The 576,716-nt window shown below is 37.0% G+C and overlaps 15 protein-coding genes, 2 long non-coding RNA genes and 1 other non-coding gene across 33 annotated transcripts in view; 13 read left to right on the forward strand and 5 right to left on the reverse strand.

Moving 5' to 3' along the window:
• Positions 1-3,606: 3,606 nt before the first annotated feature.
• LOC106091952 (uncharacterized) lies at positions 3,607-218,302 on the reverse strand. 6 transcript variants are annotated; one of them, XM_059369271.1, is made up of 10 exons: positions 217,013-218,302; positions 160,359-160,783; positions 146,293-147,568; positions 92,026-92,167; positions 38,046-38,191; positions 37,370-37,572; positions 34,885-35,079; positions 9,890-9,943; positions 9,330-9,509; positions 3,607-4,543 (listed from the first exon to the last, which is right to left on the reverse strand). In XM_059369271.1, the coding sequence occupies exons 3-10, from the start codon at positions 146,624-146,626 to the stop codon at positions 3,779-3,781; spliced, it is 2,019 nt and encodes a 672-aa protein (XP_059225254.1). In that variant the 5' UTR covers positions 146,627-147,568; positions 160,359-160,783; positions 217,013-218,302; the 3' UTR covers positions 3,607-3,778. The 6 variants fall into 6 exon arrangements, with proteins under 6 accessions (XP_059225254.1, XP_059225256.1, XP_059225253.1 ...); XM_059369273.1 differs by having other exon boundaries at positions 38,046-38,185; positions 160,355-160,783; XM_059369270.1 differs by having other exon boundaries at positions 160,355-160,783.
• Positions 218,303-231,133: 12,831 nt separating this feature from the next.
• Positions 231,134-238,865, forward strand: LOC106096139 (cilia- and flagella-associated protein 57). The gene is made up of 6 exons (XM_013263729.2): positions 231,134-231,178; positions 231,509-231,729; positions 231,800-231,880; positions 235,290-236,227; positions 236,292-236,461; positions 236,519-238,865. The coding sequence occupies exons 2-6, from the start codon at positions 231,536-231,538 to the stop codon at positions 238,769-238,771; spliced, it is 3,636 nt and encodes a 1,211-aa protein (XP_013119183.2). The 5' UTR covers positions 231,134-231,178; positions 231,509-231,535; the 3' UTR covers positions 238,772-238,865.
• A 2,682-nt stretch (positions 238,866-241,547) lies between these two features.
• Positions 241,548-242,987, forward strand: LOC106096135 (glucose-fructose oxidoreductase domain-containing protein 1). Its single transcript, XM_013263724.2, has one exon. The coding sequence runs from the start codon at positions 241,640-241,642 to the stop codon at positions 242,810-242,812; it is 1,173 nt and encodes a 390-aa protein (XP_013119178.2). The 5' UTR covers positions 241,548-241,639; the 3' UTR covers positions 242,813-242,987.
• A 332-nt stretch (positions 242,988-243,319) lies between these two features.
• On the reverse strand, positions 243,320-244,467 carry LOC106096136 (charged multivesicular body protein 6-A). The gene is made up of 3 exons (XM_013263725.2): positions 244,253-244,467; positions 244,053-244,162; positions 243,320-243,992 (listed from the first exon to the last, which is right to left on the reverse strand). The coding sequence occupies exons 1-3, from the start codon at positions 244,316-244,318 to the stop codon at positions 243,518-243,520; spliced, it is 651 nt and encodes a 216-aa protein (XP_013119179.1). The 5' UTR covers positions 244,319-244,467; the 3' UTR covers positions 243,320-243,517.
• A 318-nt stretch (positions 244,468-244,785) lies between these two features.
• Positions 244,786-247,529, forward strand: LOC106096123 (carboxylic ester hydrolase). Its single transcript, XM_013263708.2, has 5 exons — positions 244,786-244,975; positions 245,047-245,184; positions 245,259-245,485; positions 245,977-246,103; positions 246,173-247,529. The coding sequence occupies exons 1-5, from the start codon at positions 244,907-244,909 to the stop codon at positions 247,364-247,366; spliced, it is 1,755 nt and encodes a 584-aa protein (XP_013119162.2). The 5' UTR covers positions 244,786-244,906; the 3' UTR covers positions 247,367-247,529.
• Positions 247,530-252,996: 5,467 nt separating this feature from the next.
• Positions 252,997-258,605, reverse strand: LOC131993969 (uncharacterized). Its single transcript, XM_059369365.1, has 2 exons — positions 255,118-258,605; positions 252,997-255,045 (listed from the first exon to the last, which is right to left on the reverse strand). Exons 1-2 carry the CDS (start codon positions 258,559-258,561, stop codon positions 253,690-253,692), a joined length of 4,800 nt encoding a protein of 1,599 aa, XP_059225348.1. The 5' UTR covers positions 258,562-258,605; the 3' UTR covers positions 252,997-253,689.
• A 66-nt stretch (positions 258,606-258,671) lies between these two features.
• On the reverse strand, positions 258,672-265,661 carry LOC106096111 (uncharacterized). Of its 2 annotated transcripts, none has more exons than XR_009398413.1 (3): positions 264,583-265,661; positions 258,840-259,171; positions 258,672-258,778 (listed from the first exon to the last, which is right to left on the reverse strand). It is a non-coding gene; the product is annotated as an uncharacterized LOC106096111 (transcript). The 2 variants fall into 2 exon arrangements; XR_009398412.1 differs by having other exon boundaries at positions 258,672-258,781.
• A 2,208-nt stretch (positions 265,662-267,869) lies between these two features.
• Positions 267,870-277,881, forward strand: LOC106096113 (zinc finger FYVE domain-containing protein 9). The gene is made up of 9 exons (XM_013263695.2): positions 267,870-268,232; positions 268,328-271,013; positions 272,408-272,692; positions 272,760-273,262; positions 273,324-273,597; positions 273,661-273,907; positions 273,965-274,085; positions 276,892-277,071; positions 277,140-277,881. Exons 2-9 carry the CDS (start codon positions 268,454-268,456, stop codon positions 277,290-277,292), a joined length of 4,323 nt encoding a protein of 1,440 aa, XP_013119149.2. The 5' UTR covers positions 267,870-268,232; positions 268,328-268,453; the 3' UTR covers positions 277,293-277,881.
• Positions 277,882-280,743: 2,862 nt separating this feature from the next.
• LOC106096124 (uncharacterized) lies at positions 280,744-331,205 on the reverse strand. 2 transcript variants are annotated; one of them, XM_059369368.1, is made up of 6 exons: positions 331,081-331,205; positions 321,479-321,603; positions 320,013-320,065; positions 285,928-286,016; positions 281,857-282,056; positions 280,744-281,595 (listed from the first exon to the last, which is right to left on the reverse strand). In XM_059369368.1, exons 2-6 carry the CDS (start codon positions 321,599-321,601, stop codon positions 281,416-281,418), a joined length of 645 nt encoding a protein of 214 aa, XP_059225351.1. In that variant the 5' UTR covers positions 321,602-321,603; positions 331,081-331,205; the 3' UTR covers positions 280,744-281,415. The 2 variants fall into 2 exon arrangements, with proteins under 2 accessions (XP_059225351.1, XP_013119163.1); XM_013263709.2 differs by having other exon boundaries at positions 281,869-282,056; positions 331,081-331,200.
• A 38-nt stretch (positions 331,206-331,243) lies between these two features.
• LOC106096125 (uncharacterized) lies at positions 331,244-337,875 on the forward strand. Its single transcript, XR_001222856.2, has 2 exons — positions 331,244-331,566; positions 337,593-337,875. It is a non-coding gene; the product is annotated as an uncharacterized LOC106096125 (long non-coding RNA).
• A 10,923-nt stretch (positions 337,876-348,798) lies between these two features.
• LOC106096101 (protein NDRG3) lies at positions 348,799-445,069 on the forward strand. Of its 9 annotated transcripts, none has more exons than XM_013263668.2 (8): positions 354,277-354,817; positions 393,778-394,170; positions 424,347-424,430; positions 425,545-425,738; positions 425,810-425,930; positions 428,494-429,058; positions 429,123-429,207; positions 444,105-445,067. In XM_013263668.2, the coding sequence occupies exons 2-8, from the start codon at positions 393,950-393,952 to the stop codon at positions 444,575-444,577; spliced, it is 1,743 nt and encodes a 580-aa protein (XP_013119122.2). In that variant the 5' UTR covers positions 354,277-354,817; positions 393,778-393,949; the 3' UTR covers positions 444,578-445,067. The 9 variants fall into 9 exon arrangements, with proteins under 9 accessions (XP_013119123.1, XP_013119122.2, XP_059225349.1 ...); XM_013263676.2 differs by lacking the exon at positions 444,105-445,067 and adding an exon at positions 439,916-440,246 and having other exon boundaries at positions 354,278-354,817; XM_059369366.1 differs by lacking the exon at positions 424,347-424,430 and having other exon boundaries at positions 444,105-445,069.
• Positions 445,070-456,575: 11,506 nt separating this feature from the next.
• Positions 456,576-456,995, forward strand: LOC106096091 (defensin-2). The gene is given in 1 exon segment (NM_001311253.1): positions 456,576-456,995. A coding segment is annotated over 1 exon segment (294 nt). The 5' UTR covers positions 456,576-456,644; the 3' UTR covers positions 456,939-456,995.
• Positions 456,996-478,336: 21,341 nt separating this feature from the next.
• Positions 478,337-478,675, forward strand: LOC131997779 (defensin-1-like). The gene has a single exon (XM_059369369.1). The coding sequence runs from the start codon at positions 478,359-478,361 to the stop codon at positions 478,608-478,610; it is 252 nt and encodes an 83-aa protein (XP_059225352.1). The 5' UTR covers positions 478,337-478,358; the 3' UTR covers positions 478,611-478,675.
• Positions 478,676-510,405: 31,730 nt separating this feature from the next.
• Positions 510,406-510,827, forward strand: LOC106096095 (phormicin-like). The gene has a single exon (XM_013263664.2). The coding sequence runs from the start codon at positions 510,473-510,475 to the stop codon at positions 510,737-510,739; it is 267 nt and encodes an 88-aa protein (XP_013119118.1). The 5' UTR covers positions 510,406-510,472; the 3' UTR covers positions 510,740-510,827.
• A 4,443-nt stretch (positions 510,828-515,270) lies between these two features.
• Positions 515,271-515,676, forward strand: LOC106095450 (phormicin-like). The gene has a single exon (XM_013262689.2). It carries the CDS (start codon positions 515,372-515,374, stop codon positions 515,642-515,644), a length of 273 nt encoding a protein of 90 aa, XP_013118143.1. The 5' UTR covers positions 515,271-515,371; the 3' UTR covers positions 515,645-515,676.
• A 6,554-nt stretch (positions 515,677-522,230) lies between these two features.
• On the forward strand, positions 522,231-522,686 carry LOC106096093 (phormicin-like). The gene has a single exon (XM_013263660.2). It carries the CDS (start codon positions 522,323-522,325, stop codon positions 522,593-522,595), a length of 273 nt encoding a protein of 90 aa, XP_013119114.1. The 5' UTR covers positions 522,231-522,322; the 3' UTR covers positions 522,596-522,686.
• Positions 522,687-528,128: 5,442 nt separating this feature from the next.
• The window catches only part of LOC106096102 (epidermal growth factor receptor), a 145,581-nt gene continuing 96,993 nt past the window's right edge, over positions 528,129-576,716 (forward strand). The window contains exon 1 of the mRNA XM_013263681.2: positions 528,129-529,885. Coding sequence (XP_013119135.1) covers positions 529,771-529,885 — 115 coding nt within the window. The 5' untranslated portion in view covers positions 528,129-529,770. The remainder of the gene's footprint in view (positions 529,886-576,716) is intronic.
• LOC131997781 (uncharacterized) overlaps positions 573,714-576,716 on the forward strand; it is a 17,314-nt gene continuing 14,311 nt past the window's right edge. The window contains exon 1 of the long non-coding RNA XR_009398414.1: positions 573,714-573,978. This is a non-coding gene — a long non-coding RNA (uncharacterized LOC131997781). The remainder of the gene's footprint in view (positions 573,979-576,716) is intronic.

Here is a 576,716-nt window from a genome sequence, read left to right on the forward strand (position 1 = left end):
TCATCGGGTTTTGACGAAAGGTGGTTTACATATATACCCGAGGTGATGGGTATCCAAAGTTCGGCCCGGCCGAACTTAACGCCTTTTTACTTGTTTTCTGTACACTTTGAAAAGAAAACGCTTTACCCATAGTATTTTCTAGCAATACTTTGGCTTGATAAAAGTTTCTCTGAAAAGATTTATTTATTTATTACAAATTATTAATTTATGTACCAGGAAATACCAAAAAGTGATACATTTCCCCGAAATCTCAAAACATAGTGCTAGATCCGTCAAATTGCAAATGCAAATTTTGCCCATGAACATTCCACTAAGGAACAGGGGCATACTTCTCACATATCAATGAGTGCAGTCCGATTTAAGTTTTTTAAGCTCAATGATAAGGGACCTCCTTTTTATAGCCGAATCCAAACGGCGTGCCGCAGTGCGACACCTCTTTGGAGAGAAGTTTTAAATGGCATAGTACCTCACAAATGTTGCCAGCATTAGGAGGGGAAAACCACCGCTGAAAATTTTTTCTGATGGTCTCGCCAGGATTCGAACCCAGGCGTTCAGCGTCATAGGGGGACATGCTAACCTCTGCGCTACGGTGGTCCCCAGAATATACCCAATTAAAATTGTCTAGCGTTCCAAGCCATCAATACAACTTCCAACAGATACACAGAACCATGTGCTGTCATGGAACTAGTGCAATTGTTGCAGACAAAAATCTGTCATTACTCAAACACATGCATTGGAAGAAGTACAGCTAAAAGACAGGGTTGTCGAGCGTGGTTAATGGGGTATTTGTATCATGGATGCGTTTTCGCAATAAATACGATGTACCAACGTATGGTCCTTGAAGCCATCACACCTAATATGGCTGAAAAGTCTTCTAACCAAAGACGAAACTTCTCATAGAGGTTGGTGTGTGTTGCGATCTCTGGCTTTCCTTTTCCACATGCAAGAGAAATTCTCCGATCATTGAGTTCATCTCGAAAGAGAAACAAACGAAAATTGTGAAATTTTATGATCTTTGCCCCAACAGGCTAAGAACTTTATAATAAAATGGTTTTCCCCTAATAAAATCCCCTTAAGATATAAATTCTATTTTTGAGTTGTATGCCCAAACCTATAGGATTGGTAAATTTTAATTTTATCATTGTAAGACATAACAAGTGAAAACGTGCTTAGTTTGGCCGGGCCGAATCTTGGGTACCAACCACCATGGATTCCGCTAAAAATGTACCCTTATAAACTGAGTTTGTATTTGAATTATTTTGATCTCAAGAAGTCATATCGCGATATCGGTACTTAGGGATGCCTATACCACCATATTGATCGATTCGGATAAAACTTGGCACTGATATTATTAGATAGGGCTTTTTCAGCCAAATCCCATGAAAATTGAGGCTTTTAAGGGCTAAAGAAGTCAAATCGGGGGATAGGTTTATATGGGGCTTTATCTGTCTATAGACCGATTCGAATCATACTTGGCATGAATGTTGGAGGTTATAACTCAAGTCTATGTTTCAAATTTTAGCCAAATCGGATGAAAATTGAGGCTTCTGGGGGCTCAAAAAGTCAAATCCGGGGATCGGCTATATCTGTTTAGAGACCGATTTGGATCATACTTGGCATGGATGTTGGAGGTTATAACTCAAATTTTAGCCAAATTGGTTGAAAATTAAGGCTTTTAGGGGCTCAAGAAGTCAAATCAGGGAATCGGTTTATATGGGGGCTATATGGAAATTTGTGTCCGAAAATTGTGTCCTTTCTTTGGTTCGATCGAGGAAAACTCTTTAAGTTTGAATACTCAGTTTTTATACTCTCCACCATAGGATGGGGGTATACAAATTTCGTCATTCTGTTTGTAACACCTCGAAATATGCGTCTAAGACACCATAAAGTATATATATTCTTGATCGTCGTGACATATTATATCGATCTAGCCATGTCCGTCCGTCCGTCCATCTATCCGTCCGTCCGTCTGTCCGTCCGTGCGTCTGTCGAAAGCTCGTTAACTTTCGAAGGAATAAAGCTAACCGCTTGAAATTTTGCACAAATATCTTTTATTAGTATAGGTCGGTTGGTATTGTAATTGGGCCAAATCGGTCCATATTTTGCTATAGCTGCCATATAAACCGATCTTGGGTGTTGATTTCTTGAGCCTATAGAGGGCGCAATTCTCGTCCGATTTGCCTGAAATTTTGTACAACGGCTTCTCTCATGACCTTCAACATACGTGCATAATATAGTCTGAATCGATCAATAGCTTGATACAGCTCCCATATAAACCTATCTCCCGATTTTGCTTCTTGAGCCCCTACAAGGCGCAATTCTTATCCGAATTAACTGAAATATTACACAATGACTTCTACAATGTTCAGCATTCATTTATGGTCCGAAACAGACTATAACTTGATATAGCTCCAATAGCATAACAGTTCTAATTCAATATTCTATGTGTGTCTAAAAAGAGATCTCGCGAATAGAACTCGACAAATGCAATCAATGGTGGAGGGTATATAAGATTCGGACCGGCCGAACTTTGCACGCTTTTACTTGTTAGATATATTTGTTCTTTCAGAATCCAGTCTCACTGATGGTTAAAAATGATTCAAGATATGTTTTCTTAAAGATTATTAAATTGAAAAAAGAAATCCAATTTTCTAATCTTTTAAGAAAAATGTAATTTGCTCAAAGATTTTTTACTTGATATTAAGAAACTATTATCTTTATTTGTAGTCTAATACATACTTAATTCTCATTATTATTAAATTTAAAGACAATGTCGTTGTTAAAAGGTGTCGCTTCATGAACTCGAAATAATTGTGAAAATCCTTAGATCAAGAAAAAAGGTTTTTTTTTTTGTTTTTTGAAGAGAAATGCTTCTTTTGATGATAATGGTTGTCATAAACATTTTCTAAAAATTTTATTACTTTGGTGGAGAGACAAAATAAAAATATACTAAATTCAAAGATTGTATTTTAATAGAAAGTTATAAAGAGAATAGTAAAAAAACCCAAATCTGTTAATGTCGACTTATCACATAAGCTTTCCTTTTCTTAATATAGTATATCCATTTTAAAAAATAGTTTATGTCACTGAAATGTAAATGGCAGCTTTGCATTACATTTTAGAAAAAGACCAATTGATGTGAATTTAGAAACTAGAAAATGCTTTAGTTACTGTATACAGATTTGATTTTGCTAAATCGGAAAGTTTTAAATACAAATTAGTTGAAATAATGTTGAGACAGTTGAAATATAGATGGCAGGCCATATTTAATAACAATTGCCACCAGACATTGATTTTTGTGAAGATTCTAGTCAAGAAGATATCCTCCTCAGCAAGAATTAATAGATTTGCCCATGTACAAAAAAACAGTTTACTATGAAAAACTTTACACATGTATGTATGTAGTCTAATTTCGTACAAAAATGACATCTACATTTTTCCTATCGACTATTAAAAGATACTTAGGTATTATTAAAATTATTATTTTTTTTTGTCATAAATTGTGTATATATAAATAGATTCAGATGACATCAATATACACATATAAATATATAAAAAATATCTACCACTAAAAATGACTTGGGTTTTTTGGTTCTTAAGAAAAAAAGTTGATTTCAAAAAATACCTCCCTTTTTACTGGTTTCACTGCCCGTCCGATGTGTTCCCAATTCCATTTTTGTTTAGGTCACTTGATGTTCATGATGTTGTTGTTGTTCTTGTCGTTAGTGATCTTTGGCGGATTGGGTGAATTTTAAATAAATGTTTCGGCTACCATTTGTTACAAACAATCACTGGGCGGGGGCTTTTCATCGGAGGGTGATGGCCCCGATACCGAAACCATGGGTAAGTTGCTAATTTTCGGTGTTATACACTTCAGTTTTAATGCCTTGGGGCTACTATGAGCGGATGAGAGTACCGGCGATGCTGTTGAAGAACGTTGACGCACCAGGCCACGAGGCCGACTAACTACCACACTTGAGATGGGCGTAGGGGCTGGTGCAGGTGCGAGAGCGGTCACCAGGGGATGGGCAGGTGCCAGCGCTGGCACAAGAACGGCAGCGGGTGCTATCGCTGGCACAAGTGCCGGCGCTGGAGCGATAATCGATGATGTGGCAACAACTGTGGGTGCCGGTGTGGGTGCTATTGGCACAACGGTTACCGGATCTATGGGTATTGAAACCAATTCTTCAACTGTATCGGCTGAGTCGTGGGAAGCTGAATTGAATGATGCTGTATTGGCAGAACTTAAAGGCGGCGCTGGTGGTGGCGGTATAGCCACTGCTTTCTGCTGTTCCTCCCTGATGTGAGAGGGCGGTGTCTCTATGGAGATGCTGCCCACCACCTTATTCGAGGTGGTCACTGTCGCCGAATGGTTGAGCACACTGGTGGCGGCCAATAGTTTTTCAACGTTCGTTTTGAGCGCTACTATGGGATGATTTTCAACACTTCTTGAGCATTCTTGCAGTTCGATGGCATTTTCATTTTGAGCATCTTGGCCGCTGTTGTCATCGGTGTGCCATTGGCGATTTTCGACAAAACTTTTCTGTAATAGTCACATGATAAGAAGTTAATAGAGAGAGAAAAAAATATTTGGTATGAGCTGAAGAGACTTGTTACTTTAAAGAAATACATCAAAAAAAATTAAAGCTTTAAATTTAAATAATATTTGTAACCAACCCAGAGGGGATATGCAATCCGCTGTTTCGAGGAAAGTTAGGGATCTAAGGAGCGAAGGGGAGTATGGTTTATGGGTTTCTAGACATTGGCCTAGAATTTCTCGATGTTGCAGCTGGCGGGAGAATCTTTGAACAGTAGTGGATTACATATCAATACCTTTATCGTTCCTTATTAAATGCCTTGGAGAAATCTACAGCAAAATCACTACAAACTAGTGGATAGAGCAACTCCGACGTTCTAATCGAAATGCCAAATTAGCTTCCAACAACTATTAAGGCTTTTTTTCTACGAGTCTACGATTAAAAGTGAGGGGCATATTTCAATTGATTGGTTATTTGCAGGGTAATTTAGTTCCTTCACCCTTTCTAGGGATCAGCTGAACGTTCGAAAAACTTTATCGTCCAAATATATTTTTAAACATGTTATTGATCAGCTATAGACTTCAATCATTTCTAATGCATTATTTATTTAAACAACATTACGTAATTATAACCACCACCGTAGGATAGGGGATATATTCATTTAGTCATCCCGTTTGCAACACATCGAAATATCAATTTCGGACCCTACATATATATTTCGGATCGTCGTAAAATTCTAAGACGGTTTAAAGATATCCTTGTGTCTGTCCGTCCGTCTGTAATAATCACTCTAGAGCCTTCATAAATTGAGATATTGAGCTGAAATTTGGCACAGATGCGTCTTTTGATGCACGCTGGTTAAGTTCTTGATTGGGCCAAATCGAACCATATTTGGATATAGCTGCTATGTAGACCGATTTTCCGATAAAGGGTCTAATGCCCATGAAAACGTTATTATTCATCCGATTTTGCTGAAATTTAAAACAGTGAGTAGATGAAGGCTTCCCGACAACTGACCTAGATATGGTTCAGATTGGACTATATTTAGATATAGCTACCATATAGACCGATCTCCCGATAGAGGGTCTGAAGACCATAAAAGCTTTTTTTATTACCGATTACCCGATTTCGCTGAAATTTTAAACAGTGGGTTATTTAAAGCCTCCCAACATCTGACCCAAATATGGTTCAGATCGGACTTTATTTAGATTTAGCTCCCATATAGACCGATCTCCCGATAAAGGGTCTGAAGGCCATAAAAGCTTTAATTTTTATCCGATTTCGTTGAAATTTGAAATAGTGCGCAGTTTTAAGCCTCCTGACACCCGACCTAAATATGGTTCAGATCGGACTATCTTTAAATATAGCTGTCATATAGACCGATCTGCCGATAAGGGGACTGAAGCCCATTAAAGCTTTTTTTATTACCCGATTTCGCTGAAATTTGAAAAAGTGAGTTATTTTTAGCCTCCTGACACCCGACCTAAATATAGTTCAGATCGGACTATCTTTAGATATAGTTGCCATATAGACCGATCTGCTGATAAGGGGACTGAAGCCCATTAAACCTTTTTTTTACCCGATTTCGCTGAAATTTGAAACAGTGAGTTTTTCTGAGCTTCACGATATCCGACCTTAATATGGCTCAGATCGGTTTATAATTGGTTATATCTGCCAAAAAGACCAATATTTTGTTCTACAAAATTGAATAGTCACATATATATTAGACCACTCAATGTCCGCGCCGAATTTGGTTGGATAAGTTATCCAATTTTCAGCGGATTGTGACGAAAGTGGATTTACATATATACCCGATGTGGTGGGTATCTAAAGTTCGGCCCGGCCGAATTTAATGCCTTTTTCCTTTTTTTATTAAAATATTTTTGTATTAGGAACAAATAAATGAATGAAAGTCTAAAACTCAGATTGAGTTTTATTTAATAATTTCGACTTGTTGTTGGCTCGTATATCTTTCCATCATGAAATGGCAAACCTTACTGAAGAGAAATGCCAAAAGCAATGGCGTCGTTTGCGGCCCCTATCTGTCACATTTGTAGCGTCCCTGAAAACATGATAGCAAAATTACAACAAATTTTGCTAATGAACATTCCACTAAGGAACAGGGGGAAACTTCTCACATATCAAAGAGTGCAGTCCGATTCAAGTTTTGAGCTCAATGATAAGGGGCCTCCTTTTTATAGCCGAGTCCGAACGGTGTGCCGCAGTGCGACACCTCTTTGGAGAGAAGTTTTACATGGCATAGTACCTCACAAATGTTCCCAGCATTAGAAGGGGAAAACCACCGCTGAAAATTTTATCTGATGGTCTCGCCAGGATTCGAACCCAGGCGTTCAGCGTCATAAGCGAACATGCTAACCTCTGCGCTACGGTGGACTCCAAATGGCTTCCAAATGATAGCGGTAGAACGAAAAAAAGTTATCCATTAGAAATGTTGCTCAGATTCTGAAAGTCGTTGGGTACTTTAAATGCGCCATATCGGTTCAGTATTGGATATAGCCCCCTTGCACCCATACAACCCGATCTCCTGATTTGGCTACTTTAGCGCCTGGAAGCCGCAATTATTATCCCCATTTTTATCCCCTCCACCATAGGATGGGGGTATACTAATTTCGTCATTCTGTTTGTAACTCCTCGAAATATTCGTCTCAGACCCCATAAATTCTTGATAGTCATGATATTTTAAGTCGATTTAGCCAAGTCCGTCCGTCTGTCCGTCCATCCGACGGTCAGTCCGTCTGTCCGTCCATCTGTCCGTCCGTACGTCGGTCTGCCCATCCTTCTGTCCGTCCGTCTGTCTGTCCGTCCGTTTGTCTGTCTGTCCGCCTGTCCGTCCGTCTGTCCGTCCGTCCGTCCGTCTGTGCGTCTTTCCGTCTGTCCGTCTGTCCGTCCGTCTGTCCGTCCGTCTGTCCGTCCGTCTGTCCGTCCGTCTGTCCGTCCGTCTGTCCGTCCGTCTGTCCGTCCGTCTGTCCGTCCGTCTGTCCGTCTGTCCGTCCGTCCGTCTGTCCGTCCGTCTGTCTGTTGAAAGCACGCTAACTTTCGAAGGACTAAAGCTATCCGCTTTAAATTTTGCACAAATACTTTTAATAAGTGTAGGTCGGTTGGGATTGTAAAAGGGCCATATCGGTCCATATTTTGATATAGCTGCCATATAAACCGATCTGGGATCTCGACTTCATGAGCCACTAGAGGACGCAATTCTTGTTGGATTTGGCTGAAATATTGCATGATATGTTTTGTTATAGTTCCCAACAACTGTGCCAATTATGGTTCCAATCGGTCCATAACCTGACGTAGCTGTCATATAAACCGATCTGGGGTCTTGACTTCTTGAGCCTTTAGAAGGCGCAATTCCTATCCGATTTGGCTGAAATTTTGCATGACGTGTTTTGTTATGACTTCTAACAATTGTGCCAGATATGGTTAAAATCTGTCCATAACTTGATATAGCTGCCATATAATCTGATCTGGGATCTTGACTTCTTGAGCCTCAAGAGGGCATAATTAATATCCGATTTGGCTGAAATTTTGTACAACGGCTTCTCCTATGACCTTCAATATACGTGTCAAATATGGTCTGAATCGGTCTTCAGCCTGTTATAGATCCCCTATAAACCGATCTCCCTAATTTACTTCTTGATTCCCTAAAAGGCTCAATTCTTATTTGATTTGGCTGAAATTTTACACATAGATTTCTACTGTGGCCCCCAACACTCAATTCAATTAGCATAGCAGTTTTTTTCTTTTACCCTTTGTTTGTCTAAAAAGAGATACCGGGAAAGAACTTGACAAATGCGATCAATGGTGGAGGGTATTTAAGATTCGGCCCGGCCGAACACAGCACGCTTTTACTTGTTCCGATTAGTCTTATACGGCTCCTAGAAGCTTAAATTTTGGCTTGATTTGGCAGAAATTTGCCAGGTAAAGTACATATATGCCTTGCAGCTAAGTTAATTTGTGGTGGATTCCCAAGATTGGGTAAGGCTGAACATAGGATATTTTTACTTGTTCGCTTAACCATCTGCGCCTTTCTGTTGATTGTGCTTTAGCTTGTCTTCTGTTATATCATTTGTCTGTCCGTCCATAAATTTTTCGCCTATTGTAACTTTTCCAACAATGCGTTCTCCTTGTGTTCGTTATTTTTTATAGTTATGTCAATCCATTGTTAGATATGTCTTTGCCAGTATGTTCTTTAGTTGTTTTCGTTGTTGTGACTTAATCTTCTTCATTCTCCTTCCATGTAAACGTTTTTCAACGTATTCTTATATTCCAACTGTGTTGCTGTTTTTCGTCCTTCATTCCTTCAATCATCAGTCCGTTTGTCCCTGCAACAGTTAATCCTTCCATATACTTTTCAGCCATCAGGTAATTTTTTCCGTATATTCTTCCGCGGATACTGTTTCTTTGTTGCTCCCTTCTGTTTTTCGTGTGGTAAATTTGATGATTCTTGCATTTTAAATAATCATTTTGGTGTTATATTTTGTAATAAGATTTCGTAGTGAAGTATTGAGTGAATTTTGGGTAGGGATAGGAAAAGAGGGCTACAGGATACAGGCAAGGTATGTGACAACTGAAGCTGGTCTACCCACGAGGGTCTCTACTTATATTTACGAGTAATTGATTAAGAAACAGTGCTTTGAGTTCTTCCAAAGCTTTTAATCAGAAAATATTAAGGCAAAAGAAAGAAACGCTTGCGAAATATGTATGTAAATATAAGTAGCAACCCACGCACGGCTAAAAGGGGCCGTTTTTGTTTTCTTAATATCGTTTTACCTTTCTGCCATTGTCTGTTATATTCTCTGCACTTTTCGCTTTGCGGCATAAAACACTTTGTGATCCATGACGTCGCAGGAATTCGATCGAATCGAATCCTCGCCCTTCGGAGGATACAAATATCGCTGAATTGATGCGGCTACGTGTTATACGTTCTGAGATGGAGGCTGAATGCTCCTCCTGAAAGACATGGAAGTGCTAGAAAAGTTAAGAGACAACAACAACAAACAATATGTTAATGACATTACAACACCAAAACAATCAAACAAACAAACATTTCCCAGCTCTCCCTATTCCTCAAACCGAATGATGAGGAGAGTTAGAGAGAGAGAGAGCGAGAGTGTGGGGCTGTGAGACTTTATACATGTGTGTGTGCGTTCATTGTAAGCAAATTAGATGCTTTTAATTTCTACCCATTACATTACTGAACCACACCAATAGTATAACTGTACATACACACGCATACTTGTTGTATTTACAGGGCAAGTAAAACGGTTATTGTTGAGAGTTTGACATTGAGAGAGAGAGAAAAAAAAAACACACACATTGGTGATGCTTACACGACTACAATGTAACGGCTGATAGGCGAGCGCTCCGCAATCGCTGCTATCGAACTGCAAAAGAAACAATAATAACAACACGCAGAAGAAGATGAAGAAGACCCAGAGGCGGCACATTGGGGGGAGGTGGAGAAAGAGACAAAAAACAAGAAAAACAACAAAAATATATATAGAGGACATAATTTTAGTACAACTTCCACCTTCAAGAGGCTGACAAAGGCACACAACAATGACACTGGGGTGCATTATGACGCTGTGTTGCCACTGTGTTGACCTTTGGCAAAGCTTTAAAGTTTTTGTATCGTATTGTTTTCATTTTTCTCTTGGGAGGATAATAATTTGTTTATTTTTTCTCTGCAAATTTCATTTCAATCATAAATTCAGTGTCTGTGAAACACAAGGCAATCATAATGAAACAAATAAATGTACACATATGTATGTATGTTGGTATGTAAGGCGATTTTTTCTTTTTTATTATCGTTTAAAAATTAACAAACAAAAAATATAAAAAAAAACACAATAAATGCCTGAATGAAAGCATTCATTCACAAAAGCTGTTGTGAGTCGTTGTTGGTGTTATTGGTTTTTTTTTCTTGCTTGTTTGTGTTTGCTGCCTAACATGATAGCCGATAACAGTTGGCCTGTCATCCTATCGCAATCTGTTGAAATTTTCACTACAATTGGCAGCATAACGCAAAAATTCGAAATAAAAATCAATTAAATCGTAAATAAATATTAGCATGAACTTTTGGAAGCATATCTACGAAGGACAAGGCTAAATCAAATGAAAGCAAAAAAAAAAAAAATGGATATTTTTGAGTTTTCTTTTTGTTGCTGTGTTAAATAAATTATTTTTAGAAATAACCTTGATAATCGGATTAATGAGATAACTGAAGAGGTCGTATGCTGATTATAACAACGACGGGAACATATGTATATATGCATACTTGGCAGTAAAGAAAAAAATAAGTAAATAAAAATTTTGCAATTAAGTTGTGGACTGAGATTTTGATAAATCTTAAGACTTCGAGAGGCCAAAGAGAGATAGAAAGTCACAAAAAAGGCGCACATATGCCACCTTCTAATGATTTAACGATTTTTGTAGAAGTTTTTGATTTTATTTAATAAAAAGAAAGAGGATTGCCCTCTTACAATAGAACCTTTTACGTGCAATCTGCTTTAATAGCAGAAACGAGAGGATTTTTGTCTGTGACCCAGACAAAAATCTCTCGTCTTACAGGCTGTATGCCTACCACTTTTGTAGCCATGTCAATCTTTATTGCGTTAAAAAGGAGTTAGAGAATAAACATTCTCGGGTCACCGTCTCACAGGTTGTATGCCTACCACTTTTGTAGCCATGTCAATCTTTATTGCGTTAAAAAGGAGTTAGAGAATAAACATTCTCGGGTCACCGTCTCACAGGTTGTATGCCTACCACTTTTGTAGCCATGTCAATCTTTATTGCGTTAAAAACGAGTTAGAGAATAAACATTCTCGGGTCACCGTCTCACAGGTTGTATGCCTACCACTTTTGTAGCCATGCCAATTTTCATTGCGTTAAAAACGAGTTGGAGAATATTCATTCTCACTTGTTTCTATACGTATGAGACTGGCTCTGCGAAGTAAAACATAACCCAAACTAGCGGCATTAATGTTGATACCAAGTTTATTGGTAAGCCGGTTATGGCTTTTCGTGCCAGGAATGTTGCCTATGATGTCCTGGATCTCAGGGTAATTTCTCTACTTTTATTTTAATTTTAAAAGTAATACATAAACAAATTTTTTTCATCTGTGAACTGAAAAACGTTTTAGTAAATCGTGAATCTTTCATAGTAAGACATCTTCATATGGGGTACCTGTTGGCGTATGAAAATTATTATTATTTTTATATTAACATTACTTATACGCTTGGGTGGTCTTTTTGCCTGACCCCAAAGCTTCTTCTTCGACTTTGAAAACAATTTATATTTGAAGCATAAATATTGACTTGGTGTTGTTGTACTCAGCATTTTGGGATACCGAGGCACAATGGGAGAAAATCGAAAAAAAAACTAGTAAAAAATATGCCGTATGAGAACGGGTAGAGATATATCATTGAAATTTTAAATGGTTACAGCTGAGTTGTCAGCGAGATTGAGTGCAAAATTCTATTTTTGGTTTTGTTTAGGACACTTCAATCTGTGAAATTCGAAAAGAAGAAACTTTCAAGCACTATTCAACAAAAATTTGAAAATTGTGCCATAAATAAAGATTTGGCAGCCCCAATAAATTTTCGAAATACCGAGGTGACCAGTTTTTTTTTCGTTTTTCTCCCACTGTGGGATGTAAGACTACATGAAGCAGTTTTTTTCGATTTTCTCCTATTGTAAGACTAAATGAAGTCGTTCTAGCTATATACGTTTGCTTGCCGAAATCATGCTTACTTGCAAACGAGTAAGGCTAGTTCCACGAAATTTTCCACAAATACTTTTTATACCCATCACCATGGGATGAGGGATATACTAATTAAATTATACCATACCTCGAAATATTTATCTGCGACCCTATAAAGTTCTAAGTCGAACTAGCCATGTCTGTCCGTCTGATGAAATAACTATAGCGTTCGAACGAATAAAGATATCTGCTTGAAATTTTGTACATATTCTTCGCGTTGATGTAGATCATTGGGGATTGCAAATGGTTCATATCGGTTCAGATTTGGATATAGCTGCCATATAGACCGATCACCCGATTTAAGGTGTTTGGCCCATAAAAGGCGCATTTAAAGTCCGATTTCACCGAAATTTGCGACAGTGAGTTGTGTTAGGCCCTTCGATATCCCTCTTTAATTTAGCATAGATTGGTTCAGATTTGGATAAAGCTGCCATATAGACCGATCTCTTGATTTAAGGTCTTATGCCCATACAAGGCGAAGTTTTTGTCCAATTTCGCCGAAATTTGGGACAGTGAGTTGTGTTAGACCCCTCCACATTTTTCTCCAATTTTTCTCAGATCGGTTAAGATTTGGATATAGCTGCCATATAGACCGATCTCTCGATTAAAGGTTTGGGCCCATAAAAGGAGCATTTACTGTCCGATGTCGCCGAAATTTGTGACAATGTGTTGTGCTAGGTCCTTCGACAGCCCTCTTCAATTTGGCTCAGATCGGTTCAGATTTGGATATAGCTGCCATATAGACCGATCTTTCGATTTAAAGTCTTAGGCCCATAAAAGGCAAATTTTTGCCTTTTAGGCAAAAATTTGGAACTGTGAGTTGTGTTAGGCCCCTTCACATTTTTCTGCAATTTTTCTCAGATCGGTTAAGATTTGGATATAGCTGCCATATAGACCGATCTCTCGACTAAAGGTGGGCCCATAAAAGTGGCATTTATTGTCTGATGTCGGCGAAATTTGGAACAATGAGTTGTGCTAGGGCCTTCGACATCTTTGTTCAATTTGGCTTAGCTCGGTCCAGATTTGAATATTGCTGCCATATAGACCGATCTCTCGACTAAAGGTTTGGGCCCATAAAAGGCGCATTTATTTTCCGATGTCCGTGCCGAATTTGGTCCAAAGCGGACCATATTTCGATATAGCCTCTATGTTTGCATAAATTATGCATTTTTCACTGGATTATGACGTAAAGTGGTTTACATATATACCCGAGGTGGTGGGTTTTCAAAGTTCGGCCCGGCCGAACTTAACGCCTTTTTACTTGTTACTAGTTTTTTTATACCACCATCGAAGAACGGGGTTATATTGATTTTATCATTTCGCTTGTAACACATCGAGATATAGATTTGCGGCCCTCGTAAAATTCTAAGACGTTCAAGCCATATCCGTCCGTCAATTAAAATCACGTTACAGTCCCTAAAAATTAAGATAATGAGCTGAAACTTTTCACCAATTTTTTTTACCATTGGTAGGTAAGTTCGAATATAGACTATATTGCCCATATAGATCGATCTACCGATTTAACGTCTTGTGCACTTAAAAGGAGGAGGCCACCGTAGCGCAGAGTTTAGCATATCCGCCTATGACGCTCAGATTAAACCATATTTGGATATAGCTGCCATATATACCGATCGGAGGCCACTGTAGCGCAGAGTTTAGAATGTCCGCCTATGATGCTAAACGCCTGGGTTCGAATCCTGGCGAGACCATCAGAAAAAATTTTCAGCTGTGGTTTTTCCCTCCAAAATCGGATTTTGTCGAAATGTGGTAAGTATCTTAAGTTTGGCCCTGCCAAACTTAATGCCTTTTTACTTTTACGTTTTAGAAATTTATTTGCAATTCAAAGTTTCTTCAAACTTAAATTTTCTCTCAATTAAACATTGCTTTAAAGAGCCATTTAAGTTTGATGCTGCGATTAAATGGTGGCTCTTAACAAGTTGCCAAAAGGCGATTGAAGCCAAAAGACCCGCAAGAGTTTAAATCCCACATTTAATTTCATTTCATTTTGTCATTTTCACTTAATTGGTTTTTGTGCGAAAGGAAAACTTTTTACCAAATATGAGCACACAAAACAAAAGTTCAACTGTCACCGAATAGAACATCAACACAAAACAAGGCCTAAAAGAAAATAAATTAAAAAAATAAGAAAAACAAATTAGCCAACATTCAATTTTTAGAGACAGCAACGATGAACAATGAGAAGTTGTGGTGATGTTGTTGATGGTTGCGTGAAAGGGGGGGAAATGGCAGAGTAAAGAGCGTCGAAACTTTGTTGTGTTTGTATAAATGGCATATACTAATAGAGTGAGTGAACACGTGTTTTTACAGGTCCAAGATATGAGGGGAATGGGGGTGGGGAACGGAGACAGGAAAGCATTTGTTTGGTGTTGTGGCGCGAAGATTGGTGCAAAAAAAGCCAAAAATGTTTTTCTTTTACTATTATTTGTACTCCAAAATGAGAGTAGTTAAATTTTTTTTTAATCAAGTAACAAAAAAAAAAAAAACAAAAATTGTCTTTAGAAAGCCAAACTCAACATATCCGGCATTTAGGTTGAGGTTGAAATTATAACCGAATAACAAAAAAGAAGAAGAAATATATTAACAAGGGGGACAAATCACAATTTGTTGGTGTAGGTAACTGCATTTTCAAGTGAGCGAGTGGAGACTGAACTAGCGAGACTGAGAGAGAGAGAGAGCGCTGTGAATGATTATTTAATTTTGTGGGGAGAATGATAGCATTGCTTGAATGATTGTCGGTGTGTAGTGCTTGTGACTTGGATTTTTGTGAGTGCTGCTTGAGAGTGTTGTGTGTGTGTGTGTGTGTATGTGGTGCTTAAATGTTCTCCGGTGTTTGTATCTTGTCTGGTGCTTAACGAATGAAGCAAGAATTGTGTGTGGTCGTTCAAAGGAGCTTAGGGCACAGCTATGCAATTGAAACCAATTCAAACAAATGATGATTAATGCAATGCGTAACGTAAGATCATAATAAATCGCTTTACAACTGTTTTCAAAGAATTTTGGTGTGTTTTTTCCTTCACTAAATGCTTATTTGTTGTTGGTTTTTATAATTACAAGGCTGTGCTTGTTGATGTCTTAAAATCTCGCAGACAATCAAGTTCGAATATAAAGCCAAGTGCTTGGATACAGTGGTGGAAGTGGTGGTGTATGTGTATGTTTGTTTGCGTTTTTGTGCTTGTTTTTTTTTTTTACTTTGTCAACTTGAATTGAACAACGACAATGAGAGTGCTACGATTTTGGACAATTTTGTTTTCATTTGTTTTTTTTTTTTGCATATTTTTCAAGGACCACATTAACATTGACCAGCAGACGTTTGGTTTTTTGGTGCCTTTTGAAGAAAATGTTCCAACTTACACTGTGACGTTCGGATGTGTGATTCGTGTGTAGGTGATTAAAGGTACCCGAATCAGAGTGTATGGTATCACTGGCGGCCATGCTGTGACATTTGGCCCGATGAGATGAGTCACGACTATCTCGAGAGTCTTCCCTTGAACGTTCGGCACATGAAAATTGCCTTCGATATTGGCGGCGACGACGAAAAGCATTCGGATTTGACGAGTGCAGTGGATAGTCCACCCCACAAATGGGAGTGGGTGGCGGCAGGGCACGCATATAGCATGGATCATAGCTGAATTGGCGACGTCGCCACTGCTCATATTGGCGATAGTGACTGAATAGGCGACGTTTTCTTAGGATCATTTGTTTTTTGGCCTCTAGCAACTCTTGGTCTTCGTTCGGTGTGGTGGTTGTGGCTGTTGTATTATCCTGCGAATTCTTAAGGATGCTACGCTGTGTGGCAAATTTCTTTTGGCGCAAACGGTGATAGTGCTGATGGTGAAAGTCCCCCTTGGGCATTCGGCTTGCATTCATGGCCGGAAAGCTCTTGTGATGCTCATGATGCACCATAGTGGATTGGCGCTCCAGCAGGCGATTTTCTTCGCCCTCTTTGTCCGAGGCGGCCCCAGAAGTGGCTCCCTCACACTCATGGCCCTCGGCCTCAGCTTCCTGATGGCTACTGACAGCAGAATTGGCCGCCAGGGCCTGACTATCGACACTCTCGACTCGTCGATAGCCCTCCGATGGCGATATAGACTCACCGCCATCGGCAATCGCTGGTTGCTAGCTCTCCACCCCATCGACCTTGTGCAGCAGGGCGAATTGGCAGCCACAGTCGCGTTCTAACTCACGTCTCGGATACTGAAAACATCGATCAAAGATGCCACAACCCTCACAGCGGGGTAAACACTACAATATCAGGACAATATCATCATCATGAGGGGAAAGTTGGGAGTTGAGGGAGAACAAGAAAAAATCCACAAAAAGAATATGTTCGTATAAAATAGTATCTCAGCTATGGTTGAAAGGTTTTTAAAAGTTTTAGTAAAAGTAGTAGTAAAGGTAGCAGTTAAAATAGTAGAAAAGTTTATTTATTTTTTTATTTTTTGAAAATAAAGTGGTGTTGGTGTGGAGCAGAGGAAGGAAAAAAGTAGTAAGACATCATTACAAAGTAGTAGTAGTAGTAGTAGTAATAGTAGAAATAGTTAGAGAGTAGCAGTAGTAGTAGTAGTAGTTGAGGGTGGTAGGCTGAGGAAGTTAAACAAGGCAACAAAACTCTAAGAAAAGCTGATTTTAGTTTTCTTTGTATTCTCTATGCACGTCTAAATAACGAACTTCTATGTAGGGGTGGGAGGAAGAAGAATGAGGGAACCTGCTACAAGTACAATGTTCCCTTCAAAAACAGAAGAAAGAAAATCAACACAGGTAGAAAACGTGAGCGGAGATAGTTGGGGTAGTAGGTACTTTGGCGGTTGGTTGGATGGTGATTTGGAGAGGGTTTATTTTTTTTTTTGTTTTTGTTTTTTTTTGGTGGAAATGGTGGTGGTGGCTGTCAATCATATGTTGTAGCACGGCATGCTGCTGCTGCTTGCTTCGGCCTTTAAGCATTTACGAGGAAAACATAACAAAAACAAATCTTCGTATTTGTAGGAAATTCTTGTTTTTCATTTTAATTTTTTGGGAGGTTTTAATGCTTTTGTTTTCGTTTCTCATTTTCTATTCGTGAGGAGTTTTTCATTGATTCTACTCTAAAGTAATGGAAGCATAATACATGTTTGGGTCTGTGGGAATATCAGTATATTAAGTGTATGTGTGTGTGTGTGTTTGTGTGAATTTGATGTGTAAAAGTGTTTGAATGTTTTAAATGTGAGCAAATGCTAGAATATTGGTATCTCAATGAACAGAGAGTCAGTTTTGTATGTAGGCCTTTGAAACAGTGGAGAATATTCAAAAGAGCTACATTTGCATGCTTGTTGTTCTATTATAATTAAGACGGAGGAAAATCAGCTGTTTGAAATAAGCGGCTTGCAATTGCAAGGAATACATATGCCATCCCCCAAAACCCACATGGTGTTGCGGCGCTGATCTAATAGCCCACACTCGCAGAAAATTCAATTCAGAAAATCTTCACCTGCAATGTCTTAACTCCTTACAGTACAAGGCCGTCGCCCTTCCGCAAATGCAATGGATTGACAGAAGCATAACGACAATACCGAAGGCTGACTTACTGTACTCCAGCTACCATGGTACAAGACAACAATTTGGCAGTGGAATTGTGTTTAATCGGACATGGAAACACTTTGTCTTCAGATTAACTCCGATAGATATGAGGTTTTTACAATCCGCATACAGTCCAAATTCTTTTATATCAGTCTCATCTGTGTCCATGCCTCGACAGAAGAAGAGGACGAACAGACCTGGAATATATTTTAAGGTCCAAGAGAGACCATATGGATGCTGCCCCGCACATGACATTAAAATCGTGCTAGTAGACTGTAAAGCCATGATAGAAAGGGAGAATATTTTCGGTCAGACTGTAGGAAAATTTAGTCTCCAAGAGGTAATGTGGACTGAGGCTGATTGTCTTAGCCGTGGCGGGTGGTCACCGTGGCGCAGATGTTAGCATGTACGCCTGTGACGCTGAAGGCCTGAGTTTAAATCCTGGGGATAACATCAGATACAATTTTCAGCGGTAGTTATTCCCTCCTAATGCTGACGACATTTGTGAGGTACTATGTTTTTAGAAAAAATGGTATGGCAGCCATGTAAAAACTTCTCCCCAAAGAGTTGTCGCACTGCGGCTTGCCGTTCGGATTCGTCTATGAAAAGGCGACCCCTTATCATTGAGCATAAACTTGAATCGGTTAGCACTCATTGATATGTGAGTAGTTTGCCCTTGTCCTTAATGGAATGTTGATTGGCATATTTGCAAAAATTTTCATTTGCAGTCTTAGCCGTGGAAAAAACCGGAATCATGGTGAAAACACTCCTTATCCCGGTGATATAATGGCGCAGTGAAAAACCATTGCCCACTCTATTGAAAATGCCGTGAATTCCGTACGTGAATACCAAAAGCCTCTACAAAAATGATGAAATGCTACTGAACCAAGAATGTGGCATACTTAGCAATCTTGCAATAATTGGAGACTCGTTGCCACATCCTTGGCATCAGTAGCATTTCATCACTTTTGGAGAGGCTTCTGGTATCCAAGTACGGATTTCACGGCATTTCAATAAAGTGGGCAATGACTTGCCATTGCTCCGTTATATGAGGTGAATGAGAGTTATCAGGAGAAAAGGGGAGAGGAGAAACGTTCGTTCCGAAGAATGAAGAGAGAAATGGAAAGGCGTGTGTGTGAGCGACTTGAGATGTACAGGAGTTAGAATGAGGTCAGAAAATTTACCAAAGTATCAAACATCAAACTGAGGGCTTTGGTAGAGGCACATCCTCCAGCAGGACAAACAATAAAGAAATCTGGGAACTGGTGGGATATGGAAAGAACATTTTCGCAGCTGTTTGAGTCCGATACTGGTGGCGACGAGGATACTGCACAACCAATCCCTAATGATGGTATAGAAGGAATACCGCCTAGTCAGATTGAGGTACAAGTGACTGAAAAACAACAAGGCAGCAGAAGCCGATGGGTTGCCAGCTGTATTATTTAAGAACGGAGGCGACATGCTGATGGGGCGATGCATCATCTACTCTGCGCGATCCGGCTAGAAGAACGCATGCCCAATGATTGAAACCTCAGCATGCAATGTCCCTTACAAAACAAAAGAGACAAGACACTGTATGCCTCGTCCCCATCTCATACAAGATACCCTCGAGTATACTGCAGAAAAGACTAAAATCTAAAGTCAATGATATAATTGGGCCCTATAGTTGCGGCCTTAGTCCAGGTAAATTCACCATACACACTGCACCAAGTCCTGGCAAATACTTAAGAAGGATAGGTCGACGTTTAACTTCTCTTCTACACTACAGGATTAGAAAGTCGTCTTATACAGCCATATACGTTCAAAGGAATTTCGACATCGCACAGTGGGAGAAAATCGAAAAAATGGCTTGAGCTGAGGTGCCAGCGAGATCGTATGCAAAATTCCTTTTGACAGGTTCGTAAAGTTGGTCACCTCCTTATTTGTTGGGGCTGCCAAATATTCGTTTGAGGTCCGTTTTCCAAATTGCTGCATAGTGCTCAAAAATCCCTATCAAAAAGTTCGTTTGAGGTCTGAAATATCTCGTCTTGTTTCTGGGATATTCGACTGTGAATATTTTTGCTTTGCGTATTTTGTAATTTACGAAGGCATTTGAGGTACGATTTTCATTCTATGCATGATTTGGATTTGTGAGAACGATTTACAACGACTTTGCAGCAAAAAGTGTCCACATCTGTTAATTCTGCTAAAAGTTAAAAAAAAAACTGGTGGTCCGATTTTGATAACACACAACATTGATTTTAGAAGGTTTAACGAAACGAGAAGGTCCAGAGACTGGCTTGCGTCGGAATCACAGGGGCGCTGAGACCCCCAACGCAGGCAGACCTGGGGGCGATGCTGATATGCAGCCCATTGGGGCTTATATTTGGAACTGCGCCGACAGGGTCAAGCTTAGGCTTAGAGAGCTCGGCATGCTGAAGAATGATGGTTGCGGCCACAGTTCTTTTCTGGGTGTTATGGATACGGAGGGGAGACTGAGGAGGATCTCCGGCTACCTGGCACCAGTGCCGACTGAAGTGAGGGCATTAGCGATTCGTTTTCCTGAGAGGAACGAATGGAGGGCGGATGGTGTACTTGAGGAGGATGAGACCTCGATCTGCACAGATGGCTCCAAGATGGAGTCAGGGATTGGATTGGGGGTCTACTCTGATGCGCTCAATATCAGTATGCCTCTGAGACTCACATATCAATGAGTGCAGTCCGATTCAAATTTAAGCTCAATGATAAGGGACCTCCTTTTTTTAGCCGAGTCCGAACGGCGTGTCGCAGTGCAACACTTATTTGGAGAAAAGTTTTACATGGCATAGTACCTCACAAATATTGCCAGCATTAGGAGGGGAAAACCACCGCTGAAAATTTTTTCTGATGGTCTCGCCAGGATTCGAACCCATGCGTTCAGGGTCATAGGGGGACATGCTAACCTCTGCGCTACGGTGGCCTCCTCCGCTGACGACATCTAGCCATGTTAAAACTTCTCCAACAAGTGGTGTCCTTAAGCGGCACATCGCCATAAAAAATGAGGCTCCATATTATTGAGCTAAAACGGAAATGGAATGAGCATGGGAAAATACGTAAGCAGTGTATTTCATTTTGCCATTTTTCATCGAAAAACCGCAGTTCACAATTGCCATGTTTAAACGAACACTCTTTTCTTATCCAAAATTTCAGTTATTGTAGGAAATTTCACCCCACTGTGTTTGAAATTAGACAAATAGTAGAGGCATTGTTTGACTTACAGCCTCCGTGCCTGCCATTCAAAACTCACATCTCTTTCATTGTTCAGATTCAGAGTACTTTTCATGAATAGGTGATGATTTTACCGCTCTACGAGTATGTTTTAATGTCTAATGTAGACAACAATGCAGTGTTGGAGAGTAAAAGACGGTGTATTCTATGTATGAGTGTTCGTGTGTGTTAGTGTGAGAATATGCTCATGGAATATTCTATTTAAAATGTAGTAGAAGAAGCCAATTTTTACTGTTTTTATATTGTTTGGTTACGGTTACGGCTACGGTTATGGTTTCATTTTATTTTGTTTTTTGCTATGGTATAAATTTAGTTCATATTCAAGTAAAGCATCTCAACTTTTACATGGTGCTGCTGCCGCTGCTATTAAACGTCAAAAATAAATGAACTAAAGATTAAAGTTTAGTCTACAATGGCAAACTCTAGTTTTTTTATGTTAAGGAGAAAAAGGAGGAGTGTGAAAATCATTGATTGAAGGCCCTAGCGATAGGAGACATAATGCATTGCATACTTTTAGGTGTTTAAGATATTTGAGAGTATAAAAGACTTGCACAGAAAAAATATACTGGCGTTCATTTTTGTAATTTTTATTTATTTATTATTTATTAGCTTTATTTTATATTTAAATATAATTTTCTTTTTAATTTGTGGGTTTAAATATTTAAGTTCTAATATGTAAAAAAGGATATATTTTAAGTACCAAAAATATTTGTCTGTCCTTCCAGACAAATCCCTTGCCTGGTTTACAATTGTTAAAAATAGATATAGCAAACGAACAATGAGGTCAACACAATCTTTCGTTGTTGTGTGCGAAAAGGATTATTTTTTTTTTTTTTTTTTTAATTTTTGGTAACCTATTTAACGTAACTGTCCTTCCAGAAGAATGCTTTGCCATATAATGGTTTTAAAAATTTATGAGAAAAACTTGTGCATGCTTTCAGTGGCTTAACAGATATATGGCCGCTATCAATTGAAATTTGATGTAAACCGAAAGTGCAAATTAATGTTGCGGAATTTGGTAGTGATGATACTGTTAATTTTCTTACCAAAAGCTATGCTCTGAGTCAATAAGTGCATTAAAATGTTTATGCTTTAAGTTCATGGCATTCAGTTTTACTGGCACAATCTTGCTGCCAGTTTCTGTTAAACAAACACAACGCCAACATTCATGGTATCGCTGCAACGACTTTACGGAAGGAGTGTATGTAGCATATTTGTGTGAGCTTTTAGGTATCCATACCCATATAGTAGGTGGAAGGAAGGCAGTATGTTAGTAGGAAAGAAGGTACTGTCTTTTTTTTTTGGAATTGTGCATTTTCAACTGCAGCAGTTGAGGCGATTAAAAATTTATCACCGAAAAAGTTTACATGCTTTTGAAAATTTATGGCATACTTTGCAGCTGGCTCAGGCAGCAGTGATATTGATTTTCTTTAGTGTTTCGTTATGATTCTGACATTTGATATTTGCCAAAAATTACATGATTTTTTCATTCTTTGTGGCTGTGGCTCAGCAGCCTATCCTCTGTCATGTATGTGGATGGCAAGAACATTTCGCCTGAATTGCCATAGATATTATTCTCCTCATGTACTTTGCATTTGTAAGGTTCTTTTGCTGGGTATTATCCTGTGTCAGTTTTGCGTATTTTTTTGGTTTTTGGTTTTATTCTGGCAAAGATTTGCCAAACAGATGCTTGAAAGTTGTTCTGCATTGAAATTTCCCCTATAAGTATGCTATACTTTTTGCGTTAGCTGCAAAATTCAAAAGTTTTCTGTGCATAATTAAGAAATACTTTTTGGTTTTGTCAAAAGATAGACTATCTGGTATATGTTCACGGTTTTATGATTGCACAGGGACTAAGTTATGACTGTGACATATGCAAAGAAGCATTGCACAGAAAGTTCAAAGTTGAGCTTGGAAAATAAATGTCACAGGAATTATTACGCAAATTAATAATAAAAGCATTTTTTAAAGAAAAATTAAAGGTTTTTATTTTGGCATATTTGGGAGTTGGAAAACAACCCATTTTTTTTCTCAGAAGGTGTATCTTTCCATATGAAGTAAATTAGATTGGATCATATCCCTAAGAGACTACCATAGCGCAGACGTTAGCATGTCTGCCTATGTTGCTGAACGTCTTGGTTTGAATACTGTCGAGAACATCAGAAAAATTTGTCAGCGGTGATTATCCCCTCCTAATGCTGACGACATTTGTGAGGTACATTGCCATCTAAAGACTTCTCCCCAAAGAGGTGCACTGCGGTATTGCACAGAAATGCAAATTTTGCCCATGAACATTCCACTAACGAACATGGGCAAACTTCTGACATATAAATGAGTGCAATCCGATTAAAGTTTAAGGGGCCTCCTTTTTATAGCCGAGTCTGAACGGCGTGCCGCAGTGCGACACGTATTTGGAGAGAAGTTTTACATGGCATAGTACCTCACAAATGTTGCCAGCATTAGGAGGGGAAAACCGCCGCTGAAAATTTTTTCTGATGGTCTCGCCAGGATTCGAACCTAGGTGTTTAGCGTCATAGTGTTTATAGCCGAGTCCGAACGGCGTGCCGCAGTGCGACACTTATTTGGAGAAAAGTTTTACATGGCATAGTACCTCACAAATGTTGCCAGCATTAGGAGGGGAAAACCACCGCTGAAAATATTTTCTGATGGTCTCGCCAGGATTCGAACCCAGGCATTCAGCGTCGTAGGCGGACATGCTAACCTCTGCGCTACGGGGGCTTCCGCGATATTGTACTGGGCCGGCAAAAGCATTGAGCTTAAACCTGAATCTGTCAGCACTCATTGATATGCGAGAAGTTTACCCCTGTTTCTTAATGGAATGGGCAAATTTACATTTGCATATCCCTAAGGGGTCGTCCGGCCGTTCTGTTTTTACGTGTAAGTTAATTTATTAAAAGTTATAGTTAACGCATATCTCACTACAGTATTGTTGAATTTGCAACTGAATCCAATTGAATGAAAAAAAAACCCAAAAATTACAGCAAATTTATAATTACCTTAAAACCCTTAAGCCATGCATCATCGTCGATAGCATATCATGTTTTTTCCCGCAAATGCTACAAACAAAAAATCCTCAACATGGCTTTGAACATCCACATTATGCTATGAATGAATAACAAATCAGCAAAAAAATTCAAATTTTTCCTGTTAGCCATGGAAATTGTGGCAAATCAAATGAAAATTCAAAAACCTCTAGCATAGCATTAAGGCATCAGTGGCTCAAAGGACTTTTGATATCTATTTTAGGGGGCAGCGAGCATATCCATGGTAATTGGTAGTCTATTTTTCGGGGATTTATTGGATAATGATTTTTTTGTAGAATTTTGCCAAACGAAAAGCTCTTAATTTAATGCTTTTACTATTATGATGGCTGCATAAGTGGATTTTCGTTGCAAAGGAAAATAATTAAATTTCTTAAAATGCTATTTCTTTGTGAGATTTGTTTTAGACTTTAAAACTTAATAAAACTTTTGAATGATGTATATGAATATAAGTTTGCCAAGGCAACAAAAAGATGTTCATTAGTTTCCTTGGTATTGCACTTGGTACTACCTTTGGTATTGTACATATTATTCATATACAAACACGAAATTGATTTAATGTCACTTATAAGGTAATATCTTGTAGTGTATCGAAGATCTCATGGTGTTAATATACCAGAGATTTGCTTTGATTTGTTGTTCATTTGTATACCTACCACCCAAAGACACACAACAAAATATCAATTTTCGTAAAAATCTAAGACGATCTAGCCATATCGTCCGCCCATCTGTCCGTCCGTCCGTTCATCTGTCCGTCCGTTCATCTGTCCGTCCGTTCATCTGTCCGTCCGTTCATCTGTCCGTCCGTTCATCTGTCCGTCCGTCCATCTGTCCGTCCGTTCATCTGTCCGTCCGTCCATCTGTCCGTCCGTTCATCTGTCCGTCCGTTCATCTGTCCGTCCGTTCATCTGTCCGTCCGTTCATCTGTCCGTCCGTTCATCTGTCCGTCCGTTCATCTGTCCGTCCGTTCATCTATCCGTCCGTTCATCTGTCCGTCCGTTCTATGTCCGTCCGTTCATCTGTCCGTCCGTTCATCTGTCCGTCCGTTCATCTGTCCGTCCGTCCATCTGTCCGTCCGTCCATCTGACCGCCTGTCTGTTTAAATCACTTTATAGATATTGACGTGAAACTTTGCACAGATTCTTTTTTTTGTCCATAGGCAAGTTAATTTCGAAGATGGGCTATATTGGACTATATCTTGATATAGCCCCCATATAAACCGTTCTGCCTATTTAAGATTTTAGGTCTATTAAAGCTGCATTTATTATCCGATATCGCTGATATTTGGGACAGTGAATTGAGCTAGGCCTCTCAAAATCCTTGTTCAATACGGCCCAGATCGATCCAGATTTAGATATAGCTACCAAACAGACTGATCTCTCGATTTAAGGTTTTGGACCCATAATAGGCACATTTATTCCCCGATTTCGCAACAATTTCGTATAGCGAGGTGTGTTAGGCTCCTTGTGAGGCATCCTCCTTAGGCATCCTTGTTCAATAAGGCCCAGATCGATCAAGATTTGGATAAAGCTGCCGTATATACCGGAGGCCACCGTACCGTAGAAGTTAGCATGTCCGTCTATAACGCTGAACGCCTGGATTCGAATCCTGTCGAGACCATCAGACAAAAATGTCCACGGTGTTTTTCCCCTTCTAATGCTGGCAACATTTGCCATGTAAAACTTCTCTCCAAAGAGGTGTCGCACTGCGGCATGCCGTTCGGACTCGACTAGAAAAAGGAGGCCCCTTATCATTGAGGAAGGACAATGGGACTGCACTCATTGATATGTGAAAAGTTTGCTCCTGTTCCTTAGCGGAATGTTCATGGGCAAAATTTGCATATACCGATCATTCGATTTAAGGCTTTAGGCCCATAAATGGTGAATTTAGTACCCGATTTCGCTGAAATTAGGCACAATGCGTTGCGTTACGCTCCTTGGCATTCTTACTGACTAAGATAAAGATCAGTCTATATTTCTATATAACTGACATATAGACAGATCTCTCGATTTAAGGTCTTAGGTCCATAAAATGCGACGAATTGACCGGTCCCGAACGTAAAATAAAATGTCTACTGAACTCGCATCTCAATAAATCCATTGTTACGCGTGCTTTGTGTCATATGGCATCGTCTTGTTGAAACCACATGTCATGCAAGTCAAGCTCTTGAATTTTCGGCAAGATATCATCTCATGGTAGCGCTCACCATGCACAATTACTTTACGATTCGCATCATCTTTGAAGAAGTACGGTCCAATGATGCCACCAGCCCATAAACCGCACCAAACTGTGACTTTTTCTGGATACGTTGGTAGCTCTTGTAATGTAATGTAATGTAAGCTCTTACATACCCAGTGATCCAAAAATGAGCTTCGTCGCTGAATGGAAGAAGCGCGTGGTTAAATTATACCCCAAACTGAAGATGTTTGAGAGTGAAACAAAACACGAAACGTGCGCGAGCTGTTTAAACCAAATAGCAAATTTGCCCATGAACATTTCATCAAGGAACAGGGGCAAACTTTTCTCATATCAATGTGTGCAGTCCGATTCAAGTTTTTAAGCTCAATGATAAGAGGCCTCCTTTTTATAGCCGAGTCCGAATGGCGTGCCGTAGTGCGACACCTCGTTTGAGGAGAAGTTTTTACATGGCATAGTACTTCACAAATGTCGCCAGCATTAGGAGGGGATAACCACCGCTGAAAATTTTATGATGATCACGCCAGGATTCGAATCCAGCAGTTCAGCGTCATAGGCGGACATGCTAACCTCTGCGCTACGGTGGCCTCCGAGCTGTTTAAACCAGTGTTGCCAAAATGATAACAGCTGAAAAATTACCCTTTATTCGAGGTGCTGGGTATTCCTTTCGGCCCAGCTGAACTTAATGGCTTCTGAAATGTTTTTGTTGATCTGTTTTTAATAGTTATAGTTTGTCGTCAATGTGCGTTTAATATCATTTGTTCCTGGTATGCATTTTCCAAAGGGATGGTTGCCCAACTTTCGGACTGCAGTTTTTGGAATTCCATCCCTTCATACCGCCTTTCTTTTAGCTGTCAAATTTTGCCAATATTTGAAAGAAACCAGAAAAAAATTTCTGGTTTATTTATTTTACACATATATATTTTTTGTAAGTTTGGTCCCAAATTAAAAAAAAAAATTTCCGTAAACATGTTTTTTAAAATTCAAAATTGATAGTTTTTTAATAAATTAGTTAAATTGAATTTCTCAAGTAATGGGTATGTAACTTTTTTTTTTTAATTTGTAATGAAATTTGTGGGTAAATTTTGTTGTACTTTCTGAAAGCTTCTTTACAACAATTATTTTTTATTTTTGTTTTAAATTTTGTTTACTTTTGTTTTTTTTTATTAACCAATGCTCTAAATACCTCTATCAATGATTTTCACACCTATAAGAACATGCACAATCATGACATAGGCAGTATATTTTCTTTTCCGCTCTGTTCAGCGGATCCTCTCTACGACATTGCCATCTCAATTGTCATTCCCATCATCATCTATCAACTAATGTTGCATGCATGGTGTTGTTTTTCTACAAGGTTTATGCTTTGCTTAAAATTTCTACAAAGGTTTCTTGTTGTTGTTGTTGTCGTTTGTTCAGGTAACTAAAACTATTAAAAGAGCTAAGTAACAAATCAATTGATTCTGCCAAATACAAAAATTTGTTATACTTTCAAAAGAGAGAAAAGCTCAAAGGTAATACGGAGAGAGACATAGAGAGAGAGAGGGGGAGAGCAGGAGCTTAAAGAATAGCAAATTCGATTCAATTGAGTTTTGGGTAATTTCTATTTGTTTTGATTCAAACATTGTAGTGGGAGAGTAAATAAGAGAGAAAGAGAGTAACGTAAAACTAGTTTGTGATGCCAACTAGGAGTAATAGAAATATGTAGGTAATTTTTTTTTTTGTTATATTTAAAAAAAGTAGAACAATATCTTACAAATGATAGTTAGAAGGTTTTGATTTTTGTTTTATTTATTTTGTACCTTAACGAACAAATCGTGATGTAAATTCTAGAAATAAACAAAAGAAAAGGCGGGAAAATAGGAGGAAAAGAATAAATGAGAAACACGGTAATTCAATTGAATTCTCACTTTGTTGTTGTTGTAAAAACACTTCAAAAAAACACTAAACTCAAGTAATCAGAGGAATTCGTTGTGGTTTTGGTGGTGTGAAGATGATGGAGATGAGGTTGGCGTTAGTTGTGGTATGGTTTATGAGGAATGCGATACAGTTGGTTGGCAATGAATGGCAATGGAATTTGATAGTGGTGGGTGGTGGTAGTAGTAGTAGTAGTGGAGGTAGGTCAACAACTTATTACAAAAAAAAAAGAGAAGAAATGAAACAAAATGTGAAGTAACATACGAAACGAACGAACACCCACAGCAACGATTCTAAATGGTAACTCGCGCCTAGTATAGGTGAGTTTCGTTGCGTTTGATGTAGTTTTAGTTCTGTTTTTTTTCCAGAAGGGGCAATGAGTGCACATAATCAGAGAGTGTAAGAGAGAGAGAGAGAGGGGGAGAGCAAACGCCGGAATACTATATATGAGAATAGTTTTTGAAGCCCCCTCAACTCTTGATTTTATTTGTTTTTAGTGGTTCTTTTTTTTTTTTTAAATAACTAAAGCAAGTATAAAACAACAAAAAATATGAATAATAAGCACCAATTTGTAAGTGTTGTTGTCGTCTCGAGTGTGTGGTTAGGGTTGTTGTTGGTTTTTTACGTCTTTCTAGTGTTGTTGAGTAGGTCTGAGGATTGTTTTTTAAAGGTGGCCACGAGTAGTCTCTTACAAGGATGTTGGCATTTGGTTACGGTTTTGTGTCTTTCTTTTGTTGACAAAAGCCAATATGCTTTAGTCTAAAGGCTGCTAGGGATTTTGGGGGAAAACAAATACAAGTTAGAATGGCTGATGTGCATGTGAGAAGAGGAGACATTGTGTATGGTTCCCTTTTCTTATGGTTGTTGTTTCTGTTTCTGTTACTGCTGCAGCTTCTGCCAATGCTTTGGTTTGGTTGACTTCTATGTTGATTTTACTGTTGACGTTTTTATTAAATCAAACAAAAACTCGGTGAAAATCACAAAGTGAACCAAAAACCCAAATGATGTCTGACGATAAGAACACAAGAAAAGGATGACTGAGAGAACAACAATGCCATGGCGAAAACAAAAGAACACATCAACTGAAAAGACCGAAAAATCGAAAAACGTCTTAGGCGGGGAATACCAAAGTCACTTGAGCATGTTAATATTTTCGTTTTCTGCCTTTTATTTAACTACTTCGAAGGGTGGAGGGTATTCCCTTTTCATATTGGCGAAATGAAGCACAGTGGTTAGAGTGGTGTTGATGGCATTAATGGTTTTATTTATTTCCCTGTTTTTGTTTTATTAATAATTTTTATATAAATATTTCCAATTTTATGCTAGGACCTAAAATAATCAACTGGATTCTTTAAAAAGCACTACATTCAACTTTGAATGTCATTTCGGCACGAGTTATCGTTTACTGATTGCCATAATATTTCCTATTTTGCTTTTTGGAATCAAAAGTCCGAAAAAAAAGGTGAGCAGGCATTTTTATATTTTCAAAAAAAAAAAAAATACTTCTTAGTATAGGACGCACCCACATAAGCTACTACACCATATGTGTAGGAATGCTGGAGTTGCTGTAGGAATGCTGAACCCATGTCTGAAGGTCACCGTAGCGTAGAGGTTAGTATATTCACATATAGCCCTGATCGCTTGGTGGCGAATCTAAGCGAGACAATTAGAAAATTAGTTAAGCTGTGATTATATCTTTACAACTATGACAATCAAAAGGGAGACCCTTCTCATTGCGCAAAATCTTGTATTGGATCGCACTTATGGATGAGGGAGTATCTCTGGTGTTCTTTTACGGAATGTTCATGGGTAAATTTGCATTTGCATGTCTGAACCATTTCGTCTTGCCTATGAATTGGAGAAAACTTCTAAGAGTCCCTTTGGCAATATCCCACAGTTGGGAAAATAAAAAATTATGGAATTATAGTGCTGCTTTAAGCCTTGGCATAATCATTTCATCCTCATATACATAAACACAGCTATTGCAAATATCATAAGGCGGGATTCCCATGCCATTCTCATGGGATTCTCATCGTTACTGCCAACCTATTTCCGCTACACTATTATCTCATCTACCAGGTCATTGTTTCGTTTTTTGATGAATGCCGTACATTTCGAGGGTAATAAGTTTCTTCTCAGAATCTTGTTTGCCGTAGACCTTTGCCTGAAAGCCCGCTCATATATCTCAACTATTCGACTTCATTCTAAAGCTTTACCTGAAAAACGAATTCTTTTGATCCATAGTCGTAGAACACGATGTCTTATCTTCGTGTAGTCTTAGATCTTCACTAGTCTTCTCTGAGTACCTTTCCTATAGCAAATGGAAGGTTGGCCGTTCCAGGCCTTTCTCAGCATATTCAGTTCTCTTAGGTTAAGTCCAATTTCATCATCCTAAACCTCAGTTACCACCACGTCACAACTCTTTTCCGGAACAATTATTCTGCGCCTGTTTCCATGTCAGGTGGTCTAAGATCTTCCTCTGCCTTTGCAGCTGGTATCCAAATTATAACTGATGCGGTACCTAGTCTTCGTCAATATGTTAAAATTCAGTCTAAGCGCAATATTAGTAGAACAGAACTCAATTGGCAAAGCATCCAATACAGTCTATAGTGTAAATCCGGCGACTTGGTAATACCGATGTAGTATGCAAATGCAAATGCAAATTTTGCCCATGAACATTCTACTAAGGAACAGGGGCAAACTTCTCACATATCAGTGAGTGCACTCCGATTCAAGGTTAAGCTCAATGATAAAGGGCCTCCCTTATATAGACGAGTCCGAACGGCGTGCCGCAGTGCGACACCTCTTTGGAGAGAAGTTTTATATGGCATAGTACCTCACAAATGTTGCCAGCATTAGGTGGGGAAAACCACCGCTGAAATATTTTTTTTTCTGATGGTCTCGCCAGGATTCGAACCCAGGTGTTCAGCGTCATAGGCGGACATGCTAACCTCTGCGCTACCGATGTAGTATAGGCTCTGGATATTCTCAAACATCCGAACACAAGTTCTCCCATCTAAAGACCTCCAACATACCACCGTATTTATTGTCAGCATCGATGTTATCCCTGAGCACCTATAGAATGGAAGCAGAATTAAGGGCGTACCAGGCGTCCGCCAGCATACTGCGTTCTTAATCCCGTATTCCGGTGTTATTCCTGAGTATGCTCAGCATGATGTATTCTCCCAGCTTCGTCGTAGCATTCAATTTAGCCTGTAGTAAAGATCTTAGTGATGTCGTGATCCCGGCGTAGGATTGTCTCCGGATTTTCCCAAAGTCCCGAACACAAGACCTTCTATCTAAAGCCTTTCAGCATACCTCTGTCCCCTACCAATGGCATTGTACTTTACTTTACTTTAATTGGCCATTACATAAAATTTATTCCTCTAGTTGAATGTAAAATACATTTCTAAGGGCCTCGCCCTTCTGCGCTTCTTCTTTTATCTCTGACAGCCAGTTTCGAGATGTCGCTCTTCACTTGGTCATTCCATCGGAATTTTGGTCTTTTTCCTTTAGCATATTCTATATGGTCGCCTTCAAAAAACTTCTTTGCTGGAGCTTCTGCATCCATTCCGACAACATGACCTAGTCAACACAACCTTTGTATTTTGATGCGTTTAACATACAGCTCATACAGATAATACAGCTCTTGGTTAATAGACGCCTTTATTCTCCATTAACGCAGACTGGTCCCTATATTTTGCAAATTTCAAATTTGCCCATTAACATTCTAACATTAACATTCTATTAAGGAACAGGGGCAAACTTCTCACATATTAATGAGTGCAGTTCGAGTCAAGTTTAAGCTCGATGATAAGGGGCCTCCTTTTCATAGCCGAATCGGAACGGCGTGTCGCAGTGCGATACCTCTTTTGAGGAGAAGTTTTTAGTACCTCACAAATGTCGCCAGTATTAGGAGGGCATAACCACCGTTCAGCGTCATAGGCGGACATGCTAAGCTCTTCGCTACGGTGATCTCCATATATTTTATGAAGGATTTTTCTCTCAAATACTCCAAGTACTACCTCGTCTGCTTTCGCAAGTACCCATGCTTCTGAGCCATAGAACAGCATGGCATGTACATGTCATTGTACAACTAGCAAATTTTTCTTTGGCTATCATCCCACTTTACAGGACATTCTCCTGAAAGAGACTAGAAGACTTGGATTTCAAATGTAAAGTCGGCGATGATAATTGGGTCCAAAACTCAGATATTTGCACTACTCCATACCTCTTTAAATCCTTTAAAACAGATCGTTAAAACCATTCCTTCAAAGGTGTTTGAAGTTGTGTAACTCTCTTGACATTCTCAGTTAAAACGGAATTAATTTTTCGAGCCAAAGAGTCATTACATACCGCGACCGTTTATTGTTTGGACTTTCCAAGATCCATACAGATGTCCATAAAACTGGCGCATATGCTATTTGCAGTAAACGGAGAGTTTAACTCTCTTGACTTTCTCAGTTAAAGTGGAATTAACTTTTTTTCATGCCAACGAGTCATTACCTTGACCGCCCATTGTTTTGACTTTCTAACAGCCATATAGATGTCCATAAAACTAACGCATATGCTACTTGCAGTAAATGGAGACCAAATAATAGTAGCACGCGGCTCCGGTTCAAAAGGTCCTTTCGTAAGGTCAAATGTTGCAACACAGCCGTCAACGCCAACGTTTCCTCCCCAGCAGTTTTTGAATAATCCACACTAAAATGTTCGTTTTTCGGGATGCATCGGTATATCCTGTGTGGCATGTTGATATTGTTCACCTCATGTATCCAGAAGTGGGCCTCATGGCCGAAAAAGAATTTTCGTTAAAACAGTGGATTTTAGTCGAACTGATGTCACAGAGCTCGAGTTTTGATGGTAAGCATGTTCGCCTATGAGCATGTTCGCCTATGACACTGAACGCCGGCGTTCGAATCCTGGCGAGACCATAAGAAAAAAATTTTCAGCGGTGGATTTCACCTCCTAATATTTGCAATATTTGTGTGGTACTATGTCATGTAAAACTTCTCTCTTAAGAGGTGTCGCACTACGGCACGCCGTTCGGACTCGACTATAAAAAGGAGGCCCCTTATCGTTGAGCTTAAACTTGAATCGGACAGCACTCATTGATATGTGAGAAGTTTGAACCTGTTCCTTGGTGAAATGTTAATGGGCAAAATTAGCAATAAGCATCATCCCATTTTACAGGACATTCTCCTGAAGGAGATTTGGATTTCAAATGCAAAGTCGGCGATGATAATTGGGTCCAAAACTCAGTTATTTGCACTACCCCGTAACTCTTTAGATCCTTTAAAACTGATCGTTACAACCATTCCTTTAAAGGAGTTTGAAGTTGTTTAATTTCTTGACTTTCTTAGTTAAAACGGAATTAATTTTTTTCGAGACATTTCCCGCTCAACGAGTCAACACTGCCGCCAACGCCAACGTTTCCTCCCCAGTCGTTTTGAAATAAAAATGGACTGATGATACCATTAATCCATAATCCACACCAAAATGTTCGTTTTCCAGGTTGCATCTGTATATTCTGTGCGGAATGTGAATATTCTTCACCCCATGTATCCAGAAATGGGCCTCATAGCCGAAAAAGAATTTTCGTTAAAACTGTGGATTTCAGTCGAACTGATGCCACAGAGCACGAGTTGAAATGGCAGAGTATACTGAACACTTTGCGCTTTTCCAGATGATGTTTGGACCAAATTTTGAACCAGTGCTGCCACCCCGAAAAACGTATCTCCTCTCATCACCCTCTCATAATGAAAACCAGTAAAAAGTAATGCCTTGAATGTTTAACCTCGTTGCATGAAAATAGATTGTTATCAATATGCCAACATTGAAAAAAATTTTCTTACTACTGTATTTTTTGTATTCCGGATTTTTTTTTTTCAAATAACACTTCAAACCACTGTGCCATCATTTATACCGTGTTAAAGTTTTCTGAACTGTGCGTAAAGTCTTTTAAGGGACTTTTTCGCTTCTTTTTCTTTCTTTCTTTTTTTTTTTTTGCTCTTCCATGGAAAATTTTTGCCATTCCTGACTGGATCTCTCCCCTTTAGGAATTTCAATTATTTTTGCTGATTGTTGAAAGTTTCCAAACGAATTCATCGAGAAGAAAAGCAAAACGCTAAAACACAAAAGTTATGTAGGTTTGTATCCCGGCTGTATAGATGCGTCGCAATGTATGTGAGTGTGATTGTAGGTGTTCAAAGGATATGAGTAACGCAGAAATGTTTACAAGGAGGTTCTCCGGAACACCTCCCAGTTTTTACATCTATGTATATGTAGGTGTTTAGAATCTTTGGTAAGGGGGAAAAAAGTAAAATATCTCCATCATCATCATCATCGACACTAAGACCATATGGCATACTGTGATGATGGCTTTGATGATGTTTTTTTCCTATGATGGTTTTGGTATTTCCTGTCAAAATGTCTGAATTTGCGTATGTTTAAATGTTGGTTACATATGTATCAATATGTCGGTGTGTACATAGTATGTAAGTGTGTGTAACTCCTTCTGTGTCTATGTGTTTGTAGTGGTGTTAGTGTTTTTTCAGTCCGCCATACCTGATGTGAATGTTGTCCATTGCAGACACCGCCACTGCATACTCCAGTGCCAGGCACCTTCAGCTGCTCGTGCTTGTAGTCCGGCTGATAGGGTAACAGCATGCGTATCTTACCCCAACGATTGAAGAAAAGGGCTATGGCTCCAGCCCACACCATTAGAACGATGAGAACAATGCCTATTTCGACACCTCGTATCTGTGATGAGTTTAAGGATTAAACCAAACGGCATTCAATAGAAAGAAAAGTTTTCCAAAGTCAGAAAAGAAAAGAAGGAACAATGAAAAGAAAATAAAGTCAGTAAAAAGACGCATTAATATGAACCCATCAATAGGCATAGGACGAAGAAAAAAACAAAACTTTTGAAATATTGACAGTCAGACATAGGGGGACAAGGCAAAGGCCTTTATACAAAAACCACCTGCTACTCTGGAGACTCATCAGGCACCAAGGATAACACAAAAAAACCCTTGAGAACAAATAAGGGTTTTAATGCTTTTCCTATAAAGGGATCTGTCATATTTCAACATGCATGATAAAAAGGGACAACGTTGCTTTTAACCAGTTTTTTGACATAATGAAGGGGAAATATATACATAATAGGGCTTTCCACAACAAAATTCGGAAACGAAAATTTTGATATTTTGAAATTTTTGATGTTTTGGTAAAACTTTGTGTAAAAGATAATATGAAACCAGTAAAAGTGTTCTAAGTTTGGTCGGACCGAATCTTGGATACCCACCACCATGAATTCCGCCAAGAATGTTCCCTTGCTAACTGAGTTTGTATTTGAAGTATTATGGTCTCAAGAAGTCATATCGGGATATCGGTACTAAGGGGGCCTATATCAACATATCGACCGTTTTTGGGTCAAATATCAGCCAAATCAGGTAAAAATTTTTGGCTTCTAAGGGTTGAAGAAGTCAAATCCGTGGATTGGTTTATGCAAATTTTGCCCATGAACAGGGGCAAACTTCTCACACATCAATGAATGCAATCCGATTCAAATTTAAGCTCAATGATAAGGGGCCTCCTTTTTATAGCCGAGTCCGAACGGCGTGCCGCAGTGCTATACCTCTTTGGAGAGTAGTTTTACATGGCAAAGTACTTCACAAATGTTGCCAGCATTAGGAGGGGAAAACCACCGCTGAAAATTTTATCTGATGGTCTCAGCATCATAGGCGGACATGCTAACCTCTGCGCTACGGTGGTCTCCAGTTTGGTTTATATGGGGGCTATACCTGTTTATGTTGGCCTGTTGGAGGCCTACGTAGCGCAGAGGTTATCATGTCGCCTGAACGCCTAGGTTCGATTCCTGGTGAGACCATGAGAAAAAAATTTTTCAGCGGTGGTTTTCCCCTTCTAATGCTAGCAAAATTTGTGAGGTACTATGCCATGTAAAACTTCTCTCCAAAGAGGTGTCGCACTGCGGCACGCCGTTCGGACTCGGCTATAAAAAGGAAGCCCCTTATCATTGAGCTTAAACTTAAATTGGACTGCACTCCTTGATATGTGAGAAGTTTGCCCCTGTTCCTTAGTGGAATATTCAGGGGCAAGAATTTGCATTTTGGATCTGTTTGTAGACTAATTCGGATCATACTTGGCATGAATGTTGAAAGTCATAGTTCGAGTCATTGTACAAAATTTCGAAATCGCATGAAATTTAAGGCTTCTAAGGGCTCTGGAAGTCAATTCAAATTTGGGAGGCCATATCGAAATCTGAACCGATATGGCCCAGTTGCAATCCCCAACGACCTACGTCAATAAGAAGTATCTGAACAAAATTTCAAGCGTCTAGCTTTACGCGTTCGAATGCTATCGTGGTTTCGACAGACGAACGAACAGGCATGGCTAGATCGACTCAAAGTGTGGAGATGATCCAAAAGATTTGTACTTTATAGGGTCTTAGATCAATATTTCGAGGTGATACAAACGGAATGACTAGATATGTATACCCCCATCCTATGGTGGTGGGTATCAAAATAACTTTTTTATAATTGGACTATGGAAAACGGTGGGTAATACTAGCCCGATGTGGTTGTTATTTGGACTGAACAAAGAGGGAGTGCCAGAGGAAATACATAGCCAAGAAAACCAAAACTAATAAATTTATTCGTAATAAAGAAATGACATATAGTCCACTTGAGCATGTAATATGTTTAAAAGATTTTGAAAACATGTCTGATTATTATGATTAACATCGTTAGGTGTTAGGTGGACTATATGTCATTTCTTTATTACAAAAAAATTTCAAGGTTTTGTTTTTCTTGGTTGTATTTCCTCAGACCCTCCCAAACATAATGCATTTTTTTTACTGGCAAATAATACTCATATTTTTATAGTTATAATCCCCACTTATCGTGGAAAACCCCATTTGACCCAAAGACCTCTAACTTGCAAATAAAACTCATATTTTTATAGCGATTTAAAAAAAGAACCTTTCTATCGTGGAAAGCCCCATTTCTCTATAGTTTATCTGTGTACTTACCGTTGGCAGCTCTCTGTGTGTACCATGCGACAAAGAATTTGTGGCAGTAGAGGTAACACCATCTTCGTTGTATGCCCCACTGCCGTTGCTGTTGCTGCCTCCACGGCCGCTGCCAATTGCAGAGGCTCCTGCTCCGCCGGCTAATATTAGAGAACCTCCATCACCTCCACTGTCTTGCTGGGCATAGGGTTTGGGTGGTAAATCTAAACATATGTTTGGTATTAAACGTTAAACATTTGGTGAAAGTCCATCATAAGTCAGGCAGAGACAAGGGTAAACCAAATGACTGATAAACGGACAGACAGACAGACAAGTAGAGCTGGCCAGCTAGTTAGTTGTTCTAGCTTTGCAGTCCATATGTCAGTCTTTTTGGGTCTGCTCAAACACATCAAAACAAGGTTTTGATTTAGGGTGGTTGGGGAAATGATTGCTATGTGTATATGTGAATGTATGTGTGTAATGATTTTTTTTCTATGAATTTATTATTCAAAGGATTCATTATATTAATGACTTGTACAACATTAACTGCTATTTTTTCCAAGGGTCTTGTCTTGGGTCGTTTTTCTATTTTTTTTTTGGTTTACCATTTTTTTTTTGGTAATTTACTTCACCAGTATGTTTTGTATGAATATGAGTGTGTGTGTGTGTGTGTGTGTGTGTGTTTGTGGATACTTACCTAATGTCCTAAATATAACCTGACGACTGCGATATTTCTTGCCCAACCAGACAGCCGAAACGACAATGGAATACTGGGTGCCCGGTGTTAGACGATCCAAAATGATGGCTTCACTGTTGCCGGCCACATCCTGCATAACCCTGTAACTTAAATTAATTCAATTTACCACTCAGGGCTTTTCAACTACGAACGCGTTTAAAATGTTTTTTCTATTATGTACTATGGGAATTTTGGGAATGGGTTTGTGTTTTTTTTTTTAAGAGCCTAGTGGGATTTCGGCGCGAATGGGTGCAGACAAGCAATAAATTAATTTGAACGATTTAACTCCATTGAAATTTTATTTTTTAAGGCAATAAAAGTTATTAAGTGCTGAGATTATTAAAGCTTAAGGCAAAAATAAAACAGGGTGGGCTTTTAAAGTCATAGCCCCAAGAAAGTCTTAATGGCAGGTCAACATAACGTTTAAATCCCTTGTGTCTAGTGATACATACGTACTTCCTAATTATTCTATCAATCGTATCTAGCATGTGTAAAAGTTGTACACAGCGTCTGACACACATGTAACAGTGTGTGTGAAAAACGTATGTTGGAATACATCTGTAATTATGCCCACCACCGAAGGATGGGGGTATATTCATTTTGTCATTCCGTTTGCAATACAACGAAATATCCATTTCCGATCCTAAAAAGTATACATATTTTTGATCAGCGAAAAAAGCTAAAACGATCTAGCCATGTCCGTCCGTCTGTGCGTTGAAATCATGCTACAGCCTTTAAAAATAGAGATATTGAGCGGAAACTTTGCACAGATTCTTTTTTGTCCATAAGCAGGTTAAGTTCGAAGATGGGCTATATCGGACTAAATCTTGGAATCTCTCAATTTAAAGTTTTGGGCCCATAAAAGGCGCATTTATTATCCGATGTCGCTGAAATTTGGGACTGTGGGATGTGTTTGATCCTTCGAAATTTTCCTCCAATTTGGCTCAGATCGGTTCAGATTTGGATATAGCTGCCATATAGACCGATCCGCCGATTTATGGGCTTGGGTCCATTAAAGGCGCATTTACTGTCCGATTTTGCCAAAATTTGCATTTGAAATGTGTTAGGCCTTTCGACATCCTTCTTTAATTTGGCCCAGATCGGTTCAGATTTGAAAATAGCTGCCATATAGACCGATCTCTCGATTTAAGGTTTTTTGCCCATAAAAGGCGCATTTATTCTCCGATGTCGCCGAAATTTGGGAAAGAGAGTTGTGTTAGGCCCTTCGACAACATTCTTCAATTTGGCTCAGATCGGTTAAGATTTGGATATAGCTGCCATAAAGACCGATCTCTCGATTTAAGGTTTTGGAGCCATAAAAAGCGCATTTATTATCCGATTTTGTCGAAATTTGGGACAGTGGGATGTGTTTGAGCCTTCGACATTTTCCTCCAATTTGGATCAGATCGGTCCGGATTTGGATATAGCTGCCATATAGACCGATTTAGGGTGCTGGACCCATAAAAGGCGCATTTATTGTCCGATTTGCCGAAATTTGGGACAGTGAGATGTGTTTGACCCTTCGACATTTTCCTCCAATTTGGCTCAGATCGGTCCAGATTTGGATATAGCTGCCATATAGACCGACTCTCGATTTAAGGTTTTGGGGCCATAAAACTCCCATTTATTATCCGATTTCGCCGAAGTTTGGGACAGTAAGTTGTGTTAGACTCTTAGACATTTTTCTGAAACTTGGTCCCATAAATGGCTCATTTATAATCCGATTTCACTGAAATTTGACACAGCGACTTATGTTAGGCTTTTCGACATCTGTGTCGTATATGGTTCAGGTCGGTTTGTTTTTAGATATAGCTACTAGGTTAGGTTGAAAAGAGGGTGTAGATATTAATCCGCACCATGCCACTATGGACATACAGCTAAGCTAGTAATCGGCTTGTTCCGCGCTCTAAAATCTATAAAGTAACCTCTAAAAAGAAAATTTTTAGTTACGAATTCCGTGCTACTTACAAAATCCTTAATTGTTTCAATATCACTCCCCTAAGTTGGTTCATGTCTGGTATTGTGTCTCCACCTAAGTGCCGGTATCTGTGAGACGCAAAAGCCGGGCAATGACATAGGAAATGCTCCAACGTCTCATCATCTTCCCCCGCATGCCCTACACATGCTATTACTTGCCGCACCGATTTTCCAAAGTGAGCTTGTAGTCCTATGTGTTCCGTTATGATACCAATAGCTATACTGACCTCCTTCTTACTTCCATTCAGTGAAATCCTTGACCTATCAAGATCCGGATCACTCCATAGGTTTTTCGCAGTTCTACCGACTGTTTCGCTATTCCACAGTGTTACATGCGTTTGTCGCCCACGCCCTTAAATCGGACTGCGTCAACCCTAAAGGCTTCGGCTTAACCAAGTTTATTGATGGCAGGTATTTGGCCTTCATCGCCAAATCGTCTGCCCTTTCATTTTCTTTACTCCGTTATGGCCCGGCATCCAAACGATTTTCCCAGTGAACTTACCCTCCTGGTCATTACTGCCTTTATGACCATTTTACTGTCCGTAAAGATGTTCACATTTGGCGTTAGCACCACACCACTTCACGCATTCCCTGATCGCCCGGATCTCCGCCTGCAGGACCGTATTATAGTCAGGCAGTCTACAACAGATCTCAGTCCCTGGGTTCTCAATGTAAACCCCCAGGCCCGCTCTGTCATCTAGCTTTGCTCCATCCGTGTAACATGACCTTCCAGATGACAATATTAGGGTTCCGTTAATCCAAGACTGTGCCGCTGGCACCTGTGCCTTGCATTCGACCTCAAGGTTCATCCTAGGTATCCGATCGGAAACCTCTTCCCTTATTTCCAGGTTTCCTATCGTCGCCTCGATTATACCGCGATGGTATGAGCTGCTCCCATCCTCAATCCATTCTGCCATCGACTTAAGACTCATAGCCGCTGCCTCACACTTAATCTGTATGTCAATGGGTCGGATATCTAGAATAGTCTCCAGCCCTCAAGTGGGAGTTGTCCTCATCACTCCGCCTATGCCAAGACAACATGTTCTCTGAACTTGTTGTATGGTCCTAACGTTGCACTCTTTCTCCTTAGCAGTCCACCAAACTACTGTGGCGTAAGTAAGTATTGGTCTAATCACGCTTCTGTAGGGCCTATGGACTATCCTCGGATTCAGGCCCCATTTCGGGTCGTAGACCGTGCCCAACAAATGTGTGCCTTCCCAGTACCCTTCTGAACGCGAAACTTCCAATTTAGTTTCCTATCCAAAATCACTTCCAAGTATTTGACCTTGAGAAGGGGAATTAAATAATCCAGTTTGTTCTGGAACTATATCTTATTACACTGAAAAAAAAAAAATTGGCCCAAAATTTAAGATTTTTACTTATTCGTAGGATTTTAGCAATGAAAACGAGCCAAAGAACCAAACCATGAAAATGGAGATGCTATCTTTAAATTTAATTTCCTATTAACTAACGGACAGGACCATACATTTCAAATTTTTATCGCTGATTGATTCATATTTTACTTTATAGGTGACTGCCCAATTATTATTTTTTGAAAAATTCCTTTAAACTTAGCATTTTAAAATTCTTCATCTTTGAATTAAGTTTTCAAATCTTTGGCTCGAATCATAAAAATTAGGACAACAATTTTTTCAGTGTATGACCTGAATTGGCTAATTTTGCAATCTCAAATGATCTGCAATACTTTTTGAAGGCCTTACCTTTATTGGTTCTGTGTTTTTAACATACCCGCACACAGACAGACATGGGCGGATAGACTCCAAATGTCATGCCGAACAAGAATATGAGATTCCTTAGGGGTCTAAGATCAGAATTTGTACGAATAACGGAAATGGAATAACGAAGCTATTGTAGTTTACCCCTATGCTGTGATGAAGGACAGAAGAAATGTACCAAGTCTTTGAATTTTGTTAACTGTTTAACTGTTATTCCCATCCTAAACTTTCTCCCGTTCAAACTATGCTTCTCAGCCTTTATTCAGTTAATTTATATTTCTTTGCTTGTTGTTTTTAGTGTTTTATAGACAACAAATTCCAAAACAATTATTTGTCGTAAAATTGCAATAACCCACCCACATTGCCCTCAATATTTGGCATTGAGAAGAAGATTGGATAATAAAACTCAGGGCGGTGATAAAGTTTTTGCTTTGCTTAACTTTCGTCCCAAATGTCATCATCCTCATAAAAAGTACCCTTTTTAAATCTGTCAGTCAGCCGGCAATCAAATGGCCAAGCAACCAAGCAGACAACCAGCCAACCAACTAACCAAACGACAAACCTCTACTACCCTGAGGAGAGATGTACGGTCAAACGCCATTGATACGAGCGACTTCAACATCAACGCTAAGCCCGAGGATTATTTTATCAAGGACTAAATTAAATTTTGTGACAAATACTTAAATCTTACAAAAGAGAGGCCATAAACCTGTTGCCATAGCCTCTGCTCTCCCCCACATGCACAATATACACTAGCGCTCACGCCCACACTCTCACGTTGCTCATGCAATTGCTGTGGAATTTGTGCTAAGCTTACATGGGTTTTTGGCCCGCAGTTGGTATATAATTCAATTTAAATCTTTTACTTGGCAGCAAGGATTAGCTAGGATCAGTGGACGACATACTGCGTGGGAAGTGACAGAGAGGGAGAGAGACGGAGAGGGTCCGAGGTAATGGTAAATCCATGTGAATATGTGAGTATGACATTGGCAATTGTGATTGGAATTCTGCACTTACATAAAACATAACGGGGAGAGGTTTCATTTTTGCAAGAAGCAAAAACTAAATCCAATCAGTTGCAGGTTGGGGCTTTTAAAAATCATAATTTTTGTGAATAAGTTGAAATTTAAGTTTAGTACATCTCGTTTGGAAAATAAATGATTTCGAAATTACAATTTTTAAGAAGATTGGGATTTTGTAAAATAACAACTTTAATCGATTTTTATTCCCTCGGCCATAGGATGGGGGGTATACTAATTTCGTCATTCCGTTTGTAACACCTCGAAATATGCTCCTAAGACCCCATAAAGTATATATATTCTTGATCGCCATGACATTTTAAGTCCATCTAGCCATGTCCGTCCGACTGTCAGTCTTTCGAAAACTCGATAACTGTCAAAGGAGCAGCAAAAATGTCCGGTTTGGCGTATGGACCCTATGAATATCAAGTCCCACTCTCTTGAAGACACAAATTGTCTTGGCCAGCAAATACGTCCTATTTGGGGGTTGTTATGGTGGAGGGTCGTCCCCTAGACAGTTGGTTCCGAATGTTGATATCAGATTCATGGTCTACTCCCAAATACCTTTCATTTGAGCACAATATTTCCATAGTCGGCAAACATGGCCGGCTTGGGGGATGGGACGGCCTACTTGGCCTTGAAAATATATATCGGTTGTTCCACTCTAAAAACCCTCTTATTTGAGCCTCATATTGCAATGGTCAGCAAATACTTCCCATTTGGGTGGTGTTAAGGGGGTGGGGTGGCCCCATAGACACTTCTTCGAATATTGATATCAGATTCGTGCTTTACTCACAAAGTCTTTTCATTTGAGCCCCATATTGCTATGGTCGTAAATTTGTTCCCTTTGGGGGATGTTTTTGTGGACAGGCGGCCCCCAAACACTTGGTCCCATATTTGAATATCAGATTCGTATTCTACCCACAAATAGCTTTTATTTAAGCCCCATATTCCCATGGTCAGTAAATAAGTCCTGTTTGGGGCGTGTTTTGGGGAAGGGGTGGATCCCCAGAAACGTGGTCCCACATTTGGATATTAGATTCGTATTCTACTCGCAGATACCTTTCAGTTGAGTCCCATATTGCCATGGTCGGTAAATATGTCCATTTTAGGGGTGTTTTGAGGCTTAGGGTGGACCCCCTAGCACTTGGCCCGACAATTGGATATCAGATACGTTTTCTTATCCTAAATACCTTTCATTTGAGTCCCATATTGTCGTGATTGGTCTAAATATATGTTTGGTAGATTTTAGGGTGGGGCGGCCCCCCTAGGTACCCCATCCGAAATTTGGGTGTCAAGTTTTTATTTTTAGGGTACTATATGAGAGCACACAAAATTTCGCTTAAAGCGCACCACCTATCCCCGAGATCTGGTGTTTCTGAAAATTAGGGTAAGGGGGAGGGTCCGCCCCCCTTCAGATATTAAAAATGTAGTACCCTATTTTCCCGACGGGACTATTATGCGTCATCTGTGAAAATATCAAGAAAATCGGTTCAGTACACAAATTGAATTTTAAATATAAGATTAGTGTAGGTCGATTTGGATTGTAAATGGGCCAAATCGGTCCATGTTTTGATATAGCTGCCATATAAACCGATTTTGGGTCTTGACTTTTTGAGCATCTAGAGGGCGCAATTCTTATTCGATTTGTCTGAAATTTGAAATTGAAGTGTTTTGGTATCACTTCAAATAACTGTGCTAAGTATGGTTAAAATCGGTCCATAATCTGATATAGCTGCCATATAAACCGATCTTGAATTCTTGAGCCACTAGAGGGCGCTTTCTTATCCGATTTGGCTAAAATTTGGCATGAAGTATTTCGTTATGATTTCCAACAACTGCTATAAATATGGATCAAATCGGTACATAACCTGATGTAGCTGACATATAAACCGATCTGGGATCTTGACTTCTTAAACCTCTAGAGGGCGCAATTCTTATCCGGTCGTGCTGAAATTTTGTACAACGGTTTTTACCATGATCTTCAACATACGTGTCCAATTTGGTCTTAATCAATCTATGGCCTCATATAGATCCCACTTAAACCGGTCCAGGATCTTGAGTTCTTGAGCCACTAGAGGGCGCTATTCCTATCCGATTTGGCTAAAATTTGGTATGAAGTATTTCGTTATGACTTCCAACAACTGCTATAAGTATGAAATTTTGTACAACGGCTTCTCCCATGATCTTCAACATACGTGTCCAATTTGGTCTTAATCGATCTGTGACCTCATATAGCTCCCACTTAAACCGATCTAGGATCTTGAATTCTTGAGCCACTAGAGGGTGCTATTCTTATCCGATTTGGCTAAAATTTGGCATGAAGTATTTCGTTATGACTTCCAACAACTGCGATAAATATGGATCAAATCGATACATAACCTGACGTAGCTGCCATATAAACCAATCTGGGATCATGATTTCATAAACCTCTAGAGGGCGGTTTCTCCCATGACTTTCAACATACGTGTCCAATTTGGTTTTAATCCATCTATGGCCTCATACAGCTCCCAATCGGTGGTATAAGGTTTTATTGTATGTAGTAGGCTTTGTGCGTTGTTTGTCTTTCCTAACTTGTTTCATTTTATAAGGGGGAGTGAGCTGACAGCTAGGAACTGCTTTTGAGCGTTAAACATGCAGAGAAATATTTTATCGAAAAAAATCATTTGTCATTATTAGCAACATCATTAAGTGTGACATTTGGCCTTGATACAACCTTTTGTAGCTTCCAACATAACATATAAATTATTCAGCTCGATTAATGTGCAGTTGCCAGCAAGTAAAAATTTCTTCAACTATGTCCGCGTTTACATATCTACATTTTTTCTGGTGTTTCAGGATCCTACCAAATCAGTAAACAATGAAATTTTAATCTCATGGTTTCATAGCCTTAAATGGCTTGGCGATATAAAAAAAGGAGCAAATCTCCAACATTGCATTGACTTCCATAATGAATATTTATGTGAATAACGTTGCGAGGCAATTTCAGCGTAAATACAATTTTAGGTCATATGACTTTGAGCTTTTCATTGTGAATATGCTTTCAAAGAAAAGTGACTGCACATTTTTAATTTATGGATCGCATTTTGTTCATTTTGGGAGGAGGAGATGCATGGTGTCACATAAGTTTAGCATTCTTTTTATACCCAACATCCTACGATAGGGGGTATATTAATTTAGTTATTCCGTTTGCAAGACATCGAAATATCCATTTCCGATCCTATAAAGTATATATATTCTTGATCAGCGTAAAAATCTAAGACGATCTAGACATGTCCGTCCGTCTGTTTGTTGAAATCACGCTACAGTCTTTAAAAATAGAGATAAAATTTTGCAAAGTTTCCTTTTTTGTCCATAAGCAGGTTAAGTTCGAAGATGGGCTATATCGGACTATATCTTGATATAGCCCCCATATAGACCGATCCTCCGATTTAGGGTCTTAGGCCTATAAAAGCCACATAAATTATCCGATTTTGCTGAAATTTGGGACAGTGAGTTGTGTTAAGCCCTTCGATATCTTTCTTCAATTTGGCCCTGATCGGTTCAGATAATGGATAAAGCTGCCATAAAGACCGATCCTCCAATTTAGGGTCTTAGGCCCATAAAAGCCACATTTATTATCCGATTTTGCTGAAATTTGGGACAGTGAGTTGTGTTAGGCCCTTCAATATGCTTTGTCAATTTGGCCCAGATCGGTTCAGATTTGGACATAGCTGCCGTAAAGACCGATTTCTCGATTTAAGGTTTTGGGCCCATAAAAGGTGCATTTATTGTCAGATGTCGCCGAAATTTGGGACATTGAGTTAAGTTAAGCCCCTTGACATACTTCTGCAATATGGCACAGATCGGTCCACTATTTGGATATAGCTGCCATATAGATCAATCTCTCGATTTAAGGTTTTGGGCCCATAAAAGGCGCATTTATTGTCCGATTTCGCTGAAATTTCATACAGTGAGTTTAGTTAGGCTCTTCGGCGTCCTTCTTCAATTTGGCCCAGATCGGTTCAGATTTGGACATAGCTGCCGTAAAGACCGATTTCTCGATTTAAGGTTTTGGGCCCATAAAAGGTGCATTAATTATCCGATGTCGCTGAAATTTGTGTTAGGCTCTTCGAAATTTGTCTGCAACTTGGCCCAAATCGGTCCAGATTTGGATATAGCTGCCATGTAGACCGATATCTCGATTTAAAGTCTTGGCCCCATAAAAGGTGCATTTATAATCCGATTTCTCTGAAATTCGACACAGTGACTTATATAAGGCTTTTCGACATCCGTGTCGTATATGGTTCAGATCCGTTTATTTCTAGATATAGCTACTGTACTTATTAGTATTTGGTCCAAATCAGAACATATTTCGTTATAACTGCTATGGGACATAAGGTGTGCAATTTTCACCGGATTTTAATGAAAGGTGGTTTACATATATACCCGTGTATCTAAAGTTCGGCATGGCCGAACTTTAAGCTTTTTTACTTGTTTTAAACTAAAAATGGTTTGGAGGGAATTCAAGGTTGCAAAGAAAAAATTTTGTTAAAATCTAAATTTTATTTCTTAGAATTTTGTCTGTAATGTTTAAGGGTTGATTGCATGTGTATGAAAGATGGCTTAAGGTGAAATGAGTCTAAGACAAAAAAAATATATCAACCTAACCAAAAAATTGCCTATATATAAATATATTTAATTTCCTTTCAAGTTTTTTTTTTGCCTGTTAGGGCGAAGATGATTAAATTTCATAATTTTTGTTGGTTTCTCTTTCGAGACATCATTGGTTAGAAGACTGTTGCAGACAAAAAATCTGTCATAACACGAACACATGCATCAGGAAAAGTACAGCTAATGGACAGGGTTGTCGAGGGTGTTTAATCGGGTATTTGTTTTATAGAGGAGTTTTCGCAATAATTACGATACAAATGCTTGTTCTGGGATCATTTTACAAATTACCACAATCCCAAAATCGAATGAAAATATAAATATATGGAAGCTATATCTAAATCTGAACCAATGTCAACTAAACTCTGCTCTTTTAGTAGAAGTCATGAAAAAAGATATTGTCCAAAATTTAGGGAAGATCGCTTATGCGAACGAGATCGTCATATTGATTTGAAGCAGATTTCTGTCAACGATCAGCGAGATTATGGAATGGTCACGGAAAGGGCTACGAGAAATGAGCTGAGGACTAACCCAAGGAAGATGGAGCTGGTGCTCTTCACTCGGAGATATAAGATATCGGATTTCTGACTCCCGTCTTTGTACGGGACCACTCTGCATTTGTCAAAGGAGGCGATTCGGTACAATAAAAGGATTAAGAAGGAAAGGTGCCCAAAGGTGATGTGCAACTTCTTCTCCTGCAGAAGGATGTTCGGTGGGAAGTGGGAGTCAAGCCAAAAATGATATAATGAATGTAAAAGGCATTTGTGAGATCAGAGGAGTACACGAACAGGGAAATACTAAAGGTGCAGAGATGCGTTAAGATTCACACCGCAGTCGGGTCTGGATGCTAAATATACAACCTGTTGAGGTCTATATACGGGCCGGTGTCGTTAAAGTAGCTAGCGCTTAGGCTGAGGGAACTTGGCATGCCGAGAAAAGATTCAAACGGCCACTGCTCCATTCTGGATGAATTGGATGCAAGGGATGGGCTGAGGTGGGTCTTAGGCGACCTGTAGCCGAGACCGATTCGAGAAAGGATGTTCCGCGTTCGCAGAAGGATGCTGTTTTTGAGTTGGATAAGACCTCGTTCTTCACTAACTTCTCCAGGATGGAGTCAATGGCGGGACTGGGAATCTACTTAGAGACACACGACATCGGGTTGTCAGTTAGACTGCCGGACAAGTGTAGGTCTTTCAGGCAGAAGTCAGAGCCATTACGTTGGCCGCAAAAGAGATCCGGAGGATGGACCTACCTGTATCCGAGGATAGTCCACTTATTTATGCCTCAGTAGTTTGGTAGAAGTGCAACATAAGGACCATGCATCAGGTTCAGAGAACATGTTGTCTTGGTATATAGAAGGGACTAGTAAGTAAGATGGTGATACTCCCTCAACGAATCACCACCGTAGCTAAGTTGGTAGAATTCTCAGCTTTCCTCTGTAGGGTCAAGCGTTCAAATCCCATCAAGAGCTTTGACTGAAAATACTGCAGACCAGTTCTAATATGCATCTTATATAACTCTTCAATAACGCAGCAAAATTTGCGAGTGTATAAACAAAGTAGAACCTCGTTCGAAATAAAGAAACCCGATACCATTGATTTTAATTAAAATTTTATAACAGCCTTGCTCTGTAATGGAATATAAGAAAATATCTCCGTTTATATTGTGTAACAAGGTTAGTTAAATTTTGTTTTAATTTTTTTATCACATTTTTTTATTTAGAGATTTGTTTAGATTTACTTTTCAGCTAAATTACCTCAACATCATTTGTAGAACTCGTGACCGGTTCTAGTTTATGCATTAAATTAATGTGTGTGTGTGGTTCATTGATTATCCTGCTAAATTTATTGATTATCGTCACTACTATTTTTGTTTGATATTTAAATTTTGATTTGTTTAATGTGGGATGTTTGTGTTTATGGTAAGAAATACCAATTTTTAATACACAAAGCAAATGTATAAAAATGCAAATTTTCTCTGATATCAATAAATGCCATGCGAAATTATGGTTTTGCTCAATGATTAGCGACATTTTGTTTAGAGTAAAGAAATTTCTGTTTTATTTGCCAATATACAGACGTTCTGCGTCGGGCAGTGCCACATCCAAAAATCTTGGAGACCATTCTAGAATTTTTGAACGGATAGAGATATGTACACGAAACTCAACATAACCAATGTTGAGATGTTTTCCAATAAGTTTGCAAACCCTAGTGGGTCATAGGTTGCCCCATGGGGTTTGAAAGTTGGTCACCTCGAGTGTGTCATATTTTGAATTGTTTGCCAAACAGTCGTTTATGATACTTTGTTTTAAAAGATAGAGCTCGTAAAACTCTAAAAAAAACATGCTGAAATGTCTGGAATATCTCTAAGGCACAATGGGAGAAAATCGAAAAAAAAAACTAGTAAACAAGAAAAAGCGTGCTAAGTTCGGCCGGGCCGAATTTTATATACCCTCCAACATGGATCGCATTTGTCGAGTTATTTTCCCGGCATCTTTTCTTAGGCAAAAAAGGATAAAAGAAAAGATTTGCTCTGCTATTAGAGCGATATCAAGATATGGTCCGGTTTTAACCAAAATTAAATGATATGTTGGAGACCTGTGTAAAATGTCAGCCAATTCGAATAAGAAATGCGCCCTTTAGAGGCTCAAGAAATAAAATAGAGACATCGATTTATATGGGAGCTGTATCAGGCCATAGACCGATTCAGACCATAATAAACACGTATATTGATGGTCATGAGAGAATCCGTCGCACAAAATTTCAGGTAAATCGGATAATAATTGCGACCTCTAGGGGCTCATGAAGTCAAGATCCCAGATCGGTTTATATGGCATCTATATCAGGTTATTCACCGATTTGAACCTTATTTGGCACAGTTGTTAAAAGTCATAATTAAATGCTTCATGTAATATTTCATTCCAATCGGATAAGAATTGCGCCCTCTAGAGGCTCAAGAAGTCAAGACCCAAGATCGGTTTATATGGCAGCTATATCAGGTTATGGACCGATTTGAACCATTCTTAGCACAGTTGTGGGATATCATAACAAAATACTTCGTGCAATATTTCATTCCAATCGGATGAGAATTGCGCCCTCTAGAGGCTCAAGAAGTCAAGACCCAAGATCGGTTTATATGGCAGCTATATCAAAACATGGACCGATATGGCCCATTTACAATCCCAACTGACCTATACTAAAAAGAAGTATTTGTGCAAAATTTCAAGCGGCTAGCTTTACTCCTTCGAAAGTTAGCGTGCTTTCGACAGACAGACGGACGGGCGGACGGACTAGATCGACATAAAATGTCATGACGATCAAGAATATATATACTTTATGGGGTCTCAGACGAATATTTCGAGTAGTTACGACCAGAATGACGAAATTAGTATGGTTCATGTCTATGTCCACGTCCATAGCTGCCATATAAACCGATCTTGGGTATTGACTTCTTGACCATCTAGAGGGCGCTATTCTTATAAGATTTGCCTGAAATTTTGTGCTTCTTGTTTTGGTATCATTTTCAACAATTGTGCCAAGTATGGTTCAAATCGGTTTATAACCTTATATAACTACCACATAAACCGATCTTGTATCTTGATTCTTTGAGCCACTGGAGGGCGCAATTCCCATCCGATTTGGCTGAAATTTTAGGGTATTATAAGTCAGGGGATTTTTTTTGTAACACCCAAAAGGAAGAGAGATAGACCCATTGACAAGTATACCGATCGACCCAGAATTACTTTCTGATTCGATTTAGCTATGTCCGTCTGTCTGTCCGTCTGTCTGTCCGTCTGTCTATCCGTCTGTCTGTCCGTCTGTCTGTCCGTCTGTCTGTCTGTCTGTCTATCCGTCTGTCTGTCCGTCTGTCTGTCCGTCTGTCTGTCCGTCTGTCTGTCCGTCTGTCTGTCCGTCTGTCTGTCCGTCTGTTTGTCCGTCTGTCTGTCTATCCGTCTGTCTCTCCGTCTGTCTGTCAGTCTGTCCATGTTAATTTGTGTACAAACTACAGATCGCAATATTCATGCGAACGTCTTCGAATTTGGTACAGGCATGTTTTTCGGCCTAGAGACGAAGCCTATTGAAATTGGAAAAAATCGGTTCAGATTTCGATATAGCTCTCATAAATGTTCGTCCGATTTTTAGTAATAATGCCATCAAAAGGTCACTTGCAGGAAGGATTTTCTAATGACTCTAAACGTTGTTGGTGAATTTCATAGTAATCGGTTCAGATTTAGGTATAGCTCTCATATAATATATATATATATAGCGCCCGATTTACTCTCCTAAAGCCATTGCTAGCGCATTTATTGACCAATCTTCCCAAAACTTTGCACACCGCCTTCCTCGACGACTACCACAATATCTGAGAAGTTTGCTTGAAATCGGTTCGTCCGATTTGCAGTAATAATGCAATAAAATGGTAATTTGTTAACCGATTATCTCGATTATCTGGATTTTCTTATGACTCTCGACCTTGCTGGTGAATTTCACAGAAATTGGTTTAGATTTATATATAGCTGCCATATATGTATTTCTCCCGATTTTAACTTCTAGGTTCGCTGCAAGCGCATTATAGACCAGTTTTGCAAAAATTGTGCACAACTCTTTCCTCGATGCCTACCACAATATATAAAAAGTTAAGTCAAAATCGGTTCACATTATGAAATAATGATTTTTAACGTAGAAAAAGAGAAAAAGCTATGAGAAAGTAGATCGATAAAACAAAATCGAACAATCATATTCAAGATCGCCATAATTTAGATCTTAGCCTGTTTAGGGTCGGGTATGGTCCTGACAAAGTTCTCTTATGATATACGAGGTTGTTGTTGCAACTTCCCAACCCAAACATCTCCTAGGAGATCAGCAAGTGATCTCTGGCTGGATCACTTGCTGATCTCCTCTCCCTTGAGAGCCGTTACATCAATCCCCATAACATTTGAAGAAGTTGATCTTCCACAATAAACCATAATAGTTCTGGCTGAACTACATTCCAGCAGATGCATCCGTCTAAGTTTTTTATACCCACCACCGTAGGATAGGGTGTATATTCATTTAGTCATTCCGTTTGCAACACATCGAAATATCAATTTCTGACCCTTCAAAGTATATATATTTCGGTTCGTTGTAAAATTTTAAGACGATTTAACGATGTCCGTGTGTCTGTTCGTCTGTCCGTCCGTCTGTTGTAATCATTCTACAACCTTCAAAAATTTAGATATTGAGTTGAAATTTGGCACAGATACATCTTTTTAGTGCACGCTGATTAAGTTCTTGAACGGGCCAAATCGGACCATATTTGGATATAGGTGCTATATAGACCGATCTGACGATAAAGGGTCTAATGCCCATAAAAGCTTTATTATTACTCGATTTTGCCGAAATTTGAAACAGTGAGTAGTTTAAGGCCTCCCAATATCTGACCTAAATGTGGTCCAGATCGGACTATATTTAGATATAACTGCCATATAGACCGGTCTGCCGATAAAGGGTCTGAAGCCCATAAAAGCTTTATTTTTTTTACCGATTTCCCTGAAATTTGAAACAGTTAGTATCTTTAGGCCTCCCAACATCTGACCCAAATATGGTTCAGATCGGACTATATTTAGATAGAGCTGCCATATATACCGAAAAAGGGTCTGAAGTCCATAAATGCTTTATTTATTATCCGATTTCGCTGGAATTTGAAACAGTGAGTTGATTTGATATCCGAGCTTAATAGGGTTGAGGTCGGACTATATTTAGATACAGCTGCCATATAGACGATACTGCCGATAAAGGGTCTGAATCCCATAAAAGCTTTATTTTATGGGAAACATAGGCTGTATAATTTTATGATATCGGGAGGGGGCGGATATGATATGATTATGATATTGGACCGGGCTTTACTCCTTACCCCAAAAGTACTACCCAAAAATAAAAGTGGACCGATCGGGACAATATGGCAATCAAATGAAAGGTATTCAAGAGTAGAGTACGAATTTCATAATAAAAGTTGGTCCAAGTACCTGAAGGGGCCGCCCCAGACCCAAAATACCACAAAATAGGTTTATTTGACAATCGTAACAATATGGGATTCATATGAAAGGTATTCGCGAGTAGATTACGAATATGACCAGGAAGTTGGAATAGGCTTTTAATTTATTGATAACGAAAGGGGGCGGATCCTCCACCGTTACCCCAAAAACACTATCCAAAATCAAAGGTGGACCGATAAGGACAATATGGGTATCAAAGGAAAAGTATGCGGGAGTAGATAACTAATCTGGCATACAAGTTCATTTCGAAGTATAGGAGGTCACCCCACCGCCACAAAAAAGCCCAAAATGGGCACATTAGCCAATCACGGATATTTGTGGGACTCGGTTTGTCTGTTCCGTATAGGCTGAAAAACGGCAGAACCGATTTTCTCGAAATTTTCGCATATTATGTAGGTTGGTGTGGAAGGAAACATAGGCTTTATAATTTTTCGGTATCGGAAGGGGAACGGACCCTCCCCCTTACGCCAAAAACACAACCCAACATTAAAAGTTGACCGATCGGAACAATGTAGATATCAAATGAAAGGTATTGGAGAGTAGAATACGAATATGGTATTAAAATTTGGTTCCAAGTACCCAGCTGGCTCCCCCAACCTCAAAACTTCTCTAAACAGATATTTTCGTTCATGTTCATGTCAATATTGGACTCAAATGAGAAGTATTAGGTAGTAGATAACAAATATCACAAAACATTAGGTCCAAGAAATGGGAGGTCACCCACCTCCAAATACCCCCAAATGGGCATATTAGCCGACCATGGCTATATGGGACACAAATGAAAGGTTTTAGGGAGTAGATTACGAATATGACATTAAAATTTGCATTCAAGTCTAGGTGGCGCTTTTCCTCCTAAAAATACGTCAAATGGGTTATTTCACCCATTATGACAATATGGAACTCAAATGAAAGGTATTTGAGAGAAAACAAATTTGATATCCAATTTTCGAGCCAAGTGTTTTGGGGTACGCCCTTAAGCAACCCCTAAACTGAACTTCATTTCCGTTGGGAACAAAGAACGAATTTGATATCTATTTTCAGTGCAAAGTGCTGGTGGCCGCCCCAGCCCCAAAACACCTCCCAAATGGTTAATATTTACCAGTCATTTCAATATGAGGCTCAAATTAAAGGGATTTGGAAATGCAGCTCGAATTTGATATCCATATTTGAGTCGAAATGTCTGAGGTGCCATCAATTCCCTAATGAGAACATTAACCACCAAGAATCGAGAAGGTGCAAATGCTCATACATCAATGAGTGCTTTCCGATTCAAGTTTAAACTCAATGATAAGGGAGTTTTTTTTATAGCCGAGTCCGAACGGCGCCCCGCAGTGCGACACCTCTTTGGGGAACATTTTTTAAATGATGTTTAAATGATGTTCATTTAAAAAATGTTCCCCAAAGAGGTGTCGCACTGCGGGGCGCCGTTCGGACTCGGCTTTAAAAAAAAACTCCCTTATCATTGAGTTTAAACTTGAATCGGAAAGCACTCATTGATGTGTGAGCATTTGCACCTTCTCGACCTTAGGGTAATGTCGCCAACATTAAGAGGTGTTAAACACCGCTTTGTCCAATATTCTCCCCAGGATTCGAACGCGTTCAGCGTCGTAGGCTACAATGGTACGAATTCAATATCCGCATTCAGGGCGAAGTGTCCTCACCCCAAACAAATATTAGAGAGTTAAAGAAGGCGCAGCGGAGCGGGCCCGGTTCAGCTAGTATCCTATATTTATCTGTCCAGCCAATCTTACTCAACTTACAAACAAATCACTCTTGACGTGCCCCGCTTGTGATGCAGAGTTGCTAGAAGAACAGAAAAATTTTGCCAATGCTCTTAAATATTAGCATTTTTATTTCGTTCTAATTTTATTTATTTTTAAATAATAATTTTTTTTAAGCATCATATCGTTAAATATTTTTGCTGGCTATTTTTACAACCATTTATATCAATGGTCGCATTGGGTGCAAAATATACCCCATTGTTAGCCAGTATTTTTGTGGGAATTAATGAATGTATGCGTTTGCCAAGCATTAAACGAATTTTTATGGATTTTTCAACAATTTATTTTGACTTTGGGTAAACAAATTTTGTTTGGCTTCGATGCGGCTATATTCTCAGCATTCACCCATCCAGCCATTCATTCACCTTCAATTTGTTGATGCTTTGAGGCGAGGAAAACATATCGGATGCCATGTCATTTAAGCCAACAAAATGTGTATGTGTTTTCCTTTTCAATTTAAAATTTACAAATATTGTTCTAGTTGGTGCAAAAATATAAACAAAAACACAGAAACCAACATAAAAGAATGACAGAGGCACGAAAATAACAAAGTCCATCATGGCAGGTTGCTTTTGTCCACCCTATTTTATGGCCTGACTCTTGCCATTTGTTGAACATTTTCTGGACACTTGCTCGCTCCCTCAGCCGTGTAAAGTTGCCCATCGTACGAGCAAATTTGTATTCCAGTGATTGACAGTGATTTATAAAGAGAACAACGTACACCGTCATGTCGTATTCGTTTAAGAGGGTGCATGACTGGGAAATTCCTTTAGCCCGGCCAACAAGCACTTTTCCCCCAGTTTTCTGGCTTTCTGTTTTGGTGGTGGTGGTGGAGAATTGACATTGGCAAAATGTGTAGATAAATGTTTTAGCATAAATATGTCAATGTCTTGGACATTTGACTTTTAAATGAGCATCGAGTGGGGTGGGGTGGGGTTAGGGTGTTGGGTGTTGGTTATTGGCGTCAAGGAAACACTGGAATCGTTTAAAAATGTTTATTTTAACTAAACGACACTTTGCACGCCAACCAAAAATTGCTTTGGGGTTTTGTAGTTGTTGTCTTTTTCCTACTTTGTAGAAGTCGTTCTCAGTTGAGTGTTATGTCAGTGTGCTGAATGCGTTTGTGTGTCTCCGTTTAAATGCATTTGTATGTGTGTGTGTGTGTGTTTCTTTTAGTTGCAAGGATTCTTACGAAGCCACCAAATCTAAAATTAATATCACACTTGTGTTCTTGACATATGCAAAATAAAATTTTAACAACTTTGTATTATCTCTTAACCACATCGAAATGTACTTACAAAGAGGGATATTAGAGTGGGTCTTATATTTTTCGAAATGCCTACAAAGAGGAATATTAGAGTGGGTTTTATATATTTAAAAAAATGTTTACAAAGAGGGATATTAGAGTGGGTCTTATATTGTATTTTTCGAAATGCCTACAAAGAGGAATATTAGAGTGGGTTTTATATTCTTCGAAATGCCTATAAAGAGGAATATTAGAGTGGGTTTTATATATTTAAAAAAATGTTTACAAAGAGGGATATTAGAGTGGGTCTTATATATTTTTTTTAAATAAGATTTCTTTAATGTTTTTAGTTTAAAAACAAGTAAAAGCGTGCTAAGTTCGGCCGGGCCGAATCTTATATACCCTCCAGCATGGATCTCATTTGTCGAGCTCTTGCCACGGTATCTCTTTTTAAGCAAACAAAGGATAAAAGAAAATAATTGCTATGTTATTGAAACAATATCAAGTTATGGTTCATTTCGGACCATAATTGAACTGAATATTGGAGACCATAGTAAAAGTCATTGTGTAAAATTTCATCCAAATCTGAGGAAGTAAAATAGGGAGATCGATTTATATGGGAGCTGTATTAGGCTATGAACCGATTCATGCCATATTCGACACGTATGTTAAAGGTCATGAGAGAAGCCATTGTAGAAAATATCAGCCAATTCGGATAATACTTGCGCTCTTTAGAGACTGAAGAAGTCAAGATCCCTTATCGGTTTATATGGAAGCTATATCAGGTTATGGACCGATTTGAACTATTCGTAGCACAGTTGTTGAAAGGTAAAACAAAACATGTCATGCAAAATTTCAGCTAAATCGGATAATAAGTGCGCCCTCTAGTGGCTCAAAAAATCAAGCCCCAGATCGGTTTATATGGCAGCTATATCAGGTTATGGACCGATTTCAACCATACTCAGCACAGTTGTTGGAAGTCGTAATAAAACATCTCATGCAAAATTTCGGCTCAAGAAGTCAAGATCCCACTTCTTGAGCCGCTAGAGGGCATAATTCTTATCCGATTTGGCTGAAATTTAGCATGAGATGCTTTATTATGACTTCCAACAACTGTGTTAAGAATAGTTCGAATTGGTCCATAACCTTATTATGGACCGCACTTATTATCCGATTTGGCTGAAGTTTAGCATGAGGTGTTTTGTTATGACTTTCAACAACTGTGTAAAGAATAGTTCAATTGGTCCATAACCTGATATAGCTGCCATATACCCCGATCTGGGGTCTGCACAGGTCAAGACTGCAACTAATGGAGATAAACATTACACATAAGTGGTTCATCCACTTAGTCAAATTTTGGCATATTCTTTCCAACATTTTGGGCGGTATATCGAAATAATTTCAAAGTTGTCTTCCAATGCGTCAATTGAAGCGTGCCTGTATAGACTTAAGTTTAAACATAGCCCCACCAAACATATTCTAAAGGCGGTAAATCGCACGAACTAGCCGCACGAACTTGACCGGTTCCGTACGTGAAATAAAATGTTTACCGAATTCGCCTCTCAATAAGCCCATTGTTAGGCGTGCTGTGTGGCATATGGCACCGTCTTGTTGAAACTACATGTGATGCAAGTCAAGCTCTTGCATTTTGGGCAAAAGTTAGATATCATCTCACGGTAGCGCTCACCACTCACAGTTGATTTACGATTTGCATCATCTATGAAGAAGTACGGTCTAATGATGCCACCAGCCCATAAACCGCACCAAACTTTGACTTTTTCTGGATGCATTTGTAGCTCTTGCAATGCTTCTGGCTAATCTTCTCTTCAAAATTGACAATTCTGCTTACTTACGTACCCATTGAGCCAAAAATGACCTTTGTCGCTGAATGGAAAAAGCGCGTGATGAACTTTCTTAATAGAGCACGCATTACGATAATAAAATTCAATAATTTGTTTGCGTTGTTCGTTTGTAGGACGATTCGTGGTTAAATTATAGACCAAATTAAGGATGTTTGACAGTAAAACAAAACACGAATCGTGCGAGAGCTGTTTAAACCAGTGTTGTCAAAAAGATAATAGCTTAGTGTTCATTAAAACTTTTTGTCAAAATTAGTTTTTCATGGAACTAACTTTAATTATATGGATGAAATTTCATATTTTCATTGTGCAGAGCATTTATTTTGCCACAGTCAAAAGTAGTAGGCTTATCGTTATGAATTAAGTTTTTTTGAAATTATCAAATGTAGCCAGACACAAAACTCGCTCTCAAGAATTTTGAGAAAATTTTTTGCTCGAATTTTTGAGCTATTAAAAATTGCTGACTTTAGACAAGCCAATTTTCCCCTACATCATGACCTTATATGAGGAAAATAATTGGTTTAAATAGTTTAATATGCGTCTACTTTACCTATTGCCTAACCCGAGCTACAATTTTTCTAAGACAGCTCTTTTCTTTTCTCTACCCATGCGGTTCAATTTGCGAATTTGCGCAAAAATTAAAAAAAAGAATCAAAATGTCATCTTAATAAAAAGAAACATCATCTTTATTTGATTTTCTTTTAAAATTTATTGTCTCGACTCGATTCTCTTGGAAAATTTTGCCGGAAATTTTCGCTGAATTTTGGTTTTTGCAGAAAATGTTGTAAAAATTCGATTTCAATTGAAAATTTCGTTGACATTTTAAGTTGCAATTTTATTTTCTTGAAAGTTTATTCGAAACTTCTTTTTTGTTAAAAAAATGTGATTTTTCGGATAAATCGTCAAAATTTGATTTACAACAGTCTGGGAGGATGTACCATCCTTAAAGTGCTTTAGCGTACATATAATACGAGATATATGGTACATAAACTGCAGTTCACCAGGATAGAACCAGTGAAATATTGGCTAAAGGAAGGGTCTTACCTTAGAATGAGGAAAATTACTTGGACTTAGTTTTATAAAATTTTTGGAAGGCATGCCACTCACTGCTACCAACAACAAAAATTTGCATAACGGCATCTTTTGGTCCTTTAATTCGTGAAATTCAGAATATATGCTGCTTTGAAGTGGTTTACCATCTTCCTCGGGAGCGATAAAGTTTATTGAAGCCTTTATGAAATGACCATTGAAGCTTCAGGAAGTAATTTTGCAACAGAATTATTTAAAAACCAGTAAGAAAAGACAAAAGTCGGGCGGAACCGACTATATAATACCCTACACCTACCTTACAATTATAAATTCGGCCAATATATAAATATATATGTATATGAGAGCTATATCAAAATCGGAACCGACTTTAAAAAAGATCGGTTGAAAATTGTTGTTACTACGGCTATATAAATGCAAATCCGGCGATAAATATATATGGATGCTACATCCAAATTTAAATCGATTTTCATGAAATCTCGCAAAAAGTAACAAAGCTGTCCATGCCGAATTTTGTGCAGATCGGTTGAAAATTGTAGCTACTACGGCCATTTGAGTGCAAATCGGGCGATACATATATATGAGAGCTATATCTAAATCTGAACCGATTTTGATGAAATCTTGCACATATATTAAGATCAGTATCAAAGTAATCCGTGCCAAATTCTATGCAGATCGGTTGAAAATTATAGCTACTACGGCCATTTAAGTGCAAATCGGGTGACAGATATATATGGGAGCTATATCTAAATCTGAACCGATTTTGATGAAATTTTGCGAAATCAGTAACAAAACATTCCATGCCAAATTTTGTGCAGATCGGTTTAAAATTGTAGCTACTACGGCCATTTGAGTGCAAATCGGGCGATACATATATGTTGCCCAAAAAGTAATTGCGGATTTTTCATATAGTCGGCGTTGACAAATTTTTTCACAGCTTGTGACTCTGTAATTGCATTCTTTCTTCTGTCAGTTACCAGCTGTTACTTTTAGCTTGCTGCTTTAGAAAAAAAGTGTAAAAAAAGTATATATGATTAAAGTTTTATTAAAAATGCATTTACTTTCTTTTAAAAAATCCGCAATTACTTTTTGGGCAACCCAATATATGGGAGCTATATTTAAATCTGAACCGATTTTGATGAAATCTTGCACATACATTAAGATCAGTAACAAAATAATCCGTGGCAAATTCTGTGCAGATCGGTTGAAAATTATAGCTACTACGGCCATTTAAACGCTAATCGCCAGGGCGCAAATTCTGGCGGAACCCCCAGAAAAAATTTTCAATGGTGGTTTTCCCTCCTAATGCCCTACCAACATTTGTGAGGTACTATGCCATGTAAAAACTTCTCTCCAAATAGGTGTCGCACTGCGGCACGCCGTTCGGATTCGGCTATAAAAAGGAGGCTCCTTATCATTGAGCTTAAACTTGAATCGAACTGCAATCATTGATGTGTAAAAAGTTTGCCCTTTGTCCTTAGTGGAATGTTTATGTGCAAAATTTGCAATTTTGGTTGCTTCCTTTAATTCTTAATTTTAATTATTTTTTATGATTTACTATTTTTTATTTTTTTAAATTTTATTTACAAGTGAGTTTCGATCCCGTCTTTTATTCCCCTATGGCATGTGGGTGAGACCTTCACAAACATATTCCAAGGCTTGCAAAATGGTCGTGGTTTCTCAGAAATGCATTCGTACGTAAATGTTTTGGGCATTCTGATAATGGTCATTATGACATTAAGTAGACAGACACAGATACGCAGAAAATATCGTCAAAGTTTGCTTGCATTTGTGGTTGCATAATGCACCGTAAAGATTTCACAACGACAAAGTCAGTTCGAATGGGGACAAAAGCCACAAAGGACATGACGAAAAGTAATGACAACAACAACATGGACGCTGAAATGTGATGGGTCAAATTTTTGGCATTTTGTGGAAAATGTCGAAGATGTGACATAAAGTGCAGCTGCATCAGCAGTATGTGCTGATAAAAATCGCAACGAATATAAAGACAGCATTTAATGAGTATTCTCCCGCAGTGAAAAGGAAGTCGGTGGGAAGATCTTAAATATTTATTTCATTGTGTAAGCCAACGGTCAAGTAGTGGGCACTTTGTGAAGTGACCAACAATGTAGCCGATGGTGTTTAAGTAATCGAAAAAAAAGTTTTTAAACTTGTTTGCCAATTATGTATACATAAAAAGTTAATTAGAATACAAAATTGAACACGAGAGTACTGAAAAACAGGCCTTTACCTTGGTTGAAAGTTTTGCTAACATGGTGTGTTGTCTTTAAACGATCCATCTGTGTCGGTCGAATTCTTTTCTGCAATATTAATTCTCATGTAAAAATGACTCTACTCTATCTCTCTCTCTCCCCTTTGAAAGAAAAACACCTAATTATATGAAATTTAAAATTTATTGCCTATTTTAATTACTTTTTGATTTTATTAGAGAGCTACAATATTAGCATTTGAGGTCTTTGATTAAACAAAATTGTAAAATTTATTTGTGTATCGTTTACACTATTTTTTATTATTTTTTTGCCCATAGGGAATAATCAATTAGTCTACACCTCCCCGGGGGTGCGTGCAGTAAATTGATATGGTGCCCCTTTTTTTTCTTTTTGTTAAGCAAACAATTTGCTGACATTTGGTATTCTAATTGTATGGGCAATAAATGTAGCTCCAGGCGCGGAAGAAAATTCTGCTTTTATGTACAAAAACTGAGATGTAAATGAGCAGAGTTTCTTACAATGACATACTAATGGTTGATGAAGTTAGAAGCCCATGGGGTGGCTTGGCTTTGTATGGCTTTGATTGTTTTAGCTATTTAGGAAAAGATGTAGTCAGATCCGTCTCTCATTTTGGGGAGACAGAAGAACATAATTAAGAGTTCGTAAAGAAGTATTGAAAAACAGAATGAATTCGCTGGGAGGGTTTAGGGTCATTAACGTTTGGGTGTTTGATATACTCTATTCTTAAAAGTCTTTATTTCTGCCGGATATTGTCATGATGTCCAATTTGGGGGTTTTTCCGGGGTTGAGGTGGTCCCCTAGAAACTTGGCCCTGAAAAAAAATATCAGCATTGTGCTCAAATACCATTTATTTAAGCCCCATATTGCCATTGGTTTAAGAGGACCTTATGAGATGATGCATCCTCATACATTTCGCCTCATGCCTCATCTCATAAAGTCCCCTTAAACCAATGGCAATATGGGGTTTAAATAAATGGTATTTGAGCACGATGCTGATATTTTTTTCAGGGCTAAGTTTATAGGGGACCACCTCACACCCGAAAAAAAACACCTGTGACGCTGAAGACGTTCGAACATCGGACAAAGCGGTGGTTGGCGACATTTGTGAGGTACAACGCCATGCATGGTCATTTAAAACATTTTCCCCAAAGAAGTGTCGCACTGCGGGGCGCCGTTCGGACTCGGCTATAAAAAGGTCCCTTATCATTGAGTTTAAACTTGAATCGGAAAGCACTCATTGATATGTGAGAAGTTCGACTCTGCTCGATTCCTAGTGTTTTTAAAAAAGTACTTGGCCCCAATTTTTAAACCCATGTTCGTTTTCCGGTCTACAATACCTTTCATTTGATATCCTTGTTGTGCCCATCGGACCACTTTAGGATATAGGTGGCGTTTTTGGGGTAAGAGGGAGGTTCCGCCTCCGCTCGATATCTAAAAAATATATTGGCCATGTTTCCTTCCAGCCAAACGTACACAATCAAAAATCAGATCGAAGTATAGGGGGTCACGCCACCCCTCAAAAATGCCACTAGACCCATAGTGACTATATGATACTTGGCTGAACCGATTTTCTTAAAATGTTCATGAACATTTTAAGAAAATCGGTTCAGCCAAGTATCATATAGTCACTATGGGTCTAGTGGCATTTTTGAGGGGTGGCGTGACCCCCTATACTTCGATCTGATTTTGTATGCCAGATTCAAAATCCACTCCCGAATACCTTACATTTGAGCCCCATATTGAAAGTAACATCCAATATGTCTGTTTGGGAGAGTTTTGGGGTTGAGACGGCCCGATGGATACTTAGACTTAAATTTTAATACCATATTCGTATTCTACTCTCCAATACCTTTGATATCTACATTATATCGATCGGTCCACTTTTGATTTTGGGTTGTGTTTTTGGCATAAGTCCGTCCCCGGCCGATATCGAAAAATTATATAGCCTATGTTTCCTTCCAGACCACCCTATACAATTTGTGAAAATTTCGAGAAAATCGGTTCTGCCGTTTTTCAGTCTATACGGAACAAGCAAACCGAGTCCCATATATCCGTGATTGGCTAATGTGCTCATTTTAGGCATTTTTGTGGGGGTGAGGTGACCTCCTATACTTCGACATGAATTTGTATGGCAGATTCGTTATATACTCCCCCATGCTTTTCATTTGACACCCATATTGTCATTATCTGTCCACTTTTGATTTGGGGGGGTGTTTTTTGGGTTAACGGGGGAAGGTCCTCACCCTTCCGTTATAAACAAATTATAACGCAAATTCCTACTTCGTGACCATATTCGTAATCTACTCCCGAATACCTTTTATTTGAGTTAAAATAATAAACCTATTTTAAGAGGTTTTGGGGCTGGGGCGGCCGCCCCAGGACTTGGACCCATATTCTATTATGAAATTCGCACTCTACTCTTGAATACCCATGTTGTCCCGATCGGTCCACTTTTTCTGTTTAGGGGTGGTTTGGAAGGGGCGGCCTCCTAAACACTTGGTCCCACATTTGGACATCAGATTCGTATTCTACACTCAAATACCTTTTATCTAATCCCCACATTGCCATTGTCAGTAAAAAAGTTCTGTTTGGGATTTGTTTTGTAGAAGGGATGGACCCCCAGAAACTTGGTTCCACATTTGAATGTCAGATTCGCATTCCACTCGCAAATACCTATCATTTCAGTCCCATATTGTCATGGTCGGTAAATATGTCCGATTAAGGGGTGTTCTGGGGGTTGGTGGGGTCTCCCTAACACTTTGTCCGACAATTGGATATCAGATACGCTATCTTATCCTAAATACCTTTTATTTGAGTCCCATATTGTCGTGATTGGTCTAAATATAAATTTGGTAGGTTTTAGGGTGGGGCCTAGGTACCCCATCCGAAATTTGGACACGAAATTTTTATTTTTAGGGTATTACAAGAGAGCACACGAAATTTCGTTTAAATCGCACCACCCATCACCGAGATCTGGCGTTTCTGCAAATTAGGGTAAAGGGGAGGGTCCGCCTTCCCTTCAGATATCAAAGAATGTAGTATCCTATTTTTACCACGGGATTATTATGCAACATTTCGAAATAATCGATCTAGCCATGTCCGTCTGTCTGTCGAAAGCACGATAACTTTCGATGGAGTAAAGCTAGCAGCTTGAAATTTTGCACAAATATATCTTGTTAGTGTAGGTCAGTTGGGATTGTAAATGGGCCATATCGGTCCATGTTTTGATATAGCTGCCATATAAACCGATCTTGGGTCTTGACTTCTTGATCCTCTACAGGGTGCAATTCTTATCCGATTGGAATGAAATTTTGCACGACGTGTTTTTGTTATGATATCCAACAACTGTGCTAAGTATGGTCTGAATCGGTCAATAACCTGATATAGCTGCCATATAAACCGATCTTGGGTCTTGACTTCTTGAGCCTCTAGAGGGCGCAATTCGTATCCGATTGGAATGAAATTTTGCATGACGTGTTTCGCTGTGACTTCCAACAACTGTGCTAAGTTACATTCAAATCGATTAATGACCTGATATAGCTGCCATATAAATTGATCTTGGGTCTTGACTTCTTGAGCCACTAGAGGTCGCAATTCTTATTCGATTTGAATAAAATTTTGCACTAAGTATTTTGTTATGATATCCAACAACTGTGCCAAGTATGGTTTAAATCGGTTCATAACCTGTTATAGCTGTCATATAAACAGATCTGGGGACTTGACTTCTTGAGCCACTAGAGGGCGCAATTCTTATCCGATTTGGCTGAAATTTTTAATGGCGTGTTTTGTTATGATATCCAACAACTGTGCCAAGTATGGTTCAAATCGGTCCATAACCTGATATAGCTGCCATATAAACCGATCTGGGATCTTGACTTCTTGAGCCTCTAGAGGTTGCAATTCTTATCCGATTTGCCTGAAATTTTGTACGACGGATCTTCTCATTACCATCAACATACGTGTTTATTATGGTCCGAATCGGTCTGTAGCCTGATACAACTCCCATAAAACCGATCTCCCGATTTTACTTCTTGAGCCCCTAAAGGGCGTAACTCTTATCCAAATTGGCTGAAAATAACTTCTACTATGGTCTGCAACATTCTATTCGATTATGGCCCGAATCGGACCATAACTTGATGTAACTCAAATATCATAGCAATTCTTATTCAATATCCATTGTTTGCATAAAAAGAGATACCGGGCAAAGAACTCGACAAATGCAATCCATGGTGGAGGGTATATAAGATTCGGCCCGGCCGAACTGAGGACCCCTTTACTTGTTTAATTTTGTCACCGAACTCAGTAGAAACTTTTGATAGACATCCGCTTTTTCTAGAAAATTTAGTCGAGAATTAATCACTTAGACACCAAATAGTCCATTGTGATACCACATCAGTAATAGACCAAAGCTGCTGGTGTTAACCGAACCCTCAACTTCCTCCAGGGTAATCCGAGCACGCTACCAACTCAGGCTTCAAATTTTTTATTGAAAAATATGGAAATCGACTTTTAAGAAAATATCATCACAATTTCTTCGTAACCTTTTTGCAGAAAAAAAACTTAATTTTCCATTTATATTATTAAAGAACAATTTGTCATTTGCAATGCCAATTAAATTTGTAAATTTTTAATAATACTTAAATCTGCCAAGGAGGGAGTACTACAAGTTTAAATTGAATTCCAGTTACAACAATTTTAAGAAATCCTTTGCCTCAAAGGATTTCATACGAATTAAAATGTAGCACATTCATGTCTTGCAGAGATTTACATACATACATGCCCGGCGGATATTTCAATTGAAAGTTGATGAACGTTTGTAGCCTTTGCCGAGATGTTTGCATTTTCCTCAATGGGAGAAAGCTCAGCACTGGCTTTTGGCTATAAACTTCATCAATATTCAAAGTGGTTTTTATATTTGCCGAACTTGGCAGCATAAAATGTGTAAAGGCTTCAGCTCATATGGACTTCCGAAACAGCTGGGTATTGGAAAGAGGGAAAAGTTAATCCTTTAGTCTATTGAGAACTTTTGAGTATTGCTATACTCCCCTTAGCCTGTAGTCCTTGTTTGTAATAAAATATCCTGGAAATTTAATTTCATTTTTAAATACCCTTTACAAAGAGGGAAACTTTAAACTTTTGAACATCTTTGCAGCGTAAATTTGGATATAGTTAAGAAAGGCCATTTTCTAGCCCCGTTGGTTATTCAACACCACCACCATGTATCCAAGGTTCAATGTTATTTCATGGGCACTTAAGTCGTGGTCACCATAACACCATTGTGGCGCAACGCCATTGTGTTGACCCCTTTTGGTTGCGAAGGGATGGCAGGCCATGCCATAGTATCTATCCTTCCCCCTGGTCTCCTTCCAATATCGACGATGGCAACCGCAACCACTTTCTACGCGCGGCCAACTGTTCAACCGCTACCATCACCATCAGCTCGAACTCTTGGTAACATGGATACATAAACATATGTCACATTCATTGTTGTATTGACCAAAGTGGAACATATGTTCTGTTCTCGACATTTCATGAAATTTGAGTTGCCTGTCAATCCCCAAGGACTCCAAGGCTATGGCCTGGTTAGCAGACGCGGACGCCTGGGGGTTGGAGAAAAGCGGCTCTTTGACCTCTTTCTCGTTGCCCTTCCCTCAGTATTGTGTTGGAGGTGGCAATAAGAGCCCGTTAGTGTAAGTACTTGTCGTTAGTTTCTTGGTTTTTTTTTGTTTTTATATAAGAATGACCTAAATATAAACTAAATATGAAATATTATCCTTTGAGATTCATGAACGCATTATCAGTGCCTGTGGGTGAGTATGTGGATAGATGGGTACTATTACCCTATTACAATGGCTTTGACATTTCGCTGGCTTGGAATGCCTTGCTGCTCTTTCGTTATCCTTTCCATTTTATGGGGTCTTTTATTGAGTCATTTGCTTAAAACTTTCCCATAACAAATAGACGTAATAGTTGGCCATTTATTCTGAAAAAACAAAGTCATCATGTCACCATGCTAGGAGTCGGGAAAAAAGAAGAAGAAACAGTCAAATGCGTTCTAAAGTTAAGAAGCTTGTGGCCATCATTTCAAACTGTGCCACTAACCAAACATCCATGTGGCAGGACAATAAATTGTGTGAAATCTGCAAGTGCGAACATATGCCAAGGACATGTGGCTAACTGACACGAGGCGGTTCGAGATGGATACGAGGGATGTTTTGGAAATTCTGCGGGTTTGGAAATATTTGGTTCAAGCTTTGTCCACCAGGCCTAAAGGAGGCAAAATTTATACACTTGTTGACGACATAAAAACTTAAAACTATCTGAAGATTATAGAAAAATGTTCAAATATCTAACTTTAAAATTTGTAATGATATTTTGGTAGAAATAAAGGTTCCTTAATTTGGAACTCATGGATAAATGTAGTTAAAATTTATATAAATCCTATGACATCGCTGTGGTATAAAGTGTTATAAGATGAAAGTAACCTAGAAAATTGATAATCTCTGCTGCAGACGAGATGCCAGCTTGATTGGTTCACTCATGCTAGGGTATTGGCTTCGATTCTTACAGCGGCTTTGTCCTTTTGCTGCACAAAATCTTACTGTGCTTTAGCCAATCGAGCCTGATTGCTTTGAGCTACTGTAGCTAACCATAGGGTGAGGGTATACTGAGTTGGTCATTCTGTTTGTAACACTTCGAAATATTCACATGAGACCCAATCTTATACCTAAAATTGAATTTGTGTTTGTTTGTTTGTTCCGTATAGTCTCAAAAACGGCTGAACCGATTACCTTGAAATTTTCACAGATTGTGTAGGTTGGTCTGGAAGGAAACATAGGCTATATAATTTTTTGATATCGGAAGGGGGCGGACCCCCCTTACCCCAAAAGTACTACCCAAAAATATGGGACTCAAATGAAAGGTATTCAGAAGTAGAGTACGAATTTCATACTACAAATTGGGTCTAAGTAACTGGGGGGCCACCCCAATCCCAAAACATACTAAAATAGGTTTTTTTTGACGACCATGACAATATGGGACTCAAATGAAAGGTATTCGTGAGTAGATTACGAATATGGTCACGAAGGAGAAATAGGTTTTATAATTTGTTGATTTCGAAATGGGGCGGACCCTCCCCCTTTACCCAAAAACACCACCCAAAATCAAAAGTAGACCGATCGGGACAATATGGGTATGAAATGAAAGGTGTTGGAAAATAGAATACGAATATGGTATTAAAATTTGGGTCTAAGTACCCATCGGTCCGCCCAAACCACAAAATTCCACCAAACAGACATATTGGGCGTTCTGTGTAGGCCTCAAATGAAAGGTATTCGGAAGTAGATTACGAATATGGCATACAAAATCAGATCGAAATATAGGACATAACCCTACACCCCAAAATTGCCTTAAATGGACATATAACCCATCATGACTATATGGGACTCGGTGTTTTTGTTTCTTCCGTAGAATCAGAAACGGCTGAACCGATTTTCTTAAAATTTTCACAGATTGTGTAAGTTTGTCTGGAAGGAAACATAAGCTATATAATTTTACGATATCGAATGGGGGCGATCCTCCCCCCCCCCCCCCAACCCAAACAACTCCATCCAAAATCGAATGAGTATCAAATGAATATCGTATTAAAATGTGTGTCCAAGTACACATCGGGCCTCCCCAACCCAAAAACTCCTCTAATCAAATATATTCGACGTTCATGTCAATATGGGCCTCAAATGAAGAGTATTCGACAGGAGATTACAAATATGGCACAAGAAATTAGGTTCAAATAATGGGAGGTCGCCCACCCCCAAGTACCCCCAAATGGGCATATTAGCAGACCATGTCTGTATGGGACACAAATGAAAGGTATTTTGGAGTAGATTGCAAATAAGACATTAAAATTTGTGTTCAAGTCTAGATGGCGCTTTTCTTTTAAAAAAATTAGCCAAATAGCTTGATTGACCCATTATGACAATATGGGACTCAAATGAAAGGTATTTGAGACTAGAAAACGAACTTGATATCCAATTTTGGAGGCAAGTATTTGGGGGTACGCCCTTAGCGCCCTCTTAACTGAACTTAATTTCCGATTATGGCAATATGGAGCTCAAATCAACAGTATTTGGGAGTAAAGAACGAATTTAATGTCTATTTTCAGGGAAAAGTGCCGGTGGCCGCCCCCGTCCCAAAACACCCTCCATACATTTTATATTTTCTGACCATGGCAATATGGGGCTCACATTAAATGGATTTGGGAGTGCCGCACGAATTTGATGTCCATATTTAAGTCGAAATGTCTAAGTGCCATCCCTCTCCCAAAAAGTACTTCTCATTACCCAAATTTTCAAAACCACCAGATTTCGGAGATTGGTAATGGGATTCGTTCGAAATTTTGTTTGCACTCTCACAGTCAAAACAAAACATGGGTTCTATTGTTGGGGTCCGGTGCCTCGAGGGCCGTCCCAAACCCGTCAAATGGGTATATAGACCAATCACGACAATCTAAAGTTCAAACGAAAGGTGCTTGAGAGAAAAAAAAAGAATTTGGTATCCAATTGAAGAGCAATGTGCCTGCCCCACCTGCTAATGGGGCTAATATAAAATGTATTTGAAAGTAGAGTACAAAGCGTATAATTACAAAAACGGCCAATTGTCTCTCTAAACCGGAAATATTTACTAATACGATAATATAGGACTCAAAAAAAAAATGTATTTGGGAGTGTACTAAAAATTTTATCAGAAACCGAGAAGGGGCACACTCCTCACACATCAATGAAAGCTTTTCGATTAAAGCACAAACACAATGATAAGGGACTTATATTTATAGCCGAGTCCGAATAGCGTGCCGCAGTGCGACATCCCTTTGAGGAGAATTTTTACATGACTATACATGGAAAATGTCGGCAGCTTAAGAGGGGATCAGCACTGCTTTAAATTTTGTCCGATGTTTTCGGCAGGATTTGAACGCAGACGTCCGTCGTTATAGGCGGACATAGGCTACAGTGGCACGAATTCGATATACACATCCAAGGCGAAGTGTCTCAACCCTAAAATGATATTAGAGAGTTAAGGAAGGCACAGCGGAGCGGGCCCGGTTCGGCTAGTATGGTATAAATATTCTTGATCGTCTTGATATTCTAAGTCGATTTAGCCATATTGGTCTGTCCGTCCGTTTGTCGAAACCACGCTAGCTTTTGCTCGAAATTTTGCACAAATACTTTCTGTTAGTGTAGGTTTGTTGGGATTGTTAAAGGGCCATATCGGTCCACGTTTGACTTCTTGAACCGTGAGAGAGCACAACTCTTATCCGGATTAGCTGAAATTTTGCAAGAGGTGTTTTATTATGACTTCTTACAAGTATGGTTCAAATTGGTTCATAATCTGATATAGCTGCCATGCAAGCGGATCTCCAGATTTGACTTTTTTTGGCGCAATAACTATCCGACTTGGTGAATTTTAACGTAAATTTCTTCTATGACTTCCAACAACTATGCCAAGTATGGTCCAAAGTGGTCGATAACTTGATTTGGCTGCCATATAAACTGATCCTCAGATTTGACTCTTTGAGCCGCTAGAGGGGGAAATTATTATCCGATTTGGCTTAAAATGTAAACGTGGTTTTTTGTTATGTTTTCTCTTAGTCATCAAAACTACGGTCCATAACAGTTCATATGGGTGCATAACTTCATGGTTCTCTTATCAATTTGAAAAAGTCATTCAAAGAAAATTTCAAATTCGGTTCAAGGTGAAGGGTACATAAGATTTGACTTGGCCGAACTTAACGCGCTTTTACTTTCATTTCTACTTAGGAGGTAGAAACGTGATTTTTTTTATACCCAACACCATAGGATGGTGGTATACTAATGTAGTCAATCCGTTTGTAACACCTCGAAGTATTGATCTATGACCCCATAAAGTACATATATTCTGGATCGTCTCGATATTCCAAGTCGATGTAGCCATGTTCGCCCGATCCCTCCGTCCGTCGAAATCGCGATAGCGGTCGAACGCGTAAAGCTAGACGCTTGAAATTTTGCACAGATACTTCTTACTGACGTCGGTTGTTGGGGATTACAAATGGGTTAAATTTGGATATAGCTCCCGTATAAACCGATCTCCCGATTTGACTTTTTGAGCCCCTAGGAGCCCTTATTTTCATTCGATTTGACTGAAATTTGGAACAAAGACAAAACACTTGTGTGTGACTTGTGAAGTCATAACTTTTAACAACTGTCCCAAGCCGAATCGGTCCATAAACAGATATAGCCCCCATATAAACCGATACCCGGATTTGACTTCTTGAACACCTAGAAGCCTCAATTATCATTAGATTTGGCTGAAATTTGGAACAAATATTTGTGTTATGACTACCAACATCCATGCCAATTACAATGCTAGTCGGTCTATAAACTTATATAGCTCCCATATAAACCGATTCCCCGATTTGACTTCTTGAGGCCCTAGAAGCCTCAAGTTTGGATCAAAGACTTGTATTATGACTTCCAACATCCAACAAGCTAACAACAACAGCTAAGTATAATCATTCCAACAGCTAAGTATAATCCAAAACAGTATATAAACGGATATAGCCCCCATATGAACCGAACCCCGGTTTTGACTTCTTAATCCCGTAGAAGCTTAAATTTTCACCTGATTTGGTTGAAATGTGACCCTTAAACTCACTCACTCTTATGACTTACAACAACAGTGGCAAGTTTTATCCGAATCGCTGGGTATGGTGATTTAGGCTCCCCTAAGTAGGAGGTGACCGCGGCGCAGAGGTTAGCATGTCCGCCCATGACGCCAAAACGCCTGGGTTCAAATCCCGGCGTGAACATCAGAAAAATTTTCAGCGGTGGTTATGCACTTACTAATGCTGACTCCATTTCTGAGGTATCCTGCCCTGTTAAAACTTCTCTTCCAAGTGGTCTCGCTATGCGGTTCGCCGTTCGGACTCGGCATAAAAAAGGAGGCCCTTTTTAATCGTTGAGCTTGAACATTAATCGGACTGCACTCATTAATATGAGTGAAGTATCCTCCGTTTCTAAATGGAATGTTCATGGGAAATTTCGTAGTCAGTACCGATATCTCGAAATGAATTCTTGAAACCATTAAAGCCTTAATCAATTCCTGATTTGTTTGCTACAAAGTAATTGAAATACAAACTCAGTTATAAATCCATGGTGGTGGGTATCCAAGATTCGGCCCGGCCTAACTTAGCACATTGTTACTTGTTTTATTTTTTGTATTGTGGTACCTTCATGAGGCCTCGTTAAGTTCCCTGCTATTATTTTTAAATTAAGGTAAACAATAAGAGGGTCAAAATTTGTTTTGTTGACAACATTTGGTTTTTGGTTTTCTAGAAAACAGCAGCTGCAACGTTTTGTCATCAAAAGGAACTTAAAAGGATATTCGTGTTTCCTTAAATTTCTGTTTCCCATTTCCGGTATATCAACATTAATTTCGTTTAATATTATCAAACACGAATGGCGTTTGACTGTGGCATCAGTTCTAAGAAGCTAAGCAATGAGACAGAAAGAAAGAAAGAGAGAAGGAGAGAATTGAGGTATAGCATGGAATCCTCAATTGAAATAGAGAATCTTTAAAGCTCTTTTAGAAATAAAAACCAAAATGAAATTGCATTTGCTGGATTTTCTGATTTTCTATTTTTTTTTTTTGGTAAAATTTTGTTGACGTTGCTTGCTACGCCATGCGTTCTGGGAACGTCAGAACTCATGCACTCTTGATGGTATTCAATAATGGTTAGTTTTTGCGGTTCGTTACCAGTGTTGCCATTTTTAGTTTTTGTTTGTTTGCGTTTTTTTCTATTTGTTAGCCGGAAATGAGAAATCCAAGACCGGACGAGGTATAACAGACCATACATAATGGTTGCAAACATTTTTCTAACGGCATAAACGAAAACCAACTGAGAACCAACAATTCGTTCATGCTCAACTGCTCGTACGTACCACACAACGTACGAGCAATCAGAGTGGGTGGGAGATATGTTTGAGAGTTGCCATTTATTCCCCCCTATAACTAACCACAAAACACTTGTGTGTGACTTGAGTTTTAAATTTGTTGTGGTTATTTGCTGCTCTCAATGGCATAGTTATTGAATTGGCTGAACTATATTTACGTGACGTATTCGTGCTGTAACAATTGCCGTATCCAAGTAGTCAATTACTATTGAACTATGACAGAATTTTAAAAATGTTTGTAAGCTCCATGACTATAACATACATTTTAAACTTTCAAATCGTTTTTAAGGCAAATAAATGTTGGGGATGATGATTTTATACAAACTATAATTAGGGGGTCAAGATAAAGATAAAATACCAAATTGCGGGAAATTGAATGGGAAACCCGATTGGACGATTCAAAATGTGAGAAAAAGAAGATTTATTGAAATAATAGGTCTGTTCGCGTACTTTTAGTCTGTGAAAATTTGCAGGAGAGTAAGAACAGTCTTAGCTCTATTCAGCTATTTATTTGAATTAAACAGCTGGTTTTCATAGAAAAAGCATATAGCTGCTGGGAAGAAAACCTCCAGTAGAAATTTGCAAGCTCTCAATTTCCAAGCTCTACAAATTTTGATCGCTCTCATGCACTTATTCGCTTTCTTCTGATGCCGAATAAAGTATACGAATGACTTGTGCAAAATTTGTGCAAATTTGCACAAATTTTTGAGTACACGAACACACTTAACACTAAATAATCGCCAGTTCTCCGAGATGGGGAAGCAGTTTTGCACCCTTATAAATCAATGCCCACAAACAAATATATCATACGGAATGAAAGAAAAACAGGACACGTTGGCCTCCAAGGAGGTCAGTATGACTTTCGGTATCTTTACTGACTACCAGTGCACTTATGCCGAATAGATGCAGCAAGTGACAACGTTTGTAGGGCATTTCGGGAAAGATGATGAGACATTGAAACATTTCCTATGTCAATATCCGGCTTTCGTAGCTAACAGATTCCGGCACTTAAGTGCGGATACGCCAGTAGACTTGAACTAGCTTAGGGGCATACAATGGAAAATGAAGGGTTTTGTGAGTAGTACAGGAAAAGGAGGTGTCCTTTTATCATTGAGATTAAAGCTTGAACCTGATAGCATGCATTGCTATGAGGGAGGTGTTGCCGGTGTTTTTTTTTTTTTTAGCGAAATGTTAATCGGAAAATTCGCATAGCATCTCTTGGAAGTCTCATCAAATACATCGACAGAAACAAATGGGAATAAGGGGACTCGAGACTGCAGACGGATATTTGTGAATTAGTATGCGCCAGGGTTGTGGAGTCGACCGGAGAAGAGGTTTGAGCACGCTTGCCTCGATTTCGAACCGCTTTCCCACTCCGGCTTAGGGGAAAATAATAATAGCAGGTAAGAGTGCGTTAACTTTGGCCGGGCCGAATCTAATATACCCTCCACCAAGGATTGCATTTCATGCATTCTTCGAATAACTTTTTCATATATAAAAGAGACACATGACGTTATGGATCGTAGTTGTCATGACTATGAAAGTCATAAAAAATACCACGTTGAACATTTTAGAAAAATAGGATAATCATTGCGCCCTCTAGAGGATCAAGAAGTCGAATCGAGCGATCGGTTTATTGGCAGTCAAATCAAGCGATCGGTTCATATGGCAGCTATATCACGATATAGACAACTTTGAACCATACTTGGCACTGTTGTTGGAAGTCATAGCAGAACTTTACGTGGCAAAATTTTTCATAAATTGGGTGATAATTGCGCCTTCTAGAGGCTCAAGAAATATGACCCATCCAAAATCCCAACTTACCTAAACTAGCTTTACTCCTTCGACAGTTTGAGTGCTTTCGATAGATTGACGGGCATGGCTAAATCGACTTGGAGGGTATTCGGGTGTTTTGGAACTCAAATAACAAGTAGAAAAGAGTTAAGTTCGAACGGTTTTTCTATAAAGTCTGCAACTAAACAAGTAAAAAGGCATTAAGTTCGGCCGGGCCGAATTTTGGATACCCATCATTTCGGGTATATATGTTAACCCCCTTTCGGCACAATCCGGTGAAAATCGGATAACTTATGCATTCAAATTCGGCATGGTCATTGTATGATCTAATAAATATAAATGTTCAATTTTGTAGAACAAAATATTGGTTTTTTGGCAGCTATATATATAAAAAATAAAGCTTTTATGGGCTTTAGACCCGTTATCGGGAGATCGGTCTATATGGCAGCTATATCCAAATATTGTCCGACCTGAACCATATTTAGGCCGGATGTCGGGAGGATTAAAACAACTGGCTATTTTAAATTTTAGCGAAATCGGGTAATAAATAAAGCTTTAACGGGCTTCAGACCCTTTATCGGCAGATCGGTCTATATGGCAGCTATATCTAAATATGGTCCGATTTAGTCCGTTTTAGAACTTAACCAGCTAGCACCAAATTTCTGCTCAATATCTTAATTTTTGAAGACTGTAGAGTGATTACAATGGACGGACGGACAGTCAAGCGGACATCGTTAAATCGTCTTAGAATTTTACGACGATCCGAGATATAAAGGGTGATTTTTTTGAGGTTAGGATTTTCATGCATTAGTATTTGACAGATCACGTGGGATTTCAGACATGGTGTCAAAGAGAAAGATGCTCAGTATGCTTTGACATTTCATCATGAATAGACTTACTAACGAGCAACGCTTGCAAATCATTTTCAGTGAATGGGCCCTAGAAAAGTTGGCAGAAAATCCGCTTTTTTATCGACAAATTTTGTTCAGCGATGAGGCTCATTTCTGGTTGAATGGCTACGTAAAAAAGCAAAATTGCCGCATTTGGAGTGAAGAGCAACCAGAAGCCGTTCAAGAACTGCCCATGCATCCCGAAAAATGCACTGTTTGGTGTGGTTTGTATGCTGGTGGAATCATTGGACCGTATTTTTTCAAAGATGCTGTTGGACGCAACGTTACGGTGAATGAACACATTTCGAACCGAACACTGATTTTGGTAATAAAATTCAATGATTTGCAAGCGTTGCTCGTTAGTAAGTCTATTCATGATGAAATGTCAAAGCATACTGAGCATCTTTCTCTTTGACACCATGTCTGAAATCCCACGTGATCTGTCAAATACTAATGCATGAAAATCCTAACCTCAAAAGAATCACCCTTTATATACTTTGTTGGGTCAGTAATTGATATTTCGATGTGTTGCATACGGAATGACAAAATGAATATTCCCCCTATCCTATGGTGGTGGGTATAAAAATGATAATGAGATGTCAAACAATAAATCCTATAATTATACCCTACACCAACACTGCGGACGGGGCATTATAAATTTGTGCATTTGTTTGCAACGCTAAGAAGGAGAAGTGCTAGACCCACTGATAAGTATGCTGGTTGGCTTAGAATCACTTGCTCATTCGTTTTAGCTATGTCTGTCTGTCTTTCTGTCTGTCCATGTATTTTTGTGATCAAGGTACAGGTCGCATTTGTTGTCCAATTGTCATAAAATTTTGCACAAGTCATTTTTTGATCCAAGGACGCACGTAGTTGATTTTTGTAGCAGCCCCAAGTTTGATCCAATCTTTACAAAATTTTGCATGAGCTGTTCCATTTGACGTTCCAATATGAATCAAAATCTGTTTAGATTTAGATGCATCTCCCATGTATATCATTCATTGAATGCTTCCGTTTTAGGGCTGTAGTAGCGACAATTTTGGCCTGATCTTTAAAAAATTTAGCGTGACGTTTTTTTTTTTCAACGTCCAAGTATGTGTGCAAAATTGATACAAAATTGGTCCAGATTCAGTTGTAGCTGCTTTATATATTTTTCATCCGATATGACTTTTTAAGGCTGTAGAGGCAAAATTTTGCTCCTATCTTAATAAAATTTCGTGGTAGGTGTTTTATTTGACGTCCTAGTATTTTAATTTCATCTTAATCGGTCCAGATTTAGATATTGCTCCCATTTATGTCTTTCATCCTGTTTAAGTTCCTTTCTCTACCCACCTCCTTTGAGCTTGTTCACATAGCTGGACATAGAGGCAGGAGCTCTCATAGTTTTCTCGGATCGTAGGGAATCCCCCTACGATTCCTTTTCGCGGAAATTCCTCTACAACCTCTCCTTGGCCTTGTTTGTTCAGCCGGACTGCAGCAAGATTTATTAAGAGCACTTTCTCTTTCTACATCTCCCTAAGGAGCGTGTTCGCCTTGTTTGGATGTAGAGAGGAGGACACCTCGAAGCAACTTCAGTGCTTCTTCCCAAAACACTCGCAATCTAAGTCTCACACCGCAGACATCTCGCATCTCTCATCCTTTGCGTTTTAGGTAACTATGTTGAAACGTCACACTCTAATAAAGGCAAACCTTTGATTAAAGAAATAACCGGTGTTTTATTTGTTTTTAAATCTCTTTTACATACCCTACCCGTCGCACCACGCACGCTCTCACCCGCACCCTAACACTTGCGGTATGTCCCATGAGGCTGTAGTAGACACAATTTAGATCCTATAGTAAGAAAATCTTCCACGGTTCCATTCGATAGTTCAATAGGTATGCAAAATGAAAGACTGACTAGATTTCAACGTAGGTTCTTTTTATTATAGACTCGTTGGTGTAGGGTGTTATCTAGTCGACTCCGCCTGACTTTTGCCTTTCCTTACTGGTTTTTACATATATTTGGATAAGAATTTCCTCCTTTAATTACTCAAGGCGTCAAATCGGTTTAAATGGGACTTATCTCGCGTTATGTATCGATTAGGGCCGTACGTGACATGGATCTTGGAGGTCGTAGCAGAAGTCATTATTCATAATGTCTATCGAATCGGTGACTTTTATCAAAACATGTATCAATTCGATAGTTTACGTGCCTTCAACAGATAGACAGACGGACAAGCGGACAGATAGGCAAATAGGCAGACGGACATTGCTGGATCGACTTAGAATGTTAAGAATATCTATGCTTTGTTGGATCTAAGATCCATATTTCGATGAGTTAAAAGCGGAAAAGTAGGGAAAAGAGAGACTTTATGACTCTGTCAAGCCCATGACTAGGTTGAATATTAGTTCGCTTCTTATGAGCCTTCTGTTAGAGTTAAATCGAAATTCATAGGCCAATAATTCCGAACTTCGGTTCTAGCGTCTGTTCACTTAGACACATGGATTGACACAACCGCCTATGATGCAGTAAACCTGGTTTTAAACTTGCAGCGGAAATCGACCCCTCACTAATTCTGAAACCATCAAAACTGAACTGAACACGTTGTGTCTTCTGACAAAATTTCTGTCGACTAGTGTTAATAAATTTTATGTTAATATTATTTATCAATAATACAAAGCCTATTATGTTATTTAACATTTGTGTATTGGTTATTATTTTCAGTAATTTGAACGTTTGAATATTCGGCCTAAAGGATAATCAGTCACTTACCACAAACACACTTTGAGTGCGTGCGTGCGTGTGTGTGTGTCCATGAGACTGACTAACTAACGCAGAGTGTATTAAATATAGTCAGAAGGAGAGTAGAAAAAGGAAGAGCGAAGCTTATTTTCCCAATAGTCGTAGTAATTAATTGGTCAACAATTTGGATAAATAAGTTGCTAGTCTCTGTGAGATGTCAAACAATTTCTGTACATTGAAGTCCAAATGATTGTTGTTGTTATTGAGGACTTTTCTTGTATTTTCGTTTCGTTTCGTTTACTTTGCTTCTCAGAGAACGAGTGAGGGAGGTCGTTGCTTGTTTTGAAGCATTATTTTTTTGTTATATGTGCTTTTGTATGTTTGTGTCTATATGCGTGTTTTGAGGTTTAAGACCCTTAGTTGTCATTTTCGTTCTAACTGCGACGTAATAAAACAAAATTTTTGTCACGTCACTACTCGGTTTTTGTTGTTTTCATTGGGTCCCTTTACAAGTCTTAGACATTCTTAGGTGTATTGCCCGGACATTTACTGATGAATTTTCTTGAAGAGTTCCAGCACTTCTTCTGCCTCAGTGGTTTAAATATTAATTCCAGGAATGTTGGGGAGGGAGGTTGGATTTTGTATTTCTTTCTGTTTTTGATAATAATGAAATGGCAAAGTTGCCATGGTGCGTGATAGTATGGAACAAATGAATGATAGAACTGGTTTATGATGACACTTGTTTTTCTCATTACACAGCGACCATGAAATAGGTGAACTAAGTTCAGAAGAATTTAATAAAAAAAAGGAAAAAATTTAAAAAAATATCAAAAGGGCTTTGGCGTTCAACATAAAGAAGCCTAACAATGTCTTCCACATAATTTTGAATCTATGAAATGTTATTAAATTTTCTCTTATGTTTGCCATAGCACATCGTAAAGTTGTTCAAGGACAATTTTTTTTCTGGGCAAACCCGCATCCCATATTGTACCAAATGAAAATTCGTATGCAAATTTTATGAAATATAACCAAAATATTTGCTTTTGATATTCGATGAAAGAATTCCTTTATGAACAAAATTTAATTTATATTTTATTTACAATTTTGTATGTCCTCATGTTCTGGCTTCAAAAAAATATTTCACTTTTATGTTGATTACCCTTTGCCATTTTGGTTTAAATATTTTGCATAAAATATTCAATTCATTATCCAAAGTCCTGTGGCAAAATGAGTCACAATGAGTTTTTAAATTCTAATACGATATTGTGTCCGGCGGGCTTAATGAATAATTAAAGTTCAAGATAGCATGGTGCCATGAATTTAAATTCCTTTAAAAGATATCAAAGTTGACAAGAATTAGGAAAATATTTTCTATTTATCTTTCATTGGTCTGAGATAATACTTGCATTAATCCTTTCAAAATTTGTAGTTTTCATTGTGTGAAATTAAATAATGCCCCCTGGTCATGGGAATAATTGCAACACTTCTTGGAATCCAATAAAATTACTTTTGAGTAGATTTTTCAAATGATGATAAAAAGAAGTTTGACATCTTCATGAATGTTTGTGGCATTTATTTGATGATGAAATCTATAGTATATGCAATATCATAGGCATACTAAATCAGGAGATGAAGGAACATTAAATCATTAACGATGACTGGGTGGAAAAATTCCCAATAAAAGAACTGTCTCAGAAAAATTCTAGCTCGATTATTAGCTCGATCCTGATTTCTTGGAAGACAATGCCTAAGGATGTCTCAATCTCACGATAGGTCACATGATGATCTTGGAATATCAGTTGGTTTTTGGAACAACAATTGATTTTGGACGACCTTCACGAAATTCGTCTTGGAGTGAACTATGACCTAGGTTGAATTCACCACACCATGGATAAACACTGATCCTTGGTGGAGCTTCATCGCCAAAAATTTAATAAAGTTCATCGATGTACTGTTGCTAAGTTCTTCCATGTCGAAAATTGTAAAAAATAATCGCTCGAAAATGTTCCCGATTTAATTCCATTTTTTTGGCCGACATGAATCTTTTAAGTTACTGTAAACAACACAAATAGCGCTCGTATGTCAAAACGTTCTGAGTACATATAACCTCAAATATGTTAAGCTTTACGATAGAGCTGTCAGTTGGCAGATTACAACACAAAGGTTGTACAATCCCGAAATATGAAAGGCAACCCCGATTTGAGAACTTGAGCCACTGGAGGCCGCATTTGTTGTCCGATTTTGCTGAAATTTTGCACGTTGTGTATGTGTCAAGAATGGTTAAAATCGGTTTTTATCCTGATATAGCTCCAATATAAACCAATTTCCCGATTAGTCTTCTACGATTCCTTGAATCTTGCAATTTTTACCTGATTTGACGGAGATTTGGCTCGTAAACCACACAAATGTCCTTCAACTAAGTTCATTTGTGAAAATTTCAGTAGAATCCATGGTGTTGGGTTTGCACGATTCGGCCCGGCCAAACTTAGAGTGTATTTATTGATTCATATTTGAATGCTTGTAGCCATATTCTTTTCTTTCTTGTTTTGGTTTCGTGTCGCTTTTCCTGTTTAGTAAAAGCAAAATTTCCTTGGACATTCCACTAAAAAAACCATAAACTTATGCAAAATGATAAGGGATCTCCTTTTTTGTTGCCCTTTCCGATCGGCTGGGCTTAGAGCGACACCACTTTAGTAGAAGACGGCAGACGCAAATACAAATTTCCTCATGAGGGTGATGCCCTAAATACATGGTCCTACATTTGAATATCAAATTGGTATTTACTTCCAAATACCTTTATTTGAGCCCCATATTTTTTACTGACCACCACAGTAAAAAATTGCTGTTTGTGGGGTATTTTGGGAAAGGGGTAGACCCCCACAAAATTGGTTCCGAAAGTGCGTATCAATTCTTGCTCTACCCCCCAATACCTTTCATTTAAGCTCCACATTGACATGATCGGTAAATATACCCGATTTGGGGGTGTTTTGGGGATTGGGGGTGGTCCCCCGGCTAAGCCCGGAAAATATATCAGCAACTTGCTCTATTCTCATATATTTTTGGGTTGCCTAAAAAGTAATTGCGGCTTTTTTAAAAGAAAGTAAATGCATTTTTAATAAAACTTAGAATGAACTTTAATCAAATATACTTTTTTATATCCACCACCGAAGGATAGAGGTATATTCATTTTGTCATTCCGTTTGCAACACATCAAAATATCCATTTCCGACCCTATAAAGTACATATATTCTTGATCTGCGTAAAAATCTAAGACGATCTAGACATGTCCGTCCGTCTGTCCGCCTGTCTGTTGAAATCACGCTACAGTCTTTAAAAATAGAGATATTGAGCTGAAATTTTGCACAGATTCTTTTTTTTTTGTCTATAAGCAGGTTAAATTCGAAGATGGGCTATATCGGACTATATCTTGATATAGCCCCCATATAGACCGATCCGCCGATTTAGGGTCTTAGGCCCATAAAAGCCACATTTATTATCCGATTTTGGTGAAATTTAAGACAGTGAGTTGTGTTAGGCCCTTCGACATCTTTCGTCAATTTGGCTTAGATCGTTCCAGATTTGGATATAGCTGCCATATAGACCGATCCTCCGATTTAGGGTCTAAGGCCCATAAAAGCCACATTTATTATCCGATATCGCTGAAATTCGGGACAGTGAATTGTGTAAGGCCCATCGACGTCCTTCGTTAAATTGGCTCAGATCGGTTCAGATTTGGATATAGCTGCCATATAGACCGATCCTCCGGTTTGGGGTCTTAGGCCCACAAAAGCCACATTTATTATCCGATTTTGATAAAATTCGGGACAGTGAATTGTGTAAAGTCCGTCGACATCCTTCGTTAATTTGGCTCAGATCGGTCCAGATTTGGATATAGCTGCCATATAGATCGATCCTCCGATTTATGGTGTAAGGCCCATAAAAGCCACATTCATTATCCGATTTTGCTGAAATTTGGGACAGTGAGTTGTGTTAGGCCCTTTGACATATTTCTTCAATTTGGTCCAGATCGGTTCAGATTTGGATATAGCTGCCATATAGACCGATTTCTTGATTTATGGTTTTGGGCCCATAAAATGCTCATTTATTGTCCGATGTCGCCGAAATTTGGAACAGTGGGTTAAGTTAAGCCCCTTGACATACTTCTGCAATATCGCACAGATCGGTCAAGATTTTGATATAGCTGCCATATAGACCGATATCTAGGTTTTAGGTTTTGGGGCCATAAAAGACGCATTTATTGTCCGATGTCGCTGAAATTTGAGACAGTGAGTTTGGTTATGCTCTTCGACGTCCTTCTTCAATTTTGCTCAGATCGGTCCAGATTTGAAAATAGCGGCCATGTAGACCGATCTCTGGATTTAAGGTTTAGGGCCCATAAAAAAGGCATTTATTGTCCTATTTCGCCGAAATTTGGGACAGTGCTTTGTGTTAGGCTCTTCGACATGTTTATGCAACTAGGCCCAAATCGGTCCAGATTTGGATATAGCTGCCATGTAGACCGATATCTCGATTTAAAGTCTTGGCCCCATAAAAGGCGCATTTATAATCCTATTTCACTGAAATTTGACACAGTGACTTATGTTCGGCTTTTCGACATCCATGTCGTATATAGTTCAGATCGGTATAAGGCAAATGAGTATAAGGTATGAAATTTTCAACGAATTTTGATGAAAGGTGGTTTATATATATACCCGAGGTGGTGGGTATCCAAAGTTCGGCCCGGCCGAACTTAACGCCTTTTTACTTGTTTAAACTGATAACTGACAGAAGAAAGTATGCAATTACAGAGTCACAAGCTGTGAAAAAATTTGTCAACGCCGACTATATGAAAAATCCGCAATTACTTTTTGGGCAACCGAATATATTAAAATAGAATAGTTGAAACAACACCAAAAATTGGACAGCGGTTATCCCCTCCTAGCGCTGGTGACATTTGTGAGGTGTTTACCTTAGGCTATCAGTAGAGTCCGAATTTTATGCAAAATCGAAATTTTGAAGTCCTTCCTTTCAAATCAAACACAATCAATTTGTGTTTGTTTGTAGTTTTGTTTGTTTGTGTGTTCCTTATAGACTCAGAAACGGCTGAACCGATTTTCTTGACATTTTCACAGATGGGTATTACATTTTTTGATATCTGAAGGGGGAGCGGACCCTCCCCCTTACCCTAATTTTCAGAAACACCAGATATCGAAGACGGGTGGTGCGATTTAAGCAAAATTTCGAAATTTTTGGTATCCAAATTTCGGATGGTAGGTAGGGGCCGCCCCACCCTAAAACCAGCAGATGCTAATTTGCCCATGAACATTCCATTAAGGAACAGGGGCAAACTTCTCACATATCAATGAGTGCAGTCCGATTCAAGTTTATGCTCAATGATAAGGGACCTCTTTTTTATAGCCGAGTCCGGACGGCGTGTAGCAGTGCGTCACCTCTTTTGAGGAGAAGTTTTTACATGGCATAGTACCTCACGAATGTCGCCAGCATTAGGAGGGGATAACTACTGCTGAAAATTGTATGATGGTCTCGCCAGGATTTGATTTCAGCGTCATAGGCGGACATGCTGACCTCTGCGCTACGGTGGCCTCCACCACCCTAAAACCTACTAAACATATATTTAGACCAAACACACCAAAATGGGACTCAATGAAAGGTATTTAGAATAAGAAAACGTAAGGATATCCAATTGTCGGACCAAGTGTTTGGGGGACCACCCCAACCCCCAAAACACCCCTAAATCGTACATATTTACCGACCATGGTAATATGGGACTCAAATGAAAGGTATTTGCGAGAAGAATACGAATCTGATATCCAAATGTGGGACCACGTTTCTGGGGGTCCACCCCTTCCCCAAAACACCCCCCAAACAGGTCTTATTTATTGACCATGGGAATATGGGGTTTAAATAAAAGGTATTTCAATGCAGAATACGAATCTGATATCCAAATATGGTACCAAGTGTTTGGGAAACCACCCTTTGGGGAACATTCCCCAAAGGGGACAAATTTACGACCATAGCAATATGGGGCTCAAATGAAAGGTCTTTGGGAGTAAAGCACGAATTTCGGGAAAAGTGTTTATGGGGCCACCCCACCCCCACAACACCACCCAAATAGTAAGTATTTGTTGACTATTGCAATATGATGCTCAAATAAGAAGGTTTTTAAAGTGGAACACGAATCCGATATATATTTTTAAGGCCAACTCATTGAGTGGCCGCTCATCCCCCAAAAACACCCACCAAGCCGGTCATGTTTGCCGATTATGGAAATATGGGGCTCAAATTAAATGTATTTGAGAGTAGACCACGTATCTGATATCAACATTAGGGGCCCACTGTCTAGCGGACGTCCCACCACCATAACAACCCCCAAATAGAACGTATTTGCTCACCAAAACAATTTGGGTCTTAAAGAGAGTGAAACTAAATATTTATAGGTTTTAGGGCCAATACCCCAAACCGGACATATTTGCTGACTTTTGCAATAAGGAGTTTAAATGGGATTAGAAAACGAATTTGGCATCCAATTTTGAGGCCAATGGCAATATGGGGTTCAAATAAATGATAAATATTGGGTTGCCCAAAAAGTAATTGCGGATTTTTCATATAGTCGCCCTTGACAAATTTTTTTACAACTTGTGACTCTGTAATTGCATTATTTCTTCTGTCAGTTATCAGCTGTTACTTTTAGCTTGCTTTAGAAAAAAAGTGTAAACAAGTAAAAAGGCGTTAAGTTCGGCCGGGCCGAACTTTGGATACCCACCACCTCGGGTATCTGGACTGATCTGGGCAAAATTGAAGAAGGACGTCGAAAAGCCTAAACAAACTCACTGTCTCAAATTTCAGCGACATCGGACAATAAATGCGTTTTTTATGGCCCCAAAACCTAAAACCTAGATATCGGTCTATATGGCAGCTATATCCAAATCTGGACCGATCTGTGCGATATTGCAGAAGTATGTCAAGGGGCTTAACTTAACTCACTGTTCCAAATTTCGGAGACATCGGGCAATAAATGAGCATTTTATGGGCCCAAAACCATAAATCAAGAAATCGGTCTATATGACAGCTATATCCAAATTTGAACCGATCTGGACCAAATTGAAGAAATATGTCAAAGGGCCTAACACATCTCACTGTTCCAAATTTCAGCAAAATCGGATAATGAATGTGGCTATAAGGGGCCTTACACCATAAATCGGAGGATCGATCTATATGGCAGCTATATCCAAATCTGAACCGATCTGAGCCAAATTAACGAAGGATGTCGATGGGCCTTACACAATTCACTGCCCCGAATTTCATCAAAATCGGATAATAAATGTGGCTTTTGTGGGCCTAAGACCCTAAATCGGAGGATCGATCTATATGGCAGCTATATCTAAATCTGAACCGATCTAGACCAAATTAAAGAAACATGTCAGAGAGCCTAAGGCAACTCACTGTCCCAAATTTCAGTGAAATCGGACCATAAATGTGGCTTTTATGGGCCTTAGACTCTAAATCGGAGGATCGGTCTATATGGCAGCTATATCCAAATCTGGACCGATCTGAGCCAAATTGACAAAGAATGCCGAAGGGCCTAACACAACTCACTGTCCCAAATTTCAACAAAATCGGATAATAAATGTGGCTTTTATGGGCCTAAGACCCTAAATCGGCCGATCGGTCTATATGGGGGCTATATCAAGATATAGTCCGATATAGCCCATCTTCGAACTTAACCTGCTTATGGACAAAAAAAGAATCTGTGCAAAATTTCAGCTCAATATCTCTATTTTTAAAGACTGTAGCGTGATTTCAACAGACAGGCGGACAGACGGACGGACATGTCTAGATCGTCTTAGATTTTTACGCAGATCAAGAATATATGTACTTTATAGGGTCGGAAATGGATATTTCGATGTGTTGCAAACGGAATGACAAAATGAATATACCCCCATCCGTCGGTGGTGGGTATAAAAAATTATATTTGATTAAAGTTCATTCTAAGTTTTATTAAAAATGCATTTACTTTCTTTTAAAAAATCCGCAATTACTTTTTGGGCAACCCAATACCTATCGCAAGCACTTTTGCGGTAGCCTGATTCTGTTGACTTAATATTTCCATAAATTTAAGGTTGCAATGTCGACCTTCGTGAATCGTTTCTGAACGAAACAGAAAATAGTCCTTTCAATTCCGCTAAATAGTTGGCCCCAAACGCGTAGCTAATGTCAGCATTCAAAAAGGGAGGGGCAATGTGAGCAAATACATATCGGCGTACACACATCTTTGCCATAATGGACATAATTATAAGGTTCACTGACATTTGTGGTGCTTTTCAAGCTTTTCAAAATTCATGAGACATAAATCATTATGACATAAATGACACATTAACCGTTTTTATGATGAAATATGTCATTGGCCTTATGACAAATGTCCAGACATAAAAAAGGGGCCGTAAGACCTTAAAGCTTACATAAATCAACGAAATCGTTGTTCAGCGATTTAAAGAAAAATCTTTAAACACTGACTTATTTGGGCTAGGAGCTGGCATGTGTGGGCACTTAAAATCCAAAAGCCTTTAATAAACATAGAAACACAAGCACATATTAAGTTGACATACTGTTTCTTAGTTATGAACATTGGTCTGTAAGGTTTGGCGCGAAAACTTAAATTTAAGGCAGTAATGTATAACATATTAAACTCCCTTTGACCTTATGCCACATTTTTGCTGTAAACTCAACAGACCGCATCATTTGTCATCATGCTGACGGCTAGACAACTTCTAAAAGCTTTCATACAACATTTCGAAAACTTTTAGCAAAAATTTTCAAAATGACCCATTCCCAGTTCAAACATAATGTTCACGTGCTTCTGTCACTCCCACATGCGAGGGCAAAGAAAACTAAACGAGACCGCTGCCTCGAATAAGAAGGATAAGCCAAAGTGCAGGAAAACTCACAGTGACACAAATCGAAAATGAAAACATTTATCATTTACTCATTATTATCCAAGCAAACTGCTGGAACTCAAGTGAATTCAGCTAAACTAAACTAAACTGAACTGAACACATCTGGTTTGTATGGGTGTGGAGTGGGTTAAACTGATTCTAACTAAATCGAACTGGATTGCCAATATGGAATGGCTATGGGTATTGTTAATACTTGACAAACTTATTTCGGTTGTGTGTGTTTACCTTCATCGCCTGGGGGAGACTAGGCGGTGGTAGATATTCTTGCATGTTTATCCCCTTCACACAATAAATCAATAAATATTGAACAAGCATTTTGTAGTGTCGGTCTGTATCGAAAATGCCTTGACAAGTGGGAATACCACAAACGAACCTAAACCACATATATTTGTATGTAGAGTAACATAATGATATCCAATAAAATGGAATAATACTGGCAATCATGGGGAATTTCCTTAACACAACGATGGTTGGTAATACGTAGGCAATCGTCATACACTGTGTATTATTTAAATAGGAACAAAAAATAATTTGAATAAAAAAGTAAAAATATTTTATTTAGGAAATGTAAGGGGTCGATGAAGGCCACCGTAGCGCAGAGGTTAGCACGTCCGCCTATGACGCTGAACGCCTGGAGAACGAGACCATCAGAAACAATTTTCAGCGGTGGTTTTCCCCTCCTAATGCTGGCAACATTTGTGAGGTACTATGCCATGTACAACTTTTCTTCAAAGAGGTGTCGCACTGCGGCACGCCGTTCGGACTCGGCTATAAAAAGGAGGTCCCTTATCATTGAGCTTAAAACTTGAATCGGACATGTGAGAAGTTTGCCCCTGTTCCTTAGTGGAATGTTCATGGGCAAAATTTGCATTTGCAAGGGGTTGAAACAAAGCGTTTCAAACTTATTTGAAGGTATAAAAAATCAATACCTTCCATTTTGATCAAAATATGATTTTCAGTAGAAAGTATTTTTTTAATTTTTGTAAAAAAATTGTCTATGATTTTTTTTAATTGAAAAAATACTATAACAAAAAATCGTAGGAGCTTCTAAATTACTATGTTTGCATATAAACAAAATTAGGTTAGGTTAGGTTAGGTTAAAGTGGCAGTCTGCCATCAGACTCACTTAGACGTTTTCGTCCATTGTGATACCGCAGGAACAGAAGAAGGACGATGCCTTCTAGTTCCTACCGTTGAACCATCCAGATCGCTTTAAAAAACTTGCGAATGTTCACATCCGCTAAACGGACTCTACAATTCCCTGGTATAGCTCTGTGGCCCGGCACCCAGAACAAGTGAATTTTGAACTGTTCAGCCGTCTCGTTGCGAGATCTGCGACAGTCGAGGGAGGTTTTTGTGTTCAGAAATACGTTCTGCAGGGTTTAATGGCTGCCTGGCTATCTGAGAAGATATTTATGCCAATCGTCGTAATAATTCTAATAATCTGTCCAAAGAGATGTCGCACTGCAGCACCCTTTTCGGATACGGCTGCAAAAAGGTGGTCCCTTATCTTTGAGCTTAAATTTGAGTCGGACAGAATGATGATAAGACTGTATGCAACTTTAAGAATTCAATTAATTTTCGGTGCTAATTTTTGAATATCTAGATATTCATCATTATCTATGAAGCATTTTTGTTTAATGGGGACTTTGGTGCGTATGATTATTGCTTAAAATGCTTTTGTTGAGTATACGCCACAATGACTTCCAGTTGTAATATTTTCGATATAATGTATCAATTCTGCTGTTTTTATACCCTATACGATAGGAGGCCACCGTAGCGCAGAGGTTAGCATGTCCGCCTACGACGCTGAATGCCTGGGTTCGAATCCTTGCGAGACTATCAGAAACAATTGTTAGCGGTGGTTTTCCCCTCCTAATGCTGGCAACATTTGTGAGGTACTATGCCATGTAAAACTTCTCTCCAAAGAGGTGTCGCACTGCGTCTCGCCGTTCGGACTCGGCTATAAAAAGGAGGCCCCTTATCATTGAGCTTAAAAACTTGAATCGGACTGCACTCATTGATATGTGAGAAGTTTGCCCCTGTTCCTTAGTGGAATGTTAATGGGCAAAATTTGCATTTTGCATTTGTACGATAGGATGGATATCCTTGATAGGATCTCGTAATGTCTATATATTCTTGATCGTTGTGACATTTTAAGTTGATCAATATATGTCCGTCCGTCCTCCTGTCGAAAGCACTCCAACTTTCGAACGAGTAAAGCTAACCGCCCGAGATTGTGTAGGCCTGTTAAGTTTATAAATTGGCCAAATCGGTTCATGTCTAGACATAGTTCCATATAAGCTGATCTGTCAATTGCTTTTTTTTAAGCCTTTCTAGAGAGAGTAATTCTCATCCTATTTGGCTGATTGGCTGCAGGTGATATTTTGTTTTGACCTCTAACAACTGTGCTAAGAATAATTAAAATCGGTTTATAACCTGGTATAGCTGCCATGTAAACCGACCTCCAGATCATATTACTTAAACCTCTAGAGCGCGCAATTTTATCCGATTTGGAAATTTTGCACGAAGAGCTCTCTTATGACCTCCAACATCTGTGCCAAGTATAATCCGAATTTCTTCATAATCTGATATAGTTCCCTATATACCGATCTCCCGATTGTACTTCTTGAGTCGTTATAGTTTGAAATTCTTCTTCCGATTTGGATATCTTTCTTTAGCTTCTGTCTGTAAGCTATGATGGAGGGTTACTAAGATTCGGACCAGTCGAATTTAATTCGCGTTTTACTTGATTTCGTTCGATTCATTTGGCTTTCAAAGCCTTTCTACCTTTCTATTGTAGTACAGCATGTCCAATTCGATTTGGTATCTTCGAATCTTGGCAAGAACATCGGAGAACATTTTTATTGGGGCCGAATTTAATTCGCGTTTAACTGGATTTCGTTCAATTCATTTGGCTTTCAAAGCGTTTCTACCTTTCTAGTATAGCATGTCCAATTCGATTTGGCATGTTCGAATCCTGGGAGGAACATCGGACAAATTTTTTATTAGGGTATATCTGACAAGTGCTGGCGACATTATTGAGGCCTTTATCCATTTTCAACATTTTTCTTCAGAGATGCTGATCAAAGATATAAAATTTCCGTTTCACCCATTTCTATACAAGAACTTTAGCATATCTTCTCAATTTAGAACCGTTAAGAGAAGATAGGTGTTTTGCACATTTAATTTTATGCCGGCATCAAAATGAACTGTCACGTTCTAAATTTTTCTACGGCTTAAGCATAATAAATCATAAAGTGCCATATTTTTTATAAATTTACCATAACACCATTCGTCCTTATTTTGCAGTACGTTTTCTCAATTTATTATTAGATCCAAGACTGTCTTTTGTGTCCCTTTGCAAACGTTGTCCTGGTGTTTCTATTCCAAAGCGATAACATGGGAAATCTATGAACAGTCATTATACTACCCTCTCAATATTTCTTAAGGGGGGTTTCGTGACTTTTGCCTCCTCTTCCCCAGTAACGGATGCAAACTTATGTTGGATAAAATATTCAAAGTGATTTCGAGCAATTGCTTCAATCCAATTGGCATTCCATTCCACTTCAGTGTCATTACCGTCAATATTTTATTTTTTGTGTGTTGGTAAACTTCCTTTTCTTCTTTCCGCTCTGCCTTCCTTCCTTCCTTTATTGTATCATTTTTAGTTGCCAGCTGTCCTTGTTGGCTGGAAGGTAGAGATTGCCCACCTTCATTAGCCCTTATCAATTTTAATGGAGTTTTATCGTTCAGTGCTTGTATATTAAAGCTTATAGGGGTACTATTTTTGGATCAGGGAGGGAAATGTTATGTTTTTTCCCCCACCCCAGATAGTGCACACGGTCTATATTTAGAATTGTAGGGTATAGATAAAAGTCACTTTTGGTGACTTTTTCCTTATGTAGAGGATTTTAGGAAAGCGTATCTAGGCCTGTTTGTTCTACAATATAATGCAGTTGTAGTACATACCTGTCATCTGTGGGCTTGTATGTCACTATGTACTTCTCCACAGGATGTGCATTCAAATCGATCATTGTCTGCCATGAAACCCGCACTGTAGTCGGTGTTAGGAAGGTGACTGTTATATTTTCCGGCGTCGCTGGTATGGTGCCTAAAAATAGAACAAAAAAAAAAAAACAAAACCGAACAACATTAGACATTACCAAACACAATAAAGAAGAACATAAAGGCAAAGAAAAATTTCCAAAAATAGAACAACTGCTGTCTAGAGAAGCATAGCTTCCTTTTGTCCCCTGAATGTCCAATAACACTAAAAACCATAACAACACCAGAGCCAGGAGTTGCATGCAACTAAAGGCCAAAGTGTAACACAAATTGAAATTCTAGTCGCAGAGAAAATGAAAAGATGGAGACCAAAGAAGAAAACCTAACAACATTGTCTGGAAATGACCATTTGCCTTTAACGTTTGCCCCCTCATCTAGGCATCTGTTGTATTGTTATTATTTAGCAGCACTCTTGAGATTGAATTTCAAATTGACTTCATGGCCTTGCAGTTCAGTTATACCCTATGGCCTTAGGCGAATATTTGGGTTTGCTATTTGATTAGTATTAGTAGCAAATTGCACCGGAAGGAACACCTATGCCTTTAGAAGAGTCATGCAAGTTACTCATGGGGAAAAACTAAACTAAACAATTTCTAGGAAGGGAATATATCTGGATGTATTGAACACCAAATATGAAGTTTAAGGGTAAGGATTAAATGAAATTTTCCTCGAAAATTTATGTTCAAACTGGTCATATTATGCGGCTTTATAAGTTTTATACCCACTACCGAAGGAAAGGGGATAAACTAATTTTGTCATCGAAATATTCTTTTGTGAACTTAAAAGTGATTGGATAGAGCTGACATATTGACCGATATTCCTATTTAAGATTTTAGCCCCATAAAAAAGGCATTTAATGTTCGATTAGAACCCAACACGTCATTGTCGAATTTGGTTGAGATCGGACGAGTTGCCAACATCTATAGGCCGATATCTTCATTTAGAGTTTTGGGCCTATAGGGACTATTAACGAAAACCAGAACCCAACTATGACACCCACATTTGTTCAGTAACTGTGAGGAATATCCTGCCCCAACACCACAGGAAGCAAACATGTACACGAACCCGAAAAGTAAACAAGAGGGTATGGCGGGTATCATGGATTATGTACCAAGAAGATATTCAAATTTCAGAGAAAAGGTTAATTAATGAGGTTTTTATGAGTATAAGACCCTTAAATGGCAGATGGGACTACATGACAGCTATTGGGTTGCCCAAAAAGTAATTGCGGATTTTTCATATAGTCGGCGTTGACAAATTTTTTCACAGCTTGTGACTCTGTAATTGCATTCTTTCTTCTGTCAGTTATCAGCTGTTACTTTTAGCTTGCTTTATAAAAAAAAGTGTAAAAAAGTATATTTGATTAAAGTTCATTCTAAGTTTTATTAAAAATGCATTAACTTTCTTTTAAAAAAATCCGCAATTACTTTTTGGGCAACCCAATATATAACAATAACGCCTTATGTTGACCATCGGCTATTGGTTGGCCTAGCGCAACACGCTGTTTCCAAATTCAATAATAAATAAATAATAAATGCGCTTTTTGTGTGCTTGAGACATCAAATTAGCAGATCGGTTGGTAAGACAGCTATATTAAAATATGTTTTGCTATTGAATACACTCGGTTCGGATTATCGGTGGCCTAATCCAACTCACTGATCCAAATGTTAGCGAAATCAGATAATAAATGGGCCTTTTACGCTCTTAAGACCCTAAGTCGGTGGATCGGTCCATATGGCAGCTAAATCCAAGTTTGGTCTGATGATATCGAATGGCCTTGTACAACTTACTGTTGTAAATTTCGAAGGAATCGAGTGATAAATGCGGCTTTTATAGGCTTAAGTCCTTGAATTCGAAGATCGGTATATATGAAACTAAATATCCAAGTATGGTCATATTGGAACCATACTCCGTTAAAATAGTGGGTGTTCTACTCCAACTCACTGGAGTAGATTCAGTCGAATCGGGTAACAAATGCTCCTTCTATCGGTAGTTCGGTCTATATGACAGCTATATTTAAATGTAGTCTGATATGGGCAATACATGACTTGGATATCGGATGGTCCATCCCAACTCACTGTTCCTAACATCAGCGAAATCGATTAATAAATGGGCCTTTTACGCGCTTTAGACCCTAAGTCAGCAAATCAGTCTATATGGTCTGATGTTGACTATACTTCGTTGGATATCGAGTGGCCTTGTACAAATCACAGTTCCCGATTTCAGAGAAATCGAGTGATAAATACGGCTTGTTCAGGCTTAAATCCCTGAATCTGAGAATCGGTCTATATGACAGCTGTACCCAAATATGATCCGATCTGATCCTTATTCCTTTCAAATATAGGGTGTCCTACTGCAGCGGCTTGCTCAGGCTTAAATCCCTGAATCTGAGAATCGGTCTATATGACAGCTATATCCAAATAAGATCTAATCTGATCCTTATTCCGGTCAAATATCGGGTGTCCTACTGCAACTCACTGTTCCAAATTTCAGCGAAATTAGGCAATAAATGCGGTTTTTATGGGCTTTCGACCTCAATCCGCAGATCGGTTTTTATGACAGCTATATGTAAATTTAGCCTGGTTTGGATCGGATATCGGAGGTCCTAGTACAACTCACTGTTCCAATTTTCAGCGAAATTAGCTATTAAATGAGCCTTGTATGAACTCAAGACCACAATTAGACCATTGGTCTATATGTCCAAATATGATCCGATTTGGCCCGTTCAAGAACTTAACCTGCATATTAACAAAATACGGAGCTGTGCAAAATTTTGGCTAGGTTAGGTTGAAAAGAGGGTGTAGATATTAATCCGCCCCATGCCACTATGGACATACACCTAAGCCAGTAATCGGCTTGTTGTGCGCTCTAAAAACTATAAAGTAACCTCTAAAAAAAAAATTTAAGTTAGGAATTCCGTGCTATTTACAAAATCCTTAATTGTTTTCAATACCACTCCCCTATGTTGGTTCATGTCTGATATTGAGTCTCCACCTAAGTGCCGGTATCTGTTAGACGCGAATGCTGGGCAATGACAAAGGAAATGATCCAATGTCTCATCATCTTCCCCGCATACCCTACACATGCTATCACTTGCCTCACCGATTTTACATAAGTGAGCTCGTAGTCCTATGTGTCCCGTTATGAAACCAATAGCTATACTGACCTCCTTCTTGGTTCCTTTCAGTAATAGCCTCATCTTCTCACGATCTGGATCCCCCCATAGGATTTTCGCCATCCTACCGACCTTTTCGCTGTTCCACAATGTTGCATGCGCATTCGTCACCCACTCCCTTAATTCGGACTGTGCCGAAAGGCTTTGGGTTAACCAAGTTTATTGAGGACAGTCCTCTGGCCTTCACTGCCAAATCGTCTGCCCTTTTATTTCCCCTTACTCCGTTATGGCCCGGCACCCAAATGATGCGGATTTTGCCATCCCCAGAGAAGCCGTTAATCTCCTTCTTACACAGCAAGACTGTTCGTGACCTGACCGTCCTGGTTTATAATGCACTTATGGTAATTTTACTGTCACTAAAGATGTTCACACTTGACGTCCTCGCGTTAGCACCACACCACTTCACGCATTTCGTGATTGCCCGAATCTTCGCCTGCAGGACCGTATGGTCAGGCAGTCCAAAAACAGATCTCAGTCCCTTGGTTCTCAATGTATACCCCCAGGCCCACTCTGTCCTCTAGCTTTGATCCATCGGCGTAATATGATCTTCCAGATGGCAATACCAGGGTTCCGTCAATCCAAGACTGTGCCGATGGCAGCAGTGCCTCTCACTCAACTTCAAGATTCATTTCAAGTATCCGATCGGAAAGCTCCTTGCAGGTTTCCTATCACCATATACCGCGATGGTATGAGCTGCTCCCATCCTCAATCCATTCTCCCCTCGCCTTAAGTCTCATAGCCGTAGGGCTGCCTCACACTTAATCTGTATGTCAATGGGTTGGATATCTAGAATGGTCTCCAGTGCCCAAGTGGGCGTGGTCGTTATCGCTCCGCCTATGCCAAGACAACATGTTCTCTGAACCTGTTGTATGGTCCTTATGTTGCACTTTTTCTCCATAGCAGTCCACCAAACTACTGAGGCATAAGTAAGTATTTGTCTAATCAGGCTCCTGTAGAGCTAGTGGTCTATCCTAGGATTCGGGCCCCATTTCGAACCTACTGCCTGTCGACATAGTGCCCAACATCTGTGAGCCTTCTCAGTACGCTCGTGAATGTGACACTTCCAATTCAGTTTCCTGCCAAACACTTAAGTATTTGACCTTGTCATATATCGAAATCGTCTTATTGAGGAAACGTGGTGCGTTAAATTGGCCCACCTTCGTCTTCGTTGTGAACAGTCTTCTCTGGGTTAACATTGAGACCTCTTTGTCTAGCCCAGTCATATGCCATATGCAAGACCATTTCGGTCCTCGTTCAGATGCGTAGCCCTAAGAAGTATTATAACAACGACGGCTTCAAATCCCTCCTCAGTCAGCATCTATAATAGGTCAGTTATGGTGGTCACCCATAGGAGTGGCTATAATATGCCCCCCTGTGGCGTGCCTTGTGCCACTTTCTCCCTTATATTTATGCCATGGGACACACAATTCATCCACCTGTTACTTAGCATATGATTTATCCAGTCTCTAAGGACCGGGTCCACCCAGTACTGGTCTAAGGATTGGATCAGAGTGTAGCTCCGCACATTGTTAAAAGCCCCCTCGATGTCAATGCATACCGCCAGTGTGTACGTTTTCCCATCGAAGGATTCTTCTATATTATGCACAACCTCTCGCAGGGCAGTCTCCACCGACCTTCCCTTGACATAGGCATGCTGTTTGTATTTGAGCAGTTCAATGGATGTTCTACTCTTTATCACGATGTACACAATACGCTCCATAGTTTTGAGTAGAAAGGATGTAAGGCTTATGGGTCTGTAGGCCTTTGGTGCCTTGCCAGGCTTGGGTATAAACACCACCCTTGCCTCCTGCTAGGGTTTCGGAGTATATGCAAGTCCTAGGCAGGCTGTGAAAATTTTTGCCAGATGATGCGCCAGATAGTCTGCCTTTTTCAACTCAATGCTTAAAAGCCTTCATTTGTATTGTCCTGATCTTAAGTTTGTCATGAACTTAGTTTGGACACATGGATTTCTACTCTACTACTTCCTTTCTACTCCAATACCATTCAATTGAGTCGCATATAGTCCCTACCGGAGTGTTCAGCTATTACTACCACTATTACAATAAATTGCCCATGAACATAACATTAAGGAGCAGGCGATACTTCTCTCATATCAATGAGTGCAGTCCGATTAAACTTTAAGCTCAATGATAAGGAGCCTCCTATAGCGAGTCCAAACTGCGTACCGCATAGCGACATCACATTAAGTTTTCACGTTTTTTTGAATTTTTTTATTTGTTTGATGTATTGTTATTTTGGGTTCTAATTAAAACTTTTTTTGACTAGTTTAACTTTTCTAATTAAAATGTTTATGTATGCCTTAAGGTAAGGAAAAAATAGTGTAGTCTGTACAACAGTTCAATCAATAATCCTGAAAATCCATCAAAAGTTTAATATTTCACAACTTTTGTTTGTACTCATGATACAATAACCCTGCCACCACAACACACATAGTGTCTGCTAGTTCCATAGAGGTATTGGGTATTCCCAGAGCAAGACAAAAAAATTGTTATTAATTTATTACCCGACCAATAGAAAATTTGATTGGATTCTATACCGCAGAAAAGTGAACAACTCATATTGCCTTGTGAGACTTCACAATAAACTAGTTTATGGTCTAGTGCTTGTCCATATTGCTTTCCACATCAGCAGATTGAGGGAGACAAGTCCCAAAGGACCCTAACATACATATGAGCAGCCTACAACAGCAAAACAAAAACAAAAAAAAAAAAAAACGACAGCCCAGTAACAAGACATTGTTATTGATGATGGAATTTTATTACGCCATCAAAGTATGCATTAAATTGGCATTTTATTTGCTTGAAAATGACTAATGTTTAAGTGAGCACTCACACACACACACACACGCAGACACAGATACATACTGCGACACTGTGCTATAATCAGCTCTCTACAATGTGCTCACCTTTTTATCTGTGTTTTGTCTCTTTGTTTTTCTTATATTAATTATACTATCTGCCGTTTACATTGACACAATGTATTAAAATTGATATGTAAATGTAGAGACGTATGGGTAAGAATGTCTGGGCCTACACTACATACACACTCATAATATGCCTGAGTACATTTATTTGATGTCATACACAATTTGACAGGTTATTAAATTATAAGACAGAGAGAATACTTCATTAGCGTCGTTCGTCGAATCGAATTTGAAATATTCGTATGCGGGTATGCAAGCACTTCACAAGAAGGACCCGAGGTCTCATTAAGTATTCATGATATGAAGGCCCGTTAAGGTATGCCTCCATTGATATATGACATATAATGCTAAAATTTCATCGATGAGTGAGTGAGTTTTGCAGCCCAAGATAAGGATGTTTTGAAAAGGAAAAGATTGAGGCATCAATCATACAGCTGAAGAAAATTATTGTTGAAATTTGATAATGAAGTGTTTACGGTTCCAAAGAAAATTAAAAATAAAGGCATTTAATAACCGATTCGAAAAGCTTATTTAAATATGTTTTCAGGGTGTTATAATAACAGCAGAGATACGAAGTTGTGAACATCCACGGCTACTATCATTATATGGGAGCTATACCCAAATCCCAACAGAGGATTTCAGATGGGTATTAAAATATTCCATACTCAATTTGGTGCGCGGCTACTATCTTTATATGGGATCTATACCTTAATGCCAGCAGAGGCTTTCAGATGGGCATTAAAATATTCCATACTCATTTCGTGCAATATGGCTGTAAATTATAGTAACTACACCCTTAAATGTGAAATCGGGAGATATACATAAATCTGAACCGATTTTTACCAAACTTCGTAGCGCTGATCTATGTGCTAAAAAAAGTAATATATCGACATCGTGATGATTGGGTAACAAATGCGATCTCCACCTTGATGACCAAAACAAACAAAAACAAGTAAAAAGGCGTTAAGTTCGGCCGGGCCGAACTTTGGATATATATATATGTTAACCACCTTTCATCAAAATCCGGTAGAAATTGCATACCTTATGTCCCATAGCAGTTATATCGAAATATGTTCTGATTTGGACCAAATACTAATAAGTACAGTAGTTATATCTAAAAATAAACAGATCTGAATCATATACTCCACGGATGTCGAAAAGCATAACATAAGTCACTGGGTCAAATTTCAGTGAAATCGGTTTATAAACGCGCCTTTTATGGGGCCAAGACTTTTAATCGAGATATCCGTCTACATGGCAGCTCTATCCAAATCTGGACCGATTTGGCCAAGTTGCAGAAAAATGTCGAAGAGCCTAACTGAACTCACTGTCTCAAATTTCAACGACATGGGACCATAAATGCATCTTTTATGGGCCCAAAACCTAAAACCGAGAGATCGGTCTATATGGCAGCTATATCCATATTTGGACCGATCTGTGCCATATTGTAGATGAATGTCAAGGGGCTTAAGCTTACTCACTGTCCCAAATTTCAGCGACATCGGACAATAAATGCGTTTTATATGCCCAAAACCTTAAATCAAGAAATACGTCTATATGGCAGTTATATCCATATATGAACCGATCAGGGCCAAATTGAAGAAAGATGTTGAAGGGCCTAACACAACTCACTGTCCGAAATTTCAGCAAAATCGTATAATAAATGTGGCTTTTAGGGGCCTAAGACACTAAATCGGAGCATCTGTCTATATGGCAGCTATATCCAAATGTGAACCGATTAACGAAGGACGTCGAAGGGGCTAACACAACTCAGTGTTCCAAATTTCATCAAAATAGGATACGAAATGTAGCTTTTATGGGCCTAAGACCCTAAATCGGAAGATCGGTCTATATGGCAGCTATATCCAAATCTGGTCCGATCTGGGCAAAATTGGCGAGGGATGTCGAAGGGGCTAACCCAACTCTCTGATTCAAATTTCATCAAAATCGGATAATAAATGTGGCTTTTATGGGTTTAAGGCCCTAAATCGGAGGATCGGTCTAGATGGCAGCTATATCCAAATCTGAACCGATTTGGGCCAAATTAATGAAGAATGTCGAAGGGCTTAACATAACTCACTGTCCCAAATTTCAGCAAAATCGGATAATAAATATGGCTTTTATGGACCTAAGACCTTAAATCGGAGGATCGGTCTATATGGCAGCTATATCCAAATCAGAACCGATCTCGGTCAAATTGACGAAGAATGTCGAAGGGCCTAACATAATTCACTGTCCCAAAATTCAGCAAAATCGTACAATAAATGTGGCTTTTATGGGTCTTAGACCCTAAATCGGCGTATCGGTCTATATGGGGGCTATATCAAGATATAGTCCGATTTAGCCCATCTTCGAACTTAACCTGCTTATCGTTCTATATGGGGGCTATATCGAGATAAAGTCCGATATAGCCCATCTTCGTGCTTAACCTGCTTATGAACAAAATAATAAATCTGTGCAAAATTTCAGTTCAATATCTCTATTTTTAAAAACTGTACTGACGGAGGGACATGTCTAGATCGTCTTAGATTTTTACGCAGATCAAGAATATATATACTTTATAGGGTCGGAAATGGATGTTTCGATTTGTTGCAAACGGAATGACAAAATGAACATACCTCCATCTTTCGGTGGTGGGTATAAAAACAAGTAAAATTGCGTTAAGTTCAGCCGGGCTGAATCTTATGTACCCTCCGCCATGGATCGCATTTGTCAAGTTCTTTGACCAGTATCTTTTTATAGGCAAACATAGGATAAATGGTAAACATTGATATGCTATTGAAGCCATATCAGTTTATGGACCGTTTCGGACCATATTTGGTTTGGATGTTGGAGACCATAGTAAAAGTCATTATGCAAAATGTCAGCCAAATCGCATAAGAATTGGGCCCAAGATGTATTATCGGGAGATCGGTTTATATGGGAGCTATATCAGATTAGAGACCGATTTCGTTCATACTTGACATAGTGGTTGGAAGTCAAAACATGCCACATTTAAGCCAAATCGGATAATAATTGCGCTCTCTAGAGGCTTAAAAAGTCAAGATCCAAGATCGGTTTATATGGCAGCTAAATCAAAACAAGGACCGATATGGCCCATTGGTCTTAGACCAATATTTAGATGTGCTACAAACGGCGGAAGGTATTTATAACAACGACAGACGGACAAACAGCACAGAAAGGCTATGCGGTAATCGAGCACTACGAGGAACGCTTTATACTTTTCTGGCCTAGCCAAGACCAAGTGCGGCAAGGTCCAATCTGAAATTCCCATTAGAAAGTTTAACATTTTCGCGCATAATCGTATTCAGAACGTTTTGGCGTTCGACCATCATTTGTGTTGTTTACAGTGACTTGAAAAAATTATTTTGCAAAAAAATTTTATAAATTCGCGAACATTTTCGTGCGACAAATTTTCACAACTTTCAGCATAGATTACCACGATAAGTGGGCATTGTAAATTGCAAATTTTGCCCATGAACATTCCACTAAGGAACAGGGGTAAACTTATCACATATCAATGAGTGAAGTTCGATTCAAGTTTAAGCTCAATGATAAGGGGCCTCCTTTTTATAGTCGAGTCCGAACGGCATGCCGCAGTGCGACACCTCTTTGGAGAGAAGTTTTATCTGGCATTGTAAGAAGGGGAAACCTGGGCTGAAAATTTGTCCTGATGGTCTCGCCAAGATTCGAAGCCAGGCGTTCAGCGCCATAGGCGGACATGCTAACCTCTGCGATACGGTGGTCTCCAGGACAACGAGCTCACTTATGCAAAAACGATGCGGCAAATGATAACATGTGGGAAAGATGATGAGACGTTGGAGCATTTCCCATGTCATGTTGCGGCATTAGCGGCTACTAGACAGCGGCACTTAGGTGGAGACACAATACTAGACTAGAACCAACTTTTGGGCCTGGTATGGAAAACATTTAGTGATTTTGTAGGTAGCACCGAATACCTGATTTAGATTTTCTTTTCGAGGCTACTTTTTAGTATTTAGATCGCACAACAAGCCGATTACTGGTTTAAGTGCATGTCCGTAGTGGAATGGGCGGATATCCGCACCCTCTTTTCATCCTTACCTAATCTAATATAAGGTTCTAATATTCAACTCTGTAATTGGCACATTCAGTCTTGGCTCCTTTCTTTTGTACGGGACATATTGGGTTGCCCAAAAAGTAATTGCGGATTTTTCATATAGTCGGCGTTGACAAATTTTACTTTTAGCTTGCTTTAGAAAAAAAGTGTAAAAAAAGTATATTTGATTAAAGTTCATTCTAAGTTTTATTAAAAATGCATTTACTTTCTTTTAAAAAAATCCGCAATTACTTTTGGGCAACCCAATAGTATGCTGAGGTCCCAATCATCGGACACGCGCAGACGAGCTGATGCATATACTTTATGCGGTCCTAAATAGTTCAGGGGGTAATCCATCGGCTTCTTTTGCCTTGTTGTTCTTTGGTCGGGTCACTGCTACTTGAACCTCATTTTTACTAAAGGTGAACATTATGTACCATGATCGGAGATTCGTTGTGCGGTATCCTTTTCGCCGTTATCGTCATTATGACTCCTGTAAATTTCAGTTTGGCACACTCACATCTTTCTATTTTTTGTTTCTTTCTGCGGAAAACCCGTTTCTCCTCTCTCCTTTTCTCCCGTTAATCGGGAAATAGTTTGTCCAAGCTCGGCACTGTTGTTCATCGGAATTGGGGCAAAATAAGACTTTTATGTTCTCAAGAATTTTTAAAGGGAGATCGATATAAATTGGTGCTTAATAGAGATATAGGCCAACATTGAATTATGCGCGTTATTTTGATAGGCTGTAGAATAATTTGAACAGACAGAGGGCGGCCTAGTTCGTCCATGAATGAATTACTACGATCTAGTTTCTATTTCTTGTAGGGTTGAAAATGTATGAATAATTCGACGTGGTGCAAATAGAATGACAAAATAGCCTACTATGTGTGTCTGTCCGTTTGTCCGTCCATCTGTTGTAATCACTCTAGAGCCTTCAAAAATTGAGATATTGAGCTAAAATTTGGCACAGATACGTCTTTTTGATGCACGCTGATTAAGTTCTTGAACGGACCAAATCGGGCCATATTTGGATATAGCTGCTATATAGACTGATTTTCCGATAAAGGTTCTAATACGCATAATAACTTTATTTTTCATCCGATTTTGCTGAAATTTGAAACAGTGAGTAGTTTAAGGCAACTGACCCAAATATGGTTCAGATCGGACAATATTTAGATAAAGCTTCCATATAGACCGATCTCTCCATAAATGGTCTGAAGATCATAAAAGCTTTATTTATTACCCGATTTCGCTGAAATTTGCAACAATGAGTTATTTTACGCCTGCCGACATCTGGTCTAAATATGGATTAGATCGGTCCATATTTAGATATAGCTGCCATATAGACCGATCTCCCGATAAATTGTCTGAAGCCCATAAAAGCTTTATTTATTACCTGATTTCGCTGAAATGTAAAACAGTGAATTATTTCAAGCCTCCTGACATCCGACCCAAATGTGGTACAGATCGGACTACATTTAGATATAGCTACCATATAGACCGATCTCCCGATAAAGGGTCTGAAGACCATAAAAGCTTTATTTTTTAACCGATTTCGCTGAAATTTGAAACAGTGGGTATTTAAGTCCTCTTCACATAGGACTTAAATATGGTTCAGATCGGACTATAGTCAGATAGGTGCGATATTGACCGATCTGCCGATAAAGGATCTGAAGCCCATAAAAGCTCTAATTATTACCCGATTTCGTTGAAATTTGAAACAGTGGGTAGTTTTAGGCCTCCCGACGTCCGTCCCGGATATGTTTGTATCTGACAATATTTAGATATATTGTAGTTCCATACAGAGCGATCTGCCGATGAAGGGTCTGAAGCCCATAAAAGCATTATTTATATCCGATTTCGCTTAAATTTGAAATACAAAATTCAACTGTGATTTATATTTATTACACCACTCAATGTTCTTGCCAAATTTGGGTGCATAAGTTATCCAATTTTCAACAGATAGTGGAGAAAGGGGGCTAACATATGCACCCGAGGTGGTGGGTGTCCAAAGTTCGGCCCGGCCGATCTTAATGCCTTTTTACTTGTTTGTCCATAAGAAGGTTAAGTTTGAAGATGGGTTACATTGGACTACATATTGATATAGCCCCCATATAGACCGATCCGCCGATTTGGGGCTTTAGCCCCATAAAAGCCACATTTATTATCCGATTTTGCTGAAATTGCGAATAGTAAGTTGTGTTAGGCCAGTCGACAGCTTTCTGTACTATGGATTAGATCGGTGCTGATTTGTATATAGCTGCCATATAGACCGATCTCTCTCGATTTCGGGTGTTGGGCCCTTAAAAGGCGCATTAATAATCCGATTTCGCTGAAATTTGAAACAGTGAGTTGTGTTAAGCCCTTCCATATCCCCCTGCAATTTGGCCCAGATCGATATTTAAAGTCTTGGCCGCATAAAAGGCACATTTTTAATCCGATTTTGCTGAAATTTGACACAGTTACTTATTTTAGGTTTTTCGACATGGGTATCGTATATGGTTCAGATCAATCTATATTTGGATATGGCTACCAAAAAGATCAATATTTTGTTCTACAAAATTGAACAATGACTTGTACTTATAAGACTACTCAATATCCATGTCGAATTTGGTTCAAATCAGACCTTATTTTGATGTAGTTGCTACCGGGGCATAAATTATGAATTTATCATCGGATTATGAAGAATGGTGGTTTACATATATACTCGAGGTGGTGGGTATCCAAAGTTCGCCCCGGTGAAACTTAACGCCTTTTTACTTGTTTATTATCAGAAAAATCTCATTTTTGTGGCTACCTTCCAAAAACCTATTCCACCTCGATAGATAGTTAATGTTGAGTCTTGTAATACCTACATCAGATTTATCCCTATAGAGTTTTGAACATCTCAAAATCAAAACAATTCGAAATGCCTACTATCAGAGGCCACTTTACATGATATTAATTAAGAGGTGAATCAAGTTCAGCCCGAATAAACTCAATGCCATTTTCACTTGTTATTATTGAGAAACGCCTTCGATTATTTTTAATTATACTTGGCCATCGAATAATGACAAAAAATATGCATATGACATATTTGGTTTACTTGAAGTGAGATAATCAACAAAATAGAAATTCTAATCACTTAATTATAATAGTGACTGACTTGTCACTTAGTGCTGGTGATGTTGTCGTTGTCGTTGTTGTTTGTTATCCTTATTACAATAATTGATTATTTGAATTAATTTTTGAGTAGGCACTTAAATGTCAAAGCCCCATTAGTAGGTGTCCCTAATAATAAAGTCGAACTCTACTTTCGAAGTGGAGGCAAACAGTTTGTGGCTACAGACGTTTATCGAAATTGCCTTGCATCTCACACTACTTTAAATTTTTTTTTTGCTCTACAGCAATAGTTCTAATTCAATTTCACAGCTCTTTTGCAGACCCAAACATTTCAAATGTAAATTCGATTAGATTTTGTCATTGGTGTGAGCGAGAGAGAAAGAGTACAAAGCAAAGAAAAATCTGTAGTAGTGCGAGTATGTTGAGCAAATGCCTCAAATAGTATGGCACAGAGGGATAGAATCGAAAAAAGCCCAGCCTTCTCCATAAAGAGGTGTCGCACTGCGGCACGCCATTCGGACTCGGATATAAAATGGAGGTCCCTTTTCATAGAACTTAAAACTTGAATCGGACAACATTCATTGATATGTGGGAAGAAACTGATCTCCCGATTTATTCTAGGAATCTATTACAATGACTTGTTATGACTTCCTATTATCCTTTTTTCAATTCAGCCTGCGAAGAGAAACCATTGAATTTATTTGACTGTGCCATCCATGGTGGGGTGAATGTATGATTCGGTCCAATCGAGCTTAATACGCTTTAATCTGTGTATTATTTGAGTTTGACAATAATCCTTGCGTGTGTATGCGTGAGTTTATTTGTCCTTTATATTTCTCCAATAAATTTTCTGTTGAATTCCATTAGCACTTTTAGTTTTAATTTCTAGTTTATTCTCACTTGTGTTTTTGGGGGAAATTTTATTAGCCAATGTAGTTGAGGGTAAGGACTGTCATGGCATAACAAATTTGAGAGCTGTAGACAATATGGTGTTCCACAAAACCAGCAATGTAATCATAATGTTGAAGAAAGGCGGCCTAGATTTTAATAGTTAAGCTGTGGTACATAACACAACTTTTTCAAAAATAACAGAAAAATCTGCACAGAAAAGACACGCATTTTGAAAGCTTATATCGAAAAGAGGAGGAAAGTTCTCCCTTTAGCACACTTTTCTAAATTTTCGGCTTACGAGTACTCGTTGTTTGGATGCGGGTGAGAGTTTTTCGTGGTTAGAGGACGGTTTTTTAAAAAAAGTGATTTAAAATAAACAAAAAAAGACATGGTGATTAGATTCTTTTATACTCCACCATAGAATAGGGGTATACTAATTTCGTCATTCAGCTTGTAACATATCGAAATTTTGGTTCGAGAAAAAATATATATTTTTGATCGTCCTTACACTCAAAATAGATTTAGCCATGTCCGTCTGTCTGTCTGTCTGTCTGTCTGTCCGTCTGTCTGTCCGTCTGTCTGTCTGTCCGTCTGTCTGTCCGTCTGTCTGTCCGTCTGTCTGTCTGTCTGTCCGTCTGTCTGTCTGTCCGTCCGCCTGTCTGTCCGCCTGTCTGTCCGTCTGTCTGTCCGTCTGTCTGTCTGTCCGTCTGTCTGTCCGTCTGTCTGTCCGTCTGTCTCTCCGTCTGACTATCCGTCTGTCTGTCCGTCTGTCTGTCTGTCTGTCTGTCTGTCTGTCTGTCTGTCTGTCTGTCTGTCAGTCTGTCCGTCTGTCCGTCTGTCTGTCTGTCTGTCTGTCTGTCTGTCTGTCTGTCCATCTGTCTGTCCGTCTGTTTGTCCATCTGTCTGTCTGTCTGTCTGTCCGTCTGTCAGTCTATCCGTCTGTCTTTCCGTCTGTCTTTCCGTCTGTCTGTCCGTCTGTCTGTCTGTCCGTCTGTCTGTCCGTCTGTCTGTCCGTCTGTCTGTCCGTCTGTCTGTCCGTCTGTCTGTCCGTCTGTCTGTCCGTCTGTCTGTCCGTCTGTCTGTCCGTCTGTCTGTCCGTCTGTCTGTCCGTCTGTCTGTCCGTCCGTCTGTCTGTCTGTCCGTCCGTCTGTCTGTCCGTCTGTCTGTCTGTCTGTCCGTCTGTCTGTCTGTCCGTCCGTCTGTCTGTCCGTCTGTCTGTCCGTCTGTCTGTCCGTCTGTCTGTCTGTCCGTCTGTCTGTCCGTCTGTCTGTCCGTCTGACTATCCGTCTGTCTGTCTGTCTGTCCGTCTGTCTGTATGTCTGTCTGTCTGTCTGTCTGTCTGTCTGTCTGTCTGTCTGTCTGTCTGTCTGTCTATCTGTCTGTCAGTCTGTCCGTCTGTCCGTCTGTCTGTCTGTCTGTCTGTCTGTCTGTCTGTCTGTCTGTCTGTCTGTCTGTCTGTCCATCTGTCTGTCTGTCCATCTGTCTGTCCGTCTGTTTGTCCATCTGTCTGTCTGTCCGTCTGTTTGTCAGTCTATCCGTCTGTCTGTGCGTCTGTCTGTGCGTCTGTCTTTCCGTCTGTTTGTCCATCTGTCTGTCTGTCCATCTGTCTGTCTGTCCATCTGTCTGTCCGTCTGTTTGTCCATCTGTCTGTCTGTCTGTCCGTCTGTCTGTCTGTCTGTCTGTCAGTCTGTCCGTCTGTCTGTCTGTCTGTCTGTCTGTCTGTCTGTCTGTCTGTCTGTCTGTCTGTCCATCTGTCTGTCTGTCCATCTGTCTGTCCGTCTGTTTGTCCATCTGTCTGTCTGTCCGTCTGTTTGTCAGTCTATCCGTCTGTCTGTGCGTCTGTCTTTCCGTCTGTCTTTCCGTCTGTTTGTCCATCTGTCTGTCTGTCCATCTGTCTGTCTGTCCATCTGTCTGTCCGTCTGTTTGTCCATCTGTCTGTCTGTCTGCCCGTCTGTCTGTCTGTCCGTCTGTCAGTCTATCCGTCTGTCTGTGCGTCTGTCTTTCCGTCTGTTTGTCCATCTGTCTGTCTGTCCATCTGTCTGTCTGTCCATCTGTCTGTCTGTCCATCTGTCTGTCCGTCTGTTTGTCCATCTGTCTGTCTGTCTGTCCGTCTGTCTGTCTGTCTGTCAGTCTGTCAGTCTGTCCGTCTGTCCGTCTGTCTGTCTGTCCGTCTGTCTGTCTGTCTGTCTGTCAGTCTGTCCGTCTGTCCGTCTGTCTGTCTGTCCGTCTGTCTGTCTGACCGTCTGTCTGCCCGTCTGTCTGTCGAAAGCATGCAAATTTTGCACAAATACTTCAGTGTAGGTCGGTTTGGATTGTAAATGGGCTATATCGGCCCATGTTTTGATATAGCTGCAATATAAACCATACACAGTTGTTGATGGTCAAATTAAAAAACTTCATGCTAAATTTCAGTAAAATCGGATTGTAATTGCGCCCTCTAGCAGTTCGAAAATTCAAGATCCGAGATCGGTCTATATGGGAGCTATAACAGGTTATGAACCGATTTAAACCATACTTGGCACAGTTATTAGAAGTCAAAATAAATCACTTTGGTACTAGATCGGTAAAGAATTGCGTCCTCTAGAGCCTAAAGAATTAAAAATCCGGTATCGGTTTATATGACGTCTATACCAATACATGGACCAATCTGGCGCATTTACAATCCCAACCGTCCTGCGCTTATAAGCAATGTCAAGCACCCAGCTTTACTCGTTCGAAAGTTAGCGTGCTTTCGACAGACGGACGGACATGGCTTAATTGATTAAGAATTTCGAGACGTTCCATTTGCAGCACCTTTAAATATTGATCTGCTACCCCATATAGCAGATCAATATTTAAATGTGCTACAAACGGAATGACTAGATTAGTATATCCCATCCTATGGCGGTGGGTATAAATATGAGAGTTTTGGTAAAGTTTTGGTTTTGACTAAAGTTGCTGCATGGTGTTGTTTTGTTATAGGAAGTCTCTCTCGACATCCAAAATATCCGAACAAGCTCCTTAGAGAGGTTAAGAAAGAGAAATTGCTCTTAAGCAATCTTCCTACAATGCAGGAAGAATCCCCTACTATCCGAGCTAGCGAACAAGCTCCATGGTAGGTTGTAGTCATACTTTAAGAACGACTCCTTCTAAGGCCAGCCATGTGTATAATTTCAAAGGAAGGGCATAGAGAAAGGAAACAAAACAAATCATTTCATTTTAAACACTTGTAATCCTTTCAGTTTAGGTATATATTTTGGCAATATTACTAACAAGACTGTGAGCAATATTCCTTTGGAACATTTTAACCCTCAAGCTACTCACTAAATGAGTCTTTTAGGGAACTTTAAAAAAATTTTTTTTTAAGTTATTTTTTAAAAAATGGATTTATCATATTTATACCCTGCACCTGGGAGCTATATCCAAATCTGAACCGATTTCTATAAAATTCACCAGTAAAATTGAGGGTCATAAGAAAATCCTTCCTACCAAATTTCAAGAGAATCGGTTAACAAATGATCATTTTATTGCTGTATTACTGCAAATCGGACGAATATATATATGGAAGCTATATCCAAATCTGAACAGATTTCTTTAATATTCTTTTTAATATCGAGAGACATAAGAAAATCCTTCCTGCCAAATTTCGAGTGAATCGGTTAACAAATGACAATTTTATTGCCGTATTACTGCAAATCGGACAAACATATATATGGGAGCTATATCCAAATCTGAACCGATTTTTATAAAATTCACCAGTAAAATTGAGGAACATAAGAAAATCCTTCCTACCAAATTTCGAGGGAATAGATTAACAAATGACTATTTTATTGCATTATTACTGCAAATCGGACCAACATATATATGGAAGCTATATCCAAATCTGAACCGATTTTTTCCAATTTCAATAGGCTTTGTCTCTAGGCCGAAAAACACGTCCATACCAAATTTGAAGACGATCGGATGAAAATTGCGAAAATTTGTACACAAATTAACATGGACAGACGGAATCGACTAAATCGAATCAGAAAGTGATTCTAAGTCGATCGGAGAGTCTATCCCTCTTCCTTTTGGGTGTTATAAACTAATTCACTAAGTTATAATACCCTGTACCACAGTAGTGGTGTAGGGTATAAAAATGGTATGTTAGCTATGTCAAAGCTTCTCACTAAAAAGGTGTCATTCGGATTCGGCTATAAAAAGAAGGAACCATAATCTGGTACAGTCCTTAGGTTTCTCCATTATCTCTCTAGATTTTCTACAAACCATATTCCCTTTTCAGTGGCTAAACTGTTAATTCGAATAAAATTTTTACGAGAGCTTGCTGCATTGTGCTTCTCCGTAACATTAATTTAATCAATAACACTCAGGGAATCACGAACAAAAGCATATACACGTCACTGCAATGACCTACTAAAATAAAATAAATTAAAAATTTAACAACTTTTTTGCCGTCTTGGTTTTTTTTTAATTTTTTATGTACTTTGGCCAAGCCAGGAGAATATTTGATTTACAAGCGCACATTGCTTTCGTAATGTAGGCTCCCTTAGTTGGGGACATTCATAATGGAAATAGTATTAAGTAGCTATTTAAAAGATGGTTGGCAATTTATTGCCACTTATGTATACACCAAGTAGGAGACGGTGTGTGTGTGTCGTCGGTGTGTATGTGCCAACATATTAGCAATCATCCTTAGCACAAACATAAACATAAACATAAACGAAACGATGGCAAAGTCCATCGTAAACATTTTCCTAGCTTGGCTTAATGCTTTCACCATGTGTCTGCTTATGTTTGAAATTGTTATTAGTGTGCCTTTAAGGAGTGTTTGTTTGTGTATGCCTATGTGTGTGTGTGTGTGTGTTGAAAGGTAAATGATCCTTCAATGGCACTGGCGAAATTAATTAGCCCACGCATAAATGACTTTCTGAATTATGGACTCACTTTAATCGTCCTAATTAATGATTGTGGCCACAACAGCAGTCGTTACCATCATCGATATGGCTATCGTGTTGAACGTGTGATGGTCTAACCACCATGGGTGGGCATTTGGCGAATCATTAAAAATTCACACTTCATCCTGAATTATTCACAATTTAAGTTATCAAAATTATTGGCACACTAAGTAGCGTTGTTCTTGTCCTTGTCCACTATACTGGTTTCTCGACGACCTGGTTTGTATGCCTGTGCGTGTGTGTGTGTGTGTGTCGGTAAGCAAAAGTTGTTCATTGCTTGAACGTTTGTTTATTTGACACAGTTTTCTTAGAGGCGGTCACTTATAACTTGTATACACATTGCTCCAAGTGTACAGTGAATTTAAAGGAACAATGACAGAGCCTCTTTTGTTTGCTTGCAAAAATATAAGCAAATTTGACAGATAATCAATAAATACGAAGCAAATGTCAAAAAGGTTATGATAGCCCCGGGCGGTAGAGTGATCAGTTATAGTATGTGGGGAGTCAAGAGTTGAAAGTTTCAATTTGTTTTTCTATTTGTTATAGAAATAGAAGACCCTACGGTCTGCAGCCGAACAATATCCGATTGTATGGGTTAATCGGTTAATTTGCATCAATAAAAACTTTACAATAAAAAGTTATATAGTTATTATACCCTCCACCATGAATGGGGGGTATACTAATTTTGTCATTCTGTTTGTAACTATTCGAAATATGCGTCTGAGACCCCATAAAGTATATGTTGGGTTGCCCAAAAAGTAATTGCGGATTTTTTAAAAGAAAGTAAATGCATTTTTAATAAAACTTAGAATGAACTTTAATCAAATATACTTTTTTTAAAAAAGCAAAGCAAAGCAAGCTAAAAGTAACAGTTGATAACTGACAGAAGAAAGAATGCAATTACAGAGTCACAAGCTGTGAAAAAATTTGTCAATGCCGACTATATGAAAAATCCGCAATTACTTTTTGGGCAACCCAATATATTCTTGATCGTCGCAACACAACTCACTGTCCCAAATTTCAGCAAAATCGGATAATAAATGTGGCTTTTATGGGCCTAAAACCCTTTATACCCTCCAGTAAATGCATTTTTAATAAAACTTAGAATGAACTTTAATCAAATGTACTTTTTTTAAACTTTTTTTCTAAAGCAAGCTAAAAGTAACAGCTGATAACTGACAGAAGAAAGAATGCAACTACAGAGTCACAACCTGTGAAAAAATTTTTCAACGCCGACTATATGAAAAATCCGCAATTACTTTTTGGGCAACCCAATATATTCTTGACCGTCGCGACATTTTATGTCGATCTAGCCATGTCCGTCCGTCTACCCGTTCGTCCGTCTGCCTGTCGAAAGCACGCTAACTTCCGAAGGAGTTAAGCTAGCCGCTTGAAATTTTGCACAAATTCTTCTTATTTGTGTAGGTCGGTTGGGATTGCAAATGGGCCATATCGGTCCATGTTTTGATATAGCTGCCATATAAACCGATCTTGGGTCTTGACTTCTTGAGCCTCTAGAGTGCGCAATTCTTATCCGATTGCACGACGTGTTTTGTTATGATATCCAATAACTGTGCCAAGTATGGTTCAAATCGGTGCATAATCTGATAAAGCTGCCATATAAACCGATCTTGGGTCTTGACTTCTTGGGCCTCTAGAGTGCGCAATTCTTATCCGATTTGAATGAAATTTTGCGCGTAGTATTTTGTTATGATATCCAACAACTGTGCCAAGTATGGTTTAAATCGGTTCATAACCTGATATAGCTGTCAGATAAACAGATTTGGGGACTTGACTTCTTGAGCTTCTAGAGGGCGCAATTCCTATCCAATTTGGCTGAAATATATATAATATATATAGCTGACATATAAACCGATCTGGGATCTTGACTTCTTGAGCCTCTAGAGGTCGCAATTATTATCCGATTTGCTTGAAATTTTGTACGACGGATTCTCTCATGGCCATCAACATATGTGTTTATTATGGTCTGAATCGGTCTATAGCCCGATACAGCTGCGATATAAATCGCAATTCTTATTCGAATTGGCTAACATTTTATACAGGTCTCCAACATATAATTTAATTGTGATCCAAATATCTTGATATCGCTCTAATAGCAGAGCTAATCTTTTCTTATATCCTCTTTTTGGCTAAGAAGAGATGCCGGGAAAAGAACTCGACAAATGCGACCCATGGTGGAGGGTATTTAAGATTCGGCCCGGCCGAACTTAGCACGCTTTTACTTGTTTATAATTATTTATGATTTAATATTTGCCAACTTTCCTTTCAAATGCCTTATGGTGCTGGGCACAATGTATTGTGATGATATCTATAATGATTTTAATGAATTAATTAAAACAAAAAAAAAATAAATTGGCGCAAGAGGTTGAATAGTTTTCTTTAAAGTTTGCTTTGCTTTATTTGATTCATGCTGACTGATGAGATGAAAACCGATCCAGCAATCTTGCAGTATATTGTATTTGCTTGATTGTTTGTTTATTTGTTGTTTGTTGTTGAACCGATTTTCTGGAAATTTTCGAATTGTATAGGTTGTTCACTTCTCTTTGCTGGAGCAAAAGTCTTTTGGAGGCATACACGGCATGTAAAATCTTCTCCACAAAGAGGTTTCGCACTGCCTCATGCCGGTTGGTCTCGCCTCTAAAAAGGCCCCTTTATCTTTGAGCTTAAAAAAAAATTTATAGGACAGCACTCATTGATATGTAAGAAGTTTGCCCCTGTTCTTTAATGTTCATGGGAAATTTTGCATTTTTACTAAAATAATAGTGGAAAACACAGCTGCAGCCAATCCACACAAACTATAGCAGCGTTGATCAGAGTGGATGTATACAAACCATAGACAAAATTGCAAATTCGACAAATAGCTGCTAATGAAAACATGACTTGGAAACAAATATAATGCGATTTAGATCTTTCAGTTTCCAGACAACATATCCAACAATGCACTTCTAATTATTTGTTTGGGGTATGTCTAGCCATAATACTAAACAAGTAAAAAGGCGTTAAGTTCGGCTGGGCCGAACTTTGGATACCCACCACCTCGGGTATATATGTAAACCACCTTTCATCAAAATCCGGTGAAAATTGCATACCTTATGTCCCGTATCGAAACATTATCCGATTTGGACCAAATACTAATAAGTACGGATTATAAATGCGCCTTTTTTGGGGCCAAGACTTTAAATCGAGATATCGGTCTATATGCCAGCTATATCCAAATCCGGACCGATTTGTGCCATAATACAGAAGTATGTCAAGGGGTTTAACTTAACTCACTGTCCCAAATTTCGGCGACATCGGACAATAAATGCGCTTTTTATGGGCCTAAGACCTCAAGTCGGAGAGTCGGTCTATATGGCAACTATATCCAAATCTAGACCGATCTGAGCCAAATTGACGAAAGATGTCGAAGGGCCTAACACAACTAACTGTCCCAAATTTTGGGCGACATCGGATAATAAATGTGGATAATAAGACTCTAAATCGAAGGATCGGTTTATATGGCAGTTATATCCAAATCTGAACCGATCTGAGCCAAATTGTTGAAAAATATCGAAGGGCCTAACACAACTCACTGTCCCAAATTTCAGCAAAATCGGATAATAAATGTGGCTTTTATGGGCCTAAAACCCTAATTCGGAGGATTGGTCTATATGGCAGCTATATCCAAATCTGGACCGATCTGAACCAAATTGACGAAGGAAGTCGAAGGGCCCAAAATCGAATAATAAATGTGGCTTTTATGGGCCTAAGACCCTACATCGGCGAATCGGTCTATATGGGGGCTATATCAAGATATAGTCCGATATAGCCCATCTTCGAACTTAACCTGCTTATAGACAAAAAGAATCTGTGCCAAGTTTCAGCTCAATATCTCCATTTTCAAAGGCTGTAGCATGATTTCAACAGACAGACGGACGGACATGTCTAGATCGTCTTAGATTTTTACGCTGATCAAGAATATATATACTTTATAGGGTCGGCAATGGATATTTCGATGTGTTGCAAACGGAATGACAAAGGAAATATACCCCCATCCTTCGGTGGTGCGTATAAAAAGACAATTTTCAAGTAGTGCTATGGTCACTGTTAAATACTAAGCACTAATTCACATTTTATTGCAAAAATGTGAAAATAACTTTTTTTCCATATCACTTCTGTTGGTACATCACATGGCTCATTCTCCAGACTCCTTAATCATGCAAATCTGTTCAGTAAATCAAAAGTTATAGCCCCTTGAAGTTTGGAAAAGTGGAAAGTGGGCAACTTTGATACCCTGTATTTCACCCTGTATTAAAGATATAGACCAACAATACTATTTTCCTGAAAGCCTAGGTACTCCTCTATAAATGTATAGAACATTTTTTACCGCTCATATCACAATTTGATCCAATTTGGTCCAAAAATTTTTCGGCATGACGAGGTGACCACATAGGACCTTGAAATTTGGCACTTCATCTTGCTAGCACCTTAGCTATAATGTTTTCAAATAGCTATCTCTGCCCTTTCTCAAATTAAATTCTTATTTGCTTCAGATGTGGTGTTACAATATTTTATGACCTCCAATATAAAAAATCTAACTTCAACTACAAGTGAAGTACTCATATAAACAACTGAAGAACCCATTACCTATCCGATTGAGATAAAATTTTGCATTTGACTTATGCATGAACTCTAACTTACTTGCCTAGTGTTTTCCCATTTGCCCACAATCTGATATGGCTCCCATTTAAACTAATCATTCCATTTGACAACTTGAGCACATATAGGACGCAATATGCATGCCTGTAGGACGCAATACCATAATCCATTTGACATCTCCTGCTGATGATTTTTATTGGTCGAAAATGAAATCGCGATAAAGGAAACCAGTCAAATGCTTCTAGCAACAACACACTTTTTGCTGACTTTTAAATGCTTTTTATGCCCTCCACCATAGGATGGGAGTGTACTAATTTCGTCATTCTGTTTGTAACTACTGGAAATATTCGTCTGAGACCCCATAAAGTATATACGTATGAAATTTTCCAATTTCAATACGCTTCGTCTCTAGGCCGAAAAACGTGTCCATACCAAATTTAAAGACGATCGGATCAAAATTTCGACCTGTAATTTGTACACAAATTAACATGGACAGACGGACAGACAGACAGACGGGCATATCAAAATCGAATCAGAAAGTGATTCTGAGTCGATCGATATACTTATCAATGGGTCAATCTCTTTTCCTTTTGGGTGTTACAAACTACAATAATTTATCAAGCTATAACACCCTGTACCACAGTAGTGGTGTAGAGTATAAAAAGCCATTTGGACTACTGTTACTACTTCCCCATATAAACTTTAATCTCTGCCTATGAAAAGAAATCATCCAGAGAATTTTACCAATTTGTTCCTTTGTGGAGGGCATATCAAATGTTGCCCGACCAAACGTATTGTCTTCTTACATTTTTCCTATACCAGGAATTTGTATTCATTCTTCTCTGAATTCGATGCTGAATATGGGTGTTTCAAATTTCTTGGAAGCATAGATTGAGACTCTATCATCTGTGAAACTTTATAATCCATTCGAAGGCATTAGGGATTGATGAAACATTTAACATTCCTATTTCTACAAATTATAACACAATATGAAATTTAATTTAATATAAATTCGCCTTACTCAAAGATCAAAAAAAAAGATAAATTAAATCTTATTTTTGGTCCTACATGACAACAAGGCAGGACATAGTGCTTTGGTGTAACCTTGAAGATAGGCAGCCGAAAAGCACTTAACATGGTAACGATAGGCGTAGGCGTTTAATCAATATTGGACGGACAACCATCAAACGCATTGCAGCATTTAATTAGGACCTTACACTACACCCCCCTCCCCCACCCATCATCTGCCTACAGCCAATAGGCCAATAATTTGTTTAGGTTTTATTTTCGACAACACATGCATGGTGCCATATGTAGCACATGTAGGGTTCCCCCACTGGCCTTTATAACCTTTGAACGACAATATACTGCAGGGGCAATAATTTTTTAAAATTTAATTTTACTTCATAAAAAGTAGCAAAAAATAAGTCAGTAAATGTGTTTACTTTAGTTTCCGTTGTAAAATTTAATGCACATAACTACGACATGATAGAAATGCTGGCTGACCTTGATATTCAAATGGCTGTACTGACTGTTCTTACATTTGTCCATTCATTCGTTCATCCATTTGTCTGTTTGTGTGGCAACGAAATAAGGCAAACAAAACGAAAAAAATTAAATAAAATTCCATTAAATAAACGAAGAAACAACCTTTTGGCAACCAGAGGGCAATAAACATTTTCATTGGTCTACCAGGTATACAAAGAAGTCATCACAAAAAGCAAACAGAAAAGTAACAACAAAAACCAAAAATTAAATACATAGAAGATTTGGCTCTAAAAGAAAGTAATAGCTTGGCCTTTTTTTGAAAGCATTTATGTTAAGGGTATTCGGAATAATTTAGCCATAATGGTAATACTCTTTTCCTTTTGGTTAGCCTGAGGACTATCATTGGTTTGCCATATGCATACACATACGACGGCTGTATGTTCACAAGGTGAAATGCTAACTTTTCATTGCAAAATTCACTTATTTCCATTTTATTTCAAATTTTGCAAATGACAGACCATGTGATGTGCTTTGATGGCCATGAATTTCCCTGAAGCCATTGCAACCCAATTCAATTTAAGTTGAATGTGGGAGCATTTATGAGCTTCCAGAGAATTCAAAAACAGATATCATTTGTGGCCAATAAAAATTTAACATTCTAAAATTTACATTAAATTGTAGGAATTTAAAAGGTAAACATCATTCAAAAAACTGTTTGGGTTATCTTATTTTGGAAAAAAAACAAAAATTGCATTTATGAGCTATTTTGTGCGGGGAAAGTATAGTGAATCATTTGTTAGATGAGATTTCATGAGATGGTTATAGTTATTTTCAGACTGAAATAAGTCTTCCCTCTGTGATGTTTTCCTCGATAGAGGCATATTCAATCCATGCGCGGGCTATTCAAACTCCTCCGAGCTTCGGAGGAGCCTATGATCAAGGAGATACTTGATGTATTAAGCTCGTCAAATCTACCGGAAAATTTTCTTCTATATGGGCTCATTTAGTTTTTAAAAGACGAGGATGAAGAACCACATAAGCCCAATGCACACTTTCATCTTATTAGGTTACAATGTATCCCCCCAAGGAGTCAGATTTGAAGATCAGTTTAAATAGGAGCGATAACAGAACAGTGGACAAGCTGTTTCGCGTTATTTTCACTTTCTTAAGACGATACCCTCTTAAAGGCTGTAAAAAAAAAGAATACCTCAGTTTGAGATCATAACGGACCTACGGGAAATGTGCAGTGCCAAATATACCGGTCCTAAACTGGAGAATTAGTTACCTGTCACAGGACAGGATCCTACAGGAAATTAAAAGATTCCATTGTCATAACTTTTTATTCTTAATTATTTTTTAAAAAGTTGTTTAATTATTGTTAAAAATTGATTAAATATATTTGCTAACTAATGTTACCTCCCTTAAAAATACTTGCAAACTATACTCAATTCGTCACCTCGAGCGACAAACCCATATAAAAGTGATAGGTTTTTTCCATGTAAGGGGACAAGAACTGTTACCGTTCCCTATCATCAGAGGACCCATCCCGTGACAGATTTCGGACCATTGTCCCATTTCCCGTAGGGGAGGGAGTCAATAGAAACAATTTATCACATTCGAATAAACTAAATGGTTCAGCAGAGGAGTGAAATCCACGCCGCACAGTGGGCCAAAACGGCAAACAAATTGGAAATTATTCCACAACTTTTTATCTGTTGATTTGAGCTGTAAAATATGTTCTAGGGATTTGTAGAGGAGAACATAGGCTCTCCTGACTGATCTATATCTTTAATATGAGAGGGTGAGATACAGGGTATCAAAGTTGACCACAAACTGCAAACTTGCCATTAACATTTCATTAAGGAACTAGGGCAAACTTCCCAAAAAATCAATGAGTGCTGTTCGATTCAATTTTATGCTCAATAATAAGGGACCTCCTTTTTATAGCCGAATCCGAACGGCGTGCCGCAGAGCGATACCTATTTGGGGAGAAGTTTTTACATGAAAATATACCTCACAAATGTTGCCAGCATTAGGAGGGGATAACCACCGCTAACAAATTTTCTGATGTTCCTGGCAGGATTCGAACCCCGGCGTTTAGCGTCATAGGCGGACATGCTAACCTCTGCGCTACAGTGGCCTCCATCAGAATTTGACCACTTACCACTTTTCCAACCTTCAAGCGGCTATAACTGTTGATGCCTGATGAACCGATTTTTATGATTAAGGAACGAGGAGTTTTATTGGATCTATCTACAACTATGCCGTCTACTTTAGGTGTAGGTCCCATACAAATGTACCCTCGATTTTTGGTATTTTTATTTCTGAAACCCAAATTTTTACTCCAATTCTTATAAAATTTGGCTAGCGACATTTTCTAGGCATGGCAAAAGTATACTCCAATTCAAGGACGAATCGATAAATATTTTAACGAAGCTCCCACATAAGGATACATTTCATAAATAAAGATTTTTACATCGAGTTTAGTGAAGTCTAGTTGGAGTAGAGAATAAATAGAATCCGGGAAGTGTTTTATACATCATTGCAAAGGTGTGGAAATTTCCTAAAAGATAAAGTATGTATTAAATGGTGACGACAACTAAAACGAGCAAACGTGTAAGGTTCGGCCGTGCCGAACTTTGGGTACCCAAAAGTCGCAGTTTCAGCGAAATCGGTCAACAAATCCGCTTTTTATGGGATTAAGACCCTAATTTGAAAAATCGGTCTATATGGCATCTATGTCTAAACATAGTCTGATCTGAACCATATGCTGGTCGGATGACGGGAGGCTTAATTATAGTCACTGTGTCAAATTCGGTTATGATACCACAGCAGCGACGGTAATCCAAGCACGCTACCAACTCGGCTACCGGGGCGCCCGTAATGCTGTTAATAAATGCAACTTTTTGGAATTAAGACCCTTAATCAGATCGGCAGATCGGGGAGGCCTCCGTAGCGCAGAGATTATCATTGAGCTTAAACTTGAATCGGACTGCACTCATTGATATGTGAGAAGTTTGCACCTGTTCCTTAGTGGAATGTTCATGGGCAAAATTTGCAATCGGCAGATCGGTCTATATGGTGGCTGTATCTGAATAAAGACCGATCTGAACCATAGACCAGTTGGATATCGGGAGGCTTTAATCAACTCAATATTTAAAATTTCAGCGAAATCGAATAATAATTGCGGATTTTAGGGGTTTAAGACCCTCAATCGGCAGATCGGTCTATATGGCTGCTATATATAAATATTGTCCGATCTAGACCATATTTAGGTGTGATGACGGAAGGCTTAAAACAACCAACTGTTTCTTTTTTTTTCAAATCAGATAGTAAATGCGCCTGTTGCGGGCATAAGACCTTACATAGCCATATCAGTCTATATGGCAGCTATATGTAAATATGGTCCGATATGAACCATATCAGGGCCCCTATTAGAACTTCCTATTTCAAATTTCAGCGAAATCGAACAAAAAATGTGACTTTTACAGGCTTAAGACCCAAAATCGCCTGATCGGTTTATATGGCAGCTATATCCAAATATCGTCCGATTTGTCCAATTGAAGAACTTAACATGCTTATAGAAGAAATACGAGTATGTGCAAAATTTCAACTTAATATCTCAATTTTTAAAGACTGTAACGTGATTACAACTGACGAACACTAGGACGGACAGACACACGGACATCGTTATATCCTCTTAGAATTTTACGACGATTAGAAATACATATACTATGAAGGATCGGAAATGGATATTTTGATATGTTGTAAACGGAATGACAACCTATTTGAAATTTTTGATATTTGAAATTTTTGAAAAATGGACTTTTATGTTGCCGGTTACAAGAAATCGGATGGAGTAGAGATATTTGCATGATTCTTTGCATGATGTAGACACATATCTATAAAAAAAAGTACAATAAATATGAGAATACATGCCGATTAGAGTGCGCTCTATTCGTATATGACGTACAAAAAACAAGTCCTATGAATACCAAAACTGACAGCTCATATGACATGTCTGATCGTGTAATAGGAGCTTTATTTGGTTTAAACAGTGAAAATAGCAATACTTGGACATTGACTTTTTTCATTTATAGCTAGGATATGACGAGATACAACTTTAATTGTTAGGAATACTTTAAGCTCTAATTTAAAGTAGGTTAGGTTCAAGTGACAGTTTGCCATCAGACTCACATAGAACTTTCTGTCCATTTTGATACCACAGGAACAGGATAAGGAAAAAGCCCAACAACTTGCGAATTTTCACAACACGTAAATCAGACAAGTGCTAAAAGAAATGAGAACCTTAAGTGAAACTCCTTCTGACTGCTACCAGCAGTCATACACACAGTACATATATTATAGTCTCTTCTTCCTTGACGTCTTTACAATTTCTGCAAAAGTCGTTTCTTGCAATCTTCAGTCAGTCAGCATGTATTTCGATCAGATAGTGACCTTTCATGGCGGACATAATGACTGAGACGTTTGTTCTAACTAGCGATAACTAAGCAGTAGACCTTGTGTAGTCTAGTTTAGGCCACATAATGTTGAAATGTTCACAACCCCACCTTTGTGACCATCTATCATTCGTTGACCTTCGGGCCTGATCCTGAAGGCTTAGCTTATATGTCGCTACAGGCATACCCACAGTTTACAGTTCCCCTGGAATATGTTTGGTAGTCCTTGTTTCACAAGTTCGTCTGCTCTACAATTCTCTGTGATATCTCGGATGCTATCGTCGTCATACAGCTCGATTTGATGCATCTACACTATTTTCTTTGGGGCTATGTCAAGCCATTGGTCTATGCCAACAAGAGCTCAGAGCTAACATTGAACGGGAAATGGCTACCGTTTCGCCGGATATGTGACAATTTGAATTTTGTCACCGATATGGCTTTTCTGCTGACGTATCTTACAGATGGTCGATTATAAAATTTGATTGTCGACGAGTTCCCTAACCGTGAACACGAACAAGTCACCACAATTTTTTTTTATGAGAAATTTAAAATTTTATTTCTTATTTTAACCCCAAACATAGTTACTTAATGGCCTGTAATTTGAGGTGGAGTCAAAAATCACAAACCTCATGGTCTAATAAGTATGATTTACAAATCACTTACAAAATGCAAATGCAAAAACACTCCAACAACTGCATGATGCCCCTACCTTCAAAACGAAAATCTCAATCAATGCATGGACGGGCGAGGGTAAAGCAGAAAAGAAAAGCGAAGCGTCTCACCTTAAATCAAGTAGCAAAAATTTCAAATACACAAATTCTACTTCGAATTGCACAACAATAACAGACATTTAGCAAGTAACTCAAAAGCCCTTGAATAATAAATAAAAGCTTCAAAGTATGGCGCAGAAAGTTAGAAAATCAACCCTCACAACCCAATGACATAAAGTGAAAGTCATTCGAATGCGGAGAATAGCAATTTGTGTATGCGTCACACAGTGTCGGGAGTTCATAGAAAAGTTGGCAAAAAATAGAAGGAGTTGACGTAGGTGAATGAAATGTGGCACAGACCACAGTAGTTGTGTAGGATATAAAAAATTTCGCGAGAAGGATTTTTTTATGGCTCTCGACATTACCGATTAACTTCTTAGAAGTCGGTTCGAATTTTATAACCCATCTGAAATAATCCACCGAAGTCCAATAAATTCGGTTCAGTATAAGACATAGCTTCCAATTTCCCCTTATAGAACAGTTGTAGGAGATTCTATAGTCGGCTCCGCCCAATTTTGGCCTTTCCTTACTTGTTTATTAGGACCTAAAATGGATCATATAAGTCCACGATTTGGAAAAGCTGCCACATGGATCGATCTTTCGATTTTACTTCCCGAGACCACAATATGGTAATTTTTATCCGATTTACCTCAAATTTGAAACAAAGACTTGTTTTGGGCCTCTCCCCAACCATGCCAAATATGGGCAAAATCGAATAGTTTCTCTGTACAACTGCCACATAGACCGTTCTCCCGATTGATAATTTAGGCCTATAAAAGACCTATTTTTCAGCCGATTGTGCTGAAATTTGGATCAGTGCGTTATATAACACCTCTCAAAGCCTGTACCGAATATTATCCAAATTTATATGAGAGTTATTCTTGTTTGAACCGTTGAGTGGAGCGGGCGTGTTGTTATTTCACTCCGCAAGAATTTTCGTGTAACTCGTAATAGGTCATTATTTTTGGAAGAAAAATTTAAGTCACTCAATGATAGTTGTGATAGAGATATCCATTAGGCGGTTGATGATCTGCGTCTGTTTTCGGTGGAGCGGCAAATCTAGAGCCCGCGAGTAGGCTTAAAATGGACTCCAAACACCCAACAGCTGCGGTGGTGGTATCAGGCCGTAGCATGTTGTCTGCTACTGAAACCTCGACTGGTGGAGCGGCTGCTCCAGGCTCCACTAGCCGACAGACAACTGGTCAGGGGGTCAAATCAGGGGATTTTGACGAAGACACCTCGTTCGAGTGTCAAGGACAAGGCCGAACCTATTCTTTCTTTGCATGCCTAAAATTTGCCTATGCTATCGGCCTTCCCCGGCAAACGCACACGCTCTTTAAGAGGTTGGAATAATAGAAGATGCATCGCTTTCAGGTTAATTGAGAGGTTTGGTGCGAAGGATCCTAAGACTCCCAAAATTGGGCTCGGGAATTCGCTGCACAGGTTACCCCAAAGAATACACGTCTAGATTCGGAAACTGCACCGAAGTCTGTCAAAAGGCTGCGGTCACCTGGAGGGCATCCCATGCCTAAAGAACTAGGGCGAACAACAGTAAGATGGCTCCAAGAACCTGTGCTAATGTCGCTAGGAACAGTTTGGTGATGGCAATTGTCGACAAGGGAGAAGAACTGGGCTGCATACCTAGGAATAATTGGAGTGGGATAGTCAATGGACTGTCGTCAGTATACTCCGATGTCCTTGAGGAATTTCCTGGGTCTCCTCCAGTTTGTGACGATGCAGGCTGGAATCGAGGCCGAGGCTCAATTGAAATGTATCGTTGTGTGCTAAAAAAAAGATTGGTGAGATCTGGCCAGGTGCTGCACTAGATTTAGTCAAGAAGGAAGATATTTTCCTTCTCGCCTAATGGCGCATGCTTGGATACCAAGGATGTGGGTATGCCTCTAGCGACATGTAAGCTTTGTTTTCAGGACCAGGCCCGGTGCCGGGCCACAGAGATATCCCAGGGAATTGTAAAGCGGACGAGCTTTCGAGACTACGAACTACCCTACACATTCCAGGGATACTGGAATCTGTGGGTATGTCGCGACATGTAAGCTATGTTTTCAGGACCAGGCCCAAAGGACAACGAATGATAGATGGTCACAAAGAGGGGGCGGGGAGCATTCTACAACTATATGGCCTAATCTAGACTTGAAGAGGTCTACTGCATTGTTGTCATTGGCCAGAACTGACGCCTCAATCATAGTGTCCGTCATGACAGGTCTCTGTCTAATAGGAAAACATGCTGACAGACTGAAGGTTGCCAGCAACGACTTTTGCAGAAGCTGTGAGGACATCGAAGAAGAAGAGACTATAGAAAACCTTCTGTGTGTGTGTCCCCCACTAGCAGTCAGAGGAAGTTCCACTTTCTCTGACTGATCGCAAATGTTAGCGGATATGAACATTTGCAAGTTATTGGGCTCTTTAAAGCGATCTGGATGGTTCAACGGTAGGAACTAGAAGGCATCTTTCTTCTTCTAAAATGTACATTCCGAATAAGTTGACTTTTGCAATTTTGGGCCACTATCGTAACACTGTGCGACATGGCAAGGAGTATCAATGGGTAAATGGTTGTAAGCAATGTCCCATCTCCCTCTTTATTGGGCATTGGCTGGAGGGTCAGTTGGACATTTCTTCAGTTGAGTCCTCCATGTCCAAAGTGTCATTCAGTTTGGACTGGCTTCGTCATTGCATTGCCTGGCCATTTCCATCCAATGTAGGCTAAACTACGCCTGCCATTGACTCTTCAATGGTAAACAATGGGAACCATACGATTGTGCGTACATGGCGAAAGAAGGCCGTGCTGTGGGGGCCATAGCTTCCATGCAATGTGAATGGCATTTACATAAAAGTTCTTGGGTATTATTATTTTTTTCGCTTTTCTTTTTTGGGGAGGTATTAATAAACAAATCGAATGGTATGGGGACAGACAGATGGACTTACAAACAAAAAAAACTCTGATGTTGCCGCCAAAATAGCAGCGACAGCAGCTATAACAATCAACATTTAGTTGGGTTTATGTTTCAAGGTTGATGGTTGATGTTTGAGAATGGGGCTTGTGAGGATAGCTAGAACTGCATTTTTTTGTGAATATATTCCTAACACAAAAACACAAATTTTCCAAATAGACCTCCTTTGTAACACTCCTCCTGTGTGGAAAGAAAATTAAATTGAACTTTTTCAAATGCCTATGGGGTATTCTATGCATGCACTGAAGAAATGCAGAAGCTGAATTGAATGGAGTTGTGATTTGACAGCAACACATCGTGGCAAATCTTGAATGAATATTGGCAACGACCACAACAGGTAAAAAATTTAAAGACAATAAATCTTGAGCATTGGTATCTTCAGGGAATTTTATATGCGAGAGAGTTCTACAATGATGCGACCTATCATTGAATGATAAGAATGAACAATTTTGACAACTATAATAGTGAAGAATAAACCATACTCTGCTAATTCGTCTAAATCAACACTTTTGAAACATGAATGTAACAGATGTATTGAGATTGTGACATCAATACGGTTGTTTATTCAGGACATCCTTGATGGTTTGAAACGATTATGTCTTCATAGCACACCAATTCAACAATTTTCAATAGATGGCTGCAATAGAAAACAAGTAAGAGCGTACTAAGTTCGGTCGGGCCGAATTTTATATACCCTCCACCATGGCTCTTATTTGTCGAGTTCTATGCGCGGTATCTCTTTTTAGGCAAACAAATAATATTGAATAAGAACTGTTATGCTGTTGGAGCTATAGCAAGTTATAGTCTGATTCGAACCATAAATGAGTGCTGAACAATGTAGAAGTCATTGTGTAATATTTCAGTTCATTCGGATAAGAATTGCGCCTCATAGGGGCTCAAGAACCAAAATCGGGAGATAGGATTATATGGGAGCTGTATCAAGCTATTGATCGATTCAAACCATATTAGACACATATATTGAAGGTCATGCAGAGAAGCCGTTGTACAGAATTTCTGCCAAATCGGATGAGAATTGCGCCCTCTAGAGGCTCAAGAAGTCAAGATCCCAGATCGGTTTATATGGCAGCTATATCAGTTTATGTACCGACTTGAGCCATACTCAGCACGGTTATTGGAAAAGATACCAAAACACAACGTGCAAAATTTCAGTTGAATCGGAAGAGAATTGCGCCCTCTAGAGGCTCAAAAAGTCAAGACTAAAGATCGGTTTATAAGGCAACTATATCAAGACATGGACCGATTTGAACCATACTTAGCGCAGTTGGAAGTGATACCAAAATACCACTTGCAAAGTTTCAGTCAAATCGGACGAGAATTGCACCCTCTAGAGGCTCAAAAAGTCAAGACCCAAGATCGGTTTATATGACAGCTATATCAAAACATGGACCGATTTCGCCCATTTACAATACCAACCGACCTACACTAATAAAATGTATTTGTACAAAATTTCAAGCGGCTAGCTTCACTCCTTCGTAAGTTAGCGTGCTTTCGACAGACAGATGGACTGACATGGCTAAATCGACTTAAAATGACATGACGATCAAGAACATATATACTTTATGGGGTTTCCGACACATATTTCGAGGTGTTACAAACAGAATGACGAAATTAGTATCCTTTTGGTGGAGGGTATAAAAATGTCATTTGCATGCCTTTAGAATCCACCACCTTCAATTCTGTGTAACATCTACACAAAACATTTAGAAAATGTTGTAAATAATCAACTCAAGAAAATACCGAAAAACGGGAGATCGCTCACTGTAAGTGACTGAATAACAGAAATCTGTATATATAGTACTAGCATACCGGTGATCCGCTTCGCTACCCCCGTTTTTGATACCTCTTTGTATTGTAGGACTTCCAGAAACCTAGATAGTCACTCAGTTTATAAGATTATGAAGTTTTGTTATAACTGCGTATAAAATTTCAGAAATCTGTCCCTCCTGTAAAGAAAGCATCAAATAGTATAAAGAATAAAAATCATTAAATCGCCCAATATATATTGTCCCTTGTCAATAAATGAATCCCAATTGTGTGCGCTTTAACTCAATTCATAAAGAATGTACCATTTTGTACGATTTAGTACCTAAATGAACGATTTTGAATACTCTTCTGATCACCCAGAATTTATAGTCAAGGTGTACGTGCATCCTAATTTTGAGGGCTGCTTTTGCTTACTCCATTAAGAAAGATCCATTTTGTACGTTTTAGTACCTAAATATACGATCAAAAAATATCTTCTAGTCACCCAATATATTCTTTCAAGGTACCAATTACACCACAATTGGAACTTTTTGGAACAAATTAATTAATTTTAGCAGTCCCCGTCCGATGCACGCGAAGATAAGCTATTTCGCACTACTATGCAGTTTTTGGTACCAAAATGTACGAATTTTGAATAGATCACTTAGTCTCCCATCATATACTTCCTTCTTGTACCTACATGCCCAATTTCAGACCTCTAGCTCTATCTGAACAGAAAGTACCAAATGATACCAATTTCGGTACTAAAATGTTTGAATATTGAAAAGATTATATAGTCATCAGTTATATATTTCTTAGTTGAACCTACATGCCAAATTTCAGAACTCTAGCTGCATATATGAAGAAAGTACCAAATTGTACCAATTTTTGTACCAAAATGTCCAAATGGTGAATAGATCATTTAGCCACCCATCATATAATTCTTAGTTGTACCTTCATGCCAAATTTCGGACCTCTAGCTCCATCTACAAAGAGAGTACCAAATAGTAAAAATTTCGGTACCAAAATGTATAAATTTTTAATAAATCATTTAGTCATCCTTCATTTATTTCTTAGTTATTCATACATGCCAAATTTCAAACCTCTAGCTCCATCTGTACAGAAAAAATTTTTGAATTGTGAAAAACCCATATAGTTGCCCATCATATATTTCCAAGTTTTGCCAACATGCCACATTTCAGTCCTCTAGCTCCATCTGCACAAAAAGTACCAAATGGTACCGATATTGGTACCGAAATGAGCGAATTTTAAAAAGCTCAGGGTAACCTATCATATTTTTCCTAGTTGTACCTACATGCCAAATAATGGTACCAATTTCGGCATTAAATGTTTCTCCCATTACCAGTACTGTTTTCCATTTGTATACCCTCCACCATAAGATGGGGGTATACTAATTTCGTCATTTTGTTTTTAACACCTCGAAATATGCGTCTAAGACTCCATAAAGTATATATATTCTTGATCGTCGTGACATTTAAAGTCGACCTAGCCATGTCCATCCGTCTGTCCGTCCCTCCGTCTGTCCGTCCCTCCGTCTGTCCGTCCGTTCGTCTGTCGAAAGCACGCTAACTTTCGAAGGAGTAAAGCTAGCCGCTTGAAATTTTGCACAAATATTTCTTATTAGTGTAGGTCGGTAGGGATTGTAAATGGGCAGACTTGGTCTGTGTTTTGATATAGCTGCCATATAAACCGATCTTGGGTCTTGAAGTCTTGAGCCTTTAGAGGGCGCAATTCTTATCCGATTTGACTGAAATCTTGCACGTGAAGCTTTGGTATTACTTCCAACAACTGTGCTAAGTATGGTTCAAATCGGTTCACAACATGATATAGCTGCCATATAAACCGATCTTGGGTCTTGACTAAAGATTTTAGAGGTCGCAATTCTTATCCGATTTCTCTGTAATTTTGCACTTGATGTTTTGGTGTCACTTCGAACCACTGTACTAAGTATAGTTTAAATCGGTTAATAACCTGGTATAGCTGCCATATAAACCAATCTTGGATCTTGACTTCTTGAGCCGCTAAAGGGCGAAATTCTCATCCGATTTGGCTGAAATTTTGTATGAGGGGTTTTGCTATGCCTTTCAACAGCTATGCTTAGTATGGCGGAAATCGATACATAACCTGATATAGCTGCCATATAAATCTATCTAGGATTTGGACTTTTTGAGCCTCTAGAGGGCGCAATTTTTATCCGATTTGGATAAAATTTTGCATGACGTGTTTCAATGTAACTTTCAACAACTGTGACAAATATGGTTCAAATCGGTTCATGACCTGATATAGCTGCCACATAAACCAATCTGGGATGTTGACTTCTTGAGCCTCTAGAGAGCGCAATTATCATTCGATTTGGGTGAAATTTTGTATAACGGCTTCTCCCATTACCTTCAACATACATGTGAAACATAGTCTAAATGGATCGTTTGCTTAATAGAGCTCACATATAAACTGATTTTCCTTTGTTGCTTCTTGAACTCCTACAAGGCACAATTCTTATCCGAATGAACCTAAATATTACACAATGACTTCTACAATGCTTAGCATTCAATTAATTTATAGTCCGAATCGGACTTTAACTTGATATAGCTCCAATAGCATAACAGTTCTTATTCATTATTATTTGTTTGCCAAAAAAAAAAAGAGATACCGCGCAAAGAACTCGACAAATGCTTTCCATGGTGGAGAGTATATAAGATTCGGCCCGGTCGAACTTAGCACGTTCTTACTTGTTTCTTTTCAGTCTCATCTTTTTGCTCCAAAAGTCTTTTAAGTAAAATTTCAAAATTTTACCTCTATCCATTAGCCCTGTAAAAAGATCACCCATTTCGTGCCTCTTTGCTACTTTTTTAGTACCTAAATATTCGAATTTCCAAAAACTCTTATATTCACCCAATTATTGTTGCCAAAGTTCCAAATTTCAGAGCTCTAGTTCAATTTGCAAAGATAGTACTAAATAGTACCAATAGCAGTACTAAACGTACTATTTCTCCCATTTCCGGTAGGATTTAAAATTTTCTTTTAACCAAGCCTTTTTTCGGAACGATCTTTAATTTGAGCCCAAGAACAAAATTCTAGCCCTTTCCGTTCGCACTGGGCAAATATGTACCATTTTGTACTTTTTGTTACTTTTTTGTGCCTAAACGTACGAATATCACCAAATCCATACTTATCCCGTGACTACGTCCGCAGACCAACATTCATGCAAATTTTCATGATTCTAACTTAAGCCCTTTGGGCTGGGTGATAATCAGTCAGTCACGCAATTCTTTTATATATATAGACTAGATGAGCCCGGCCCGCTCTGCTGCGCCCGATAATGCTATGTTCGAGAAAACATCTCTTAGTTGGGAAATTTCCGCTTAATTTCAGTTCCAATTTCTGCCTAGTTTCAATTCCAATTTCCCTGTGGATTTTTTCTACACTCAAATACATCTCATTTAAACCCCAATAAGTAAAAGTCCTATTTAAGGGTGTGGTGGGTCCCCCAGAATTGGTCTCAAAAGTGGAAGTCATTATCGTGCTTTACTCCCAAAGACCTTTCATTTAAGATCCATACTGCCATGGTCGGTAAATATGTTGATTTAAGTGGTTTTTTGGGGATGGGGTGACCCACGAAACACTTAGTCCCACAATTGGATGTCAGATTCGCTTTCTACTCTCAAATTCTTTTAATTTGATACCCATATTGTAGTGATTGGTCTATAGATCCGTTTGGGGGTTTTGGGGGTGGACGACCCTCCTAGGCACCCCACCTCAGATTCTGATACGAAATTTTTTATTTTAGGTTAATGTAAGTGTGCCAGCAAATGTTCGCTTAAATCGCCCTACTCATCTCCGATGCCTGATGTTTTTGAAAATTTTTGTTAAGGTCCCTCGTAGAGTGGAAAAGTTACAAAATAATACCGTAAACAACCGCAACGAAGTCATGGCAAATGCTGTATGATCAATTTTGATCACTCTGTCCTCTTTCTGATTATGTTGGCTTTTCCAAATTAGCGCAATTTACTGGCTGTTTTCAATTTGATCAACTAAATCCATTTGAAAACAGCCAGTAGATGTCGCTAATTTAAATATTAGTATTACTCCTCGCTACGAGTGGCTTAACGCCTATAACATTGATCATCATGTGGTAGTTATCTATAAATGACTATATTATGACTATCTGTTCAAAAGTCATCATATAGTCTTTTTTTTAAATCAAATCAAATTGCCATATAAAACGATTTTCTGTGGTGAAGAACTAATTTTCCAGTCTATATATTTGGTGCGGTGGCGATAGTAGATAGACCATGTAAAACTTTTGAACAAAAAAGTGTTGCCCAGCATCACGTCGTTTGATCTTCACAATGTGTCCTGTTAGGTCATTATGACTGATCGACTGTTTTGGGATGAGGTGATCCGCTAAATATATGAGCAGAATGAAGATATGAGATTCGTAGTCCTTAACCTTATACCTTTAATTTAACCCCATATTGTCATGATTAGTGTATACAGCCGTTTGATGTAGGTTGTCACTTGAGCACATATTTGAATGACGCACTCTATTCAATAATATCTATCATTTGATCCCCCATTGTTTTAATTGGTCAAATAATCTATTGGAGGCGATTTTTGGAGGTAAAGCGCCACCTAGATTCTTGGACACAAAGTTTATTGTCATATTCGTTATCAAATCCCAAATACCTTCCATTTGAGTCTTATACAGCTATGATCGAGAAAATTCCCATTTGGAAGGCCTTTTGGGGGTGGGGCAACCTGCAAATACTTAGACACCTTTTTTCAATGTCATATTCGTAATCTTCTCCCGAATAGCTTTCATTTGAGTCCCATATTGATGTTTGTTTGGGGAACTTTTGGGGTTGGAGTGACCCCTGGGTTCCTTGGTTTCAAATTTTAATACCAATTGTCGTATTCTACTCTTCAATACCTTTCATTTGATACCCATATTGTCCCAATCGGTCAACCTTGTGTTTGGGTGGTGTTTTTGGGATAACGGGAGAGGTCCGCCCCCTTCCAATATCAACAAATTATATAGATTATTTCTCCTTCCCGACCATATTCGCAATCTACTCCCGAGAACCTTTTATTCAAGTCCCATATTGTCATTATAAACCAATATGCCTATTTGAAGGGGTCTGGGCTTGGGGCAACCCCAAATTTTGATATCAAATTTGTATTCTACTCCCGAATACCTTTCATTATTTGTATCCTAGGACCATTTAAACAGCTCCAAAAACTGTTAATACCAATGCAAGGTCAAAGTTATGAATCATTGTTTAAAAGTCCATACTTTTTTTTACAAATTAATATTTTGATTTTCATATGGAATGTCCCATATTCCGCATGTGTATGTGTTTTACCCTCTATCAATGTTTCTAAACGCGTTGTTGGACGGAAGGGTTGTGTACAGAACGTTCATTCGGTTACAGAAAACCATTTTTTTTCTATGTCGCTACATTGTTTTGTTTTAGTTGACATTTTTTTGCCTATTCCTTTTTTTCCATTGACCCACTTTGTGTTGTTCTAGAATTTCAAAAATTGTTCGCTGTTCTGTTCTGTTTGTCAATGCGCTCGTAGTATGTGAGCCAACTAGCCATGACAAGGGAGATACAATGAGAGGAGCAGGGTTGCACTACGTCAAATTGGGAGAAATAGAGAACATAAAGTAATTTTGTACCTTTTGAATGTCATTTGGCATTTCTACCGCCTCACTCACTCACTATACATTTCGGTGATATTTTAATTAAACTGGGGAAAATTATGTTGGATTTCCATCGACGTGACTCAGTCAATGGCAATGGCTAGGTTTGAGTTTGAGTTTGAGGAAACAATCATAGAATGTCTGCTCTTGAACACCTGCTGGCCATAACGGTGTAACTTTTATTTTTGTCACAGAGAATTATAGTCATTGGAATTTCGAAACGTGTGATTACCATCGTGCCACCCTTTGTGGTATGAGATATTTTTGGCCAAATTGCTACTGCAAGTGTTATTAGATTGTCACATTTATACCGGGAACAGTAACGATACGAGGTGGATGATTTAAAAAATAAATGCATTAGAGTTTTTGGTAGAAGATTTTAAAGAGGCAAGCTAAGAAATTTGATATACCCTCCACTACCATAGGAAGTCATTCCGTTAAAAGTAGAAATATTTATATAAAATCGTATAAGATATACATACATAAATTTTATTTTTATACCCTACACCATAGGATGGGGGTATACTAATTTTGTCATTCTGTTTGTAACTCCTCGAAATATTCGTCTGAGACCCCATAAAGTATATATATTCTTGATCGTCGCGACATTTTAAGTCGATTTAGCCATGTCCGTCCGTCCGTTCGTCCGTCTGTCTGCCTAAAGCACGCTAACTTTCGAAGGAGTAAAGCTAGCCGCTTGAAATTTGGCACAAATATTTTTTATTAGATTAGGTCGGTTGGGATTGTAAATGAGCCAAATCGGTCCATGTTTTGATATTGCTACCATATAAACCGATCTTGGGTCTTGACTTCTTGAGCCTCTAGAGGGCGCAATTCTCTTCCGATTTGACTGAAATTTTGCACGTGGTGTTTTGGTATCACTTCCAACAACTGTGTTAAGAATGGTTCAAATCGGTCCATTTTTTGATATAGCTCCCATATAAACCGATCTTGGGTCTTGACTTCTTGAGCCTCTTACTTTACTTCAATTGGCTATGACAGAATATTTCTTCCACTAGCCGAACGTAGAATAGCGTTCTTGTCTCCTTTCTTGTGTACGGGACATAGTATGCTGAGGTTCCAATCATCGGGTATGCGTTCTTCTAGCCAGATTGCGAAGATAAGCTGATGCATACGCCTTATCAGCGTGTCACCTCCGGTCTTAAATAGTTCAGCGGGTAACCCGTCGGCTCCTGCTGCCTTGTTGTTCTTTAGTCGGGTTACTGCTACTTGGACCTCATTCTGACTAGAAGGTAAACATTCTATACCATCATCAGGGATTGGTTCTGCGGTATCCTCTTCGCGGCCAACATCGGACACTAGCAGTTGGGTAAAATGTTCTTTCCATATCCTCAGCATGTTGTCTGTGTCAGTTACCAGATTTCCTTCTTTGTCTCTGCAGGAGGATGTGCCTGCACCAAAGCCATCGGTTTGGTGTTTAATTCTTTGGTAGAATTTCCGGACTTCATTCTGACTCCTGTACATCTCAATTCGCTCGCACTCACGTCTTTCCACTTCTTGAGCCTCTAGAGGACGCAATTCTTATCCGATTTGACGGAAATTTTGCACATTGTGCTTTGGTATCATTTCCAACAACTATGTAAAGTATGATTCAAATCGGTTCAAAATCTGGTATAGCTGTCACATAAACCAATCTTGGATGTTGACTTCTTGTGCCTCTAGAGGGCGCAATTTTTATCCGATTTTACTGAAATTTAGCATGAAGTGTTATGCTATGACTTCCAACAACTACGCTATGTATGGTTTAAATAGGTCCATGTTTTGATATAGCTGCCATATAAACTGATCTTGGGTCTTGACTTCTAGAGCCTCTAGAGGGCGCAATTCTCGTCTGTGCTAAGTATGATTCAAATCGGTTCAAAATCTGCTGTAGCTGTCATATAAACCGATCTTGGATGTTGACTTCTAGAGCCTCTAGAGGGCGCAATTCTTATCCGATTTGTCTGAAATTTTGCATGAAGTGTTTTGTTATGACTTTCAATAAATGTGTTAAGTATGGCGTAAATCGGTATAGAACCTGATATAGCTGCTATATAAACCGATCTGGGATCTTGAATTCTTAAAACTCTAAAGGGCGCTATTTTTATCAGATTTGGCTGAAATTTTGTACAACGGCTTCTCTCATGACCTACAACTAATTTGGACTGAATTGATCAATAGCTTGATACAGCTCCCATATAAACCTATCTCCCGATTTTGCTTCTTGAGCCCCTACAAGGCGCAATTCTTATTCGAAGGAACTGAAATATTACACAATGACTTCTACAATGTTCAGAATTCATTTATGGTCCGAAGCGGACTATAACTTGATATAGCTCCAATAGCATTACAGTTGTTATTCAACATTCTTTGTTTGCCTAAAAAGAGATGACGCGTATAGAACTCGACAAATGCGATCCATGGTGGGGGGGTATATAAGATTCGGCCCGGCCGAACTTAGCACGCTCTTACTTGTTTAATATGTTTCCATTATTTATTTTTATAAAACAAATATTTGACAACTTTTTTGTATGTCACTTTTAATTTTCTTTAACTTTAGAACATAAATTGTCTTCATAAATCAAAATTATTTTAAAGAATTTATTTATACTTTGTTGAGCACTGAAATGTGCTGTTAGGCCTTTTTTAGGTTTATCAAAAGAAAGGATACAATAAATTGAAATCTAAGGGTCATATTTTAATATATGGCTTTAAGTCTTTAAGGTTTCTTGATGCCATGAAGTTAACAAAACCCCTTAAAGAAACACTAAGACCTTCTGTTGAAGAGTTTGGAAAACAAAAAAGATATTAAATTTGGCTTAAATAAGGTTTTTATCAAAGCCTTTAATTTTATTATCCTAGTAACATCAAGGGTTGTCTTAAAACATCACGCTGCTGGATAAAAATTGTCCTTTTTGACTAAAACGATTTTCACAATTCTTCGTTGTCTCATGAAAACAAAAGTGAGAGGATGTTTATTTTTTCCTTTTTGTTTAACAAATTTTCCCTTTTGTTGCTTATCCGTTTTTTTTTTCTACTTAGATTGTATGCTGTGTTTCTGTTTCTGTTTTGTTCTTGTCTTTCCTTTCATTTTCAACTTAACAACTTTATTTCCTTTGACCTTTAAGCATGAGTCTCCGGCCGACAGTTTTCTATGCTCACAACGTATTTTACAAATTTTGTAAAGAAAACTGAGGGAAAATGAATTTTTTTTCCATTCACCATGCAATGTACAAGGTTATAGATTTTTTTTTGTCTCCCATACTTTTAGTGATTTTTATAATTATCTTAAAATCTCAGCCAGCAAAGTACCACCACGATATTGCAACCATTCGTTCACACTTGCCCCTCTCACCGCATAATCAGTCGCTCAGACTCCTAACGTTTCCGGTGGTTTCCTGTTGCGGGCGAGTATTCTTTTGTTGCCCTTTGACTATTCCAAAACCGTTTTCTATTGCAAAATGGAAATGAAACAAAGGCAAACAATTTGCGTGTTTTATATAATTACCAATAAAATTAACACATAAACAAGCCTGAAATGAGCCTCACCGATTGACGAGGTTGAGGGTAGCATGGTAGGAGTGTGAGCCTGAAGGTGCGGCTCTCTCGTCAAGGGTTTCCTTTGAGCGTCTATGGTAAGAGAAGACTACAAACGAGTGGAGAAATAACTCGACAGGAAAGAAATAAAATTATGTAAATTCTTATTAAATTACACTTACGTCCGTTAAAAATGTTACCAAATTCATGTTGAAGGTAACGAGGTAGGTTGGAGAAAAAAAGGTGGTAGATGCTACAAATAAACTGTGTGCATCAAGGGATAAGGAAAAAAAATAACATAAACTAATAAACAAAAAAATAAATAAAATAATTGAATAATCCCTGATGACGATATTGAGTTAAAGTCAAGGGAGCAATAAACCTGCTTAAGCCTTTTAAGTCAGCAGGAGCTAATGGGTTTCCAAATATGACACGATGCTAAGACGAACGCAACAGCTTGTGTATACAATCTATCTATTGTACAATAAGGGATACTTTATGATTGCAACTTTAAAATACTATACCCAGTGCAAATAGGGGACAAAAGACATACACAAAACATTGTCTAGCGTTTTTTGTGAGAAATTGAAAACCACATTCAATAATGTGTGTGGCTTAAGACGTATCAAATCTTACATCGATATTTGATAAAAGAAAAGAACCATTAAGGAAGGGCAAAAGTTGGGCGGTGCCGACTGTATAATACCCTACACCTACCCTATAAGTACAATATGGGAGCTATATCCAATTCTGTACCAAATTGCCCAAAATCTGAAGAGCATATGTATGGGAGCTATATCTAAATCTGAACCGATTTCGAGCAAAGTCAGCTATTGTAGTAGTCGTCAAGGAAACCATTGTGCAATATTTTGGGAAGATTGGTCAATAAATGCGCTTGCTTTAGGAGTGAAAATCGGGCCCGCTCCGCTGCGCCTTCTTTTACTTTATATGGAACAAAATTTTCCTTGGAATATTTATTTTCGACAATTAAATAACTTTTAGTGAAATACCATGCTACGAATGTAGAATATCGCTCGACTAACAGTTTAACAATATAAGTACCTTTATCTGAATCCCATATAATATTTATTGGTCTACGAATTTAAGTTTAGATGTAAGGTGTACTTCATTCTTAAAATACTTTATTTCCTTTCTTTTGAGCCACATATTGGCATGATCGAAAAATTTTTACACTTTAGGGTTCTACATTTGGATGTCAAACTCGCATTCTACTCTCAAATATCTTTATTTGAACCCCATATTGCGATGGTCAGTAAAAAATTGCTGTTTGTTAGGTATTTTGAGAAAGGGTTAAATCCACAGAAAATTGGTCTCAAAAGTTGGTATCAATTCTGGTTCTACCGCCCAATACCTTTCATTTATGCTCCACATTGACATCGTCGGTAAATGTGACCGATTTAGGGGTGTTTTGGAGATTGGGTTGGTCCTCCAAACACTAAGCCCGAAAAATATATCAGCAACGTGTTCTATTCTCATATATCTATTGGTTTGCCCAAAAAGTAATTGCGGATTTTTTAAAAGAAAGTAAATGCATTTTTAATAAAACTTAGAATAAACTTTAATCAAGTATACTTTTTTACACTTTTTTTTCTAAACCAAGCTAAAAGTAGCAGCTGATAACTGACAGAAGAAAGAATGCAATTACAGAGTCACAAGCTGTGAAAAAATTTGTCAACGTCGACTATATGAAAAATCCGCAATTACTTTTTGGGCAAACCAATATATGTCATTTATTTGAACTCCATTTTGCCATTGGTCTCAAAATTGGATATCAAATTCGTTTTCTAATCTCGTTGAAACTCTTTATTGCAAAAGTCAGCAAATATGTCCGGTTTGGGGTATTGGCCCTAAAAACTATGAATATTTAGTTCCAGATTGACTTGGTGAGCAAATTCGTCCTATTTGGGGGTTGTTATGGTGATGGGACGTCCCCTAGACAGTTGGTCCCTAATGTTGATATCAGATACGTGGTCTACTCCTACATTTCCATAGTCGGCAAACACGGTCGACTTGGGGGGTGTTTTGGGGGATGAGCGGCCACTCAGTGAGTTCGCCTTGAAAATATATACAGCGGTCAAAAAAAGTATTCATCATTAGCAAAATTGATAATAAATTCACTTATTTTGGGTAATTGAAGAAAATTTAAAGTAAACAAATAATGCAGTTTTATGCAATAGCTTATTTTTCGTAATATGTTTTAAAATAAATTCAAAAAATAAATTTAATTAGCGCAAAAAATGCAATTTTATATAATAACACCAAAAACAGAACAAAAAAAGTATTCATCATTGATGTGCTATCATCAAAGTCAAATTCAAATATTATTTGGGAATCCCCCTTTTCTGTTTTATTTAGTAAAGGAGGCTTTGCCCTTGACAGCAAATATTTAATTTCATTGAAAATATAGTTTTTGTCAAAATGGGTCGTAAGCAAAACGAGGTTTCTGACGAGGTAAAAGTTTTGATAATAAAACACCACAGGAATGGTTTAACTCAAAAAACTATCAGTGAAATATTAAATAGACCACGATCTACTATACAATCCATCATCAGAAAGTGGACAGAAACGAAAACTGTTGACAATAAACCAAGATCTGGTCGACCAAAAGCACCTTCAGTTGGAGATGTGCGTTGGCTAGTGCGGTAAGTTCAGAAAACTCCGAAGACAAATGCGACCATTCTTCGTAAAAACACTATGGAATATTTAGGGAAGGAAGTTACTACACAAACAATTCGAAATACACTCAAAAGGCATAGTTACAGAGGAAGAACTGCACGTAAGAAGCCCTTTATAAATAAAATAAACCGAGTGAAAAGGCTAAACTTCGCAAAAATGTATGTAAAACAGCCCGAATCATTTTGGAAAACAGTCATTTTTGTAGACGAGAGCAAGTTTAATCTTTTTGGGTGCGATGGAAAGGTCATAGTGTACAGAAAACCAAATACAGAGCTTGAAGAACGAAACACAGTTGCTACTGTAAAACATGGTGGAGGTGGTTTAATGGTTTGGGGGTGTATGGCGGCTTCAGGAGCGGGAAATCTTGAAATTATTAATGGAGTAATGGATCATAAGTATTACATTGACATTTTAAAGAGGAATTTAAAAGATAGTGCTGTAAAACTTGGGCTTGGTAATAACTTTCAGTATTATCAAGATAATGACCCCAAACATTCTGCTTTAAATACCAAGATGTGGATGCTGTATAACTGCCCCAAAGTCATTAAAACTCCTCCTCAAAGTCCCGACTTGAACCCAATTGAACATCTTTGGGAACATCTCGAACGCAAATTGAGAACGCGCAATTTTTCGAGCAAGAGTCAAATGCAACAGGTGATAATGGAGGAATGGACTAATATAGACCAAAATATAACCGCTAAATTAGTCCAATCGATGTCAAACCGTTTAAAAGAAGTTATAAGACGCGGTGGTCGAATAACAAAGTATTAATTTTTTTATATTATGTTATTTATTTTTTTGTTTTTTTGCAATGATGAATACTTTTTTTGTTTAATTTTTTGTGTTCAGCTGTAAAATGGCCCTTTTTGTTCCAATAAATACTATTTTTTTCTTTAAAAACAATGAAATTGTGTACATATATATCACACAAGCACTACTGCATCATTAGTTTAATATGTTTTTATTCCAATTGTCTTTTGTAGACTTATTAAAAAAAAAACATTGAATGATGAATACTTTTTTTGACCGCTGTATCGAAATCGTGTTCTACTCTAAAAACCCTCTTTTTTGAGCCTCATATTGGAATAGTCAGCAAATACTTTCTTTTTGGATGTTATTGTGGGGGTGAGGTGGCCCCATAGACACTTTTCCCGAATATTGATATCAGATTCGTGCTTTATTCTCAAAGACCCTTCATTTTAGCCCCATATTGTTATGGTCGCAAATTTGTGCCCTTTGCGGGTTTTTGGGGATATAAATAAGTCCTTTTTGGGGGGTGTTTTGGGGAAGGCGTGGACCCCCTGAAACGTGGTCCCACATTTGAATATTAGATTCGTATTCTACTCGCAAATACCTTTCATTTGAGTCCCATACTGCCATGGTCGTTAAATATGTCCGATTTAGGGGTGTTTTGGAGGTTGGGGTTGTCCCCCTAACACTTGGTCCGACAATTGGATATCAGATACGTTTTCTTATCCTAAGTACCTTTCATTTGTGTCCCATATTGTCATGATTGGTCTAAATACATGTTTGTTAGGTTTTAGGGTGGGACGGCCTAGGTACCCCATCCGAAATTTGGATACCAAATTTTTATTTTTAGGGTACTATATGAGAGAACACAAAATTTCGCTTAAATCGCACTACCCACCTCCGAGATCTGCCGTTTTTGAAAATTAGGGTAAGGGGGAGGGTCCGCCCCCCCTCCACTTATCAAAAATTTTTAGTACCCTATTTTACACCACGGGATCATTATGCACCATCTGTGAAAATTTGAAGAAAATCGGTTCAGCCGTTTCTGAGTCTATAAGGAACACACAGACATACAAACAAACAAACACAAATTGATTTTTATATATAAGAAGATGAGAGCTATATCTAAATCTGAACCGATTTCCATGAAATTCACCAGTAATATTAAGAGTCAAGAGAAAATCCCTCCTGCCGAATTTCGAGAAAATCGGTTAACAATGGACAATTTTAATGCAATATTACTGGAAATCGGACGAACATATATATGGGAGCTGTATCTAAATCTGAGCCGATTTTAACCAAACTCTATGCATATTGTGATAGTCATCGAGGAAAGCGTTGTGCAATATTTTGGCAATATTGGTCAATAAATGTGCTTGCAGTGGCTCTAGGAGTGAAAATCGGACAATATATACATATGAGAGCTATATCTACATCTGAACCGAATTCACCAGTAATGTCGACAGTCGTAAAAAATTCTTCCTGCCAAATTTCGGGAGAATCGGTTAACAAATGACCATTTTATTACATTATTACTGCAAATCAGATGAACATATATATGGAAGCTATATCCAGATCTGAAAAATTTTTTTCCAATTTCAATAGGCTTCATCTCTAGGTCGAAAAACATTCCTAGGCCAAATTTGAAGACAATCGGATGAAAACTGTGGCCTGTACTTGTACATAAATTAACATGGACAGACGGACGGACAGACAGACAGACGGACGGACAGACGGACATAGTTTAACCGAATCAGAAAGTGATTCTGAGTCGATCGGTATACTTATCAGTGGGCCTATCTCTCTTCTTTTTGGGTGTTACAAACTAATTCACTAAGTTATAATACCCTGTACCACAGCAGTGGTGTAGGGTATAAAAATAACTGTACCAAATTTTAACATGATTGGATAAAAATTGCGACCAGTACTTTTTGCACAAATCAACATGAACGAATAGATGAACATAGCTAAATCGAAACAGAAAATGATTCTGAGTCGCTCCGTCTACTTAGCAAATGGTCTATCTCTTTTCCTTCAGGGAATTACAAACAAATTCACACCCTGTACTACCAATAATATCATACCACCCCATATTTCATGCACCGTCGGTATTCTTGAGTTGCATAGTTTAAACACTTTCTGTAGAGGAATATTCCCCTGCCAAGCGAAGCCAAACAAGCGAACAAATTTAGAGCAATTATCCTTGATTTTTACTCCTAAGAAAGCTAAAGTTTGATAATTTATTAGATTTAAAATGCCAAGCACATCACGTAAACAAAGTTGGAAAGAAAAAAAGAAAAACGATTAGATGATTGGCTTAAATGGGCCATGTACGTGTTTAGATCTCAATATTCCACATTGTTGCTACATAAAAGCTAAAGGTGTTTTTTGTTTCAATTTTCATGTGAGGGAAATTATTGGGAAATATATGTTTGACCTTTTAACTACAGATGAGTTTTCTACTGTTCTACTGGTCTTCTTAATATTTCCTTTCCCTTAATAGGGCAGCTCTTACTGCTAAGGGAACTTGGTGAAGTTCTTTAATGGATCAATTTGAAAAAATTTAAAATTTTCTTAATATCTACGAAAGAACAGTACAAGTACTGTACTTCTGAAGTTCACCCCAGTCCTTTCACAATTGCCAAATTCGATAGTCTCTTAAGTTGCACCATATCATACGAATGCCTGGAAACAACGTCCTGACAATGGCATGAAAATCATCCTGGGATATTTTATTTTAAAACAAGTAAGAGCTTGGTAAGTTCGTCCGGGCCGAATCTTATATAGACTTCACCGTGGATAGCATTTGTCGAGTTTTTTGCGCGGTATCTCCTTTTAGGCAAACAAAGAATAATGAATAAGAACTGTTATGCTATTTGAGCTATATCAAATTAGAGTCCGATTCGGACCATAAATGAATTGAATGCTGAACATTGTAGAAGTCATTGTGTAAAATTTCAGTCCATTCGGATAAGAACTGCGCCTTGTAGGGGCTCAAGAAGCAAAATCGGTAGATCGGTTTATATGGGAGCTGTATCAAGCTATAGATCGATTCAGACTATATTGGACAAGTGTGTTAAAGGTCTTTGTACAAAATTTCTGGCAAATCTGATGAGAATAGCAAACTCAAAGGGCTCAAGAAGTCAAGATCCCAGATCGGTTTATATGTCATCTATATCAGGTTATGCTCCGATTTGCGCCATACTAAGCACAGTTGTTGGAAGTCATAACAAAATACCTCATGCAAAATTTCAGCCAAATCGGATGAAAATTGTGCCCTCCAGCGGCTCAAGAAGTCAAGATCCTGGATTGGTTCATACGGCAGCTATACCAGGTTATAAACCGATTTAAACCATACTCAGCACAGTTATTGGAACTAATACCAAAACACCACTTGCAAAATTACAGCCAAATCGAACGAGAATTGCGCCCTCTAGAGGCTCAAGAAGTCAAGATCCCGAATCGGTAAATATGGCAGTTGTACCAGGTTATAAACCGATTTGAACCATACTCAGCACAGTTATTGGAAGTAATACCAAAACACCATTTGCAAAATTACAGCCAAATCGGATAAAAATTGCGCTCTCTAAAAGCTGAAGAAGTCAAGACCCATGATCAGTTTATATGGCAGCTATATCAGGTTATGAACCGATTTTAACCATACTCAGCACAGTTGTTGGAAGTGATACCAAAACATCACGTGCAAAATCTCTGATCGTTTTATTTGGCAGCCATACCAAAACATGGACCGATTTGGCCTCTTTACAATCCCAACTGACCTACACTAATAAAAAAGCATTTTTGCAAAATTTCAAGCGTCTAGCTTTAAGGTCTTGGGCCTATGAAAGGCGCATTTATTGTCCGATTTCGCTAAATTTTGGACTGTGAGTTGTGTTAGGCCCCACGATATTCTTCTTGAAGATGGTCCATAGTCGGATATAGTTACCATATGGTGGTCCATATGGTTCGATCTATCGATTTAAGTTCTGGGGCCCATAAAAGCCACATTTATTATCCGATTTTGCAGAAATTTGAAACAGGTATATGCCACTCGGTATGCTTCTTCAATTTGGCCCAAATCAGCCCATAATTGGATACAGCTGCCATATGGCGGTCCATATGGTCCGATCTATCGATTTAAGGTCTGGGGCCCATAAGCCCATAAAAGCTACATTTATTATCCGATTTTGCTGTAATTTGAGTCTGTAAGTTGTATTAGGCCACTCGGTATCCTTCTTCAATTTGGCCCAGATCAGCCCAGATTTGGATATAGCTGCCATAAATCTCCAATCTTCCGGTATACGGTATTAAGGCCACAAAAGATCCATTTATCACCCGAATTCGATGAAATTTGGCACAGTGAGTTCTAGTAGATCCCTACCCATTTATGCCACATGTGGTTCAGATCGCACCATATTTGGATATAGATGCCATATAGACCGATCTCCCGAAATTGTGTATTGAGCCTATAAAAGGAAATTTTTCCCGAAATAGTGTATTGAGCCTATTAAAGGAACATTTTTCATCCGATTTCGATGAAATTCGGCACAATCAGTTTCGATAAACCCCTACACTTTTTTATTGGATGGTTCAGATTGAACCATGTTTGGATATAGCTGCCATATAGGCCGATCTCCATATATGGGGTATTGAGCCCATAAAAGGAGCATTTTTCATCCGATTTCGATAAAATTTGCCACAGCGCTTTCTGGAAGACCCCTACACCTATTTGGTGAATGTGGTCCAGATCGGACCATATTTGGATATAGCTGCCATACAGGCCGATCTTTCAATATAGAGTATTGAGCTCATAAGGGGAGCAATTTTCATCCGATGCTGATGAAATTTGACACAGTGAGTTTCGATAGACCTCTATACCTTTTTGTTGAATATCTTTCAGATCGAAACATATTTGGATATAGATGCCATACAGAGCGATCTTTCGATATAGAGTATTGAGCTCATAAGAATTGGATTGGATATAGCTTGTATTGTAGGTGTAGGGTATTATACAGTCGGCACCGCCCGACTTGCCCTTCCTGTCTGGTTTCAAATAAGTTAGTTTCTCTGGTGCACCCTGTACTTCGACTAAAAAAAAGGTAGAAATTTTTAGTAATATTTTCTTCATCTGCAGATGACAGCTGTCTACCGATAAAGTATTATCGTTTTTATAACCTCCACCATAGGATGGGGGTATACTAATTTCGTCATTCTGTTTGTAACTCCTCGAATTATTCGACTAAGACCCCATATATGTTCTTATTCGTCGTGACATTTTAAGTCGATTTAGCCATGTCCGTCCGTCTGTCCGTCCGTTCGTCTGTCTGTCTTTCTATCGATAGCACGCTAACTTTTGGAAGAGTAAAGCTAGCTGCTTAAAATTTTGCACAAATACTTGTTATTTGTGTAGGTCGGTTGGGATTGTAAGTGGGCTATATCGGTCCATGTTTTGGTATAGCTGCCATATAAACCAATCTCGGGTCTTGACTTCTTGAGCCACTAGAGGACTCAATTTTTATTCGATTTGGCTGAAATTTTGCATGAGGCGTTTAATTATTACTTCTAACAACTGTGCCGAATATGGTTGAACGGTCTTGACTTCTTGAGCCGCTAGAGGGCACAATTCTTATCCAATTTGGCTGAAATTTTGCATGAGGTGTTAAGTTATGACTTTCAATAACTGTGCTGAGTATGGTTGAAATCGGTCCATAACTTGATTTAGCTGCCATATATATCGATCTCGGGTCTTGACTTCTTGAGCCGATAGAGAGCACAATTCTTATCCGATTTGCCTGAAATTGAATTTGTACAACAGCTCCTCCCACGACCTTCAACATACACGTAAAATATGGCCTGACTCGGTCTATAGCCTGGTACAGCTCCCATATAAACCGATCTCTCCCGGTCATTGTTAATTTATTTTATTTCACAATAAACGTCCTATTTTCCTAATTTTTGGTGATTGCTAAGAATACAAATTTTATCATATACCCCTAAGGTATAGATTAACAGTTGTAGATTGTGTTTTCACTTTGTCAATTACACTTGAAAACTGTAGTAATAACATTTCCTTAGTTTGCATTGAGTTTATTTAAATTTCAAGCGACGGGGCATTGATTACCAGGGTGAGAGTATGATGTCTATTGGTTGCCTTGCTCGCAAAGGAATCTATTGTTCTAGTTGTTGTGGAAGTTAGATAAGGAAAATAAAACACTGAAAATCACTTACCGGCTATGCAGGCATTCACAATTAATATGATGATGATAAACACAAACATGTTGGCCATAAAAATATTTCGACACGTTCTTGTTCGTTGCCTCCAGGCTTCCAGAGTATTCGCGTTAAGGCGAATGTGGAAGTAGCACAAATTCAGGTGAAAATGATGGCAGGGCCGAATTGCTTGAAAGTTGATGTTGCTGCTGCTATTGCTGCTGCTTTTGTTATAGTTGGTCCTTGTTTTGTTGCTGATGTGGATGAAGTTGCTGATTTTACTGCTGCTGCTGTTGCTACTGACTTCGTTGACAAGTTCGGGATAATAAGGTTGGAAATTTACAATTTTCATAATACGTGTATATTGAGATTGTGTGTGTGTGTGTGTGTGTGTGTATGTTGGAGGGTCCTTGACTACTGCAGCTATGTTTAAATACAAGTTCTGCTAACTAAAGATGGCTATGCGAAAGTTGTTGCTGACAATGTCGACTACGATCTTGATGTTGATGTTGATGTTGTTGATGAGGACGCAGTAGTTGTAGTTACAGATGAAGATGAAGATATGAACATAAATCAGTCTTTGTTGGGTGGCGAAAAGGATCCTTCTGGCTTGCTTCGTGCTTAAAGATATTTGTGAGAGTGTGGTGGAGGGGGCGTTCACCTTAGCTAAAGTTGGTGTTATTTATTGTTTGGTTCCTTAGATGTCTCTTTTCAACTTCACTTGGTGAAGATAATTAAATTCTCTAAAATATGGGTGCTTTTAAAGGGGGTGAGGAGGGGGGTCTGAAACAAAATTCTCAATCTTTAAAACTACTTGTCTTCTTTGTTTTAGTTTTATTATGGCTGGTTGGTGGCCCAAGTTGTTGTCATCTAACTCTGTTGTTCGTTGTAATTACTGTGTTAAGGGAAAATTATGTCCAACTATTTCCCGAACACAGCCACACTAATTGACTGATTGCTTTTGGCCAATTTCATTTGTAGACCGCAGGTTGCTTGCTGCTGCCTTGGGAAGGGCCAAAATATTCGCTAAGGCATTTGCATGGGTATTCCAATTCCCTGTGCTTCCTTTGTCCCTGAACAACAAGAAGGATGATGGTGGTGACGATAGGGTCACAAGTTTTGCACTTGGCTCTGTTTGGTTTTGACGCTATTTTCTTTGTTTGTTTTTCTTTCTTTTTTGGTTGTTGTTGTTGTTGCTAAGTTATCGTTGTTTTCCGTTTGTTTATGGCTGTTGGGTGTCCACGTGCGTGTAAGTGTGGCTGGCCTCCGTTTTATGTGTATCATCCACAGCCATCTGCAAATAAATTTTTTTATAAAAAATTATGGCCACATTAGTAGGAAAGGCTATATTTGTTTGGCTGTTTGTTCTCCTATCTGTATGTCTGTCCGTCTTTTTTGTGTTTATCTTTCATTCGTTTTGTGTCTGTCCGTCTTTCCATATTCTTATATATCCCATCTATACTGTAATTTATCTATAAAAGCCAAGCAATAAAATTCACATTTATTCCTTTTCCGTTTCCTTCCCACGGACATCCGTCCGTCCGTCCGTCCTTCCATCCGTTTGTTGTAGTGCTTGAGCTTACAATTGCTGCGGCACTACTTAAAAACTTTCAAACTGTTGACTTTTGGTTATTTACAAATTTAAGCTGTTGCTCTTGATACCCATCGACTGCTAATGGGAGGAAACAGTGGTTCAAGTGAGTTCAAGTGTTTTTTTTTCGCCTCAATGGGTCCATAAACAAAAATATTTGTAATGAAGGTGTCATTGTAACGGAAAGAAGAACAAATGATGATTTTTTGTGCCCACCACCGAAGGATGGGGGTGTATTCATTTTGTCATTCTGTTTGCAACACATCGAAATATCCAAATTTCTGACCCTATGAGGTATATATATTCTTGATCGTCATGAAAAGGCGATCTAGCCATGTCCGTCCGTTTGTCTGTTAAAATCGTGCTACAGTCTTTAAAAATAGAGATATTGAGTTGAAACCTTGGACAAATTCTTTTCTATACCCTCCACCATCCTTATTCTGTTTGTAACTCCTCGAAATATCCGTCCGTCCGACTGCCTGTCCGTTCGTCCGTCTGTCCGTCCGTCTGCCTGTCGAAAGCACGCTAACTTTCGCAGGAGTAAAGCTAGGCGCTTGAAGTTTGGCACAAATACTTTTTATGAGTGTAGGTCGGTTGCGATTGTAATGAGCCAAATCGGTCCATGTTTTGATATAGCTGCCATACAAACCGATTTTGGGTCTTGACTTCTTGACTTTGACTTTGGGTCTTTTCGTCCGATTTGACTTAAATTTGGCACATGGTGTTTTGGTATCATTCCAACATCTGTGCTGAGTATGGTTTAAATCGGTTCATAATCTGATATAGCTGCCATATAGTCCGATCTGGGGTCTTGACTTCTTGAGCCACTAGAGAACGCAATTATTATCCAAGTTGGCTGAAATTTGGCATGAGGTGTTTTGTTATGACTTTCAACAACTGTGCTAAGTATGGTTGAGATAGGTCTATAACCTGTTATAGCTGCCATATAAGCCGATCTTGGGTCTTGACTTCTTGAGCCGCTGGAGGGCGCAATTCTTATCGGATTTGTATGAAACTTTGCATGAAGTGTTTTGTTATGACTTCCAACAACTGTGCTAAGTATGGCAGAAATCGGTACATAACCTGATATAGCTGCCATATAAACCAATCTGGAACCCTGACTTCTTGAGCCTCTAGAGGACGCATTCATTTATGGTCCAAATCGGCCTATAACTTGATATAGCTCCAATAGCATAACAGTTCTTATTCATTATTCTTTGTTTGCCTTAAAAGAGATATCCCGCAAAGAACTCGACAAATGCGATCCATGGTGGAGGGTATATAAGTTTCGGCCCGGCCGAACTTAGCACGCTCTTACTTATTTGTTCATAGGTAGGTGGAGTTCGAAGATGGGCTACACCGGACTATACATTGATATGGCACCCAAACATACTGATCTGCAGTTTTACGATCTAAGGCCCATTAAAACCCATTTATTATCTGATTTCGCTGAAATTTGGTACAGTGTGTTAGTTGTGTTAAGCCTCTCGACATCCTTGTTCAATACGGCCCAGATTTGGATATAGACCGATTTCTCGATTTATGGTTTAGGGCCCATAAAAGGCTCATTTACTTTCCGATTTCGCTAAAATTTGGGATATTAAGTTATGTTAGGCCTCTTGGCATTCTTGTTTTATTTGGCCCAGGTTGGTCCAGATTTGGATATATCTGCCATATAGAGCGATCTCTCAATTTAAGTTTTTTTGCCCATATTAGTCACATTTATTGTCCGATTTCACTGAAATTTGGTTTAGCGAGTTGCGTTAGACTCCTCTATATCCCTGTTCAATAGGTCCCAGATCGGATCAGATTAGGATATATTCAGCTGCCATATATACAGATTTTCCGATTTAAGGTTTAAAGCCCATAAAAAGGTGAATTAATTAACCGATTTTGCTGAGATTAGGCACAATGAGTTGTGTTAGGCCCCTCGATATTCGTACCAACAATGGTTAAGATCGGTCTTTATTTCGATGCAACTGCCATATAGACCGATCTCTCAATTTAAGGTCTTTGGCCCACAATAGGGGTATTTATTGTCCGATTTCGCTGAAGTTTGGGACAGCAAGTTGCATTAGGTCACTTAGCATCCCTCTTCAATACGGCTCAGATCGGTCGAGATTTGAATGTAGCTGTCATATATGCCGATCTCCCGATTTAAGGTTTTACACCCATAAAAGATGAATTTATTAACCGATTTCGCTGATATTTAGCATAATGAGTTCTGTTAGACCCTTCGACATTCGTACCGAGCATGGTCAAGAGCTGGCTATATTTCGACATAGCTGCCATATATACCGATCTCCCGAATTAAGTTCTTGGGAAAATAAAAGCACGTTTTAATTTGACATAGTGGACAGTTAGGGTCTTCGACATTCGTGGTCAACATTGCCCAGATCGGTCTATATTTAGGTATAGCTTCCATATAGATTTGAGGTCTTGGACCGACATTATTGTCCGATTTTAGTGATATTTTGCACAGTGAGCCCTTTTAAGCTCTTCGACATACGTCCCTATACAGTTCAGATCGGTCTATATTTACAATAGATATAGCTGCCATATGCGTATACCGAACTCCCGATTTAAGTTCTTAGGCCCATAAAAGGTGAATTGTTTAATCGATGAATTTGGTACAATGAGTTGTGTTAGGCTCTTACATAGCCTTCCTAAATATGGTGGAGCTGGGACTATATTTAGATATAGCTGCTAGGGGTTCATAAATCATTAATTTTTAACCGTATTATGACAAAAGGTTGTTAATTTATATATCCGAGGTGGTGGGTATTTAAAGTTCTGCCCGTCGAACTTCTCGTTTTTTATATCCACCACCGTAGGATAGGGGGTATATTCATATAGTCATTCCGTTTGCAACACATCGAAATATAAATTTCCGACCCTACAAAGTATATATATTTCGGATCTTTTTGATCCATGCTGGTTAAATTCTTGAACGGACTGGATCGGACCATATTTGAATATAGCTGCCATATAGACCGATATCCCGATAAAGGGTCTAATGCCCATAAAAGCTTTATTTTTTAACCTATTTCGCTGAGTGAAATTTCGCAGTGAGTTGTTTAAGGGCTCCCAACAATGGACCCAAATATGAATCTGATCGGACTATATTTAGATTTGGCTGTCATATAGACCGATATGCCGATAAGGGATCTGAAATCCATAAAGGCTTTATTTATCACCCGATTTCGCTGAAATTTGAAACAGTGAGTTGTTTTGAGCCTCCCGATATCCGACCTTTATATGGTTCAGATCGGTTTACATACTGTAATATATGGATTTGGCAGCTGAGCCCTTAATGTAGACCACCGATTCAATTTACCGTTCGATACTATTTTGGCTCAACTGGTTGTTGTATTAACAACGTGGTTCTGTTATACATAGAACGAAATATATTTTGGAAGGATTTAAGGAAAAAGATTAATGATTTGCACCTTGAATTTTCGGAAACTCTAAGTATATTTAGTAAATATCTTAATTATACCTTAAACTTTATGAGTTAAAATTTCCCTGGAATGTACCACCACTTATTAGATTTTTTATCCAAGCATTGGTCTAGGAACTCTCAGTGCAGTTATATGGAAGTAATTCACAAATAACTCCAATGTTATTTTCAAAAATCCATAGGACGCACCTAACCAATAAATTTTTTAAAAAATCCATAGGGAGGCCACCGTAGCGCAGAAGCTAGCATGTATGCCTATGACTCTGAACACATGGGTTTGAAACGTGGCGAGACAATATTTCGCGGTGGTCAACCCCACTGCCCCTTGTCAAAAATGTCGCCAGAAATAGGAGGGGTTGACCTAGAAGCCATGTAAAACTTCTCCCTTTAAACGTAACGCACTGCATCGCGCCGTTCGGACTCGGCTATAAAAACGAGATCCCTTATCATTGAGCTTAAACTTGAATCGGACGGCTGTCATTGATATGTGAGAAGTTTGCACCCAGCTCCTTAATGGAATGTTCATGAACACATTTGCGTTTTCATAGGACGCATAGTGGAGCAGAACATTTTTTTTTTTCTCATCCCACTCTGGGACGGTGGATCGCCAAGGCTTTCCAAGCCAATCTACCGTAGATGTCTGTCCCTCCATCCATATATCCGTCCATTTGAACGTCCGTCTGTCTGTCTATCCCTTTGTTAAAAACACGTAAACTTTCGAAGGAGTGAAGCTGGGCTAAATCGTTTCATTTTCAGATATCTCTTACCATTAGCGAAGCCAGCCCAGCTTTCTGAGGGGGGTGGGGGCTAAAACTATTTGAATAGCAACAAAATTTGCAAATTTTGCCAAAAACAATGTTACTTTTAAAATGTCGGGGGGACTTAAACCGATCTACCAATTTAACTTCTTCATCCCCTAGGAGACGAAATTCGAATCTTATTTGTCTGCAATTTTGCACGATGTTAAATAATAATTTCTGATATCCTATCAATATGGTTCAAGCCTACCCTTAAAATGAAAAATTTAAGGCCGATCGATATTTGTATATTTTTTGTCCTTTTTAACTAAGGTCCTTTTCTTCTGGTCTTTTTCTCAAAATCAATTTCTTAAACTTTACCAATTTTTTAGACGTCATTAAAAGATTTTTTTCTTAGGAAGGTGAGGATACTAACCAGCCACATATCACTATGGTCGCACAGCTAAGCCAGTAATCGGCTTATTGTGTCTTTTCTAATAAGACTGAAATTTTAGAGACTTAATATCAAGTGTCAATAATTTTCCCCCAAAGAACATGTTTCATTGTTGTTGTTGTAGCCACATTTACATGTGGAGGTAGTTATCCTTGCCAAGTTCCCAAAGTGAGCAAGCCCGCTCCGGTTAATAGGACCAATCGCTGCGGGAATATGGTGGCTTTTATCCGCAACCTGTGGCCAGCTAAGTTTTTATACCCTCCACCATAGGATGGGGTATACTGATTTCGTCATTTTGTTTGTAACTACTCGAAATATTCGTCTGAGACCCCATACAGTACATATATTCTTGATCGTCGTGACATTTTATGTCGATCTAGCCATGTTCGTCCGTCTGTCTGTCAAAAGCACGCTAACTTTTGAAGGAGTAAAGCTAGCCGCTTGAAATTTTGCACAAAAACTTCTTATTAGTGTAGGTCGATTGGGATTGTAAATGGGCTGTATCGGTCCAGGTTTTGATATAGCTGCCATATAAACCGATCTGGGATCTTGACTTCTTGAACCGCGCAATTCTTATCCGATTTGGCTGCAGTTTTGCACAACGTGCTTTGTTATTATATCCAACAACGGTGCCAAGTATGGTTCAAATCGGTTCATAACCTGATATAGCTGCCATATAAACCGATCTTGGGTCTTTAATTCTTAAGCCTCTAGAGGGCGCAATTCTAATCCGATTGGAATTAGATTTTGCACAACATGTTTTGTTACGATATAAAACAACTGTGCCAAGTATGGCTCAAATCGGTCCATAACCTGATATAGCTGTCACATAAACCGATCTTGGGTCTAGACTTCCTGAGCCACTAGACGACGCAATTCTAATCCGATTTGAATGAAATGCGTGTTTATTATGGTCTGCGTGTTTATTATGGTCTGCGTGTTTATTATGGTGTTTATTATGGTCTGAATCGGTCTATTGCCTGAAACAGCTACCATATAAATCGATCCCTCCATTTTGCTTCTTGAGCCCCTAAAGGGGGCAATTCTTATTCGAATTGGCTGACATTTTACACAGGTCTCCAACATATAATTTAATTGTGGTCCAAACCGGACCAAATCTTGATATAGCTCTAATAGCAGAACAAATCTTTTCTTTTATACTTTTTTTGCCTAAGAAGAGATGCCAAGAAAAGAATTTGACAAATGTGATCCATGGTGGAGGGTATATAAGATTCGGCCCAGCCGAACTTGTTGTTGTTGTAGCAGTGTGTTAAACACTGAGGAGGCAGCCCTTGCCGATGAAGAAATCCATCAGGTCAATCCGGTACGTACAACCGGCCGCCGAACTTAGCACGCTTTTACTTGTTCGTAATACCGATGAGCAACTCAAAAATTACAGCCCGTGTGATGCTCATAGTTATCCCGTGTCGGGTAATAACGTTGTTGGATAATTAGACATATCCCAATCACGAATCCCAAAATGATAAATTAGTACGCTTTAAATAAATATCTAGTCTTTGACACAAAATTGTGCTATATATGATACAATAGACGCCTTTTTATTCACCTTAAAGCCTGCAAAATTAAACATGTCTAAATGGCAACATTCTATAAACAAGTATATTTTATAATTAATCCTCTTCTTTAGAAGCCTTTAAATATTCTAGCACAGACATTACTTAGCAAGGGCTTAATTTTCATTTATCCATTAAATCACCACCACCATTTTAAAAGCTTTTGCTTATGCTCTATCATAAATTTAGTTCCCATTTAATCTTATTTTAATAGCGCTCATTATTCTAAATGAATGCGTTAAACAAAAGATGGCTAAGGACTTAGGGCTAAGAGAAAATTCCATTTTGAATGGCTTGAGTCATAATGAAGACCCTGAAAAATCGGAAAAAAAAATTATGAAAGATTAACCTTTTCAACGAGCTGGAAAATGTTGCAAATACCCCCTTTTCCAAGTCTCAACCCATTGCCATCGCTAGTTTAGAAGAGTTTATTTGTGTGTGTGTGTGTGTGGGTCACAACATAATATGGCTCAATTTAGTACATGTCATGTCCATGGTGTTGTGTTGTTAAGCTCTCCTTCTCACTGGTACTTGGGTGAATCACAAGTGATGGGTATGGGAATGGAAATGCCAACATGGACCGGTTACATGTGACATTTAGGGATTCACTTGTTTGCAGCAGAGGTGTGGTGGGTGGTAGCATTTTGTAGCCAACACCTTCAAAGGTATTTTACCACAGAAGATCAAGTGTAACGTGACTTTTGTTGTTTTTTCATTTAGAGTAGAACGTGTACTCGCATCTCAATCCGGTCATCAATCAAACTGAAAATGGTAAATGTCACTGCAGCTATTTTGAGCTTTGACCAAACAAAAATCTCTACTGATTTAATACTAGGATAGGATGGAAAAGTGATTTTTTCGTTTCGTTTCTGTTGCGAGGGCTATGGATGGTAATTTCGAGCGCATATGATGTTACAGAATGAAGTTAAAATCGTTGAAATAAAAAAATCATTCTGAATTTGAATTTTAGTGTTATTGTCTTTTTATATCCTCCACTATAGGATGAGGATACACCTACTCCTTCCATTTAAGCTCAATGATGCCGAGTCCGAACGGCGTGCCGCATAGCTACACCACTTGGTAGAGGAGATTCAACATGGTGGGTTACCTCACAGTGTAGCTAGCGTTAGAAAGGAGATTACTACTGCTGAACATTTTTCTAATGCTCACGTCGGGAATTAAACCAGGCGGTGGGCGTCATAGGTGGACATGGTAACCTTTGCGCTAAGGTGGCCTCCGACATTTCGTTAGTAGCTAATCGAAAATTTGATCGATTCTTAAGTCGATTAAATCATGTCCGTCCTTCTATTCGTCTGCCCGTCCATCTGTCTGTACGTCTGTTTGTTCGTTTGTGTGTCGGTCTATATGTCCAACTGTGTGTCAGTCTGTATGTCTATCTGTCTGCTTTTGTATCCATTTGTCTGCGCGTCTGTTTGTCCGTCTGCCTGTTCCTCTGGTCATCTGTCTGTGTGGCTGTTTGCCCGCCTGTCTATCTGTCTGTCCGTTTGTCTGTCGAAAGCACTCTAACTTTCAAAGGAGAAAAGCTAGGCGCTTTAAATATTGCACACATACTTCGGTTCGGTTGGGATAGTAAATATGTCAAACCGGTCCATGTTTTGATGTAGCTGCCATATAAATTGATCTCCTGATTTAATATCTTGAACATCTAGAGGGCGCAATTCTTTTCCACTTTGGCTGAGGTTTCTTTATGACTACCAACATCGATGCAAAGTATGGTGGTCGGTTGGGATAGTAAATGGGTCAAATCGGTCCATGTTTTGATGTAGCTGCCATATAAATTGATCTCCTGATTTAATTTATTGAACATCTAGAGGGCGCAATTCTTTTCCGCTTTGGCTGGGGTTTCTTTATGACTTCCAACATCGATGCAAGGTATGTCCCAACTCAAGCCATAACCTGATACAGTTCCATATAAATCGTTCCACTGTGGGATAGAATCGAAAAAGCTAACTAAATTTTCGGTTGTTGACGCATACTGCAGCAAAGGCATTGTAAATTGTCACCAATCTCAACCATGCATAAAAATGAAAATCGAACCACAAATGCGTTCGTAAATCGCAAAATACGAAGCCGGCCTCGGCCAAAATTTCTAAAATCAAAAATAAAAAGTTGAACCTTTCCGAGGCCACCGTAGCGCAGACGTTAGCATGTTCAGCTATGACGCTGAACGCCTACGTTCGAATCATGGCAGGAACATCAGAAAATTTTTCAATCAATCAAAATTTTCAATTTTTCAAAATTTTCTTTCCAAATAAGTGTCTCTCTTTGGCACGCCCTACGGACTCGGCTATTAAAAGGAGATCCTATTTATTGATGTTTAAATTTTAATCGGACAGCACTCATTGATATGTGAGAAGTTTGCCCCTATTCCTTTATGGAATGTTGATGGTCAAATTTGCAATATTTCCAAAACCTGTAGAGATTTTGTTGACCTGTATGGCAGTTTGAGCACTATCCACACAAAAAAGAATTTTGGAAATCAGACCACAAATGAAGATTTGAGTGAACGAACAATTTTTCAAAATACCGAGGTTTCCAATTTTCGGGCCCTGCCAAAAGGGCTTCGAAATTGATCTTGATATCCCTTTTACCCCAACCATTTCAAACTTCAAAGAGTTATCTCTATCCGTTGTCCTCTTCGGGAAAGGAAATCAGCCCAAGAAAAACCCTGGATGACCGGGGAGATTCGCAATATTGGGAAAGAGGACCGCAGACTTTTTAACAGAGCACGTCGTAAAAAAGCGGAAGTTTATTGGGATGTGTATTAGACACGTCTCAAGGACTACAATAAGATTACTAGAGCGGTAAAACGTGCCTCCAGGAAGTTTTTCTGCGAACAGTTCGATAGCGTTAATGACGCCGCCAAGATAAAAATGTTTCTCTCAAAAACCCATGTCCTAACTGAAACTTTAGTAGACGATATGGGAGTGAGAGCAGAGACAACGGAGGACATGTTGAGGCTTTTAATGAAAACCCATTTTCCACAGGATACGAAGGGACTTACGGAGACACCGAAATCTTGGAATAATGACGTTAATCGAAGGTTTATAATAACGGAATTTATGGTGAAGGAATCCTTGAGGAGCTTCAAACCATTTAAGTCACCCGGACCTGATGGAATATTTCCGGCGTTACTGCAGAAAGAGGCAGACCATCTGGCGCCTCGTTTAGGACTTTCATATACTCCGAAAGCCTGGCAGGAGGCAAGGGTGGTGTTTATACCCAAGCCCGGCAAGGTAAGTTATGCGACACCAAAGGCCTTCAGACCCATAAGCCTTTCGTCCTTTCTACTCAAAACCATGGAACGTATTTTGGACACCATGATAAAGAGTATGACATCCAGCGAACTGCTCAAATACAAAAAGCTTTTAACAATGTGCGGACCGACACACTGTTCCAATCCTTAGACCAGTACCGGGTGGACCCGGTCCTTAGAGACTGAATAAACCATATGCTAAGGAACAGGTGGGTAAATTGTGTGTCCCATGGCATAAATATAAGGGAAAAAGTGGCACAGAGCACGCCACAGCGGGGCATTTTATCGCCACTCCCATGGGTGATCACCATAAATGACCTACTACGTGATCTGCTACGCAGACGATGTTATAATATTTCTAAGGGATAAGGATCCGAACGAGATATGCAGAAGGGCCGAAAGGGTCCTGCATATGGCTTATGACTGGACTAAACCCAGAGCTCTCAATGTTAACCCAGAGAAGACTGAAATATGCCTGTTTACGAGAAAGTCGAAGGTGGGCCAATTTAACGCAGAACGTTTCCTCAATAAGACGATGTAGACGGGCCATAGGCTCGAAATGGGGCCTGAATCCTAGAATAGTCCACTGACTCTACAGGGGCGTGATTAGACCAATACGCCTCAGTAGTTTGGTGGACTGCTATGGAGAAAAAGTGCAACATGAGGACCATGCAACCATCGCGGTATAATCGAGGCGACGATAGGAAGCCTGGAAGGAAGGGAAGAGGTTTCCGATCGCATACCTGAGAATAACCTTGAAGTCGAGCGCGACGCCCTGCTGCCATCGGCACAGTCTTGGATTGACGGAACCCCTGTAAGATCATGTTACACGGATGGATCAAAGCTAGAGGAAAGAGTGGGCCTTGAGGTTTACATTGAGAAGCCAGAGACTGAGATCTGTTTTAGACTGCCTGACCATAATACGGTACTGCAGGCGGAGATCCGGGCGATCACGGAATGCGTGAAGTGGTGTGGTGCTAACGCGAGGACGTCGATTGTGAACATCTTTACCGATAGTTAAATTGCCATAAGGGCGATAACAACCAGGACGGTAAGGTCATGAGCCGTCTTGCAGTGTAAAAAGGACATTAACGCCTGTGGATGTTAAAATCCGAATCGTTTGGGTGCCGGGCCCTAATGGAGTAAGGGGAAATGAAAGGGCAGATGATTTGGCGGTGAAGGCCAGAGAACTGCCGTCAATAAACTTGGTTAACCCCAAAGCCTTTCGGGTCGACGCAGTCTGAATTAAGGGAGTGGGCGACGAATGTGCATGCAACGTTGTGGAATTGCGAAACGGTCGGTAAGACTGCAAAAATCCTATGGGGGGATCCTGATCGTGAGAAGACGAGGCTATTACTGAAAGGAAGCAAGAAGGAGGTCAGTATAGCTATTGGTATCATAACGGACTCATAGGACTACGAGCTCATTTATGTAAAATCGGTGTGGCAAGTGATAGCATATGTAGGGCGTCCAGGGAATATGATGAGACGTTGAAGCATTTCCTTTGTCATTGCCCGGCTTTCGCGTCCAACAGGTACAGGTACTTGGGTGGAGACACAATATTCGCCACTTAAGGGAGTGGTATTGAAGACAATTTAGGATTTTGATAAGTAGCACGGAATTCCTAACTTAAAATTTTCTTTTTAGAGGTTACTTTATAGTTTTTAGATCGCACAACAAGCCGATTACTGGCTTAGGTGAATGTCCATGGTGGCATGGGGCGGATTAATATCTGCACCCTCTTTTCAACCAAACCCAACCTAACCTATCTCTATCCGTTCTGATATGGAATATTTTTATACTCGTTTTTTTTCGATTCTTTCCCACTGTGCGTTCTCCCGATTTGGTTTCTCAAGCCTCTAGATGACAAAGTCATTTAAAGAACGTGTCAAATGCGATACAGGGTGGAGGGAATATAAAGTTCAGCCCGAACGGACTTAACGCTTTTTTACTTAATTTAGCTAAACTTTTCTATAGTGTCCTTGAAATATTCCTCTAAAATGTTACACTTTCAAATTCTCCTCAAGTGAAAAGTAGCCTTTTCAATTACATGTCAGCAGACTTTGCCTGCAAATAATGACAATGACCTGCTTGTTTGTATAGATAGATGGATGTCCCTAATTTCTATTCAATATTGATTTTCAAAGGCGTATTTGTCTAAAAAAAAAAAGAGAAAAAACGAACACACTCACCTATGGGCATTTAAACAATGACGTCGCTTATTGTCGCCGTCGTCTATTTTCCCCCCTTTATCTGCTGTTCGCCGCTAATTCTGTTTACATTCGCTATTGTGGGTTAATCTTTATCGTCGCAATTTTTATATTTGTCCTTTTGTTCGCTCACATTTTAGGTTCGAAATAATTTAGCAAAACGAACAACGAACCAACACAACAAAAAATAGAACAAAACCCTTATACACACAAACAAACGCACTCACTCACACTGTCATTAGCGAAATGTGAGTGACATGCCAGTGAACAAATTGGCGCGATTTAGTTGTTGTTGTTTTTACCTTCATTCACAAACGCTGAGGCGGAAAATCACAACTAAACGGCTATGCTGCCTAATGCACGCACACACGCAAGAAAATTGAGCGATGGCAACGAGAGAGTGAAAAAGTAAGAGAAATGAGTAGAGCAGCAGAATCATTCTACCCACTTCCTGGGTATTAGAAGCTAAACATACAGGAGTGACACACCGATTGTAAAACCCACACCAAGTGCCTGTCTGTCTGTCTGTCTGCTTGCCAGCCCATTGACCAAATTCGCAAGCCTATCAATGGGGTTGGGGGGGAGAGGCGTCAATGGTTTTATTAGAATGTGTTTTCACCATTTCAGATATTGTTTTGGTGTTTTCTTTAACTTTGTTTGTTGTTGTATCATTCATTCACTTGTCTTACGCCTTGGCGTTTTGTTTGTAATTTTTTAATTTGTTTATATTTTTAGCATAGTCGGCGTAGCTATGTTTACGTTACGGCATTTAATTACCTACATTTCGTTGTTTGTATTTCATTTGCCCACTGCCGTTGATTTCATTTCCAAACGATGTCTGCCTGTCTGTTGGTGGCTGTCATGAGTCTATGGATTATTTCACTTTTAGTTTTTTTTTTTGTTTTTCTTAATTGACGTTTTACTTTTCTTGCAGAGAGTATATAAAATTTCAGTTTTAATTGAGGTTTATTGCAAGTCTCTTCATTTGTTGTAATTCTTATGCACTTTTTTATTGTTTTTGCTTTTGTTTACTTCACATGGCTTTGGCAATAACAACACATTGTTGTTGTTTTCATAGTTCTCATTTTAGCTGTGAGCCCCTTAAAAGGCATTTCGGTTGCCAAATGATTTTATTTTCACTGGTCCTTAGCCACAGACGTCATGGTGTTGGTCTTTCGCCCTCAGCACTCTTCAGAAGGGGTGAACCTAAAATAAGAAGAAAATGAAAAATTTAAGTTAAATACATGAAAGGTCTTGTTTAAGTGTTGATGTAAATATACTTTTTGTTTTGTTTTTGTGTTTTTTGTGTTGGTTTCTTAATGACTTTTGTCCCACTTTTTTCGGCAGCAATTTAGGTTAAAAATTTGCGCAACACTTAAGGGGTCTCATTATTAGTGTAAGCGTTTTTGTTTTGTTCTCTATAATTGGTGTGTGGGAATGGTTTTTGAAAGGTGGGAATTTGCCGTAAAAGGTGTTGCTTCAGAATATCAGAAAGAACTTAGAGTAGATATGGTTACTATTTCTGCCTGTATTGTCTGTTTTCAACCCCTGTAACAATTAAGACGAATTAATCACCATATACTGTCAACTATACAGATTTTCCTAATATAGATTATGCTGATAGATTTATATAGATTTTCCTAATTTAACGTTTTAAGGCTCTTACTTTTTGACTTAATTTCCAAATTTACAGTTCCGAACTTTCCCTGTTTGTCCGGGGCCACGGAAAGTTCCGAGCATTGTAGAACATCAATTTTTTTGGCAGCTATATCCAAATATAGACCGATCTGAACCAAATAGAACACGGATGTCGAAAAGCCTAACATAAGTCACTGTGTCAAATTTCAGCGAAATCGGATAATAAAAACGCCTTTCATGGGGCTAAGACCTTAAATCGAGAGATCGGTCTATGTGACAGCTATATCCAAATCTAGACCGATCTGTGCCATATTGCAGAAGTATTTCGAGGGGTTAAACTTAACTCACTGTCCTAAATTTTGGCGACATCGGACAATAAATGCGCCTTTTATAGGCCCAAAACCCTAATTCGAGAGATCGGTCTATATGGCATCTATATCCAAATCTGAACCGATCAGGGCCAAATTGAAGAAAGATGTCGATGGGCCTAAGACAACTCACTGTCCCAAATTTCAGCAAAATCGGATAGAAAATGTGGCTTTTATGGGCCTAAGACCCTAAATCGTAGGATCGGTCTAGATGACAGCTATATCCAAATCTGCACCGATCTAGGCCGAATTGACGAAGGAAATCGAAGGGCCTAACACAACTCACTGTCCCAAATTTCAGCAAAATTGGATAATAAATGAGGCTTTTATGGGCCTACGACCCTAAATCGGAGGATTGGTCTATGTGACAGCTATTGTATATCCAAATCTGGACCGATGTAGGCCAAATTGACGAAGGATCTCGAAGGGCCTAATACAACTCACTTTCTCAAATTTCAGCAAAATCGGATAATAAATGTGGCTTTTATGGGCCTAAGATCTTAAATCGGCAAATCGGTCTATATGGGTGCTTTATCGAGATATAGCAAGATGTTATGACTTCCAATAACTGTGTTCAGAATGGTTCAAATCGGTCCATAACCTTATATAGATGTCATATAAACCTATCTGGGGTCTTGACTTCTTGAGCGTCTAGAGCGCGCAATTCCAATCCGATTTGGCTGAAATTTTGCACGACGTGTTTCATTATGACTTCCAACAACTGTGTTAAGAATGGTTCCAGTCGGTCCATAACCTGATATAGCTGTCATATAAACCGATCTGGGGTCTTGACTTCTTGAGCCTCTACAGGTAGCAATTCCTTTCCGATTTGGCTGAAATATTGCATGACATGTTTTTTTTTACTCCCAACAACTGTGTTAAGAATGTTTCAAATCGGTCCATAACCTGATATAGCTGCCATATAAACCGATCTGGGGTCTTGACTTCTTGAGCCTCTACAGGGAGTAATTCCTTTCCGATTTGGCTGAAATTTTGCTCAACGTGTTTCATTATGATTTCCAACAATTATGCTAGGAATAGTTCAAATCGGTCCATAACCTGATATAGCTGTCAAATAAACCGATCTGGGGTCTTGATTTCTTGAGCCACTAGAGGGCGCAATTATTATCCGATTTAGCTGAAATTTTGCATGAGGTGTTTTGTTATGACTTCAACAACTGTACCAAGAATATTTCAAATCGGTCCATAACCTGATATAGCTGCCATATAAACCGATATGGGATCTTGACTATTTGAGCCTCTAAAAGGCGCAAGTATTATCCGATTTGGCTGAACTTTTTTACAAAATGACTTCTACTGTGGTCTCCAATATTCAATATTCGTTTATCCTTTGTTTGCCTAAAAAGAGATACCGTGGAAAGAGCTTAACAAATGCGATCCATGGTGGAGGGTATATAAGATTCGGCGCAGCCGGACTTAGCATGCATTTACTTGTTCATTCTGTAATGCTTTGGAAATTTCAGGTAAATGTCCATATCAAAAATTACATCATAATCAGGTCACAGGTCCATGTCACTATGAACATACACCTAATCTGATCATAGGTACCTGAAGTCATAACTAAACGAAGAATGTAAAGGTCATACATATAATAGGATTTCCATCTTAACGTACATGATCAGTAGGTATACTTAGTTGATATTTTACTTCCTTTTACTTCCCATTGCTTGATCCCAATATCCTTCTACAGACTTAAGATGAACAAGAAGCTGCCTTACAAGTTATCAGGTATGCACTTGTTAAAAGTACTTCATTTACCGACCAAAAAAAGGTATATTTTACTGAACACTATGCAGTGCCAAACAAGCATAATCCAAAGCTGCATTAAAAGAACTCGAAAGCATACACGAAAATATTGACAGGCTCGAAAGTATGAAGAAGATTTTTATACCTACCATGGTGGTAGGTGATTTAGCACGGCCAAACTTATTGCGGTTTTACTTGTTCTTCAATTATTTCAAACCAAAAATAATATGTATGGCTTTCTAACATTTATTTCCACTTAGTTATTCTCAGATTGTACAATACCATTTTTCCTAATAGACAATCTATACAAAAAATATCTCCATTTTTCCCCAAAAAATAATATCAAAAATCTTTTTTTAATGCACTTACATATTTATTTCTCTTTTAATTATAAGCCACTCGAACTATTCCATTGCTCCAAATTTAATTTCAAAAATATCCATATGCAACATATTTCTATTTTTCCCAAAAAAAAATATATTCTAAAACTTTTTTATTACCTCAAACCATTTGCACTTTGTTGCGGTCTTTAGTTAAACAAATAGAAGTACTTTAATGAAATGATCAATACAAGCGATAAATTCAAATCAATTCAATGGATGATTCCACTCAATCTTAACAGAAACATTCAAAATCAACAAATTGTTAATTACGCATATACAAGTACACACATACATACACACATACATGCACACGTACAAAATGCAATAATAAAAGTTTCTTTGTATATACATGAGTTGGTTAATGCACGTTCGCTATTGATTCTTTGAAACGAATCCCACATGCCACATGAAAATCAACAAAGTCAGCAAACAGTATGACGTGGTGGTGCTGGTGATCTACTGAAAAGATTGATTGGACTATTTATTCAATGTATTGAATTAATCACAAAGAGATGTTACTGGGAACATTGACTTGAATTTGTTGGAAAAAAAGAGATTTAATTGCAAAAGAAGAAATTTCAAAATTTGGCTAAGTGTTACTAAGGAACTAAAGAGGAATTTTAAAATCAATGTTATACACTGAACCTCTACTGTAGTATTGAATGTTAAAATGCAAAAATGTTTTCCAACCCTGCATTAAACCTCAACTCCAGAGGTCTCCTAAGGTTAAGAAAAACTTAACATTATTTCTGTTGTTTCTTATTGAGCAAGTCAAAAGGCGTTAAATTCGGCCGAGCCGAACTTTGGATACCCACCACCTCGGGTATATATGTAAACCACCTTTCTTCAAATCCGGTGAAAAATGCATACCTTATGCCCCCAGGCAGCTATATCGAAAAATGTTCCGATTTGCACCAAATACTAATAAGTACAAGTCATTGTTCAATTGTCTGTAACACAATATTGGTCTTTTTAGTAACTATATCTAAAAATAAACCGATCTGAACCATATACGACACGGATATCAAAAAGCCTAACATAAGTCACTGTGTCAAATTTCAGTGAAATCGGATTATAAATGCGCCTTTTATGGGGCCAAGACTTTAAATCGAGATATCGATCTATATGACAGCTATATCTATATCTGGACCAACTAAAGCCAAGTTGCAGAAAAATGTCGAAGAGGCTGGAACTGGTCGCACGAAGTAAAAATGATCACGATTCTGCAGGAATGTTTTATTGGATGAGGAAATCGTACATGTCCGCCATATAGAAGTTCAGCTTGAAGATCTTCTTTAAAAGACGTTCTTAAACCAAGCATTACCGTAAAAAATACTTCAACCCAAGACGTATTACTGTGACACATTAATGCAGCTTAAAAAGATCTGTGCCATCTTTCTATCATCCCGTCGTTTGATTGGGGATGATAGGCTGTTGTTCTCTTTCGTTTGAATAATCCAAGTGCTTTTAATAATCCAAGTGCTTCGAATTGCGTCTCTTGATCTATTGTTATCACCCTTGGATAACCAAAACGTGAAATCCAGTTTGACCAAAATACTGTTGCCACGGTTTGTGCTGACATGTCTTTCAAAGGCACTCCTTCTGGCCAATACAAGTCACTGTCCCAAATTTCGGCTCAATCGGACAATAAATGCACCTTTTATGGGCTCAAAACTCTAAATCGAGCTATATGGCAGCTATATCCAAATCTAGACCGATCTGGGCCAAATTGAAGAAGGACTTCGAAGGGCCTAACACAACTCACTGTCCCAAATTTTGGCGACATCGGACAATAAATGCGCTCTTTTATGGGCCCAAAACCTTAAATCAAAAGATCGGTCCATATGGCAGCTATATCCAAATCTGGCCCGATCTGAGCCAAATTGAAGAAGGAGGGCCGAACACAACTCGCTGTCCCAAATTTCAGCAAAATCGGATAATAAATGTGGCTTTTATGGGCCTAAGACCCTAAATCGGAGGATCGGTCTATATGGCAGCTATATCCAAATCTGGCCCGATCTGAGCCAAATTGACGAAGGATCTCGAAGGGCCTAATACAACTCACTCTTTCAAATTTCATCAAAATCGGATAATAAATGTGGCTTTTATGGGCCTAAGACCCCAAATCGGAGGATCGGTCTATATGACAGCTATATCCAAATCTTGACCGATCTGGACCAAATTAAAGAATAATATCAAAGGGCCTTCCACAACTCTCTGTTCCAAATTTTAGCAAAATCGGATAAGAAATGTGGCTTTTATGGGCCTAAGACCCTAAATCGGCCGATCGGTCTATATGGGGGCTATATCAAGATATAGTCCGATAAAGCCCATCTTCGAACTTAACCTGCTTATGAAGAAAAAAAGAATCTGTGCAAAGTTTAAAATTAATATCTCTATTTTTAAAGACTGTAGCGTGATTTCAACAGACAGACTGCAGGCGGACGGACGTGGTTAGACCGTCTTAGATTTAGATCGGAAATGAATACTTCAATGTGTTGCAAACGAAATGACAAAATGAATATAACACCATCCTTCGTTAGTGGGTATAAAAATCGAGTTCGAGGACTGTTTATTTGGTGTATATATTTAATTCTTTATTCGATATTTCATCTTTCGCCGGAAGACATAATCGGGATTTAAATAAATAACTAAAACATGCAAATTGCCAATTTTGCCCATGAACATTCCACTAAGGAACAGATGCAAACTTCTCAACTATCAATGACTGCAGTCCGATTCAAGTTTAAGCTCAATGATAAGGGGCCGAACAGCGTGCCGCAGTGCGACACCTCTTCGGAGAGAAGTTTTACATGGCATATTACCTCACAAATGTTGCTAGCATTAGGAGGGAGGAAAGCCACCGCTGCAAATGTTCTCGGATGGTCAACGTCATAGGCGGACATGCTAACCTCTGCGCTACGGTGGCCTCCATGGACTACAACATGGTAAAAACGAAATAAACAAAGCGCAATTCGATCTAGGGTCATTGCCAGTTCGTTGGCTTAGATAAAGAAACACATTGAAGTGCCTTTGCACTTTTGCTGCAACAACTGAAGAATAAAATGGATTGACTCTGTCCTAATTGTGCATATCAGATTCTTAGTCAACTCTCAAAGACCTTTCATTCGATACGCATTTTGTGACGTTAGTCATGTATGCCCGTTTTGAATTGAATTTTTATATCAGCATTGGACTGTACCTTTAAATAGCTTTTATTTGATATTCATATTGACCCAATCGGTTAAATTGTCCTGCTGGGGGACAAAAATTAATTTTTGTGTCAGATTTGTATTCTACTATTAAATACCTTTTGTTTGATACGCATATTGCTCAAAGTGGTTAAAGTGTCCTGTTGGCTGGCGTTTTTGGGGGTGGGGGCCCCCGACACTTAGAGTAACATTTTAATGCTAAGTTCGTACTCTACTCTTAAATACCTTTCATTTGATACCAATATTGCCCAAAGCGGTGAAAGTTTTCTTTTGGGTCTTTTTGCGGGTGGGGCCCCCCCGGAAATTAAGAGGGTAACATTTTAATACCAAATTCCTACTCTACTCTTAAATACCTTTCATTTGATACCCATATTGTCCCAATCGGTGAACATGCCCGTTCGGGTGGGTATTGGGAGGGGGCGTTCCTCTAGGTTATTTGACCCCAAAATTGTTTATGAATTTCGTATTTTGGGGTACCATAAGATGGCATACAAAATTTCGCTTATATCGGTGCACGCATTTCCGAGATCTGGCTTTTTTGAAAATTTGGGTATGGGGGAGGGTCCGCCCCCCCTTCGGATATCAAAAAAGTACTACCCAAATCGTTTCTATATTATCTAACATATTGTGTGCGAGCAACATGAGACCTACTAAATCTGCCACCTTACCATATGTCGATAAAACCAACCAACCAATGTTGCGATGATTTTGTACACCAAAATCCATCCATTTATTCTTGAAATGTTGAAATACTTTAATCAACTTATGTAGCTGAGGCATCAATCAACATTGTTTTCATTTGAAGCCAAGCAGAAATTTTAAGCCTTATTGCCAATACAATTATAAGAGCAATTGGAATTAAGGCAAACCGAAGAGAACAATTTGAACATTTTCAAAATATTTCTTTTGTAATACAATAACAATAATAATAATCATGCCTTATAACTCATCTCAATGTTGTACAATATATTGTGGTATATCCCGCTCAGACAAATAGCCTCCTTCATGCATAAATGATGTCTGCTTTTATTTCTATTCGTATCTCTTTGGCATTTTAAATTCTTTGGAAATGAGCCTTACAAAGCTCATCACAATAAACATAGCATCTTTTTTCGATACTTCCTATTGTTCGACGGCGATAAGTTTAATGTGCAAAATTTTCCTTTTGATTGCTAAGGACGGGAGTGAATTCAGCATGTTCGAAGAACCCAATGGGATTTTGTGGTAACAGCAGCGGTGGCGAAGTGCTGGTTGGTGTTGGCAACAGCTTCGACACAATCCGCTGGAAATGAGAATTCAATGGAATGCACGAATGAAATAAATTGAGAATTACCGCTGTCTGATCTTTATGGGCTGTGAAAATACGGGCATTAGCGATGTAAACAACATTGCGTTCAGCACGTTTTGCACAACAGCCAGTCTGGTGGGGCAAAATATAGCTAACGAAGCAAAAAGAGTGCTATTGCAAACAAAGCAATAACAGACACTGAGGTGTCATTCGTAAGCTAACGGGTTTTGGTTTTGAAATTTTAATTTTTGTCTGATTGCGTTTTCTTTATTAAATGTTTAGATATTTAAAATGAAGTACAGGGTAGCTGACACGAAATATTCCCAAATGTCCAATTTCTTTTCATTTTTTATACCCTCCACCATTGGATGGGTGGTATACTAATTTCGTCACCACCCGTCCGTCCGTCCGTCTGTCTGTCGAAAGCACGCTAACTTCCGAAGGAATAAAGCTAGCCGCTTGAAATTTTGCACATAAGTTTCTAAAAATTTGATTAGATTCAGCCGGGCGAACTCAGTGCCTTTTTGCTTGTTTTCAGATCACTATTGTCCCGATCGCTCTATATGTCCATTTTGCGAATTTCTTGGAAAATTTCCATCAAAATTCGACTTTCATTGAAAATGTTCTTAAAGTTCATAAGTAAAAGCGGCTAAGTTCTTATATATCCTCCACCATGGATCAAATTTGTCGAGTTCTTTTCCCGGTATATCTGTTGTGCTGTTTCAGGCTATAGACGGATGCTGTTTCAGGCTACAGACCGATTGATACCACATTTGACACGTATGTTGAAGGTCATGGGAGAAGCCGTTGTGCAAAATTTCATACAAATAGGATAATGATTACGCCCTCTAGAGGCTCAAGAAGTCAACATCCCAGATCCGTTTATATAACAGCTATAGCAGGTTACGGACCGATTTGAACCATACATAGTACAGTTGTTAGAAGTCATAACAAAATACCTCAGGCAAAATTCTAGCTAAATCGGATAGGAGTTACGCCCTCTAGAGGCTCAAGAAGTCAAGTAGGCAGATCGGTTTATATGGGAGCTGTATCATGCTATAGACCGATTCGGACCATATTTGATACGTATGTTGAATGTATGTTGTCGTTTTTCAAATTTCAGCCATCTTCAGGCTCAAGAAGTCAAGATCCCAGATCGGTTTATATGATAGCTACATTAGGTTATGATCCGATTTAAACTATACTAAGCACACTTGTTTGAAGTCATAGCAAAACACGTCATGCTAAATTTCAGCCAAATCGGATAGTATTTGCGCCCTTTAGAGCCTCAAGAAGTCAAGACACCAGATCGGTTTATATGACAGCCATATCAGATTATGGACCGATTTCCACCATACTTACCACAGTTGTTGGCAGTGATACGAAAACACCACGAGCAAAACACCAGTTGAATTGGACGAAAATTGCGCCCTCTAGAGGCTGAAGAAGTCAAGACCCAATATCGGTTTATATGGAAGCTATATCAAAACATGGACCGATTTGGCCCACACTTAGTGCATTTGTTGGAAGTGATACTTAAACACCACGTGCAAAATTTCAGTCAAATCGGAAGATAATTTCGCTCTCTAGAGGCTCAAGAAGTCAAGACCCAAGATCGGTTTGTATGGCAGCTATATCAAAACATGGACCGATTTGGCGCATTTACAATCCCAACCGACCTACACTAATAAAAAGTATTTGTGCCAAATGTCAAGCGGCTAGCTTTACTCCCTCTAAAGTTGGTGTGCTTTCGACAGACGGACAGACGGACGGACAAACGGACGGACAGACGGACGGACAGACGGACGGACAGACGGACGGACAGACGGACGGACAGACGGGCGGACAGACGGACGGACAGACGGACGGACGGACAGACGAACGAACGGACGGACGGACAGACGGACGGACATGGCAAGTTCGACTTAAAATGTCTTTATGGGGTCTTAGACGCATATTTCGAAGTGTTACAAACAGAATGACGAAATTAGTATACCCCCATCCTATGGTGGAGGGTATAAAAAAAATTTATGGATAATATTAATGAAATTAGATTTTTACAAAACATTTTATTGATGTATTATTTTTATAAAAAATTTTAACAAAATTTTGTTTTCATAGAAATTTATTTTATTTTGATTGATTTTTCTAAATTTTTCTTTTAATCGAACATCTTTTGAAATTTTGTTTGATTTGTTGCGAAATACGTTCGATTAACAACCGGTTTAGATTATCCTAACAGCAATAATTTTCAATCCATCAAAAGCAAATGGACTGACATTGAATGTAAATGGATTTCATTGGGGTAACCACCACATATCGGTAATACAATCTTCTCAGTTTTAAGTCTCACACACACACACTCTCATTCAAACACTCAGACATAAATCTCCCACTCAATCAGGCATTTGATTTTGTGGGGGATTTAAGCTTTTTGGCATGCCATTCGAATGAAGGTGTGCGTGTGTGTGTATGTGTGCACGAGTGTATGTTACCTGTGGTAAGTGTTGTTATAAGAAAACACCTGTGAATTTCGAATTTACGTAAATTCACTTTCTTCGTGCTTTCATTTTCTTCGGTTTTCTTTTTTTTCTCTTCCATTGTCGGTGGCATGTGGCATTAACATTTTTTGTTGTAAACGTTGTTAAGGCTGTTGCTGTTTTTCGTCGTTACCTTATTTTCATTTTTGGTCTGTGCGCTTGTTTGTTTTCATTTTCATTATAAAGCCCACAAAACATTCTTTTAAAATTGAATTTTGCCTTCCTTTTGGCCTTTTTCTGGCAAAAATTAATTCGATTCTTGGGTGTGTGTTATGATCCTTTATACCTTGCCCTGAATAGCAAGCGGCAATTTTAAGCAAATGTATTTTTTGAACTCTCAAAATTAGGCTATGTGGCTATGATATCAGCGCTTTTTGAAACACAGAAAAGGGGTTTCAATCATTGTTTTCTTTAAATCAATTACCGGTTGTTGTTCATAATTTAAAAAATAATAAAGGCTTCTCTTTGGTGCTGTGATGTGATTTTTTCATCCTTGACCATAAAATACACGAAAACGATTTAAGGTGACATTCATGAAATTTATGTGAGGTCATAAAAGCATTTTTATGCCCACATTCTACTCCATCAACAATTCATAACTTTTATGAAAATAGCCCTAAAACTTTTCTGGGTAATAAAAAAAATTATGTGTGTGCGACCCTTAATGGTTGAAGATTTTTTTTGAGAAATTTTATAAATTTAGTTCTAAAGTTGAAACTTGTGTATGAAACTCGAAATATGAAATTTGAAAAGGCCAATACAGAGAACGTTTTAATAATTAATCTATAATCTTAAGTAAAATTTTATATGGTGATATCCTTTAAATGAAGAATATAACATATTCACATATTGCAAACATTACGGAGGTGGAAATAATTTTAGGTTAGCATTGCAAGTTACTAAGCCTAACACTTCTAATTTGTTGTTTTTTTTATACCCTCCACAATAGGAGGGGGGTATACTAATTTCGTCATTCTGTTTGTAACTACTCGAAATAATAGTTTAATAAAGTATATATATACTTGATCGTCGTGACATTTTATGTCCGCCCGTCTGTCCGTCTGTCTGTCTGTCGAAAGCACGCTAACTTTTGAAGATGTAAAACTAGCCGCTTGAAATTTTGCACAAATACTTCTTGTTAGTGTAGGTCGGTTGGTATTGTAAATGGGCCATATCGGTCCATGTTTTGATATAGCTGCCATATAAACCGATCATGGTTCTAGACTTCTTGAGCCTCTAGAGGGCGTAATTCTTATCCGATTGAAATGAGATTTTGCACGACGTGTTTTGCTATGATATCCAACAACTGTGTCATGTATGGTACAAATCGATCCATAACCTGATATAGCTATCATATAAACCAATCTGGGGTCTTGACTTCTTGAGCCTCTAGAGGGCGCAATTCTTATCCGATTTGAATGAAATTTTGCATGAAGTATTTCGTTATGACTTCCAACAACTACGTTAAGTATGGTTTAAATCGGTTTATAACCTGATATAGCTGTCATATAAACCGATATGGGGACTTGACTTCTTGAGCTTTTAGAGGGCGCAATTCCTATCCGATTTGACTGAAAATTTGAATGACGTATTCTATTATGACTTTCAACAACGGTGCCAAATAAGTTTCAAATCGGTTCACAACCTGATATAGCTGTCATATAAACCGATCTCGGATCTTGATTTCGTGAGGCTCTAGAGGTCGCAATTATTATCCGATTTGCCTGAAATTTTGTTCGACGGATCCTCTCATGAACATCAACATTTCTGTTAATTATGGTCGGTCTATAGCCTGATACAGCTCCCATATACAATAAAACGATCTCTCTATTTTACTTCTTGAGCCCCCAAAGGGCGCAATTCTTATTCGAATTGGCTGACATTTTACACAGGTCTCCAACATATAATTTAATTGTGGTCCGAACCAGACCATATCTTGATATCGCTCTAATAGCAGAGCAAATATTTTTTTATCCTTTTTATACCCACTACCGAAGGATGGGGGTGTATATTCATTTTGTCATTCCGTTTACAACACATCGAAATATCCATTTCCGACCCTAAAAAGTATAGGGTCCGTCTGTCTGTTGAAATCGCGCTACAGTCTTTAAAGTCCCCATATAGACCGATCCGCCGATTTAGGGTCTTAGACTCATAAAAGCCACATTAATTATCCGATTTTGCCGAAATTTAAGACAGTGAGTTATGTTAGGCCCTTCAACAACCTTCGTCAATTTGGCTCAGATCGGTTCAGATTTGGATATAGCTGCCAAATAGACCAATCCGCCGATTTAGGGTCTCAGGTCCATAAAACCCACATTTATTATCCGATTTTGCTGAAATTTAAGACAGTGAGTTATGTTAGACCCTTCAACATCCTTCATCAATTTGGCTCAGATCGGTCCAGATTTGGATATAGCTGCCATATAGACCGATCCTCAGATTTAGGGTCTTGGGCCCATAAAAGCCACATTTATTATCCGATTTTGCTGAAATTTGGGACAGTGAGTTGTCTTAATCCCCTCGACATCTTTCTTCAATTTGGCCTTGATCGGTTCAGATTTGCATATAGCTGCCATATAGACCAATCTCTCTATTTAAGGTTTTGGGCCCATAAAAGCCACATTTATTGTCCGATATCGCCGAAATTTGAGACAGTGAGTTAAGTTAGGCTCTTCGACGTCCTTCTGCAATATGGGTCAAATCGGTTCAGATTTGAATATAGCTGTCATATAGACCAATCTCTCTATTTAAGGTTTTGGGCCCATTTATTGTCAGATGTCGCCGAAATTTCGGACAGTGAGTTGTGTTAGGCTCTTCGACGTCCTTCTGCAACTTGGCCCAAATCGGTCTAGATTTGGATATAGCTGCCATGTAGACCGATATCTCGATTTAAAGTTTTGACCCCATTTAAGGCGCATTTATAATCCGATTTCACTGAAATTTGACCCAATGGCTTATGTTAGGCTTTTCGACATGCATGTCGTTTATGATTCAGATCGGTTTATTTTTAGATATAGGTATACTAAAACAAACAATATTTTGTTATACACAATTGAACAATGTCTTGTACTTATTAATATTTGGTCCAAATCAGAACATATTTCGATATAACTGCTATGGGACATAAGGTATGCAATTTTCGCCGGATTTTGATGAAAGGTGGTTTATATATATACCCGAGGTGGTGGGTATACAAAGTTCGGCCCGGCCGAACTTAACGCCATTTTACTTATTGTTTGTCCTCGAAATTTCTACTAACCTGTTTTCTTATCACCTTTGTCGCAAAACTCAAACTCATCAGAATAACTAAAACTCATTTCTAATAAATTAAACACATACTTGAACATGACACACCAGTTGCCCAAGCAGTATGGTACATTTAATGACCACTTCTAAAGTTTATTCTACGATAAAAGTCGAGAAAATTAAGTTAAGGCTTTGAAATACCCTACTCATCTCATGACAGAGGTGGACAGGCAATAAAGTGGGTGGCTGTCCATTCCCATCTGACGTCGCTGACGTCAGAGTGTGTATGAGCTTGCAGGGCAAATAAACATCATTGTGAAATTCTGGCCAAATATATGCGAATTCATCATCCTCTGTTTTCCCCCAAGCAAGATTAGGGTGGGAAAAGAGATAAACCTTAAGGCAACATGCAAATATCTTTATAACCTGTAGCCTGAACATTTGACATGTGTGTATCCCCATACATAAGCCAAAAGAAAAGCCATTCAAGTGTGCATAAGGGCCATACATTAGGGTGGTCAACTAGAAAGACAATAACTCCACCTAAAAGAAGCAGAGCCAACTGTTGGATAAGCTGCATGAGTCTTCCTTGCTCTTGAATTTTGCCCTGAACACCCTAATATATTTTCATATTATTATGATTTTTATGTAAATGAAACGTGTGTTTGTATTTTATGCACACTCTTGCATAAATACATTTTGTACGCACTTTTGTCTGCTACCTGCCTATCGGCTAGCTGGCTGGATGGCTGGCTGGCTGAATGACTGACTGTTTGCCTGTGTTCTTCTGGAGGGGCCAGACAATAATAACTTTCTCACAATTAACTCGAGTAAAATGTGAATGTGAAATTTATTTTATTTATTCAACTCGAAGACATCCCCGATGAACGAACAACACATGGAATATTCACAGGTAGTGTCTCGGAAGTTTATGTTTTGCCATGGTGTCGGTTTGTGCGTGATCCAATGATGTTCATATTTAAATGTAATGAACCCCCATGAAAAAATGTAAACATTTAAATTTACTGAAAGTTTGAAGGGCATTTTATTGAAGGCTTCCCCAGCAATTTGAGAAATTCCACTCAATGTACATCCGACAGTTGTGCATTTATTACTCATATTGTTAAACACATGAAACATGTAAAGGGATGGTAGTTAAAATAAATACTTTATAATATTTTGAAGTTAAATATATGATACTGCCAGATTTGAGTAGTAAGTATGACAACTATACATTCAGAAACACCCTAAGGTCCATACAGATAGATAATACAAAATAATGACAAGATCACCGAAGGAAATTACTTTACTTTACTATAATTGGCTATGACAGAATATTTGTTCCAATAGCCGAACGTAGAATAACGTTCCAGGCACCTCGATCTTCTGCGCTCATTCTGAAATCTCTGACACCAAGTTTCGAGGTGTCTCCCACCACTTTTGGTCCTCCCGGTTTGCGTGTACCACCGTGTTTGCCTTCAAAAGACTTCTTTGCTCGAGCTTCTTCATCCATTCTGACAACATGACCCAGCCAACGCAGCCGTTGTATTTTGATGCGTATAACTATGTTATCGTCGGCATACAGCTCATGATTCATACGTCGCCTATATTCTCCATTAACGCAAACTTGTCCATATATTTTACGAAGAATCTTTCTCTCAAATACTCCAAGCACTGCCTCATCTGCTTTCACAAGTACTCATGCTTCAGAACCATATAACAGCACGGGTAGTATCAGTGTCGTGTATAGTGTAATCTTTGTCTGTCGAGAGGTGGCCTTGTTTCCAAACTGCTTACTTAGTTCAAAATAGCATCTGTTTGCCAGTATTATTCTTCGCTCAATCTCAAAACTGGTGTCATTCGTTTCGGTTACTGCGGTGCCGAGGTAGATAAAGTTGTGTTTCCCAACTCTCTCCATTTTCTTTATCTGTTTGGTTGTGCAAGGCTTTTTGGGAGTTGAAACCATCCATTTCGTCTTATCTCCATTTACTGCCAGACCCATTTTCACTGACTCTCTTTCGATTCTTTCAAAGGCTGCTGTTACTACTTCCGGTGACCGACCTATGATATGGATGTCGTCGGCATAGGCGAGTAGCATATATTCACTTGTGATTAGTGTGCCATATCATTCACATCTGCCTCTCGTATAATCTTCTCCAAAAGGATATAGGCTGTCTACTTGTCTGAAACCTCGTTTGGTATTCAATGGTTCGGAAAGATTCTTTCCTATTCTTACTGAGGAACGCGTATCAGCAAGTGCCATCCTGCAGGGTCTTATTACCAAACTCAGACATGGCTTGAAATACCATTGAACGTAAAGGAGTATCGAAGTCGGCTTTGTAGTTAACAAAGAGATGGTAGGTAGTGATTTGTTCTTCTCGGGTCTTTTCCAAGATTTGGCCCAGAATAAATATGGTCCAAGATGGATTTACCAGGTCTAAAAACGCATTGATAGGGCCCAATTATCTCATTGGAGGCCACCGTAGCGCAGAGGTTAGCATGTCCGCCTATGACGCTGAACACCTGGGTTCGAATCCTGGCGCAACCACCATTTTCAGCGGTGGTTTTCCCCTCCTAATGCTGGCAACATTTGTGAGGTACTATGCCATGTAAAACTTCTCTCCAAAGAGGTGTCGCACTTCGTCATGCCGTTCGAACTCGGCTATAAAAAGGAGGCCCCTAATCATTGAGCTTAAAAACTTGAATCGGACTGCACTCATTGATATGTGAGAAGTTTGCCCCTGTTCCTTAGTGGAATATTCGTGGACAAAATTTGCAAATATCTCATTGACTTTAGGTTTTAATCTTTCGCACAGTACGCTCGAGAGTATCTTGTATGCGATGGGGAGGAGACTTATTTCTCTGTAGTTGGCACATTCCGTCTTGTCTCCTTTCTTGTGTAAGGGACCTAGTATGCTAAAGTTCCAATCATCGGATATGGGTTTTTCTAGCCAGATTGCGCTGATAAGCTGATGCATACGCCTTATCTGCGTGTCGCCTCCGGTCTTAAATACTTCAGCCGGTAACCCGTCGGCTCCTGCTGCCTTGTTGTTCTTTAGTCGGGTCACTGCTACTTGGACCTCATTCTGACTAGGAGGCAAACATTCTATACCATCCTCAGGGATTGGTTCTGCGATATCCCTTTCGTCGCCAACATCGGACACTAGCAGTTAGGTGAAATGTTCTTTCCATATCCTCAGCATGTTATCTGTGTCAGTTACCAGATTTCCTTCTTTGTCTCTGCAGGAGGATGTGCCTGCACCAAAGCCATCGGTTTGATATTTAATTCTTTGGTAGAATTTCCGGACTTCATTCAGACTCCTGTACATCTCAATTCACACACTCACCCACACGTCTTTACATTTCCTATTTCTTTCTGTGGAATAGACGTTTCTCCTCTCTCCTTTTCTCCCGATACCTCTCCTTTATCTGGCGCATTGCTACTGATTGCAGGGTTGCTCTATATGCCGCATTCTTGGCTTCAGTAGCATCTCGACACTCTTGGTTGTACCATGGGTTTCATGGAGGAGGCTTCCGGTACCCAAGTACGGATTTCGCAGCATTTTCCATGGAGTAGGCAATAGTTTGCCACCGCGCCAATATATCATAGGAACAAGGAGGGCTTTCATCAAGCAGTCGAATGTTTGCAGCTTTTCAATGTCCAGCTTCCGTGCAGTGTCAGATCGTACTTCCCTCGCCATGTTCAAACGGGTGCGAACCTTTGCTGCAACAAGGTAATGATCCGCATCTATATTCGTTCCACGGATCGATCGTACATCTAACCCGCTGGATGAAAGCCTTCCATCTATCACAACGTGATCAATTTGGTTTCTCGTGTGTTGACCGGGTGACAGCCATGTGGCTTTGTGAATATTTTTATGTTGAAATCTGGTGCTACTAACTACCATGTTTTTTGCCGCGGCGAAGTCTCTCAGCCTCAACCCATTACTGGACGTTATCTCGTGGAGGCTAAACTTTCCGACTGTTGGACCAAAAATGTCTTCCTTCCCTATCTTCGCATTAAAATCTCTAAGAACGATTTTAATATCATGGACGGGTTGGTCATTTTCTCTCTCTAGGCGCTCGTAGAAAATGTCCTTGGTCTGCTCGTCTTTGTCTTCCGTCGGGGCATGGGCACAAATAAGGCAGATGTTGAAGAATTTGGCTTTTATGCGGATTGTGGCTAGCCTCTCATCCACCGGAGTAAAGCTGGAGACAAAGTGTTTCAGTCTAGGACTAACCATAAATCCAAATTCATGCCTCGTGTTATGGCAGCTATAGTATAGTTCATCACAGTCCATCGCACTTCCTGTAAGTCGGTAATATCTGCCTTGTACTTCTCTAATACATCCGCCAGCGCGTATACTGCACCTTCTCTATAGAGAGTGAGGACATTCCAGGTGCAGATCCGCAAATCATGGTCCTTTTTTCGTTTGCCTGGGTCGTCGACCTTGGGGGGGTCTGTTTTTACTATTCCTTTCTTTCTCATAGTTTTCCGGGGCGGGTTACTGGCCCAGCGGCCCAACCGCATGGGTTTTGTGGAATTGCACATGTATCCCTCGTTGTGGCGAGCTGTTTGTTCCAAGATCCGACGCTAGCCTCCAGCCGCTCCTAACCTGGGAACAGACGTTGATGTTAGCCTTTGGTTATTTGAAGGCGCCAATAACTCGCCTCGCTCGAGTATCATTGGCACTCACTATTTAATTAAGAGCCAGTGCCACCTGATTCCTTACAAAGACTATCCTCTCAAAAATCGGAAGGAAATTAGATTTTATTAATTTTCCAACAAGTATTTTTTTGGTGGTGTAAATTCTGACTCATTCTCAAATTCCTGTGTAATCGATTTCATTTCCCAATACTCATATTAGGATAAAAATTAACTTTGGAATTGAAGCTATTTCCTAAGAATTATAGCCTTACGTACCAACCGCATGCCATTGTCAACCCTGCTCACGACATGTGCCTTCTCAGAACACCCCAGTCCATTTTTGTTTACCTTTTCTTAAGCAAAAATAAACAATTGTGAATGAAAGCTGTTGTAATCTGTATCCAATATGGAATTCCTTTTCCTCAGGAACAAATAAATCCCCCATACTACCATACACGTATCAATAGCTGTAGGGGAGAATCATAAAAGAGACGATGCATATGTGACTTGGGGAAACAAAATGTCTTCCTTTGTACTACCGAGAAGCAAGTAATACTCCCATAGAAAGATCTACATCTATAACTTAATCATATAATCAAAATCACAGAAATGTCCTTTTCGTTTAAAAAAAAAAAAAACAACAACAACAACAACTCTATTGTCTATCATAAACATAAGCAATGCTCATGTAAGAAGAATATATGGGGAATTGTTCCTGTAGTTCGTTTGGGTCGTGGGCTTGGGCACATGACAGAACATTTGTTACGCCCAAGGCTTATGAACATTGTATTTGTATAGGTAAAGGATATTTAAAGATATAAATAAATACAAATAAATTGAGTAGGGTCGTTGAGCCCAACAATAGGATACTTGAAAAAGATTTGCTCAGAGATACACTTTTAATGTAATTTTTGGGGGGCTGATTGGGAGACAAATTTGTTTCATAGATGTAAAAAGATCATAGTCTGTGAGGAATTAAAATGAACATTGGTATGGTGGGAATTTTCTATAAAATATCTAACTTTAAAATTTTTAAGAAAAATAATTTTTAAGACAAGTTTTTAAGAGAAAATTTCAGACAAAACTAAATTGAACTATTTTTATAACAGATAAAGTTAAGTAAATTTTTTCTACAGATAAAAATTCAATAAAACTTTCTCCAAGTAGGTGTACTGTCTCCTCTACTTTGGAATATAGCCATTAACAATATATTATTGTCTCTGGAAGAAAAAGGCTTAAAGGCTTAAAAGTTGTCGCGTATGCTGATGTCGTGGCAATTGCGCTCCAAGTTTCCCAGCACTCTAAGAGATATACTTCAGGAAGCTCTACGTGCTACAGCAAAGTGGGCTACCGAAAGTGCTCTGGTTAGAAATCCGTGCAAGACAGAAGTAGTTCTTTTCAGCAGGAGATACAAGTTGCCCACAGTGGAACCTGTCTCCTTGGGTGGAGAGAAAGTTCCATTTACAGAAAGTGCGAAATACCTGGGTGTTTTTTTGGACAGAAATTTTGGAAAGGGCAAGAAAGGCCACTCTTGCCCTATACCCCTGCAAGAGAGCCATTGGCAAAAGTTGGGTATTTACACCACGTGTCATGCATTGGGTATATACTGCAGTTGTCAGACCTATTATGCTATATGGTGTTGTGGTCTGGTGGATGGCGCTTCAAAAATCCACCTACTGCTATATACCTGCAAGAGAGCCATTGGCAAAAGTTGGGCATTTAGACCGCGTGTCATGCATTGGGTATATACTGCAGTTGTCAGACCTATTATGCTATATGGTGTTGTGGCCTGTTGTGGCGGACGAACATGGCTAGATCAACATAATATGTCACGACGATCAAGAATATATAAACCCTTTGGGGTCTCAGACGAATATTTAGAGTAGTTACAAACAGAATGACGAAATTAGTATGCCCCCATCCTATGGTGGAGGGTATAAAAACATTCACTATCATTAATCGTTTGTTTTAATTACTTACTACAATGCAAAACTTTTACTGTGCATCAGATTAAAAATTTAATATCTCCAACACCATTGCGGTCAGAGTCGGAATACTTTTTCTCTAATCTGATTGTAAGCCCCATTTAAATTTCCGGTAATTAAACGATTGCAAAGTTTATTCAAAGCAAAGTAAGGATGGAAAAACACGAACCAAAACGAAAGCGGCAAACACTTACGCACTTGCCATTATAATGTGTGATGGTTTAACACTTCGGTGCAGGTGGTTTTGCAACACTCTCTCACACATGCACACTCACACACCTACACAAACAGGTTTAAAATCTTGTGGTTTTTCTTATACAAAACCCCATTTCCGGTTAGGGTTTTCCGTTTAAAAATGCTTTAAGAGCTGTCTGTGATTGTATTTGTTATTTTATTCATACACAACACACACACTGAAAATAATGTGTAAACGTGTGTGTGGCTGCATATTTTAAACACACGCGTTTTTTTCGTTTTCTTCCTGCATTGCGGGGTAAAAAATAAGTGTTTTAATTTTTAACACGCGGCACCACGGGTAGTCGAGAGCAAAACCGAAAATAAAAAATAAAAAACTAAGCCTGCATCAACAGTGAGGGGGTTGTATAGACTATGCCAACGAGCAGCAACGCAGTGGCCAAACAATCGCACTGGAGGGGCATAAAACAAATATGGGAGTTCCTTTGGATATAAAAATAAATGAATTTAAATATTTATTTCCATAAAAAGAAAGTTTGTTGATATTTCCTGCATAAATAATGCGTTAAAGTTCGGTGTGACCTTTTTTGGATAGTTGGGTAGCTGAGGGGAGAAGGGGGCCTAACCCCAATCTCTACTTTGAGTGCGGGGGGCGTAACAAAGTTTTTTCTCCATGACAAATTGTACTTGAAATTACAACAATCATAATAAATCCAAGCAACCATCCATCAATAACAAAATGCTGGGTAATGCTCCATGAAAAGCTAAAGCTTCATAAAAATACTTTGTTAACGTCTGTCTTATCCCTTCTACACCACGATCCTTCTGTTTTTTTTTTTACTAAATGCCAGCGTCATTGTCGACGTCACCAATGTCACAATCAAATGCTCAAAGCAAACATTCGAAAACAGCATTGATAACGATTCATAAAAATTCGTTTAAATGGCTGCGTCGCGCATAAAAAAGAAGACAAATTCAATCGTTTATTGGTGCTCTTAACCTTTTTTTTTTTTTTTTGTTTGATTTGGTTTTATGCTGAGCAGAAAAAAAAAAACCTCTCCATTCGTTTGTCGCTGTCAATACCCTTCACAACTCAATCACATTTGCCTCTTATGGAATATTTGCATATTTGTAACCCTTGCTTTTTCTTCTCCTATCTTGAGAGCGAACACATTTTCCAGAAAAAAGGGCACATTGGTAATCTTTCGTAATGGTAGGCAAATTGAAAGTGGATTTTTGACAAGACACCCCAAACAGAAGGGGTTTCAATACTTAGCCAATTTGAGTTGTAACAACACTGTAAGAAAAAAAGTTATAGCTGGCATAAGCAACTGCCCATCAAAAAGTCAACTTTGTGTGAAATACCATGCTACGAAAATAGTATCTGTACGTAGCTTGAGAAACAGTATAACAATATAAATGCCTTTATCTGAATTCCATATGATCATTAATCGTCTAAGAATTCGCCCGGAGGGTTTATGGTCATTTAAGTTTGTATGTTAAAGACTTATTCTGGCTTAAAAGACTTTATTGGAGCCCGATATTCTCATACTCATTTTGGTAGTGGGAAGCGCCCCATGTTGGTGATTGGTTGGTTAAGGGGGTGGTGTGGACCCCCAGAAACGTGGGCCCGTAAGTGGTTATGAACTTCGAGCCCTACTCCCGAATACCTCTCATTTGAGCCCCAAATTGCCAAGATCGGTAGATATGTATGTCCAATTTAGGGATGTTTTGTGGGGTGAGGTAGTCCCCCAGACACTTAGCCCTGTAAACATGTTAGCATCGTGCTCTACCTTAAAACCCCATATTGCCACTGGTTTAAGGGGAGTTAATGGCATGAGGCGTCCCCCAAACACTTGGCCCCAAAATTGTTTATTAAATTCGTTTTTAAATCTCAAATACCTTTCATTTGAGCCACATTTTTCCATGATCGGCAAATTTTTACTATTTTGGGGGGTGTTTTGGGAAGGGGCGATGCCCCAAATACATGGTCCCACTTTTGGATATCAGATTCGTATTACATAAAGGTTTTTATTTGAGCCCCATATTGCGTCGGTCAGTAAATAGTTGCTGTTTGTGGGTTGTTTTTGGGGAAGTGGAAGACACCCAGAAAATTGGTTCCGAAAGTGGGTATTATTTTCGTGCTCTACTCCCCAATACCTTTCACTTGAGCCCCACATTGACATGGTCGGATAGATATGTCCGATTTAGGGGTGTTTTAGGGAGTGAGGTGGTCGCCCAAACACTTAGCCCTGGAAATATATCAGCATCTTGCTCTACTCTCAAATTTCATTTATTTGAACCCTATATTGCCGTTGGCCTCAAAATTCGATATCAAATACGTTTGCTGATCTCAAATACCTTTTATTTCAACCACTTACTGCAAAAGTCAGCAAATATGTCCGGTTTGGGTATGGGCCCTAAAAACTATCAATATCGAGCTCCACTCTCTTTAAGACCCAAATTGTCGTGGTGAGCAAATACCTCCTATTTGCGTGTGAGACGTCGGTTAGACAGTTGGTCTCGAATGTTGATATCACTTTCGTAGTCTTCTTTCATTTGAGGCCAATATTTCCATAGTCGAGAAACATGATAGTTTTGGGGGCTGTTTTGAGGGATGGGGCGGCCACTCAGTGGCTTGACCCTGAAAATATATATCAGATTCTTGTTCTATTCTAAAATATCTCTAATTTGAACCCCATACTGCAAAGGTCAGCAAATACGTCCTATTTGGGTGGCTTTATGGGGTTAAGGTGGCCCATATACACTTTTTCCCGAATATTGATATCAGATTCGTGCCTTACTTCCAAAGACTTTTCATTTGAGCCCCATATTGCTATGGTCGTAAATTTGTCCCCTTTGGGGGGTGTTTTGAGGAAGGGGTGGAACCTCAGAAACTTGATCCCACATTTGAATATCAAATTCGTAATCTACTCGCAAATACCATTAATTTGATTCCCATATTGCCATTGTCAATGAATATGTCCAATTTAGGGGGCTTTTGGGGTTGGCGTGGTCCCCTTAACACTTTGTCTGACAAATAGATATTAGATACGTTTTATATATAATGATAAGGGACCTCCATTTTATAGCCGAGTCCGAACGGCCGTAGAGCGACACCTCTTTGGGGAGAAGTTTTTACAATGCAAATTACCTCACAAACGTCGCCAGCATTAGGACAACCACCGCTGAAAAATTTTCCGATGTTCCTGCCAGGATTTGAACCCAGGCGTTCAGCATCATAGGCTGAAGTGAGTTTTAGTGAAAATTTCACTGAAATTTTTTCTTTGTGAAAATTGGCCAATCTGCTGAACGCCTGAGTTCGAATCCTAGAGAGACCATCAGAGAAATTTCGCAGCGGTGGTTTTCCCCTCCTAATGCTGGCAACATTCGTGAGGAATTATGCCATGTAAAAACTTCTCTCCCAAGAGGTGTCGCACTGCGTCACGCCGTTCGGGCTTGGCTCTAAAAAGGAGGTCGCTTATCATTGAGCTTAAAATTTGGATCGGACTGATCGGACATTGATATGTAAGAAGTTTGCCCCTGTTCCTTAGAGGAATGTTCATGGCCAAAATTTTGCAATTTTGCAATTTTGCTACACTTTCAATGTCACTCTGTAACCCAAAGCAAACCGAAAACTTCTTTTAGGATATGTCAATGTATATTTTATGGCAACGAAAATTTCGTTTGAGGTGCATACCGCCCCTAATGGAAAATTTCACAGAAATTTTGTCTTTTGTATGCTTTTTTCGACAACATTTTATTGTATAACTAAGTTTTTACTTTCGTACGTCGCAACTGCATAGCTTTCCCACAACCCTCTTATTTCCGAATGACCACCTCATTAATTTTCTATGACCATCAAATTTCTATTAAAATTTATTTTCCACATCAAAAAGGAAAATTTTACGAGCTGATAACTATACGCCGTCAGTTGAAGCTTAAACACACGCCCAATATTACATGCAATGACCCATATAAAGCAGAGAACACATTTTCGTATTCACTTTTATTCTATTGTGTCCCACACCCAATCTCCCCTCATACCAACCATTAACGCTGGTATGTGCTGCTACATTACGTCAATTGGAGGACAGAGCCTAAATTCAAATATCAGTTAACAGGTTTTATGACATACGCCAAAATGACTAACACTATGAGAGTAAGGGAATAAGAGTAACAAGCAGCAGAGGGTTATGGCAGCAGGGAGAGACATTAAAAAAAATATCATTTTATTACAAATCGCAAATCGTTTCCATGGTACACTTGAAAAAAGTAAATCTATAAAGTGGATTAACATTATGTCCTTCTCTTGCTCTTCTTTTGAAGAGGGTCTGCAAAAAAAAAGGTCCCAAAAGATGGGGAGAGAGAAATCAGACCAGCAGTGGTATTGAAAAATGGTTGGGGTTATTTGTAAGCAAAAGGTCATACAAATCCTTAAAGCCGTTAAGAATTTTTATGTGATTTTGGCACTTATCTAACAAGTGCTTTCTTCGTTGTATTTGCTCTTACTGCTATTGCCACTGCCACTGCTACTGTTATTGTTGTTGGCATTCTTAATGTTAAGTTTGGTTTCCTCTCAACTTATGCACAGTGGGTGTGCGAACACACACACCATATATTAGAGGGATAATTGAGACTTAAAAAAATTAAAATTGCATTACATTTTATTTCAATGAAAATAAATAAAGCGTTTTAAGTAAGGCTGGGTGAAACCCTTGGTCCAAAATGCAAATTTGCCCATGAACATTCCATTAGCGAACAGCGGCCAATTTTCTCACATTCTTGTATTAATGAGTAGGACAGCACTCATTCGAGTTTTAGGGACGTCTCCTTTATAGCCGACTAGCTGACCCGGGCCCACTCCGCTGCGCCTTCTTTTACTTTATATGGAACAAAAATTTCCTTTGAATATTTATTTTCGACAATTAAAGATCTTTTAGTGAAATTCCATGCTAACTTGACTAACAGTTTAACAATATAAGTGCCTTTATCTGAATCCCATATGATCTTTATTGGTCTACGAATTTAAGTTTGGATGTAAGGTGTACTCCATTCTTAAAATACTTCATTTCAGCCCGATATTCTCATGATGTCTGATTTAGTGGTGTTTTCGGGGGAGAGGTGGTCCCTCAGATACTTGGCCCTCAGCATTGTGCTCTTCTCTCAAATACCATTTATTTAAACCCCATATTACCATTGGCTTAAGAGGAGTTTCCAGGATGAGGCGTCCCCCAAACACATGGCCCCAAAATAGGTTATCAAATACGTTTTATAATCTCAAATATCTTTCATTTGAGCCACATATTGGCATGGTCGAAAAATTTTTACCCTTTGGAGGGTGTTTTGGGGAAGGGGTGATGCCCTAAATACATGGTCCTACATTTGGATATCAAATTCGTATTCTACTCGCAAATACCTTTCATTTGAGTGCCATATTGCCATGGTCGGTAAATATGTCCGATTAAGGGGTGTTTTGGGGCTTGGGGTGGTCCCCCTAGCACTTGGTCCGACAATTGGATATCAGATACGTTTTCTTGTCCTAAATACCTTTCATTTGAGTCCCATATTGTCGTGATTGGTCGAAATATAGGGTGATTTTTTTGAGGTTAGGATTTTCATGCATTAGTATTTGACAGATCACGTGGGATTTCAGACATGGTGTCAAAGAGAAAGATGCTCAGTATGCTTTGACATTTCATCATGAATAGACTTACTAACGAGCAACGCTTGCAAATCATTGAATTTTATTACCAAAATCAGTGTTCGGTTCGAAATGTGTTCATTCACCGTAACGTTGCGTCCAACAGCATCTTTGAAAAAATACGGTCCAATGATTCCACCAGCGTACAAACCACACCAAACAGTGCATTTTTCGGGATGCATGGGCAGTTCTTGAACGGCTTCTGGTTGCTCTTCACTCCAAATGCGGCAATTTTGCTTATTTACGTAGCCATTCAACCAGAAATGAGCCTCATCGCTGAACAAAATTTGTCAAAATTTGAACACATTTCGAACCGAACACTGATTTTGGTAATAAAATTCAATGATTTGCAAGCGTTGCTCCTTAGTAAGTCTATTCATGATGAAATGTCAAAGCATACTGAGCATCTTTCTCTTTGACACCATGTCTGAAATCCCACGTGATCTGTCAAATACTAATGCATGAAAATCCTAACCTCAAAAAAATCACCCTTTATATGCTAGGTAGATTTTGGGGTGGGGCAGCCCCCCTAGGTATCCTATCCGAAATTTGGATACCAAACTTTTATTTTTAGGATGCTATATGAGAGCACACAAAATTTCGCTTAAATCGCACCACCATCTCCGAGATCTGACGTTTTTGAAAATTAGGGTATATAGTATCCTATTTTCACCGTGGGGTCATTATGCACCATCTGTGAATATTGCAAGAAAATCGATTCAGCCGTTTTTGAGTCTATAAGGAACACACAAACATACAAACAAACAAACCTACAAACAAACACAAATTGATTTTTATATATAAGATTTAGAAGGGCGTGCAGCTGGCCGACACCTCTTTGTGTAAAAGTTTTTACATACATTTCGGCAGCATTAATAGATGATAACCATAGTTGAAACTTTTTCTGATGTTCTCACCAGGATGCAAAACCCAGGCGCTCAACGTCAAATTCGGGCATGCTTACCTCTGCTCCTCGGTGGCCTTTCATTGGCAATTTAATGGATTCTAGGAGCTTAATAAGTCAAATCCACAGACCACCATATCGCAGAGCCTAGCGTGTCTGCCTATGACGCTGAACCCCCGGGTTTAAATCCAGGCAAGAACATCAGAACAAATTTTCAGCGGTGGTTTTCTCCTCCTGTTATGCCATCGATATTTGTTAGGTACTATGCCATGTAAAAACTTCTCCCCAAGGAGGTGTCGCACTACGGCACCGTTCGGACTCGGCTATAAAAAGGAGGCCCCTTATCACCTTCTTCTGAAGTCAAGTCCGCACGGCGTGCCGCAGTGGGGGAGAAGTTTTTAGATGACATAGTACCTCACAAATGTCGCCAGTATTAGGAGGGATAACCAACGCTGAAAATTTTTTCTGATGTTCACCAGGATTCGAACCCTGGCCTAGAAGAGCTTTCAACTGGCCTTGAAAACCTTTCAACCTAACTCTTCCGACAAGTGGATTATATTTGTAGACCACTGGACCAAATTAACTTCAAATCGACATTCATATGATGCTCTAGCCAATTAGCCTTTGTGTTCTTTTATCTCCTTGGGAATAACCAACCGGATCTGTAATCAGCAGGTGCTAATCAACACATTGTCCGATCTCTTTTGGCGTAATTTTGCCCAATGTGGATTATTGTTGTTATTGCTTTTGTTGTTACTTCATTTTATTTGTTATGATGGGTTTTATGAAGACATTTACAATATCAATAAAAGCCCCTACACGCACTTGCACTCACTCTCACGTGCTCATACATTCGTACACACATGTGTACATATTTACTTGTGATTGTTTAGCCAAGCAACCACTTAAATATTTAAGAACGTGCCAGAATAACCCCCATATTTGTAGTTATCTCTACCTTGCTCTCTGCGTTATAGGTGTATAGGAGGTTATAGGTGTGTAAATATGAATGTGTGTTTGTTTCTGAGAGAGTTTGTTTGGCTATCTCACCACAGCGACAACAGCAGCAGCAAAGAAGTTGCCATGCATGATTGGTTGTTGGCTGTCGTTGATTTTAAGTAGTTTTAACGTTTCAATGCAGACAGACTCATTGCAAAAACAACAAAAATTGATAGTGGTGTGGGAAGACATGTGTTGTATGTGTGTGATGGCAGTTAGCAGGGAGGAAAGCAGTCATAACTATATGAATGTATGAGAGACCCACTTAATGAAATGTCTAAGTGGCTTAATAGCCCCCCTCAAAAACACTTACCTTCACCACCCACACAAGCATACGCACACACTTGTTTCGCTGAGTGGGGCATTATATGCCTCTTGGGGTTTTCTCTTGTTTTTTGATTTTGCAGCTTTACAGAGACATACAAAAACTTTAAAAATTTGTTTCTCTTCTCTAAGTGCAAAAAGTTTTAACGTTAGTGGAGGAGGTGACTGGAAATTCTTAACCTCTCATTTTTAAGGAGCATGTTTAAGAGCATTAGAAAATATTAAATTTGGAACAGCAAACAACCAACAATCATAATAAATTCCATCAAACTTGGAGGCATAAAAACTTTAGTGTTTCAACTTTTGTTTAAAGATTTAATGAATATTAATAACACTCGCCTTGTAAAAAGTTTATTTTTCCATTAAAGGTTTAAATCGGCACCGCTTGATAATGTGCCATGTAATGTTAGCCATTGCTTTTATTAAAATTCTTGCTTTTCTGATATTTCTTACAAGTGGAAATCTTTGTTATAAAATTTGAACCTTTTCGAGGCAAAAATTAGAAATAAGAAATTATTCAAATGTTCCTGTTGCAAACTAGAAAAAACCTTTATTTTTTTATCTTTTGCTGAGACATGAAAGATGAGATTTCTTTTATAACGCTTTATAACATTTTCTATGATGAGGTCATTTGGGGTTAAGGTAAATAGAAACCAGACAGATGAAATAAAGTTTAGTAGTATTTTTGTTCATTAAAAGGGAGGAAAAAAATGAAATTGAAAAAAAAAATTAACAAAGGTTGTCCTTATTAAGACCGACATTTATTTTACAAATAAAGGAGGCAAGTAAAAACGTTCCAAGCGTGGTCGCCTGGAATCTTGGGAACGCACAAAGGGTTCTTGTGAAAATTTTCAAAAATTTCCTTAGTCCTACTTTACCTACTGCAAAATCTGACAAAAGTTAAAGCTTCTAGAGACCGCACAAGAATAATCGGGAGACCGGTACACATGGAAGCTAAATCAGATTATTGATCGATTTGTACAATACTTAGTACGGTAACTGGAAGTTATGACAGAACACTAAGTGCAAAGTTTCAGCCAAATCGTCCGCAATTACTTTTTGGGCAACCCAATATTACAATTGCGGCATCCAGGACCTCAGATGTCAAATCGAGAGATCGCTTATATGAGAACTACATCAGTTTATAAACCGATTTAAAATATACTTAACTAGGTTGTGGGCAATTGTAACAGAACACTACTTGCAAAATTTCAACCAAATCGAAAGGCTTTTGCGGCTTCCAGGGCCTCAACATGTCAAAACGAGAAATCGGTTTATACGGCTGCTATATTGGCACAGTTTTTAGAAGTCGTTACAGAACACAACGTCAAATTTTAAGCCTGTTCGAAACCTAATTGCGGCTTCAAGGGCTCAAGAACTCAAGTCGAAGGACAATTTTATATGAGAGCTCTATCTAAATCTAAACCAATATGATCCATTTGCCATCCCCAACGACCTACATAAAAGTTTAAGTTGCCACAACAAAAGGGTACAGTATCTCACAAATGTTGCCAGCATTTGGTGGGGATAACCACCACTGACAATTTTTCTGATGTTCTCACCAGGATTCCAATACAAGCGTTCAGCGTCATAGGAGGACATTTTAATCTCTGCGCTACGATGGTGGCTTCAATAAGAAGTACTTTGCTTTAATTGGCTATGACAGAACATTTGTTCCACCAGCCGAACGTAGAATGGCGTTCCAAGCGCCTCAATCTAATGCGCTCATTCTAAAATCTCTGACACTAAGTTTCGAAGTGTCTCTCACCACTCGATCTTTCCATTTGGCTTTTGGTCTTCCCGGTTTGCGTGTACCACCGTGTTTGCCTTCAACAGACTTCTTTGCTGGAGCTTCTTCATCCATTCTGACATCATGACCTAGCCAACACAGCCGTTGTACTTTGATGCGTGTAACTATTCTATCGTCATCATTGGTGGGTCGAGGTTCATACGTCGCATATATTCTCTATTAACGCAAACTGGTCCATATATTTTACGAAGAACCTTTCTCTCAAATACTCCAAGCACTGCCTCATCTGCTTTCACAAGTACCCATGCTTAAGAACCATATAACAGCACTGGTAGTATCAGTGTCTTGTAAAGTGTAGTCTACGTCTGTCGAGAGGTGGCCTTGTTTCTAAACTGCCTACTTATCCCAAAGTAGCATCTGTTTGCCAGTATTATTCTTCGCTTTATCTCAAAACTGGTGTCATTCGTTTCGGTTACGGCGGTGCCGAGTAAAAATTCAAAATTTGCCCCTTAAACATTCCACTGTCCGATTCAAGCTTTAAGCTCAATGGCTAGGGACCTCCTTTTCGAATCCGAACTGGGAAGAAGTTTTTACATGGCTGCCATACCAAATGGAACAGTACCACACAAATGTTGCCAGCATTAGGAGGGGAAAACCACCGCTGAAAATTTTTTCTGATGGCGTCATAGGCGGACGTGCTAACCTCTGCTCTACGGTGGCCTCCATGACGATCCACGAATGTATATGTGGATCGTCATGGATCACTATTTGAGGGTGTTCCAAACAGAATGACTAGATCTGCATACCCCCTCCTATAGTGGTGGGCATAAAAATCAATTATGTTTGCTAGATTTTTTTTTTGTGTGTTTGTATAGACTAAAAATATGGCTCTTAATTTTTTGATATCTAAGGAGGGTCGAACCGTAGCTAATTTTCAAAAAAGCCAGATTTCAGAGATGCTTGATGCTATTCAAGCGAAATTTTCTTTGCACAAAATTTGGTAAGCAAATTTGGGTGAGGTATATGGAGAGATCCCCCACCACCCAAAATCCGGCAAAGGAATATTTAAATCAATCATGGCAATATGGGATTCAAATGAAAGATAGAGAGAGTAAAAACTTATATGCCATCTAATTCTGGAACCAGTTGTTAGGGGGCCCGCCCTCACCACAATTGGATGGGGGAACGCACCACCCTCAAAATCCGCCAATTTCAAACCAATCATTACAATATGTTTAGGTCCCATATTGGGGGACGCCCTCCAAAATTTGGGTAGGGCATCGAGGAGGACCGCCCCACTCCCAAAATCCTCCAAAGGGATATGTAAGTCAATATTAGGCTCAAATAAAAGGGTAGAGAGAGTAGAAAATTAAATTGATATCTAATTTTGAGACCAAGGGGGACGCTCCACTCCCAATACCCTCCCAAGCAGGATATTTTAATCTACCATGGTAATATAGGTTTTAAATTAAAGAAATTTGAGAAAAAATATAATATCTGATATTGAAATTCAGAGGCAAGTGACTAGCGGGCCGTCCCCCGCAAAAACACTCCTAACAGAACGTATTTACTGGCCATGGCGAAATGGGGATCAAATAAAGGGTATTGAAGAGTAAAGTGCGAATTTCATATTCATATTGAGGGCGAAATGTTTGAGGGACCGTCCCGCTCCCAAAAATCCCCATGAGAATATGGGACTCAAATAATTCCCCATGCAATGGAAGACATCTGCCATGGAAAATGAAAATCCAAACTTAAAGCACCCAAAACCATTCGAGTAAGGAACATATGGTATTCCAGTAAAGGCATCTGGAAGTGATATACAGTTAGTCATGTGGCATATTTCACTAAAAGCTCTTAAACGCTCGAATATAAATAATCAAAGGAACAATTTATTCTCTATATTGTAAAAGAGGACTTAGCGGACCAGGTCCGGAGCAGGTACTAAGGTTGTTAAATCGGCCGGGCCAAAATTTGGCCCTGATGGAATTTTGATAAAATTTTGAAATTTTTGATGGAGTCAGGAAATAAGGCCAATTTCTCTCTGGATAGCAAATTTTCAACGCAAAAATAAGATTTTTGATGGATTTTCGATGAAATGTTGATTTTTTGATGCAGTCACGAATTAAGGCCCATTTCCCTCTATAGTTTTCAAAGCGAAGTTTTTTTTCAATGGAAAAGGAAAGCCAGATACCTGTACACATCAACCACTGTGGGACCCGTTTGGTCTTTGGTTAGAAGACTTTTCAACCATATTAACTGTGAAGGCCTCAATTAAATTTTTGATGGATTTCCGGTCAATGAATGCTGCATTTATATGGCTGCATTCATATGGCTGTAATATTTATTTATGGACAGATATGAACCATACTCATCACGGACGTCTGGTGATCTAATGTAACTAAATTTAAAATTGAGCGAAGTTAGTTAAAAATTCACCATTCTACGAACCGATACCTTTAATTGGGAGTTCATTATATATATTAGCTATATGATCCGATATGTGCAAATTGTGAGTAGACCATGTCTTCTGGCGTTCATTGATTTACAGAAAGCGTCGGACAACCTTGAACATGGTGCAAAATGTCGTCCTTTTCAATGCAAGGGTGTTCCAAGAAATCTCATTCAAGGGCTAATATTCAAACTTGTAATTAGCAATTTTTTATTGGGTTGCCCAAAAAGTAATTGCGGATTTTTCATATAGTCGGCGTTGACAAATTTTTTCACAGCTTGTGACTCTGTAATTGCATTCTTTCTTCTGTCAGTCATCAGCTGTTACTTTTAGCTTGCTTTAGAAAAAAAGTGTAAAAAAAGTATATTTGATTCAAGTTCATTCTAAGTTTTATTAAAAATGCATTTACTTTCTTTTAAAAAATTCGTAATTACTTTTTTGGCAACCTACAATTCACAACTTTATTTCGTAATGTCTTAATTTTTGTTCTTCTCAGTAAAACATCTTTAGAATTTTGTGTCTTTGTATTTGTCCTTCCAGAGAAACAAAAACCTTCGAAAAATATAAAGTCTCTTGATTAAAGAACAAAAAAAAACATTTCAACTTCCCTCACTTTTATACTCTCCACCATAGAGTGGGCTATACTAACTTTGTCATTCCGTTTGCAAGTCATCGAAATATTACTTGCGAACTTACAAATATATACCTGATCGCTTGAACATTTTGGTTCGATTTAGCCACGGCCGACGGTCTGTTAGTCCATCTGCCAGTCCGTCTGCCAAACTGGCTGTCCAAAGAACGCAAACTTAAAATTTTGCGCAATTATTTATAATAAGTACAGGTCAATAAAAATTGTAAATGGGTCAAATTGTTTCATATTTTGATATAACTACCATATAAACCGATCTTCCGATTTGGCTTCATGAGCCTCTGGAGGGCACAATTATTTGTCTAAATTTTTACAAGTGATATTTTGTTATGACTTTTAATAGCCATGACAGGTACGGTCCAATGCAATTCATGGTGAAGGGTACATACGATTCAGCCTGGCCAAACTCAACGCGCATTCACTTGCTTCCATATCATGTCTTCGCGTTTCTCGCTTCAATAATAATTAAAAACATTGTATTACGTTTCGCAAGTACCGTAGCAGTTTGCAGAGATTCTTATATTTTCATAACATGCAATAAATGTTAAATGTTTTCAAACAACGTAGATTTAGCCAATCTACTGGGCAACTAACCACTCCAAGGTCCCCCAACCTCTGCAATAGAGAAAACAAATTCTTCTGACATTCTTTGGCACCATAATAACAATGGACACTGTTGCGTATGATTACCTGATGAGCATTTCATGTGGGATTAAGTATACGCTGGCATGTACTGTAACTATTATTCTCTCTATGCTGAAGTTGTTGCTCTAACAAGGCAAGCGGCTATGCCAAAGCCACATACATACATATATATGCATGGTGCGTGCTAAAGTTCCTATGGAAATGCTTGTAACTGGATACACTCTGCCGCTACTTCCAACTCTAAGACTATGAAACAGGATATGAACAAAAAAAAACATATATATACAGACTTTTCCTGGCTTAAGCCAAAGGGAAGGAAGACGCAACACTATCTGCTACTTCATGAATTGTTGCTAGGGATATAGACATATATACTCGGTTCTTGGAAGGAAATACCTGCAAAACACACATATGCAATCAGGTATATATGCATGTGTGTTTGTATAGGTTTTATTCTTAAGTATCTCAATATTCAATGACGACAATTCTATGTTCTTAGCACAAATGTCCTTAGAGATTGTTAGTCATGTTTTTTTGCTTCAACAAAAGCATTCCCCGGCAACTGTTACCGGATAAAAATAAGAAGCAATACCTAGGATACAAGAGGATGTTTTGCTTTTGTTTTGCTGGCTGAATGGTAGATTGCAAAAATGTTGTTCTTTTCTCTCTTCCCCCTATGCTAAAAACGCTTTACATGCTTCATTCGCCTCCCTATGGATATTTCAACTCGTCACACAATGACAAACAACAGACTTGCTTAAATCGCTTTCTTATCGCTTAGTTTATCAACATAAACAACAAGTTGAAAAATTTGTGTGTGTATAACAAACAGTATTGCCGTCCTTGAGCATTGTTAGCGTATTGGGATAGACATTCCCTGTGTTAGACTAAGACAAAAAAATAAAATAAAATAACTGATGGTTGGGCAATGTCTTTTCAGTAACTTTTCAATAATCAAATCTTTTCGCTTAATGTAATTCTCATGGTCATTAGCTCGACTCCCCTTTGGAGAAAGAATCGCTAAAGAAATCATATGATGGAATGAATCATGAAATCATGAAATGAAAGGAGGTGAAATGTGATGAAATGAAATGGAATGGAATAAAATGGAATGGAATGGAATGGAATGGAATGGGATGGAATGGAATGGGATGGAATGGAATGAAATGAAATGAAATGAAATGGAATGGAATGGAATGGAATGGAATGGAATGGAATGGAATGAAATGGAATGAAATGGAATGAAATGGAATGAAATGGAATGAAATGGAATGAAATGGAATGAAATGGAATGAAATGGAATGAAATGGAATGAAATGGAATGAAATGGAATGAAATGAAATGAAATGGAGTGGAATGAAATGGAATGGAATGAAATGGAATGGAATGAAATGGAATTAAATGGAACGAAATGAAATGAAATGAAATGAAATGAAATGGAATGGAATGGAATGGAATGAAATGAAATGGAATGAAATGAAATGGAATGAAATAGAAAGAAATGGAATGAAATAGAATAAAATGGAATGAAATAGAATGAAATGGAATGAAATAGAATAAAATGGAATGAAATAGAATGAAATGGAATGAAAGTAATGAAATGGAATGAAATGGAATAAAATGGAATGAAATGAAATGGAATGGAATGAAATGAAATGAAATGGAATGGAATGGAATGAAATGAAATGGAATGAAATGGAATGAAATGGAATGAAATGGAATGAAATGGAATGAAATGGAATGGAATGAAATGAAATGGACTGAAATGGAATGAAATGAAATATGAATAAATGAAGTAAATGAAAAAATGCTAAAATTCTATTTCATCAGAAATTATCTCTAAAAAACAACAACACTTTTTACATGTCATGCATTTCATGTACGTATTGAAATTTTTACATCTGTTTTGTAGTTTTATAATTAATTTCCAAATCTTCTTCACAACATGTGCCATTGTTCGTTTTCCCAATGGCAACACTGATCCCAAAATGCCTATATTATTTATGTCTTTCTATGTTTGTATATTGAAGACTAATCTCTTTGCTTATGCTTCATTGAAAGACTACATCAAGATTTCTTTTGTTTTGTATGTTCATGTGACAAATCGCCTAAAAATATTCTTGACATCAAATTTGTTCCAGCTGTGATCAAGCGAAGGCATCATTGACATTTGTTAGTCATATTTTAGTTATGCCTTATTTACAGATTTGTAAATGAGACAGTTTAGTTTACAGGCCTTACCCTCCCGAGGGTGTCCAAAAATACAAATGACCTTAGGAATGTCTGTCGGTCTGCATTTAATATCAAATTTGCTGTCACGAATGTCCCATTGTTATAATTTTTGCTGTTATGATAAGAACGTGTGAAATTGAGAAGAATGTGTCAAGGAATATTTGAAATATCTGTGTTAACACTAAACTGCAGCAAATTTATTATGGATAATTGAATGAAAGACATTTATTAGAAAATGTGGGAAATTTTAAAAGCAATGAGTAAACCCATAATTATGTGTGCTTAGACTGACGTTGTCGGAAACGAATACTGCGTTTATGTAAAATTAGATATATCTAAATTGGGGTTATACCGTAAACTATGAAATTTGTATGACAAACTAATTCTAACTACTTTTCTATAAATGTTCAGCTCGAAGCTGACTTTTTATAAAATTATAAGAATTATATAGAACTAACTTAAATTAAAAGTCAAAGACAAAATATTTAATGAAAATTAAACTTCGACGAAATTAACTTGAAAAACCAATTTAAAAAATATTTTTATGAAAATAAAATGTTTTTGGGATTTCAGGACTTATAATGCCGCCAGTGTTGTTGAGAGATAATTCGCGTTTTTGAACAGATGAGCGGACATAGATCGACTTATACTTTCTCATACATCTTAAAAGAGTCTAACATCAATATGTCGTGGTATTACAAGCAAGAAAAAAATATCTTTGGGGTATATTTGTTATCCATGGAAAAATTTCCTACAAATCGGGTGATTCATTTCAAGGAGCTGAATTTAAACAATTGTTCATCTAAACATCTAGAAAAAGTTAATTAGTCCTCAAATACACACAGAAAAACGCTAACAAATTGGTTTTCTAACATCACTTTTGTTAGGAATTCAAATCCCTGAAAATAAATGAAAAATTAAACCGTTTTTATGCCATGAAATTTAAAAGAAGTTTAACTTTAAAGAAGTTTACTTTTCCATAATTTCTCACCCGAATCTATAGGGAAGTTCTAGAAAAACTTAAAAACTATTTTCTTTTTTAAGCATGACTAATGCCAACACCAGAGTGTTTACCGCAAATCTCACAAGTCCAATATTTGCCTTGAAAAAATTTTTCATTTATTAAATTGAAATTATATTTTTCAAAACTTAAAAAGTTATACGGTTTGATTGCTTTTATTTTCATTTATTGTTGTCCAATGGCTTCTTGCCCTTTTAACCGCCAAAGGCATAAGCATGCTGCGAAGTTTTTCCCAAGAAAGTTTAAAGTCTTGTTATTGTTATTGTTGCTGCTGCTGTTGCCCCTTCTGCTGCCTTGCTATTATCAACTGTGTTATGGATTAATGCCTAGGGTATCGCAAAATTCCGGCTAACTTTTTCCTGGACGGAAACTGAAAAATTTCTTCATCGTCCTCTTCTTCGCCAACTTTATTGTTTTAGTTGGTGTATCCGTTTCCGTTGTTCGTTTGTTTTTGATAGCCAATGGGCAAAAAAGTGTTATGCCAAATGCCAAAGTATTTAGAAGTGTAAACATCAACAACATCGGTGGCACATTAAAATGGATTAAAGGCTAATGCCGCATTACCACATTCAAGTCCTAAACAGAGATTGGCGAGTTTCATAAAAAATTTTTGTTATGTATGAGCATTGAAAACAATGGACGGAGTAAATTAAAATCGATCACAAATATTTGTTATCACAAATCCAAATTTCACAGATTTTTTTCAAATCCCAAATAAAACCCACTTCCTGTGCTAATAATCGTACCAAAAGTACCAAAAAATACAACTGGGTCATGTGTATGGATGTGTGTGTTATTCACGTACATGCATACACTTGTATGCTTATGCATGCCACTTAAACTACCTCAAACGCCAGTGTAAATCGTCTGTATTTATTATACCTTCCACCATAGCCATGTAAAAATACTCAAGTAGGCAGTGCCGCTCAGCAGCTCCCCGTCAGATTCTAGTTATAAAAGGAACTTTCCTTAATATTGAGTTGAAAATGTAATTGGCTGTTTCTCAAAATTAAGTCCAGTGTCTGATCCCGATTCGTTTATTTAGACTTTTTTTGGTATTTACTTTTGATAAGTCGAAGGCTCCTTTGACTATGACGAATCTATTTAAAGGTCGAAATAATTCCTTCTTGCTCAATTTGCTGTTTAAAGAAACTCTTGAGTTACATCAGAGTTGGAGAGTGAGATCTACAAACAAGCCATGAATGGTACTGTCCTCATTAATATGAGGAAAGTTTTTCCTCTGTTCCCTAACAGGATATTTAAAGGACAATTTGTAATTTTGATGTCTTAAACTTTAAAGAAACTTTTAGATTTTATTTTAATTTGTACCTCAATTTCTTTTGAATTTTCTTTTCACTATACCCTCGTTTGCCTCACCCACTTTATTATCCATGAGCATTGTGCAAATCCTTTGCAACTTTGAAATTGATGGCTGCTAAGGATGTTGAATGTTTTTATTCACTGTTCTTTTTTTTTCATTTTCCTCTACTTCTGGTCAAATGATTGATGAAAACATGCTGAGGAAATTTCATATCCGCCATAACACAGCAAGCAATGAGTTCGCATTCACTGCATTGCTGTTCCTTGGGGTCTGTAGTGGCAAGGATTTGACACTTGGCAGTGATATGCAACATGGTTACAAATGCAACCATCCGAAAACATAAAAACGAGCTTAAGCTTTAATCTTTAAACCGAAGAAGAGAAGAAGATCTAAAAAACTGAAATGCTTAAAGTTCCTAGACAAACAACTGCATAGTAAAATTTGGAGGAAGAGAAAATATTTTGGTGCAATAAGATATTGGGAAATATTTTATTATAATATTGTGAGTGCTACAGTATCTCGAAAGTAATCTTGCCGCCACCAACGTATAGGTTTGCATGTCCGTCTTAACTTGGCTTCGAAGGACGGACGGAAGGACGGACGGAAGGACGGACGGAAGGACGGACGGAAGGACGGACGGAAGGACGGACGGAAGGACGGACGGAAGGACGGACGGAAGGACGGACGGAAGGACGGACGGAAGGACGGACGGAAGGACGGACGGAAGGACGGACGGAAGGACGGACGGAAGGACGGACGGAAGGACGGACGGAAGGACGGACGGAAGGACGGACGGAAGGACGGACGGAAGGACGGACGGAAGGACGGACGGAAGGACGGACGGAAGGACGGACGGAAGGACGGACGGAAGGACGGACGGAAGGACGGACGGAAGGACGGACGGAAGGACGGACGGAAGGACGGACGGAAGGACGGACGGAAGGACGGACGGAAGGACGGACGGAAGGACGGACGGAAGGACGGACGGAAGGACGGACGGAAGGACGGACGGAAGGACGGACGGAAGGACGGACGGAAGGACGGACGGAAGGACGGACGGAAGGACGGACGGAAGGACGGACGGAAGGACGGACGGAAGGACGGACGGAAGGACGGACGGAAGGACGGACGGAAGGACGGACGGAAGGACGGACGGAAGGACGGACGGAAGGACGGACGGAAGGACGGACGGAAGGACGGACGGAAGGACGGACGGAAGGACGGACGGAAGGACGGACGGAAGGACGGACGGAAGGACGGACGGAAGGACGGACGGAAGGACGGACGGACGGAAGGACGGACGGAAGGACGGACGGAAGGACGGACGGAAGGACGGACGGAAGGACGGACGGAAGGACGGACGGAAGGACGGACGGAAGGACGGACGGAAGGACGGACGGAAGGACGGACGGAAGGACGGACGGAAGGACGGACGGAAGGACGGACGGAAGGACGGACGGAAGGACGGACGGAAGGACGGACGGAAGGACGGAAGGACGGACGGAAGGACGGACGGAAGGACGGACGGAAGGACGGACGGAAGGACGGACGGAAGGACGGACGGAAGGACGGACGGAAGGACGGACGGAAGGACGGACGGAAGGACGGACGGAAGGACGGACGGAAGGACGGACGGAAGGACGGACGGAAGGACGGACGGAAGGACGGACGGAAGGACGGACGGAAGGACGGACGGAAGGACGGACGGAAGGACGGACGGAAGGACGGACGGAAGGACGGACGGAAGGACGGACGGAAGGACGGACGGAAGGACGGACGGAAGGACGGACGGAAGGACGGACGGAAGGACGGACGGAAGGACGGACGGAAGGACGGACGGAAGGACGGACGGAAGGACGGACGGAAGGACGGACGGAAGGACGGACGGAAGGACGGACGGAAGGACGGACGGAAGGACGGACGGAAGGACGGACGGAACGATTTGGTTGAAATTTTTCAAATATTGTCCAAGTCGGTCTATAACCTAATATAGCTCCTATCTATACCCTAGACCACAAAAGTGTAAAGGGTATTATAACTTTGTGCATTTGTTTGCAGGAGACCATCTTAGGGCAGAGGTTAGCATGTCGGCGTAGGTTCGAATAGTTTTCACCTTCCTTTTCTGGCAACATTTGTGAGAAATTATTCCATGTAAAAACTTCTCTCCTGAGTGTTGTCGCACTGCGACACGCTGTTTGGACTCGGCCATAAAAAGGAGGCCCCTTATTATTGAGCTTAAACTTGAATCGGACTTCGCTCAATGATATTTGAGAAGTTTGCCCCTGTGCCTTAACTCCTCGGTTCATGGGCAAATTTTCATTTGCAATATACACCTTACCAGTTGAACTGTTTTTTTTTTATTTTTGTGATGCAAAGGTATTTAAAAAAAAATATCATTTTACTCTTTCCTTGTCATATTCTTGAAAATTAATATTCTTGCTCATTACTTGTTCCCACAAAATGTATCATCTTTGAAGGGAAATTCATATTCTTTGCAATGTTTTTTCTCTTGATTATTATTTCTTTCTGATGACTCTCAATCCCCGAAGAAACATTCGTCAAAGACAAAGCTTATCCTTTAAGGTATTCTTGTATTCGTATTCCAATTATTTTTTATTATTTATTGCTGCCCTTGTATGTATATGTGTGTATGTGACGGTTTATCCTGTGTATCCAATGTATCCAGTATTTCATGTGTACACGGTACCAGGTCGTCTTAATCAATACCATGTCTCCTCTGGGAGCACCTAGGTTGCGGATAAGCCCCTCCCCCACTCAAATACCAAGCACCATTAATGCCACAAGGTCCCTAAAGGGGGCAAAAAACACGCACTTGCTACAAAAACCAACAAGAAATGAAACAACAAAAAGTAGCACAAAAAAAATGCTGTAGTCCAACAACTTAACGCCATGAGAAAAGAACTGTCATAATAATAATTGCGTCGCTATAATGTTTTTATACTTGAATATGTAAGACTAGAGTACCATTAAACTAATGTTTAGTTACACACTTTGTGTCAGAGTGTGTCCGTATATGTATGTGTGTGAGAGTGAGAGTGTACCTGTGTTGCTGTTATGGATTTCCTTGGAAAATATTTTAAGACACTAAAGATAAGGGGTAAACCACAAAAAGAGCTTTTTTACACTATTATGGTTCTAAAACGTACTTTGAATATCAGAAGATTTTTTAAATATTCGCTGTGGGTGCCCGTAATGGTGGATTTGAATAAGTTTAAAATATTCCCATGAGTATAAGGAGAGATCGCATTGTCTACAATTTGCATATGAAAAAATTCTTTTTTTTAATTTTTTTTAATTTCTTTTGTAAATAATGACCCATATGGGCATTAAGTTAGGCTAGTATAAAACTTGAATACCCTCCACCCAGAAAGCTGGGCTGGCTTCCCTAATGAACAGAGCTATATCTGGTTATAGACTGATTTGTGCAGTACTTGGCACAGTTGTTTGAAGTCGCATGCTAAATTTCAGCCAAATCAGACAAAAATTGCGGCTTGTAAGAGCTCAAGAATCCAAATCGGGGGTTTATGTGGGAGCTATATCTAAATCTGAACCGATATGGTCCCAACGACCTACATCAATAGTAAGTAAATAACTGTGCAAAATTTCAAGCGGCTAGCTTTACGCGTTCGACCGCTATCTTGATTTAGACAGATGGACGGACGGATCGACTAGTTCGACTCAGAATGTCGAGACGATCAAGAATTTATATCGTCACCTAAAATGCCCAAAGACGTAACCCTCATTATCATGGTGGAGACCACCGTGTCGCAGAAGTTAGCATGTCGGCCTATGATGCCAAACGTCTGGGTTCAAGTCCCGGCGTGAACATCAGAAATATTTTCAGCAGTGTTTATGCCCACACTACTGATGGCAACATTTGTGAGGTATCCTACAGGTCCTAAACTCGACATAAAAAGGAGGACCCTAATCAAAACTTTAATCGGACTACACTCATTGATATGAGAGAGATATCCCATATTCCCTAATGGAATTTTTGTGGGAAATTTAGAACACTTTGTAACACCTAGAAGGTGTTACAACACTTGTTTAGTAGTAGATCTTACCATGTCTGTCTGTTGGTTTGTCTGTTCTTGTTAATTTGTCATCAAAGTACAGTTCGCAATGTTCATCCGATTATCACCAAATATTCCACAAATACCCATTTTGGACAACAGACGATGCTTATTGGTAACGGAAAAAATCGGTTCAGATTTTTTTAGAGCTCCCATATACATTTATTTTTGTCCGATCCGTCTATTCCCAGAACGTGATCATTTGTCAACCGATCCCCACTAAATTTAACATGAAGGATTCTCTTACTGTTCAAATTGCAGCTTTAGAGTTTTATAGAGTTTTATAGAAATCAGTTCAGATTTACATACAGCTCCTATAGAAATATGTTGCCCGATTTTCACCTCTAGGATATTTGTCAGCGCATTTATCAACAGATCTTTACAAAATTTTCCACTATGTCTATGGAGTCGGGTCAACATCGGTTCAAATTCAGATACATCTTCCATATAAAGCGGTAGTTTTTTGTCGCTTTCAAAAAATATTCTACTACATATGAGGGCTGCTGTGGCCTAATCATGAAAATGCTAATGATGTTCCATTCAGAATTGACCTTCTATGTTGCTCAAGCTGTATAGTCGCCACATGACCAGTTTTGCCGAAGAAATAGACGACCATTTGCTTCGAAGTGCTTCTTCCACGAACAACTTTCGTTGAATTTAGCTCGATTTTGAAGACCCACATGATCGGTTGTTGTTTTGTTTCCGGCTCTAAGCATATATCCGTCATTCGCCATCTGTGATGATCTTATAAACGTAGTTTGAAGAACCGCGATCGTATTTTTCAACATTTCTATGCACCAATCGACACGAGTCCTTTTTTAAGCGATTGTCAAATTGTGCGGGATCTAACGAAAACATACCGTTTTAATGGCTAGATCTTCATATAATACCGAGTGTATGCTGGTGGAAGAAATGCCCAAAAATTACTCTATCCCGCGGAATGTCACATGACAATCTGGCATTATAAGTACGCACGGTATCAATGTTCTTTGGTACAACGGCCTTTTTTGGACGACCTCCACAAAATTCAACTTGGAGCGATAGTCAGCCACGACAAAATTATCCAATGCACTCTTGTTGGATAATCCAGTTGTGAAAAATGTTCACACGAAAATGTTCATAGGCATAGGCATATTTTTCGGCCTAGAGACGAAGTCTATTGAAATTGGAAAAAATCGGTTCAGATTTAGATATAGCTCCCGATTGTGAGAAATATTGCAATAATGTGCTCATTTATTAACCGATTCTCTCGTAAATTGGCAGGAAGGATTTTCTTATGACTTTCGACATTACTGGTGAATTTCTTAGAAATCGGTTCAGATTTAGATATAGCTGCCCGATGATCACTCCTAGAGCCACTGCAAGCGCATTTATTGACCAATCTTGCCAAAACTTTATACAACACTTTCCTCTATGCATACCACACTATCTGAGAAGTTTGCTCGAAATCGGTTCAGATTTAGATATAGATCCCATACATATGTTCGTCCTATTTTGAGAATTATTCCAATGCAGTGCTCATTCGTTAACCGATTTTCTCGAAATTTGTTATTTACTGGTTAATTTCATAGAAATTGGTATAGATTTAGATATAGCTGTCATATATGTATATCGCCCGGTTTTGACTTCAAGAGCCACTGCAAACGCATTTATTGACCAAATTGCCAAAATTTTGCACAACTCTTTCCTCTATGACAACCACAATATCTGAAAAGTTTGCTCGAAATCGGTTCAGATTTAGATATAGCTCCAATATATATGGGATTGTTTAATAACTCATCTGAAAACATCCGCCGAGGTTCATCAAAATTGGTTCAGAATTGGATAACTTGTAGGTGAATTGAAGAATTGGATAGGTGTAGGGTATTATACAGTCGACACCGCCCGACGTTTGCCCTTCCTTACTGGTTTTTTGTCCAAAAATTATTCAAGTCATTGTAAACAACCCAAATGATGGTCGTACATCGAAACGTTCCTAGTACGATTTTGCCAGAAAAAGTCAAACTTTCGCATGAATATGTCATATTAGACCTGGCAACACTTGTGTTGCCTCGCCATAAACTTATATAGCAGCCCTCGTTTTTTTACTCTGTTTAAAAAAATTACCTTCTATTTCATTTCATTGGATTCAAAAAATGTTCACTACAGCCTAATAAATTAACTTGCGCGACACTTTTTATCTAACAATGTATGTGGATTGTTACTATCTAAGGTTAGTTTAAATGTGGGTTGGTATGTGTGTGTGTGAGAGAATATTATCGGCATACTTTGACATTAATTTGAACTTTTCTTCCGATTACCCTTTCCGTGGTTGCCACCTCTATTGCCACAACCATCACTTCCTAAATTGCTGTAAAAGACTTTTTTAAGTTTAAATATGTAACTAGCGCAATATAGTTGTGCATGTATGTGTGTGTTTGTCTATAATATACCCTATGTGGATATTATGTATGCATTCATCCATATGTCAGCATGCCCACAGAGGTACTTAAAGACCCCGGTAGGTGTTTATATGCATGCGAGTGTGTGTTTAAACCAAGTACCAAAGAACATTGTTTTTTATTGGTGGTGCTTGTATGCCGTTGGTAGGTTCTGTTCTGCTGCCGCTACCACGACTGTTATCGCTGTTGTTGTTGTTGTTGTTTGTTGATAACAATTATGTTATGTTGGTGTTTCCTTGTTCATGTTCGAGAGGAGAAGAGCGTTCAAGTACTTTTGGGTCCTGACAACAACACTCTTATTGTTCTCTCTTTTCTCTGTGGGCTTTGAAGCGGAGCAAACGGGGGAGCAGCATTTTGATTTTGTGTGTTTGTTTAGGTGTACGCTAGGTAGTTGTGAGTATGTATGTCCCTTCGTGTGCTGTTGTGTGTACGCACATGTGCTGGCAAACTACAACACTTCAAAAAGTTGTTATAAGCTGACATGCACGAACGAACACTCTGACACTAACTTGTGCTACCGTAAATGCTCTCCTCTATGGGTACTATTAATACAGGGTGATCATCCAGAATTGGTCATGATTTAAGAGATTATTTCGTAAATGTCACCCAATTAGAAATTAATTGGGACCACTACGTGGAATAGGTTATTAGCATGGTTGCTTCTTGTGGCGTATGCCCAAAGAAAAGACATTTGCAGTAGAAGAAACAGTTTGAACGAAATTCTCTCTAGAGACAAATTTTTTGTAAAGAGTAAATTTTAATAAAGCCTTTGCTAAATGCCAATGAAATTTGGTCTAAACAAAACTATGATGAAACTTTGTCTCAAGAGAAAAATTTCGATTTTAATTGAAATTTTGTCTGTAGAGAAAGTTTTATTAAATTTTTGCCTTTAAAGAAAATTTTATTGAAATTTTGTCTTTAGGAAAAAAATTTACTGGAATTTTGACTTTAGAGAAGATTTCATTGAAATTTTTTCAATCAAATTTTTTCTAAATACAAAATTTAAATTAAATTTTTTCTAAAGACAAAATTTCAATGAAATTTTTTCTAAAGACAAAATTTCAATGAAATTTTTTTCTAAAGACCAAATTTCAATGAAATTTTTTCTAAAGACAAAATTTCAATGAATTTTTTTCTAAAGACAAAATTTCAATGAAATTTTCTCTAAAGTCAAAATTTCAGTGAATTTTTTTCCTAAAGACAATTCTCTATACACAAAAATTTTAATTAAAACTATCTCCAAAGACAAAATTTTAATGAAATTTTCTCTAAAGACAAAATTTTAATAAAATTTTCCTTAGAGACAAAATTCTTCTAAGGAAAAAATTCACTGAAATTTTCTTTAAAAACAGAATCTTATTTAAATCCTCGCTGAAGACAAAATTGTAATTAAATCTTCTCTCAAGAAAAAATGTCAATGCAATTTTCTCTGAAGACAAATATTCAATGAAATATCAAGACAAAAAACTTTAAAGTTGGCTACTTTTTTTTTCCTTTTATACCCACCACCGTAGGATAGGGGGTATATTCATTTAGTCATTCCGTTTGCAACACATCGAAATATCAATTTCCGACCCTAAGAAGTATATATATTTCGGATCGTCGTAAAATTCTAAGACGATTTAACGATGTCCGTGTGTCTGTCCGTATGTCTGTCTATCCGTCTGTCCGTCCATCTGTTGTAATCACTCTAGACCTTCAAAAATTGAGATATTGAGCTGAAATTTGGCACAGATACGTCGTTTTGATGCACGCTGATTAAGTTCTTGAACGGGCAAAATCAAACCATATTTGGATATAGCTGCTATATAGACCGATTTTCCGATAAAGGGTATAATGCCCATAAAAACTATATTTTTCATCCGATTTTGAAATTTAAAACAGTGAGTAGTTTAAAGCTTCCCGACAACTAACCCAAATATGGTTCAGATCGGACTATATTTAGATATAGCTACCATATAGACCGATCTTCCGATAAAGGGTCTGAAGACCTTAAAAGCTTTATTTATTTCCCGTTTTCGCTGAAATTTGCAACAGTGGGTTATTTTAAGCCTCCCGACATCTGACCTAAATATGGATTAGATCGGTTCATATTAAGATATAGCTTTCATATAGACCGATCTGCCGATAAAGGATCTGAAGCCCATAAAAGCTTTATTTTTTAACCGATTTCGCTCAAATTTGAAACAGTGGGTTATTTTAAGCCTCCCCACATCTGACCCAACTATGGTTCAGATTGGACTATATTTAGATATTGCTGCCATATAGACCGATCTCCCGATAAAGGGTCTGAAGGCCATAAAAACTTTATTTTTTGTCCGATTTCGCTAAAATTTAGAATAGTGTGCAGTTTTAGGCCTTCTAACATCCGACCCTAATATGGTTCAGATCGGACTCTATTTAGATATAGCTGCCATATAGACCGATCTTTCGATAAGGGGACTGAATCCCATAAAAGCTTTATTTGTTACCCGATTTCGCTGAAATTTGAAACAGTGAGTTTTTCTGAGCCTCATGATATCCGACCTTAATATGGTTCAGATCGGTTTATAATTGGATATATATGCCAAAAAAAACCAATATTTTGTTCTACAAACATAAATGTCCGTGCCGAATTTGGATGCATTAGTTATCCAATTTTCACCGGATTATGACGAAAGGGGGTTTACATATATACTTGAGCTGGTGGGAATCCAAAGTTCGGCCCGGCCGAACTAAATGCCTTTTTACTTGTTTTAAATCTTAAAATTTATGTAAATCCACTTAAGCCCCCCTTTTACAATGGCATACATCAAATACAACATTGTTAGCATTTATGTATGAGCAGCAGTAGCAGAATTATTTATTTTTTTTTTTGGCTTTTTGTGGCAACCCAAATTGTTATAAAAATTCTTTGACTTTTACTTTCAAAATGATGCGGGACGACCATACTAAACTCTCTTGCTTCTCTCGCTTCAAACTCTGTACCTCCATCATAAGTGGATGGCAGTTTTTTAATGAGGTGTACACTTCAAGTGTCGTAGGCATCAGCTCCTCCAATAATGCTGATGATGATGAGCATGATGGGTGATTGTAGAACTTCATCAGCATAATGTTGACTTTTTTATGTTTTTGGGGTGATTCCAAGAAGTGATGGCATTATTATGCCGTAAGGTTTTTGTTCTTTGGTTTCGTTTTTTTTTTTCTTTTGAATTTAATTGACCGACAAGGTGTTAGGAACAATCTGCAGCAGCCTCCCACAGAGGCCAGAGATCGCATTGAAATAAATACCATTTAATTCCCTGGGGATGTGTGTGAAGAGAAACATGTACGTGTACATATACAAAAACATACCTGCGCACATACATGGAGAGCACAATGGCATTTTTGTTGAAATGAAACATTTGCTTTGGTGCTAATCATATAATTAAAAACTCCCATCAAAAGGCTCATTACACTAAATGGTAAATACATGATGGGTCTTTGGTATTTGTACAAGTATCTGCCCGATTCAGAATATTTAAAAATAGCTTTTTTTGTCATTCCACCATTTTTTAGGGTAGATGATATGGGGATATTTTTTGTTAGATTTTTAAAGGACATAAATTAGGCTTTTGTTTGTAAACCGAATTTCATAAAATTTAAAGTGAAGTTACAGATAGCGGCACTTACGTCGGGACACAATACCAGACATGAACCAACGTAGAGGCGTGGCATGGAAAATAATTAAGGATTTTGTAACTAGCACAGAATTCCTAACTTAAATTTTCTTTTTCGAGGTTACTTTTTGTACCTACCACCTAAGAGTGGGGGTAAATTCATTTTGTCATTCCGTTTGCAACAAATTGAAATATCTATTTCCGACCCTATTCTTGATCGCCTTAAAAATCTAAGACGATCTAGCCATGTCCGTCCGTCTGTCCGTCCGTGTGTCTGTTGAAATCACGCCACAATCTTTACATATAGAGATATTGGGCTGATATTTTGCACAGATTCTATTTTTTATTCATAAGCAGGTTAAGTTCGAAGATGGGCTACATCGGACTATATCTTGATATAGCCCCCATATAGACCGATCCGGCGATTTAGGGTCATAGGTCCATAAAAGCCACATTTATTATCCGATTTTGCTGAAATTTGGGACAGTAAGTTGTGTTGGGCCTCTTGACATCTTTTTTGCAATTTGGCTCAGATCGGTCCAGATTTGTATATAGCTGTCATGTAGACCGATCCGCCGATGTAAGGTTTTAGACCCATAAAAGGCTCATTTATTGTCCGATTTCGCCGAAATTTGGGACAGTGAGTTGTGTTAGGCCCTTCGACAGCTCTCTTCAATTTGGCCCAGATCGGTTCAGATTTAGATATAGCTGTCATATAGACCGATCTCTCGATTTAGGGTTTTGGACCCATAAAAGACGCACTAATTTCCAATTTCGCCGAAGTTTGAGACAGGGAGTTGTATTAGGCTTTTCGATATCCAGATCGGTTTAGATTTGGATATAATTTTTTGGATATAATTTTTTTTCAAAAATCTCCAAATATTCGGGGAAATATTTCTCTGGTCGCAGCATATTAGTCATATTAAAATATTTTTTTGGTAATCAGTGCCTAAGGATTTGAGAATTGAGAAATTAAGTGCAACAATTTTACCAAATTTTGTCTTTCTTTTGGACTTTTTTTTCTTATGGCCTGTTGATTTTGGGACCTTATTTTTTGAGTGTAACTATATTTTCTTTAATTTTTGACAACTTGGTTTCTTTTATTTTTTAGTAAAATTTAATTATATTTATGCATTACTCAGAAATAGGAATTTTTTACCCTGAGCCTCAGGCATTGTCTGCGACAATTGCTTCAATCATTTTGCAGTGTGCATAAAATAACAGGGATTCTAGGGAAATTTTCTCATGATACGAAAAGTGAAAATCACTCAACTCCAAAACTCAACGCACACACACATACATAAACTTTTCATTTAAGAAAACAACATTTAAAGGAATTTTCAAAGGAAAAAAATTATGTTGTTTAAAAAGGGCCATTCAGAAAAGAATTCCATTAAGTGGACTGAAAAAAAAAACAATAAAATTTAAATTTAAAAGCCCTTTTTAAAACAAGTAATTCTATTTTTACTACTTAGGGTAGCTTTCGGTAAATTCTTTTGGCAACTTCTTGTCATGTGAACTTATTTTTACCCTATTTCCCAGGAATATTGAATATCAGATTATATGTTCAAATTTAAACTGTCATTCAATTCATATAAAACCTGCGCATGAAGTCAAGAAGGCAAATCGGAAAATCGATTTCTATGCGAGCTATACCAATTTATGTCGGATGTGGAAATTAAATTAGAAAACTTAATTGAGATATTGAGCTGAAATTTGGCACAGATACGACTTTTTGATGTACGCTGGTTAAGTTCCTCATCGGGCCAAATCGTACCATAATTGGATATAGCTGCTATATAGACCGATCTGCTGATAAAGGGTCTAATTCCCATTAATTGCAAATTTTTGCCCATAAAAATTCCACTAAGGAACAGGGGCAAACTTCTCACATATCAATGAGTGCAGTCCGATTCAAGTTTAAGCTCAATGATAAGGGGTCGAGTCCGAACGGCGTGCCGCAATGCGACACCTCTTTGAATAGAAGTTTTACATGGCATAGTACCTCACAAATGTTGACAGCATTAGAAGGGGAAAACCATCGCTGAAATTTGTTTGTGATGGTCTCGCCAGGTGGCCTCCTGCCCATGCCCAATGCCCATAAATACTTTATTTTTTATCCGATTTCGAAATTTTAAACAGTGAGTAGTTTTAGGCCTACTAACATCTGGGCCATATACGATTCAGATCGGACTATATTTAGATATAGCTGCCATATAGATCCATCTGCCGATAAAGGTCTGAAGCCCCCAAAAAACTTTAATTATTACCCGATTTCGCTGAAATTTGAAACACTGGATTATTTTAAGCTTCCGACATCTGACCCAAATATGGTTCAGATCGGACTATATTTAGATATAGCTGCCATATAGACCGATCTCCTGATAAAGGGTCTAATGCCTATAAATGCTTTTTTTTTCAACCGATTTTACTGAAATTTAAAACGGAGAGTAGTTTTAGGCCTCCCAACATAGGATTTAAATATGGTTCAGATCGGACTATATTTAGATATCGCTGTCATGTAAACTGATTTCCCGATAAAGAGTCTGAAGCCCATAAAAGCTTTATTTTGTTATACGATATCGCTGAAATTTGAAACAGCCGATTATTATAAGCCTTCCGACATCTGACCCAAATATGGTTCAGATCGGCCTATATTTAGATATAGCTGTCATATAGACCGATCTCCCGATAATGGGTCTGAAGGCCATAAAAGCTTTATTTTTTGTCCTATTTCGCTGAAATTTTAAATAGTGCGCAGTTTTAAGCCTTCCAACATCCGACCCAAATATGGTACAGATAGGACTATATTTAGATATAGCTGCCATATAGACCGATCTGCCGATAAGGGGATTGAAGTCCATAAAAACTTTATCCAAAGTTCGCCCCGGCCGAACTTAACGCCTTTTTACTTGTTCTTTTCTACGTTCTTCTGGGGCAAACAATCTGAAATTAGCAATTAAAGTTGCTTATCCCTCTGTCTGTCCTACTGTCTAACTGCCTTTTTGTCTGTCCTTCTGCCTGTCCGTCTGTTTGTCTGTCTGTGCATCCGTCTGTCTATCTTTCTCTCTTTACGTATGACTGCCTGCCCGACTGTTTATCCGTTTATGTCAGAGTTTCTCCTTCGCCTATATCATCTCTGCCTATATCCATACTTTTTTGTGTTGTGGTCTGGTTTTCAGTTTTTAAACCCTCCACAGTACTCACTTATATACTTATTTCGTCATTCCGTTTGTAACACAACGAAATATTTTTCTGAGACCCAACAAAGTATAAAAATTTTGCATTAATACTTCCTATTAGAGCATATTGGTCGGGATTGTAAATGGGCCAAATTGGTCCATGTTTTGGTATAGCTCCCATATAAACCAATCTCGGATCTTTACTTCTTGAGCAGCTAGAGGGCGTAATTATTATCCGATTTAACTGAAATATAGCATGAAGTGCTTTGGTTTGACCATCAACAACAGTGCCAAGTATGGCTCAAATCGGTTCATAGCCTGCTATAACTCCTAAATAAACCGATTTCGGATCTTGATTCTTGAGCCGATAGAGGGCGCAATTATAGCTGCCATATAACCCGATTTCGGATCTTGACATCTTGAGCCGATAGAGGGCGCAATTATAGCTGCCATATAAACCGATTTCGGATCTTGACATCTAGAGCCGCTAAAGGGCACAATTATTATATTTACGAATTGGCTTAAATTTTGCTCGAAGTGTTTTTTCTATCTTCTAACAACTGCGCCAAATATGGTTCAAATCGGTTCTTAACCTGATATTGCTCCTAAATAATCCCATAATAATCTTGACTTCTAGAGCCGCTAGAGGGCGCAATTATCATCCGATGTGGTTCAAATTTTGCTCCAAGTGTTTTTTTCTAACTTTTAACAACTGCGCCAAGTATGGTTCAAATCAGTTTATAACCTAATGTAGCTCCCATATAATCCGATCTCGGATCTTGGCTTCGTATGCCTCTAGAGGGCGCAATTATTATCCGATTTGGCTGACATTTTGCATGAAGTGATTGGTTTGACTATCAACAACTGCGCCTAGCATGGCCCAAATCGGTTCACAGACCGACATAGCTCCAATATAAACCGATCTCCCGATTATACTTCTCAAGCAGGAACAATTTTTATCCATTATCCTTTGTTTGTCTATAAAGAGATATCGGGCAAAGAACTTGACAAAAGCGATCCATAAGATTCGGCCCGCCCGAACTAAACTCGCTTTTACTTGTTTTGTAATGCCTTTTGACAGTTGTTAGGGCGAAAAATCGAAATCAGTACTCGGCTAAAAAGAATAATTCATTGACTTGTGAGAGAGAGAAAATTTGTTTTGAAATTTAGTTTTTAAGGAAAATTTTTTGAAATTTTTTTTTTTTTTTTGAAAAAGTACATTAAAATTTTGTATTTAATGAAAATTTCATTAAATGATGACTTTAGAAAAATATGTATTTAAACTTTATTTAAAAATTGTTTTTTTTTTTAAATCATTCTCGATTTTTTGTTTTGGCTGTAAGCCATTTGAAAAATCATTCTTTTTGCGTTAGTCGATCGTAAATGGCCACAAAAATGTGTGTTAGGAATGAGAGATTGTTTTTATGAATTGAAGAAAAGAAATTGACAGCTATCAGACAATCGGGCATTGATATCACACCATTGGCAGACGCGTTTCTAGTCTGATGAGGCCCTCATCAGTGCCTAATGTATCATATCCGTCCGTCTGACCAGCCCAAAGTTTTTTCATGACATGAATTCAAACGTGAAATTAAACATTAATGACTTACCTCAAAATCCCAAACGTTCTATCTTACAATAAGTTAGCCTATCATAAGCTAACTAAGAGCTAGTCTGATATCAGACTAACTAAAACAATTTTTTTCCATTGTGATTCAATGGAGGTATAGGAACTTGTGAAAGCAGACCAGGCAGTGCTTGGAGAAAAAAATTCTTCCTAAAATTTATGGACCATTGTGCACTGATGGAGAGCGAATCGTATCAAATTACAACGGTTGCGTTAGCTAGGTCATGTTATCAGAATGAATGAAGAAGCTCCAGCGAAGAAGTCTTTTGAAGGTGATCACGACGGTTGGTCGACCAAAAGTCCGATGGAAATATCAAGTGGTAAGGGACATTTTGAAACTTTATGTCAGAGATTTTAGAAGAAGCGGAGAAGATAGGGGGACTAGTAACGCTATTTTAAGTTCTGTTAATGGGACAAATGTTCTGTTATAGCCAATTAAACTAAACCACACAACAGTGGTTTACAAACAAGGTGTGGAAATGTATCACCACCGCATTTGATGCGGTTTTATGCTCAGCACACTGATATCAGTGGCGATCGTATGAAAACTGGCTCATTTTTATGCTTCGGCAGAGACGTTGTAAGTCTTTGCCCATAGCAGTGTTGTGAGTAAATATAAGGCGAGTAGGGAAACACCTACTTTTATTAACTTTATTTTATTATATCCCCAATATTCTTTTCATTTAGTCATTCCGTTTGCAACACATCTAAATTTCCATTTCAGACCATACAAAGTATATACTTCCGATCGCCGTAAAATTCTAAGGCGTCTAACCAATGTCCATGTGTCTGTCTGTTTGTTTGTCTATTGCAATCAAGCTAAAGCCTTCACAAATTATGGTTTTGAGCTGAAATTTGGTACATATCCATATGCTAATTAAATTCTTGAACGGCCAAATCTGAAGATATTTTGATACATCATCCATATAAACCGATCTGCCGATATAGGATCTAAAACCCATAAAAGGCGCATTTACTATCCTATTTCGCTGGGATTTGAAACAGCGAGATAATTTATGACTCCAGACATTCGATCCGAATATAGTATAAATCGGACTATATTTGGATATAACTTCCATGTAGACCGATCTGTTGTTATAGGGTCTTAAGCTCATAAAAACGCATTTACTATCTGATTTCCCTGGAATTTGAAACAGAGAGATAAATTATGACTCCATATATTAAATCTGAATATGGTCTAGATAGGACTATGTTTGAATATAGTTGCCATAGACCGATCTGTCGTTATGGGATCTTGAGCCCATAATAGCGCATTTAGTACCCGATTTCGCTTGAATTCGAAATAGCGAGATAAATTATGACTCCCGACATCCAACCCGAATAGGGTCCGGATTGAACCATGTTTTGATATAGCTGCCATATAGATGATCCGATAATTTTGGATCTCAAGCCCGATAAAAGCGCATTTTTTATCCGATTACGCTGAAATTTGAAAAAGTGAGTTATATTGAGATTCCCATTATCCGACCTAAATATAGTTCAGATCGGATCATTTTTGGATAAAGATTCCATATGAACGATCTGTCGTATAAGGGTTCGGGGTCCAGATCGGGCGGTATTTTAACAAACTGGTACATAGACCGAAATTCGGATTTAAAGTCTTAACCGCATAATAAGCTAGTTTTTTGCCTGATTTCTTGACATGTTTAAAGGTACGTTCAAATTATGCAAATTTTTGATCCATCTTGTTTTATTTTTTTTTGCTCAAATTATGTAAAATTCGTACTTTCCTGATTTTGTATTCACATTAGACATCTGAATTTACCCTAAGGCTTTTTGGTAACTAAGATTATTTTGTTTTATTTAATTTTATATTTTTTTTCTTTATTTTATTTCTTGTATTTAATTTTATTCTATTTAATTTCATTTTATATTACTTTATTTTAGTTTTTTTTATTTTATTTTATTTTATTTAATTTTTTTTTATTTTATTTTGTTTTATTTTATTTTATTTTATTTTATTTTATTTTATTTTATTTTATTTTATTTTATTTTATTTTATTTTATTTTATTTTATTTTATTTTATTTTATTTTATTTTATTTTATTCTATTTTATTCTATTTTATTTTATTTTATTTTATTTTTTTTATTTTGTTTTGTTTTATTTTATTCTATTTTATTTTATGTAATTTTATTATAATTAATTTTGTTTTATTTTATTTTATTTTATTTTATTTTATTATATTTTATTTTATTTTATTTTATTTTATTTTATTTTATTTTATTTTTTTTATTTTGTTTTGTTTTATTTTATTCTATTTTATTTTATGTAATTTTATTATAATTAATTTTGTTTTATTTTATTTTATTATATTTTATTTTATTTTCCTTTTTTTTATTTTATTTTATTTCATTTCATTTCATTTTATTGTATTTTATTTTATTTCATTTCATTTCATTTTATTGTATTTTATTTTATTTCATTTCATTTTATTTTTATTTTATCATATTATATTATATTTTATTTTGTTTTATTTTTTTTATTATTATTATTTTATTTTTTTTTTTATTTTATTTTATTATATTTCATTATATTTTATTTTATTTTATTTTATTTTTTACTTCACTACAACTTTAATAAAGCCACATAAACTCTTTAAAACCACTTTTGGACCTTTTGCATTAAGAAATTTAAACGAGCTTTTCCATATACATTGTCCACATTCCAGTAATTTGTTTTGCTATGAATAAAAATATTTGCATAACGTTTAAAAAGTAAACCATCACGAATGTTCCATTTTGTGCTACAAAATTGCATTTAATTAGCAGGCTTTGAAACCTTTGAATACAAATTTGAAATGAAGGTTTTCAACAACTCATCACCATCTTCAACCAAGCAACCACCTGGGTGGCGAATGAGTAACGATTGTGTTAATCATACGCCATAATGCACTCAACAACATATGTGCTGTGCTGGCGGCCCACTACTACAAAATGTGTGGTTGGAAACTAAGCTTAAGTCGAATGTGCGTGCATGGATGCGTGTCATGAAAGCTACTTTTATTGCTTTTGTGATTAAATGCCAGTAAAAATTGCATGTTTACTGTATGTCACTAAGAGTAAACATTCAGATTACAAAATGGTAGAGTGGTTTTGTTTGGCTTTTGTTTTTTTTTCTGTTTTCATAAACTACATGAATATGTACAAAATTACCTACATATAGCATTTTTCCGTTATTTCCTGCTTCAATCCATAAACACAAAATCACACATTCACTTTCATTTGTCGTTTGTCGTTGTGGGTTTTTTCCTTGCTGAGTGTGTGTGTGTGTGTTGGTGTTGGTGTGCAAGTGTTTGTCTTGGCCAACAAACAAATAAATATTCATTAAACAATATACACAATTCTTCATTTATTGTTGGAATTTATTTCCTTGCTTACGAATTCGAATCGAAACTCGTTTCTTGGCGCTGACTACCGTTTGCCATTTAATCATTCAACATTTATTATCTTTTTTTTTTCTATACACCAGCGACTCGAGCGGTTCGTCGGAGACATGCTATGCATCAGCATTCGTTATATAGATATGCGGATATATTTTTTACAATGTCTGTTTTCTTTTTACAATTTTTTAGAATTCATTATTATTTTAATTGTTGTGACTTTGTTGAAATGGCCAGCATGGCCTCACGGGCTGCCAACACATATGCACATTGAGCACCGAATAGGATAAAGTATTCTATTTTCGCTAATGCACTGAGAACTTCACTTAAGAATTTCCCAAATGGAAAATTTCACTTTCAATTTTTTTTTTATTTTTTCCTACTCTCACTTTCGCTTTACCCAAGAACATCCGTACCGAACCATTACATTAGAAATGCACATTTTCCCTTTACGAACGGACAACCCGATGGATGTTGTGTGGTAGGGTAGATGGGATAAGTGCGTGTTTCAATTTTTGGCTCTGTCAAGCGCTCGCTGGTTGTGGTGTTTTACGGAACGGTGTTCGTACAACGACTGCATGCATTAAACCATTGACCATTATTTTCAATGAACAACAGAACTAGTGTAGACCACTCTATACGTTGTTGTTGTTGCGGTTATTGCTGCCGCTGCTGCTGTGGCTATTGAAAGTTTCACGGAGTGTGAGACTAAAATTCTATACGAGTAATTGGCGTGTATTGTATCTACATGTATGCATGTATTGGTTCAAACGTATATGTCAGTTCTCCTAAACTCACTTACACTCACACCCACTCACCCCTTGGACGTGTGGGTAAGTGACCTGCTCCAACTAGCCATGTAGTCTCATAGTGGTCATTACCACAAAACACTGCCAGCCGGAGTCACTCAGTTAGACACAACTAAAGTAACTTAGAACCGAGAAACCGATGCACATACATAAAAAACAACAAGGAACACGCACGAACACGATTGAAAGTCATTCGGCCAGTTCGTGCATTTCTCACTTGCACTTCTATTTAGAGATCCGTGTTATCCGTATTTCACGTGTGACTTCAACCGGTAGTTTAATGAAACTGATTGCCTGACAAATGTTATTGTTAATGTCAGCCATACAGCTACAGCTCTTTTGTTGCTGTTGCCGCCACTGCTGCCGATTTTACTTCTGTCTGGACTCGCATATACACAGAGAACAGCTGAGCAATGAGTGCGGTGAGTGCATGCCAGTAAGTGTGTGACATTTAATGGAGTTTGTTTTGTTAATGCTTCACAATGTTCATAATGGCCATAAATAATGGTAAATGAACTCTCATTTTCTCATATAAACGCACTTCTCACATTTACTCTCTCACAAGTTGGGGACATAAAAATTGAGAACAGAGTTGCCACAATATTAATACAAATAGAAAGATAACTGCAAATGCAAAGTTATTTTATACATATACTAGCTAAGCCCGGCTCGCCCCGCTGCGCCCAAGCCGGGTTTTAGAGGAGTACTCTAAATTTGGAAATTTCTGCTTAATTTCAGTTAAATACGTATTCCAATTTTCCTGGTGATTTTTCAACTCTCAAATACCTCTTATTTAAACCCCATATTTCAATGGTCAGTTTGGGAGTGGGGTGGTCCACCTTTCATTTAAGGTCCATTTAAGATCCACATTGCCTTGACTTGAAATTACTTGTTTGAGTCCCATCTTGTCCCGTTCGGTGTCCATGTCCATTTGAAGGACAATTTTGGGGTTGGACGACACGTCTGGAAATTGATCCCAAACTTTTTCTTTATTCTTAAATACTTTATGCATGAATCCTTATATCAACATTAGATTCGAACTCTACTGTCATATACCTTTCTTTGAATTCCCATATTATCCCGAAAAGTATTCAGCGGGTGGCCCGGTCCCAAACTCTGTCCCAAATGTGTATACCAGATTCGTAGTCAACTCCCAAAGACCTTTCATTTGATACCCATTTTGTGACGTTGGACATTCATGTCCGTTTGGGGGTTTATGGCGTTGTGGAGGCCCCGTAGACACCTTGCACTAAATTCTTCCTCAATTACTCCAAGCACCTTTCATTTGATACCCATATTGCCCAATCAGTAAATATGTCCTGTTGAGGGGATTTGGGAGGTGGGGGACGCCTCAGACACCAGGGAATACCTTTTTATATCAGCTTCTTACACTACTTTTAAATTCCTTTCATTTGATACCCATATTGCCCAAAGGGGTAAAATTGTACTGTCGGGTGGAGTTTTGGGGTTGGGGGACCCCCCGACACTTAGTTGACATTTTAATGGCAAGTTCGTACTATACTTTTAAATACCTTTCATTTTGTACCCATATTGCTCCAATCGGTAAACATGTCCGTTCGGTTGAGTTTTGGGAGGGGGCGTTCCCCCTGGTTATTTTCCCCAAAAATGTATACCATTTTCGTGTTTTTGGGGTACCATAAGGTGGCGTGCAAAATTTGGCTTAAATCGATGCACCCATCTCCGAAATCTGGAGTTTTTGAAAATGATGGTAAGGTGGAAGGTGCGCATGTGTTTTTAGTTAACTTACTTTTTGAGCACTTGCTATCACATTTAATTATTGTGTGCAAATAGTTGATTGATCTCATGTATTTCTCTGTTCCATATCGCATGGGAAACTAGGGCGTATAATCAATAGTTACTATTGAGGAGGGAATACTATTTTCGCCATTTCGTTTGTAAGTCTTCCAAATTGATTTAGCAATGTCCATTCGTGGTTTTACAAACCTTTCTTATGAAGGGTATTACAGCCATTTCGAAAAATACATCTCTTTCTATTCGGCCGAAATTTCATTAAAAATATTTTTTCAAAATTTTGTGCAGTTGTACATCTTTGCTCAATATCTAGCTCTTAAAAAGTAATCCTCTCAAAAAAATCGAACAAGGCAACACTGCTTATGCCTTATTTAAACACTTTTCACTTTCTCTGTTTACTTAATGCTTAACACTCTCACACTTTATGGCGTTCTCTCTCACTCCTCTCTCTCTCTGAATGTCCATATGTTTTTACACTCTCCTGTGTTTACGACTACTCGATGCACACAATAAAACAAACTGCCCTCCATCTGTGGCAGAATTTTGCTGCTCGTTCTCTGGCTTTGCATTATTAACACGTCCTTTGTGTGCTGTTGTTGTTGATGTACTCACAGCAAACAACAGTGGCGCTGAGTTGGAAATTTTCATTCGGCAAATATGAGGTCGTTTTATAAATAGTTCACATTCTATCTACACAGTGAGGCGGCCGAAAACAATCATCGAGTTTGTTAACGCCACAGGCAGCCTAACAAACCGCCAACCCACCAAACAGCTAGCCGGCCAGCCTGCCTCTCAGGCAATCAGGCAGACATTCAGCAATCAGCCATCAGCCATCATGCAGTCGTCTTTGCTGTTATTAGACCATTGCCCGCAGTTGCCTTTGGTCCCAGCACGCCATAATGATTTGGTCTTTTGGGGCCATAGCTGCACGCACAACGCATTCGTTTTTCTTTTTTCTATACGCCAAGAATTCACTTTCTTTGACAACGACGACACAGTTTTTTCCTGGCTGGTGTTTAAATGACTCTGCGTGTGTGTATGTATGTGGGCATATTTTCGATGCTTAGCTGTTGTCATTTGATTGTTCTTTTAGGCGCACTACCATAATATCCGTGTGTAAGCATTAGCAGATGTCTATGTGTGTGTGTATGTTTACATGTCTTTATTCAAATTTGTTGAGGTAATGTTTGCGAGTCGAGTGTATAATGCATCATTAGTGGGGCCTAGCCATATATAAAAAACGACAGTCAAACATTTCTCCAACAACACCATGGTGCAGTCCCAGACATAGCATTTGTTAATATTTCATGGAGCTTGTTTACTTTTTTTTTGCATTCGAAAGACAGAAAAAGACACAACCAAAGGAAATTTTACATACCTTGTCAATTGCACCCCAAATGAATTTTAAGATTGACTGAGAGAGGTCAAAAGCATGATTGATATGTCTTGCAATTGTCTCACCGGCACATAGTTTCATGTTTATAACCCAAGGCTCTAAAAACAAAGTTTGGAATTTGGATTTGGTTTAAGTTGAAGGTTTAAGGGAAGACTTTATTTGAATAAGTTTTCTTTTCCAAGAACATATCTCCTTTTTCTCCATCAACAACTCTATCTCTTTTTTTCAATATCAACTTCTTTTCTTCTTATTTAACGTCAGTCACGGTCAGAGAGAAGTCTCTGTTTGGACCTGTGAATCAATACTAGTGTTTTTCATTTTATCATAAACAAGTAAAAAGGCAAGAAGTTCGGCCGGCCGAACTTTGGATACCCACCACCTCGGGTATACATGTAAACCCCCCGTCACAATCACAATCCGGTGAAAATTGAATAACTTAAGCACCTAAATTCGGCACGGACATTGAGTGGTCTAATATATATGTCACTATTCAATTAAGTAGAACAAAATATTGGTCTTTTTGGCAGATTTATACAATTATAAACCGATTTGAACCATATTGAGGCTCAGTAAAACTCACTGTTTCACATTTCAGCGAAATCGAGTAATAAATAAAGCTTTTATGGGCTTCAGTCCCCCTTATCGGCAGACCGGTCTATATGGCAGCTATATCAAAATATAGTCCGATCTGAACCATATTTAGGTCATATGTTGGGAGGTCTTAACCTACTCATTGTTTCAAACTTCAGCGAAATCGGTTAAAAAATAAAGCTTTTATTGGCGTCAGACCCCTTATCGACAGATCGGTCTATATGACAGCTATATCAAAATATAGCCCGATCTGTACCATATTTCGATCGGATGTCGGGAGGCTTAATATAACCCACTGTTTTAAATGTCTGCGAAATCGGGTAATAAATAAAGCTTTTATGGGCTTCAGACCCTATATCGGGAGATCGGTCTATATAGCAGCTATTTCTGAATATCCATATTAAAGTCAGATGTCTGGAGGCATAAAATAACCCACTGTTGCAAATTTTAGCGAAATCGGGTAATAAATAAAGCTTTTATGGCCTTCAAACCCTTTATCGGAAGATCGGTCTACATCTAAATATAGTCCGATCTGAACCGTATTTCGGTCAGATGTCGGGACCCTTAAAACAACCCACTTTTGCAAATTTCAGCGAAATCGGGTAATAAATAAAGCTTTTATGGGGTTCAGATCCTTTATCGGGAGATCAGTCTATACGGCAGCTATATCTAAATATTGACCGATCTAATCCATATATAAGTCAGATGTCGGGAGGCTTAAAATAACACACTTTTGCAATTTCAGCGAAATCGGGTAATAAATTAATTTTGTATGGTCTTCAGACCCTTTTTCGGGAGATCGGTCCATATGGCAGCTATATCTAAATATGGACCGATATAATCCATATTTAAGTCAGATGTCGGGAGGCTTAAAATAACCCACTGTTTTAAATTGCAGCGAAATCGGGTAACAAAAAATCTTTTATGGTCTTTATACCTTTTATCGGGAGATCGGTCTATATGCCAGCTATATCTAAATATAGTCCGATGTAACCCACATTTGGGTCAGTTAGCGAGAAGCCTTAAACCACTCATTGTTTCAAATTTCAGCAAAATCAGACGAAAAATAAAGTTTTTATGGGTAATAGACCCTTTATCGGCAGATCGGTCTATATAGCAGCTATATCCAAATATGGTCCGATTTGGTCCGTTCAAGAACTTAACCAGTGTGCTTCAAGAAGACGTATTTGTGCCAAATTTCAGTCCAATATCTCAATTTTTGAAGCCTCTAGAGTGATTACAACAGTTGGACGGACAGACACACAGAGATCGTTAAATCGTCTTAGAATTTTGCGACTATCCGAAATATATATACTTTGTAGGGTCGGAAATTGATATTTCGATGTGTTGCAAACGAAATGACTAAATGAATAGGGGGTATATTCATTCCTCCTACTACTACTCATCCTACCACGGTGGGTATAAAAATACCATAATTTATGGCTCCCCTCATATATTTTCTCAATAGCTGCACATGTCCATTCAATTTGTCGTCACATTCTCAAATGCAACATATGCGTGAATATATGCATGTGCCACCAAAAACAATATGTTAACATTTTTGTAAGTTTCCAATCCATTAATCAGTGCCAAATGTGGCTTTCCTAACGGGTTTAGAACACACAAAACTCCTCCGGAAAATTTTAGTCATCAGGCTTTTAATTTATGTTCATGGGCTCTAGTGCTTTGTCTGTTGGTTACTTCTTTTTGTATTCAAACGTGAACTTTTTCCGACTGGGGAAACGCATAATTAAATGGACATTTTTTTTCTCTACTCTCTATATTATAATTAGTAATAAAGAAGTTAGTGTTGATGATAAGGCAAAACTGAAACCTGTTTTAATTGAAATGCTTAACCACCGTGACCCAGAGGTAAGCATGTCCGCCTATGATGCCATACGCCTGGCAAGAACCTTAAAAAATTTGGTGGGGTTGTTGTCCCCTCCTAATGCTGGCGACATTTGTGAGGTACTGTGCCATTTGAAAAAAATCGGCTATAAAAAGAAGGTCCTTTATCATTATGCTTTAAACCTGAATCAGACAGCAATCATTGATATGTGAGAAGTTTGCCCCTGTTGCCTAATGGAATGTTTGTGGGAAATTTGCAATAACTTCAAATTTAACGGGCTAAAATAATGCTTAATTTATTGCTTAAGTATAATTTTTTATAAAATATTTTTTTCAAATTTGATTTCTATAGAAGACCTCATCCAAATTTGATCTTCATAGAAAATGAAAATTAGATTTTTTTATAAAAATTTTGCGAAGTTTATATCACCGATATTTAATCACCGATGAAAATCTCAGAAATTTGAATTTTTTGGAATCTTTTCAATATTTAAAGTTCATAGAAAAATTTTTACATATTTTGTCTAAATTTAATTTCCCTAGAAAACCCCTTCAAAAATCTCTTCGAAAATAGATTTTTACAGCAAATATATCTAAAAGTTGACTTTTATAGAAAATTTTGCCTAATTATGATTTTAAAAAAAATTCTAGACGATTATTTTCAAGGACGTGTCCAAATTTAATTTTTCCGATTTTCAGAAATAGTTCCAGCCGACATAGCCAGAATGAGATCCAAATAGTAGCAGCTCGGTTGAGCTGCTGAGCTCTTAAAGTTTAGAAGTAACACTCCGGAAAGGTGTTCGCAAAATGAGGTCAAAAAAGTAGCAACTTGGTTACCGCATGAGCTATTTTAGATCGGAAGGAATCACCCAATGTATTCGCATCAGCTAGAACGAGAACCTATAATTGGAACTTCCAAATACTATACCCAATCGCAAGAACGGAATCACAATAGTATATTCCAATTACATAGAAATATGCCCTCTTGCCACTGCTACAAAATATTATCTTGTAACCGGTGAGGTGTGACCGGTGAGGTGTAACCGGTGAGGTGTAACCGGTGAGGTGTAACCGGTGAGGTGTAACCGGTGAGGTGTAACCGGTGAGGTGTAACCGGTGAGGTGTAACCGGTGAGGTGTAACCGGTGAGGTGTAACCGGTGAGGTGTAACCGGTGAGGTGTAACCGGTGAGGTGTAACCGGTGAGGTGCTCTGGCCTTACGTCACTACGGGCACTGAATATGTTGGAAGGTGCTGCGTGAACATAGACAGTAGTGGGTTACAAAAGTCGCCATGGTTACCTTCTGCGTCCTCCAACTTCTCCAGTGCGGCAATATACGCAACAGCACCATCCCAGTCCCAATATTGCCGGGCCAGTGGCAGGAAGTTTATATTTCTTGCAATTTAATTGCTATGGTCTGAGGACTGAGGGGCAAAATCGATGAGATAGCGGATTTTATGAGTCGGAAGGACTGACTGAAGAATCTGAGCACCTGCAGCGGATACAATGTGCTACGTGAGTATCGCTTAAGGAATGAAGGTGGGGGATTGGCCTTCGTGATACACCATTCCGTGCAGTATAGATTCATCTCACCTGCGCCTGGCGGTAGTAACCCTAAAGTGGAGTGCATAGGGATAGCTGTCAGGTCCGGTACTGCCAAGATAGAGCTATATAATGTGTACATACCGCCGGTTGGTAGTTGTGACCCAGTTAATGGCCAAGCTTACAAGCCCAACATAAGTGGGCTTCTGTCTGACCATAATCGTGTGGTTCTAAAATACTTTAATGCGCAGAACGATTCATGGCATTCTGCCCTAGGTAACGACCAGTGGGACATACAGGGTGGCTGATGAAAGCCGCTACCAAAAAAAAATGTAATAACTTTTTTTCTATTTAATAATAATAATTTAATAATTAATTTAATTAATTAATTAATTAATTTAATTAATAATAATTTAATAATTAATTTAATAATTTAATTTAACATGAATAAAAGAAAAATGTATTCCATACACCGAAAAAAAAATGTAGCAATATTCATCATTGTAGCAATATTCATCAGCCACCCTGTAGGAGGAGCATATTGAAGATATCCAAAGATTTAAGACAAATGTCAATAAGCACTACATCCTTTTCCCCCCCGATTGAGTATGCTTCAGAGAGTACACCAATCTCCGCTTCAGTAAACTGACACCCCCCATGAATGTGGTAGTTGCCGAGAGGAATTCTGAGACATCATTTACGCAGCAGCCGCTCACTTTATACGGGCCGGTCGATTACCCCAACTGCGACCAAATTTCCCAGCACAGGCAGTGGTACTTGCAGATGAGCCTAATGGAATTTGTCGCAGGGAACCAACTAACCCCAGAATCAGCGAGCTGAATCTGGAAATAAGGAGGGTAGCCAACGAATATAAGCGGAATTTGTGGCTGGAATGCTTGGAGCAATGTAACCGGTTTAGGCAAGCACAGTAGAGAGCTTGCCTAAACCGGTCACTCTCGAAACCCATTAGACGGGATGACAGTCATTTTTGGCGACGTGACTGTGACTGATCCGAAATGATACGCCAGGTTGTTCAAACGTCAATTTTTTTTGCATCCCGAGAGTAACAGGCCCAGGAGGAGAGCCATTCGTAGTATCCGTGGTCTCCGAGGCGATAGACAGCCATCACCATTTACCGTGGACGAATTTACGAATGTCATCCGTGACGTCAAATCATACAAGGCGTTAAGCCCCGACGGAGCCTCTACAATGATGCTGAAGAAACTAGAATTACCTGGAGTTGAGTACCTAGCAACTGTCCTCAACCTGTCTTTGAATACTCTTATAGTACCCGATGTCTGGAAGATGGGCATAGTGATCCCGCTTCTAAAGCCTGGAAAGGACCCGAGTAAGGTCCTATTTGTGGACATCGCCATACGTCCCTTCAGCCAGGCCTGAAACGCTGGGTTGCGAATTGTCTGTGTTGTCGCCAGTCATTTGTGGAATTTAGAGATGAGAAATCGAAACACCGTAGACTGAAACAGGGAGTTCCCCAAGGTGGGGTAATATTTCGACAATTTTTAACCTCTACCTATCCTCTATTCCATAAGTGGACGATTGTACGATCTTGGCATCAGGCCCCCACCTATTGATGACATCTTCGACAAGTCGATGGATGGTCGATGGTCATCTTAAAGAGCCCTGTTCAAATTGTGGTATTTCTTGGTCGAAATTGAAATCGCGATAAGGGGTAACCAGTCAAATACTTCTAGCAAGAGCACACTTTTGCTGACTTTTAAATGTTTTTTTGCTATACTATTCTTTGAAAGAAAGCATTAAAGAACGGTCTAAAGCCGGACAATATATAACGCCCCAAAATATTTGAAAAAGTCATTCAGAGAACTCATTCCATGCGATCCAGGGTGATTCAAGTTTCGGCCCGGTCGAACTAAACGCGTTTTTACTTGTTTTATTGTTCAAGTACTTCACGTTTACTTTTAGTTACACCTTGGCTAACAACAACAAAGTCCTCAATTGTTAACTACCTAACGCTTTCTTTACCCGAAATTTCTTATGAGTAGCAACAACAACCATTTGGTTAATGTGTTTGTTACGCAGACAAATTGTCTATCAATGGCATTCTTAACTGTTTCAAGGTTTCCTTTTAAGGTGTTCTATAGGAATTTTCCTCCCAGCAATTAATCACTTTTAATTACATATAAAACCAATAAAAAAAAACTACGCAACTATTTTACATACAGACGTGTAGATGCATACCATATTGCCACCAAATGATTCATAATTAACTCAATAAATTGAAGCACTCTCACCGTTGAATACAAAGTTAAAGGGGGAAAAGAAGACAATTTCTCCCCCCAATTTCCCTGGACAAGTATCCTCTTTACTTTGTGTACAAATGTTATCAATAATAAACGCATTGACGAGTGAGTGCCATGTAATAAATAACGAAACTTTATGAAATGTTAACAGTGCTCTCACAGAGAGACACGAATAAACATTACCAGTAACAGCCATAACATTACCCTCACAAAGTTAACATCACACATGTGTAGGTAAGTGTCTGCTTCGTCATTCAATCAGCAAACTTAGAGCAGCTGCAATACGAATATTTATTATGGTGATGATTTGCTGTGGAAGGTAGGGTAGCAAAAAAAAATCGAGGCATAAAGCAAAATAAATTGATATGAATAAAATATAATAAGCAAGTAAAAACGCGTTAAGTTCGGCCGGGCCGAATCTTATATTCCCTCCACAATGCATCGCACGTGATATGTTCATTGAATGACTTATTCAAGTATGTTTATAAGAGCTACATAGATCATTGACCTATATGGACCGTTCTAGCAATGGCTGTTAGAAATCTTAAAAACTTAAACCTTCAATGTTTCAGGCAAATCGGATAAGAATTACGCCCTCTGGAGGCTCAAGAAGTCAAATCCGGGGATCTGCTTATAAGGCAGCTGTATCAAAACATGGACCGATTTGGCCTGTTTACAATCTCAACCAACCTAAACTAAGGATTTAAGGATTTTGTAAGTAGCACGGAATTCCTAACTTAAAATTTTCTTTTTATACCCTCCACCATACTAATTTCGTCATTCTGTTTGTAACTACTCGAAATGTTCGTCTGAGACCCCATCAAGTATATATATTCTTGTTCGTCGCGACATTTTATGTCGATCTTGCCATGTCCGTCCGTCTGTCCGTCCGTCTGTCTGTCGAAAGCACGCTAATTTCCGAAGGAGTAAAGCTAGCCGCTTGAAATTTTACACAAATTTTTATTAGTGTAGATCGGTTGGTATTGTAAATGGGCCATATCGGTCCATGTTTTGATATAGCTGCCATATAAACCGATCTTGGGTCTTGACTTCTAGAGCCTCTAGAGGGCGCAATTCTCATCCGATCTGACTGAAATTTTACACATAACTGTGCACTTCTAACTACTGTGCTAAGTATGGTTCAAATCGGTCCATAACCTGATATAGCTGCCATATAAACCGATCTTGGGTCTTGACTTCTTGAGCCTCTAGAGAACGCAATTCTTATCCGATTGGAATGAAATTTTGCACGACGTGTTTTGTTATGATATCCAACAACTGTTCCAAGTATGATTCAAGTCGGTTAATAACCTGATATAGCTGCCATATAAACCGATCTGGGATCTTGACTTCTTGAGCTTCTAGAGGTCGCAATTATTATCCGATTTGCCTGAAATTTTGTACGACGGATCCTCTCATAACCATCATCATACGTGTTTATTATAGTCTGAATCGGTCTATAGCCCGATACAGCTCCCATATAAATCGAGCAAATAAGAAAAGATTGGCTCTGCTATTAGAGCGATATCAAGATATGATCCGGTTTAGACCACAATTAAATTATATGTTGGAGACCTGTGTAAAATATCAGCCAAGTCGAATAAGAATTGTGTCCTTTGGGGGCTCAAGAAGTCAAATCGAGAAATCGTTTATATCGCCGACTTGAACCATGCCTGGCACAGTGGTTAAAGGTCATAACATAGCACCTCATGCCAAATTTGAGGCAAATCGGATAAGATTTACTTTCTCTAGAGGCTCAAGAAGTTATATGGCAGCTATATCAAAACATGATGAAATTTGGGTCTAAGTACCCATCGGGCCGCCCCAACCCTAAAATTCCCCCAAACAGACATATTAAGCGTTCTTGTCAATATGGACCGCAAATGAAAGGTATTCGGGAGTAGGTAACGAATCTGGCATATAAAATCAGATCGAAGTATAGGGGGTCACCCTTCCCCCCAAAAACGCCTTAGATGGGCATATGACCCATCATGACTATATGGGATTCGATTTTTTTTTGTATGTTCCGTAGAATCAAAAACGGTTGAACCGATTTTCTTAAAATTTTCACAGATTGTGTAAGTTTTTCGGGAAAAAAAACATAGGCTATAAAATATTTAGATCTCGGATGGGAGCACTCTCACAGTCAAAACAAAACATAGTTTCTATTGAAGGGGTCGGGTGCCTCGGGGCCGTCCAAAACCGGCCACGACAATATAGAGCTCAAACGAAAGGTGCTTGAGAGAAGAAACGAATTTGATATCCAGTTGAAGAGCCATGTGTTTGGAGAACTTCCCCACCCGAAAACACCTCCCTATTATATAAAAGCGATTTGATGTTTAAATTGATTGATTTTGGGGAAATTGATACTCATTTTCGGGACAAAGTCCCTGGTGCCCATCCCAACCTCAAACTGAATTTATTAACCGATCATGCCATATAACTTTTTTTTAAGGTAGAGCACAAAGCGTATATTTTCATTAAGGGCTAAGTGTCTCTCTAAACCGGAAATATTTACCAATACGATAATATAGGACCCAAAAGAAAGGTATTTGGGAGTTGAGTACAAAATTTATCCAGGAACCGAGAAGGGCCCACTTCTCACACATCAATGAAAGCCTTTCGACTCAAGTTTAAACTCAACGATAAGGGCCTTTTTTATAGCCGAATCCGAATAGCGTGCCGCAGTGCAACATCTCTTTGGGGAGAATTTTTTACATGACCATCCATGGCAAATGTCGCCATCATTAAGACGGGATCACCACCGCTTTAAATTTTTTCCGATGTTTTCGCCAGGATTTGAACGCAGGCATTCAGCGGACATAGGCTACAGTGGCACGAATTCAATAAACACCTTCAGTCGGCTAGTCTTATCCATAAAATAGAAAAAAAATGGCGGGAATACCGCGAACAGCTGTAAACAGCCGGCCAGGTTTGACGGATGTCAGATTTTTGTTTGCATTCTCTTTATCTCTGCTCATATACGCACACTATCTGAGCGAATTTCTTTGTGAACTTAATGACAAGATGGCGATTTTACCATATGATTTTTATGTTATTGTACAAAAAAGATAAGCTTTAAATAATCCAGAGATGGGTGATGGGTATAAAAAGTTATCTTAGTACTTGGATGCCGCGACCTTAGAATCTGTTGAAAACATTTCCCGCTTTAGTACGATGAACTAAAGCCCATACCTCCTGATGGACTAAACCCTATGTCTATCATATTCATGTACAATTTCTCATCTTGGTTTCTATATGCTTCTACAGTAAACACCAGTGCAAGTGAATATGCTTTCAATTAAATCACACCTAATGCAAGGGTATTTATTGGCCAGCACTTTCCCCTAGAAAATCCTCAATTTTAACTTGTTCCCCATTAAAATCCCCGTACCCCAGATAAGAAAAAAATTTCCCCAATCCGGAATAAAGTCCCCTGTTTGGGGAAATTTCCCTTAATCCTACAACACTGGTGGCAACGCTACAGAAAAACAGAAACGGAACTATTCCTCTCTCTCTCTCTCTCTCTCTGTCGCATTCTTACTCTCTTTCGCCCTCTCTTAACTGCAATAAATGAAAGAGTAATTGAATTGGTATTTTGTTTGTATTATGGAGTGCATAAGTAAACAAGAGGCAGCATTAAGAAACAGAATAATGGACATTCCTATACATTGTCTACCTAAAGTCAATACATACATATACACATGTAAGTGCGCTGATTTATTAGTATATGTAGGTGAATTTTTTCGCGTCACATTTTTATTCAGCTGTTTAGTTTGTTTGGCTATGTAAGGGAATTTTAGTTCCTTTTTGTATTTTTTTTTTTTTCATTTTGCCAGCTCTGTAAAAATGTCATGGAAATATGATTAACAACAAAAGTTGTTTATTTTTTAGGGATTTTCTTTTCAAACGTCATTGGCTTAGTTTTGTAACACAGCGCTGAAGCTTTTGCCCTGATTCTCAATAAATTCATTCCTTTTTTCAATTTCAAAACTATTTCATTAATATTGGGTGACTTTGTCTGCGGTCTTTCTAGACATTTTGTGCATTAATTTATGTCATTATGGAGAATGGCCAAGCGCTGGAGACAACCAACGTATCCACAAACACCGTTGGTTTGCGGCCCAAACACATTTACGGTCTGCGAACCGATATTGTGGGCAACATACATTTCAATCTGCAACAGGAGGTCATTTATCCCGTTGAAGGTGTATTGGCCTTTCATGATTTTGTTGAGAATAAACAGCATTTTCTTAGGTTTGTATGAGTGGTTGCGTGTGCAAATATATTTGTATATGTTTAAATATTGTTTGTGCCTCTCTTTTAGATTACCCGAGAATACCATACCTTTAATCATTCAAATCAGTCCTCATCGTAGACTATTGGCAATTTTAGAAGAATTGAAAAGGTAAGACCAATTGTATTAAAAAATATATGAACATCGGAAATGGAAAATTAGAAACAGTAAAAGAAAATGTTTTCGAAATCAAGAAAACGCTTAGTCAACTACAAATTGGATTATCTTCAACTAAAGCCAAGCATTTAAGAGATAATTATTAGACTAGGTTTTTTTTATATCTGAAGGCGCCACACCTCGAAAATTTTTGTTTGGACTCCAAAGTTAGGTTAGGTTAGGTTTAAAAGAGGGTTCGGATGCTAATCCGCCCCATGCCACTATGGGCATACACCTTAGCCAGTAATAAGCTCAATGTGCACTCTAAATACTAAAAACAAGTAAAAAGGCGTAAAGTTCGGTCAGGCCGAACTTTGAATACCCACCACCTCGGGTATATATCTAAACCACCTTTCGTCATAATCCGGTGAAAAATGCATAATTTTTTCCCACCATAGAATCTTATTGATATATGGTCCGATTTGGACCAAATTCTACACGGATGTTGAGAGGTCTAATAAGTTCAAGCCATTGTTCAATTTTGTAGAACTAAATATTGGTCATTTTGGTAGCCATATCCAAATATAGACCGATCTGAACCATATACGACACGGATGACGAAAAACCTAACAAACCATTACTTTGGGGCCAAGACTTTAAAATTGAGAGATCGGTATATATGGCAGCTATATCCAAATCTGAACCGATATGGGCCAAATTGAAGAGGGCTATCGAAGGGCCTAACACAACTCCCTGTTTCAAATTTCGGCGAGATCGAACAATAAATGCTCCTTTTATGGGTCCAAACCTTAAATCGAGAGATCGGTACATATGGCAGCGATATCCAAATCTGAACCGATCTGAACCAAATTGCAGAAAGTTGTTGAAGAATTTCGGCGAAATCGGACAATAAATGCGTCTTTTATGGGCCCAAATATTATATTGAGAGATCGGTCCATATGACAGCTATATCCAAATCTGAACCGATCTGGGCTAAATTGAAGAGGGCTGCCGAAGAGCCTATCACAACTCCCTGTCTCATAGTTCGGCCGGGCCGAACTTTGGATACTCACCACCTGGGATATAAATGTAAACCCTGTATCGTCACAATCCGGTGAAAATTGGATAACTTAAGCACCCAAATTCGGCACGGACATTGAGTGGTCTAATATATATGTCATTGTTCAATTTTATAAAACAAAATATTGGTCTTTTTGGCAGATATATCCAATTATAAACCCATCTGAACCATATTAAAGTCGGATATCGAGAGGCTCAGAAAAACTCACTGTTTAAAATTTCAGCGAAACCGGATAATAAATAAAGCTTTTATGGGCTTCAGTACCCTTATCGGTAGATCGGTCTATATGGCAGCTATATCAAAATAAGTCCGATCAGAACCATAATCAGGTCGGATGTTGGGAGGTCTTAACTTACTCACTGTTTCAAATTTCAGCGAAATCGGGTAATAAATAAAGTTTTTATTGGCTTCAGACCGCTTATCGGCAGATCGGTCAATATGGCAGCTATATCTAAATATAGTCCGATCTGAACCATATTTAGGTCGGGTGTCAGGAGGCTACAAATAACTCACTGTTTCAAATTTTAGCGAAATCGGTTAAAAAATTAAAGCATTTATGGGCTTCAGACCCTTTATCGGCAGATCGATCTATATGACAGCTATATCTAAATTTAGTCCGATCTGTGCCATATTTGAGTCGGATGTTGGGAGGCTTAAAATAACCCACTGTCGCAAATTTCAACGATATCGGGTAATTTTACGACGATCCCAAATATATATACCTTGTAGGGACTTAATGAATATACCCCCTATCCTACGGTGGTGGGTATAAAAATGTTCAATAGGCATATTGTCGTTGTGTTTTAGCATAGCTGGGGCCATGAGAATCACGACAATAGCTGGAGTCAGTTTGGATGTTGGGCCCATAGACATAAGATAAAGTATACGACAGTCTTACGACTAGAATACGTAGGGCGACTAAATAATGAACTGCAGGTAGGGCTTGGTAGCACCTTCATCGAATAATTGAGGAGACGATGGGGGAACGGGATATTGTTTTTATGTCTTAGTATAACTGGGACTATAAGAACAACGAAAAACTATGAGAACCTCGAAGCTAGAGACAATTTGGATGTTGGGCCCATAGACATAAGATAAAGTATAAGACAACCTCACGACTAGAAGACATAGGACGGCTAAATAATAAAGGACGGCCTATAGTCACCTCGGATAATCGAGGTCTGCTTGATCATGTAGATTTCATGCGCCCGGTGATTCCAGCTATCACAGACTATGTAAGCTGAACTGCGTGCTAACACGAAAGCTGCGGCACTAGAAGAATCGAGTTACGTCGCCTACGGGTATGTCACCACAAAAGGAGAGTGGAGGTATCGAAATTAAAGTTACGTTACCTATTGGCTCGTCACTACGCAAGAAGACACTCACGGCACTGGAATAATTTAGAAACGTTGCCTACGGGTACGAAATCACGTAAGAAGGCTAGCACGGCACTGGAAGAATCGAATTTATGCTCGCAATTGAGCTGGAAGAATCAAATTTATGCTCACACGTCGCTGGAAAAATCAAGTTTCGTAGCCTACGGGTAGGTCACCACATAAAAAGACTCAACTGGCAACAAAGAAAATGGGGTTACGTTATCACGTAAAAAGACTCGCACGGCACTGCTATTAAATTTCCCATGAACATTCCACTAAGGAACAGGGGATACTTCTCTCATATCAAATTGTGCAGTCCGATTTAAATTTAAACTCAATGATAAGAGGCCTCCATAGCAACACCACTTGGTAGAGAAGTTTTAACATGGCAGGATACCTGACAAATGTAGGTAGCATTAGTTAGGAGATAAACACCGCTGAATTCAAGCCGGGATTTGAACCCAGTACTTCGGTGTCATAGACGCACATGCTAACCTCTGCTGCACGGTGGTCTCCTCGCACGGCACTGCTAGAATCAAAATTTTTCTTTCATGGCGCTGAAAGAATCTTCTAAAGTCGCTTACGGGTACGTCGCGCTGTTTAAAGATACGCACTGCACTAGGAGAATAAATTATGCGAATTGGGAATGTGCTCAAAAATCTCAAAATCAGAAATAAAGTTACAAACCGTGCTGGATCGAAGAGATGAAAGTGATGGCCACCGTGGCTTAGATGTTGGCAACACTTGGGTTCGAATCCACAAGAGAACACAAGAAAAATTTCAGGAATAGTTATTCCCTGGGCACATTTGTGGGGTATTCGGTCAGCGTATCGGAGGACTGAAAATCTGCAACTTTCTATAAAAGTACCATTTTTAGAAAATTTACTATGAAAAACAAATTCAAGGATATTTTTTTATTAAATCTCATTTGGAATTACTCCCCTCTTCTCTCTGCTCCTTTCTGCAGCAAAGGAAACAATGGCAAAAATGGTGGCATTAAGACCATCTCCATATATGATTTGCACACGCTAAAGAAACGACGCACCCTAGACCTGCCAAATGGCTCAAAAACTGCGACCATCAAGCAACTCCTTTTTACAGGTGACTCCAAGGGGCTGACCATACTCACCCAATCGCCCGAGGAAATGCTCTACATGATACTACTGGACAAATTGGGTACTGTATACGAGGGTCGACCTTGTCCACCCAATACACGTTGTACTGCTGAATGCGTTGCTTGCAATCCTCAAGATACCAGCCTCCTGGCTGTGGGAGGCAATAATCTGCTTTTATTGCAATCCAAGTCGGATAAGGGCTTCAATACCACCAATACCTTAAAATCTAACTTTGTCACCACATCAATGGTCTTCTTGGCCATGGATCTGTTGATGGTGGGCACCGACGAGAATGAACTGATACTTGTGGAAAATGGTGAGTTCAAATTGCGCCAAAAGGCCAGTGATGCGGAAACTTTTGATTTACTCATCGATCAGGAGGCATTCGATCGGGAGCAAGAGCAACGTCCTGTTAACTACACCAAATTGTTTGATACCCGAGTGTTATGCATGACCGCCTTTGGAAAGGGTTTCGCTTTTGCCATCTTCAATCAGGTCTTTGTTTTCGAGAGAGTTTCCAAATTCAAATTCGAACGCAAGACCATACTCACCATACCCATCACCATTTATGCGGAAGCTTTGTATCAAATCACCAATTTGGCGGTGGATAGCAAGCAGGAGACAGTCATAGTCACCACTCTACACTCCCAGATATATGTGGGAGTGCTAATAGTTCCCGAAACCTTGAAGGCCAAAGAATTGAATTTTCAGCCTATGGGAGCTTTGGTACATATTGGCGATGTGGTGGATATATCCTTATGCTCCTGGAAGCCTATCATAATGACGGCATGTAAGTTAGCAAAAGTAAAGATTGATTGAGAAGGGACTTTGTCAGCTTCTTTACCCACTTTTAGCCAAGGACCAAACCATACGTATATGGAACTATGAAACCGAGAAGGTAGAGTTGGTGCGCAAATTTCAAGTTGATGTCAATATTGTGGAATTGAACTCTACCGGGCTTATGGCTGCCATAGGTTTCTCGGATCAGTTGCGTATAACCCAAATATTCATGGAGGAATTAAATGTGAGCTGCAAATAAGTAAACATGAAACTCAAATAATCCTCTTCCTTCCCTCCCTAGATTGTTAAGACTTATAACTTTCCTCGCTGCAAGGATGTCAAATACTCCAATTACGGCCACTTGATGGCAGCTGCATACAACAGCACCATAGCCATAACCTCGGTTTACAATCTGGAAGTCTTGATCAGCCTCAAGGGCCACAATGGCACCGTTCTCTCAGTGGACTGGACCAAAAATGACAAATATCTCATATCCGGAGGAAATGAGGGGGCTATCTATCAATGGGATGTGGAGACTGGAAATCGGCTGCAGGAAATCGTACAAAAGGGCACAGAATATGTTTCGGTTTGCTCCACCTTCAATGATCCTTTGTCGATTTTTGGTGTTACAAACTCGGGATTTTTGCGAGAATTTCAGAACTCTGAAATTGTTCGAGAGGTTAACATACCTTCCACCACCAAATGCAAACTGACTGATGTGGCTCTGGCGCGTTCCGACACCATTATGTTTGTTGCCAATGAAGTGGGAGATTTAGTAAATATTCAGCTGCCGTTCCTAGATGCAGGTGGTGGTACCTGCACCAACTTTCGTTTCTTTAATTCCTCCGTTAACAAGCTGAGATTCTCCTACGATGGCACTCTGTTAATGGCCGTCTCCAAGGCTGGCACTTTGGCCATATGGGTCTTGGAGAATATTGAAGGCAAGGTGGCGAGCATGGATCAAGATCTCTTGAGATCGCAAGAGGTGCTCATACCACGAGCCATCTTGGAGGGTAAGAATGACCAAATCATCAATCTGGAAGTTCGACTCAAGCAACAGGCCGAAGAGTTTAAATATCAACTCTCCCAAAATGAGATATTCGATGGCCAACAATTGGCGGAGGTTCATCGCAGCTATCGCCGGGCTCTGGACGAACTGAAGAGGTTGAATAACGATCTGGAGGAACGCCACGCAATGGAGATGAATAAAATCTCCTACGAAATAAACGAAATGAAGGAGGAACACAAAAAACAACTGGATAACCTGGCCACCCAGTATTCGGAGCGCATGTTAATCGAATACCAGAAATTCTCCAACCTGCGAGAGAATATGCTGGAACTGCGGGAGAGCTATGAAGGAAAACTCAAGAAATCGGCGGGCACTTTGCAGGATACGGTTGAAGGTCTAGAGAATGATTACAAAAAACAATTGGATGAGCGCCGCGAATTGATACGAGAGCTGATGAAGGAAATGCAAGACAAAAAGACCGAATTCACCGAGTACTGTAAGCAGGCAGAAGCGGACAATGAACGCGCCATGAGTGAAACCCAAGAGAAATACGAAAAGAAACTTCTCGCCGAGAGAGAGGCTACGGAGCTGTGGCGTGGTCGCGCCGGTGTCTTGCAGAAAAAGTTCGAAGGCCTCACCAAGGAGGTGGACAATCTGCTGGAGGAGGTGGAAACGCTTAAGGAGCAACACAGCAAGTCCCAGCGAAATATAGCCAAATTAAATCGTACCATCGAAGATCTCCAGAAGGATATCACAGATCGGGATCAATGCATTGGCACAAAGGAGAAGCGCATACAAGAGCTGCAACACAAAAATCAAGAGCTCAACAAATACAAACAAGTCTTGAACCACCAAATAACCGAGCTTAAGGCTCAAATCGAACCACGGGAATTCCAGATTAGCGAGAAACGAAAGCACATTCTAGAATTGGAAAACGAATTAGCCGGTCTCAGCCACAACAATACCCAACTGGAATTGCAGTTGAAGGATCTCCGCGACAAGTACATCAGCAATGTGACCGAGCTGAAGATAGAACGCCATAGGGCTCGCGCTGGTCGTGAATGCCTGCAAACTATCTGCAGCGAAATCTATCACATGGCGGGACTCATCAATTCACCTGACAAACTGAAGACAGCTGTTCGCGAACTCTTCCAGCGGCATGCCAATGATGACGAATTGAAACGTTTCATCTCGCTCGATTCCAAAGTGAGAGATGAATTCCAGCGACAACGCCATCAAATCGAAAAAGTTTTGAAAATCTATTCAAAGCGAGAGGAGGATAAAACTCAAAAGCGTAAATTCGACAAGATTTTCAAAGAGAATGTCATACTGCTGGAGGAAATCGATAAAATTCGCGAAGAGAATAAGACCCTAAGGGCGCACTTGAAACGCGAAATGAGTTCAAAGAAGATGATAAGGAATCCACCTTCCGCCAATGTGAGTCGCAAATCGGCTACGGTCAGAGTGGAGGAGATCAAAGATGCTTTGCAGGATTACAGCGATAATGGAACTGACTACGATGGAGCAGTGGGTGGGGAATTGTAAGAGAAACCATTGTGAGGCTTATTTTTTGAAAATAAATAGGAATTTTGTAATTTTTATCGAATTTTAAAAGAAAAATTATTGATTGTAAAACTGACACTTTAAACGTATTCCAGTGGTCCTGTAATCTGTGCGTATACCTCTAGCGACATGTAACCAAAATCTAGATATGGCCCAAAGGGCAATGGATAACAGACTAAAAGTTGCATACAGAGAGTTCTGCAAAAGCTTTAAAAAAAATTCTTTGAAACACTCCAAGTACTGACTCATACTCTCGAGGGTACACATGCTTTTGATCTAAAGGGGTTCTCGTGAGTGATTTTTTTATTTTTCATCCATACCATCCGGTATTGTTTTTGTACCATACAGTGTTGCTATACTATCTATACCGTAGGTACTGAATTGAGCACGTTTGGTATCAACTTTTCTCAGGGTGCATGTACGTGTGATAGCTGTGCTGGGGTCAAGGCGGATTTAAAAAGGTGGCTTCACGCGAACAGCTAAAGGGTGATTTTTTTGAGGTTAGGATTTTCATGCATTAGTATTTGACAGATCACGTGGGATTTCAGACATGGTGTCAAAGGGAAAGATGCTCAGTATGCTTTGACATTTCATCATGAATAGACTTACTAACGAGCAACGCTTGCAAATCATTGAATTTTATTACCAAAATCAGTGTTCGGTTCGAAATGTGTTCAAATTTTGACAAATTTTGTTCAGCGATGAGGCTCATTTCTGGTTGAATGGCTACGTAAATAAGCAAAATTGCCGCATTTGGAGTGAAGAGCAACCAGAAGCCGTTCAAGAACTGCCCATGCATCCCGAAAAATGCACTGTTTGTGTGGTTTGTACGCTGGTGGAATCATTGGACCGTATTTTTTCAAAGATGCTGTTGGACGCAACGTTACGGTGAATGAACACATTTCGAACCGAACACTGATTTTGGTAATAAAATTCAATGATTTGCAAGCGTTGCTCGTTAGTAAGTCTATTCATGATGAAATCTCAAAGCATACTGAGCATCTTTCTCTTTGACACCATGTCTGAAATCCCACGTGATCTGTCAAATACTAATGCATGAAAATCCTAACCTCAAAAAAATCACCCTTTATTAACATCCGGCCAGATTTGACGGTATTAAAACGTCAGATTTTTGTTTGCATTCTTTTTGTTGTTACCTTCTTTCTCGCATATTCTCTGCTCATGTACGCACACGTATACACACACGCACACAAATTTCTTTGTGTGTGTGTTGGCAAAACGTCGATCCGCTTGATGACAAGATGGTCATCAATATATGAATATGTGTAAACTGGGCAAATAAGCCGTGAAGGGCAGAAATAAAACGCAACAAAAGTTTCCAGTGCAAGTATGTTTGTTTGCCATCAGGTGGTAACGCGATTGTTTCGCCATATGTTGGGGTATTCATATGAAAATCACTTCTGCGAATAAATGGATATGGAATCAATTGATGAATACAAAGAATATTGATTGATAGCAGTATAACATTATTTTTTGTGATTATTTAATTGAAATTATACATATACGTAATCGAAATAAAATTAAATTTTATAAAATATTCAATGGTTTTTCGAACGGAACCGAATTTCCATACAAGAAGAAAAGTAAAAAAGCCAATCTGGCTACACGCCTGTGTTATCAATTCACTTGGCAAAACAAAATATAAAACTGAAATAAACCCGAAAATTAATGGGAACTTTACATGGCAGGTCATTGTAAAAGTATTGTTGAAAATAAGGGTGTATGCGTCACATGTACACATAACCATCAGTCATGGCTGAAAAATCATTTGATTTTTTCGATGATTGGCTTCTATCGATTACCGATTACACAGCTGATTAAATCCGGATTTAAGGCTATCGTCGGCTGATTTTATAAAGGGAAAACAGATGATCGAGCCTTTAAATCCGGATCTAAAAATCAGTGTAAACGGGGTTTAATCGTTACTTGACAGCTATTGAAAAGCACGTCCTGTCCAAAAAAAAAATTTTTAAAAGAGATGAAAACAATGAAAAATTATCTGTTTTTGGCAAAAACTCTAATCAACGGGTATACATGATGAGTACGATCATGATAAACTGCCTATAAAACAAATCGATTTGATTACTAGATTTTATTCGACGTTTTTATAGGCCTTTTCATGATCATGATCATACTCTTTTTAAACCTTATTTTGGGCAGAACGTGTTTTCAATACATGAATGATTACACATATCTGTGTAAACTGTAATCGATATACAGTGATATTTCAGCCATGACTGATGGTTATGTGTACAAGTAAGGCATACACCCTTATTTTCACCAATACTTGCTGTTTTATTTCAGTACTAGACAAATAAGCCTTGAAGGGCAAAAATAAAACGCAACAAAAATTTGGCAAACGTGATTTGCCAACCCACCAAAACAATATGGAGAATAGGTGAAAATAATTGTAAAACTTAAAAATTAAATTTCGTAAAAAATGTTTGGGCAATTTTATAAATATTTGGTTTTATTTTTATTTTACCATTCATAATAGGTGTATTTCTGCAAGTGGCCACACTAATTTGTTAAATACATGTGATGTCAATCATGACTACAGATGTTCTACATAAGCCTGCACTGGTAATTTATCCAAAACTTCGTTGTCCTGGATAGATGTCATTATCATACAAATTTCATTGCACTGATCTATGTAGTACTAAAATAAAACGCAACTACTACTGCAATGAGCATGCATCGTGATGTGCCATGTTAAGTCCCCATTAGATCCCTATTGTTGACATTAGTTTGGGTCTAATTTTACGTATGATAGACTCATTTTCTTGTTCCAAATAACATCACACTCACCATCATCAAGACACCATAATTATGCTGCCCGGCGTTGGCGTCTTTGGGACAGGTGCAATCACCAAGGTTCTAGTGCCTATACTACGTGAAAAGGGCTTTGAAATCAAAGCAGTTTGGGGTCGTACACTGCGTGAAAGTGAGGAAGTAGCCACATTCCTGAATATTTCATTTTACACAAACAAAATCGATGATGTGCTCCTACGTAAAGATGTCGACTTGGTCTTCATAGTCTGTCAGCCTTACCTGCATGCCGAGATTTCGGTTAAAGCCTTGGGCATAGGCAAGCATGTGGTTTGCGACAAGCCCATGGGATTGAATCAGTCAGATGCCATGAAAATGGTGCGTGCATCTCAGTATTATCCCACTCTTATATCTTTGGTAAATCATTCATTGCGATTTCTGCCCGCTTTTACCCATATGAAGCGTTGTTTGAACGAAGGTTTAATTGGACCGCTCAATGAAATTTCCTTGGTGGATGTGCGCGTTCAATTGGGCAGTTTATTCCCGGAAAAATTTGATTGGATGTGCGATGCTGCCATGGGAGGTGGTGCTCTAAATTTAGTTGGCAGTCATGTGGTCGACTTGGTCAGTTTCTTGCTCCACCAGCATGCAGTGCGAGTTCATGGTGTTGTGAAGGCATACACCAAAACCACAAACAATGTTAATGGTATTCGTCAAATCTCTGCTCCGGACTTTTGTAATTTCCAAATGGAACTCGCCAATGGTACACTGATAACAACATCTATTCATAGTCATACGGTACCAGCGAAAACTTTCTCCCAAGAGGTTTTAATCTGTGGCTCTCAAGGTCATTTGGTGGTCCGAGGCGGTGATCTTTTCATATTTAAGAATAAGCCCGATGCACCACAAACCGTGAAAGAAGAAGCCGTTTATGTTGATGTTCAGGATTTGCATTTTGCCACATCAGACTCGCTACTGCCACGGCTATACATAAAGGGTTTGTGCAAAATGATTGGTGCCCTCAAAGAGTCCTTTGCTGTCAAGGAATCGTCATGGGTCAAAGAACCAGTGCAAGCTGCTGCCACTTTTGAAGATGGTCTCTATGTGCAGGCCGTTTTGGAGGCTGTACGCAAGTCAAGTGAGACAAAGGCATGGCAGAGAGTGCAGATAACGTCTGATACTCCTTCAAATCATGATCAAATAATGCGATTTGCTCGCATGTCGACTATGTAAGGGATTGTTAGGGGAAGTCGCTTACTGATGGAATAGTATTTAATGTATTGCTTTTTTTACTCCTTGACTTTTTTGTAGTTAGAACAGTTTTTAATAATTTAATATACCTTATAAATTTAATTTATATACATCTTTTAATTCAATCGAATGCAATAAAAATAAACATAATTTCTAATATCCGATGATATTATTTAATAGCTATGGGAGGACTTGTGCTGAAGGTACCAGACATATCAAGGGTGTGTTCAAATTTCCTGCAAGGCCTAGAAATGATGAGTTCTGCATGGAAAGGAAACACGTCTATAAAAAATCGGAAGGTTCATGGCTTGTTGCTTTTGTCTTATTTCAGACAACATCGAGTGTGTTGTGGATTTTCCTTTTCCCCTAAAACAAATAGAGGCTATTGTTCTATGACACACCCTTCACACCCAACATTTAAAGGGTGTTCCTAGAAAGAACGTTTCAACTTTCTATTCTATAGTTTACGAAAATTTAGCAATTCGTTCATTATCTTTTAGATTATTTATTCCTTTCTTTACGAAACGTGACACATACATTCTGTGGGATATAAATTTCAATATTTGTTAGCTTAAAAAAAATATTTAAAAATACATATCTAGCAAAACAAAAAGAATAAAACATTACGTTACACAAAACTACAGCGTAATTCTAAATGACTTCCTGTCCATATCAGTCGACGCAATACTAGGCCTCCACAAGAACCCTTTTGGGCTTTTCTTTCACTTTGCCCACCTTGGCTTTGACTTCGTCATCTTCGTCGCTGGCCACTTCTTCGGCTTCGGGCAAATTATCGCTGGGAACTTCTGGCAGTGAAACGGCAACATTTGCATCCTCCTCGGCGGCCAAAGCGTCTAATTCAGCTAAGACATCGTCTTCGTCTTGCGAAGTCAAAACATCCGTGAGTATAGAATCGATTTCTTGTTGCTTTTCGATTCCCTCGCGTGTTTCATCCATGATCTTTTCAATTTCATCGATATTCAAAATGGCATGCATTTTCTTGAGAGCAGCATTGCCCTGCTTGAGACCTTCAATGACTTGAACCTCAACTTGGGCAAACTCAATGTCGGATGCCATTTTTTCCAAATTCTCCAGTTGCTTGTCGGTATTGGCCAGCATTGTTTCCTGATACTTTTTCTTGCGCAGCAACAACTTTGCACGTCTACAAGTAAATAATAAAACTTAATCAGCAAATCTTCTTATGTCTTATAATAGAACTTACTCCTTGCGGCCTTGGGCCAAGCATTTTTTGGCCAACAGCCGATCACTTTCCAGAGACAATTCTATACGCTTTTGATATTGTTTTAGACGGTCCCTTTGTTGTTTCAATTGCTGTGGGGAAAAATGTAAGAATGAATTGTTGAATATCCAGAATTTCATTTGCATATTAAATGAGTAAATGGGTAGTTTTTCTTCACCCACCAGAACTGCTTTGTCTTGTTCTGTAACGCGGCTTTGTTTTTTACTTTTTGAAAATAGGCTCCCCATTTTTCTTTTCCCAGTTATGCCTTATAAAGTAATTCAAGCCTTTTAGCTTTGTAATATTAAAAAATTTCGATATTTTTGCAATATTCTATGTGATTTTCACTGCGAAGAAAATGATACGTCTTTTTTTTCGGCAAGCAATATTTACATTACTCATCTTGTCAACAAAAATCAGCTGTTTAGTTGTTTTCTAAGTGTTCGAAAGCGGTGGGGCAACTCCGGCCATAGTGACGTTTCTCGGGGCCCTAATTAAAATGCGATTTGCGGGTTAGTACGAGAGAAATTAACATTAAATAAATAAATATTTCAATAAACTTTCTTGTTATTACAAAGGATTAAGAGATTTAAATTTAAGAGCTAAAGTTCTTTAGGTCCATTATGTACCTTTTTTGTATGCTACACAACGAGCACGTAAGGCGATAATAGACAATCATAGGGTATTTAAAATTCGTTCTGTTAGACAGCAAAGTATCTATGCCTGCTCACGCACTTTCACACTAGCGGCTATCTTGGCTATTGTGTTGGGCTATATTAGCTACGACGATTGGTTTATTTGTTGGGGGAAAAAAGAGCGGGTTAAGTGTTAACGAAATGATTCGACCATTTGTTTATAGAAATTTAGTCAATAATCGATTGTTGAGCTGTTCGTTCTCCAGAATGGTAGGTTGTTTAAAAGTTTAATCTAAACGTGCTGTGATTGCTTTATTACAATTACCCCATAACTCTTTCAGTCATCTCAACTGGTCAAAGTTCAAGTTAAACAAGGTATTATAATTGGCCAACAAAAAAATTTGCCCAATGGCAATAAATATGAAAGTTTTCAGGGGATCCCTTATGCAGTCCCACCTATTGGTGAATTGAGATTTAGGGTAAGCCATACCATTTGGATTTTATTGTAACTTTTGTAAACGGGACTCTAATAAACGACGACTTTTTTAAATAGTCTCCCTTACCATTGGAACAATTCGATGTACCAGAATTAGATTGTCTGAAAGAAGGCGACGTTTCCCACCATCGTGATCCTTTCACAGGCGAACTTATTGGTTCCGAAAACTGTCTCTTCTTAAATGTTTATGTGCCCAAAGGAAAGACATATGCCGAAAAACCTTTACCAGTAATGGTGTGGATCCATGGAGGTGGATTTACATTTGGAAATGGCAATAGTGACTAGTAAGTATTCAGAAAGGTTGTTTATATTTTCAACGAAATTATAGCCTACTAAGTATTGAGTGGAATCTTCATACGGAGCCTTCTCCTAGAGATCATATTGAAAAGAATGTTTATGTATTTCTAAATTTTTTTCCTTAATGCATTTTTCATAACTAAGGAAAAATTCATTCTTTCCTTCTGAACATGTCACTTTACCAGTAATAAATTGGCAGCCGGTTGTAGGCGTACTGTATTCACCCGATGGAGTGCTTCATCGGTAACAGCTGCCGCCTACAACACATTGCTACAACAACAACAACCAGTAATAAAATTAAAAAAGTCTTCGGGTGTCAAGTTTGTGTTCTTCAAATAGCCGTCTTAAAGGCTCCGGGGTACCTGGGGATATGTCCCACCTGGAAGAATCAAACCCTAATTTAGATTTTTTTGCTTCTTTTCACATACTAACGGCTTTCATACGTTTCTTATTTAAATTTTATTAAAATTTTCTTCAGTTATTTGCCCTTGTCTTTAATGCAGGAAGATGTTATTGTGGTAACTTTCAACTATCGCCTAGGAGCACTTGGCTTTTTATATCTGCCTGAAGAAGGCATTTGGGGTAATGCTGGCTTGAAGGATCAGGTAAATATTTATATGGCTACTCTTTTTGTTTGACTTGCAATAATAAAACTCAAATTTTCATTCCAACAGCGCCTAGCCCTGGAGTGGGTAAATGAAAATATTCATCGTTTTAATGGGGATCCCAACAATGTGACCCTATTTGGAGAATCCGCTGGTGCTGCTTCGGTTCATTTACATATGTGTTCAAAACATGCCCATAAACTCTTTCACAAGACAATAATGCAGAGTGGCACAGCCAACATGGAATGGGTGTTCCAAACAAACCCAGTCTACAAAACACGAAAGCTGGCCGAAGATTTGGGTTACAAAGAAACAAGCAATACCAAGGGGCTTTTGAAATTTTTACAGTCACCTGAAGTTACCGATGCACACATACTATCCAAGATGTTGGGTGTACTAACGCGCGAAGAAAGAAGACGTGAACTGCCTTTGCCATTTAAACCTGTGATCGAAGATAGCCAAAGTCCCGATAGTTTCCTAGATCAACCAATATTGGAGAAACTCAAAAATCAGCCAAATAGCATCGCCATACCCTCCATAATGGGATACAATTCTGCAGAGGGTATAGGCATGATGATAAATGCATTAAGAAAACTAGAGGAATATGATCGCGATTTTAAACGCATGGTTCCGCGCAATATACCATTGGACCCCTATCATGCAGATGTAGAAGAGATAGGCAAACAAATGCGTGACTTCTATTTGAATGGCCGTCCCTTGACCCTCAAAATGTTAAACGAATTGGCAAACATTTTAACAGACTATCACTTCTCCGTTGATATGCAAAATGCGGCTAAATGGCAGACGCTATTGCAGCCCCAGGCCCCTGTGTATTTCTATCAATTCGATTATGTGGGCGGTCGTAATTTGTATAAGGTTATGCTGCAATTGGATAAGCTGAGAGGTGCCTCACATGGTGATGAATTGTTTTATCTCTTTCAAATGGCTGGCAACAATGATATGGGAAGTGCAGAAGATCAAAGGATAACCAAACAATTGAGTTATTTGTGGGCAAATTTTGCTAAATACAGCAACCCTACTCCCAGTAATCTGGAAATGGATGCCTCTATCAGCTGTAAATGGCAGCCTGTAAGGAAACCCCCCTCGGAACAAGAACCATTTATACTAGATTATTTATCGATTGAAAACAGTGGATGTCACATGAAAACTAATCCCGATAAGGAGAGAATTGAATTCTGGCGCAATATTTATCAGAAATTTTCTCAGCCTCTGGATTACTCAAGGATAAGTGCAAAATTGTAAAATCATAGAAAAATATTTACGTAAAACCCCGTTTGCACTGCTCCTTAAATCCGGATTTAATGGCTCCATCAATTGTTTTCCCTTAAATCCGGATTTAATGAGCAGTGTAAACGGGGTTTAAAAATAAAAAATACACTAAGTTGCATTTGTTTTAAAAGTATAAGCTATATCCCAGAATAATTCATAGATTTGTTGAAAACAAAAGCTATTGGTTCACGTCGTCTCGTAGTTGTATGCTTAAGAAGTTGACACTGCGTACAGTGGGATGAAAAAAAAAATAAATGGAAATAAGTCTGCCATTTTCGAGCGGATAAAGATATCTTCATGAAATCGTACATGGTTATTCTTCTTATATTCAGAGCCCGAAGGGCCATTGGCGGAACTTGAAAATTGGTCACCTTGGCCCTACAACATTTTTTTCGGGTCGGCAAAGCACATTTATGGTCCGATTTTCAAAATTTTTTAATTGCTGGAAAGTGCTCAAAAAAAAACTATGTGAAGTTTTATAACATATTTTGATTGCACCAAGTGGTCCCTAATTGGATGGAAAAATTCAAAGATTGAGGTCTTTAAGGCTATGCATTGCTAAAAAACGCCAATTTTGTAAAAACTTTTCCCCAGTATGGGGATTTTGGTTATTTTTGTCAAGAAATGTGGATAAAATTTATATTCATTTGTTTGGGGAGACATTTATCTACAAAACGATGTAAAACTTAAAACGATATCTTTATTGGTTTCAATTTTATAATCATTTCATTTTGAATTTTTGTTTTCACAAAATTGCATATTTTGGGTTCACTTTGAGTTTTACTCAAATAATCCGAAACTAATTTAATATTTTTCTTTCCACTTGAGCATTTTATTATGAAACACGTCCTTATCTCTCCAAAAATATATATTTTATATATAAAATATTTTAAATATGAACAAAAATTGCTACCCAATGTGGACACCTCGGTGATTTTTCTATACATACACGACAAATTACGCATTCGGAAGACTTAGAAGATGAAAAAATCAGTTTGCCATTTTTGAACGAATAGAGATATATCTATGAAAAGTGAAATGATTAGAGAGAAGGTATCTGTAAGACCATATGCAAAATTGCAGGTCCGTAGAATGCCTGGACCCTATTTTTGCTTGCACTGCGAAATGTTCGTTTATGGTCCTATATTCAAATTTTTTATTGGAAAGTGTTTCTCAAGCATTATATTTTGTGCCAAATATATCTATTTGTAATGGACCTGGAATTTTGTGAATTGCGAAGACATTTGTGAAACTATGTTAAAATTAAATCACAGATTTAGATTGCTTACAAAATTGCTTTATGAAGATATCTTTATCCGTTCCAAAATGGCAGACTTATTTTCACATATTTTTTTCGCATCCCACTGTGCGACGTTTAAACTTTTAGTGTCAAAGATGCTTTTCAAGGATCTAAACAGCGATGCCAGCCACAAGGTAATGATCCGAATAAATGTTGGCAACTCGCATCGATGTGGATAATTAAGTTATTTTTGTTCAAAACAAAAAGAAATACTGTCTGTCCCACTAACTTTGTGTCACTCAAGTGAGTGACTCCAGTCGCTCAAGCATCTCTTTTTCCTTTACGAAATCAGCTGGCTTTGGAGCGATGAGGACCAAGGACCACTAGGGCACTGGAGACTATTCTACATAGTCCTCCCATTGGTATATAGATTAAGTGTGAGGCAGCCACTGCGGCTATGAGACTTAAGGCGATAGGAGAATAGATTGAAGATGGCAGCAGCTCATACCATCGCTGTATGATCGAGGCGGCAATGGGAAGCCTGGAAGGATGCGAAGAGGTTTCCGATCGGATACCTGAGACGACTGCAAGACACTGCTGCCAGTGGCACCGTCTTGAACTGACGAAACCCTAGTATTGCCATCTGGAAGATCATATTACACGGATGAATCAAAGCTAAAGGACCGAGTGCGCCTGGGGGTCTTCATTGACAACCCAAGGACTGTGATCTGTTTTAGACTGCCTGACCATAATACAGTCCTGCAGGCGGAGATCCCGTCGATCACGGAAAGCGTCTGGTGTTGTTGTGCTAACGTGAGGACATCGAATGTGAACATCTTTACGGAAAGTAAAATGGCCATAAGAGCAATAACCATCAGAACGGTAAGATCACAAACATTCTTGCACTGTAAGAATGAGATTAACGTCTTCTCTGAGGATGGCACAATCCCCATCGTTTCGGTACTGGGCCATAACGGAGTAAGGGGGAATCAAGGGGGAGACGATTTTGCGGTGAAGGCCAGAGGACTCCCGTCAATGATCTTGGTTAACCCGAAGCCTTTCGGGTAGACTCAGTTCGAGACGAGCTCAATGGTCGGAGATTTTCTTTGCAAAATGGAAAAGGAAAGCCAGAGATTGCAACACACACCAATCGCTACGGCACGCGTTTCGTCTTTTTCGTTAGAAGACTTTTCAACCATATTAGGTGTGATGGCTTCAAGTGCCTGAAAGTCGTTCGCGTACATTATTTGCCAACATAAGAGAGCGGGCGAGTTCGTGAGAGCAACCTACATTTTGAGAGTTTGAGTAAAATCTTTGCCTACTTACTTACTTTAATTGGCTATGACAGAACATTTGTTCCATTAGCCGAACGTAGAATAGCGTTCTACGGGCCTCGATCTTCTGCGATCATTCTAAAATCTCTGACGCCGAGTTTCGAGGTGTCTCCCACCACTTGATCTTTCCATCGGGCTTTTGGTCTTCCCGGTTTGCGTATACCACCGTGTTTGCCTTCAAAATACTTCTTTGCTGGAGCTTATTCATCCATTCTGAAAACATAGTATGCTGAGGTTCCAATCATCGCGTATGCGTTCTTCTAGCCACATTGCGCATACGACTTATCAGCGTGTCGCCTCTGATAAGTCAGCTCCTGCTGCCTTGTTGTTCTTTAGCCGGGTCACAGTTACTAGGACCTCAATCTGACTAGGAGGTAAACATTCTATACCGTCAACAGGGATTTGTTCTGCGGTATCCTCTTCGCCGCCAACGTCGGACACTAGCAGTTGGGTAAAATGTTCTTTCCATATCCTCAGCATGTTATCTGTGTCAGTTACCAGATTTCCTTCTTTGTCTCTGCAGGAGACCAAAGCCATCGGTTTGATGTTTAATTCTTTGGTAGAATTTCCGGACTTCAGAGTCAGGCTCTTGTACATCTCAATTCGCTTACACTCACATCTTTCCATTTTCTTTTTCTTTCTGCGGAATAGACGTTTCTCCTCTCTCCTTTTCTCCCGATACCTCTCCTTCATCTGGCGCGTTGCTACTGATTGCAGGGTTGCTCTATATGCCGCATTCTTGGCTTCAGTAGCATTTTGACACTCTTGGTTTCTTAGAGGAGGTTTCCGGTACCCAAGTACGGATTTCGCGGCAGTTTTTATGAAGTGGGCAATAGTTTGTCTCTGCGCCATTATATCATAGGAACAAGGAGTGCTTTCATCAAGCAGTTGGGTCAGTCGAATGGATATCCCGCTGTCATTTGTTGTGTTTGCAACTTTTCAATGTCCAGCTTCCGTGCAGTGTCAGATTATACTTTCCTCGCCATGTTCAAACGGGTGCGAACATTTGCTGAAACAAGGTAATGATCCGAATCTATATTCGCTCCACGGATCGGAATGACTTCCATCTATCACAATGTGATCACTTTGGTTCCTCGTGTTTTGATCGGGTGACAGCCATGTGGCATTGTGAATATTTTTATGTTGAAATCTGGTGCTACTAACTATTATATTTTTTGCCGCGGCGAAATCTATCCGTCTCTACCCATTACTAGACGTTATCTCGTGGAGGCTAAACTTTCCGACTGTTGGACCAAAAATGTCTTCCTTCCCTATCTTCGCATTAAAATCTCCCAGAACGATTTTAATATCATGGGCGGGGCAGCGGTCATATTCTCTCTCCAGGGGCTCGTAGAAAATATCCTTGGTCTGTTCGTCTTTGTCTTCCTTCGGGGCATGGGCACAAATAAGGCTGATGCTGAAGAATTTGGCTTTTATGCGGATTGTGGCAAGCCTATCAACCACCGGAGTAAAGCAGGAGGCAAGGTGTTTCATTCTCCGACTAACCACAAATCCACAGCCAAATTCATGTCTCGTGTTATGGCAGCTATAGTATAGTTCGTCACCGTTTGGTGTTGTAGTGACGCCATTCCCAGTCCATCGCACTTCCTGTAAGGCGGTAATATCTGCCTTGTATTTCTCTAATATTGGGTTGGCCAAAAAGTAATTTCGGATTTTTCATATAGTCGGCGTTGACAAATTTTTTCACAGCTTGTGGCTCTGTAATTGCATTCTTTCTTCTGTCAGTTATCAGCTGTTACTTTAAGCTTACTTTAGAAAAAAAGTGTAAAAAAAGTATATTTGCTTAAGTTCATTCTAAGTTTTATTTATTTTGTTTCTCATAGTTTTCCGGGGGCGGGTTACTGGCCCAGCGCGCCAACCGCATGGGTTTTGTGGGATTGCACATGTTTCCCTCGTTGTGGCTAGCCCCTTTCTCCAAGATCCGACGCTCGCCTCCAGCCTCCTCTAACCTGGGAACAGACGCTGATGTTGGCCATTGGTTATTTGAAGGCGTCAATAACTCGCCTTGTCATAGCGAGTGTCATTGGCACTCAGTATTTAATTAAGAGCCTGTGCCACCTGAATCCTCACTGAGACTCTCCTTTCGAAAATCGCTGACTGCCCGCGGCCGCATTTGCAGCTACTCTGCATAAAAACGGAGCTTTCCACCATCCGCAACCTGTTGTTGTATACACTGAGGCGCCAGCCCTTGCCGATGAAGAACTCCAACAGGTCAATCCGGTACGTATAACCGGGTGCCATGGGATTGATCCGCAACCTGCGGACGAGCCCGGTAGCTTTCTGCTAAGCTTCCCGCGATAACGATGGACACCACACAAGTCGGAGCTCAAAGTTCCAGCCTGTGTGGTGCTCATAGTTATCTCGTGTCGGCCGGGGGAGGACCCTGATCATTCAGCCTAAACTTTAATCGGACTGCACTGCATTGATATGAGAGAAGTATTCTCCTGTTCCTTAGTGGAAAGTTCATGGGTAGTAGCAGATTTGTAGGTGTAAGGCTTATCATAAAGGATAGTCTGAAAGTAAGATTTTTGCTCCCACATAGAAAGTTTTTCCATATCCCGCCATTCGTGAAAATAAAAAAACCTTTTTTTTTGTATATTTCTTTTGTCCCGCGATAACGATGGACACCACACAAGTCGGAGCTCAAAGTTCCAGCCTGTGTGGTGCTCATAGTTATCTCGTGTCGGCCGGGGGAGGACCCTGATCATTCAGCCTAAACTTTAATCGGACTGTACTGCATTGATATGAGAGAAGTATTCTCCTGTTCCTTAGTGGAAAGTTCATGGGTAGTAGCAGATTTGTAGGTGTAAGGCTTATCATAAAGGATAGTCTGAAAGTAAGATTTTTGCTCCCACATAGAAAGTTTTTCCATATCCCGCCATTCGTGAAAATAAAAAAACCTTTTTTTTTGTATATTTCTTTTGTTACATTTAATGAATTGGTATTTGTTGGGTTTGTCATCATCAGTTAAAGCTTAAGACTACGTTTACGCTTTTAATTGTTTTGTGTTTTTTTGTTTTTATTATTATTTTAATTAATTTATTTGACTAGTTTTGGGGTTGGTTTTCTCTTCTCTCATCTTATCGTTTTTGTTTTTTAAAGCTAAATTGTACAAATTATAAAAAACGCAAATAAACAAATTGAAATTTGTTAATTTGTTTATGTTTAAATAAGATCATCGTCATATATGCAAATAATGTTTACATTTTTAGTTTTTTTTTTCTTTTTTTTGCTCCCAATGCAAAAAAAAAACTTGATGCTTCGAAGGAATTACACAATTGATGTTGTTGTTGTTGTTGTTATAGTTAGTCTAAGTTTAAATTAGTTTTTGGATGCGTTTGGCTTATAATACAAATTAAGAGAAAAAAAATTATTATAATTTATTAGGACTATTTGAAAATGTTATAAATTTTAATACAATTCGCGATTTGATTGATGTGTGTATGGGTGTGTGTGTGTGTGTGAATAAAACTTAAATACATATTCATTTACTTATACAACTATAAAATCATTTGAAAGTTTTTGTTTTCGGTTTTGCTTTTGCAAATCTTCGGCTCTTTTGTTTTGTGTATTGATTTTTTCCACGGTTTAATTAACTACAAACATTTAGATGGAAATGAAGAAAATTTTCCCTTTTTGATTTGATACCAAATGCTTTCGCGCACACATCGACATCGACATCGACATCGACAACGACGAGTCTAAAATCGCTTTAAAGCAAATGTTCGCTTCAGATAAAGACACAGGGCCCTATGTATGAGCTCGTACTGTTCGGAGTTCTGCACCATACCGCCCCGTTGCAAGCGTAAATTGCAAACAATACCCAAGACGTCCACGAATATGTTGGGCATTTTTGGCAGCTCCGCTATGGAGGGCAGTCGCCAGTTGTCCTCGAATTGTGGCGGAGGTGGTGGTGGCTTTGCGTCCAGTTCTTCCAACTGCAGCGGCTGCTGTTCTTGCTGCTTGATTTTCAGTTCCATTTTCAAGATGTAGCGCATGTACATCAAAGTATTGCGGGTAAAACTACAATCGATTTCCGTGGGCAGAGGAGCCTCCAGCAACAGCATATCCTCCTCCAGAAATTGCTGGGGCAAACGAAAATCGACCGGACTTAGAGCCTGGGCTGAGGTGGCTTGTTTGGCCGCATTGGCAGCCATGGAGGTTAAGGAATAGGCCAAGGACTGGCGCACCTGGCGTATGCCATTCAGTATGGCTGTCATGCAACCGGTGCGGCCTATGCCCGCGGAGCAATGTATCACCGGCAAAGGCTGCACTGCATTGAATATATCCTGTTGATATAGTTCTGTGGACTGAGCATTTACATGGGAGGGTGGAGTGGAGGCCGCATCGTTAAACACCTCAAATTCCGATTCACATTTACCCAAGTTGGCCACATGCAGTGAGATATCCAGCAAGGTGTTTATATCTCGAGGCGAACGATGGTCTGGCCAATCGGGATACCAGTAGTGGTAGCATACAAACTTGTTTAGCAACAAAAACGGATTGTTGCTGACCTCAGCCGTAAAGTTGACGCAGTACAGTATAATTATTTTTCTTATGGAGAAGCCATTCTTCTTAACTATGCCCACATTTCTCATAACAAAGAAGCTCTTGCTGTTGGGCACGTGACCCCTCAGTTCCTCGGCCACTTCGGCCTTTGTGCAAGTGATACTTATGACTTTGACCTCGTTGCCCTCGATATCATCGACCTCAGTGTCCATTTCTTCCTCACACAAAAACGGACTAATAAATTCGGCAAATTGTGCCGAGGCCTGAACTACCTCTTCCCTGGGGGTGGTTATGAAGATCTCATTCAAATCCACCGGAAAGTAAATGGAACATTTTTGACGATTGTTTTCCATGAAATTCGTGAGCATAACTATTTTCTGATAATACTGTTGCAATGGTTTGCCCTGGCGTCGACTTGGACTATCGGGTCCTTTTGATATTTTAATGTACTTCTTGGTATTTTGGTAGATCATCAGCCAAAACTCGTATATGGTGTTGGGCAATGGACCTTGGGTGGCTATGTAACATTTTGAAGTGTAGTCAGGACCCTGCATAGGAAAGAGAGACAGAAGAAAGTATTTGAGAATAAAGCTAAGCAACTCCATCTCTGGCATACTCACTTTTATGTAGTTGGCATTTATATAGGGCACTTCTTCAGTGTTGGGAAAAGTGGGTTTAGTTAAGGCGCTTGCCAATGCACTATCCACACCCTCAAGGTTAGGACAGTTGTCCAACATGTCCATTAGAATTTTTGATTCCTTTTCCAAAATAACACGAGAATTTTCATTTGGCAAAATAGTCTTGTAGCGATTTTTTGTTTGCGATCCAAACACCATGGGCTTCTCCTGATGGTTCAAAGGCAGGTCCCAGAACTCCTTGTGTAGGCTACGGAACATACGCTTCTGTTCCTCTTCGTCGAGCTGGAGGGACTGTAGAATTTTGGAGACCACTTGCATGTATCGTTCAATAATTTCACAATCTTCTGAATTGGAAACCATAACTGGTGGGGGAGTTTCTGCTTCCTTGCTGGACTGGTTGTGCGTCGACATCAGTATGGGTATACTCTGATCGGCAATGCTCTTGGAACGGGAGGCATAGCTGTTGTCGAATATGTAATTGAGTTTGATAAGATCATTTTGATTGAGTGTGTTGGAGGCGTTCTGCAGCATTTGTATGTTGGCCAAATAGATTTTGAACTCCTCGCTTGTGGTCTGCGGCGAGAGAGGCTTTGTCATAATGTTTCGTATGCTGGGGCATGTGCAAACAGATGTTTCCTTGAAGTCGAAGTGCTCGGCCTGGGTTTGATTTTCACTCTCTAGGTGATGGTGGGAGGAGCCCATATCTGGACTAGGTTTAAGGTCATTGGCTGAACCGAAACAGACTTGGTTGGCGTTCCTTTTGTGCGGTGGATTTAGCTCGCCGAACTGAGAGTTGTTTCGATTCAGGCTTTCACTGCTGAAGAAACGCCTCTGGTGCGAGTGAACCGAACAATTGGGCATCAAAGTTGAGTGCGAGGCTTTGGTTTCTTCCTCGGCTTTGGCGGCATCCCCCAAGTTGATACTGCTGTTGCCGAGGGCCCCTCTTTCACTGCCAATGCCCCCGAACGAGCTGCTCATGTTGAGTGTTAGACTTTGGTTGGAACCCCTTCGCTCCAGCAGCCCCCTTCTTGGAGTGGTGCTCAAGGAGACATTGGCCGCAGGTCTTGCCAATGTGGTCATATGATTTCTGTCCACATTGAGCGAGTGTTGGCTGGCAAATGAATTTAAATTGCCACAAGAGAGATTGGTGAGCGTCAAACTTTGATTAGATCCCCGGCGCCGAAATAGGCTCTGTTTCGCTCCTTGGCTGTTTACTGCCGACACCGTATTTGTGGTTTGTGATGACTGTGAGGTGGTTATGTTCAGGTTACAGCTTGACTTTGAATTCAGGTTGTTGGTTGAATTGCCCACAGACCCCAGGCTGTAGTTGGATACCGAGAGACCAGACCGACAAGAACCCAAAAGATTGGAGTAAGACTGCGAATGAAGATTTAGAGTCAGGCTGTGGTTAGAACCTCTCCTTTGCAGTAAATTGGTGGACGATGATGAGTTGGGTGGTCTCCCACCTTGTGCGCTGCTGGCCGCCGATGTGCTTGGCAAATCCATGGACTTTTGCTTATATGGGTGCTCCACTGGCCCTGGAGCCGCCGCTGAGGCGTGAGTTGTAAACTCGACCAGTGTCAAAAATTCCGGTAGCGTCTTCAAGTTAGTATTGGAATTGTGGAGCAATGGGTTGTGTTTGTAGGGCGTTCTGGTGTGAGCAGACGATGATGTGGAAGTGCAAGTACTTGAGCTGGGTGTCTGCAAAGCTGAATAGGATGATAGGCCTTGATGATCTACTCCCATCACTTCCTCGTCCTCCTTCAGTATCACCACCAATGTTGGGTCATCCCTTTTCTCGTTTAGCTTTTTCCCCAACGGTTCTGGTATATTGAAGGAAGTGTGTTTCCGCTGATGCAACTGCCAATCCGCACTATTTGAGTTGGGTATGCGTCTGCGTATATTTTTGCTCAATTTCGCACTGTTGCTGCTGTGCGTAGCGGCCAACTGGATAAGGGATGTGGATCGAATACTGCTTGGATGGGCTCGAAGGCGATCATGAGATTGTACGTGTGGGAGCTTCGAGGGATCGCTTATGTTCGAATCAATTTCATCACAGCTAAGATACAGTTCAGGCTTTATCATTAGAGTGGACTTAATGCCACTCTCTTTAACAGCAGGGGCCGAGTCCAGGGACAAAGCCTTCTCTTTGGTTGATTTAATGGTAGGAGTCTTCGGCCGATTGCTCGAGTTCGGTGAGTTTGGGGGCTTGTCGTGACATGCGGAGGACGAGATTGAGGCATTGGCGGATGATGAGCTACTTATTATTTTTATGGTAAGGTTGTTTTTGTTTTTACGATTTCTTTTGGTTTCGATTTTCGGTAGAATTGCACTTGTTGTAGTAGGTTTGATTTCCGTTTCCGTTTTAAGGGCTAACTCGTAATTGGAGTTTGAAGTCGAAGTGATCTGGTTGTTATCATTGGGCTTGCGCGGGGTAGCGTTAGCTCGTTTAAACACTTGATTGTCTTTGCTGCGAGTCGTTTGGCAATTATCGTCCACCACCATTGTGCTGGAGGTGTTGCTCGGGGCATTGGCGGCTTCCGGCACCACATGATCTATTTCGGGAAATTTAAAATAATTGCCATTCTTGTAGCCCGCCGAACTGATAACACCTAATGGTGATGCCGCTAAGTGTAGATTGTTGATGGATGTCAGTAGTTTAGGTGAATATGTCAAACGGCCTGAGGATAACATGGCTGCTTCGGCCGATGTTAGTATTCTGGGCGATCCTGTGGTCTCATCCAATATTAGGCTAGGCGAATTGTTGCCGCCGCTACTATTCTCCTCATGCTTGTCCGCCTTGACACTCTTCGGCTTGGTATTCTCCTTGTCGGTGTCTATGGTACACTCCACCGAGGCGGCATTCTTGATGATCAAATGCTGCGGCGAACAAGAGCGTCTTTCGTACAAGGAGAAACGGCGAAATTTCCTCTGCACTTTGGGCGATGATGGCTCTAAATGCTGTTTGATGAGCGATGTTGTTGCCTTGGGGGTGGGAGGGCCTGTGGCTGAAATCTGCAAAATTCTGGGGCTCTGCTGATTATCCACTATTTCCGAGTGATGATCTTTCGAGGGCATGCCTTCCAATTCACTTTGGGTTTTGGCAAACGTTGGCGCATTACTACACAATGTCGTCGTTGATGCTGATACGAGCTCTTGCTGCTGCTGATGTTCCGTTGAAACGTCCGTCAGACGTGGCGTTGGAAATTCAAATGGACTCTGCAGAAATTCCATGGGTGTAAAATACGGTGTACTCTTATTACTTTCGGTGTCATCATCGTCCTCGTCATTGTTGGTGGGAAATGAATACTCAAAGGCAGTGGTGGTGCTGCGCATTAAATCCTCTTGACCACGCTGCATTCTTTCGGCTTGACAGACGCTGTTGTTGTTATTATGATTATTAATATTATAGTTGTTGTTCTCCATATCCTTGGTAAAGGTTTTTTGCTCGCTCTCTATCTCTCTCTCTCTCTCTCTCTCTCTCTCACTTTTCTAGCCGCCTTTTTGGGTGGTATTTGGTGTTGTCACCACTCTCTCTCACTAAATCTATTGACTATATGCGGCCCACAGGTAGTCGTGTTTGCGTTCCCTCAAAAAAGGATAAGAGGAGGCGCCTCCTAGTCTGGCATTCATATTTAAAACACTGCTAATATAAAAAAAACAGGTAAATCCAATGCATGGACCATATTGTGTTATGTACTTACTCTGGTTGTTAAATATAATCCCAAAGATTAGCATTTATTAGATTTTAAGTAGTTTCATTTATTCCAAGAAGTGCCAAGATTTAGTGTTTTATTGACGTTGGCGGCTATCGGTAGCTGTGTTTATCTCGTTTTTGTTGTTGGCGTGGTCGATCGATCGTTTGGGCCGGTCGTCAGGTAGGACTCTCGCATTGCCCACACACTTCTAATGTGGACATTTAGTGGAAAGCCTATGACCATGGGTGTTGTCGCGATTCATTCGTTTTTAACGATTCCTTTCGTCTTCGCCGTTAGGTATTAACACCAATGTCATCCTCGTGATCAGACAATCAGATCTAAAATCGGAAATATCGGAATTATTATCACTTGGAGGATGCTTATGAATGATTTCATTCGATGTCGTTGTAGAGACTGAGTGTGTAATTCCAAGATTAGATTATCAAAGAATTTCATGCAATTGTTTATTTTTGTGCCTTTAATATTCACACAAACGGACACACGCAAACAAGTGCCGTGTAAAATGCGCAGATAATCGTTTGTCGTGCCACTAGGCGTACCCCAGATTGTATACACAAGTATTATTATTAATTAAAAAACAAGCCAGCTTGATCCCTTGATCTGTAGTAGGCTTGATAGGATTTCAGTGCACTTTGACCCCTTGACAGGTGTACCCCTCCCTGCCATTTCCCTAATCGAAAAGGTTGAAATGAATTTCTGGGAATTACCAAGACACTCAATTCAATGAACGTGCACATATACCGACTGTGGTAGATGCAGATGTTGTTGCGGTATCGACAATAAAATACCCTACAGCATATACATATAAGTTGATATTGGACAATACCACTATATTGGCCCTATATCTGAACAGATTTTGATGGCATTTCGATGAAATCCATACCAAATTTCTGGCAAATTTGTGTAAAATTGTAACGAACCCATACGTGTAAATCTTAAGCTCTTAATCTGAACCGACATTGATAATATTCACCAGAAATGTCAAGTCATAGGAGAATGAGGAGGATCGGTTGAAAAATTACCGCATTATTACAATATTACTTAAAACCTGACGAACATATATATGGGAGCCATAACTCCCATAGTTGGGCATGGAATAACTATGAGTATCTCACAGGCTGGAACTTTGAGCTACAATCTGTGTGGTGTTCTTCGTTATCATGAGAAGCTTAGATGGAAGCTAACGGGCGCGTCCACAAGTTGGGGCTCCATCCGGAGTCGCTGACAATCAGCGGTATCGAGTGGAGAGACTCAGTGAGAGGCCGGGTGGCACTGACAAGGCGTGAAATTGACGCCTTTAAATAACCAATGGCCATCATGTTCCCGCGCCGATCGATCGTAAAGACCGGAATGAGCTTGCTCGCCTATAGGTGCTTGACGAGGATCGCCACCTCCACATGAAAATGAGGCTACAACAACAACAAGACATTGTGCATACTTTTGGGCAGAAATCAGCAAAATTGTAATAACTACGACTCTATTAGGACATATATATCAGTGGTACATAAAAATTTAAATTTCGTGCACTTATGCTCTTTGTTTCGGTCGTTGTTGAGACGGCAACGAGTGAACATGTACACGGGAGTACGAAGCTTTTATCTGTTTTCCTTATTTAACGTTAGAAATAACCAAAACAAGTAAAAAGGCGAAGTTCGGCCGGGCCGAACTTTGGATACCCACCACCTCGGTTATATATGTAAACCACCTTTCATCAAAATCCGGTGAAAATTGCATACCTTATGTCCCAAAGCAGTTATATCGAAATATGTTCCGATTTGGACCAAATACTAATAAGTACAAGTCATTATTCAATTGTGTATTACAAAACATTGGTCTTTTTAATAGCTATATCTAAAAATCTGAACCATATACAACATGGATGTCGAAAATCCTAACATAAGTCACTGTGTCAAATTTCAGTGAAATGGGATTATAAATGCGCCCGTTATGGGGCCCAGATTTTAAATCGAGATATCGGTCTATATGTGGCAGCCATATGCAAATCTTGATCGATCTAGATGAAATATCGGACAATAAATGCGCCTTTTATGGGCCCAAAACATTAAATTGAGAGATCTGTCCATATGGCAGCTATATCCAAACCTGGACCGATCTGAGTGAAATTGCAGAAGGATGTCGAAGGGCCTAACACAATTCACTGTCCGAAATTTCGGCGACATCGGACAATAAATGCGCATTTTTGTGGGCCCAAATCAAGGGATAGGTCTATTTGGCAGCTGTATCCAAATCTGATCCGATCAGGGCAAAATTGAAGAAAAATGCAGAAGGGCCTAAGACAACTTACTGTCCCAAATATCAGCAAAATCAGATAATAAATGTGGCTTTTATGGGCCTAAGACCCTAAATAGGAGAATCGTTCTATATGACAGCATATCCAAATCTGGACCGATCGGGGCTAAATTGACGAAAAATGTCGAAGGGGCTAAGACAACTCACTCTCCCAAATTTCAGCAAAATTGGAAAATAAATGTGGCTTTTATGGGCCTAATACCCTAAATCGGAAGATCGGCAAATATGGCAGCTATAACCAAATTTGGACCGATCTGGGCCAAAATGACGAAGGATGTCGAAGGGCCTAACACAACTCACTCTCTCAAATTTCAGCAAAATCGGATAATAAATGTGGCTTTTATTGGCCTAAGACCATAAATCGGCGGATCGGTCTATATGGGGGCTATATCAAGATATAGTCCGATATAGCCCATCTTCGAACTTAACCCGCTTATGGACAAAAAAAAGAATCTGTGTAAAGTTTCAGCTCAATATCTCTATTTTTAAAGACTGGAGCGTGATTTCAACAGACAGACGGACGGTCTAGATCGTCTTAGATTTTTACGCTGATCAAGAATAGGGAATTTCGAAGTGTTGCAATCGGAATGACAAAATGAATATACCCCCTCCTTCTGTGGTGGGTATTGCTAAATTTGAGAAGATCGGTTGATAAATGCGCTTGCAAAGGCTGTAGAAGTGAAAATCGGACAATGTATATGCACATGTGTATGGGAGATATATTTAAACCTGAACCGATTTCTATGAAATTCACCGGTAATGTCAAGAGTTACAAGAGAATCGATTGTGTCAAATTTCTTGAACATTGGTTAATAAATTACCACATTGTAGCAATATTAGTCCAAATTGCTAGCTTTATCCCAATTGAAGCAATTGCAATAGGTTTCGTCTCCAGGCCAAAAAGATGTTTGTGCAAAATTGAAAGATGTTCGCATGATAATTGGCGACCTGTACTTTGTACACAAATTAACAAGGATAGACAGACAAACGAACATTGCTAATTCGATGCGTTTACTTATCAATGGGTCTAACTCTCCTCCTTCTGTATTTTACAAGCAAATGCGCTAAGTTATAATATCTTGTACCAGGCACGGGATAGCTATTAGCCCCACCCAGACGGGAACCTTCAGCTCCGGTCTGTGGGGTGTTCATCATTGTCACGAGAATTCAATCCCATGGCAGCCGGTTGTATGTACCGGATTGACCCGATGGAGTCCTTCCTCGGCAAGGACTGCCGCTTTAGTGTACAACACAATGCTACTACAACAACGAGCAACTTAACTGGGAGCTACCTAGCACGTCCATAGGTTCCGGATAGTGGAATGCTCCATACCGAGTCGCTGCAACGACAGTCACGCACAATCAGCGGTACCGAGAGTCCCAGTGAGAGGGTGGCGGCACCGGCTCTTGCATAAATAATGAGTGCCTATTATGCTCTATATAACGAGACGAGTCATTGGCGCCTTAAAATAACCAGTGGCCGGAACGAGTTTGCTTACCGGACCGGAACGAGCTAGCTCATTATAGGAGATTGATGAGGATCGCAACCTCCACATATAAATGAGGCTACAAAAGCATTTTACCACAGTAGTCAATCCCATGGCAGCCGATTGTACGCTGACCTGATGGAGTTCTTCATCGGCAAGGACTGCCGTCTCAGTGTATAACACACTGCTACAACAACAACAACAACCACAGTAGTGGTGTGGGGTATAAGAAAACCAGAAGGAAAGCAAAAGTCGTGCGGTGCTGACAGTATAATACCCTACACCTACCCTCTAAGTGCTAAGTGGTAGATATATTTACGCCTGAACCAACTTTGATGCACCTCGACGGATGTTTTCAGATGGGTTATTAAACAATCAGTACCAAATTTCGAGCAAAGATGTTTAACTGATGTTTGACTAAACTTCTTAGATTTTGTGAAAGTCATCGAGGAAAGCGTTGTACAAAATTTTGGCAAGATTGGTCAATGAATGCGCTTGCAGTGGCTCTAGAAAATCGGGCAATATACATATATCACAGCGATATCTAAATCTGAACCGATTACTATGAAATTCACCAGCAATATAAAGAGTCATAAGAAAATACACCGTAGCGCAGAGGTTAGCATGTCCACCTATGACGCTGAACGCCTGGGTTCGAATCCTGGCGATACCAACAGAAAAAATTTTCAGCGGTGGTTTTCCCCTCCTCATGCTGGCAACATTTGTGAGGTACTATGCCATGTAAAACTTCTCTCCAAAGGGGTGTGGTAATGCGGCACGCCGTTCGGACTCGGCTATAAAAAGGAGGCCCCTTATCATTGAGCTAAAACTTGAATCGGACTGCACTCATTGATATATGAGAGGTTTGCCCCTGTTCCTTAGTGGAATGTTTATGGGCAAATTTTGCAAATTTGAAGTCATTCACAATCCTATGATGGAGGATATAAAAAATGGGATATAGCGATTGTGTGCCGCAACGGCGTTCGAAAATGTCTTTACAGAATAAAACTTCACACCTTATTAATTTGGCAAAAAGGAAGAAGCTTTGGTCAAAATGATGTTTTGACACTTCAGAAAGCCGAATCATTTCGATCATTCTCACAGCGATTGGCATTGAATTTCAAATCTGCAATGAAACTTTGTAAAAGGGATTCATTGATCGTAATTAGGGCGTATTGTCCATAAGGGGAATTTATGCATTAACAAAAAACGGAAACAAATTCAACAAACACACACGTTCGTAGCTATATTTCACCACATCCCTACTTCCTTAACACACAAATATTAAGATATTCAAGTGCATAGCAAAACCAACATCGTTTATTTCTTGAAGTTTTTATGGACCGATATTTGCAATAACCTTATTTGTGTTACATACTTGTGCGTGGTATAACAATCACACATTAATTAGCTTGTGTCTGTATGTTTATACAAAGGAAATCATAACATTGCGCTGGCTGGATTGTTCCTACTTTTTTTTTTTAAACCTTTCCAACTTCTGTTCCGGTTACTAAGTTTCATTAACACTGTGGGGCGATGTGAAATGAAATCTCACTCATCCGCGTACATCTCACACATATCGACGTACATATTGAATACACGAGTATATATGTATGTACGTAGCTACGTATGTAGATGCAAGTGAGTATTATATATACAAATCGTTTATGAATCTGGAATGTATTTGTTGAAATGTACGGACATACGTACGTCGAGTTAATTGAAAAGAAGAGTGTGGTCGGTGTTGGTCTTTAGGTGATGGGAGTAGGGGAGGGATGATGGGTTTGTTAGCAATTGGTTAATAAAAATAATTATAAACAAATCACACAACATGCAAATAAGCACTTTTTCTGAGATTGTGGTATGTACTGCTATAGAGAGTAGTAGTGGTATATGGTGATGATGATGGTTATGGTGATGGTGGTACCTACTGAAGAAGAAGACAGCGGCAGCAACAGCAATCTAAGGTGAGAATACATCTCGTCGGCACATCTCGCAAAGCTAACACGAGATATAAAGCAAGTCGAAGAACAATTGGCAATGACTGGCAGCCAGCAGCGTCAGTGCCACCGCCAACAATAATTTTGTTTTTGGTTTTGTGTGCGTTCTTCTTTCTGCCTTTGTTATTATTATTATTATTATTACTATTGGTGTTTTGTGTATTTTCGTATCTAATAGATTTCTATTTTCGTTACAAAACTCATTCACTCGAACGAACAACCTCCTCTCACCAATGGCATCGGTACGGGGGGGCATAGATGGAGGTGGCGATCGCTTTGGATTGGAGGAGTAACAAGAACGCTTATTAAATGTTGCTTGTACAGCTTAATGAAGGTCTTGTTTATTTTAAGTGACCAACCGACCAACCAAACTAACACATCAAGTTCAATGAAGTGTTCATCGTTTCTATTTTTATGATGATTAGAGCTGTTCGCTGAACTATCTGTGAAGATGTTAATGCTAGGCAGTTCCTTTTTGGCACTTTCGCTATCGAGGATTCGCTTACTCTCTTTCGATCTATTACTTCGATTTTTGTTTATTTATTTTTTGTTAATCCATCAAAACGAAATTTACAAGAGCAAATTCTCCACAATGTTTGTGTGTGCGTCAAAACACTTTCCAATAAACTAAATCTCTTTTTCTTTTCGTCTGTCGTTGGCTCAACTCTGCATGAGTCCTCCTCACAACACATTCCCTCTTTCGGGGCAATGTAGTAAATGAGGTGTCATAGCCCGTATTTTCTTTAAAAACATCGCAATTTTCACACACAGATTTTTGTCGTTTGCTTTGGCCTCAACTCGCTCGAAGGGCCACCGTTAAACTTTGATTTTTGTGAATTTGATCGTTTCAATTCTAACGTAGATTTTTAATATTTCAATTTCGCTTGTTATTCCACAAGCAATAAATTCCAAATTCTTAATTTTCTATTTTGTAGATGGTTTTTTTTTTCGTTCTTATTAAAGGCAGACACAGTGAAAAATCTTTAATATACACGAGAGCCAGAAAGTATCTAACAGATACAGATACTCCCAGGGATGAATGAATTGCGTAGTGTGCAGTGTCGAAAAGAATAGTAGTAGTAAAATACAAATATTGTGTTTTTTATTTTAATTTTGTTGTCCCATGTTTTTCTTACATGTAAAAAGAGATTGATTTTATCGTTTTATCATTACATTCTATTTTTTCTAACAAATATTTATGTAAAAATGAATTGATTTCATTACATTCTATTTGTTTTTTTTTTTTTGGGTGTTCACACCAGAGCATTATTTTGAGCGTCGGATTGCAAAAATGCAACTCTCCACACAAATCCCTCAAAAGAAAACAAGGCGGATTTAACAATCGTAAACAGCTGAGTACAATATTTTCTCGCGAAGTGCACTATATGTCAACTATTTTTTGTTGTGTGTGTGTGTGAGTATTATAGTTAAGAACCATTACACATAGCGAAAAATGGCGCGGACTAGTAATATACTTAAAATCAGAGTTGCACTAACCACTGATTTGACAGATAGTGCACTCAATATTTTGACGTTGGGCAACTGCCACTACCTGTAAATGAATATATCTTGGTCTCATGTGAACAGCTGTTAACAGGATTCACTAATAGAAGGTTAGGTCACATGCGAAAGCATAAAGTGGATAGGATCCATGAACATCATTAAGGATGTCAAATCTGCCGATTGAAAATGTCATCATATAGGAGAAAACGTAAACAAGGAATGAATGTAAAAAGAGAACAAATTGACATCCTCAACGCCAAGTTCAGCCAAAAGTTTAAAAAAATGTATATCGGCTGACCGCTTGGCTTAACCTTATTCAGTGAATCCTGAGCTGTAAACAGCAGGCCAGGTTTGACGGTATTAAGATGTCAGATTTTTGTTTGCATTCTCTTTGTTGTTATTTTCTCTCTCTCATATTCTCTGCTCATGTACGTACGTGTACATACGCACGCACACGCACACACACACACACACACACACATGATGACAAGATAGCAGATTGCACCGTATGATTTGTGGTTGTTGTAAAAATGAGACCACCTTTAATTGTTTCGCCATGAGCTTTGATTTTGAGCGTCGCGTTGTCATTTGATTGCAGAGTTGCATTATTCAACGCGCTCATTTCGTTCCGTCCTTCATTCTGTTTAGATCTTAAGAAACAGAAAACGTAAACAGTTTTAGAAAAGGGTAATTTTTTAGATATTATCGCTTTGGTAACACTGCTTTAAATAGCTCAGGCACGTTTCGTATTTTGTTTCACTGTCAAACATCTTCAGTTTTGTTTATAATTTAACCATTAAACCGTAGCTGTTCATTCAGCTGATTTTATAAAGGGAAAACAGAAGATCGAGTGATTAAATCCGGTCTTAAAGAGCAGTATTAACGGGGTTTTAATCGTCTTACAAACGAACAACGCTTGCAAATTATTGATTTCTTTTTTCAAAATGCGTGCTCTGTTAAGAAAGTTCATCGCTTCTTCCCTTTTACGAGGAAGTTCATTTTTGGATTAATGGGTACGTAAGTAAGCAGAATTATCGATTTTGGAGTGAAGATCAGCCAGAAACATTGCAAAAGCTACCAAGTCACAGTTTGGTGCGGTTTATAGGCTGGTGGCATCATTGACCCGTACTTCCTCAATGATGATACGAATCGTAACTATGAATGATGAGCGCTATCGTGAGATGATATCCAGGTTGCACTTATAAGGCGAGGTCATGCGAACAGCTGAGTACAACTTTTTTATTTTGGTTTTGATAACACATTAATTTACGGGTAGTGGCAGTTGCCCAACAACAAAATATTGAGTGCACTATCTGTCAAAATCAGCGAATAGTGGAACTCTGATTTTGTGTATGTAACTAGTTCGCGCCATTTCTTGTTGTTTGCGTGTCTCTGGTTCTTAACTATAATACACACACACAATACTCATTAACAGATAGTGCACTTCGCGAGAAAGAAATTGTACTAAGCTTTTTGCGGTGGAGTTCAATACCATGCGCACTAATGCGTTCTTAAACAACAAATTCGCCTACATGCGTTCCTTGGATTAAATTATACACGAAGTGCGTAGCTCGCGCGTCGCTTTGTGTGTAACTCCACCTTTACAATGAGCACCGTTCGAGATGTACCGTGTAAATTTTTCATAAAAGTAAACGTCGATGACTCGATTTAAACTAATCGAGTAGTCGAATTCGACTAGAAGTCGAAAATCGATTCCGACGATTACACTTTGTTCGAGGAGAAATATTATTTGTTGGGTTGGAATATTAATTGGATTTGTTCATGATGAAAACTCCAAGCAAGGATAAATAACTTTAAAAAAGCTATATGCAAGTGCCTGATATGAGGATCGATTGAGTGGCAGTATAAGAAATCGACGGTAAAGGATACTTTGATACTTCTTGCAATCGCACTGACCTGTAAACAAAAACAGAGGATAGAAAGATAAGCTGGGAAGCATTTGATAAAGACGCAAATTAAGCAATTAATGCGAGTGATTCATCGTTATCATCTTGGCACACACACTCCACCACTACTCCGCTGCTGCGCTGGATAAACTGTGGAGACACTAACTGTTGGTGGGTTGCTATTAACTCAGTGACATTGTTTTTTTTTTGTGTACATTATAGACTCTGGCTCAATTAAACACCTTCACCTCCCGTTTTTGCCATAGGTCAATTGTTTCTTTTTACCGGCAGCTGATTTGGGAATGGTGTGAAAACATATCCATCAGCTGCTCTAAGGACAATAGAAAGTTGGATTACTCCTTGACTTAGTGAGGACATAGTTTAAGGACAACATGGATTTGGTTGATATTGACCAGGTATTAGATAATCTTGAGCTGCATGAAGAGGAGGCCAACGAACAACAACGAAAAAAACTTGAGGAGACTAAGAAAAAGGAAGTGACACAACACAAAAGCGGCACTGCCAATGGTTTTGTCTCCCAAGCAAGTGCAGGCTTCAAAGCAGTTTCCCTGGTTTTCAACAGTTTGGATGACTATTGTAAAAATGTTGAGTCTTTAGATACACATGCGACTTCGGTGTCTTCTCTCAATGAACAGTTACAGGCCAAACAGGTAGAATGTCGCGAAAAATCTGGTTTCCAGCCCTCACATATGGTAGCTACGTCTCGTCAGGAATTGGAGGAATATGAAAATGAGGTCGAAGAGAGCAAAGATATACAGAAATTCGTAGAGAAGCCGCGGAAGAAGAAACTTACCACTATCATAGATAAGGATTCTCCCGATGAGTCCACGAATTCGCAGAGTTCGGAGTCACTGACCACTTCTTCAAATTCCACTTTTTCTTCGGGTCCCTCATTAGATGCTGATGACTCTCTGGAGGAACCAACACCTTTGACCAACTCTGGCGAAAATGTAATAGGTGAGAGAAGTGTGGAGGCGCAGGAGCCTCATAACGAGCAACTAACAAATAATGAGCAGCTGTCCGACAATCAATGTTTGCTGGAAAGTTCTGAGGCCAAAGAAGAGCCGCAAACCTCTGTGGTCGAAGTTAGCGATGAAGAGGCCAACTATTTAAGCGAGATTTCAAATTCGTTGGACTTAATACAGCAAAATCTCCAAAACTCCACAAATGTTGAAGAGCTGACACATGGCCTGTCCTCCATATCTCTTACCAGCGCTAATTTACAATCTCAATCGGTATTACATTTGGAGACCTCGCTTTCATCGTCCATGGGCAAGGTGTTGGAAGACCTAACGGATTCCAACATAACTTCAGCTCTGACTCAGACGAGAGACATGGCTCCGATAGCTCCGAATACACCCATAGAAGAATCTTCTGAGGCAGCCAACACTTCGGTGGAAGTACTACATGAACAATCTGTACCTGATTCTCAACAGCTACCACAACAGCAACAAGGGCCGCCAATTTATAATTATAACCAAGCCGTGTGCAATGAAGCCAATTCACCAATTCAGCAGCAGCCGGTCACATTTTGTTCAACTATGGATGAAATTTCGGATACAGAACTGGATTCCATGTTGCAAGAAATGGATGTAGATGAAGAGGCTGTTGCCGAAAATACCACGCCAGCGGTTGACGACATGAAACCCGAACAAACCGAGAGTCTCAGTGCGATGCCACAAACAGAGTCGGTAGTGCAAAAAATAGAAAATGTTATCGCCGAACCGTTGGACGACATTTTATCAAATGAAAGTTCCGGCGACCATCCAAATGGAGACAGTTTTTCTCAAGCATCGACAGTAGAATTTTCGGAAATTCGACCCCAAAATCATCAAGACTTGGGCGATTGCGAGGAAAGCATGGTCATAAACTCCGCGGTATCCTCCTATAGCAATAGTGAATCTTCATCCTTGGAAGGTGATATTATTCAGACAAAGAATTTGGAAGCAGAGGACACGGATCCATCTCGACCCCAAAGACCAACCTCACTGGATTTGCCGGCAGTACAAGCCCAAGCCCTTGACATCTATGCCAACGCCGGACAAACACCACCAGGTTCTGAACAGGCAGAAGTGGGAGCAGCAACAGAAGAGGATTTGCAAACTCCACCATCGCCGGATGTGGAACCCGAAACCAGTCCCGTAGCAAATGATATTGCCGAGGCAACTGGTTATAGTGAAGATCCCCATGCTAATTTGGGGAAAATTCCACCTATATGGGTGCCTGACAACATGGCCACCGGCTGTATGCAATGCAGCGCTAAATTTACCATGATAAAACGCCGTCACCATTGCCGTGCGTGTGGCAAAGTCCTGTGTTCTGTATGTTGTTCGCAAAAATTCAAATTGGAATTTCTAACTGAACCCGAATCCAGAGTTTGTGTGCAGTGCTATTTAATTCTTACGCAAAGGCAAACATCCCAGCCAGTTGGATCTTTGACATCCGGTCCTCATGTAAATCCTAACAATGCAGCACGCTCGCCAAATCCAAATAACCCTATGGAATATTGTTCGACCATTCCCCCACACCGACAGGTTAGTGGAGATGTGAAAACACCACCTTCGGTTATTGTGCCGGTGGGCGTGTTAAAAAAGGACACCGGAAGTTACTCATCAACTTCGTCCAACTCAAGTGGTCAAAAGGCACGCAAACGAAAGTCGGTCATGTTTAGCGATGGCATTGCTCCGGGCAGTCATTTGGCCAGCATTGAACTGTGGAATGAACAGCCTAAGCAAGCGCGACGGCAGAGTTCTTCGAATCGTAATGCAGCAGCGAATAAGCCAGCTACACCACGTTCTGAATATATAACAGATGCCACAACAATGGGTTTGGTGGCACAATTGTTTAGAGGATCCATTCCACCGATGGCGGCAGCGGCAACCCTAAATACAGCTGCACAATCTGTGACAACATCGTCGCCAGTAGCAAGTGGTAAGTTAAGCTCTATTGAATACGTTTTATAATCATCCTTGTCTGCACCATATATGCTATATGGTACATATGGTATACATGTTCATGGTCCAACTAAAACCAAAATGTCACAAAATATTGGGGGAAAATTTTCCAGTGACGAAAAATAGACACAAAAAAAAGAAAGATTAAGGAAAGGATGGCAAGCAAAGAAAATAGAAATTTGTCCACGAAAATTCCACTTCAATGAGTGATGTCCAATTTAAATTTAAGCTCAATGATAAGGGGTCCCCATGTAAAAACTCTTTGAGAAGTTTTTACATGGCTTAGTATCTAACAAATGTCGCCAGCACTAGGAAGGGAAGTCCACCGCTGGATAACTGTTTCTAATGTTCTCGTCAGAATCCGAACCCAGGCGATCAGCGTCATAGACCGATATGCTAACCTTTGCGTTACAATTTCCATAAAAAGTGAATATACATGTAGTCGAAAATTCACATTAAAAAATAATTCTCATCTGAGATAAAAAATTTTGTAGAAATTAAATTGTTTACTTTAGTGGTTTCTTCCCCAAAGTGAAGTCGAGCTGAACTAAGTATGATATCATAAAAATATGGAAATTTTAAAATTTTTATCGAAATTTTAGATATTGATCGAAATTTAAAATTATTGTCGAATATTTAGTTTTTACCGAAACATCTTGTACGAGTAGACTTCTATTATAAAGGGTGATTTTTTTGAGGTTAGGATTTTCATGCATTAGTATTTGACAGATCACGTGGGATTTCAGACATGGTGTCGAAGAGAAAGATGCTCAGTATGCTTTGACATTTCATCATGAATAGACTTACTAACGAGCAACGCTTGCAAATCATTGAATTCTATTACCAAAATCAGTGTTCGGTTCGAAATGTGTTCAAATTTTGACAAATTTTGTTCAGCGATGAGGCTCATTTCTGGTTGAATGGCTACGTAAATAAGCAAAATTGCCGCATTTGGAGTGAAGAGCAACCAGAAGCCGTTCAAGAACTGCCCATGCATCCCGAAAAATGCACTGTTTGGTGTGGTTTGTACGCTGGTGGAATCATTGGACCGTATTTTTTCAAAGATGCTGTTGGACGCAACGTTACGGTGAATGAACACATTTCGAACCGAACACTGATTTTGGTAATAAAATTCAATGATTTGCAAGCGTTGCTTGTTAGTAAGTCTATTCATGATGAAATGTCAAAGCATACTGAGCATCTTTCTCTTTGACACCATGTCTGAAATCCCACGTGATCTGTCAAATACTAATGCATGAAAATCCTAACCTCAAAAAAATCACCCTTTAGTAACGAATTCCAACTTTCCTAAAACTTATCGAAACTAGGTATAAGATTCGGCGTCATTAACGAGCGATTCCCCCTTTTCAGCTACCAAGCAATCCAACAACTCAGCGACAGCAAGCAGCACTCCTAAAATAATCGAGACTAACCGCTCCAAACGTTTGCCACCTTCAGGATGCGATGACAATGGCTGTTTCATTCCCGATACCGAAGGAAGTTTGCCACCTATTGTTATAACGAAAGACGAAACTGGTTGTGATTTTGATTATAAAGATGTCGTAAATAACTATGATTTGGTATTGCGTTTACAAAAAGAAACCCTAAAATTTGCCGTGCAAAAAAATTTCTTTGTTTTTGTTAAAATAGTCAATTGTAAGTGGAGTCACATACACAACGCACCACCATAATTTCTAATTTTAACATTTCTTCTCTTTTATAGTAAAATGTTGTTTGAATCGAACAGTGATTAACTTTACCACATGTGGCATGCATCATGTGGGCAATGATGAAATTATTATCCTTTTGGAATTCGAGCCACCAGCGTCAAAAGAAGAAGCTGCCGGCTCCGGGTTTTTAATACCACGTGATGTTTTCGTGCATTTGAATGAAATCTACAATAATGCCGAAGCCGGAAGTCCTATACAGGAATTGTCACATACTAGCCCTCAACAGGGCACATTTTTGGGATCTCGCGATTATGGAGGTTTTATTTTCATTAGGCCCACGTTCCAGTGCATGCTTGATGTCATACAACCGGACAAACCCTATCTGATAGGGATATTGATACATCGCTTTGAAATTCCTTGGGCCAAAATATTCCCTTTGCGTTTGATGTTGCGATTGGGAGCCCAATATCGCTATTATCCTTGCCCACATGTGTCCATGTGCAATAGGGAATCGGTTTATGCTGAAATTGCTCAGACAATAATGGTGTTCTTGGCTGTAAGGAAAATAGTTCTTAAGTTTTAAGTTGCCTCAAATCTAATATTTTTTTGTGTTACAGGATTTCCGCAACTATACTTATACTCTGCCTTTCATAAGGGGTATGTACATCCACATGGAAGATCGCCAGACTACGGTAGCCATTCCTCGCAATCGACTAGATGATGTGGTGAAAGCCATTAACAATTCCAGCGATCATATATTGGCTTTTGGTGGGAATTTTTCCAAAACTGCCGACGGTCATTTGGTGTGTATGCAAAATGTTAACGATGATCGAACAGAAATGTATGCTTACTCCACACAAGCCATCAACATTCAGGGACAACCACGTAAAGGTTTGTAAAATGAATTGATAACTTTTTTTTTAAAGCTAAAATATTTATTCATTTTGATATCAGTCACCGGTGCTAGTTTCTTTCTTCTAAACGAGTCCTTAAAGCCCAGCAGTGGTCTTTCGGGAAAATGTAGTATTGTGGAGGATGGCCTTATGGTTCAAATATTGCCCTCACAAATGGCAGAAGTGCGTGAGTCACTGAAAAATCAAAAGGATGTCACAATTGTTTGCGGTCCCATAGGAGCTGATATTCATCAAACTGAAATTGTTTGCCTGAAATGGGTGAACAATGATAAGGAGTTTAATATTGGGTAAAATAAAAAACTTTTAGTTTTGCTTTAAGAATGACTTAGCCTGAATAATTACAGGGTAAAATCGCCCATTGATGACCGTCTGATGGATGGCGTGTCGAGTATGCGAGTCCATGCCAGTTTCAACTATTCCAATTCGAATTATGCAATACGTTTAACGGACATATATGTGATTCAGGTATGATTAATCCTATTATAAGAAGTGATTGACATTTTTGAACAAAGATTATGTAGTTTCATATACATTTTAATTTTCTAAAAAACTTTCGGTTAAAATTTTAATTTTCGGTTAAAATTTTAACTTTTTGAAAAGGTTTTTATTTTTCTTTCAATTCCCAAACAAAAGCTATTGGTTTTAGCTGGACAAAGATGAGCAAAAACAAATTTAAATTGTCATCCACAATTTAAATTTTCGATCAAAATTAAATTTTTCGATAAAAATTAAATTTTTCGATAAAAATTAAATTTTTCGATAAAAATTATAATTTTCGATATGAATTAAATTTTTCGATAAAAATTTAATTTTTTGATAAGAACTAAATTTTTCGATAAAAACATTATTTTTCAATAATTTTTTCGATAAAAATTAATTTTTTCGATAAAAATTATAATTTTTCGATAAATATTATAATTTTTCGATAAAAATTATGATTTTCGATATAAATTAAATTTTTCGATAAAAATTAAATATTTTGATAAGAATTTAACTTTTTGAAAAAAATGTAATTTTTCAATAATTTTTTCGATCAAAATTAAATTTTTCGATAAAAAATTAATTTTTTTGATAAAAATTAAATTTTTCGATAAAAATTAATTTTTTTGATAAAAATTAAATTTTTCGATAACAATTTTTTTTTGATCAAAATGAAATTTTTCGATAAATTTTTTTTTTTTTTGATAAAATTTTATTTTTTATTTTTCAATACAAAATTTAATTTTTTGATAAAATAATTTTCGACAAAAACTTAATTTTCGATAAAAACCTTATTTTCGATTAAAATTTAAATTTTTCGATAAACATTTAATTTTTCTTAAAAATTCAATTATTTTAAAATTTTAATTTTTCGATAAAAAGTTAATTTTTCGATAAAAATTTAATATTTCGATACAAATTTAATTTTTCGATAGCTATTTAATAAAATTTCGATAAAAATTCAAATTTACTATGAAACTAAAAATTTTGTTAAAAATTTCAATATTCTCCCTTGTTTTGTTGTTGTTTCATTAAACCAATCAATTTTTTTTAAGAATAGAAGAGAAAGGAATACACGTTTTTTAAAAATATTTGGCAAAATGTGCTGTCGCAATATCTAATTAAATTTTCTTGAGATTCTATTGCAGGATATTGTCCGGCTTTAGACCTTTGTTTAATGCTTTCTATTCAAAGCAAAAGACATTTAAAAGTTAGCAAAAGTGTGTTTTTTTCTAGAAGCATTTGACTTGCTATCCGTATCGCGATTTAAATTTCAACCAAGAAATATCATCAGCGGACGATTTCAAATGGATCATGGTGCTTTACATACCATCCCAACAAGAGTAGATTGTAAAGCACACATCTGAATTTGAATTTTCGATAAAAAAATGTAAATTTTCGATCCATATTCAATTTTGGATAATTGAAATTTTTGATGACAGTTTTATTTTCAATGACATTATTAATTTTCAATATAAATTTAAAATTTCCAACAATTTTCCATAAAATTCCAATTTTTGATAACATTTCAATTTTCGATAAAAATTAAAATTTTCTATAAAAATTTCAATTTTCAATAAAAATTTAAATTTTTGGTAAAAATTTCAATGTTCTATAAAAATTTTAATTTACTATTTTAAATTGTGGAAAAAATTTAATTTTTGTTAAAAATTAAAATTTTAAATAAAATATTATATTTTTGATAAGAATGTAAACTCTCGGTAAAAATTAAAATTTTCGATAAAATTTTAAATTTTTCATATAATTTTAAAATTTTCGATTAAATTTAAAATTTTTGATAAAATTGTAAATTTTCGATAAAATTTTCAATTTTCGATAAAATTTTCAATTTTCGATAAAATTTTAAATTTTCGATAAAATTATAAATTTTCTAAAAAATATAAAATTTTAGATAAATTTAAAATTTTCGATAAAATTTCAAATTTTTGATATAATTTTAAATTTTCGATAAAATTATAAATTTTCGATAAAAGTATAGATTTTCTATAAAATTTTAAATTTTCTATAAAATTTAAAATTTTCTATAAAATTTAAAATTTTCTATAAAATTTAAAATTTTCTATAAAATTTAAAATTTTCTATAAAATTAAAATTTTCGATAAAATTTAAAATTTTTGATAAAATTTAAAATTTTTGATAAATTTTTAAATTTTCGATGTATTGTAAATTTGATAAAATTGTAAATTTTCGATAAAATTTTAAATTTTCTATAAAATTTGAAATTTTCGATAAAATTTTAAATTTTTGATAAAATTTTCGATTAAATTTGAAATTTTCGATAAAATATTAAATTTTCGATAAAATTTTACATTTTCGACAAAATTTTAAATTTTCGATAAAATTTGATACTTTCGATAAAATTTTAAATTTACGATAAAATTTTGAATTTTCGATAACATTTACATTTTCGATAAAACTTTGATGTTCGATAAACATTTATTTTCTCAACTTTTGGTAAAAATTAAAAAATTTCAAATATTCCCTTCGTGGTATATTAGATCAATGGTTGGTTTGGTATGATGTTGCAAAATCTATTTCAATTTTCGATTAAAAAAATATTCAATTCGATACTAAAAACTTTTCATCATAGTTTCATTTTTAATGACGATAGTTTAATTTTAATAAAAATTTATATTTTTATGCAAATTTATTTTTCGATATTCCTTTCGCCGTAAAAATTAATGTTTAGATAAAAACTTAATTTTCGAAAAAAAGTTTTTTTTAACTTTAATAATGTGTTTTATTAATTTATTATTTTAAACAACTTCAGCATGCCGATTGGTATAATACAAATTCATCCACATTGAGTGCGTCCACCACCTCGGATGTAACACGAATGACCGAACAAATAGCCCGTAGTACATCAATGGCATTGGTGCCATTCCTAGATCTTTTGGCAGCGAGTAAAAGTACGAAAATTGGTTTAAGAGCCACTCTACACCAGGACAATGTAAGTATTTTAAAATTACGCATCAGAGATTACCTTGGAAATAAATTGTAAATACAATCTTCTTCTAGGTTTGTTATGAAGCTGGAGCTCGTGGCTCAAAATTACCTCCTCTATATATGAATGCGCTTGATAACCATTTGATTCCTACCCTACATGATATCTCAGCAGGCATAGAGGAGGCCCTTATATTAGAACTAATCTTTTACATATTAAATGTTTAGTAAAATAATCGATAGAATTGCGACGACAAATGAAACGACTACAGAAATTTTATCCCAAATGATAAACCTAGCCCCTGCGCCCCCAAAATATATAAGTGCAATGGAATTAGAATCAAAATTTAGCTAAGATTTTTCATAGAACGTGGTCGATTGTAAAAGGGAAGGCGAAAAAAAAGAGTAATTAATATAAATTAATTCAAGTTATTGTAAATCAATTCTCAAATTTTGTAGAAATTAAAATCTCGTGTTTTTAAATTTATTTTCTTTTTGCTAAAACTATATATTTGTTAAACGACTGTACACATGGAATGTGTACATTATTAGCGCTCTGTGAATCCTTCGTTTGTTGTTCTCTATAATTTTCTCACTGAAAATAGGAGCACATTTGAACAGGGATCTTTTTATTTACTGTATTTTTGGGGAACACACTCTTCTTACATATATATACACACACACACCCACATATATATATATATATACAAAGAACTATAATGATAACGAACGTAGAAATATTTAATGTATTATATAATGTTTATTAAGCTTGTATTATTGTTTAAAAAAGATTCCCTTTATTTCTCTCATTCAAATGTTTTCAAAATTTAAGATCAAATCAATAATCAATAAAGAAAAAGTACCTTTAAATAGAAGGTTGTGGAAGGATTATTTTAAAAATGGTTAATGCCATTAGTTGGTTGACACTACCCTTCATGATACATACTTACAAAGGAATTTGGTGAATTTGCCACTTTACTTTGGCGGTCTTCTTGATTATAGTGTGTCTTTCGTTATTGTGGCAAGTCGGTAAACATCCATAAAACTCTGATTAACAACAGGTTTCTACTTCTGCTTATGCATTGAAACGTGTCGCGTGCCCTACAAAGACCATAACCGGGTTCGCAGTCAGCGATTATGATTCAATAATGAGGTTGTTTCATGCGAACAGCTAGCATCAAATGCAAATTTGCCCATGAACATTCCATAAAGGAACAGGAGCAGCTCGTATCGGGTGGCCGCAATTGATCGTTATAAAAAGACATACGCAAGTTCATGTAGTACATATGGTGATAGTTCCATTTTGAAAAGTCTCACATTGATCTAAGAACCTTTCAAATCTACATGAAACGGGGGATTTTTTTATCAGTTAAATTTTCCTTAGTGACAGCACTGTTTAAAATTTTTATCCAAACGCCATCACTCAAAGTGAAAAGTGTTCAGTATACTATGACACTTCATTATAAAGGTCAAGTAAGAGCGTGCTAAGTTCGGCCGGGTCGAATCTTATATAGCCTCCACCATGGATCGCATTTGTCGAGTTCTTTTCCCGGCATTTCATCTTAGGCAAAAAAAGGATAAAAGAAAAGATTTGCTTTTCTATTAGAGCGATATCAAAATATGGTCTGGTTCGGACCATAATTAAATTCTATGTTGGAGACCTGTGTAAAATGTCAGCCAATTCGAATAAGAATTGCGCCCTTTGGGGACTCAGGAAGTAAAATAGAGAGATCGATTTATATGGGAGTTATATCGGCCTATAGACCGATTCAGACCATAATGAACACGTATTTTGGTGGCCATGAGAGAATCTGTCGTACAAAATTTCAGGCAAATCGGATAATAATTGCGACCTCCAGAGGCTCAAGATCTCAGATCGGTTTATATGGCAGCTATATCAGGTTATAAACCGATTTGAACCTTATTTGGCACAGTTGTTGAAAGTCATAATAAAATACGTCATGCTAAATTTCAAAAAATTCGGATAGGAATTGCGCCCTCTAGAAGCTCAAGAAGTCAAGTCCCCAGATCGGTTTATATGACAGCTATATAGGGTTATGGACCTATTTGATGAACCATACTTGGCACAGTTATTAGATATCATAACAAAATACTTCGTGCAAAATTTCATTTAAATCGGATAAGAATTGCGCCCTCAAGAGCCAAGATCGGTTTATATGGCAGCTATTTCAGGTAATGGACCGATTTGAGCCATACATGGCATAGTTGTTGGATATCATAACAAAACACGTTGTGAAAAATTTCATTCCAATTGGATTAGAATTGCGCTCTCTAGAGGCTCAAGAAGTCAAGACCCAAGATCATTTTATATGGCAGCTATATCAGGTTATCCATCGATTTGAACCATACTTGGCATAGTTGTTGGATATCATAACAAAACACGTTGTGCGTGCTTTCGACAGACAGACGGACGGACAGACAGTCGGACGGACATGGCTAGATCGACTTAGAATGACATGACGATCAACAATATATATGTAGTTTATGGGGTCTCAAACGTATATTTCGAGGTTTTGCAAACAGAATGACGAATACCCCCATCCTATGGAGGAGGGTATAAAAAAATAAATACATAAAAAAAATTCATTGCATTATTTCTAAGGAAAAAGAACAAACTAAAAAATTTCGCTCAAAAAAGTATCTATCGGTAAATTTATCACAAAGATAGGACTATATATTGATAGCATTTAGTACATTGTATGGCAATCCTTATTGGTTGCAGATGGCCTCCAATCGTCTTGGCATCGATTCTATCAAGTTTTGACACATTTTTTTTTGGGTTCCGAGAACTCATCATGGAAAATGAATCCATTCTTGTCCTTATCTTCAAGTTGGAAGATTTCCTCTACCAACTTATCATTTTTCTTCTACATGTTCTTCAACTCATCCGAATCTTGGCCCTCCACGGCAGTCATTTGTTTTTTCAGATGGACAGATAAATGGAAGGTCAGTCGTCAAACCCATAGAGTATAATGAGAAAATTGGTACCACTTTTAAATTATTTAAAGCGAAATAATGAAAAATCATACGCCATGGTGTACAATGAGAGAATTTAATCATACGCCATATAGACCTAAAAGAAAAACGTGAATACGAGGGGTTATTATACGAGGGGGCGGACGGACATGGCTAGATCGACTTAAAATGTCACGACGATCTATATCAAAGCATGGACCGATATGGCCCATTTACAATCCCAACCGACCTACACTAATAAGAATTATTTGTGCAAAATTTACTTCTTCGAAAGTTAGCGTGCTTTCGACAGACAGACGAACATGGCTAGATCGACTTAGAATGACATGACGATCAATAATATATATACTTTATGGGGTCTCAGACGCATATTTCGAGGTTTTACAAATAGAATGACGAAATTAGTATACCCCCATCCTATGGTGGAGGGTATAAGAAAAAATAAAAAAAAATCATTGTCTTATTTCTAAGGAATAATGAAACAATACTAAAAAATCTTGCTCACAAAAGGATCCATCACAAAGGTAGGACTGTATATTGATAGCATTTAGTACTTTGTATGGTAATCCTTATTGGTTGCAGATGGCCTCCAATCGTCTTGGCATCGGTTCTATCAATTTTGGACACCACTACTTACCTATGTTTCACCTATTCATTTAAATGTCAATTCAAAATTTTCATCTTGGTTACTCATTTAATAAATTACTTTATTTACTTACAAAAAATGATTGTGAACAATTGTTGTTGGTTTTTTTACAATACAAAAATTTTTAAAAAAATTTCACTTAATTTTATAACGCCCACATGTACATACCAAATAAAGTAAGTACCCAATTCTAATTCTTCGTTCATATTTTCATTATCATTAAAATGAAATTTCCCATTGTGTAAGGTCTCAATGCCAAATGCATTTCTTAAGCCAGTTTTCGGTTTAAGCTAAACTTAACAACTTAAAAAAGGAGCTATGTATGTATGTGGATGATGAACTTACATATTATATATTTCGGGTAATGGGTGTGTATGTCTGCCGTATGTATGTATATATTACATATTAGAAAACAAGAATTGCTAATTGAAAGGGGAAATTTTGTTGAAACAATAATAAAAATATTGAAATAAAAAATTTGAGAATTTAAAAAAAAAAATACCCTTCAACTCCAACAATGAGAGTAGTTATGTATGTATACATGAAACAATTTAGATTACAATGTTAAATAATGTTTTAGAATCAACCATATGGGGGTCAAATGATGTGAATTTTTAAGTTTCCATACAGGTGGATTTAATTGGACTTCATGCTGCGGAAGACCCAAGGAAGAAAGAGAGCAGCTTTGATTCTTTGTGTTGGCTAATCTTACAGCTCATCATGTTTGGGTCCCGAGAACTCATCATGGGAAATGAATCCATTCTTGTCCTTATCTTCATGTTGGAAGATTTCCTCTACCAACTTATCATTTTCCTTCAACATGTTCTTCAACTCATCCGAATCTTGGCCCTCCACGGCAGTCATTTGTTTCTTCAGATATTCACTGACCTATGATGGGATAGAGAGTTGTTGCAAAAAATATTTAATAAAAACAATTTTTCAAATTTTTATTTTCTTCTTAAAAAGTGCTCTTGTAATGATTTAGTGGTTAGTGCTACAATGAGTTGTTAGGGAGAAAAATAATTGTTTTTTTTTTTTGAGATAGTAACCATAGCCTTTTGTTGGGGGGGGGGTAATACAACACATAAATGAGTTGAACCAAACACCAATCAAACAAATTTGGACAAAATGAAAAAGTGCGATCCATACATAAAGGTTTACCTCTTCGCGACTCAATTGCTTATCGCCGTTATCATCGATCTCCTTGAAGACATTTGTGGTTGGGGGGCTGTTGCCAATGTTGATGAGCTCAACATCGAAGTGCAAAGTAGCCTTGGGTGGGATGACATTGCCAGCACCACGATCGCCGTAGCCCAACTCTGGAGGAATGGTAAGTTTACGTTTTTCACCTGTAATAAAATAATAAAAAAAATAAGATATCAAAATAAATAATAGAAGTTGGTTATAATGAAATTTATTAAAATAATAAATAAAAAAAATCCTTGAAATCAGCCTGGCCCATCACCTATAAATCATACACCCATCGAATGAAGAAAATCTAATACTGCTATTTTAAACTTTGACAAAATCTGATTTAAGACTTAAAAATCTATGTGGCAGTTATAACTAGATATGACTTAGATTATATTCGGACGGGAGAAAATAGAGAAAACAAGTAAAAGTGTACTAAGTTCGGCCGGGCCACCCACCACCATGGATTCTACTAAAACATGGGACTGTTACGACTTCCGCTAACTGCGCCAAGTACGGTCCAAGTCATTCTATAACCTGATATTGCTCCCATATAAACCCATCTCTCGATTATCCTTTTTCGTTTCGTAGAAGCTTTAATTTTTGCTGGTTTGACAGAAATTTGGTATATAGGATAAAATTATGCCCTTCAACTAAATTTATTTTTATAAATTATTTTTATAATAAGATAGTAGATTTGTATTCTACTCGCAAATACCTTTCATTTGAGTCCCATATTGCCATGGTCGGGTAATATGTCCGATTTGGGAGTGTTTTGGGGGTTGGGGTGGTCCGTCCCCCCTAACACTTGGTCCGACAATTGGATAGCAGATAAGTTTTCTTATCCTAAATACCTTTTATTTGAGTCCTATATTGTCGTGATTGGTCTTAATTGGTCTTAATATATATTTGATAGGTTTTGAAGTGGGGCGGCCAGCCTAGGTACCCCATTCGAAATTTGAATACCAAATTTTGAATGGGGTATTATAAGAGAGCACACAAAATTTTGCTTAAATCGCACCACCCATCACCGAGATCTGGCATTTCTGAAAATTAGGGTAAGGGGGAGGGTCCGCCCCCTCTTTAAATATTAGAAAATGTACTACCCTATTTTCACCACGGGATCATTATGCACCATCTGTGAAAATTTCATGGAAATTAGTGTTCTATAAGGAACACACAAACAAACATACAAATTTGGTTATACACCGATTTGGATCGTACTTGACACAGTTGTTGGAAGTTATAACAGAACACTATGTGCAAATTTTCAGCCAAATCGGATACAAATTGAGGCTTCCAGGGGCTAAAGAAGTCAAATTGGGAGATGGGTTTATCTGGGAGTTATATCAGGTTCTTGACTGATTTAAACCGCACTCAACACAGTTGTTGGAAATCATAACAGAACACTATGTGCAAAATTTCAGCCAAATAGGATGAAAATTGAGGCTTCCAGGGGCTGAAGAAGTCAAGTCGGGAGATTGGTTTATATGGGAACTATATCAGGTTATAGACCGATTCGAACCGCACTCGACACAGTTGTTGGAAGTCATAACAGAACACTATGTGCAAAATTTCAGCCAAATCGGATGAAAATTGAGGCTTCCAGGGGCTCAAGAAGTCAAATCAGTTTATATGGGAGCTATATCTGGTTAGAGGCCGATTTGGACCGTACTTGACACAGTTGTTGGAAGTCATAATACAAAATTTCAGTCAAATCGAATGAAAATTGCGGCTTACAGGGGCCCAATAAGTCAAATTGGGAGATCGGTTTATATGGGAGCTATATCAAGTTCTTCACCGATTTGAACCGTACTTGGCACAGTTGTTGAAAGTCGTAACAGAACACAATGTGCAAAATTTCAGCCAAATCGGATAAAAATTCAGGCTTCCAGGGGCACAAGAAGTCAAATCGAGAAATTGGTTTATATGGGAGCTATATCCAAATCTGAACCGATATAGCCCATTTGTAATACCCAACGATCTACATCAATATTAAGTATCTGTGCGAAATTTCAAGTGGCTGACTTTACGCGTTCGACCCCTATCGTGATTTCGACAGACAGACGGACATGGCTAGATCGACTCAGGATTTCGAGACGATCAAGAATATATATACTTTATGCAGTTCTAGATCACTATTTCGAAGTGTTACAAACGGAATGACTAGATTAGTATACTAGATTAGTAGATTAGTATACCCCCATCCTATTTACAATCCCAACCGACTAATAAGAAGTATTTATGTAAAATTTCAAGCGCCTATCTTTACTCCTTCGAAAGTTAACGTGATTTCGACAGATCGACTTAAAATGACATGACGATCAAGAATATATTGGGTTGCCCAAAAAGTAATTGCGGATTTTTCATATAGTCGGCGTTGACAAATTTTTTCACAGCTTGTGACTCTGTAATTGCATTCTTTCTTCTGTCAGTTATCAGCTGTTACTTTTAGTTTGCTTTAGAAAAAAAGTGTAAAAAAAGTATATTTGATTAAAGTTCATTCTAAGTTTTATTAAAAATGCATTTACTTTCTTTTAAAAAATCCGCAATTACTTTTTGGGCAACTCAATATGTACCTTATGGGGTCTTAGACGCATATTTCGAGGTGTTACAAATAGAATGACGAAATTAGTATACCCCCATCCTATGGTGGAGGGTATAAAAAACATTATATATGTCACAAATTCTCTCAAGAACTTATCACAAAAATACATGTTCTTTTATCGTAAACAAAGTCCAGCGTTTTTAAGAAAAGAAGTTTACTTGGCGAAAGTTCCCTTTATGACAAACGAATTATTTTGTTTGCGTGTAGCTAAGAACAAAAAATATACCAGTATGAATGCACTAAAAAAAGCCGTTGTATAGCTTTCCTCTTTTTGACCGACTCAGAGCAAAAAGTGGTCGTATCGATCAAAAGTGAATGGGTTCTGAAATTTACATTACTTCCACAGATTTTTCTTTTGAATCAATAAACAAGTCAAAAGGCGCTAAGTTCGGCCAGGCCGAACTTTGGATATCCATCACCTAGGGGATATACTTAAACCACCTTTCCTTATAATCCTGTGAAAAATGCATACCTTATGGCCCATAGCAGCTATATCGAAATATATGCATTATAGATATGGCCATAGCAGCTATATCGAAGTCTATAATGCAGCTATATCCAAATCTGGACCGATTTAGGCCAAATTGAAGAAGGATGCCGAAAGGCTTAACACAACTCACTGTTCCAAATTTTAGCAAAATCGGACAATAAATGCGCCTTTTATGGGCGCAAAGTCTTAAATCAAGAGATTGGTCTATATGGCAGCAATATCCAAATCTTGAAAGATCTGAGCCAAATTGAAGAAAAATGTCGAGTGGCCTAAAACAACTCACTGTCCCAAATTTCAGCAAAATCAGATAATAAATGTGGCTTTTATGGGCCTAAGACCCTACAACGGCGGATCGGTCTATATAACAGCTATATCTACATCTGGACCGATCTGGGCCAAATTGAAGAAGAATGTCGAAGGGCCTAACGCAACTCACTGTCCTAAATTTTAGCAAAATCGGATGATAAATGTGGCTTTTATGGGCCTTAGACCCTAAATCGGCGGATCGGTATATATGGGGCTATATCAAGACACAGTCCGATATAGCCCATCTTCGAACTTAACCTGCTTATGGACAAAAAAGAATTTGTGCAAAGTTTCAGCTCAATACCTCTATTTTTAAAGACCCACCCATCCATCCCTCGGTGGTGGGTATAAAAATTGTTTCACACAAATTAAAAAAATGTGGTCGTTTGAATTGGTACCACTTTGTGTGAGCTAAACTGTATTTATTTTATAAGTTTGCCAATGAATATTTCGAATAAGACCCCATCCTATGGTGCTGGTGGTTCTAAATTTAATAAAAATATTTTTAAATAATACTGTGTATTTAAAATATTAAAAATTTGCGTTGTATATCAATGAAGAAGACATTTGACTTTTGAAGTTCCATAGAGCATTTTCAGCAATATTTGAATTTACTCGTACTTACCAACACACATATCGACTAGACCTTGATCCCAGCCTTTAATCACTTGTCCAGCACCCAATTGGAAGGTAAATGGTTGGTCACGATCCAAACTAAAAATAAATCACAAAAAGAAAAATGAAACAATTAGAATGGGAAACCAAAAAAACACACACACACACACACACACAAAAGTCCTTATAAAACCCTAAACAATTCAACAAGCACCTGAAATGCTCTTACACAAATGAAAAGTCTAACAGCACTCCACTTAAAACGTATGTTCATCATTTTTAAGCCTTTTAATGCCCACGAATCGTGTGTGAACAATCCATCATTTGGTAGAGCAAAGTAAAAAACGAATGAATGAATTCAACCAAAGGCTTTCGTACACAGAATGTTGCTTTAGCAGCAGCTACCAAGGCACAAACATTTTGTGTTTCTTTAAATATTCAAAAAGGTCTGGAGTAAGCGCGAATTGCAAAACTTTTTAAATGTGAGATTATTAAAAATTAGCAATTTGGGGATACGTATTGGGGAATTGTCCTCACTTTTTTTCCCAAAGGACTTGCAAAATGGTTGTTTTAGTATTTTGTTATTAATTGTATTTTATGTTGTTTATATCATTTTGTATGTTTGATGTTACAATCTTAAAATATAATGTGGACCTCTTTAGCAAAAGAGCAGGACTCACTCAAAAGTGTTTGTTTGCAATACGTCTTCCCCAACCGTCTAATGATGCCTAAACAAATGACACACGGGGGTAAATAAAAAATTATTATCATAACTTGAACAACTTATCACAGGCTAGTGAAGTGCGCGAGTACACGAGTGCTGCGGGAGGAAATAGCAACGAGACATGTAAATGTTTCCTTAACATTGTAATGTCCCCATGGACATGATGAGGCTGTTGTACGATGCTGGTTTGCATCAATTTACAAAGTCGTTTAGCTTAAAGAGAATTTCGAAAAAAAATGTGGGAACGCAGTAGGAATAGCGTAAACAAGCGAGATTCGGTCCTCTATTTAAATTCAAAAGAAATGATGAGCAAAAACATTTTTGTGCACAAAAATTTTGCAAAAAAAAAAAACAAATAAAAAGGCGTTAAGTTCGGCCGGGTCGAACTTTGGATACTTACCACCTCGGGTATATATGCAAACCATCTTTCGTTACAATCCGGTGAAAATTAGCTAATTTATGCACCCAAATTCGGAACGGATATTGAGTTGTCAAAAAAAAAAAATAAATCACTGTTCAATTTTAAACAGTATTGGTCTTTTTGGAAGCTATAACCAAAAAAAAAAATCCGATCTGAACCATATAGGACAGTGATGTCGAAAAGCCTAACATAAGTCGCTGAGTCAAATTTCAGCGAAATCCGATTATAAATGAGCCTTTTATGGGCCCAAGACCATTAATCAAGAGATCGATCTATATGGCAGCTATATCAAAATCTGAACCGATCTGGGCCAAATTGAAGAAGAATGCCAAAGGGCCTAACACAACTTACTGTCCCAAAATTCGGTGAAATCGGACAAAAAATGCGCCTTTTAACGGCCCAAAACCTTGAATCGAGACATCGGTCTATAAGGCAGCTATATCCAAAATCTGAACCGATCTTAACCAAATTGCAGAGTGATGTCGAGGGGCCTAACACAACTCACTGTCCCAAATTTCCGCGAAATCGGACAATAAATGCGCTTTTTATGGGCCCAAGGCTATAACTAAATTTGGGCCAAATTTGATAAGGATGTCGAAGGGCCTAACACAACTCAATGTCCCAAATTTTGGCAAAATCGGACAATAAATGCGCTTTTTATGGGCGCAAGACCTTAGATCGAGAGATCGGTCTTTATCGCAGCTATATCCAAAAATGGACCGATCTGGGCCAAATTGAAGAAGCATGTCAGCCTAACACAAATCACTGTCCCAAATTTCAACAAAATCGGATAATGTGGCTTTTATGGGCATAAGACCCTAAATCGGCGGATCGGTATATATGGGAGCTATATCAAGATATAGTCCTATATAGCCCATCTTTAAACATAACCTGCTTATGGAAAAAAGAATCTGTGCAAAGTTTCAGTTCAATATCTCTATTTTTAAAGACTGCAGCGTGATTTCAACAGACAAGCGGACAGACGGACGGACATGGCTAGATCGTCTTAGATTTTTACGAAGATCAAGAATATATATACTTTATAGGGTCGGAAATGGATATTTCGATATGTTGCAAACGGAATGACAAAATGAATATACCCCCATCCTTCGGTGGTGGGTATAAAAAACATCCGATTTATAAAATTTGGTCTAAATTATAACGTTAAATACTAATATTTTAATATACAAAAAAAAAAATTATACACCCAGAGAAATTTGTTGGTAAAAACAGCGAAAATGGTTGATAAAATAGCAGAAATTCTGCTGAAATTGGGACAGCAGTAACTTTTTGCTGCAACAGCAAACAATTTATGCTGTTTTCAGACAGCAAAAATTGAAAGTAGTTTAAAAGTTTCAAAAAAATGCTTCAAAAATTTGTATGTTGCATCCCATATTTTATTAAAGGAGGTACATAGTGTAATTTTTGTTTTAGTTTCTTACAATTTGATAATATTTTAACGATTTCTAATAGCAGCAGACAAAATATCTTCACTCAGAGAAGTTTATTTGTACAAACAGCAAAAATGGTTGCTGTAGCAACAGAAAGTCTGCTGAAAACGGAACTGCATTAGTTTGTTGCTAAAACAGCAAAACTTTTTTGATGTTTTTAAATTTTAATTTTTCAAGCTTTTTGCCTGTTAGGGCAAGATCATTAAATTTTACAAAAGTAAGCACAAAAATATCATAAATATGTCAACAAAATTTTGAATGGATTTATTCAAAAGTTTAAAATTTGTGATTTAATATCAGCAGACAGTGTTTACTGATATCAGCAGACTAATTTTTCTGAGTGTACTAAATGTATGAATAAGCTATTAAACAAATATAGAAGAAAATGCTTATTGTTTTGAAGTTCATAAGTTTGAAAAAGTTTCCGGCAATTGTTAAAAAATTGTCATCTAAAATCAGCAGACAGTGTTTGCTGATATCGGCAAACTCATTTCTATGGGTGTAGGCTAATATACTCCCTCCATGGTGTAAGGTGTTATAATTTACCAAAAATATCACCGATGGCAACACTGATTTTCCAGCCTGCCTGACCAACCTCAACCTAAGTATGCCCCTGAAAATGCAAATGTTGCCTTTATGGCAAATCGCCCAAACCTTATGATTATCACTTGTGCAACAAACTTTTAACAAATGAAAAATGCCTCCCAATGCAACACTTTAACGAAAAAAAAATCTCTCCCAAAAAAGTTTTCCGAGAACAATTGCCTGATGACGACCGAAAAGAAATTTCTCTATGGGTTGCATTAGCATGGGCGCCTTGTTTCTTGTGATGAGAGTAACAGAAAAACAATGTACGAGTACATCTTTTATTTACGCTTTTTTTTAACAGGCAGTGCGAAAAAATAACAACATAACAGGCAGCAAGTGGCGGGTTTAAATATTTTATATGCCCTCCTTGGGGGGCTTTGCAACAATTCAAATATGGTGTTGTTACACAAATATATTTGTTAGCAGCATGAAGAAAGCAACAACAGCCTCCAACACCGTCTGTGACAGCAAAGAAGCTTAGCTGACAATTTGTCGTGGTACAATGATGAAGCGGGTTTCTTGCAGTCCAACTCTCAAGTACGATGAGGGAAGGAAGGTTGGTGCTAGCTCCCCCGAAGAAGTGGATAATCTGTGGCGTGCGTTAGGGAGCACACCAACACAGAAACGGCGACAAGTGGGAAATGGTAGCACCATCAAATGTCATGGAATGCGCCTGGTTTATTTTTTTGGGGGGCTTTGTCGCTTGTTGTTGTTTTTGCTGAAATAACCATACTCGTATTTGTGTAACAAACGACACCGGAATCTAACACTCTAAAATTAATGCGTTTATAAAAACTTGGAAAACACAAACACAAGAAGACATGGAGTTTCCGCTGGATTACAAGTGGGGCTCTCCACGTCTACGCCACCCATGCTCCTTGCACACGGATGGCACTTCAATATGTTATGCATGCTTATACTTTGATACCACAGCCCATTCATACGAGTTTTTCTTCTTACCTTGAATGTTTATTGCAATTTTTTTTTTCGTTTGCCTCTTGCTTTACATTGCCACACACTTGCTTGCCACTTGCTTGTTGTGCCCCCAACGCAAAAGACCAATGTGAACATATTCACACAACAAACATGACACTTGGCTTCCGTCCGTTTGCCATAAACACACAAAGCAAATCGTGCAAATGTTTCTATTGAGTGAGCCGAGTTTGTATGAGAGTGTGTGTGAGTGAGGTTGCGAAGTTCTTTAAGAGATTATGATGATTCTATCGTGTGAGATGTGTGATACCAGAATGGCAGGTGAGTTTATTACCTTCACAAATATGTGAATATAGGGGAGAGGTTTGTTTGGGTAAGATAATAATAATAATTTCAACCCGGATTGGCAATGCTGAGTGTGATTTACTTTTATACAAGCCGAAAGTATGACTGATGGAACTCGATATAAAGTGTACAGGGTAGCTGACATGAAGTGTTACCAAGTTCACAATGGTATATTTTTCAAAGTAGAAATGACAGCTGCATGATCACGGTTTTATTAACAGCTGATCATACTGTTTGCAAGCCACCAAAAAAACAATAATGCTATTGCGTTATATTTGGCTGGGAAATTACAACTGGCTACCGTTGGCAAACTCAAACGCCTCAAGGTGAACAAAATGTTTGTGTATCACACCATAAATCGTTATAATAACACTACTAGTGTTGCCAAACGCCATGGTGGTGGTCTAAAAAAAACTACCAACAACGCCTTAAATGGTTTGGTGAGTGAAGCTTGAATTCAAGATATGTGAAAATATCCAGTGAAAGAATGCAACATATATATATTGAAAAACCAGGTCAAGGTTATACCTTACAAATTCCAAAAGGCACTGAACGTACACCGAAGCAAGGAAAATTTGGACTCAAAAGGGGAAAGGAGCTGCACTTGCACGAACGTGGTGAGTTTAGGAATATTGTGTTCTCCGACGAGAAAAATTTGTCCAATTGAGCAAATCGTTTACTTAACCGAGCGGAATTATGAGAATTTGAGCCTATAATCGGGCAAAAATACAAAAAATGCAAATTTTGCCCATAAACATTCCACTAAGGAACAGGGGAAAACTTCTCACATATTAATTAGTGCAGTCCGATTCAAGTTTAAGCTCAATGATAAGGGACCTCCTTTTTAAGGCCGAGTCCGAACGGCGTGCCGCAGTGTGATACCTCTTTGGAGAGATGTTTTACATGGTATAGTACCATTAGGAGGGGAAAACCACCGCTGACAATTTTTTTCTGATGGTTTCCCCAGGATTCGAACCCCGGCGGTCAGCGTCATAGGCGGACATGCTAACTTCTGCGCTACGGTGGCCTCCCGAAGTAATTTTCCATTTCAAATGAGGCATGGACAGATGGCCGCTCTCCAATCGTTTTCATCGAGCCTGGTGTCAAAATAAAAAATCGGGAAGTCCGCTTTTTAGCGGAAATTCGAAATTAGCATCAGAGTTGCGTAGAGAATTCTTTAAGAATTTGAAATTCTGAGGGAATTTTTGAAATTGCTCAGATATTTCCGATGTTTTGTTAGATTTTTGTGATAATTTCAGACCAAACTCTAAAGTAACATTCGAAATTGACCAGAGAATGGGAACATTTTCTGATGTTTAATCTGAAATTCCAAACAGTTTCAGATGCTTCATCGGAAAATCTGAAAAATTTCTGGTGTTTTGTCGGAATATTGCCCAAAAAGTTAACTGTGATCTAAAAAAACATCCGAAGAACCCGAACCCTCTGTAAAATTTCGTAGGTTTGTTTAGAAAATAATCAGATGCTCTACACATATTCGAATTTCCTCCTTTTCGATATGACAACTCATCCACTCAGTGATAATGTGGTGAAATGTCGCTTAGTGAGTTTTTTTTTTTTTGTTTTACAACCAACAATCCCTTAGGATGGTGCATATTAGCCATGGAAGGAATATTTTATTGGGTTGCATATTAACCATGGAAGGAATATTTTATTGGGTTGCCCAAAAAGTAATTGCGGATTTTTTAAAAGAAAGTAAATGCATTTTTAATAAAACTTAGAATGAACTTTAATCAAATATACTAAAGCAAGCTAAAAGTAACAGCTGATAACTGACAGAAGGAAGAATGCAATTACAGAATCACAAGCTGTGAAAAAATTTGTCAACGCCGACTATTTGGGGGCAACCCAATATTTTATTTTATTTTGTTTTATTTTATTTTATTTTATTTTATTTTATTTTATTTTATTTTATTTTATTTTATTTTATTTTATTTTATTTTATTTTATTTTATTTTATTTTATTTTATTTTATTTTATTTTATTTTATTTTATTTTATTTTATTTTATTTTATTTTATTTTATTTTATTTTATTTTATTTTATTTTATTTTATTTTATTTTATTTTATTTTATTTTATTTTATTTTATTTTATTTTATTTTATTTTATTTTATTTTACTTTATTTTATTTTATTTTATTTTATTTTATTTTATTTTATTTTATTTTATTTTATTTTATTTTATTTTATTTTATTTTATTTTATTTTATTTTATTTTATTTTATTTTATTTTATTTTATTTTATTTTATTTATCTGTATTTTATTTTTAATGTATCTTTTATTTTGCTCGCCCTTTATTATTTTTAAATTCCTCTCTGGTTTTCACTGTCCCATTTTACAAATCTCTCCCTCAAGAGAGACATTCAAGTACAACGAGGGGTTACTACGATGCAAAAACAAACCCCAACAAATATGATGGCTTGAATTGGTATCTTTTTTTAATGCCATGCTAGATTTTTTTTATTGAGATTGTGCAAATGCATATCTAATTTTATGCGTATTCGGTGGCAAATGCTCTCCTATATGATGCTCACTCTTGGTGTGGTTGTTATTGTAACGCTGTGGGTTTTATTATCATCTGAAAATCTTTGGAAGCTTTTCCGCATATCAGAATTTATGGGTTTTATATTAATACTCGGTGTGTATATCGAGACATTGATTTATGATAATCAAAGATGATAATTGTTATTGTTAAACATACACACACACTCACACGCGCACAAAACATAGATACAGGTTGTTGTTTTTAAGCGGACTTCATTTTCTTTCTATAAAACATTATAATTTAGTGGGAGCTGAGGCATTGGAGCTGTCAGTACTGGTGATAAAGAAATATGACGGCAAAGCGAGAGGATAAGATTAGATTTTATATTTAAACTTTTGTAAGGCTTTGTTGGTGTAGAAAAATGTTAGATATAATTAGTAAAATTCTTAATAGAAATTCAATTATTGTTGAAAATTTCGTAATAATCGAAGTTTAGTGGCAAATTTTGTCAAAACTTGAATTTCATAGAATATCAGCTAAACCCAGCTTAGCCTTCTTCTACAATACGCCATATAAAAAAATTTGCAAATTTTGGCCAAATTTGATTGAGAAAATTTGATTTTCTTTGAAATTATTTTATGTAAAATCACAGTCAAAATTGTATTTACAGAGAATGTTTTGCTGAAATTTTCTTTTTAGACAAATTATTCAAATATTTCTTTTTTTTTTTTGAAAATATAGGATATTGCGATTTAAATCTCTTGCAACCATTTGACTTTAATTCGTTTATCCAAAGATTCGTTGAGGGCTTTCATACCTTTTACCGGAATTAATTTGTTATTGATGGTGCCGATGAATGTTTAATGGTCGTGTAAACAGTTAATTGGATTGTCACATTTCCCACTCTGCAAATATTTACAAGTTTGGGAAAAACAATGCCAACTGGGTAGAAGGCAGGAAGACAGGCTGTATGACGTATGCAATATGAATGAGATTCCATCACGATGATGATGATATCCATCACTCCATCACAGCAGCTATGCTACACCATGATGTATATGAAGTAACCAAAAATCGACAGGTGCTGCAACTGATGATGGTGGTGACATATAAAGTTGTGAGCTTTTTTTCAACTTGTTTTGAAGTCTGTTCACATATGTATACACCGATAAGTTTAAATGCCACAAAAATCATTGAGTAGGAAATGCCCATAATCATCAGCTCACGATATAAAAGCATGCTTAACTCTGGATGAGTTATCTTAAAAATTGGATCAAGCTCCAAAATAAGACTAAACAAACAAAGACCAATCACAAAACATGTTTTGTCTATTAGCAACTTGTTGTCTTTGACTCTGGTTTTCTTGGTAAACTCTTGTATATGATACCATTTTCAAAGACCACAACAAATGCCACCAACCAACAGTTTTAGCTTAAAAGCTTTGCCATTTGGGGAAATAATGTGGCTTGTCATTAAGTCCATCAATGCTATACCTTTGGTAAGTTAAGTTATGAGCTGTGATACCTGAAGAGGGTCAATAAACTCATGGATGAGTTGACTTTCACTGTACTCGTATTTATGAGTCCTTAACGTACTATACTGTTGCCCAAAAGAAATCATTTATAACGCCAGACCCCCTCAAAATGCATCACCCATGACAATGTATCTTTAAGATATAAACGGCATTCCCATCCTCTACTCATGCCACATATAACTCATGCAAGGACTGTAAGTGGTGAAATTTTGAAAATTAACTTGAATAATGTTTGCAGGCATTTGATGGTAGAAAACTGCATAAAAAACACGTACTACAACTACAGCATCCGACAATGAAGACCACACAGCACCATCGGTTACATAAAAGCCCAAAGAGTGTCTGTAACTGTGTATGATTAAAGTTGTCTGGCCAAGAGACAAGAAATATGACCAACTTTTTTAGCGACTGGCAAAGTGCAGCGAACAAACCAATTTAATAAAATTTAATTAAAAATAAAATTTTAACAAAACATTTTACTGAAATAATTAAATAAATAAAGAAAAATGCCAAATAAATATACACAAAATTGTTTAAGAAATAAAATATTCCAAAAATTTTTCTATATAAGAAAATTTAACAAATTTTGCTATAAAAAAAAATGTTAACAACATTTCCCAGAAAATTTTCAAGAAAAAAAATTTTAAATCTTTTATAGAAAAAATTTTTAAAGAAAAAAATTCTATAGAATTAAAGGCAAGTAAAAAGGCATTAAGTTCGGCCGGGTCAAACTTTAGATACCCACCACCTCGGGTGTATATGTAAACCCCCTTTCGCCACAATCTGGTGAAAATTTTTTATTAAAATCGATAATACGGTCCATATAATCGATGCGCCTCAAATGGTCTATCCCCTAAGCCCAATTTTGGCATAATTATTTCAACAATTCGGCCGGTATCTCACGCATAAATGCTTCAATGTTGTCTTCCAATGCGTCAATAGAAGCGGGCGTGTCTGTATAGACATGAGCATTAACATAGCCTCACAAAAAATAGTTAAAAGGCGTTAAATCGCACGATCTAGGCGGCCAATTGACCGATCCCGAACGTGAAATAAAATGTTCACCGAACTTGCCTCTCAATAAGTCCATTGTTACGCGTGCTGTGTGGCATGTGGCACCATTGCATTTTGGGCAAAAAAAATAGATATCATCTCACGCTACGATTCACATCCTCTTTGAGGAAGTACGGCCCAATGATGCCACCAGCCCATAAACCGCATCTAATTGTGACTTTTTCTGGATGCATTGGTAGCTTTTGCAGTGCTTCTGGCTGATCTCCAAAATCGACAATTCTGCTTATTTACGTACCCAAATGCAAATTTGCCCTTGAACATTCCACTAAGGAACTGGGGCAAACTTCTCACAAATCAATGAGTGCTGTGCTATTTAATTTTAAGTTCATTGATAAGGGAACTCCTTTTTATAGTCGAGTCCGAACAGCGTGCCGCTGAGCGACACCTCTGTGAGGAGAAGTTTTTACATGGCAAAAAACCTCACAAATGTTGCCAGCATTAGGAGGAGAAAAATTTTCTGATGTTCCTGTCAGGATTAGAAACCAGGCGTTCAAAGTCATAGGCGGATATGCTAACCACTGCGCTACGGTGGCCTCCGAGCCAAACTGAACACAATTTTAGAGCGGTGAACTTTCTCAACAAAGCACGCATATTGATAATAAAATTCAAGACAAAACTGAAGATATTTGACAGTGAAACAAAACACAAAACGTGCGTGAGCTGTTTAAACCAATGTTGCCGAAAAGCTAATAGCTAAAAAATCACCCTTAATATATATAACATCAACTGGTATGTTGTACGTTCCGTATAGACTTTCAAATGGCTTAACCGATTTTCTTAAAAATTTTACACACGGTGCAGAATAGTCCTGCGGTAAATAGGGAACTTAATTTTTTGATATCTTAAGGGGGGTGTACTCCGCCCCTGACCACAAAACCGCCACCCAAAACCAAAAGTGAACCGATGGGGACGATATGGATATCAATTGAAACGTATTAGAGAGTAAAATACAAATATTTTATTAAAAAATTGGTCGAAGTATCCAGGGGGCTGCTACAACCCCAAAATTCCTAGAAACAGACATATTAGACGTTCATGTCAATATAAGACTCAAATGAAAGGTATTCGGGAGTACATTATTAGGGGGCCGCCCAACATTGGGAGTTTGGACGTCCAATTTATTTGAGAATAGAAAATGAATCAGATATCCAATTTCGGGAACAAGTGGTTGGGGGGACGCCCCACCCTCTAAACTCCCCCTAAACCAGACGTATTACCATCAATGGCAATATGGGGCTCAAATGAAAAAAAATTGGGAAAAGGCACGGAATTGGTATAACCATAACCATAACGGAATTGGTAAAACATATAACCTTTCGGGACCAAGTGTATGGGATTTCGCCTCACCCCAAAAACATGTTCCATTCTGGACTTATTCAATGACCATGGTAATATGGTCCTCAAGTTAAAGGTAGTTGAGAGTAGGACAGGAATCTTATGTCTATTTTAGGGGCCCCACCACCAAAACTCCCCCAAACAGGACATATTTACCTAAAATCGTAATATGTGCATAAATAAAAGTATTTGGGAGTAGAGCACGAATTTGATTCAACTCAATCCCCAAATAGTACTTATTTATCATCCATGACAATATAGGGTTCAATATAAGGTATAGGAGGGTGGAAGAAGGCTCAGCGGAGTGGGCCTGGCTCAGCTAGTCTTTTTTTTTTAAATAAAATTTTTAAAAGTAGTTTAAAGACAAAATTTCTAGAAAATTAAGATAATTTTTTTTTTAACTTAAATAAAATTTTTTTACAAATTTTCCTACGAAAATTTCGACAAAATTTTCAAAGTTTTAAGATAAAATTTCTAAAAAATTAACATAATTTTTTTTTACCACAAATTAAAAAAAAAATTTTTAAACTTTTGATAAAATTTTCTATAGAAAAATGGATATAAAATTCCAAAAGAATTGAAATAAAGAAAAATTAAAATAAATTAAAAAAAAAAAACTAAGGAAATAAAATGTTGACCAAATTTTGTTTTGGAGACAAAATTTTTGGAGCTTTATTTTAGAAATATGATACAAATTTTTATAAAAAAAATATTAGAAGATTATATTAGAAAAATATAACTTATTGAATTTTTAACAACATTGTTAATATTGATGATATTGTAAAGATGTATAGTTTTGAGAACATTTTCTATAGATTTAAGAGAAGCTTCCCCAGAGTTGGGGTGTTCCTGGACAAATTTTAGATTAGATGAAAAACTCTATTTTTTATTACTTTACTTTAATTGGCAATGACGGAACATTTATCCCATTAATCGAGAGTAGCGTTCCAAGTAAATTTGGGGTAAAATTTTTAAAGATATTGAATTCTTTTAACAACTCACGTGAGGATTTCAGTCAAGAAAATTTTTCTGCAGAAGTTGTATTAAATGAAGCGATCTTTTCCACAAATCTCATATATTCCAAGAAATCTTTTTTACTTTTCACCCATTTAAATCCACAGTGCTTTTCCTACACCGAGCTTTAAATAACACAAGTTACAAATTGTTTTAGTTCTTTTTGTGTGTGTGCGAAAAGACCCGCGACCAGACTTCAAGGTTCTACCTTGTCCCGCATCCCAAAGAAAACATATGTCATAGTCTGCTAAAGTTTTTATATGACTTGTATGCTCATTGTTTATTCCACCCAAACCATCGGGTGGGTGAAGCGGGTGGTATTAATTTTTCCCGGCGCTGGAGTTGCTGTCGTTTATCATTTGAAATGATGAAAATGAAATGTCAACAGGAGTAGCTCTCACAAAAGATGGAAAGAAGGAAAAAAAAAGAGTTATAGCACGAAATAAATAATAATTTCAATATTTAGGTTTTCAGGTCATCAGCATAATGAACTAATTAAAAAGACAAAAAGCCTTCTAGCAAGGACTTGTTGGTTTAAAAGCGAAAAAGAATGTTAGCCAACATCTTTCAGGTAAATAATATCAAGAACAAATAAAAACGTCTGTAGCAGTAAATGACTTCATTGCCTTCAATTGCAATCATTTGATGGATCCTGTTGAATTCAATTGTAAGCATCTTTACTCACTTCTCTTGCCCCGCTTTCGTTGTCACTCTTATTTGGTCTTCCTTTTTTTTGTTGCGTTGCATTTAAATTGTATTCACTCATTTGTCCGGGAAGCACGTGCTTCTAATGTTTTCTTGTCTGTCTGTTTATTGTTGTTGTTCATTCAGAAGATTGTGTTTTTGTGAAGTTTATAAGGCTGGCCTTTGGTACGAGTATGCTTTTGGCAGCATGGCAAACAATGGAAAAACCAAAGGACTTAGTGTATGGGGTATGATGGCAATAAAAGCCTGTAAAACGTGACCATATACTTTTCGCTAGTGTTAAATAATTTATAAATTGTTTAAGCATTGTCTTTTTTGTTGTGGCTGCTGGTGATACAGCTGCTACCATTGTTGCTACCTTGAGTTTGTTTTAATTATGCAAACTGCTTTACAAGTGTTTGGATGGGAGAAACGACTTTCTTTTAAAGCTGAATAATATAATCCTTCATATTCTACTAAGAAAGGATTTGTTTGCTTATGAAGTAAACATAAATTGGTACAATTGACTTTTAATCAAACTATCGGGGACCAATCCCCAAAACCGCCCTCTAAGCGACTTTATGGCTTGATAATGACAATATCAGCTCAAATTAAAACTAATTGAAAGTAGATTGCGAATCTGACATTCAATTTCAAGGCAGGTACCTGTGGTCACCTTACCCTCAAAATAGCATAAACCGTCAAATATATCGATCAGGATAATATGTGTCATAAATGAGTTGTTTTTGGAACAAGAGTTCGATTCTACCATATTACTATTGTCTGGAAAGTCCTACTGACACTATACTTAGGACATTTGAATCATTGAACCAAGGAAGGACCCAAAAGTTATTTGGTAATACAGCACGAATCTGATATAAAAATTCGGGGCCAGGCTACCCCAAGTCCCTCCAAGTTCCTCCAAGCATACATGTAGTTTTATAGTGGCAACATAGGGCTCAAATTAAAGCAAATCTAATATTGAAATTCGAGGCTGAGTATCTAGGGCCCCCAAATTCATAATACCGTAAATTGACAATTAGGTCGATTAAGATAATATAAGTCATAAATCAAATAAAAAGGTAGTTTAAGAACCCTTTCACAAAGGGATAGGCAGTCCCTCGAAGAAAGGGATAGTCTAAGTACAATTTCCTTGGAAAGGGATATTTTTAGTACACTTTCCCTAAGAAAGGGATAGTTTTATTACACTTACCCTTAGAAAGCGATAGTTTTTGTACACTTTCCCTTTTTTTAGGGCACTTTCCTTACTTTTAGTACACTTTAGCATACTAAGGGGTACTTTGAGCATACTTAAGCAAAGGAAAGGATAGTTTTAGTACACATTCCCCAACGAAGGGTGTACTTTTGGTACAGGAAGAGGTAGTTTTAGTACACTTTCCCAAACGAAGGGGTATTTTTTAGTGCACTTTAGCAAAAGAAGGAGTTGTTTTTGTACAATTTCTCAAAGGAAGCACCAGTTTTAGTACACTTTCCCAAAGGAAGGGGTAGTTTTAGCAAACTTTCCCAAAGAAATAGATAGTTTTAGTACACTTTCGGAAAGGGAGAAGAAGTTTAAATACACTTTCCCAAAGGGAGGACCAGTTTTATTGCACTTTCCCAAAGGATGGAGTAGTTTTAGTACACTTTTCAAAAGGAAGGAGTAGTTTTAGTACACTTTTCCAAAGGAATGAGTAGTGTTTTATTACATTTCTCCGAAGGAAGGGGTAGTTTTAGTATACTTTCCCGAAGTAATGGGTAGTTTTAGTACACTTTCCCTATGGAAGGGGTAGTTTTAGTACACTTTCTCAAATTAAGGAGTACTTTTAGTACACTTTTCCAAACGAAGGGGTACTTTTAGTACACTTTAGCAAAGTAAGGAGAACTTTAAGCATACTGAAGCAAAAGAAAGGGTAGTTTTAGTACACTTTCCCGAACGAAGGCGTACATTTGGTACACTTTTCTAAACGAAGGGGTACTTTTAGTACACTTTGCCAAAGGAAGGGGTAGTTTAACGGCACATTCACGAACGAAAGGTTTTTTTAGTACACTTTCCCGAACGAAGTCGTACTTTTGGTACACTTTTCTAAACGAAGGAGTATTTTTAGTACACTTTGCCAAAGGAAGGGGTAGTTTAAAAGCGCATTCCCGAACGAAGGGGTATTTTTTTTAGTACACTTTAGAAAAGGAAGGGGTAGTTTTAGTACAATTTTCCAAAGGAGGGAAGAGTTTTAGTACATTTTCCCGAAGGAAGTAGTAGTTTCAGTACACTTTACCAAAGGAAGGAGTAGTGTTTTTGTGCAATTTCTCAAAGGAAGGGGTAGCTTTAGTATACTTTGCGAAGGAAAGGGTAGTTTTACTATACTTTGCGAAGGAAAGGGTAGTTTTAGTATATTTTCGCAAAGGAAAAAGAAGTTTGAGTATACCTTGCCGAAGGAAAGGATAGTTTCAATATTCTTTCTCAAGAGAATAAGTTTTAGTACACATACCCAAAGGAAGAAGTGGTTTTAGTACACTTTCCCAAAGTACCAGTTTTAATGCACTTTCCCAAAGGGCCAGTTTTAGTACACTTTACCAATGGAAGGAGTAGTGTTTTAGTGCACTTTCCCAAAGGAAGGGGTAGTTTTAGCAAACTTTTTCAAAGAAAGGGATAATTTTAGTACACTTTCCCAAAAGAAGAAGAAGTTTTGGTACACTTCCCAAAAGGAAGAAGTGGTTTTAGTATACTTTCACAAAGTAAAGTCCAGTTTTAGTACTGTTTCCCAAAGGAGGGACCAGTTTTAGTGCACTTTCCCAAAGGAAGGTGTAGTTTTTTTGCACTTTCCCAAAGGAAGGAGTAGTTTTAGTACATATTCCCAAAGAAAGGAATACTCTTACTACACTTTCCCAAAGAAAGGAGTAGTTTTAGTATACTTTCTCAAAGTAAGGAGTAGTTTTAGAACACTTTCCCAAAGGAATAGGAACCTTTAGTAGAGTTTCCCATAGGACTTGGTACACTTTCCCAAAGGAATGGCTACTTTTAGTACACTTTCCCACAGGAATTGGTAGTTTTAGGAATAGGTACTTTGGGTACATGTTTCGATCATTCGGCCTGGCTGAAGACAGATCGTTTTAACGTTTCTTTTTATGGTTAATTAATTTAATCATAGCTAGGCATTTGACAAACGTTTCACTTAAAAATAGATATCAAAAAAAAAATCTTTTCTGAATCTTTGAAATTTTTAATCCAATTTTCTGAATTTGGAAAACAATCTCTTGAGTACATTATTTATCCTTTGGGAAATAGTGTACTTTGATTTGTTTTAGATCGAACACTTTAATTCTACCCCTGCCCTTTCAAACTGCCAAAAATTTCTATAGCCGCATAATTTTCCAAGGATTTTTATGCAGTAAATCGTTTCAATATCTCCCTTGCATACGCACCCACACAAAACACAACATGAAACCAGACATTATCATAAAGTCAAAAGGTCAATGTTTACCTTTTTTATCTCCTCCCGCTCAAATGTAGCCAGAGGCAATGGAGCATTGTAATTTTTTAACAACAAGCCTAAATATTTAATAAGTTTCGATTTTCAATGAAGACAACTACGAAACGACTACCAAAAACAATTCAGCAACAAATGTTGCAAATAAAAAATGCCATAACATAGTGAGTTGTAATGTGAATGTTAAACAGGATAAAATTGATTGCAATGCCAAGTGTATGGGTGGTTACAATGCAGAAAGGATACTACGTTTGTTCGGCTCATTGCTTTTATTTGCAACTGTAACACATTTAAAATGTAAACAAACCTCTCATAAAAAATGGGCAGCATGGCATGGGGGAGAACGACCCATCCCCTTTGCCCAGCACAAGGGGTGTGTATGAATAAATAAACCAATAACCAAGCGATAAACATGCTCCCTCACACGTTATGCCTTATGTCAGTTAGTCGGTAAGTCAGTCATACAATCACCGTAAAACGGAAATCATATCATTTTCACACACACATTCATCCAACAAGGATTCTCCTCTCCTCTGAGCTCATCACAACATCATAAAATAGTCACACATACGTATCGATGCGATTCATTCATGGGACCAGACGGACAAATGGTCGTTGTCGTCCTCGTCAGTCTGGATTTATAACAGGGTAAAATCAAAAAATTTGGGCTTTCCAGATGGGAATCTTTACTTTATCAGTCATCACACTACTCTTCAAAATACCACCAACCTTTAGTGTTGGTGCTTTTCAAAATGAAATTTAAAGTTTTTCCCTTCAGGACACCGTTCGTCCTTCCCACACACCCAGTGGCAGTGATTACGATGAGGTTGCATGGTACAAGTATCACCACCTTAGGGATTAATCGTTTTGACTGTTTGTGTTAGGCGTCGCACAGTGGGCCAAATGGCAAAAAAATTGGAAATAAGTCTACAACTTTTTATCTGTTGATTTTAGCCATACAAAATGTTCTAGACATTTGTAGAGGAGGACATAGGCTTTCAGAAAAGTGCTGTTGTTGGTCCATATCTTTAATACAGGGTGAGCTACAGGGTGTCAAAGTTGACCACTTTTGACTTCTCCAAGCTTCTGGGGGCCATAACTTTTGATCTACTCAACCGATTTACATGATTTAGGACTCTAGAGAAAGAGCTTGACAAGATCTAAAAAACTTATGCATAAAGTACCATGCCATCGTGTACTGTTAAGGAGTTATGAATTGTTTAATTTTAAAATATGAAAATTTGGCCTTGGTTTTTTTCAGTGTTTTTTTAATAACTCCGTCAATTTAAAAGCTATAAACTTCATACTTCACACAAATTATGCCAGCATATGTGTGCATAAAATACAAAAGGAATCACGTGAATATCTTTGGCGGTTTAAAAATGGCATCGTTTTCAATATGAAAAATATTTTTTTTGTCAAAAAATTGCAAAATTTTTCAAAAAAGATACTCCCATTTCCTTTAAGTTTTCGCAAACTTTGGCCGTCAAAGCATTATCATTTCTTTCCATTTTCACAAAGTCGAGGTATTAAGAAAAGTTTTAAGTGCTAATTTGGCTAATTTCGATATCAAACAACACCGTTATCTTAAGACCAAAATGGCCAATTTTTTTACTAAACTTCAAAAGTTTCTCACTGGAAAAAAAGTTCCACGGGGATTTTTTCGCTTTTTTTGAACTTAAATGAAAGCTTAAAATGTTCCCAACATTTTAAGGTATGTCTCGCCATATCCTAGCCATAAATGAGATCGTAGCGATCAAAATACTGAAAAAAGTCAATTTTCAAGTAGTGCTATATTCATTGCTAAAAAACAAGTATTACGTCACATTTTATTGCAAAGATGTTAAATAAACTTTTATTTGGTAACACTTCTTCTACAAAACACAAAAAGAATCATGGAAATATCTCTATTCTATTCCATTTTATGGAACCGGCAATAAAAAAGTCAATTTTTCAAAAAAGTCGAATTTCCCAAATTTTGTTTTTGTTGTCCTAATTGCACATGACACACTATAGCCATATTTACGCAACATACCTTATCGTAAAGGAAATTTTCATACCTTTCCAACGATGTATAAAACATTTCTCAACTCGGATTCTATCTACTCTAAAATTCATTTACACTTCATTAAACTCTATATAAAAATGTCTATTTGTGAAATGGAACCTTATATGGGGCCTACACTAAAACATTGATAGATTTGCCCAGGGTTTACAATACAAATGTGTTAGAATAAAAAAAGGTCTCCTGCCAAAGTTTAAAAAAATTGGAATAAAAATATGTGTTTTAGAGCGAAAACACTTCGCATCGGCGTGCGTTTATATGTATATTAGCTACTCCCAAAATAAAAAAGCATTTTAGTTTTGTATTATTTGATTTTATTCTCTACCAAATAATCTAAGGTATCAAAATTTAAAAGCTCTTTAATTTGAATGGCATCGGGATCGTCCTTATCTATATCGTCACATATTTTTGGTAGCCATTTAGTTCTGATGCTGTATAGTACCGGATCAGACGATAACAATAAATATTGAAGTAAATCATAATTTTGGTTAAATTTGGTGCTCTTTCGGGTATTGAAAAGCCGGAACTGTTTAACATCTCTATTACGGGATTCCTGAGCTTCTTCTGTAAGTTCTCCTAACGGAAGTATGTTGTATTCCACAATTTCCTTGCCATGATGTAAGACTTTATGTACTGTCGGTGTTAAAGCTTTCCACGAATATAAATCAGATAAAATGTTTTTTGTGTCATTACTATAAGCTTCAAATTTCTGGGTCAAAATATTTATGTCGCCCAATTCGGTTTGAGTATACAAAGGAAGACCGGAACACAACACGATCTTTGGTGAACGAAATAAAGGAAGAAATTGCTGCATTACCCATGATTGTTATAAACCAATTGGGAAGAAATATAAAAGTTTCGTTTCAACTACAACTCACTATGATCGATGGAAAGGTGGCAAACGCATTAACTGGCGTTATGTCCAATTGGAGATGCAATATTTGTGGCAAGAAGAATGGGCAATTCGAGGACAAGTCTGATGAAAATTTAGTAAACGAAAATGCGCTCAATTTCGGTATTTCGCCCCTGCACTGTAGAATTCGATTCATGGAGTATTGTTTGCATTTATCGTATGACCTTAAATATCGGACTAGCCCTGGAAACCGCGATGTCTCTGCTAGAAACAACCAAGATCTTCACAAAATGAGGCAGGAAGAGAAGAATCGAATCCAGTTGGAGTTTAAACAAAAGGGACTTATAATAGATAAACCTCTTTACGGATACGGAAGCACAAATGATGGCAACTCGGCAAGGCGGTTTTTTGAGGACCCCGTATCGACATCTAAAATAACCGGTCTTGATGAACACTTGCTAAGACGATTCAAAGTGATTTTGGCTGTAATCAATAGCAAAAAGATGATAAATTCAACCAAATTTGAAGCTTATAGTAATGACACAAAAAACATTTTATCTGATTTATATTCGTGGAAAGCTTTAACACCGACAGTACATAAAGTCTTACATCATGGCAAGGAAATTGTGGAATACAACATACTTCCGTTAGGAGAACTTACAGAAGAAGCTCAGGAATCCCGTAATAGAGATGTTAAACAGTTCCGGCTTTTCAATACCCGAAAGAGCACCAAATTTAACCAAAATTATGATTTACTTCAATATTTATTGTTATCGTCTGATCCGGTACTATACAGCATCAGAACTAAATGGCTACCAAAAATATGTGACGATATAGATAAGGACGATCCCGATGCCATTCAAATTAAAGAGCTTTTAAATTTTGATACCTTAGATTATTTGGTAGAGAATAAAATCAAATAATACAAAACTAAAATGCTTTTTTATTTTGGGAGTAGCTAATATACATATAAACGCACGCCGATGCGAAGTGTTTTCGCTCTAAAACACATATTTTTATTCCAATTTTTTTAAACTTTGGCAGGAGACCTTTTTTTATTCTAACACATTTGTATTGTAAACCCTGGGCAAATCTATCAATGTTTTAGTGTAGGCCCCATATAAGGTTCCATTTCACAAATAGACATTTTTATATAGAGTTTAATGAAGTGTAAATGAATTTTAGAGTAGATAGAATCCGAGTTGAGAAATGTTTTATACATTGTTGGAAAGGTATGAAAATTTCCTTTACGATAAGGTATGTTGCGTAAATATGGCTATAGTGTGTCATGTGCAATTAGGACAACAAAAACAAAATTTGGGAAATTCGACTTTTTTGAAAAATTGACTTTTTTATTGCCGGTTCCATAAAATGGAATAGAATAGAGATATTTCCATGATTCTTTTTGTGTTTTGTAGAAGAAGTGTTACCAAATAAAAGTTTATTTAACATCTTTGCAATAAAATGTGACGTAATACTTGTTTTTTAGCAATGAATATAGCACTACTTGAAAATTGACTTTTTTCAGTATTTTGATCGCTACGATCTCATTTATGGCTAGGATATGGCGAGACATACCTTAAAATGTTGGGAACATTTTAAGCTTTCATTTAAGTTCAAAAAAAGCGAAAAAATCCCCGTGGAACTTTTTTTCCAGTGAGAAACTTTTGAAGTTTAGTAAAAAAATTGGCCATTTTGGTCTTAAGATAACGGTGTTGTTTGATATCGAAATTAGCCAAATTAGCACTTAAAACTTTTCTTAATACCTCGACTTTGTGAAAATGGAAAGAAATGATAATGCTTTGACGGCCAAAGTTTGCGAAAACTTAAAGGAAATGGGAGTATCTTTTTTGAAAAATTTTGCAATTTTTTGACAAAAAAAATATTTTTCATATTGAAAACGATGCCATTTTTAAACCGCCAAAGATATTCACGTGATTCCTTTTGTATTTTATGCACACATATGCTGGCATAATTTGTGTGAAGTATGAAGTTTATAGCTTTTAAATTGACGGAGTTATTAAAAAAACACTGAAAAAAACCAAGGCCAAATTTTCATATTTTAAAATTAAACAATTCATAACTCCTTAACAGTACACGATGGCATGGTACTTTATGCATAAGTTTTTTAGATCTTGTCAAGCTCTTTCTCTAGAGTCCTAAATCATGTAAATCGGTTGAGTAGATCAAAAGTTATGGCCCCCAGAAGCTTGGAGAAGTCAAAAGTGGTCAACTTTGACACCCTGTAGCTCACCCTGTATTAAAGATATGGACCAACAACAGCACTTTTCTGAAAGCCTATGTCCTCCTCTACAAATGTCTAGAACATTTTGTATGGCTAAAATCAACAGATAAAAAGTTGTAGACTTATTTCCAATTTTTTTGCCATTTGGCCCACTGTGCGTCGGCAAGTGGAAAACTTGGACACTTTAGTTGTTCCATCACTTTAACACTTTACACCAGCCTCCTTCAACTACTCTTCTGTTACCCAACTTTGGCAAAGTTTGTTGCGAGCAGCAGCAATTGCAAGACGATATATTCACATTTTGCCAACGACACGTACATTCACGAAACGTTTGGAAATGAATAAAGAAGAGCACAAGGTTTTTTAGCGTTATTGCTTTGAATCCTTTAAATTATTCAAAATATTTTGTGATTATATGCTCAATGTAAGGCTGAGGGGGACTTCACTATGGGTTGGGAAACTCAACAACGAAACATCTTGGCTGTTGGGCAATAAGCAGAAAAGCTATAAATGCCAAACCATGTATCTTCCTACAAGGTTTGTTATCCTAGCTAGATGCTCGGTAGACACCATATGTGAAGAGAAGACTTCTTTAAGATTATACTTGTAATAAAAAAGTAGCCGTTTTGGTTATTTTTAACATTTCACTCGCGATGTTGTTTTTTCTTTTTTGTCTTAAAAAAATAATGTGTCTGCCTGCAATTGTAAATGTCGGAGGAAATTCAAGAAGGCTCTTAGGGAGAAAATTCCTGTTGGAATTGTTTAAATCTTTAATTGAGGGATTTCTTTTAATTCAAATTACTAACTTAATATGAACAAGTAAAACGGCATTAAGTTCGGCCGGGTCGAACCTTGGATACCCACTACCTCGAGTATATATGTAAATCCCAATTTGTCACAATCCGGTGAAAATTGGAAAATTGAAAGCACCCAAATTCGGCACGGACATTGAGTGGTCTAATATATATGTCACTATTCAATTTTGTAGAATAAAAGATTGGTCTTTTTGGCAGATATATCCAATTATAAACCGATCTGAACCATATTAAGGTCGGATGTTGGGAGGTCTTAACCTATTCACTTTTTCAAATTTCAGCGAAACCGGATAATAACTAAAGCTTTTATGGGTTTCAGTCCTCTTATTGGCAGATCGGTCTATATGACAGCAATATCTAAATATAGTCCGATCTGAACTATATTTTGGTCGGAAATTGAGATGCTTATAACTGCCCACTATTCTTAATTTCAGCGAAATCGGATAATAAATAAAGCTTTTATGGGCTTCAGACCCTTTATAGGCAAATCGGTCTATATGGCAGCTATGTCTAAATATAGTCCGATCTGAACCATATTTAGGTCGGGAGTCAGGAGGCTTAAAATAACCCACTTTTTAAAAAATAAGGCAAAATCGGTTAAAAAAATAAAGCTTTTATGGGCTTCAGACCCTTTATCCGCTGATCGGTCTATATGACAGCTATATCTAAATATAGTCCCATCAGAACCATATTTCGGTAAGATGTTAGGAGGTCTTAACCTACTCACTTTTTCAAATTTCAACGAAATCGGGTAATAAATAAAGCTTTTATGGGCTTCAGACCCTTTATCGGCAGATCGGTCTATATGTCATAGAAAAGGAATGACTGAACTAATTAAACCTTTTCCTCGATGGTGCATATTTAAGAGCAAAATTAAAAAAAAAATACCCTCCCCCATAAATCGAATTTGAATGACTTTTTCAAATATATATGAGCTATATCAAGTTATTGACCGATATGGACAGTACTTGTCATGCCGTACAAGTAATATAAATATATCACCTCAAAAATCTCAGGCAAATCGAGTAATAATTGCGCCTTCACGAGGCTGAGAAAGTTAAATTGGGATATCGGTTTATATGGCAGCTATATGAGACTATGAACCGATCCAGACCAGAGAGCACGCTTGGTACGGTTGTTGGAAGTCATACCAAAACGACATATGCAAAATTTTAGCCAAATTGGATAAGAATTGTGCCCTCTAGAAGCTTAAGAAGTCAAAACCCAAGATTGGTTTATATGGCAGAAATATCAGGTTATGGACTGATTTAAATCATTTATCACTGATTTAGATCAGTTGTTGGAAGTCATACTAAAACGATATGTGCAAGATTTCAGCCAAATTAGATAATAACCGCACTCTCAAGAGGAACAAGAAGTCTAATCTGGAGATCGGCTGATCTAAGCCGATTTAGAAGCTCAAAAAGTCAATAAGTCTTATCGGGAGATCGGTTTATATGACAGCTATATCAGGATATGGATTGATTTAGATCATATTTAACACAGCTGTTGAAAGTTATACCAAAATGATATGTGAAAAATTTCAGCCAAATCGGATAAGAATTGCGCCCTCTAGAAGCTCAAAACATCAAGACCCAAGATCGGGTTATATGGCAGCTATATCAGGATATGGATTGATTTAAACCATACTTGGCACAGTTGTTGAAAGTCATACCAAAACTATAACTGCAAAACTTCAGCCAAATCGCATAAGAAGTGCGCCCTTTAGAAGTTCAAAAAGTCAAGACCCAAGATCGGGTTATATGGCAGCTATATCAGGATATGGACTGATTTAGACCATACTTGACACAGTTGTTGTTAGCCATACCAAAACGATATGTGGTAAATTTCAACGAAAACGGATAAGAATTGCGCCCTCTTGAAGTTCAAGAAGTCAAGACCCAAGATCGGTTTATATGTCAGCTATATTAAAACATGGACCGATATGGCCCATTTACTATCCAAACCGACCTACACTAATAAGAAGTATTTGTGTAAAATTGCAAGCGTTTTGCTTTGCCCCTTCGGAATTAAGCGTGCTTTCGACAGACGGACGGACAAGGCTAGATCGACTTAAAATGTCATGACGATCAAGAATATATATACTTTCTGGGGTCTTAGATGTATATTTCGAGTTGTTACAAACGGAATGACGAAATTAATATACACCCATGCTATGGTGGAGGCTAAAAAAGTAGGCATTTAATCATCCAAAAAATTGGCAAATCTGACAGCCCCGAGGAGATACGCAAGAATCAATTCAGAGAGAGAGAGAGACAGAGTGTTGGTTTTTAGAAGAGAGTCCATTCACTTTTCAATTGCATAAACATTTTCTATCATTAAGCTCATCTCGAAAGAGAGATGAACACATTGAGAGTTTAGGTTGGGTCAGATTGACGATGAAGGTACTGCCCGTTAATATAGCAAAACCGTTTGCTTACACAAAATTTTCCATGAATATTCCATTAAGGAACAGGGGACACCTCTCATAATAATGAGTTCGTTCCAATTAAAGTTTCAGCTCAATTATAGGGGCCTTCTTTTTTGTGCCGAGTCTGAACGGCCTGCTTCATAGCGACACCACTTGTGAGAGTAGTTTTAACATGGCAGGATACCTTACAAATGTAGCCAGTATTGGTTAGGGGATAACCACCGCTGACAATTTTGTAGATGTTCACGCAGGGATTTGAATCAAGGCGGCGTTCGGCGTCATAGGTGGACATGCTAACCTCTGAAAAATTTCGATTTAAAATCAACAGACTTATTTTTCTGAGTGTACATTTAATATTCGTGGGAAAATTTGCATTTTGGTTTGTTATTGCAAATCTTTCCATGGGCCAACTGATAAAAATTGTGAATATAACATCGTTTTAATCATTCACCACTCTGTGTAACAAAATATTTCAATCAATTATCTCTCCACGATGTTCGCTAAAAAATACAATTATTGCATTTAATCCATTTTATAATTGATCAAGCACGTATGCAATTGCCACGAAACCGAACATTTTTAGGAAGCCAAAAAATATTGGCTGCTGTTATCGTTCAACATACTTGTCGCAAGTAGACCTTACCTTATAAAAATGGTTCAACCAATTTTATTGGTTAAACAATGCAGAAGGAGAAGACCAAAGAAGTGAAGAGGCAACAGTGGCCATTTCGAAGTAAACTTTAATGTAATGTTTTAGACGTGCATTCAATTGATTGCCACTTACAATGGCAATCTAACAACCCACGGTTGGTTGCTGATGAAAACTGTCATTTCCAACAGGGTGAACAAAAAAAGAAACAAGCATAGGAATGATGACAAAGAAATTAAAATGCTTGTGTCTGGTACAAGACTAGCAACAACTGTGAATGAAAAGAGCTTTATGAGTTTTATAGAGGAAGGCTGGCTATAGTCTCCCTCTAAATGTTTATATTGGTGCTTCATGGTATGTACCTTGACGATCCTTATGGAAAACCATTTAATTACCGCATGCGAGTCTAATAATGATTATACGCCTAGGTTTACCAGCAAGTTTTTATCAACAGCAGCCATAGCTGCAAAAGACTTTGGTGTTACATCTGAAGTTGCATGAGTTTTATTTGTATACCCTTCACCATAGGATGGGGGTATACTAATTTCGTCATTCTGTTTGTAAGACCTCGAAATGTGCGTCCAAGACCCCATAAAGTATATTTATTCTTGTCAGTGACATTTTAAGTCGAACTAGCCATGTCCGTCCGTCTGTCTGTCGAAAGCGCACTAACTTTCGAAGGAGTAAATCTAGCTGCTTGAATTTTTGCACAATACTTCTTATTAGTGTAGGTCGGTTGGGATTGTAAAAGGGCTATATCGGTCCATGTTTTAATATAGCTGCCATATAAACCGATCTTGGATCTTAACTTCTTCAGCTCAATTCTTATCCGATTTGGCTGAAAATTTGCATGAGGTATTTCATTATGACTTCTAACAACTGTGCTGTGTATGGTTTAAATCGGTCCATAAACTGATATAGCTGTCATATAAACCGATCTTGGGTCTTGACTTCTTGAGCGTTTAGAGGGCGCAAATCTTAGCCGATTTGGCTGAAATTTTGCACAACATGTTAAGTTATGACTTTCAAAAATTGTGCTAATTATGGTCTAAATCGGTCCATAACCTGATATAGCTGCCAGATCTCAGATCTTGACTTCATGATCTCAGATCTTGACTTCATGAGCCACTAGAAGGCGCAATATTAATTCAATTTGGCTGAAATTTCGCCTGACATATTTTGTTATGTTTCCTAATAACTATGCTGAGTATGGTTAAATTGGTTCATAACCTGATATAGCTGCCATATAAACCGATTTGGGTTCTTGACTTCTTGAGCCTCTAGAGGGCGTAATTATTATCCGATTTGGCTAAAATTTTGTACAACGGCTTCTCCCATGACTTTCAACATACGTTTATATGGTCTGAATCGCTCTCTAGCCTGATACAGCTCCTATATAAACCGATCTCTCACTTTACTTCTTGAGCCACTAAAGGGCGCAGTTCTTACTCGGCTGAAATTTTACACAATGACTTCTACTATGGTATTCAACATTCAATTCAATTATGGTCCGAATCGGACCATAACTTGATAAAACTCCAATATTATAGAAATATTACATACCCTCCACCATAGATCGAACTCGACAAATACGATCTATGGTGGAGGGTATGTAAGATTCGGTCCCGGCCGAACTTAGCACGTTTTTACTTGTTTTCTTTGATACAGGATGTTCAACACAATGAGGAAGGTTGGTTGTCTTGTAAGACCCTGCGATTATTAATGCGTGTACTTCGCGTTGATGTTGCGTTAAAAGCGTTTGTCTTTTATTTAATTTTTTCCTAGCGCAAAAAACGCACACAGCGATTTTATCGTCTTTTATCTCTCTTGTTAGTTATTATTGTGGTTGTGGCCATTGATGTTGTTGTTGGCAATTTCCGGTAGCTCTAACAACAGCAACAACAACAATTGCAACAATCTTTAAAAATGCAGTTTATATGCTTGAGTGACTTTGGAGCTCATCTCCGTAAGAGCACCTCTTCATTGACTATGACAAGCGGGTGTTCAACACTTTTTCGCTCCAAGCCAAAAAGCATCATAACAAGACTCTAAAAGGCCAGAAGGAATCAAAAATAAAGGCAAGCTAACTTTGCTGCAAAGAAGGAAGGAAGGAAATTATGAAAGCCACCCACACTACTAACAGCCAATAATGGTCGCAGCTATCCTCCCTCTCTCAAGGAATGCAACAGGTGCCAGGCTACCTTTGTGTTTATCTTACTTTCCATCATTTGCAGTATGACAAAGGCATGAAGCCTTACATCATCCCAGCGATGTGGTGTGCTAAGGTAAATGGAAGAAAATCACGGTAAATTAAACACAAATCATGATGAACCAGAAAAATAAGTCACACATAACACAAACTTTCACTTTGCCAGTGTACATTGAATGTACAAAATGTGGCCACAAAATCTGACAAAAAAAAACATTTATTTTTTTGTTACTATGAGACATGAAATGGCAGACAAAGCGGAAAGGACAGAAGCTAAGGCATAGAAAAAAAATGTTGAAACCCTAAAAATAGGAAAATATGTTAAATCCCTTGAAAAAATTAAACATTTATTCTTAAAGGTGGAGAAAATGCAAATATAAGGATTTTATAAGGACCAAGGCGAGAATTTGTTATCCTTAAACTCTTGGGGATACTGAACCATTTTTAAACCAACCACAGAAGGATGGTGCACACTTATATTTATTTTGTCATTTCGTTTGTTAAAACTAGAAATATACATTCCCGACCATACAAAGTATATAAAATGTAATTATGTGTTTCGAAGTGGCAGCATTGGTTGATAATTGTGGTCAAATGTCATCTGTGAAAGTGAAAAGTGTTCAGTATACTCTGCCACTTCATCATGAAGAAACTCATAAACAAGAAACCCAACAAAATTCGTGCTTGTGGCAAGCTTACGAAAGCTCGATGGAAATCCACTGTTTTATCGAAAAATTGTGTTCAGCGATGAAGCTCGGCTAAATTTTTGGCTAAATGGATACGTAAACAAGCTATACAAATCTGAAATGAACAACAACCATATGTCTTACAAGAGTTACCCATGCAACCCGAAAAAACAACAGTTTGGTGTTGGTTTATAGGCTGGTAGATTCCTTTTTCCATTTTTTCCTCAATGATGACAGTGGAAGATAGGGTACCGCCAACGACAAATCGCTAGAGATGGAGATTCCTCGCATGGAGGAATAGCTAGAGATGGGCGATGGGTAAATACCCAAAAGGTATTTACTCGGTAAATTGGGAAAATACCCGGGTATTTACCCATTTACACCCAAAAGCAGGGTATTTATAATTTTGCAAATATCTTGGTTATCCCCTCCTAATGCTGGCAACATTTGTGAGGTACTATGCCATGTAAAACTTTTCTCCAAAGAGGTGTCGCACTGCGGCATGCCGTTTGGACTCGGCTATAAAAAGGAGGCCCCTTATCATTGAGCTTAACCATGAATCGGACAGCACTTGGACTGTGAGAAGTTTGCCCTGTTCCTTAGTGAAATGTTAATGGGCAAAATTAGCAATTTGCTAAATATCTTGGGTATAAAAACATTTTCTAAAATTTTTAAAGATTTCGTATTCTTTGTATATAAACCTGATCTTCTGGTCTCATAAAATCGGATTTTAGTTATATATAGCCGCTGTATAGGCCGATCTCCAGACTTAAAGTCTTGAGACAATAAATAGGTAATTTTTCATCCGATTTCGAAATTTGGCAGAGTGAGTTTTGTCAGACCCCTACCCATTTTTATGAAGTGTGGTTCAGATCGGACTATATTTGGATATAGCTGCCCTATAGACCAACCGCCCGATCTCCCGATATAGAGTATTAAGGCCATTTATTACCCGAACTCGATGAAATTTGGCACAGTATGTTCTGGTGGATCCCTACCACACCCTGTCAAATGTGATCCAGATCGGACCATATTTGGATATAGCTGCCATATAGACCGATTTCCTCATATAGAGTATTGAGCCCAAAAAAGGAGAATTTTTCATCCGATTTGAATAAAATTTTAAAAAATGAGCTTTCGTACGCCTTTACACCTTTCTGTTGAATGTCGTTCAGATCGGACCGTATTTGGATATAGCTGCCACGTAGACCTCTATCCCGATATAGAGTATTGAGCCCACAAAAGGAGCATTTTTCATCCGATTTTGATGAAATTTTAAACAATGAGCTTTGGTACGTCTTTACACGTTTCTGTTGAATGTCGTTCAGATCGGACCATATTTGAATATAACTGCCATGTAGGGCTCTATCACGATGTAGAGTATTGAGCCCACAAAAGGAGCATTTTCATCCGATTTGGATTCAATTTGAAACAGTGCATTTTGGTACCCCTTTACACCTTTTTGTTGAATGTTGTTCTGATCGTGCGATATTTGGATATAGCTGCAATATATACCGATCTACCGATATAAAGTATTGAGCCTATAAATAGAGAATTTTTCATCCAATTTGAATGAAATCCGAAACAGTCCGTTTTGGTACCCCTTTACACCTTTTTGTTGAATGTCGTTGAAATCGGACCAAATTTGGATTTAGCTGCCATATAGACCGATCTCCCGATATAGAGTATTGAGCCCATAAAAGGAGCATTTTTTTTTTACATGGCGGCCATACCATTTTTTTCAAATGGCATAGTTCCTCACAAATGTCGCAGGCATTAGGAGGGGATAAACACCTTGAACATTTTTTTGTACTCGCCACGATTTGAACCCAGGCGTTCAGCGTCATAGGCGGACAAGCACATCTGATAGGCACTTTTGATACCATTTTTTTTTTGAAAAATATGGCCAAGCCTTTTAAAAAGGTGAATTTGGAAGAACTACTATATGGGGCCTATGTCAAAACATGGATCTTTCTTGATAATTTTTGTTTTGCATATTGTTTGCTCTCTGAGGAACCAAAATACCAAACCTTCAAAATAGGTGAAATCGGGCGGCACGCCTATATAGAGCTATGTCAAAACATGGACCAATCTGGAAAATAATTGGCTTGCATATTTTTTGCTCTCTAAGAATTAAAAAGAAAAATTAAAACGAAATTTATTGAAAAATAGGTCAAACTATTCGAAATAAATGAAATCGGGTGATGCCACCATGGTGGTTTTACCAAAACATGGATCAATGTTTATGATATATTTGTGATAGTGTTCTTGACCCACTTTACAGAAAAAAAAAATAAAAATCAAATTCAATCACGAAATTTATTGATCCAATTAATTTTTTAATTGAAACTGCTTCAATCATGAAAATAATTGCTTCAATCACTGTTTTTGTAAAATTAAATTAAAAACATTTTCAACAAAAAAAAATTAATATGCATTTTAAATTTTCTTAAATGTTCAATTAATTTATTAACTGATCCAATTAAAAAAGTGATTGAAAACCTTTGCAAAATTCAATTAATTTTATAATATGTAGTACACAGAAGTTTTTCTCCTATAACAAGAACCTGTGGTGCGTTGTTTAGGCAAAGGTCCTTGGGTAGGTGGCGGTGGTTTTCCCAAAAAATATAGGGTGTCGGGTATGAGTGCCTAAAAGATTTGCAGTGTGTTGTATACTGAAGCGGCAGCCCTTGGCTGATGAAGGATGTTATCGGGTTAATCCGATTTTTATCATAAATAAATTTTCAATCACATTTCGGATTGAAAAAAATAACAGATTCAATTAACAAATTAGTTAATCAATTAGTTTTTCAATTGAATCTTACTCAATTCTAAATCACGATTGCGATTGAAAATTTTCAGATTTAATGAAAAAAAAATGATTAATTTAATAAATTTTTAATTGGAAATTAAAAAAAAATCAATTACAATTGTGCTTGAAAATTGTTTCAGATTCTTTTAAAAAATTAATTGAATCAATTACTTTGTTAATTGAAAATGGCAAAAACTTCAATCACGACTGTAATTAAACAAAAATTAATATACAATTAAAAAAAAAACAATTGAATCATTTATGTTTTAGATGCAAATTTGAGTGTTTTATTAAATTTAAAATTACCTACCCTAATGTAGGTGATTACCCTTTACAATTTTGTTCTAAATGATGATAGCAGATACTCACTCCCCTTTTCAAACTGGCCATAAAGTGAAGACAAGTTGGTACTCTATCATCACATAATCAAGCATGTGGAAAACAACTTTAAGGACAAACTGAATTACGAATGCTCCAAGTGGCTCATTGATGGAAAATATGACAATTTTCATGTAATAAAATCATAAAGTCATTTCCTCTATTTTACATACAACATTAAACCTAAACTGAATTAAGTAAAATGGGTTTATTCAATTGAAGATAACGGAGAGTGAGAGAGAAAATAAATAGAAAACAAGAGAGAGAGATGAAGTGAGAGTGCGAGTTGTGTAGGGGAAGAGGAAGAGCAAGTGAAGGAATGGTTTGAATTTCCATTTGACAAGCATACAAGTGCCCTCTTGTCAGTGGAATGGTACTTGTGCTTGATTAGCTAAGAAGGTGGGGTAATACACACTCTGGGGTGTGTAGACACAAACAATTACTTTCTAATATTTATAAAAAAGCAAAAAAAACCTAAACAGCTTTTAATAAATGCGAGTATTATCACAAGAGTTCATGTGGATGCATGCCAACAACTACTTGAGTTCTTGATAAGAGATTCCAAAATATTACCAGCATTTTTTTTAGCTTTTGGTTCTTATCATTGGATTTAACATTTGTGGGTTATCAGAGTAATAGTTCTGTCGGTTTTTGTTTTCAAGTATCATGATGAGGCAAAGCATATGGAGTCAGCCCAGTTGAGCATTTTCACAGTTTCAGTGTCAAAGCATATATAATTTATGCACTGGGCGGGGAGCCTATACAAGCTTGAGGATATAACATATAAAAGCACGTTAAGTTGGGCAGGGCCAAATCTTATAAACACTTCACCATGGATCGCAAGTGACAAGTTCTTTGAATAACTTTTTATAACCTACACCACTACTGTGGTACAGGGTATTATAAATTAGTGAATTAGTTTAAAACACCCGAAAGGAAGAGAGATAGACCCATTGATAAGTATTCCGATCGACTCAGAATCACTTTCTGATTCGATTTAGCTATGTCCGTCTGTCTGTCTGTCCCTCCGTCTATGGTAATTTGTGTAGAAACTACAGATCGCAATTTTCATCCGATCGTCTTCAAATTTGGTATGGGCATATTTTTCAGCCTAGAGACGAATCCTATTGAAATTGCAAAAAATCGGTCCAGATTTGGATATAGCTCCCATATATATGTTCGTCCGATTTGCAGTAATACTGCAATAAAATGGTCATTTGTTAACCGATTCTCTCAAAATGTGGCAGGAAGGATTTTCTTGACATTACTGGTGAATTTCGTAGAAATCGGTTCAGATTTAGATATAGCTGTCATTTATGTATATCGCCCGATTTTCACTTTCAGAGCCACTGCAAGCGCTTTTTTTGATCAATCTTGCCAAAGTAATAGTCTCGTCTTCACACGATCTGGATCCCCCATAGAATTTTCGCCGTCCTACCGACCGTTTCGCTGTTCCACAATGTTGCATGTGCATTCGTCGCCCACTCCCTTAGCTCAGACTGCGTCGACCCGAAAGGCTTCGGGTTAACTAAGTTTATTGACTGCAGTTCGCTGGCCTTCACCGCCAAATCGTCTGCCCATTCATTTCCCCTTACTCCGTTATGGCCCGGCACCCAAACGATACGGATTTTGCCATCCTTAGAGAAGGCGTTAGTAGCCTTCTTACACTGCAAGACTATTCGTGACCTTACCGTCCTGATTGTTATTGCTCTTATGTCAATTTTTCTGTTGGTAAAGATGTTCACACTCGACGTTCTCGCGTTAGCACCACACCACTTCACACACTCCGTTCGCCCGGATCTCCGTCTGGAGGACCGTATTGTAGTCAGGCAGTCTAAAACATATCTCAGCCCCTGGGTTCTCAATGTTGACCTCCAGGCCTACTCTGTCCTCTAGCTTTGATCCATCCGTGTAACATGATCTTCCAGTTTACTTGAGATTAAAGAATATCTGTCTTACATTTTAGTTTAATATATTGTATAATTAACATATAATTAACAAAGATATTCGTATCTTCTAGTAAAGTTTAAAATATCGTTAAAATAGCTAACAGGTTGGCTTTGGGACAATAATAGACGAAAACCTAATTTATATATCCTCAATTTTCCACTTTTTAAGGGAACAATTTGTTTTCCGAAAGATTAATCTAAATAATTAAAAAAAAATCTTAAACTTTAGTTCATTATATCCTTAACTTTGGATAATATTACTGATTCAAAAATCTTTAAATAAAGGTTAGGAAACTGTTTTTGGGACAAGGACAACGTTGTGCTTTAGTTAAATACACCGATATGCCTTACACTTAGGTGTACCTTTAACGGCCTGCATGATCTTTTCATGAGAAACTTGTGTTATACAACTTTTCTCAACAAATATGTTTGCCCTATTGTGACAACATTTTGGAAACAGTGAAATATTTTTGAACAAGCAGTTAATGTTTCTTTAAAATATTTAAAAATTTACTTTGAGTCAAAATTGGTCAACGCTTTTAGAAGTTTTTATCTCGTTGGTTGCTTTCATCACATTTTTAATCCTTTTCGAAAATAGCTGTATGCCTCCTCAATTTGTGTTCCCAACAAAAGAGTTCCCTGTTATAGCCACAAAGATTCTTATCAGCTGTGTTTGCAGCTAATTTACGACAATGACCATGATGCGTCGTCACCTCCATGCAACCTATTATACCAAAATGCAAGGCCATTGTATGCTTCACATACTAGGAAGAAAGAAAGGAGTGTGAGACTCTTCTTTTTACGCGTTAAACAAAAAAGGACATAAATTAAAATAAACCCATAAATAGGCACAGGCCAACCTAACAAAAGTGGCCTCCCTTGGCCATCCATACACAGTGATGAGGACTTACCTAGAATCGAATTTTTTGCCATCAGTCAATGTGCCGGTATAGTGCATGGTGAGCTGTAATGAGAATGGAATGGCAGAGGGAGAGAGAGGGTGAGAAATGAAAATAATGTTAAATACATTGATGAGTGAATGAATATTTGTGTCTAGGCAGGATTACAAGTTTTCACATTTTAGAAAAAAAAAATAATATAAACTGAAGAATACAAATTAAAGAATTAGAGTCAAAACTTTTAAAAATTCAATGAGTAAAGCTAAAAATGTTATACATACATATCTAAAATTGAATGGAATCAATATTATGGCAGTGTTCACAAAACTTTATGAAGCCTTGAAATAGGTTTGTTTGACAGTTCTATAAAGGAAATCTGTCAAATAAACTTATTTCAAAGCTACATTAGGTTTTGTGACTATCGGTGTTATAGGTGTTATCTAAGATCCTCTTAGGATAATTTGGCTAAACTAAAGATCATAAAGTTTAGCCACCGTAGCACAGAGGTTAGCATATCCGCCTATGACGCTGAACGCCTGGGTTCGAATCCTGGCAAGAACATAAGAAAAAATTTTCAGCGGTGGTTTTCCCCTTCTAATGCTGGCAACATTTGTGAGGTGCTATGTCATGCAAAACTTCTCTCCAAAGAGGTGTCGCATTGCGGCACGCCGTTCGGACTCGGATATAAAAGGGAGACCCCTTATCATTGAGCTTAAACTTGAATCGGACAGCACTCATTGATATGTGAGAAGTTTGCCCCTGTTCCTTTGTGGAATGTTCATGAGCAAAATGTGCAAAGATCATTAAAAAATAGTTAAAATTTAAGAAAATCTAACAATTTTAAATTTTCAATCAAATCAAATTCGTAATTACATCCAAAGTATTAAAACAAATATTCACTCTATTCTAGTTGTATAACAATAAAAACAGTTTTAAAACTTTTAATGTTTAATTAAAATAAATTTTATTTTGTTATTGGATTCGCCCAGCTTAGACCAATGATCTTTATTTAGCTGTTGCCTCTATTTCAAATAGAAAGCAAAACAACAAAAATCCTTCAAAGAGTTTTAGCCAAGTGGCGAGTTGTGGTGGCATATCAATCTGATGAGCCTCTTGCAAAGGGCGAAATAGCGATCATTCCAGCCCTCCCTCAATACATTTAACACACCACATGGCTGAAACCCTTTGAAGGATTTTCGTTGTTTTGCTTTTCTATTTGGAATAGAGGCAAAAAATAAAGGCCATTAATCTAAGCTGGATGAATCCAGCAACAAAATTAAATAATTTTTCGACAAAACAGAAAAAAAAACAAAAGAAGTGCAAAACTAATAGATTAATAAATAGTAAATCCTCATTGGGAGGAAATTTGTTTGTTTTTTGTTGTATAACTATTGCCAAATAATACAATAACTTTTAACACTAATGCCTTTTATAAGATGCAGAATCGAAGTTCCTAATTTATTCTATTTATGACTTACCGTATCACCATTTTTGGATTTTTGTTCACAAACTTCGGGAACGCTGACAACATCAACTTTCAGATCCTGACTGTATACAGCAGCCACGAAAAGGCACGAGACAATAAGTACAGATTTGAACATGACTGTAAAATATAAAAAAGAAGTAAAAATAAATTTATCAAAAATTTAAAAATATCTATACAAAGATGTCTTCAAATCAAAGTTCGATAACTAAAGTTTAGTGCATAACAAGAAAGTAAAAAATATCAGGTTTGGTTCAAAATCACTCGTAATAGTGAAATGTATAAACGCAAAAAATGCCCACAATATCTTTCAAACAAGGGCATTGAGAGCAAGGTTGGTTAAAACAAGTCGAGAGTAATTTTTGAAACTAACCAAAGAAGGGCAGAAAACATTATTGTTAATAGCCAACTTGGCAATAAATGCCACAAAGTGTTGCATCACTTTCAAGTAATTCAACAACAAACCGCAACACCTCTTCGCCGCAGCCAAAGCATAGCACTGCTGATGCGATGGCCACACATTTCATTATACGGGGCCGGCCTAAATGCAAGAGCCTCGTAACACCCAACCTGTAAGGCCACAACACATAAACTTGGCTCATCTCTTCCTCCTACTTCTCATCTGCTTCATTTCATTCACGTTTTGTCTGGCTTTTTTGTCTGTCCACCATTTGCGTTTTATAATTGTTATGCAATTGGTTTTTGGCCAACGCATTTGCTCGTTTGACCGGCTGGCTGACTATGTGTTGGCCCGGTAGCTCATATGTACATGTTGGAGGGGATCATTCATTTCTGTGGTTCTCCACTCATCATCCAACCATTCCAACTCTAAATTTATCGATATGATTTCGTTGTAATACGTGTTTATGAGACTTTCGCACTTTTTGCAAAAAAGACAAATGCTAAAAAAATTGCATAAAATTGTTTACAATTATAGCACACAGTAAGTAATGCACAATGGGACGGGCATTTGGTCAAAGCCACAGAAAAGTAGTTTTTAAGAGCAGCCAGTAGAACTTTTTTGTAAATTGCGTTTTCGCCTAAACTTTTCATATTTTCTTATTGAAAGAGTATTTTCGGTCCCTTCCTCAAAAACATTTAAGAACTCCTTCATAGCGGGATTGTAGCAGGTCAAAATATTTCTACAAAAACACCGAAATATTTTTTAATTAAACTCTTTTTTTTTTCGACCAAGACGCGGGTGATATCCCCTGTATATGCAAATATATCCTGGTGGAAAGTTGAGAATAAAGGGAGACGCACTTTAGTGTGAGCAAATCGAGTTTTTTAGGAATCGGAGTGACATCCGGAAATTCTACCGAAGAACCAAACATCAAACCGATGGCATTGGTACAGGCACATCCTCTTGCAGCGGCATATAAGAGAGTATGGTAGCAGATAGCTTGTTCTGGATATGAAAATAATATTTTTTCCCAGCTTTTGGTATTTGATAATGGCGGCGAAAATAATACTTCTGAGTCGATCCCTGATGGTTGTGTAGAATATTAACCATCTATTCAGAATGATGTCAACATAGCACAAAGCCTGAAGGACAACAAGGCAGCAGTAGCCGATGGTTTACCAGCTGAAAAATTTAAGACAGAAGTCAACACACTTATTAGGCTGATGCATCAGCTCGTTTGGGCAATTGCCTTTTTACAACACTAAACCGGATTGGAGTACCTTTTGTCGAAATTTAGGATATTGTACAGAGTGATTTGGAACAATGAGTAATATGTCCGATGAAAGTTGTGGGTGTATACAAATTGGCTAACCCTATCTTAATGCCGTCTAAACGAGCTTTTACGTATGTAAGTAGAATATTTTATGCAGAACCTAAATAAAGACAAGTAAAAGCGTGATAAGTTCGGCCGGGCCGAATCTTATATACCCTCCACCATGGATCGCATTTGTCGAGTTCTTTCCCGGTATCTCTTTTTAGAAAGAATTGGTTTGCTAATTGAATTGAATGTTGGAGACCACATTAGGAGTATATGTGTAAAATTTCAGCCAAATCGAATAAGAATTGGGCCTTTTAGGGACTCAAGAAGCAAAAAAAGGGATCTCGGTTTATAGGGTAGCTGTATCAGGCTAAAGACCGATTCAGGCCATATTTGACACGTATGTTGGAAGTCATGGAAGAAGCCGTTGTAAAAAATTTCAGCCAATTCAGGATAATAATTAGGCTCAAGAAGTCGAAATCCCAGATCGGTTTATATGGCAGCTCTATCAGGTTATAGACCGATTTGGACCATATTTGGCACAGTTGTTGGAATAACAAAACAACTCATGGAAAATTTCAGCCAAATCGGATAGGAATTGCGCCCTCTAGTGGGTAAAGAAATTCAGATTACCGATCGGTTTATATGGCAGCTATATCAGATTATGGACCGATTAAAACCATACTTGGCACAGTTGAAGGAAGGAAGCCATAACGAAACACGTCATGCAAAATTTCAGCCAAATCGGATAGGAATTGCACCCTCTAAAGGTTCAAGAAGATCGGTTTATATGAGAGCTATATCAGGTTATAGACCGATTTGAACCATACTCAATCATAACAAAAATGTTGAAAATCGTAACAAAACACCTCATGTAAAATTTCAACGAAATCGGATAAGAATTGCGTCCTCCAGTTCTCCAGTGGCTTCTCTTTCGAGACGAGCTCAATGATCGTAGAAAACCAGAGATTGCAGCACACACCAACCACTATAGGATGAGTTTCGTCTTTGGTGAGAAGACTTTTCAACCATATTAGGTTGAAAAGTGTTCTCACCTAGAGCCGTACGTTGGTATGTTTCATTTGCATCGTATTTACTGCGAAAACGCCTGTTTCATATAGGCGTTTTCGCATTTACCACGCTCTCTGCCTTTCCTTTTTCCATTTTGCAAAGAAAATCTCTGATCATTGAGCTCGTCTCGAAGGAGAAACAAACAAAAATTTTGGAAAATTGGTATTATTTTTTTCTGAATTTATTTTATTTTATTTTTCTTTATTTTTTTTATTTTGTTTTATTTTATTTTATTTTTTTTTTTACTTTGTTTTATTTTATTTTGTTTTATTTTATTTTATTTTATTTTATTTTATTTTATTTTATTTTATTTTATTTTATTTTATTTTATTTTATTTTATTTTATTTTATTTTATTTTATTTTAATTTATTTTACTTTATTTTATTTTATTTTATTTTATTTTATTTTATTTTATTTTATTTTATTTTATTTTATTTCAAATCATTTCATATCATATCATATTATTCTATATCATTTCATATCATTTCATATTATTTCATATCATTTCATATCATTTCATATCATTTCATATCATTTCATATCATTTCATATCATCTCATATCATTTCATATCATTTCATATAATTTCATATCATATCATATCATTTCATATCATTCCAAATCATTTCATTTCATTTCATTTTATTTTTTTATTTTATTTTATTTTATTTTATTTTATTTTATTTTGTTTTACTTTATTTTAATTTATTTTATTTTAATTTATTTTATTTTATTTTATTTTATATTATTTTACTTTACTTTATTTTAATTTATTTTATTTTATTTTATATTTATTTAATTTTTTATTTATTCTATTTTATATCATTTTTTTCTTTTCTATTTATTTTATATTATTTAATTTCATTTTATTTCAATATTTTTTTTATTGTTTTAAATTTTATTAAAAAATTTTGTAATACATTTGCTTTCTTTTCGGAAATAGCTTCCCCTTAAACTCTAATCCTATTGTGCAACTATATCCAAAATCGCCAAATTCAATAAATCACTCTTGAATCTATTGGGCGTCAAAAAAGAAAGTGCTATAAATGATACCATTTTTTGCGTGGTTCATTCGTTCATTTGGTCATCATCGCGATGATGATGCGACCATTGTATTATTGCTCACGGTGATGACCAACTATTTTTACTTACAATTTTGGAGGTGGTGTTGAACGCATAATAAGCCAATTGCCATAAGAGGTAATACAGCCACCAACCAATTCAATACCATTTCAGCAATCGTCCATCAACGGAGAAAGGCCAAACCTGCACAAAATGAAGAAGTAACTTGGAAAAAGCTAAAGTTGATCTACTGCCGCCTTCAAGGAGATGTATGAGTATGTATGACTTAATATCATCAACGGCTTGTTTGGGGGATTTTTTTTTATTCATTACAAATGTTTTAATTTCGGTTTCTCTTTTTATTTCATTTAGGTTGCCCATATAGTTCGTTAACAGTTTGTTAAGCAAGAAAAAAAATTAAAAACTATGATTGTTCAAAAAAAAAAGGCAAGCAGCCCCCCGTAACAGATTTTACGCTTTCCATAAGCACATGAGCAAGTACTACAAATTAGAGAACTGAGAGATACGATTACATACGCGTGTGCATGAAGACGAAGGTAAGACACTGTCATTACGTTCAAGCTACGTTATCATGATGCAGATGGCATGGCAAGGTGTTTGTGGTTGGTGGTTGGGTGGTACCTTTGGCAATGATTAATAGCATCTTCATCCTAATGAAGAGCATAGAGTTTCATAAGTTAAAATATGAAATAAACCACCATCATCGCCTCCATAACAGATATGTGTAAACCTCATTTTAATTGGCTCCCCCTCCCCATCTGCCCACACACACGATGCGTTTTTCAAAAACAAACGCTGCGTTTAGTGTTTCATGCGAAACGAAATCTTAGTTAAATGCCCCACATCTTTCACATTGTTTGCCTTAATATGGCATTTTCAGCGAAATTAGTTCACAATAAAAAACAATCCGTTGTGAAATGGCAACATTTTCTATTTAAGTATTGGACCAAAAAAAGATACTACTTATAAAATAAAAAAAAAATATTTTGGAGATAAAGTCAATGCATGTGTTGTGCAAATCTTATTTGGTGCACTTTCTTTTTAGATGAACTGAATTCGTACATAAGTTTTCTTTTAAGTTAAAATCTAAAACTATGTAGGACTGCTTTGTAAACTCTTTTATGTAGAACAAAAGTAGATAACAATGCCACCAATTCCTATTTCGGTTACCGGATTCTTTGTGAGGCCATCTATGACGCTAAGCTCCTGAGTTCGAATCCTGACCAGAATATCAGAAAATTTTCAGCGGTGGTTATCCCTTTCTTAAGTTGATGCTATTAGTGAGGTACTATACCCCATGCATTGTAACCATGTTCAAACTTTTCTCCAAAAAGGTTTCGCATTGCGGCAAGCCGTTCGAACTTCGCTATCCAGGATTTTCGTTTTTTTTTTGTACATTAAAATTGCGAAAAATTAAAATGGACATAGACCTATCTGCCGATATCAGTAAAGCATATGATCGAATTTACGCATGAATTGTAAACAGATCATTCTTAGTGATATAATGCTATACTGTATGGTTTTGTGTACTCTGAAGAACTGGGACTAGTATCAAAGGGAGATCGTTGCAATAAAAGAAGTGGTGCAATGGCTAAGATACGACGGTTGACATAAATGTCTTCTCAGACTGCCAGGCAGCCGTTTCGTCTCTGGCAGTCCTTGACTATCTCAGATATTTCAATGGGATGGGCAGAATCTGGGATCTTTCACAGCCCTTAATTTGAACGTCATATACCGCACTTCATATCCTGTGTCCGAGAATCATAAGATCTCTAGCATGATCTACCCCCAAAACTAGACCTACCCAAAGAGACGAGTTCCTCTGAATCCCATTGCAGCCAGTTGTACGTACCGGATTGACCCAATGGATTCCTTCTTCGACAAGGGCTGGTGTTTCAGTGTTTATCACACTGCTACAACAACAATTCCTGAAATATCTTTGTGGCCGAAGCAAAGAACTGGTAAATTTTGAACTACCGACAATGAATAAGCACCTTGGTAAGTGTTTATTGACTATAACAAATTATCCCACCCTAACCCAGTCTTTATGGCATACCACATATTCGCATGATTATCTAGTTGGGAAAAAATCAGGATTGTCTAATATAATTGACACTGATAAAGGACTGATATAAACTTCGTGATCTGAAAATTTTGATCTTTGTGATATAATCGGATAATAACGGCTTTAGGTACACTGTCGAATCCAGATAAATCAAACCTTAAAAAGGTTTGAAAATAACGATAGAGCAATACAACGCTACCCATATTCCGACGATGTTCCAGAGAAGCAATAGAGTTGGATACCCTGCTGTCCCCAATCAACACCATCGCTCTCCGTTGAACCCGGTCAAGTAGTTCCAAGGATGATTTTGGAGCGCCTGCCCATATATGAGAGTAATTTTCCATCCTTGGCCTAATGTAGGTAGTATAGATATTGAGAAGATCGGAAGAGATGAAAATTTTCTTGCACCGCTTAAGAAAGTCCAAACGCTTGAATGCTTCTTTCGACACTTCGAATACGTGTTTTGACCAACGGACATCACATTGTATCTTCATGCCCAGAACATCAAGAGCATCTGACTGCTCAATATCTATGCCTGCGTCTACTGTGCATTAAAGTCTACTCTGTTCATTCTACCCCACAAAAAATGGCATTAGGTCTCCCGTAGAGCGATTTCTGCGGAAGCCATACTGTCTGTCTCTAAGAAGACCATTGGACTCTAAGTATCTGACAAGATGATGGTTAACCATACTCTCCATAACCTTGGAGAGCGCGGAGCATATCGCAATTATAACCCTTAATGCATAGGGTTGTTCGCCCCACCTTTCTTGGGGATGGGCTGAACGTTCGCAACCTTCCAACGCGCCGGGAAAACTCCTGGTCTAAGGCAACTATATCCAAATATAATCCGATCTGAATCGCACTTCACAGAAATGGGTAGGGGTCTACCAGAACTCACTGTGCCAGTTTAGAAGAAAAGAATTTAGAAGAAAAATTATCAATTTGTTGCCTCAAGACCTTAAGTCTGGAGATAGATCTATATAGCGGCTACATAAAACCAAAATCCGATTTTGTAAGATCAGAGCATCAGGTTTATATACAAATAATACGAAACCATCAAAAATTGTTTGGAAAATATTTTTATGTCCATGATATCGGCAAAATTATAAATACCCAATAAATACCTTTTTAACCAATAAACGCCCAAGCGTTGGGTTTTTACCCGGTAGAAACCTGGTTATCCCCTTACTAATGCTGGCTACATTTGTAAGGTATCCTGCCATGTAAACATTTTTTCTCTACCAAGTGGAGTCGCAATGGGGCATGCCATTCGGAATCGGCATAAAAAAGGAAGGGGCCTCCTTTTTTCATTGAGCTTAAACTTTAATCGGACTGCACTCGTTGATATGAGAGAAGTGTCCCCTGTTCCTTAATGGAATGCTCACGGGAAATTTAGTAGATTTTATGAAACTAAACCGCTGATATGAAATAACCCATTAAAACTCGACGAACTTAAGGAACAACTACTTGCATATTGAATGGGACTTCTTATCATAGTTCGTTTGCTCAATTCTTCTCTAACATATTTTTCTCTTGTATGTGTGTATGTAATTACATATGTATATATATATACCCTGCAAACATTTTCTATCGTGCGAGTCACTAAATCTGCACTCAAGGAAGTTGAAAACAATCTCAGGCGATATAATTTTTTACTCTAATTAGTGTCTCGGTACGGGAGAAAACGTGCCACTTGGCGATATATACCCATGAGTGACTAAATAGGGAATAAAAAAAGTTTAAAATCAAAATTATCAACGTCATTAATAAAAAAAAAAAAATTTTCCCCTAATTTTTTTTTACCTTCTAGAGTGAGGCTTATTTTTATTCCTCTTTCTAATTTATTTCTTTTCCAAATCAAGATTAATAATCGAAGATTTTATTTGCATTGATTTTCCCTGACTGGAATTTGAACTGCCAACCTTAAGATTGTGAGGCGTATGCTATCCCTCTGTGCTACCGTGTCATTACAGAAGGCTAAGGAAACATACATTCTCTTGTGTGGGGTTTTTTTGAGTTAGCGTCCAAAACGACAACAAAAAATCTATTTTTATATTTGTAACAATAACAATTGAATATGAGAAACTAATTAGCGAATAATAGAATGTCGATAGTAATGTATTTTGTTGTTTTAAATCATGAAATCTCTACAAACTATCATACAAAAGAGCCTAAAAGGTGACAATTCTGGGAGGGAGTGAGAAAGTCACTTCCAAATGTTTGGAGGGTATTAACGTATAAAATTGCTGTATTGGTGTTTACCTTTAAACGATCGTTCATTGTCAAGTTCGTTATCCTATTGCCGAGACGTTACTTCATAAAATTATGGAAAAAAAATACTTCACATTGCTACGATATTTAATACAATATTTGCGAAAACAATTTTATTAATCCAGTTTCCATCCATAAAAAGTGCACCCATTCCGGTAAACTGGTTTCCACGTCATGTCAATGCACGCCCAAAGCCTTAAATGCCTGCTTTTTATAAAATATGTTGCCTTTAACAAATGCCGGCAAACGTTGAAAATTTCGACTCATGGCGGTGGAGAAAACATTCATACATACTATGAATGAAGGAGGGGGGGTGTCACTTATCACCTTACATCGAATGTATGATCGTTAATGTACAACATACATACACATGAACATTTTCATCAATGTTCGTTGAAAAGTTGTAATACTGTTGCAGCCAAACACTTCCACTATTGGTGAGTGACATCCTAAACATTGGCTCGATATCTTAGACCAAACTACTCTTTAATGCTATAATGTATTGCACCAAGGTTTTTCGAGGTCATTAACCCATATCGATCAATGTTTTATTTTGTAGGCTTTTGCAGATGTAGTATACAATCCACAACAATAACAACAAAACTTTTATTTCAGTTCTTCTTTCCTCCATTTTGCCAAAACTAGAACAAAGTTTACTTAGGAATGAAAATAAACAAAAATGTTCCCCACTCCGAACACAAGGGGATCACAGGTAATTTAATTGAACAGTTTGAACAATCGTCGATCTATTCATTTAAATTTGGTGTTTTTTTCTTCCTCGCTATGCCGGTATTTTAAAGTTTCTCTTCTTTTTTACTTGATTTTTTTCGCAGTATTGTAATCATTACAATATTTAACCCATTTCTAAAGCTTCTCACTAAAAGGGCGGGGTGGGGAATGCACTACTACCTTAGAACTGTCTCTCTCTCTCTCTCTCCCAGGTATGCTCTCCATTCAATTCAATTGCAAGTAGATGCGAGTACATGTGTCAAATGTTCTCATTGTGCCTCAAGTGAATGGGGTTCTTAGTGGATTAAAAGTCAACACTGCACAATGGAAGAGCAAAACGAGTTTTGTGACGTCATAACAAACGAGTGAAATTTCTTAAGATGTACGTGTATTTTTTGTTATTGTCACTTAGACGACCGTGCTCAGGTTTTTAATTGAACGATCACTTTTATTCATGTTTTCTTTAAATGAATTAAGGTAGATTAAAGTTCACATGTGGAAATGTATGTGCACATGTGCTGTATCGCTTGTAATACACAATATTCGATATCTTCCGGTGAATTCAAACAACACTTTGTTGATTAATAAATATATTTTGTGCCATGTTTTTCTTATCTATTTTTTTTATTTCATTTTATATTTATGTGTGCTAATTACCTTATTTTATATTTTTGTATATTTTATCTAAAGGAATGTCGTCGGACTATCACGCTATCCGTTTAAATAAAAATCGAAAAAAAATCCAAACAACACTGACCACGAATCAACCGTAAGTGCTGACGCTCTAACTTTGACTGAACGCTGTGCCAGAGGAGCTATGGAAAAAATACCTCCCAACAAGACCATGATCGCACTGCAACCTACCATTCTGTGTTTACGGTGGCAGAGAGAAAGCAGCAACAAAGCGATAAAAAGCAAAGAAAACAATCCAACAACTACAAGTTTACAATAAAACCAGAGACTCATGTCCACGTAATCATTGGCATGTGGCCCCAAAAAAGTGCTTTTTTAGCTCCAACAATGGGTACCAAAGAGAGGCAATCTTGATAACGAAAACAATGTCGTTTCTCTTTACCATGCCACATATTTCTCTTTGAAACAAAGAGAACACTGCGTATAATTTGAATAAAGTCAACATCAAATGTAAGTAAATTATATTCTTAAATTAAAAACAAATTTTAAAATTTTTATTTTGCCAGTCCTAACTGGTTTAAAAGTGTAAAGCAGAGATTATGCAACGTGTAAACGATAGACAACAGACACTTTTACAATAACAACTAGACCCGAATTCACTGATGTGAGCAATACGGAAATCAAATTTTATCTATATATAAAAAAAAAAAACAAATAAAGCGTGTAAGTTCGGCCGGGCCGAATATCTGCTAAAAATGTATACAAAATAAATTTAGTTGAAGGGTGGCACAGTTGTTGGAAGTCATTACAGAACACTACATGCAAAATTACAGCCAAATCGGGCAAAAATTGCGGCTTGTAAGGGCTCAAGAAGTCAAATCGGGAGTTCGGTTTATATGGAAGCTATATCAGGTTATAGACCGATTCGGACCGTACTTTGCACAGTTGTTGGAAGTCATGACAGAACACTACATGCAAAATTTCAGCCAAAACAGACTAAAACTACGGCTTAAAAGGTCTCAAGAAGTCTAATCGGGAAATCGGTTTATATGGGAGCTATATCAGGTCACAGACCGATTCGCACCGTACTTGGCACAGTTGTTCCAAAATCCGAACCCAAAATTTCAACTCAAACGAACTAAAATTGCGGCTTCCAGGGGCTCAAGAAGACAAATCGGGAGATCGGTTTATATGGGAGCTATATCAGGTTATAGACCGATTCGCACCATTCTTGGCACAGTTGTTCAAAATTATACAGATCACCAAATTTCAGCCAAATCGGACTAAAATTACGGCTTGTAAGGGCTCAAGAAGTCAAATTGGGAAATAGGTTTATTTGGAAGCTATATCAGGTTGTGGACCGATTCGAACCGTACTTGGCACAGTTATTAGAAGTCATAACAGAACACTACATGCAAAATTTCAGCTCAATCGAACAAAAATTGGGTCTTCCAGGGGCTCAAGAAGTCAAATCGGAATGTTGGTTTATATGGGAGCTATATCTAAATCTGAACCGATACGGCCCATTTGTAATCCCCAACGACTTACATCAATATTAAGTATCTGTGCAATATTTCAAGTAGCTAGCTTTACGCGTCCGACCGCTATCGTTATTTTGGCAGACGGACGGGCGGTCGGACATGACTAAATCGAATCAGAATGTTGAGACGATCCAGAATATATCTACATTATGGGGTCCCAGATCAATTTTTGGAGGCGTTAGAAACAGAATGACTAGATTAGTATACCCACATCCTATGGTGGGTGGTAAAAGAAGTAGGGAAAGACAAAATTCGAGCGAAACTGACTATATAATATACTACACCACCGAGAATACGGATCAAATACGAAAGCATGGCATATATATGGTAGCTTTACTAAATCTAGTAAAATTATAATTTTTGGTATATTTATATATAGAATAGATCCTCTTGCAAAATATTGTTATGATTGGACATTAGTTGTTGCTACTGTAGTCATAAAGCCCGTATCGAATGAAAGATATATATGGGAGCTAAATTTAGGTTAGGTTTAAGTGGCAATTTTCAATCAGAATCACTTAGACGTTGTTGTCCATTGTGAAACCATAGGGACAGTAGAATGAAGATGCCTTCTAGTTCATATCGTTGAACCATCCAGATCACTTCAATAAGACCAAAAACTTGTGAATGTTCACATCCGCTAATTCGGACAAGTCCTCAAAGAAATGTGGCAGGAAGGAGTCCGACAGTACGGGACACACACACAGTAAATGTTAAATTAAAGTTATATTTACAACAGATATTCTATAGCCTCATCTTCTTCGATATGTCTGTCATTCGTTATTCTTCGGGCTTCTTCCTGAAGACTTAGCTTACATGTTGCATACTCACAGACTCCAGTTCGTCTGGACTGTGTAATATAGTTCCTAGCCTCGCAAGATCGTCTTACTTTAGTTCTCTGGGATAGCTCGGTGTTCAGCCACATCGTAGAATGATCTGCTACAGTTGAGGGACTGAATTCAGAAATGTAATGCCTACCTAACTATTTAAGAAGACATTTATTTCGTTGTCGTTACATCATTATATATTAGCTACTGTTTTCTTGAATTGAAAGAATCTCCCTTCTCTGCAGAGTGTTAGTTATTGGTTTGAAAAATGGATGAAATATCACAGTGTCTGCCATTTTACGGGATGTAATGGTTTCCCGAGATCAAAAATGGGAAAACAATTCATAATAGCGTCGCCGAGAAAAGTATGGAAGTGGACTTTTCAATGTTTAACAACCAATTTGCACAAGTTATTCATCATGGCATTGACATTGGAGCATTGTTGGGTTCGTAGTCTAGTAAACCCGTTTAGTCGTTTTGTGTTCACTGTAAGTATTAGCTGCAAGTAAAATGTAACATTATAGTCTCGCAAGATCGTCTTTCTTTAATCTGGGATAGCTCTGTGTTCAGCTATATCGTAGAGAGATCTGTCACAGTGGTGGGTGATTTTTAACTTTCAGTAGTAAAGGTAGTATGTGTACTCTTTCCTTTGGGAAAGGGTAGTATTAGTACTCTTTCCTTTGGGATAGGGAAGTATTTGCATTCTTTTCTTTGAGAACGGATAGTATTAGTACACTTTGCTTTGAGAAAGGGTAGAATAAGTACTCATTCTTTTGGGAAAGGGTAGTATTAACATTCTTTCCTTTGGGAAAGAGTAGTATTAGCACTCTCTCCTTTGGGAGAGGGTAGTATTAGAAATCTTTCCTTTGAGAAAGTACTCCTTCCTTTGGGAAAGGGTAGTATTGGTACTCTTTCCTTTGAGAAAGGAAAGTATTAGTACTCTATCCTTTGGGAAAGGTTAGTATTAGTAATCTTTCCTTTGAGAAAGTGTAGTATTAGTTATCCTTTCCTTGGGGAAGGGTAGTATTAAAACTCTTTCCTTTGGGAAAGGGTAGTATTAGCAATCTTTCCTTTGGAAACGGCTAGTATTAGCGCATACTCACAGACTCCAGTTCGTCTGGAATGTGTAAGATAGTTCCTAGCCTCGCAAGATCGTCTTACTTTAGTTCTCTGGGATAGCTCGGTGTTCAGCCATATCGTAGAATGATCTGCTACAGTTGAGGGACTGAATTCAGAAATGTAATGCCTACCTAACTATTTAAGAAGACATTTATTTCGTTGTCGTTATATCATTATAAAGGGTGATTTTTTTGAGGTTAGGATTTTCATGCATTAGTATTTGACAGATCACGTGGGATTTCAGACATGGTGTCAAAGAGAAAGATGCTCAGTATGCTTTGACATTTCATCATGAATAGACTCACTAACGAGCAACGCTTGCAAATCATTGAATTTTATTACCAAAATCAGTATTCATGATGAAATGTCAAAGCATACTGAGCATCTTTCTCTTTGACACCATGTCTGAAATCCCACGTGATCTGTCAAATACTAATGCATGAAAATCCTAACCTCAAAAAAATCAACCCTTTATATTAGCTACTGTTTTCTTGAATTGAAAGAATCTCCCTTCTCTTCAGAGTGTTAGTTATTGGTTTGAAAAATGGATGAAATATCACAGTGTCTGCCATTTTACGGGATGTAATGGTTTCCCGAGATCAAAAATGGGAAAACAATTCATAATAGCGTCGCCGAGAAAAGTATGGAAGTGGACTTTTCAATGTTTAACAACCAATTTGCACACGTTATTTATCATGGCATTGACATTGGAGCAATAGAAGAATGAAATGGAAAAACAGTTACAAAGTTCATACAAGAAATGTTCGCTTTTACGAACTTACTTAGCGTTGATGAAGAACATCACACAAAAGATAACAGATTTGTTAATGCACACGATTTTCTTAATAGAATAACTTGCATGGGATATAAAAATATGCCGATTATTTGATTAGAATAGGTAGATTTATCTCGTCTCCCGAGGGCGATAATGAATCCTTATTCGGTGATACACATGCAAAAGCGCCTTTATTATGTAATACATTTTAATTGTATTAAGAAACAAATAATATGGAATTACCTGAGCCTTATTACACATGGAAAGCCTATAAATATATATTGGCATTAGCAATGTTGTTGGGTTCGTAGTCTAGTAAACCCGTTTAGTCGTTTTGTGTTCACTGTAAGTATTAGCTGCAAGTAAAATGTAATATTATAGTCTCGCAAGATCGTCTTTCTTTAATCTGGGATAGCTCTGTGTTCTGCTATATCGTAGAGAGATCTGTCACAGTGGTGGGTGATTTTTAATTTCAGTAGTAAAGGTAGTATGTGTACTCTTTCCTTTGGGAAAGGGTAGTATTAGTACTCTTTCCTTTGGGATAGGGAAGTATTTGCATTCTTTTCTTTGAGAACGGATAGTATTAGTACACTTTGCTTTGAGAAAGGGTAGAATAAGTACTCATTCTTTTGGGAAAGGGTAGTATTAACATTCTTCCCTTTGGGAAAGAGTAGTATTAGCACTCTCTCCTTTGGGAGAGGGTAGTATTAGTAATCTTTCCTTTGGAAACGGCTAGTATTAGCGCTCATTCCTTTGGGAAATAGTAGTATTAGAACTCTTTCATTTGAGAAAGGATAGTAATAGTACTCTTTCCTTTGAGAAAGGGTGGTATAATTACTCTTTTTCTTTGAGAAAGGGTTGTATTAGAACTCTCTCCTTTGGGAAAGGGTAGTATTAGTAATCTTTCCTTTGAGAAAGTGTAGTATAGCACTCTTTCCTTTGGGAAATAGTAGTACTAGTACTCTTTCCTTTGAGAAAAGGTAGTAGTATTAGTAGGTCATATCGTTCAAAAAATTATATATCTATATCTAAATCTGAACTATTTTTTTTAAAACCCAAAAAAATAACTTGCATCCTTGGGTCGAGAAGTGATATTTACCAAATGTTATGATCACTGGTCAACAAATGTGATCCGTACCTAAATAACAAGAATGCATGGGCAAAGGGACATAGCTTAATCGAATCAGGAAGTAATTTTAAACCGTTCGGTAAACTTAATATGGATTTAAGTCTTCTCCTTCTTTATCGTTGCAAACAAATGCACTAAGTTAAAATATACTGTACTTCAGCAGTGGTGTAGGGTATGAAAATCCACGTTTTTGTGTATAAATAGACAAATGCAATCCATGGTGGACGGTATATTCGGCCCAGACAAACTTAAAACAACAAAAAATTTTGCCTGTTATATGTTTACACTACTACATATGTTTTTAAACCCACCATCATAGGATGGGGTATACTAATCTAGTCATTGCGTTTGTAACAACTCGTAGTATTCGTCTAAGACCCCATACGACGTTCTGAGTCGATTTAGCCATGTCCACTATTCGTCTGTCTGTCTGTCAAAATCACGATAGCGGTTAAACGCGTAAAGCTAGCCGCTTGAAACTTTGCACAGATACTTAATATTAATGTAGGTCGTTGGGGATTACAAATGAGCCATACCAGTTCAGATTTAGATATAGCTTCCATATAAACCGATCTCCAGATTTGACTTCTTGAGTCCTTACAAGCCGCAATTTTTGTCCGATTTGTCTGAAATTTTGCATGCGGTGTTCTGTTCCGACTTCCAACAACTGTGCCAAATACGGCTCAAATCAGTATATAACCTGATAAAGCTCTCATGTTAACCGGTCTTTCGATCATCCTTGTTCGGTTCTTAGAAGCTTTAATTTTTGCTGGTTTTACAGAAGTTTGGTATGTAGAATAAATGTATGCCCTTTAACTTAATTTATTTTGTATAAATTTTAAGCAGAATCCATGGCGTTGGGTTCCCAAGATTCGGTCCGACCGAACTTAGCATGCTTTTACTTGTTTTTATTAATTTAATTAATATTTTTTGAATTAGTTTTGTTTTAAATCTTATATCAACATTTTTTTAATTTTTTATTATATTGAAACACTTGTTTTATATTCATTAAATCGAATGTAACACTCACTGCTTTTAATAATATTATTTAAATGTCAAATGGTTTTGTTTTTTAATTAAGAATCTTAATTTTTGTTGAGAGAGATATGTATGATTTATCACAAACTTTTTGTTTCGTTTTCAAGTTCACAACCTTTCACTAACGGTCTTTGGCAATAAACTGGAATGCTACGGTGTAACACTTTGTTGGGTCCTTTGTAAAGTTTATCATCATCAGTTTATCTTACAACGCTAAAAGGAAAGCTTTATTTTTGGGTCAACATCATTACAAGCATCTAAACATTGCTTAGCAACATTGTTGCAAAGGAAGTATGACTCCGCCCAGGTTGATATTCTGCTGTTGACATGCGTAGTAGTTAAAAACAATTTTAACCAATAATAAATGAGATTATGTCAATTTTATGCAAATTTTTAAATTTCATTGACCAGGAATGGTGGAGATGCTTAAATATGTGGTAAATAAACATTTTCATATAAACTATACACCAAAATCCTTTGCAATAAATTGTTCATGTTGAGAATTTTTTGAAGGTCATAATTGTAATACTTTATATATGCAAGTTAAGTAAACATTTAAAATTCTAGTGCCTCAAGAAGTCAAAATTAAGCACCTATCTGGATCCTAATGAATGCCAAATGCGAATTTGCCCATGAGTATGTATTTCTTTAAGCAACCGTAGGAACACTTCCCTCACATCAATGAACTGTTTTTTATTGCCGAGCGGGGTGCCGCAGGGCAACAACACTTTGTGGAGAAGTAATCACAGCTAAGAATTTGTGTGATATTTTTGCCAGGATTCGCAGACATGTCAGTCTCTGCCCTACGGTGTCCTCCCTAATCAATTAAAGCAATCAAATGTGTGTACCTTCTGCCTTTTGAATGAAATCGTCCAAAAACTTGGCCAGTTCGATCTATAGTGGAGGGCATATGAAATTCGGCTCGGCCGAACATAACCGTTTTCATACTGGTTTAATATCCATTTAATAAATATAAAAGGCCTTTCAAATGGTTGTATATCTATTTGTACATTCTTGTTTATTTATCCCCTTGTTTGTAAATCATTTTTATCTTTATTTACTACATTTGATGCGACATCTGTTTTCATTCAACCATCACTCAAATCAATCGAAATTATTAACTTTTCTAATGAAATTGACTGGACAAGCACTCTTAAGTGATTATTAGTCGTTAAAGACTAAAGGTGAATTTTGTTGTTGTTGTATTGGTAATGATCCTCGTCAAGCTCGATAGGTAAGCAAGCTAGGCCGATCGACACACTATGGTTATCGAACGAAAGGTTGCTGGAAGTAGCCTCAAGTATCTGGGAGAACATGGTCCTAACAGAACATGTTGGCTAACCGTGACCAGTATGGTAGTCAAGTAAAAGGTGTATGAGAGTTAAGTACGAATCTGATATCCCAAATTGGGACAAGTGTCTGGTTCGGTCTATTTTCAACAAGTCATTTAAGCGCGCCGGACCAACTAGGTTTTTCCTCCACCATAGGAGGGGGTCTACTAATATCGGTACTCCGTTTGTAAGACATCGAAATATTGATCTGAGACCCAACAAAGTGCATATATTCTTGATAGACTTGACATTCTAAGTCGTTTAAGCGTCGGTCAGTCTGTCTGTCGAAGCACGCTAACTTTTGAAGGAATAAAGCTAACTGCATTTTAGGTCGGTTGGGATTGTAAATGGGCCATGTTGGTCCATGTTTTGATATAGCTGCCATATAAACCAATCATGGATTTTGACTTCTTGAGCCACTAGAAGACGTTATTCTTATCCGATTTAGCTGAAACTCTCCGCTCAATACCACTTTCAGCTAAATCGGATAAGAATAACGTCCTCTAGAGGCTCAAGAAGTCAAAATCCATGATTGGTTTATATGGCAGCTATATCAAAACATGGACCAACATGGCCCATTTACAATCCCGACCTTTCACTGAAACTCTCCGCTCAATACCACTTATTGTCCGCATTTAGTATCTGATTTGCCTGAAATTTTGCACAATGACTTCTCCTCTGTCTAACAACATAGTTGCCAAGTATGGCCTGAATCGGTCTATAACCTGATATAAGTCCCATATAAACCGATCTCCCGTTTGCACTTCTTGAGCCCCTATAGGGCGCAATTCTTATCCGATTTTGCTAAAATGACTTCTAACTTTGGTCTCCAACATCGAAACCAAGCAAAGCCTGAATCGGTTTGTAACCTGATGTAGTTCCAATTGCATAGCCATTCGTATCCATTATCCATTGTTTGCCTATAAAGAGATACAGCGCAAAGAACTCGACAAATGCGATCCATGGTGGAGGGTATATAAGATTCGGCCCGGCCGAACTTAGCACGTTCTTACTTGTTTATTATTAAAATCAAAGCAGTAATACGCTAAGTGTTATGTGTTATGCTTTTTCCAACAATTTAATATAATACACTTTTGATAGACCACATTTCCACCCGGTAGATCATTAAGTCATTCAAGATTTCCAACTATGTATGCATGGTGCTTGCAATTGTGGACCACAACTGCATAATTGTTTGGGAATGGGGCAAAGGTCCACACGCTTACTGTGTTATTGAAAGGGGATTCCTTGTTGTTCTTACTTACACCCCAAGGTGGGAGGGGGTTAAAGGCGCTGTTAGTTGTAAGTAAGTTGGTACGGAGAAGTAAATCTTGTTTTCCTACCCGTTTGAGACATCTATTGTTTTATTACAACGATTAGTTTAAGTATTTCTGTTGTATTACCATATGTATGTACATGGGCTTATGAATGTACATTAGGTCATATCAAACTATTTCAATGATAGTAAAATTTACTATTCCATTCAACTAGGGTGCTGAACTGACGCAACTAAAACATTTGCGAACTTTCTAAAAAATAATAAAAATTAAATTATAGAAAATTTAGAATTACTAAATTGCTAAGACCTAATAAAACCAAGATTAATAAAGTCAGTTGGAAGTCATGAGAGAAATCATTGTTCAAGATGTTAGTCTAATGGAATGAAAATTGTGACCTCTATAGGGTCATTATAACTTAAAGGATACATTCAGTGTCGGATTGCTTCATCTTCTTTAGTTTCGCAAAAACTATAACTTTTGCGATAGTATTCACCGCAAAAATATCAATCGATATTCAGCCAAAAAATTAAATATCGATAGTGCCATCGATATTTTGTCATCTTACATCAAGGTCCATAATATACTATACAAAATTTCACCCAAATAAAATATGATTTTATTGCCTAAATTGGATGACCATTTTTTTTTTCGCCTCAAAGACTTAAGGTCCTCTCATATGTGCTGTTATGTATTAACATCTCAAAGAGACAGGATTTGACCCAATTACAATCCCTGCTAACTTATATAAATAAGAAGTACATATGAAGTCTTTAGAAAAAGTGTATCGCATTTTGATTTTCATTTTCGCGGTTTATCTGCATTCGATTGTTTTTATAGCCTACACCACCTTTGTGGTATGTGGTATAATATTGTAACTTTGTCCATTTATTTTGCAACGTTAGGAAGAAAATAAGTTAGACCCATTGATAAGTAAACTGATCAGTTTTGAATCACTTCCTGGTTATATGTAGCTATGTCCGTTTGTCTGTCTGTCTTTGTATTCCTGTAATCAAGGTACAGGTCGCATTTGTTGTCGGATTGTCTCAAAAATTTTAATCAAGTCACTTTTTTTTGGTCTAAGGACGAACGCTATTAATTTTGAAAAAATCGGTCCAGATTTAGATATAGCTCCCATATATATCTTTCATCCGATATGCCCATTTAAAGCTGTAGAAATCACAATTTTGATCCGATCTTTATTGAAATGCTATTTTTGACGTTGCAATACGTGTGCGAAATTTCATCAAATAGTAGCCAAAATGTAGCATGAAATGTTTAGTTTGGTGTCTCTATTGTGTGTGCAAAATTTCATCAAAATCGGATCAGATTAAGATGTAGTTCTCATATTTGTATATTTCATCCGATTTGGCCTATTAAGGCTGTAGAAGCCAACATTTTGGTACGATCTTTACAAAATTTCGCATGAGCTGGTCTATTTGACGTCGTGTGCAAAATTTCATCAACATCGGATCAGATTTAGTTATAGCCCCCATAATATTTTTCATACGACATGGCCTTTTATGGCTGTGACAGATTTATATGTAGCTCCCATATATTTTTTTAACCCATATTTGCCTTTAAAACTGCGATAGTCGGAATTTGGGTCCTAGTGTAAAAAAAATCTTGCTATTCTATTCGACATTTCAGCAAGTATACAAAATTAGAAAGTACACAGAAAAAAATATGACTAATATTAATTGAATCAATCATTTTTTAATTGAACACCGATTTTTTGTTCAATTACGATAGTGATTTAAATTTCAGCAATGTTCTATTAAAAAATTAATTGATTCAATCATTTTTTTTAATTGAATCTGAACTTGGAATTTTTGAAATTATCCATTAAAAAATTAATTGATTCAATCATTTTTTTAATTGAACCTAAAAAATTTTATATATAAAATGTGATTGAAAATGTAATCTTTTCCAATTAAACAATAACGGCCAAGACCGCAAACTTTTTTCTATTAATATACCCATAGGTCTGTCCATAAACTGATATTGGTCCTGGTCTCTCAATCATCCTTGTTCGCTTCATAAAAGCTTTAATTTTTGCTGGTTTTGAAAGAAGTTTGGTATGTTAAATAAAATTATGCCCTACAACTTTATTTATTTTGTATAAATTTGTAGAAGAAACCATGGTGGTGGGTTCCCAAGATTCGGCCAGGCTGAACTTAGCACGCTTTTACTTGTGTTTATTTATTTTCATAAAGTTACTGCCTCGCTACTGTTCCTTTTATAATTCGAAAAGCAATATTTTCCTTTTCATTTTTGGAAAAACCCCCGGAGGTGTTTTGTTTCTAAGGAGTGATCATGGATACAAACACAAACCATATTGCATCGAAATCGAGGGAGCGTCCTATAAAGCGCGCTTTTCGCAAAAGTTTTAATCTAAGTTTAAAGATGGGCTATATTGGACTATATCTTGACACAACCCCCATTATAATCCGATCTGCCGATTTATGGTCTTAGATCTTTGAAAGCCACATTTATTATCCGGTTTTGCAGAAACTTGAAACAGTGAGTTGTGTTAGATCAGTTGATCTATATCCAGATTTGGATATAGCTGCCATATAGACGGAACTCTCAATTTAAGATCTTCGGTCCATAAAAGGCGCACTTTTTGTCCGATTTCGCTGAAATTTGACACAGTGACTTATGTTAGGCTTTTCGACATCCGTATCCTATACGGTTCATATCAGTCTATATTTGGATATAGCTGCCAAAAAGACCACTCCATGCCGAATTTGGTCCAAATCGGACCATATTTTGAAATAGCTGCAATAAATAATGCATTTTTCAACGGATTATGACAAGGTGGTAGGTTTCCAAAGTTTGGCCCAGTCAAACTTAATGCCCTTTTACTTGTTTTAATTCCGGTCAAATTAATTTTGTGGGCAAAGCAATTTATCCAACACGTTTTGTAAAACTGCTGAACTAACACATTTCAGCCATTGTAATTGACTGAAGTGCTTCTATGTTACACCACTTTTTAAATTCATTTACACTGCTTGACGTGACTAGTCTTTGCACAATATTTTTGCGATAATGCCATTAAAATGCCATGTTGCACAACGGTCTATCGAGTGATATATAGAGGTGTAATTCGGTGTAAAAAAATGTCCAATAATATTTTCAGACTTTAAATTATTTACGTCTGGATGGGCGGGCAGTTGTCTACTAGCAGAAGAATTTTGCTATCATTTTTAGACCAATTTTCTTCCAATGATTGTTAAACTGGTGTGAAGATATTTGTTTAGTTGCCCAAGCTTTTATATTGGTTTTATAAATAACGGAAAGTTTGTGAACTCCAGGCTTTTTCCAATAACTAACATCTTGCACTTGTACGCATAATGCAGTTGGTCCCTCCTTAAACCTTATGCCCATGTACGACAGCTTCATCATGCCATACCAAACAGCTTTCAGGCAAACACATCCAGTTTCGTTAAACTATATTCACCTGGTTTGAATCCTGGTGAGAACAACAACAAATACTTTCAGCGGTGGTTATGTGGTTGTTGTTGTAGCCAAATATTCATGTGGAGGTGGCGATCCTCGTCAAGCTCCTATTGGAGAGAAAGCTCGTTCCGCGGGAACTGGGTGGCAATTGGTTATTTAAATGCGCCAATAACTCGCCTTGTCATATCGAGCATCATAGGCACTCAGTATTTGTGCAAGAGCCGAAGCCGCCCTACCTCTCACTGAGACTCTCCGCTCGATATCGCTGATTGTCCGCGACTGCCGTTGCAACTACTCCGTATTCCACTATCCGTAACCTGTGAATGCGTCCGGTAGCTCGCAGCTAAGCTTCTCGTGATAGCAATGGATACCACACAGATCGGACCTCAATGTTCCGGCCTGTGTGATGCTGACAGCTATCCCATGCCGGGCGGGGCGGTGATTATCCCCTGCAAATGCTGGCGACATTTGTGAGGTACTATGCCATGTAAAACTTATCGTCAATAAGAAGGAGGTACCTTATGATTGAGCCTAAACTTGAATCAGAAAGCACTCATATGTGAGAGAAGTTTGCACCCTGCTGCTAAATGGAATGTTCGTGGAAAAATTTGCAAGTTTGCAATAATACGCTTATACTCCCCGATAATAGAGGTAATCATGGATAATCGAGTTAATCTCAAAAAGAAAAAAATATTTATTCTATCCCGGATAAGAGAGGTTCCCGAATAATCGAGGTCCGACTGTAGTAGGAAGACTCGGTGGTGTTGGATATTATATAGTCGGCTGCGCCCGAATAAATAATCTCTTTCTTAATAAAGCTGGCAAGCTATCGATATTCGTTTTTTCCGAACTTTTGATATTTTTTTCTAAACTATCAATACTATCGATAAATTTCTTAAACATACTATAAAATGTGTGTGAAAACACTTAAAGCACATAAATTCGACCGGGCCGTGCTTTAAGTACCCACTACAGACCAGTCAAGGTTATTTTAAAAGCGCATTACGACTGTTTCCTTTGAAAACTCATAATCCTTTATGGGGGTTCCCTTTCCACCTAATACTAAGATCATGATCCAGAAACATTCCCCAGTATTATTAGCTCAGTTAACATGATGATTATTAGTAAGAAAGTAAATCGGTCAATGATTCACGCACAAAATTTCATCTATTGGCTAATAATAGAGATTTATTGGCGGTTAAGAACCCATACCACACATTACAAAAGTCGAGTGTTTTTTTATACTCTACACCACTGTGGTACAGGGTATTATTAGTTTGTGCATTTGTTCGCTAGGGTCCGACGTTGTCGGCGAAGAGGATACCGCAGAACCAATCAATGATGATGGTATAGAATGTTTATCTCCTAGTCAGAATAAGGTCCAAGTAGCAGTGGCCAGACAGAAGAAAAAACAAGCCAGCAGGAGCCGACGGGTTACCCGCTGAACTATTTAAGACCGGAGGCGACACGGCGATAAGGCGTATGCATCAGCTTATCTGCACAATCTGGCTAGAAGAACGCATACCCGATGATTGGAACCTCAGCGTACTATGACCCGTATACAACAAAAGGAGAAAAAACAGAATTTTGTTTGAGAAAAATTTTATTTAAATTGTGTCTATATCAAAAATTAAATTTCGTCTTTAAAGAAAATTTTGTGAAATTTGGTCTTTAGAAAATGTAATGGAAAGTTTTCTGAAATTTTTTCTTAGTAAAATTTTTACTTATATTTTGTCTTTAAAAAAATGGCACTGCAATTTTTTTTTAAGAAAAAATTTCAACGCACTTACCAAAAATTTAATGAAGTTTTGTAGGGAAAATTGAAATTTTGTTGTAGGAAAAAATTTCGCTGAAAGTTTGTCTTAAGAAAAAAATTCACTGACATTTTGTTTTCAGAAAAAAATTTCACAGATATTTTATCTTTAGAGAAAATATTACTATAAATTTTTTCTTTAAAGAAAAATCACTGAAATTTTGTGTTTAGAGATAATGTTACTACAATTTCACTGAAATTTTTTTGATAGAGAAAATTTCACCAAAATTTTTGTTAGAGAAAAATTTCACTGAAATTTTTTTCTTAGGGATAATTTCACTGAAATTTTTGTTAGAGAAAAATTTTGTTGAATTTTAAATTTTTAGTGAAATTTTGTCTATAGAGAAAATTTCAGGGAAATTTTGTCGTTAGAGCAAATTTCACTAAAATCTTTGTTTATGTGGTCCATTGGTGCGGTCCATAACTGTCCTTAATTTGGTTTCTATTTCAGTAGTTGAAACAATATGTTGTGTCTTCATTGTCGAGTAGGATCCTCCAAAACAACAACAAGGGAGATGTGTCGTGTGGTACTTGTATACAAGCGGGAGACATATCGCGCATCAATCGTAGTTCAGTATGTATTAATGCGGCTTCACTTACCACCGCTGAAATTTTTCTCTGATGGTCTCGCCAGGATTCGAACCCAGGCGTTCAGCGTCATTTTTTCGATAGACAAATATTCAATAAAAATGTTTATGAAGAAAAAACTGAGCGAAATTTTCTCTTAAATCGGTTAAGGATCCGAACCAGCAATGCAGAAGGGCCGAAAGGGTCTTTCAGATGGCACATAACTGGGCTAGACTTATGGGTCTCAATGTTAACCCAGAGAGACTGAAATTGGATGCACCACGTTTCCTTAAAGAAAAATTTCGATATCTGACAAGGTCAAATACTTAGGTGTGATCTAGGAGAGGAAACTATTGGAAGTGTCTCATTCAGGAGCATTCCGATGTTGGGCACTATGTACACGGGCCGTATGCTCAAAATGAATAGTCCAAGTACAGTCCACTGGCTCAACAGAAATTTGATTAGACCAATACTTACTTACGCCTCTGTAGTTTGGTGGACTGCGATGGAGAAAATGTGCAAGTGAATAATACAACTGGTTCAGGAAACATATTGTCTTGGCATGTACCACGCCCACAAGGGCATTAAAGACTATTATTGATATCGAACACATAGACATACAGATTAAGTGTGAAGCAGCCATAGCGGCTTTGAGACTTAAGGCGATGGGAGAATGAATAGGGTATAGGAGCAGGTCATACCATCGCTGTATATTCGAGGCGACGATAGGAAGCCTGGAAGGAATAGAAGAGGTTTCCGATCGGATGCCTGAGATGAAACTTGAGGTTGAGACAATGCTGTCGAAGGCACAGTCTTGGAGTAACGGAACTCGGGTATTGGAATCTAAAAGATATTGCAACACATCCTTGCAACACTATCCTTGGACTCTTCATTTTGAGCCTACGCCCCGTCTACATAGTGCCCAACAATGGTTCCTAGTAGTTGTAGTTGTAGAGTCTATGAATATGAGATATGAATATCAAAATTAATTTACGTACGTTTTACACCTACTGTGATACTCAGAAGAAGAAAAAGTCCCAGATCCATTGTTTAGTATTCCAATGAACTTAGAAAAATTTTCTGATTCGAATAAGCCATGTCCCTCTTTCTGTCCGATTGTCATCAAATTTGCCTCATGCTACTCAGGCGTTAAGCCGCCAAGGCGACATCTATATGCCGTGTAATAGCGCCTTAACGAAAAATCATTTTTGTTGGCGTTCAAAACCAACACATCTAAACGTCAAGTTTTTTTCTACATATCATTTGACATTTTTCAATTTCAGACCAACTCAATTTGAACCATGGAAAGATACATAATCGAACAGCGCTTTAAAGATCCACAAAATCACCATTGGCCCTGAAACACCCTTTGAATTATGTAAAAGTATCTGCATTAACCCAACGATACACTCTAATGTGCATACACTTGTACAAATCTGGATAATTCATCGTGCACCACAAGCGACTTGTACACAAATAGTTGAGCCATTCTGGGAAATACAGTCAAATACAGTCATTTGTTTATGTAGCGGACAACTGTCAGACTTTATCATCTACGGGCCACGTTCGGATGGTTGATCGGTTTCTTCTACAGCATCAAAATGCATATCTGTTCAAGTATTGGCAATTCAAACTTCCCCTACCGTCAACATCACTAACTTGCCATTTTATAGAATTTATAAATGACCATTGTAAGGCGCTGTGTTAAATTATCCATCAACCACAAAACAGAAATAGAAATTAAAACAAATAAAGAAGCTTGAATAAATAAACCGAAATATTACTCACCCTGGTAGTATGGGGTGGCGGCTTGATCTCCATCCATTTAGCGAATGTTGCTTATGCTCACAAACTTGAGCTCTTGTTGTTAGGGTAGGGAGTGCTCACACTTCGGTCGATCATTTGGCCATAATCTTTTGAGTTTCCTCATACATTGTCATTTGGTCAACGACAGCGATCGGTTTTGTTGTTGCCATCGTCATCGGGGGTTTGTTTTTGCGAAATTTAAGTGTCTGTTGCAGTTGCTTTTGTCGCCGATAGGGTAATTGGCGTCAGGTTGAATAGACTTTCATAAGCCAGCAAACTGTGCGCCGCATCGGGAATACAAAACGCAAGGGATTTCAATTGAACGCCTTCTAATTTGATGTTCATTTTTATTGAGTCGGTTGTCCGGTCGGTCGTTCATTTGTTTGTTTACGTTTGACATTGAGGGATGAGCACACCCTCAACGCGATAGTTACACTTCATTGGATTCATAAGAGAAAAAATTCTGAGCTCAGATTCGATTTTTCGGTGATTTTCAATTCATCTTCGAACGCAGTAAGCTTTAAAGGCCTACAATGGGCTTTTGTAGAGTGTGAGAGATGTAATTGTTTGGCAGACATACGGTCGCGACGCATTGTTTCATCCGAGTTTTTCTATTTTAGAACTGAATTGTGTGTGGTGGTATTTCAAAACCCCTGCTCGATGTATTTTCAGTTTCGAATCATTTGCGACGTGATTTTCGACGAGTTAACACAAAGCGCGACACTTTGACTAGTCCAAAAACTTGGACTTAGAATTTCCTTGCAAGCAAAGCAAAAAGAAAAAAATAAGAGTTGTGTAATAACCAAATGTCAAATTTCGTTACAAAGTGAATCTTCATAAAAAATTTAAAAGAAACACACACACACATACACTTCGAACCCCAAACAAAAGCCGTTAACAAATCATTCATAAGCTAAAACCATAAAACGTGAAAGTGTTTGTGCCATTAAAAATAAAATAGTGGAGAAAAACAAAATTAAAATAAATCATATATTTTTCAAATAATCGTAAAATCTATCAAAGTTTTACAAACAAGTCGCGTTTTATTACTTTTTAGAAAATTTGCCACTGTCACCAAAAACCAATCAGCCGTCAACATGCCCCAAATCGAGGATAGACAAGTTTTGGACTTGTCCATGGATTTGCCACAATTATCCACAAGCCCTGAAATGCCACAGAATTATACCATCAAAGAGCCAATATTCGATGGTGTGGTTAATCCTGGATACATGCCAGAAGGGTAAGTTGTTCGTATCGTATGTTTCTTTCATAATGCCATGCATGACATTGTTTTGCTTTGGTTTTGTGTAATTTCTTTTTCCTCTACATATACATATGTGTTTAAATGGTTGACAGATATGTTGATGAGAGAGCAACTCGATACATTTGAAAGAGATAACTGTGGAGTGACTTGATTTAGGCAACATGTATAAATGCATGTGTTTGGTATCTGGTAATGAAAGGGCAACAAACTTGATTTTGTTGATAAACGAAAGCTGTAACATCTTTCTTTTTAAATTAACGGTCAGAGAGAAACTTTGAATAGATAAGTTAAAAAAATTATTTATTTGAATGATTTGTCGTGTTACTTGTAGGCAATGTTTTGTGTATTGGGCATTTGATGGGGACTCGAAGTAAAAATTGGCGAATTTTTTTGGAGGAATTTTCGGTTTTTACCATTACAATTTATTTTAGTAATATTTGGTAAATACAGCGGTCAAAAAAAGTATTCATCATTAGCAAAATTGATAATAAATTCACTTATTTTGGGTAATTGAAGAAAATTTAAAGTAAACAAATAATGCAGTTTTATGCAATAGTTTATTTTTCGTAATATGTTTTAAAATAAATTCAAAAAATAAATTTAATTAGCGCAAAAAATGCAATTTTATATAATAACACCAAAAACAGAACAAAAAAAGTATTCATCATTGATGTGTTATCATCAAAGTCAAATTCAAATATTATTTGGGAATCCCCCTTTTCTGTTTTATTTAGTAAAGGAGGCTTTGCCCTTGACAGCAAATATTTAATTTCATTGAAAATATAGTTTTTGTCAAAATGGGTCGTAAGCAAAACGAGGTTTCTGATGAGGTAAAAGTTTTGATAATAAAACACCACAGGAATGGTTTAACTCAAAAAACTATCAGTGAAATATTAAATAGACCACGATCTACTATACAATCCATCATCAGAAAGTGGACAGAAACGAAAACTGTTGACAATAAACCAAGATCTGGTCGACCAAAAGCACTTTCAGTTGGAGATGTGCGTTGGCTAGTGCGGCAAGTTCAGAAAACTCCGAAGACAAATGCGACCATTCTTCGTAAAAACACTATGGAATATTTAGGGAAGGAAGTTACTACACAAACAATTCGAAATACACTCAAAAGGCATAGTTACAGAGGAAGAACTGCACGTAAGAAGCCCTTTATAAATAAAATAAACCGAGTGAAAAGGCTAAACTTCGCAAAAATGTATGTAAAACAGCCCGAATCATTTTGGAAAACAGTCATTTTTGCAGACGAGAGCAAGTTTAATCTTTTTGGGTGCGATGGAAAGGTCATAGTGTACAGAAAACCAAATACAGAGCTTGAAGAACGAAACACATTTGCTACTGTAAAACATGGTGGAGGTGGTTTAATGGTTTGGGGGTGTATGGCGGCTTCAGGAGCGGGAAATCTTGAAATTATTAATGGAGTAATGGATCATAAGTATTACATTGACATTTTAAAGAGGAATTTAAAAGATAGTGCTGTAAAATTTGGGCTTGGTAATAACTTTCAATGTTATCAAGATAATGACCCCAAACATTCTGCTTTAAATACCAAGATGTGGATGCTGTATAACTGCCCCAAAGTCATTAAAACTCCTCCTCAAAGTCCCGACTTGAACCCAATTGAACATCTTTGGGAACATCTCGAACGCAAATTGAGAACGCGCAATTTTTCGAGCAAGAGTCAAATGCAACAGGTGATAATGGAGGAATGGACTAATATAGACCAAAATATAACCGCTAAATTAGTCCAATCGATGTCAAACCGTTTAAAAGAAGTTATAAGACGCGGTGGTCGAATAACAAAGTATTAATTTTTTTAAATTATGTTATTTATTTTTTGTTTTTTTGCAATGATGAATACTTTTTTTGTTTAATTTTTTGTGTTCAGCTGTAAAATGGCCCTTTTTGTTCCAATAAATACTATTTTTTTCTTTAAAAACAATGAAATTGTGTACATATATATCACACAAGCACTACTGCATCATTAGTTTAATATGTTTTTATTCCAATTGTCTTTTGTAGACTTATTAAAAAAAAACATTGAATGATGAATACTTTTTTTGACCGCTGTATGTATGTACGTAAAAAACGATTCAAATTTGCTTAGGGATTTTTGGGGACCACAGATTCGAAATTTGGGGACAAGGGACTGAAAAATACTGGCAACACTGCTTGTAGATTTAAGAAATTTCAAAGGGGATTGAAATTACATAGAAATTTTTATGCTATCAAAATTTGACAACAAATGTCAAGCTTATAGGTGTCGGTAATTATTTTATATTTCCTCAAAGCAAGCAGCACTGCCGAAAAATTTTAAAAACATCAAATTTGCAGCAAAAAGATACACACATTGGAAGCTACGACTGCCGAAACCCTATAAACGTGGATTGCGCCATAGTTTCTCTCACAGGAAAGGAAATAATGGATATTTAAAAAATGCAAACGACGCAAACTGCATGCGGCATGTTCTTAGATTATCTATATTCACAAGCGCCACCAACCAGTCTATGTGCGAACTTCAAATTCTTTATCTATATATTTATCTTTGAAATTCACCTTCAATCTAATGCTATGTCTACATTGACTCGTTTTGCTTATGTCGTTTTGAAAAACATCTCAACGGTTCACAACTAGTTGAGATGCTTCGGAAATTGCATCTATTCAAACTCCAACAAACATGTTATAATGCACGTTTGCTCCAATTTATTTCCTTTTCTTTTATCTGTAAAATTTTGTTTATTCTATAAATTTTTCTTGGAAAAAAATCGATTTTTATTTTGTGACATTATTCAGGGCTGTGTTCATTTAGCACAATTTAGGCCTTTTTTGGGCTCACATGCTTCGAATGACTCGTTTTTGTGACGTTCTGCCCTTATAAATTGTAAAGGAAAAACGAGTCGTTTTTGGAGCATTATAAAGGGAAAAATGCGTGCTCTGTCAAGTTCATCGCGCGCTTCTCATTCTCATTTTTGACTTAATGAGTACCTAAATGAGCAGAATTGTCGATTTTGGAATGAAGATCAGCTACCAATGCATCCAGAAAACGCCACAGTTTGGTGCGGTTTATGGGCTGGTGGCATCATTGGACCGTACTTCCTCAAAGATGATGTGAATCACCATTGTGATTGGTGAGCGCTAGCGTGAGATGATATCCAACTTTTTTTGCCCAAAATGGAAAACAACATTAAAGCATTTATTCGTGAGATACCGGGTGAAATGTTGGAAAGAATATGCCAAAATTGGACTAAACGGATGAACCATTTGATGCGCAGGCACGGAACGTATTATCAATTCAAATTATGATATCATGAATTTTATGTGTTTGAACGATAAATATTAAGCAAAGTGCAAAGCAAAGAAAATACGGCGTTCACAAAAAACCAGTCTTGGGCAAATGGTTCGTTTTCCATTTATAAAGGCAGACACAGAATGAGCGTTGAGTTTTTTTGAGCTTTGTGCATAGATCCAAAAACCTATAGACATAACTCCAAAAGCTTAGTTATGAGTTTGTCTGCACACCGTAGATGTCACATTTTTGTGCAGATAGATAATTTCTTTCTTCTAGAAAGAGAGAAAAAGATTAATAAATTTTGCGAACACAAGAGAGAAGTTGTTGAAGTTGAAAAGTTTACTGATTCATATATATGTACGCACACAAATTTCTTTGTGTGTGTTGGCAAAACGTCGATCAAGTTGATAACAAGATGGCGGGTTGCATTATATGATTTGTGGTCGTTGTACAAATTAGACCACTTTAATTTGTTTCGCCATGGATACAACCTTTAATTGTTTCGTCATGACTAATAAGTAAGTAGTAATTAGTTAAAGGCTCTATTACACGGCATGTAGTTGTCTTACGACATGTCAAATTTAGCACATATTGAGTTGTACATGTCGTGTGATACAAACGAAACTTAAATATGAAAACCACTTTTCAAAATAGCACATGTAATTTTTTTCGATTTGAGGGTGCTCTATTCCTTCTGACAAGAACATAAAGAAATCAGCGGTTTTCGTTTTTAGCTTTTGCTCAAATTTGTAGGTTATGTCATACGAAAATAACATACAGGTGTGATAGCAAAAAAATGATGAATCGTATGTAAAATGGCAATTTCGACAAGCATTTTCAATTACATGTGAATACAGAACGTGACACGTCATAAGACATCTACATGCCGTGTAATAGCGTCTTAAGCCGAATATTTTGTTCATCTTTTCGAGCGGAATACTCTCTCTACACACCCAAACAACGAAAAATGGCGCGAACTAGTAACATACACAACATTAGAGTGGCTCTAATCACTGATTTTGACAGATGATGAACTCAATATTTTGTTGTTGGGCAACTGCCATTACCTGTAAATGAATATATCTTGGTTTATGGTGGGGAAAATGGCAAAAAACTATAATTATTTTATTGGTTTCAATGGGTAGTTTTTTTATGAGAAAAATATATAAAATAGAGAAAACAATAAGTGCAGATAAAGAGACATGTTTTGGTATGGAAACAAAAACAGTCAATTACTGTCAAATTTCGCTCGCGAAACAATTAAAAAATTCAGCGGCTATTCCGAAAGCAGAATAGAAAATCAACCCTTAAGCATGTAATTTTTTTTGGCGCAAAGCGGATGCCTTAAACTTTCTAAAAAGGGTTTTTCATTTGCTTTCTTTTCTAAACGCAAAAACAGTTGTACGAAATAATTTTTATGATGGATTATTGTTGAGATTTATTTTCCCTTGCAATGTCTATGAAGTTTTGTATATTTTATCATATTTTTAGCAACATATTTCCATCGATACTTCATTTTACTACACGATATGTTTTCCCTTTATAAAATCAGCTGACGAGAGCCTTAAATCCGAATTTAAAGCGCAGTGTAAATGAAGTTTTATTTTACTACAAATTTTAGGGCTGTGTTTATTAAGCACAATTTTGGCATTTATTTGGGTTCACATGCCTTGAATGGCTCGTTTCTGTGGCAAAACAAGTCGTTTTGCTTTAATAAAGTTTTCAATCGTTTTCAAGGTATTACAAAGGCAGAACGAGCGCCTATTCATAACAGCTTTAAACGTTTGGACGTCTTATGACAGTGGAAAACGACACAAAAGAAAATGAACATAGCTACCTAACGCTACGTATTCGTTTACAACTAACTGAGTATATTTTGCAAAGGGAAATTTTTAACAGCTGATAGGGGATATTTTTTACAGCTGTTGTATGGTAGGAAATTCCAATTGCTGTATGTATCAGTTTATCCAATAAGACAGTGTGCAATTTGAGAGCGCGATAGTCAGAAGAAATAATAATAAGAAGAAAATAATGTTAATTAATAATAATTATTAATAGTAAAGGGGTACTCTGCAAGAAACTCCAAATTTTTACAACGAATCATAAAGCTCAATTAAAGGGAAATAAGACAGCGAAATAGACATCTGCTTGAAAATTACGTGTGTGACCAGCCAGCCAAGTTAAAGGTGAAAAAACGGATATTGATTTTTCCAACGAAATATCCAAGCTGCTGTTTTATAAATAAAATAATATAATTAAAAGAAAACAACAAACAATCACAAATACAGTCCATTAAGCCTCATAATCACAATTGAGCAAATTTCGCTGTTATAACAAATTTATAAAGTTCCAAAGTATAGCAAAAAAACCTTGAGCTTGGAAAAATAAATTTATTAGTGTGACATAAAAATTGAAATAACAGAGTTTGTTTGTTTGCCTCCAAGCGACCTCATTTCCTAACTGAGTTCTACGCAGAACCACAACAACAAAAACAAGAATCGCAAACAGGTAAGTCCAATTTGTTGTGCGGAGAAGGTATAGTCGTCACCATTTATACTTAAGAATAAAACATAAGAGCACACAACATGAGGGCGTTTACATCATTATGGAAAAAAAGTACCCATCATGTAAAATAAGAAGTTACCAAAAAAAACTAAAAAGCATCTGATGTTTAAACAAACATACACCCACACTACTAATTCACAGTATCCCTTTTTTCTCACCAGCATCACTTCTCACGTTTGTCCATCAAAAGTCACCGAAAATGAAATTTTAACCCACTTTTATTTGTCCCATCCCTGTTATCTACTTCGATAAAAACAACAAACACACAGCACACTCTTTCACTCCGCCGTGTACCATCGTTATTTAACATTTTTGGTGTTATAATCTAGTCTCTGCCCTATACAAGTTAAACGACACCACCATCGTTCTTAATAACACATTCTCGTCCCTCTGCCCACTACACCCACTTGAAGTGTCTGTAGTGCAGTGAAGGTATGATTATATTGTTGTTGTTCTGCACTCTGGTTCATCAAACCTGAAAAATAGGATTTAATTTTTATATGATTTTTAAGTTTAACCCTAGGATGGGCAAATATTTTTTTCTACGTTGTTGAGCGGACGTGGTCTGGCCAGGCCACAATATTAACGCAGCTATAAAATGTAAAAGGATTTTTTGAAATTGTATTTTTGGTTTAAAAAATGTTTTAATATATACTCATTTTTTCATTTTAAACCGTGTGAAACAAAAATTAAGAACAAGCAAAAGAAAATATGGAGATATAGCTAAGAAAACCATAGGATTCTGCCAAGTGAGTCAGAAATTGAAACTTCTAGGGGAAGGATAAAGCTAATCGAGATATGGAGTCCATTATATCAGCTTATAGACCGATTTAGAAAATATGTATCAAGGATGTAGAAAGTCATAACAATACACTCCGTGCAAAATTTCAACCAAATCGGGTAACATTTGCGGCTTCCAGGGTCTTAAGATACCAACTATGGAATCTACAGCTGCGGTATAAATTTTCCAATACAATCAAAATAAAGGTCAAGCAGTCAAAATAATATCAACTCATAGGTATAACGAATTGGCCAAAAATTATATTGATACAATAGACACTGGAACCAGTTGAGGGTTTTTAATTAGAGTTTGGAGCAATGCAAATTTTTGATATTTGGTAACGTGTCCCTTGTATGTAATGGCAGTAAACCAACGCTTTCCAACTGAATTGACAAGATTTTGACATCTGTCTTGGGAAAAACAGCTCCAGATACCCTATATTACATTTCAAGGGCAATTCCAGGGCAGTCGGTTACACGTACCGGATTGACCCGATGAAGTCCTTCATCGGCAAGGGCTGCCGCCTCAGTGTACAACATACTGCTACAACACGGCACGGGATAGCTGTGAGCGCCACACAAGCTGGAACATTGAGGTCCGATCTGTGTGGTGTTCATTGCTGTAACGAGAAGCTTAGCTGCGAGCTACCGGGCGCGTCCGGATTAGCTGTAACTGCAGTCACGGACAATCAGCGGTATCGAGCGGAGAATCTCAGTGAGAGGTCGGGTGGCACCGGCTCTTGCACAAATACTGAGTGCTTGCGATGCTGGATATGACAGGGCGAGTTATTGGTGCCTGTTCCCATGGCGATCGGTCCTTTGGACCGGAACAAGCTTGCTCACCTACAGGAGCTTGACGAGGATCGCCACCTCCACATGAAAATGAGGCTATAACAACAAGTCCTCATTGTTTTTAGCTAAAATTATAAATAAATGTGTTAAATTTTTTGACAATTCCAGTATTTGCGAAATGTATGTTGTTGTCCAGCCAGACCATGTCCGCTCAAATCAGTAGGTATTAACTTGAATAGCTTATAATGTCCAAAATAATTCAAAACTCTATAATATTTCTTAACTAATACACTTAGAAACCTTCATTTTATTTATACATTAAGTGCCCTTTTCAATCCCATGACAGCCGGTTGTACGTACCGGATTGACCCGATGAATACCTTCATTGGGAAGGGCTGCCGCCTTAGTTTACAACACACTGTTACAAAAACAACAACATAAAGTTTTCTTTTCATAAAAATGCCTAATAGAAGGGAATCCATAAAAGTCAAAATTGGTCCATTCCAGGCTTCCTAGGGTTAAAGCAGTAACAAATGATATTGACATTGAAAAGGTACTCAATTTTATGCTTGAAATTAAAATCTGCCAAAGATGAACAAGTTTCGGTTCGGGGCAAAACAGCTTTTTATACAGCTGATTTGTGTTACTTGCCTTAAGCCCTTAAAATTGACTCCAAATTTTAGACGTAAAGGTCACCTTCCGGCTGCAAACCTAGTCAATATGGCATAAAATGACAAAGTGACCCCTTACAAGTATTGCGGATTGCTGTTGTGATACTAGTTTGTCTCCTCATCGTTAATTCGTTTGACTGGACAGATGATGCTGGTCGCGTGGTTCAAGCTCACACTCATTACAAACAACTATGAGACGGCTGTATTTGCCAGGACCTAGTAGAGGCAGAACTACTTTGGTTTGTCGTGGAATGCTAGCTTCCCCTAGGTGGCGGTTGGTGACCAAGAACGACATTCATTGCGTTGCTGTTCTCCGTTTTCGCTATCGCCTGATAAGCTGCTTGCACCAAAAGTTTTCTCTTGTAGAGCAGAAATTCTCACTCTACATCAAATAGATCCGAGCGGATGTCACTGGGCGGTCGATGCCTATCTACAAGGTGGTGGCTTAAATGCCAGCCTCCATAACAGCCTTGAAGAAATTGACCTCCCTCGGCAAACCAAAGTAGTTCTGGCTCAATTACTTTGCGGCAGATGCAGCCGCCTCAACTCCTACAGAGCAAGGATTGATGACGACGTGCAAGATATATGTCCCGATTGTAACCAGGGACTGCACGATACACGTCACTTGTTTAACTGCCCGGCCAGACCCACTCGACTCAGACCCAGATCACTGTGAACGCACCCCAACTTAGTTGCAGAGTTCCTGGTTCGTGATACTCAACAGAATCAAGCAGACAAAAGATAGAACAGAATTAACTGCTACAAACAACAGCCCTGAAGCTACTGTTTAGACTGCCTGTAATTGTGTATATTCAGGATATTTGTCTCCTGATAAAGGTGGTCCACACGGAACTGAGGCTATAGCACGTCACAGTTCGAGAAGTAGCATTTTGGCAGGTCTAAATCTTATTTCACTCTGTTACTCAGCTGGCGAGTTCGGCGCCGCGTAGTTTACCACTGACTGGCTTATTGCTATGTAAGTGGTCATCAAGGTTTCTCTGCCAGTACTCCAATGGCTGCCGGCAAGTGATTTGAGGATCTTGTTCCTACTTCTTACATAGTCGCATAATACCGTAGAATGTGCGGACGACCTGTACAGACTGTTTAAAGTGGCACCAAGTATTTTGCGATAGTAGGTGACCAGAATCGCAACGACGTCGACACTCACAGCCAATAGTCGATGTTTTTCCGTTGTCTATTTAATGAACAATGCGGCTGGAAATTTGGTACCGAACACCTTCAAATTTCTTACAGTGAAATAAGCAGCAAAATCGTTGAGAAAAATAGCTACACACAAGGGGTCCTGAAGCCATGATCTTATGGTACGATCTTGATGCGGTCTGCAAGAAGCTTTATTCCGCTAGGTATAGGAAGAGTTTAAAAAGTGCCGGAGACTTCCCTGCTTCACTCTACAGTACTTCGACTTCTTGCCCCTTAATTGGAGGCCACTGTAGCGCAGGGGTTAGCATGTCCGCCTATGACGCTAAATGCCTGGGTTCGAATACTGGCGAGACCATCAGAAAAAATTTTCAGCGGTGTTTGTGAGGTACTGGCAACATTTGTGAGGTACTATGATATGTAAAATTTCTCTCCAGGTGTCGCACTGCGTCACGCCATTCAGACTCGGCTATAAAAAGGAGTCCCCTTATCATTGAACTTAAACTTGAATCGGACTGCACTCATTGATATGAGAGAAGTTTGCCCCTGTTCCTTAGTGGAATGGTAATGGGCAAAATTGCAAATTCCAATTCCTTAATTCCACATAAGACTGGCGACCACACAAACAATTGTCGATCCACATTTCAAGCCTGGTTGGAGAGATGTTGAGCGATATCCAAACAACCAAGTGTTGTATGGCTGACCGTATCGAAAGCCTTTGTTGGGTCTAGACCAGTCACTCACAAAGCCAGGTTTGTCCTGGCTGTCACCAAGGCTCATATGTGCAGTTTTGAGATGCAAAAAAATTTTCGTGCTACACGATTTAAGAAATCCATGTTTTCCAGCGAGGCTCAAGAGGAATAGTGCTTCCCGGCATGGCAGAGCCATGACCGCATAGATTGGAAATTTAAGCTCCGGCCTGTGTGATGTCATCGTTATTCACATGTTGCGGAAAGTGAATGCTTTGTGGGAGAAGCTGCAACTGAAGTCGCGAATAATCGATGGTATCAAGTGCAGAGTCTTAGTGAGAGGCGAGTTATTAAAGCTTTTAAATAATGTTGTTGTTGTAGCAATGTGTTTGTTGTGCCAGTGTGTTGTACACTGAGGCGGCAGCCCTGGCCGATAAAGAAATTCATCGGGTCAATCCGGCACGTACAACCGGCTGCCATGGGATCTCTTTGATTAATCAATGACCATCACGTTAACGCAGCGATCTGTCCTACTGACTCGAAAAAGCTTGCTCAGCTATACGTACCGGATTGACCCATGTAGTCCTTCATCGGCAAGGGCTGCCGCCTCAGTGTACAACACACTGGCACAACAACAGCAACAACAACAACCATGTTGCCATGTTACAGTGTCTTTAAATGTCAATGTTTATTAACTTGAAATTATCCTAATAATTATTGGAGTAGTCTGTCCTTCCTGCAAAAATTTCGTTGTATTGTTGGCGAATTACGCCTACAAAAGCTGAGGGAGAAAGAGATGTTCTTCAATCGTCTTGCATTAATTACCTGCCATAGTCCTTTGATGGAAATGGTTATTCCTGATAGCCTTAAGGGCAATTTATTTTAGATCAATGGTGTCATATAAAACAACACCTACAATGTTGACCCCAACACATGTGTATTAAGCTCTTGCCAAATAAGGTTGGAATGCTAACCTGAACAATTTATTCAAGTTTTACCTCAATGATAAAGAACCAGCTGTGCATAGACTATGAACGATTGAAGTTCTTGCCGAAAAATAATTGGTTTGGCCAAGGATTCGTGCATTTGGTTACCTAATCTGTTTGTTGATTAAAAATTAAGAATCTTGGCTGTTGTCTTATGTTTTATTTTTTTGTTCCATGAGCTATGGGACACTGAACTACTGTTCACTTATTTTACATTTCACTTTTGTGTTGGTTTACTAGCTACTAAACGGCCGAAACTTCCTTCCGTTTTTTCCTACATGTATATTATAAAAAAAAAAATATTTTTTACTAACATTTTCTGTTGTTTGTTCTCGTCTCTTTTCTTTTGGGCCACTTGTTCGTTGTTGGCAGTTCCGTTGTTTTCAGTCAACTTCCTTTTTCGGCAAAATCAAAAAAAAGACGACATAAATTTGGCTTAGAGCCTAAAATTTTTAATGAATTCTATTGGACGTGCCTCCAAAACTGTTATTGTTGCTGTTGTTGTGGCCACATTTATATGTTTACGGCTCTTTATGCCTTTATTGCTGTTTTACTATAAAAAACTTTTCTCCTGTATCTAAGTTGTTGTTGTTGTTGATGTGGTTATATACGTTGTAGTTTCTGTTTCCAACGAATCGATTGGTTTGTCAGTTAGCAGTTATTTTCTTCCTTTCCACGCCATATGCATATTGAGAACTAATAAACTATCCCCCACTCCCCATCCCCACAGTCCACCCTACCAATCTCATATGCCTATGGTCGCTTCCAAGTTGTAATATGACGTAATATCCAGTGGTGACATGCTGCGGTGAGGAGGTAGCAATTCCCACACTGCCAATTGAGGTAGTTCCGTTGTGCATGACTTTAGTTCGTCATCGATTTGCATTGTTGATGTGTTCTGGCGGTTTTGAATAAAGTCTTGTTTTTTTGGCTGATTTTCAATTTCCTTGTGAATTGTCTATTGCTAGTGGAGTAAAATTGCTTCCATTTGGCAAAAGAATTGTTTTACCAAGCGCCAACGAGAGTAGACATAGTAGTTTTTGGATTTTTTTTTATAGAAAAATTCGATAAATTTTTTTTATAGAAAAATTCGATTTTATAGAAGAATGTAAATGGAATATTTTATTTCTATTTTCATAGAATTTTTTTTTTAAATTTTATATTTTTGGATAATTTTGTCAAAATTTGATTTTTAAAGAAAATTTTGCCAATTTTGTTTTTCATAGAAAATATTGTCAAAATTCGATTATCATAGAAAATGTTGTCCAAATTTGTTTTTAAAAGAAAATTTTCTCAAAATTTGATTTTCATAGAAAAATTTGAAAAACATTTGATTTTCACAAATTTTGTCAAAAATTTGATCTTCATAGAGGCACAAATTGTAATGAATTCTCATCTAAATAAAAATTAGTTACATCATTTGATTTTCATAAAAAAATTTTGTCCAAATTTGATTTTAAAAGAAAATTTTGTCAAAATTCGATTTTCATTAAAAATTTAGTCCAAATATGATTTTCATAGAAAATTTAGTCCAAATTTTATTTTCATAGAAAATTTTGTCCAAATTTTATTTTTATAGAAAATTTTGTCAAAATTTTATTTTCATAGAAAATTTTGTCAAAATTTTATTTTCCTAGAAAATTTTGTTAAAATTCGATTTTTGTGGATTTTTTTTATAAATGTTATTTATTTTGTAAGAATTTGATTTCAAAGAAAATTTTGTCGATTTTGTTTTCCATATTGTCAATATTCAATTTTCATTAAATTTTTTTGTCAAATTTGGTTTGAATAGAAAATTTTGTCAAAATTTGATTTTTATAGATAATTGTCAAAATTGTTTTATTTTTATCAATTTTTTTTTTCCAAATCAAGATTGGATATCAAATTCTTTTTCTACTCTCAAATATTTTTCATTTGAGTCCCATATTGTCATAATAAATAACCCACTTGACGTATATTTAGGAGGAAAATTGCCACCTAGACTTGACGCAAACTTTAATGTCATATTCGTTATCTACTCTCTAATACCTTTCATTTGAGTCCCATATCGACTTGATCGGCTAATATGCCCATTTGGGGGTGGGCGATCTCCAATTACTTGGACCTAAAGTTTAATGACATATTTGTAACCTACTGCCTAATATTGTACTTTTCATTTGAGTCCCATATTGACATGAACTTCGAATAAATCTGCTTAGAGGAGTTTTGGGGTTGGGGGTCGCTGGGTACTTGGACCCAAATTTTTATTCCATGTTCATATTCTGGTCCAATACCTTTGTTTTGATACCCTTATTGTGTCCACTGGACCATTTGTGGATATGGGTGGTGTTTTTATGGGGTTAGGGGGAGGTACCGCTTCCACCCGATATCTAAAAATTCTATATAGTCTATTTTCCTTCCAGACAAACGTACAAAATCTATGAAAATTTTAAGAAAATCTGTTCAGTCAATTATTATGAAGTCATAATGGGTCTAATGGCGTTTTTAAGGGTTGGCGTGACCCCCTATACTTCGATCTGATTTTGTATGCCAGATGAGCCATATTGAAATGAACGTCCAATATGTCTGTTTGGGAGAGTTTTGGGGTTGGGGCGGCCTGATGGGTACTGAGACTCAAATTTAAATGCCATATTCGTATTCTACTCTCCAATATCTTTCATTTGATACCTATATTGTCCCGATCGGTCCACTTTTGACTTTGGGTTGTGTTTTGGCATAATGGGGAGTGTCCGTCGCCCTCCCGATACCGAAAAATTATATAGCCTATGTTCCCTTCCAGTTCAGTCGTTTTTGAGTCTATACGGAACATACAAGCAAACCGACAAACAAACACAAATTGAATTTTATATATAATTTTGTCAAAATTTGATTTTCATAGAAAATTTTGTCAAAATTTGATTTTCATAGAAAATTTTGTCAAAATTTGATTTTCATAGAAAATTTTGTCAAAATTTGATTTTCATAGAAAATTTTGTCAAAAATTGATTTTCATAGAAAATTTTGTCAAAATTTGATTTCCATAGAAAATTTTGTCAAAATTTGATTTCCATAGAAAATTTTGTCAAAATTTGATTTTCATAGAAAATTTTGTCAAAATTTTATTTTCATAGAAATTTTTTTCAAAATTTTATTTTCATAGAAAATTTTGTCAAAATTTTGATTTACTTAGAAATTTTGTCAAAATTTGATTTTCATAGAAAATTTTGTCACAATTTGATTTTTATAGAAAATTTTGTCAAAAATTGATTTTCATAGAAAATTTTGTCAAAATTTTATTTTCATAGAAAATTTTGTCAAAATTTGATTTTCATAGAAAATTTTGACAAAATTTTATTTTCATAGAAAATTTTGTCAATATTTGATTTTCATAGAAAATTTTAACAAAATTTTATTTTCATAGAAAATTTTGTCAAAATTTTGATTTACTTAGAAATTTTGTCAAAATTTGATTTTCATAGAAAATTTTGTAAAAACTTGATTTTCATAGAAAATTTTGACAAAATTTTATTTTCATAGAAAATTTTGTCAATATTTGATTTTCATAGAAAATTTTAACAAAATTTTATTTTCATAGAAAATTTTGTCAAAATTTTGATTTACTTAGAAATTTTGTCAAAATTTGATTTTCATAGAAAATTTTGTAAAAACTTGATTTTCATAGAAAATTTTGTCAACATTTGATTTTCATAGAAAATTTTGTCAAAATTTGATTTTCATAGAAAATTTTGTCAAAATTTGATTTTCATAGAAAATTTTGTCAAAATTTTATTTTTATAGAAAATTTTGTCAAAATTTGATTTTCATAGAGAATTTTGTCAAAATTTGATTTTCATAGAAAATTTTGTCAAAATTTGATTTTCATAGAAAATTTTGTCAAAATTTGATTTTTATAGAAAATTTTGTCAAAATTTTATTTTCATAGAAAATTTTGTCAAAATTTTATTTTCATAGAAAATTTTGTCAAAATTTTATTTTCATAGAAATTTTGTCAAAATTTGATTTTCATAGAGAATTTGTTAAAATTTTGATTTACTTAGAAATTTTGTCAAAATTTTATTTTCATGGAAAATTTTGTCAAAATTTGATTTTCATAGAAAATTATGTCAAAATTTGATTTTCATAGAAAATTTTGTCAAAATTTGATTTTCATAGAAAATTTTGTCAAAATTTTATTTTTATAGAAAATTTTGTCAAAATTTGATTTTCATAGAGAATTTTGTCAAAATTTGATTTTTATAGAAAATTTTGTCAAAATTTGATTTTTATAGAAAATTTTTTCAAAATTTGATTTTCATAGAAAATTTTCGTCAATCATGATTTTCGTAGAAAGTTTAGTCCAAATTTGATTTTCAAATGATTTTTATAAATAACTTTAAAAATTGCATTTTCAAAGAAAATTTTGTTAAAATTTAATTTTCATACAAAACTATTTCAAAGTTAAGAAACGTTTTTTAAAATTTAATTTGCTAGCTTTATCGAACCTCTAATGTCGCTTTGCAGCAGTTGGAGAGTGCTGATGAGTGTGTGAAAAACTTTTATTTTCCAAACCGCAAAAACTGAAATTGTTACATAAAACTTTTCATTTCCTTTTGGTTATTATAGCGGCAATGGCAGCAGTAGCATTAGCAGCAGTGGCAATAGCACCATCACCATCCCTCAGTCATTATAAATCACGCAATCACAATTGAAAACTTGTCATAGGGCTAACAAAACGAAAACTACGAATACAATACGTTCCTTGTACGACGTGAATGGTTTTTACATTAGCAGCATTTGCACAGCGCAATTTGGAATTGTATTACCAGTAAGGAGCGCATTACGGGCTTGCGAATGGCAATTTAATAATATTTGGTTTGTAGCTTGGCGCATACATCATGTTACCATGTTACGGGGTCATTAAATGTCAATGTTTATTAACTTGAAATTATCCAAATAATTATTGGAGTAGTCCGTCCGTTCTGCAAAAATTTCGTTATATTGTTGGCGATTTACGCCTACAAAGTCTGAGGGTAAATGAGATGTTCATCAATCTTCTTGTATTAATTACCTGCCATAGTCCTTTGATGGAAATTCCTATTATTTTGGTGATGGTGATGGTAATGGTTATTCCTGATAACCTTAAGGGCAATTTATTTTAGATTAATGATGTCATTTAATGCAATGTTGACCCAAACACATGTGTTTGCGAGTATAAGCTCTTGGGGATATTCATAAAATTTAATGCGAAATTATGCCAAATGAGGTTAGAATGGTTACATGAAAAATTTATTTTATACCAACGCTGTCCGTTTCAAGTTTCAAACTCAATGATAAGTAATCTGATGCCCAGAGATGGATGCGAACAGCAATTGAAACCTCTTTGGTAGAGAGAGATATTTGTAAATGTTTGCAGCAATTACTCAGGTTACGAACCAGGGTTCGTGAGTGGACGAAAGCCCACTAACGTGAACTGACAAATGTCGAAAAAGCCCCTAAAATTGTTTTTTTTTTCCAAACATGTACCGCATTAAAAGTCTGCCAAAGACGTCTTCAAAGATGATCTGCAAGCAATTGAATTTTAATAGCCACTATTTGCCTTTGAGGGTAATGCGTTTCCTAGTCCTGAAATGTCTTCCAGAAGCTGCGGATTTTCTATCAACGTTCCATTAATTTAAAGTTTTGTGCCAGTTTTAGTTTATCCTTACAAGTTTTTTAGGATCTTGCCAAGATTATTATCTTTAAGCAATCCAAAAAGAAAACACAGTCCAAAAAATGTTAGACACTTGCTGTATAAATTTTCAGATCTTCCCTAGGACAGTTTCTGAGCTGTGTTCTTTGCCTCTATCACTACCTAATTTTCAACTTCATAACAACGAGAGTTTCATTCTTACTGGACTCCTAAGAGTAGCGCTTTGAAAAATGCGACTCTGCAAACAAATGTCAAAAAAGCTATTCGCAAAAGTCAAAAAAGTTAAACTTTGACGACTCAAAACACCACTTCACGTGTGGCAGCACATAATGGCGCTCGCTTTCAAGCGTCAAAGTAGAATTTTTTTTCAATTTTCCGCGTTATTTTTGTGTACAGAGTTGCATTTTTGTAACGCGAAGTTCAATAAATCATCAAAAATCATACAAAAACAACAGGCAAAAGTTTAAAAATTTTCAACTTTGATGTCATTCTGTGTTGCCATACGTGACGTAGTGATTTTAGGCGTCAAATTTAAAAATTGTTTAACTTTAGCGCTTTTCTTTTGCGGGATTTGTTTGCAGAGTTGCATTTTTCAACGTAACGCCCAAAAACAAAGCCCATTCTGTTTTGGTCTTAAGTGTTGTTCCATATGTCTGATATCGGCTGATTAACTTATCTTCCTATCTACCTGTAGAAAATTGAGTTTATTGCCGCAGGATTAGACATTCTATTTTCAAGTATCTAGAGGTATTTTTCCGCAAAGCTTAAGACTTTAAAAGATGTGTATATTCAGTTTTGCCTTACTTAATCTTCAAGATATAATATACCTGACTTGATGAAGTCTTTGATGAGTACAGAAACTTGTTGTGAGTTGAATTAAAAGTTTTGGAGTACACACGGCAACAAAACTCAGATTTTGACCAAAAAGTTTCGGACTCTGGAGAAATTTAGCTTGTTGCTACATCAGGGCTCATCCTTCCTTATCGAGAAATTACAGTATTGAGGGATGTCGTTTACTAAAGTAACCGTTCACTTCGTAGACTTGTGAAGCCTATGTGACGCCGAACGTCTGGTTTCAAGTCCCGACAAGAATATAAGAAAAAATACAGTGGTTATCTCCTTACTAATGCTTGCAACATAAGAAAGAGATCTATTCTTATAGGGCCAGCCCTTATTATTGAACCATTAACATATAAATAATAGAGCCAAAACTTTAATCGGACCTTTGTTGCTTAGCGGAAAATCATTCCAGGATCTACCAATTAATCTAGTGAACTAGTTCAGTTAGTTCACTTATTCAGCCAGTCACTAGTTCAGCCAACCAATCAAGTGACTAGATTAGATAGTTCACTAGCTCGGTTAGTTCAATAGTTCAGGCAGGTCACATGTTAACCCAGTTCACTAGATTAGTTAGTTTACTATATCAGTCAGTTCACTAGCTCAGGTAGTGAGCTAGTGAGTTGACAGCTTCAGCCAGCCCAGATAGTTCTCTTGCTAAGTTAGTTCACTGTCTAGGCTATTTCACTAGTTCAGTTAAGTCTCTATTACACGGGATGTAGTTGTCTTATGAAATGTCAAATTAAGCACATTTTTAGTTGTACATGTCGTGTGATACAAACGAAACCAACATATGAAAATCACTTTTCAAAATAGCACATATAATTTTTTTCGATTAGAGCGTGCTCTATTCATTCTGACAAAAACATAAAGAAATCGACTGTTTTTGTTGTCAGTCGAATGAAAACAACCCCAAATTAAACTGTTTTCACTAATTTATCCTTTAACCAGCTTTCTCACAACTTTAACTATTATTATGCATAAAAATCAGATTTTGCTCAAATTTTCAGGTTATTTCATAGGAAAATAACATACAGGTGTGACAGTAAAAGTGATGAATCGTATTAAATTGACTATTTTGAGTAACATTTTCAATTACATTTGAATACAATAGTGTAATAGCACCTTTAGTTCAGTTCAATAGTTCATCCAGATCACATATTCAGCCAGTTCAGTTAGATCACTAGATTATTAAGTTTACTATTTCAGACAGTTCAATAGCTCACTTAGTTCAGCAAGTTGACAGCTTCAGCCAACTCCTTTAGTTCTCTAGCTAAGTAAGTTCACTAGTTAGGTTATTTCGCTAGTTCAGTTAGTGTCCTAGTTCAGTTGGTTTACTAGATCAGTTAGTTCAATAGTTTTCTTTCGTTTAGAAGACGAACCGACCAATGCAAGCTATTTCGGTTTATTTGTTTTAGCGAACCATTCAATTGAACTAGTTCGTTTGCGAACTAAAAAATTCAAATCAAAGACTTAGAGTCGGTAAGGGTGGAAACCATTCCAAGATATTGACCAAAAGTATTCGGGCTTAAAAGTAATTTTGTTCTTTGGTACCGCAGGGATCTGCTCCTTATCGGCGAGATACAGTTTTGAGTGATGTAGTGATCGAACACATTGATAATTATAGTTCTCTCAATTATTAACCATTACCATTTCAGTTAGTTCATTGCCACAGTTAGTTCACTAGTTCAGTTAGTTCACTGGTTCAGTTGGTTCACTAGATCAGTTAGTTCAATATGTCAGTTAGTTCACTAGTTCAGTTAGTTCACTAGTTCAGTATCTCAACTAGTTTAGTCAGTTCACTAGTTCTGTTAGTTGACTAGTTTTGTTCGGTTACAGGAGAACCGACTGATACGAACTAGTTCAGATCATTTATTTCAATAGACTATTAAATTGAACTAGTTCGTTTGCGAACTAAACGATTCATTGGTCCATTGATTTAATTCGTGGTTATCCTTTGGTGTATACGAGTGGTGGATCATTGATAGCGACAGTTTGATGAATACTCCATTCGAATTCCGCTTTAAAGTGGAATATTGACATATATTAGATATATTATTGCTGATAGGCACGAATTTTTACATATTATTTCACAATTTATTAAAAATTTAACCGGCAAAATTTTTATACACTCCACCATAGAATCGGGGTATACTAATTTCGTCATTCTGTTTGTAACTCCTCAAATATTCGTCTCAGACCCCATAAAGTATATATATTCTTGATCGTCATAACATTTTATGTCGATTTAGCCATGTCCGTCCGTCTGTCTGTCGAAAGCGGGCTAACTTTCGAAGGAGTAAAGCGAGCCGCTTGAAATTTTGCACACATTCTTCTTATATCAGTCCATGTTTTGATATAGCTGCCATATAAACCGATCTTGGATCTTGACTTCTTGAGCCACTACAGGGCGCAATTTTTATCCGATTTGGCTGAAATTTTGCATGAGGTGTTTATGATTGTCAACAATTGCGCTAAGTATGGTTGAAATCGGTCTATAACCTGATATGGCTGTCATATAAACCGATCTGGGGTCTGGACTTCTTGAGCCTCTAGAGGTCGCAGTTCTCATCCGATTTGGCAGCAATTTTGCAATTCTTTTCTTTTATCCTTTCCTTTGTTTGCCTAAAAAGAGACACCGGGAAAATAACTCAACAAATGCGACACATGGTGGAGGGTATATACGATTCGGCCCGGCCGAACTTAAAATAAATCAAATGTCTAATAAACTTTGTAAACGTCTCTTTTTCCCAACAAAACAAACAAATTTGTTATTTTTTGTAATTAATTTACTTTCAGTTCAAATTTGTTAGAGAACATGCATTTTTAATTAATTACAAACTTATTTAAAACTTTAAAGCTTTAAATAATTTAAATTATATTTTGTACCACATTGTTGAAATAGATTCAATTTTTAATGCCACACTTCTTCTATATGCCAACAGAGTGATTGTCTAATCTCTTGCTTGCAGCCTTCATGCCTTCACTCAAAACCGAAAACCTTAATCCACTTACTGGTCATTCAGCCATAAGCCAGCCACCATTGTGTTTTTAATTCTTTTCCAGCATATGAGGCGTGAGGGCACAGAGATATATGGTGGTGGGGAGGGGAGGTCGTTAATTGAAAATTATGAATGGCACTTTTGAATTGAAATAGTTTTCCTGCCAAAGGAAATGGTTTATTTGAAACAATGGACAATTGCGGGCCAAAGGCGGATGAACAGACGGACGGACAAATGCCATAAAACACGAATGCATACCAAAAGATAACTTAACTTTCCTCCCAACATCCGTTTCAGTTTCTTGCACTTTATAACACTGTACGAAGTGTATGTCTTATATATCCCTCCATATACAATAGATATCCACCCACACTTTGCTGTTGCCTAAAGAAAAATAAGAAGAAAAAACAAATCGAATACGTACAACTTTGCATTTGCCTGCAAAGCTTGGTGGAATATAATTTGGGACCTGGCATTGGGAAGATGAAATGGTATTTGTTTGTTTCTCTTTCTTTGTTTTAGCAAAAGCTTAAGGTCGGTCATAAAGTAATTGCTTTTACCTTACTTGTTTAGCCTTAGTAATGTTGACGTAGGCAAATGGCAAAAGGAAGGAAAGAGTCCTTTTTTGTGTCATTTTATTTTCAACCAAATGACTTTATATAACTCGAAGGTAGGTAGTTGCTAGCTGCGAGTGGGAGTAATATCATGCTGCTAGTTGTTGGTTCCAGTTCCCCTTCAATGCATAATAGTTATACACTATGAAAAAAATTTTAAAAATATTGAACAAAATTTTAAACCACAATAAAATTATTAAACATTTCATAATAACCAAACTTTAACAAAAATTTTTTTAAAGATTAAGACCTACTTGTTTAATATTTAAATCTGATAAAAATGTAGAAGAAATTCAAATTTTGAAAACATGAACATAAATTTGTTTTATCAAATTTTCTTAAAAATATTTTTAATGAAAGTCAAACCAATAGAAAAATATATATTTCTTTATATTGAGTATTGTTGACCTATTTCGTGGGTATTTCGGCTTGAGGTCATGTACAATTATTAAAAACAGATTTCGGTTTTTTTATTAGTTGTTTTATTTTAAACTTTTCCAGTATTTCAATTAAGGTCGGTAATCTTCATCAAGGAATGAATAACTAAGAAGTTTATAGTAACATAAAACAGAATTTAACAAAAGCACAGAAACAAAAATATAAATTTGACTAAAATTTAACGTTTGAAACAGAAATTACATTTTAAAACAAGTCAACTTATTTCTTACACCACACAAGAATGACTGAAGCTTATTGTCTATATAAATATTGGTGCACAGTGGTCTGTATCCGTTTTGTAGTTCATACGTTCGTCAGTTGGAGTATTAATTATGTGCAGCATTTCGAATGTTTATCTTCTTTTGTAGTTAAGTTATTGTGCTAATATCTTGACGTCCTTGAAATTTGGTAACTGTCCTCGAGTTGCACAGTGGGCTGTGAGTGCATTATTCTGTTCTAAAGGCTTATCCTTTGCCTTTTGATTCGATTTATGATCGGAAACGCTTGTCTTTAGTGTTGTTTGTTTTGTGCCAATATATGCCATTGGGCATAAATTGGACTTGTCCCCATCGGAGCTTATCTTGTATACCACGTTCGATTTTTCCTTTTCTCTTATCCTGGTTTTAGTCTTGCTAAATAGGCTGTTGATGGTATTTCCGCTTTTTATTGCCTCCTTATAGTTTAGTGAGTCCCTGTTGTTAATGTTGAAGGTACCAAATCTCCCCCGAAAAGCCTAAAGTATAAGTTGTCCTTTTATAAATTCTTGCTTCAAGTTCCTTCGTATCCTTGACATTTTTGTTCTTCACGTGTTTTATTAGATCCGTTACCGTTTTTCATGGGAAATTATTTTGCTCTAATATGTTTTGAATTCTCTTCTCATTTTCGATGTGGAGAGATTTATCGCTTATTTTGAACACCCTATCGATAAAATTTGTGGCTGTGTTGATTTTTATCCGCCTTGGATGCTTTGAATAGAAGTTGATGAATCTTCCCGATTCTGTGTCTTTTTGGTACCAATCGAGCTTCAATCTGTTGCCTTTCCTATGGACTACTGTGTCAAAATAGGGTTAAATGCCATTTGTTTCGCATTCCATTGTAAATTTCGCATTCCATTGTAAAATATTCGGAGTGTGTTTTCTACTTCACTCTTGCCGCTTATGCAAAATATGTCATCTACATATTTGGTCAAAAATCGCGGTTTGCTCGTCAGTTTGTCAATACAATTGTCTAGTAGTGCCTCCACGATTATGTCTGCTACAATCGGCGATAATGGAGACCCCATTGACATTCCCTTTTTCTGTTCATAAAACCTGTCGTCGTACATAAAATATCTGGAATCCTTTGTGCATAAGTTTACCATCTCTATAAGTAAAGCCATAGGAATTTTTGTATATCCTTGAATAATTGTTTATTTCTCCTTTATTGTCGATATAGCAAGGAACACTGGGGAACAAGGATACAACATCGAACGAGATAATTAATTCCGTGTCTTTAATCTCTTGGTCGTTGATTCTCGTTTTGAATTCTATTCCATCCTTTATGTTGTATACTGAGTCCTTCGTAACATTGTTTAATATCTCTGTGATGTATTTGCATAATCCGTATATAGGGGAGTTTATAGAAAAACATATCGGCCTACCTGTTTTATGGATTTTTGGTAGTCCATATATCCTTGGAGCGTTAGCAGTTTTACTCAATAACCTGTATCTTATTGTTTAAAAATGGTGTGCACAATTTTGTTGTTTTTGATTTGAATTCCTGATGTTGGGTATCTTTTTGTCGTCTATACGTGCAAATGTCCCCTAGGGTGCATCTCATTTTCGCGTCATATTCTCCCTTTTTCATCGCCACAGTTTTTCCTCCCTTATCTGCGCTTAGTATTAAAGCATTGATTAAAATAAGATTACCGGCGGTAATCGAAATATTGGAAAAGTTTAAAATAAAAGAATTAATATAAAAACACCGATATCCGTTATTAATAATTGTACATTACCTCAAGTCGAAGTATATATTTTTTTATTTATAAATATATTTATATTTATTTTATATATATTTTTAAAACTTTAATTTGAGATTTATCGAATTTAAAATTTTTTTTTATCGAAATTTACTGTTGAAAATGTTTTCATTTAAAATTGTCTTATGTTTGGCAAAATAATTATTGTTTACATTTTTTTCCCTATGTACCCCTTAAACTGAAATTAAGCCAAGTGTGCGAACTTCTTGCTTCCATATTTTTGTTCCGCTATAGTTTTTAGTTGTATTTTATTACAAAGGTTTACAGCTTTCGAAGTAAAACCCTAAGGCCATGTTATGCCTTTGCTTAAGCCTTCAATATCATTGTTTTTGTTGTTGTTGGGCGCTATATGACATCCTTGGCAAATAGAGCAGCAGGAAGTTGTTCTGGTTCCCACATTTGCATGATGGCACACTAATGTTACTTGAAATGTCACAATTTCTGAACATCAAAAAAAAAAAAAACGAGTAGCAAAAAAGACGAAACAGTATAAGCAACGACTACAGATAATGTAAATGTTTATCTCCAGGATATAGGTAGGAATGTTGTGTTTGGCGCCCTGGCTAAATAAATGAAGCCTTGAAATAGAAATTACAAAATTATGTCGAAATTATTGTTTGCTCGTGTTGTCAAAAGTTGTTGTAGTCCTTACTTGTTATCTCTTACCCACTTGAGCGGTTGGGTGTGGAATGGCGTAGAGTGCTTTAAAGAAAGGGTAAATGAATATTGTCTATAAACACCCTCTCCCTCTACATGTTATCATTGTCACTGTTGTCGACTGCTCGCTCGTAAGTTTTATTAAATAAATCACTTGAATACTAATATTTAACCTTGACGCTACATCGTTGTGTTGCAGCTCGTGTCCGACAAACACTGCGTTACAATGAGAGACAATGTTTCATTTTGAGGAAATGAAAGGAAGCTGCCACAGGCAGCCAATGTAGCATAGGATGAGATGAGGTGGAGATTTACATTTCCATTTTGTGGCCAAGAGGCCAAGTTAGGTGGGGCAGGAGAGACGATGCGTCATTGTGGGTTGTCGCCGAAAAATTTGTAATCTTCTTGGGGTATTTATTGTGCACCTGTTTCTAATCTAATTGAATTGAATTGTTAATAAATTGCGTTGTTGAATATTTTATACCATCCCTTGCATTTTAATTATTATTTACATAATATCTGTACATTTTTGATAAAGGATTATAAATTCAGATTACACAAGGAGATGTTTTCTTGGCAAAAACACATGACGTTTTGAAACAACAAATCGCCACTTTGGTGATTTCTAGAGTCGTTGTGAGATAATGTTTATGGAGTTTATTTAAGGGCGAATGTAGAAACATTTTTGCCATTATACCAGTGAAGATATCCAAAATTGATATATAACCGTATTTAGCTAAAAATTAATCTATGAAACAGATTTAGGCAAAAGTGAAGTTTACGGGAAAAGTGGTGAACAAATCCAATTTTTTGCCCACACCCCACTCCCACTCAGAAGGGGCATTCCCCCTCATCAAGTGAAAGTGCACGGAATATAGGCAATATGGTATTCAAATTAAAGGAAATTTAGGGTAGAATACGAATTATGTGTGCATGCTCACTTTTGTAAACATTTTTTTTCATATTCATATTGTAATTTCCTTTAATTTGTGTACCATATTGCTTATATTCGGCGTCATTTCGCTCGATGAGAGGAAAGGGCCATTTGAAGGCCCCCAGGCCCAGCTCCAAAAATTGACCAGAAAATGGGCTAAGAGGCTTGATATTACGTCCGGAACATACATATAGAATCTATCAGTAGAGCTGTAAATTTCCCCACGAACATTACCTTTTGGAACAGAGTGATAGTTCTTCTGTCATATCAATCAGTGCTGTCAAATTCAAGTTTAATGCTATTGATGTATATTTCCTTTAAATCAGTAAAGAATATGGGTAATGATACCATCTCGAAAATTAAGTTGAAAGTGAAACATTCCAACTGATATAGAATCAACACTAGGCTAAAGAGCTATAGGCTCCGGATTGACCATAAGGCCACACTGGCTCAACGGAGTCATAGTGAGATGAATCCTAACAGACATAAATAGGTCTTGGTTATATGTTGGTCATCAATGTATATGAACTCTGAACGTTGTAAAATAATATCTACATTTTATGGTAGTAGTAAAGTTGTGTTGCCACAACAAAAATCATTGAATGGCAATGAGTGGAAGAAAATGAAAAACCTATTGGCTTATTGCAAATACACAAGTGATTGCAGCATGATCAGGTCAAGGACAGTAATATGTTGACCATAAGGAATAAATATTTATGGGGCTCACGAATGAAGATGCAATCTTTAGTTGCCACGTATTTAAATTGACAACAAGTAAATGCTTGCTAGTCCGAACTTGGTACGCTTTTACTTGTTGAGAATCCACCGAATCTTTATAATCCACCACCATGGATTCTGCTAAGAGTTTACACAAAAAGAAATTAATAGAAAGATTAAGTTGTATTTTAAGTATCAAATTAAAATTTTTAGGAGCCGTAGAAATTTAACCGGGATATCGGCTTATATGGTTTTAGACCGATATGGACAATACTTATCACGGAAGTCATAACAAAAACTACGTGTAAAATTTAAGCCAAACCCTAATAGGATAATAATAGGTGCTCAAGAAGTCAAGTCGAAGGACCACTGTCTATAGGCGATATATTCCAATCTGAACTCATATGGCCCATTTGCAATCCGTAATGACCTACATCAATGACAAGTATCTGCGCAAAATTTCAAGCGGCTAGCTTTACGCGTTCGATTGCTATCGTGTTTTCCACAGATGGATGGAATTGTCGACTTGGAATGTCAAAAAGATTAATGGGGCCGCATATTCAATATTTCGAGTTGTTACAAACGGAATGACTAGATTTATGTACACTTATTCTAAAGTGGTGGGTTTAACAATATTCCGATTTTTAGATTGAAAGTTTTAGAAAATTTTTACTTTACTCTCCTCAACTCAACTCTATTCTACTCTACTCAAACTCTACTCTGCCCAAACTCTACTGTACTTATTCTATAGTGGTGGGTATAGCAATATTCCGATTTTTTGATAAAATGTTTTAGCAAATTTCAACTCTACTCTACTCAACTCTTTTCTACTCTACTCTACACTACTGTACTGTACTGTACTCTACTCTACTCTACTGTCAACTTAGTTAAATAGTGGTTTGTTTTGGTAATGAACGGGCGCTCAAACACTTGGCTTTCATTTTGATATGAAATATCGCCAGCATTAGGAGGCGATAAACACCGTAGAAAATTTTTTCTGTGGATCTCGCCAGGATTCGAATCCAGGCGTTCAGCGTCATAGGCGGACATGCTAACTTCTGCGCTACGATGGCCTCCAAAGTCCTCTCTATGAGTAAAATATCAGCGAGATGTCGATGCGTCGACATAAATTTCTCTTCAATTAATTGGAAATGTAAGTATTTGTTATCGAACTGGGCCATGAACAACTCTGTTTCAATGTTGCTGATTTTAATGTGTGTCGTTCTATGACTTTTGTTTGGGTTATGTTATAGAATGCGTCAAATTTCGCATTTAATATATAAATAATAGACAGTTTTTGTGTGAATGAACGAAAATTGTGAACTTTGTATCGTTGGACAAAAATTTTCGTTTGGGGAGCTTTTTTTTGTTGAGCTGGCCACATTAGAACTCTACTTCTAATGCCTTTTTTTTATACCTATTTTGCCACAGTCGGTAAACATATGGGGTTAAGTCTCAGTCACTTATGACCAAACATATATCTCAAATTCGTACATAACTCTTAAATACCTCTTATTCGTCACTCATATTGTCCTAATCGGTAAACATATCCTTTTTGGGGTTTTTGGGGGTGGGACGACTCCTCGACCCTTACGGGGCCAAATTGTTACATCAGATTAGTTCTCTACTCTTAAATACATTTCATTTGATACCCGTAATAATCGTTAACCATTAATCGTTAACCATGTCCGTTTGAGTGGGTTTTGGTGTGGGCCGTTTCCCCAGGCTATTTGACCTAAATTTTGTATTTTTGAATTACCATAAGGGGTTCCTACAAAGTTTCGCCTAGATCGTGCAACAATTCCCGAGATAAAGCGTTTTTGTGTGTGGGGGACCACTTAGAGTCTTGACTCAAATTGTATATCAAATTCGTACTCTATTTCCCAATAGGTTTGACAAGGTTTACGTGGCAGTCAGCCATCAGACTCACTTAGACGTTTTCGTCTATTGTGATACCACAGGAACAGAAGAAGGAAGCTGCCATCTAGTTCAGGCAGTCAGAAGGGGTTCCACTTTAGGTGCTCATTTCTTTGAGAACCTGTCTGATTTAGCGAATGTGAACATTCGCAAGTTGTTGGGCTTTTTAAAGCGATCTGAATGGTTCAACGGTAACCATGCCATGCAAGAGAACCTTAAGTGATTCTTCAGGCGTATGTTATCAGATTAACCACAAATATTCATAAACTCTCAAACATTTTTGGCGAACGAAACGTTTAAAACTATCCCCGGGCATTCAAATTCTGACAGCGTTTGGTGTACTGTATTTTTTATGATTAAGGATTTTAATGATTTAGGATTCGAACCTGAGTCCCAACCATCTCAAGATTGTTTTCCAACGCTTTAGCAAGTTGCTGACGCTTATGTTCATACAATTTTTAGGAGTCTTTTAAATTTACGTTTGGTATACATATACATTTTTTTTGGGACGGTTGGTACATGAAATCGACAACATGTGTTCTATTTTTTTACAACGCCGATTTTTGAAAATTACACCATTGGTTCATAATTTTGCCAGTGTAGATGCTGGTCCCCAAATTTAAATATGAGACTACTCTCACACACTTTTCAGTTGAGTCCACTATTGTTAGCTTTGATTTTTTTTTATTGTGAGGTTGTAGCGGCCTACCAAAACGTGTGCCCAAATTTTCATACCAATTCATACTCCACTCCCAAATAAAAGGTGACCAAAATTAGCGATTGACACCAGTACTTCTTCCGAGTCTCCCTTTATACAAAAATGTACGTGTAATCTTACTTTAATCAATTTTTTTGTTAAAAAGTTTTAAAAGAATTGTCAAAGTTTTCATAAAAAAGCCCCTGTTTTTCATGTAAATTTGACTTGCTTCAATTTTTTATACCCTCCACCATAGGATGAGGGTATACCAATTTCGTTATTCTGTTTGTATCTCCTCGAAATATTCAGCTAAGACACCATAAAGTCATTGTCATGACATTTTAAGTCGATCTGGCCATGTCCGTCCGTCTGTCTGTCGAAAGCACGCTAACTTTTGAAGGAGTAAAGCTAGCCGCTTGAAATTTTGCACAAATACTTCTTATTAGTGTAGGTCGGTTGAGATTGTAAATGGGTCATATCAATCCATGTTTTGATATAGCTGCCATATAAACCAATCTGGGATTTTGACTTCTTGAGCCTCTAGATGGCGCAATCATTATCCGATTTGGGTGAAATTTTCTACAACGGTTTCTCCCATGGCCTTTAATATACGTGTAAAATATGGTCTGAATCGGTCTATAGCCTCATACAGCTCCCATATAAACCGATCTCCCTATTATACTTCTTGAACCCATAATGGGCGCAATTCTTATTCAAATTGTCTCTAAAAGCGTAGCAATTCTTCTCTTCTATCCTTTGTTTGCCTTAAAAGTTCAACAAAGGATAATTGACAAATGCGATCCATGGTGGAGGGTATATATGATTCGGTCCGGCCGAATTCAGCACGCTTTTACTTGTTAAAATTAATTTTACTCAGAATTGTTTTAATGTTAATATCGAAATCCTTGTAATTCTTATGCCGCAGGGGACTGTGTTACTTTTCCATTTTAATGCGGTTATTTAAAATACGCGGCATAGGACCCTGCGGATGGTTACGTAAATATTTGCCAGAGGATAAAAGAGGGGGAAGTTAAACAGGCAGACCAAATGTAATCGATATCAGCAAATGTTTTGATCCATTTTTATTGTCATACCCTCTACGAGTCTATTTACTCTTCGTGGGGTAATGGCTTGCCATGCGACACTGAGCTGTGTGTAATGCTGTGGGAGGGGAATTAATTGGGGGCAATGTAAACTTTTATCAAGTAAAGTTTATTTTTAAAACATAAGCAATTATACCTCGAGTCTAGCAAAGCCCACACACAGACTTACACATAGACGCAGAACGAAGAGATAGATGAATGCACTCGCATTACTATCTTATGGTTACGAGTCTTTAGACTCTAAGAGCTCAGGCTTAGTGGGAATGAACGAATGATACGACCACGCCTTTGGAAAACAACAACCAACAACAGCAAGCACAATTGTAATAATAATTCTCATTATTATTCCTATTAGCTATTAAATATAAATACCGGCGTAGAAATGAATACAAAGATAAACGTCTTATGGCCCCTACTTCCATCAATGGAGGAGGAATATGCAGCATTTGTTGGCCTTCCTTGCATTATCATCTGAAACTGTTGCTTTCATAACTTACTTGGCATTGATGAAGAGGATGAATGAATGAAGATTACGACGATGATGAATAGCAGTGGCAGTGGCTGCCACACAAAGATGGAACCACTAAATCACCAGTGGCTGGCTGAATGGCCCCATGTTCATTGTTTTTATCTTCAATTATCTTAATAAGCGGCAGTAACAGCTTCTAAGTAGTCCACAAACGCCTACATATTCACAAGCTGCTGCTCTCTTTTAGTTGGGTCTTAATGAAGGAAGAGGCGCACTCACTGACACTGCTGCTGCTGGTAGCTGCATCCTCCTCCTCCCCCTCCTCCAGTTGCTCTTCACGTGTCACGAGCCACATTCATTATAATCCTCAAACAAAAACAAACTACACAAATATGCTCACACTCAGTTCCACAAATGTATGAGTGCTCACATATGACAAGTATGCATGTTCCGGTGGATATGTTTTCCCATACATATGAACATGGTGCCACACTGTATAGTTTAGTTGATTTTTATGTACATTTTTTATTTGCCATTTCTTCCTTTGCCCTCTGGTGGATTTTTATGCCTTTCATGCTTTGTTGGCTCTTGGGAACAGTATTAGGATGGAACATTAGAAAATGTCCTGTGGAAGGATATAGTTTGTATAAAATTTGAAAAGGAAAAATTATAATAAAATTGAAAATGTCAGTGTTATCGAAAATTGTAAAATAAAAATAATTAAAAGTTTGGCTGGGTTGATTTTTGGTTACCCATCACCTGTATTCTGGCTAAAAATAACACAAATGAAATGAGTTCTAGGGGCAGAAGGCTAATCGGAAGATCGGTTTATGTGGCGTTGTATCAGGTTATCGCCCGATTTGGACAATACTCACCATGGCTGTTGGTATGGTTGCTACATATATCATGATAGTGACGGATTTGAACTGTACATGGCACAGTTGTTGGGAGTCGTAACAGAATATAATGTGCAAAATTTCAGCCAAATCGGTTAACATTTGCTTCTTTCAGCATCTCAAGATATCATATCGGCTAATCGGTATATATGGGAGCTATTTCAAATTGTTCACTGATTTGGACCATACTTGGCACTGTTGTTGGAAGTTGTATCTGAACACCGCAAAATTTCATGCAAATAGGATAAAATTTGCGGATTCGAGGGGCTCTATATAATATGGGAGCTATATCCACATCTGTAGCGATATGATCCATTTCCAATCTCAACGACATATACCAATAAAAAATATCTATGCAAAATATCCAGTGAATATCTTTATTTATGTGAACGCTATTGTCATGACAGACCGACGGAGATGGCTAGATCTACTTGGAATGTGAGTATACCTACTCTCCTATGGTGGTGGGTATAAAACATAAGGGACTACAAGCGTCCGCGGATACTTGTCCCCAAATTTGAATGTCAGATTCGCTGGGGGGTGTAGGTGTAATCATAAACTGTTTACTTTTGACAGCCCCATTGCCATGATCGTCACCCGTCCAGGTCTCCGTGATGATGGGTCACTATATTTCAAATATTTTTCATTTCAGACCCATACTTTCCTTCGCGATCTACATGTCCGCTCATGCGGTGTTGGGGTGGGCTAATTCCGCTATATCAAAAATAACTTCAATGTGAATCCCCATATTATCCGCTCGGAGCTTTTTGTGGAGGGCTGCCATCATCACACTTTACCCTAAATTATTTATCAAATACCTTTAATTTGAGATCCATAATGTCCTTATTGATCTACAACAACTCTCTGTCGGTAAACCTTCGGCACCAACGGTAATGCTTCTTTTCAACCCTTGCAAAGGTTTTGTTCACATACACACAGTGGACTACTGTACACGGGCATACAATTTGCTAGTTTAGGCCTTACTCATACTCTTCAAACGCATTTGAGAGGAGGCATTTTGATGGAGAGAGAGAGAGAGGAGTGTAACTACCGATGCTTGGGGGGTAATCTGTGATGATCCACTTTATGTGCATTTTAATATTTCGTTTACATGCAAGCGTTTTTTTGCGTTTTCTCACCATGATTGCTGTGAGCGAGCTGCGTTGGTTGCTGCTGCCGTCGCCGCCTCCTTTTCTGATTATCACATAACGCTGTGTCGTTCACTCGCTCGTTTCGTTTGTTGTTATTTTTTTGCTGTGTTTTTGCTTTTGTTGTTTGATTATAAACCATATTTTGTTCGGCATCAAAGCTAAACTAACAATGGAAGAAAAAAAAGTAACTCTTTGTCTGAATATTGCCCGGGGGCGCGCAGCAAGCGGTTTGGCGGGTAGACATGAGAGATGAGGATGGGTTTCTGCAGGCCTATGGTCGGGCAAATAAAAATCTAATATCGCTGTCTCAAATTCGTCTTCTTGCTTGGGTTTTGATTTCGTTTTTTTTTGGTTTGTTTGATCTATTTGCCCGTTTCGTTTGCAGCGAAGCGTACGAATACAAACAGAAAACAAACGAAAGCATTAAACATTAAAATAAATAAAAAAAATAATAATAATTTTCTTATTTTGATTAAAATGACTCACAATGTGTTGGTTCCATATTTGGGGAAAGAAGATTGAAATTGCGACGCTGCTATTGTTCATGGCAATTTTATTTTTAGCTTTGAAAGTAACTGAAAAAGGCTTTTTTATTCAAGCTTTGATAAAAAATAATGCGATTTATTTTTCTTTATTTTCTTTATTGTGTAACAACATATGGTAGGTAACCTAAATACAGACCAACTCCTATTATGTAGTACTAAAGTAAAAAACATTGACCCAAATTTAAAATAAAAAAAATATTTTTTTCACAACTAGATATCGAATAATATTAAAATTTTTTTTAAATAAAAAAAATTTTATAGAAAAAAGTTTTTGCGACATTCTTGGCTGAAAAAAATCAAAATTTTTTTTTTAACTTTACCATTCATACATATAAAGTGAAACAGTTGCGCATTATTTGTCTTTTCCATGTAGGTTCAGTCAATTCCAGCGGAACCGATTTTCCTGATATTTTCACAATTTGGCTCCCGGTTCAAATGGGGTACTTAATTATTTTTATATCTAATTTTCAAAAACGCCATACCTCGTAGATGGGTTCAACGATTTAATCGAAAATTTGTTTATACCCTTATGGTAAAAACACAAAATTTGTATAAAACTTTGGGCAAACTGGAGAAATGCCACATCCACAAAACATCCCAAATTGACATGTAGACAGATCGGGTAACAAATCAAAGGTTTCTGAAAATAGAGTGCGAATCTGAGATACAAATTCTGTCCCAGATGACTTTGGTTCGCCCTTTTCCAATAAACCCCAACAGGACATGTTTATCGATTGGGTTAATAAATGTATAGAATGAATGGTATTAGGAATTAGAGTGCGAATCTAATATTAATGTCTCATGTAGTTCCCTGATGAGTAGAGTACGATCTTGATATAACAATTCGACCTCACATGTCGGAGGGCCGTCTCACCCCCAAAACCACCCACAAATGATACGTTTACCTATAGGGGCAATATGGATATCAAATAAAAGAAAATTGGAAGTAAAATACGAAACTTATATATTAGGGGTCAAATCCCATGAGGGCCGATCGGGACAATTCAAACCATAGGTACTTGAGAGTAGAATACGAAATGTCAGTCCACTCAAAAATGATGAACCAAAAGGACATGTACACCGAATGGGACAAATGGGACTCAAACGAAAGTTATTTGAGAGAAGAATACGAAAATTATATAAAAATTTGGGCCAATTCCCGGGGAGTGCCCCACACTAAAAGTATGACAAAAATGGACATGTATACCAAACGGGCCAATATGAGATTCTAATGAATGCTATTTGAGAGTTATAATCGAACATATATAACTTTCAAATTTGGACCATGTCAAAAGGGGGCCGCAATAACTTATGGACAAACCCGTCCAGCTAGTCTTGTATATAAAAATCAATTTGTGTTTGTTTGTCTGTTCCGTATAGACTCAAAAACGGCTGAACCGATTTTCTTGAAAATTTCACAGATGATGCATAATGACCCCGCGGTGAAAATAGGGTACTAAATTTTTTGATATCTGAAGGGGGGCGGACCCTCCCCTTACCCCAATTTTCAGAAACACCAGATCTCGGGGATGGATGGTGTGATTTAAGCGAAATTTTTTGTGAAAAATTTCGTATACAAATTTCGGATGGGGTACCTAGGGGGGACGCCCCACACCCAAACCTACCAAATATATATATATAAACCAATCACTACAATATGGGACTCAAATGAAAAGTATTTAAGATTAGAAAACATCTGATATCAAATTTTCGGACCAAGTGTTTGGGGGACCAATCCAACCCCCAAAACACTCCTAAATCGGACATATTTAACGACCATGGCAATATTGGACTCACATGAGGGGTATTTGCGAGTAGAATACGAATCTGACATCCAAATGTGGAACCAAGTTTCTGGGGTTAGTCCCTTCCCCAAAACACCCCCCACGCAGACTTATTTCCTGGGGCTGAAATAAAACGTATTTGAGTGTAGAATATGAATGCGATATCCAAATGTGGGACCAAGTGTTTGGCAGGCCGCCCGTCTCCAAAACCACCTCCCGAAGAGAACAAATTTAATTAATTTAAATAAGAGGTTTTTTTTATAGTATAACACGAATCTGAGATATGTTTTCAAGGCCAAGTCACTGAGTGGCCGCCCCATCCCCCTAAACACCCCCCAAACCGGACATGCCGACTATGGAAATATGGGGCTCATATGATAGTTATTTGGGAATAGACCACGAATGTGATTTCAACATTCGGAACCAACTGTCCAAGGGACGTCTCACCCCCATAAAAACTCCCAAATAGTACGTATTTGGTCTCCATAGTTTTTAGGGCCCATATCCCAAACCGGGATATGGGCCCTGACTTTTTCAATAAGGGATTTAAATGAAAGGTATTTGAGATTACAAAACGAATTTGATATACAATTTTAAGGCCAATGGCAATATGGGGTTCAAATAAATGATAATTGAAAGTAGAGCACGATGCTGATTTAATTTTAATGCTAAGTGTTCGCGAACCACATCGCTCTCTAAATCGGACATATTTACCGACCATGTTAATGTGGGGCTCAAATGAAATGTATTAGGGAGTAGAGCACAAAATTGATACCCACTTTTCTGGGGGTAACCCCACCTCACCGCTCCCTAAATCGGATATATTTACCGACCATGTCAATGTGGGGCTCAAATGAAAGGTATTAGGGAGTAGAGCACAAAATTGATACCCACTTTTCTGGGGGTAACCCCCTTTTCCAAAACACCCACAAACAGCAATTATTTACTATGGGGGCTCAAACAAAGGTATTTGGAAGTAGAATACGGATCTGATATAGAAAACACCCTCCAAAATGTACAAATTTTCTGACCATGGTCATATGTGGCTCAAATGAAAGGTATTGGGGATTAGAAAACGAATTTGGTAACCAAATTTTCGACCAAATGTTTGGGGACTCCTCATACCATAAAATTTCCTTAATCCAATGAAAATATCAGGTTTAAATAAATGGTACTTGAGGGTAGAGCACGATGCTTATATTTTTCAGAGCGAAGTGCCTGGGGGACCATCTCACCCGCCAAAACTCTCCAAAATCGAACATTAATCGGATTTTAAGAGTGGAGTACATCTAACATTCAAACTAAAACCCTTCGAGAGAATTCATAGATCAATAAAGATCATATGGGAATAGATTAAGACTTTCATATTTTTCTACCGTTATTCAAACGATATACATTTACTATTTTCGTAGCATGATTTTCACTTAAAGCTCTTGAGTTGTCGAAAATAAATATTCAAAGGAAAATTTTTTTCCATATTAAATAAGACAAGGCGCAGCGGAGCGGGCCCGCGACAGCTAATTTTCTATAAAACAAAATTTGGTATACAAATAAAATTTTGAGGAAATTTGTAAAAAAATTTTCAATTTAAAAAAAAGTAAAATAAATAAAATTTTAAATAAATAAAATGTTAGTCCAAATTTCTTAAAAATAAAATTTTGACCCAAATTTTTTAAAAATTAAATTTCAACAACATTTTGCAAAACCATTTTTATTTTTCAACGGAATAACCTTTTCAATCAATTCCTTCAATTGATGTCGAAGTTTAATAATAGTTTTGCGTGGTAACCTTTGGCTTCAAAATAAAAAAATTGAAATGATACATTTCAAATAACTTTCATAGATTTGAATTGATCTGGGAAGTGACTTAATTGGTAGAAAACGTTTACACGATACCTAATATACTTATGGAATATAAATCAGTTTGTAATACAGCTTGGATTGGATTGCATGACTAATTATATGTTTACAATAAATCTGATCTAATTACTTGCTGCTGTTATTGTTGTTGTTTTGCGTTGTTACTACGTATCTTGTCATATTGCCACCTTAGCCATATTAGTGTAGGTTCACTCCCCATCCAATGATATTGACAATGACGTAATTGTTGTGTTCGTTCACTCATCTCATTTCAAGGAATTTTAGTTTTCTTTCGTTTGTTTTCAAATCCTACGCCGCCATAAGGTGTAGCGGAAATATTGACTTTGTCATTTTGTTGTCAATAAAATATTGTTTTTTTTTTTATTCGTTATCCTTAGAGGTTGTTTTTGCTATTTTTTTTGTTTTATGCCATGGCATTGTAATTGGAAGTTGGTCTCATCCATTTATTTATGACTGTGCCAGGAATAAAATTTGTGTGGCCTTCGGTTTGGTGATGATTTTTCAGGTTTTTGAGAGAATGAGATGGGCGTTTAATCATCATTGGAGCCTTGATTTTATTCATCGTAGTAACTTTTTCTGAACTATTTTTGTATATAGGTTTGATCGATTTAGTTTTCATTCAAGCGCTTCATTAACGCTTGTTATTCGGTGCTAATAGGTGACGAACGAAAAAGTGATAATTATTTTGTTATTTTTATACCCTCCACCATAGGATGGGGGTATATTAATTTCGTCATTCTGTTTGTAACACCTCGAAATATGCGCCTAAGACCCCATAAAGAATATATATTCTTGATCGTCGTGACGTTTTAAGTCCAACTAGCCATGTCCGTCCGTCTGTCTGTCGAAAGCACTTTAACTATTGAAGGAGGAAAGCTAAGTAGGTCGGTTGGGATTATAAATGGGCCAAATTGGTCCATGTTTGGATATAGCTGCCTATAAACCTATTTTGGGTCTTGACTTCTTGAACCTCTATAGGGCGCAATTTTCGTCCGATTTGCACGTAGTGTTTTGATATCACTTTCAACAATTGTGCTAAGTATTGTTCAAATCGGCTCATAACCTGATATAGCTGTCATATAAACCGATCTTGGGTCTTGACGTCATGAGCTTTTAAAAGGCGCAAATCTTATCCGATTTGGCTGTGGTGGTGTTTTGATATCACTTCCAACATTGGTGGGAAGTATGGTCCAAATCGGCCCATAACCTAATACAGTTGTCATATAAACAGATTTTGGGTCTTGACTTCTTGAGCTTTTAGAAGGCGCAATTCTTATCCGATTTGGCTGTAATTTTGCACGTGGTGTTTTGATATCACTTTCGACAATTGTGCTAAGTATTGTTCAAATCGGCTTATAACCTAATATAGCTGTCATAAACCGATCTTGGGTTTTGACTGCTTGAGCTTTTAGGAGGCGCTTTCTTATCCGACTTGGCTGTAATTTTGTACGTGGTGTTTTGGTATCACTTCCAACATTTGTGCGAAGTATGACCAAAATCGGTACATAACCTGATATAGCTGCCACATCAACCGACATTGGGTCTTGACTTCTTGAGCTTTTAGAAGGCGCAATTCTTATCCGATTGAAATGGATTTGGTATCACTTCCAACATTTGTGCGAAGTATTGTTCAAATCGGCTCATAACCTAATATAGCTGTCATATAAACCGATCTTGGGTCTTGACTTCTTGAGCCTCTAGAGAGCGCAATTCTCATCCGATTTAGCCCACATTTTGTACAACGGCTTCTCCCAGGCCTTCAACATACGTGTGCAATATGGTCTGAATCGATCTACAGCTTGATACAGCTCCCATATAAACCGATCTCCCGATTTTGCTTCTTGAGCCCTGAATCGGTCTATAACATGATATAGCTCTTCCTCCTCCGTCCTTATTCATTATTCTTTGTTTGCCTAAAACGAGATACTGCGCAAATAACCCGACAGATGCGATCCATGGTGGAGGGTATATAAGATTCGGCACGGCCGAACTTATCACGCTCTTACTTGTTTCTTCTTCACCTTTTTCTTCCGCTACAAACTGAGTGTGGTGGTTCTTTACTATAGAACACTGTGAAATTCAAGTGTTTTTGTTAATGACTCAGAAATGTTGAAACCGGTTCGGTTCAAGTATTTGTTAGAGTCTTTTGTAACATTGAAGGTTTGTTATGAAATTGTAATCAATTTAAATGTAAAAATGTAAACCTAAACCAAAAATATTTTAATTTGATTGCATTGTTGCATATAACCTACATTCAACACACAATTGTTGTTACCGTTTGTAAAAACACAAAAAATAAGTTAAATAATTTTTACCAAGCTCTAGTGATAGATAGAAAATATGTTTGACCCCTTTAAAGTTTTGTATTATATTTATGCTCTGTTAAAGTGTTTTCCACATAAAGTATCCCTGCTCTAAGAGCCTTTGCCTTTCCTAACGAAACTCTTTGTTTTTATGAACTAAAAAATCCCTCAAAATCTATGTAAAGAACCTAAATGGGCTATTCGCAAAAAAGTTTATTCATAAATTACACCATAATTGCCATTTGTTGGTGGTGGTGGTTTCGTTTTTTAGTTTTAAACTATCGCTGTTTTGCATTTAACTTTTGGTGTCAAGACTGTTTGACTTGCTCTTAATGTTGGCACTGCTGCTGCTGATGCTGATGTTGATGGACTATATTTAAAATTTCAGCTGCATTGCATGCTGGCTTACTAACTAACTAACTAGCTGACTGACTGACTGGCGGACTGACCCATTAGGGCTGAGCGAGTGAAAAACAAAATCCTTAATCCACATATTTAGTGAATGGTCGCTGGCCCGTTGATTTCCCACTGTTAGGTTGGGTGGCCCTTTGGGCTGTCATACCCATGCGGCTGTCAAAAGTCCTCCAACTAAAGTTCGAGACCAGCGTGTTTTGAATTTGGCATTAACAGCGCGCTCTGAAAAACCCTTAGGTTTTCATTAACCTACTTTTGCCATTCTCAATTATCTTTGATGTACTTTTCTTGTCGGCATGTTTTTGGTGGGTCTTTGGCCACCGCGGAGGCGACGTTAGAACAACACAAAGAACAACACACACACATCAAATCGATAGTATGAGTGATTGTTAGTGTGCTAGTGGTCGTCGCTCGGGTTAATACATATAATTTATTTATATCCATCTCCATGGTGGTTGCCTTAATTTCATACTATGCTAAGTCGACTTTGCGTGCTATTGAGACAATTACCTTTTGATATTAAAACCACCTTGTGGTTAAGATTAAAGGTTTATTTATGCTGTTCAACACAGAGAAAAGATTAGTGAAGGAAGATTCGAAAAAGTCTTAGAACTGTTGAAATGTCTCAAGCTGTGAGTTTATAAACCACAAATAAAATTTATAAAAATTAGCACACAAATTTAACCCAAAACAGAGCCCAGCATGTTTTGCTTTCAACTTTAGAGGGAAGCTTTATAATGGAATTTTTTTTCAGAACTTTAAATGAAAATTTCATTATGAAACAGCCGTTTACTCATTTGATTGGTTCAAAATTAAGCTCAATGATGAGGAGTTTATCATTCATAGCCGAGTCCGAACACGCCGCAACACCAAAGCTGAAAAATATTTTCTGAAGTACTCTTCAGCTTAAAGTGTTAAGTCATAAGTGTCGAGCTTGTCTGTCTTGTAACGAGAAAAATATGCCATTTTATTTTAATAATAATCAAATGGGATAATATCTATATCTTGGTAGTTGGCCTATTTATTTCCCCCTTCTCCGTTCATTTGCAATAGTGAGATGAGATTCCAACGATGTGTTGTATCGACATTATACAGTAGTAGCAAGCATACCTATTATTTGGTTTTCGTCTTTGGGGCTAAACTTCTCCGGTGGCAACCCATCTGCTCCTGCAGCCCTATTATTCTTCAGTTAGTCTACTGCTATTTTCACCTCATTCTATATAGGCGGTCTAATCTTAATGCGTTCATCAAGCATGGATTCAAAGATATCAACGCAACCGTTACAATTACTGTTATAACATTAATCGCATCATATCCACAGGAGAGCGTGTCTCTACCAAATCCTTCAGTTTAATGTTTTATTCATTGGTAAAGCTTTTCTCATTAAATATTTGTCTTTCTAAAATTTCTAAATTAGTTAGGTTAGATTGGCAGTTTTTAAACAGACTCTCTTAAAAAATTTAAATCCATTGTGCTACCAAAGTAGCGAAAGACACAAATATCCAATGACAATCAAACCAATTATACCCGCAATAGCAATCCGAACACGGACTCAACTCGGCTACCGTTATTTTCGTCAAAAATTAAAACGATCGCCTAATTTTGGTGTTTTGGCTTGATTTTAGTATTTTAACAGGTTGGCCCAATTTTAGTACTTTGGTTGTGTCATATTTAGATCGTTTGAATCAAATTTAGTACATTGCGCAAATATTAGTAATTTGGCCTTTTTCGTTCATTTGCGGTTTGTTCAATTTTTTTAGAATTTATATCAAAACTAGATACTTCGGATCTAATGTATTACGTTGTGGCAATATTGGAAACTTCAAAAATTTGGACTTCAGTCCACATTATTGACGTATTCGCCAATTTTGTCATTTATAAAATAATAAAATCCAAATAAAGTACATACTTTGGCCAAAATTTAGTATATCGGTCCAATTTTCTAATTTGGCCCATTTTAGGTCCTAAATTTAGTTCATTGTGCTAATTTAAGTTCTCTACAGCAATCCTAGAATTATGGCTCATTTTATTAGTTTGGCCCCAATTTTTTAGTTTGGCATGATTTTGGTTCTAAATGTTAACCAAATTTAGTACATTGATTCAATCTTAATATGTTCGCTCAATTTTAGTACTTTGGCTCAAGTTTAAAACTTTCCCCTTATTTTAGTACTCAGATTCAAATTTGAGACTTTAATGTTGCTACCAAATTTAGACAAAGGGTGGTACTTTGACTCAATTTTAGTACGCAATTTGGCTCAATTTTAGTACTTTTGCTGAGTTTTAGTACTTTGGCTTAATTTTCACCTAACCTGATCTAGGTCTAACTTTGTTACCTTTCCCAACCGTATTGTAACGTTTGGTAACAAACTTGGACCAATTTTAGGACTCTGTCTAAATGAAATAGTTTGTCGCAATTTAAATACGTTAATTAAGTAGGTTGTCGCAATTAAAATACTTTGGTAAGATTTTAGTACCTTGGCTCAATTTTAGTGTTTTGGCTTTTTTTCTTCTTAAATCGAAATTAAATACTTTGGCATAATTTCCAAATTTGTACCATTTTTGGTACACCGGTTCAATTTTAGTACTTTGGCAAAATTTTAGTGTTTTTGCTCACTTTTAGTAATGCAAATTTGCCCATGAACATTTCATTAAGAAACAGGGGCAAATTTCTCACATATCAATTAGTGTTGCCCGATTCAAGTTTAAGCTCAATGATAACGGACCTTTTTATGGCTGAGTCTGAACCTCGTGCCGCAATGTGACACCATTCTTATTATCGCTGAAATTTTTTTGGGATGTTCTCCCCAGAATTCGACACATGCGTTCAGCGTCATAGGGGACATGCTAACCTCTGCGTTACGGTTGCCTCCATCAATTTAAGCACTTTGGCTTATTTAAGTTTTCAGATCCAAATTTGATACTTTTGCTTAAATTTGCGGCCAAATATGGGCCAATTTTAGTACGTTGGCACAATTTTAATACTTTGGATCAATATAAATACTTTAGCTCAATTTTAGTATTTTGGCTCAATTTTAGCACTTTGCCTCAACTTAAGGATTTTTAGAACTTCGATCCAAATTTAATACTTTGGCTTAATTTTGGTACCTTTCGTATCGAAATTTGATGCGTTTGTACCAAATTTTCAGTACTTTGGTTTAATTTTTTTACGTTGGCTCAATTTTAATACTTTGGCTAAATTAAAGTACTTTGACAAAATTTTAGTATTTAAGCACAATTTTAGTACTTTGACTCAATTTGGTTCGATTTTAGCATTTTGCCTCAACTTAAGTATTTTGACTCATTTTAGTACTTTGTTCAAAATTTAATACTTTGTCTTAATTTTGGTACCTTTTGTATCGTAATTTGATACATTAGTACCAAATTGCGGCCAATATTTTAGCTTTGGCTCAATGTTTTTACGTTGGCTTAATTTTAATATTTTGGCTCAATTTTAGTATTTTGGCAAAATTTTGGTATTTTAGCACAATTTTAGTACTTTAGCTAAATTTTAGTACTTTGGTTCAATTTTAGCATTTTGCCTCAACTAAAGTATTTTTACTTATTTTCGTACTTCGATATAAAGCCAAATTTGGCTTGATTTTGGTACCTTTCGTATCGAAATTTTGATGCATTAGTACCAAATTTCGACCAATATCAGTACTTTGGTTCAATTTTCTTTACGTTGGCTCAATTTTAGTACTTTGGAAAAATTTTTATATTTTGGCTCAATTTTAGTACTTTGGCTCAATTTAATTACGTTTTTGCAATTTTAGTATTGTGCCAAGTTTTTATACTTTGACTAAATTTAAGTACTTTGATACTTTGGATCATTTTAAGTACTTGTGCCAATTTAAGGACCTAACAAAACTCACAGTGCCATTGTAAAATCGACGATAGGGCCCATCTTCGAACTTTACATACTAATGGTAAAATACCTCTCACCAGGGGCTCAAAAATTTGAGTCAAAAATGACAAACTTTTTTAAGTCCGATTTTCAACTTATTTAAGGAGTTTTTTTTTACTTGATATTAAATTTTTATACTAAACAAAATTTATTAGGTCCTTAAAATTACACCTTCGTTTTGAGGATCCGCTTTTAGGATGCGTTTCTTTGGCTCGTACTCATTAACAGTATCCTTCGATCAAGGAACAAATCTTTAACTGCAGGAAAACCGGTTTAGCCCAGTCTATGTGAAACTGGCAAACAATTAACCAACACTGGCAACACTGTGATTTTTGTATATAAGATAATAATCAAGTGCAGAACAACAACACAAAGATATCGAACAATTTATTGATTTAAAAAAAAATATATATATATATATATTTTTTGTTTGTGTAATGGGTCATTCATTCCTACGAAGCTTTATACAAATATTGTAAATGATATAAAAACAAACATTTATGTCTTAACTTGAAAGATAGCAAGTGTAGGTATTATATTATTTTGATGATAGGTATGAATTACTTTATTCATTGCACCCAATGATGATGACCAACTTGTCCAACTCCTACCATAAAGTGGTTTTATTTCCATTGTTTTCAAAGATAAGATAAAGGTGCACACACGGAGTAAGGGAGTGAGTAAAAGTGATTTTCATTGTTTTCGATATACATTTGTGACGTTCAACCGTATCAAACGAAATAACCCAGCCAACACCCCCTCCCCCCATATTACCCTCCCTCTAAGTTATATTCACAAAAATTTAACGATCTAATCTTAAAAAACGCACAACAAACACGTCATCACCAACCATTATTATCAGCACCTTCAACATCACCTTAAACATTTATTCTGTTATATATTCGAATTTTATATATTTATTTTTTGTAACATTTGTTTAATTAACCTTTATTTTGTGTATTTATTGATATTAATTTGTTTGTGTATTTTTTGTTTATTCTTCTTTTCTTTATTTAATCAAAAAAATGTCGATGTGTAATTTGAATGCGCTGCAAACAAACAAAAATTGAATTTTTGAACAACAAAAACAAAAAAACAACGACGAATGAATTTTGCATTTTGTTAAAAACGTTATTTTGTAAAAAAAAAACACACACACACAATCATTAAAATTAAATTTCACAACAAAATTGAAAAAAAAAATGATTTGTTTTTGGCCTTTGTTGCTTTGATGTACCATAATTTATGAAAAATCTGCTGTATGAAACAACCAACCAACCAAATCAACCTAAAACATTTCTTTGTCTTGTAATAAATGTATGTATGTTTGCATAATTATGTATTGCGTGTATGTATTCTTGTATATCATACTAAATTGCACCATCCAACCAACCAACCAACAAAACTTAACGACTAATCGAATGTTCAACCAAACCAACTGAACCCACCAAACAATTTGTTTGCAACAAAAACTACATAAAAAACACTCATTGCCTACTGCTGTCAAAAACCAAAAAATCAAAACAACAACAAAAACACATGTAATAAAACAAAAAAAAATACTATGGTTGTTGTAATGTACTGTATTATAAATAATCAAATGGAACGATCTAAATGAAACCGCCACCATCGCCACACCACCCACCACTGCTACCACAAACACTTCGAACCCACCATTACCAACCCTGACGCCTACGTTGCTGCTCCGCTGCCGCTGCCACCACCACCGCCACTAACAATAATATCCCTCTGTTGTATGACCGACCGTCCGACCGACCGACTGCCTTTTTCGCCGCTTTCTCTCCTATCTTGGCAATGAATGCTATGGGCAACTAACTTTGACTCTACACCATTTCAACCCATTTTGGCCAAAATATAGAGGATAAGTATTTTAGTAGTATTTCAACTCCTCATCAGTGAATAGTTGCTCTTCTTCCCCAAAGAAAAAAGAAAAAGAAGTTGAAAGTAACAAGCAAACCAAAGAAAAAAAAAGGAAAAGAGGAGCCGAGCAACAGACGCACGTTACCCATTGAAGGCAAGAACGCTGGAAAATGCCTCAGGCGGAAGGTGGCTATGTGTCCCTTGAGGGAACAGGTGCCAACAATAATGGCCAGTCCATATACCAGTCCACCACAGAGCCCACGGGGCCTGTGTCGGTGTTCGAGTCCGTCAAGAGGGCCATAGGTCAAGTGGTGGGAGCTGGCAATGCTCATGATTCCGATTCTGATTTGCTCAATGGCAGTGGTCGCCAACCTGTCATAATTGGTTCAAGGTAAGTCATTTGTTTTGTTTTTCCTTTCCTTTCTTTTTCTGCCCTCTTTGGCTATCTCTTTAATTATGAATGTAGTGTAGTTACAGTAGTTACAGTAGTTACAGTAGTTCACACACCCAACTACACTCTCACCGCACGCACACAACATTTGGCGGCTCTCATTTTCTAGAGCCCTTCAACAAACCGCATTAGTTTTACCATAGGAAAAAAATGGTTGCTCTTTTTTCTGTTTTTGATTTGCCTGCGCATAGAAAAAAAGAGCAGCTCTGTTTATTTGTTACTACTTTGAGACCGGCAATTATTGTAAGTACGCTTGTTTACAAAACCTTTTTTAAAATGATAAAATTTAGTTTTTATATTCAATTGTTTTGTTTTTGTAAATATTGCCTATCTAACAATGACTAAATCTTTAATTTATCAATAATACCATTTTTTACATGCATATTTTTTTAAATACCAACTAAGAACGACAAGTGAAACTGAAAAAAAATTAAAAAACAATTAAAAACAATAATAATTATAAATTTTCAAAACGAATATAACTTTGGTTTTATCCTACTCATGGCCATGGTAAAAGGACTATTTAAGAGTAATACTTTAAAAATTTTGGGTGGTACCAAACGATATCGCGATTCAGGAAACAAGAACACATTTTCTGCCTAACTTAAAAAAGGGTATTTTGTTTTCTATTTGTAATAGAAACAGATTACCCTAAGGTATGCAGCCGGACAGTACCCGATTGTATGATTTTTTTTAATTTTTTTTTCAAAAATGTTGATTTAATTTAAAACCGATGGCTGATCTCAGTGCAGAGAACAAACAAGTTCGGCAAAATTGTGTTTTTTTTTGTTGCTATTGGCATTGTTGGATAATTTGGATTTGAATAAGGGAAGTAAGATTTTACTTGTTCTCTATTGCGCTTGTGAATCAAGTCGTCTTAAAGAGCCCTGTCCAAATTCAGATGTGCGCTTTGCAACCAATTCTAGTTGGGTTGGTATGTAAAGTACCATATGTTCAATTTGACAAATACTGCTGATGAAGATTCATGACGAATCAGAAATCGCTATTCAGATCAAGTTTTGATTAAACTTTTTATCAAAATCAAATTTAAATCAACATATTTTAAAATAAGTGAAAACATGCTAAGTCCATGGATTTTATTAAAAATGTACACAAATGAACTTAGTTAAAGCGCTCATGTGTACTTTAGGTACAGCATTTCTGCCGAATTAGCAAAAAGTTGAAACTTATTGGACCGTAGAGAACTAATAAGGAGAGCGGTTTATAAGGGAGCTATATCAAGTTAAACCCCGATTTTGCCATACTCACCCTAGTTAGTACAAGTCGCAACAGAACACTGCGTTAACCAATTTGGCAAATTTGGATAACAATTGCGACTTCCAAGGGCTCAAGAAGTAAAATCGGGAGATCGGGGCTATATCAGGTTATTGACCAATATAGACCACACTTACCACGGTTGTTGGTGAAAAAACACAACATGCTAGATTTTAGCCTAATGGGATAATGATTGCGACTTCTAGGAGTCCAAACTATGTGGAATTCATGGAGACATCATACATGCCATTCTTGGTGAACACGTGATTTATGTGACGGTGCCGAGTCTCGTGCGCCCATGGTCTGCAAACAAAATGGTTGAGTACCCAAAATGTTTTCCCGATAATAATTTCCAGTTACTTTTACGTCCGGCTCGATGAAAACGATTGAAGAGCGGCCATAGGCGGTCATAGCTGTCCATTCCATCACTTTGGGTGGCCGTTTGTAGTCTCAAACACGATTGCTATGGGAGTTAAAATGGGGGAAGCATGTGGGGAAGAAGATGAGACGATGGAGCATTTTCTATGTTAGTGCCCAGTCTTCGCAGCTAACTGACATCGGTACTTAGGTGGGGACACAACACCAGGCATTGCTGGCTAAGGTGTATGCCCATAGTGGCATGGGACGGATTTTTATTCGCACCCTCTTTTCACCGTAACCTAACCTATGGGAGTTTGCTCCATTGGGAAATTTTTTTGACAAAATACTATGTTTGAAAAATTTTTACGTTCGTGCAAGCACAGCAACATACTTGGCTCTTTTGAGTTTTGGTATGCTTTTGTGTAAGATCGTTTGCTTTTTGGAAATTGTAAGTCTTTACCTTGAGCTTTCCAGAGCGACAAACATTTTGTTCACTTTGAGGTGTTTGAGTTCACCAACAATAGGCAAATATAACGCAATCACCGTATTACGCTTGATCTCAATCACTAATAACGTTATTTTTAAATAAACTCAGAGCAAATGCTTTTGGTGGCTTGTAAACTTTATAACGAGCTGTTAAAAAATCCAATGCCATGCAGCTATCATTCCTGGTTTGAAAAATATACCAGTGTAAACTTGGTAACACTTGGTGTCAGCTACTGTGTACATTAACGGAGCCTGATGACTTGAATGAAACTCTCGATTAAGAAAAAACTAAGAATTTCGGATTTAGTCACATTGTCATATGGGTGACAATTCTAGTGCTACATTGTGCCTTGGAGAGTTTTTGGGGAAATGTGTATCCAAGAGTAGTTCGGACCTTATTTCTCTAGTCATCTTCCATACATTTTCCCGACTTAAACATTTTCTCTATCATGACGCATCTGGAAGATTGCAATTTACGTATGTATGAGACCTTGGATGAGTTTTCTACGCAGCTGCAAAGGTTCATATAGTCCTTTTTATAGCCACCACCGAAGGATGGGGGTATATTCATTTTGTCATTCCGTTTGCAACACATCGAAATATTCGTGTCCGACCCTATGAAATATATATATTCTTGATCAGCGTAAAAATTTAAGACGATCTAGCCATGTCCGTCCGTCTGTCTGTTCAACTCACGCTACAGTCTTTAAAAATAGAGATATTGAGCTGAAACTTTGCACAGCAGGTTAAGTTCGAAGATGGACTATATCTTGATTGTGACAGTGAATTGTGTTAGGCTGTTCAACAACTTTCTGCATTTAGGCTCAGATCTGTCCAGATTGGGACGGTGAGTTGTGTTAGGGTCTTCGACAACTTTCTGCATTTTGTCCTAGATCGGTCCAGATTTAGATATAGCTGCCATATAGACCGATCTCTAGATTTAAGGTTTTGGGCCCATAAAAGTGCATTTATTGTCCGATTTCGCCGAAATTTGAGACAGTGAGTTGTGTTAGGCTCTTCGACATCTTTCTGCAATTTGGCCAAAGATCGGTTTAGATTGGGGTATAGCCGCTATATAGACCGATCTCTCGATTTAAAATCTCGGCCCCATAAAAGGCACATTTATAATCCGATTTCGCTCAAATTTGACAGGTTTTTCGACATCCGTGTCGTCTATGGTTCAGATCGGTCTATATTTGGATATGGCTACAAAAAGACCAATATTTTGTTCTACAAAATTGAACAATGACTTGTACTTAATAGATCACTCAATGTCCATGGCGAATTTGGTCCAAATGGGACCATATTTCGATAAAGCTGCTAAGGGGGCATAAATTATGCATTTTTCACCGGATTCTGACGAAAAGGAACTTAACGCCTTTTTGCTTGTTTCATTTACTCTTGTATTTCATTAGTTCAGCCTTAGAAATGGCCCAGTCCTGTGGTGGCCTTTAGTTATCATGTTCGTACTACTTTTGAAGTGTAATGACTTTAACAATCCCTCCATTCCACTTGTGTGTCATTGACATACGTTTGAAAATACCCATATTTTAGACTGACAGTATTCTGCTTTGTGTAAGGCTGAGACTTATGATTAATTGATATACAATATAATGAGTCATTGGATACATACAACTCAACTGAACAGAACAGAATCCAGTTTTAACAACGTTTAAACCAAAAACAAATGAGCATGCAATAACATCTTTTTGTATTTAAAAAAAAAAAAGAAAAAACTCAAGATTGAAAGCTCTCAATCATAAATGAGGAAATACAAGTGGATGATGAATTTTCTATCATTTTTTTAACTTACGCAACATATTCGTATATATATATGTATTCTGTCAGCTTTACACAAAGCAGAATTACACCGCTACTGTGGTCCATGTTAATTTGTGTACAAAGTACAGGTCGCAGTTTTCATCCGATCGTCTTCAAATTTGGTACAGCCATGTTTTTCGGCCTAGAGACGAAGCCTATCGAAATTGGAAAAAATCGGTTCAGATCTGGAGATAGCTCCCACATATATGTTCGTCCGATTTTCAGTAATAATGCAATAAAATGGTCAATTGTTAACTGATTCTCTCAAAATTTGGCAGAAATATTTTTTTGAGACTGTCGACATTACTGGTGAATTTTAGGGAAATCGGTTCAGATTTAGATATAGCTTTCATATATATATATATATATATATATCGCCCGATTTTCACTCCTAGAGCCACTGCAACGCACAACGCTTTCCTCAATGACTACCACAATATACATAGAATTTGGTCAAAATCGGTTCAGATTTAGATATAGCTCCCATATATATATATATGTCCGATTTTGAGAAATATTGCAAAAAAGTGATCATTTGTGTTCCGATTCTGTCGAAATTTTGCTCTCGATACTACTGGTGCATTTCAAGGAAATCGGCACAGATTCAGATATTGCTGTCATATATGTATATCGCCAGATTTTCACCCTAAGAGCCACTGCAAGCGCATTGTTTGACCAATTTTGCCAAAATTTTGCACAGCGCTTTCCTCGACGACTACCACATTATTTGAGAAGTTTGCTCGAGAAAGGTTCAGAATTGGATATAGCTCCCATATATACGTTCATCAGATTTTGGGTAATTTGCCATAATGTTGCCATTTGTCAACCGTAGTTTTTATAGTTTGAACATATTTGCTCGCCGATGTCCATCAAAATTGGTTTAGAATTGGATATAGGTCCCACATTGTACTTATAGGGTAGGTGTAGGGTATTATACAGTCGGCACCGCCCGACTTTTGCCCTTCCTTACTGGTTTTTGTATACATATGTATGTACTACATGGACTATTAGTTTCATTGGAAATTTAAAAAATTTAGGTTAAAACCATTTTATTCAAATATCTTAGTAAAACCCACTACTTTAAACCAACTAAATACGCAAAAAAAATCAAAAATCTTTATAGCAAAAGTTTATAAATAAACATTGTGCTCTTTAATCTAAAAGATAAACGAGTTTTGTCAATAACCATAACGCACAAAAATTAAGACGGAAAAAAACTCAACAATGCGTTTAAAAAACACCGGGTTCTTCTCGCTGTGATAATTTGCAAATGTCTGAACGTTTGTTTACAAACAAAACCTACAACCCGCAGCCAAGACCATGGATTGAGGGGGTGGTTGGGGAGAGAAGAGCGAGTTGGACAAGTCCAAATGTAATTATAATAAATTACAATAAACATGAATGAACTGGTTGAAGCCGGTGAGTGTTGGTTAAAAACTTCGCGGGCACTCACTCACACTCGCACACATACACAGCCTATGATAATGCATTGCTATTCAATAATAATAAAAAAAAACAGCTGCAAAGTGTATGAATAAATTAAAAATATAAACAAACGTAAAATTCAACAAAGATGCTGAGACGGACGGACGGACCGACAACAAACAGACAGGGAGTAATTGCGGGCGATTGTTTTTTTTTCACTTTATAATTACCGCCAATAATCAGCTGCTATGTTAAGTTGTTGCTGCCTTTCTAGCTTTTTGCATAGTAATGCATTTTGCCCCCATTTTCAGAGAGATAGAGAGAGACAGTGAGAGCAAGTGGGGGCCTGCAACGCACTCATTTAACTAATGAACTTTCTGACAAGACAATGCAAATGAGCATTTCAATAATTAAAACAATTGGGCAAATGGGTTTTTACTCTTTTTTTTGCTATCTGTCACTTTTTGTGTCAATCCAAAAGCCTTTTTTTCTATGGGTCCTCTGGAATTGAATATTCTTTTTTTTCTTACTAAATGTTTTTATTGCTTTGAATTTATTGGCCAAATATTAGAATTTTTTATTTTAAATGATTGTTGGCCCATTAGGAAATTGGCATGAAATGTTGTCACGAACCAAGCACCACCAACCGCCTGCTTCTCTTAACAACAATGTCCTTCTTCGTTGAGTTGTAGTAAAAAGGCCTTCTTGACTCCCTTCTGAGCTTGCATAAATCTTTAAGAGAACATTTATTTGCCAAAAAAATATGTTCCTCCTCCCCTCCCACACACACACACACACACACACACACACACACAAATTGTTGTGTATTAGAATGTGATTTATAAATGTCTTGCTGCTGCTGTTTGTGTATGTAGGAGAATTTGTTTACAGTGGCATAGGCCAAATTGTTGTATATACGACCCAGATCGATAAGAAAATGACCCATCACTGCAGCCAGTAAAAACAGCCAGAGTTTATATCAAACATTCCAACAGCACCACAAGCAGCAGCAGCAGTAGTCCCATCACCTGCTGGGAGGTAATCGAGTGAGTGATTTTGTTTATTTCTTGTTGTTCTTGGTATGTCTTCTATCCTTGTTTGAATGTGACAGTGGTAAGCTAAATAGAAACAGCAATGAATTTATATTTAAGGAAAGATTTTCCAAAATTTTAGATTGGGAAAAAAAAAGAAAATAGGTGTCCCCACCTTTGATGTCCATACTTTTGGATCCTTCATCATTGAAATCCCCCACTTGGTGACCCAACGATGTTTTCCCCTACTTTGGTGATCCCATATTTTGTGTTTCAGACTTTGGCATTCCAACTTCGGTTCGCACAACTTTGCTTGTCCCACTTTAGGTCCTATGGTTTCCCCATCTCAGGTTTCTATAACTTTGGTTTCTCCATCTCAGGTTTCTATAACTTTGGTTTCCCCATCTTAGGGTTCATTACCTCAGGTTTCTTCACCTTAGGTTTGTTAATTTATATATTAAATTATTATTTTATTTTTATTTGAGTTCTTATGGCTTTCAGTGAGATTGCTGGTTTTGTTTTACCCATTGCTGTATTTTTGTTTTCATTTCTACATATGTATGTTTACATTTGATATGCACAAGTATGTATAAAAAAAAAGCCAGTACATTGCAATTACCCCACTTTATTTTGCATACATTATAGAGCCCATATCCATACAAGTCAAGGTATTTCATTTGGTCTTTGCATACCCTACATAAACCGCAAAGGTATTGGGTGAATTTGTAAACCAAAGAAAAAGAAAAATTTAAATATTATAGTTCACATAAGATTTTCCCTCTGAACAGACAGATTATTAAGGAGGGGCAGCAACAACAAGTGCTGTTCCATTATAATTTAGGAGACGTAACATTTCTGGATAACTTTCCTTAGAGCAAAACCTTTTTAAGGGATGTTTAACAAGTTTAGTACTTACAAATGTCTCTGAAAGGGTTGAACATATTTTTTTCTTCTCTCGGCAGGAAATAGACCAAACGTGTAGACAAGGATACCTGTGCTTGCTTTTGAAAATGCAAATTTTGCCCATGAACATTCATTCCACTAAGGAAGGCGCACAGTTCTCACATATCAATGAGTGCAGTCCGATTCAATTTTAAACTCAATGATAAGGAGCTTCCTTTTTATAGCCGAGTCCGAACGGCGTGCAGCAGTGCGACACCTCTTCGGAGAGAACTTTTACATGGCATAGTACCTCACAAATGTTGCCAGCATTAGGAGGGGAAAACCACCGCCAAAAATTTTTCTGATGGTCTCGCCAGGATTCAAACCCAGGCATAGGAGACAACCTCTGCTAACCTCTGCGCTACAGTGGCCTACTTTTTTTTTTTTGTTTTTAACAATCCAAACTTTCCAGCATTTTAGTTGTGAATTTTGGGGACATCCGTTGTCAGTTTTTGGGCACACCCATTTTCATATCGCATACGGCCGTCCATCCAATTTTAGATTTAACTGCAAGAGCTGAAGTTAAATCGCGGCATAAGACAATAATGCTAAAAAATATGTTACACATAGAAAATATGTTACATAGAATTATGCACACCCAAAATGATTACCAAAGAGGGACGTGTTCAACACTTTAGCAATTTTCGCGAATACTCGAAACTAAGTGACGGTTACTAATTTTTATAATGACAACACAGTTTTACTTGAAAGACTTTCTAGTTGTAGTAAAACTGTTAGTAGGTATTGTCAATTTACAAGTGAATGTTATAACCCAAGGCTTTTGTCACGAGAAATTTATTTGCTTAACTTCAACCTTTTTGTAGCAACCTTTGATAAAAATCCAAAGTAATTTACTTAAATTGTTCATTAATCACATTTTCTATTTTTATCTCAGATTTTGCTTAGCAAGTCGATGACTCCATAAATAATGGATCTACCTTTTTCATCTTCACCACATATAATGGTATTTTCTAATATCAATAAATCACCAAAAATAACTTGCCTGCCGTAAATAAACTTACAGCCGTTGGCAACCAACATTGTGTGGGGCTTTATTTACTGTTTTTTTTTTTGTAATTTTGAAAAATTATACCTTGTCATTTTTCCTGTCATATAGGATGCTGTTGTTGTGTGGTGTAGCTTTTTGTGTACTCTTGATATGCATGCATTTTATTTTATGTGGAAATCTCTAAAATGGAACACACATTCTCTTATATAAAAGTCAGTTGATAATGAACACTGTTGAGACGGATTTGTAATGGGAGAAAAAAAAAGAGCAAAGAACGTACAAAAATTACAAAAAATAAACATACTTGTAGATTGTATATATTTCGAAGGTGATTTGTGACCTTCTTTCTTCTAAATGATAATGGGTGCTACGCTTTGGGAATATATCACAGTTTGTTTTCAATTAAATGCAACTAAAAAGACATTTTTAAGAGCAAATATTTGTTTTGCATAATATATTTTGTTTGAATGTCTTGTCTTTGGGGCTTTTGCATTTCTTCTATCATTTAGTATGAGTTATTTCCACAGAGAAATCATTTTATTTTTATCAATGACATGTTAAATTCCTTTAAGAGAGGCCTATGAATAACCTTTTGATGATATGAAATTTGTACAGAAGACATTGTTATTGAAAAATCGCTAAATATATACAAAAGAAAGGGCTGATTGTTCCAACTCAAATTAGAAAGATATTAGGTAACTGTAGTTAAATTTTTGCTTAGAACGAAATTTCCTATACACGAAATTTAAAAATAAGAGTTATTTTTTCATCAGACCTCGATTTATTTATTTTTTTTTTTTTATAAAAATGAAACCTTTTTAAGTTTTAATACAGTTGTAAATTCTGTAATAGTTTTCTTATAATAGCATTAAGGGCGATAGTCCTAAATTGTTATACTATAATGTTTTAAGTATCACTTTATTGAGTTTCAACACAATTGTAGATAAAGTAAGAAATTTATTAATAGTAAAACAGTCTTGAACTATTATACTACATTATAAGACTTTGCAAAAAAAGACCCTAACGGTTATACTATGATATTGTTTTGCATTTCATGCTAGTAAACATTAAACCATTTTTAATTGTATAACAGTTTCAGTATAACAGTGTGGAGGCCACCGTAGCGCAGAGACTAGCATGTCCGCCTATGACGCTGAACGCCTGGGTTAGAATCCTGACTAGACCATCATAAAATTTTCTGCGTGGTCATCCCCTCTTAATGCTGGTGACATTTGTGAGGTACTATGCCATGTAAAAACTTCTCCTCAAAAGAGGTTTCGCACTGCTGCACGCCGTTCGGACTCAGCTATAAGAAGGCCCCTTTTCATTGAGCTTAAAACCTTGAATCGAACTGCACTCATTGATATGTTAGAAGTTGGCCCCTGTTCCTTAATGGAATGTTCATAGGCTCATTTGCATTTGTAACTGTTACACTATACTGATGGCATGACATAGTGAGGAAGCTATAGATAATTTTATTTATTTTCACATTTATTAGGAATATAGTAATTCTTCCATTATGGAAAGTAATAAACTGTTGTACTATAATACTCAAATAGGAATTTTTCCATCAGAATAATATGACACAAGTATATCTAGCTACATTTCTCCATAAAAAAGATTTTGAATGACAATATTTATCATAAATACAACACAAAGCTAAAGAAATCCGAACATAGGCTTATATGGAACAAGATTTAGGTAGATGTCGGGGAACTCATCTTAATAAAATAAATTTCTGCCGTAGGCGTTCAGCAAGTTAAATCGGATAGGATCAGATTCGAAAGGAAACGCTTACAAAGTCATGAATACTTTAAAATTTATGCACTTCTACCTATTTATTGTGTAATATCGTAAAACTGTTATACAAAACAATTTTACACCCAAAAAAATGGGTGAGAACATAAGTAATGATGATGATGATAAAAAATCATACCACAAAAACAAAAATTGTAAAATATAACAGTTTAAAACTGTTATACTCGTACTGTTATACAAACCAAAAATGATTGGTTATACAATAATTCTTATGCAAATTTTCATACAGAAAATTATTTACAGCAAGATTGTTTATGCCAATTTTTTGGTTTTTCAATTTGGAAGAAAACAGCATTTCTTGTTTTTGTTAGTCTGTTTTATTACCAACCAACAATATATTAATCTGTTTTCTACCTTAATTTCAACTTTAGCAAAACTTTTTGTTCGTATACGTTGGAAACGTTTAAAAGTTGAACATTTGCATTTGTATCTGTGGCCATACTCGTATTCCCCAGTTGCTATCATGTAATTAATCTTCAACCCCGCCACATTTCCCTTTTGCAACAGAATTTCGTCACATTTGTTGTAAAAAAGTTTGTGTAATTCAGGTGGAATAAATTTCAAAACTTCAAATTCGCGTTAGTCTATCTGAGTGTGTGTGTGTGTATTTGGGGAGAACATACAGTACAACGCTACGAACGGAATGGTATTAACGCGTTTCTCACACTCAAATGCTAATTAAATGTAACACCTGAATTAGCAGTAGTACACTGTGCAATGTATACTTGTGGACGTACATATATACGAAATGTGTTCGGTAAAGAATGCCTTATAATATAAAAAGTACTGCCACACAAACACGGTCGTGCTGTGCTCATTATCAGGATAGTAGTAGGAAGGCATATTAAAAAAGAGTGTAAACCCATGGGTCCAGTCTATGATAACTAAGTAAGTAAGGCAGCCTGCCGACGAACCACCTATGCTTTTTGTCTCTTCATTTCCCCGAAGCCTTAAATTTAGCCGATCAAGTTCACAAGGAACCAAGTGCAGACGCAGAACAACAATGGCAACAAGCATTTATGGTCTTCAATTTGCCTAACATGGTTTTCCTCCAATAAGCCCCACTTGTGAATTCACTCGATTTATTTTAAGTGGTCATTAACATTTTTCATTTTGTACTTGTCATGGACAGGCATGTAGACAGACACAATGGAAATCAGAAAAGACCATAAAGACAGTTATAAAGTATCTTTGCCCAACAAGCCACCCACTGTCATAGCCCAATTGTGTTGGGGATCGATACCCCCGCAATTGCAGATTTTAACCTTTATATGATGTGTCAAAGAATGAAACCAAAAAAAGAGAAAAGAAATTTTCAAAACCAGCAAATTCCCTCTCTCTCTCTCTTTATGCCTATCGCATTCACTGCCTCCTCTATTGATTTTCCTTTGAGCCATAAAAACACTCGTTTGTTGTTCGTTGGTGGCCAACAAGCGTCAACAAAAATCCGTAGTGCAAAATCCATAAAACAGAATGGAGAGAAAAACAACGCTAACCACAAACAACAACAGCAACTTTGAGTAATAAAACCAAAAAAGAACTAAAATTATGTCACTTCTTTTGGATGTGAGAGCCAATGATACAATGGTATGGCATAAAACAAGGTAATTGCTAAAGTAACGATATTTCTGGCCCATAAGGCGCATAAAACGTCCACACGAACGCAAAAACACTACAATCATGGCTTTTCAATGACCCCACTTTGCCGTCTTATGCATGAGGAAAATGACGAGGAGCAACAATAACAACAACAGCAATATCACTCAGTGCACGTTTGATGATAGCTCCTCTGACACTCTGACTACTGGCTGACTGACAATGTGTGGGAAAAAGGGGTCTCACGGAAACAAAATAAAGGAAAATTCATTTGTTGTTGTTATTATTGTTATTGGTGGCCAATAATTTATTGGGTATGAAGATATTGAATATGTGTGCGTGTGTGTATGTGAGTCTGTGCGCCTTTGCCCTGCTTTGTTGTTTTACCATACAGCAAAAAGTCAGGTCGAATTTGTAAAAGCTTTTGCTTGATGTAGGTTAAACGAAAAAAAAGAAGTTGGCGGTATAGAGTAAAGTTTTATCTTCTTATGGAAATTTATTCTATGGCTTTGAAAGTATTCCCTGATATCAGTTTCCTTAGAGGAAGGGATCTTTTGAGGAAATTCTTAGATTGACAATAAACAAGAAAAAAGGTGATACCTGCAATAAATCTTATTGAAATGGTTTAGAAATTCTGGCTAGAGAAACCCAAAAGGAATTCGGTGATTTGTTTCATTTTAAAACTTAAGTTTAAGACTGTAGTATTGTGATAATAACGAGAAAAATGACTTTTGTAAAAAAAATAGTTTATTTTGTTTTAAAAAGTTCAACTTTTAGATTCAAAGTCTTATATTGAAATTGTCACATACAAACTGTTATACAAAAACTATTATAACAAAACTGTTATACATAAACTATTTTACAAAAACTATTATAAAAAACTGTTATACAAAAACTATTATAACAAACTGTTATACAAAAACTATTATAACAAAACTGCTATACAAAATGTATACAAAAAATCATCATTTTGCATGGAAATAGCATATTTTTTATTATATTTTTTTAGGATTTTGCTTGTCGATCTACCTATGCCCATTCCCCTGTTTAATCATGTTTATTTCCAAAAAAAAACTATCCGTTCGAAAACTCAAATGGAATTCTGCACACAGTGCGGTTAGTAAGGTAAGATTAAAGTTGCCGTATGAAATTGCTTAGCAAATATTTGCCCATTATAATGCCATAGTAGCCACTCCACAGTAAATTCTATGGTGGCAATATTTAGCCTGTTTGTGGATGTCGAACAATAGTACAGACCAACAAACAACAATCACTAGAAATCGAATTTCTTTCGGTTTGTGTATGTCAAATTAAATTTTTCGCCTGCACATACGTAAGTCAATATTTTCGTTTTTGCACGCTGATTTTTTTATGTCAATCACATACAGCGGTCAAAAAAAGTATTCATCATTCAATGTTTTTTTTTTAATAAGTCTACAAAAGACAATTGGAATAAAAACATATTAAACTAATGATGCAGTAGTGCTTGTGTGATATATATGTACACAATTTCATTGTTTTTAAAGAAAAAAATAGTATTTATTGGAACAAAAAGGGCCATTTTACAGCTGAACACAAAAAATTAAACAAAAAAAGTATTCATCATTGCAAAAAAACAAAAAAATAAATAACATAATTTAAAAAAATTAATACTTTGTTATTCGACCACCGCGTCTTATAACTTCTTTTAAACGGTTTGACATCGATTGGACTAATTTAGCGGTTATATTTTGGTCTATATTAGTCCATTCCTCCATTATCACCTGTTGCATTTGACTCTTGCTCGAAAAATTGCGCGTTCTCAATTTGCGTTCGAGATGTTCCCAAAGATGTTCAATTGGGTTCAAGTCGGGACTTTGAGGAGGAGTTTTAATGACTTTGGGGCAGTTATACAGCATCCACATCTTGGTATTTAAAGCAGAATGTTTGGGGTCATTAACTTGATAATATTGAAAGTTATTACCAAGCCCAAGTTTTACAGCACTATCTTTTAAATTCCTCTTTAAAATGTCAATGTAATACTTATGATCCATTACTCCATTAATAATTTCAAGATTTCCCGCTCCTGAAGCCGCCATACACCCCCAAACCATTAAACCACCTCCACCATGTTTTACAGTAGAAACTGTGTTTCGTTCTTCAAGCTCTGTATTTGGTTTTCTGTACACTATGACCTTTCCATCGCACCCAAAAAGATTAAACTTGCTCTCGTCTGCAAAAATGACTGTTTTCCAAAATGATTCGGGCTGTTTTACATACATTTTTGCGAAGTTTAGCCTTTTCACTCGGTTTATTTTATTTATAAAGGGCTTCTTACGTGCAGTTCTTCCTCTGTAACTATGCCTTTTGAGTGTATTTCGAATTGTTTGTGTAGTAACTTCCTTCCCTAAATATTCCATAGTGTTTTTACGAAGAATGGTCGCATTTGTCTTCGGAGTTTTCTGAACTTGCCGCACTAGCCAACGCACATCTCCAACTGAAAGTGCTTTTGGTCGACCAGATCTTGGTTTATTGTCAACAGTTTTCGTTTCTGTCCACTTTCTGATGATGGATTGTATAGTAGATCGTGGTCGATTTAATATTTCACTGATAGTTTTTTGAGTTAAACCATTCCTGTGGTGTTTTATTATCAAAACTTTTACCTCATCAGAAACCTCGTTTTGCTTACGACCCATTTTGACAAAAACTATATTTTCAATGAAATTAAATATTTGCTGTCAAGGGCAAAGCCTCCTTTACTAAATAAAACAGAAAAGGGGGATTCCCAAATAATATTTGAATTTGACTTTGATGATAGCACATCAATGATGAATACTTTTTTTGTTCTGTTTTTGGTGTTATTATATAAAATTGCATTTTTTGCGCTAATTAAATTTATTTTTTGAATTTATTTTAAAACATATTACGAAAAATAAACTATTGCATAAAACTGCATTATTTGTTTACTTTAAATTTTCTTCAATTACCCAAAATAAGTGAATTTATTATCAATTTTGCTAATGATGAATACTTTTTTTGACCGCTGTACACATGCTCAAAATATAATTAACATAGAAAATTGTGTTGTGTTTAATAAAAAAATAAATTGGCGTTTAATTTTTAAGCGGGTGAAGAGGAGCCCAACATACTTCGAGGCCCAAAAGTAAAATGTTTACTTATGTAGCTCTTAGAAGCTCTAATTTGTGTCCAAATTTGCAGAAGTACGCTTAAGAAAGATATCCGTAAATTGTTAAAGGCAACCTTTTTTGGCCCCTTATTTTTATCATAGAATCCGTGGGGGGCATCTAAGGTTCTTAAGTGTTAAATTATATATAATTTTATAATATCACTTATTTTTTACTTTCCATTTTTGTTAAAAAATTTTCGCTCGAATGCAAACAATCAAGTGACTGGTTTTGACATTTGCTTCGCATTTTTGACATCTGTTAAGTTATACATGAACCCATTTTTGTATGAGAATGCTTACATTTTTGTTCGACTTGTCCTCTGGTAGATACTTCGTTTAAAATGAGAAACACAAATCGAAATCAGTTCTTTTTCGTTTGCAGGCTGAACTAACGCCTGCGTTTGACGTCGATAGACATGCTATTAATCTATCATTGCTGCAACGGTAATCCCAGCTCGCCATCAAATTAGCTATGGCTGTGTCAAATTTCTACTGAAGATTCTCAACTTATATCGCAAATCGGGCTCATATTTAATTTTAAATTATGCAAGTTTGGCTGAATTAGCCCATTTACACTTTCAATTTTGCTTTCTTATAAATCGACTTCTTTGCGATCAAGTTTTTCAAAAAAATTTCTTTCAACAATTTCTTATAGCAAAATATCAAAAACGTCACATGACAAGTTATATAAAATTACAGTAGTATAACAGTTTTGAATTGTAGTATAACAGTTTCAAACTTTCACACTAAAACTATTATACATACGAAAAATCTATATTTTGAAATACAACTACATGAAATACATTTTTTAGCTTTCGTCTGCTCCAGATTTGTGGTTTTAAAAGGCAAATTCTTAATGCAAAATGAAGAGGGGTTTACCCTTAAGGATTTTCATGTTTATAATAAATGCCGCTAGTTTCTGTATATCAATTTATGTATAAAACTTTCAGCATAAGTGCTAAACCATTATACTAACTATTATATTATACTATTATTTTGAGGATATCAGCCTTAACCACTTTTTTTGTTCGGACTGTGGTTATAAGAAGAAGTATTGTTATGGGAAGTTTGTACGGAACACATTCGATATGTTTTCCATAAAAAGATATGCAAAAGTTCAGTTACTCTAAAAAATTAAATTATTTTTCCCATATGTACGTGCTGTTACTTTATTTATATGTTTTTTCGTAAATCTGTCATACAGGGTGGCTGATGAATATTGCTACAATGATGAATATTGCTACATTTTTTTTTCGGTGTATGGAATACATTTTTCTTTTATTCATGTTAAATTAAATTATTAAATTAATTATTAAATTATTATTAATTAAATTAATTAATTAATTAATTAAATTAATTATTAAATTATTATTATTAAATAGAAAAAAAGTTATTACATTTTTTTTTGGTAGCGGCTTTCATCAGCCACCCTGTATATAAATAGAGCGCGCTCTAGTTGTTATATATTTGGCATGTGTATTGCACTTTTTAACCCATAGTTTTACAAATATGTCTGCTGAAAATAGAATATCACACAATGTGTAGCTCGTTCAGTGAAATGGGTAACAAACGTATTAAATTGTTGAATAAATAATTTTGTACAGTTTCTGTATATTAGTTTCTGTATAACAGTTTCCGTATAACAGTAATAATCTGTTATACAAAACTGTTATACACGTCTATCCTCCCAATTATTCAGGTATCGGAAATATTCAGTTTTAAAAATCTTTGTTCGAACTGTGGGTCCATAATAAAATTAATTCTAATAATAGCTCTTTATTTTTCTAAATTGAAAAATAAACTTTGTATGTATGTTGAAAGATCAAGATTTTTTTTATATATTTATATACCTTCACTTCACTGGACACCATGCCATTTAATGTTTAATTAAAAACAGATAATCAACGTCTGTACTAAGAAGCTGTCTTAATTATGACTTGATTACATAGACCATTTGGAAAATTTCACAAACATTGATTCGCATTGTGACCAAAGGAGATTAAGGTATCGCCGGTAAATGAATATTGAAGGTTGATAAAGCTGTGCTTTTCGGGTCAAGGACAATTTATTTAAACCTTAAATAATATTTTATCGCTCAGACTCTTAAATCACAAATATGTATTTTTAGCACATGTGCTTATAAAATAAAGAAACATTCAAAATAACAAAGTATTTTTAAACCCTCCACCATAGGATGGTGGTATACTAATTTCGTCATTCTGTCTGTAACACCTCGAATATATATATTCTTGATCCTCATGACATTTTAAGTCGATCTAGCCATGTCCGTCCGTCTGTCTGTGGAAAGCATGCCAACTTTCGAAGGAATAAAGCTAGCCACTTTAAATTGTGGACAAATACTTTTTATTAGTGTAGGTCGGTTGGGATTGTAAATGGGCCAAATTGGTCCATGTTTTAATATAGCTGCCATATAAACCGATCTTGGGTCTTGACTTCTTGAGCCTCTAGAGGGCGCAATTCTTATCCGATTTGGCTGTAATTCTGCATGAGGTGTTTTGCTATAACTTCAAAAAACTGTGCTAAGTATGGTTCAAATCAGTTCATAACCTGGTATAGCTGCAGTATAAACCGATCTTGGATCTTGACTTCTTGAGCCGCTAGAGCCGCTTTTCTAAAGTTCTCTTAGAAAAATTAACCTAAATTTGTAGTCAACATACTAAAAAACTAGACTGTTGGGGAAGTTAATGTTGGAAGAAATGTAATGTTAGCCGAGTCAGAAGTCGCCAAACTTTTTAATAAGGGTGCATTTCTGAATCGAGGCATCAATACATAAAGAGTTTCACTCTTGTTGTCTTAGAAATTTTGAATTTAGAGGTTCGTCCTACCATGTTATGACTTAAGCCTGCATACAAATCATGAGAATAATTCATTTGGATCACCAATGTTTATAAGGAACATTGGTGATCCAAGTGAATGAATCCAAATGCCTTGCTTTGGTTTCCCTTAAATGTGCAAGGCGTTATACTATTAGGCGTTATAATCAAAAATATATTTGTGGTTTTGTGTGACACTTTTGTTTCAATTTATTGGAAAAAATTATCTCCTTTATTGTAAATTAAATTTTATTCTTTAAAAAACACAAAAATTCCCTTTGTAATACACAACAATATTTTATGTGTCCAATCGTAATTCATAGCAACGATCTTCGTTTTTAAATCAAAATCAACTACTTTGTACTTTTTGCTGTTGCCAAAGCTTTTACGCAATGAAAGGCTTCAGGCCTCTGGCACTATTTCCCTTGTTAAATAAAAAAGTTGTAAGTTATCCACTTAAAGACATTTGCTTTGACAAAAAAAGAGCAAACAATTACTTGCCGCCCCTTACTCCCGCTCTACACTTTGCTCTCTGCAATATAATTCAATAATAACGTGCTACTTCAACCCATCATCCATTTCACCAAAAACCAATTACAAAATGTATTCATAAATGTGAGTTGCTTTTTTTTATTATCGAGGAATAAAAAAGTGCTGCCTCCGCCACTGTCGCCAGCGTTCTCTCGCATTTCTAGTCATCGTCATCGCCATCGCTGTCGTTACTGTGGTAAGTAATTAAATTTGAAGGATTCCTATGCTTCTTTGCTGGTGGTTGTGCAGCTTGCCTTCCTTTTCTTGCTCTCTTTGGAGCCATTTATTTTTGCCTAGCAGCGCTACAATGAGCCCATGTCATTGGCCCTAATTTGTGGCATGGCAGCTAGGAGAATTATAATATCCTGCTTACCTTAACTTGCTTCCCTCGAGGGGCCTTCGTGGGGTTGATAATAATTCACAATAATAATCAGATTCTGTTTGTGAAAATGATTTAAATTGAGTTTAAAGTTATCAGTTCTTTTTTTGGGGGGGAGCCCAAATACTAAAATAGCAGTGGTGCTCTACGCTTGTTGGTGTTGCTGGTGCTGCTGTCTATTTGAAATGTCTTTTGAACGTTGGCCTAAACAGCAAAACTCAATAATTCGTTTATGGTAAATTTGTTATTTGTTCATCAACTGCTAGTTCTCCCTCTATCTCGAGATATTTGACACCAACTCCCTCTCTCTTGCTCTCCTGCTCTCTCTCTCGCTTCACAAAAAATGTTTCATTTTATGTGTCATAAATGAGAAAGGGAGAGCGAGAGAGAGAGAGAGAATGTAAGCAATTTAAAGTATACGTCATAGCTGTAACTGATGGCACGGTTTTTAAGGTTACCATGGTTACCATACCATTGTGCAAAGCACTGTAGTTTTTTTAGTCCTTATGACGGCGCTGTGCGTTCGTTTGCCTTTTTTTATTACTCTCTTTCCTTGTCACAAGTTTCTTTCTGTTGGCGCTCTGCTGTTAAGTTCTGCATGTTTTATTCGTGTCAGCGATGAGAAAAAAAACAACTAGTGCGTACTTAGAGAAAGTACCCCCAAAGTATTCTTTTTTACCATTTTGTGTTATTGGAAAATTTATTTTGATTTTTTTTTTTCAATGTTCGTCGAAATACTATGTAAAGTAAATTTCAAACTAAACTTTTAAAAAATATTAATTTTTTTAAAATTTTATTTAAAAATTTTATTTTTTAAAAAATTTTCTTTAAAATTTTAGATATTTTTCGGCGAAATTCAAAATATATTTGCGAGTTTAAGTAGAAGTTTTGAAGAAAAGAAGTTGCCAGCTTTTCAGACATATCAGGACATAGATATTATTATCGATTATTTGATAAATATATTGTCCCGATCCGTCCACTTTTGATTTTGGGTTGTGTTTTTGGCTAAGGGGGAGTGTCCGTCCCACTTCCGACACCGAAAAATTATAAAGCCTATGTTTCCTTAATTACCAAACTACACAATATGCGAAAATTTCGAGAAAATCGGTTCTGCCGTTTTGTGTCTATACGGAACAAACAAACCGAGTCCCATATATCCGTGATTAGATAATGTTTTTGGGAGGTGGGGCGACGCCCTTTACCTCGACATGAATTTGTATGCCAGATTCGTTATCTACTCCCGCATACTTTTCATTTGATACCCATATTGTACTTATCGGTCCACTTTTGATTTTGGGTGCTGTTTTTGGGTAACGGTGGAGGGTCCGCCCCCTTCCGTTATCAATAAACTATAAAGCCTATTCCTACTTCCTGACCATATTCGTAATCTTCTCCCGAATACCTTTCATTTGAGTTCCATATTGTCATGATCGTCAAATAAACCTATTATAAGGGGTTTTGGGGCTGGGGCGGTCCTCCAGGTACATGGACCCAACTTTTGTTATGAAATTCGTACTCTACTCATGAATACCTTCCATTTGAAACCCATATTGTCCGATTTTTTCACTTTTATTTTTTGGGTAGTACTTTTGGGGTAATGGGGAGGGTTCGTCCCCCTCCCGATATCAACAAATTATATAGCCTATGTTTCCTTCCAGTCCAACATACACAATCTGTAAAAATGTCAAGGTAATCGGTTCAGCCGTTTTTGAGTCTATACGGGCAAACAAACAAACCGACAAACAAACACAAATTTTTTACTCTTTATTCAATAGGAATTTTCGATAAAACTTGATTTTCGTAAAAAAATTTCGTAGAAAAATTTACATTAAATTTTCTGTGAATGGAAAATTTTATTAATTTGTCAAAACTTGATTTTTACAGAAAATTTTGAAGACATTTGAGTTTCATGGAAACATTTGATGCAAATATATAAGCTTTTCTAACAAGAGGCGTTTTTCTGAATCACCCGGTATGGTTCTCTAAGCGGGGGCATGATGGACATTTGGCTGATGTTCTTTTGCATTAACGGCATACCTTCCTCATTATTATGAAATAAACATCCGATAATTTATCCCAAAAAATGGCATTTCTTTGAATACCAAAATAACGCCCTTTACTTTCACAATTTTTGCAACATTGACAAGAATTTTCTGATTTTGAATTTTTGTGATATTTTATGGTACTTTTGTAGTTCAGAAATGGGTAGTGGCATAATTTGCCATCTCTGCAATAACTCCTCACAATTCCACAGAGAATTGGGTGGTGAGTGGTGAAGAAACAATGCGAGAGTATGAGAGTTTTGGGGATTTTGTTGCTTGATGGCGCTTTAGTGGCGCCATTCTTTTTTAGTTACAAATAGAAGTTGTTCAACAATACTCTTAAACACACACACACACACAACTAGGCATACGCTCTCATAGTACATAAATGCGAGCATGAAAGCAGTTTGCACTATCAAAACAACTCCACAAACAACATAACAAAGGAATACACATTTATACACACACACATGCTTGCTTTTTAAACGAAGTACAACGAAAGTTTCTGCTCTCCTTGGCTCTTGAGTGGTCGTTGTCGTAGTCGTTTTTCTCATCGATGCCGTCGTCGCTGCTGTTGTAGGCTGCCCGGCTGCTTGCCTGCCTGCCTGACTGCGTTCTTACAACAGCTGGTGACTCATTTTATTCGGTTCGGTTTTGAATTGGATTCGTCTTTATTTATTTTCTGCTCTGCATCGGCGGCGGCGGCGGCACCACTGGCACAGATAGGAACACTTTTCCTCAGTGTGTTTTCCATGCCATTCCTGTTGTGTTTATAACTCGCCATATTACAGTTTTTACCCGACCGACCACAACTCGCGACCCAAAAGGAGTTCAAATACAAAAAATAGTGGCAAACGCCAACGAAACGCAATAGGACGAGCACAAAGTTGTCGGAACCGTATTTAGATAATTTGATTTGGTGTAACGTCTTTTGATTCGATTGTAAGTTTCGTGTGGTATTTTTTTTATTATTTCGAATTCGCTTCAGACAAAGAGCAAAAAATAAACGCGAGCAAGGAGCAAGTGTTGAAGCCAAAGGCAAAACTTCATTTGCTTGCCTGCTGAGCCGCCTGCGAACAAACACATTCATCAGTCAGTGGTGTTGTTCGTTCGTACGCTCGAGTGTAAGTAAAGATGGGAAAAGCATTACGTGAATGGAGTCAAATAGAAATGAAATGAAAAAATGTGCATGTAAAAAATGGTGTTAAATTCGTTCTATTAAAGTTATTTTCCCTAAATTTTGATGTTACATAGCTTTAAGCAATTAATTGTTTGATGTTTAAAATTTTACCAGAAAAAAAAAAACTAAAATTTGTAGTGAAATTTTTGTGAATGAATGCCTGTGAATGCTAGTTAAATCGCCAAGTTTGTGACCAACCCAATAGCCTTAAGCGGATCTCTGTCAAAGATCCAAAAATTTTTATTTTTTTTTTTTGTTATTTCAATACATCATAAATAAAAGGGATTTTTATAGAAACACCAGAATATTGAAAAAAAGAAGTGTCACTCCCCTTTTGGAAAATCAAATCGTCATCTCAATGGATATTTAAAAACAACTACTTAAACTTTTTGCAACCTAAAATGCTTGAAATTCTTTACGTAATCGTTTGCTGCCATAGCCCAACTATTGTTGGGAGTTTAAAAATGTTACAAACAAACTATGGACTATGGTTGACCATCAGCTAGCTGCTGCTGCTGCTGCTGATTTCCAGTATCGATTGTCGCTGTGGTCACCCTCGGTACGTACTGAGTAAGTGAGTGAGTGAGTGCAGTCACCTAGTATACAAGTTTTGTAGGAGTGCAATCGAATTTTATGCCTCCATGTGTGCCCCCTACCGCATTGTGGTTTACCTCAATGGAAAATTTTGTTGAATAAAAAAAAGAAGAAACAAAACGAAATCTATGATCCAAACTTTTCCATGTCAAGTAGTGTACAACGAGACGGTATGAATATTATGAATATGGACCGACTAAACGACAGACGTTCGGTCATACATTTGTCTTTGTGTTTGTATGAGTTCGAACATGAAGTTTTGAATGTACTGTCATAGTTCCTTGAAAAGCGCCAAGTTTTATGTTAGTCCTTCTGTGTTAACATTGCTGATTCATTGTTGCCAACTCAAACTGTTATAAAACAAAAAAAAAAACGAAACCGTACCAAGGACGAAAAGAGTAGTGAATGATTGTACATTTGATGAAAAACAGAAAGGACTTTATTATGAAATTATTGTGGCCCGCCTTCTCCATGAAATTTCGAATGGTACCAGTAAGTGAAGAGTTTCTTGTTTTTTATTTAAATTCAAGTATTCAAGAAGAAATGCTAAAAAAAAACAAAATAATAATAACTTCAGAACGATGATAAGTTTCATGAAATAATGAATAAATTATTGATAGGTGTTTGTATGAACAGATAATGTTGATTGATATGGATATTTTTTAGATTTTTTTGTTTAAAATTATTTCATAATTTAAATGTTTTTATGCTTTAACTTTTATTCTGCCAAAGGTTTGGTTGATGACACTCTTAGCGTATACGTACTATTCCCTTAATAGACAATATCACTTATACGACACATATTCCATTTAACGTTGAGGATTACAGACACATGGTTTTTTTTTAAGAACAAAACATCGTTATGTAACAAAAACTGATATTGAAAAGATCTATACATTTTTGTTAGCAAATAAGTATAGCCCATTCGAGTTGCTAAATGAAAACCTATTCAGTTTGTATACACTTCACCATCATAGGATGGGTGTGTCAAGAGACCGAATATACCTTTTCTGTAAAGGGTTTTCTCTCTCTGTCTTAGCTGAGTAGGTTCTTTTGAATTGTTTTATGTTGCCGTCATCTGTTGCTTCGGAATTTCCTAAAAGTTTTTTGTGTTAATGAACTTTGCATTATATATTTGCTAACAAATTAAATTTAATTAAACGAAAATAAAATACATTTAACTAAATATGAAATAGCATAAAATAAAAAATAAAAAAAATGATATAAAATAAAGAAAAACCAAAATAAAATAAGAAAAAAGGAAATTAAACCAAAAATAAAGTAATTAGATAAAGCCAACAGAAAAAAATAACAATTAAAAGCATGTTGTGTTCGGTCGGGCAGAATCTTATATGCTCTCCACCATAGATCGCATTTGTCAAGCTTTTTGACGGTTTAATCTCCTTGATTATACCCTACACCACCACTGTGGTACAGGGTATTATAAGTTTGTGCATTTGTTTGCAACGCTAAGAAGGAGACGAGGTAGACTTTGATCTTTGATCTGATATGGCCTATTAAGGCTGTAGAAGCCACAATTTTAGTCCCATGTTTAAAAAGTTTTGGACGAAATATATTATGTGACATTCCAATACATGTGCAAAATTTCGTAAAAATCAGTTCATAAAAATCACGTATAGCTCCCATATATATCTTACATCGTATCCTTACAAAATTTTGCATAAGATGTGTTGTTGTTGTTGATGATGGTTCCCATATATATCTTCCATCCGATAGGTTCCATGGATTCAAAGAAGTACGCAGACTCGGTGGTGTAGGGTATTATATAGTCAGCTTCACCCGACTTTTGCCTTTCCTTACTGGTTTTTTTTTATATATATTTGGTTAAAAATTGCCCCTACAGGAGCTCTAAAAGTCAAATGGACTCTAGGTTATGGACCGATTCGGGCTATACTACATACAAGGTAGTTGACACGAAGTGTTACCAATTCGAACGATCGTTTTTTGTGCGAAAATATTTTTATTGATTCAAATGACAATAATGAAACACGTCCTTAGTTTGGCTGAGCCAAATCTTGGGAACCACAACATGGTTTGAACTTAAATTTACACAATTGAACTTATTATATAGAATGTCAAGACGATCAAGAATATACATATTTTAATGGGACACAAATCAATATTTTGAGATGTTACAAATGGAATGAGTGGATTAGTATGCCCCCCATCCTATGGTGGTGGGTATTAAAATGTGTCACTTTTACTTTGCCTCGACTTTTGCTGAAGAAAACCATTTCCGCACAATGGCTCCCTTCAGCGAATCCATACATTGCTATCTAAAATGGCAGCATTGGCATCTGGTAAAGTGGGTAACATAATTTTTAGCCATTCTAGCTTTTTTTGACGGTGCGAAGTCTTTTTGTTAGGTCCATGGTTTACGACCGAAATTTTTGCTAACCCAAGACTCCAAAGCAGCTCGTTAACAATTGTATTTGCCTGATAATAAGTCGCATTTAATTTAACGCCAGGATCGATGAAAACGATTAGAGCGCGGCCATAGGCGGTCACAGTTGTCTCACACCATAACTTGCGATGACGGGTGGCCGTTCGTTAGCTCAATTTCTGGTACGGGCTCTCGGTTTAGTAAATTCGATTATTTTGGAAGTTTACAAATTGCTCAAATTTTTCTCGTCAGAGAATGCAATGTTCGAAAATTTATCACATTCGTGCAAATGAAGCCATTCCTTTGCTGTTTCGAGTCTTTTGCATAACGATTCATGGTGCCATATCCAAACATTTTGTTCATTTTCAGGCGTTTGAGTTAGGATTTACCAGCCGAATATAACGCAATCACACTGTTACACTTGAACCCCATTACGAGTAACTTTCTGTTTTTAAATTAGCATGTCCGCCAATGACTCTGAACACTTTGGAATCCTGGCAAGAACATCAGAAAACAATTTTCTGCGGTAGTTATGCCCTCCTAATGCCGGCAACGTTTGTTAAATGTCACACTGCGACACGCCGTTTAGACTAGTGTATGAAAAGAGGTCCCCTTTCATCCGAATCCGACAGCACACATTGATATGTGAGAACTTTGGCCCGGTTTCTTCACAGAATGTTCATGGTGGCTTACAAACAATATAATAAATTGTCAATAAAACCAAAAATATCATGTAGCTGTCATTTCTAGTTTGACAGATATACCAGTGTGAACTTGGTAACACTGCGTATCAGCTATCCAGTAGGTTCTTACGGAACAGGCTACGTCACTCAATGTATTTTTGGGCATCACATAATCTTGTGTTTACTACTTTCTGTCTTAAAATTAGCTTAACAAAGCGATTTTGAACCATTAAAGTGTTCAAATCGCTTTTAGTTTTTCTCAGTGTATTCTGCATCTTTATATTACCAAATGCAATTTGAACCATTAACATTCCACTAAGGAACAGGGGCAAACTTCCACATATTAATGAGTGCCGTCCGATTGAAGTTTTAAGCTCAATGATAAGTGGCCTAATTTGTATAGCCGAGTGCGAAATACGTGCCGCAGTGGGGAAAGAGTCTTTAAATGGGAAAGTATCTCACAAATGTCGCCAGCATTCTGATGTTCTAAGTCATGATACGAACCCAGTCGTTCAGCGTCGTAGGCGGACATGCTAACCTCCGCGCTACGGTGGCCTTCCTCTCTTTATTACCACAGTTTAGAAACTATACTTGAAATACAAAATTTCGATTCGAACTAACTGCGCTCTTCTACAAAAACTACGCCATAGGAAAAATACATCATTTATTCATTAACAGAGGACTTCATGCACACAAACACACAGTCACTCACTCACTTCAACTGCAAAACTCGTACTAAGACATAGCGTGAGTGCGTGCCTACAGCAATTTGTGGTGTTATTTTTGGAAGCACCAGCGACAATTTAAATGTTCATATTTACATGGTGGATTATTCGTTAGAATTTATATATAAGCTAAAATGTTTGTATAACAGTATGAAAAGTTCTCCATGTGATGTTATAACAAATCATGGATAGGTAATTTATGACCTATGAAAATAATAATGTATAGCAGAGCATAGTGTAGGGGCTATAATTAATGGCCTAGCGGGAAAAAGAACGTATAACAGTTGCATACCAAAACAAAGATTGATACCATATGGTATTGATAGGGATTTAACACCGTTTTTTTGCTTTGGATCATGCAAAGCGTTTTATCCAAACCATACGGTATTATTTCCACAAACACGGGATTAATTCACTCATTATTGTTCATTAATATAATATAAGAATTTTAAAATGTTAAATGGATTTATTCAAATATATAACATTTTTAAATTAATGTTAGCAGACATCATGTTTCTGACATCAGCAGACTAATTTTTTGGGTGTACAGACGGACTACAGTACAGAAAGAATAGACGGACATGGCTGACCCAAATCAAGAAGAAGTTCCGAGTCAACCCTTATATTATATTACAGCTAATGTATTGGTACAGAGTGCAGTCAATGTTTCAACATATAAATGCCATATAAACTCAAAGAAGTTTGTTTGTAAAAACAGCAAAAAAGATCGCTGCTGCAGGAGAAAATCTGCTGAAAATGGACAGCAGTATTTTTTTTGCTAAAACAGCAAATTTTTGCTGTTAAAGTTAAAATAAAAAAATTGATAAATATTTCAAACATTTTTATATTCCATATTATTTTTATACCCTCTACCATAGAATGGGGGTATACTAATTTCGTCATTCTGTTTGTAAGACCTCGAAATATGCATCTAAGACCCCATATAGCATATAAATTCTTGATCGTCATGACATTATAAGTCGATCTAGCCATGTCCGTCCGTCTGTCTGTCGAAAGCATGCTGACTTTTGAAGTAGTAAAGCTAGGAGCTTGAAATTTTGCACAAATACTTTTTATTAGTGTAGGTCGGTTGGGATTGTAAATGGGCGAAATCGGTCCATGTTTTGATATAGCTGCCATATAAACCGATCTTGAGTCTTGACTTCTTGAGCCTCTAGAGGGCGTAATTCTTATCCGATTTGGCTGTAGTTTTGTACGTGGAGTTTTGCTGTCACTTTCAAAAACTGTGCTAAGTATGGTTCAAATCGGTTCATAACCTGGTATAGCTGCCATATAAACCGATCATGGATCTTGACTTCATGAGCCGCCAGAGGGCGTAATTCTTATCCGATTTGGCAGTAGTTTTGTACGTGGAGTTTTGCTGTCACTTCCAACAACTGTGATAAGTATGGTTCAAATCGGTTCACAATCTGGTATAGCTGCCATATAAACCGATCATGGATCTTGACTTCATGAGCCGCTAGAGGGCGCAATTCTAATCCGATTTGGCTGAAATTTTGCATAAGATGTTTTGTTATGACGCAAATCGGTACATAACCTGATATAGCTGCCATATAAACCCATATGGGGTCTTGACTTCTTGAACCTATCATTCGATTTGGCTGAAATTTTGTACAACGGCTTTTTCCATAGCCTTCAACATACGTGTTCAATATGGTCTGAATCGATCTATAGTTTGATACAGCTCTCATATAAACCGATCTCCAGATTTTGCTTCTTGAGCCCCTACAAGGCGTAATTCTTATCCGAATGGACTGAAATATTACACAATGACTTCAACAATGTTCAGCATTCAATTCATTTATGATCCGAATCGGACTATAACTTGATATAACTCCAATACAATAAAAGTTATTTTTCATTATTCTTTGTTTGCTAAAAAAGAGATACCGCGCAAAGAACTCTACAAATGCTATCCATGGTGGAGGATATGTAAGATTTGGCCCGGCCGAACTTAGCACGCTCTTACTTCTTACTTAAATTTTACAAGCAGAAAACGGTAAATTTTCTTCAATTTGCAAATTTTTTAACGAATTTAATTAACAGAAGACAAAATAACTGCTACTGTTATATTTATGCTTTTAAACAAAAATTAACGCCTAAAATTGGAAAATTTTTTTTTAATATATAGCAAAACCTTCAATTGTTGTTTAGGAGTTCAAAAACGTTGTATGGAATTATTCAAAAGTCCACAATTTTTTATTAAATATCAGCAGACAGTGTTTGCTGATATTAGCAAACTAATTTCTCTGGCTGTAAATCTGTACTTTGCTTATGTATTTTAGGCTAGAACCCAAAATCCTCAACTGATTTCCTTAGAAAGTACAACATTCAACTTTGGACGTCGCGGTGGTACGGGTTATCGTTTACAGATCGCCTTAATATTTCGTATTTTGCTTATTGGGATCAAAAGGAGAAATGGAGGGTATGTGTTTCCCTATTTGGGAGTACCAATGCATATTGCCATGATTGCTGTATAAGTATGTGGCGGTATGAAATAAGGCCCCCATGAGATAAAGCCCCAAACGGAAAATGAAATAAAAACCCAAAATTGGGGCCTTATTTCATAATGAAATACAAACCCTAAAATGGGGCCTTATTTCATAATGAAATACAAACCCTAAAATGAAAATGAAATAGGGCCGCGAAACGAAATGAAAAAAAAACACCCCAAACTAAAACGAAATAAGGGCCGAAAGTATGGGCCTTATTTCATACGATTGACTAATGTCCGGGAAATCATTCTAAATGTTTTATTTTAAATGTTTGTAAACCAAATAAATAAAGCCCCAAAAATAAGGTCTGCGACTTTGTGTCATTTGCAAATTTGTGGTCTTATTTCATTCGAAATTAAGCCCAAATTTTTAAAATGAAATATAGCCCCATAAATGGAAGTAAAGCCCCAATTATCGTTGTTATTGTTTCGTGTAAAACAGTTTGGGTTCTTATTTCATGTATCGTTTGGGGCATTTTTGCATTGGGGCCTTATTTCATACCGCCTAAGTATGTATAACAGTTTTATATATAGCTTTTCTCAAATATTTTATTTTATCAATAAGACCTATCGCAATAGGAAAAACAATGTAAAAAGAGGCTATACTGTGAAGCTATACTGTGTAAAAAAGTTGGTTAATAATCTGTAACCAAATTTTTTATGGCGAAAAATAGAGATACTGTTATTTGTGACCTATGATAACGGAGGCAAGCAAAATTTTAATTTATAACAGTTGTGATTTGATTTATAACCTACGAGTATGAAACTTATTATACTAGTTAAGATGTGCAAAAGCACTACCTATATATGTATGTGTTATATATCAGTATAACAGTTTTGTTAATGCAAAATTGTTTGTAATGCGATTTGATTTTCCAACGGGTGTTCGTGTCAACTTTTAACCAACCACATCCCCCAATAGTCCCAAACCACTTCACACACACACACACAAAACCACTCCACCAGCCCACACATGCCATAAACGCATATTTTAAGTCAAATTAAACAACTACTCCAAAAAACTAAACATTAATAAATAATACAAAAAAGAGCCAAACGAAACAAACTAAATGTTACCTGAAAAAGAACACTCGATGAATGTATAACTCATTTAAGCGTACGTTGCTGTCATTGCCCCTGCCACTGCTCCTTTGCAAAGAACTTTTGGGGGGGCGATGATGATTTTTTGGTTTCGTACACTTTTATCAGTTGTATTTTACATTTTTTCTTTCTCTCTTTCTATTTTCTTTTGTTTTTTTCTTTCTGTTTTGTGCTTGCATGCTCATTTAATCTATTTCAGAGACCGGGATAAAACGGGTAAGACACTCAACACCAAGATGCCATCAGCACCAGCACACACTGCCGAGGAGGCTCGTCTTCTGGGGTAAGATTTGAATGAAAAATTCCTACAAACCGCAAACGAAACAACCCAAAAACCAATTCCAACCCAACCATGCATCCATATAGCCCACAAAGAATGTTCAGAAAAAAGCATCGGTCGAAAGCATCGAGAAATAAGCAAAAACCAAAAATCCCTTAAATTGTTCAATTTTGTTAAACCTTTGAAAATGCATTTTGCTTTGTTTGATTTCTTACGTTTGAGGATGACTATGACTATTTTTTATTAACCCTTTTTTGTTTTTTTTTTGTACTAAAACCTCCCTAAAACAAAACCAAGGAAAAACAAACAGCTTGCCAATTTTTCTTAGCTACTTGCAAACATTTTGCGATTTAGTCGTTCATATATATATATATGCATATATAGCCTAGTTTGTTATGAATTCAACCTTAACCCATACTAAACCAGTCCAAAACGAGTCCACCAATCACTATACAAATGAACCAAAAACTAGTGTAAAGTATTTCTAAAAGAAATCTACAATTAAGCTTTCAAATTAAATTTCAGTTAAATTTCAAATTTTTATTTTTGTATTAAATTTAAAAATTAGTAACATTTTATTAAAATGGTTTTTGTTTATTAGAAATATATAATTTTTTGAAATCTTTCCAAATTGTTTCCATTTTATTTCTCTTGTTTTGTAGTTTAAAAAATTGCCTTAAGTTTTTTCTCAGTATCAAATCCATCTTCATACCCAGGATTTTTTCTAAAATCCCCACCCTATTCCCTGTAAAGTAAAAAATCATATTTGCAAATTAGTATCGTAAAGTAGAAGGAGATACTAGAATCAATCCATCATCATACTTGAAAAACCACCTACAAAGACCCTCTGAGAAAAACAAAAGAATCACAAAAAGTTTATCGGCTTATGTTTAGTTAGCAAACCCATACAACAATTTCTCCTTTAAAAAAAAGAACAAGTTGTTGAAATTTCAACAAATCAAGTTTGTTTCCTTTACAAAAAACCAGATACCAAAAACAAAAGTATAGCAGTTAAAAAAAAAACTTTTCATATAACAGAAAATACAGTTTTTGCTTTCCACCAGTTGCTTGATTTTGTTATTAATTCACATTTTCTCTTTATCTATTGCTTCCATAGAACCATGCCTGTTGATCCCATGGATGATATTGAGCTTCGCTCTGTCCAACTACAATTCCCCCATGCTCGCGGCTCTATTGTGGACTCTTGCGATCAGAGACGTATTACCACCGATAAAGGTGAAATATTGGTGGCCATACAGGGTGATACATCGAAACCAGCTATTTTAACCTATCATGATTTGGGTTTGAACTGTAAGTATAACTTTTGAAATATGGCATTGTTGTATAAAAATGTGTGTTTTGTTTTTGTTTTCCTTCTCCAGATGCCACTAGTTTTGCTGGCTTTTTCAATTTCCCTCTGATGCGTGGTTTATTGGAAAACTTTTGTGTTTATCATGTAACCGCACCGGGTCAGGAAGAAGGTGCCCCTACTTTACCAGAGGAGTAAGTGATATTTTATGTTTTGAGTAAATACCCTGTGTAGTCAATTGCCCCAATATACCGGTCCTAAACTGGAGAATAATTGCCTGTCACAGGACATATCCTACAGGGAATGAAAAGTTTTAATTGTCATAACTTATGAATCTTAATTATTTTTAATTATTGTTAAAAATTGATTATCCGTTGAATATATTTGCTAACTAATGTGATATCTCTTAAAAATACTTGCAAAGTACACTCATCCTTTTCGAATCGTCCCTGAACCTATCCTACGGTGTTAGAATGGTGGCAATTCGTCTAAGGAGAAGGGAACTGGGACCGGTCCCTATCATCAGAGGACCTATCCATTTGGGACCTGTCCCATTACCCGTTGGGTATAAACAGCCTAACAGCCTAAACAACCTTTGATATAGCTGCCATATAAACCGATCGTGGATCTTGACTTCTTTTTCAATTTGTATCCGATTTGGCCGAAATTTTGCATGAAATGTTTTGTAATGATTTCCAACAACTGTGCTAAGTATGGTTATAATCGGTCCATAACCTGACATAGCTGGTTATCCAATTTGGCTGAAATTTTGTGAAACGGCTTCTCCCATGACCTTTAACTTACGTGTCAACTAGGGTCTGAATCGGTCTATAGCCGAATACATCTCACATATAAACCGATCCACCTGTTTTACTTCTTGAGCCCTTTAAGGACGCAATTCTTACTCGAATTGGCTGAAATTTTATACAATGACTTCTATTATGGTCTCCAACATTCAATTCGATTATGTTTCGAATCAGAACTTTTTATCCTTTGTTGGTCTAAAAATAGATACTGAGAAAAGAACTCGACAAATGCGATCCATGGTGGAGGTTAAAAAGTGCTGAGTTCGACCGGGCCGTATCTTATATACTCTCCACCATGGATCGCATTTGTTATGTTTTTTGCTATATCAGGTTATGAATCGATTGAGTCCATATTTGCACGTACCTTCAGGTCTCAAGAAGTGCAATCGGTGAATCGGTTGATATCGGAGCTATATGTTTTAGACCGATTCAAGCCGATTGATGTTTTAGGGCCGATCGCCGCGGAAATAGGGTGGCCATTGGTTATTTAAAGGCGCCAATAACTCACCTTGTCATATCCAACATCGCGACTGCTGTTGCAGCTACCCCGTATGGAGCATTCCCCTATCCACAACCTGTGGACGCGCCCAGTAGCTCGAAGCACAGATCGGACTTCAATGTTTTAGCTTGTGTGGTACTCACAGCTATCTCTTGGCTATTACTGCCGATTCGTGTCCTCATTCATTCCCCCTTACCCCGCTATGGCCAGTGTCATCTACGTGGAAGGTATTAATCTTCTTCTGACGCTCACAGGCTATTTGTTACCTTACCGTTCTGGTTTTTATAGCCCGATGGTCAATTTACTGTTCTTGATGCTCTCGCGTTAACACCATACAGGGAGTATGGTGCCCGTGATCACTCGGATTTCCGTCTGTAGAACCAATATGATCAGGTACTCGCCAACACATCCAATCCTCAATGTAAACCCCCATTGTCGTCTCATGTATTCGATCCGAAACTTCTTCCATTCCATCCAGATTTCTTATCGTCGCCTCGATAATCGCGCGAATTAATGATTCTATCCTCTATTCATTCTCCCATCGCCTTTAGTCTCATAGTCGCATTGGCGGCCGCATCGCGTCTCTAAACATCCATATATTCCTATTGACATGTCTCAGACGCATCAGCTCGGCTTGGGATTATAACTTTAATAATCTTAGTATCCTCGTGTAGATGATCGATGTTTCCGTTTATGTTCATTGACTACCCTGTATACTTCCAGATTCAGCTCGCTGATTCTGGGGTTAGTGGGGTCCATGCAACGAATCCCATCACTGTTGTCTGCGAGTACCTGCCTGCGCCGGGAAATTGGACATTACTTGGGGTATTCGACCGGCTGGTATAAAGCGAGCGATTACTGCTTTAATGATGTCTCGGTATTTTCTCTTGGTAACTTGCACATTTTAAGGGGGTGTGAGTTCACTGAAGCCGGGAGTGATGTACTCTCTGAAGCCGACCCAATCGGCCTTTTTCTGATCGATAAACATCCGGCGCTCAGAGGTTATGAAATCGGATGGTCGGTCGATTGTGAGAATTATGAGGAGGTGATCTGATCCCAAAGAAATGACGGCTTGCGAGGGTACGTCACTCAGGAGATCAAGGTTTGCAATAGAAATGTCTGGCGAGTTGCTGCACCTCCTCGTAATCCTAATAACGTAATATTTCTCTCATGTTAACTGTTACTTTGTTTAGACTTCATGAGCACCAGCTAGAATCAATTCCGATCTCAGGTTTTCATATTATATATATGAATTTCTGTTCTAATTTTCAACATCTATGCCAGGTATGGCTTAACTGAGTTCATATAAAAAGAATTCGTGTAGGGCGCTTGCCGAACGCAATCAATAGTAGACGTGTGTATAAGATTGTTCCTTACCCTTCCTTGCCAGTCTTTACCTTGTTTTACTTGTTCTTTAGATTTCTCATATTCCTCATATTTCCCTCCTTGCAGTTATATCTATCCAACCATGGACGATCTTGCCAATCAATTGCAATTCGTTTTATCCCAGTTTGGTCTCAAGTCCGTTATTGGTTTTGGCATTGGCGCTGGCGCTAATATACTGGCACGTTTTGCCTTGGCCCATCCGGACAAAGTTGGAGCCATGTGTCTCATCAATTGTGTGTCAACACAATCGGGCTGGATTGAATGGGGCTATCAGAGTTTCAATGCTCGTTTTCTACGCACCAAAGGCATGACTCAAGGTGTTATCGATTATCTGATGTGGCATCATTTTGGACGCAATCCTGAGGAACGAAACCATGATCTGGTGCAAGTCTACAAGCAGCATTTCGAGCGTGGTGTAAATCCCACCAATTTGGCCATGCTGATTAACTCATATATACACCGCAACGATTTGAATATTGCTCGTACTCCACCAGGTACCCCAGGCACAGAGCCATCGGCGGCAACTTTGAAAATGCCCATAATGAATATCACGGGAGCCTTGTCACCACATGTTGATGATACTGTGACATTTAATGGCCGTTTGGATCCCACCAACTCCACCTGGATGAAGGTAAGTGGTCATGAGTTTGTTGGAGGGATTCCCAAAATTTTGACATTTTTCTTGCTGGTTGCAGATTTCGGACTGCGCCATGGTTTTGGAGGAACAACCAGCGAAATTGGCCGAAGCCTTTAGGCTTTTCTTACAAGGCGAAGGCTATGGTAAGTGTTAGACAAGATGATAGATGGCATATTTTTTGTGTCATTTCTCACTCTACTCAACTCAAACCACAATAAACTATCGATAACTGTCGTACACTACCACCAATTTATACAAATAAAAAAAAAAAACAGAAAATAAAACTCGGATTTTTTAAAAAATCTTTTTCTATATATATCTAAACTATATATATATATATATACTCACGCAAAACAAATCGTTCGTACAAGCAATATAACTTCTCAGAATAGAAGAAATCCATTCATTTTTTTATACTTATTCATATATATCAATTAATAAAACAACATACATACCGACATACATAAATGATAGCAAAAACAAACCAAACCAGAAACAGTATTCTTTCTATATGTTTTATTACCAAATTATTTAAAGAATAATAAAAAATATACTATCTTGCCACAATCACTATCACCTAAACTACAACTTCAACTATGCCATATTTCATTAGCCAGATACCATTATAATTAGCTTAACAATTTCTACAACTACATTGTTTTCATATATCCTTTAGACACACAAAAACACACACTCACACACAAAGCCACACTTACACATTACTTCCCATGTACACCAGTCACATCACTTAATCTCGCCCGGCCCCTCTGTCCTCCTAGACATCTCTGGTACATAATTCTAGTTTAAATTTCCCCTGCAGCACTACAACTCCGAAAGTACCTAGCGCCTAACATATGACAAATAATCCATTTTTCCCTGTTTTAAACGTTTTGTTGCCCACTTAGTTAAATGTATTTTTGTTAATGTTTGCGAGTGAATCTAGAAAGGTTTTAAGGAAAAACTTTTTCCTTGTGGTACTAGTAATGATATATTTTTTTTTAATCTAGTCCATTAATTTAGTTAAGGGATGTTTTTAAGGGTGTCTGGCTGGCTTTTTAGGCCTTTATTAATTCGATTTTTTTTTAAATTTTTCAAAAAATACATTAAACCCCCTTGAAATATTCCCTTAACACCATTAGCATTTAATGAGAATGTTATGCAGTTTCGTAACTACAACTTAGTTTGTAATACTACGTGTCGTAATTGGATGATCTGGTTAATCCGCAATATCAAACATTGAAAATGTACATATATGTAATGATGAACACTTCAGCAAAAACCTATGTTTACACGGATGGGGAACAAATTCAACCTAAACCATAGCGTCTGAAACTCGATTCCCTTGTACGATTTTGATGAAATTTCATATTTTCATTATTTAGAGCATTTATATTGACGTAGAACTTTTTTTTGTTCCACCTGCTTGATAAGCCGCTTGATCTAGAGGTTCTCTCTTGTAGCGCTGAACCTCAGGTTCTAGATCATATAGATCTACCTTAAGGCTTCTGATTTGGATGGTCTCTGCGATAACAGCCCAAAAGGTAATGCTTAGACAGCATGTAGGATCTTTGTCTCCCCCGATGGAGGTGGTCCACATGGGAACTGAGTAGACAGCCCGTCTCAGTTCGGAGGGCGACATTCTGACAGATCTGAATATTATTTCACTGCGTGTCACAAAGTTGACGAGACCACACTGGCGCTGCATAACTTACCACAGACTGGCCAATTGCTTTGTACGTGGTATTTGTCTGCACCCCAAGTGCTGCCAGCAAGTGACTTGAGGACCTTGTTTCTACTTTTGACTTTGCTGTGGCATGTGGGGAGAATGTGTAAGAGCTGTCAAATGTGACGCCATGCATTTTGGGACACTGGATGGTCGAAATCATTTCTCCATCGACCATCTCAGTCAGCTCAGTATTCACTTCACGCGTATTTGTAGTGAACAATGTGGCTGAAGATTTGGTGGCGGATATCTTTAGATTTCTTGCAGCGAAATATGAGGCAAGTTCGTTGAGGTAGACTTTCAACCCATCGCAGATGTCATCAATGGGTGGGGGCCTGATGCTTTTGGTCTTTCCGGTTTGCGTGTACCACCGTGTTTGCCTTCAAAAGACTTCTTTGCTGGAGCTTCTTCATCCATTCTGACAACATGGCCTAGCCAACGCAGCCGTTGTATTTTGATACGTGTAATTATGCTATCGTCGTCATACAGCTCGTGGTTCATACGTCGCCTATATTCTCCATTAACGCAAACTGGTCCTTATCTTTACGAAGAATCTTTCTCTCAAATACTCCAAGTACTGTCTCATCTGCTATAATTGTACAAGCACCCATGCCTCAGAACCATATAACAACACGGGTAGTATCAGTGTCTTGTATAGTGTAATCTTCGTCTGTCGAGAGGTAGCCTTGTTTCTAAACCGCTTACTTAATCCAAAGTAGCATCTGTTTGCCAGTATTATTATTCGCTTTATCGCAAAACTAGTGTCACTGGGGACTCCTTATGGTCAATCTGGTGCATAGAACCCGATGCCAAGCGACTGCAGCGGTTTTCTTTATGCTGCTGCATTCTTAGCTTCAACAGCAGTTGAACACATCTGGTCCTATCTTGGGTTCCTTGAGGGAGGCATTTGATAACCAAATTCCAATTTGACAGCCCTTTCCATGGATTGTGCTGCAAGATCATGGTGACAAGGCGTACTTTTATCCAGCAAATTAGTCTGTCGAGTGAAGTATGCCGTTGCAGTTTGTGGCGTTATCAACTAACCGCCAACTAACCTAACACGAAGAATGAATGCCTCCTCTATGTCAAGAAGGCGAACCTGATTTCTCATTGCTTAATCGAGGGAAAACCATGTGATATTTTGAATATTAAGATGTTAAAACCTGGTGGAACTTATTACCTATTATCCTCAATCCATTATTGAATGTTTCTTCTGGGGGGGCTGCAATTTCCGACTTTTGAATCAAATATATTCTCCTTTCCTCTTTTCTCTTTAAAATCTTCTTGGACGATTTTATTACTATTGTCGATTAACAGCAGACAAGGTCAATCCCATGACAGCCAGATGTACGTACCGAGTTGATCCGATGAAGTCCTTCATCGGCAAGGGCAGCCGTCTCAGAGTACAACAAACTGATACAACAACAACAACCAGACAAGGTGTCACTCACTAACCCACAGCCAAATTCATTTCCAATAAAACGTCTGCTCTAATATAGGGTAATTTTTTAAGAGCTATAGGAAAGTTTTGAAAATAATAAACACATCAAATTCAGAAAAATGCATGAATGTTTAATTTAATCGATAATTGAATAATGTGTTGTACGGTCCATATAATTTAATGTTTGAAGATTATTTCATGGAAATGTTAATTGTGACTGCGCCTCAAATGGTCCATCCGCTTAGTCCAATTTTGGCACACTTATTCCAACATTTCGACCGGTATCTCACGAATAAATGCTTCAGTATTGTCTTCCAATGCGTCAATTGAAGCCTGCTTATCTGTACAGACATTAGCTTTAAAATAGCCCCACTAAAAATAGTCTAAAGGCGTTAAATCGCACCATTTAGGCGCCTAATTGACCGGTCCCGAACGTGAAATAAAATATTCACCGAACTCGCCTCTCAATAAGTCCATTGTTACGCGTGCTGTGTGGCAAGTGGCACCGTCTTATTGAAACCACATGTCATGCAAGTCAAGCTCTTGCATTTAGAGCAAAAAAAATTGCATATCATCTAATGATAGTGCTCACCATTCACAGTTACGTCACGATTCGCATCATCTTTGAAGAAGTACGATCCAATGGCGCCACCAGCCTTTAAATCGCACCAAACTGTGTCTTTCTGGATGGATTGGTAGCTCTTGCAAATACTACTGGCTAATCTTCATTCCAACATCGACAATTCTGCTCATTTATGTACCCATTGAGCCAAAAATGAAAAAAAAACGAGCAAAAATTTTGCCAAAAAGGAAATAGCTTAAAAACCACCCTTTACAATGCCTATTATTTCAAAGTTGTGAACCTTTTACCAATCCATCGCACTTCTGGTAAGGTAATAACGACCTAAAATTGTAAATCCGCAAGTACGTACGGTACCCCTTCTCTGTCTAGAAGCATTTAAGGTACATTTTTGCAAATCATGATTCTTACATGGTTTGCGGGGTCGCGTACTTAGTTGAAAACTGGGTTCCACTTTGAGTTGAAGGAGGGTTCAAGATTGGTCTTATCTATCGGGTTGCCCAAAAAGTAATTGCGGATTTTTTAAAAGAAAGTAAATGCATTTTTAATAAAACTTTGAATGAACTCTAATCAAATATACTTTTTAACACTTTTTTTCTAAAGCAAGCTAAAAGTAACAGCTGATAACTGACAGAAGAAAGAATGCAATTACAGAGTCATATGAAAAATCCGCAATTACTTTTTGGGCAACCCAATAAATTAAAGCCAATTTAAACCGTTACTTGGTATCCAACATCACCTGAACATAAAGTTTATAGGGTGTGGTTAAATCTTGCTCCTTTGAATCCGATTTACACTGCTCTTTAAATCCGGATTTAACGGCTCGATCATCTGTTTCCCTTTATAAAATCAGCTGGCGAGAACCTTAAATCCAGATTTAATGAGTAGTGTAAACGGAGTTTTATGACCAAATGTCACTGCCGACAATACTAGGGACCTTATAAATCAGCTAGTTGGATATTTGATGAGCTTCCAAGAAAGAAACCTCTTGATTTATTTACCATAGTTTTTTTGAAGGCAGCCTGTATAATTTTAAAGCCGTCTCTTGACTTGTTGCTAGATGTCCTACTACATCCTCTACATCATCTTTGGCGATTTTCCCTTTAATTTTTGATGTGTAATGAAATCGAAAATCGAAATACGAGTGGGCCCTAAATTGTATTGAACGTGGTATATACACCGGTATTCACAACACTTAATGAAGATTTTAAATAGATTTCTTTAATAGAAATGTCAAATAAACCCATTTTAAGGCTTCGTTAAGTTTTGTGAATTAGGCCGATAGGGTTTTGGTCGATTTTCAAATCGGTATTTTAAATCCCGATTAGGTATTGGTCCAGCATCAAACCTTCCCCCTTCAATGTTTGATATTGTAGTTCTAAAATTTTGTTTTCTTACTCAGTAAGGGTTACTTGATTTAATAACAATCAACAACAACAAATTTTACACACATCTACACATTCTCTGTTCCAAGATACTGAACAGTTTGTTATTTTGCGAAGAATTTTCATATAAATATACTTAGATAAAGTTTTTTGATTGAGTTTTTTTTTTGAAACTAGCTAAAGAAATAAATTATTAGGTTTACATTTATCTTATAAGAAAGCTTAAATTAAATAATAAAAAAAAAATAAACGAAATAAAGTTGTTTGTATAAAAAAAAAACAAAAACAAAGTTTCACTTTTTCCCACTTTTTTGAGGAGCTTCAACTTTTTTGCTTTTCACATTTTATAAAGGTGAATTTAAATTTTTTTCTATAATTTATTCATTTTTTTACTTGAAAAAAAAAAACAATTTTATGTCAAAATTTGGGATGTCTTGTTTTCATAGAGAAATCTTCTGTTCTATTCTTGTTATATAAAAAATGATGTTTATTCTTTGTCTTTGGCATGGTGTACGGCATGATTTGTTTTGGTTTATGGTCTTCTAAATCCCTACCCTCTCCAGAATTTCAAAATAAATAAAAACATCCTTTTTTGTCCTTTGTGGAATCTATTTCACAACAATATTCTATCTAAGGCAATCTTAACACACACGAAAACATTTGTCAACACTCAACATAACACTTATATACCAAAAGAGAAAACTCACTCAGGGTCAAGGGTAATTGGCCCATAAAACTCATCTTACATACTCCCACACACACACACACGAGCATAAACCAGCCACAATCAACAACAAAGTACTACAAGTTTCAAGTAATTTGGACCAAAAATATGTATTTTCTTTTCTTTTTCTCCTCTAAACTAAACTAAAAAAAAAAACAAAAAAAAAACTTGAAAAATTAAAATTAAATAAAAATATTGAATATCAATCTCAAATCAAATCAAAAAATAACCACCCAACCACCAACAACACCCCAAACCATTAACAACACCATGATCACCGCAAAATCATAACCATTGCCATTGCATTAACTTTTCAACTCACTTCATGGAATATCTCAAACTTTGTTTCTATTTCAACATTAACATTTTCCATACATGTTTTTTTTTTTTTAATTTTTTGCATATAATTTGCAAAATTATTTTCTTTTTTTTTGTTTTCCCACTTGGTTTTATTTTTTTCGTGTATTTCAACAATCGAAAAATTGTTATATGTATTCTAAATGACCAACCTATGTATAATTTATTTTTCTTTTAACAAAACGAAATTGGTTTTTTTTTCTATTCCAAAACATCAAAAAAAAATATAACAAACAAAAAATGTCTCAATTTAAATGTTGTGGTATGTATATATAAATGAAAAAACCAAAAAAATTGTGTTTGGTTATATTCATCCTGTAAAACTTAATGCGTTGTCTTTTTAATAAAATATTCTTTTTTTTTTGTGTGTAATATACCTCCCTCTTACTATGTTCTTTGTTTTGTATTCGTATTTTTGATTGGCTTTAAAAACTATTTGGCTCCATACCTTATGTAGAGAAATCTCAGTAAAGCTTTATTTGTGAATCATTACAAACCTTAAAAAAAAAACTTTGAAGAAACTTCTTTTGAAAATAAACGAATTCGGAATCAATCAATGCTTGTATAGGTGTAGTGCAACAACCAAAACAGCCGATACCAACAAAAAAATAAAATCCAATGCACTTTTATCTCAATGTTGTGTTCCTAAAGAGTAAATAAAACAAACGACCGAAATCAAATCAAATCAAATTTATTAAAAAACCAAATAAAAACATTCACTTCAATAAACTCATATGTAAAAAGTAATTTTGTTTGCGCAATTGTTATTTTCACTTTGGGAAGTCAGAGGTATATTTAAGGAATCTTAGGAAATGTTATATTACAATATTTTAAAATTATATTTCTTATCATTATTTTATATATTATTTATTTACTAATGTTTTTTTTTTTTATTTTATATTCCTTTATTATGGATTTGCAAAATATTGGTTTTGTTTGACCATTACATCTAGTAGGGTGCTTTTTTTAACCTGTCTGATCTAAAGACTCCGTTTTGTTGCGCTGAACCTCTGGCTCTTGTTCATGCAGATCCAACCTAGTCGGTGGATGCCTATCCACAAGATACAGATTTTTGTTTGTATTTGTGGCTTCTGTCACAAATCGCATTAGTAGGTGTGAAGATCTTGCGATAATCTCAAGGCAACCGGTTGTACTTACCGGATTGACCGGATGGAGTTCTTCATCGGCAAGGGCAGCCGCCTCAAATATACACAAACACACTACAACAACAAGGTCTTGTGAGGTCCTAAGTATTTTGAGAAAGTTGGTGGTCATATTTTTTACGCCATCGACTTTCACCTTCACCTACCTCCATATAGTGAATATTATTTACGGTAAGGTGCGTCCAGAAGGATCTGGTCCTTATTCGAGTAGGATATGCTGGGCAGATATACTGATCATATGAAACCAGGCGTTCAGCGTCATAGGTGAACTTGCTAACTTCTGCGCTACGTTGGCCTCCTCATTTAGTTTATATCTGAAATAAATCGATATTTCTCTTCTTGCCCACCTATTGAGCGCAATTTCTATTTTATTCTTATTTATTTCGATTTCGTAATTTTATTTATTTTGTTAAATTATTGGAAGTTGTGTTCCATTTGCTGTGTTGTATTTTAGTGCTTTATAATGCAAATCACGATTAATCGTTTCTTACCATCTGTTTTTGCATGTTATCGATAACTTACCAGTACAACTTTGCACTGATATTTTATCCAGAACATCTGACTTGCCCTGCGTACGACTAAAAGAAAACACAATTCCAATGTAGCTGGTTGTACGTGCGGATTGACCCGATGGGATCCTTCATCGGCTAGGGCTGCCGCCTCAGTGTACAACACACTACACACTACAACAACAACAAAATAAAACACAGCAATTATTACATCAAGCACCCTTACTAAGTTTGCCTCCACGTGGTCTCAAATTTGATTTAGCCTTATTTGAATCATTTGGAGGTAGTGCTAAACTCGGTTCATGGCGAAGAATGTATCTAATACGGCCCGGCAAGACATAGCGCATATACTCGTATTCCTGTTCAAATTCATTTATTATTATTATTCATTTTTATTTCTATTCAAAAGGCTTACTACACTGAAAAAAATTTGCCCCAAAATTTAAGATTTTTCCTTATACCTAGTATTTTAACAATGAAAACGAGCTTAAGACCCAAAACTTTAAAATAAAGATGCTATTTTTAAATTGTTTTCCTTACAACTCGAAATATGCGTCTAAGACCCCATAAAGTATATATATTCTTCATCGTCATGTCATTTTAAGTCGATCTAACCATGTCCATCCGTCTGTCTGTCGAAAGCACGCTAACTTTCGAAGGAGTAAAGCTAGGCGCTTGAAAATTTACTCAAATACTTTTTATTGGTGTAGGTCGGTTGGGATTGTTAATGGACCAAATCGGTCCATGTTTTGAAATAGCTGCCATATAAACCGATCTTGGGTGTTGACTTCTTGAGCTTCTAGAGGGCACAATTCTCGTCCGTTTTGACTGAAATTTTGCAACTGGTGTTTTAGTATTATTTCCAACAACTGAATATGATTCAGATCAGTTCATAACCTGGTATAGCTGCCATATAAACCGATCTTGGGTCTTGACTTTTTGAGCCGCTGGAGGCCTCAATTCTCATCCGATTTGGCAGAAATTTTGCATGAGGTGTTTTGTTATGACTTCCTATAACTGTGCTAAGTATGGCGCAAATCGGTACATAACCTGGTATAGCTGTCATATAAACCGATCTTGGATCTTGACTTCTTGCGCCGCTAGAGGGCTCAATTCTCATCCGATTTGGCTGAAATTTTCCATGAAGTGTTTTGTTATGACTTCCAATAACTGTGCTAAAATCGGTCCATAACCTGATATAGCTGCCATATAAAACGATCTGGGGTCTTGACTTCTTGAGCCTCTACAGGGAGCAATTCCCATCCGATTTGGCTGAAATATTGCATGACGTGTTTTTTATGAATTCCAACAACTATATTAAGAATGGTTCAAATCGGTCCATATCCTGATATAGCTGCCATATAAACCGATCTGGGGTCTTGACTTCTTGAGCCACTAGAGGACGCAATTATTATCCGATTTGGCTGAAATTTTGCATGCTGTGTTTTGTTATGATTTTCAACAACTGTGCTAAGAATAGTTCAAATCGGTCCATAACCTGATATAGCTGCCATATAAACCGATATGGGATCTTGACATCTTGAGGTTCTAGAGGTCGCAATTATTATCCGATTTGCCTGAAATTTTTGTACGACGGATTCTCTCATGACCATCAACATACGTGTTTATTATGGTATGAATCGGTCTATAGCCCGATACAGCTCCCATATAAATCGATCTCTCTATTTTACTTCTTGGGCCCCCAAAGGGCGCAATTCTTATTCGAATTTGCTGACATTTTACATAGGTCTCCAACATATAATTTTATTGTGGTCCAAACCGGACCATATCTTGATATCGCTCTGATAGCAGAGCAAATCTTTTCTTATATCCTTTTTTTGCCTGAGAAGAGATGCCGGGAAAAGAACTCGACAAATGTGTTCCATGGTGGAGGGTATATAAGATTCGGCCCGGCCGACCTTAGCACGCTTTTCCTTTTTTTTTTTAACTTGGCATCTTAACCTAAATACTTAAACATTGAAAGATGCTCCAATTTGTAAGGCTATTTTAACTTTGGGTACACTGTGGTTTTGTCCCAAGGTCAATTTCCTAACATTCACCAACATTTTGACCTTCATTTTAGATTTTTGTCTTGATTAACCTACCATATAAAATAAAACATTTCTTTCTAAAAAAGGAAAATATTTTTCACCAAAGGAAAGGCTTCCATAAAAAGTTGAAAAATTTATCATTAAGTTTACTAATCTTTGGCTCGAATCTTTAAAATTAGGACAAGAATGTTTTCAGAGTAGGGTCATAAAACGGCAACTTTAAACTTGGGTAGGGATTGGTATTTCAATTGTGAGTATCGAGTGATTCCATTGAAAATTTAAACTTTATTCAACAAAAAAATAATTTTTGATTAAAGGCTATTGCAATAGTGTAATAAAAAAAACGTTTTTGTAGTGTATCAAGGAAATACAATTTTTTAAAGTTAGTATAATATATTATGAAAAAATTTTATAGATTTGCTTTTATAATACTTTTCAATTTGGTTTTGTAAACAATGTTTTTAAATTTTTTCTTATATAGTTATATATTAAAGATAAAATAAAGCATAATAGTTTATTATCAACTCCCATTTGTATTTGCATACATATTTCAGTTATTAGAGTCCCCATTACTTAATTATGAGCTTTGGGTTAATGTACAAAACAATCCCCATGTTAAAACCTTCTCCTCAAAATCCTTTCGAATGTTATATGCACTGTCTATGTGTGTGTTTATGTAGCAATTTGTTGAAAGGCTTTTTTACCAACTATTTTTTTGGAAGATATAGCAAAGAGTTTTATAAATAGTTTTTGTTTGCCTTCTTTCATTTCTAAAGTTGAATTTTTTTAGTTTTAATTTTTCTTTTTAATATTTTATAATTTTTGGTTTATTTATTTCTTTTCCTTTTTTTATACTTTTTTATCAACATACAAAAATCTGATCTCTCAACTTTACAACGAAATGCTAATGCAACTTAGCTGTGGGTTCGTTACAAAAGCTGGGCCGCAAAGTGTCAACGGTAAGCCAGAGTAATTCATCACATTTGGAGTTGAGTGTGCAATAGAAATCAGCAGCCAGCCCCCCACCCCAACAGCCACCCCAAACCAAGCCCTCCCACGTTGAAGAAGAAGCAGCAGTAAGAGCTTATTACCAGGGGGTTTTGAAAGGACCTAGGACCCCCCTCCTTTACACTACCCCCAAAATCGCAGTGGAAATATTAATCGTTAAATAAGATTTTACCTTTAAGTTAAATATATGAAAAACAGAAAACAACAACTCTAAAACAACAAAAGAAATTAGTGTAAAATATTTCATTTAGTTTTAATTTTGTGTTTTTTTTATAATTTTTTTTTCTATTATACCAATTTTTTTGTTTGTTTGTTTTCTATTGCTTATATACAATACAAATTTGTTGTTAATTTTTAATGTTTCAGTTTTGTATGTGTTTCCTTTGTTCGTTTTATGTTTATTTTTTTTTCTCCTTTCTGAATATATGTTTAAGCTAAATAATTTTTCTATTTTGTATTGTCTTTTTTAAGTGTTTGTTTGTTTGAAAGAAGTTTGAAAAGATTCTATAAAAAACTACAACAAAAAAAAAAAAACAAATTACCATTGTATGTGTCTTGTAAAGCACTGGCTTTAAGGATCTACATATATACATACATGCGTATTTAAATCAACTGTTTCATTTCGTTCGTTTAGTATTACAATTTCGCTTTTAGTTTGAATTTTTCCGTTTGTTTTCTCTCTCTCTCTCTCTCTCTATTAATAATTGTTAACACAAAATTGCATTTTGTCAGAAGCCGCCTACATTAATTTATTATTCTTATAAATACTACTATACATAACATATATATTTACATACATTACATAAATTGATGATTATAGAGCTCTGTATACATACTACTACCTTATATGCGTATTATAATTAAAAGAAAAACAAAAATCAACTTCAACAAAAACCAAAACAAACAAAAAAAAATATCAATAAAAATTTTGTTTAATCCGATAAAAAAAAAAAATTAAAAAACGAATTTTCTATGTTATATATGGCTCATCGGTTTTTTGAAGGAAAAATATTAAGACTCCCACTATGCCTGCAGTATGTGAATATCGATGGTAGACAAGCATTAGCGAAAAACACCAGTAAGAAAAGTCAAAAGTCGAGCGGTACCGACTATATAATACGAAAATACAGTAGAACTTATCTCGAAATCTAGTCAGACTTTAATTTGGATAGCTATTGAAATATCAAATATTTCAATGGGTAAGATTTCCCTTCGACAGGACAACAAATCTGGATTTTCACATCCTTAATAGACCATATCGGATAAAAGATTATATGGGAATTATTGGGTTGGCCAAAAAGTAATTGCGGATTTTTCATATAGTCGGCGTTAACAAATTTTTTCACATCTTGTGTCTCTAATTGCATTCTTTCTTCTGTCAGTTATCAGCTGTCACTTTTAGCTTGCTTGAGAAAAAAAGTGTAAAAAAAGTATATTTGATTAAAGTTCATTCTAAGTTTTATTAAAAATGAATTTACTTTCTTTTAAAAAATCCGCAATTACTTATTGGGCAACCCAATATATCGAAATCTGTGCCAATTCGGATGACACATACTGGGACGTCAAATAGAACATCTCACGCCTTATATTATGTGACCAAATTTGTGGCGTTTACTGCCTTAAAAGTCCATATCGGACCTACATCTAAATCATGATCGATTTTAATGAAATTTTGCGCACGTAATGGAACATCATGCTAAAACATAAAAATTGTTGTTGTTGTAGCAGTGTGCGGTACACTGAGGCGGCAGCCCTTGCCGATGAGGGAATTCATCGGGTCAATCCGGTACGTACAACCGGCTGCCATGGGATTGCCGCTACGAAAATTGTGGTTTCTACAGGCTAAAGTCTATTTCGGTTCAAAGATATATGGGGGACCTACATCTAAACCGAATTTTATGAAATTTTGCACACGTATTTAAACGTGATCAGGAGATCGGTTTATATGGGAACTCTATCAAGCTATAGATCAAATCAGTCCGTATTGGACACGTATGTTGAAGGTCATGGGGGAAACCGTTGTACAAAATGACTGCCAAATGTTTGTAACACCTCAAAAATTTACGTCTGAGACCACATAAAGTATATATATTCTTGATCGTCATGCCATGTCCGTCCGTTTGTCTGTCGAAAGCACGCTAACTTTCGAAGGCTAGGAGCTTGAAATTTTGCACAAATACTTTTTATTAGTGTAGGTGGGTTGGGATTGTAAATGGTTCAAATCGGTCTATGTTTTAATATAGCTGCCATATAAACCGATCTTGGGTATTGACTTCTTGAGTCTCTAGAGGGCGCAAATCACGTCCGATTTGACTGAAATTTTGCACGTGGTGTTTTGGTATCACTTCAGCAACTGTGTTAAGTATGATCCAAATCGACTTAAAATCTGGTATAGCTGTTATATAAACCGATCTTCGATCTTGACTTCTTGAGCCAATGGAGCGCGCAACTCTCATCCGATTTGGCTGAAATTTTGCATGAGGTGTTTTGTTATGACTTCCAATAACTGTGCTAGGTGTGGCGCAAATCAGTATAGCTGCCATATAAACCAATCTGGGATCTTAACTTCTTGAGTCTATAGAGGGCACAATTCTCATCTGATTTGGCAGAAATTTTGTGCAACGGCTTCTCTCATTCTTCAACATGCAGCTCCCATGTAAACCGATCTCCCGATTTTGCTTCTTGAGCCCTTACAAGACGCAATTCTTATCTGAATGAACCGAAATATTACACAATGACTTCTACAATGTTCAGCATTCATTTATGGTCCGAATCGGACTATAACTTGATATGGCTCCAATAGCGTAACAGTTCTTATTCAATATTCTTTGTTTACCTAGAAAGAGATACCGCGCATAGAACTCGACAAATGCGATCCATGGTGGAGGGTATATAAGATTCGTTCCAGCCTAACTAACTTTGCGTTTTCACCGAGTTCTGTTGACATTACGATATGTGGACCCGGGACTCGGAACTATATATGGAACAGTTTGCAATTTTCATGGGAATTGTGGAATATCCGGAAAATTTTGTTTATAAACTGCTAGGGCTTTCAAAAAAATTAAAGACGCTAACATTTTTACAACATTCTCATCAAAGTTAAAGTAAAGCAAATTTTTTATACTTTTGTCTTATAATTTTTCTTTAAATGCATAGCATTGATATTAGCTTACTTAAGGGCATGTGGAGTCTAGAGTGTGGAGGCTGGATATATTGTGAAATATATTTTATTCACGTTTTTCTGTTACGTTAAAAAAAATTTTTGGGGTTTTAAAGCACACTTTATTCTTCAAAATGCTTTGTTTTCTTTACCAATAAATCAAAACAAAAGAGCATCATTTCAAACATTGCTAAGGACATAATTGTTCGTTCGCTCGCTCGTTCAGTTTCTACTCTGAATCTCATAATTGTTTTTCAAGCATCAAGCATCACCATCATGGAAATGTCATAATAATTAAAAAAAAAATAAGCTTTTACTAATCCCAAATCCTGTAAAATTCATCATCATTGCATATCAAAACAATCAATCAATCAATTAAACAACAAAATTCATAACCGCACCCATTGTTTTCAAAAACAACATTTAAATAAGATTTCAAAATAAATCATTCAAAAGCTTTCCACAATAAATTAATAAACTTAAATCTATTGAAAAATGCTAAATCATAAAATCAATTAATAAAAAAAATATACATCGAGATAAAAAATGATATTCAAAACTCAAGACAAACACTCACACACACACACACACACACACTAACATTTTCAAAACACACCCCACTCTTACATACACCACTTCACACTCTCGCATCATTCACACTCTCGAATCTGATCAAACAAATTGAAAATGACACCAAAAATACAAAAACAAAACAAAAATCAAAAAATAGAAAACCACCTCCAGATCAAGTTTCGTAATAACAAAAGCAAATACTACTACTACTATCCCTAAAAAAATACAAACTACAATCAACGCATCTTCGACGACGACAACAACAACTTCAAATCTTGATGATGCATTCCCTGTGATGATGATGATGATGTATGCTGCTATTCGTCCTCCTATGGTTATTGATAATGGAATTTTTGCACCACACAGCTACACCACTCTCGACACCAGCTTCATCACCTTGCGGTACCAAATACTTGTCCTATTCCAATATCTTCTTTGCTAATTTCAAAGAGGAGCAAGAACGCATTTTGGCCGAGAAACTTAAACAGCAGCCACCACCAACTCGTATACGTACCAATACACGATTGTGCCGTGAGACGGCCATTAACAACAACAATGAGAGCACTTCGTCACAGTCCACAGATGATGCATTGACCTCGCACCAGGACTCCGTTCTGGATAATGGCAATGAAACTGCCCAGTCATCATATGACACAAACAATCCCGACTTGTTGGAGAATCTCAATGGTGAGGGGGAACAATGCTCATTGAATAAACATTCGATCAAGGGAGCCTACTCAGCTGCTGCCGCTGCCTCCTCCAATGTAACCGTTACCACTGGTCAATCGAAAAAGATACGTATTACCGAGAATCCACTGCCTGAACCTGTGAGCTGTTAAACAGCTTCTCCCCACAACCCCTCCTATACAACACATCTATACAGCAACAACAAACATCCTTGGTTAACTCTATACAAGTCATATGCAGAGAATAGCTATCTCCCATATATTCCTCTATTCCTTAATTTTAGTATAATTTTTCTATACTTTGTAGAGTACCAACATATGTAGACACTCATAGAAAAGATTACTTTAATCTGGATCTAATATATGGTCCTGGCTATGGAGCCTTTTACAATTATTTTTGATATTAGAAATTCTCACCTATACTTAATGAAACAATGTTTAAATTGGTCAAAAGTTATAACTTGTGTAGTAGAATAAACACTCTAAAATATTTTTTAGATAGAGCTTAAGCGGCTTTTTATAAAACAAAAAACACTAAACTAGAATAACAGCACAAACCAACAACGTTTCCTAAAAAAAGAAAAATAATTTTTGAAGAAATTCCATAAGTTCAGACATCATTCCTACTGCACCCTTCTACTAGGCATAAAAAATTTGTTAAAAAAAATCATAAATAAATACAAATAATTTTAAACATTCTTAAATAAAATTTTTGTTTCCATACATTTGCAATTTTTAATTTTACTTATAAAGTAGGTGGGTACAAGAGGAATTTAATGCTTTAAATCCACCAAGGTCCTCTATATCGTTTATAATTGGTACCTTATGGTAATGGATTTTTGCAAAGTTTTAACAAGGAATTTCTATTTTTCTGCAGACTTCTGCTATAGTAGATTAGTACAAGAGGAATACACGAAAGCATTTCGGTATGGCAAGAACGAAAATTCATTTGAATCTTTTATTTGAACTTATACAGTGGCTGGTTACAAGAGAAATTGGACGTTGTTAATGTACATTAGTTAAACTCTGAGAAGGTTTTTATATTCCAACGAGCATTTTGGTAATGATTTTTCTTTCCTTATGAACTATTTTAAATTTCTCATTGGGGTATTATTCTGAAGCATTCACACTGTACCCCTCTACTATACAAATTAGTTTTTAAGGCTTGAATTTACAAAAGTATTTCTCCAATTCGTTTGAAACATTGCATACACATATACTAGGTGGACACAAGAGGAATTTTATTTTATAGAAATTCAGAATGCTCACTTTTCCCTCTTGACCCTTCAATTTACACAGTTTCGGGTAAGTAAAAGTAGGATATTTAATTTTATATCCCAGGGACTATTTTTCATTTCAGCTTTGAAGAGTGAATTGAATTTATTCTATTTACACTTCTAGGTTCGTACTGTACTTCTCCATTACGACTTGACTGTGTGTTTAAAATTTCAAAATAATGTAATTTAACCAAAGATAATTCCATTTTTAAAAGTTTAGTCTAAGTCTTTACAATTTCTGTACTCGATTGCTTTAACATATGTTTATTGTAAGTAAGTGCAGTAGGAATTTTGTTTATAATCCCTGTAGGTAAAAGTAAAAATTGGAAATAAAAAATATTTCACACACACACACACAATACCGATTTGGTCGATGTTTGAAATTAACATCGTTTAATAAAATTTTCTTCTCAGCATTCCTACAGTACCGTCCTACGTGCAATTAATGATTATGAAAAACATCACCACAGTTTGCAATTTTGTCAAGTAAACAAGTTTCTTAGAAGGTAAAGATCTCTCTTTTTATTTTTGCCGTCAATAATGGTAGTTGTTGTTGTTGTAGTAGCAGTGTGTGGGACACTGAGGCGGCAGCCCTTGCCGATGAAGGAATTCATCGGGTCAATCCGGTACATACAACCGGCTGCCATGGGATTGGTTGAATAATGGTAGTAGGTAGGTGCTGTAGGAATTTTGAATTTTACATCCGTTAGGTATTCAAAAAGAATTAAATGAGGATATTTGCATACAGCATAACTTGAATAATTTTATTATGTTCTAATAAATATTTGGATTTAATGCTACTACATAATATAATTATGTATAAATCCCATGGCAGCCGGTTGTACTATCGGATTGACCCGATGGAGTCTTTCATCGGCAAGGGCTGCGGCCTCAGAGTACAACATACTGCTACAATAACAATTATGTATTTGAGCATGCGTCAAGGATGGACAATTTTTCCACATCTACATTGCATTTTAAGATTATCTACATGTTCCAATTATCTATATAAATAATGTTTAACAGTGAATTTGATTTTTACAACTATATTCCTACCTTACCGCACTATTTCAAATGGTGAGCATTTAAAATAGTGAAATATACCAACGTAGTTTGTATTATTTTCAATTGGCGGCATTTTGATTAAATATGACATTGTGTTCTTACCTTTTTTAGACAAAGGATGGGCACTGTAGGAATTTTAAAATGATTTGTATGAATACAAATGATGATGTAAATGTTTTTAGACACCATTGAAAACATAGTGTCAAGATCAATATAAGTATAGTTAAACCTTGGTTAATAGACGTATTATCTTTTCTAATATAATTTTCAAAATAAAATTTCTTCATATTCAACATTATGGAAAATACCGCTATAGCTTGAATTGTTGTCAATTTACATGGACAATTTAATTACCTATAACATTCTTCCTCTTATTTTTTGAGTTAGGTGTTGAAGAAGTTAGTTACAGCAGGAATTTTATATATACATCTGGAATATCATAAAAGAGCAATCATGACAGTACATTTTAAATATGGGGAGGTTTATAGTTATTGTTTACCCTTAACTAAAAAGATTGTTATCTTTTCTAATATATATTTCAAAACAATATTCCTACTGTACCGAACTACTCATATTAAAATTTTTTGAAAGTACCACCATACTACTACTACTAAATTTCCCATGAACATTCCATTAAGGAACTTATTAATGGAATGTTCTTCTTTATATCGATTAACTTCTCTTATATCGATTAAAGTTCAAGCTCAATGATAAGGGGCCTCCTTTTTAACTCCGAGTGGCATCCCGCATAGTGACACCACTTAGTAGAGAAGTTTTAACATCACAGGTAATTTTTCTGGTGTTTACTCTGGGATCTTAAACCAAACGTACGGCGTCACAGGCGAACATGCTAACCTCTGTCCCATGGTCGCCTCCAACATATTTTTAGTAACTATCAATTGTCAGAGGCAAATAGATTATATATGACATTCTAGTCATATGTCTGCGATTTCGAAGAGGTAGTAGGTTGGTTCAATAGGAATTGCGCATATACAACTGGGATATCTAAAAAAATATATAAATACATATTTAAGGATGCATAAGATATTATGTCAGGTCATAACTAAAATGAAACTGAAGCCGTTTTAATTTTTAATATGACAAGAGTAGTAAAAACATGGAAAAAATCAACCGTGGCATTCTTAAATTGACTCAATTGGTCCATTAAAGTAAATAAATACATAAATAATATCAGATCAACCACAAATGTTCATAAACGTTGAAGGCTGCTGAGAATAGAACCTGTTCTCCATCCATCCCATGATAATGTGTTTACAAACGTTTTACCACAATGCACCAAAGCATTATATGCAGGTACATAGAATGTTTTAAGAGTCATTGAAACTTAACGTTGATATACATCTACATTTTGTAGGTATGATGTTCATAATGATGTGTACATGAAATTGGCAACGAGTGTTAAAAAAATCATTCTTGCAGGTTGTCAATATTTTCGACAAAGCCATTGGTGTACGATTTTGCTACGACTTTTTTTTACTAGTGTATATAGATATATGTAATTTCAGTTTACAGAATATATGCAAGTTTTATGGTGAACGTAGATAGGTACAATAGGAATTTGTTCCAAACAAAATTTTCATTATCTTTGTGATTTTATGGTTTCTTCAGAGATATTTTAGAATTTGATTTTCATAGTAGATGGGTACCTTATAAATCCATTATGTCAATACAATGTTTTTTATGTGTATTAAAAAAATTGCATAAATATATAGAAGAGTGGAATATAACATAACACCAAGCAATGTCCAGAAGGTCTTATATGGGACCAATATTGCTTTATGCTCTATGCAACCATACATTGATGAATAAAATTCCATAAATCATCAATGGAACAGATTTTTCTCCACTTAATATGTCCGTCCATTACAACTACCTAGATTGGAAAAACGTTATCAACACACCACATATTTTATTAACTAAAAAAATATCGCCTTTTAAGCTTTTGATGAATTGCTTAAGATGAAAAACAGCACTTGTTATTAAAAAATTTGTCTCACTAGTATTAATTAAGACGTCATGATTGACATGAGTGTCATCATGGCATACTCAATCAATATCTTAAGTGTTCAATCAAAAAACGAAAACTTAATATTTAATTACAATGTAGAGAAGCTAAAGGCAAATAGAGAATTTGAACTAACAAATAAATTAGAACTTTTTTTGCACCTAAAAATTCGATTTAATGTCTGTGGGTCTGTAAAGGGAATTCTTATTATTCTATGAAACGTTTTCATTGTAATGATTTATTACAATTTATTACAAACAAACATATCGTAACGTTTTTTCAAATGTGATGCAAAGGTTATTCATTTCATGTTGTTGGTCTGTGCTGTCTATTATCTTAAATCTTAGGATATATCTTTAAACTAATCAAAAATAATATTTTTGTAGTGAAAAAACTCTTTATATTTGGAAATGAAGTATGTTTGTTAGAAAAATTATCTCACTTCTAAAACTTGATTTAGAAATTTAAGAAATACCATGGCAAAATAAGTTAAAAAAATATTTTTTAAAAAATTTGCTTTAGGTCTTATTTTTTTTTTTTTTGTAGATCTGTTTTTCATAGTTCTTTTTGTTGTCTATGTGCGTTCAACTACCAAACCAAAGGTTGCCCAACTTTTTTTATTAGTTTGCAACCGTGGATGATTTTATTTATTAATAAATTCCCCATTTGGATTTAAATCAAAATGTTTTCGAAAATTTGTCGAATGGTTAAGCGGACTGTAGATTTTGGGATTCCATCCCTTCATAAGCAGTGGCGGTATTTTTCGGAAATTTTACCATCTTAATAATACATTACTTATATAACAAACATTGCAAAATTTCATTTTACAAGTTTTTTGTTGTTCTCTTTTTCATAAATGCTCATTTATTTGTACTCTCCCATATCTGCCCCCATAATGTTGATTGTAATAGTTAGAGTTACCCAGTAGTCCTAAAGGAAAATTTTAACAACAACAAAAATAATAAGAAAAACATAGAAAACATCTTAAATATTGTTTAAAACAAGTTAAAATTGAATGTAGAACAAAAAAATGTCCATTTTATTTTTTATTAACTAAAAACACATTTTTCAAAAAATAAAACTCAAATAAAGAAACAAGAAGAAATCATGTTTTAGAAAATCTAAAGGGAAATACAAAAAAAAAAACTAGATAATGCCGCTAAGAAAAAAAAATAATAAAATTATTTTTAATGAAAGCTAAACAAATGAAAACAAAATTCAAGCTAGACAAACAAGAAATACAATACAGAATTAGTTATAAAAAAACAAATACAAACGATTATTAAAGACAGGACAACAAATTTAGAACTAATGAAAATGCTAGGTTTTGACAAGTATAGGCAAATTGATGCAAAAAATATAAGAAAAGAAAAAAAATATGCATATAGAAATTGTTAAATTTTTTTATTTCTTTTCACTTTGTGCCTGAAAACACACACACAAATTTTTTAATGAAAACCCAAAAAGAAATCCAACAACAATTTATTACACAAACAAACAGCGAGCTTTCATAATTATGTATGATTATTATTACAATTATGATTATTGAATTTATTAATATTGACTTAAAATTGTTAACGATATCCTAAGGAACACCGAGAAAATACAGATAGTTTTGCTTACAAGAAGAAAAATCAAAATTTTAATATTGTGCGATTTTATGTTCAAAATGATTATCAGGATTGAATGATAAAAAAAAATTCAATAAATTTGTGGAAATTTAATTTTTTCAAGTCAAAATATCAATGAACTTTGTCTTTAGAAGAAATTTCATTTTATAGAAACTATATTATGTCCATCTGAATGGCGGGGTCCAAACCTGGCGAGAACATCTGAAAAAAACTGGTCAGCTGTGGTTATCCCATCCTAATGCTGGTTACATGTAAAAACTTCTGCCTGAAAACTTCTCTTCGGCACTCCATTTGAACTTGACCATAAAATGAAGGCCCCTTATCATTGAGCTTGAATCTTGAATCGGCATTAATTCATATGTGGGAAGTTTGCCCCTGTCCTTTGAGAAAATTTCCTTTTGTCCTTTGAAAAAATTTCATTAAAACTTTGACTTAAGAAAAAAATTTCATTAAAATTTTATCTTTAGAAAAAATTCTCTGGAATATTCTCCTTAGAGAAAATTTCATTAAAATATTCTCTTTAGAGAAAAAGTCTCATTGAAATATTCTCTTTAGAGAAATTTCATTGAAATATTCTCTATAGAGAAAATCTCACTGAAATATTCTCTTTAGAGAAAATCTCATTGAAATATTCTCTTTAGAGAAAATTTCATTGAAATATTCTCTATAGAGAAAATCTCATTGAAATTTTCTCTTTAGAGAAAATTTCATTGAAATATTCTCTTTAGAGAAAATCTCATTGAAATATTCTCTTTAGAGAAAATTTCATTGAAATATTCTCTTTAGAGAAAATCTCATTGAATTATTCTCTTGAGAGAAAATCTCATTAAAATATTCTCTTTAGAGAAAATCTCATTGAAATATTCTCTTTAGAGAAAATCTCATTGAAATATTCTCTTTAGAGAAAATCTCATTGAAATATTCTCTTTAGAGAAAAAATGAATCTGGTATCCAATTTTGAGGCTAAAGGTTGGGAGGAGCATCCCCAAAACCCTCAAAACGAGACAAATTTAGCGACCATGACAATATGGGGCTCAAATGAAAGATATTTTGGAGTAGAGCACGGAACTTATATTTAATTTAAGGGCCAAGTGTGTGGGTGGCCATATTAACCGACCATAGCAACAAGGCAAAGACTTCAAGAGCTGTATGGCACATGGCAACCAATTGCCAGAGCTATACATAGTTTCAACAGGACAACCACAGATCAACAAAGTCCAACTCAGTTAATTTGGGCAAAATGAGTCACGTATCATGCCATCAACGGTAACGTTTCTCCCAAGTTAACATTGAAGAAAATTGAACCGATTATGCCACCAGCCTATAAAATAAGTCAAATGTCGTTTTTCTGAATGCTCTGGTAGCTCTTGTACGGCATGTGATTGTCATCGATTTGTAATCTTTGCTTGTATGTAAATTTCTCCATGATGAAATGGCAGAGTATACTGAACACTTTTCACTTTCACAGATGACATTTGGACATCATTCCAAGAGGATGGAAATAACAGGGCAAAATTAAAAAAATTAACAGCAAATGTCAAGCTTTTAGGTTTTGGTTATTATTTTAGTTTTCTCCAAAGCTAGCAGTTCTGCCGAAAAAATTTAAAAAATCAAATTTTCAGCAAAAAGAAATTAAATAAAAGAAAGAAAGTTACATATATTGGAAGCTAAGACTGCCGAAACCCTATATACGTGCATTACGTCATATTTTCCTTCACTGAAAAGGTGACAATGCATATTAAGAAAATGCAAACGACCCAAACTGCATGCAATTGAGAGCAGAATTCTGCTTGCGGCATGTTCTTAGATATCTCTATTCACAAGTGCTACCAACTAGTCTATGTACGAAGTTCAAATTCTTTATCTACATATAATTTATCTATGATAATTATCAACCTAAGCTGCCAACCCAAAAAACTTAACTCATAAAAAACAAATTTCAAAAATTAAAAACAAAATTTTTCAATTTTCAATTTTGGATTTTAATAGAACAAATTTATTTAAATTTTGAATACTTGTGAGATCTTTTTCTGTGGAAATCATTTTTTTTATCATTCAATCTCAAAATCGATTTTAATTTCTAAATTGTTTTTATTTTTTGAAGAAAATCTTTGATAAGCCATTTGATTTTATGGTGCCTATTAAAAATTATTTTTTTTTACTTTCAGAAAATATATAAAGAAAACCTAGAAAATGATACAAAAACAGAAATAAAATAAAAATGGAACAATTGTATAGCATATCAAATGTTATTTAAATAATACAACTAATGAATATTTCAAAAAAGCAACAACCAAAAGGAGAAAGTGCTTATTTACTTTTTCTTGAAAATAAAGATGTATTTATTTAATAATTTTCCCTGAACTCCCTTTTCCCTCTCAAGAGGAAAAGGAAACTCAAAAGTCAGAAATAAGAAAAACACAAATAAAAAGAAAAAATAACGAAAGAAAAAATAAAAAAAAAAAATTATAAAATATAAAACGTGTTGAAAAACAAAAATACAACAAAAAAACGTTACTTTACACATCACAGCTTAATGTTAAAAAGTTTTGAATGAAAAATGAAAACAAACAACAGATAATACAATACATATTGTTATAAATAATTATAAATAAAAACTAAATCTCGATTAAAAATCTAAGCAAATAAAAACAGCGTTTAAAACTGCTATATACATATATTACATATATATAAATGATATGACAAAAAAGCAAAACAAAACAATATTAAAAATTGTTGTACTAAATACAAAATGTCTAGTGATCAACAATAATAACAAAAATAAATAAATATACATACAGACATACTACATACATTCTATGTACATCGGATATTTGCTTTTGTAAACTTTAAAATAAACCAATAACAAAAACTAAAATAAAAACGAAGCATTACCACAACTACAACTACAACAACAGCAACAACAACCATACAAAGGGAAAACATAAATAAACAAAAATATTGTGCATTCAAAAATTAAGAAGCCTAATTATTACTACAACAACTACTACATTAAAAAAAAAAAAAAAAAAAAAAACACAAGAAACCTAAAAACAAAATTTATATAGTTTCTATTCAATAAAAGAAAACAAAAATCATTTGAAAAGGCTTAAAACTTAATGCCTTTAAATTTTTCTATGAAGCATTTTAGCATTAGGTGGAGAGGTAAGTATTTAAGGAGCTTAAGAGCAATTATAAGAAGCAAAAGTAAGTAGAAAGCAAACATAGTATACAATCCTCCTACTTATTAAAAGCCAATTAGCCAGAAGCTTGAAGTCAAATATGTTGGATAATGGGAGTTACAACCAAATCTGAATCAGTATGGCACATTTGCACCCACAACGAGCTACATGTATCATTAAAGAGTATCAGTGCAAAATGTAAAGTGGTTAGTTTCATTCGTTCGAACCCTATCATGAATTCGACACACAGACGTACAGACTTTACAATGAAGTCACTCTAATATGTTGTATTATTGTTGATGCTACAGCAAAATACAACATGAACATTCCACTAAGGAACAGGGGCATACTTCTCACATATCAATGAGTGCAGTCCGATTCAAGTTTTAAGCTCAATGATAAGAGGCCTCCTTTTTATAGCCGAGTTCGAACGGCGTGCCGCAGTGCGACACCTCTTTCGAGAGAAGTTTTACATGGCATAGTACATCACAAATGTTGCCAGCATTAGGCGGGGAAAACAATAATTGAAATTTTTTTTCTGATCGTCTCGCCAGGATTCGAACCCAGGCGTTCAGCGTTCAGATTTAGATATAGCTTCCATATATATCTTTCATCCGATATGGCCCTTTAAAGCTGTAGCAGCCACAAGTTTGGTCCAACGTCCTCATATATGTGCAAAATTTCGTCAAAATCGGTTCAGATTAAGACATAGCTCCCATATATAGCTTTCGTCTGATATGAAATTTTATGGCTATAGCAGCCACAATTTTGGTCGGATCTTTAAAAAATATAGCACGAAGTGTTTTCTTTAAAGTTTCAATATGACTGAAAATTTTCATAAAAATCGCTTCAAATTTAGATATAGCACCCATATATATCTTTTATCCGGTATGGAGTTTTAAGCTTTAACAGCCACAATTTTGATCCGATCTTTACCAAATTTGGCAAGGGGTGCTTTATTTGACGTCTTCATATGTGTGCAAAATTTCAAAAATCGCTTCAGATTTAGATATACCTCCCATATAAAACTTTCATCCGATATGGACTTTAAAGGCTGTAGTAGGCATAATTTTGGTCCAATTTCTACATATAACAATGGAAGTGAAAAGTTTCATATAAATCGGTCTAGGTAAAGACATAGCTCCCATATAAATCTTTTGTCCGATATGGTCTTTTAAGGCTGTAGAAGCCACTATTTTAGTCCAATCTTAACAAAATGTTGTACGAGGTGTTTTATTTGACGTCTTAATACGTGTGCAAAATTTCATAAAATTCTGTTTAGATTTAGATGTAGGGCCCCGATATATCTTTCATCCGAAATAGACTTTAGCCTGTAGAAACCACAATTTGTGTATGATTTGCATGAGACGTTTTATTTGACGTTCTAATACATGCCCAAGATTTCATTAAAATTGGTCCTGATTTAGATATAGCTCCAATGTATATATATATATATATATATATATATATATATATATATATATACATATACATATATATATATACACATATATATATATATATATATATATATATATATATATATATATATATATATATATATATATATATATATATATATATATATATATATATATATCTTCCGATATGGACTGTAAGTATGTAATGTATGGAGGCAGTAAGAACCACAGTTTTGGTCACATCTTTACAATATAGGGCATGAGATGTTCTATTTGACGTCCCAGAATGTGTCTATTTCTATTTGATATTTCAATAGGTATCCTAATTAAAGTCTGACTAGATTTCGAGATAAGTTCTACATATAAAAAGGACTACGTTCACCAGGTAGTGTAGGGTATATATATAGTCGGCTCCGCCCGACTTTTGACCTTCCTTACTGGTTTTAGTAGCTATATCTAAAAATAAACCGATCTGAACCATATACGGCACGGACGTCGAAAAGCCTAACATAAGTCACTGTGTCAAATTTCAGTAAAATCGGATTATAAATGCGCCATTTATGGGGCCAAGACTTTAAATCGGTATATATGGCAGCTATATCCAAATCTGAACCGGTTTGGGCCAAGTTGCAGCAAATGTCGAAGAGCCTGAGACAACTCACTGTCCCAAATTTGGGCTAAATCGGACAATAAATGCGCCTTTTATGGGCGCAAGACCTTAAATCGAGACATCGGTCTATATGGCAGCTATATCCAAATCTGTACCGATCTGGGTCAAATTGAAGAAGGATGTCGAAGGGCCTAACACAACTCACTGTCCCAAATTTCAGCAAAATCTGATAATAAATGTGGCTTTTAAGGGCCTAAGACCCTAAATCTACGGTCTATATGGCAGCTATATCCAAATCTAGACCGATCTGGGCCAAATTGAAGTAAAATGTCGAAGTGTCTAACACAACTCACTGTCACAAAATTCCAGCAAAATCGGGGGCTATATCTATTTGGGTGCCATATCAAGATATGGGGGCTATATCAAGATATAGTCCGATATAGCCCATCTTCGAACTTAACCTGCTTATGGACAAAAAGAATCTATGCAAAGTTTTAGCGCAATATCTCTATTTTTAAAGACTGTAGCGTGATTTCAACAGACAGACGGACGGACATGGCTAGATCGTCTTAGATTCTTACGCTGATCAAGAATATATATACTTTATAGGGTCGGAAACGGATATTTCGATATGTTGCAAATGGAATGGCAAAATGAATATACCCACATCCTTCGATGGTGGGTATAAAAACATTACAAAATTACCAGACGATATCCATCGTACTTGTAGTTGTTTTAATTTTTCCTCATTCCCCATAATATATTTAATCAAATATGATCTTATCACTTTTCTCAGTAATTTTTGAGTGTTTTTCGTTTTTTAATTTTCAATTTCAAGATGAAAATAAATGGAAGTTTTCAAGTAGCTCTTTATGTGGCGATATGGGCTTCTGGGTATAAATACTTCGCTCTAATGGAGAAATCAAATCAGAGTTACCCACCAAGTCTCCATTGCCTTTGCGGTCATCTTAGATTCTTAAAATTTCTTAAAATATTTTAAACGTCACCATGAAATTCTTCAGCCTTTTTCCTGTAATTCTTGTTGTCGTGGCCTGCTTGACCGTGCGCTCCAATGCTGCTCCCCCTGCTGGGGATGAGGTAGACCATCATCCCGACTATGTCGATGGAGTGGAAGCTCTCCGCCAGTTAGAACCTGAATTACATGGCCGTTATAAGAGAGCCACTTGCGATTTGTTGAGCATGTGGAATGTCAATCATAGTGCTTGCGCTGCCCATTGCTTGCTTCTTGGAAAGAGTGGTGGTCGCTGTAATGATGATGCGGTTTGCGTTTGTCGTAAATAAGATAATGGTGAATTATGCTTCAACCAAATAAATTTTAAATAAAATAACCGGCAAAAGAAAATAGTTAACTTTTAATGCAAAAAAAAAAATATTATTTTATGAAATATGAGGTGGAGGAAAATTATTAGAGTTATCATGTCATTTTTATTTATGAACTACGAACTTTATAAAATTTAGCGTGAGGTTTTTTTTTTTTTGAAGTCCTAGTACGTGTAATAAATTTATCAAAGTTGGTCCAGATTTAGATGTAGCTCTCATCCGAAATGGTCCTTTAAGCCTGTAGTAGCTACAATTTAGGTCCTATCGTATAACAATCTTATAAGGTTCAACATAGATTCCAGGTATTAAAAGAAGTACGTAGACTCGGTGGTGTAGGGTATTATATAGTCGTCTCCGCTCGACTTTTGTCTTTCGATACTGATTTTTATCTGTTGTTATTTTACAATTTATGAAACTTGAGCCATGTAAGGTTTTTTTCAAAGAGTTTAACGATACGCCAAGCGAACTTAGCCCCTTATTAATAAGCATACATTTTGAGTCGGCATCAATCGGAAAGGCTACCCATCTGCAGAGTTTGGTATATTCACCTATGGCGATGAACTTCAGTGTACGAATCCTTTCGAAATAACTGGAAAAAATCTTCAGTGGTGTTTATTCACTCATTGAAGCTAGTCATCTTTGCGAGGTATTCCATAGCTATACAAAACTTCTTAAGTGAGAGGTGTAGCTCAGCGGCATGCCCTTCGGACTAGACTATAAACAAACATCCCTTGAGGTTCTATTATGTAGGTGTCTTATGACATGTCATGTAGGTGTCTTATGACATGTCAAATTTAGCACAAGAAGAGTTGTACATGTCGTGTGATACAAATGAAATAACATATGAAAATCACTTTTCAAAATAGCACTTGTAATTGTTTTGGTTTAGAGTGTGCTCTTTTCCTTCTGACGATTTTTACGCTTTAAAAATCAGATATGCTCACCTATTTAGGTTAAGTCATATGAAAATAACATACAGATGTGATTAAAAAAATAATTTTAAATTACAAGTGAGTACATAAAGTGGCATGTCATAAGACAATTACATAACGTGTAATAGCGGCTTTACCATTAAGTTAAAAGCTTGAATTGGGCAGTACTAATTGTTATGAGAGAGGAGAATACCTTCTGTTCTTTAATAGAATTTTCATTCACTCACAATAGTTGAATTTGCCATTATGTGAATTTGTAAATCTTTGACTGTGAAGGTTTGACTTTTCGTGTTCACCTATCAATAAGTTATTGCGAAAATATCTATTCTAAGAAAAATACAACACTACTACACAAAATAAAATAACATTACATAGTGATTGATCTTTGACTAATTTCAACGGAACTACAGAAATCTGTAGTGCACACAAGCAGGCGTTAAATTAATTGTTCAGCTTATCACCTTCCAGAGGCTAACATCTTAGAAAGAAATTCTAATGAACTAATTCAGTTGTTATCACTAACAATTACCAAGTAATTGTTTTTCCCACGTAATAAAATTTTTTGTGAGAAAATTAGACGTTACCCAAGTCGATTAAAAAATTCAAATAAAATATGGTTTTAACCCTCCCGAAAATTGCGACTTTAAAAAAGCACACAATCGATCTGCTCTTAAGGAATGCGACGTGAATAACTTTTCAGTGAAAATACTATGAAACCAGTGGCATGGATCTGAGTCTGAGTGAAAACCCACACAGAGATTTTTTTAATCATAAGTATAATGATCGGGTTTCATAGCCTTTTGTTCATATAAATGAAAAATTATTAATCATATGAAAATATTTATGATTTATGTTATTTATGACATAGTTCTTAAATTTATGAAATTTGGTTTCATGCATGTAAAGAAAATTTTCATAATATTTGTAATTTTTCATAGTATATAGAAACTTTTAATAATTTATATGTTTGATTTTCATATATGTTATGATATATTTCATTGATCCCATATACTCAGTTTTATGAAGCATTAATTATAATGTTATAAAAAGTGTTTTGCTGACTTTTCAAATGTTTTTTTCTTTTTTTGCTGTACTATTCTTTGAATAGAAAACATTAAACAATGGTCTAAAGCCGGACAATATCCTGCAATGGAATTTCAAAAGTTTAATACATGAAATTAAACACTTTTTTCATAATATTGGGTTATCCAAAAAGTAATTGCGGATTTTTCATATAGTCGGCGTTGACAAATTTTTTCACAGCTTGTGACTCTGTAATTGCATTCTTTCTTCTGTCAGTTATCAGCTGTTACTTTTAGCTTGCTTTAGAAAAAAAGTGTAAAAAAAGTATATTTGATTAAAGTTCATTCGAAGTTTTATTAAAAATGCATTTACTTTCTTTTAAAAAATCCGCAATTACTTTTTGGGCAACCCAATATCATGAACATTTTTGTTTCTGTGAACGCTTTTAAACTGGTTATCCATAATTGAATTTAAAAGCGACACGAACATTCAAAATTTTGATTGAAGTCGGGCTTGTTGTGGTAGTTGGCTTGGTAGAGCTGGCAAAATATTGATGGCACTATCGATATTTAATTGTTTGGCTAAATATCGATTGATATTTTCCCGATGGATAAATACTATCGCAAAAGTTAAAATTTTTGCAAATTAAACAAAAAAAAAAAGGAATCCGACACTGAATGTATCTCTTAAATTACATTGCTCCTATAGAGGGCGCAATTTTCATCCAATTGGACTAACATTTTGTGCAAGTATTTCACTCACGACTTCCAACAAACTTTATTAACCTTGGTTTTATTTGGTCTGTGCAATGACATTGCTTCTATATAAATCGATCTTCTGGTTCTTCTCATTTCCGTTTCAAATATACGTGATGGGAAATTAACGATAGTATCGATACTATCGATATTTATTATAAGAATATTATATCGATTATAGATAGTTTGCCAACTCTACTGCTTGGCCCTATAAATTGGGTTATCTATTTATAAGGGACCTATATCTAAATCTGAACCGATTTTTGCAAAAATCAAAAATGTAGTGATCAAGAAATGGAATCGGGAGATTGCTTGATATGGGATTGTTTTGCTTGTGCGAATGATATCGTGATTTCCACAGTTGGATTGACATGGCTAGATCGATTTAGAAAGTTAGACGCCCAAGAGATTCTGTAGGCTCACAGATTGGAATTTCTAGATGTTATACAAACGGCGATTACTTTACCGTACCCTAACTCTCTACCCAACTATGGTGGTGTAGATAGTAATACCTCCAAAATAGAAAGGGCTGCCAGTTTCATCGGTCATTTTATATCATGATGAGAATTACTACAATTCGGAAAGTAAGTCGCCTTGCGTATTATTAATTTTCTTCTTATCACCTATCACCGTGAGAACGTTTTGATGATTTTGCGCAAAAAAAAACTAAGGGTTAATCTAATAGGTATCAATCAATCTATTAGCAATTGTTACAGGAGACACAATGTTGTTATAAATAACATCAATTCACTTACCAGGGACTTAGAGAACTCACAACGTTACATAGTTAAACACCTAATTTTTATTTAAAGATACATTTACGCTGTAGAAGTAAATTCCTTATGAAATTGATTACTTCAGTTGCTGTCGCATTTATTGCGGTTGCTGTCTTGATAAAGTGTGGCAATGCCGCCCCAGCTCCTGAAGAGGCTAATCCTCACAATAACTTTGTCAATGAAATAGAAGCCCTTCGCAGCTTGGAGGATGTCCGTTATAAGAGATCATCATGCAATACAGATTGGTGTAACAATTACTGTGGTTTATTAGGTGGCTTCTGCGATGACGGTAGTTGCATTTGCTACATAGAAGACCCGTAATGGTAATATTGAAAAAAAAAAAAATCTAAAACTTTAATTATCATTGAATATAAATAAATAAACAATTTCCAGATATTTTGTATGTTGATCATGTTTAGACTTTTATTATGGTGGTATTATTGTTGTAATATTGTATTGTGTCTTCTTCACTTTCACTAGGCGAGTTTCTGTTAAATGTCTACATTCAACCTGAATAGGGTGAGCTCAGAGAGATCTAATCGCAATGGTATACAATTGGCTGGACAGATAAGTGGTTGATGAATAGCGAAAAGGTAAAAAAAATTTGGAAAATCTATTCACTAAATTTGGAATAAAAATGAGGAGCTAATTAGATTAAGTGCTTTCTTTAAGCTTACAAAAAAGTCAATTGAAGCAGTTTTGCAACTTAATTTAGTTATTAAATCTTTATTTTGTTTTGAGATGTTATTTATTTTGATCCAAATATAATTTTTAAAGATATAAAATTTTCCAACCATTTAAGGAACTTTCCTTTGTTGAACTACTATTAAATTGATATTTAGATTTTTTTTACACTCCACCATAAGAGGGGGTTGTACTAACACCTCGAAATAATTACTTGTGATCCTTTAAAATTTGTATACTCTAGATTGTTATAGATCTAGCCATCCGTCCATCCCTCTGCACTATGATGCCAATGTTTCCTATTTTATGGTCAAAATTAAAAATTGAGTTTGGCTTTATTTTGTACTAGCTGGACAGGGCCCGCTCCGCAGCGCCTTCTTTAAATCTCTAATATCTTTTTAGGGTGGGGACACTTCACCCTGAATGTGGATATCGAATTCGTGCTTAGCCTATGTCCTCCTAAACGCTGAACGCCTGCGTTCGAATCCTGCCGAGAACCTCTTCCAATATCAGCAAATTATGAAGCCTATTCCTTTTTCCTGACTGTATTCGTATTCTGCTCCCGAATACCTTTCATTTGAGTCCCATATTGTCATGCTCATCCAATAAACCTATTTTAGGGTGTTTTGGGGTTGGGGCGGCCCCTTGGTTACTTGAACCATATTTTTATTATAAACTACCTGACTACCTTTAATTTGAATCGATTGGTTCACTTTTATTTTTGGGTAGTACTTTTGGGGTAAGGGAAGGGGTCCGCCCCCTCCCGATATCAATAAATGATATAGCCTATGCTTCCTTCCAATCTGTAAAATTTTTAAGATAATTGAATCAGCCGTTTTTGAGTCTATACGGAACAAACCGACAAGCAAACAAAACACTTAAAAAAGGAGAGAACAAAAGTTTTTTTTGAAAATGTTTGTAAACTCTCAGTTGGGGTGGGTCGAAATTGCACATTATATTTTTTTAATTTCGCCTACACTATTAGAAACACGAGGGAGGCCACCGTAGCGTAGAGGTTACCATATCCGCCAATGACGCTGAACGCCTGGGTTCGAATCCTGGCGAGACCATAAGAAAAAATTTTCAACGGTGGTTTTCCCCTCCTAATGCTGGCAACATTTGTGAGGTACTATGCCATGTAAAACTTCTTTCCAAAGAGGTGTCGCACTGCAACACGCCGTTCGGACTCGGCTACAAAAAGGAGGCCCCTTATCATTGAGCTTAAAACTTGAATAGGACTGCACGCATTGTTATATGAGAAGTTTGCCCCTGTTCCTTAGTGGAATGTTCATAGGCAAAATTTGCATTTGCAATTTTCATTAGAAGAAAGATGTTCAAAGATGATCCTAATCGTAACGTAACAGTGAATGGTGAGCGCTATCGTGAGATGATATCCAACTTTTTTTTGCCCAAAATGCAAGAGCTTAACTTGCATGACATGTTGTTTCAAAAGGACCGTGCCACACAGCACGCATAACAAAGAACTTATTGAGAGGCAAGTGAGGTGAACATTTTATTTCACGTTGGCCGCCTAGATCGTACGATTTAACGCCTTTAGACTATTTTTTTGTGGGGCTATAGACAAGACCGCTTCAATTGATGCATTGGAAGACAACATTGAAGCATTTATTTGTGAAATGCCGGCCGATATGTTGGAAAGAGTATGCCAAAATTGGTCTAGGCGGATGAACCATTTGAGGCGCAGTCGCGGTCTACATTCTCATGAAATAATCTTCAAACATTAAATTATATGGACCGTACGAGGGTTTCCTTTTATATTTCGGGATTAGTGAACAAAAACAGATATTAAACTTCGAAAATCGCTTTATTGTTTATCAAAATATTCCCCATTTAGACCTATGCACTTTTGCATGCGTTTGAACCAATTGTCGAAGCACTTTTACCACACTGATTGAGGTTTCTCCTAAAACGAGCCTTTTTTGAGCGATTGATAAATTGTGTGGGATCCAACGCGATCAAATTTTTTTGACGGTCAAATGTTTATGCAATATTGAATGTATGCTGATCCCACTAATGCCTTAGGTTGTTTTAATCTCACGATAGGTCACATAACGATCTTGCAATATCAGTTGGCGCACAGCATCAATGGTATTTGGAACAACAACCGATTTTGGACGACCTTCACGAAATTCGTCTTGGAGCGAACTACAACATCTGTCATCGATCAACACTGGTCCTTGATGAAGCTTCATCGCCAAAAATTGAATTAAGTTCATCGATGCACTGTTGTTGAGTTGAAAGCTGTAAAAAATAATCGCACAAAACATGTTCACGAATTAATTCCTTTTTCGGGCGAGATTAATATTTTAATTTACTGTAAATAACACAAATAACGCTCGTATGTCAAAACGTTCGGAGTACGTTTAACCTCAAAAATGTCAAGCTTTACGATAGAAGTGTCAGTTGTTAGATTGCAACACAAGGGTTGTCCAACCCCGAAATATAAAAGGCAACCCTCGTACTATCGACTCAAAGATTTCATGAATTTTTCTGATTTTTATGTGTTTTTTTTTTTGAAAAACTTTCCTATAGCTCTTAAAAAATCACCCCATATTTACACGAATTATGGGCCTCCTATACAAAATATTCTCCTGAGGGGTTAAGAAATTAAATCCAGAGTACCGTCTATAAAGAAAGGTTAATCATAACGTGGGTCTCAATATACAACAATTTTACTATTCCTACTATAGAGACCTATTTTTTAAAATTTGATTTTTTTAAAGATTTGCGCAAGTAATTTTATTTTCAATCTTTAGATTGAATTACTTAACACCGTTGAATATTCCATGAATATCCTATGTATGAAATCAAAACGAACTAGTCCTTTCTTTTTAAAGTAATATACACAGTTTATTTATATTATTTGAAATCTTCAAATAACGGCATTTTTAACGGCAATAACAAACTCCCTGGGAAGTACAGTAACCACCACGTTTACCTCGCAGTAAACAGTGAGCTGCACAAAGAGAATGGTTCCAATTTAGACCGCTTGCTAGATCGCAAGTTGCCCTCTTATAGCGACCATGTAATTCCGGCTCGACTTGCTTCAAGCCTTCAACTCCTTCGACATAGTTTGAGTCTTCAAATTGAGGTGCCGCCTTGGCAAGGGTGAACAAACAGACTGCCAAAAGGCAGGTTGCAGCGATAATGAAGAGTTTCATTGTTATTTGGATTATTCGCAAAAATATTTCAGAAGCGACTTGAGCTTTAATAGTTAGCTAAAAGGTTTTTGTCTTCATTGCTTTTGAAGCTGATATATTTATACTCAAATCTAAAGTAATTTGTCATTATTTCTTGACATGCCAGAGATAGCTGAAGATATATTTCTTGCTAATTCATTTCAATTTGAATTCTATATTTTGCAAGAGGAAAACTTTTCTCTTGGTAGATGATAACGAATAATGTGTAGTAAGAAAAATTACAAATAAATTCCGAGTTTTTAAGAAAATTCGCAATATATAAAGAAAAAAATACCGCACCCTCCCCCTTACTCAAATTTTCAGAAACGCCAGATCTCCGAGATGGGTAGGGCGATTTGAGCGAAATTTTGTTTGCACACTTACAGTAACCTAAAAACAAATTTCGGATGGGGTACCTAGGGGGACGCCCTACCCCCAAAACTTGCCAAATATATATATAGACCAATCACGGCAATATGGGACTAAAATGAAAGGTATTTAAGATTAGAAAACGTATCTGATATCTAATTTTCAGACGAAGTGTTTAGGGGACCACCCCAGCCCCCAAAACATCCCTAAATCGGACATATTTACCGACCATGGCAATTTGCGATTTAACTGAAAGGTATTTGCGAGTAGAATACAAATCCGATATCAAAATGGGCGACCCAGATTTTGAGGGGCCGTACCCCCAAAGGGGTCAAATTTACGACCATAGCAATATGGGTTTCAAATGAAAGGTCTTTGGGAGTAAAGCATGAATCTTTATGAATCTGAATATAGAAATATGGGGCCCTAATGAAAGGAATTTGGTAGTAGACCACGAATCTGATATCAACATTCGGGTCCAACTGTCTGCGAGACGTCCCATCTCCATAACAACCCCCAAATAGGACGTATTTGCTCTCCATGACACTTGGAATCTTATAGAGTGTGAAGCTTGATATTGATAGTTATTAAGGCCCATACCCCAAACCGGACATATTTGCTGCCTTTTCCAAAAAGGGGTTTAAGGTAAAGGTATTTAAGATTAAAAAATGAATTTGATATCAAATTGTGAGGCCAATGGCAATATGGGGTTTAAATAAATGATATTTGAGAGCAGTGCTTGGAGGACCACTAATCTCTCCAAAACTCTCTCAGACATATTTACCGACCATGAAAATGTGGAAGTTAAATGAAATATGTTACGGAGTAAAACACGAAATTGATACTCATTTTCGGGACCAATTTCTGGGGGTCTACCCCTTCCCCAAAACACCAATTACTTACTGTCCATCTGATATTCAAATGTGGGACCATGTATTTCGGGCACCTTCCCTTCCCCAAAACAACCCCAAAAGAATAAAAATTTGCCGACCATGGCAATATGTGGATCAAAAGGTATTTGAGATTAGAAAACGCATTTGCTAACCAATTTTGGGGCACGTATTTGGTAGACGCCTCATCACATAAACTCCCCTTAAATCAATGACAATATGAGGTTTAAATAAATGGTATTTGAGAGTGGAGCGCGATGCTGAAATTTTTGTAAGGGCTAAGTATCTGGGGGACCATCGAAAACACCCCTAAATCGGACATATATAATGGCCGGTCATGGCAATAGAGAGTCATCTTTTGCACTGCAAATACTCAAGACGTCATTTGAGAAATATTTGGAGTACAAATCATTGATATTTCTTCATAAAATAATATATACGCTAAAGCCAACATACTTATATTACAAACTGCAATTTACAACATCTTCGAGAGGACGAAATCTAATATAACTAGCACATCGGCGATAGTCTTCACAAAATCCATTTATTGTTCTTACAATCCGTCTCTGGAATCAACTCCCAAATGTCGTTCAAACCATGACATAATTTCCAGGTAGTGTACCGTAAACAACTGAGTAAATTTTTTTCTCGCGAAGTCTACTGTCTGCCAAATAGTTTTGGTTGCGTGTGTGTGTCATGGCAAAACAACTAAGGTTATTAAATCCGCCTTGTGTGTGTGTATTATAGTTAAGAACCAATACACAACAACAACAAAATATGGCGCGAACTAGTACCATAATCAAAATCAGAGTTGCACTAATCACTGATTTTGACAGATAGTGCACTCAATATTTTGTTGTTGGCGAACTGCTGCTACCTGTAAGTGAATATATCTTGGTTCAAACAATTAGCAACGCATGTAGTTTAAAAGCAAAATAATTTGATACTATATTCAACTGCAAACTTTTTTATAATCCTTTTATAATCTGTGTTATGTTTACAATATTATTCCATATTTCATAAGATAATAATCTTGTTGTACTGGTATTATGAACAACTAAATAAATGAAATGAAAGTTAGTGCTATGGTTGTTGCTTGCTTTTTTGATTGTTTACTACTGCTATCAATAAAGTCATAAATGTATTAATATTCAATGAAATTTTCTCCGAAGACAAAATTTTAATACTTTATTCTTACTGCCAAGACCAGTAACACTGACACTTTCACTCAAATGGCGACCACTATGTTTAAAAATGTTTATTTACATAGTCTTTAAAACTGAGAAAAAAACTCAATTTGCTAAAAAGCTCAAAATTTTCAAATAAAATCGTTATTCATACGGAAACCCTAAATGTGTAGTATACTTTTAGGGGTTTCATATGATATTGATTTATACTATGTTCAGACCGAAGCTGTTTTGAGCAAACGACTCGTTCTCTTTTATAATGCTCTGAAAACGACTTATTTTTCCTTTACAGTTTATATGGTCAAAACGACTTGTTTGCCACAAAAACAAGTCATTGAAAGCATGTTAGCTCAAATAAATGCCTAAATTGTGCTAAATAAACGCAGCCCTGTATAATGTCAAATAATAACAAGTAAAAGCGTGCTAAGTTCGGCCGGGCCGAATCTTATATACCCTCCACCATTGATCGCATTTGTCGAGTTTTTTCCCGGTATCTCTTTTTAAACAAACAAAGAATAAAAGAAAATATTTGCTATGCTAATTGAATTGAGTGTTGGAGACCACAGTAGAAGTCTATGTGTAAGATTTCATCCAAATCGAATAAGTATTGGGCCTTTTACGGTCTCAAGAAGTAAAATAGAGAGATCGGTTTATATGGGTGCTGTTTCAGGCTATAGACCGATTCAGACCATATTTGACACGTTTATTGAAGGTCATGGAAGAAGCAGTTGTACAAAATTTCAGCCAAATCGAATAATAATTACGCCCTCTTGAGGCCCAAGAAGTCAAGATCCCAGATCGGTTTATATGACAGCTGTATCAGGTTATGAACCGATTTAAACCGTGCTTGACACAGTTGTTGGACGTCATAACGAAACAAGTCATGCAAAATTTCCACCAAATCGGATAGGAATTGCGCATTCTAGACGCTCAAGAAATCAAGATCCCAGATCGGTTTATATGGCAGCTATATCAAAACATGGACCGATTAGTCCCATTTACAATCCCAACCTACACTAATAAAAAGTATTTATGCAAAATTTCAAGCGGATAGCTTTACTCCTTCGAAAGTTAGCGTGCTTTCGACAGACCGACGGACGGATATGGTTAGATCGACTTAAACTATCATGACGATCAAAAATATATATACTTTATGGGATCTTAGATGAATATTTCGAGGAGTTACAAACAGAATGACGAAATAAGTATAGCCCTACCCTATGTTGGAGGGTATAAAATTTAAATTTCTATCTAAAAAAATTGTATAATAAGCCAAAATTTTGCAAACATAGCAAGAGAAATTAAATCCTTATAAAAAACTACCAAAAATTTAAATAAAAGAAAAATATAAAAAGACAATTTTATCCGAAATATTGGGGTTGCCCAAAAAAGTAATTGCGGATTTTTTAAAATAAAGTAAATGCATTTTTAATAAAACTTAGAATGAACTTTAATCAAATATACTTTTTTTACACTTTTTTTCTAAAGCAAGCTAAAAGTAACAGCTGATAACTGACAGAAGAAAGAATGCAATTACAGACGCACAAGCTGTGAAAAAATTTGTCAACGCCGACTATATGAAAAATCCGCAATTACTTTTTGAGCAACCCAATACTTTGTACAAAAACAAACAGCATTTTTGGGAATTCATGCACGTAAGCATGTATTTTTATTGAAATGCAATTTGAAGATTTTTTCAAAGCAATTTTTTTGTGTTGTTTTACACCAAGAGATTAATCTATTCGTGGAAGATCTGCTCTTAATTGCCATTTTTTGGACCGTTATAAAATTTTTCGAGGTAATTTTTCTCAAATAAGTTAGTGAAATAGTATACAGATCGCCAAAGAATCACTTTTTGGTTCGATTTAACCATGTACATCTTCCTGTCTGTTCGTCCGTCTATTCATGGCGATTTGTATATCAAGTACAGATCGAATTTTGCTTTCTAAGGAACTGTACCCTGCACCACTACCGTAGAAATGATGTAGTGTAAAGGATCTGCTAATTTGGTTTTGGAATGTCTGTCTGTCCGTGTTTTCTTTCCATCTGTGATTGTCCGTACGACGATTTTTTAGGCTTTTGACTGTCAAAAAGACAAACGCTGAAAATGTGTTTCATTTGCTCGCCAGGATTAATAAAAGGCGAACCTTCTAACCTATGCACTAGGGTGGCCTTAATCATAAATTCACTAAAGTTTTAATTAGTTGTACGTTTTTTTATTATTGTTTAACTTTGATAGAATCTATTTTGTTGGCTGGGCTTACGACGTTTTCAACGTATGTATTATGCGTCGGAAATGTATGTCATATACGTCAGAGTTTCCCACATACCATTTCTGGTATGGTACAAAACTTGCTCTTGAGTTGAGTCTTGAGCAGCAGTAAACGAACGAGAACACAGCAGCGCGTGAGATAAGGATGGTGGAACCTCCGTGGTTAAAAAAAAAATAACTCTTTGCAATTTGAAGTCTGAACAAAGAATAATTTTTATTTTCATTTTAAATCTTAAAGAAAACTAAGTTACAATATAATAAATGATGATTAAAGTAAAAGCTAGATTTCTTGGAATTATACAATAAAAGTTACAAAACAATTTCTTATTAATTAGTTGGTGTTAACAATGATATTGGTTATATGAGACAAATATATTTATTGGTTATTCAGCGTTAATTATGACCTAAATCAATAGGTTAACGTTCTCGGTGGTTTTGGTGGAGATAATAAGGTGGGTGTCGTAACTGGTTTTGGTGGAGACAATAAGGTGGGTGTCGTAACTGGTTTTGGTGGAGACAATAAGGTGGGTGTCGTAACTCCTCCCCCCTTCAGATAGAGCGACGGCCACAATGAAGATGTTGTGGTCGGAGTGATAGGCTGTGGAGGTGGAAAGTGGTGTTTGTACGTATTTTTTCGTTTAATGACAATGATGAGTATGGTAATGACTACTATTGTGCATACTAATGTTGTTGTTGTTGTGACTGAGTGAACTGTTGTAGTGGTTATTTCCAGGTTGCTAATTCTGTTGTTGGTTAGAAAGTTGAAATCCTCGAGTTTTTGAAGACTAAGTATTTCGATTGTGGAGTTTACGGAAATGTTGCTGTTTGGTAACGGGGGTATGTGGAGTTGATCCCAATATGCATCGGTATCATCGTGGTATGTTATACCATTTATTGAGACGTCACAGTTCTGGAAACGCACAAGGGCTGTGTCTTTTACTGTGAGAGTTTTGATACTGCAAGTAGAATTTATTAGTGTCTCTGGTGAGTGTATAAAAAGTATTAGGTTTTGTTCCACTTGTGTGATCGATTCCCTTTTTCCAACGTCACTAATTGGGCAATTTGCTTCTTTATTGTTTATTAAGTTTCCAATACATAACGAGTATTTGGTTTCTTCCTGTCGGATCGGTATACCGCAATAATATGTTCCTTCGATCGATGGGCAAAGTGTTTTGTGATGGTGTGTGGAATTTTCATTAAACAGTATATATGGTTCTGTTATTATTAACTTAGTTATGTTTATTGGTAAAGGAATTATGTGGTATAGAAAATAGTCTTCTTCAGAGACATTCGGTACAAGAATATTAAAAATGATATTTGTTTCATTGTAGTAGGCTTGCATGCCTAGCATTTCATAAATATTTTCGATAGATCTGACTTCAATATTTTTTTGTTTTAATTTGACTTCTATGTTTTCGAGTTCTTCCGGGCTGAGGAGGAATCTTGAAATTATATTTAGTTTTGACAGAACTACTGCCTGACATTGTGTAAGTCTCTTATTAGGGATGTCTCAGTCCGTTTGTCTGAGTAGTGAAGTATGAGGTTATTCTTTATGTCATCCCAAATGAGTGGAGTTCCGTACATATTGAGGACCTCATTGGCCTGTCCCTCAATTTTGTTTCGTATGGCCCTTAGTAAAATCTGGCCATACGGAGTGTTGTCCGTGCCACGTATATATAATAGGATCTCCTCAACGTTATTGAGGAATTCGTACAGGAGTTTTTGGTTTCCGTCGAATTTAGGCAAATCCTTAATCGCGTCGGGGATTCTCAGTGAGTTGAAAATCTCGACCTGATTGGTTGCCGGGCCTTGAGTTGGTTGCGTCGATTGATTCATTTGATCTAAAATGGAACACGAGCTACCTTCAAAAGTGGTCAAATCACCTCCGTCAATAGTACTGTTAGAATTTGTGAGGGTCTGGTTACTTTTGTCAATACCTTCGTCCGGATCCTCTGCGAGGGATTCACTGTCTCTTCCGGCGATGGAGGTTAGGCTAGTAAATTTTCTCAATTTATAAGGGATAAATCGAAGTTTCTGTTTCTGATTCTTTTTGTCGGGCATAAGTACCGATATTTCTTGATTTCACAATTTGTTCGCTTATATATATTCGAGAGAGAGGGAAAAAAAACTTATATTTTGTCTATCTCTTCTTCTGTCTAATAGAAGAAATTTGTGGACTATTGAGTAGTGGGTGCCACTATACAGATATTCCTTCTGTACTCCTGTCGAATAAGCCAATGATGATCATTCAAGGTCTATGACAAGGATCGACTTTCACTTCTCGGTCTGACCACACAAATTCTTCTTTTTTCTTTTTTTTTTTTTTTTGTTTTGTCGATATACCTTCGACACTGTTCTAAAGGTTGGTACAGAAAAAAAAAAATTAACCTTCAAATTGCGTTTAAAAGGTAAAGATGTTTCTTTAGAGTTTTTCACAACTATTCCGATTTTTTTTTTTTTTTTTTTTTTTTTTTTTTTTTTTTTTGATATTATATTTTTCTTAATTTACTTAAAATAATCTTAGTTCCATTTTTATTTATTTTTTTTTTTTTTTTTTTTTTTTATTATTATTTTCTTTTCCACACACACACAAACACTTACATAAGCCCGATCAGGAAGTTAGTGATGCTCGTTCTCCTTGTTGATTTCGTCATGTTGTGATTTGTTGTGTCCTCCTAGGTTCCAGTGGATAAAGGGTTGATACCCACTATCTCGTTGTTGGCTTGATGTGTGTTTTCGTGTTTCCTCCAAGGGACAACGAGATTGTCCACTGAACTGCCGACTGCGCCAGATAAGGATGGTGGAACCTCCGTGGTTAAAAAAAAAATAACTCTTTGCAATTTGAAGTCTGAACAAAGAATAATTTTTATTTTCATTTTAAATCTTAAAGAAAACTAAGTTACAATATAATAAATGATGATTAAAGTAAAAGCTAGATTTCTTGGAATTATACAATAAAAGTTACAAAACAATTTCTTATTAATTAGTTGGTGTTAACAATGATATTGGTTATATGAGACAAATATATTTATTGGTTATTCAGCGTTAATTATGACCTAAATCAATAGGTTAACGTTCTCGGTGGTTTTGGTGGAGATAATAAGGTGGGTGTCGTAACTGGTTTTGGTGGAGACAATAAGGTGGGTGTCGTAACTGGTTTTGGTGGAGACAATAAGGTGGGTGTCGTAACTCGTGCGAGTCGAACAAAGAAAACAAAATAAAAACACCACAACACGTACGAAGCTGTGCAGCAAAGCACACGTGGTGGCTGGTTTAATGGTCTTTCGTTTTGCTTATGGATATGTTGTTGTGGTTCTTATATGTTGGCTTGCAAAAAGTGCCCTTCAACCACAAATTTGTACATTCGGTCGCTGAGATTCAAAATAAATTGTTGCAGGAAAATTAACAAACTTCGTCGTGGGTTTTGCGACAAAAGTTGTTGTTTTTCAAAATTGTGAAGGTCCCTACAATGATAGAAAAAAATGGTATTTTTCCTATACCTGCTATTCGTAAAGATTTTTAACTCCGTTTGATATAAATTCAAAAACATCTAATAGTGACAAATTCACGACTAACGTTCAACGATAGAATGTTATACAGTTACTATAAAAATAGTACTTTCCTAATAGAACATATTTGTTTGTTCTAAAGATATTCCAAACTTTTTATTTTTTTGCGTTTGGGTTCACGGAAACGATAGTATTCCGGGAAAAGGGAAGGCGGAAGAATATGTCAGGAAGGGCACCTTCTCTGCGAGCGAACCAGTAGCTGCAATTTACAGAAATTACTGAACGTAGTAGAGGGAATGGCCAGTTCAGAGCTGTTGGCGAGTTGAGAATTTGTACATGAATGCCAAAATGCTAGAACACTTTGAACTATCATCGACCATAACGGACAAAGTGACTGCAAGCATTTGAAAATAGGCTTTTTATATCCACCACCATAGAAAGGGGAGTATACTAATCTAGCCTTTCCGTTTGTAACCTCGAAGTATTGATCTTCGACCCCATAACTATATACATTATTGATCTTCTTGATATTCGAAGTTTATATAGCCATGTCCGTCCAACCTTAAGCCCGTCCGTCAGTTTAAATCACGATAGCGGTCAAACGCGTAAAGTAAACTGCTCAAAATTTTGCACAGATACTTCTTATTGATGTAGATTGTGGAGAACCAGATTTGTTTGTAGTTCCCATACAAAGAGCTCCTTCCCCTAGAAACCGCAATTTATGTACGAAATGTAATTTTGCACATAGTATGCGTTATGATTTTCAACAATCGTGCCAAGTATGGTCCAAATCGGTTAGTAAGCTTATATAGCTCCCTCATAAACAGATATACAGATTTGACATCTTTAGCTCCTGTAAGCTGCAATTGGTAACCGATTTAGCTAAAATTTTCCACATAGTGTTTTGTTATAATATCCAATATCCATGAAAAGTATTGTCCAAGTCAGAAGATTACCTGGTATAGTTCCAAACCGATCTCCCGATATTCCTTCTACAACTTTTAGAAATTAAAATGTTAGCTTGATTAGAAGTTTTTAGCAGAATCCATGGTGGTGGATTGCCCAGATTCGGACCTTGTTTATTCTTACAAGAGTTAAAAAACGTAGCTTCATTTAAGTTGCTGTTTTTATTTTTTATTTAAGTTCTCATTTAAACAATGATTGTATTTAAACCTTTCATTCTTTGCAGACACAAAGACCTTCTTTAGTACAATAACCACCAACATTTCCGAGGACCAAGCAGTGTGCAGCGCAGGCAGCATGTCCGACTTTCCAAAGGCTTAGCAGATCACAGGTGATTCCCATAGGTTTCGCGGCTGCAACTTCTTTAACACCTTCGTGAGGAGCAGCATTACTGTAAACGGCCAAGCAGGCAACCACAAGCAGAGCGATGGCGACAACGTTCAAAAATTTCATGATGGACTAGATTGGCCTGAATATTCCAACTCAAATGATGAAGATAAACTAAAGGGTAATATTGATTTGACACAGACATTTCTTCAGATATTTATACTGAAATGCCTTTTCAGTTTCGTTGAATAATTTCTTTACATGGTTACTTTGTTGCTTTTTTTCTAATCTCATGTGTCATCTGAAGCAGTCGATAACAGCAACACTTACGATGGAGTGGATATATTGAGAATAAGAACATCTTCAGATTTTCTTTCAAATGATGCATCTCACATTCAATTATTCAATTGATCAACAACATTGAACAACTCTCAATTTTATGAGAGGAAAAATCAATGGCCCCAAAATGCTTTCGAACACGTGCGAGTTTCCAACCCTTGAATATCATGAAAAAAAATTGGTATATGAAGCCTGGAAAAGTAAAATGGTTAATTTGTCGCATATTACTAGATATGTATATCTGGAAAAAACGGTATGTTAAAAATTAAAGTTTGCCCATTCCATTAACCCTCTGAGGACGTATGGGACATAAATGTCTGATTTTGTATTTTTGTTCTTAAATCCACATTTATTAATGGATTTTTGAAAATTTGCATTTAATCGATAGTGACCAATGAGGGTATAAAATTCGCTCACAGACATTAAATATAATGTTCCCGTTTCTTTTTTATACTCACCGCCATATGATGGGAAGAATATTTTTACTCGTCTCACCTCAAAACATCGATTTCGGACCCTATTTGATATATATTCTTCATTGTTTGCATATTCATAGTCGATTCATGTGTCCCCCGTCATGAACGTACGAGCGAAAAACGCTTTCAGCCTTAAATTTTGGACAGATACTTTTTTAATATGCAAATGGGGCATATATAAAATAATATGTCCCAAAATCCCCAGATTTCGCTTTTTGAGCCCTTATCAGCCTTAATATTTATCCAATTAGAACGGAAACCTACCATTCATAGTACACTTATTATCTCCAATAGCCAAACCACATATAGTCAATATAGTTCTATAAATAGATATAGCACTGAATTTGCTTCTTGAACTTCCAGATAACTAAATTTTATCGGAATTGACCGATTTTTGTTATATAAGGAAGCTAGTGAGCGCCAACATAAAGTCTACAAAAGCCATACATTTATAGTTTTTTGCCAATTACCTCAAACCTACTTCATCACTGAATAAACGTTGTTTCAGAAAAAAAAGTAATTTACTTTCGTATTCCATATAACTAGTACATTTAAAGATGAAATACAATTTATTTTAACGAAATGATTTTGTACACTTCATTTTAACGCTCACTGTATACCCCACCACACCCAACACCCTCCTCCACAACAAATAGGGCATGAATTGTTTATGGTGTTTTCATCTCTGGCAGTCTTAACAGACTACTCGATCTGATTTATTTTCTATTCTAAGCAATAATTCAAAACATTTTTCTTCCGAAATATTTACCTTTGAGGACGAATGGGACATATATATCCCATGGTTAATTTTTATCATAATAGCGCCACTTTACTTTATAAATAGGACTATTGTAAGAACAAATATGCAAAAAAATCAAAACTTTATCGAGCGGTTAATTCTTCGTACTCAAAGGGTTAACAGGAACAGGGGCGAAGCTCGTACATATCAAAGAGTGCTGTCCGAACGGCGTGCTCCAGTGCTATACCACTTTTGGGAGAAGTTATTTACATGTCATAGTACCATACAAATGGCGTCAGCATGAAGAGAGGAAAACCACCGCTGAAAATGTTTTTTGATGTTCGCGCCAGGATCATTTATTAGAGGAAATTTTTGTTGAAGTCATCTTATATACAACATTTAATTTGTGTCCCGTGGGAGCGCAACCCTCCCCGTACCCAAAATAACGATTTTCAGGATTAGAATACGAGTCTGATATTTGAGCCCAAATACTTGGTGCCCGCCCCATGCCCCAAAAATGTATATGTAGAATAGGTAAAACGAACAGAGCAATATATTGCCCGCATAAAATGTCCGAGTATTTGCAAGGTCAATTGTCTAGGCCTTCGCTGCACCCCCATAACCATTTAAATGGATAAATACGGGACCCGTAGCCTAACCAGTGCAACATGGGTCTGTCACCGAGCGGACATGTTGAAGGGGTTCAAATCGGGCAAAAGACGCTTCAATGGAGCGCTTAGATCCATTGTGTTCGCCCCAGAAGAAGATAGAAGAGAACAAGAGAAACTAGCGCATAAGATAACACAAAAAAAACTCTCATAGACCAGAGTATGATCCAGTCAGCCAATTCACGCCTCTACAGAACTTCAGAATGACAAGTGCCTGGAGGGAATCTCGGCACGGAAAGAGATGTTCTCCCATTACACTGTGTCTTTTCTTTGCATTTTTTGCAGGTACTCGCAAAAAATATTTTTAATTGAATTAAATTTTTGAATTTTTAATTGTACTAAAAAAGTTACCAAAAAGGTACGAAATGGCTCAAGTTTGTACTTGGAGGATGAATAGAGGTAGAACTTTAAAATTTGACTTAAAAGACCTCTGGTGCAAAAGGATAAGAGGAAAAGAAAATATTAAAAAATATTACTTATACCGATACTTTATTTACATATGGAGCTAGAGGTCTGAAATTTGGCATGTACAATAGGTACAACTTAGAAATATATGACGGGTGACTAAACTTAGAAATATATTATGGGCCACTAAATGATTTTTTCAAAATGCGTGCATTTTGGTACCAAAATTGGTACTATTTGGTTCTTTATTTATAGATGGAAATAGAGGCCCGAAATTTGGCATGTATGTACAATTAAGAAATAAATGATGGATGGGTAAATTAACTTTACAAAATTCGTACAATTTGGTAGCAAAACATACAAAATGGTACTTTCCTTAGGAGTTGAGCTAAAGCGCTTAAATTTTTTTAAATGATTTAAGAAAATTCAGTTCATGTTAAATTAGTCGAAAATGTTGCAAATAAAATTAAAAAGGTAATAAATTCTTATTGTGCAGATATTAAAAGGAACATAAGTGGAAATGTAGAATATGCGTTTAGAAGTAGGGAGCGAACATTGTTTGTTCAATTTAAAATCACGCTCGCGCCACCTACTACTTTTGCACTGTTATTCTAAATTTTCTCAAATGTACCCTTTAACTCGTGCATAATTTTATTTATAAATTTAGTATTTCAATATCCTCAAGAATTCTAATCTGGAGATCCGTTTATGTGACGGCTACATCAGGTTATAGACAGATTTAGATCATACTTGGCACAGTTGATGAAAGTCAAAACAGAACACTTCACGCTAAATTCCAGCCAAATCGGGTAAAAATGCTTCCTCTAGAAGCTCAAGAAATCAAGATCCAAGACCGGTTTATGTCGAAGTTATATCAAAATATGGATCGATTTGGCCCATTTACAATCCAACCAACCGACCTACACTAATAAAAAGTATTTGTGCAAAATTTCAAGCGCCTGGCTCTACTCCTTCGAAGTTAGCGTGCTTTCGACAGGCAGACGGATGCTAGATCGTCTTAAAATGTCATGACGATCAAGAATATATATAGTTTAAGGGGCCTTAGCCGAATATTTCGAGGTGTTACAAAAGGAATGACGAAATTAGTATACCCCTATTCTATGGTGGAGGGTATAAAAACGACGACCATCAAGCTAAACTTTTTCAGTTATTTGAGCGTTGTGGCAGGTCACCACTCAAGTTGCAGGCGGACACATTAGCTTACCATAGAAAAATTCAGAAAAAATGCGTTGCCCTTCTTGTCAAGTATATGATGATTTTTTCTGACTAAAATTAGATAATTTAATCCTTTTTTGCATTTAGGTACAATAAATGAATTAGAGCGAATTGAATTAAAATTTTGGCGTTGTTTATTTTGGGGATTATTTAATTTTCGGATTTGGGGGTTATTCGTAGTGCCGACTTTTCAGCACAAAATTCTATTTTAATTTTCTCAATTTACTCTTAAATAAGACTTCAATATAATTTTCTCTAAATACAACATTTAAGGGGTCATTTTCTTCATATTCTTTCATTGGTGGATTTTCTCCTATTTGCTTCTTTTTAAATTCAAATTGGCAAACCTTTTGATTAATAAGGGGTTTTGAAAGTATCAACCTGTTATGGAATTATTCATTTTATAATATTTTGAGATGTTTTCCAAGAGTCATCGAAAAATAAAGCAAAAAAGCTGCTTACTACTTGAATGGTATTTTATCTCCTTTTCAAATAGAAATCTTGTAAACATTATTGACCAAGCAACAAGAGTTTTAGTATAAATATCCAAATGGCAGTCAATTCCTAGTATCAGTTAATCAAAAGCAATTGTTGTTCTAGCTACAGTTTTCTTAAAAAGGGTGACTTAACCATGAAATTTTTCCAAGTTCTAGCAGTTGCTTTCTTGGCAGTAGTCTTTTTGGCCATACACTCTGATGCTGCTCCAGCGGAATCCGACGATGCCAAGAATTATGTCAGTGGAATCACAGCTCTTAGCCAATTGGGTACCTGTGATGTTTTGAGTTTCTTGGACGTTAAGCATACCGCCTGCGCTGCCCACTGCTTGATCCTTGGCAATCAGGGTGGCTACTGCGATTCTACGGCTACTTGCATCTGTCGTTAGACTAAGAAAATCATTGAAGCATTTATAAGTCAAATAAAATGGTAATTCCTTGTTAAAACCTGCAACTTTTAACGAGTTTTATTTTCTTGAAAATCCTTGGGCAGATAGACGGACGAATATGACCAGATTGTCTCGAAATTTTAAGACGAGCCAAAATATATTATATACATATGTATAATTTACTGGACGGAAGTGGATATTTTGTTGTGTTACAAACGCCAAGACAAATTAAAAATACCCCGTCCTTTTTAGTGGGTATAAAAAAAAATTTTATACATAGTTGTATATCCCATTTACACTACTTTTTAAATCCGAGTATATGGCTCAAGTCAGCAGATTTTATAAAGGTAAAACCGACGATTGAGCCATTAAAACAGGTTTTAATGGCCAGTGTTAACTTGTATTTACATTCCATTTATTTTGATTTTTTTGGAGCAGGTTCTTTCCCTCTTTCAATAGCATGAAGTGGCAGTCTATCAGCGATAAGATGAAAAAATACCCTTTTCTACTCTACAATGTGTATAAAAGTAAATAGAAAGATGCATAAAACCAACACTCTGTAAGAGAACTCCTAGACATCAACATTAAACGCTTCAAATGAAATTGTACATAATTGTATCTGCATTCTTTCTTTTGGCTGTATGCTGGAGTCTTCCTTCTACAGCTCAAGATGGTAAACTTTTGGTTAGAGGACAATCAGGAGGATTAGAGTTATCGAGTCGCCACAAGAGATCAACCTGCGATTTGGTAAGCATACCAGGCTTCGAAAATATGGCCTGCAAGTCGCATTGCCTTATGAGGGGTCACCGTAAAGGAGGCAATTGTAAACAGAATCGTTGCTATTGTATTGGTCACAGGTACTAAAAATGTATGTGTTATAACAAAATAATAATCAAGAAATATATTAAAAAATTGAATCGACTGTTTAATTCATTTAAGAACACCTATAAGATTGCACTATAATGGTTCGAATTTGTAATCAGAAAAAAGCATAAAAGAGTGCTAGGGCTCGCAAAAATCATTTTTTAGAAACTTTAAATAAGTTAATCTTTACTACTTTATTCGAAAATAATTAGGTAATACCTAAGCTGACCAATGTCCTACAGTGGTCAAATTACTGTACAAATAATATATTCATTTAGTCATTCCGTTTGCAACACATTGAAATATCTATTTCTGCCCTACAAAGTAAATATATATCGGATCTTCGTAAAATTCTAAGACGATTTAACGATGTCCGTCTGTCTGTCCATCCGTTTGTTGTAATCACTCTTCAGCCTTCAACAATTGAGATATTGAGCTGAAATTTGGCACAGATACGTCTTTTGGATGTACGCTGGTTAAGTTCTTGAACGGGCCAAATCGGACCATATTTGGATATAGCTGCTATATAGACCGATCAACTGATAAATGTTCTAATGCCTATAAATGCTTTATTTCTTATCCGATTTCGCTGAAATATGAAACAGTGAGTAGTTTAAGGATTCCCGAGAACTGACCCAAATATGGTTCAGATCGGACTATATCTAGATAAAGCTGCCATATAGACCGATCTCCCGATTGAGGGTCTTAAGCCCATAAAAGCTTAATATTTTAACCGATTTCGATTTGAAATTTGAAACGTTGAGTAGTTTTAGGCCTCCCAACATAGGGCCCAAATATGGTTTAGATCGGACTATATTTAAATATAGCCGTCAAGGGGCTGCCTAAAAGGGGCTGAAGCAGATAATAGCTTTATTTATTACCCAATTTCGCTAAAATTTTATACAATGGGTTATTTTAAGCCTCCCGTCATCCGACCTAAATATGGATTAAATCGGACTATATTTAGATATAGCTGCCATATAGACCGATCTCCCGATAAAGGATCTGAAGGCCATAAAAGCATTATTTTTTATCAGATTTCGCTGAAATTTGAAACAGAGAGTAGTTTTAGGCCACCCGCCATCTGACTGTATTTAGATGTAGCTGTTATGTAGACCGATATGCCGATTAAAGGTCTGAAGCGCATAAAAGCTTTATTTATTACCCGATTTTGTTGAAATTTGAAATACAAAATTCAACAGTGACTTATATTTATTAGAACACTCAATGTCCATGGCAAATTTGGGTGCAAAAGCTATTGTGACGAAAGGGGGTTTACATATATACCCGAGGTGGTGGCTATCCAAAGTTCGGCCCGGCCAAACTTAATGCCTTTTTACTTGTTTTGTTATTGTATGTTTTGTACTGTGATCACTTTACAGAGGGTGATCAGTCTATATGAACAAAATATGTGGAAGCAATCAGAGTGCATTCATTGGGAATCCACTGGTCATCAACATTCCATTAAGCAATGAGAATACATCTCTCTTATCAATGAGTGCTGCCCGATACAAGTTTGAGCTCAATGATAAGGTACTTCCGTATCTTCATCTACAGTGCGTCCAAATTGCATTTGAGAAAGTTAATAAGAAGACCTGAGCGTGACAGCCCTTCCCCTATGGTTTCAAGAAGCCATTTGCATCTTCTAGCCGATCTCGATTTCATATACTTCGTCCCCATAGTCTGCAGCGTCCCCTGATTGTCCACATATTTGGGGATATTTTGATCGAGCTGTCGCTCCTGCATCGACATCATTTTCAACACCTTCAGGACCACCCTTTAAAAGCAAGGAATCGTATACCTTGTTTAACGAAATTCAGAATTCCCTATTCAGGAAAACGACATCCACACAGTTAAGGAGGAAAAACTTCCTACCTAGAAAAGCGATGGCCAATGGGTAGAGCTGGTGTTGTTCACCAGAAGGAGGACGTATGGCGTATTCAGAGGACCAGTCCTGGCAGGAGTGAGCTGCCGCTTTCTTGGTAAGCCTTACCTTAATTCTTGACCTGTGATTGAACTGGAGAAGGAACTTCGTGGAGAGAGTTTAACGGCGGCTGAATACATACTACTCATGCTGCATACTCGACAGACTAGGGACAGTCTGCTGGATGTAAAAAGCTGTGGGTGATTGGAATTTTGCCATAGTATCTCTACACAAACAAATTACAACACAAACAAGTAAAGAGGCGTTGAGTTCGGCCGGGCCGGACTTTGGATACCCACCACCTCTAGTATATATGTAAACCACCTTTCCTCACAATCAGGCAAAAAAATGCATAATTTATGCCCCCATATATCGAAATATGGTCCGATTTGAAACAAATTCAACACGGACATTGAGTGGTCTAATAATTACAAGTCATTGTTCAATTTTATAGAACAAAACATTGGACTTTTTGTTAGCCATATCCAAATAAAGACCGATCTGAACCATACACGATACCATTTCGACGAAAATGCGCCTTTTTTGGAACCAAAACTTTAAATCAAGAGATCGGACTATATGGCAGTTATAACCAAATCTGAACCAATCTGGGCCAATTTGTAGAAAGTTGTCGAAGAGTCTAACACACAAATATAGACCGATCTGAACCATATACGACACGCATGTCGAAGGGCCTAACATACTCTCTCTCCCAAATTTCGGCGAAATCGGATTATAAATGCGACTGTTATGGGCCCAAAACCTTAAATCGAGAGATCGGAATGGCAGCTATATCCAATCAGGATGTCGACTGGCCAAACACAACTCACTGTTTCAAATTTCAGCAAAATCAGATAATAAATGTGGCTTTTATGAGCCTAAGACCCTAAATCGGAGGATCGGTCTGTGGGGGATATAGGCCGATATAAGCCATCTTCGCAATTAACCGGCTTATAGATAAAAAAAAAAGAATCTGCGCAAAGTTTCAGCTCAATATCTCTATTTTTAAAGAATGTAGAGTGATTCAACATACAGACAGACATGGCTAGATCGTCTTAGATTTTAAAGACGATCAAAAATATACATACTTTATAGGGTCGGAAATGGGTATTTAGATGTGTAACGAACGGAATGGGAAAATGAATATACCCCCATCCTTCGGTGTAAGGAATGTCACTCTCCGCTGCATTTAATATACATGTGTACACTTAAAACCTGTGAAATTTGACAATGTTGCTGGCTGAAATCATTTTGTAAAATGAACTTAGTACTGTTTATTTGAAAAAAGTTCGTAGACATGTTGGAAAAGTTTTTTTATAGTGCATTTTGACAGTTGACAAATGACTCACGCGTGTCGCAAGCATAAAAATTAGTGGATAATCATCGCTGAAAATTTGTCTAATGTTCTCGCTGGCATTTCAGCGTTAAAGACGGATATGTAACCTCTGAGCTACGGTGGCTTAGTTTATACGAGCTTTATGTGACGGTGTCTTGTCTTGTTGGTACGTCCACGGACTTCGACCTAAATGTTTGCTTGCCCCCTGCTCCAAATGCCTCCTTCCAAAATGTTTTCCCGATAATAAGTAGCATTTACTTAGATGTCAGGCTCGATGAAACAATTAGAGAGCGGCCACAGCTGCCCATACCATCGCTTGAGATGGAAAATGACTATGGGTGACCATTCACAATCTCAAATTCGCGTACTAGCACTGGGTTCAGTAAACACCATCATTATGGGGGTTTACGGATTGCTCAATTGAGAAATTTTTGTCGTCATGATAAAACGATGTTCAGACCAGCAAGACATTTGCACTTTTGAGTCTAAATTTTTTTTGCTTTGGTGTAGATTGTGTGCCCATCACCATTGGATGGGGAGTTTAGTAATCAAGTAATTTCGATTGTAAAACCTGGAGATATTGATCTGCAAATGCAAATTTGCTCATTAAAATTAGCTTAGAGGATCATATCCTTTTCATGATATGAAATCGCTAAATGGCTGTCCCAGTCCTCGATAGGCTGACGAAAAGGAAGAAGTCGCAAGGTGTATAATCACAAGATCAGCGTGTTCCAAAGATAACACGAACCGGAAACTTTTCTTCTAAAAAACCAATGTTTTTGTTGCTTATGTAGCACGACCATAAAAAATCATTATCATCTCTCGATAGCACAATCCAATGACCCCGCCGGGCCATAAAAAGCTCAAAATAGTCACACGTTGTGGATGAAGAGGCTTCTCAACAATAACTCTTGGATTTTCAGAGCACCAGATCCGAAAATTTTGCTGTATTGCAATAGTTTACGAACTACACTCTCAGAAAAAAGTATGCTGATAATAGCAGACACTGTCGGCTGACCGTTAATAGTTTATTTTGTTGCCATTAAAGCAGTAGTTTTGCTGTCAAAGCAAAATGTTTGCCATTTCAGACCAGCAGGCTGCCTACTAAAAAGTCAGTTGATTGCTGAAAAAGGCTTCTGCCATATTTTTGAAGGAGGTATTAGAAGAGTTAAATGAAATAGAATAAACTAAAATAAATATAGGCAAACAAATAAAATAACATAAAACAAAATAATGTAAAATAAAATAAAAAGATAGTAAATTAATATAAAATAAAATAATGTGAATTAAAATAAAATAAAAAAAAATTATATATCGTGATATTCCAGCTCGAGATCAATTAACTTCCATGCATTCTATTCAAAAAATAGCATAGTAAAGAAAAAGTTTTACAGAATAAAATAAAATAAAAAAAAAACAAAAATAGAATAGAATAAAATAAATAAATATAACATAAAAAAATGTTGAAACTATGAAAAATAATATAGGAGAGCCAAATACTACTAGCGAAATTCCATACAAATATTCCCTCTCAATGCTGTGTAATTTTTTTGCCATCAAAGCTACAATTTTGCTTATTCGGCAGTAATATGTGTTCAATATTTAAGCAGATTTTGTTGTTGAAAGAGCAAATTTTCTTAGCTGAAATGGCGGACGGAGATGTTTGTTAAACAACAGCACTTTGTCTTCTGAAACAGCAGTCATGTCTGCTTTTCCATTTTCAGCCGACAAAAACTGTTGTTTTTTATATAAATTCAATTCCTTGTTGAAGCGTGTATCGTTCCATTTTTGATAATGCCGTAGTTTCTACTTATGAAATGTCAAAGATGTGAAGCCTCAGAAGTGGCAAAGTGATAGTGACCGAAATACTGGGTTATTCAAAATTACCCGATATTTGACTTAATAATTTCCGGATCTTAAGTGCAACTGTTTGCTATTAAAATATGTAAATATTTATACCAAGTCATCGATTATTTTTGTCGCAAAAATTTTTATTGTAAAAGGGAAATTGCCAAGTGTATAACACATGACATCTACATGTTACTAGGGCTAAAGCTAACTAATTTGAAATTTTCTGAAAATTAACTGGGTATTTCCAATGATAAGTGAATCCACGCTATCACTGAATATATTAATAAGCTATAAAAATAAAAATATATTAAAAATATAAACTTTATATAGTGAATTAAATTAATTTTAGCCAGGTGGTAATGGAAATTTTCCATCAGAGCACCATATAAAATCTGTTATCAATATTGAATTTGTTTTATTTGCTTTTTTTATTTTTCTTTTTGTTTTTCAGGAAACATTTCTTTTGAAGAAGCATATCGTCACGGTATTTAAATTCATTAAGGCATGCTCCTACTAACGTCAGCACAAATTGCAAAACAATATAGACTGTGTATGCATTATTAAAACAGCTGAAATAATAGAAAACTATCAAAAATATTGCTATAATTAAATTATCGTGTGTTTGTCAACATAAAAGGCAGAGAATTTCTTGAATGGAAACTTTTCAGTGATTTCCCCATAAACTATACCAATTCTAGTAAGTACGTATGTATAACCCATACACAGAAAAAAAAGTTGACTGAAAATTGAAGATTTTTCCTTGCTCTAAGAAAAATGTACTTGCTGTCTTAAAATTTAAGTTGCTATACATTAACGGACACAACCATCCGTTTCCAAATTCGATCGCTGATTGATTGTCATTTACTTCGCAGATGAAAGTTTTTAGTTTTTAAAAAAATAATTCTTTAAACTAAAAATTTAACATTTCCTAAGTTTTAACCTAATCCCTAAATTTTAAGCTCTGTCTTTAACTGATGTACAACATTGCCTTTCCCCAAAGTCAATTTCATAACCTTCAACGATATGTTTACCTTCATTGAAAGATTTGTGTCTTAAATAACAAGGCGCAAACGTAAGGAATTAAGATAAAAAAATGCATAATATCAAGTAAAAACTCTTTCTCCAAAAGAAATGTTTCCTTAAACAGTTGGCCATCTTTAAATTAAGTTCGCAACATTTCACAAAAATCTTTAAAATTGCATAAAATTCTGAGCATTACCATAACTTATTGAAAATTACAGCTGGAACTATGGACCACGAAAAGTGGTACAAAAACCAATCCCTCGATTTAACCTTTTCAGTAGTGTAGTTTTTTAAAAATCTAATAAAACACTAAAATTTGCATCTTAAAAGGGCTTTTCCAAAACTAGCAAACCTACAAAAGGTGAGCCATTTTTTTTAAGTTTGGAGAAGCTAAATCTGTCGAATAAGGTACATGCTGAAATAATTCGATCTTTAATTCATGGATCTTTCCGGGCGGATGATTCACTGATTCGATGTTTGGCCAGTCAAAAAGCGCTGATTGAACCGATGTGTGAGAGCTCGCATTTTCATGATGGAACAATAATTCGTCTTCTCTTGTTCGTTTTTCGAGTTTCTCCCAAGACTTCAGGCAATCAAATTGTGGTGTACATACCACTCAGAATTGACTGTCCTACGGTGGTCAAGCGGAACAGTCGCCACATGACCAGTTTTGCATAAGAAACAGCCAACCATTTGCGATTGACACGATCGATTGTTGTTTTGCCTCGAGCTCATAGAATAGATCCTCTATTCGCCACCGGTGACGATGTTGTAAAAGCATTTTGAAGCAAAACGATCGTATATCTTCAAAATTTCTTCGCCGTTTTTTGAGCTTTTATAAATTGTGCGGAATCTAACAAGAACAAACCTTTTATACGGCAACTGTGTTCATGCAATATCTAATGTATGCATGTGGAAGAAATGCCCAAGAATGCCTCTATCTCACGATAAGTCACAAGACGGTCTGGCATTATAAGTTTAGGCACGGCTTCAATGTTCTCTGGTCCAATGGCCGTTTTTTGAAGACTTTTCGGAATTTTCCTTTGAGCGAGCGTTGGCCACGACTGAATTCATTATACCAGTTTTTCACAGTGCTATAGGATGGTGCTTCATCGCCATACAAAGTCCAGGCGATATTAGGTATATATGTAGCAAAATCGCACCGTCGAACTTAGCTCGTCTTTTAATTTCTTCTATTTGTTTGTTTTTAAGTACACAACAACATAACTTCAAAATACTAAGCTCTTCTGGGAGGAGAATTCGCTTGGCAAGTATAAGTAAAGTCAGTAGAAATTGCAAAACACATTGTATGGACTTAAACACAGCTGAACTAATAGCCTCGGTAAAAGTTCTGAATGGCATAATCTTTATCAATATAAGAAGAAGGAAATACATGAGGTGAATCCCCTATAAGCAGTACTTATTCCGGTTAGTTGTGTATAACCATTTCATTTGGACATGGGCACATCTGCATAACTGCAAATGGAAAATTAAATTATTTTTGGCATTGGGTATTATTCTGTGCTGTGTTTTCCAGCTTGACCAGTGCTTTATCTGAACATGGAAATTGTCTTTCGGATGGCATAGTAGTCGCCACAGAAGATAATGTCTACGAGGTATAGCCGAGCCAAAGGGTCCAACTCAGATGCCTTATGTTACATTCCAAATGCATATTGTCTTCATTGTTAGTGACTCAAAGACCAGGTGGCTACTATTACTCTGATATAACAGTAGCCCCTACCGATAAGGAGTAATATCTAAAAACAAATAAATTTTCGTTCCTTCCCACGCCACTCACATCCGCCGCTGGCGACCGAGGGGGCCACCTCCCATTACGTAGGGATGCGTATACCCAATAGTCCGAACTAATAATAGCGTAATACTAGCTACAAAAATTTCACAGCCAGTTGACACTGGTGGGCTATCGAAAGTGGTATAGGTACAAATCCGTGCAAGACAGAAGTAGTTATTTTCAGCAGGAATTACAAGATGGAGAGAATGTTCCATTTACAGAAAGGGCAAAATGCCAGTGTGTTTTGCTGGACAGGAAATTGAACTTCAAATCCAACATTTTCGAAAGGGCAAGAAACGCAACTCTTGCCCTATACACCTGCAAGAGAGCCATTGGCAAAAGTAGGGGGTTTAGACCGCGTGTCATGCATTGGGTATATACCGCAGTTGTCAGACCTATAATGCTATATGGTGTGGTGGTCTGGTGGACGGCGTTTCAAAAGTCCACCTACTTGTTTGTTTTGTTGTTTGTGCATCACAGCCGCACTGAGGACGACACCATCTGATGCACTGAATTTAATGCTACATCTAATGCCTCTGGACATTGTGGGTTAAGGGAGCTTTCTCATTGGTCATGTGGCGGCTACAGACACTGTGTTGTCCTTGCTACAATGTCCGATGTTCCAGGCAGTGTGGATTACACCCTGCCTGAACCGCTTTTTGATAAAAAGTACTGTACCACTATTCCTGCTAGCACCAATTGGAACTACGATATCCCTGGTAACATTAGTTGCGTAGACTTCTATACGGATAGTTCCAAACTAAACGACCAGGTGAGCTTTGGGGTGTACTCTAAAGATCTGGAACTGGTCATATCGAAGAGGTTACCCGACCACTGCAGTGTGTATCAAGCAGAGATATTTGCAATTAAGGAAGTGGTGGAATATCTTCTCAGACAGCCATTTAATCCCTGGAGAATGTATTTCTGAACACAAAAACCGCCCTCGACTGTCGAAGATATCTCAACGAGATGGCTGAACAGTTCAAAATTCACCTGTTCCGGGTGCCGGGCCACAGAGATATCCCAGGGAATTCTAAAACGGATGAGCTTGCGAGACCAGGAACTATCTTACACATTTCAGGGATACTGGAATATGTGGGTATACCTCAAGCGACATTTAAGCTAAGTTTTCAGGACCAGGCCCGAAAAATAACGAATGATAGATGGTAACAAAGAGGGGGCTGTGAGCATTCCAAAACTATGTGGCCTAAATTAGACTTGCTTTGCTTTGCTGTCATTGGCTAGAACAGACGTCTCAGTCATTGCGTCCACCATGACAGGTCACTGTCAAATCGGAAAACATGCTGATAGACTAAAGGTTGCCAGCAATGACTTTTGCAGAAGCTGTGAAGACATCGAAGAAGAAGAGACTATAGAACACCTTCTGGGTGTGTGTCCCGCACTAGCAGTCAGAAGGAGTTCCACTATAGGCTCTCATTTCTTTGAGAACCTGTCTAATTTAGCGGATGTGAACATTCGCAAAATTAAAGCGGTCTGAATGGTTCAACGGTAGGAACTAGGAGGCAACTTCCTTCTTCTGTTCCTGTGGTATCACAATGGACGTAAACGTCTGATGGCAGACTGCCACTTAAAATTCACCTAACACTAGGTTTAGATCAAAATATATATTCTGTCTGAAGCAACATAGATATTACTCAAAAATGGCAGGTTAGTGAAATATACTACAACAAACTACAGACGAAGGACAGAATTTTTATTACATGAATAGGAACGGTGAAGGATATACTATTATACAGTTTGTTATATACATCCCACAAAGAGTAAAGCGGATTTTTTAATATGTATTAAAATCTCACTAAGGTAGTGTAAGAGGTATGTAGTGTCTGCATGTAATGTACCTGGACTGATTCAATCCTATCTGACTAACACTTGTAGTGGAACCTTTCACACAACCGCATTCCAAAGCAGGCCAGACATAAGGATCATCAAACTCCTTGGACCACCATTATATAAAACCTAACAACGACTTTGCATCATGGATGTATTAGTTAATGTGCAAATTAAAACGTAATCTGCCTTCCAAAATAACACCAAGATCATTAAAAGAATCTACGTTATCCAATTTATAAGAACCTATATAATAGTCACTTGAAACAGATCTAGCTCTGAAAAGAGATAACTTCTTTCACTTTTTAAGACTAAGCGCCATTAATGTAAACTTTCTGCGTGCGGTCTTGTAAATAAGAAAATATCCATTTCAATAGAACAGATGGGAAATCCATCGTAGCAAGTTTGGACCAGAGCTGCGGTGTCAAGCAATTTTGACTCGACTCCGACTTAGCAGCCCTGGTTTAAACAGCTATAGTCGTGCACCACAGTATCAAAAACTTTATTAAAATCAGTGTAAATTACATTTGTGTGAATTCTGCTTACAAAGCCATCATATACATGATACGCCAGTTCCAATAGATTGGTCAAAGTCGACCTTCCCCTAACAAAGCCGTGTTGGTAGGGTGAAATAATTGGTGTGACAAAATTAGATATCCTTCGGGAAACCAGCAGTTCAAACAGCTTTGGTATGGCACTTAATTTCGTAATACTTCTAAAATTTTCAATAATAAACATTCTACCATTTTTATATAAAGGAATATAACTTGGCTGCCAATAATTAGAAAATTATTCTGATGATAGCGAGTCGTTAAATATATAGTCACAAGATTTAAGAATATTAAACCGTACACCATCTAGCCCTGGTGTTTTGAAACTCTTCAATGGTTTCAAACCATTCAGCATCTCATCCTCTGTAAGAACAATCTGCTAAAAATAATGCAACTTATTAATATCACAAGCATAGCTTCTAGCTAGAACTGTAAGACTACTTGGAAAAAGTCTGCGTATATATCGCATATCTCCGAATCATCAGATGATTTCCTACAATCAAGCCTCATGCAACTAGGGAACTCATGAACCTTCCTCTTAGAATTCACAAACTTAAAAAACCTACTGGGATTACTATAAAGATAATTCCTCATCCTGAAAAGTTAATCAGCATAACATCTCACGTTCTTTGTATTGTACTGAGCCCTCAATCTTAAATAATTGGTACACATCTACATAAAGAAACATCCACAACCGAAGTAAACATCACATCCAAAATAAGTTCCCTTACATTACGAATGTTATTCATCTGAAACAAGCACAAATCAAAAATGTTCTCCCATAATATATACACACCAATTGAATAAACTGTTGATGAAACAGGCACATAGCCAACGGTGTTCTCTTTTGAGATCCACAATATCTGGGGTAAGTTGAAGACAACGAACCAAACAAGTTCGGAATTTACATACACATTTGATGACTCTCTTATCAATTCCGATTGTTTCAGGTAAATATTTAACTCCGGATTCGGTGCAATATGGAGTAGTATGAATAATTAATATTATTGTATTGTAACTACATTAGGCTTTCTTGGCTAAGTTATAGAACCAATAAATTGAAATTATATAAAGTATTTTTATTCATATACTTTTTCAAGTTATACAAAATTAAACTAAAAAACAAGTAAAAACGTGTTAAGTTCGGCCATGTCAAACTTTGGATACCTACCACCATAGATAAATTAACCATATTCTTTAACAATAACTCCACTACCATATTCATTGTAATATGCAAATCGGGGCTGGTCTGGATCATATTTGATTGAAGTCCCGAGAACTCTTAAACAAGTCACAGTTTTATCGAAATCGGGCAACAAATTCGCTGTTTATGAGATTAATCTGGACCATGTGCTAGTCGGATGATGGGAGGCTTAATACAAGTCACTATGTCAAATTCTAGAGAAATGGTGTAATAAATGCGGCTTTTATGGGTTCAAGACCTTTATTCGACAGATCCGTCTGTATGACAGCTATATCGAAATATAGTCCCATCGTAAAACAACTTAAAGTTTAAAATTTCAGCGAGATCGGGTAATAATTGCCGCTTTTATGGGCTTAAGATCCTTAATCGCCAGATCGGTCTATATGGAAGCTATATCTAAATAAAGCTTGATCTCAACCTTATTTGAGTCTGATGTCGGGAGACGTAAAACAACTTAATGTTTCAAATTTCAGCGAAATCGGGTAATAATTGCGGCTTTTATGGGCTTAAGACCCTAAATCGCCAGATCGGTATATACCACAGCTATATCCAAATATAGTCGGATGTGGCCCATTCAAAAACTTAACCTGCGTATGGAAGAAATACGAGTCTGTGTAAAATTTCAGCTCAATATCTCAATTTTTAAAGATTGTAGCGTGATTACAATTGACGGACGGACAGACACACGGACATCGTTAAATCGTTATAGAATTTTACGACGATCAGAAATATATATACTTTGTGGGGTCGGAAATGATAATATTTTTGTTTCCAAAGTTTATGAAAACTTGAAGGAAATAGGAATATCTTTTTTTGAAAATTTTGCAATGAATGAAGAAGCTTCAGCGAAGAAGACTTTTGAGGTTATACATAAACCGGGATGACCAAAACTCCGATGGAAACATCAAGTGGTGAAAAATATCCCACACTAGTCGTCAGAGATTGGAGAAGGAGCGAATAAGATCGGGGCGCTTGGAAGTCCTCAGTTCGGCTAATGGGGCAAATCTTCTGTTATAGCCAATTTAAGTCAAGTTGCCATTGATTACTGTAATCCTTTTATATTATTTAAGTTAAAGATTTATGCTTCTTTAGACATAATATGAATGTTGATTTAACTCAAGTGTTTTACTGGCTGCCTATTATCTTAAATTACCCTAATTCTCCTTAGTTCAGAGTGTGGGAACACCCCACAGTCGACACCCTTGGTCTGCAGGGGCGGGTGGAAGGGTCGTGAGAAGGATAGTGATTTTTGCTTCTTTTGTATCCTAATACAATCTTAATCGTTCGACCGTGCAATCATGAATTCTGCCCCGCTCATCTACGCATTTAATATTAAATGGCTTTCAATACAAATCTTTTTTAACAGAAGATAAAAACCTAGGCGCTCGTCAAAGCAGATTCTTTCCTTTTTTATCTATCTAAATCAAATAACTAATAAAAATTAAACTGAAAAACATTGGCTTTTAAAGAATTCCTCCTTTCTTCCTGTGTTCACAAAACAGCTGTGAACACAATTAGCAATAACACCATGAGTGTCAACATAATAAGAAGTAGTAGAAGAAGAAGAAACATTTGCCAAATACGCCTAATGCCTATTGATATATATATGCCCAATGATTAGGTTTAGAATATCATAGAGAAATCTAATTGCGGAACCTAAAGTCGCGAATTAATTCTTCAACAATGAAATTAATTTTGGCATTTCTTGTCATCCTTGGTGTGTTCTTCTGTGTGGCCAGCGCATTACCAAATCCCGATGAACGCGAAAACAACTTATTGGATGATGTACAGGGTGGCTGATGAAAGCCGCTACCAAAAAAAAATGTAATAACTTTTTTTCTATTTAATAATAATAATTTAATAATTAATTTAATTAATTAATTAATTAATTAATTTAATTAATAATAATTTAATAATTAATTTAATAATTTAATTTAACATGAATAAAAGAAAAATGTATTCCATACACCGAAAAAAAAATGTAGCAATATTCATTATTGTAGCAATATTCATCAGCCACCCTGTAGATACTCTGGTCGAAAATGAGGAACCGCAGGATCATGGTCGCTATAAGAGGCTCACCTGTAATACTCTGAGTGGCTTAGGTGTCCAAGACCCTTTTTGTGCTGCCCATTGCTTGCAGTATTTCAGGACAAAAGGTTATTGCAATAGCAAACGTCTTTGCGTTTGCAGTTAATTCGTGCAAAAATTCTACCAAATGTGATGAAATGGTCAACATTTTAAAGAGAACAAATATTTTGTCAACCAAGAAATATGCGCACCATACATTTTTGAATATTTAAATTATTTTTTATTTTCTTTAAAAATATTTGTTTTCTTTTGAAATAAAAGCTTCAGCAGAATTAAAAATTGTGTTTCTTTACAGTAACTTTGTTTATTTTCTTAAAATTTCACTATGAAACACTAAAAATGATTATTGCGAAAATGTCAACATTGCTTAAAATTTTTGCACTAACTGACCAGCGATGATAGTTAAACATAAACAAAATTGAAAGTAGTTGGCTAACTCTTTTTGTGATGCTTTGTTGTTGTCATTGTTCGTGTTATTAATTGACACATTACTTGGGACTTGTTTGGTTGTCACATTATTCGCACTCTCACATTCCGACTGCTTAGATGCCGCTTGGTTGTCATTTGGCTTATCATGGCGCTCTACCCATCGAGAATTTCCATTGACAAACGATAGCTAACTTAGCTACTTCATTGCCCGCTAGATGGTGCTTTTATATATTATTAAGACGCATGCGACTAAAACGTAATGGATTATGAAAGTAGGGGTAAAACTAGAAGAAAGTTTACATTGCAATTGTCCAAAAGAAAGCAAAAAGTTTGCGTAGTTCGGATAAGTGAAATTATTTGCCAATTAAGCAATATAAGCATAAGTGCAAACGAATTTTTACGTCAACGTACTAAATATCTATGAAATAACTCGAGTTGAAAAATAACAATGCTCAGAAGAAATCTCTGAAAGTAAAAAAAAAGTCACAATCAATATATCAAAATCGTTTTGAGAATTTAATTGATGAAGTAATTTTTAAAATTCCAGATAGTTTCCATAGACAAAACTTTTCACTTATGGGTTTTCAGCTTCATATAAAAACGGAATTTTGGGTGTAAAATTTAATTTAAACGTTTTTTTGCTCAAGCGAACTCAAATGCATTGAATAACGCCAAGAGTGAGAACCATTCATTCTTCAATCAAGTTTCACTAAAACGGGTTTTTTCACTAAAGCGTTTTACATTTAAGCGGTGTTACTGTATATATTAAAATAAGGGACACTGTATCATGAAGACCTTCGTACTTTAAAAACTAGAGCTGGCACACTATCGATAATCGCAACATTCGATATTTTTTATAATAAATATCGATACTATCGCAAATTCCCATCACCCATATTTGAATGAAAATGAGAAGTAAAAGTCGGGAAATCGATTCATATAGAACCAATATCAATGTACAGACCGAATAAAACTAAATTAAACTAAGGCAATTGGAGGTCATGAGAGAAATCATTGTACAAAATGTCAGCTCAATTGGATGAAAACTACGTCATCTAAGGCACAATGTATCTTATAGGATACATTCAGTGTCGGATCACGTTTTTTTCTTCAATCTTGCAAAAAAATATATCATTGCCGATAGTATCGATAGGGAAAATATCAATCAATATTCAAACAAAAAATGAAATATCGATAGTATCAATAGTGCCATCGATATTTTGCTAGCTCTATTAAAAAACCCCCCAAATGGAAATGTAGATTGATCGGAACAATGTGAGAATCAAATGGAAGACATTTAAGTTCATACAAATATCAAAATAGGCTCCAAGCTTCAGAGGGCTACCACTACACCAAAAAACAGATCAAACCAAAAAGCGGTTGAATCAGAACAATATGCAACTTAAATGGAAGTTAGTTGTTAGTAGAATACAAAACTCTTATCAAAATTTAGATCAAATCTGAGGGGGCCTGCCATCCTACGCCCCTCAAACAGACATATACACCGATGGGGGGGGGGCAATTTAGAACTCAATTGGGGAGGAAATTACGATATGAAATTAAAATTTTGGAAGCTTCCCCAAATCACACGACCTAAATGGACATGAAAACCGGGAGACGGGAAACGTAAAACAACTTAAAGTTTAAAATTTCAGCGAAATCGGGTAATAATTGCGGCTTTTATGTGCTTAAGATCCTTAATCGGCAGATCGGTCTATATGGAAGCTATATCTAAATATAGCCTGATCTGAACCTTAAGTTTGAGTATGATGTCGGGAGACGTAAAACAACTTAATGTTTAAAATTTCAGCGAAATCGGGTAATAATTGCTGCTTTTATGGGCTTAAGACCATAAATCGCCAGATCGGTATATACCACAGCTATATCCAAATATAGTCGGATGTGGCACATTCATAAACTTAACCTGCGTATAGAAGAAATACGACATGATTCTTTTCTTATTTAATGCATACATATACTGGCACAAGTAATATGAAGAATATATCTTAAAAATTGAAAGAGTTATTACGAAAACACTGAAAAAAACCTAAAGCAAAATTTTTAAATTTTAAAATTAAACTATTGATATCTCATTAACGGCGCATAATAACATATTGGCTCTTTTTTCAGAGTCCTGGGTCGTGCAAATCGGTTCAGTAGATTAAAGGTTATGGTGTTTAGAAGGTGGGAGAAGTCAAAAGTGGTCAACTATGACACCCTGTGTTAAAGTTATCGACCAACAACCGCATTTTCCGAATGTCCTCCTCTCCAAGTGTCATAGAAAATTTTTTACCGCTAAGATCGACAGATGAAAAGTTGTGGACTTATTTTCAAATTTTTCACCGTTTGGCCCACTGTGCGACATTAGCATAGTTAAACCTATCAAAATACAAGGGTAGCGTTGACTGGGTGATGTTGTCAGAATAAATGAAGAAGCTTCAAGAATACGTTTAAGGTTATACACAAACCGGGATGAACAAAACTCTGATAGAAAGATCAAGTGGATGGAAAGCGCATAAAATCGAGACGCTTGGAAGTCCCCATTTCGGCTAATGGGACAAATCTTCTATTATAGCCAATTTAAGTCAAGTTGCCACAGATTACTGTAATCCTTTTATATTATTAATGTTAAAGATTTATGATTCTTTAGACATAATATGAATATTGATTTAACTCAAGTGTTTTACTAGCTATCTATTATTTAAACCGGTATTACCCTAATCCGCCTTAGTTAGGATCATGGGAACACCCCATAGTCCTAAGCAATGGGATGTGGTGCCCTTGGTCAACAGGGGCGGGTGTGAGTGTCGTGGGAAGGATAGTGATTTTTGATTCTTTTGTATCCTAAGACAATGTTATTCGTTCAATCATGCAATCATGAATTCTGCCCCGCTCATCTACGCATTTAATATTAAATGGCTTTCAATACAAATCTTTAACAGAAGATAAAAACCTAGGCGCTCGTCAAAGCAGATTCTTTCCTTTTTTATCTATCTAAATCAAATAACTAATAACTATATGGAAGCTATATCTAAATATAGCCTGATCTCAACCTTATTTGAGTCTGATGTCGGGAGACGTAAAACAACGTAATGTTTCAAATTTCAGCGAAATCGGGTAATAATTGCGTCTTTTTTTGTGGGCGTAAGACCCTAAATCGCCTGATCGGTATATACCACAGCTATATCCAAATTGAGTCGGATGTGGCCCATTCAAAAACTTTACCTGCGTATAGAAGAAATACGAGTCTGTGTAAAATTTCAGATCAATATCTCAATTTTTAAAGATTGTAGCGTGATTACAACTGACGGACGAACAGACACTAGAACATTGTTAAATCGTCTTAGAATTTTACGACGATCAGAAATATATATACTTTGTGGGGTCGGAAATGATTATGTTTTCGTTGCCAAAGTTTATGAAAATTGAAGGAAATAGGAATATCTTTTTTTGAAAATTTTGCAAATCTTTCAGAATAAAATAAGATATTGATGTTATTCTTTTCTTATTTCATGCATACATATACTGGCACAAGTAGAATGAAGAATATATCTTAAAAATTGACGGAGTTATTAAGAAAACACTGAGAAAAACCTAAAGCAAAATTTTGAAATTTTAAAATTAAACTATATGTATCTCATTAACGGCGCATAATAATATAGAGGCTCTTTCTTCAGATTACGGGTCGTATAAATAGGTTCAGTAGATTAAAGGTTATGGCGTTCAGATGGTGGGAGAAGTGAAAAGTGGTCAACTATGACACCCTGTATTAAAGTTATCGACCAACAACGGCATTTTCCGTATGTCGTCCTCTCAAAGTGTCTAGAACAGTTTTTACCGCCAAGATCAACAGATGAAAAGTTGTGGACTTATTTCCAAACTTTTCGCCGTTTGGCCCACTGTTAAACCTATCAAAATATAAGGGTAGCGTTGGCTGGGTGATGTTGTCAGAATGAATGAATAAGCTTCAAGAATACTTTTGAGGTTATACACAAAACGGAATGAGCAAAACTCTGATGGAAAGATCAAGTGGATGGAAAGCGCATAAAATCGAGGCGCTTAGAAGTCCCCAGTTCGGCTAATGGGACAAATCTTCTATTATAGCCAATTTAAGTCAAGTTGCCACAGATTACTGTAATCCTTTTATATTATTTATGTTAAAGATTTATGCTTCTTTAGACATAATACAAATGTAGATTTGACTCAAGTGTTTTACTTGCTGTCTATTATTTAAACCGGTATTACCCTAATCCGCCTTAGTTAGGAGCATGGGAACACCCCATAGTCCTAAGCAATGGGATGTGGTGCCCTTGGTCAACAGGGGCGGGTGTGAGTGTCGTGGGAAGAATAGTGATTTTTGCTTCTTTTGTATCCTAAGACAATGTTAATCGTTCGACCATGCAATCATGAATTCTGCCCCGCTCATCTACGCATTTAATATTAAATGGCTTTCAATACAAATCTTTAACAGAAGATAAAAACCTAGGCGCTCGTCAAAGCAGATTCTTTCCTTTTTATCTATCTATTGGGTTACCCAAAAAGTAATTGCGGATTCTTCATATAGTCGGCGTTGACAAATTTTTTCACAGCTTGTGACTCTGTAATTGCATTCTTTCTTCTGTCAGTTATCAGCTGTTACTTTTAGCTTGCTTTAGAAAAAAAGTGTAAAAAAAGTATATTTGATAATAGTTCATTCTAAGTTTTATTAATAATGCATTTAAAAAATCCGCAATTACTTTTTGGGCAACCCAATAAATCAAAAAACTAACAAAAATTAAACTGAAAAATATTGGCTTTCAAAGAATTCTTCCTTTAAAACAGCTGTGAACACAATAAACAATAACACCATGAGTGTCAACATAATGAGAAGTAGTAGAAGAAGAAGAAACATTTGCCAAATACGCCTAATGCCTATTGGTATATATAAGTCCACTGATTAAGCTTAGAATATCATAGAGAAATCTAATTGCGGAACCTAAAGTCGCGAATTAATTCTTCAACAATGAAATTAATTTTGGCATTTCTTGTCATCCTTGGTGTGTTCTTCTGTGTGGCCAGCGCATTACCAAATCCCGATGAACGCGAAAACAACTTATTGGATGATGTAGATACTCTGGGCGAAAATGAGGAACCGGAGGATCATGGTCGCTATAAGAGGCTCACCTGTGATCTGCTGAGTGGCTTAGGTGTCCAAGACTCTGCTTGTGCTGCCCATTGCTTGCTACATTTCAGGCCAGGAGGTTACTGCAATAGCAAACGTGTTTGCGTTTGCCGGTAATTCGTGCAAAAATTCTACCAAATGTGATGAAATGGTCAACATTTTAAAGAGAAAAAATATTTTGTCAACCAAGAAATATTTGCACCATACGTTTTTGTATATTTAAATTATTTTTTTATTTTATTTCAAAATATTTATTTTCTTTTTAAATAAAAGCTTCAGCAGAATTAAAAATTGTGTTTCTTTACAGTAACTTTGTTTATTTTCTTAAAATTTCACTAAGAATCACTAAAACTGATTATTAAGAAAATGTCAACATTGCTTAAAATTTTTGTACTAACTGACGAGCAATGATAGTTAAAAATAAAAAAATTAAAAGTATTAAAAGTTGATCGTGTTGTTAATTGACACTTCACTTGGGACTTGTTTGGTTGTCACATTATTATTACTTTCACATTCCGATTGCTTAGATGCCGCTTTGGTTGTCATTTGGCTCATCATGGCGCTTCACCTTTCAAGAATTTCCATTGACATGTCAAACGACAGCTGACTAAGTTACTTCATTGCCCGCCAGATGGTGCTTTTAGATATTATTAAGACGCATGCGACTAAAACTAAATGGGTTATGAAAGTAGGGGTAAAACTTGAAGAAAGTTTTTGAAAGTTTACATTGCAGTTGTCCAAAAGAAACCAAAAAGTTGAAAATAATTCTGAAACTTCAGATTTAACCAGTGAAAGGCACACTAACACAGTTGAAAATATTAACTTTTGTTTGTGTGAGGGACCCAAAATCTCAAACAGGACATGATAAAATTACTGCTAGAATGTTATTTTAAAAGGAAGTTTGCGACTTCTCACATACTTGCCACGATTTTTGATAGATAGTTACTGGAGTCAATGTATGCAGATGTACTTAAAATTCAACGAATTGTACCAGTACCAAAGTCTAAGGGTTGTGTCGGAATGAAGGACCGATTTCAAAATTATCTGCGATTGATAAGGTCTTTGAGAAGATTACTTTTGAGTAATGGTCTGTATATATAGATTCCAATAATTTGCTGTTTAGTCGTCAATTTTATATGTATTGTATTTTTGTTATCGGAAGTGGGCGTATTTTCCCCCAAAATATACGAAATATGGTCGAAACCGGATAAGTGCAACGCTAAAAATCCATCCATTCATTTGGTTTCAATTATCCGTTATTTTCACTTTAGCGTAGTTCGGATAAGTGAAATTATTTGCCAATTAAGCAATATTAGCATAAGTGCAAACGAATTTTTACGTCAACGTACTAATTATCTATGAAATAACTCGAGTTGAAAAATACCAATGCTCAGAAGAAATCTTTGAAAGTAAAAAAAAGTCAAAACCAATATATCAAAATCGTTTTAGAATTTAATTGATGAAGTAATTTTTAAAACTCCAGATAGTTTCCATAGACAAAACTTTTCACTTATGGGTTTTCAGCTTCATATAAAAACGGAATTGTGGGTGTTAATTTTTTTTCAGTTTAGCGGTATTTTCAGTTAAACGTTTTTTGCTCAAGCGAACTTAATTGCATTGAATAACGCCAAGAATGAGAACCATTCATTCTTCAATCAAGTTTCACTAAAACGGGTTTTTTCACTAAAGCGTTTTACATTTAAGCGGTGTTACTGTATATATTAAAATAAGGGACACTGTATCATGAAGACCTTCACACCTTAAAAACTAGAGCTGGCGCACTATCGATAATCGCAACGATACTGTCGCAAATTATTGTACAAAATGTCAGCTCACTGGATGAAAACTACGCCATTTAAGGCACAATGTATCTTATAGGATACATTCAGTGTCGGATCACATATTTTTCTTCAATTTTGTAAAAAAAATATCATTGCCGATAGTATCAATAGGGAAAATTACAATCAATATTCAAACAAAAAATTAAATATCGATAGTATCAATAGTGCCATAGATATTTTGCTAGCTCTATTAAAAAAAAACCCAAATGGAAATGTAGATTGATCGGAACCATGTGGGAATCAAATGGAAGACATTTAAGGATGGATCAGAACAATATGCAACTTAAATGAAAGGTAGTTGTTAGTAGAATACAAAACTCTTATCAAAATTTAGATCAAATCTGAGGGGACCTGCCATCCTACGCCCCTCAAACAGACATATACACCGATGGGGTGCAATTTAGAACTCAATTGGGGAGGAAATTACGATATGAAATTAAAATTTTGGAAGCTTCCCCAAATCACACGACCTAAAAGGACATGAAAACTGTGAGACGGGAAACGTAAAACAACTTAAAGTTTAAAATTTCAGCGAAATCGGGTAATAATTGCGGCTTTTATGTGCTTAAGATCCTTAATCGGTAAATCGGTCTATATGGAAGCTATATCTAAATATAGCCTGATCTCAACCTTATTTGAGTCTGATGTCGGGAGACGTAAAACAACTTAATGTTTCAAATTTCAGCGAAATCGGGTAATAATTGCGGCTTTTATGGGCCTAAGACCCTAAATCGCCAGATCGGTATATACCACAGCTATATCCATATGGCCCATTCAAAAACTTTACCTGCGTATGGAAGAAATACGAGTCTGTGTAAAATTTTCGAACCAATATCTCAATTTTTAAAGATTGTAGCGTGATTACAACAGACACTAGAACATCGTTAAATCGTCTTAGAATTTTACGACGATCAGAAATATATATACTTTGTGGGGTCGGAAATGATTATGTTTTTGTTGCTTTTATGAAAATTGAAGGAAATAGGAATATCTTTTTTTGAAAATTTTGTAAATCTTTCAGAATAAAATAAGATATTGATGTGATTCTTTTCTTATTTCATGCATACATATACTGGCACAAGTAGAATGAAGAATATATCTTAAAAATTGACGGAGTTATTAAGAAAACACTGAAAAAACCCTAAAGCAAAATTTTGAAATTTTAAAATTAAACTATATGTATCTCATTAACGGCGCATAATAATATAGAGGCTCTTTCTTCAGATTACGGGTCGTGTAAATAGGTTCAGTAGATTAAAGGTTATGGCGTTCAGATGGTGGGAGAAGTCAAAAGTGGTCAACTATGACACCCTGTATTAAAGTTATCGACCAATAACGGCATTTTCCGTATGTCCTCCTCTCAAAGTGTCTAGAACAGTTTTTACCGCCAAGATCAACAGATGAAAAGTTGTGGACTTATTTCCAAACTTTTCGCCGTTTGGCCCACTGTGCGACATTAGCATAGTTAAACCTATCAAAATACAAGGGTAGCGTTGGCTGGGTGATGTTGTCAGAATGAATGAATAAGCTTCAAGAATACTTTTGAGGTTATACACAAAACGGAATGAGCAAAACTCTGATGGAAAGATCAAGTGGATGGAAAGCGCATAAAATCGAGGCGCTTAGAAGTCCCCAGTTCGGCTAATGGGACAAATCTTCTATTATAGCCAATTTAAGTCAAGTTGCCACAGATTACTGTAATCCTTTTATATTATTTATGTTAAAGATTTATGCTTCTTTAGACATAATACAAATGTAGATTTGACTCAAGTGTTTTACTTGCTGTCTATTATTTAAACCGGTATTACCCTAATCCGCCTTAGTTAGGAGCATGGGAACACCCCATAGTCCTAAGCAATGGGATGTGGTGCCCTTGGTCAACAGGGGCGGGTGTGAGTGTCGTGGGAAGGATAGTGATTTTTGCTTCTTTTGTATCCTAAGACAATGTTAATCGTTCGACCATGCAATCATGAATTCTGCCCCGCTCATCTACGCATTTAATATTGAATGGCTTTCAATACAAATCTTTAACAGAAGATAAAATCCTAGGCGCTCGTCAAAGCAGATTCTTTCCTTTTTTATCTATCTATTGGGTTACCCAAAAAGTAATTGCGGATTTTTCATATAGTCGGCGTTGACAAATTTTTTCATAGCTTGTGACTCTGTAATTGCATTCTTTCTTCTGTCAGTTATCAACTGTTACTTTTAGCTTGCTTTAGAAAAAAAGTGTAAAAAAGTATATTTGATTATAGTTCATTCTAAGTTTTATTAATAATGCATTTAAAAAATCCGCAATTACTTTTTGGGCAACCCAATAAATCAAAAAACTAACAAAAATTAAACTGAAAAATATTGGCTTTCAAAGAAATCTTCCTTTGAAACAGCTGTGAACACAATAAACAATAACACCATGAGTGTCAACATAATGAGAAGTAGTAAAAGAAGAAGAAACATTTGCCAAATACGCCTAATGCCTATTGGTATATATAAGTCCACTGATTAAGCTTAGAATATCATAGAGAAATCTAATTGCGGAACCTAAAGTCGCGAATTAATTCTTCAACAATGAAATTAATTTTGGCATTTCTTGTCATCCTTGGTGTGTTCTTCTGTGTGGCCAGTGCATTACCAAATCCCGATGAACGCGAAAACAACTTATTGGATGATGTAGATACTCTGGGCGAAAATGAGGAACCGGAGGATCATGGTCGCTATAAGAGGCTCACCTGTGATCTGCTGAGTGGCTTAGGTGTCCAAGACTCTGCTTGTGCTGCCCATTGCTTGCTACATTTCAGGCCAGGAGGTTACTGCAATAGCAAACGTGTTTGCGTTTGCCGGTAATTCGTGCAAAAATTCTACCAAATGTGATGAAATGGTCAACATTTTAAAGAGAAAAAATATTTTGTCAACCAAGAAATATTTGCACCATACGTTTTTGTATATTTAAATTATTTTTTTATTTTATTTCAAAATATTTATTTTCTTTTTAAATAAAAGCTTCAGCAGAATTAAAAATTGTGTTTCTTTACAGTAACTATGTTTATTTTCTTAAAATTTCACTAAGAATCACTAAAACTGATTATTAAGAAAATGTCAACGTTGCTTAAAATTTTTGTACTAACTGACGAGCAATGATAGTTAAACGTAAACAAATTAAAAGTATTAAAAGTTGATCGTGTTGTTAATTAACACTTCACTTGGGACTTGTTTGGTTGTCACATTATTACAACTCTCACATTCCGATTGCTTAGATGCCGCTTTGGTTGTCATTTGGCTTATCATGGCGCTTCACCTATCAAGAATTTCCATTAACATGTCAAACGACAGCTGACTAAGTTACTTCATTGCCCGCCAGATGGTGCTTTTAGATATTATTAAGACGCATGCGACTAAAACTAAATGGGTTATGAAAGTAGGGGTAAAACTTGAAGAAAGTTTTTGAAAGTTTACATTGTAGTTGTCCAAAAGAAACCAAAAAGTTGAAAATAATTCTGAAACTTCAGATTTGAGCCAGTGAAAGGCACACTAACACAGTTGAAAATATTAAATTTTGTTTGTGTGAGGGACCGTAAAACTCAAACAGGACATGATAAAATTACTGCTAGAATGTTATTTTAAAAGGAAGTTTGCGACTTCTCACATACTTGCAACGATTTTTGATAGATAGTTACTGGAGTCAATGTATGCAGATGTACTTAAAATTCAACGAATTGTACCAGTACCAAAGTCTAAGGGTTGTGTCGGAATGAAGGACCGATTTCAAAATTATCTGCGATTGATAAGGTCTTTGAGAAGATTACTTTTGAGTAATGGTCTGTATATATAGATTCCAATAATTTGCTGTTTAGTCGTCAATTTTATATGTATTGTATTTTTGTTATCGGAAGTGGGCGTATTTTCCCCCAAAATATACGAAATATGGTCGAAACCGGATAAGTGCAACGCTAAAAATCCATCCATTCATTTGGTTTCAATTATCCGTTATTTTCACTTTAGCGTAGTTCGGATAAGTGAAATTATTTGCCAATTAAGCAATATAAGCATAAGTGCAAACGAATTTTTACGTCAACGTACTAATTATCTATGACTCGAGTTGAAAAATAACAATGCTCAGTAGAAATCTTTGAAAGTAAAAAAAGTCAAAACCAATATATCAAAATCGTTTTAGAATTTAGAATTTTTCCAGATAGTTTCCATAGACAAAACTTTTCACTTATGAGTTTTCAGCTTCATATAAAAACGGAATTGTGGGTGTTAATTTTTTCAGTTTAGCGGTATTTTCAGTTAAACGTTTTTTGCTCAAGCGAACTTAATTGCATTGAATAACGCCAAGAATGAGAACCATTCATTCTTCAAGCAAGTTTCACTAAAACGGGTTTTTTCACTAAAGCGTTTTACATTTAATTTGTGTTACTGTATATATTAAAATAAGGGACACTGTATCATGAAGACCTTCACACCTTAAAAACTAGAGCTGGCGCACTATCGGTAATCGCAACGATACTGTCGCAAATTCCCATCACCCATATTTGAATGAAAATGAGAAGTAAAAGTCGGGAAATCGATTCATATAGAGCCAATATCAATGTACAGACCGAATAAAACTAAATTAAACTAAGTCAGATGGAGGTCATGAGAGATATTATTGTACAAAATGTCAGCTCAACTGGATGAAAACTAAGTCATTTAAGGCACAATGTATCTTATAGGATACATTCAGTGTCGGATCACATATTTTTCTTCAATTTTGCAAAAATAAATATCATTGCCGATAGTATCAATAGGGAAAATTACAATCGATATTCAAACAAAAAATTAAATATCGATAGTATCAATAGTGCCATAGATATTTTGCTAGCTCTATTAAAAAAACCCCAAATGGAAATGTAGATTGATCGGAACAATGTGAGAATCAAATGGAAGACATTTAAGTTTATACAAATATCAAAAATAATAATGGGTAATAATTGCGGCTTTTATGTGCTTAAGATCCTTAATCGGTAGATCGGTCTATATGGAAGCTATATCTAAATATAGCCTGATCTCAACCTTATTTGAGTCTGATGTCGGTAGACGTAAAACAACGTAATGTTTCAAATTTCAGCGAAATCGGGTAATAATTGCGTCTTTTTTTGTGGGCGTAAGACCCTAAATCGCCTGATCGGTATATACCACAGCTATATCCAAATTGAGTCGGATGTGGCCCATTCAAAAACTTTACCTGCGTATAGAAGAAATACGAGTCTGTGTAAAATTTCAGATCAATATCTCAATTTTTAAAGATTGTAGCGTGATTACAACTGACGGACGAACAGACACTAGAACATTGTTAAATCGTCTTAGAATTTTACGACGATCAGAAATATATATACTTTGTGTGGTCGGAAATGATTATGTTTTTGTTGCCAAAGTTTATGAAAATTGAAGGAAATAGGAATATCTTTTTTTGAAAATTTTGCAAATCTTTCAGAATAAAATAAGATATTGATGTTATTCTTTTCTTATTTCATGCATACATATACTGGCACAAGTAGAATGAAGAATATATCTTAAAAATTGACGGAGTTATTAAGAAAACACTGAAAAAAACCTAAAGCAAAATTTTGAAATTTTAAAATTAAACTATATGTATCACATTAACGGCGTATAATTATATAGAGGCTCTTTCTTCAGATTACGGGTCGTGTAAATAGGTTCAGTAGATTAAAGGTTATGGCGTTCAGATGGTGGGAGAAGTCAAAAGTGGTCAACTATGAGACCCTGTATTAAAGTTATCGACCAACAACGGCATTTTCCGTATGTCCTCCTCTCAAAGTGTCTAGAACAGTTTTTACCGCCAAGATCAACAGATGAAAAGTTGTGGACTTATTTCCAAACTTTTCGCCGTTTGGCCCACTGTGCGACATTAGCATAGTTAAACCTATCAAAATACAAGGGTAGCGTTGGCTGGGTGATGTTGTCAGAATGAATGAATAAGCTTCAAGAGTACTTTTGAGGTTATACACAAAACGGAATGAGCAAAACTCTGATGGAAAGATCAAGTGGATGGAAAGCGCATAAAATCGAGGCGCTTAGAAGTCCCCAGTTCAGCTAATGGGACAAATCTTCTATTATAGCCAATTTAAGTCAAGTTGCCACAGATTACTGTAATCCTTTTATATTATTTATGTTAAAGATTTATGCTTCTTTAGACATAATACAAATGTAGATTTGACTCAAGTGTTTTACTTCCTGTCTATTATTTAAACCGGTATTACCCTAATACGCCTTAGTTAGGAGCATGGGAACACCCCATAGTCCTAAGCAATGGGATGTGGTGCCCTTGGTTAACAGGGGCGGGTGTGAGTGTCGTGGGATGGATAGTGATTTTTGCTTCTTTTGTATCCTAAGACAATGTTAATCGTTCGACCATGCAATCATGAATTCTGCCCCGCTCATCTACGCATTTAATATTAAATGGCTTTCAATACAAATCTTTAACAGAAGATAAAAACCTAAGCGCTCGTCAAAGCAGATTCTTTCCTTTTTTATCTATCTATCGGGTTGCCCAAAAAGTAATTGCGGATTTTTCATATAGTCGGTGTTGACAATTTTTTTCACAGCTTGTGACTCTGTAATTGCATTCTCTCTTCTGTCAGTTATCAGCTGTTACTTTTAGCTTGCTTTAGAAAAAAAGTGTAAAAAAAGTATATTTGATTATAGTTCATTCTAAGTTTTATTAATAATGCATTTACTTTCTTTTAAAAAATCCGCAATTACTTTTTGGGCAACCCAATAAATCAAAAAACTAACAAAAATTAAACTGAAAAATATTGGCTTTCAAAGAAATCTTCCTTTGAAACAGCTGTGAACACAATAAACAATAACACCATGAGTGTCAACATAATGAGAAGTAGTAAAAGAAGAAGAAACATTTGCCAAATACGCCTAATGCCTATTGGTATATATAAGTCCAATGATTAAGCTTAGAATATCATAGAGAAATCTAATTGCGGAACCTAAAGTCGCGAATTAATTCTTCAAGAATGAAATTAATTTTGGCATTTCTTGTCATCCTTGGTGTGTTCTTCTGTGTGGCCAGTGCATTACCAAATCCCGATGAACGCGAAAACAACTTATTGGATGATGTAGATACTCTGGGCGAAAATGAGGAACCGGAGGATCATGGTCGCTATAAGAGGCTCACCTGTGATCTGCTGAGTGGCTTAGGTGTCAAAGACTCTGCTTGTGCTGCCCATTGCTTGCTACATTTCAGGTCAGGAGGTTACTGCAATAGCAAACGTGTTTGCGTTTGCCGTTAATTCGTGCAAAAATTCTACCAAATGTGATGAAATGGTCAACATTTTAAAGAGAAAAAATATTTTGTCAACCAAGAAATATTTGCACCATACGTTTTTGTATATGTAAATTATTTTTTTATTTTATTTCAAAATATTTATTTTCTTTTTAAATAAAAGCTTCAGCAGAATTAAAAATTGTGTTTCTTTACAGTAACTACATATGTTTATTTTCTTAAAATTTCACTAAGAATCACTAAAACTGATTATTAAGAAAATGTCAACATTGCTTAAAATTTTTGTACTAACTGACCAGCAATGATAGTTAAATATAAAAAAATTAAAAGTAGTTAGCTAACTCTTTTTTTGACGCTTTGTTGTTGTCATTGATCGTGTTGTTAATTGACACTTCACTTGGGACTTGTTTGGTTGTCACATTATTATTACTCTCACATTCCGATTGCTTAGATGCCGCTTTGGTTGTCATTTGGCTCATCATGGCGCTTTACCTATCGAGAATTTCCATTGACATGTCAAACCACAGCTGACTAAGTTACTTCATTGCCCGCCAGATGGTGCTTTTAGATATTATTAAGACGCATGCGACTAAAACTAAATGGGTTATGAAAGTAGGGGTAAAACTTGAAGAAAGTTTTTGAAAGTTTACATTGCAGTAGTCCAAAAGAAACCAAAAAGTTGAAAATAATTCAACTTTCTGCTTTACTGGAGTCAATGTATGCAGATGTACTTAAAGTTCAAAGAATTGTACCAGTACCAAGACTTTGGTCCCCCCTCTAGAGATTAAAGAAGTCAAGATCCCAGATCGGTTTATATGGCAACTACATTAGGTTATGTATCGATTTGGGGCATACTTAGCACAGTTGTTGAAAGTAATAACAAAACACCTCATGCAAAATTTCACGCAAATCGGATGAGAATTGCGCCCTCCAGCGGCTCAAGAAATCAAGATCCAAGATCGGTTTATATGGCAACTATACCAGGTTATGAACCGATTTGAATCATACATAGCACAGTTGTTGGAAATGATACCAAAACACCATGTGCAAAATTCCAGCCAATCGGATAAGAATCGCGCCCTCTAAAAACCGAAGAAGTCAAGACCCAATATCGGTTTATATGACAGCTATATCAGGTTATGAATCGATTTGAACCATACTCAGCACAGTTGTTAGAAATGATACCAAAACACCATGTGTAAAATTACAGCCAAATCGGATAAGAGGCTCAAGAAGTCGAGATCCAAGATCGGTTTATATGACAGCTATATGAAAACATGGACCGATATGGCACATTTACAATCCCAACCGACCTACACTAATAAGAAGTATATGTGCAAAATTTCAAGAGGCTAGCTATACTCCTTCGAAAGTTAGCGTGCTTTCGACTGAAGGACGGACGAACGGACGCACGGACATGGCTAGATCGACTTAAAATGTCATGACGATCAAGAATATATATACTTTATGGGGTCTTATACGCATATTTCGAGGTGTTACAAACAGAATGACGAAACTAGTATACCCCCATCCTATGGTGGAGGGTATAAAATACTAAAAACTCTACATATAAATAAAAGAAAAGCCAAATTTCCAACCAAAAGAAAATACAAACTATTAAAAGATTGATATACAAATATTTAGAAACACAATAAAGATAGAATTTTATATTGTTATGATATCCAACAATTGTGCTAAGTATCCATCTTCCATATAAACCGATCTTGGATCTACACTTCTTGAGCCACTGGAGGGCTCATTTCTTATCCGATTTGGCTCAAATTTAGCATGAAGTATTCTGTTGTGACTTCCAACCACTTCGATAAATATGGTTCAAATTGGTACTTAACCTGATATAGCTGCCATATAAACCGATCTGGGATCTTGACTTCTTAAGCCTCTAGAGGGTGCAATTCTTATCCGATTTTGCTGAAATTTTGTACAACGGCTTCTCATATGACCTTCAACCTACTTGTCTAATATGGTCTTAATCGATCTTTAGCCTGATACAGCTCCCATATATGCCGATCTCCCGATTATGCTGCTTGAGTCCCTACGAGGCACATTCGAATGGATTGACATATTACACAATGACTTTTACTATGGTCTTCAACATTCAATTCACTTATGATCCGAGCTGGACTATAACTTTATTTAATTTTTGGCTTATTTCTAGTTTTTTGTTAATTATATACATTGTTAAGAAGAACACTTTAAGTTAATCGTTATATATGACCGTAACTGTCATCTTTCAAAGCTATCAACAGTTAACTGGGTGATTCAAATAACAATGTTGCCATTAATGTTCACTTTTTAGTAAAATTTGTTTTCAAAGTATTGCTGAGACATGCACATAAATACATACAAATATAGGACCGATTGATAGTGGTAAGAAACAACACATAATTTTATTATTATTTTTATACTCTAAACACATTTAAAAGTGATTCCCCTTTGTAAACCATAAATACAAACGACAAAAAATTACCCAAGCAATCTGAAACCTCAATATAGGAAGTATACATACAAATGAGACAAATAGATGCAGCGGCACCATTTAGCGCTTGTATAAATACTCTCAGATGGATTGGCTGTAGACATCAGTTCTAAAGCACATCTCAAAAGCTAAAGAAAAAACTTTTTCCATTCAACAATGAAATTCTTCATGGTATTCGCTGTCTTCATAGCCTTGGCTGCCTGCTTGGCCTCGGCTGCTCCCTCCGAAGAGGCCAACTTTGTTGATGGCGCCTCAGCTTTGCGACAACTGGAACCTGAACTTCATGGACGCTACAAGAGAGCCACCTGTGACCTGTTGAGCGGAATGGGAGTCAATCACTCTGCCTGTGCTGCCCACTGTGTATTGCGTGGGAATCGTGGAGGATACTGCAACTCTAAAGCCGTTTGTGTATGCCGTAAATAAATTGTTAAATTTATTGTTTAAATAGTAAATTAAAATTAATTTAATAAAAAAATCGAAAATCAAATATAAACGGCATTTCATAGACCGATGGCAGCTGTATTAAAAATTGTTTTTTGAGGGTCGGCTTAAATAACAGAAACAAGTAAAACCGGCTGGGCCGAACCTTGGGAATCGAACACTATGGATTCTGCCCAAAATTTTTACATACCAAATTTCTACTAAATCAGGCAAAAATTTTTTCTAACCCATTTCCACCATACGATTGTTGGAAGAACAATAAGTGCAAAATTCCAGCCCAATTGGATAACACTTGAGACTTGAGATGTCAAATGGAAGATCGGTTTATACTGAACCTATACCAAGTTTTAAACCAATTCAGACCATACATGGCACGATTGTTAGAAGTCATGACAGAACACTACTTGCAATATCAGCTCAATCGGGCAACAATTGCGCCTTCTAGGGGCTGAGGAAATAAAATCGAGAGATGGGTTTCTAAGGGAGATATATGTGGATATTGACCTATTTGGACCGAACTTGGTACGGATATTGCAAGTCATAACATGCCAGTACGTGCAAATTTTCAGCCAAATTGGATAACAATTGCGTCTTCCAGGGGCTTAAGACGTCCAATCAGGAGATCGGTTTATATGGGAGCTATATCCAAATCTGAACCGTTATAGCCCATTTACAAACACCAACGACATAAAGATTATCTATGCAAAATTTTGAGCAACTAGCTTCGAGCGTTCGACCGCTATCGTGATTTCCACAAACCGACGGAAAGACGAAAGAATTTGGCTAGATCGAAGTTAAACATCAAGACGATCAATAATTAATATACTTTATATATTTATTTTAATTAATATTGTGAAGTAGGTTATCCGATCTTTTGATATCCTACATCACATTGAGTATGTAGACTAAGTCGTGGGAATTTGCGTTGCGCAAAATTTTGATACGATCGGTTGATATATGCTCTTGAAAAGGCTCAAGAAGCGAAGTTGGGTACATATATATAGGAACTCGATCCAAATCTGAACCGATTTCTATGTAATTCACCAGTGATCTCAAGAGTCTGAAAAGAATCCTTTCGTGAGAATCAGCTATTAAATGACTACATTATTGCAATATTAGTTCAAAACAAACGAAAATATATATGGGAGCTATATCTAAATCTGAACCGATATCGACCAAAATGTAAAATTTTTAGAAAATCTTTCTTATATATAAAAATGAATTTGTGTTTGTTTGTCTGTTCCGTATAGACTCAAAAGCGGCTGAACCAATTATCTTGAAATTTTCCAGATTGTGTAGGTTGGTCTGGAAAGAAACAAATGGGCATATCAGACGACCATGGCAATATGGGATTCAAATGAAAGATATAGATTAAAAATATAACATTAAAATTTGCTCTCAAGTCTGGGTGGCGTTTTTCCTCCTTAAAATACGTCGAATAGGTTAATTTACCCACTATGGCATTATGGGACTCAAATGAAAGGTATTTGAGAGTAGAAAACGAATTTGATATCCAATTTTGGGGGTACGCCCTAAATCACCCCTTAAATTTGATATTTATTTTCAGGGCAAAGTGCCGGTGGCCGCTCCAGCCCCAAAACACCCTCCAAACGGTTTATACTAACCGATCATGACAATATGGGGCTAGTAGTGAAGGGATTCGGGAAGGGGCATGATTTTGATATCCATATGGCACTTCTCATTACCCTAATTTCAAAAATACCAGATCTCGGAGATTGGTAGCGATACGTTTGAAATTTTTTGCACTCTAGCAGTCACCAAAAAAAATATGGTTTCTATTGTTGGGCACGGGTGCCGCGGGGGCCGCCCAAAACCCGCCAAACGGATATATATACCAATCACGATAATATAGACCCATGTGTTTAGGGAGCCGCCCCACCCCAAAATACCTCCTTATTATATAAAAGCTATTTGGGGTGGAAATTTATATTCATTTTCGGGACAAAGACCCTGGGTCCTCCTCACCGTCAAACACAACTTATTTACCGATTATCATATGAAATGTTTCTGAAAGTAGAGAAAGAATTTTATATTTACTTTAATGACCAAGTGATCACCCCCAAAATACCCCCTAAATCCGAAATGTTTACCAATACGGTAATATGGGATTTGAAAGCAAGGCATTTGGGAGTAGAGTAAAAATTTGCCAAGGAACCGAACTTCTCACACATCAATGAGTTCTTTCCGATTCAAGTTGGGTTTATCAACGATAAGGGACCTTTTCAGTGAACATATTTTTCTATGCGAAGAGGTTCATTAAGCACGCCGTTGAAAAATAATTTAATCGAGCTGCTCTCATTGATTTGATAGAAGAAGCTTCTGTACCTCAACCCATCAGTACATAGCGTTCGTTTTATCAGATGCTTTTATTTCTTATGTGTTCATTTATGTGAATATTTGGAAAATTTTATGAAAAATAAGTTTTAACTTATCAGAATTCATAGTCAATCGATAACTTAGTTCAAGTTATTTTAAAGTTTTTATTTAGTTACAAAAATGGAAAAAAGTAAAAAAACAAAAACATGGTAGATAAATGGTTAGGTAGAGGTTAGCATGTCCGCCTATGACGCTGAACGCCTGGGTTCGAATTCTGGCGAGACCATCAGAAAAAATTTTCAGTGGTGTTGTGTTGTGAGGTAATATGCCATGTAAAACTTCTCTCCAAAGAGGTGTCGCATTGCGGCACTCCGTTCGGACTCGGCTATAAAAAGGAGGCCCCCTTGAGCTTAAACTTGAATCGGACTGCACCCATTGATATGTGAGAAGTTTGCTCTGTTTCTCAGTGGAATGTTCATGGGCAAAATTTGCATTTTTATGGTAGGTAAATGAAAGTAGAAAAAGTAAGAGCGTGCAAAGTTCGGCCGGGCAGAATATAATATACCATCCACCATGGATCGCATTTGTCGAGTTCTATGCGCGGTATCTTTTTAGGCAAACAAAAAATATTGAATAAGAACTGTTATGCTATTGGAGCTATATCAAGTTATAGTCCGATTCGGACCATATATGAATGCTGAACATTGTAGAAGTCATTCTGTAATATTTCAGTTCATTCTGATAAGAATTGCGTCTTGTAGGGGCTCAAGAAGCAAAATTGGGAGATAGGTTTATATGGGAGCTGTATCAAGCTATTGATCGATTCAGACCAAATCGGCCTTGCGCCTTCTAGATGCTCAGGAAGTCAAGACCCAAGATCGGTTTATATGGCCGCTATATCAAAACATGGACCGATTTGGCCCATTAACAATCCCAACCGACCTACACTAATAAAAAGTATTTGTGCAAAATTTCAAGCGGCTAGCTTTACTCCTTCGAAAGTTAGCGTGCTTTCTACAGACAGACAGCATACATGGCTAGATCGACATAAAATGTTATGACGATCAAGAATATATATACTTTATGGGGTCTGAGACGAATATTTTGAGGTGTTACAAACAGAATGACGAAATTAGTATACCCCCATCCTATGGTGGAAGATATAAAAAATAACTTCAAATTTAATGATACATTAATGGAAACAATATTGTATTCCTTACGTTAATGGAAAAGAAGGAAAAGAAACAAAACAAAAATGGAGAATAAGTGTTGCTAGGAAAATTTATGCACTAATGGCTAGTACTAGGGTTGCCCAAAAAGTAATAGCGGATTTTTCATATAGTCGGCGTTGACAAATTTTTTCACAGCTTGTGACTCTGTAATTGCATTCTTTCTTCTGTCAGTTATCAGCTGTTACTTTTAGCTTGCTTTAGAAAAAAGTTTAAAAAAAGTATATTTGATTAAAGTTCATTCTAAGTTTTATTAAAAATGCATTTACTTTCTTTTAAAAAATCCGCAATTACTTTTTGGGCAACCCAATATATTCGCTTTTGGCGATATTTTTCGCCGATTACTTTTTTTTAGATAATAGATTTTAAAGCAAATTAACAGCGTTAGCCTGTTCTTGGTTTGACATTAAGTGGTACCTTTTCGGATTTTTGTGTGATTTAAAAAACACCAAATCTGGTGTGAAAAGCACTAAGTTGGCATCCTTGGCTATACCCATATAGATCTTATTTGGCACGAATGCAAAAGTAATTGGAATTTCCACATTTAATTAAAAAAGACTATCTGTGTCATGAAATCCTCTAATCGTATAGATAGGTATTTTTTTTTTAAATATAATAAAAACTATGCTATACAACATTTTCAACCTATATTTTACAACAAATCTAAACAATTAAAGTTTTCCCCCTCAGCCAGGGAAAGTACCCTGACAAATAAGTCAATATGCATGTAAGACACTTAAAATTTCCCACGATTCTTGGAAAAAGCAGATGGTATTATTTAAATCACAAGTCCCCACAATAAGACTGCAGTGATTCCCCATTTAACAACAAACGAAAAATCATAAATAGCTCAAAAATCACCATATCGCACAAAGAGGCGCTCGCAATGTTAAACACAATGACAGTAAAGCAAAACCAACTGATAGCGCCCAGCGAAAGATTGTCATATAAAAATCAGAGCTTGAGAGACGAAAAGCAACAGAAGTTAAGCAACTTTCAAAGACCTAAGTCCACACTTTAATCAAATATTTCCTAAAACAACAACAAAATGAAATTTGTTATGGTATTTGCTGTCATTTTTGCCTTGGCTGCTTGCCTGGCCAGTAGCTCGGCTTCACCCGCCCTGGAAGATACATTTGTTGATGGCGCCTCTGCTTTAAGGCAATTGGAACCGGAAGTTCATGGACGCTATAAGAGAGCCACCTGTGATCTGTTGAGTGGCATGGGAGTCAATCATTCGGCTTGCGCTGCCCACTGTCTGTTGCGCGGCAATCGAGGAGGATATTGCAACTCGAAAGCTGTTTGTGTGTGTCGCAAATAAAAAATTTATATTAAAGTTTGATAAAAAACAAATGTGTTGCATAGCTTTTTACTTAGGGCGGGAGGATAATAATTTCTAAAATGATTTTTAATGAAAAATTCGAAATTTTTTTTTTATTCTCATAGAAAACAAGCTCGTAATGAGGACATTTTTCTGATTTGTATTCACTTGGGAAAGTCTTCATGCGATTAATCTATCAAAATTCCATGGAACTCGTAAATTTAGATTTTATATTAAGAATCGCCTGGTTAGTAGCTGAAGTAAGAAGGACACCCTGCCTTAAAAGTGAGGGCGAGGGTCCGCTCTAGAGCTGGCAAACTATCGATCGATACTATCGTTAAGTTCGCACAACCTATTTTTCAAACGAATATGAGATGTAAAAATGAGGAGATCGATTTATATAGAAGCTATTGTATATCAATGCACAGACCGAATAAAACCAAATGTAATAAGTCAGTTGGAAGTCATGAAAGAAATCATTGTATAAAATATTAGAACAACCGGATGCAAATTGCTCCTTCTATAGGCGCAATGTAACTTATAGAATACATTCAGTGGCGGACAGCTTATTTTTGTTCCATTTTGCAAAAAATTTAAATTCGCCGGATAAAAGAAAAATATCAATCGATACTCAGACGACGCATAAAAAATATCGTTAGTGATCACTCTAGTCTGCTCACCTTACCAAATCTCAAAGATAATTGAACCGATTGAACATGAATCTGAGTAAAGTATTTGGTTGGGGTCTATAAGGTACACCCAATGTTCAAACCCCCTCCAACGAATATATATGTATGTACATTAGACTGTCCTATACACTATGAAGTTTTTTTTAATATGGCAATGCATACCCTCCATTTTTTTCGCTTAAAATCCCATTAAACAAAATACGAAATATTATGGTTATGGGTTACGTAAACCCTTGCCGGAAGGTATCTTAAAGTTGGCATTCAGTTGAGGATTTTAGTTCTTAAAATTATTGTAATTGTGGTAAAATGTGCCGTTCGATTCAGAAAATTTTCCTGATTCGGCTTACCTAAGACCGTCTGTGTGCGTATCCTCACTGTGCCGTTTGTACATTTGTCGTTTTTCTTTATCCCCACCACCGAAGGATGGGGCTATAGTCATTTTGTCATTCCGTTTGCAACACATCGAAATATCCATTTCCGTCCCTATAAAGTAAATATTGTATATTCTTGATCAGCGTAAAAATCTAAGATGATAGCCATATTCGTCCGTCCGTCTGTTGAAATCACGCTACATTCTTTAAAAATGGAGATATTGAGCTGAAACTTTCCACATAAGCAGGTTAAGTTCGAAGATGGACTATATCGGACTATATCTTGGTATAGATCCTGTAAAGACCGATCCGCCGATTTAGGGTCTTAGAAGCCACATTATTATCCGATTTTGCTGAAATTTGGGAAAGTGAGTTGAGTTAGGCCCTTCGATATCTTTCTTCAATTTGGCCCAGATCCGTCCAGATTTGGATATAGCTACGATATAGACCGATCTCTCGATTTAAGGTGTTGCGTATTTATTGTCCAATGTCGCCGAAATTTCGGACAGTGAGTTGTGTTAGGCCCTTCGATATCTTTCTTCAATTTGGCCCAGATCGGTCCAGATTTGGATATAGCTACGATATAGACCGATCTCTCGATTTAAGGTGTTGCGTATTTATTGTCCAATGTCGCCGAAATTTCGGACAGTGAGTTGTGTTAGGCCCTTCGACATCGTTCTTCAATTTGGTCTAGATCAGTCCAGATTTGGATATAGTTGCCATATAGACCGATATCTAGATTTGAAGTCTTGGCCCCATAAAAGGCGCATTTATAATCCGATTTTATTGACATTGACACAGTGAGATTTAGGTTTTTCGACATCCATGTCGTATATGGTTCAAATCGGTTTATGTTTAGATATAGCTAGTAAGAAGACCAATATTTTGTTATACACAATTAAACAATGACTTGTACTTATAAGTATTTGGTCCATATCAGGTATGCTTCTTTCACTGGATTTTGACTAAATGTGATTTACATATATATCCGAGGTGGTGGGTATCTAAAGCCCGGTCCGGCCGAACTTAACACCTTTCTACTCGTTGTAATTAAAGTGGAGATAGCATTTGTCATCCAATCATACTTTTCATCATCCAAGTACTTTTCCTTAAAATAGATTTATTTGACAGTTCAATAAAGGAAATATGTCAAATAAACTTATTTCAAGTCTACATAAAGTTTTGTGAATAAGGCCGTGTAATGGAGGGTTGCCTCACTGGCAAGATTCATACTTTTCAACAAAATTATTTTCGAAACACCCTTACTTTTAAACAAATAAATGGATTTAAAAGCTCCCAAAGAGCTTTTTCTGCAGAATTTCCGAAATTTGTAAATTATGTATCACAAACATACCTCAATTTTTTCAAACATATCTCAAAATGTTTCTTATTTTATCTCCTTTCTACCCTTTGAAGGAAATTGGGACAGCCATATTTGTAAGAGCAACAAATTAATTAATCAGCTCAGCTTGTATACATGGTAGTAGCTTTTTTTCTAGAGTGGCTTTTTCCGGATAATGCCTCATATATAAAGTTACATTTTTACTTATATAGACGTAGATTCAACACTTTTCGACCGACGTGCACGAAATATAGTATGGAACGTCTTGTTGTCCATATAAAAGCCTATGCTTTGGAATAAAATAGTTGTCGTGTTGAAAATTTCATGATGATTGGGTACCAAATGCGACCTCGATCTTGTTTACAAAAAACGATAGACGGACAAATCGTGCTAAATGATGCACCAAATTGGCTAAACCATAACAGGACGAATTTATGTGTAGAACCACAGCATAATTGCCACTATACTGGCGCAGAGTGGACTTTATGTTTTTTTTTCAAAAAAGACCATATAAATATGTACTTTGCTTACAAATTTCATGACATAAAATCGTCAACTGGATCCTTTACAAAGTACCACACCTACTTTTGGAAGTCGTACAGTGGCGCGGTTTATGTTTTTTCGACAACATTATTGCGAATTACACTAAATCTGAAGAACATATATAAAGAGCTACATCAAAATCTGATCAGATTATGACCAAACTCTATAGATATTGTATTAGTCGTCGATGAAGGCGTTATAGACAATTTTGACAAGATTGATCAATAAATGAGCTTGCATTGACTCTAGAGGTAAAAATCGGGCGATTTACATATATGACAGCCATATCTAAATCTGGACTGATTTCTATGAAATTAACCAGTAATGTCGAGAGAAAAGCCTTTCTGTCAAATTTCGATAGAATCGGTTTACAAATGAACAATTTCGATAGAATTGGTTAACAAATGAGCATTTTATAGCAATATTTCTCAAAATCGGACGAACATATATATGGGAGCTATATCCCAATCTAAATCGATTTTTTTCCAATTTTAATAGTCTTCAACTCTATACCAAAAAAGACAATCGGATGAAAATTGCGCCCTGTAGTTTGTGCACAAATTAACATGGATAGACGGACATGGCTAAATGGAATCAGAAAGTGATTCTGAGTCAATCGGTATACTTATCAATGGGTCTATATCTCTTCCTTCTGGGTGTTACAAACAAATTCACCAAGTCATAATAACCTGTACCACAGTGGTTGTATAGGGTATAAAAATGTGTTAAGTTCGCACGGTCCGAGGCAGTAGAAGACTTTTCGGGTGATCGATATATCGGTGGCTATAGCAGGTTGTGGACCGATTATATGGGAATTATATCTGTTTATAGACCGGTTTGGATCGTATTTGACACTTTTGTTTAAAGTCGTAACAGAACACTACGTGCAAAATTTCAGCCAAATCGAATAAGAATTGAGACTTCCAGTTGCTCAAGATGTCAAATCAGGAGATCGGCTTATATATGGGACCCAGGGACGTAGCCAGGGGGGCCCGAGCCCCCTCCAAAATGGTCTTGTCTAAAGAAAAAATTTAAATTTAATTTATTCTAAACAAAAATTTTATCAACATTTTTTATAATGACAAAATTTCATACACATAATACATTTGCTGAGGCCAGGGACGCGGTAAAATTATTTTTCTTATAAAAAAAAATTATAATGAAACTTTTTCTAAAAAAATTTTAATGAAATTTTTCTTGAGACAAAAGTACTTAAGTTCTGTAATTGGTACTATAAAGTACTTCCTTTATAGATTGAGCTACAGCTCTGAAATTTGGAATACAGTTGCATCAAGGCACTTTGTACCGAGCGACTAGAAACTTTTTTTGATATTCGTTCATTTTGGTACTAAAATGTACATTGAAATTTGTACACTTAGGTACTAAAACGTACCAAATGGTACTTTATTTACGGATTGAGCAAAAGATTTCAAAATTGCGATACTGTTACACCTTGACAGTATTTAACAGGCGACTAGAGTTTTTTTTTTTAATTCGTACATTATGGCACTACAACTTTCAAAATGTTCTTTCTTTACGGAGCTATTAAAATTGGGATACAGTTACCCCTTGATATTGGGTTTACTATCGGTGGCAGCGAAGCGACCGGGCATATGCTGGTATATTCATAATTTAGAGAAATTATATTGAAGCAGCAATTTTTTCAAATATTTCGAATTTTAAATATTTATGAAAAAAAATCTACAACCACAACAAAAAATCATTATCTTAATATTTTATGACCAGTTAGTGAAGAAAGCTGGATTTAATGGTTTCGCCTTAAAATAGCACCTGTTGTTATAAGAAAATGGATTATTGCCATAAGTTTATTATTTTAATATAGAAATGCAACAAGGCATTAAAACGGATTCCAGAAATCTAACTACTAAGAATTTTGAGAAATTTTTTCGTTTGATTGTTGGGATATAAAAAAATTGCCTTAGGCCTTTGCAAAGCCAATTTTTCCCCAAAATATGAGGGGAAAAGTTATTGTAACTGGTTTCAGTCATCTACTTTACGCCAATCCAAATTTCATTATTGTACCTCTTTCCTAATTCGAGCTAGAATGTTTCTAAGGCGGCTCTATTCTTGGTTATTTTTATACCCTCCACCATAGGATGGGGGGTATACTAATTTCATCATTCTGTTTGTAACTACTCGAAATATTCGTCTGAGACCCCATAAAGTATATATATTCTTGATCGTCACAAGATTTTATGTCGATCTAGCCATGTCCGTCCGTCCGTCTGTCTGTCGAAAGCACGCTATCTTCCGGAGGAGTAAAGCTAGCCGCTTGAAATTTTGCACAAATACTTCTTATTAGTGTAGGTCGGTTGGTATTGTAAATGGGCCATATCGGTCCATAACCTGCTATAGCTGCCATATAAACCGATCTTGGGTCTTGACTTCTTGAGCCTCTAGAGGGCGCAATTCTTATCCGATTGGAATGAAATTTTGCACGACGTGTTTTGTTATAATATACAACAACTATGCCAAGTGTGATTCAAATCGGTTCATAACCTGATATAGCTGCCATATAAACCGATCTGGGATCTTGACTTCTTGAGCCTCTAGAGGTCGCAATTATTATCCGATTTGCCTGAAATTTTGTACGACGGATTCTCTCATGACCATCAACATACGTGTTTATTATGGTCTGAATTGGTGTATAGCCCGATAAAGCTCCCATATAAATCGATCTCTCTATTTTACTTCTTGACCCCCCAAAGGTCGCAATTCTTATTCGAATTGGCTGACATTTTACACAGGTCTCCAACATATTATTTAGTTGTGGTCTAAACCGGACCATATCTTGATATCGCTCTAATAGCAGAGCAAATCTTTTCTTATATCCTTTTTTGTCTAAGAAAAGGTGCCGGGAAAAGAACTCGACAAATGCGATCCATGGTGAGGGGTATTCGGTCCGGCCGAACTTGGCACGCTTTTACTTGTTCCTCGTTAATGCGAACCAGGGCACACGTAAAAGCAGCAAGAGCCATTGTCTAGCATTCGAAGCCGTTAATACAACTTTCAAAAGATATTTGCAATGTGTTGGCAATCAGTGTTAAATTCAGCTCTGACAGTATGACCAAATGTCGCAGCCGATGTGTCAGTTCCTGCAAAATTTTCAGCTACCACAATTTTCAAAAAAAAAAAAAAATCAGGTAACTTTATAAATTTCACAGCAACAAGAATCTTCGCAATTTTCGATTTTGAAAAAATGTGGGGTTGGCACTACCATTTCGAACATGTGGACCGATAAAGATATAATATAGGAATCAAATTACTAATCTTTCAAAGACCATTAGGGTCGTCTATACTATAAGACATTTTCAAACAATGTCTTAAAACAAATATAAACAATTTAAAATTTCCCCCACGACCAAGGAAAGTACCCTTGTGAAAAAATCAATATGCAACAAAGTCACCGAATACTTGCTACGAATCTTGGAAATAACACATAATTTTATTTAAAACCAAACGACCAACAATAATAACGCCCAGTGATTCCCCATTCACCAACAGACCAGCCATAAATGGCTCAAAAATCACCATATCAGCACAAAGAAGCGCTCGTAATGTAAATCACTAAGACAGGCAAAACAGAAAATTGAATTGGCAAATAAAATGGTATAAATACGCGAAATTGTAGACAACAAGGCAACAGAACTTCAGCAACATTCAAAGACGACAAGTACGCTTTCATTGTATTTTTTTCTATAGCCTACACAAAATGAAATTCTTTATGGTATTCGCTGTTATCTTTGCCTTGGCTATCTGCCTGGCCTGCAGCTCAGTTTTACCCGCCAAGGATGGTAAATTTGTTGATGGCGCCTTGGCTTTGAAGCAATTGGAACCGGAAGTTCATGCACGCTACAAGAGAGCCACCTGTGATCTGTTGAGTGGTACCGGAGTCAATCACTCGGCTTGTGCTGCCCACTGCGTGTTGCGTGGCAATCGTGGAGGATACTGCAACTCCAAGGCTGTTTGTGTCTGTCGCAAATGAAAAATTTCTACAAATTGTTATTAGTTGTATAAAATATTCAGTATTATCTCACTATTAAAGGAGCATTAAAAAAAAATAACATTAAAAGATTTTTGTAAAGGGAGGAGAAAATTCATTTTTAGAAAATTTCCTGCAAACAGGGCGTCGAAAAAATTACCTCGAATCCGACTCCGGACAAAATAGAAAAAAATGTTTCAACAAAACAAAATTATATTAAAACAAGTAAAAGATGCATTAAGTTCGGCCGGGCCGAACTTTGGATACCCACCACCTCGGGTATATATGTAAACTCCCTTTCGTGACAATCCGGTGAAAATTGGATAATTTTGTAGAATAAAATATTAGTCTTTTTGGCAGCTATATCCAAATATTAAACGATCTGATGTCGATAAGCCTAACACAAGTCACTGCGTCAAATTTGAACAAATTCGAATAATAAATGCGCTTTTTATAGGGCCAAGACTTCAAATCGAGAGATCGTTCTATATGCCACCTCTAACCAAATCTGGACCGATCTAGACCAAATTAAACAAGAATATATTAATCATCCTATTTTATTATAACTCCACTACTGTATCCGTAGTAGTATATCTTAATAGTGACTGGTCTCAATCATATTTTTTTCAGAACCCGAGAAATCGAACACAAGCAATATTTTCAGACAATAAATCAACTTTTAATGGGATTAAGACCCTAATATATATATATATATTCTATATACATTCTGATTTGACTCAAATGTGGGTCGGATGTCGGGAGGCTAAAAACAACTCACTGTTTCAAGCGAAATTCAGCGAAATCGGATAAAAGATTAAGCTTTTATGGGCTTCAGACCCTTTATGGGAGATCGGTCTATATGGCAGTTATATCTAAATAAAGTCCGATCTAATCCATATTCAGATCAGATGTCGGGAGGCTTAAAATAAGCCGCTGTTTCACATTTCAGCGAAATCGGGTAATAACTGAAACTTTTTTGGGCTTCAGACCACATATCAGCAGATCGGTCTATATGGCATCTATATCTTAATAAAAGTCCAATCTTGACCAGATTTAGGTCAGATGTCGGCAGGCTTAAAATAACCCACTGTTTCAAATTTTAGCGAAATCGGGTAATAAATAAAGCTTTTATGGGCTTCAGACCCTTTATCGGGAGGTCGGTCTATATGGCAGCTATATCTAAATATAGTCCGATATGAAGCATATTTAGGTCAGATGTCGGGAAGATTAAAACTACTCACTGTTTGAAATTTCAGCGAAATCGGATAAAAAAAGCATTTATGGGCATTAGATCAGTCGATATAGCAGCTATATCCAAATATGGTCCGATTTGGCCCGTTCAAGAACTTAACCAAAAAGACGTATCTATGCCATTTTTTTTTTTTGAGGCAACGGACATCGATTCGAAATATATATACTATATTGATTGAAAATTTCTGTGCAAAAAGTAAATTTAAATTTTGTCTCAAAAAAACACTTCATTTAAATTATGTATATATTTGGAAAAAATTCATTGACTTGCGTATCACAGGGCAAACATTGTTAAATTATTTTAGTTAAAATTTCACTTTTTAGTTTTTCCATGTTTATCCTGCAATGGATATTTAAAAATATTAAAAACTTGCACACTTTTTTCAATAAGCTCAGTTTTCGAATAATTAGAAAGTCCAGTTCAGGAAAAAGTTAAAATAAAATCATTCTACCCAATATGGCCAATATTACCCACAATATGAAGTATCTATGCAAATTTTCATGCGGATAGCCTCATTTGTTCCTACGGTATTGTGATTTCATCCAAAGGAGGGTTAATTATCAAAGAGTGTTTTTGTGCTTCTTCTTTGCGATATCGTAAAAAAGATGATATAAGGGTGCAACCAGTGTTGGTACTCAAGAAAATTATATCCTACCAAAATTTAAAAAAAAAATCCTACCAAACTCGACTAAAACCTATCAAATGTTCTACAAGCCAAAAATGCGGTAAATGTTTTTATTCTTGCCACAAATTATACATTTTCAACGCTACAAACGATCTAGTACCGTCGTTATTCATAAAGGATCTAGCCATTTCCCTCTGTTTTTTGAAATCACTCTATATCCTTTCCTTTTTGAAATCACTCTATATCATGATATAGTAATTTGTAATTTATTTATTTACACCCGCACAACAAGAATATTAAATACTTATAATTTAATATTTATTCCTCGTCTTCAATGAACAACCGTGCCGAGTCCTTCTTTCCGATTGAAGGCTCAAAGTCGCATTTCCTACCCAGAATGGCAAATGCGAACGTTGCAATATGGAGATATTTTAGGTCTTGCTTGGAAAAGAAGAACACACGGTGAATAAGACAAGTAATGTTATTTTAAAAGCAAGTTTGCTTTTATTTTTTCTCTTGTTTACATGAAAATAATGAACGAAACGAAACTTTTGACGCCGTTATAGAAAAATCACTAAACGGCAGTGCTATCATTTCAATAAACTACAAACACAAAACTGTACTTTTGTCCATTATTGTCAAATAACAACCTTTTAGAATCCCGTCGCCAATGATAACAAACAATAAATTTACTTATTTTAGGCCAAATAAGTCGTTTAAATTTAGTGACGTCTGCCCACAATGTAGGCGGCTAAGTTATGCCGCACGCAAGTTGATTACCAAAACGCAAATGAATTTACGATTACTGACATGGGACTTTGCTCAATGAAACGTCAAAATTTGCTGTGCTGTCCAAAATTTTACTAGCCCCTGCACTACCAAAAAATTATTCAACACACTTAACGTCGTATTTTTACTATCCCTACAACTTTGCTAGCATTCGACACACAGGCTAATGAACAAATACCAAGTCAATTACTGAAAAAATATATATATTTGTCAATTTGACAGTGTACAGAAGTTTGACAGTGACCCTACCTTCTATTATTGTACAATGAGTTCTTCATTCGGAGGCTATGTTTGGTGTCGAACATGGAGCTTTGGTAATTTATATCAAATGCCTGAAATTATGCTTTAGATATGTTTATAAATGTATCGGCAATGCCGATTCCGGGTTCTCGTTGGTTAAAGTTGGCAATACAGTTTACTCGTTGTTAAAATCAAAGAGTTATCAGTTATTATCATACTAATCCCTCTTTGATGGTGAGATTGTAAACGGTATTATCTACATAATGCACACTAATCTTGGCCACTCTCAATCCCGTATTTTTCGCTTAAAATCCCTCTTACATATTAATCTCTCTTTGTACGCAGCTATCGAATTTCCCAAAAAATGCCAACATCAAACTCAGCATTGCCGATATTTTGTGCATTTTTTATCCAAAGCATAATTTCAGGCATCAACTGTCTTAAAGTTGAGTATTACAGTGCGGTTTTCTTTATCAAAGTGTTGTATGAAAGTTTGCATAAAAGCGAATGAAATATGTCGTGAGGTTGTAAATTGTATTATCCACATGTTGCACATTAATCTTGGTCAATGGCTATCCCGTATTTTTCGCTAAAAATTATATATTGTTATTATATATTAATCCCTCTTTGCTTACAACCAAAGACTGTTCAAGACTGGGCCAGACTTGGCGCTGAAGAAGTCAAAATACAAGATCGGTTTATATGGCAGCTATATCAGGTTATGAACCGACTTCGACCATAGTTAGCACAGGCTAAGAAGTCATAACAAAACACAATTCGACCAATATTTGTTAATAAAAAAGTTTTTTTTGTTACAACTAACCAATAAATGGTCTGTTCGCGTACTTTTCCAGTAAAAATTTGAAGGAGAATAAGAACAGCCTTACATAACAACACCAATAAACCACAATCGGACGGATTTCTACTAGTCAGTTCAAATTTCGTAAGAAACCGGACAACAATTGTTTCTTTTGGGTTCTTCATGAAGATATCTCAATCCGTTCCTAAATGGCAGACTCTTTCCACTTTTTTACCCCATCCTACTGTGTAACGTCTCATCATCGTCCCCACATGCCCTACACGTGCTATCACTTGCCGCACCGATTTTGCATAAGGGAGTTCGTAGTCCTGTGTGCCGTTATAACGCTTAAAGTTATACTGACCTCCTTTTTACTTCCTTTCGGTAAAATCCTCAAACGTACTAACTAATAATGTGAGCTCTTACTAGCCTACACTAATTTGCAAAGTTTTAGTTTGGAAGAGATTAAAATTTCCTTTGGATTTTTTTCTCTCCAACTTCTTTGCAGTTTGTACCGAAAGATCCTCGGTTATCCATTTCCTTTTTTTCCGTAAAAGGACCATGGAGAGATGATCAAGAATATCCAACCTGTGGCTGTAACATGGATCTGTTTTGTCGAAGAATTTAGGGAATAATTAGCTATTCTCCTTGAGACTTTCATCCATGATTTTCTTCTTGATTCCGACCATTTCAAGCTTAGTGCTGAGGACGCGAATAAAAATTAGAAGGTGTACGATTACAACTTAATTAAACTTGCTCGACGCAAATCCTTACTGTAATTATGCAAAGCTAAAAAATTCTCCGAAAATTCGCTTTTTTCTCTGATTTTTGTAATGTTGTCCCGACAGGTGCAGTTAGGAACTCCTTTCCCCAAATGCCATTCTGCATTATAGCCGCCGAAATACCTCACAGCTCCTTCTTGGTTGGCAGATATATTTGCCAAGAAGTTAACAAATCAGAAGTTTTATCCATTGCATTGTTTAGGTGTAAAAGAGACCATCAAAAATAACTGGCTTTGTCTCAAGATCTTGAAGAGCTGTACACTCATTTATTGGTTCATTGTAAGCAACACAGTTATCGTCAATATCTTACTCTATATATAACTCATTAAAAACTGACATTTTGCTATTAGTCATCTTCTCCATTTTCTTCACAATTTGACCATCTGCAGTGCTTCTTGACAAATTTCATGGAGCTTAAAGCGACATTGTGTAAGCAAATTCTCAAGCCGAAGGATATGTATTATAGATATTATATTCGGCCTCGAAAACGTGCTTCTGCAAACAGGTTTTCCAACGAATCTTAGTTAAACCGACCTTGACATACGAAATTCACATCAGGCATCATGCCGAAGATATACTTGACCATATCAACCAAGCCTTCGAAAAAACTGATTAAGTTATTGATGCTGATACTCCTACTTCAAAAATTCAATACATTTTTTCTATTATATCGTCTATCTCTGTCTATTATATCGTTCCCGCTATTTACAACAACCACCACCGCTGCCAAATTGCTGCATTCGAATTCGAAAGAAAATGCTTAGCTAAGACACAAACATCAAAAAAATATTCAAGAAAAGAGAAACAAATGAATATCAGTTAGTATACTCTCTTACTAACACAGCTTATTATTAGGAGCTCTTAACAACCACTTGTGGCTCTCTCTCTCTCTCTCTCTCTCTCTCTCTCTCACGTTATGAATGAGAGTGCAATCTTTTGGTTGGCTATTGCATTTGGGTTTTCTTTCGGGCCACGGGTTTGGGCTCTCACGAAACAATAACCAAACAACATTCGTGGTCGAAGTTTTGAACTAAGCGGACGTGTTAACGTTAATTTGCCTTTTTTTCTCCATTAAAAAAAAAAACAAAATTTATATTGTTTGTTTATTTCAACTATAACGAAAAATAATTGCCCACAAATATTAAATAAATTGGGGAAATTATTGTTTATTTATTTTAAAAATAATTGTGCGGGCAAAAAATAACAAACAGCATTTGTGAATTGTCATTTTTGCTTATGGGGAAAACTGAAATTGTTTGTTGATCGCTGGTGAAGAGCGAGCGCAAACGGATAGATATGTATGGATAAAGTGATGATAATAACAAGCAACAAAAACAGAAAAAAGGTATCCAATTACTTGGCGTGTTCTCTTTTTTATTGTTTATATGCGGTTTTCAAAACGTTTCGTATCGTGGAGTTGTTCGTTTATTCTATCGAATCAAGTGCAAAAAAACAACAAAACAAATAAAACAACAACTGAACCCTGTTCTAGCTGCTCCTGCTTCTCATCGAATTGTTAAAATTTAAATTTGTGGAATTCTTAAACCATAAATTGCAAGCAAATTTAAAACGAAACATATTTCATCGATAAAAAGGAAATTAATTACAAGTGTTCTGGTTGTTGTTGAAATAATTAGCCCAACAACAAAATACCAGTTAAACAGAATTGCTTTGTGTGCAAAAGTGTAGTGTGTGTGTGTATGTGTATGCAAGTGATTGACTTCATAAAGAGAGTAAGAGAGCTGAGAATATTCAACAAAAAGGGTTTCCCTTGCAATACAAAGTCAAACAAGAAATGCAAATGAGAATGAGTTCGAGCTAATAATCAACAGGTGTAAATGAAACGAAGTTTCTTAGGAAATATAATTTAAATTATTACGAAAGCAGAAAAGGGGGCAAAACCCCCAAAAAAACAAACCGGTCTTAGGAAATATTCAAAACCAACCCAGCAAATAAACTTTCCAGAAAAGTCTTGAGAAGCAGAGTCCATAATCAAGTCATAAAATGCTTTAAGAGCATTCACCATCATTGTTTCGCCAAGGAGTAAGAAGTATAATCAACGAGACAACAATTAAACTACCATGAATCTTTTGGCCCTTCTATCCCCTACACCTTCCCGAAGACCATTGGATATATTAAAGGGTTTTCGCAGCCATGATTTGCTGTTTTTATAAAACTGGAACGACAAATGCAATAACTCTGAACCATAAACATCAAATTACTACTTTACCCCCCATACATTTGGGTCTATGGGCTACCTCTCCGCTGCGCCTCCGCTACAAATTCATTGATCGTTTTTATTTTTCAAATGACATCTCTGACGTTCCGCAACATTGATTTGCTTGTTCACCCCACTATCAAGAAAAGATTTTTGTTTTGTAAAATTTTGCTCGTCGTCGCTGCGCTTCAGTGAATTCCCGCAAGAAAACTGAAAACTGTAATAAAGCACCTACGATAACAACAAAAACAAATACAAAAAATAAAAACATAAACATACTCACTCACCCTACTATAATTATCGTCATAGATAAATAGTTAACGTATCAAGCTACAACAACAACTAAAACAAAACGAATTGTGTTTTTGCAAAGCAACAAAAAAGAGAAAAAAAAGTCCAGTCAATCAGAAATTAATTGACAGTGCTTTATTATATTGATTAAGAAGAAATCCCCCCATAATAATCAACGCAAAATGGCCATATCTTTACTACTGGGATATATGTTGGGCCTGTTGCTGCTGCTCAGCACAGCCCTGGATTTAGCAACAGCTGGCACACCGGGCTATGCAGATCATGGCGATACAAAAGGTAAGTTGAAATATTTGCCACAAATATTAGGCTTTGTCTAAGGCAATATCACTAAAGGGAGACTTACAAAGAAATTTTAGGGAATAACTATACAAAGTTCTAAAACAGCAAATCAATTGGTAGGCTAAAACTAAATATAAACAAGTAAAAAGGTGTTTAGTTCGGCCGGACCGAACTTTAGGTACCCACCACCATATGCATATGAAAACCACCTTTCGTCACAATCCGGTGAAAATGCTTAATTAATGCCTTGGACATGGCTAGATCTTCTTAGATTTTTACGACGATCAAGAATAAATAAACTTTATAGGATCGGAAATGTATATTTCGATGTGTTGTAAATGAAATGACAAAATGAATATACCCCCATCCTTTGGTGGGCCGAACCTTATATAGTAGAATTCATTGTTCACCTTAGCATTTGGTAAGTCTTGGGGCCATTTCTGCATATGAATTAAAAATTTTCAAATGTGTTGCTTGCTATTGGTACCGATAAGAAAACCAATAAAATATCGGTTTATGGGAGCTAGATAAGATTTTGGACTGAGTCCGAACATATTTCACATGTACATATATTGAAATGTATAAACAAACAAGGCGCGTCAATTAGAAGAGTGTTAACCTAGGCTGGGACGAATATTTTATATACTCCACCTTAGAAACTAAGATTGGGTAATGCGAGGTCATTACAAGAAATCCCCATGGATTTTGGGCAAAGGTCTGCTTCCAGCAGATGCTAAAGAAGTCAAATCGAACTATCAGTTTATATAGGAGCTATATCAGGATATGGACCCATTCCGGCCTTACTTGTTACAGATGTTAGAGGTCATAGCAGAAGATACCGGCCACATTTCAGCCCTTCTAGAGGCTCAAGAAGTAAAATAAGCAGATAGGTTTATGTGGGAGCTATATCAGGTCTTAAAAGAAATCGAGAGGTCTGTTTGTAAGGGAGCAATATCTAAAAATGCACGGCCCATTTACAAACCTACTACTGAGCTACACCTATAAAAAGACCATTTCCGGCCTTACTTGTTACAGATGTTGAGGTCATAGCTGAAGATAACGGCCACATTTCAGCCCTTCTAGGGTTAACTGGCACGATGTTTAACTAAGTTCACACTGTATATCTAACTAGAAATTACATGATATTTGTTCAATTGACATCTCATTAAATTATTTATAAGCAGCCAAATGCATTGCTTCTGACTTTATTTAAAAAGAAAGTTATTGTGATGAACGGGATTGAGTAACATTTGACTGGAAAATCACAACCGACTATTGTTGACGAACTCAAAAACCTCAAAGTGTATGGCACCCAAACAACAATTAAAATAGTTCGACGTGTGAAGGCTCGAATTCAACGAAATTCAGGCCGTAGCTGCGATCAAAAGTCTATAGTTATTATGAAAAACGAGCTCAAAGTAAAGCCATAAAAATTCCAAAAAGCACACGATTTTACGATTTGTACTAACAAACAAACTAAACTTGAAAATAAAAAAAAAAATATGCGGAGCCGTTGCTGTTGTCTAGCGTTCGAAGCCAGCGATATAACTTCCAAAAGATCCAAAAGTACAAATGACATGTAGCAATAAGAAACGCATGCGATGGAAAAGAACTGCTAATGTTACAGGTATCAAACTTGGTTATTGTAGTGCTTACATCGTATACACGTTTTCGCGGTATATTCGATATAAGTTTCAACCATATTAGGTTTGATGGCTTCAAGGGCCCTGTGACACACCACAACCCTGTCTATTAGCCAATGCATGTATTTTTGTGTAATGACAGACATTCTTTCTGTGGCAAATTACACATCTTCCTTACTACACATGATGTTGTGCATCTGTTGGAAGTTGTATTGATGGCTTCGAACGCTAGACAACGGCAAAGTCTTCTGCGTTTTCGCTATTAATACGATTAAAATACAACATACCAACGCACGCCCCTTGAAGCCATCACACCTCATATGGTTGAAAAGTCTTCTAAACAAAGACGATACGTTTCCCATAGTGGTTAGTGTGTGTTGTTATATTTGGCTTTCCTTTTCCATTTGCATCTCCGATCATTGAGCTCGTCTCGAAAGAGAAACAAACAAATATTTGATGATCTTGGCCCTAGCAGGCAAAAAACTTGAAAGTGAAAAGGTTCGGCAGAGCCCGGCTGGGATTGGGGCCTGGGCACATGAAGCAACGGCGAGAGCCGTTGCCGTTGTCTAGCGTTCGAAGCCATTAAGTTTTCCTTATTTTTTGAAAGTGAGCTGCAGGCCCATCCCCTCAATCAAGTATATGGTGTGCGAATCCTCAAGGTAAACCGCTTTCTTACCTAAGGTTTCAACCATAGGTTACCAGTTAGCGTACTTGATCTTATTAAATAAATATTTTATTAAGATGGTGCAAAATTTTGACAAATGAGCTGCTTCTGGACATTCCTTAGTGAATGGCGATCAGGAAGTTTTACTTACTGAAGAAGACAATTATAATACCATTCTCAAATTATTAGACTATTTTTAAGATAATTAAACGGTAGAAAATGCAAGGCATAACCTCTTCCAGCTCATTTTTTCATAATGAACAAGATTACCTAAACCACTACATACGCTTGATGTTCATTATGGAAAAATAGGACATGAAACATAAGATTACTTCGTCAACAATTCATACTTCTGTATTAATATTATTGTTATTTCTGTATAACATTGTCATATTAATAAATTGTGTTTTATTACCAACGGCAATAAATGCTTTAAAAGTCATTTATGGGTCTCAAAAAAAATATTCAAATTATAATACCTACTAGGCTATTGTCAATCATTTAATGTACAATAAATCAAATTAAATGTCGCAAATTGAGGATCAAATGATGCCATAATTTAATATCAATTTGTCTCATCCATTAACATAAAAAGGGTGAATCTCCTGTACGTGTCTGTAATGACAAGTGAAACAAGCACTTGACTATATTGGTTACAATTAGTACAAGATTTTTTATTCATCCCTAAGTCTAAAGATTACATAATCCATACGGTCAAATTATAAACTAAACATGTATACACAATACAAATATATATAAATTTTAGATTCAATGAATAAACTATATATTTAAATGTAGTATTAGCTTTCTTTTAACAGAAACATAGTTACGGGATAGTCCAAAGCTTTCTTTTAAAAGAAACATAGTAACGGGATGGTCTAAAGGAATCATTAATATAAATTCTTTTCAAAATGAAATCGGAGATTATTTTGTCTTTTATAATTTTAACAAGGAAAGTAATATTTAGCAATGTACGTGAGATCTTTGATGTAGGTAATTTAATTAAGTTTAATCTGAATTCATACGACGGTAGTACCTGAGGATCCCAGTCACGTCCCCTAAGACAAAATAAAAAAAATTGTTTTTGAACAGACTCAATCCCATCTGAGTGATTGGAATAGGCTGGATTTTGGTATTTTGGGAGTCTGGAAGCTTCTGGAGTCGTCTTCATACCCAAACAATGATTTTCAGAATTGTTTATTTAATGTTAAAATCTTCTAGTAAATACCTTAAAATCGGTTCTGGTATTGGAAAGTTGCGGTAATTTTTGTTTTTTACACTGGCGTCTGAAATCAATCCAACTTAATCCGGTTGGAGATGGCGTAATCGAATATCGAAATTTTTACGAAGGAAAGTAATATTTAGCAATGTACATGGGATCTTTGATTTAGGTAATTTAATTAAGTTTAATCTGAAAACAATCGATATATAAGTTTATTGCATTCTCAACTACATCGCGCCTGTTTGTCGGAATAGTATGGAACTTACTTTAAAAAAATTGGTAAGGAATAGAAAAAAAATAATATTTTTAAGTGGACGATAAGTTAAGGAAGTAATACCTACTCAATTTACATAGTTGCATACAGTGGGAGGATACTACTCCTTTAGCCAGACAACCCTGAAAATGAAGTTATAATTAATTTATACGCTACTTAAATGATTCCACACCTATTTTTGTCAGTCGCAATTGCACTAATTATACACCACCAGACACGAAATGACAATGTTAAGGTTTATTCACTTATTTGCATTGAGAGCTTTTTGTTTTATTGTGTTATCGTTTTTTTCTGTTTTGGTGTTGTTTCTTGCTCTTGTTTAATACAGTTGTGTACTTTGTTTTAATAAATTTCTAGTGAGTTAACGTTGACAAACAAACAAATAACGTTGTAAAGAGAGGTAGGTACTCATAGCTAGCGGCCATGCGTCTTTATTTTTAATATCATCACTTTCTGCTTATCATGCGAAACTTAAAACTCTGCGCTAAAGTACATACAATTTTGTTGATAAGCTCATTTCGCAACCAACAACCAAATCTTAGTCATAAGTTTTATTTATACGCAATGAATAGCCAAAGTATAATACTTATTTTAAGTATTTTATGATCATTTGGGGAGATATCAATGATTTCAGTTAATATGAAAGTGTTAATACCCCTTGAGCAGAGAAGAAGGGTTTGCAAAAAGCCCAAAAAACATCTGCAGAGCATTGAAAGAGCCACAAGGGTTAGAGAAAATGCAACAAGGCGTCTTGCTTTGCATTATACTTCACCTGCAGTTATAGTACTACTACCATCACTTGTTGTTGTTGTTATAGCATTCAACTCTAAATAGTACAGAGAGCCTTATAGGGCATACGTATTTAATATTACTCTGATAAAACAATCTCCTCATTCCCTATTTTCCCTGTTACAACCATTAAGATCAGTTCGGTGTGGTGTTTCTTATTATTGTTGTGGTTTAATGCCCCTCTTCTTTGGAGCTTACTTGTACTCTCTCTCTCTCTCCCCCTCTTTGTTAATGTTTGGGTGTTTTTGTTGCTGTCGCATGCAGTAGTTGGGTCCATTTCAGCTGTTTTTGATATCGTCATTATAAATACTTCAACTGCTGTTACGATGCTCTGATACGATGCGATATCAAATATGATAGCAGCCGAAACACATACAGATAGCCAGCCAGCCAGCCGAACGCCCAGACTGAGGCTTCATCATATAGTTGAGACAATAACAATGTGTGAGAAAATAGCTGCAGTCATAGGCTAACAAAACACAAACCATGACGTTAAATATGCACAGTGGATATTTGAGAGTTTTAGAGAAGGTATGAAAATTAAAAATAAAATGTGATGATTAAACATTTTTGGAAATTTATAAATACATGAATCGTATTTTTGGCATTATTATCTTGTATAACAAAACAAATCTTAATAATAATTTAAGATTTAAATTAAAATTGAAAAGAAAAATAATACCTAAAAAAAATAATTGTTGAAATTCAAACTCCACAAAAAAAAAATTAAACACGTCCTTCAAATTTTAAAAAAACGATTTTGTGGAAATAAAGATCAATAAAGATTTTGAAATTTTTTTATTATTGTAATACAATAATGCAATCAAAAAATACTCTCAACATCAATAATAGGTAAACGTTTGGACATTTTAGTACCACAGGAAGAGTAGAAGCAAGATGTCTTCTAGTTCCAATTATCATACCATCTACTTCGTTTATATCCCAAAGAATTAACAATCGAAAGTGAAACTCCTTCCAAAATTTCTATTAAAAAGAAGAAACCCCAAATGGAAAAATTTGCTCTAAAAGATAATTTGAATAGGTAAAGTATTTTACGAAAGGCCAATTTATGTTTTTTGCAATCAACTTAAAAGTTCTATTCTATAAAAGGGGAAACGTAAAAGTTATATCAAAATCAAATTTTTGCAGACATATATTTTTTTTTGTTTTATAAATAAAATTTAATTTTTTTGGTCTTACTTCTCATTCCCATCCAGGTTAGTAAAGTCCTTTATAGTTTACTTACTTACTTACTTTAATTAGCTGTGACAGAACAATTGTTTCACTAGCCGAACGTAGAATAGCGTTCCAAGCGCCTCGATCTTCTGCGCTCATTCTAAAATCTCTGACACTGACCACTTGATCTTTCCATCGGGCTTTTGGTGTTCCTGGTTTGCGTGTATCACCGTGTTTGCCTTCAAAAGGCTTCTTTGCTGGAGCTTCTTCATCCATTCTGACAACATGACCTAGCCAACGCAGCCGTTGTATTTTGATGCGTGTAACTATGACATCGTCGTCATACAGCTCGTGGTTCATACGTCGCCTATATTCTCCATTAACGCAAACTGGTCCATATATTTTACGAAGAATCTTTCCCTCAAATACTCCAAGCACTGCCTCATCTGCTTTCACAAGTACCCATGGCTCAGAACCATATAACAGCACGGGTAGTTTCAGTGTCTTGTATAGTGTAATCTTCGTCTGTCGAGAGGTGGCCTTGTTTCTAAACTGCATACTTAGTCCAAAGTAGCATCTGTTTGCCAGTATAATTCTTAGCTTAATCTCAAAACTTGTGTCATTCGTTCGGCTACGGCGGTGCCGAGGTAGATAAGGTTACTGTCTCAAAGTTGTGGTTCCCAACTTTCTCCATTTTCTTTATGTGCTCGGTTGTGCAAGGCTTTTTGGGAGTTGAAACCATCTATTTTGTCTTATCTCCAATTACTGCCAGACCCATTTTCCCTGACTCTCTTTCGATTCTTTCAAAGGCTGCAGTTACTACTTCCGGTGACCGACCTATGATATCGATGTCGTGGGCATAGGCGAGTAGCATGTGTTCTCTTGTGATTAGTGTGCCATGATGTCTATTCACATCTGCATCTCGTATAATCTTTTCCAGCACGATATCAAAGAGATCACACAATAGGCTGTCTCCTTGTCTGAAAACTCGTTTAGTATTAAATGGTTCGGAGAGATTCTTTCCTATTCTTACTCAGCAAGTGTCATCCTGCAAAGTCTTATTAATTTTGCAGGGATACCAAACTCAGACATGACTTTAAACACCTTTGAACGTAAAGGGGTATCGAAAGCGGCTTGGTAGTCAACAAAGAGATGGTAGGTGTTGATTTGTCCTTCTGGGTTCTTTTCCAGGATTTGGCGCAGTGTGAATATCTAGTCCAGGGTGGATTTACCAGGTCTAAAGCCGCCCAATTATCTTATTGACTTCAGGTTTAAATCTTTCACACGTACAGTCAGTACGCTCGGGAGTATCTTGTATGCTATTGGGAGGAGACTTATTTCTCTGGGGTTGGCACATTTCGTCTCGTCTCCTTTCTTGTGTACGGGACATAGCATGCAGAGGTTCCAATCATCATACAGGCAATCTATAATTTCCCTCTGTTTGATCCACTGTGCAATGGCTACTGCTGCACTCTTGTCTTTAGGCCATGCCATAGATAGTGTTGATGCAACTTCATTTTTTTCGTGGTCATATATCTTTGTTGGTACTCTTTTTTCTGTTGGGCTCATAGTAAGGAGAAACAGTCATCATGTTCGCCAGGCCATCAACAGAGTATTGTAGTAGGTATGCCCCAAGAACCGTCAACGTTATGGGGATCTATACAAAACCGGTTTCTGGCCAGAAACATATCTGAGTGGCTATGTTGTTATTGCCAATATATGTATGTACCATGTGGTGGCAACTTCTTTTGCTAACGCAGTTATCGTCATCGTTCATTCAGTTGATGTAGCTGTTGTTGTTGTTGTTGCTGGTTTATGTTGAATGTTTTATTTGCTTGACTTGGCTTCAGATGAAAAGAAAAAAGTAGCTAGGCATTCAGTCAGCCGCAGAATAAGAAGTCCGCAAGAAGAATGAAGTCGTCTCGATGCTGGTCTCCAAGCCCAAGTTGTGTTGTGTAGAGGAAAACAAATAAAACAAAATGAAAAAATAATAACAAGAACAACAATGGAAAAAAAGAGTTATAATGAAACTCTTTTGAAGCAAAAAAAATTAAACAAAACAAAAAAAAAAAAAAACAATGACAACAAGTTGTTATAATACACCCAGAGTCAGTCAGTCGGTCTGTCAGCTCATAGTGCTGCAGAGCGCAGTCATACAATATCCTCTATTCTTCATGTCATGCTGCTGGGCCTGATGGACATTGGGGTAGACCCTATGGCATCATTTGTTGCACAGTTGTTTTTGTAAGGTTATCCCCTTACAGATGTCGCTAGCATTTGTAAGGAGATAACCTACTCCGAAAAATTTTTCCTGATGATTACACCGGGTTTTGAGCGTGCTAACCTCTGCGCCACAGCGGTTCTCAAGATTTCTTACTTTCGGATCATCTTCATAGCTGCCATATAAAGTGGACTATCGACTTGACTTTTTACATAGTGTTCTGTTACGACTTCTAACTATCGTGCCAAGTATGCTCCAAATCGGTTTGTAATCTGTATAATAGCTTCCAACGGACATGGCTTAATTGAATCAGAAAGTGGTTCTGAGTCATTCGATATACTTATCAATAGGTATATCTCTCTTTCAATGAATCTATCTATCTCTCATATCAATGAGTCTATCGCTCTTCCACGTTTGTATAAGCGTAGCAAATCCTTAGCTTTTTGAGTCTAACTTTTTGTTTCTTTGGTGTTAGATCGTGTGCCGTTTCGATCTTACTCTATCCATCACCGAAGGTTACATGTTACATCGCAATATTCATATTCGACCCTACAACGTACGTATATATATTCTTGATCGTCAAAAATTCTAAGACGATCTAGGCATGTCCATCTGTCTACGGTTAATACGCTAGTCTTTTAAAAATTAAGATATTAAGCTGAAACTTTACACAGCAAATTTTTTTCCATATGCAAGTTAAGTTCGAAAATGGACTATATCGGACAATATCTTCATAGCCTCTGTATAAACCGATCTTCCGATGTAAGGTCTATGACCCATAAAAACCGCATTTATTGTCCGCTGAAATATAGCGCAGTGAATTATCTTTCGTTAGGTTGAAGAGAAGATGCGGATATTAATCCGCCCCATGCCACTACGGACATACATCTAAGCCAGTAATCGGCTTGTTGTGCGCTCTAAAACAGTGAATTGTCTTAGGATCCTTTTTTGTTCGATTTCGCTGAAATTTTGCCACCGTAAGTTTTGTAAGTAAGTTTTATTCAGATCGGTCTATATTTGGATATATATGTGTAGCTGTCATTTATGCCGATCTTCCGACTGAGGGTTGTTATTCTATTCTGCTTTCGGAATAGCCGCTGAAATTTGAAATTATTTCGCGAACGAAATTTTACAGCAACCAAATTTGCAATTGTTTCGCGAGCGAAATTTTATAGCAATCAAAATTTTTTGTTTCCATACAAAAACACATTTATTTATCTGCACTTATTGTTTTCTCTTTTTTATAAATTTGTTTCTCAACTAAATAAAGAAATACGTACCATTGAAACCAATGAAACAAACTAAAATGATGCTGGCAATAGTTTCAAGTGTTGCCACTATAATAGTTTTTTTTTCCATTTTCCTCACTATAATCAGAGTACTACTTTTCCGCCATTTTTAAGCCGACTTTTTTATATGGAGTTTGACAGCTTTCCGCTCGAAAAACTGAACAGCTTTACTGTCTTGAAGTCATAAGTCCCATTTATTGTCCAATCTCGCTGAATTCTGGAACAATGAGCTGCGTTAGACGCCCTACTTCCATGCACGGTATGGCCTAGATCGGACCATACTTCGATAAAGCTGCAGTAATGACTTTTTAAAAAAACTTGGAAGCAAATATTTTTGCGTATAAACAATATAATGAACTGTCAAAAAAATATCATGCAGCTGTCATTTCTAGTTTGACAGATATACCAGTGTGAACTTAAGCCGCTATTACAAGGCATGTAGTTGTCTTACGACATGTCACTTTTTGTATTCACATATAATTTCAAATGTTTGTCAAAATTGTCAATTTACGATTCATCATTTTTATGTTATTTGCGTATGACATTACCTAAAAATGTGAGCAAATTTGATTTTTTTTTGTGCGTAAAAATTGTTAAAGTTGTGATAAATTTAGTTACATCATAAATTTATGAAAAAAAATTAATTTGGGGTTGCTTTCATTAGACTGGCAACAAAAACAGCTGAGTTCTTTATGTTTTTGTCAGAAGGAATAGAGCACGCTATAAATTACATGTGCTATTTTGAAAAGTGATTTTCATATGTTTGTTTCATTTGTTTTAAACGTCATGTACAACTCTACATGTGCTAAATTTGGCATGTCATAAGACACCTGCATGCCGTGTAATAGAACATTTAGTAACACTTTGTATATGTACCGCCAGAGTTTGGGTCTTATCTCGATCGATTTGATTGTCATTTCACCCTAAGGATTCTAAGAGGGTAGAAAACCTATTTGTAAAAAGTATTTAATACCGGTCCACGCTTTAGTATGGCCCTTAGACTCTAAAGCTAGAGTACTCTATTAAAACCAGTATCGACTGTACTACACATCTTTTGATCTATTGTAGATTATGCTCTAGATGAAACTATAAAGGCGAAAAAAAACAAACCTAAAAATTCACTTTAGGTATTCATTCACTTCTCTCAAGAAATTTGTTGACACTAAAAATTTTAAAAATAAAATAGTTCTTTTGTCCCTCTTATTCGCTGGCAGAGAAATAGTTTCCGTTAGATAATATGGTCTAAGGAACTAACAGTTGTTATGGCTTGTTTGCTGTATTCTGCTCTACGGTCAAAGACCCAAAAAATCACTTTTATCTTCAAACAAACATCAACAAATATTATTTATTCCAAAGACGATCATTTATGAGTTCCTCAATGTCCTTTGCTTGGTTTGAATAAATAAATCACACACACACACACACTTGAAAGATCCTCCCTCTACATAATGTGTAGTATGAGACTAACAAGGAATACAAAATCAGTGGTACCATCATCTACCCCCGGAATATTTCAAACATCTGTTCCTTTCATTATCATTGGCAAACAATTCGTGGGTACGTTGTGCAGGTTGCCTGCCAACGTTAGCATGGCAAGCAACAACAATAGTCTTGGATGACAACAACGGCAAGGAGCAGATAAAAAATCGTTTTCCTTTATCATGATCATCAACATCATCATGACGATGCATGAACAGGTTTTCTGCGTAAATTCCCATGGTGCAGTGAATTGTTGTTTGGCAAAGAGAACAAATACCCAAAACTACCTGGGAATATCACCTCACCTTTTTGTATGGTTGTTTTCATTTCATGACTATTGGAATCACAACCATTTTTTATACACCACCGCCAACAACATCCCTAACCCATGAATGTATGTGGAGAGATTGGTAGTTGTTCAGGGGCTCTACCGAATTTGAACAAAACATTAACATTTCGAACAGTTTTAATTCATCTTTTCTTTAATTTTTTGCATACCTACCTGACTGCCTGGCTAAGTCGGCCCATTCGCACAATGATCCCTTTGTAACTAAACTCGCATGCGCAACTGCCCATAAGTGTAAGTGTGTGTGAGAGAGAGAGAGTATACAAGCCCGATATCAAGCCAAGTTATTGTGCTCGTTTGCTTGCTTGTTAGCCAAGCAAAAACATTCAACCATTCAACATTTTTTTTTCGTTTAACTTGGGTTAGCGCTCTTGTTTTGTATGAATGGCTTTGATTGTGCATTTTAGGTATCGCCTAAATCGGGTTTGTGGGCCCTTTTTATGTTTATTACCTTAGCACATTGTTATGAGATTTTTGGTACATAAATATCCTTGGATGGATGGTCTCCCTTGCACTTCATTCACCAGAAATCCTCTTTAAGACATCCACGCTGCAAGTAAGGAATCCATGTTTTGTTCATTTACCCAACCTGCTGTGCACCGTTTGAGTTATTGAAGAAGAAGAAAAAAAGATTTTACGAATTTAGCAGCTAAGATAAGTAGGAGATCTTTTTATTGACGATGCTGTACTTGTAATCTCTGTCAAGCATCATCTGCCTTTCATTCTCTCTTTATGAAAAATCTTTAAAATAGCCTTAGTTGTAGTTTTTTTTCTAAGAGAATTTTACGCAACATTGGCCCTCTTAGAGATCTTAACTAAGATTAGCTTTCCCAACAAGAGCCATGTGGCCATTACTTGAAGAGGCGTGATTAGAGGTTTTAATTTGGAAATTGTCTATGATTGATAACAACAGACCCCTATGATGCAAGGCAAGGTGATGATGCTGTGTGCAGCCATTTGTACCTGGTCTCAATATTGGGTGAACTATTTTTTAATCATAAATTTCCCTTGGGAGATTATGTGCATGCAACCATTATACGTGAGCCTTAATTATTAGGGAGCATTTCTATAAATGAGGGGGGATAGCGTTTGTGGGATTCCGTATTAGAAGTTAAGCATTGGATTCGTAGGGAAATTTATTAACCAAAATGGTTTTGTAAGGGAGAAAATATGTTGGACCAGAATTGCTGTCTTCGTATTTTTACTTCATAAATTTGATATCTCAGGGAGATTCTTGAAGGATGAAAAGAAATCCTTAGTTTCCCTTAGTTTAGCAAATCGTTTAATATTTATGTACTAAGTCTGATAATCGTTAAATGGCTATTACAATATTTATTGATACATTTATTATGGGCTGTAAATTTAGATAGCTAAAACAAAAGTGATAATATTCGGTCTCCCAAAATCTATTTCGGATTTTAAATCTAATTTATGTTTTTCTAATAAATTTAAAATACTCAAATATTAACAGGTAAATACAATTTATTATCCTCTGCCAACTATTAAGCTTTGTCCGCCTTATGTACATAATTGAAGACAATTATAAAGTTGTTTAATTTCTCCCACGAATTTTGATCAATATTTAGTTATTCAAAAATGTAATCGAAGCCCTTCGGACCATTTAAAAATTACAATTTAACACACAGTGAGATCATTACTACTCCAAAGACTATGCCTTTAGATTTTATACGAACATTATGCATTAAGGGAAACTTATCTGGACAGATGACTTGGAAAGGTTATTAAATATGCAAAAAGTATGTTAGGATAGTTGGTGGTTGGAATTTAAAACATTTGCCATTGAGCGGTTTAAACCCTTATCCGTCGAAACTGATCTACCCTCATACGTGGTTTCGGAATAAGAACGACATCTACACCTCCTGCCATCAGAAGATATTTTTGAAATGCCGTCGAAGGCCTTGTTGAAATCCCGACAGGCTTATTAAAAGAAAACCACATCAGATGGTATAACAAGTAAGAGCGTGCTAAGTTCGGCCGGGCCGAATCTTATATACCCTCCACCATGGATCGCATTTGTCGAGTTCTTTGCGTGGTATCTCTTTTTAGGCAAACAAGGAATAATGAATAAGAACTGTTTTACTATTGGAGCTATATCAAGTTATAGTCCGATTCGGACCATAAATTAATGCTGATCATTGTAGAAGTCATTGAGTAATATTTCAGTTCATTCGGATAAGAAATGCGTCTTGTATGGGATCAAGAAGCAAAATCGGGAGATCGGTTTTTATGGGAGCTGTATCAAGCTATTGGTCGATTCACGTATGTTGAAGGTCATGAGAGAAGCCGTTGTACAACATTTCTGCCAAATCGGATGATAATTGCGCCCTCTAGAGGCTCAAGAAGTCGAGATCCCAGATCGGTTTATATGGCAGCTATATCAGGTTATTTTCCGATTTGCGCCATACTTAGCACAGTTATTGGAAGTCATAACAAAACACTTCATGCTAGATTTCAGCCAAATCGAATGAGAATTGCGCGTTCTATAGGCTCATGAAGTCATGTTCCAAGATCAGTTTATATGACAGCTATAACAGATTACGATTTGAACCATACTTAGCGCAGTTGCTGGAAGTTATGCCAAAACACCACGTGCAAAATTACAGCCAAATCGTATGAGAATTGCGCCCTCTAAAAGTTGAAGAAGACAATATCCAAGTTATTAACCGACTTCAACCATACTTAGCACAGTTGTTGGAAGTGATACCAAAACACTACGTGCAATTTCAGTCAAATTGGACGAGAATTGCGCCCTCTAGAGGCTCAAGAAGTCAAAACATGGACTGATTTGACCCATTTACAATCCCAAGCCACCGCCGGGCAGAGGTTCGCCTATGAAGCTGAATGCATGGGTTCGAATCCTGGCGGGAACATCAGTGACAAATTTTCAGATGTGGTAATCACCGCTTCTTCGTCAACATATAAACTTTTACCTAAAGAGCTGGGATAGAATCGAAAAAAAACAAGTAAAATTATCCCTTTTGAGAACGGATAAAGTTAATAACTCATTTAAATATGAAACGGTTGGAGCTGAGATATTATCGAGATCATGTGTTCAAGATCCTAAATGGTCTGGGCGCCTCTTGGCAGGCCCCTTAAGTTGGTCACCTTGGCATATCGAAAAATAGTTTGAGCTTACAAATCTTCAAAATTAAAAACGAAACATAAACGCCTTCGTAAATCGTAAAATACGAAGCCAAACTCGGCCGAAATTTCAAAATAAAAAAATAAAAGTCGAATTTACCCAAAACCAGTGACGATATTGTATACCTCAAGCGAATCTTTTTGTAGGATTTTCCGAGCACTATCCAACAAAACAGAATTATGAAAATCGGACCATAAATGAAGATTTGGCAGCACGAATAATTTTTCGCACCGCCGAGGTGAGCAATTTAGGGCTGGCAGACAGACATGGCTAGATCGACTTAAAATGATATGACGATCCAGAAAATATATACATTATGGGGTCTTAGATGCATATTTCGAGGTGTTACAAACAGAATGACGAAGTTAGTATACCCCCATCCTAAGAAGGAGGGTATAGAAATTTGTCAGTATGAATGCGCTGAAGAGAGCCATTGTACGGAATGTGGTAGCACTTGTTGTCAGCTACCCTGTAGTTAAAGAATTGAAATTGGTCAAATTTTGTCTGACAAATCTTTAAGGTAAGGAAAGATTTGTTTTCATTGTAGGCTTAAATGACAAGATTCATTTCATTTTCTTCATGAATAGTTTTCCCAGATAGTTGGGGCCAAATTTTTATATCAAATTCATGGTCTGCTCTGAAATACCTTTCATTTGATATCCATTTGGCCTCAATTGGTAGACATGTCTGTTTGGGTGGGGCGTTCCTCTAGGTTGCTTGACCAAATTGTAAATTTGCTCATGAGCATTCCATAAAGGAATAGGGGCAAACTTCTCACATATAAATGAGTGCTGTCCGATTCAATTCTCAAACTCAATTATAAGGGATCTCCTTTTGATTGCCGAGGCGGATGTGTTATCGAGATCATGTGCAAAATTTCAAGGCACTAGGTGGTCCGGGCGCCTCTTGTTTGGGCCCTAAATTGCTCACCTCGGCGGTTCGAAAAATTATTCGTGCTGCCAAATCTTCATTTATGGTCCGATTTTCATAATTCTGTTTTGTTGGATAGTGCTCGGAAAATCCTAAAAAAGATCCGCTTGAGGTGTACAATATCTTCACTGGTTTTGGGTAAATTCGACTTTTAATTTTTTATTTTGAAATTTCGGCCGAGTTTGGCTTCGTATTTTACGATTTACGAAGGCGTTTATGTTTCGTTTTTAATTTTGAAGATTTGTAAGCTCAAACTATTTTTCAATATGCCAAGGTGACCAACTTAAGGGGCCTGCCAAGAGGCGCCCAGACCATTTAGGATCATAAAATTTTACACATGATCTCGATAATATGTCAGCTCCAACCGGTTCATGTTTAAATGAGTTATTAACTTTATCCGTTCTCAAAAGGGATAATTTTACTTGTTTTATTTTTCGATTCTATCCCAGCTCTTTAGGTAAAAGTTTATATGTTGACGAAGAAGCGGTGATTACCACATCTGAAAATTTGTCACTGATGTTCCCGCCAGGATTCGCTTCATAAGCGAACCTCTGCCCGGCGGTGGCTTTTAGGCTCCCATGAGTTTGCAAAAAAAAATCGCTCAAATCGGTGCATCCAACTCCGAGATCTGAGAGGGTCCATCCCCTTCGAATATCAAAAAATGTAGTAACTTTAGATTGTGTGATCATTTCAGAAAAATTGGCTCAGCCCTTTTTGAGTCTATACGGGACATAAAAACAAATAAGTCACCACACTTTGACTTTTATGTTTAAGAAGAAGAAAAAGTAGGTCGGATCTCTACTGGTCACATGCATCAAGCTGAAACCTAATTATACTTCCTTCTAAAATCAGATCGACATTTTTCTCTAAAAAAATGCCATTTGTTTTCAAATTTCTCACAATTTTTTTCAGATTTTTGATCTTTGAGATCTTGAATCTACTTCTCAGGAACACGGTTTTCAATTTTGAGCATCTAATAACTCCACAGTTTTTAGTTTAGAAAATTCAATGCTTTAAATCTATGCTAAAACCAAACACAGAATTAAATTATTTCTGTAAGGGTGAACGATTGACTCTTAGATTTATTTTAAGCATTCGATTCTGCTTTAGATTTACAGTTATGTACAAGTAAGCGGATATCTTATGCACCTGCAGCAATCTAAACGAACCTTTCCTGCAAATCTTAAAAAAACACACATAAATATAGCTGCCTAAAAGACCTTTAGAAAAAGTATTAACTTTAAGTAAAAAATTTTAAAACTTCTTTAAACATTCTCTGTCCTTTCCTACCGAATATTTCCCATAATTATTATAATTATAGATTTTTTTTAGACTTCCTTGAATTGTCCTTGGTCAAACCAACATTGTTTTAAGAATTTAAAAAAAAAAAATGTTGTTTTTTTGTTTTTGGTTACCGGAAAAGTGAGCAGTTGCAATGGTCTCTAAGTACGGCTCTCTTTGATTTGTTTTGCAAGTAAAGCGAATTGCTGCACTTGAGACAGTGTCTGAAGAGACTACAAAACACTTGACATAGACTGAAAAAACCCATGTCATGCTTTCATTTTGAATTTCTTTTAAAAAGGGGCTTCGATACATGATTTTTTGTCAAATGTTTTGCATACCCATGTGAATGAAAAACGATACTTTAGTAAGGTACGAGTGTTTGTAACATTAAAGAGACAGATGTTGTACAGAGAGAGAGAGAGAGAACAGAAAAGAAATAGAGAGTAGGAAGAACGGAGACGTGTTGGGCCTTGGCTAAGTGAGAATATCAAATTTCATAATTTTTGACGATACACCATCTACATACAGTAGGCAGTGTAGGTAAAGGGACTTCGGGGAATGAACAGCACAATATGTCCTTAAAAATCAGTTTCAAGCCCACATATGTTTCTTTGAATTATAATGGTCTTGATTTTAAGGATATTGCCATATCTCTTTCTGCGGGTGTGTGCGTGAGAGTTTGTTTTTTTGTTTCTTATAGCTGTTTATGGATTTTGAAAAGAATTCCTTAAGGCTACCGTAATTGGAGGAGTATGCAATGGTGTGTGCGTATGTGTGTTACACATGTCGAAAGTGGATACTTCAAAAGCACTTCAGTGTTATGGCATTCAAGGAATGAGTTCTCCTTTTTGCCTTCGTTGCTGTCTGTATGTCTGTCTTGTCTAAGTATGTTCTTCGTCGTCATTAGTATGAGGCTACCAGACGGAGACATACCGTTAATTATCGGAAAACACTTAAGCGAAATGTTTCCGGTTACTTCCACTTTGTGTGCTCACCCTGCCTCTCACCACTTTCTTCCCATTATTGTTTCAATTTTGTTTAAATTGCATCATACACGGGGAAAAATAAAAGGTTGATTTGAAAATAAGTGCATAATATCGGAGTATAACACAGATACTTAACGGTGTTGTAGGTGTCATAGGTATGGTAAATTGGTCGAATACGAATATGTGGAGATCATGTAGCGTTCATATGACCGATCCAGTGTGGATTGAATCATGACCCTCTCACACATAGGCCTATTTTGACACTCGCCATACTTACTGTGTATTTCCAATTGTAGCATCACTAAATATTGGCTTGAGATTGATAACCCTTCCACCGATTTGTATAAATTTTTCAGCAGGTGCTTATTTTTGTGTCATAGTTATGTGAAAAATACAAAAACAAATTGCTCTCTGGGTTCTGAGAAAAGGACATAACACGTTTGTGTAACTTTGGTTGTCGGTTTTTATATGTAAATAAATATTTGGAGTATTTATGACATATTAAAATCAGATAGCACGATCGTGTACGGGGGGTCTGAAAGGGATAAAGTACATAAAGTCTTTATAAGGTCTGTCCTATCCGTCCGACCGTTTGTCTTTCGAACGGCAAATGCAGGTCTCTGCAATTTTTAAAAAAAAAAAATTCTTACCGATGTATTTCGATCAGGCAAAATCGATCCATATCTCCTCCATAAATCGATCTCCCGTTTTGAGTTCTTTGACTACAATCCTAACCTATACAACCAATATACAATGGCTGGTAGTATTATGACTTCCAACAGCCATGCCAAGTATGAATCAAATTTGGTTATAACCTTGTTAGCTCCCATAAAGACAAGCTCCTGATATGACCTCTTGAGAACCAGGGGTTTAATCCTCCTGTATAGCCTAATTCATCTAATTTTTAATTGAAAGTAAAGTTTTTTCTGTGTACCACTAGCGTCTTAAAAGCCTCCCCCAAGTCAAAAAGGAAAGTTAAAAACATCATTAGCCGTATGGTGAGGAAGACAAACTGTTTAAAATATGATTTTTATAACAAACAAGCGTCAATATGCAAACATTTGTGTTGTTCAGCATTTTTCCGGTGGCTGATAAACAAAAAAACGAAACAAATTTTCCTTTTTCGATACTCCCTTCAAATCTTTTGGGGAAAACCATCATGTCCGGTCTTAAGTTGTATCTGCACCTACCCGTTTTGGGGGCTGGGGGATTTGAAAATTACCTACCAAAGATGTGTTTATTTTTGCCTATTTACTCCCCCATTTGCAGGCATTTGTTTGCTAAAGCATAAATATTTGTGCCCCATCCTCTGTGCAATGTTGTTATCGCCACCATTCATCTCGTCTTCATTGATTTTTCTTTTCAAAATGGGAAAATAAATAATAATTCTGCATAAATAAACCATATTTTCCCAAGCTTCTCACTGCCGCTGCTGAGGCGCCCCTTTGTTTGGCTAGAACTTCTTTATTTTGAATGAATAAGAAGAAGATGAAGAAGGCTGCAAAGAAAAAGATTTTGCACCATTGTCTTATTGTTGGCGGTGGCTGCTTGTGGTTTATCCAAAGAGCAGACAAGTTGCAGCTGTTGATCAGCAGCAACTACAACAACACAACCAACCTAAGATACACCATAATCGTCAACATTCGGTGTGATCATGATGCTCATTATCAGCACCGTGTATTAAGATCAAACTCTGTCGGCTAGCTTGCTTGCTAGACTGCCTTGGTTATTGTGTTGGGGATATGCTTCGTTCGTTGGTTCTTTCTCTTTTTTGCCTTTGAAGGTGAAAGAGCGAGAGACTAGAAATGTTTACGAAACTTTGTTGGGGGAGGACAATTGCCTTCGTCGTGCAGTATTCGTTAAATTTGATGTGTTTTTTATTCGATTGCTTTGCACTCAGCCAATCGCCAAACGTATGGTGATATCTCCCGTTATTTATGAGACCATACTTTCAACATACATACATATAAACTTAAATAAATCAACAGGCACATGTACACTGAGCGATAGTCTTTAATTGACCAAACGATCTTCTCCACAGCATCAAATGTTTAAAGTGATGGCGGGTTGCCAGATGCAAACAAATGAACAAATGTCAGACCAAACTATAGTCAATAGGCGGAAGGTATAGGAAGAAGAGAAACATATTTGTTTCTTTCTTAATACTAGGAGTTTATTTTTTTCTTCCCATTCTGCTCTGTTAAAACTTATGCTGCCTTTTAAATTAGCACCTTAGGCTATTGTTATGGAAATTCGCTGTAATGTACATGGTAATTAGCACTCCATAAGAATTGTCTACGAGTACAAAATTTTTTTCTATTTTTTAAAAACTAATTTGCACCATGCATTCCTTTATAGGTATTCTGGGGACCTTTTGGCAATATTTGTTCTAGCTGTAATGGTGGGTGATAGAGAAATCCACAAAAAAAAAAATAATAGGCGAAAACATTTAATTTTTCCCTCCCCTCTATCATAGTATAGAGGGTAAAAAATTCCTCATTCTCTTTGTAACACAAACACGAGAATCAGCCTTAAATTCCGAAGTTTTACCAAGATTGATCTCATATACAAATTCACATTCAGGAGAACTTGCCGAACGCGTTTTCAGTTGAGCAAGCTTGTTCAGACTAAAGAATGCGGTAAGGCTTATTAGCAATGAAAAGAACAGGGTAGGTGACACGAATATTTACCAATTTTAACGAACACAATTTTTTGTGTGTAAAAATATTTGTAATTGATTCAAATGAGTAGATTTATTACTCTTTCCCAAAATAAAAGTGTAGTTTGGAACACTTTCGCAAAGGAAAGGGGAGTTTTGGTAAACTTTCACAAAGAAAAGGGTAGTTTTGGTAATCTTTCCCAAAGAAAAGGTTAGTTTTGGTAAACTTTCCAACAGGCAAGGGTAATTTTGGTACCCTTTCCCAAGGGAAATGGTAGTTTTGGTACGCTTTCCCACAGGAAACGATAGTTTTGGTATCCTTTCCCTCAGCAAAGGGTAGTTTTGGTACCATTTCCTAAAGGAAGGGGTAGTTTTGGTACCCTCTTCCGAGGAAAGGGTAGATTTGGTATCCTTTCCCAAAGGGAAGCAAAGATTTGGTATCCTTTCCCAAAGGAAATGGTAGTTTTAGTGCCCTTTCCCAAATAAGACGATAGTTTTAGTACCCTTTCCTAAGGGAAATGGAAGTTTTGGTACCCTTTCCCAAGGGAAATGGTAGTTTTGGGACCCCTTTTTCATGGAAAGGGTAGTTTTGGTTCCCTCTTCCAAGGAAAGGGTAGTTTTGGTACCCTTACCCAAAGGAAATGGTAATTTCGGTCCAATTTTTCACAGGAAATGTTTGTTTTGGTACCCTTTCCTACAGGAAAGCGTATATTTGGTACCCCTTACCAAAGGAAAGGGTATTTTTGGTGTCCTTTCCCAAAAAAAGAGTAGTTTTGGTTCCCTTTCCTAAAGAAAAGGTAGTTTTGGTACTCATTCCTAAAGGAAGAGGATTGAATTGCCCGATTGGAAAATTTTTCTCACCAAAGAACACGAGGTTCGGAAATTCATTAAGTTCTTGAAAGTGCATTTGCTCTTCCGAGTAAATTTTTTGCTTTGGTGTAAAATCATTGGGACCTATACTTTTTATTAGCTCAAAAAATCCAGAGGTCAGTAAGATAAATACAATCAACTTTGACCAAAACTTGACCAAACCAATCAACGGTAAAATCGTGTACCTTTTTGGAACTGAACGGTCTTACCTTGAGCTTTTTTCCAATGTATGTTGCTTTCTTTCGCCGAATATATTAAAAAATTTTGTCATTTTATTACCGCTAAGTTCATCTATCTCAAAACCGGGTAGAGTACATACCGGACCAAATGAAGATTTAGCTGGCATGATGGTCGATCTGTCGAATAAGGGTTTTAAGCCCATAAAAGCTGTATATATTGCCTGGTTTCCGTGAAACTTGGAGCGGTAAGTCGCACTGAGCCCTCCAATATCCGAAATGAGTATGGTCCATATTTGAATATATTTAGATGTAACTGCCATATATATCGTTCAGCCGATTTTGGGTTTTAAGCCCTTAACAGACGCATTTACCGCCCGATTTCGGCACTCACCATAAGTGCCAAGTATTATACGACTATATTAGGATATAGCTACCTTATGAACCGGCATCCAGATTTAGGGCCTTGAGCCCATAGAAGGCGTTTATTTCATCCGATTGTGATGAAAAGTGAAACAGTTTCACCCTTTGACGCACATTTAGAATGCGTTCCATTCATTTCATTTTTGGACATAGGTTTTATATATGTCGATTTTTTTCATCAGTTTTCCTTGAAATTTGAGTTCTTTTGACCCTTCCGCTGTCTTGAGTGGTATGGTCCGATTTGGGCCAAGTTGGAAATGGTTGCTATATAGAACGATTTTCAGCACACCGGCGCTTGGCGTAAAGATTTCTAGTGAACATCTACCTCCCTACGTCTGGTAGGAATGCGAAAATCCTATGGGGAGATCTGGATCGTTAGAAGACGAGGCTATTACTGAAAGGAAGTAAGAAGGAGGTCAGTATAGCTTTCGGTATCATAACGGGACACATAGGACTACAAGCTCACTTATGCGTGTAGGGCATGTGGGGAAAATGATGAGACTTTGAAGCATTTCCTATATTTCCATTTGCGGCTAAAAGACACTGGTACTAAATTGGCGATACAATAGCAGACATGAACCAACTTAGGGGCGTGGTATGGAAAGCAATTAAGGATTTTGCAAGCAGCACGGAATTCCTTACTTAGATTTTCATGTTCGACGTTTTCGAGCCCCAGCTGTTTTTCCATTGTGTTTCATAGATACACCCAGTAATTTATTTACTTATATTCATTTATTTTCTTTCTTATTATCTTTTCCCCATTTTTAACATAAAACATTCATATGGCAACCTTGTTGCCTTCGTCTTTTCGTTTCGCCAAAATTCGTACATCAAACAATTGCTGCAATTAGCTTAAGTTTGGCCAGCATTGGACATGCGCATTACATAAATAAATGCTGATTTGTGCGTCACTAAATTCTGTTATGCTGTGTTTGTTGTTCATCTCGTTTGTGTGTGAGTGCAATGCCATAAACGCACATCACACACAGCTATGCAGCAGGCACATGCATGAATGACCCGATAACGACCGACCAATCGCAATATAAAACTGCACACCAACAACAACAGCCAGGCGTTCGGTAAAATGTGTTGCCAACTTGCTCGCTTGCTAATGTTTAGGCAATAATAGTGAATCAATTGATGATCAAGTCGCAAAAAAGAAGAAAAACGAATGGCAAACAGAGCCCAGAGCCCATGAATCAGATTCTTGGGAAATCAATTTTAATAAAAAGCGCAAAAATTACAAGAATTTCTCAATTATAAAGCAATAACATTTAGACGAAGCTTCGGACCTGGTATTGACAGTCCAGACAGACGACGCTCTTGCGTTTGATTAAATAATAGGAAAGAAATATCATGGACGTTCGTTCGTTCAATCGAGAGACCATTGCGAAATGGTTTGAGCTATGCCAGCAAAGGCTTGGACGTTTGCTTGGTTACTTGATTTCATGGCAATAGCCAATTCTGCGGCATGCTACTGGTATTTGGTTTTTTTTTCTATTTTATTTTTATGTTGCCTCAATCTCCCAGCACTAATAGAGGGTATTAAAAAAACCGTCTCTATTACTAATAATAATAAAAAACAAACACACACAATAACAAAAAAAAACTTTCGCTTTATTTCTCAGGAAATTGCCACCATTAAATAGATGCTGTGTGGATACAGCAGCAAAAAGGCCTAGGTTGCTTTGTATCTCTAACCATAGATCGAACCAAGCCATAGCTCACACTATTTGCTGCTTTCATGCCATTGCTCAGCTCAACATGGCCAACATTTTGGTGGGAAATTTTCCATTTTATGTTTTCCACTTGTGTTTTCCCTTGCAGTTTTTCCTTTATCGTAGGTATTGGAAATAAGCACAAAACTTGTCGCTGTTCATTCTTGTATTGTGTTTTTGGATCAGTCACATATAGTAATTTTTTATTAAACTACAACACCATATCAACAATTTTGTCATTGTCTGGCTGCAACAAACGGAAATCTGTTTTCCATGCAACACCATGGCTATTGTATGTGGTGCTAGTTTTTCCCTCCCATACGGCAATTGGGGAAATTGTTAAAATGTTGTAAAAAAGTTTCATTATTACGAGCTTACAATTTTTTTTTAAATAAGTAACGGCATGCCATTTTTGGGTTAATTTTAAATTTATTTCATATTTTCACGACGATTCTTGTAATTTAGAGAGTTGATGGGTTGGCTTAGTATAGCACTATGTTCCGGTTTAGGAATTCCCAAAAAAAAGTCGTTATAAAACTAGATCCCTTTATCAACTTTGGGTCAAATAGTCTAGTAACACAAGCAGTGTGTTGGATTTATGAAACAACCTCAAGTTAAAGCCTTAACGCCAAAAATAACCGCACAAAATGAAATATTCCGCATTTTATGTTATATTGTTTCATGAAGAGCTTATCGTCTTTTGGAACTTGGTTTGAAAAGTGTAATATGAAGCCGGCTTCATCCAAGATTGAAAATGGGAGTTAATATGGTGACTTCAAGTTTGGTCGTAGAGACATTGATGACGCAGAAATTATCAAATGTATGTATATTCTAAATGAATATGCCACTACGCAGCTAAACCTGATTCAGGGTCTACATTGTTCTCAAATTTGGATCTAAACGAATACTAGCAACTCGCAGATCTAATAGTGGATCACTGGTAAGAAGTTTCTCTCTCATAATTAACTTATTTTTCTTTAAGGCCTTTCTTTGAGAGACTCTAAAATGGGGTTTTTCGATGTTTTTTTTATCGTTTCTTATATGAAACCAACAGAGAAAATTTTGGGCTGTCATCTTCAAATTATAATTATTATCTACGCAAAAGTTATATGATTTTCATATTCGGGCTAAACTGCTAATAATTAATGATGACGATTATTTTATGTTAAATTATTATTCCTTCTCAGAATTAAGCAAACATCCCTATAAAGATAAAGATCTCCTTTTGCCCACATTTTATTACATTAAAAAAAGCTACATGGCCCCGGGTGGACAAGTACCACGACGTGCAAGTACTTTTTCATTCATTCACATTACTTACTATAAAGCAGTTAGTAAATCGGCAACAGGAAATTGAACCGGCTGTAAGAGTTTCTTGAAACAAGGCTTGCAAAATGAAAAAAAAAAACGCAAAACAGAGAGAAATAAAAACAAACCAGTCAGTAGAGGGACAACAACTTGGCCACATAAAAAACGGAATGAGTTCAACTGAAACAGAAAAAGCCAAACCACCAACCAAACTGAGGAATAGGCGGTTGGACGCAAGACATGGATGGTGGTTAAAAAAGTAATAAAACTGCTAAGCAAAATCTTTTGCAAGGCAGTCGGAATTGTTTTTTTTTTTAAGAAGTAAATTTATAAACACGAAGAATTTGGGGGAAGACAAGTAATGCAAAGAGAATACGTAATAATCGAAATGAAATATGAAATAAATAAAAGGCCAACCAGCCCTACTTCTTGTCTTAAAACGGACTTTACATCCACGCTTTGAAAGTGTAGAATTAAATTGCCAGAGCAAACATTAACCGCAATTGGCTGCCTGTCGGTCGGTCCTGCTTGAATTTTGGCATAAGAGATTGAGGCACCCTCCACACACATGCATGCTTGTGTATATAAGGCATCGATCAAAAAGTCAAGGATCCTTTTGCTACACATGCCCATGGCTTGTTTGGCAATCCCCCTTTAATGAGGGCTACATTTATAGTTTTTTTTTCCTATGAAACCTCTATGTGTCCATAACCAATACACTTGCATAGAAGTAGTATTGCATGTTAATCCCAATTAACCGCAATTAATATTATGGGTCGTTCGCTAACACACTCACTTACTCACTAACATTGGGAATTTCTTACAAAATGTGAGCATAAATATTTGCCATGCCAATTTCATTGCCTGACGGCGCGAGCCCATCCATACAGTCTCACCCAATCATCATCACTCATGATTGTGGTCTGGCGTTTTATGTTCAATATAAAAACAAGTAAAATCGTGCCAAGTTCGGTGGGGCCGAATCTTGGTTACCCACCACCATGGATTCCGCTAAAAATGTACCCTTATTGGCTGAGTGTGTATTTGAATTATTTTGGTCTCAAGAAGTCATATAGGAATATCGGTACTTAGAGAGCCTATATCACTTTAATATCAAATTCGGATAAAACTTGGCACTGATGTTGTAAGTCATAAAATAAGGTCTTGGGCCAAATTTCAGCCAAACCAAAGGAAAATTTGGGCTTCTAAGGGCTGAAATAGTCAAATCCGGGGATCGGTTTATATGGGGACTATATCTTTTTATAGACCGATTCGGATTATATTTAGGTGGCATTGATATTGGAAGTCATAACTCAAATATTTGCTCAAAATTTCAGCCATATTGGATAAAAATTGAGGCTACTAAGGGTTCAAGATGTCAAATCCGGGGATCGGTTTATATGGGAGCTATATCTGTTTATAGACCGGAAATCATAACTCAAGTCTTTGTTCCAAATTTCGGGCAAATCTGATGAAAATTAAGGCTTTTAAGGGCTCAAATAGTCAGGTCCGGGGATCGGTTTATAAGGAGGCTATATTCAAATCTGAACTCGTATAGCCCATTTGCAATCTCCAACGACCCATAGCACTAAGAAGTATTAGTGCAAAATTTCAAGCGGCTAGCTTAACGCTATCGTGATTACTACGGACGGATGGACATGGCCAGATCCAGCCGATCCAGAATATATATACTTTATGGGGTCCCAGATCAATATTTGGAGGTCAGCTAGCTATACTAACCTCTTTGTTGCTTTCTTTCAGTAATAGCCTAGCCACTTAGGGCTAAATTTGCATACAAAATTCATACTCTACTCTTAAAACCTCTCTGTTGATACCCATATTGTCCCAATCGATGAACTTGTCCGCTTATATATTTAATTGAAAAATTTCTTAAATTTTTTATAGAAAATTGTATGCAAACTAAAAAATTTTTGTCGAAGTTGAATTTTCACAAAATATTGTTCAACTTTTCTTCTAAAATTCCAATTTCTACCAATTTTTTTCTTCCACAAAAAAATTTCCCTAAAATATTTAGACAAATTTAGATTGTAATAAAAATTTTATGTTCAAAATTAGATTTTTATGTTCGAAATTTTATTACAATAAAATTTTTATTTGCATTTACAGAAATTTAGCAATTAGTATTCCAAATAATGTATGAATTTCGAAAATTATTGGCATTGGTGACTCTAGATATTTCGAAGTGTTCCTAACGCCACCTTCAATTTATCATATAGCCTTAACACTGTGTCACTGCAGAAACTCAATCGTCATATGATTCTTTAAAGTTTTATATATATTTGATAATACTCTCTAAATTTTGTACAATTTTCGAAAATAGATTTCCTTTAAAATTTTAGATTTTTTATTTATAAATTTTCTTTTAGATTTGACTTAATGCAAATTTAGGTAAAATTTAGATTTAGCAAGAAATTTGTTAATACTAAAGATTCTGCCGATCTTTAGTGATTAAAGAATATCATCCGAAACAAAACTAAAAAGTCTATTTGAATCCCCTTTTTAGTTTCACCAAAAACTCTCTTATTATTTTTTTGTTATACCCCTTATAACTTTTTAATGTTGTTTTTACGATTATGGTCTGCAATAATTTTTATTAATTTTCTTCAATTTTTCTTTTTGTGATCTACTCAAACAAATGTGTCGGTTGGTGCCTACAAAAACACTTTCGCCTTTTGGTTAATGTGTCAACAAACATTTGTTGTTGTATGACGGCTGAGTACATGCAAGTTAATAGCTTGGACGCAGGCCCACCATAGTGAAACTGTAAAGTTTTTCTTAAGAAATCTTCTTACAATGAGGTTGATGATGATAAATTCGGTAAATACGGGTTACGCTACAAAACTTTGGAGAATTGTCAAAAAAAAAAAATAAAATAAAAAGACTGAAGGAATGACTTTGGTAATGATGCTTTGGCGATAACAAAAAGAGATACCAAGAGTTAAAAATTATTTAATGTAACAAATTGTGAGGGGGTCTATGCTGAACTCGGCCTCAGGCACTGAATGGTTTGTAGTGGTGGGGTTGGTGCAACAAACATCGCATAAAGGCATTCCGAGTAGTAAGTGTAGAGAGTAGAATCTGCCATGACACCCATTTGCCCTGAAGCTTAATTGTTTTTAATTAAGAAAGTGCTATTGCTGTTGTTGTTGTTTTTGTCTGAGCTTGCTTGGCCACTATACGATGGGGTAGGAAAAGCATCCATCCATCCAGCACCAAACAATTTTTAATGTTATCGACAGCGCACCAGAGCCGACATACATAGCAAAACTTATAAAAGTTTCGTCATACAACCATACCAAATCATCAAACGATGAATAGTTCATAGTATCTATGTAGGTACATTGAGTACTTGGCAATATATTCTCTAACTCACTTACTTACACACTCATAGATACCCGCTCATAAATTCTAGATGGTTAGATTCAGCAATAGTTGAATATATGAATGAATGCATGATGATGGTAATGATGTTGCTGCTGATGATGGTGGTAGTAGTGGTGGTTGTTGTGGTTGTTGGATGTTTGGTTGTTAAGAACTCAATAGCATTTAGCAATCCATAGTTCACAAAATTACTAGACCATCATCGTCATAGCCTATGTATGCATGAAACCCTCTCCTATTTGTTCTTTAAATGTATGTATGGATATAAAATATTTCTTGAGTGTTACAAATCATAAACAAATGTCTTTAATTTGTAACACAGTGGCAGCATTTTTCTCAAAAATAAAATGTTTGCCAAAAAATGCCGGGAATTCTGGGAACCACCACCATGGATTCTCCTAAAAATTTACACAAATTAACTTAGTTGTTGGGCACTAGACGGGCCGTTGGCTCGAAATGGGGCCTGAATCCTAGGAGTCCACTGGCTCTACAGGAGTGTGATTAGACCAATACTTACTTACGCTTAGTGGTTTGGTGGACTGCTATAGAGAAAAAGTGCAACATAAGGACCATACAACAGGTTCAGAGAACATGTTGTCTTGGCATAGGCGGAGCGATTAGGACCACGCCCACTAGGCCACTGGAGACTATTCTAGACATCCGACCCACTGACATACAGATTAAGTGGGAGGCACCCACTGCGGCTATGAGACTTAAGGCGATGGGAGAATGGATTGAGGATGGGAGCAGCTCATACCATCGCGGTATAATCGAGGCGACGATAGGAAACCTGGAAGGAAGGGAAGAGGTTTCCGATCGGATACCTGAGATGAACCTTGAAGTCGAGTGCGAGGCACTGCTGCTATCGGCACAGTCTTGGATTAATGGAACCCTAGTATTGCCATTTGGAAGATCATGTTACACTGATGGATCAAAGCTAGAGGACAGAGTGGGCCTGGGGGTTTACACTGAGAACCCAGGGACTGAGATCTGTTTTAGACTCCCTGGCCATAATACGGTCCTGTAGGCGGAGATCCGGGCGATCACGGAATGCGTGATGTGGTGTGGTGCTAACGCGAGGACGTCGAGTGTGAACATCTTTACCGACAGTCAAATTGCCATAAGGGCAATAACAACCAGGACGGTAAGGTCACGAACAGTCTTGCAGTGTAAGAAGGAGATTAACGCATTTTCTGAGGATGTCAAAATCCGCATCGTTTGGATGCCGGGCCATAACGCAGTAAGGAGAAATGAAAGGGCAGACGATTTGGGGTTAAGGCCAGAGGACTGCCATCAATAAATTTGGTTAACCCGAAGCCTTTCGGGTCGAGGCAGTCCGAGTTAAGGGAGAGGGCGACGAATGCGCATGCAACATTGCGGAACAGCGAAACGGTTGGTAGGACGGCGAAAATCCTATGGGGGATCCAGATTGAGAGAAGACGAGGCTATTACTGAAAGGAAGCAAGAAGGAGGTCAGCATAGCTATTGGTATCATAATGGGACACATAGGACTACGAGCTCACTTATGTAAAATCGGTGCGGCAAGTGATAGCATGTGTAGGGCATGCTGGGAAAATGATAGTAACGGATTTATAACAATTTAAAAAAAAAGATATATGTCCATTTTTTTCGTCTCCTGCAAAGTAACAAAAAATTGAGTTAGACCCTTCTATTATTAAGCCATCGATATATACTTTATGGGGTCACAGATCAATAGTTTTAAGTATTCAAAACAAAATGAACATCATTTTATGCACTTATAGAGATTTTGTGAAAGGTTTGATCTATCCCTTCGGTGTGAAATGTTATTTTCTTCAAGCAACGCCATCGGCACATCACACGTAAAGTAATCTAGCCTTCACCGGTCTAGCTGTATTACAAATTCACTATGTAATCAGTCGGTTTTCAACTCATCGCCCAACTAATGTATTGGCCGCCCGTCATGCTTACCACTATGTTACTCAGCTGATAACCCGTCGGTACCTGTCGCCTCATTAATAACCTATCGGCACTTGATGCCTTCGGACCTTAGAGAGGCTTATCATTTTATCTCTCAGCTGATAATCCATCGGGTTCTGTTGACTTATTATCCTTCAACCACCCTTCGGACCTTGGCGAGGCTCATCATTGTGTCTCTCAGCTGACAATCCATCGGGTTCTGCTGCCTTATTGTTTTTCAGTCGTTTTAATATTCTTCGGACCTTGTCAAGTAATGCTCTGTCACTATAAACTTCCGCTGAAAACTTATCAACTTATTCGGTTTCAAAATATTCGGATCCTGGCAAAGCTTAACACTATGTTGATCAGCTGACAATAATTGGCTCCTTCTACCATATTTTTTCAGCCGATATAATGTTCTTTCGCAAGGCAAATAACTGTGACGCTAATCAGACTTCCAATGGCTTCTACTTCCTTATTATTATTCAACCGGTTTAATGCTCTTTGAACCTTGGCGGTGCTTAACACAATATCTCTCAGCTGACAACCCATCGGCTCCCGCAGCCTAATTTTTCATCAGGCATCTTAAATCTCTAAGGTATTTAGTATTTAGAGCGCACAACAAGCCAATTACTGGCTTAGGTTTATGTCCATAGTGGCATGGGACGGATTAATATCCGCACCCTCTTTTCAACCTAACCTAAGCTAACCTTATGCTCTACGGACCTTGACGGTCACAAGACAATGTCTCTTAGCTGACGACTCATAGGCTTATGCTGCCGTAGTGTTCTTCAATCGGTTTAATGCTTTTCCAACCTTGACGAGACTTATCTCTCTCAGCGGACGACCCATTGGCTACTCCTACCAAATTATTCTTCTGTCGGTTTAATCTTCTGTAGACTTTGATTGCGTTTTCAACTGACAACCCATCGGCTTCTGGTGCCTTATTATTCTGGAAGTGTTTTATTAGTCTTCGGATTTGGCGGAGCCTTAAACTAAATCTATCAGTTGACAACATCAGATTCTGCTGCATTATTTTTTTCCAATCGCTTTAATGCCCTTTGGATCTTTGCCACTAGCTGTTTCCCCCCTATAAAATCGAGTGGCAACATTTCGGCTGATTTTGGCCACTTAATTTGTTTAATTCTTGTTTCTCAAATGTGCCCACTGTGTTTGTTGTTGCTAAGCTCGATGTTAGTTATGACTTATAATACTTGTAGATGAATGATGTGATGTGTCTGCTGATGATGATGCTGGCGATTTGGGTTGGGAGGAAGTGCAAAAAAGGTTAAAAAGTGTTACATGTATGACGTTCACAAATCAATGATCAGTTGACAATTTCCCTACATCGATGATTCAGACAATGAATGGGAAGTTTGTTACTCAGTAAGTCTTTGATCATCACATGACCCCGTGTTTGTGATCTTTCTGGAGGGGGAGGTGGAGGGGCAGCAATAAGGTGAAATGTGAAGGAAATATGAAACTGTTCGAGTCTTTTTTCTAATAAAAGTCTATCTACTTCAAATATATTCATTGGAATATTTTTGCTGTTAATAAAGTCGTTCAAACAAGATCACTGTCACGAACGACGTTTCTGTTTCTTTAGTCTTAATTGCTCTTTGTTACATATCGTATAGGCTGTCCGTTGTTACACATTCAAATGCAAATTTTTCGGTACTCCGCTTATGACCTTAGTCCATTATCACCTCTTTTGTCTGCGCTGTTGTTGGCTGGGATGCCATGGCTGGTTTAGTTTAATACCTATGGAGAATACTTAAAAAATATCATCCATCTATTGTTGGCTTTAGTGTTTTGTAGCGTTGTAGTATCTCTTTCCCTATATTTTGTTTTTGTTGCCTCCTTCTTCTTCTTTACCTTTTGGTAAACGTCCGGCTTTACGGAGAAGCACAGAGGAATAAAAAAATAACTTCGAATGTGCTTGCTGAACTAAAATGGGGATCAGTGAATTTCACAGAGTAGTGAGTTGGTTGCTTAAAAAAAATGTTAACACATCCCAAAGAAATGCCATTGACCTATGGGAATTTTGAATTCAAATATGGTTGAAGTTTTCTAAAGAAGTAATTTTTTCTTCCTCTAGTGGAGCTATTAATTTGCTTTTGAAATCAAACACTCGATTTCAATGCCTATGATATCCCCTTTAAGATTCTATCCAAAGATTTATGGCCCTACTGGTGACCACATTCTGTGTCTTGTCTTATCAATACAATGAGAATTTCATCATACAGTTTCTAAATTCTGATTTTGAAGTTATAAATTTCCCAAAAGGTGCCAGATTCTTAATACTTTTTTTTTTGAGAAAACTTTCAATTTCTCTGTGTTGGCCCCTCTTGGTGAATAATTGTTAACAGCTTTGGTATAAAGACCCACGCACTTTTTTATTCGAAAAGGGTTTACCATCCGTAACCGTTACTTGTTGGTGTGTGTATTGTGAGAACCTTATAAAAAATTGTGCTGGCTGTGAAACAAACACTTTGTTGTGATGATCATATTACAGATTCAATATCCAGCAAGTAGCATTTTGAGCCATCTGTCTTTAATTGGGTTATTCGAGAACCCACTTTTCACTCTCCACAAATGGCCAGGGCGATGACAATGTTCACTCTGACAATCTCTGGCATCACAGCCTTAAGAAAGATCACCCGCAACATAAACTCATATAAGCTTAACTTGCAAGTACAACATCGACAATACCATTCGTGTACTACTTGGCGAGTTCGATGGAAACATGAAAAGAAGCCTGTTGTCACTGCTGCTGCTGCTGTTCCACACCGTTATGGTCAGTGGTTCCATTTCTTTAAACAAAATGCCAATATCCAGCAACAGCTGGCTGTTAGGCTTGGTTTGATTGTTTAATATCCCAGAGTTTGAGCTGTGCAAATGATGGTGGTGGTTGCCGGCTTAAAGTAATTGACAAGCAAAGACAACGCAATAACCCCGCACTAGCCACAAGAGTCACATATCAACACCAAAACTCCATAAATGTTAAGTAAAGCTGAGCTACATGTTGCTACACCATGGACCATAGCAAGTTGTGGTAGCTGAAGAAGAAGAAGCAGAAGATCTTTGCAAAAACTACAATGCATTTTCATTGTATCCGTCAATGTGTTGTTGCAGCCAAGGTAGCTTAGGTCAGATGTACAAAAACACTGCTAATAGTTTGGATAAGGTTAATGGAATAGCTTGGTGACCATTTGAGTTGCCTATACTTGCTACTACAAATCATATAAGAAACTTCTAACACATTTTTTTATTTAAAAAGCAATCACTCATCTTCACAATCGCTGGACCCTTCGCCTACTCAGAAAATAAAGTTGGCCCAAAATTTGAGATTTTTGCCCATTGGTAGGAAAATGAAGAAGAAACTAGCCAAAGAACCAAAACTTTAAAATACAGATGCTATCTTTAAGTTTGAGTTCCTATTTACTAAAGTAAACGACCATCCGTTAAAATTTCGATCACTGATTAATGCTTATTTTACTACAGAGATGACTGTTCTATTGTTTTTTTTTTTGAAAATTTATTTTTTAAGCTTAGAATCTTTACTGAAAAAAACTAAATATTCTAAGACGCTTTCATTGTTAAGGCTATTTTGCGTATTTAACTAGGGAACTCTGTTTTCTCGTCCCGTAGTCAATTCTTAATATTCTACGATATTTTGACCTTCATTTTAGATTTTTGTCTTTAATAACAAGACGCAAAGTTAAAGGTCTACCAACCTACCATTTCAAATAAATGATCCTTAGTAACAAGGAAAAGTTGGAAAATTTACCATCTTTAAATTAAGTTTGCTTGTCTATGGATCCAATTTTTAAAATTAGGACTAACATATTTTTAGTGTTGGAGTTTTGGTGATATAGAAAAACACCTTAATCAAATACGGTACTTAGTTTTTGTCCTAGATTCGAAGCTACATACAAACTAAGTTTACTAACAATTAAAAATGTTTTCTTTGATCGAAGGATTTAGGTAATCCTTTCCCCAATGCCAATTTCTTACAACCTTATTCACAAAATATAATGAAGACTTTAAATAGGTCTATTTAACAGTTCTATAAAGAAAATCTTTCAATTAACCTATTTTAAATGTGCATTAAGTTTTGTGAATACCGGCGTTAACCTTTAACAATATTTTGGACTCATTAAAAAATGTTTGTCGTTATAATAAGACGCAAAATTAAAAATTGACTATCACTTAAGAAAAACATTTCTTCATACCAAGTAAAAGAAATTTTACCAAAGGAATTTTTTCCTCAAAAGGTAGGAAAATTGGGCATTCAACTTAAGTTTGGATAATAATGATTTCAGTGTATTCTGGAACATGACTACAAAGGAAAGAGGCTTGCACAGAAAAATTTGGACAAGAAATGGCGGAGGTTAAATTTACTCACAGCATGTTCGAGCCATCATATGGGGCAGTGGTACGGTGAAGAGGTGTGTATAGGAAGACTTATCTTCGAGACAGTTTGGATACGAAAATGTGCTCAGAGAAAGCTGAATAAGGCATCATATGAGAACAGAAAACTTGGTTGAAATGGGGATATACTAATAAGTCATTTCGTTTGTAACTCTTCGAAATATTGACCTTCGACCCTCTACCCGCTTGTCCGTTCATCTGTGATTTCCATGATAGCGCCGAAACGAATAAAGTAATTCGTTTAGAATTTTGCACAGATATTTCTTATCTTTGTAGGTCGTTGAGGATTGTAAATGGGTCCGAGTCGGTCAATGTTAAGATGTAGCTCCCATATCAATCGGTCCCCCATTTTACCTTATAAAGCCCATAGAGTGTGCACACAATGGCTTCAGCCAATATCCATGCCAAGCATGGTTCAAATCTGTCCATAACCTTCAACGTTCATGCCACGTATTGTCTAAAACGGTTTATAACTTGATATAGCTCCCATATAAACCGATTTGCAAATTTTAAATTTTAAGCGCCTAGAGGTCGCAGTTGTTGTCGCATTTGATTGAAAGTTTGCATAAAATATTCAGCTTTTACTTCCAACATTCATGCCAAGTCCTTATCGGTCTATAACGTGATATAGCTCCCATATAAATTGATCTACCGATTATACTTCTTGAGCCCCTGGAGAGCCCAATTCTTACTCGATTTGACTGACATTTTACATAATATCTACTGCTAAGACCTTTAACATTCATGAAAAGTGTGGTCTAATTAAGTCCATAGTCTGATAAAGCACCCATATAAAGAGATCTCCTGATATGTTTCTCGAGTTTCTAGAGAACGCAATTCTTATTCCATTCGTCTGAAATTTTGCACAATGACTTCTACTATTATCTCCAACACTCATGCTTAGTATGGTCCAAATCAGTTCATATGTCGAAATAGCTCCCATATAAACGAAATAGCTGAATCGATTAATAGCTTGATACAGCTCCCATATAAACCGATCTCCCGATTTTGCTTCTTGAGCCCCTACAAGGCGCAACTCTTAAATTTTGCATGAAGTGTTTTGTTCTGTCTTTCAATAACTGTGTTAAATATGATTCAAATCGGTTCATAATTTGGTATAGTTGCCATATAAACCGATATTGGGTCTTGACTTTTTGAGCCTCTAGAGTGCGCAATTCTCGACCGATTTGACTGAAAATTTGCACGTGGTGTTTTGGTCTCACTTCCAAGAAATGTGTTAAGTATGATTCAAATCGGTTCATAATCTGGTATAGCTGTCATATAAACCGATCTTGGATCTTGACTTCTTGAGCCAATAGAGCGCGCAATTCTCATCCGATTTGGCTGAAATTTTACATGAGGTGTTTTGTTATGACTTGACTTAGTATGGCGCAAATCGTTACATAACCTGACATAGCTGCCATATAAACCTATTTGGGGTATTGTCTTCTTCAACTTTTAGAGGCCGCAATTTTCTTCCGATTTGGCAGAAAATTTGTACAACGGTCTCTCATGACATTCAACGTACGTGTCTAATATGGTCTGAATCGATTAATAGCTTGATACAGCTGCCATATAAACCGATCTCCCGATTTTGCTTCTTGAGCCCCTACAAGGCGCAATTCTAATCCGAATGAGGTATTAGACAATGACTTATACAATGTTAAGCATTCATTTATGGTCCGAGTTGGACTATAACTTGATATAGCTCCAATAGCATAACAGTTATTTTTCAAAATTCTTTGTTTGCCTAAAAAGAGACACGGCGAATAGAACGCGACGATCCATGGTGGAGTGTATATAAGATTGGGCCTGGCCGAACTTAGCACGCTCTTACTTGTTTTATTTTTTTTTAGATTTCCATATTTTTCTTTCCCAAGCAACTGCTTCTTAGCAAAGTCACTTATGGTTCAAATTATCCTATGGCAGACAATCAAAGTTAAAAATATGCTGTTTTACAATTGATGTACTTGTGATGATAATCACCTACATGTATCTGTTTTTTAATGACAATGATAACGTAGAGGATGAAACGATCCAGCTCTTCTCAAATACATTGACAAGAAGAGGGGTTTGTAGAGGTTACACTAAAAACGGCAACGTCCGTTGTTGCCGCGCAGGATACAATGTGATATGTTCATCAAGAAGTAGGCTGGGCGGTGTTCCTCTGGTGATACTCAGTTTTTCCGCATTCAAAATTCTTATCCGCCACACATACTAAGAAGTCTTGCCGCAAGAACCAAGGATCTGAAATAAGAAACTTCCAAATTTTTATTGAGAACAAAAATTAATTATTTTGATAATATATAAATGAGGTCTTAAATAATATACCATCCTTTTGTTAAAAAAAATCTCTTATGCAGTTTACCATCTCTAAAGTAAATGTTTTATAGTTTCTGTTCGTGTACCATTATCATCACTATGACATTTATTCCTATTTTAATGTTTTATGTTATAGTTGTTGTTTTTTTTCAATTAGAAAAATCATAAACCCGTTATTAATAGTTCAGAAATTCCTTAACTTAACATCTCGCAGTGTTTATTTGTTTTCTTTCGTTTTAACACCATGCATCTTTACACATTGGCAATGCACCATGAATTTTAAAAATGACAACATTAAGCTGAAAATGACATGTTCTCACCTCATTTTGTTTTGTTGATAAGCCAAGCATGATACATCCAACAGCCCATGGTGACATACAATACCCCGGTCCTTTTTTGTAATGACAGGAGGGGTATTGGCATCACCAGCAGCAGCAGTCGCAGTCCAAAAAAAGATAAAAGCAAAGTAAAGAAATCTTTGTAACATCACGTCTTTATGGGCTACGGTGTACAACATTATTTGTGTGTTCTTTGGGGGCAGATAATGGCCAAGACAAAGATCATCAACAACACCATCAGCAAAATTTTCTTACATTGTATGCTCGGAGATGCTAAGCCAGTCAGCTAGCCTGCTTGCCTACCGGCCTGGGTCTGGTTACCCATATACGAGGGGTATATTCACATAAATGCCTGTGTGGGCATGACCATTTTGTTGGCAGGGCATTTGGGCTTTACTCAGCACCAGGGCAATTCATCATCACAGGCTACAACCATGATCACTATGGTTACAATTTTTACGATCAACAATGAATGATACCATAAACTGCTCCCCCCCTTTGGTGCTGGTAGTTGGTTGCTGATACACTCAGTCAACCATGTGAAAACATTTGAAGCTAGAAGCAGAAAACGCTTTTGCTTTTTGCCCTTAGGCAAGAGAGGATGAAAGAGGGTGATTTGGTTGTTGTTATTGTTATACATAGGTAAAGTTGGTTGGTCGTACTCTCTAAAGTTGTTCACCCAATATTACCGTTTGTTGTTAAATGTCGCACGTGTTCTCTATAATGTGATGGAACGCAGAGTTTGTTGTAATAATTTAAAGCTACTGCATATCAATCTAGAGGCAGTAAAATAGCAAAACTCAAACAAATAGGGGGTTTCCACCAAATAGTTTCACCATAAACGATATAGCAATCAGACAACGGCAGCGATGACAGCCAGCAAGTCAGTCATCTGTGTGACGACCATGCAACAGAGGATATCAGGCCATGCTCAGCATGCACTAAATATTCGAGTGCAAGCAAGTAGGAATATTTTCGATCAAATTGACGCAACAATGCATTTGTACAGAAAAATGTTTGCCACCAAACTAAAAAAAGGGGTAATACCAACTATTTCCTGTGGCACAAATACTATTTTTGTTAATTTTCTACATGTGTAGACTATCTATTGGAAGCCATACAATTGTCTCTACATAAAAGTATTAGAAAAAAATAATTTCTGTTTATCTGTCAAGCATTAAATATTAATCGTTGAATATGAAAAATGAAATTTTTAAAACTATTTATAGACATTTCTTCTGGCATTTATCATCAACTGGAATTTTATGGAGTTGATCCACTTCCTGAATATATTTTCTGGCACTTTAGAATTTCTATAATTCCAAAATAGGCGGAAGGAGATCGACTCATATAGAAGCTAAATTGACTTTTTGACTGTCTCTGTTCTTAGTTTAGGATAGGAGAGGTAGACCACCATGATATTGAGTGCACTCGGAAGCCCATTGTGATTGGGAGAGTAATTGTAGGTGTAGAAAGAAATAAGGTGGGAGACCTTAGCTCTCATCTAGGGACAAAGAAGAAGAGGTAGGTAAAAACGAAAAACATATATTATTACTCCTGTGTTACGTATGTATGTAAATGAGGGAGGACCCTATTTGAGTTTGTGAAAATAGTGATATACGATTATTTATAATATGTTTTGACCTAGTCTGCACCCACCTAAGCTTCCATTAACCTAGGACGTCTACACTCAAATGGTCGCGTGGTTATTTTTTGCCGCGTATTGTATTTAAGAAGACTTTTCAAAAATGTCTTTGCAAGATCACCTATTTGGAGAAGAACCCTCTCCCCATTATGTAGAGCATGTGCCCCTGCAGACGCGGACAGCTCATAAAGAAATCATTAACCGTTCAAGGCGCCCGTTTGAATATTCAGTGACATCTTGCTTTATCCAAGAGAGCCTTTGGCCATGTCGCAAGCAAATAGTTCGTCTGTCTTTTTCCGTTCGGACTCAGCTAAGTCCATTGAGCTAATTTGTATCGGACTGACTGATATGAGAAATAAAAAGTTCAAGGGCAAATTTACATACCCATGCCAGGGAGTCCTAGAAACCCAGCAGCTACATAAGATTAGTTTTCCGCCTTGCCATCACCTACTCAATGGGAATCGTCTCTACCAAGTTTAATTGCTCAAAAAATAGCGCGTATGTAAGATTGACAACATATTAGCGTGCTTCCTCGTTTTCCTAAAATGTTATCATGCCCAAGGACCCAAGACAGTGTCATGCTTTAGCTCATAGTTCAGGGATTGTATTTCAACCTCACGCTCTTCGAATACAAAGTCCTGAGCACTAACAGTCCACAAAAATTTTGATTACGGCTATTATAATGGCTGTTGAAGCGACATCTGTTCTTCAGCAACTAAAAGCACTCCAGAACGCTATCTACTGTTTAAAAAAATGGCGTAGTCCTCCGCCTGGTAGACCATATACCGATATAAGTGCATCGAAGAAGACCCCCACCCCATCCCGTCTCCGATTCCTTGTTGGAGCTATCACTAAATATAAATGTCTCATCATCCACAAACACATTGCTCGCCGCCGGATCTTCTTCTTTGGAAATACGTTCCGAATCAGACTATGTGTCAGAGTAAGATCTCAGACTACTTGCTTCGGATCACACGTGACATAGGTATTGAAAGTTGTTTAAAAACCGTAGTTACCAGCTGGCCGAGTGTTCTTCGCCGTTCCTCGAATGTAAATGATTTGATTGTTCAAATATATGTCTTATAAGCACCATAACCGACATAATAGTTAAGTCACACAGGTTTTTCATGAACCAACTTTATAACAAATTTTGATGTATGGTTCATATTCGTGTAAAGTAAAGCCTCTTTATTTAATGTGTTCCCAAATGTCCCGGGACAATATGCGACTCCAATAAATGGTCTTTGGAAGTAGAGTACAAATATGATAATAATACTAAGCATCAAGTATCTGTATAGTACGAATATTGTACTATACTCTTTAAATCTATTCATTTCAGTCCCATATTGCCCCGATCGGTCTGCACGTTCATGTGGTCGATTTTTGCTGCCCTTAGATACTTGATGCTTGATATTATTATAATATTTGTACTCTACTTCCAAATACCATTCATTGGAGTCCCATATTGTCCCGGTCCCACAGGTCCTTCATGAATCAAGCTTATACCAAACTTGGGTGCATGATTAATACTATACTCTTAAAGTCCCTTTATTTAAGGACTCCAGAAATTTATTTTTATCAGATTCGTACTATACATCATAAGTCCATTCATTTGCCACTGTCGGTCTGCACGTTGACTTGGGTGATTTTTGTCTGTCCACAGATAGTTGGTGTTGTAATTTATAATACATTGTCTTGTTGTGCAGGCGTAGATAAATATCAAATGAAATCAAAATGTTAGTGGTCCTGGACATTTCATTTGAGTGAGTTTGTGAGGAGGAATAGTTGAGTGAGGAATAGTTTATTATTCCTTTCAGACCAACCTTCACAACCTGTAAAAATATCAAGAAAATCGGTTCAGCCATTTTTGAATCTATATGTAACAAACAAACACACTTAAACTTCTTTATAGGTATAAGATATCGGGATAAAAATGTTCGTCAAACGTCGCTGTTCAATCTTGAAAGGTTTATAGTTTTTTCAAGTTAAAAAAACAGTTCAATTCATTGGAACTGTCATTCTGCTTTAAATATATTGTATATTGAGCTCAAAAATTGAATCGCTTTTCAGTTTTGTGAATTCATTAGCCATGCATTGAATCAACTGCGATAATAAACAGCTGATCCCTACTCTCAAACAATGTCAGGCAGTGATGCCACTCCTTGGGAATTGTAATGAGCTCGCAAATAGTTGAGCGTGTGTCCTCTGGGGCATTAATTTACAATTCTTGAAATATTTGAAAATGAGAAAAAAGCATACAAAATAAGTAATTTCTGAAAAAAAAATTTGCCTTGCATACTTGGTATGAGAGTTCTTTTTGTTTCATTTAGTTTCGTGCACAATTAAATTCTTGAGAAATTCCCTTCAATTAAGCTGGAAATTTAAGTAACGAAAAAAAAACAAAGTTACGCTGTTGACAGGCAGCTCTGTTTGCCTGTTTGCCGTGATGAATTTGTTATGCGTTTTATTGCTATTAACCCAAAAAAGGCCAAAGGCGATACGGCTGTGTGATTCGTACAACGTACAACAAGCCAATCAGCCTAACAAAAATCACTCGCTTGAAACGCCATAAAGTCATTAAAATCTTTAAATCGAATGTAAGTAAGCAGGCGCAAGTTGCTCCAAGAGAGGGGTACCAAAACGCAAAATACTCTGGCATTACAGAGCTATAACCATAAACTATACCCCCTCCACCTCAGCAAAATGGACACATGGGGATTGAAACCGAAAGACAGACAGCTAGAGGGACATAGCCCAAACCCAAACTCAAAGAAATCGAAAACATTCAATAAACACATTAACAAAAACCAAGCCCATCTCTCAAGAATTTTATAAGCGAGTCAGTCAGTATGTATAACAGTTGAGATACATACTCGCATAAGAAATTATCGGCATAAAACGCTAAACATTTTTAAATGAGCCAACCAGCCAAGATACATTTCAGTGCATGCAGTGCTCCAAGAAAACATCGAACAAAAAATGTGAACACAGAACCCAGCACCACAACAGCGGCGGCTTTGTTTCGAAGAACAAGCCATAACATCGTAGCCAGTGTCAAACATACTACTACTCGATGCGAGCGGTGTTTCAACAATGTTTTTTCTTCTTCTTTACATTTGTATTCCAACAGTTTAAATACGTGATCACAATTTCAAATTTTCGAAATGTTTTTTGCTTCTTTCGAGTTTATTTCTGGTGAATAAGACAAATAGTTGGTAATACAGTAAACATTTAAATTTAATGCTTGATCGAATTTTTTCTTATAAGGTTTTCTCTTTCTCTCTCTCTGCAGCGCGATGCAGTGAGCGCAACAGCAAGCCCTGTTCGCGACCCAGTATGCATATGGAAATATTTTTACCAAGTAAACCTTCAAGACAAATGACCATAATGAAGTAAATAGTAGTTGTTGGTTTTAAAAGTGAAGAAGCAACTTTGGAAAAATTTAAATGTTATTGTAGGCATTGGGGATAGGGATGTCGTTGAAGGTAGGGGATTCGAAAAACGGAAATTTAGGGTAACATGTTTTGTGGAACAATCCTTAGAAAATGATTTTGGATTTTTTTGAACAACTCTATATATTTGGTCTTCTTCAGAGCGAACCAACCAACCAATATTTTTGCGCCCTCTTTCATAAGAAGCGAGGTATACGAACTTTGTTAGTTCCCTTAAAAATCGATTTTCCGATATGCCTTCTTGAGCTGCTAGGGAGCACAACTTTTGTCCAGTTTAAATGAAAATGTTCACATGCTGATCTGTTATTACTTTCGAGATGTGTGCGTAGTATGATCCCAATCAATCCAAAACCAGAATAAGCTGCTATTCAAACCGATCTTACTATTTGATTTCCTTAAATGTATGCTGAGTCCTATCATTGTCTACATTGGAGTGGGTCAGTGCTTAAGGGACCAAAAACACACTCCAAGCTGTTGTTAAAATCATAATCTACGAAAAGTTCTAAGAAGTTTTGCCCAAGAAACCACGGGTAAAAATCTAAATCTAGCTTCCGGGTTTTAACAAAAAGCTTCGGGTTTTGCCCAATATTAATAAAACTTTTGGTTTTGCAGTTAATATTGTTGCCGCTCGTACGATTGCGACATTGTTGGCACTCGTACGATTTGCAACCTACACAGCAGTAGCATCTGAGTTGGCATATAACTATAAAAATAACCGAACGATGAACGTAAATAGACAAAACAACAAACCTAGCGACCAGGAACTAGTTCAGTTGATTGAAATTAGCTTTCATAAACGATATTGGTCAACACTAGGTCTAAGCCTAACTACAGCGAGGCTTCGTTGGGGATGTGGTATCGTGGATGTAAACTAGAACCAAATCACGGAGAGAGTTATATCACTTAGGGAGTTAGATTTATAATCGAACAATGTGATCTTACAAATCAGGGAACGAATAGCCTCCTCTTCTGATATTCTATGTTTCCAGTAAAGCAAAGAAGCTTTTCGATTTGTTCATTGTCATATACAAACGAGTACTTTTGTGTCGCCGACTTTCTCTCTCTGTGGAAACTACAATTTTAAGGCGCGTTGTAAGCTTTCTAAAAACAACCATACCTATTACCTCAAATTGTGCTCGCCCAAGGCACTACTGGACAAGCCGCCATTTTCGACACAAGATTTTCGGTTTACCATATGATGAGACTCTTATGCGTCAGTGAGAGGTTTCCGTTAAAGAATCTATTCAACATTACAGGGAAGGTCCGCATTCATTGTTAGGTTTCGTGAGCCAGCCATTTAACTGTTCTTCTTAAACAGGTATAGTTTGCCTTCCCTTACTTTTGACCTACAGCATTCTTTAACATTTTGAGAATTTCAGATGGTAGTCTCAATGTTTTCCAACTTTGCGTTACTTCATCTATCATTTTCTCTCTGTTTTCTCTTCGGTTTCGATTCAAATTTTTCCTTTTTACTCTTTCCCTATACGTCTATCTCTCTTCGGCTTTCGAATCAAGATCTTTCCCCTTTATTTCCTTTGTTTGGCATCCCTATAATTGACATTTATCGAAACGTAGATAACTACATTGTTATCGACACAATGAGTTTTACACATGAAAATAGCACATAGCTGTCAAGTACAGTAATTTAACATGTAACGAATGCAACCACATCAACACCTCAAATTATAAGTTGGTCAATGCGAAGCGGGCAAAATGACTTGGCCGCCATACATATCTCAAGGTTCATTTCAAATGAAAAGCATAGCGTCGCCAAACAGGATGATTGATGTACGATAAACGAACATGAGGTTTGATTTACTAAACACTGCCAGCATTCTTCAATGATAATAGAGGTATGGTAAACCGCATCCAAGGTATGGCCACTTGACAGAATTCTAGGGAATTTTCCAAAACGGATTTGAATTTGTGCCAAAATTTGGTTTGTATAATTTTTGAACAATTTTCTTTAATTCCTAATATTGCCCAAAAGAACCCAGTGCGGCTCGGTGGACACATAAAATGCATTAAGTTAGGTTAGGTTGAAAAGCATTCAGTTTTGTTAGACAATATTTGCTATTTTACCGCTTTACGCTATTTCCATGGTTGTAAAGGTCATGTAGTTTTGGTATTGTTTAAAAACTCAGCAAGCCGCTTACTGCCTTGCCAGGTGGACTACAGACTAATACTGTCGACTATTCACATGTCTTAGAATGTATAAAAATGCATTGATCACGCGCTTTTCATTGTTGTTAACTGTCCAAAAAGCATTTAGAGTTAATTTTGCGAAGGTATGTTTTTTGTTATTGAAAACCTCTATGTGAAAAATCTACAATATGCATATGATTATTGTTGGACCCCTAAGAGTCGACACCAAAATGGTATTGTCTAACAATTTTTGAGATTGTAATCGAATTTTCTGAATAAAGATGGAAATGTTTAAACGCAGATAGGATTTGTGTTAAACGTACCTATTCACATGGTTTTTCCATTAACTCTCCTCAAAGTAGGCCTTTTTTTAGATAGTTGTCAAGAGCATTTCCACGTAGCATGCATTATCAAGAGTTTAGTTGCAGTTTCAGTCGTTACACCATTCGTTCGTTCGCTCATTCGATCAATGGATCCATTATTCCTCACTCATCCGTTGTAGTCAAGTGTCAACTTGGTCGATGATCGAGCATTGTTCGCATTTCATTTTGCCAAGTAAGCAGTCCGCAATTAAAAAGAATTGTATAATTTTCGCTTTTGAAAATTACTGATAAATGCCTTTGCCCGCCACATACACATTGCTGAAATGGCCTAAATCCATTAAATTTTCCAGCTACCTAGTGGGGTTTTTTGCCACTGTTTGTTCTTTTTCTTTGCTTTCCCCCCACCAGCCAGACCAGAACACTGCAGATAACTTAGATTATGGTAATGGAAATTCAATGAAAGGAATGCATCTGTCTAATGAAATGTGCATACAATTTATCTTTTGTTCTTGAGGTTTCTTGGAATGCAAAAGCAGGCAGAGTACAAAAAGGTGTAATTTCTTAATATTACATTGAGAGTGCATTTATGTTATCTAAATGCTTGTAGAGAGCAAACGATGAATAAAACCCAAGTTAGAGGTTCTGTAATTTAACAGATAACTTTTTATAATTTTATAAATGTTTTAGACAGGGAGGTATTCTTTGAACATTTATATTGTAGCATAATATTAAATACTATATTTATAACCCTTAGTCTTAGGTAAACTTTCCCTCTTCCTCTCCTGCCAGTAATAAGCATAGGGACTTTGTTTTATGAGTTGCAATTCATTCCTAATATTTCCATGGAGGCCACCGTGGGGCAGAGGTTCCGTACCCCCTTAAGATGCTGGATGCCTGGGCTAGAATCCTGGTAAGAATATCAACGGTGGATATCCCCTTAATAATGCTGACGACATTTGTGAAATTATTCAGCCGTGTAAAACTTCTCTAATAATAAAAACTTCGGTAATAATAAGGATGATTCTTATTATTGAGCTTAAGTTTGAACTCACTGATATGAGAAAAATATCCCCGCTATTGCTTAATGGAATGTTCATGGGCAAATATGCACTTTCGTTGTACCAGAGCTGGACCTTGTCGTCTTGTCATGCCTGCTATTTGGCCCCTTTGTATTAAAGACAAACTCCCATCTTACATACTATAAATACAATAGCTTTTCTTGTTGTTTCATGGCCGTTTTTATACAAACGACTCGCAGTATAGCTACACTTTATATGACCTCAAAAAAAACCAAAAAATGTTTATGTGGTAATGATTAACTCCGCCGCAATTAACATGAAGTTAACAATATATATTTCTTTAATTTTTTGCGCAATACAAATTTCCATAAAACCAAGAGACTTTTAAGAATTTCTTTAAGAAATAAAAAAAATATACATATATTGTAACTCTTCAGTTGTGGTCATCAGGGTTTTTTGTGTTAAAGATACATTTTTTTCAGCGATGAAGTTGGCTGATTGTAACAACTACCTATCATGTGGCACCACAAATTACTTCCGTTGTAAACGTGTTTTTTCCACAAAATAGTAAAGAAAATACCTTAAACACCAGCCAAAGCGGTAGTTGCTGCAGCATCAGCAGCCACAACCAATGGTAATCATACTCTTCTTTTACAGCTTACATGCAATAATCAATGCCAGCTCTAAAGCAAAGAAGAAGAAAAACCATGCAGCCAATGACCAAGAATGCACGTTTGTTAATAATAACGCCGCAGACCGAGGAACATGATTATCGCTTTTCATGGAAGTTGGTGGCCGGCTGTTTTCGTCTCCGGCTACGGCTAAGGCTTAGAATAATTACGCAACATCAGCACTTGCACAAACAAAAACATCGTCCACTAAGTTGGTGTTCTTGTAAGTGTGTTTGTTAGTGCCGCAATGGTTCACTCTGTCATTTTTATGTAGGAACATAGCCTATAATTATTATGAGGCATAAGTTGGCTATGGCTCAGGAATCTGTAGGATTTCCAGTTTGGTTTTTCTTTGGCATCTAACTCGTAATGCATTTTGGTTAGATGCCGATGATGAGGCAGGTAATCGCCTTTTCCAGTAACTGCTTACTTTTTTTTTTAACTCTCATCCATCGCAACCGGATGCTAAAAAGGCTTTAGAGAAAATGAGCCTACTATTATTTCATAGATAGATTCTTG

The sequence above is a fragment of the Stomoxys calcitrans genome, chromosome 5, assembly GCF_963082655.1.
Source record: "Stomoxys calcitrans chromosome 5, idStoCalc2.1, whole genome shotgun sequence".
NCBI lineage: Eukaryota > Metazoa > Arthropoda > Insecta > Diptera > Muscidae > Stomoxys > Stomoxys calcitrans.

Coding starts and splice junctions, on each gene's coding strand:
- LOC106096136 (XM_013263725.2), bottom strand. CDS start 244,318: ATGGGGAGCCTATTTTCAAAAAGTAAAAAACAAAGCCGCGTTACAGAA. Junction 244,163..244,252: donor AACAAGACAAAGCAGTTCTG/GTGGGTGAAGAA, acceptor TTTTCCCCACAG/CAATTGAAACAACAAAGGGA. Junction 243,993..244,052: donor TTGGCCCAAGGCCGCAAGGA/GTAAGTTCTATT, acceptor ATTTACTTGTAG/ACGTGCAAAGTTGTTGCTGC.
- LOC106096139 (XM_013263729.2), top strand. CDS start 231,536: ATGGAGAATGGCCAAGCGCTGGAGACAACCAACGTATCCACAAACACC. Junction 236,228..236,291: donor GCCTATCATAATGACGGCAT/GTAAGTTAGCAA, acceptor ACCCACTTTTAG/CCAAGGACCAAACCATACGT. Junction 236,462..236,518: donor TATTCATGGAGGAATTAAAT/GTGAGCTGCAAA, acceptor TTCCCTCCCTAG/ATTGTTAAGACTTATAACTT.
- LOC131993969 (XM_059369365.1), bottom strand. CDS start 258,561: ATGGAGAACAACAACTATAATATTAATAATCATAATAACAACAACAGC. Junction 255,046..255,117: donor TAAATGCCAACTACATAAAA/GTGAGTATGCCA, acceptor TTTCCTATGCAG/GGTCCTGACTACACTTCAAA.
- LOC106091952 (XM_059369271.1), bottom strand. CDS start 146,626: ATGAAAATTGTAAATTTCCAACCTTATTATCCCGAACTTGTCAACGAA. Junction 92,168..146,292: donor TGTGAATGCCTGCATAGCCG/GTAAGTGATTTT, acceptor TTCTATTTTTAG/GCACCATACCAGCGACGCCG. Junction 9,510..9,889: donor AGCCGTTACATTGTAGTCGT/GTAAGCATCACC, acceptor CATGTCTTTCAG/GAGGAGCATTCAGCCTCCAT.
- LOC106096095 (XM_013263664.2), top strand. CDS start 510,473: ATGAAATTCTTCATGGTATTCGCTGTCTTCATAGCCTTGGCTGCCTGC.
- LOC106096124 (XM_059369368.1), bottom strand. CDS start 321,601: ATGTTCAAATCTGTACTTATTGTCTCGTGCCTTTTCGTGGCTGCTGTA. Junction 286,017..320,012: donor GGCAAAAAATTCGATTCTAG/GTAAGTCCTCAT, acceptor ATTTATTTTTAG/TTTGGATCGTGACCAACCAT. Junction 282,057..285,927: donor TCTAGTCGATATGTGTGTTG/GTAAGTACGAGT, acceptor ATTTTATTACAG/GTGAAAAACGTAAACTTACC.
- LOC106096093 (XM_013263660.2), top strand. CDS start 522,323: ATGAAATTCTTTATGGTATTCGCTGTTATCTTTGCCTTGGCTATCTGC.
- LOC106096135 (XM_013263724.2), top strand. CDS start 241,640: ATGCTGCCCGGCGTTGGCGTCTTTGGGACAGGTGCAATCACCAAGGTT.
- LOC106096113 (XM_013263695.2), top strand. CDS start 268,454: ATGGATTTGGTTGATATTGACCAGGTATTAGATAATCTTGAGCTGCAT. Junction 271,014..272,407: donor ATCGTCGCCAGTAGCAAGTG/GTAAGTTAAGCT, acceptor CCCCCTTTTCAG/CTACCAAGCAATCCAACAAC. Junction 273,908..273,964: donor GATAAGGAGTTTAATATTGG/GTAAAATAAAAA, acceptor GAATAATTACAG/GGTAAAATCGCCCATTGATG.
- LOC106096123 (XM_013263708.2), top strand. CDS start 244,907: ATGATTCGACCATTTGTTTATAGAAATTTAGTCAATAATCGATTGTTG. Junction 245,185..245,258: donor TTGGTGAATTGAGATTTAGG/GTAAGCCATACC, acceptor TTTTTTAAATAG/TCTCCCTTACCATTGGAACA. Junction 245,486..245,976: donor GGAAATGGCAATAGTGACTA/GTAAGTATTCAG, acceptor AATTTTCTTCAG/TTATTTGCCCTTGTCTTTAA.
- LOC106096101 (XM_013263668.2), top strand. CDS start 393,950: ATGCCTCAGGCGGAAGGTGGCTATGTGTCCCTTGAGGGAACAGGTGCC. Junction 425,931..428,493: donor GCCCCTACTTTACCAGAGGA/GTAAGTGATATT, acceptor CCCTCCTTGCAG/TTATATCTATCCAACCATGG. Junction 429,059..429,122: donor CCAACTCCACCTGGATGAAG/GTAAGTGGTCAT, acceptor TGCTGGTTGCAG/ATTTCGGACTGCGCCATGGT.
- LOC106095450 (XM_013262689.2), top strand. CDS start 515,372: ATGAAATTTGTTATGGTATTTGCTGTCATTTTTGCCTTGGCTGCTTGC.
- LOC131997779 (XM_059369369.1), top strand. CDS start 478,359: ATGAAATTTTTCCAAGTTCTAGCAGTTGCTTTCTTGGCAGTAGTCTTT.